This window comes from Scyliorhinus canicula, chromosome 3 (assembly GCF_902713615.1).
Source record: "Scyliorhinus canicula chromosome 3, sScyCan1.1, whole genome shotgun sequence".
Classification (NCBI taxonomy): Eukaryota; Metazoa; Chordata; class Chondrichthyes; order Carcharhiniformes; family Scyliorhinidae; genus Scyliorhinus; species Scyliorhinus canicula.
This window is the reverse complement of record NC_052148.1, coordinates 80,972,128-81,548,843: the sequence shown is the minus strand read 5'-3', so window position 1 is coordinate 81,548,843 and position 576,716 is coordinate 80,972,128. Positions and strand designations below refer to the sequence as shown.

The 576,716-nt window shown below is 46.0% G+C and overlaps 1 protein-coding gene across 2 annotated transcripts; it reads right to left on the bottom strand.

Moving 5' to 3' along the window:
* Positions 1-206,421: 206,421 nt before the first annotated feature.
* setbp1 (SET binding protein 1) lies at positions 206,422-539,165 on the bottom strand. 2 transcript variants are annotated; one of them, XM_038790778.1, is made up of 5 exons: positions 539,094-539,165; positions 536,989-537,558; positions 297,966-301,509; positions 229,252-229,413; positions 206,422-207,821 (listed from the first exon to the last, which is right to left on the bottom strand). In XM_038790778.1, the coding sequence occupies exons 2-5, from the start codon at positions 537,436-537,438 to the stop codon at positions 207,253-207,255; spliced, it is 4,725 nt and encodes a 1,574-aa protein (XP_038646706.1). In that variant the 5' UTR covers positions 537,439-537,558; positions 539,094-539,165; the 3' UTR covers positions 206,422-207,252. The 2 variants fall into 2 exon arrangements, with proteins under 2 accessions (XP_038646706.1, XP_038646704.1); XM_038790776.1 differs by lacking the exon at positions 539,094-539,165 and adding an exon at positions 538,057-538,679.
* Between the last annotated feature and the right edge of the window lie 37,551 nt (positions 539,166-576,716).

Sequence of the window (576,716 nt, the reverse complement as noted above, 5' to 3'; positions counted from 1 at the left end):
TGCTGGGAAGAGCCAGCAGGCAGGGATTTACCATTGTGCCTCTAATATATGGGCAGTGCCATAATACATATAATATGCCACATGTGGTGACGACCACATTCACCCCCTGTTAAAAAAAAGAGTCCGGCGCGGGTGGTGGAAACATTACAAGTTAAGTCTGTTGGGGACCTTGACCCTCCTCTGCGATTGCCTCAATCCTGGTGGTGATGTAGGCACCGACTTTGTCACCTGCGACTCCGGGAGCGTGTTGTCCTCATCTTCGTCATCCCTGAGTGGAACCAGTGGGAGGACGGATCCTGCTGGGGTGGGGGCTGTTGTGAGGTTCACTGGAGGGAGGGTGAGAAGTGCAGGGGTGAATGAGGTAACCGGGGGGGGGGGATGAGAGGTGTCAGGTCAGGGGTCGTGGGTGGGGTTCCAGCGGGTGCCAGGTCCTGGAGGGAGACTTGGCGCCCGTCGGGGTGTGCCACATAGGCGTACTGAGGGTTTGCATTTAAGAGGTGGACTTTTTCGACCAAGGGGTCCGACTTATGGGTCCACACATGCTTCCGGAGGAGGACGGGTCCAGGAACTGTCAGCCATGTTGGGAGCGATATCCCGGAGGTGGACTTCCTGGGGAAGACAAACATACGTTCGTGAGGGGTCTCATTAGTCACGGTGCAGAGGAGCGAACGGAGGGAGTGGAGCGAATCGGGGAGAACCTCCTGCCAGCGGCAGACCGGGAGATTTTTAGACCGCAGGGCCAGCAGGACGTCCTTCCAGACTGTCCCGTTCTCCCTCTCCAGCTGCCCGTTTCCCCGGGGATTGTAGCTGGTCGTCCTGCTGGAGGCGACGTCCTTGCTGAGCAGGAACCGACGCAGTTCATCTCTCCTGAAAAAGAATCCCCGATCACTGTGGGTCTAGGTGGGGAAACCGAGCAGAGTGAAGATGCTGTGTGGAGGGCTTTGATTACTGTGGCAGAAGTCATATCGGGGCATGGGATGGCAAAAGGGAACTGGGAGTACTCATTAATCACATTCAGGAAATACGTGTTGCGGTCGGTGGAGGGGAGTGGCCCTTTGAAATCCACGCTGAGGTGTTCAAAGGGGCGGGAGGCCTTCACCAGGTGCGCTCTATCTGGCCGGTAGAAGTGCGGCTTGCACTCTGGGCAGACTTGGCAGTCTCTGGTGACAGTCCTGACCTCCTCAGTGGAGTAGGGCAGGTTGCCGGCCTTGAAAAAATGAAAGAACCAGGTGACCCCGGGTGGCAGAGGTCATAGTGGAAAGCCCGGAGTCGGTCCACTCGTGCGCTGGAACATGTAACGTGGGATAGGGCATCAGGGAGCTCGTTGAGCTTCCCCAGGCGATGCAAGATCTCATACTTATAGGTGGAGAGCTCGATCCTCCACCTCAAGATCTTGTCATTTTTGATCTTGCCCCACTGTGTATTATTAAACATAAAGGCAACCAACCGTTGGTCAGTGAGGAGAGTGAATCTCCTGCCGGCCAGGTAATGCCTCCAATGTCGCACAGCTTCCACAATGGCTTGGGCCTCCTTTTTCCTTTTCGACAGAGGAGTGCCGAATTTCGGAGGCATGGAGGGTGCGGGAAAAGAAAACCAGGGGTCTGCCCGCTGGTTTAGGATGGCGGCCAGAGGCACGTCTGATGCATCGCTCTCAACCTGAAAGGGGAGCAACCAGTTGACCGCATGCATCGTGTCCTTAGTAATGTCTGCCTTGATGCGGGTGAAGACCTGGCGGGCCTCAGCCTTCAGGGGAAAAACTGTGGACTGAATGAGTGGATGAACCTTGTCCGCATAATTAGGGATCCAATGGGCGTAATATGAGAAAAACCCCAGGCATCGTATCAGGGACTTGGGGCAGTGGGGGAGGGGGAGTTCCAGGAGGGGGAGCATGCGGTCGGGGTCAGGTTCTAGGACTCCATTTTCCACTACACAGCCAAGGGTGGCTAAGCGGTTGGTGCGGAACACGCATTTCTCCTTATTGTATGTGAGATTAAGGGGTTTGGCGGCATAGAGGAATATTTGGAGTTTGCGGCGTGGTCCTGCTGATCGTGGCCGCAGATGGCGACGTTATCTACGTACGGGAAGGTGGCCCACAGTCCGTGCTGGTCAACCATTCGGTCCATCTGTCACTGGAAGACCGAGACCCCATTAGTGACGCCGAAAGGAATCCTAAGAACAAAGAACAAAGAAAATTACAGCACAGGAACAGGCCCTTCGGCCCTCCCAGCCTGCGCCGATCCAGATCCTTTATCTAAACCTGTCTCCTATTTTCCAAGGTCTATTCCCTCTGTTCCCGCCCATTCATATACCTGTCTAGATGCTTCTTAAATAATGCTATCGTGCCTGCCTCTACCACCTCCGCTGGTAAAGCGTTCCAGGCACCCACCACACTCTGCGTAACAAACTTTCCATGCACATCTCCCTTAAACTTTCCCCCTCTCACCTTGAAATCGTGACCCCTTGTAACTGACACCCCCACTCTTGGGAAAAGCTTGTTGCTATCCACCCTGTCCATACCTCTCATAATTTTGTAGACCTCAATCAGGTCCCCCCTCAACCTCCATCTTTCCAACGAAAACAATCCTAATATACTCAACCTTTCTTCATAACTAGCACCCTCCATACTAGGCAACATCCTGGTGAACCTCCTCTGCACCCTCTCCAAGGCATCCACATCCTTCTGGTAATGTGGCGACCAGAACTGCACGCAGTATTCCAAATGTGGCCGAACCAAAGTCCTATACAACTGTAACATGACCTGCCGACTCTTGTACTCAATACCCCATCCGATGAAGGCAAGCATGCTGTATGCCTTCTTGACCACTCTATCAACCTGCGTTGCCACCTTCAGGGTACAATGGACCTGAACTCCCAGATCTCTCTGCACATCAATTTTCCCCAAGACCCTTCCATTGACCATATAGTCCGCTCTTGAATTTGATCTTCCAAAATGCATCATCTCGCATTTGCCTGGATTGAACTCCATCTGCCATTTCTCTGCCCAACTCTCCAAACTATCTATATTTTGTTGTATTCTCTGACAGTCCTCCTCGCTATCTGCAACTCCACCAATCTTAGTATCATCTGCAAACTTGCTAATCAGGCCACCTATACCTTCCTCCAGGTCATTTATGTAGATCACAAACAACAGTGGTCCAAGCACGGATCCCTGTGGAACGCCACTAGTCACCCTTCTCCATTTTGAGACACTCCCTTCCACCACAACCCTCTGTCTCCTGTTGCCCAGCCAGTTCTTTATCCATCTAGCTAGTACACCCTGAACTCCATACAACTTCACTTTTTCCATCAACCTGCCATGGGAAACCTTATCAAATGCCTTACTAAAGTCCATGTGTACGACATCTACAGCTCTTCCCTCATTAATTAACTTTGTCACTTCCTCAAAGAATTCTATTAGGTTTGTAAGACATGACCTTCCCTGCACAAAACCATGCTGCCTATCACTGATAAGTCTATTTTCTTCGTGATGTGAATAGATCCTATCCCTCAGTATCTTCTCCAACAGTTTGCCTACCACTGACGTCAAGCTCACAGGTCTATAATTCCCTGGATTATCCCTGCTACCCTTCTTAAAGAAAGGGACAACAGTAGCAATTCTCCAGTCCTCCGGGACCTCACCCGTGCTCAAGGATGCTGCAAAGATATCTGTTAAGGCCCCAACTATTTCGACCCTCACTTCCCTCATTAACCTGGGATAGATCCCATCCGGTCCTGGGGACTTGTCCACCTTAATGTCTTTTAGAATACCCAAAACTTCCCCCTTCCGTATAACAACTTGACCGAGAGTATTTAAACATCCATCCCTAGCCTCAACATCCGTCTTGTCCCTCTCCTTTGTGAATACCGATGCAAAGTACTCATTAAGAATCTCACCCATTTCCTCTGAGTCCACGCATAAATTCCCTCTTTTGTCTTTAAGTGGGCCAATCCTTTCTCTAGTTACCCTCTTGCTCCTTACATACGAATAAAATGCTTTGTGATTTTCCTTAACCCTCTTAGCCAAAGATATTTCATGACCCCTTTTAGCCCTCTTTATTGCGCGTTTGAGATTCGTCCTACTTTCCCGATATACCTCCAAAGCTTCATCAGTTTTGAGTTGCCTCGATCCTATGTATGCTTCCTTTTTCATCTTAGCTAGTCTCACAATTTCACCCGTCATCCATGGTTCCCTAATCTTGCCATTTCTATCTTTCATTTTCACAGGAACATGTCTGTCCTGCACTCTAATCAACCTTTCCTTAAAAGACTTCCACATTTCAAATGTGGATTTACCCTTAAACAGCTGCTCCCAATCCACATTCCCTGGCTCCTGCCGAATTTTGTTATACTCTGCCTTTCCCCAATTTAGCACTCTTCCTTTCGGACCCCTCCTGTCCTGTCCATGAGTATTCTAAAATTTACGGAATTGTGATCGCTATTCCCAAAGTAATCACAGACTGAAACATCAACCACCTGGCCGGGATCATTCCCCAATACCAGGTCCAGTATGGCCCCTTCCCGAGTTGGACTATTTACATACTGCTCTAAAAACCTCTCCTGGATGCTCCTTACAAACTCTGCTCCATCTACGCCTCCAACACTACAAAAATCCCATTCAATGTTGGGGAAGTTAAAATCTCCCATCACAACCACCCTATTGCTCCTACATTTTTCTGTAATCTGTCTGCATATTTGTACCTCTACTTCATGCTCGCTTTTGGGAGGCCTGTAGTAAAGTGCCAACAATGTTACTGCACCCTTCCTATTTCTCAGCTCCACCCATATTGCCTCAGTGCTCGAATCCTCCATTGTGCCCTCCTTAATCACAGCTGTGATATCATCTCTGACGAGTAATGCAACTCCTCCACCCCTTCTACCTCCCTCTCTATCCCTCCTGAAACATCTATACCCTGGGATATTCAGTTGCCAGTCCTGCCCTTCCCTCAACCAAGTCTCAGTAATACCAATAGCATCATATTCCCAAGCCCTAAGTTCATCTGCCTTACCTGCTACACTTCTCGCATTAAAACAAATGCACCTCAGACCACCTTTGCGTTCATCATCTCTTCCCTGTCTACTCTTCCCCTTAGTCACATTGAGTTTATTGTCTCGTACTTTACTGGCTTTAGTTGCTGCTTCTTTACTGACCTCTAACTTCCTAATCTGGTTCCCATCCCCCTGCCACATTAGTTTAAAACCTCCCCAACAGTGTTAGCAAAAGCACCCCCTAGGACATTGGTTCCAGTCCTGCCCAGGTGTAGACCATCCGGTTTGTAATGGTCCCACCGCCCCCAGAACCGGTTCCAATGTCCAAAAAATCTGAACCCCTCCCTCCTGCACCATCTCTCAAGCCACGCATTCATTCTGACTATTCTTGAATTTCTACTCTGACTGTCCCGTGGCATTGGTAGCAATCCTGAGATTACTACCTTTGAGGTCCTACTTTTTAAACTTATCTCCTAACTCCCTAAATTCTGATTGTAGGACCTCATCCTTTTTTTACCTATATCGTTGGTGCCTATATGCACCACGACAACTGGCTGTTCACCCTCCCCCTTCAGTATGTCCTGCAGCCGATCGGAGACATCCCTGACCTGAGCACCCGGGAGGCAACATACGATTCGGGAGTCTCGTTTTCGACCACAGAAACGCCTGTCTACTCCCCTTACAATTTAATCCCCTATGACTATAGCCCTGCCAGTCTTTTTCCCGCCCTTCTGTGCAGCAGAGCTAGCCACGGTGCCATGAGCCTGGCTACTACTGCCTTCTCTTGGTGAGTCATCTCCCCCAACAGTATCCAAAATGGTATACCTGATTTGGAGGGAGATGACCGCAGGGGACACCTGCACTGCCTTCCTGCTCTTTCTCTGCCTTTTGGTCACCCATTCCCTGTCTCCGTTACCAATCCTAATCTGCGGTGTGACCAACTCACTGAACGTGCTATCGACGACCTCCTCAGCATCACGGATGCTCCAAAGTGAGTCCATCCGCAGCTCCAGAGCCGTCATGTGGTCTAACAGGAACTGCAGCTGGACACACTTCCCGCACATGAAGAAGTCAGGGGCATCGGCCGCGTCCCTGAACACCCACATTGCGCACGAAGAGCATAACACGGGTCTGGGATCTCCTGCCATTTTTACCCTTTAACTTAACTGATCACAAATATAGTATCACATAATTAATAAATGAAAGGAATAAACATTTTACTTACCAATCACAATACTCACCAACACACGAAGAGTTAAATTTCTCCCAGCAACTACTAATTGTCACTTGACAACAGCCCCTTCACAAACCACCTTCAAATTAGGCTGACCGCACTGCACGTATGCAAATCTCCCCGGAACAGCCAATCAGTAGCTCCGCTCTGCTTCCCTCTGCTGGATGCTTGCTTGCACTCGAACTCCTCGGGTCTCTTTTGCAGGTACACCTTCAAATTAGGCTGACCGCACTGCACGTATGCAAATCTCCCCGGAACAGCCAATCAGTAGCTCCACTCTGCCGCCCTCTGCTGGAAGTGATAGAGGAGGTCATCTGCTTCGAACGCAGTGTATTGGCGGTCCTCCGGGTGGATGGGGAGCTGATGGTAGGCGGACTTCAAGTCCACTGTGGAAAACCCTCGATACTGCGCAATCTGATTGACCATGTCAGATATGCATGGGAGGGGGTACGCGTCGAGCTGCGTGTACCGATCGATGGTCTGACTGTAGTCAATGACCATCCTGTGCTTCTCCCCAGTCTTCACTACCACTACCTGAGCTCTCCAGGAGCTGTTGCTGGCCTCAATGACCCCCTCCCGCAGAAGCCGTTGGACTTCTGACATTATGAAGGTCCTGTCCTGGGCACCATACTGTCTGCTCCTAGTGGCGACGGGTTTGCAGTCCGGGATGAGGTTCGCAAACAGGGAAGGTGGATCGACCTTGAGGGTTGTGAGGCCGCAGACGGTGAGAGGGGGGGGGGGGTGGGTAGGGGTCCGCTGAATTTTAAAGTGAGGCTTTGGAGGTGGCATCCAGGCCGAGTAACAGGGCAGCGCAGAGGTGGGGGAGGTCGTAGAGCGGGAAGTTGCTGAACTCTATGCCTTGGACGGTGAGGGTCGCGATACAGTGCCCCCGGATTTCAATGGATTGGGATCCGGAGGCCAGGGAGATTTTCTGGGTGACGGGGTGTACTGGGAAGGAGCAGCGCCTTACCGTGGTGGGGTGGATGAATCTCTCTGTGCTCCCGGAGTCAAAAAGGGAGGTCGTCTCGTGCCCATTGATCTTAACCACCGTCGTCGCTGTCGACCTGATCCAGGGTGATAGAGGTGAGCTGCGGAAGATACTGGGAGGTCCCGGGCTGGTCAGCGGTGGCAGAGGTACCTGTAGGCGATGAACGGCCAGACGAGCAGGGGTCCTGAGGTGCAGTCCAAAATGGTGCTGAAGATGGCGGCGCCCACGGGGCACAAATGGCGGGCGGCATCAAAGATGGCGGCGCCCACGGGTCTTGCAGTGAGGAAGATGGTGGCGCCCACGGGCCGCACGTGGCTTGCAAAGGGGAAAATGGCGGCGCCCCTGTGTCGCATGTGGGGGTTGTAGAAACGCTGGGCCTGGAAACAGCAGCGACCGACCGGGCCTGGCAAACAGAAACAAAGTGCCCTTTCTTCCCACACCTGTTGCTGGTCGCGCTCCGCGCCGGGCAGCGCTGCTTGGGGTGTTTGTTTTGTCCGCAAAAATAACACTTGGGCCCCCCAGAGTTGGCTGGCTGCCGCGCGGCACAGGCTTGCGGTGAGCTGGAGTCGGCAGCTGGTGAGCCCACGATGCCCACGAGGGTGCCGCGTGGTCGGAGGCGTAGGACTGAACGTTACGGAAGGCCACTTCTAATGAATTAGCGAGTGTACCCCCTTCCAGTAGCCGCTGGCGGACGTACACAGACTTCATGCCCGTGACGTAAGCGTCTCTAATTAAAAGTTTGGTGTGCTGGACTGCCGAAACTGCCTGGCCTGCTGGGCACGCAAGAAATCGTCCAGATCTCCACAGGGAGTTGCTGTCTCGTTTCCAGGAGGTGCCTGGCGTACACTTGGTTCACCGGTCCAATGTAATGTCCCTTCAGGAGTGCTGTCACTTCGGAGTAGGTGGGCGCATCCTGGATGAGGGGAAAAATATCAGGGCTCACCCGTGAATAGAGGACTTGGAGCTTCTACGCATCCGAGGGTTCTTCAGCGGCTGCTCTGAGGTAGCCTTCGAAGCAGGCTAGCCAGTGGTCGAAGGTGGACATGGCGTTGGCTGCTTGAGGGCTCAGCTGCAGGCGATCAGGCTTGATGCAGAGATCCATTGTTTAAAAACTCTTGTTCAATAAATTGATGCACCGTCAATTACCACAAGACGCGAATGGTGGAACAATCGAGGCTTTATTGAACAAGATGTTGTGCCTCCTGTAGCTGGAACTAGAATGGCTGCAGCGTCGGAGAGCACACACTTTTATACGCCGCCTGCTGGGCGGAGCCAGCAGGCAGGGATTTACCATTGTACCTCTAATATACGGGCAGTGCCGTAATATATATAATATACCACTATAATGGTATACCACTAGTGGTGACTACCACATCAAGTTTCCTTATCATCATTTGGACATTTACCTTTAATCTAAAACTTAACAGAAATAGTCACATCTATTCCATGACCACAAGACCAAAGAGACAGGGTACTTTGCAACAAATAACCTGACAGTTCTCGTTAGGGCAGCACGATAGCATCGTGGATAGCACAATTGCTTCACAGCTCCAGGGTCACAGGTTCGATTCCCGCTTGGGTCACTGTCTGTGCAGTCTGCACATCCGCCCCATGTGTGCGTGGGTTTCCTCCGGGTGCTCCGGATTCCTCCCACAGTCCAAAGATGTGCAGATTAGGTGGATTGGCCATGCTAAATTGCCCTTACTGTCCAAAATTACCCTTAGTGTTGGGTGGGGTTACTTGGTCATGGGGATATTGTGGAGGTGTGGGCTTGGGTAGGGTGCTCTTTTCAAGAGCCGGTGCAGACTGGATGGGCTGAATGGCTTCCTTCTGCACTGTAAATTTTATAAATATAAAACGATAGGTAGCGTTTTGGTCCTGGGGTCCTGATTCCAGGAAAAGGCCCGTGCTGGCCTCTCCACTACCTGATTTGCTTGTGGTGCAGCACCCCTTCTGCTAAGATGGTAATGCAGGGCTTGCTTCAGCTCTACCACATTAAAAACTCAAGTCAAGTCTGTTACCACACATCTCGGTGCATCTGTAAGAACACATGAGGAATTCCACTGCATCCAACACATAACATCCGGTTTAATTAGCAAACCTGGACTCAGAATTCGGTCCCTTTATCGCCACCACATTGTGGCTGGAGTATGTACCACATAAATACATCCAGCGCAGCAGCTTACCAAGTTTGTTTTGACAACATCTCCCAGATCTATGGCCTCTACAACCAAAAAGAATAAAACCAGTAACATTTTTGGAACCTATCACCTTCAAGTCACATAATATCCTGCCTTGCACATACACAAAGAAATATCTTGCATGATATAGCACCTTTCGTGACTCAAAAATGCTATGCCGCCAAATAAGTAATTTTGAAGTGTTATAACATTTTGGGAAAACATGGCAACCAATGTGTGCACAGCAAGATTCCAAAAGCAGCATGAAATTAATGACCAGACAGTAGATTTTGGAAACAAACCCAGTTTCATGGTGTTAATTGTACCCAGTGAACAGTTCTAAAAAATCTTGGGAGAAATTTTTGGAAACAACAGGCTTCGCGCCTGCCAACCGGAGCTGCCACCTTGCAGGAAGGGTGCTACACCATGAGCCAATCAGGCAGTGTAGAGGCCAGCATCGGACCTTTCCCCGGAATCAGGACCCCAGGACCAAGATGCTACCTATGGTCAGCCAACCAGAAGCCACTAGCTCTTTTGCTCAGCAGCACCACAAGGGAGGCAGTGGCTTCTGGAGGAAAGACACCCACCAGAGGCCGAGTAGCGACACAGGTAAGTAATGGTAGGAGAGTTTTTTGCAGGGTGAGAGTCATGGGGTATGAGAGTGCAGGGAGTATGGCGGTTTGCCAGCAAGAGCAGGGGGTTAGCTCTATGGCTCCCCCCACCTCCTTCCACATGCCAGGTCCCTCAGTCAGGCACTGAATCCCTTTGAAGGAGGGTTTGCCTCTGGGAAACAACAAATAGCCTACACAGGTTTACTTGTCATGCGCACAACATGGTAACAGGTCCACTGCAGTTGGATTAATATTAGTGGTGATGGGATCATTTATTGTCCACTTAGGGGCTTAAATTGGCTGCAGGAAAGGATGGTCAACCATAGGCCTTCCCGCCCTCGACTTAATCGACGTAGGAAAGTGGCAGGCTGCTCACCTGTCCCACTCACACCTTAAATGTCCTCTGTGTCTCCAAACATGCCACTAGAGAGGGCAGAGGATTACACCCTCTATGTCAGGTAAATATAAAGGGCAGGATTCTCCAGTCTCCGACACCGAAATCGCGTTCGGCGATTGGGCAGAGAATCCCCTTTTGCGACAAAATCAGGGGCGGTGCCATACTTGCGATGCTCCGCCTCCTCCAAAGCGGTGTACTTTAGGAGTACACCGCACGCCGTATCGACAGCTTCAGGACCATACCTGAGGCTCATCCTCTGGTCCTCCGCCCCCGAGTTCCCGACAGCATATAGCGTGTGCTATTCTTTGTCGGGAACTCGACGTGGCAGCTGCGGACTCGCAGTTGATGGAGAGCCGATCCGCGGGCAGGGGAGACTTTGGCAGGGGCTGGGGGCACTGTTAGGGAGCGGTCCGAGGCTCACGAGCCTGGCCAAAGGGGTGCACTATTTGGCAGGCCAGGTCCGCGTGGCTGCTGACGCCATGTTGAACAGCGCATCTGCTGCAAGCCACTACCGTGCGAATGCGCGGCCACAGACCTGGCAATTCTCCAGCTGTATTGGCGGATAGAGCCGGGTACTCCACGCTGCCTGCCTGCTAGCCCCTCCACCAAACGGTTCATCCGTGGCCGTTTTGCGCCGATTTTTCGGTGGTAAAATGCCACCGTTCCCACACTGGCATCAAGACATAGCCTGAAAATCGGAGAATCCAGCCCAAAGTTTGTCTGTGCTATCCTCCAACAACCTGCCAACAATCTCTACCTGGAGTTAGGCTGAGATACCAAGATTCACCCTGTGGATTAGAACAAGATCCCTGTGCAAATATTACATTTTGGCACCTTGTTGATAAAATAAAATTCAATTAAAACTCAGGGCCTCATACAGTTGCATGTCCTCCATCCACCACCCCTGGCTGATAAGGATGAGAGGGGGAAGGGAGACAAATGATTAAAAAACAATCTGTCGAGTACCAAGAAATTATTCTTCAATGGACAATCCGGATCACAGCCCATTTGATCAGAATGCAAGTTGAGATATTGCATCATCTCAGCATAAAACACCCCGTGCTGAGCCGAATCAACAACATTGGATGTCTGTATTCATTAAAAATGAACAGCAATGCCCAGAAATTCTTCTCTTGTGCACATGCCAGTGTTGTTTACTAAAATGTTGTGAATTTTCATGTATAATGTGCTATGCCCACAATTATTTCCTGTGCCTAAAAAAGTAAATGAATTAACACCATTGCAAATTAGGGCTGCAACACTGACATATCGTAACTTGTGCTTTCGATAAATCATTCATTGTGTAATGGAGTCAGTCAAACAGAATCAGCATTGTAGAATCATAGAATCACTAAAGCGCAGAAGGACGCCATTCGGCCCATCGAGTCTGCAGCCACCCAAGCTCACTCCACCACCTTTCCCCACAGCCCAGTAACCTCGCCTAGCCTTCTTGTACACTCAGGGGTAATTTAGCATGTCCAATCCACATAACCTGAGCATCTTTGGTCTGGAGGAGGAAATTGGAGCACCCAAAGGAAACTCACACAGACATGGAGAGAATGTGTAAACTCCACACAATCGCCCAGGGCTGGAATTGAACCCCGGTCCCTGGCATTATGAGGCAGCTGTGCTAACCACTGTGCCACCGTGCTATCCTTGTATATGATCGATCTCATAATGACAAATAAACATACCAGACACTACATAAATAATAAAATATTATTTATTGATGCCAGTTCCTTGGTGAATATTAGTATTATTGATTTCTCACAAATGCAAGCATTTGAATAGCAAGTTTATTTCTTACCCAGTGAAACTCAAGATCAGATTTTAACATAATGATTGGAAACACAAGGATAATCTCTTCTCATGAAGACATTAAGAAACCTGCCAATTGGCATACATTTAACAAATGAATTTTGTTACCGCTAAATATTATGGTTTAGTAAGAAAAATAAGAAGATTGCATAACATTTGAAAATATGGGCTAGAGCAGGGGTGGGCAAACTTTTCCGTGCAAGGGCCGCATTCAGAAATTCACAATTCACAAAGGGCCGCATAGTATATTAAGTAAAATAATTACTTCACCCGGTTATGATTCTGGGCGCCTCATATAGAACATAGAACAGTACAGCACAGAACAGGCCCTTCGGCCCTCGACGTTGTGCCAAGCAATGATCACCCTACTCAAGTCAACGTATCCACCCTATGCCAGTAAGTAACCCAACAGCCCCCCCACCCATTAACCTTTAAAAAAAAATTTAAAAAAAAAAAAAAAAAAATTTTTTTTAAAAACATTTTTTTTTTTTTTTTTTTTTAATGACTTGGTGGGCCGCAGAAATACCTTTGGCGGGCCGCATGCGGCCCGCGGGCCGTAGTTTGCCCACCCCTGGGCTAGAGGAACAAAAAGGTGCTGAGACTAGAAATACACTAATCACTCAAACAAGTGACACGGGTTAATAAGGCCAGTATTAAAACACCCAAGCATAAGTGTTTATTCCAGACGGATAGAGTTGAGAAGTTAGAGTCTTTGACGAACATGACATTCATGCCGACACCAAGATCCTTGTGTGCAAGGCAGTCATCCTCCTAACTCATCTATATGGCTCAGAAATATGGACTACATACAGACGCTACCTCAAAGCCTTGGAGAGGTACCATCCACGCTGTCTGAGATGGAGTCTCCACTTCAGCTGTGAGGACAGGCTATTGAAATCAGCGTCCATGAAGGAACCAGCGTCAAGGCCATGATCATCTGAAACCAACCCCCCCTGGGCCGGCCATGTGCTTAGGATGTCACAGTCCCGACTACGAAAGCAAATCTTCTTCACCCAGCTGAAGGAAGGATCCCGAACAAGAGGAGGACAAAGGAAGCGCTTCAAGACACCCTGAAGTCTTACCTCAAGAAATGCAACATAGACGCTGACACCTGGGAGACCCTTGCTCAGAAGAGACCTACTTGCCGGAACCTTCTGTTGAAGGGACACAATTTTTTGAGGACACCCGATGGCAAGAGAAGGCCCGGAAAGGTAGCCTGAGAAAGGAATCCCAGCAATCTAGAGCCCAAGGACTGATGCCACTTTCCGGAAACACCTGTCAAGTGTGCAGTTGAATATTTGGCTCTAGACTTCCGGTGGCGGCCATGAAGGAGTAGGTTGCACATTTGATGGCCTTTGATGGACCTTCTTCCCGATTTTGTCTTGGAAAATTGATAGTGGATGCGACCGTAAGGAGAGGTCCCACACCGGTGAATGGATAGATGGACCAGGAGTGCTCTCAAAGGAAGAAATCAGCGAACAGAGAAGGCCTGGGTTGAAGCTGCAGTGGGAAAAAGCATGGCGGACGACCGGAGTCCTGGCTCGACGACTCAGCGGTCAATGGAGCAGTTGATGAAGTTTATCCAAGAGGGCTTCGCCAAGCAGAAACAGGATTGCTTGGACCTGATTAGGGAATCGATTGCTCGCCTGGAACCGAGATTGGATGCTCAAGATTGGGCTTTTCAGAAAGTGGAGAAGGCACTGACTGAGCACGAGGAACATCAAACAGCAATGGAGGTGGAGATGGGGATGCTGAGAGACCAACAGAAAAGGCTCCTGGAGAAGGTGGAGGACCTAGAGAATAGGTCTCGCCGGCAGAACTTGAGCATCGTTGGTCTCCCGCAGGGGTCCGATGGAGCGGATTCAGGGACATATATAGCGGGTATCCTCGAGAAGCTAATGGGCGATGGGACGTTCACCCGACCCATGGAGATGGACAGGGCGTACAGGGAATTAGCTAAGAAGCCATGTGTAGGTGACCCCCCCCCCCCCCACCTCCCCACCCCACCTCCCCACCCCCCCACCCCCCCAGGGCGATGGTGGTGAGATTGCACGGCTATCTGGATAAGGAGCGTATTTTTTGGTGGGCCAGGCAGAAATGGAGTTGTAAGTGGGAGAGCAGCATCCTGTGCATTTACTAAGACCTGAGCGTGGACGTAGCCAGGAGAAGAGCGGGGTTCAACCAAGTAAAGTCGACCCTTTTCAAGAAGAAGGTGAAGTTTGGACTTCTGTATCCGGCCTGTCTTTGGGTCACCTATGAGGAACAACACTTCAATTTTGAGGAGCCCGAGGAAGTGATGGACTTCACCAGAAGGAAAGGGCTTGCAGGGACTGAGGGGTTTGAACTTTGCTGCAGTGTTCACGTTAAAAATGTTTTTGTTTTTGCACTGTATTTGTAATGCCTTCTGTATCGATCCTGGAGCTGCCGCGTATTTTTGTAAGTTAAAGTTTGCATTTGTACTGGTGGGGGATGGAGCTGTGAATTTGCGATTAGGGGTTTTGCTTTTCTTTTTGTTTCTTTTGGTTAACTGGGCTGGGAATATTTTCTCTTGAATATGTGTATGCGAGCGGGGGAGGGATGGGAAAAATAGGTGGGAAAATGTTTGGTGTCATGGGTGGGGGCTACCAAGCTAGCTGGGCAGTCTGGCTCACGGAAGAACAGTGGGGGGTGAGCAGATGTTATGCTTGTTGAAGGAGGCTGTTTTTACTGTTATTGGTGGGGAGGAAGGGGGGAATTGCTCTGCTGATGGGGGAGGGACTGTTGTTGGGGACTGGGGGACAAAAGGGAGGTCGGGGACGGAGGCTGCCTGGGGGCGGGCCTGCGGGTGCGCAGACTGGCCTAAGAAAAGTGATGGCTGATCAGCAGCGGGGGGGGGGGGGGGGGGGGTGGAGCGAGAAGCCCCCCTACCAGGCTGATCACGTGGAACGTTAGAGGGCTAAATGGGCCAGTTAAGAGGGCACGTGTGTTTGCGCATTTGAGGGGATTGAAGGCGGACGTGGCGATGTTACAGGAGACGCAACTTTGGGTAATCGATCAGACTAGACGAAGGAAGTGATGGGATGGGAAGGTATTTCATTCGGGGCAGGACTCAAAGACTAGAGGGATCCTGATTAACAAGTGAGTGTCATTCGAGGCGGAAAGGATCGTTGTGGATGTGGGAGGTTGGTACATCATGGTTAGTGGGAAGCTGGAAGGGCTGCCGGTAGTACTCGTGAATGTTTACGCACCAAACTGGGATGATGTGGAGTTTATAAGGAGGATGTTGGAGAAGATCCCAGACCAGGACTCGCATAAGCTGGTAATGGGGGGGGGGGGGGAGGGGGGGGCGGACTTCAGCATAGTAATTGTCCCAAGGCTAGACCGGTTGAGCTCAAGGACAGGCAGGGTGCCAGCAATGGCAAAGGAGCAAAAGGGGTTTATGGAGCAGATGGGGGGAGTGGATCCATGAAGGTTTGGGCGGCTGAGAGTGAAGGAGTTCTCTTTGTACTCACACGTACATGAAGTGTACTCTTGGATCGACTTTTTCATCTTGAACAGGGCTTTACAGACGGGGTTAGTGCAAACTGAGTACTCAGCGATCCCGGTCTCGGATCATAATCCGCATTGGGTGGACTCACAGGTGAGCAAGGAGAGTGGCCAACGCCTGCACTGGAGATTCGATGTCAAACTGTTAGCAGATGAGGAGGTGTGCGGGTGGGTGAGGAAATTCATTCAAAATTATCTGGAAGTTAATGACAGGGGAGAGGTCTCGGCAGCAATGTTCTGGGAGGCACTGAAGGCGGTGGTCAGAGGGGAGCTGATTTCGATACGGGCCCACAGGGAAAAGGTAGATAGAGCAGAGACAGACCGACTGATAAGGGAAATACTTCAGGTCGACAGGAGATATGCGGAGACCCCAGAGGCAGGGCTCTTAAGAGAATGACGGAGGCTACAGGCGGTGTTTGGCTTGCTAAATACAGGGAAGGCGGTGGAGCAGCTGAGGAAGGCGAGGGGGGGGGCGATATATGAGTATGGAGAGAAGGCCAGCAGAATGCTCGCGCAGCAGCTCAAAGGAGGAAGTCAGGGAGATTGGGAAAGTGAAGGACGGAGACGGGAAATTAGCTTGGAGGGACTCAAAGCCCCCAAGGCCAGAGACCTGGCTCACTGACATGGCTAGCTTTCTGTCTGGAGAAAATTAAGTTCGCCCTAAGAGAGTCAATTTCAGGGTTCGTCCAGAGGTGGCAGCCTTTCTTCGACTTCTTTAGAGAAAATTAACTGTCAGCAGAGGGAGGAGGGGGGGGGGGGGTTAGCTTAGATTAGGGCGTAAGAAAGGTGGGATCTGTGAGGGAGGAAGACGGCCTTTGCACTATGTTTATATTTGTATGTACACTGGGCGCTATTCTTCGCCCCCCACGGCGGGTCGGAGAATAGCGGGAGGGCCTTCCCGACATTTTTCCCGACCTCCCGCTATTCTCCCCCCCCCCCCCCCCCCCCCCACGGCCGCCCCACGACACGAATCGCTGCTCGCCGTTTTTTACGGCGAGCAGCGATTCTCCCCTAGCCGATTGGCCGATTTCCCAGGCCTTTATGGCCGTTTTCATGAACTCCAACACACCTGCTCTCACCGCTCGTGAAAACGGCCACAAAGTGCCGTTCTGGAGAACCATGCCACCGATTGGCACGGCCGCACCACGGCTGCGCCAAGGGTGGCATGGGCCTGCGATCGGTGGGCACCGATCGCGGGCAGGGGGTCCGAAACCCGCGCACTCTTTGTTCCTTCGCCGCCCCGCTGGATCAGTCCACGGGGCGGCTGAGGGGCATAACGGCCCGCGCATGCGCGGGATTCACGCATATGCATGATGACGTCATCCGCGCATGCGCGGATTGGAGCCGAGGTTCACGGGGCCCCGCTGCTAGCCCCGACCGGGGAGCAGAATCGGGTCCCGGGAGGTGGCGCGGAGGCTGCTGTGAAACACGGTCAGTTTCACGGCAGCCTTCACGACTCTCCGCATTTGCGGAGAATCGCGCCCACTGTTTATTCTGTTATTATTATAAAATCACAAATGCCTCAATAAAATGTTTGAGAAAAAAAGGAAAATGCGGCTCCAGGATTGGACACACCAACCACGCAAGAACCCGCAGAACCAATAACCAGTAACATGGAATTTCTTAGGTAGATAATCCGACTCGTTAGCGAGTGATCGCTGAAGATAAGAGAGAAGTAGAGGAGAAGACACTAAGATTACATTGAGCTGAGATTTGTGATCAGTATATTATAAATTAGAGAGGATAGAAAAGTGCTGGAGTGGGTGCAAAAAACGATTCACAAGGATAATGCCAGAAAACTGAGTTTACAATTATCAGGAAGGGGTGAATAGGCTGTGTCTCTCTTCTCCTGAAAATAGAAGGCAGAGCTAATCACTACCTTTAAAATTATGTTAAAGGTTTTGATAGAGTTGACACAGAGGACAGGATTTTACACTCCACCACCAATGGATTTGAAGGTGGAAGGGTACATAAACTCCAGTGGGTGTCTGGTTGGGAGGGTGAAAGAGGATGTTTTGAGGTGGGACAGTCTTCCCTTTTCAGTGGCAGGCCAAGTGCAGGCAGTTAAGATGAACATTTTGCCGTGGACTACAATTACCAGCTATCTGACTGGCCAATAGCTCTCCAGATGGGACTTCCTCACCAGAAAGAGAGTAAGTCTTGCCTTAAGATAATTAAAGCTGCTCCCAGCATTCATTGCTATTGGGAAGCCATCAGGATTGGCTTGCACGGTAGCACAAGTGGATAGCACTGTGGCTTCACAGCGCCAGGGTCCCAGGTTCGATTCCCTGCTGGGTCACTGTCTGTGCGGAGTCTGCACGTTCTCCACATGTCTATTTCCTCCGGGTGCTCCGGTTTCCTCCCACAGTCTAAAGACGTGCAGATTAGGTGGATTGGCCATGATAAATTGCCTTAATGACCAAAAAGGTTAGGAGGGGTTATGGGGATAGGGTGGAAGTTAGGGCTTAAGTGGGTCGGTGCAGACTCGATGGGCCAAATGGCCTCCTCTGCACTGTATATTCTATTTAAATTGTGGTCATTCCGTGGGGACCATTTCCCTTATGGCGGAGTGCAAAACTAGACGACACCAATACAGGATAGTGACCAATAAAAAAAATTATGGAATTCAAAAGAAACTTCTTTACCCAAAGAATGGTGAGAATGTGAAACTCGCTACAACAGAAAATGGGACAATTGCATTTAAGGGGAGCCAAGATAAGTACCCAAGGGAAATATGTTGGTCGAGCTAAATGAGGAAGGATGAGTGGAGGTTCAAGTTAAGAATACCAGCAGTGGCTGGTTGGTTGAATGACCTATTTCTAGCCTCTGTATTCCATGTATTTTCAATTGATGAATCATATTTGCAGCTGAGGGTCCTGTGGATGCTAACTTGTGCCTGCCATTGTTTTCTAAAGACTTCACTGACAAATTATAATGTGCACTTTGTCTTTTGGCATATTTCTTCCATTATTGCGAATTGTCAACACAATCTAAGCTAGTGGCATAACAGACATATGGTCAAATAACTTCCTTTCATTAACTCACAGGCATGCAATGGAACAACTTCTTTTGGCCAAGTTACAAAATCCAGCACAAAGCTATAAAGTGGTTTTTTTTGGCAGAAAGAATTAACAGTTTCAGGGAGGGTGAACTCTGGCTTAAACTGACCAACCACTGAGCACAAAGTTTCTTTATTAAAGGCTCTCACCTGAGGAAATGGACTAGAAACAGGGGAGTAGGAGGAGGAGAAGTCCATTCAGCCCCTTGAACCTTTTCCACCATTCACTTGGATCATAACGGATCTATTTCTCAATTCCATTTTCTTGCCTTTCCTCCATATCTTTTGATGACAAAAATCTGTTGATTGCAGTCTTCCCAGGACATTTCAATTCTAGTGAACAAGTTTAAGGTTTCCACCGCCCTTTGTGAAAAGCTGCTTCCTAATTTAACTTCAAAATGGTCTAGATCTAGCTTTTTGATTATGCCCATTTGTTCGGTGTTGCCCCACCTGAGGAAACTATTTCTTGTTATCTGCCCTCTGGAATCTTTTCATTTTAAACACTTCAACTAGATTACCACCATCTTTCTGATTTCAAGGGAATTTTGGTCATGTTTTTTTCACCCTGTCCTCACAATCTAACCCGGAGGAAAAAATATGGTTGCTTGGCAACGGAATTTAGACTCATGTTCATTCCCTGGAGGCTGTCAGAACTGTGGATTGCTACCTGTGAGGCCGAAGCAGCGTTCTTCATTGATATTAGTGGGGAACAGTGCACATGTTGTGCAGGCAATGGCCCATGGTCCTGCATACCCCGTTATTTTTTATTTAGTAAATGCAAAGTCCCTGAGCCAAATAGATTCTTCCGGTCCTGTTGTGTTGAGTGCAGATAGGCCCCTGCTGAGTCTGTGGACTGGACATGCTTCTATGATGTGGTGCATAGTTTGCTCTCTCCCACAGGCAGATAGGGGTCTGGCATTATTGCCACATCTTCGGAGGTTGGCCAAGCAGGGGCCACGGCCGGGCCTGAACTTGTATCGAATCGAGGTATGTTTGTGTGGGTTGTGAGAACCTACGCCATGCAAATGCATTTCTCCTCCTTTACGTCCTTGTGTCACTCTGGTGAATCTGTACCGTGCTCCTTACAAGGCCAATATAACCTGTCCAAGGCTCTGTGCCCAAACCTAAACACAGTACGCTAGATGGAGCCTGATTTAGTCTCTACACAACTAAAGCAGAACTTTTTCCCCATGGTATTTCAATTCCCATAGTATCCATAGAATCCCTACAGTACAGAAACAGGTCCATCGAGTCCGTACTGACCCTCCAAAAGAGCACTCCACCTAGGTCTACTTACCCGCCCTATCCCCGTAACCCTGCGCATTGATCATGGCCAATCCATTTAACTTGCATATCTTTGGACTTTGGGAGGAAACCAGAGCACGTGGACGGACCCCATGCAGACAGGGCGAATTTGCAAACTCCACCTACTTAAGCCTTTTGACGCAATGTTGTCAACCTGCAAGACTTCAAATACCTCATCAATTTCTTCAAAAAAGCTGTTGCAAATTACAAGAAAGCTGACAACTCAAAAGGGAACAGGTGTAACTGGCAAACAGCCTTGGGTAAAGAACCATGGTTCAGGCTATGTTGTCAAGGCAATTGAATAAGTAAAATTCCTTTCTATTACATCTCTTCTTGGAATTGTTTCTGGTTTTAATTATATTCTGCAATTCCTTTTGTTTTTCTCTGAGAATTGAAATCCAGTTTCGGGGGACATTAAGCATAACAAACAAACATAATTTTTTACAGTATGTACATCTGATTTTCATGACTTCAGCTATACCAGATACCCTATTAGCAGTATTACTGGAACACCTTCCACTGGTGGATTTTGAGGGCAAGTGCAAAACATATTTCTCAGGAAGGGTCTGGGAGTCTGCAACCTCTTTCCCCATCCTCCTCAAGTAAATTCTGTCAATTAGCCACATTGAAGTTATTGCGTACAGATGCTTGCCCACCTCTTCCCAAGCCCTCTGACCTGTTTGTCTATGTGGACTGCCCTAAAATGGAAAACTGTCGCCCAGTTGTGACAAAATTGGTCTGGTAGCGCCTGTCAGAAACATCATTAAACATTGGGGTACAGAATGCTACGGTATTTCTGCCCACTATTGTTCTACACTTTCTATAGTTAGCCAAAAGGTGCCTCCTCTTTAGGCTACTGTCACAGCCCTTTAAATCTTGCAACAATAGATTTTTCACCCACCACACCAGAAAAGAGATGCCGTGTTTGGCAAGTTCAATGATGTTAAAAAATGTTGAACGTTCCTGCCACCCTGCGACAGTGAGCTGGAAACATTGTTGTCCATGCCAAAAGCAGAGAGTTTAACAACAATAGCTTCACTCAACGGCACCAGGAAATGATAGTGGCAAGCAAATGACAACGCAAAATACAGGAGAAATGAAATAAAAACACTTATTGCTTTTAATTAACTTACCAGGCTTCCAGAATTTATTTTTTCAAACTCCTTTCAATTACTGACAAAATATTATATTTGTTTTCCAGGCTCCCTCCCAAACATAATTTCCTGTAATCCCTGACAGGTTTTGAATATTTTAGTTATTTCCATGTTATCTAAATTAACAAATGTAAAATACATTTGCAAAGTTTCCCACGTTTACTGACAATATATTATTCAGTGTCTGTCTGCCTATCAATATACATAATAAATTAATAAAACATTTGCTACAATTCCCGAGAGGCTTTTAATCTTTTCTTCCCTTACCAGGCTGCTCCTTCTGCTTTTGTCCAATGATTGCTGTCTTCTGGGTTCAGCACAATAGTCAATCTGTCTCAGCAAATGTACTGAATATTCTTACTATTGAAAAGGTTAACTGAAAGTGCAGCCTGTCAAACTATTTATTTGCATGTTACATGCAAAGATAACCACCAGTTTCTTTTCTCTACCACAAATTGTCCCCTTAGGCCTCTCTCCCCCACCCCCTCCCTCCACCTTCCAACAATAAAGGCAAGGAGATCATGGACTTCTTTCTCATTAAGAATAAGACTGTCTGACCAGTTGCCTCTGCTCTATCTCCCCTTTCCATGAACCCACCCAGACAAACTTCCTATAATGTTCCCCGCTGCCCTAACCATGAACTCACGTTTGTCTCTTTTTCCTTCTCCATCTCCCCACATGCCTGCTTTGAGCTAATTTTATCCATGAGAACTTCTGCCAATTCCTTCGACCCTATTTTCACGAAACTGAAGATCACCCAAATTTCGCTCTTTGTCTCCATGTTCATCGATACAATAAATTATTATTTCTCTTCAGGTGTTGTCCCACGTGCCTTTCAATTTGCCATCATCACTCATCTCCTCAAGACCCCACTCTCCGTACAAACTAGTCGTCCATCTCCAACTTTCCTTTCCTCTTCAAAGTTCTCAAAAGTGGTGTCACCTGCCAAATCCATTTCCGTTTTTGTCAAAACATTTTGGAATTCCTCCAGTAGGGTTTCTGCCCCTGTCACAGTACCAAAACAGCTCTTATCAAAGTCACAAATGACTTTCTATGTGACTGTGATACTTTCCCTCCTCATTCTTCTCGATGTCTCTAAAGCCTTTGACATGGTTGACTACACCATCCTCCTCCAACACCGTTCAATATCATCCACATTTGTGGGACTGTTCTCATCTGATTCCATTCTTATCTACATAATCACAGCTAGAAAATTACTTGCATGGCTTGTCTTCCTACTACCACACCATAACCTCTGATGTCCCACAAAAACCTATCCTTACCTCCCCCCTCTATTTCCCAGCTACATGTTGCCCCTTGGCAATATCATCCAAAAGCACATGCAGGTTTATGACAGCCAGCTGTACCTTATCCCCACTTCTTGACTCCTCCACTCTTGCTAAATTATCAGATGGCTTATCTAACATCCAGTCCTGGATGTGCAGAAATGTCCTCTAATTAAATATTGGACTGATGGAAGTCATTGTTTTCAGTCCCTGGCCAAACTCCATTACCCGACTACTTGTGGGGGTGAGGGATTATATCAAAAAAGATATGGGCTGGAACTTTCTGGCTGTTCAAGCAGGCAGGACCTTCCCAACCCGCCAAAGGTGCACCTCCACCGCGAGTTTCACTCACGGGAATGGAAACCCCATTGACAATGACGGAACCAAAATATCCCACCACCAGCCAATGGTGCGCTGCCTCCCGTTACTGTGAATCATGCGGTGATTTGTGTGGTAAATGCTACCCGCGGAAAATTAAAGGGAGAGGACAAGGTGGGAGAGCAAGATGGAACAAAGGGTCATGAAAATTAGAGCATGACAGGAAAGTGCCAAACTGAAGAGTGAACAAGCAGACAAGGCTAAAGTTTCAAAAAATACAGTAAAAGGGTTGAGTGGCAGTGGTAAAAACTGCATCAGGGCTGGATATGAGAAGCAGGTGAAACAGCGATGGCAGGTTGAGGGGGGGGGAGGGGGGGGATGGGAAGGGTGGGGGTGGGGTACAGAGAAAGGGCACAGCCTCAGACTGATGGGTCGATCCTTTAAAACAGAGATGAGGAGGAATTTCTTCAGTCAGAGAGCAGCGAATCTGTCGAAGTCTTTGCCGCAGAAGGCTGTGGAGGCCAAATCACTGGGTGTCTTTAAGACAGAGATTGATAGGTTCTTGGGTAGCATGGTAGCACAGTGATTAGCACACTTGCTCGACAGCTCCAGGGCTCCAGGTTCAATTCCTGGCTTGGGTCACTGTCTGTGCTGAGTCTGCACGTTCTCCCCGTGTTTGCTTGGGTTTCCTCTGGGTGCTCCGGTTTCGTCCCACAGTCTAACGATGTGCAGGTTAGATGGATTGGCCATGATTAACTGCCTTTAGTATCCAAAAAAATTAGGGTGGAGGTGTGGGCTTAAATAGGGTGCTATTTCCAAGAGCTGGTGCAGACTTGATGGGCCAAATGGCCTCCTTCTGCACTGTAGATTCTATGATTCTATGATTAATCAGGGGTTATAGGATGAAGGAGAATGGATGAGAAAAGTATCAGCCATGATGGAATAGTGGAGCAGACTCGATGACCAAGTGGCCTAATTCTGCTCCTATGTCTTATGGTCTTATGATCTTAGAGGGCATGGTTGGTGAGATCACGGCACTGATAATAGGAGGTAACAGTCACAATCAGAGCAGGGAGTGGAATGAGGTAGGGTGGCAGGAACAGGATGATAATTTGGTCGGTGAAGGTTTCATGGGGTGGTCACAGGGACAAACTAGATAGGTGGCTCAGATAATGGGAAGGGTCAAGGTGGGCATGTGGATGGAAAGGGGTATCCGCTCTGATGGGAGGGGTAGCATGTGGAAGTGAATCATTGTAGGGTCCAGTGTCACGGCAGAGGTTAAGGGTGACAGAGAGAAGAGGAATAGTGCTATTGGGTGTATGAGGGGTGGTTGGGGTTGGTGGTAATGGGTGGAGGGAGTGTAGAAGGTCTTGCGCCTAGTTTGGAAGTTGACATGCATCATTTTTCCAAACTGACCTTGACTATGCAGCTAGTGATATCTTTCCAAGTGGGAGAAAGGTCTTTATGAGTGTTTGGAATTGAGGGGAAGCATACTTGGCTGGCTAGAGGGACACCCTAATAATTATGAGGCCATGCTTAGTTGTGTTCTCCTCTCTGTAGTGAGGCCCACATAGCATCTGGTTTGCTCCCAACTCATGGGTCTCATTACATCGAGAACCCAGCAAGCTGTGGCGCTGCCGTTCATTCCATGAAGTTTCTGGCTGTTCATGCCCGCGGCTGCAATCAGAGGCAAAGGAAGGAATGGAGGTGGCAAAGTTAGTGGAAGGAACCAAATCCCGACTGCATACCTCCTTCCTCCTTGGTGATGGTCATGGCTGATAAGGGCTCATGAGATTAGTCTTTCTATGCTGCCAAGTTAATGGTCTCCTCTGTAGGTTCGGAAAGGTAGTGGAGGCAAGGGTGACGATGCCCATGTTAGGCTTCTTGCACATGGTTCTCATCACCCTGGTCAAAGAGCAGTGTCTCTGTGCACATTCATTGATGAATGGAGGTAACATTTATCTCTGTTCCCCCAGGATGTCTTTCATCTGGCAGTGATGGGGTGGGGATGCCATGTCTAGATGGAGGCCAGGCAAAGGGCATATTACTAGACTGCTGGCATTGAGATGGTGGAAACCTGCAAAGGGCATTCTCACTCAATTTACCATTTTATTTTTTTCACAGATCCACTGAGGGGCCCATGATGTAGGATACAGGTAATGGCTCACATCCAAGTCAGGAGAAGGAGCATTGTTCCTAGATTGGCACAGGGAAAGGAAGAGAAAGGACCTGAGCAGCAAGTGGGGCCTCTACAAGGTCAAGATGCTGGCTACCAGCATCTACTGTGAGCATTGGCCTGACTGTGGGTATATTGCAGATGGTGTTCTTATCTAGAGATGAGCAAAAGGCAATACCAGAAGCATCTTTGTATGTCCTGATGTGGTTGTTCACATCTGCCAGCTTCCCCAGTATACACTGCTGTCACAAGGATTCTGTTGGAATAATGCAGAGCTCCTGGCCTGCATTGAATGAATATCTGTCCGAGGACCATTTAAATATTGGCACCATGAGATAACGGTGGGGCAGGAGGCTTCCTGCCTGGCCCACTATAAGAACCACCGAGCTCCTCGCTGTTACATAATTAAGTAATTGAAATGTGGAAGATCACACGTGTTTAGCCATCTTGTCACCAATGGGAATCATTCAGACTTCTTTGCCCGTTACCAGAATTAATCCTCAAAACAAAATAATTCACTCATAATTGCATCAGAAGCATGACAAAGAAGATTTACTTGACTGATTGCTGTAAATCTATGAAAAAAGGTTGGACAGGCGGGGTCTGTGTCCATTGGATTTTAAAAGAATGAAAGATATACTTATTGAAACGTCTAAAATCCTGAAGGAACTTGACATGCCTTCCCTTCCCTCAGAGCTGACACCATGCCCACCCTGAAACTAACCCCTCCCACTATCCAAGCCACCTGTCTTTTGCCCCCCAACATTCCCCCATGAAAGATTCACCAAACTATCACCCTGTTCCTGCCACTCTACTGTATCCCATTTCCATAGCTGGCTATGACTGTTCCCTCCTAATACCATTAACCTGCATTCACTTGTCAGGGCCCCACCGTCGACACCACTGGCCTCGCCCTCTCAGACAGTTTGAGGACATTTCCCCTTATGTGCAAGTCTATGGTTTCTCCTTGTTGATGGACCCTGGGGTGAGGTAGAGCAAACAGGTCCAGCACTCTATGGATGACAAAAGAGATAGGGTGTAAGATAAAGCAGGGGTGTGTATGTCTAGCGTCTGGAAGGCCTATGCAACTGAGAACCAGCTGAGTATAGAAAGTTCAGAACTGAAGAGAAAAAATAAATAAGAGAAGCAAAGGAGTGTGAGACGAGGCCCGCAACTCACATAAAAGGGAATCCAAAAGTATTCTAAAGGCCTACAAATATTGAAAGGATGATAAAGGAGGAGTCAGGCCAATTGAGAACAGGAGATTTACACAAGGAATGAGATTTTACCGGAACATATAAAATCCTTAAGGGACTTGACAGTATTGATACCAAGAGGGTGCTTCCGCTTGTGGAAAAGACTAGAACTAGGGGTCATAGTTCGAGAATAAGAGTTGTCCCTTTTAACACTGCTGAGGAGAATTTTTTCCCTCAGAGGGACATTACTCTGTGCAATTGTTTTTCCCTGATACCAATGGAGGTTGGTTCATTGAATTTCTTCACGGCAGAGTTAGACAGATTTTTGATAAACAAGAGAGTTAAGGGTTATGGGGAAAGGCAGGAAAGTAGAGTTGAGACTACAATCGGATCAGCCAGGATCCCATTGAATGGTGGAACAGGCTCCAAGGGCCGAATAACCTACTCCTGCTCCTAAGTCCTTTATTGCTATGAATTGTTTCCTGCCATACAGCATTTGCTCCGCAGCTATCCGTAAAAGCGAAGATGGCTTGCTCTTTCAAGAAACTAAAGGCCATAAGACTTGCAGCAGCACTGTCGTTCCATTATGGACTGTGGTGAATCAGAGGCATCAGTGGCCAATCATATTTAGTCCTGACGTGAGATTAGGAAGCTATTCATGAATACCCATGGGTTACTCTCCTCTAATGGGTCCCAGGAAAATGAGACTTTATGGGATTAAATTATAAAACATTTAGGGAAACAGGAGTTAATCAAGGACAGTCAATGCTATTTTTATTAGACCAGTTTTACTAGTTCAAAGAAGTCTATAACGAAAACGCAATGGATGTGCTTTATATGAATTTCATAAAGCATTGATTTCATACCAATGAGAAGATGTCCAGGGGAGTTGCACTTTGAATTAAGCGGAATGTGGGCCATAATGGTAGAAAATGTTGGATGACATTAAAAAAAAACTTGAATTGAAAGCATGAGATGAAAGGGTGTTCCACAAGGATCTGAACTGTGATAATCTTTTGTTTTACTTTATACATATATCCTTGCCACCAAATTGAGGAATATGGGAAATTATGAAAAAGATTGTAAAAGATTACAGGAAGACAATAAGAATAGGTGCAGTTTAATGTCACAAAACGGGGCACAATACATTTTGGAGGTAAGGATGGATATGTCTTAAATGATACAATGATAAATGAGATTGAACAGAGGGATGTTGTGTGTAGATACGAAGATTACAATAGGTGACAGTGCTACTTGATAAGATGAATAAAAAAACAAACTGGAATTCTAGATTTTGTATCTAGAAGCATAGAATATAAAACAAACCTCTATCTGTGCTCTTAAGTTTCTATCACTTTATCATGTTGAACTAGTACAGGACTTCAGTTAGACAGAGTATTGTGTCCAGTTTTAGAACCTCATTATATGAAGGATAGAAACGCAATAGAAACCCATTAACATAGATCAATCAGATGCTGCCAGGGGTAAAGATTATAGTTATAAGAGAGGTTTCGAAACTAGAATTTTTTCAATGAGATTAATTGAGAAGTCATTGCAGAGGTCCTAAAGATTATGAAGGTTAATGTTAGGGTAAATACAGTCGTTTATTTCCATTGTTTGATAAGATGGTCACAAACTTACGATAATCATGAAAATAATTAAATGAGAAATTGGAAGACACGTATTTACACAGTAAGGTGAAGGTTCTCTGGTCGCCAGATTGTCAGAGAGTGGTCTTACCCCACAATGATGTGCTTTGGGATACTGCGGAATATCTGACACAATGATTCAGTGGGAATTGTCGGGGAAACTTGAACTTCTGAGGGATAATTCCCCTGCTCCTTGCGATCATCTCCATGAAAGTATCTGACTCTGAGTTAGAGTCAGGGAATTTGAACAGTTCCAATTTACTTAACTGAATAGTTACTCAGGAATGATAGTCAGAAAAATCCCAGGCTTGAATTTTACCCTGAGGATGCACTTGAGGTTGGTGCAGCCCGGAAGCGGATGTAAAACCCGCTCCTGGCTGAGATTGCGCTGTGAACGCGAGATTACACTGAGTAGATCATTGGGCCTGCCTAGCGTGAAAGGACAAGGCACTCCTGCCAACGCCCCCCTCCCCCTCCCCAGATCTCATTATTACCCACAAGAAGGGGAGTAAATCTAATTGCGAAAATACAGGGGATTCCCTCCTGTCCATCCCAGGTAAGATCCTGGCCCACATCCTCCTAAACTGCCTTCATCCTGTCAGCGTCCAGTATCATTTGGACAGGAAGCTTTTCAACCTTGGTCACTGTGGTGAATGTGTAACCACTATAATTCACACTGTACATTACTGTGTCCCTGTGGGCTCCATCTGTGAGCCGTTGCGCGGCTCTGCCCACAGGGGGAGATGAGGAGCATGTACAGCGCTCCGCCCTCGGCTCCACCCCCTTCAGGAAGTATAAGTGGTGCGGTCCTGCGAGTCCGCCTTCAGTTCAGCATAGTCGCAGGCAGGCTCAGTTGTAAGCCGATTAAAGCCACAGTTTACTCCAACTCGTGTCTCTGGTTGAATTGATGGTCGCATCAGTCACTTCCAGGCAAAATCAGAATTGACCACCAGGGACATCCATGACATTCAGTTTGCGGTTGACTGCTGCTTGATATCTCATACTGTACAGGACATGCATAGAATGCTTGTCCTCTTCAACACCTCCTAAAGAAGCTTGGCCTATCTTTAAACACCGCCAAGACAAAGGCCCTTCACAAACCTTCCCCAGGCCAGGTGAGCATCCCGCATGTCATGTATGTAGACAGGGTGGATCTGGAGTATGTCCATATCTCAGCAATCACCTTTCCCAAGTGGCCACCATTGATGAAGATGTCCAGAACCAACTCAACTGCGCCAGTCCTGCATTCTTCAAGCTACACCAGTGTCTTTTGCAACAGGGAACTTTGAAAAGTCAACAAATGTCCTGGTTTATAAGTTTTGTTGTGTGCCCATCTTCCTCTACTGTAGTAAAACCTGGGCCATCTATTGACGCCACATTAAGATAATTGACAGCCTCCATCAGCGATGCTTTTGTCATATATCAAGGATCAAATGAGAGGATTGTTCGAACCAATGCTAGCATCCTCCATGAAGTTGCGTCTCTCATCATTGAAGCCCTGCTCCTGCAAAACCAACTCCGATGGACACACCATTGCATCTGGATGGCCCGGTAAATGCCACACATCCGCAGGTTTCTCTTCTCCCAGCACTCCATTGGCCAACACTCCAAGGGCGGTCAAAGGAAAAGGAATAAGGATACCCTCGAGGCTGCCTTAAAACATGGTGGCATTAACTCCATTGACTGGGAGGAGAAGGCGCCAGCCGCTTCAAGGTTCAGTGACTTCACAGCAAGGCAGAATGGTGGCGACAGAGGAAGGAGAGGGCAGCCAACCAGGAGCTGTGAGTTCCACTGCCCCATCCAACAACATGACTCCACTGCAGAAGAACTTGTGGGCCCAAAATCGGCCTCCTCAGTCATCTGAAGACTCACCAAGCCTGACCGATATCCTCCTCGATTTTGAGGAACTGCCGCCACTGCCGCTGGCGCTGGGTGACCAATTAATGCCCACCTAGTATGAAAGGGAACTGCAGATTGAGTTTTTAGTGCCCGGGGGAAGGAATGTGTTGAGCACGGGGTCCAATGGGGCCACAGCGTGGTGTTCAGAAATGTCAGAGGCACTCGCTGAAGGCTGCCATTAGTTGTGGGAGAAGTTACAAGAGCTGTTTTGAAGCTGTCCATGAAGTGTCCTGGCGTACAGTCATGGCCTCAGCACTTGATAGCCATGGAAGGCAGAAGGGCAATTCAAGTGGGCATTCTGCCAGTCTAGCTCCCACTGCCCAACTCCTCCCCAATTCCCCACTTCCCCTCCAGATCTTCTGTCTCCCCCCCCCCAGCCAATGTGAGACCCACTGATTCTCCCTCAACCGACCTTATAGTCCCCATCTTTAGAACCTCCTGACCCGGCATTTCCCCATGACCAGACCTGATGAACCCACAACCTGACAGCACACTCCTGGCCTGACCCAACTACCCCCCTACCCACTCCACCAACCTCATCCATGCAAGCCACCTGCCATGCTACCACATCACCCACCTACTACCCCAGAAAATTGCCAACCAACTCATGTGCACACTTACCTTACCCTACCCTACCCGCTTATACACCTATAGATTCATCCATGCATTCATTCACGAACACACGACAAAGTTGTTAAATGTCCCAAAGTTTTTTAGTGTGTTAGTGAACACTTAACAGAATCTGATTGCTGGTGCCGTACAAAGGGAGTGTGGCTTGTCTTCCTCTCGACAATCCAGCTCCATGAGGAAGCAGTTTAATGGAAGACCGCTTCGCAGTTCTGAAGAAGTCGGGATCGGAATACCTGGCCAGAAGTGTGGAACTCTGACATGGCACAGAAAATTAGGAGCAGAGCAGTAATCAGATAATCATTGCTGTCCCTCTGACGATTTGGGCCAAAAAGGAATTTTCTGTCAAAGGTTGTTGTTGATATAGAATCAAACAGGATTTAATTATAAGTAGTTAGTTCCTTGGAACAGAGGGAGACAGGGCAGGGAGGGGGACTGTAGGAGTAGCAAGCAGGAGAGGGGAATTAAACTAGGTGGCCCATGCAAAGAATCCACTGCAAAGGACCTGATGTATTATTTGGCCAGTCACATTTTAAACAGCCAAACTTTCAAGAAGGAAATGGGAAGAAGGAGTCAGAAAAGTTCCCGACACTGCTAACCTGACTCTGTTCATGGGCCTCCGCCCACCATATTTTTGTTCCAGGGATATGAGAGTGGGGTGGCATTGGGACCATCACCTCCAGAGACAGGCCAAGACATCAATATAGGCGGATGAATGGTGAGACTCGCAGGCTTGAAAGCCTTCCATCATTTATTGGGGCATTGGCTCAGTTCTAATCATGCCTGTTAGGCCCTCATACTCTCATCTCCCCTCAAACCCCCACCTACCCTCCATGCTCCCAGACCACCTCGAAGAACCCTATTCCCCCATCCCTGCCTGCTACATGTCTGCTCGTATATCCCATGGTCTGCCGATGGCCCCTCATATCTCCCGTGACTCTTGCATTCCCCCCATATTTCCCATGCTCCCCAACGTTTTCCATGCCCCCATGCCCTTTTCAGGCCCCAAACATCTTCCTCGCCCATTCTTCCAATATCCACTATGTACAGAATCAATGAACCATTGGCAAGTCTATAAAGATTTTCACATTCTGCAGCACGGTAGCATAGTGGTCAGCACAATTGCTTTACAGCTCCTGGGTCCCAGGTTCGATTCCCGGCTGGGCCACTGTCTGTGCGGAGTCTGCATGTTCTCCCCGTGTCTGCGTGGGTTTCTCCGGGTGCGCCGGTGTCCCTCCCACAGTCCAAATATGTGCAGGTTAGGAGGATTGGCCATGCTAAATTGTCCCTTAGTGTCCAAATTGCCTTAGTGTTGGATGGGGTTACTGGGTTGTGGGGATATGGTGGAGGTGTGGACTTCGGTAGGGTGCTCTTTCCAAGAGCCGGTGCAGACTCGATGGGCCGAATGGCCTCCTTCTGCACTGAAAATTCTATGATTTGATTAAAAACAAAATAAATAAAAACGGTTTTGAAAATCTTCTTCATAAAAATTGTTATCTTCGAACTTCTTTCAACCTGTTAATTAATCAAAACCATTCATAGTATCAATGACAAAAAACTTTTATGGATGGATTTGTTTATGGATTTGTTTATTGTCATATGTACCGAGTACAGTGAAAAGCATTTTTCTGCATGCTGCTCAACAGATCATTTAGTGCATGAAAAGAAAAGAAAATACATAATAGGGCAACACAAGGTACACAATGTAAATATCCAGACACTGGCATCAGTGAAGCATACAGGAGTGTAGTATTAGTCAGGTCAATCCATAAGAGTGTCGTTTAGGAGACTGGTAACAAGGATAAGAAGCTGTTTTTGAATCTGTTTGTACGTGTTCTCAGACTTTTGGATCTCCTGCTCGATCCACTTCATGCCTCTTAATCCTGTGTAAATATACACACTGGCATTGAAAAAACTCTTCAAAGAAAGATCAGATTATTCCAAGTTAAATTAAGATGTCAATCAACAAACTCAGCACACCCCTGCAAATGTGTTAACATTTTCTACAGGGTTCAGTGCATTACCCAGTTTTGGAGTTCAGCCAAGCATTCATATTGAGGTGATCTAGCAACTGCATCAACAAAAGCAGGTGGAACAGCAGCCTAAGCACCTCTAAAGAGTTTTTTAAAGCTTGTGTGTTTATTTACATAATATTGGGAGGTGCAAAATTGACAAAACATATTTTGTCATTTCTATTATGCACAGCTATGATTGATTGACAGCTTTAGGAGAAGGTAAGGAGGAAATGTATTTCAAAGGGGATGTTAATGCCTGTTTTCTTTTTGTCAACTCAGAACTAGGGAGCCCTGTGGTTCATGACTCCTATGAGGTGCTGACATCCATGTCTACTAACAGAATGTGCCCGGCTCCAGGTAAATTGTAGGGGACTTTGAAATGCCTGTGCCTGCAATGGAGCCAGAAAGTGTAGGAGACCTGCAAATTCGGATCACTACCCAACCCACCCCCCCCTCTCCTATGCGAACAGAATTGCCAGAAAACGGGAATGGGAGTAGGAATCCTGGAATGGGAACCCACCTGCCATTTTTAAAGGTCTCCCAATTCCATGAAAATCTGGTTCTATGAGTTTATCACATGCCACATCATGGGGCTTTGGTCTTCAACTTGTTTTTTCAGTAATATTTAAAAACCTATTCTAGTGTGAATCAAGGACAAAATCTTACTGGGAAGGGCATTGGGTTGGAGAATGGCAGCCAGTGGCCGCCACTATGGGACATCATTTATTGGAATAGATCACTAAGAAGACCAGGCAAGACAAGGCTCCACTCTCTATAAAAGACCACAAACGAAAAATGTAGGAACATGAAGACAATTTCCTATTGGGAATAAATACTGAGACCAACTGAATGACAATCAGGTCTCCAACCAGTTGAACCTCTCAAGTCTCTTCAAGAACGTACCTCAGCAATGTTATTCTGAAACTCTCATAAAACCTTTCAGAAAAAAATTATAGGTGTGGCAACATATATTGTCCCCCAAATTCCGCAATAATATCCCTTGTGGAACTGGTGTAAAATTTCTATTTCCCACATCAAAGTGGTTTACTGCATGAGATTGCCAATTTTGTGCCAATGTTTTCTGAATAATGGTAGATTGTGCTATGGATTCATAGAATATGCAGTGCAGAAGGAGGCCATTCGGCCATCGAGTCCTGCACCGACCCACTTAAGCCCTCACTTCCACCCTACCCCGTAACCCAATAGCCCCTCCTAACCTTTCTGGACACTAAAGGCAACTCAGCATAGCCAATCCACCTAACCTGCATATCTTTGGACTGTGGGAGGAAACCGGAGCACCCGGAGGAAACCCAGGCAGACACGGGGAGAACGTGCAGACTCCGCACAGATAGTGACCCAGCAAGGAATCAAACCTGGGACCCTGGCGATGTGAAGCCACAATGATATCCACTTGTGCTACCATGCTGCCCTGTAAAATCTAGACTCAGATTCCTGACAGCTAGCAGGAAAGGGGAGGTTTTCTTATTCAATTAGCTTGAGTTGGGTTAAAACTCAGGTCCCAGAGGTAAAGTTAGGACTTTCTTAAATATCAGTAAACATTTTTTTTAAATGACATCTAGTTCTGAACTTCAATCCTATTCATAAGAAGCTTCAGGAACTCAGTACAAATGTTACCTAATAATACACTTACGAACCATAATGTACAATTCACACTGCTACTCCCAGCATGTGCAAAAAACATTCGTCATGAGTCATGATGTTTCCATGACAACATGATGTACACTGCTATTTATATATTAGACCTACAGAGAAACGGCTTTAAGAATTGGAATTTCTGAATGTCCAATTATATGTAGTAGATTGGGGCAGGATAAAAATTGTATGGAATAAGTATTACTTGTAATAGAAATTACTCCACCAATAATGGATATGTAACTGCTCAAACCTCAGTGAAAGAAAGTTAGAATTGAATGGCTGTGATAGGAAATTAGAGTTTTAAGAAACCAGTGTTCTTACCTCCTAAAGATGCTGACAAGGCAGATGTATGGAAAATACCAACCTTCTGCTTTACATACCTCATAGAACAGCGGCCACATCTTCCAGCATCAGTAAGGTTGCCAGAGGTGGGTCTATCAGTGAGTGACACTTCTGCTAGGGAGTGGGACCGCTGTCCGTACGTGGTCACGCGTTGGCTAGCCAGTCAGCTATAAATGTGCGAGGAGCATGGTGAATCATGTGGCAAGAACATCAGGAAGTCAGAAACCACCCCCCTGTCACACAAGGTCAACTGTCCAGGTGCCATTCTTAATGGACATCCAGACAAGCATTTATTCCCTGCAAGCCAGGATCATCATTCTCGCTGTCTGAGAACGTTTTGGGATCTGTAACTGCTTCTAGCCCTCCTTCCTCAGTTGATAATGATGACTTGCCCTGTCCGGGCTCAGACATTATGTTGCCCCCCCAATTCAGTGCAGCATTGCTTCTAGTTCTTCTCCAGGAAAGACAGGAGGTTCTGTTTCGAGGGATCTCAGCAGGAGGTCCTCCCATCAGACCAAATGGCCTGAACAGAGGTAGCAGCGCAGGCCAGTGTCAGTGTTGCCAATAGAAAAACCCGCAACCAGTGCCATTAAAGGACGAAAGATCGGCTAGGTAATATGGTATGTGTAGTCCCTGCAAAGTGACAGTCATAGGGCATCAAGTAGTGTAAATGTACAAGTGCAGACCGATGTCATACAGGAATTTTGGTTACAGATCTGAACATCAGATGGGATTTGTAGACTGAAGTGTGGACGCCACTTCATGGTGTGAATGTTGAATCAGTTGTACGACAGTGTGGGTGTTGAACACTTTCTGGGGAGGGTAGAGGGGTTGCCATGGGCATTCGAGATTATAAAGTGTGTATTCACCCATTGGGATGGCCATCAATCCTTCTGGCCTGCCTGCTGGAGAAAATAACTCATAACCAGAGGAATAGCAATATGACTGGAGGAGGACCGCCTATTATAAGAATCCTCTGGGGCACCAGTTCAGCTCAGTTGACTGGATAGCTGGTTTGTGATGAAGAACAAGGCTAACAGGGTTCAATTGCCGTACCGGCTGAGTTAATTTGTGAAGGCCACACCTTCTCAACTTTGTTTTCCCCTGAGATGTGGTTGCTCCTCAGGTTAAATCAGCACCCTTTAAAGAGGAAGCAGCCTATGGTCATCTGGGACTATGGCGACTTTATTGATAATTCTCACCCCCTTTGAATGGTAGGCCACCAAACGTGCTGGCCAGGACCAGGACCAGGCATATGGCAGGGAGAGACTGAAGACTCACAGCAATCGATTAAAGATGCCTCCAGTCTGGTGTTGACATGGGAACATACAGGACTAACACTTGGATTGGATTTGTTTATTGTCACGTGTACCAAGGTACAGTGAAAAGTATTTTTCTGCAAGCAGCTCAACAGATCATTCAGTACATGGGAAGAAAAGGGAATTGAACAGAATTCAAGAAAATACATGAGAATACATAATAGGGCAACACAAGATATACAATGTAACTACATAAGCATTGGCATCGGATGAAGCAGACAGGGTGTAGTGTTAATGAGGACAGTCCATAAAAGGGTCATTTAGGAGTCTGGATGACAGTGGGGAAGAAGCTGTTTTGAGTCTGTTCGTCCGTGTTCTCAGACTTCTGAATCTCCTGCCCGATGGAAGAAGTTGGAAAAGTGAGTAAGCCGGGTGGGAGGGATCCTTGATTATGCTGCCCTGCTTTCCCCCGGCAGCGGGAGGTGTAGATGGAATCAATGGATGGGAGGCAGGTTCGTGTGATGGACTGGGCGGTGTTCACGACTCTCTGAAGTTCCTTGCGGTCCTGGGCCGAGCAGTTGCCATACCAGGCTGTGATGCAGCCCGAGAGGATGCTCTTATAGTGCATCTGTAAAAGTGGTAAGGGTTAATGTGGACATGCCAAATGTCCTTAGTTTCCTGAGAAGTAAAGGCGCTGTTGTGCTTTCTTGGTGATAGCGTCGACATGAGTGGACCAGGATAGATTTTGGTGATGTGCACCCCTAGGAATTTGAAAACTGCTCACCATCTCTACCTCGGCTCCGTTGATGCTGACAGGGGTGTGTACAGTACTATGCTTCCTGAAGTCGATGACCAGCTCTTTAGTTTTGCTGGCATTAAGGGAGAGATTGTTGTCGTTGCACCACTCCACTAAGTTCTCTATCTCCCTCCTGTATTCAGACTCGTCGTTGTTCGAGATCCGGCCCACTATGGTCGTATCGTCAGCAAACTTGTAGATGGAGTTGGAACCAAGTTTTGCCATGCAGTCGTGTGCACTTGAAATGCTGTTTACAAAAGGGATTGTGCATAATCATCAGCTACTACTTTCTGTTCTCCACTGCAGGTCTTCGGAACAAATCCAAGGAGAAGAGACAGTTTACTTCAGCTCTACCTGCATCTCCACCTCGAGAACCACCTCTGAAGATGATGACCCAGAATCATCTGAGGGTGAACCGCCACGACAGTCACCTGTACCCTCCACCAGCACAGGTACATTCACCTCGGTGGATGCATCTTCTAGATTAGGATCGGGGTCACAACCTGGTGAGCACATCACAGGCACATGCCTGCATCTGACGGAGGATGTAAAGCTGAGGTTTCTGGCAGTTGCAGGACTCCTGAAGACCAGGCCTCTGCTGGGCCCTATACAAATGATCGGCATTTGGAATGCGCCATTTGAAACTTGATGGAAGATGCAGACAGGCAGGAGAACATCTGACAGAGATGCCAGACGCTGTGCACAAACTCGAGCAAATCCAGGTTTTATCTGCTGTCATGGCTCTGGCATGGCTGCTTCCATGGAAAGGCTGGAGAAGCAGGTTCAACAGCACACCTCGTAGCTGCCGGATATCCACTCAGACCCGCACTCCATCATAGTAGCCATGAGTTCAGTGCAGCAAAGGCTAGACAAGAGGGGAGCGAGGCACCCCCACCTACCTCCAGATCCCACCTTCTCCTCGAGGAATTAGAAAGGTGCCATTTAGGACTGACAGGGAGGAGGAGCTCTGGCCAGACATCCCAGAGAATTCACCCCAAGCACTCGGAGGGTGCCTGGCCGATCTACCTCCCCTCTCCCAGTGACCCAGTGCCTCCAGTTGGCAAGACCATGGAGGGTGCATTTGCCCATGTGTAGGAGACCCTCAGCAGGCCAAAGTCTTCTCGGCCTCAGACCACCAGAGGACAACTGCCCAAGTCATCACAGTCAGGAGGCATAACAACCACAGTGGTCGGAAATGAAAGATTAAGAAGTTCTGAAGGCACAAAGGTGGCATGAGTGTTTAATCACTGTGTAGATTTAACTTATCGTAAATATATGATTAGTTGCACCTTAAGCACGTTTGTTGCATTTTGATGTTGTTGCGAGTTGCTGCAATGGTTGCAAATGTTCAAAGGCATTGTAACTCATTCCTGATAATGTCTGGATGATATGGATCAATGGATGCATAGAGTAGTGGTGTCTCTGACTTTCCTGACATCTGCAGGCTTAAAATGTTGGCAGCATTTGTGAAGTTAGGGATTTGCAGCGCATCTGGCAACCCAGCTGACAGTATCCGCCCAATTCTCATCGCTTTGTGGTGGCTGTCTGAGCAGCATCTGCAGCTGAGTCATTGCACATCTTGCAGATGTCAACATGACAGAGTTCCTGGCAGAGTTCCCCCATTTGGAGACTATGTCAGTGAGACACACGTGACTCCCTGCCAAATTACATGTGATATCCAATGTACCATGCATATGGACTTGCTTGTGCAAATGGGCCTGCAGCACGTTTCCTTGGTGCTGGTGGCAGGGCAGAGAATCCAGTTTGACGCTGTAATCAGGTCCGACGCCGGACCGGCGATTCTCCGGGCACCGAAAATCAGCGTCACCATGGAGTACGTCGCGCCGTCAGGGAACCAGTGCCAGAGGCCCTCACATCAATCCTCCGCTCTCGATTGGCCGAGTACCCAACGACATGGAACTCACCACCTATTGCCGGTCGGGATGCTCGCATGGCGGCTGCGGTCTCAGTCAGCCGCCTCGCTGGTCAGGACCGGGCGCATCGGAGACCAGGGGATTAAATATGTTGAGGTTGGGGCTCAGGCGCGCAGCCGATCGGGGGGGCTCTTTCTTCGGTATTGCACCACGGTCCGAGTCCGCCATGGAGCACGGCATGGCCGCTGGAGGTCGCCACCGTGCGCATACGCAGCCTCCGACCCGGAAGTGCGGGGGCCCGTATCTGCAGCAAAACCTGCGAGATTCACTTCGAGTCCCTGCTAGCTCCCTGCAAGGCTATGAATTTGTTCAACTTTTTTCAAGGAATTTTGGGAGTAAAACTGCACCGTTTTTACCCCGGCGTGGGCAACGACTCTCATTTTGGGAGAATCCAGCCCATGGAATGTTATGTAGAGGGTTTTGGGCCCCTGCTTGCAGTAATAGGCAACACATTTAGTGCAAGTGGCATGTGTGTTATTGCAGATTCGTCCACATATAGGATCACAATACCAGCGGTGTTCAGGTGAAAATATTATATTTAGTGCAACAAGAAGAAGCCAATGAATAAAAATATGCCAGCCCACGAGGTAAGCACAGCTTCACAACCAACAGAGATGATAACCCATAGTGTCGTTGAGATGTTGCAGTGCCTCACTCTGCCTGGGATGTGATGGCGATGAGCTTGTCCCGGGACTTCTGCCAAGTTGCACTATTGCCCTGGCATCTACGGCTGTGTCTGTACCATCCATTCCCTGAACAGCAGCATTGTCTTCCCCTTCCTCCTTGTCACGGGAGTCACCTGGCTCCTCCATCTCTCCCTCTGCAAATTTCTCCCCCTCCCCTCGGCTGAGGGAGCTTGTGCGGGGTGATATTGTGCAGTGCGCTGTAGACCAAAATAATCTGGGACTTCTTCTGGTGAGATCTGAAGCACTCCACCTGCGTGGTCCAAGCCAAGGAACCTTGCCTCTAGCAATACAATTTCTTGAAATTCTATTTTTTTCACTTGCACATAAGATTCTTACAGAGCATTCGGGCCATCGCATCTGCACCAACCCTCTGAAAGAACATACCTAAACCCACTTCCTCGCCCTATACCTGCAATCCCACCTACCCTTCACATCTTTGGACACCAAGAGGTAATTTACTAATGGCTAATCCACCTACCCTTCACATCTTTGGACACCAAGAGGTAATTTACTAATGGCTAATCCACCTACCCTTCACATCTTTGGACACCAAGAGGTAATTTACAATGGCTAATCCACCTAACCTGCGGTTCCTCGGACTGTGGGAGGAAACCGGAGCACCCGGAGGAAACCCACGCAGACACGGGGAGAAAGTACAAACTCCACACAGCCAGCAACCCAAGACCGGAATTGAACCCGGGTCACCAGCGATGTGAGGCAGTTGTGCTAACGGTTGTGCCACCTTGCCACCCCGCGGCCACCGTGCCACGTCTTGTTGAGGTGTGGACGGCAATTTGCAGGTTCTTTGCTGGTGTCATTATCCAAGTCTTCTCTAGATAGTCCCTGTCACCAAGGAACCAACCCTGCACGCAGAGCAAACACTTGTGGCACCTACAAATTAGTGAGAATCTATGAACCATGAGAGCTCTCTGGGCGGCACACATGCACTTGAAGAATTTGTAGCCTGTGATCACGGACCAGCTGCATATACAGGGAGTGAAACCCTTCTATGTTATTGAAAGCTGCTGGCTAATCCAAGGGAGGTCTCAGACCTCATATCTGCAGTCAATTCTTCCTTGTACTTGTGGAAAACCTGCGATAGCAGCAAATCCCACAATTCTGGCTGCCTGGCTCATGGGGTTAGTAGTGAATTTTACAAAATCATTTGCTCTGCTGAAGAGGGCATTGGTGACCTCCCTAAAGCACTTGTGAGTGGCAGACTGGGATATTTCCACATGTCCGCAGTGGAGCCCTGGGAAGAGCCATTAACACAGAAATTAAATGCTGCGGTGACTTTCAGTGCTACCGGCAATGGCTTGCTTCTCAATCTCTGTGGTTGCAGGTCTTCCTGGAGCAGCTGTCGTATTTGAGTTAAGACATCCCATGACATCCACAGCTGTCTCCAGTGTTGCCTCTCAGACATCTGCAGGACAGCTGCATTGTCTGTGATATAGTCAATTGTGCACCATTGCTTGATGTGGCACAGGCCCCTGGTTCCATTAGTCTGACACTCTACTGCCTCTCCCTGTTGCTGGTCTGGTTTCTGCTCTGCCTGGCCCTGGGCCATCCTCTGGCAGTTCCTCTGCAGTTGCAACATGACTATTCAAAGCGCTGTGGTGACTTGCCCATTATCGTGTCTCACTGAGGTTATCAGTGAACAAATTTCAGGGACCTGGACAGCATTTTCTTTGAGTCCCTCCTTCCTATCCTGAGCATTTTTGTGTAATGGAAGTCCCATACTTAACATCAAGCAAGCTCTGGCCTACATTCACCCCACCGTGATCAATCCAATTCTGGAGGATCACTGCCCAGAATACTTCTTGGCAATGCAGCCAGATGCATGGACACTGGAGCAGTCACCCTGGAAATGGAAGCTATGGTTATAGGATGAAGGGTAACAGAGGAAGGTTCAAGGGTAACAGAAGAGGAATGGTATGTTAAGCAGGTGGGTCATTCGGGGAGTGCAGAAGGTGGTGGAGGCTCCCTCAATCACTTTGGAGCTTCCCTCCTTCAGATTTAAACTTCAATCCATTGCCCTTGCCTTTCCCTCAGCTAAGTTCCATCCACCCGCTTCTGAGCCATAACAACCTATCAGGGAACATCAAGCTTCCCCCAGGCACAATTATAGATGGCAACCCCCCCCCCCCCCCCCCCCCCCCCCCCCCCCCCAAACTTAACCTGCCATCAATCATCCTTGGCACTACTATCATCCTTGAGTTTCCCAGTTATCCTTAAGCCTCAGGACCTTGGAAATTACTTTTCTAGTATGACCTTTGTTCACCCTACAATCATTCAGGACCTACAGACCTTCTGACCGTGAGGTGTCCTGTATGGTGCAGTGTCGTTCCATGAGAGATTGTTTGCCTGCTAACTCCCTCCCTTCCTCCTTCTCTTAGTCACCAGAAGCTATCCCCCAGTGCATCCATTCCTTGTCCTCATGACTTTGCTGAGACGTTAGTTGACAGAGACCCACGGGTCAGGCAATAATATTACTGTGTTCAGAGATTGACCTTTGAGATGATAACACACCTTATCATGGTTCCTATGCATCTTACTCATGATTATTACTCAGCCGGTTGTGCTCACCAATAACCCCGACCACCTGAAATGATTCTCTTTCCACTTTGAGGAACTGCACTTTTGGAGGTACTGCATTTTCAGGACCAGCTGCAAAATATGGTGTGAGTCACTTTTGAAATTCATTCCACCACCTTCTGCACTCCCCGAGTGACCCACTTGCTTAACATAACCGTTCCTCTTCACTCTGTTACCCTTGAACCTTCCTCTGTTACCCTTCATCCTATAACCATTACTCTCCACATTCCTTCTCTCCCCTCTGAGCCTACACCGTTACCATTCACATGCCCACCTTGACCCCTCCCATTGACCACACCATACAATCCAGGGACCTACTCCATGAGACTATCCGATATCTGACCATGACCCTGGAGCATCCAACCTACATGTGCAGCTACCGCTGTGAAACTACAACCCACCACTGATTCCCCCCACCTCCCGCAACTACCGACAAAAATGGCGGGTGCCAGGTTCAAGGGCGGGACTTCTGGAATGGGGCTCCAGCCATTTTGGCTAAAGCATGAAGCACTTCCAGCTTTGTAAAACGTTGAGCCATAGTCCCCAGTAGAGGTCCAGGGAAGAAATGCGAGATCAAAACCTGTGGCTAATTTTCCTTCTCCTTAAGCCAAGGAACACTGAGACTAAGTGTTGTGCACTACTATGCACTGGTAGCAACACAGATCAGAAATCAAATCTGAATGCTCCTTTTCAGTATCACACAACGTGGAACATTCATGCAACAAAGAAGGAATAAAAATAAACTATCTTCAAGAAATTATTGCTGCCATTTCATTTTATTTCATCACACCACATTGCTCTCACAGCACAATAATATATATACAAGCTAATGAATTTCCAATAATGTACCGTGGAAGTAAGAAATACTAATGCTGTAGGCTCTGTCATAATAAACCTGCAGGTATTATATCGTAAACATCATAATGCTATATGTCATGTGTCAAGAGGCAGTTTTCTAATTTAAATGACAGCCAACACTGGCATGTAAAGAAATAATGTGTTGTTATGGTAAAATAAAATAAGATAATTTAAGGGGTTTGAAGTGAATTATGGCAATGGAAATTAAACAACGGATTAGCTCTGATTAGAGTAATTGGAAGATGTGCAGTGGAACATTATATGGTCGAAAGGTATCATTGAAACTGAAAGGAAAAAGCTACAAGACCGTCCTTGCTGCACAGTTCAGAAAGATCAGATACAAAGACTGGCTTCTAATGAGATCTGTATGCTGAGATGGATGCCTGGAGTAACAGGAAAGGACAAGGTCAGGAAGCAGCATAGCAGAGGGTAAGTGAAGATTGTGGGAGCGTTGAGGGAAGTAGCTGAATGATGTGGACATGTGGTGAGGTGAGTGATGGGGATGAGATCTCACGGATAAGGAGAAAAGGAAGGCCGAAGATCATATCAAAGATGAGGCGGTGAGAGTCTGTAATGCAGTGGGATTGGAGGAGGAATGGATGGTTGAAAGGAGAAAATGGAGGAGGGTGATCAACCAGCATTATGGCGACCTTCAAGTAAAATGGGAGAAGCTGAAAGAAGAAGAAGAGAATCTAGGGGTTTGAGTAGCAAAGCATTCTTTCATCCTTGACATGTGAAATAAATTCAGACTAGACAGTTGGAACTGTAAGGATCCCAGGTGAAATGAGATTAGGAAGTCTTAACTTTGTTCCAAAAAGTGTGGCTATATTATGTCAAAAATGCGAAGAGGATGGGGATCACCAAATCTTCTTTGGAAATACAATAATTATAGTTCAACTGAGAGTTCAAAATACAAAATTAGTGTCTTAGGACGTCTTCTTTTAACCTGTGGTTAAGATGACTAAATGAAGACTAGTAGCTGAGCCAAAAAAGGTCAAGCATTCAAGGCCTTCTACCGGGGGCTGTACACCTTTGACCCCCCCCCCCCCCCCCCCCCCCCCGACGGGGACTCGGGGATGAAACAGTTCCTCAATGGACTGGACATGCCAGTTGTGGGGGAAGAGAGGAGGAGGGGGCTGGAAGCACTGCTAGAACTGGGAGAAGTTTTGGGGAGCATCAACTCCATGCAGAGGGGTGAAGGTGCCAGGAATGGATACGTTCCCGGCAGACCTCTCCAAAAAGTCTGCGGTAGCACTGGCCCCACACCTGCAGGAGATATTTTCAGACTCACTAGCAAGGGGCACCTTGCCTCCCACACTAGCACAGGCCAGTATATCGCTGATACCCAACCAAATATTGACCCTATAGATCCTGGCCTGGCGACTGGAGAACTGCACAGTAGCACGGTAGCATGGTGGTTAGCATAAATGCTTCACAGCTCCAGGGTCCCAGGTTCGAATCCCGGCTGGGTCACTGTCTGTGCGGAGTCTGCACGTCCTCCCCGTGTGTGCGTGGGTTTCCTCCAGGTGCTCCGGTTTCCTCCCACAGTCCAAAGATGTGCGGGTTAGGTGGATTGGCTATGCTAAATTGCCCTTAGTGTCCTAAAAAATAAGGTTAATGTTGTGGGGCGGGGGGTTCTTGGGTTACTGGTATAGGGTGGATACGTTGACTTGAAAAGGGTGATCATTTGCTCGGCACAACATCGAGGGCCGAAGGGCCTGTTCTGTGCTGTACTGTTCTATCTATGTTCTATGCACACCAGATGTGGTTGAGGGTAAACAGCCAACAGCGAACATCAGGCGCCTGCTGAATGTAATAATGACCCCATCCAGGGAGAGAACACCAGAGCTGATAAACACCCCCATGGAGTGCATGTGGACCAACACCACTAGCTCTAAATAGTTCCAGCTGCACAGTGGAACAAGGCAGGAGTGCCCGCTGCCCCTGCTTCTATTCGCCCTGGCAATTAGCCCCTGGCGATCACCCTCAGAACGGTGAGAAATTGGAAAGGCACCCAGAGACGGGACAGAAAGCACAGAATTTCACTCTGTGCGGATGACCTGCTCCTCAACATCTTGCACCCGCAAGGCAGCATGGAAGTGATCATGGAGCTCCTGAAAGAGTTTGAAGCCTTCACGGGTTACAAACTGAACCTGATCAAGAGAGAAATCTACCCGGTGAACCCGAAAGGGAAAAGGACAGAGCTGGCGGGACTGCGTTCAAAAAGCCCAAAGCAAATTACGCTACCTGGGGATCCAAATTGTCCATGACTGGACATGGATCCACAAATGGAACTTGACCAGCCTGGCGGAGGAAGTTAAAAAGGATCGACAGAGATGGGATACATTCCCACTCTTTCTAGCAGGGGGGTGCAGATGATCAAGATGAACGTGCTGTCCAGGTTCCTCTTCCTGTTCAGATCCATACTGATCTGCATCCTCAGGCCTTCTTCAACACGGTTGACAAATAGATCATGGCGTTTGTCTGGGGGTTTGAAGAATCCAAGGATCCCAAAGGGATCCCAGAGAAAAAGAAGTATGGGGAGCCTTGTTCTCCCAAACCTGTAATACTACAATATTACCACTGCGGCAGTCACAGCAGAAAGAGTGAGGGAATGGGTGAAGGAACCAGAAATGGAATGGGTGAGAATGGAGGAGAGTTCCTGCTCCCTCAGAGCCTTTGCCACATTAGCACTCCCATCCCCGCCAGCCAAACATTCAACAAGCCCAGTGGTAGTAGCCACATTACGGACCTAGAATCAAATGAGACAAAACTTCAGTCTGACCGAAATGCCAACCATGGCCCTCATCTGCGGCAACCACTGGTTCGCGGTAGCAACGATGGATTCCACCTTTAAGAGGTGGAGACAGGATGGAGAGACGCTGACAGTTAGGGACTTCTGCACTGACGGCAGACTAGCGATGTTGGAGGAACTGACAGGTTACAACTGCCCAAAGGGAACGAACTGTGACATTTACAAATAAAAAACGTCCGCTGCAAAGTGGAACCCACAGACACTAAGACACTTAATGTTAGAAGAACTGCTGGATGGGGTGGCATGTGGCGCAGTGGTTAGCACTGGGACTGCGGCGCTGAGGACCCGGATTCGAATCCCGGCCCTGGGTCACTGTCCGTGTGGAGTTTGCGCATTCTCCCCATGTCTGAGTGGGTTTCACCCTCACAACCCACAGATGTGCGGATTAGGTGGATTGGCCACACTAAATTGGCACTTAATTGGAAAAAAAATTATTGGACACTCCAAATTTTTTTTAAAAGAACTATTGGACACGGGCAACCTGGGCAATGGGCACCGCGGGGACCTGTATGGCCAACTATTAGAAGGGGCACGATCCCTGCTGGACGAGGCATGGGAGAAATGGGAGGAAGAACTAGGAATAGAAATAGGGTGGGGATTCTGGAGCGAAGTACTGAACACAGCCAACTCCACCCCCACATGCCTAAGACCAAGCCTCAAGCAGTATAAAGTGGTACACAGAGCTCACCTAACTAGAACCCGAATGAGCAGGTTCGGCTCAAAGGTGAAGGACAAATGTGAATGGTGCCAGAGAGGCCCTGCCAATCACATCCACATGTTCTGGACATGCCCCAGACTTGCCCGGTTCTGGACAGCCTTTTCTGAAGCAATGTCCAAGGTTGTGGTGGTGAGGGTGGAGCCAAGCCCAAAAGTGGCAGTATCCAGTGTTTCAGACCAGCCAGAACTATTTCACGGGGAAGGGGGCTGACGCCCTTGTCTTTGCCTCAATAATCGCCCGCCAAAGAATCCTGCTTGGCGAGCGATCGGCGGCACCACCCAAAGCTGCAGACTGGCTGACCGACCTGTTGGAATTTGTCCACCTGGAGAATATGAAATTCATCATCAGAGGGTCAGAAGAGGGCTTCCACATCACTCACCAACCTGTTCAAAGACCTGTTTGAATCCAACAGCCAATAGAGTGATGGGGGGAGGGGGGACACCACAGAAGGGCCACTAAAGTGCCAATGAATAAGGAGAGGGAAGAAAGATGGGAGGGGCGCGATGACAGAAACCGCTGGGGTAGGCATCAGGGGACCAAGAACAAGGTTTCAGAGGCAAGATCATAATGTCCTAGGTCACAACAAGGGTAAGTACAGACCAAGTTTGCCCTATGTGAGGAGGGGATCAAAACCACAAAACCATGTAATACAGAACATGACATCTTGAAACATGTAAATAGTTAAAGGGGGGGGGGTATTTGTTATTGGGGTGGGGGGATGGGAGGGGGGCTACTCCTGCTATATGTAAATATGGGACGGGATTCTCCAGTCCGCCAGCCACGTTTCCCTGCGTGGTGTGCCCTGGCTGGCAGCGGGATCCTCCATTCTGGCAGCCGGCCAATGGGATTTTCCATTGTGAACACCGCTGCCTGCAGAGCGGAGGATCCCGCTGATGGCCCTTTTGTAAACTGTGCAAAGAAATCACAAAAATCTCAATAAAAATATTTTTTTAAAAGATGATGAAATGAAACTCACTTTGGAGCATCCGCGATGCTGAGGAGGTTGTGGATAGCACATTCAGTGAGTTGGTCACACCGCAGATTAGGATTGGTGACGGAGACAGGGAATGGGTGACCAAAAGGCAGAGAAAGAGCAGGAAGGCAGTGCAGGTGTTCCCTGCGGTCATCTCCCTCCAAATCAGGTATACCGTTTTGGATACTGTTGGGGGAGATGGCTCACCAGGGGAAGGCACTAATAGCCAGGCTCATGGCACCATGGCTAGCTCTGCTGCATAGAAGGGCGGGAAAAAGACTGGCAGGGCTATAGTCATGGGGGATTCAATTGTAAGGGGAGTAGACAGGCGTTTCTGTGGTCGAAAACGAGACTCCCGAATGGTTTGTTGCCTCCCGGGTGCTCGGGTCAGGGATGTCTCCGATCGGCTGTAGGACATACTGAAGGGGGAGGGTGAACAGCCAGTTGTCGTGGTGCATATAGGCACCAACGATATAGGTAAAAAAAGGGATGAGGTCCTACAATCAGAATTTAGGGAGTTAGGAGATAAGTTTAAAAAGTAGGACCTCAAAGGTAGTAATCTCAGGATTGCTACCAGTGCCACGGGACAGTCAGAGTAGAAATTCAAGAATAGTTAGAATGAATACGTGGCTTGAGAGATGATGCAGGAGGGAGGGGTTCAGATTTTTGGGACATTGGAACCGGTTCTGGGGGCGGTGGGACAATTACAAACCGGATGGTCTACATCTGGGCAGGACTGGAACCAATGTCCTAGGGGGTGCTTTTGCTAACACTGTTGGGGAGGTTTTAAACTAATGTGGCAGGGGGATGGGAACCAGATTAGGAAGTTAGAGGTCAGTAAAGAAGCAGCAACTAAAGCCAGTAAGGTACGAGACAATAAACTCAATGTGACTAAGGGGAAGAGTAGACAGGGAAGAGATGATGAACGCAAAGGTGGTCTGAGATGCATTTGTTTTAATGCGAGAAGTGTAGCAGGTAAGGCAGATGAACTTAGGGCTTGGATCAGTACCTGGGAATATGATGCTATTGGTATTACTGAGACTTGGTTGAGGGAAGGGCAGGACTGGCAACTGAATATCCCAGGGTATAGATGCTTCAGGAGGGATAGAGAGGGAGGTAGAAGGGGTGGAGGAGTTGCATTACTCGTCAGAGATGATATCACAGCTGTGATTAAGGAGGGCATGACGGAGGATTCGAGCACTGAGGCAATATGGGTGGAGCTGAGAAATAGGAAGGGTGCAGTAACGTTGTTGGGACTTTATTACAGGCCTCCCAAAAGCGAGCATGAAGTAGAGGTACAAATATGCAGACAGATTATGGAAAAATGTAGGAGCAATAGGGTGGTTGCGATGGGAGATTTTAACTTCCCCAACATTGAATGGGATTCGTGTAGTGTTGGAGGCGTAGATGGAGCAGAGTTTGTAAGGAGCATCCAGGAGAGTTTTTTAGAGCAGTATGTAAATAGTCCAACTCGGGAAGGGGGCATACTGGTCCTGGTATTGGGGAATGATCCCAGCCAGGTGGTTGATGTTTCAGTCGGTGATTACTTTGGGAATAGCGATCACAATTCCGTAAGTTTTAGAATACTCATGGACAAGGACAAGAGGGGTCCGAAAGGAAGAGTACTAAATTGGGTAAAGGCAGAGTATAACAAAATTCGGCAGGAGCTAGGGAATGTGGATTGGGAGCAGCTGTTTAAGGGTAAATCCACATTTGAAATGTGGAAGTCTTTTAAGGAAAGGTTGATCAAAGTGCAGGACAGACATGTTCCTGGGAAAATTAAAGATAGAAATGGCAAGATTAGGGAACCATGGATGACGGGTGAAATTGTGAGACTAGCTAAGATGAAAAAGGAAGCATACATAGGATCGAGGCAACTCAAAACTGATGAAGCTTTGGAGGAATATCAGGAAAGTAGGACGAATCTCAAACGCGCAATAAAGGGGGCTAAAAGGGGTCATGAAATATCTTTGGCTAACAGGGTTAAGGAAAATCCCAAAGCATTTTATTCGTATGTAAGGAGCAAGAGGGTAACTAGAGAAAGGATTGGCCCACTTAAAGACAAAAGAGGGAATTTATGCGTTGACTCAGAGGAAATGAGTGAGATTCTTAATGAGTACTTTGCATCGGTATTCACAAAGGAGAGGGAAAAAACGGATGTTGAGGCTAGGGATGGATGTTTAAATACTCTCGGTCAAGTTGTCATACGGAAGGGAGAAGTTTTGGGTATTCTAAAAGACATTAAGGTGGACAAGTCCCCAGGACCGGATGGGATCTATCCCAGGTTAATGAGGGAAGCGAGGGTCGAAATATCTGGGGCCTTAACAGATATCTTTGTAGCATCCTTGAGCACGGGTGAGGTCCCGGAGGACTGGAGAATTGCTAATGTTGTCCCTTTGTTTAAGAAGGGTAGCAGGGATAATCCAGGGAATTATAGACCTGTGAGCTTGACGTCAGTGGTAGGCAAACTGATGGAGAAGATACTGAGGGATAGGATCTATTCACATCTGGAAGAAAATAGACTTATCATTAGTTTCTGTAAAGCCAGCAGCATGGTTTTGTGCAGGGAAGGTCATGTCTTACAAACCTAATAGAATTATTTGAGGAAGTGACAAAGTTAATTGATGAGGGAAGGGCTGTAGATGTCATATACATGGACTTTAGTAAGGCGTTTGATAAGGTTTCCCATGGCAGGTTGATGGAAAAAGTGAAGTTGTATGGGGTTCAGGGTGTACTAGCTAGATGGATAAAGAACTGGCTGGGCAACAGGAGACAGAGAGTAGTGGTGCAAGGGAGTGTCTCAAAATGGAGAAGGGTGACTAGTGGTGTTCCACAGGGATCCGTGCTCGGACCACTGTTGTTTGTGATCTACATAAATGACCTGGAGGAAGGTATAGGTGGTCTGATTAGCAAGTTTGCAGATGATACTAAGATTGGTGGAGTTGCTGATAACGAGGAGGACTGTCAGAGAATACAACAAAATATAGATAGATTGGAGAGTTGGGCAGAGAAATGGCAGATGGAGTTCAATCCAGGCAAATGCGAGGTGATGCATTTTGGAAGATCAAATTCAAGAGCGGACTATATGGTCAATGGAAGGGTCTTGGGGAAAATTGATGTGCAGACAGATCTGGGAGTTCAGGTCCACTGTACCCTGAAGGTGGCAACGCAGGTTGATAGAGTGGTCAAGAAGGCATACAGCATGCTTGCCTTCATCGGACGGGGTATTGAGTACAAGAGTTGGCAGGTCATGTTACAGTTGTATAGGACTTTGGTTCGGCCACATTTGGAATACTGCGTGCAGTTCTGGTCGCCACATTACCAGAAGGATGTGGATGCCTTGGAGAGGGTGCAGAGGTGGTTCACCAGGATGTTGCCTGGTATGGAGGGTGCTAGCTATGAAGAAAGGTTGAGTAGACTAGGATTGTTTTCGTTGGAAAGACGGAGGTTGAGGGGGGACCTGATTGAGGTATACAAAATTATGAGAGGTATGGACAGGGTGGACAGCAAAAAGCTTTTCCCAAGAATGGGGGTGTCAGTTACAAGGGGTCACAATTTCAAGGTGAGAGGGGGAAAGTTTAAGAACATAAGAACATAAGAACATAAGAACTAGGAGCAGGAGTAGGCCATCTGGCCCCTCGAGCCTGCTCCGCCATTCAATTAGATCATGGCTGATCTTTTGTGGACTCAGCTCCACTTTCCGGCCCGAACACCATAACCCTTAATCCCTTTATTCTTCAAAAAACTATCTATCTTTACCTTAAAAACATGTAATGAAGGAGCCTCAACTGCTTCACTGGGCAAGGAATTCCATAGATTCACAACCCTTTGGGTGAAGAAGTTCCTCCTAAACTCAGTCCTAAATCTACTTCCCCTTATTTTGAGGCTATGCCCCCTAGTTCTGCTGTCACCCGCCAGTGGAAACAACCTGCCCGCATCTATCCTATCTATTCCCTTCATAATTTTAAATGTTTCTATAAGATCCCCCCTCATCCTTCTAAATTCCAATGAGTACAGTCCCAGTCTACTCAACCTCTCCTCATAATCCAACCCCTTCAGCTCTGGGATTAACCTAGTGAATCTCCTCTGCACACCCTCCAGCGCCAGTACGTCCTTTCTCAAGTAAGGAGACCAAAACTGAACACAATACTCCAGGTGTGGCCGCACTAACGCCTTATACAATTGCAACATAACCTCCCTAGTCTTAAACTCCATCCCTCTAGCAATGAAGGACAAAATTCCATTTGCCTTGTTAATCACCTGTTGCACTTGTAAACCAACCTTCTGTGACTCATGCACTAGCACACCCAAGTCTCTCTGAACAGCGGCATGCTTTAATATTTTATCGTTTAAATAATAATCCCGTTTGCTGTTATTCCTACCAAAATGGATAACCTCACATTTGTAAAGGGAGATGTGCATGGAAAGTTTTTTACGCAGAGGGTGATGGGTGCCTGGAACGCTTTACCAGCGGAGGTGGTAGAGGCGGGCACGATAGCATAATTTAAGAAGCATCTAGACAGGTATATGAATGGGCAGTAACAGAGGGAAGTAGACCTTGGAAAATAGGAGACAGGTTTAGATAAAGGATCTGGATCGGCGCAGGCTGGGAGGGCCGAAGGGCCTGTTCCTGTGCTGTAATTTTCTTTGTTCTTTGTTCTTTGAAACATTATATTACCCTGTTCAAGTTATATTTAAACAATGAAGTATTAAATGTGCTTCTGAGATCTATGTGTGAGTCGTTAATGATAGAACTTAAAAGTGACAAAATGGCTGCCTGTATGCTTTTTACTTGAAAAGTTTCATATGGACTAGCCACCACAAGTGAGCCACATGGCCTCATTACGATTGCATAACTGTTAGTTTCTGTAAAGCCAGCAGTATTAAGTACACTTTTTGTAGAAATGAGATGCAAACCTCCATACCACACTGACACAAAGCATGTCATATAACCATGGTCCTGTGCATGACCTGGGAGTGTTTGATAGCGACACTGCACAAAAAAACTGAACAAATTTATCGTGAACTTTGATGAGAATAACATTCCCTCCAAACCACAATCCCTAAAAGCCCCAAAACATTTTTTAGAATGTTTTTTTATTGGGTTTATGAACAAAGTATATTTACCGTTATGCACACAGGATAAGAGAAATATATATATATACACATATATAGAAGGGAAGGGCACACGCAAACATACCAAAGAAAAGAAAATAGTAAATAACGAAAAAAAACCAATAAAAAATAAAATAGAATAACTGGTAGGGTATTGTGCACCAGCTCAACAGCAGCAACTCTGTACACCTGGCAAAATTATTTACAACACATAAGAGGGCGACTGTTGGTGGGAGGGAGGGGTGGGGAGGAGACTGGGGAGGTAAATATACATTTGGGTGCCGGAGAAACAAATATAGTGGGCAATGCTCAAATGGGTTTTGTGTTGGTGTTGTCGCTTGCTTCTCCTGGACGGATCGAACTCAACCATAACCGGTCACCTCATGGCCCAGCATATCCCCACTCTACTATTACCACCATGTCAGTAGATCAACACTGGTTCAATGAGGAGTGCAGTAGGGCACTCCAGGAGCAGCATCAGGCATACGTAAAAATAAGGCGTCAAACTGATGAAACTACAACACAGAATTACTTCCATGCCAAAAAGCAGAAGCAGCAATTGATAGGCCGAAACTGCACTGCACTCGCCAAATAAATACCATGGCTACAAGACATCAGTGGCTAGGAATCCTGTGGCGAGTAACTCAACTTCTGATCTCGCAAAGCCTCCCCACAATTTAAAAGGCACAAGTCAGGAGTGTGATGGAATAAAGTGTGATGGAATACTCTCCATTTGGCTGGATGAATGCTGCTCCATCGACACTCAAGAAGCTTGACACCATCCAGGGCAAAGCAGTCCGCTTGATTGGCATCCTGCCACAAACATTCAATCCCTCCTTCATGGATACACAACGGCACCCATGTGTGCTACCTACAAGATGCTCTGCAGGAACTCACTAAAGCTACTTAGGCAGCATCTTCCAAACCCATGACCACGGCCATCTAGAACACGGGTGGGCAAACTACGGCCCGCGGGCCGCATGCGGCCCGACAAAGGTTTTTATGCGGCCCGCCAACGAGGTGCCCGGAATCATAACCGGCATTTTTGAAAAGCCGCCGGGGAAAAGCCGCTGAAGTAAATGCGCTTATTCAATAAGCGCATTTACTTCAGTGGCTTTTCCCCGGCGGCTTTTCAAAAATGCCGGTTATGATTCCGGGCACCTCATTGGCGGGCCGCATAAAAACGCGCGTAGTGAAAATCCCCTCGTGGCCACACTCCGGCCCCTGTTCGGGTACACTGAGGGAGAATTCAGAATGTCCAAAATACCTAACAGTCTTTCGGGACTTGTGGGAGGAAACTGGAGCACCAGAAGAAAACCACACAGACTTGGGGAGAAAGTGCAGATTCTGCACAGACAGTGACCCAAGCGGGATTCGAACCTGGGATCCTGGCACGGTGAAGCAACAGTGCTAAACACTGTGCTACCGTGCTGCCTTAGGCTGCTGATGATTATTAGAACTTTTTCTGACAATCACCTGAAATTCCTAAATCCTGATTATGTCCCATGTTTTACAGAACAGTGAATAGAAACAGCTGAGTGGTCAGGATTTCATATTATCACTCGATTTTTGAAAAAGCACACAGAGATTCACACCGCTTGCCGAGATTATTCTAACACCAGAAACATCTGGGTTTAGGGCTACAACAAAGACCAATGTCAGTACAGCATTTTGTATTTCCATGTAGATTGTGGGCAAAATTTGCCATTTACTCTCAAACACCTTACATTGATGTGCATGGAACAGGCACATATGGAACTGCATTTAAACAGAATAAAAGAGACCAAGATCAGGAAGAAAATTCATCACTTTTGCTATGAATGGATATTGTGCTTCAGTATTTGAAATAATCATTCAATAGGGGGTTTAAATGTTGGTTTAGATTGTGTATGACATTTCCGAGTATAGAAACTACATACAGAATGACAATCAATGAAATACATAGGCGTCAGAAACTGACACTGAAAGATGTTCTGCACTGCTAGGCATTGTATAATTACAAAAATGGCTGCACAAAAGGCTCTGCCACATGTCCCAACACCTGAATATATTAGCATTTGCTAAAGGTTATCTGAATTTAAGGAGGCATTAAGCCTCTGTCTTGGATACCAGACATTGCATTTTTTTTCCAATGCAGATTTTATTTCGCTGGATTAATTGCAGTAAATACAATTTGCAGTGCACCTCATTTTGTGATTCGTTTTTGGGGGGATGGGTGGGGGAGGGGGGGGGGTGGCGAGCAGTTGGCGAACCCCAATGTTGGCAGTCTCTCTGTATTTGTCTAAATTAAGTGTGTCAGAAGGAAAGTTTTGCATTAATTTGAAGAGCTTGCTTCAGAAAATTCACTGTTTTCAAAATAAATTGTCTTTTTGATTTTGTTAACAAATTGTTCATTTTTTAAATAATATCGCAGTTTTTATGGACTCCTGCGTAAAAGGCACACCTGAATTTGCGCTGTTATAAATTGTCACTGTTCCCTTGGTCACTATGAACCAGTACCAGATTCAGATTTCAAATCATTGATGCGTCCTTCAAGACAACACCCTCAGTGAAAAGAATCTGCTACCTTAACAACATTGGTACTGTATTCTGTTGCTTAGCAACTCACAGAAGATGTCTCAGTGGCTGGGAGTTCAACGCTCGTCTTTATTTTCTTTACATGTTTTTTTTGTACTCATTAGACTGGCCAAGGAAGATGTGATCCTTATTTTTTCAATTAATTAATTAGTAAGATGCTGCAACATTTATTGAGTTAGTCCGAGGCTCTTTGTCAGTGTATTCTCTGTTCATGATTCAACGGAAACATTGCCAAATGTCATTGTCAGTGTGTTTGACCGGATGTTCCTCGTAGGGCGTGTTGGTGAAATCACGGCCCCTATTTAATGGTACTTAGTGCCAAAAATGAGCCCCCATGAGCTTCTTACCATTACTGGCTGTCCCGCCACCTGATTCGCCGGGCTGGCGCTTCAGCTTCTCGCTGCTTCCAAGGGAGAGCTGCTTTTAAACGCCTCCTCACCACTCACTCTCAGTCAACACACAAGCATGGCAGCGGGAAGACCTGCTCCTCGGTTTGGGATGCCGAACTGGCCAGGCTTCCAGATGCTGTCAGTGAAAGATGGGCATCCAGTTCCCCTGAGGGGATCGGAGCACCAGCAGCAGAGTCAGCAAAGCCGCCTGGAAGGCAGTGGCAGCAGCCATCTGTGCGGGCAGCATGGCCAGGAGGACCTCCACCGAGGGTAATTTACTGCCTGTTCCCTGGTATCAGTTCCGTCTGCCACCCCTCAAATTCCCAACCCCGCTCAGCATAAATCACTAGCTGAAACCTCATACCCTCCCCATATCTGATTTTCGTGCTTGTTCCTCAGAATCTCTTGGCACCCACCAGCACACCCCCCTTCATGTCCATGTGTGGTGCCCACACATGTCACCTGCGAAAAACTCATCTGACCCATCAAGTGTGCGACTTACTATGCTCTCTCTTTGTCCCTGCAGGAGAAGATAGCCCATAAAAGCGGGAAAGGGCCAAGACAGGGGGTGAGATGCCAGGGATCCGAGCCCTCACTCCCTATGAGGAATGGGCACTGGAGATTGCAGGACTGACTGAGGAGAGAGCAGTCACCAACAGCAAGGTTGGTCGGTCCACAGATGTGAGAATCCACTGCCCCTTCATCCAGATGACGTGTCACAAGTGAGTCAATCATGTCAGGCAAAATGATCCTTCCCTCTCACTGGCTACATGTCCATTATCTTGCAGGATCTCCTTCTAATGAGGCCAGGTCATCTGCTCTGAGGAGATCACCATCAAGGTGTCGCAGCTATCACCCCCAACCTTCCAGCACACAGAGACACACATCCTGATGGGTGACATTAGTGGACAGGCTTCTGGGGTACCAGCTGGTGAGCACCATTCAGCTGCTGATGCACACCAAGTAGAGGCAAGAACATACAAGGGAGACAGCAGTCGGAGATCTGCTGGATTCCAGGACTCAGCTGGGTCCCAGTCAAATGCTGAGCCTCTGCACAAGGTTCTCCCAGAGCTGATGCCAGTGCCGAGATATTCAAGAGGGGATATCAGTGACATTCCAGCGACTGCATAGCCGATTGCAGGAGTTCTGAAGGTTTTGGCCGCGGGAGATGGTGCCGACAATGTGTGGCACTGAGGCCAACACTGCTAGAATGGCGAACAAAATGGAAAGCCTGGAGCACAACGTCTGCTTCTTGAGTGGTGGTGTCCAAGATGTGGCTCAGTCTGTGATTAAGGGCCTCGACCTCATGTCCCAGTCACTGAGCGACACGTCCCAGACATGGATGGACATTGTCGACACACCGTAGAACATGGTCCAACCTTCCTGAATGTCACTCAATCTGACTTTAGCAAGCACCAGTTTTGAGACTTGCACCACATGTACATTGTAGAGTGCATGTACAGTGAATGTACAATCTACATGTGGTGAATCATTAGCCACAAACGTTAAGGAGAAATTATGGGTACACATGTCAGGCAATACCAAGCTTGTGTCAATGGCTCTGAGCATGGAGAAACTCAGCTCTCTGTGTGCTGAAGTTTCACAGAGACTGGCAGTCATTCTGTCCAATGTGAGACGAATGAACATGACAGTGGCACCCACCATGATGGAGTCTCTGCTGACAACTCACACTGATGCCACGGACGACCGCATTGACAGGCGTACTCAAACTGTCACGTCCCTCAAGCACTCTGTTCTCAAGCAGCTCTACTGGAATATTGACATCCAATTCTAAAATAGCAGTCTTGGCTCAATGGCAGAAACATCTGCTGTTGTCACACAGTCGCACACGTGTTCCCTTGTCACCCATCGTCCCAGCTTATGTTAGTGCTACACGTGCAGCTGGGCCAGATCACTCCGGCCCACATCCAGATGCTGCAGTTATTACTCAGGCGGTCAAGGCCCAGAGCTGATCAAGTTGTCCACCATGGCTCTCGGAAGTGCTTTTAATTGAAACTCTCCCAAGCTGTAACCAGTGGGGAGGTATACTAAGATAAGTAAAATGAGTACACCAGGCCAACATTAGGGGCTGCATTGGCGTGATTCTTAATTATGCCTATTAACAAATGGAATTTGAGTTGTTGGATAAAAGTATTTTCCTCAATTTTTTGGTATAGTGAAGGCAGGACCCATTCTGCCTGATTCAAGAAAGGAAACTGGTTGATGGAAGTCAGGTTGATGATAAGGATTTTGGGATTGTTGATGGACTGGGGTTGGGAGGGTGAATCAGGTGGACGAGCCCTCGTTGATGTGTAACTTGGTGAAGATCTCCTTAGTCAATCTAAAAACACAGATCGTACTTGTGTGGAAGTAAAAACTAAACAATCCTGTAAACACTGTTGTACTTGTCTCCTGAGAAAACTAATACATGAGGAATCCATGATCATAATGTAAAATTGTTGAACTTAACTGCTGTTAATTATTCTTATTTGAAATGTTCTTAACAGTGTTGCCATTTAGCTATTGTGCTAAGAAGCACGATATGTACCATCTCAGGAGAACTTAGCAGCGGTTTCTTGGAAGGTTCCTCTTTAAGGCACTTCAAATCAATTAGCAAACCCCAACTCAATTAAGAAATAACCACAGGCAGGTCAAACAATAGAGTAATTTAATTGGCAGCATTAAGGAAGAAACACTTCAGCAGTAATTTATTCTAATATAGAGGTGAAAGTTAATTAAGTGCATGTAATGCAAACATTTTATGTCTTTATTATTTCTGCAAGTATAGGGCATTGTCAAACACATTAGCTTTTTCAAATTAAGTAGTCTTTTCATTGCTGGATAGGACTGATTACAACAGATATATCAGAGCCATATTCATCTGCTTTGTAAACCAAGTGCTCAAATGGTGGCTGGGAGGAGACAGTTCATCTTAGGGACACTACTGACCACAAGAGCCTCTCGGGAGGGAAAACCATCAGTTAGAGTGTCTACACACACAATTGAGTAATCCTTGCTGGAAAGCACTTGTGTGGTGAACTTTGGGTAGACTCAGAAACAATCTCTTCTGTCATGGCTTCTGTTGGCTAACCTGCAGAGAGAGACACTTATTGACTGGCATTGCATATAAAGGAAGACAACCTGACTGAGGAATCCAAAGGCTGCTACTGCCCATGGAACAATATCCCAGCCATACTCTTCACCATTAGGATCAGGTTTGGTCGGGGAAATGTATTCTATTGAAGTTCCTATTTAGTACTCTAAATACCGTGGTGTATCTGAATTTAAGGACCAATTCAGTTTTATCAGCTCACCTGCTACATGAAACTGGTTTCCATTTGGATATTTTATGCTTTTAAAGCCTTTGTTTGCTGTAAAGATAATTCTGGAATTACACAGGTCTATTAGGGCCTGGAAATTTAGGTTCATGTTCAGAAAAAAATAAGGATTTGCATTCATGTGGCACCTTTCATGGTTTCATCGCCGTGCCATCCTGTTCTGCCTGCTTCCCGTGAGATGCTCCAGTGTCAGGAAGGGGGATTCAGAAGAACTGGAGACCATTGTCGTCTCCCTGGTAGAAGGCCCCGGGTTGGCCTGCAGTGCTTCCTCCTCCCTCATAACTCCTACTGGTCTGGGGGACCCCATGGGACACAAAGGTAGTTGGAGTGAGCTCCAGAGGCTCCAGGGCCATCTGGTGCTGCCAGTCCTGGATGGTCCCCATTGTCTGTAACATGGTGTTGACGCCCTCAGCGATGCTCCTCAATGACTTGGACGTACTCTGCAATGCCTCGCCAATGTCTGCCTGCGTCTGGGCACATCCCTCAGTAACTGGGACATACTGTTGAAGTACTCAGTCATGGTCATTAAGGACTTGTACACCACCACTCATGGTGTGAATGTTGTGCTCTAGGCTTTCCACTGCAGTCACCACCCAAGCAGTGTTGGCCTCAGTGCCATGCAGTGCAGACACTATCTCCTGTGCTCGTAGCCTTTGGGACTCCTCCAATCAGTTATGGACTTGCTGGACTGCCACTGCCATCCCTCTCTGAATCTCACAGCTGCACCTGAGCTTCTGCATGAGCTTCGGGATAGCCTGGTCCAGAGGCTTGGCATCTGACTGGGACTCAGCCGAGTCATGAGGTCCTGCAGACCTCTGACAGCTGACTCTCCTGGATGTTCCTGCCCCCACCTGATGTGTACTAGCATTAGTGTGGTTCTCACCAGATTGTGCCCCAGAAGCCAGTCCACTAATGTTGCTCACTGTGGTGCGTGTCCTCCTGCTCTATCCTCTGTTGCACCCGCGATCTCCAGGGCCTGTTCCTGATGTTAGGTGAGGATTCTGATATCGGGTACCCCATCCCCACCCCGATCATGTCTCGTTCCCTCCTGTTATGGGCGAGCTTCTCCTGCAGGGACAGAAGCAGAGCATTGTGAGCCACACGCTTGATGGGTCAGGGAGTCTGCAGCAGATGGCATGTGAAGGGCAGCGGACCTAGACATGAAGAGGTTGTTAGTGGGAGCCAGGGGGCTCTGAGGAACAAGTACGAAGATCGGTGTTGGGAGGGTAGCGAGATATCAGCCATTGATTTGTGGGAGTGGTTGTAAATTGGAGGGCTGGCATGCCAAACTGATGCCAGGAGAGAGGTGCTAACGTACCCTTGCAGCTCGTCGTTTTTCTTCCGACACTGACGGCGGCCCTCCGATACAAGCTGCCCACACTCACTGCTGCCACTGCCTCCCAAGCGGCATTGCTGGCACTGCTGCTGGGCCTCTGACCCCTTTGGGGGAACAGGATGTCCTGTCTCGCATCCATCGTACCCAACAGCCTGTCCAGGTTGGCATCACTGAAGCGAGGGGCTGGTTGGCATGCTGCCATTCTTCTTTCTTCCGTGTTGACTGTGGTCAGGGAGCGTTTAAAAGCAGCTCCCACTTGTTAGCGGCGAGCAGCTGGGGCAGGAGTGTGCCGAATCAGATGGCGAGTGAGCCCGGAATGGCGACAGGCTTGTGGGGGCACATTTTCGACACTAAGCGCCGTTAGATACGGGTCGCGATTTCGCAGCCCTCAACCACGTCCAAAATGGCATTTCAAATTTACTCTGTTTGATTGCAGCGAATATTTGCAATTTTCTCCATTTATTACACCAAACATATTTGTACAAAGATACCAAGAACAAAGACACCTCATAGTCTTCATCTTCGTTAAATATTTTTGAGTGACTCCCTTCTGATTTTAACATGGTTGTGGGTGAGTCATGTTAATTTTCTTTCGCTGTGTTTGTTCCCTCTTTGTTTTACTGCTTCAGGTGGGTTTTAAATGAGTTTCTTTCCATTGTGTCTCTTGCATGTTAATACAGCCCGAGTGTTCATATTTAACAATTACCTCCCTTTCTTGCTCCCTTTTTAATTTTACTCAGTGTCATGCAGCTCTTACAAGTTTTTCCAATTCCCTGCTTTGCACAGATACTTGATACTGCTCGGAGGGTTCAAAGAAGTGAAGCTTCCTCATACTAAAGTGTGGTATTGTTTATTTTATAATTTCTATGACACGGGTTCCTCCAAGTATTGATCAGTCTTAAAGGAGCCGGATCCCCTCCTTAACCCATTTGTTTTGCTCTTTGGTGTCTGTGTATCTTTCCAAATGTTTATGACAGATCTCGGAAGCATTCCCAGGGAGCACCAGTGGAAGTCACTACCTTGCTGTATCTTTAAGGTTTACCCTCAGTAGCTTGAGGTCAGTGACAGACCAATGGTAGCAATGTGAGTCATAAAACCATACATGAAGGTGCAGCTCACAGTAAGGTTTTGCAGGAAATATTAGTCTCTTTGGACCTACAATCATGGTTTTATTATTCAAGGGTAGGCTGCAATGCAATATCCCAAAATTCCCATTGTTTAGTGAAATCATGCTTACTTAAAAAAAAAGAACTGTTACAATTTTCAATTTATTTTTTCATAACTATAATATTATACGCTAACTGTCACTCTTTGCAGAACCAGCTTTAAGATTTTTAATAGTTCAGTTTCTAACATATAGATGAAAAGCAACATACCAGTTCCACTGTGCGCCTAACTACAATCAGATACAGCAGTGGCAGTACTTTATTACTTCCATGCTATCAGGGCCTCAGTACATTGAATAAATTCATACCATATGTTGCCAACACTTATTCAGTAATTGACTTTCTGCATTAAATTTTCTTCATGAATATATATTGCGCTCCTGATTAATACTATATGTTACTCTGTTGAATTTGCTCAGGTTTCTTTTTTCATCTAGTCAATTTGCCTCGAAGCACAATGTCCAAATAGAGAATTAACTTGTTTTTATTTAGTGTAAATCAATAGTTTTCACTTCCCCGGCCAAAGAGGAAGAGATGCATAATGGTTAACAGTGCTGTCCTTAGATAACATTATGGAGACATAAAGACCCTGCCAGCAGGGTGCAGAATCGTTGGAACTAAACTGCGGAAACTTGTTATTGCACGACAACCCAGAAACTTTCCTTGTGGTAAACCAACATGGTGTCTTGCCCTAGATTTGCAAAACAGTCCACTTGGCACTGACATCATGAATGTCTTCTTTAATCTGTCATGGAGGGTGGTAGAAAATGGGTGACCAAAAGACAGAGCAAGAGTAGGAAGGCAGTGCAGGTGTCCCCTGCGGTCATCTCCCTGCAAAACAGATATACCGTTTTGGATACTGTTGAGGGAGATGGCTCACCAGGAGAAGACAGCAGCAGCAAGATTCATGGCACCGTGGCTGGCTCTGCTGCGCAGCAGGGCAGGAAGAAAAATGGCAGGGCTACAGTGATAGGGGACTCAATCATAAGGGGAATAGACAGGCGGTTCTGCGGATGCAATCGAGACTCCAGGATGGTATGTTGCCTCCCTGATGCAAGGGTCAAGGGTGTCTCAGAGCGGCTGCAGGACATTCTGGGGGGTGGGGGGGGGGGGTGAACTTCCAGCTGTCGTGCACATAGGCACCAACGATATAGGTAAAAAACGGAATGAGGTCCTACAAGCTGAATTCAGGGAGTTAGGAGTTAAACTAAAAAGTAGGACCTCAAAGGTGGTAATCTCAGGATTGCTACCAGTGCCACGAGCTAGTCAGATTAGGAATGTCAGGATAGATAGGATGAATGCGTGGCTTGAGAGATGGTGCAAAAGGGAGGGATTCAAATTCCTGGGGCATTGGAACCGGTTCTGGGGGAGATGGGACCAGTACAAACCGGACGGTCTGCACCTGGGCAGGACTGGAACTGATGTCCTAGTGGGGTGTTTGCTAGAGTTGTTGGGGAGGGTTTAAACTAATGTGGCAGGGGGATGGGAACCGATGCAGGAAGTTGGAAGGTAGTAAAACAGGGACAGAAGCAAAAGGAAGTAAGGGGAAAGTGTAAGGCAGAGAAGCCAAAGTCAAAAATCAGAAAGGGTGACAGTACAAGGTACAGTGACTGAGGGGAGCTCAGTGAATAGGCCCAGTAATATTAAAAGGAATAAAACTGGAGATGTGAAGATTCAAAACAGAGGTAATAAAAACAACATACGTGTACTTTACCTGAATGCTCATAGTATTTGGAATAAAGTAAATGAGTTGATGGCACAAATCATCATGAATGACTATGATTTACTGGCCATTACTGAAACATGGTTAAAGGATGGTCACGACTGGGAGTTAAATATACAAGGGTATCAAACTATTCGGAAGGACAGAATGGATGGTAAGGGAGGTGGTGTAGCTCTGTTATTTAAGGATGACATCCGGGCAATAGTAAGGGATGACATCGGTACTATGGAGGATAAGGTTGAATCCATTTGGGTGGAAATCAGGAATAGTAAGGCGAAAAAGTCACTGATAGGAGTAGTCTATCGGCCACCAAATAGTAACGTTATGGTGGGGCAGGCAATAAACAAAGAAATAACTGATGCATGTAGAAATGGTACAGCAGTTATCATGGGGGATTTTAATCTACATGTCGATTGGTTTAACCAGGTCAGTCAAGGCAGCCTTGAGGAGGAGTTTTTAGAATGTATCCGCGATAGTTTCCTAGAACAGTATGTAATGGAACCTACGAGGGAACAAGTGGTCCTAGATCTTGTCCTGTGTAATGAGACAGGATTGATTTATGATCTCATAGTTAGGGATCCTCTCAGAAGGAGCGATCACAAAATGGTGGAATTTAAAATATGGAAGGAGGGTGAGAAGGTAAAATCAAATACTAGTGTTTTGTGCTTAAACATAGGAGATTACAATGGGATGAGAGAAGAACTAGCTAAGGTAGACTGGGAGCAAATACTTTATGGTGGAACAGTTGAGGAATAGTGGAGAACCTTCCAAGCGATTTTTCACAGTGCTCAGCAAAGGTTTATACCAACAAAAAGGAAGGATGGTAGAAAGAGGGAAAATCAACCGTGGATATCTAAGGAAATAAGGGAGAGTATCAAATTGAAGGAAAAAGAATACAAAGTGGCAAAGATTAGTGGGGGACTAGAGAACTGGGAAATCCTTAGGGGGCAACAGAAAGCTACTAAAAAAAGCTATAAAGAAGAGTAAGATAGATTATGAGAGTAAACTTTCTCAGAATATAAAAACAGACAGTAAAAGTTTCTACAAATATATAAAACAAAAAAGAGTGGCTAAGGTAAATATTGGTCCTTTAGAGGATGAGAAGGGAGTTTTAATAATGGGAGATGAGGAAATGGTGAGGAACTGAACAGGATTTTTGGGTCAGTCTTCACAGTGGAAGACACAAATAACATGCCAGTGACAGATAGAAATGAGGCTATGACAGGTGAGGACCTTGAGAGGATTGTTATCACTAAGGAGGTAGTAATGAGCAAGCTAATGTGGCTAAAGGTGGACAAGTCTCCTGGCCCTGATGGAATGCATCCCAGAGTGCTAAAAGAGATGGCTAAGGAAATTGCAAATGCACCAGTGAAAATTTACCAAAATTCACTAGACTCTGGGGTGGTCCCGGTGGATTGGAAATGAGCAAACATGACACCACTGTTTAAAAAAGGAGGTAGGCAGAGAGCGGGTAATTATAGGCCAGTGAGCTTAACTTCAGTACGAGGGAAGATGCTGGAATCTATCATCAAGGACGAAATAGCGAGGCATCTGGATAGAAATTGTCCCATTGGGCAGACGCAGCATGGGTTCACAAAGGGCAGGTCATGCCTAATTAATTTAGTGGAATTTTCTGAAGACATTACCAGTGCAGTAGATAACGGGGAGCCAATGGATGTGGTATATCTGGATTTCCAGAAAGCCTTTGACAAGGTGCCACACAAAAGGTTGCTGCATAAGATAAAGATGCGTGGCATTAAGGGTAAAGTAGTAGCATGGATAGAGGATTGGTTAATTAATACAAAGCAAAAAGTGGGGATTAATGGGTGTTTCTCTGGTTGGCAATCAGTAGCTAGTGGTGTCCCTCAGGGATCCGTTTTGGGCCCACAATTGTTCACAATTTACATAGATGATTTGGAGTTGGGGACCAAGGGCAATGTGTCCAAGTTTGCAGATGCCACTAAGATAAGTGGTAAAGCGAAAAGTGCAGAGGATAATGGAAGTCTGCAGAGGGATTTGGATAGGTTAAGTGAATGGGCTAGGGTCTGGCAGATGGAATAACAGCAGGAATAACAGCAAACGGGATTATTATTTAAATGATAAAATATTAAAGCATGCTGCTGTGCAGAGAGACCTGGGTGTGCTAGTGCAAGGGTCACAGAAAGTTGGTTTACAGGTGATTAAGAAGGCAAATAGAATTTTGTCCTTCATTGCTAGAGGAATGGAGTTTAAGACTAGGGAGGTTATGCTGCAATTGTATAAGGTGCTAGTGAGGCCACACCTGGAGTATTGTGTTCAGTTTTGGTCTCCTTACTTGAGAAAGGACATACTGGCATTGGAGGGTGTGCAGAGGAGATCCACTAGGTTAATCCCAGAGCTGAAGGGGTTGGATTACAAGGAGAGGTTGAGTAGACTGGGACTGTACTCGTTGGAATTTAGAAGGATGCGGAGGGATCTTATAGAAGCATATAAAATTATGAAGGGAATAGATAGGATAGATGCGGGCAGGTTGTTTCCACTGGCGGGTGAAAGCAGAACTAGGGGGCATAGCTTCAAAATAAGGGGAAGTAGATTTAGGGCTTAGTTTAGGAGGAACTTCTTCACCCAAAGGGTTGTGAATCTGTGGAATTCCTTGCCCAGTGAAGCAGTTGAGGCTCCTTCATTAAATGTTTTTAAGGTAAAGATAGATAGTTTTTTGAAGAATAAAGGGATTAAGGGTTATGGTGTTCAGGCCGGAAAGTGGAGCTGAGTCTACAAAAGATCAGCCATGATCTCATTGAATGGTGGAGCAGGCTCGAGGGACCAGATGGCCTACTCCTGCTCCTAGTTATTATGTTCTTATTAAGACGCAACAATCAAATTGAAGCAATACACCATCAACATTTATTAAGTAACTCCTTTTTTTCACAACGTTATCTTATTTATGGGCACGTCTTGAAAAAAACACTTCATGTCTTTTTCCATTCTTCTTGGAAGGGTGGTATTAGTTTAACATCTGCATCTTAAATTACTGCTTCGTGTCACTGTATAGTACCTGCAAAATGGAAATGTTCCGTGAATTCCTGCCAGGTCTTTTTTCCTCTGGGTTATTTGATATCCTTTGTTGTACTGAGGAAAGAATGGCTTTGGGGATTAACCCAGTAGCAAAGAAGTCGCTGCATGGTGTTTATACCCTCATTTTCATTTAATTAATTCTTTTTAGTATCATTTTGTTCATAACTGTAACATATTTTTCATTTATGTCAACATCTACCAGATAAAGCCAGTAAAATGTGACAGTACATAAAAGAGAGCAATCATGATTTAATTACAATCTGAGTGCACGATCAGCTATATTCCTGTTAATATGAATATAGCACAGCTAACATTGAATGGGAGCAATTGACATTTAATTAAGAATTTAATGCATAATCAGTTGAACCCTGGTTAATATGAATAATATTTCACATTTACTCTGGATTTTACAAAGCTTCAGCAGCAGTTTACAACAAAGATGAAGCATGAAAATTTAATTTTCGGACAAAATGGAAAGCTGTCCCCTCACTGTAGCTCGCCCTTCTGTTTTGAAATTTATTATATCAAATAGCACTCAGTCTCTCGCAAATACCTTCAGCCAAAAATGTTGCTTGGATGTCCCTACGACTGTCCAGCAATTTTGTTCACTTTGCTTGAAGTAGCTGAGTGCTTAGGACACAGAAACGGTAATCAGCCCTGATAACAATGAAGAAATGTGCATCAAAGCTAAGCCACTCCATTGGCTAAGCTATTTCAGAGCATCTAACATACTGACGTCGAACCAGCAATGTAGAAAATTGCCCATGTTTCTCCAATCACGGAAAACAGAATCTAATCTAGTGAGATACTGCAATCTTTTTGCCAATCACCAGTAAAGTGATAATCAGCGTCATTCAACAGTGTCATCAAGTGACAGTTAGTCACCAATGACCTAACTATTGCTCAGTTCAGGCTCTGCCAGTACCATTTGGCTCTAGACCACATAACAGTTTTAAACCAGACTTCGATCCAAGAGCTGAATTTTAAAGGATAGTTGAAAGCAACTGGCATTGACATCAAGGCAATGTTTAGAGTGAGTATGGCACCGGATTTCCTGAGAGACAATGGGGGTCAGAGGGAAACCGCTCCGGTGGCTAGAGTCTCATACCTAACAGAGTGAGAGGATTATATTTGTTGGAAGTGAGTCATCAAATCCCCAGAACATCACTGCAGAACTTCAGGCAGGTGTAATTGGTCCAAACATCTTTGGCTGCTTCTTTAATAGTTTTTTATTAAGGTTAGGAGTGCAGCTTCAATTGATTAGTTTACAGTGGTCAGTTCCATTCACAATTCATCAGACAAAGGAAGTCTTTATGTTATCCTAGAAAAGAATCTCAATAACATCCAGAACCATGAAAACTAGTGGCAGAAAACATTTGTGTCAGTATGCTCAATATGCTTAATATTTTGGAGGTAAAGTTTAGATCTAAGTAGGGCGGCACAGTGGCACAATGGTTAACATTGCTGCCTCACAGCGTGGGGACCCGGGTTCAATTCCAGCCTTTGGTGACTCTGTGGAGTTTGCACGTTCTCCCTGTGTCTATGGGGGGTTGCTCCGGGTGCCCCGGTTTCCTCCCACAGTCCAAAATTGTTCAGGTTAGGCTGATTGGCCATTCTAAATTACCCCTTAGTGTCCAAAGATGTGCAGTTTAGGTAGGGTTACGGGGATAGGGTGGGGGACTGGGACTAGGTAGGGTGTTGTTTCAGAGGGTCAGTGCAGACTTGATGGGCCAAACTCCTTTTGCACTGTATGGATTCTATGGAAGACAAGATTAAATGTAACTAAAGCAGCATGGAATCAATTACACATTAAACTTTGAGGCCATGTTGACATACGGAGTTAAGAGCTTGAAAGGTAAGATCATAAAAATGAGATGGCTTACCTAACTGGAGGGCTGGAGACATCGGACGGGATTCAGTAACAACGGTAAGCCCGGAGCGGATCCGGGCACAATGGGTGAGTTGCACGAGTGTCCCAAATCGAGCACCGAGTTGGGCCAATCGGGAATCACCCGATTCACTCAGTGCAGCATGATCTGGATCCCACCCTCGCTGAGCACTAATGGCTTATTTAAATAACTGGACAGAGGATTCGCCCGGCTCCTGGGATGCAACGGTGCCTGGGAGATCACGCAGGGTACTGTTTAGTACTGCTCCACACAGCACCGCAGGGAGGCAGTTTTGCAAGCTATTGGAGCCTTCAGAGTGGTCGGGGACAGGGCATGGTGGTACCCTGGCACTCACCTGGCACCCAGCACCTTGGCACTACCAGCCTGGCACTCTGAGAGTGCCAGGGTGCCCAGGTGCCAGGGGTTGGGCCAGGGCCCGGGGGAACCTGCCAATTGGAAGGGGTGAGGGGGGTTCACAGGAGCCTTGACAAGGTTTGGGGTTGATAAAGCCGGGGGAGGCCTGAAAAAGGGTCAGGAAAAGATCTGGGTCGCCGATTAAAATGAGGGCGTGATCTACGAACAGCCGTTCCTGCTGGCGCGATCCGCTCACCAGCAGGAAATCATTCTGTGCGGACTCGGCAAGGAGAAACTCCCTGAGGCCAAAAAAACAGCAAAGTGCCATTGCATAGCTGGGTATTTCTCAGCAGTACAGCCGCCGAGAAAACCCGTGCTAAATGCTCCCAAAAGTGGACTTTAACATTTGTCTGCTGAATTGCGCTGACTTGTGTCATTACATGCAAAGAAGTACAATTCAAAGAAGTGTTTTGTTTTACAAGAGCTAAATTAGTTTAAAAGAATTGAGTGAACCCTTAAAGGCTACATTGTTTGTAGAGATTGATGGAACTTAACGTTCCATTTATCTGTCTTTACTAGAAGATGGAGTTTGACCTTCATGTGGTTTGCAGCTCAGAGAGAAGCCGGGGGAGGGGAAGGGGGATGGGGTTGCAGCGGGGGTGGGGGGGGGGGGGCATTAGTAGGCTCCAGCCAATTAGGGCTCAGGAGAAGTCCTGGGAAGCTGAGAAGGTAGTAGAAGGTCACTCGTTCCATGCTGGTGAGAGTTAGGGTTCAGAAGAACCTCTGTAAGCCATTTATAGTTTGATGCAGCCAGGAGACTGGAGTTCAGAGGAGCCCAAGGACAGTGCCAACTTAATGAAGTTGGCAGTGAGCAAAAGAGTAAAAAATGAGCTGATAATTAGAGGCAGGAGTAGAATTTGTAACTCCCATGTGACACAGTCTCAGGAGGAGAGATTGAACCATTGGGAGCCTCAGAAGGGGGTTAGCAAGATTTTGTTACTCACCAAGTCACTGACATCTGTGTGTGCTTGTGAGAAAACTTGTGGTTGCACCTGATATTTGATGTGCAATGTGATGTGTTCAATCATAGTTTGCTTGTTCATTCATATTTACCTCATGTTAAAAATGCTAGTGTACAAGATAGATATTGTAAATTGTTTTACTTTGCTGACTGTGTATATTAAAGCTTTGTTTGTTTCTTTAAAACCATGGAATCTTATGGCTTTATTCTGTTAGTGGGTAACTGGGATTTGATCCTTTGTCCATTTTAAACAATATGTTACTGGTGCCTCACTGGATCGTACGATATCTACATCAATACACTGACTACAAGAAGAGAACAGAGGATGGGCACTCCATGATGAATGGCTGGTTTCCTGACCTCCTGAAGCCGCTCTAAAGGCTGAAGTCAGAAATAGAATATTCACCAGTCCCTGGTATGGGTGAAACCACAACAACACTCAAGAAGCTCAACACTATCCAGAACAAAGCAATTTGCTTGATTGATGTCCATCACTGAATTCAACATTTACTTTCTGTACAACTGAATTTGCAATGTAGCAATTCAGCAAAGTTCCTACGATGGAACTTCCACCCCAATAAACTTCCCCACCAAGAACGAGGTAGCATTTTGTGTAAATACTATCATCTCTAACTTCCTCATTAGGACAAACATCATCCTGCCTTGGATATTTACCATCATTTCTGCATTAAAATCATATAATTCCTACAGTACAGAAGGAGACAATTCAGCTCATTGAGTCTGCACCAACCCTCTGAAAGAGCACTATACCTAGGCTCATACCCAGGGCCGGCTCAAGGCACCGGCAACTCGGGCAGTCGCCCGGGGCGCCATGTGTTAGGGGGCGCCAGAGACTCGGGTCCCGCGCATGCGCAGTTGGGCAGGTGCCAACCAGCGCATGCGCGGTGGCCGCCCTCCCCCAGGGCGGCCCGCTCCCCCCGCTCGGTCCGCTCCCCCCGCGGTCGCCCCCCCCGCTCGGTCCCCCCCCCCCGCTCGGGTCCCCCCGCCCCCCCCCTCGGGTCTGCCCCCCCCCTCAGGTCCGCCCCCCCCCGCTCCCCCCCTCGGGTCCGCCCCCCCTCGGGTCCGCCGGGTCCGCCCCCCCCCGGCCCCCCCCCCGCCCCGCCCCCGCCCCCCCCCCCCCCCCAAGGGCGCCGAAGTTCAGCTTGCCCGGGACGCCAGCAACCCTAGGGCCGGCGCTGCTCATACCCCTGCAATCCCATGTCCCCATCTAACTTGGACGCTGAGGGACAATTTAGGATGGCCTATCCACCTAACCTGCACATCTTTGGTTTCTTCATGTGGGTGGAAACCGGAGTACCCAGAGGAAACCCACGCAGAAATGGGGAGAATGTACAAACCACACAGAGACAGCCACCCAAGGCCAGAATTGAACCCTTGTCCCTGACGCTGTGAGGCAGCGGTGCTAACCACTATGCCACTGTACCGCCCAATATTGTCAGTGTTGTTCAGTATTGTCACTCGGTCAGAATCCTGAATTGCCGGCCATCATTGTAGAAGCACTATCACTATAACTGAGGTTCTGACACCTTCTCCCTGGCAAGACAGAATGTAATATATTAATCTCTCTTGGGATACAAAATCTCAGTGACCTTCCTGAACGATAGCACCAATCACAAGGAACAAGCGTTCTGAGATGAACCCTTGAAGTCAGAACCAAGGCCTTCACCATGTGTCACATGTACATTTCAACAACTGGACGGAAGAATGTGGCATAGTGGTAATGCCACTAGACTGGTAATCCAGAGACCCAGGCTAATGCCCTGGGGGCGTGGGTTCAAATCCCACCATGGCAGCTGGTGGAATTTAAATTCAATTAATAAATCTGGAATATTAAGTCAGTCTCGGTAATAGTGACCATGAAGCTATCATTAAAGAAAACCGATCTGGTTCACTAATCTATTTGAGGAAATAAATCTGTCAACGCCAACTTTATCTTGTGACTACATGCGATTCCAGACACACAGCAATATGGTTGACTCTTACCTGCTTTCTGAAATGATCCAGCAAGCCACCCAGTTCAAGGGCATTTCGGATGAGCAGCAAATGCTGGCCTTGTTTTAAAAACGTTAATTTTTAAAACGTTAAATAGCATTACAAATCACCAAACACTTTTACTAACTCAACAGAAGTCAGTCAAAGTCAATCAGCTGGTGCAAGGTCCTTTCTGCCACTGAATCCATGTCCAGTTGTACGAGATTAAGGTAAGGCATTAGCTGGAATGTTTAGGTTGAAATTGGCCCCAATAGTGTCAAATCAGCATAATATGCTGGCTGATGTCACAACCTTTCTGTTCTGTACACGTCTCGCGTTTGCTCCCTATGTCCACATGAGCACCCTTACAAAAATGTATTTTTATATCACAAGCACCAGAAGTAGCAGAGGTCACTTTGGACCAGAAATGGCCTCATAGTAACAAAGATATAAGCGCTAAGCAACAGTATTTTGTGGCCAAACTGTTTACATTTGACCCAAAACAAATACAGTGCATGGTCTACAATGAAAAAAATGCCTTGTACATACAAATTCTGATGATCGCTGTTAAATGAAGTTGATCAATGCTAGACTTACTAAACAACAAGAGCCACCACCTTGAGATTTGTTACTTTCCCAACTCCCAGAATGCTTATTATTCCTCATGCAGGAAAAATCAGCCAGACATATTTTCCCAAGGTGCCATAATTTATGGTCAGCTAACACTTTGTGCCTTCATGCTTAGGTCTTTCCAGGGGCTTCCCGTGTTCAGTTTGGAACAACTTCATGGTTGACAAGTTGTGGATTAAAGCCACATTGTGTTTTTCTGAATCATCAGTCAGACCTTCCCCTTTGCATCTTCTGTACTTCTAACATTTTTCAATTTGCCTCAAAAACAAATACTTATGGTTTCACCCTGAAATGTTCCAATCTGTGTTTGGCAGACTCACTTTGAAGTCAATCGCTATGTTTTGGTCATGTCATGTGAAGACAGCAATTTACACGAATAAAGGGTAAATAATCGCTGCACCACAAACTATTAACTGATAATGGAATCGACACACAGGTATACTCCAAGCTGAAGCTGGGACTGAGAGTTCAAACGAGACATAAATTTGTGCATCATTCGCATGCTTTATTCTCAAATGATTATTCCAGCGTTTTAAAGGATTAACTACTTTAAACCAGCCGGATGGCTGTGTTTTGATAATATTCTTCAGCAAAAATTGTCGCTGAGAATTAAAAGAAACACACGAACAGATCTTTCATGATTTGAAGACTGGACCATGCACTATTATATGAGATGGGAATATTTTGCTCTGCAATGCTTCCGTGAAACCCTGGGGCTCTGTCGCAGCAACCATGGAAATTTGAAAACAAACACTGTCCTTACAGCTTGCCCAATCGGAGACGGGTTTCACTCTGTGTTGACTACTGATAGGCAGACTAGTGGGCCATGAGGAGAGGGTCATGGAGAGAGAGCCACGAGGAGAGGGACACGGAGAGAGGGCAATGCGGAGTGGGCCACAAGGAGAGGGCCATGGGGAGGGGGCCATGGGGAGAGAGGGCGATGAATTAAATGCATATTTCTAATGTTCTTTGTACTCCAACATTACATACACAGAATGAGATGAGAATTAATGTTAAATAAGAAAATATAAACAGATTTATTGGTGCCAGGAAACATTAAGAATATCTGTTCACGTTTAGACAGAATTCTATTAATAATTCCATGTCACTGATCAGAAAATTCTTCCTTTTATGTTCTTAAATTTATAATTTTGTTTTCGTATATGCTTTGTTTTTTTTATTTACCTTTTTGTTTTCACTTTCTCTTCGTATTCAAGAATGTCTGGCTGTTTAAAAAGAAATCAAATGAATGGAATTAAAAGAGAATTTTACTGTGATCCTGCATTAAAGATTTTGGGCGCGATCGAACAGCTTAGTTGCACCCAACTCAGTGACGTGACAAAGCCACTAAATCCCTCGAGATAATGAAATCTCACGAGATGTCACAATCTGAATCTCGCCCTCACTGGGCGAGATCCAGATATGCATTTTAAGTGAGTATTCAGCTCATTTAAATACGCATGCACCACATTCTCCCAGCGCCTGGCAACTAAAGGCCTTCCCCGCAAGGCCTGTACCTAGCGCCATTTAATACTGGTCCACCCAAACGAGGATTAGGCATAATGGCGGCTGGGGAATTTCCTAGGCCATTGCAGACCCCTGGATGGTCAGGAGCAGGGTATCTCTCTTTGGAACCCAGGCACCTTGGCAGTGCCAGGGTGGCAGTGCCAAGGTGCCGGCCTGGTACCTGGGTGGCATTACTGGGGTACCCGGGTGACAGGTTAGCACTATCAAGAAGTGGGCCATGCCAATGAAAGGGAGGGGGATGAGGGGGGTATGAAGGGTAGGGGACGAAGGGCAGGTATGAAAGAGCTTCATAACAGCAGGGGCAGCAGGGTAGCATGGTGGTTAGCATAAATGCTTCACAGCTCCAGGGTCCCAGGTTCGATTCCCGGCTGGGTCACTGTCTGTGTGGAGTCTGCACGTCCTCCCCCTGTGTGCGTGGGTTTCCTCCGGGTGCTCCGGTTTCCTCCCACAGTCCAAAGATGTGCGGGTTAGGTGGATTGGCCATGCTAAATTGCCCGTAGTGTCCTAATAAAAGTAAGGTTAAGGGGGGGGTTGTTGGGTTATGGGTATAGGGTGGATCCGTGGGTTTGAGTAGGGTGATCATGGCTCGGCACAACATTGAGGGCCGAAGGGCCTGTTCTGTGCTGTACTGTTCTATGTTTCTATGTTCTATGTTCTATAACGGTTGGGAGGTGAAGGGTGGGGGTCCTGAAAGGGAGAGGCCCAAAAAGGAGGGTGGGAAGGTCTAAAAAGAGGGTCCTCAGTGACCCCATAGTGGAGTCCACTCACTTGGATGGATGGGGGGGGTAATGCCCACGTGTGCATGGGTAACATTTCCATGGGTGGGAGGTATTTAGGGACCTACTTAGAGATCAGGGCACCCTTTCAAAATGGTGGCCAGATCTCTGGCCAGTGAATTCAAATCCCCATTGCTGAAAACATTTTGAAGTGTGGGCTAGACAAGGAAGAAACTACCCAAGGTCCAATAAAATGATTCGGGGCACGATCTAGCCAAAAGAAAAGTCTGCGCTGGGCAGGATTAGAGGGATCGACCTTGCTCTCTAACAATACTTTGTTTTTCTTTTAGTCCTCAATGGGGAACGCTCCATGAGGCCACACATTGTATAATTTCCTGCACTAAGGAGCACCGATGAGCAGACCTTATTAGATCTAGCGAGGCGTAACGACTGTCGGGAATCCAGGAAGAGGCTTCTCCTGGGATCTACTGGCCGCGACTCATCCCAATTATGACGGGATGCAGCTGGTAAATCACGTCTTAAGACTGGGTAAATACCGGTGTGGATCTCATCCAAAAATCAGCGAGAAATAGTGCACCAAACACGCCTAAAATTACACTTAGGAATCTTTTGGTTAATTTGAGCATTTGTTTTCTCTTCAACAAGATTGTATAAAGAGTCTTGGACCTCCACATTTCTGTACTGTTGACGTATTCATCTTAAGGCATTTGTATTTGTCACCAATACTTAATTTACTGCATTCTGGAAGCCTAACATCACTGTGCCCAGAGTGTGCTGAATAGTCATGCTATTACATTTTCCAAAAGAATTTTGGCTCACACATGTGAAGAGAAAGGCTCAGGCCAAAATTCTGCGGAAAGTTTGCTTACTTTTCTAAGTACAACCATAGAGCACAACCTGACCATATTCAGACAATGTGACACATAATGCACTCTGTGAATGGACTTCAATGGAAGCCCCTGATGGTGAAATTCTTCAATTGTCCAATGTGGATACTTCCATCACTCAGCACTACATGTTTTATAAACTGCAAACCGAACACATTATATAAATGTTACCTTTTTTAAGATGTAAGTTTGGATAGCTTGTGATGGGTCATATGATATGCAATTTTATAGTATAAATCTTCATGGTATTGATAGCACTAAAACATTGGTGATACACTGTTTTATAAGGACTGGAAAGTTATACCATGTAATGCACTATCTACTGCTCTGCAGCTGAGGTGTGTCACTGTTAAAATCAATCCCTCAATGTCAGCACCTCCATGAAAGAACAATTTCAGTGAATGATCAGAATTGAAGTTCAAGGCCTCCTTATTTTGGCATTGTTCATATATAATTCAAGAATTTTGCTGAAACATTGCTGAAACAAGGGTGACATGGTGGCACAGTGGTTCGCACTTCTGCCTCACAGCTGCAGGGACTCGGGTTCAATTCCGGCCTTGGGTCACTGTCTGTATAGAGTTTGCACTTTCTCTCTGTATCTGCGTGGGTTTCTTCCGGATGCTCCGGTTTCCTCCCACAATCCAAAGATGTACAGGTTAGGTGGATTGGTCATGCAAAATTGTCCTTTTGTGTCCAAAAGTTTAGGTTGGGTTACGGGAGGAGGCATGGGCTTAAGTAGGGTGCTCTTTCCAAGAAGCAGTGCAGATTTGATGGGCCAAGTGGCCTCCTTCTGCACTGTAGGGATTCCATGATTAGGTTGCGTAGCGTTCGGATTTTTAGCACTATTGGTGCTGTTTGGGAGAAAATGGCACCATCTGTTCGCGATTCTGAGTAGATCATTATCATTGCAGCTAGAAGTATAGGCCAGGGGCGGTATTTTCTCCCCCCCTGCCGGGTGGGAGAACTGCTGGGGCACCGCGCGAATCGTGCCACGCCGCCCCGACCCCCGCACGCGATTCTCCCACCCCCCCGAAACTAGTGCCGCGAGAATCGCGCTGGGCCGCTCGGAGAATCGCTGCAAGCGGTAAGCGGCAATTCTCCAGTCCGGATGGGCTGAGCAGCCAGTGAAAAAAATGACAGTCCCGCCGGCGCCGTTCTAACCTGCTGTCAGGCCGGCGAGACCTGGGGCTTCAAGGGCCAGGAGCGGCCTGTGGTGGGGGGGAGGGTGGTCCCAACCCCGGGGAGGCCCTCCGGAGTGTCCTGGTACGCGATCGGGACCAACCGATCAGCGGACCGGCCTCTCTGTTTGCGGGCCACCTTTCTTCCGCCGGCGAGCTCGGATCCATCTGCCATGTATATGCGGGGTGGCCTGGGTGAGGACGGCCACCGCGCATGCGCTAGTTGGCGCCGGCCCAACTGCGCATGAGCGGGACCCAAGGTGGCGCATCTTTTACGCGGCGCCGGGTCTCTGACGCTGTGCCGAGGCCCCGCCCCCGTAAATCACGCGACGCCCCTGCTAGCCCCACGGAGGGGGGAGAATAGGGGTCTGGGAACGGGCGCCGACGCCGGAGTAAAACACTCCGGTTTTTACTCCGGTGTCGGCACTTAGACTCCTGTTGGGGGAATCCCGCCCCAGATGTATGCAACGATGGAAGATTATGACATTAATCAGTACATAACACTGATTTCATGTCAACACTGCCGTTTTCAACACGAATGCTCCAACTAACTTCCTCACATAACCTTGTAAATGTGTTTCGTAGCAGGATGGCCCTCAAACCCCAATTATCAGTGCTATTTAAAGGGACCCAAAGCTACTATCTGACTGATTCCACCAGCTGCTGTTGAATTAGTGGAAGTGCTTTTAAGTTGCTGAAGTCTACAGAGAGTGATGGCGTACATATGGAAAGTTTTCATTCTGACACCAGGATTCTGCTCCAACAACTTGCACCCAATTAAAGGTGCAGTTATTTTTAATATAATAATATTCTTTATTAGTGTCACGAGTAGGCTTACATTAACACTGCAATGAAGTTATTGTGGAAAGCCCCTAGTCACCATATTCCGCTGCTTGTTCGGGTACACAGAGGGAGAATTCAAAATGTCCAATTCACCTAACAGCACGCCTTTTGGGACTTGTGGGAGGAAACCGGAGCACCCGGAGGAAACCCGCATAGACATGGGGAGAACTCTGCACAGTGGCCCAAGCCGGGAATCGAACCTGGTACCTTGGTGCTGTGAAACAACAATGCTCAGCACTGTGCTGATATGCCACCCATCTTTTTAGAAGTTTAATACAACTGAGTGGCTTGCTAGGTCATTTCAGAGGGCATTTAAGAGTCAACCACAGTGTGGGTCCTGAGTTTGTTCTCTAAAGGGTACACTGAACCAGGTGGATTTTTCACCAATTGTTTTGTGGTCATCGTGAGACTTTAAGATCTAGGTTTCTATTGAATTCAAATTTCTCCATCTGCTGTGGTGGGATCCACCTAACCTGCACATCTTTGGATTGTGGGAGGAAACCGAAGCACCCGGAGGAACCCCACGCATACACTGGAAGAACGTGCAGACTCCGCACAGACAGTGACCCAAGCTGGGAATCGAACCTGGAACCCTGGCGCTGTGAAGCAACAGTGCAAACTCTAACACCAAAATGACCTTACTTTTAAGGCCAGCAAAAACCCTACAATAGCTGTTGCCTGACCAGATTTTATGATCTTCATTCAGTAATGTTGGCTGTCTGACGTTTTCCATGCGCACAGAATCTTTTTTAATTAAGAGGTGGAGCTTGGCAGGAGAGGTTTGGCACTGGAGGTGTGGGTAAGGCCATGCCATGAATGAGCAGGGTACCAAAATGGCACCAACCACACCACTAAAGACACACCTTGGGGACCATCATCAACAAACGCTATGTAGATGATTCCATTCATGTGACGGAAGAGATGGTTAGAGGGCAGTGGGTTTGGTTGGGCGAGAAAATGAGAAATGTGTTTTAAATTTGGAAAATTGAATTGGTGACACAGAGAGGAAGAAATCTAAAGATGAGAATCTTTCACCTTACCATTGATTCCCATCAGGAAATTCTATAGTGATTTTAGCAGATCAATTCTAGCTGTGAGCGCTATGTGCTTGTGTCAGTTTGTATCAAATTGATTGTCTGATGTAAAGCTAGCTCACTGATGTGGAAATGCTGAACTGGCAACTATTTAATACTTATTACAAGACAAGGAAAAATAGTGTCTACAAGCAATAACTATAAAACACAGCTCTTTACTTCCTCTGGGGTGGCTTAACTGGGACTTTTATTCTCACAGAAAAGTATTACCAGAAATTTCAACTATAATCTTCTGGAATCCAACTACTCAACTGCCTTCTAAAAGGCACACTGAGGAATGGATCAGTACGAAAGAATAGCCCCAAGAGGCACTGCCTGTGGGTTACTATGGTCTTATAGAATTCGCCATTTCATAAACTCTTTTAACTCACTTCTTAGAGTGACATTGCTATTTATTTATGGTTATGAAATGCTTTGAGAAAGCTTTTGCCACAAACCACAAGTAGTAATAATGGCAACCAAGAGAGATGTCTTTCACATATCAATTGTATTTGTGGCTGTACCTTTAAAGCACTTGGAACAGCCAGACCATGTACTGCAATCCTGCTCTGCACAATATGTCTGACATTGAATTCTCACTGTTGTCAGCAAATGTACAGAAATAGATACAGTTGAGACTTGCTAAATCAGACGTTTAAGATTAAGGACATCTTAAATAGGTAATGCTTCATTTCATTTGTAGGTTAGGGCACAATTTAATAAAGCCTTTCGGGCAATTTACTTATAACACAATAATGTAAAATAAATCATTATATTTCCTGAAAGTGCTCTTACAATGATGAAATTGGCTTGCTGTTCTGTAGACTCTGTGGGAACAAAATTGCATAGTCCCTGAAATGGGCACAGATTGATACGTTTCATTAACCTCTGTCCATTCCTTTCGATGCAGGTAGCACTAAAACTTTGTACTGCCAACTCATTATCATGTTTGTCATATACAGCCAGTGCTAAACTCAATGTTGAGTGGCCACATGCCACAGCAGGGGCCCAAGCTCATTTAAGTCTAGCAGTTCTTAAAGCTAGCCTGCACTGCCGAATGCCAGCTTGCACATCGCAAAGAGGAGACTCTTTCTGACTGAAGCAGGTGCTGGATATGGCTGTAAAACCAGCCTACCCAGGAGGTACGGCGGACAGTGCTGTAAAGGGCAGAAAGCATCTGCCAGTGTCCTCTGAAACAGCATTGGAGGACTTGCTGCAAGACATGAACAGGAGGAGAGCGAGAGTCACACATTTCAATTTCCATTTGACTAACAGGCTGGAAGCCTGATTCTCCATCCCCCATCCCCCCATTATGCACCAATCCCCCAGTGGGAAATCCTTTGGTCAAGTTTGCCCAACCATGGCCCCGACACGGTGGATGCTGAGGTGGGTCAAGTGGGTCAGATCATAACTGAGCTGCCCCCAAAGTCCATCGGAAGCCATGCTCTGCAAGGCAATGCTTTCCCACCTGACCCTGCTGACAAGTCCAGGCATCCCACACCCCCACCCCCACAGCACGCACGCATGGACCCCATATCGGGGACTCCCATCAGAAACTCCCATAAGAGACTCCCATCAGAGACTCCCTTCAGAGACACCCATCAGTCACCTCTCCCTGAAAGCTGAAGAGCAATCCAGGCAGTGGAGTGAAAAATCACTGCATTTTACCCTGCACAATACCCTTCCTAATATCTGCTGCCTCGACAAAAGTGTTTAAAACATCAGCTATTACAAGTGTCAGAGACTTCCTCCAAAGCCAAGTACACTTCAAAGAGTTTCAAAGACAGCCATTAAACTGTAAATCTTCCATTCAATTTCACAAAACAATACCTTGCATTAACCAGTGATTGACAATTGTATTGGTCCAGACACATCTACTTGGGAGGTTTATTTATTTATATTTCCCTTCATGCTTGAATACATCTTAATTATTCAGCTTTGATGTGAACCATATGTTCATAACCACTCTCGCTATAATTGACAGCTCCTCACCACATAAATGGAGTTAATGTGCTTTCACTTCCTCCTTTTCTCAGTAGAAACTACCTGGCCCCTAGCTCTGATGGGGGTCACTGTCTGTGCGGAGTCTGCACGTTCTCCCTATGTCTGCGTGGGTTTCCTCTGGGTGCTCTGGTTTCCTCACACAGTCCAAAGATTTGCAGGTAAGGTGTATTGGCCATGCTAAATTGCCCTTGAGTTAGGTGGGGTTGATGGGTTACGGGATAGGGTGGAGGTGTGGGCTCTTTCTTAGAGCCGGTGCAGACTCAATGGGCTGAATGGCCTCCTTCTGCACTGTAAATTCTATGATTGTATGATTGTATAATTCCTGCTCAAATGAGCATAGAATGCATTGAGTTCATTGCGGAAGGTCCTCTGTTCCAGAGATTCTACTCGACTTTGCCTTATAACCCCTTATGTTGTTTAAGCCTTGCCACAACTGACGGGTGTTTCCCAACCGGAAACCATGATTTAATTGGGAGATCCACTGAAGTCCAGGTCTGAGGCTTTCAAGACAGGTGAACCTGAACTGTACAAAAAAATCTGTGTATGACCTCCGCAAAGCCATCAGGGATGTCAAGAGACAATACCATACTAAGCTGGAGAACCCAGAAAAATGACACGGACTCTTGTCAAGCCGGGAATCAAACCTGGGACCCTGGAGCTGTGAAGCAACTGTGATAACCACTTTGCTACCGTGCTGTCCATAAGCCAACAAACCATTGTCAACTGCCCCAGACGCCTTGGAAACACCCATACCTACCGTCACAGCCTCAGAAATCAGGTCGGCCTTCTTGAAAGCAATGGGTCCTGAAGGAGTCCCTGGTTGTGCACTCAGATCCTGAACGGACTAACTGGCGTGTCTGTTTGCAGACATCTTCAACCTCTCCCTACTTCGTTCCGAGGTTTCCAGCTGCTTCAAGAAGACTACTATCATGCCAGTGCCAAAGAAGAACCAAGCAACGTGCTTCAATGACCACCATCCAGTGGTCCTGGCATCTACCATTTTGAAATGAAATGAAAATCGCTTATTGTCACAAGTAGGCTTCAAATGAGGTTACTGTGAAAAGTCCCTAATCGCCACATTCCGGCGCCTGTTCAGGGAGGCTGGCACGGGAATTGAACCGTGCTGCTGGCCTGCCTTGGTCTGATTTAAAAGCCAGCTATTTAGCCCAGTGTGCTAAACCAGCCCCTCGAAGCCCCATTACGAAGTGCTTCGAGAAGTTGGTCATGAGACACATTAACTCCGCACTTCCAGACTGCCTTGATCCACTGTAATTCGCATACTTTCACTGTGATCTACATAAATGACCTGGAGGAAGGTATAGGTGGTCTGATTAGCAAGTTCGCAGATGATACTAAGATTGGTGGAGTTGCTGATAGCGAGGAGGACTGTCAGAGAATACAATAAAATATAGATAGATTGGAGAGTTGGGCAGAGAAATGGCAGATGGAGTTCAATCCAGGCAAATGCGAGGTGATGCATTTTGGAAGATCAAATTCAAGAGCGGACTATATGGTCAATGGAAGGTTCTTGGGGAAAATTGATGTGCAGAGAGATCTGGGAGTTCAGGTCCATTGTACCCTGAAGGTGGCAACGCAGGTTGATAGAGTGGTCAAGAAGGCATACAGCATGCTTGCCTTCATCGGACGGGGTATTGAATACAAGAGTTGGCAGGTCATGTTACAGTTGTATAGGACTTTGGTTCGGCCACATTTGGAATACTGAGTGCAGTTCTGGTCGCCACATTACCAGAAGGATGTGGATGCCTTGGAGAGGGTGCAGGGGAGGTTCACCAGGATGTTGCCTGGAATGGAAGTTGCTAGCTATGAAGAAAGGTTGAGTAGATTAGGATTGTTTTCATTGGAAAGACGGAAGTTGAGGGGGGACCTGATTGAGGTCTACAAAATTATGAGAGGTATGGACAGGGTGGATAGCAACAAGCTTTTCCCAAGAGTGGGGGTGTCAGTTACATGGGGTCACGATTTCAAGGTGAGAGGGGGAAAGTTTAAGGGAGATGTGCGTGGAAAGTTTTTTACGCAGAGGGTGGTGGGTGCCTGGAACGCTTTACCAGCGGAGGTGGTAGAGGCGGGCACGATAGCATCATTTAAGAAGCATCTAGACAGGTATATGAATGGGCGGGAACAGAGGGAAGTAGACATTGGAAAATAGGAGACAGGTTTAGATAAAGGATCTGGATCGGCGCAGGCTGGGAGGGCCGAAGGGCCTGTTCCTGTGCTGTAATTTTCTTTGTTCTTTGTTCTTTACTGCCGCAATCGTTCCACAGCAGATGCTATCTCCCTGGCCATACACTCATCCTTGGAGCATCAGACTCCTATTCATTGACTACAGCTCCACCTTCAACACCATAATCCCAGCCAAGCTCATCTAAAAGTTTCAAAACCTAGCACTTGGCTACTCCCTCTGCAACTCGATCCTCGATTTCCTGACCCTGAGACCAAAATCAGTAAGGATAAACAACAACACCTCTTCCATGATGGTCCTCAATACCGGGGCCCCACAAGGCTGCATACTTAGCCCCCTACTATACTCCTTGTATAAACACAACTGTGTGACAAAATGTGGCTCCAACTCCATCCACAAGTTTGCTGATGTTAGACCTCAGTGGGTCGGATCTCAAACAATGACGAGTCAGTGTACAGGAGGGAGATAGAGAACCTAGTAGCATGGTGCAATGACAACAATCTCTCCTTTGATGTCAGCAAAACTAAAGAGCTGGTCATTGACTTCAGGAAGCAAAGTATTGTACACACACCTGTCTGTATCAATGATACCGTGGTGTAGATGGTTGATAGCTTCAAATTCTGAGATGTAAACATCACCAACAATCTGTCCTGGTCCACCCACGTTGATTCTACAACGAATAAAGTACTACAGCGCCTATACTTTCTCAGGAAATTAAGGAAATTCAGCATAACCACATTGATGCTTACCAATTTTTACGGATGCACCATAGAAAGCATCCTATCAGGCTGCATCACAGCTTGGTACAGTAATTGCACGGCCTAAAACTGTAAGAATCTACCGAGATTTGTGAACACAGCCCAGTCCATCACACAAACCCGCCTCCCATCCATTAACTCTGTCTACACTTCCCGCTGCCTTGGGAAAGCGGGCAGCATAATCGGACACCTCCCACCCTGGATATTCTCTCTTCCAACCTCTTGAAAAATGAAAATCGCTTATTGTCACGAGTAGGCTTCAATGAAGTTACTGTGAAAAGCCCCTAGTCGCCACATTCCGGCGCCTCTCCGGGGAGGCTGGTACGGGTAGCTCTTCCATCGGGCTGAAGATACAAAAGTCTGAGACACACACCAACAGATTCAAAAGCAGCTTCATCCCCCGGTGCAGAGTGTGCAGGCACAGGCCGCCCTTCCTGCGGCCTGCATGGCAGCCATCTTGCTGTGCATCCCACTGATGGCTCACCGTGGTCCGTGGTTGCGCAAAGCGACACTGGCCATAAGGGTGCCCCCACCTCCCAACTACACCCAGGTGTTACAATGCTGGCGGGGTATTACGTGGCCCAGCCAAGGAAGATGCCCCCAGTAGATCCCATTGGAGGGCATTAGTCAGGGGCCGCAGAGCATACAGCTGGCATGTGAGAGCCAGCCACCGAAACCCCAGCTGGCAAGGACGAGTGCCATTGCCACAGGCCCCTGCCCACTGCTGGACACCGACAGGGCCAGGGGTGCGATGCGGAGGGCAGAATGCCGGGGAACGGCCAGGAGTGGGTGTGGGGAAGGGACAGGAGGGGAGAGAAGGGTGGGAGGAGGACATGTGGGGACAGGGACTCTAATGCAGGCCAGTGCCACCGTATAGCCTGTTGGGACTGAAAGGACAGTCATTTTGTTGTCCCAGAAGCCGTGGTGTCATTCTGATATGCCCACTGCCCATCAGATATGCCAGGGACGGGGCGGGGTGGGGGGGCAGTGGATTCAGAGGTGCTGCATTTTTCCAGCACCTCCTCTGTGGGTGTCACCGGCACGGGCCTCAACATTGAGTCCTCCCTCTGGATGCCCGATGGGCTAATCCTGGAAATGGGGTTGCGGTTGGAGTGAGCTACGGGGCGTCTCCCGCCACCTGCCGTCAGTCCTGGAAGCCCGCTCTCGCCCCGACCAGGGTCTCAACGCTCACGGCTGTGGAGCACATAAGGGGCTGGTTTTGCACAGGGCTAAATCGCTGGCTTTGAAAGCAGACCAAGGCAGGCCAGCAACATGGTTCAATTCCCGTACCAGCCTCCCTGAACAGGCGGCGGAATGTGACGACTAGGGGCTTTTCACAGTAACTTCATTTGAAGACTACTTGTGACAATAAGCGATTTTCATTTTCATTTTCACAGGGAATGGACATTGGCCAGTGCTAGCCCGTTAATAGGTCCGGAATCGCTCCGGGGCCGGCACCGTTTTTGTCAATTTAGAACACTCACGATTCAGTCCCGGCGTCAGCACCTATTGTCTCAAACAGAGAATTCACTCCTGTTCTCCCGCCAGAACTTAACTGCAGTTGATGCCTGGAGCGCAAATCAGGAAGCGATTCCCAATTCTTTAGAACATAGAACATAGAACAGTACAGCACAGAACAGGCCCTTCGGCCCTCGATGTTGTGCCGAGCAATGATCACCATACTCAAACCCACGTATCCACCCTATACCCATAACCCAACAACACCCCGCTTAACCTTACTTTTTAGGACACTACGGGCAATTTAGCATGGCCAATCCACCTAGCCCGCACATCTTTGGACTGTGGGAGGAAACCGGAGCACCCGGAGGAAACCCACGCACACACGGGGAGGACGTGCAGACTCCGCACAGACAGTGACCCAGCCGGGAATCGAACCTGGGACCCTGGAGCTGTGAAGCATTTGTGCTAACCACCATGCTACCGTGCTGCCCACATGCTACCGTGTTGCCATGCACACATTGGTATGACAACGATTCCGAGGGAATCCTGTTATCGGGCCACCATTTTGAATGAGCGTCCAGATAATGAGATCCGCAGCTGGCCAACCCCCTCACCGCATCACAATTCAGCCCCTCCCCCAGGATTTTTTGGGTCCCCCACCTCTCCCCCAGTACAGAGGTAACCCGACCATCCCCCTCCCGACAGAGATCCCCCAAATAAATGGACCACCCAGAGACCCTTAAATAAAGAGACCCTCCACTGAAACCTCCTAAGGATCCCCCACAGAGACCCCCTAAATAAGGATACCCCCACAAAGACCCCTTAATAAAGAGAACCCTCGCAGAGATGCCGTAAATAAAGACAGCCCCCACAGATACCCCCTAAATTGGGAGACACCCCCACAGACTCCCCAGAAAAGAGACCTCTGTCAGGAAGCTTTCCAGTCACATCTCTTCACTGTTGAATGATTTTGAAGTGGTCATCTAGAAACTGACAGCACTTAACTCTGTTTGAAGTGGTCCAGGAGCTTGATGTGTCTAAACATTGCAATTAGGCCACTTCAGAATTACTCAGTCATGAAGGAGGATGATTGGAACAATGCTGACAGCTGGGAGGGTGTGGAAACTGCCAATCACAGCGTAGTAAAATCAATATAACAGAGAAAGGAATGAAAGGCTTGCAGATCCAAGATCTGAGGGGGTTTAAACCCAGCTGACTTGTTTTCTCTTTGCAGGAATTGACAGTTGCTGCTTCCTATGCCTGAACCAGCAGGTGCATTGCCCAGGTGAGTGTTAAAGTAGTAATTTATTTCACTGCCTCTATCTGGATTGCTCTCTAGCTTCCAGACAGGGATCTCTCTTCTGGGGGTCTTTGTAGGATGGTCTCTTTATTGAGGGAGTCTCTGTGGAATGCTTTCTTTATTTAGGAGGTCTCTGGGGGGATGGAGTGGTCAGGTTTTGCATTGTGGAGGGGAGGGTAATTCTCAGATGGACTTTAGGGGCAACTCTCTTAAAGAGTTACCCCTCGGCCCACTGTAAGGTCCATCACATCAAGGCCATGCTTGTTAAAACCAGTAGTAATTCTCGCCCATGTGATTCCCGGCCTAGCGACCCAAAGAATCACACAGTCGTGGAGAATATGGTGTCCAGCCCGCTAAGTGGATGCAAATGGGTCTTACTGACCCATTTGTACCTTACACTGATGCGGAGCGTGAACCTTGATCCCAACGCCAGTGGGGGGCCAGAGCATTGGGCGCCGATCCTGTTTTCTTCACAATGTTCGATTCTCCGGCTTTTCGGTAACTCCTCTATCAGCGCGTGAGGCGGAGAATTCAGCCCTATGATTCTGTAATGAACTTGGGATCAAGTCAACTTTCTTTTATGGTTAAATATAATATCATACTGAAATCAAGAAAGAAATGCAAAGAGACTAACAAAGGGAGTGATGTGACAAATTAAGGATATTAATGCCATTTTAGGCAGAATGTCTTAACTTACTGCCCAATTCGCAACTGCAATTTCAAACACAAATATCTTATTTGTTTACTGCTAGTGGACAACAGGGTGAGTCAATGCCATACATTGTCACCCACTATTTATTTGTCAGTGCACAGGTGTGTTATTGCTCATGTTAAGAAGTACTGCTGTTTTTCTACTGTTTGTTATCTGTTGGTTATCTTTTTCAACCTGGTTGTGGTTTTATTTGATGTTTATTTATAAATGCCTCAATAAACATAATGATTTAAAAAAAGCAGTACTGCAGTTCATGCCTCTTGCTAAGTGTGCAGTGCTTTAATTAATTGGTAGACCCGACCCATCCAAAACACTGCTTGTTATGTACTTTCTGTTGCTGACTTTCACTTTTTGAATAGATCTCCACAGATTCTTTCAGCTTCATCAGCCATCTGTTGGTCAACTTCTTGATGATTTGGCTTGTCCCAGTATAATCATCTCTGTAATGTGTAAACTTCGCTTTGTAACTTGATTTTCTACCAAGAAATATTCTTGTTACCCTATGGTTGCCTTCTAACCTTATCCTGGAACACAAAGATCTTTGAAGTCCACCCTGTTGTAAGTTTGCAGATCAAGCCTCTCCTTCACTTCCCATTCTCTTTCCAAATAAAGTCACAACTAACCTCAACCCGACCATCCCTTATCTCAGGGGTGGGCAAACTACGGCCCGCGGGCCGCATGGGGCCCGCCAAAGGTCTTTATGCGGCCCACCAAGATCAAGTCATTAAAAAAAAAAAAAAAATTTTTTTTTTAATTTTTAAAATTTTTATTATTTTTTCTAAGGTTAATGGGGGGGCTGTTGGGTTACTGGTATAGGGTGGATACGTTGACTTGAGTAGGGTGATCATTGCTCGGCACAACATCGAGGGCTGAAGGGCCTGTTCTGTGCTGTACTGTTCTATGTTCCATATGAGGCGCCCAGAATCATAACCGGGTGAAGCGCCATTTTTGAAAAGTAGAGAAAAAGAGGGCTAAAGGCAGGATGCCGCCGGGGGAAGCACTGAGGTATATGCCGCACGCTAATTGGTTACAACCGGGACTATTAATTAATATACTATGCGGCCCTTTAAAATTGTGAATTTCTGAATGTGGCCCTTGCATGGAAAAGTTTGCCCACCCACCCCTGCCTTATCTGGTCTGTGATGCACATAAGTTGTCTTTTCACATTTCCTTTTGCTTTGGTAATCATCCGTCATGCCTCTTGTAGATCAGCGGAACTTATGATAACCTCGCCATGTGTTACACAAGCTTCACCTTGTGAACACTATCCACCCCTCCTTAAAGCCATCGCTGTCTCTGCTGCTACTGGCTTTGATATCTCAGACTCATTCTGTCAAGGAAGGACAGTCTGGAGTTTTCTTATGTTCTCACAGCTGGCAGTAGGCCTTGGACATGAACTTTGAGGAGGTTGCACAGCTACTCATTGAAGGGCAGACCTGTTAAGCTATTTGCTCAGTATATTACTGAAGTTGATATATCAGAAAAAAGAGGTAACTCACCACAGAAGTTACCAAAAAACAGGGTTGTTGTTAGTTTTTCTAAGAAGTCTTATTGGCATTTACTAATGAAGCAGATAGAAATGTATTTATTTTTACCTGTTATCACGTCAAGCAGATCATTTAGTTTGCTGCCTTTGTTTCTATTTTGGAACCTGATCTCAACACCTATATTCAGTTTCACGGAAGAAAACAATGCAAAGGCAAGCCAAGGACACTTTTCACAATGGCAAGCAAAATATAACTTTCTCACTCCCCCGGATTCTTCTTGGATTGCAGCCTTTTCACTGATACTCTTGTTTGTTTATTATTGTTGCCATGATTCCATTTGTTCACCTGTATATACAGAATACTACTCTTTATTTTTCTCCATTTTGACAGTTGACCTTTGTGCAGATCCTTTCTTGCATCGTTAGCCAGGATGACAGGTGTTGAACAACTGTCATTTTGGTTAAAATAGGGTTACAGGAGCTTAGATTTTTCAGCCAAGTGTCAGTGGGACCTGATGAAAGCAACAGGTGATTACACAAAAATTCAAAAATTCTTAGGAGAAATCAATTTACAAAATGAGAAATTCAGGATAAGCATTTCCCAAATTTAGTGTGCTAATTATTTTAAATACAATAAATTATTTAGTTATGCCAATCTTAAAATTTGCAGGTCTTATATGAAAATTAGTCGTTATTATTTTAAAATTTAAACATGATCAAGTGAAAAAATGTCCCAAATTTTAACAAAATTAATTTGCAAATGTGCTGATACTGTATGAGGCATTTGACTATATGTTAAAGCAAAATCAGTTTCATGCTTACGCAAAATATCTGTCAAAGACCAAGTTTCAAACCTTTGGAAAACAAACATATGGGGCGCGATTCTCCGCAAATGCGGCGAGTCGTAAAGGCTGCCGTGAAACTGGCCGTGTTTCACGGCAGCCTCCGCGCCCCCCCCAGGACCCGATTCTCCCCCCCCGGGCGGGGCTAGCAGCGGGGCCCTGTGAAGCACGGCATCGCAGGCTTAGTGACCGTCGCTAGATCCGCGCGCCAAGCGTCACGCCGGCTGACGCGCATGATGACGTCAGCCACGCATGCGCGGTTTGGACGGCTCCAACCCACGCATGCACGGATGACGTCATCACGCAGACACGTCAAACCCGTGCATGCGCGGGCCGTCATGCCCCTCAGCCGCCCGCGGACTGATCCTGCGGGGCGGTGGAAGAACAAATAGTGCGCGGGTATCGGACCCGCTGTCCGCGATTGCGCCCACCGATCGCAGGCCCATGCCACCCTTGGTACGGCCTTTGTGGCCGTTTTCACGAATGGTGAGAGCAGGTGCGATCGCGTTCGTGTAAACGGCCGTAAAGGCCTGGGAACTCGGCCCATCGGCCTGGGGAGAATCGCTGTTTGCCGTAAAAAACGGCGCGCAGCGATTCGTGTCGTGGGGCGGCCGTGGGGGGGGGGGGGGGATTGTCGGGAAGGCCCTCCCGCTATTCTCTGACCCGTCGTGGGCAGCGGAGAATTGCGCCCAGTGTATTACATGACTAAGAGAAATATTTGGGGAGATGTTCACAGTTTTGGTCAACAGAAAGGGCTGATAAGTGGCAAGTAACATTTGTGCCACACGTGTGACCAACTCCAATAAGGGAGAATCTAATCATTGCCCCCTTGATATTCAGTGGCATTACCATCCCTGAAACCCTAAAATCCTGGATGTTACCATTTACCAGAAACTGAACTGGACTAGCCATATAAATACTGTGGCAACAAGAGCAGGTCAGAGGCTGGGGATTCTTAAGCGATTAACATATATCCTGACTCGCCAATATCTGTCCATCACCTGCAAGGTACAAGGCAGGAGTGTGATGAAATACTCTCTACTTGCCTGGATTAGTACGACTTCAGCAACACTCAAGAATCTCAACACCATCCAGGACAAAGCAGTGCGCTTGGCATCTACCACCTAAAACATTTACTCCCTTCATGACTGTGCAGCATATGCAGGATATGCTGAGGAAACTTGTGAAGCCTCCTTTGAGAGCACCTTCCAAACACACAACCTCTACCACTTGGAAGGGTAAGGACAGCTGGCCTTACCAATGATGCCCACATCCCTATAAAATAATGAAAACATTTACATATCTGAGCAATTTTCCGCATTGACAGGTAAATGCCCGTGTTGTAGCTGTTCTGGAACAGGTGGGGTGCAACTCAACCTGGAGCACATGTCTTCAGTATTACTGCTGGGGTGGTATTAGGGTACATGGCCTTTGCTACATTCAGTACCTTCAGCTGCTTCTTAATATCACGTGGTGTGAATCAAATTGGCTGAAGAGTGGCATCTATGATGCTGGGGATCTCAGGGTGAGTCCGAGATGGATCATCCACTTGTTTTAAGATGGCAACAAACATTTGGATAAACCTCCCATGGTGTATAAGGTGGATTCCAAGTTTAATCCCCTGACTATGATGAGTTAACTGATTTCAACTGAGCAAGTAATAGCAGTTTTATACTTAATATCAGTGCCTGCGAACTAGAGTAGGGTAAGGTCAAGCAGACTACTTGTTAACTTAGTGACCCTGAAACAAAGTACACGTGGAGTTGACAGGTGAATAAGATTCATATGTTATCCTTCCTCAGATGAGATAGAAAATTGGAAAATAAGTTTAATTAAATTATCAGTGCGCCCAACGACATACTCTTCCAATATTGAAACACCTGAGTTCATGGCCATTACTGCTGGTCTTCCCCAATTAATATAAAATGACCGCAAGTATAGTAAACCACAGCACTCAGCACAGAACGGTGTGCTCAGAAGCAGATAGTTATTGGAATGGAAAAAACAAGTGATGAGGATTTTATTGGCACCGAAAATATAGACTGTTGCATTTTATATATTTTAGCTCTGCTGCTAGATAAAACTTTCTACCGCAGGAAAAAATATTGACCTTCAACATAGTGTCTCAGAGATGTGTAGTGTTTACTTGGCAATTTATGGAGCAGCAGTGCCACAGAAAAAATATGCTTGTCTCTCTCTGCACAGATCCTGTTGACTATATATTGTGCACTGGGGACAGCGTAAATGGATAATGGGTAAGTGATATTTTTTAAAAGAAGCTTTTATATGCTTGATTAGATTTTAGTTTTAGTTGCAAGTATTGCAAATATCCCTCTAAGACTAATTATAATAGTAAGTATTCTATTCACATGCAAGAATGCAACCAGGGCCTTGTTGCCACCAGGGGCTTTTTGCCACCAGGGGCTTGTTCCAACAAGGGGCTTGTAACCAGGGGCTTGTTATAACCAGGGGCTTGTTATAACCAGGGTCTTGTTATAACCAGGGGCTTGTTGCCACCAGGGACTTGTTGCCACCAGGGACTTGTTGCCACCAGGGACTTGTTGCCACCAGGGGCTTGTTCCAACCAGGGGCTTGTTATAATCAGGGGCTTGTTCCAACAAGGGGCTTGTTGCCACCAGGGGCTTGTTCCAACGAGGGGCTTGTTATAACCAGGGGCTTGTAACCAGGGGTTTGTTCCAACCAGGGGTTTGTTCCAAACAGGGCTTGTTATAACCAGGGGCTTGTTATAACCAGGGGCTTGTTGCAAGCAGGGACTTGTTGCAACAAGGGGGTTGTAACCAGGGGCTTGTTCCAACCAGGGGCTTGTTGTATTTAGGGACTTGTTACAACCAGAGACTTGTTGCAACCAGGGGCTGTTTGCAACTAGCTGCAAAGAACCATTAACAACTCCATGCCCCATCTTCCATTACCATGGCATTTTTCATAGAATTAGAATTTACAGTGCAGAAAGAGGCCATTCAGTCCATCGAGTCTGCACCAGCTCTTGGAAAGAGCACCCTACCCAAGGTCAACAACTCTACCCTATCCCCATAATCCAGTAACCCCACCCAACACTAAGGGCAATTTTGGACACTAAGGGCAATTTATCATGGCCAATCCACCTGACCTACACATCTTTGGACTGTGGGAGGAAACCGGAGCACCCGGAGGAAACCCACGCATACATAAGAACATAAGAACATAAGAACTAGGAGCAGGAGTAGGCCATCTGGCCCCTCGAGCCTGCTCCGCCATTCAATTAGATCATGGCTGATCTTTTGTGGACTCAGCTCCACTTTCCGGCCCGAACACCATAACCCTTAATCCCTTTATTCTTCAAAAAACTATCTATCTTTACCTTAAAAACATGTAATGAAGGAGCCTCAACTGCTTCACTGGGCAAGGAATTCCATAGATTCACAACCCTTTGGGTGAAGAAGTTCCTCCTAAACTCAGTCCTAAATCTACTTCCCCTTATTTTGAGGCTATGCCCCCTAGTTCTGCTGTCACCCGCCAGTGGAAACAACCTGCCCGCATCTATCCTATCTATTCCCTTCATAATTTTAAATGTTTCTATAAGATCCCCCCTCATCCTTCTAAATTCCAACGAGTACAGTCCCAGTCTACTCAACCTCTCCTCATAATCCAACCCCTTCAGCTCTGGGATTAACCTAGTGAATCTCCTCTGCACACCCTCCAGCGCCAGTACGTCCTTTCTCAAGTAAGGAGACCAAAACTGAACACAATACTCCAGGTGTGGCCGCACTAACACCTTATACAATTGCAACATAACCTCCCTAGTCTTAAACTCCATCCCTCTAGCAATGAAGGACAAAATTCCATTTGCCTTCTGAATCACCTGTTGCACTTGTAAACCAACCTTCTGTGACTCATGCACTAGCACACCCAAGTCTCTCTGAACAGCGGCATGCTTTAATATTTTATCGTTTAAATAATAATCCCGTTTGCTATTATTCCTACCACAATGGATAACCTCACATTTGTCAACATTGTATTCCATCTGCCAGACCCGAGCCCATTCACTTAACCTATCCAAATCCCTCTGCAGACTTCCAGTATCCTCTGCACTTTTCGCTTTACCACTCATCTTAGTGTCATCTGCAAACTTGGACACATTGCCCTTGGTCCCCAACTCCAAATCATCTATGTAAATTGTGAACAATTGTGGGCCCAACACGGATCCCTGAGGGACACCACTAGCTACTGATTGCCAACCAGAGAAACACCCATTTATCCCAACTCTTTGCTTTCTATTAATTAACCAATCCTCTATCCATGCTACTACTTTACCCTTAATGCCATGCATCTTTATCTTATGCAGCAACCTTTTGTGTGGCACCTTGTCAAAGGCTTTCTGGAAATCCAGATCTACCACATCCATCGGCTCCCCGTTATCTACTGCACTGGTAATGTCCTCAAAAAATTCCACTAAATTAGTTAGGCATGACCTGCCTTTAACGAACCCATGCTGCGTCTGTCCAATGGGACAATTTCTATCCAGATGCCTCGCAATTTCTTCCTTGATGATAGATTCCAGCATCTTCCCTATTACCGAAGTTAAACTCACTGGCCTATAATTTCCTGCTTTCTGCCTACCTCCTTTTTTAAACAGTGGCGTCACGTTTGCTAATTTCCAATCCACCGGGACCACCCCAGAGTCTAGTGAATTTTGGTAAATTATCACTAGTGCATCTGCAATTTCCCTAGCCATCTCTTTTAGCACTCTGGGATGCATTCCATCAGGGCCAGGAGACTTGTCTACCTTTAGCCCCATTAGCTTGCCCATCACTCCCTCCTTAGTGATAACAATTCTCTCAAGGTCCTCACCTGTCATAGCCTCATTTCTATCAGTCGCTGGCATGTTATTTGTGTCTTCCACTGTGAAGACCGACCCAAAAAACCTGTTCAGTTCCTCAGCCATTTCCTCATTTCCCATTATTAAAACTCCCTTCTCATCCTCTAAAGGACCAATATTTACCTTAGCCACTCTTTTTTGTCTTATATATTTGTAAAAACTTTTACTGTCTGTTTTTATATTCTGAGCAAGTTTACTCTCATACTCTATCTTACTCTTCTTTATAGCTTTTTTTTAGTAGCTTTCTGTTGCCCCCTAAAGATTTCCCAGTCCTCTAATCTCCCAGCAATCTTTGCCACTTTATATGCTTTTTCCTTCAATTTGATACTCTCCCTTATTTCCTTAGATATCCACGGTCGATTTTCCCTCTTTCTTCCGTCCTTCCTTTTTGTTGGTATAAACCTTTGCTGAGCACTGTGAAAAATCGCTTGGAAGGTTCTCCACTGTTCCTCAACTGTTCCACCATAAAGTCTTAGCTCCCAGTCTACCTTAGCTAGTTCTTCTCTCATCCCCTTGTAATCTCCTTTGTTTAAACACAAAACACTAGTATTTGATTTTACTTTCTCACCCTCCATCTGTATTTTAAATTCCACCATATTGTGATCGCTCCTTCCGAGAGGATCCCTAACTATGAGATCATGAATCAATCCTGTCTCATTACACAGGACAAGATCTAGGACCGCTTGTTCCCTCGTAGGTTCCATTACATACTGTTCTAGGAAACTATCGCGGATACATTCTATAAACTCCTGGGGAGGATGTGCAGACTCCACACAGACAGTGACCCAAGCCGGAACCGAACCTGGGACCCTGGAGCTGTGAAGCGATTGTGCTATCCACAATGCTACCGTGCTGCCCTCATTTCTCATAATACAAATGATCAAAATCCCTTCTACATTGCTTATCCCTTCTACACTTTTACCTTCATCCTAAACAGGATGTATTACTGGCAAGTGAGTTCTGAAATTAACCCTTAAATATCAAAGAAGCCTCAAGACATGTATTTTCAATGCAAGTGAAAAATGATTTTCAGGTTTGTCACAAAGCAGCAGTGGAGAAATGTTCAGAAAAGCATAACACTTTAAAACATTCACAGAATGTTCTAGAACTGTGAACATTGCCAGCCGAATGCAGCAGAAAAGCTGCAGTCCTGAATGGGTTAGTCTGACACGTGGCTGCATTGTAACCCTGTCAGAAATTTGTCACCCGTGTCTTGTCAGGTTACAGCACACATAGAATAAATATTGCAATTCTCTGTCACAGATGATGTATCTTTGTTTACATCAACAGTCTACTTAATGGAGATTTTCTCTGCTGCCTCAGTCACTTGTGTAAATTCTTTCATTTCATGTCTAATATCCTTCAGATGTTAACATGAGACTCGGCTCCCAAAAGGTGGAACTCTGCAAACTTTGTCAATCCTATTTTGAATTAAAGGCAAACTGTTCATAATTTCAAGCGTTGGGTTACAAAGTTTATGTCTTAGTTACCTTTCAAAATTCCAATCTTACAGACATCTGGAAACAATTGAATGCACTCGCAGAGGAAAGTACAGTACAGAGTGATGGATAAGTAAAAGTGCAGTGCCATGAAATGAAGTGATTTCTATTGAATTGTCCAAACCAAAAGAGAACTCACCTGTTTAAAATTGTACTTTTCACACAGTTCATTCTGTTATTTTTTTCCTTTTGAGGTCACAAACCACACATTTTTTATGTGTATGGCATTAACTTTCACTTTTCATCCCCTGGTTTCTGTCAATCACAGTCAGAAACACAGTACGTCTTGATAATGGATTTTGCAACAGATTCCATTCATATGCCCCATTGATCCAGATGCTGAGCTTCTAAACTAACTAGAGAGCATATCGGAGTTTTCAGTACATTTGCGAGCAGTTACCCACCTGTTTCCAGCAGGAAGCTGTTTAAGTTTGATAATCGAAGTCCAATATTGATCGCAGGACACCATTTGCAATTTTCAGATGTAAATGCGGTGGAGCACAAGGCAGACACGCTCCACACAATTGTTCCAGGCATTGAGCCGCTAAAGCAGCAGTCTTCAAAGAACCACGAGTAGCTGCTCACAACTTTCACAGAAAGGTTTTGTTGAAATTCTTGTGTCTTCAGGAGGATAGTTTTCCTCCCTCCCCTACCCAACCTCACTTTCAGCGCAGGCCCAACTGGCAGCTGACCATCGGCATTCAAATTAGGTCCAAACACAAAACTGGTTAAATCTCCTAATGCCTGCTTATAAATATATATATATATATATGTGAACGTATAAATGCTAAAAATACAGATCAGTCACCATCCAAGAGAGAACAAAATAGGTCAAGCTTGAGTGCGTTCCTAGTTTAAGAATTGACACAAAAGAGATCATTAGTAAATGGAATATGGAGTATCATGGGGTATCAGGAAGTGAATGGGCAAAATTTCAACTTAATTCCACAGGATAGAGCTGGGAATTGGAGCTGTTTCTGAAGTAAAAAACGTGATTATGAAAATGGGAAAATACACAACTAAAGAAAAATTAAATATAGCTTTTGAATAAAGCCTTGAAACAGCCTTCATATATAAAATAAAGAGGGCATTCTAAATCAAATCACATTTTGGACCAAAACCATATTTTTTACCACATAGGAGAAAGATTTGCTCTCATCAATATTTACGGCAACATCACACACCTAAGTATAAACAGCGCGACTATGTTTTAATTATGAGGGGTTTGCTGCAGCAGATAGAGATAAACTGTTCCCATTGACCAGAGGCTCAGTAATTACTAGAGAATACAATTTTAAAATAATTGGGGAAAAAAGCAAAGGAAGGATGAGCAGGTATTTTTAACTCAGCAAATTGTTATGGTCTGGAATGGACTGCTTGAATGGTTATAATAATAATAATCTTTATTGTCACAAGTAGGCTTACATTAACACTGCAATGAAGTTACTGTGAAAAGCCCCTGGTCACCACATTCCGTCGCCTGTTTGGGTCCACAGAGGGAGAATTCAGAATGTCCAATTCACCTAACAGCACGGGCGCGATTCTCCGCTGCCCACGACGGGTCGGAGAATAGCGGGAGGGCCTTCCCGACATTTTTCCCGACCTCCCGCTATTCTCCACCCCCCCCCCCCCCCCCCCCCCCCACGGCCGCCCCACGACACGAATCGCTGCTCGCCGTTTTTTACGGCGAACAGCGATTCTCCCCTGGCCGATGGGCCGAGTTCCGAGGCCTTTACGGCCGTTTTCACGAACGCAAACACACCTGCTCTCACCGTTCGTGAAAACGGCCGCATCACGGCCGTGCCAAGGGTGGCATGGGCCCGCGATCGGTGCCCACCGATCGCGGGCAGCGGGTCCAATACCCGCGCACTCTTTGTTCCTCCGCCGCCCCGCGTGATCAGTCCACGGGGCGGCTGAGGGGCATGACGGCCCGCGCATGCGCGGGTTTGACGCATATGCGTGATGACGTCATCCACGCATACGCGGATTGGAGCCGTCCAATCCGCGCATGCGCGGCTGACGTCATTATGCACGTCAGCCGCCGTGACGCTTGCCGTTTGCGGAGAATCGCGCCCCACGTCTTTCGGGTCTTGTGAGAGGAAACCGGAGCACCCGGAACAAACCCACGCAGACACGGGGAGAATGGGCAAATGGAATAAGATTCAAAAGTAACTTTCAAATGGGAATTGGATCTCTTCTTAAAAGAAACAGCTTGCAGTGCAATAGGGAAGGAACAATTAAGTGTGACATATTGGTAGTTCTTTCAAAGAGCAGAACAGGCACAGCGAACCAAATGGTTTCCTTCCATGAACATAAGAACACAAGAAATAGGAGCAGAAGTTGGGCCATAAAGTCCGTTCCACTGTTCAGTACCATCATAGCTAAACTCAGCCTCAACCCAATTGTCCACCCATTTCCCAATCCCTGGGTTCCCCACCAGACCAAGGGCGCGATTCTCCGCTGCCCACGATGGGTCGGAGAATAGCGGGAGGGCCTTCCCGACAATTTTCACGGCCTGCCGCTATTCTCCCCCCCCCCCCCCCCCTTCCGGCCGCCCCCCGACATGAATCGCTGCTCGCCGTTTTTTATGGCGAGCAGCGATTCTCCGCAGGCCGATGGGCCGAATACCGTGGAGTTTAAGGCCGTTTTCACAGCCGCGATCACACCTGCTTTCAGCGTTTGTGAAAACGGCCGCAAAGTGCCCGTCCCGGACAACCATGGCACCGATTGGAACGGCCGCACCACGGCCGTGCCAAGGGTGGCATGGGCCTGCAATCGGTGGGCACCGATCGCGGGCAGCGGGTCCACTACCCACGCACTATTTGTTCTTCCGCCGCCCCGCAGGATCAGTCCGCGGGGTAGCTGAGGGGCATGACGGCCCGCACATGCGCGGGTTTGACGCGTCTGCGTGATGACGTCATCCGCGCATGCGCGGGTTGGAGCCGTCCAACCCACGCATGTGCGGCTGACATCATCGTGCACGTCAGCCGGCGTGACGCTTGGCGCGCGGACTTAGCGACAGTCGCTAAGCCCGCGATGCCGTGCTTCATGGGGCCCCACTGCTAGCCCCGCCCGACTGGGAGAATCGGGTCCCGGGAAGGAGCGCGGAGGCTGCCGTGAAACACGGCCAGTTTCACGGCAGCCTTTACGACTCGCCGCATTTGCGGTGAATCGCGCCCCAAATGTCTGTCTGTCCCAGCTTTAAATGTATTCAACAACGGCACATCCACAATCCCCTGGAGTAGAGAATTCCAAAGACACTCAACAATTCACAGAATCACAGAATACAACACTGCAGAAGATGCCTTTCGGCCCATCGAGTCTATACCAATGCATGAAAGGGGCCCTGACCTGCCCACCTAATCCCATTTGTCAGCACTTGGCCCATAGCCTTGAATGTTATGGCGTGCCAAGGACTCATCCATGTACTTTTTAAAGGATGTGAGGCATCACGCCTCTACCACCCTCCCAGATAGTGCATTACAGACCATCGCTACTCTCTGGGTGGAAACGGATTTCCTCAAATCCCCCCTAAACCTCCCACACCTCACTTTGACCTTGTGTCCCCTCATAACTGACCCTTCAACGAAGGGGAACAGCTGCCCCCTATCTATGCCCTTCATAATCTTGTACACCTCAATCAGGTCACCCTTCAGTCTTCTCTGCTCCAGAGAAAACAACCCAAGCCTATCCAAACTCTCTTGATAACTTAAATGTTCCACCCCAGGCAACATCCTGATGAATTGCCTCTGCATCCCCTCCAGTGCAATTACATCCTTCCTATAATGTGCCGGCCAGAATTGCACACAGTACTCCAGCTGTAGCCTCACCAAAGGTCTATGTAGCTCTATCATGACCTATCTGCTTTTGTAGTCTATGCCCTGATTGATAAAAGAGAGTGCCCATATGCCCCTTTTCTGCCACTCTATTAACCTGTCCTTCTGCCTTCAAGGATTTATGAACAAACACGCCAAGGTCAATTTGTTCTTCAGAACGTCTCTGTGTCAGAACTTTCACAGTATACTTCCTTGTTAAATTACTCCTTCCAAAGTGTATCACCTCACACTTTTCAGGGTTAAATTCTATCTGCCTCTTATCCTCCCATTTGACTATCCCGTCCAAATCTTCCTGTAACCCAAGACACTCAACCTCACTGTTAACCACCCAGCCAATCTTTGTGTCATCCGCAAACTTGTTGATCCTATCCCCAAATATAGTCATCTATGTCAACTATGCCATTTATATAAATGGCAAACAATAGGGAGCTCAGCACAGATTGTGGTATGCCACTGGTCACTGGCTTCCAGACATGAAAGCAGCCGTTTATCATAACTCTGTCTCCTAGCACTAAGCCAATTGTGAATCCACCTTATCAAGTTACCCTGTATCCCATGTCCATTTGCCTTCTTAATAATTCTCCCATGTGGGACTTTGTCAAAGGCTTTGCTGAAATCCATGTAAATTATATCAACTACATATATTAACAAAGCAGCCTGGAATCTGGCTTTGTCCACTTTTAAGCCCGTCAATACCTCCAATACCTTGCCACTCCCTATGACAATTTGCTCAAGAACCTCAAAATCACTTTCCTTCAGTTCCATAACTACCTCCTTATTGTCTTGGGTGAAGGCAAATGTGAAATATTCGCTCAACACCCTGCCAATGTCCTCTGGCTCCACCCGCAGATTTTCCCCTTGGTCCTTAATGGGGCCTACTCTTTCCCTGGTTATCCATTTCCCATTGATATACTTACAGAATATCTTGGGATTTTCCCAACTTTTACCAGCCAGAGCTTTCTCATATCCCCTCTTTTTTCGCCTAATTGATTTCTTAAGCTCCATCTTGTACTTTCTGAACTCCATTAATGCCTCTGCAGACTTCTTACTCCCTTGAAACTTACTACCGCTATATTCCCTCTGATCTGATTGCTTTCCCCCCCCGCCAAACTAGTTTAAACTCTTCCCAACAGCACTAGCCAACCCGACAGCAAGGATATTAGTCCAGCTCTGGTTAAGATGTAGACCGTCCCATTTGTGCAGGTTCCACCTTCCCCAAAAATGGTCCCAATGGTCCAGGAATCTAAAACCTTCCCTCCTGCACTAACTCTTAAGCCACACATTCATCTGTGCTATTCTTCTATTCCGTACTCACTAACACGTGGCACTGGGTGTGATCCAGAGATTACAACCAGAGAGGTCCTGCTCTTTAGTCTATTGCCTAACTCCTGAATGTTGATGCAATACCTCATTCCTCTTTCTACCTATGGCATTGGGACCAACATGGACCATGACATCTGCCTTAGCACCCTCCCACTTCAGGATGCCCTGCAGCCATTCAGTGAAGTAATTGAGTTAAATAATTTCCCCTCAACTCAGTCCTATGTTATCCTTTTTTTTTATAAATTTAGAATATCCAATTCATTTTTTCCAATTAAGGGGCAATTTAACGTGGCCAATCCACCTATGCACATCTTTGGGTTGTGGGGGTGAAACCCACGCAGACACGGGGAGAATGTGCAAACTCCTCACAGACAGTGACCCAGGGCCGGGATTCGAACCCGGGTCCTCAGCGCCGTCTATGTTATCCTAAAAGGGTGCTTTAGACTCTCTGACCTGAGGAAACAATCTCTCAGCATTTCAAAACCTTTCAAAATGTCTTGCTTTCCTATTCTTAAGATTGAAATGAATAACATCACACTTACCCACATTATATTCCATCTGCCATCTTGTTACCCATTTACTTAATGTCTGTATCTTGTTGAAGCCTCTCTGAGTTCTCCACATTTTAAGCTCCACAGCTTGCATTTCTACCTACCTTTTTATTGCCAGCAACTTAGATACATTAATCTCTGTCCCTTCATCTAAGACATTAATGTAGAGCTGTGCTGCACGATTCTATAATTACAGGTAGATAACAGGGGAACATTTTCTTATGGTAGTGAACTGTATTTACTATATACTCACGCTTTTTTCCTGACCAGATAAGAGATCTCGGAGTGTTGTCGGGTTGAAGGAGGTTGAAAAGAGAGGGAGGAGCAAAGCCATGTTGTGATTCAAAATAGGCAGTTAAGGCAGTGACTTGCTGAGTTGTAGAGGTGAGGAAATGCTCATGACCAATTCTCAACCTGCCATGAGTTATTGGGTTGGGTTTATTTATTGTCACGTGTACCAAGGTAGAGTGAAAAGTATTGTTCTGCGCACAGTCCAGACAGATCTTTCAATACATAAAAAAACATAGGGCATGTATAACTACACAATGTAAATGCATAGACACAGGCATCAGGTGAAGCATATAGGAGTGCAGTACTACTCAGTAGGGAAGATTAGAACATAGAACATACAGTGCAGAAGGAGGCCATTCGACCCATCAAGTCTGCACCAATCCACTTAAGCCCTCACTTCCACTCTATCCCCGTAACCCAACAATCCCAGCTAATCTTTTTGGTCACTAAGGGCAATTTATCATGGCCAATCCACCTAACCTGCACATATTTGGACTGTGGGAGGAAACTGGAGCACCCGGGAGGAAACCCACGCACACACGGGAAGAATGTGCAGACTCCGCACAGACAGTGACCCAGCAGGGAATCGAACCTGGGACCCAGGCGCTGTGAAGCCACAGTGCTAGCTACTTGTGTTACCATGCTGCCCCGTGTGAAGATATCAGATCAGTCCATAAGGGGGTCATTCAGGAGTCTGGTAACAGCGGGGAAGAAGGTAACTGGAATGCTGGTAACAAAGCCACTATTGACATCAGCACCCTGAGTTATTAAACAAAGGATTGGGAAGGTTTCTGCTCCCAATCTCCATCCTGCAACTTTGGTTGAAAGCGTACTTGTTGGGAGAAGAATGGAAAGTAAACAAATTGTCAGCAAAGAAGGGAAAAAACACATTCTGTAAACATCAATGTTGCTGTGTGACACAGCATCCCTTCCAGGAATATTCAGACAAGCAATTCTATAGAGAAATCACCTGTTATTACTTTGCAATCTCTGGAAATGGCCATATGCCATAATATTAGACTGGATTGGAAATCAGATGGTGTCCTGGTCTAAAATGTTAGTTAAGTAAACACCATATACAGTGAATTACACCAGCCTCATAAAGGCAAATGCAAAGCTTTGTATTTTGGAGGATCAATAGTTATCAAAATCATTAACGGGCATGACAGGGTAATATTTTCTGTATGAGGAGAATAATAGGTTGACAAAAAACATTAATCCATATTTAATTATATCTTCAAGCAGTATAAGAAGCGATAAACAGGGAGTGTTGTGTGTTCCAGTCATTTTCAACACAAAGGTATGTGCAAGCATGGCAGATTTGATGTGAGCAGTTAAGGTCATGTTCTGATTTGTAGCTCTCTCAGTAATTTTTCTGTGCCTACACTTTCACAGGTGAAATGCAATCATTCTTTGTTGGAGAAAATGACTCTCATCTAAAGAAGAAAATGCGTGCTTCTTGAGTGCTGACCTCGATTACACCTCAACCCACGCCAAACCTTACTAATTAATAGGGATCTGAGCACTCCAAATCAAACATCATTAATCAGCCATCAGACTTCTTGTGATATGTTCATCACCCACTAACCCACACGCTGTAATGAGTCAATTAATTCACAATAGGCAATATTTTTCTAGGATCACGAGTGTAATTAATAAATTGCTGTCAGCAGCAAAGTGTCATGAAATCAATGTAAATGTTCAATATATATCATTAGGGATTTGTGCGCATGCAGCATTCAGCAACACAAAAAAAGACACTTCCAAATGAACAGCCAAACATTGCCCATAAAACTGCAATGCAGCATTCAGCTAGTCATCTGGGAATCACATTTTATTTTTAGAACTATGATAGGACACAGGCCAAAGGTTTTCTTTTTAAAGGATTTTCTTCACAAACAGTACATAACATGGATTATCAAAGAGGCACATGTGGAGAAATTTTGGATGGATGTGTTGATTTCCAACCCATCTCTCGATTATCATATCGACTTTAAGCCTGGCGCCCCATTGTTCGATGTGTCCCCACATGGTAGCTTACCATTTCTGTGGCTATTTAAAGGGGAGAAGTCATTGTGCATAGTTAGGATGAGAATTTTTTTTGCCTTCTCTGATATCCTTGTGTTGTTTTTCTGTTGCCCCATAGCCCTTTTGTTCTCTTTTTGGGTGGAGCTCATAGTGGTGTGGTGGGAAAAGGAGCAATCAATGGCTACAGGCTATATCTGGGGTAAGGTTGCAGGGAAAATGTGGCCCTCAGCAGCTCCCTTCTTATTATCTTCCCAATGACTAATACTTTTTAAAAAATTATTTCATGGGCTTTGCTGTCCAGGCCAACATTTATTGCCCACGTCTAGTTGCCCTTGACAAGGTGGTGAGCCTTGAACGATGCAGTCCATGTGCTACAGGTCCACCCAAAGCGCTATTAGGGATGGAGTTCCAGGATTTTCATCCAGTGACAGTGAAGAAACAACAATATAATTCCAAGTCCAGATGGTATGTGGCTTGATAGGGAACCTATCTCATATTTCTATCATGCTTTTTATGGCTTCAGGTTCCCATTGTCCCCTACCCTCCCTACCATCCTCCCAATACCCCATTCCTTCAATTTGGACTTACCCGCTCTACTCTTTTATTCCACAATCCACTTGCTCCTTTGTCATCCAGTTCACCCGAATTCCAACATCTGCATCACCCTACACTCAGCGTTCACTATCCCCAAGGGTAGGTGACAACAAGCCACAGGACCCCTCACCATTTGCCTGTTTCCTTATCAACCCCCTTCCTATCATTTCCCTCAAGATGGTTCTATTTGTTTTCACAATTCAACCTATTTTTTTCAGTTAAATTAGAATGAGAAAAAACATTTGGGTAATTTTAACCTCAAAAAATTAATAGGTTTGGATCAGGTAGGAGGTTAATTTAACAAAAAAATCAGAATCCTGAACTAATCTCGCCTCCAACCCACAAGTTTTGAATACATTGGATGGTGGGTGAGCATCCAGGTGCCAAGGATTATCACTATTTCCAGTGTAGCTGTGGATAGCCTACTTCTCAGGCCTTGGGAAACCCAGAAGCTAAACCCTGGTGAAGATTGCCAGTTCAATGAGCTGAGGGTCTTTTTATTTACCTGCTGGATTCAGCATACAATTCTGGCATCAACCCCATGATTGCACATCCCCCTGGGCTTCCCTGCAAGGCCTCCACCTACTTCCAATTTACTCATTATCTATTATTTTCAATTACGGTTATGAACCACCGGTCTATTATGGGCAGGGGAGAGAGGGAGGGTCAGTGATCATTGTATCATAAGGTTTAGGATGAGTATGTAAAAGGACAATGAACAATCCAGAGTAATTAACTGGGGGAAAGTCAACTTCAGTGGGGTAAGAATGGATCTGGGCTGAATTAATTGGAGTCAAAGGGCTCCCTTTAAAGAAGAAATTGTTCAGGCAGCACACATCCTTATTCCCTTGAAAGGGAATGGTAGGGGAAACAAAGACAGAACTCCCTGGATGGGAAAGAGAAATCAAGATAAAGAAGAAATAGTGTGCTTATATGAAAATGAAAAATGAAATGAAAATCGCTTATTGTCACGAATAGGCTTCAATGAAGTTATTGTGAAAAGTCCCTAGTCGCCACATTCCGGCACCTGTCCGGGGAGGCTGGTACGGGAATCGAACCGTGCTGCTGGCCTGCTTGGTCTGCTTTAAATGCCAGCGATTTAGCCCAGCCCCTATAAAATTTAGATTACCCAATAATTTTTTCCAATTAAGGGGCAATTTAGCGTGGCCAATCCACCTACTCTGCACATTTTTGGGTTGTGGGGGCGAAACCCACGGAGACACGGGGAGAATGTGCAAACTCCACACAGACAGTGACCCAGAGCCGGGATCGAACCTGGGACCTCAGCGCCGTGAGGCGGTTGTGCTAACCACTAGGCCACCGTGCAGCCGTGCTATCAGGTGGAAAACACAATTGAGACCAAGGGGACTATGGAAGGTTCAGAGGAGAGTGAAAGAAAGGAAAAAGAGGAACTGAGAGGAGTATGAAAAGAGACAGCCGATGTAAGAGGGAATCCCAAAGTCTTCTACAGTCATATAAATAGTGTAAGGGTGGTAAAGGGAGGCAGAAGGCTGATTAGGGATCATAAAGAGGATTTATGCTTGGAGGCAGAAGGCATAGCTGATGGATTAAATAAATACTTTCCATCTGTTTCAACCAAGGAAGACGGTGCTACTCAAGCTATGATGAAAGGGCAGCTCAGTGGCACAGTGGTTAGCACTGTTGCCTCACAGCGCCAGGGTCTCGGGTTCAATTCCAGTCACTTGGGTCACTTTGGAGCTGACAGGATGGAGAATTACACCCACAATGTTTTGGCTTCAATTACATCCTGTGGTAACGAATGCCACAGGCCGGGTGAAGAAGTTTCTCCTTTTCCTGTCCTAAATAGGCTGTCCCGCATCCTCAGACTATGACCCCTGGTTCTGGAGAAACGATACAGCTCATGGAATAAGGGGGAAAATAGCAACATGGATACAAAATTGGCTGTGACAAGAAGTGGTTGATGGATGTTGTTTGGGTTGGAGGGTGGTTTGGAAACATTGTGAACAGTGAGGAGGATTGTGAAGAATTTCGAAAGGACACAGGCAAGTTGGTAGATTGGGTGGACAGGGGGCAAATGAAGTTTAACGTGGAGAAAGGTGGAGTGATTGATTTTGGCTGGAAGAACATAGAGAGACACTGTAAAATAAAGGATACAACTCTAAAGGGAGCATAGGGACCTGTATGTTTATGTATATTAGTCATTAAAGGTGACAGGACAGGATGAAGGAGCAGTTAATAACGCATCCAGTGTCTCAGGCTTAATTAATAAGGATATAGAGGACAAGAGCAAGTAGATTATGTTGACTTGTATAAGATACAAATTAGACTTCACCTGGATGCAGTGCTCATAGAGAATCTAGGAACTCGGGAGGGCAGGAAATGTGACTGGCAAAACATTTTCATCCCTCAAGCCTTTCACAGCATTTTCCTGCACAACATTCCTCTGCAGGCCACCAGCAGTCTCCAGAAGAATGGATGAGGGAGAAGTTTCCAGGTCCTTAGTGGCACCCTAATTGTTGACCCACTCACTGGAACACCCAAACCTAGCAAGCCATGTGGAAGGTGTGGCAAGATGCGCCAAGGAAATGCCCAGCTTTCCATCAATTCTGCAAAGCATTTAGCAGAAAGAGCCATTGGCGGCAGCAGTGCACCGCAGCAAAGACTGATGCAGCCACAAAGTACTGATCCAAACAGACTGCACACAGTGGAAACCTTCAAGCAATAAGAATGACTATTTGGTATTCTGTCAGAAGCATAAAGATGAGATGACCAACGCACAATCAATATCCAGGAAAACATAGATGCCATATCACCATCCAAAATGTTGCCAAGATTTGAATTGTTTGCGCGAAGAAAGTTGGTAACTACTTATTATTGGCCAAAATCGACCTGGGATAAGAGCCATCATACTACCCCTGAGAACTCTAAAAGGCATGTATCCACAGACATGGAAGGTCATGGCAAAACCTACTACTGCAGAACTTTCAGCACAGTGTCTGAAATTGTACACTTCCATCTCTTAGCCCCAGGTCAAAGGTCAAAACAGATTACTGGACCACCCGCAGCACGACGAGCCTTAAGAGGACAACAGGGAGAGAAACCCACTCCAGGATGGGAGGACCGTCAGAGCAACCTCCAAGCTTGGGAATGCCGAAGGGGGAAGGGCTGACCCATCCCTGTGGAACCGTGGGACCCTCCCAACACCCTCCCATAACCAGGACCACTCCAAAAAGAAAGAAAGAATTAAGCCACCGAAAAGCCAACATAGACTTGTACCTGAGAGTCGCCAACACCTCAGCTCACCCTCCAACACCCCTCTGCCAGAGAACAGCCAAAAAGGGAGATCCACATCAGGAGAAATGACCAACATCCCCCCCAACAGGGAAGTCCAACAAGCCCCAGTCTTCAATAGGACAATACACAGTCCAGCTAGGCCTGGAGACGAAAAAGGCCCAGCCAACAACTAAAATAACTCTAACCATCGGGGATCTTCCTTGAACATAGCAAAGACATAACTAATCTTATGAGCCACACCCTCCATCCCTCCCTTGCTCTGGCTCTGCTCATCCTCCGCCAAAGGTTACAATTAAGGGCGGAATTCTCCGCTCCCACGATAAATCGGCAAGGCCGTCGTGAACTCGGCCGAGTTTCACGACGGCCTCGGAGGCCGCTCCTCACACCTTATTCACCCCCACTCGGGGGGCTAGGAGCGGCGCTCCGTAACTCTCGGCCGCCGGGCCTTGACGCTTGAGTCAAGGCGGCGCGCCGAGAATGACGTGACGGCAGCGCCTAAGTGACGTCAGCCGCGCATGCGCAGGTTGGCCGGCTCCAACCCGCACATGCGCGGCTGACGTCACAATGGCTGACGGCTCCAACCCGCGCATGCGCGGTTGCCGTCTTCCCCTCCGCTGCCCCGCAACACATGGCGGCTTGATCTTGCGGGGCGGCGGAGGGGGAAGACGGTGGGCACCGATCGTGGGCCAGTCCCCTCCCGAGCACGGCCATGGTGCTCCCTCCCCTCTCCGCCCCCCACAAGCTTCAAACGAGCATTTGGCGCCCATGTTCACGACGGCAGCGACCAGGTGTGGTTGCCGCCGTCGTGAACCAGTCGGGAACGTCAGGCCGCTCGGCCCGTCCGGGCCGGAGAATCGGCGGTCGCCATGAAAAACGGCGAGCGGAGATTCTTCCAAGCGGGGGGTGGGAGAATCGCGTGGGGGGGGGCAGGGGGGGGCATGTCATGAGTCGCCCGGCCCTCCCGCGATTCTCCCACCCGGCGTCGGGAGCGGAGAATCGCGCCCAAGGTTCCTGAAACGTAGCAGCCAGTTCTCAAACTCAGCTGGCAACGTCTCCATGACCTCACCGGACACACCAAGCACAACCAGACTCTCCATCAATTCCCCTCGACCTCACCCAAACTCCTCAGGACAGATAACAGGACATGCAACAGGAACTCAACCATGCAGAGGCGGGCTTCTACTGGAGACAGTGTTCTCCCTGCTACAAGAACCTCTTTGTGCACAGCCACAACCTCTCTAAAGATGCCTTGCAACTCTTGAAATTAGGCTTTAATATCCCTCACTGCAGAGCCAAGACTATCAGATGGATCACCTTCAACACTATGATCACTAGCAGCCACCATCGTTTGGTGTGCACCATATCGTCAGGGCAGTAAACCTCTCAAAGGCAGCTGTACCACCAAGGATGAGGCCCCACCCTAACTCCCTCTAGCTGCCACAAATTTATGAGGGTTATAGCATATTGTCTCAACTCAGAACACATGGCAATAATCTCAGCACATGGTAAAAATCATGGGCAGTATTCTCTGTTTCCCGATGTCGATATCGTAATCGGCGATTGGGCGGAGAATCCCTTCTAACGCCCAAATTGGGGGCGACGCGGTTTTGAGTCTCCATCCCCTCCGAAATGGCGTCATCGCATTGTGCAGTACATGCTGTTGAAACGGCGTTGGTGCAGCATCGGATGGCCTTCCCGCGATGCTACCCTCCCAATGGGATGAGCTGCCGACTGCATGGTTGATGTCTGGTCTGAGGGGTCGGGAACCCGGCGTGGCAGCTGCGGACTGTGTCCAGCATCGCCACTCTCGGCCGGGATCCATGCCGCTAGCCGGGGGGGGGCTTCCACGAGGGCTGGGAGAACTGGTCGGGGTGGCCAGGGAGTGGCCTGTGGCGTCGCATTTGGCGGGTCAGGTCCGTGCATGGCCGGCGCTATGTTGTCCAGCACGTCCTCTGCAGGTCATCGCCGTGCGCAAGCGCGGCCAGGGACCCTGCCATTCTGCGGCCGTTTAGGCACAGGAGCCAGGAGTTTCACTCGGTGCAGCTGCGAGCCCCTTACCGGCACCAGAATCGGTGAGGGTTAGGCGTCGATTTTGGCATCATAAAATGGCCACAAATTCAGCATCCAGCCCCATTTAAACTGAAAAAAGACATAAAAGAGATGTGCTCCAGGATAAATATTAAGACTGAAAGGTGAACAGAGTCAAAGCTCATGAAAATCCAGCCTCAATTTCACTTCAGCCTGGAGCGGCACACAGCTCTGCTGCTAATATTTTCAAGTTTTCTGTCCATATATACAGGTTTTTGTGTCAATTTAAATAAATGAACCTAAAACGTGTTTACCTAATTCCTTATGAGTGATTGTGTCATCATAAAAGCACAACATATTATATGTTGGAAGGGAAAGAAGCTCGGAAAAAGAGAAAGGATAACTCAGTTAATTAGTTACAATAGAGCGTATGACCTTAGTTCTGTAGATCAAGACGTAGAATCAGGTTGGGTAGAGATAAGAAATAATAAAGGCACAAACTCACTTGTGGGAGTAGTTTATCGGCCCCCTAACAGTAACCGCACTGTAGAATAATGTGTACAAGAAGAATAAAATGGGGGCTTATGAGAATAGATTTACATAGGATTTACAGTGCAGAAGGAGGCCATTCAGCCCATCGAGTCAGTACCGGCCCTTGGAGAGAGCACCCTACTTAAACAGCATCTCCACCCTATCTCCATAACCCAGTACCTCCACCTAACCATTTTGGATATTAAGGGCAATTTATCATGGCCAATACACCTAACCTGCACATCTTTGGACTGTGGGAGGAAAACGGAGCACCCGGAGGAAACCCACGCAGACACGGGGAGAACGTGCAGACTCCGCACAGTGAGTGAGCCAATGCTGGAATTGAACCCAGGACCCTGACGCTGTGATGCAACAGTTTTAACCACTGTGTTACTGTGCCGACCGTGCCGAGGAAGGTACAGCGATAATCATGGGTGGCTTTAATTCACGTATAGATTGAACACATTGGGTTGGAAAATACAGTCTGTAAGATAAGTTTATAATGTTTTTGAGACTATTTCTTAGGGCAGCACATACTCCAGCCAACCAGAGTGCAAGCTATTCTATATCTAGTCCAATAGGACAAGATTCAGTAATGACCTCATGGCAAAGGCACACCGAGGAAGCAGTGATCATAACACGATTGAATTTCGCATCCAGATCGAGGAAGAGAAGAGTGAGACTAAGACTGGTGTTTTGAACTTAAATGAGGGCAATTATGACGGTATGAAGACAGAGCTGGATGAAGTGAATTGGAAAATTAGCTTAATTAGACAGGCATTTAAAGAGATATTTTGTAACACTGATAAAATTCATTCCAGTGAGAAAGAAAGACTCCAGGGAAAGGTCACATCATTTGTGGCTAATTAAGGAGGTTAAATAAGCACAATAAAGAAGCTTAGATAAATAAAAAACAGCAAAGAACGATTGAAGAAAATAGCAAGGATGGAGAAAGTAGAGTACGAGTAAATGCCAACTGGAAACGAAAGAGCAGATTGCAATAGCTTCTACAGGTATTTAAAACGGAAATTAGTAACTAAAGTGAATGTTGGTCCTCTGCAGATTGAGTCTGGGGAATTGATAATGGAAAATAAGAACATGGGCGGAATTCTCCGTTTTTGCGGCTAGGTGCCGACCCCGGCGTGGGACACGTTGGGCGCAATTCTCCGACCCCACCACCACCCTCCCCCCCCCCCCCCCCCCCCGGCTGGGTTGTAGAATTGGCGGGGGGGGCGGCGTGAATCCCGCCTCCGCCGTCCACCAAATTCTCCGGCACTGGCGATACGGCGGGGGCAGGAATCGCGCCGATCGCCGGCTGCTCGCAGCGGCCCCCCCGGCAATTCTGCGACCCACGATGGGCCGAAGTCCCGGTGGTTTTTTGCCAGACCCGCCGGCGTAGATCAGACTAGGTCCCTTACCGGCGGGACCTGGCGGCGTGGGTGGGCTCCGGGGTCCTGGCTGGGAGGGGGGGGGGGGGCGCGGGGCGATCTGGCACCGGGGTGTGCCCTCTTTTCCTACGTGTCAGCGGTGTCAGCCTCTACGATGGCTGACGCATAGGTGAACCCCCCCCCGGCGCATGCGCGGACTCTCGCCAGCTGGCGGACTTCCTTTGGCCCCAGCTGGTGGGACGCCAAAGGCCTTCCACGCCAGCCGGCGGGGCGCAAACTACTCCGGCGCCGGCCTAGCCCCTGAAGGTGCCGAGGGTTCAGCACCTTTGGGGGGGCCGACACCGGAGTGGTTCACGCCACTCTGTCCCGCCGGGATCCCCCGCTCCACCGGAGACGGGAGAATCCCGCCCGTGGTGTTTCACGACCGGCAAATCGGTGCGAACACCTCACCGATTCTGGTACCAGTGAGGGGCTAGCACCGGCCCCAAATGAAACGCCCATGGATCGCGCAGAAAACGGGCGGAGAATGGCCGGGTCCCAGGGGTCTGTGTGGCGGTGCTGGACAGAGTCTGCAGGAGGCCAGGAAGGATGTCTGTTCTCCTTAGGGTTCAGGAGGGTGAGTCACAAGGCAGCCAGTGCTGCCTGGGACAAGGTGGCAGCGGCTGTCAGCTTCGGGAGTGTGGCCAGGAGGACGCGTCTCCAGTGTCGTGAGAAGGTCAACGACCCACACCAGTTTTACTGGTGAGTTGACACCTATGTCCGCCCCCCCCTGCTTCCCCGAGACCTTTCCACCTCCACGCAGGCATCCACCTCCCCAACCCTCCAAGCGGCCCCAACCCTCCCTTCTAACCCCCCAAACCCTACCTTCATGCCCCCCCTCCCACCACTGTGAACTGTGCGTACGGCTAATGATGCCCTATCTGTGTCTGCCGAGAGAGAGCCCATACTGGCGGAGGGGTGCCGGACATATGAATCCTTATCACCTTTGAGGAACAGGCCCTGGAGGTGACGGGGTGGCCAAGGACATTGTGGTCACCAATGCAGAGATTGACGGACACCGCAGAGGTGAGGATCCACCGGGCCCACCCGGGGGACCTGTCACAGGTAAGTTGTTTTCTGCCTTACTGACTGACCCATTCCTCCCGCTGACGACATATCCAATTTCCCACAGGTCCTCCAGCCGATGGTGCAGGCCCATCCCAGATGGCACCCTCTCCTACCTCCCTTGAGAACACCTCGGACGAGAGCTCTGAAGATGCATCAATTGAAGCTTCGCAGCTGTCATCCCCACCCTGCACCAGTGCAGATACACACATCGCAGTGGGCAACGTTAGTGGTCAGGGATCTGGAGCACAATCTGGTGAGCACCACACAGCTGCTGATGCACATTAGGTGAACGCAGTAACCCCCGGGCGAGACAGCAGTCTGTGGGCTGCTGGATCCCAGGTATCAGCTGGGTCCCAGCCCAATGCCGATCCTATTCACCAGGCTATCCCAGAGCTGATGGAGACTTTATGGAGCAGCCGGGACATTCAATGGGAGATGTCAGCGACACTCCAGCAGGTCCATAGCTGATTGGAGGCTGCCCAGAGGCTACGGGTACAGAAGATGGCGCTGGCAATGCGTGGCACTGAGGACAACACTGCTGGGTTGGAGACTGCAATGGAGAGCCTGGTGCACGACATTATCAGCATGAGTGAATGTGTCCAAGGCGTCGCTCAGTCGGTGACGGCCATGGCTTAGGGCCTCGGCAGAATGTCTGACTTACTGGGGAATGTTACCCAGTACCAGCCTGACCTTGATGAGGTTCTGTGGGACATGTCCCACTCTCAGATGGGAATGACGAGGCACAGCAGAGGATGGCCCAATCATTGAGGAGCATCGCCGAGGGCATTGGCACCTTCGTGCAGACATCGGAGAGCCGCCAGGACTGGCAGAGCCAGATGATGCAGGGGCAGATGGGTCTTAAACCACTTGCCCCTCCGTCCTGAGGTGATCTCCAGGGCCCTATGGGCACCGAGCAGGCGGAGAGGGCACTGGGTGCCAACCCGGATCCGTCCCATGGAGTAGGGATGGTGGCCACCAGCTCTGCCGGGTTCCACTCCTCTGATGAGGCTGCGTCTCACGGTCAGCACACGGGACAGGGCGGCACGGCTGTGCATGTGCAGTCAACGAGTGCACCGGGGCCCTCCAGCTCCAGAGCCCCCAGAGGATACCTGCCAGGGGCATCGAAGGCCATGGTGCATGGCAAGTAGCTGATGCCTCGACCTCAGATGTGCATCCTGGGAGCACATCTAGATGCAGCGGAAGAGCACGGAAGGCTAAGCACGTCGAAAATTACTGAGGGTACCGGGGGAGGAGGTGGGGGGCAACGATAGTGAGGAGAGTGGGGCGGCATCATCAGGAGAGTGGGACATTGTTGGGCATCTGAGATACATTTAAAAACACTTGACCACAAGCGGTATGACGCCTCTGTCACTTTCATCCACAATGGGCCCGACTTCCGAACCCTTGGCCCATCTCTACAAGCATCCCCTCCTCCCCATAGTCTCCGGCCATGGGCAAGTCCCCGGAGCTGTGTCCAATCCCCTGGGTGTTCAGATGTTGCATGTGTGGTGTTGCCTCCCGCAGTGTTCAGGCACAGTGTTCATGCATCAAGGTGTGATTGGTTGCTAGGCAATGACTCGCACATGCTACATGGTCTGCCCAAGCACGGGAATCCACTTGGTATGTGTGAAGTGCACACCTAAGCACAATTGCTAATTCCCTGTTTGCAACAGCGTTCAGCTGCATTGGCAGTGGCCTCGGCAGTCGATGGGGTTTATAGGTGGTTGGTGGAGCAGACGGGTAGGGGCTAGGGTTGCCCCTGGAAGGGGTACACATGATCCAGGGGTTGGCATGGTGAAATTAATAATATTATAATAATTGCTTATTGTCACAAGAAGGTTTCAATGAAGTTACGGTGGGAAACCCCTTTAGCCACATTCCGGCGCCAGTTCGGGGAGGCCGGTACGGGAATTGACCTTGTTCTGAATTACAAGCCAGCTGTTTAGCCCACTGTGCTAAACCAGCCCCTGATACCACGCACGGTTGCACCCCAGCATCACGCCCCCACGCCCTATCCCTACAGAGGGTGCCCCCCCCAGATGAGGGTCCCCCACTACCCTGTCGAGCACTGGCGTGGCAAGCCCAGCGCCCCTAGGCCCTTTGCCTGTGAGCAAAGATGGCTACTCATCTCCTCGGCTCCCCACAGAAGCCCTTCTGCCAGGTTCACGTTTTTAAAAAGGAACACTAATCGGTGCCAGCGTGAGCACTTGCTGGGGAGGCCAATAAATGACAGGAGGCCATTGGATATAGGGTGGCTCCCATTAACTATGTGGAAATAGGGCTTAAGTGTTGATAATTGGTTTCTCACCATGCTACGGTGAGATCCAAATTTCACCTATGGAGCTGGGCCAGTTACATGCAAACCATGCCTGGCATGGTTCTCATTTTTGGCCTCTCCTGCTATTTACTGGCCTTGTGATAATCACGTCCTATAACTCGAAGATTTTTGTTGCAGCATCAAAGATTCCTCCTCAGAAATCCAAGTACCTTGTTGCTTTGGATGTTATCTGTTGAATGTGGAATCCCTGCTGCATCCTCTCTCCAGCCTCCCACCCTAACGATGACCTCCCCCACTGCCCTTAACCCCCTTCCCCCCCCCCCCCCCACCTTTTTTTCCCAGTTGTGCTGAAAGATCGTTGACCTGAACTCCGTTTCGCGTTGAATTGTTGCACAGGTGCTGCCAGATCTGCTGAGAATTTCCAACATTTTCTGTTTTTATTTCATACTTCCAACATTCATAGCATTTTAAAAAAAATATTAGATTGAACATCTGCTGAGTGTTTCTATTAACGACATCTCTTATTAAGTCCAAGTCTGCAGAGTTGAGAATTTCTGTTGCCACTAAAAGTGAGATAACGATTTGGGAAGGAAAAGAACTGCCGCAACTAAAGATTTTCTGCAAGTGTTAATTTATATACGGGGTCAATGCAATGCTCATGCACTTCCCAGCAGGGAGCTGCACATCTCTTTGCAGAATAGCAATACAATGTACTTGCTCCATCTCACACTTACGTTCACTTTGAGTGCAGGTTCCCCTGGGAGTGTGTGAGTGCATGTTGACTGTAAAACAGGAAAACAAAACAATTATATTTTGGGCTCTACTGAAAACATAGTCATTGAGATCCTCAAGTAGCTCACTTTATAAGTATAGACCGAAGCTATCCCAAGATTCTGACTCTGGACTGTTCACTGGGGGAGGGGGAGGGCTGGGGTGGTTGCTATGTTTAATCCCAGCTGCCTGAACTGGGGAGAGGATAAAATTAACCTGGTCTCCAACTGTTGATGGCAATCGAGAGATGCCTGCTGGAAGGTATATTTGGGTCGACTCTGGCCGACGATAGATGTGGTTTAGCTTTGGTACCATGGATAAATGGATTTAAATGCTCACCGTCACTATCTGGGTTCATCTATAAAGCAAGCTCCTTGGGTACAGTGCCTGAGAAACTGTACCCTCGAACCAATCAGCAGCATCAGAAGAGGAGCAGAGCTTTAAGAGAAAGAGCAGTATTCGCAGTCCTTTCTCTGAGATCAAAATGTTAACACGTTTAAGTATCCTCCTCAGTTCTTTATTCATGAATTGGCTGCACTGTTGGGTAATGGATCTGGTCTGTGGCGATTCCTTGGAGAGAAAGAAGCACTGTAAATCATGGTAGGGAATATAAACCTCAAGATTGATTCCAAGCACATCATACTTGCCTCCCACTCTATTAACTTTCATTGCCACCTCTCTGAGGTCACGTAGCAGGTGATTTTGCACACCATGCCATTTCACAGACACACCATCAATAAAAGCCAGGCCTCAAGTGTTTCTATGGTGGGAGCGAATAATTCCAAGTAATAACATCCAACAGAAAAATATTATTATTCCTTCGAGGGAACAAGCACCTTTACTGGGGAGATCCATTTGACAGGTCAGCTCATCTCAAATATATTCAGAATTTATTTATTTATAAAGCTAAAGGCGATTAGTGGTTTGTATGTACAGAATATAATGTAAATATAATTATGTTAAAACAGCAGAGGCCTACAGAGGAAGGAAGAAAATTCAGATTATTCTCTTCTTTCAGTCTTTGGGGTGGAATTTCCTGTTGTGTCATAATTGGAAATAATCCTCATTTGTGTGCCCATTTTACTCATGCCAATGTACTCCGAATCTTCTTGCCAATTTGTCAAAATGTAAAAATGATCATAAATGACTTACAGTGGCGGACATGATGTAAGCGGTTGCACATTAGGTGGCTCCTGCCCGAAGTGGAATTATTTTGGTCCTTTCACCCTTTTTGCGAAGGTTTACGCAGGTGGAAAGTATAAGAATGTAGAGAACTAAGAGTTCTTCTTCAGTAGGGAATGCACAGGACCTATCAAACCAGGTGTGCAACAAATAAGAGGCAACGGTCAGACCAGGTGGCACGTTGCCCGCACAATGGCTAACGGAACAATTGGTGGAGTTTCTGAGGGCTAAATTTCAGCAGCAGAGGAAGGAGACCTCGGAGGACCTGGCCAGAGTGGCTGAGCCAATTTGGCTGGCAAAGGAGAGAGTGGAGCAAAGGCTGGAGGCGCAGAATGTGTCACCCATGAAGGTGGAGGAGTCAGTGGCTGACCATGAGGGTCGATTGGCTTCAATGGAGGCAGAAATACTGCTGATGGCGGAAGGTCAGAAGAAGTTGAAAGAGAAGGTGAATGGCCATGAGAATTGCTCAAAGAGGCAGAGTCTCAGGATTATGGGGCAGCCTGAAGGGATCGAGGGAATGCAGGCCATAAAGTATGTGGATGTTCGGGAAGTTGGCGGGGGAGGGTTTTCTTGACCGAACTCCCGAAGTGGATCAGGTCGCTGAGGAAGATGCTGAAAGTGGGAGAGCTGCCGAGAGCGATCATTCTGTGGCAGCACCGATACCTGGATAAAGAGAAGGTTCTGCGGTGGGCAAAGGAGATAAGAGAGTGCACCTGGGAAGGCCATGTGGTTTGCATCTACCAGAACTTGGGCACGGAGTCGGCCAAGCGATGGGCCGGGTTCAGTAGGGTCAAAGTGACCCTGGAATAAAGTGCGTTGGGGATGTTGTATCCTGCTCACTTGTGGGTCACACACAAGGGTCAAGAGCACTATTTTGATACACCAGAGAAAGAGAGGGACAAGGGACTGGGAGACCAGTGATATCATTTGGGTAGGTTCACCAGTGAAACGGACGAGCTGGAGGTGTGCTCAGGGAGGGAAGGGAACTGTTTTCATTTATGTCGGATTATAATGTTTGATGTTCTTGTTCTACCTACTGTGGTCAATTAGTTATATCTGTTAAAATAGAAAATTATGTATCAATGTGGAGCACAATAAGATGGGCAAGGTCTCCGCTTCTGTGGTGTGGGAGGCGGTAATAAGAGGGGAGTTCATTTTGATCCAGGCATAGAGAAAAGGTGGAGTGGTTGGAAAGGTAGAGGTTGGTGAAGACCATTTTGGCAGTGGATCGGAGGTATTCTGCGGCCCCTGAGGAGGCACTGTTGAAAGAAAGGAAGAAGCTCCAAATGTAGTTTGAGCTTATGTTAACGAGGAAGGCAGTGAGGCAATGGCAGCAGGTTAGGGGAACGATGTATGAGCATGGGGAAGAGGCCAGCAGGATAGTTTCACATCAGTGGAGAAGGTAGGCTCTGGTGAGGGAGATTGGGTGGATGAGAGATCAGGGATTACAGGGTGGTTACTGAGTCGGCAGAGGTAAATGGAGTATTTGAGGTTTTCTATCGGAGGTTGTATAGTTCGGAGCACATGGCAGGACATAGTAATGATAATCTCTATTGTCACAAGTAGGCTTCCATTAACATTGCAATGAAGTTACTCTGAAAAGCCCCTAGTTGCCACACTGAGGGAGAATTCAGAATGCCCAATTCACCTAACAGCACGTCTTTCGGGGCTTGTGGGAAGAAGCCGGAGCACCCGGAGGAAACCCACGCAGACACAAAGAGAACTCATCACAGTCAGTGACCCAAGCCGGTAATCAAACCTGGGACAATAGTGCTGTGAAGCAACAGTGCTATCCACTGTGCTACTGTGCATGACATGATTTCTGGATGAACTGGAATTTGTGATCATTGAGGAGGGGAAGGTGCAGGGGTCGGCCGCTGCAATTGGGCTGGGGGAAGTAATGGATTGTGTTCAATGCAGTCAGGGTGGCACAGTACTGCTGCCTCACAGCGCCAGAGAGCCGGGTTCAATTCTGACATTGGGTAAATGTCTGAGTGGAGTTTGCACTTTCTTTCCCTATCTGCGTTGTTTTCCTCCCACAGTCAGTGACCCAAGCCAGGAATCGAACCTGGGACCCTGGCGCTGTGAAGCAACTGTGCTAACCACTGTGCTACCGTGTCGCCATTAGTAAGTGTGATTAGAATGCCCATGGGAGGCCAGAAAATGGAAGTATCAGTGTCACTGAATGCGGAGAAAGGTTTGACGGGGTTGAATGGACGTATTTGTTTGGGGATTTGGGCAGGGATTTGTGGATTGGGCTAGGTTGCTGTACAAGACCCCCAAGGCGAATGTCTGTTCAAATAATATTCGTTCAGAATACTTTGGGTTGCAGTGGGGGACAAGGCAGGGGTGTCCACTCTCCCTGTTACTCTTCACTTTAGCGATTGAGCCATTGGCAATGGCACTTAAAGCCTTGATGGGGTGGAAGGTATCATGAGGGGGATGATGGAACATTGAGTCTCCCTGTATGCAGATGATCTCCTGCTGTGGAGCGCTTTGACAAGATTATTGGGATACTGGGGGAGTTTAGTTCAATTTTGGGGTATAAGCTCATCAAGGGGAAGAGCGAGGTATTTCTGATTAATGCGCGGAGGCAGGGGAAGAGCTTGGAGAAACTGCCATTCCAGTTGGTAGGGGTATGGTTGGGCCCAGTTGCACAAGTTAAATCTGGCAAATTTGGTGGGGGGGATGAAGGAGGACTTCAAGAGGTGGGATGTTTGGTCATTATCGCTGGCTGCAAGGGTCCAGACGGTAAAGTTGACGTTGTTCATGAGGTTTCTATTCGTCTTCCAGAACCTTGGACTAGGAGGGTGTTTCTGGAGAGGGATAGTCAGAGAGGGGGGTTAGCGTTACCGAACCTGCTGAATTATTACTGGGCAACGAACGTCACAAAAGTCAGGAAGTGGGCGGTGGAGGAGAGGTCGGTGTAGGGACGAATGGAGGAGGCCTCGTGCAGAGGGTTGAGTTTGAGGGCATCATTGCTGGTGCTCTTCTGTTCTTGCCAGCTAAGTACTCCACGAGCTCTGTATCAGCATTGAGGGTATGGAACCAATGCTAACAGCATTTCATGTTGGAAGGGATGTCACTCTGGGCACGATTAGTGGTAATCCTAGGTTTATCCTGGCTGGGTTAGAATCTACGTTTGGAGTGTGGGATTGGGTGGGGATAGAATGCTTCAGGGACCTGTTCACGGGGGAGGTTTGCCAAGTAAGGGGAGTTGGAGGTGAAGATCAGCTGCTAGACGAAATGGATTTCGATACCTGCTGATTAGGCACTTTGTTAGGAAGGAGCAAGATTCATTTCCAAAATTGCCACTTCCAGAATTACAAGATAAGATTCTGACTGAGGATGAGATAGGGGAGGGCAAGATCTCAGACAAATATGGGGAGCTGATGGAGAGCAATCCCGGTGGAGGGACTCAGACAGGAATGGGAAGAGGGGTTGAGGGGGGGGATGCGAGCCGTTGAGGCCGGTGTCTGGAATGAGGCTCAGCAAAGAGTTAACTTAAGCTCGTCATCTGCGAGACTAAGTCTCATTCAGTTCAAAGTGGTGCACAGGGCACACATGATGGTGTCAAGGATGAATCGGTTCTTTCCTGGGAAGATGGTAGGTGTAAGCAGTGTGCTGAGGGGCCAGCAAGCCACGTCCACATATTCTAAACTTGTCCAAAGTTGGAGGAGTTCTGGCAAGCTTTTGCAGAGACAATGTCAGAGCTTTTGGAGGTGAGGGTGGTGCCGAGCCCTTGGGTGGCAATATTTGGAGTTTTAGAGGATCCAGGAGTGCAGGTGGGGAGAGAGGCTGACATGTTGGCCTTTGCCTCCCTGTTGCCCGGAGACAGATATTGTTGGGATGGCAGGACCTGGAGCTGCCTAAAGCGGGGTCATGGGTGAGTGAATTGGTGCAGTTTCTGCACCTAGAAAAGATAAACATGGCCATCAGAGGCATGGAGGAGAGGTCCTTCTCAAGGTGGAGGTTGTTCAGTGGCTGCTTTTAGGGAGCGGTAAAACGTCAGCAGGGGGAAGGGATGGGGGGGGGGGGGGGTTGTTCTTTTTGGAGTTTGTGCTATAATTTAAAAATGGGTTGTGGGAGTGGGCTAGGATGAAGAGAGGGGGTAGTTAAGATGTGGTTGCTGTTTGATGATTATTGGTGTTGTTGCTTTCTCTTTTTGTTTCTCTATACACTTGAAAATGCCCCTCATAAAAATATTTTTAAAAATGATCATAAACACGTGGTAATCAACATAAATGAATGGGTCCCAAGGAAAATGCAAAACCCTCCAGAGTATTGTAAACAGTACAGGGGGCAGGCTACCAGATAGGTGATGGCATAAAATTGGGCGTAATGCCATGGGTACCATTCCTGGCACCAACCCGCCCAGTGTTGACTGCACACAATTTTATACATTGCAAGGGAATCTGGTGTCCCCTCCACCTTGGGCCAATTGATGCCCTGAAACGGCCGTTTAGAAGAGTTTCTTCCCACCACAGCCACAAATTTAGCCATGGCAGATGGAGGCTGGTGTCAATTTGAAAGCCTGGTGGGTTTTGAGGGGGGCCATGCCCATGAAAGGGGGGGATGAAGGGGGCATGAATGGGACATATGAAGGGGGGCCTGAACAGAGAAGGCCTGAAGGGGTGTATGAAGAGTGGGGGCGTGAAGTGTGGGTATGAAGTGGGGGTGTGGGTATGAAGGGAGGGTGAAGACTGGGTATGAAGGGTGGGAGGGTTAAGGGTGGGTACGAAGGGTGAGGGGTATGAAGGATGGGAGGTATGAAGGAGGGTAGAAGAGGGGCCTGAAGCGGGTGCATGGGGTTGGATTGAAATGTGGACCTGAGGAGGGAATGAAAGCGGAGGGCCTCAGCGACCCCCATAGCGGGGTATTCTCACTTGGCAAAGGGGGACAATACCCCAATGCCTACGAGGGTGGTGGGGTTGGGGCCAGCCCAACCTCGTGCCTGGGTGGTGTGCTGGGAGAGGGGGTGTTACACAGACATTTAGTGATGGGTTCTCCCTCCTGAATCCAGGGTTGGTGGTGTTGCTGATGTCTGCGGGGGGGTCATGGTTTCTGTGGTGGGGTGTGGGGGGACCCTGAACCTAACTTTGAGATCTGGGCACCCTTTAAAAAGGGTGTCCCAATCTCTGAGGAGCCAGTCTTGCCGGTGTCTACAGTTCCCCACTCCAGAAAAAAGTCTAAGGCTGGATTCTTTGTCCCGTGATGCCCGAAGCACGCTTAACAATGGGACGGAGAGACTTCCAGTGGCAGTTATGCAGCAGTAAGCCACACATGTGGGAGCTCCCGTTTTAAAGAGATTTTTCGGCTCTTTTGAGAGCCCAAAACGGAAATTTTGTCGACGTCTCCCGGTGGGGGAAGGTGTGCTGAACGACTTTCCCTGCAGTCCATGACTCGAACTCGGAGTGGAAAGGTGGAAAAAACAGCAGCAGCTCCTCAGAAAAAACGGGGGAAGGGATCCAAGATGGCCACCGACAAAGCTCCAGGGGAGTGGAGTCTCTGGGCCCAGAAACAACAAACTGATCTCCTGAGCTGCTTTAAAGAATTCAAGGATGAAGTACTGAGCTCTCTGCAGGAAACAAACAGAAGGCTGTCAGAGATTCAGTCCACCCAGGGTGCTGCCATCAAGAAGTTGCAGACGCAGGCCATTGAACGAGAGGAGGAGGCCGTGGTCCTCGTGAGTAAGGTGGAGGGGCACGAAGCACTCCACAAGAAGTGGCAGGAACGCTTCGAGGAGCTGGATCACCGCATGAGGCGGAAAAACCTGCGGATCTTGGGCCTTGCGGAGGGGCTGGAGGGATCGGACCTGACAGCCTATGTAGCTGTAATGCTGAATTCGCTAGTGGGGGCCGGGTCTCTCCATCTGCCCCTGGAGCTGGAGGGAGCACACAGAGTACTGGCCAGTTTTTTTCGTCTTGTTTTAGTACTTTTGCAATTTTGATATGGTTATTTACGGAGGGGTTGTTCTGCTATGTTTTTGTTTTTGTGCTTGGGGCATTGTTTGGGCTGTGTATCTTGCGGGGAGGGTCCGGGGGGTATGTTGTATTCTATGTTGGAGTGGGGGTATGGAGGGGGGCTGATATTTGGGAGCTGCGTCAGAAGGGTGTGGTGGGGCAGGGCGAAAGCGCGGGCTTTCCTCTGGTTTCCCGCACTGCGGGGCTGGGGGGCGGAGACGGTGACGGGGGAGGTGGGGCCTTAACTGGTTCTTCCCCGCGCTGGAGCGGTGCCAGGAGGAGGGATAGGATGGGGGATGATCCCACTTCGGGAGGGGTCGGGCTATTGGCGGGAGTTTCCGGGGTCAGCAGAAGTTAGCTGACCCACGGAAGTACAATGGAGGACGGTTCGCGGCTGGGAGGGTTCCTAGCCTGGGGGGGAAGAGAGGGGGGGGGAAAGGGGAATACCGGGTTGCTGCTGGTAGAAAGGCGGAGACACAGTGGAGGAAGGCACAAGGGGCAGTGTACGAACATGGTGAAAAGGCGAGTAGGATGCTGGCTCATCAGCTCCGCAAGCGGGATGCGGCAAAGGAAATTGCTGGAGTGAGAGACAAGAGTGGGAATGTGGTGTGGAAGGGGGTAGAGGTGAATGAGGTTTTCAAGGACTTTTACGGGGAACTGTACCGGTCGGAGCCAACGGGGGAGAGGAGGGGAATGAAGAGGTTCCTCGACGGGCTTTCTTTCCCGAAGGTGCAGGAGGAGCAGGTGGAGGGGTTGGGTGCGCCGATTGAGCTGGAGGAGCTAGTTAAGGGGATCGGGCAGATGCAGTCAGGGAAGGCACCGGGGCCGGATGGGTTCCCGGTGGAATTTTATAAAAAGTTCGTGGACCTAGTGGGCCCCTTGCTGGTGCGGACACTCAACGAAGCGTGGGAAGGGGGGACTTTGCCCCCGACGATGTCACGGGCACTGATCTCGTTAATTTTAAAGAAGGACAAGGACCCCCAGCAGTGTGGGTCATACAGGCCCATATCTCTCCTCAACGTGGATGCTAAGGTGCTGGCAAAAATCCTGGCCACCAGGATAGAGGACTGTGTGCCAGGGGTTGTGCATGAGGACCAGACAGGTTTTGTGAAGGGAAGGCAGCTGAACACGAATGTGCGGAGATTGCTGAATGTCATTATGATGCCGGCGATTGAGGGGGAGGCAGAGATAGTGGTGGCGCTGGATGCGGAGAAGGCCTTCGATAGAGTGGAGTGGGGGTACCTATGGGAGGTGTTGGGGAGGTTTGGATTTGGTGAAGGGTTCATTAGATGGGTAAGGCTGCTATATGAGGCCCCGATGGCGTGCGTGGCCACGAATAGGAGGAGGTCGGAGTACTTCCGGCTTTACCGAGGGACCAGGCAGGGTTGCCCCTTGTCCCCCTTGTTGTTTGCACTGGCAATCGAGCCGCTGGCGATGGCATTGAGAGATTCAGAGAGGTGGAGAGGCTTGGTGCGAGGTGGAGAGGAACATAGGGTGTCGTTGTATGCCGACGACCTGTTACTGTATGTGGCGGACCCGGTGGGAGGGATGCCGGGAGTGATGGAGTTACTAGCCGAGTTTGGGACCTTCTCAGGTTATAAATTAAACTTAGGCAAGAGCGAGGTGTTTGTGGTGCACCCTGGAGACCAGGAGGAAGGAATTGGTAGGCTCCCGCTTAGGAGGGCAGGGGAGATCTTTAGGTACCTGGGGGTGCAAGTGGCCAGGGACTGGGGGACTCTCCACAAGCATAACTTTACCAGACTGGTAGATCAGATGGAGGAGGAGTTCAGGAGGTGGGACATGCTGCCATTGTCGTTGGCGGGTAGGGTGCAGTCCATCAAAATGACAGTGCTTCCGAGGTTCTTGTTCCATTTTCAGTGCCTGCCCATATTTATTCCCAGGGCCTTCTTTAGGAGAGTGACCGGCAGTATTCTGAGCTTTGTGTGGGCACATGGGACTCCGAGAGTGAGGAGGGTGTTCCTGGAGCGAGGAAGGGATAGAGGCGGGCTGGCGCTGCCCAACCTTCTGGGGTACTATTGGGCAGCCAATGTGTCAATGGTGCGTAAATGGGTGATGGAGGGGGGAGGGGCAGCGTGGAAAAGAATGGAGATGGCGTCATGTAGAGGTACGAGCCTGGGTGCCATGGTAACGGCACCGTTGCCGCTCTCCCCCAAGAGGGTTACCACGAGCCCGGTGGTGGCGGCGACCCTAAGAATCTGGGGACAGTGGAGACGGCATCGGGGGGAAACAGGGGGCTCGATGGAGGCTCCACTGGGTGGCAACCATCGGTTCATCCCGGGGAACACGGATGGGGGATTCAGGGGATGGCAAAGGGCGGGCATCAGCAAATTGAGGGACCTGTTTATTGGCGGGAGGTTTGCGGGCCTGGGGGAACTGGAAGATAAATTTGGCCTTCCCCAGGGGAACATGTTCAGATACCTGCAGGTAAAGGCGTTTGCTAGGCGACAGGTAGAGGGATTCCCTTTGCTGCCCTCGCAGGGGACGATGGACAGAGTGCTTTCGGGGGTGTGGGTAGGAGAGGGGAAGGTGTCTGACATCTATAAGGTAATGCAGGAGGTGGAGGAGTCGTCAGTGGAGGAGCTGAAGGCTAAATGGGAGGAGGAACTCGGGGAGCAGATAGAGGACGGGACTTGGGCGGAGGCCTTGGAGAGAGTCAACTCTTCCTCCTCATGTGCGAGGCTTAGTCTCATCCAATTTAAGGTGCTGCACCGGGCCCACATGTCCGGGACTAGGATGAGTAGGTTCTTCGGGGGTGAGGACAGGTGCACCAGATGTTCGGGGAGTCCTGCGAACCACGCCCATATGTTCTGGGCATGCCCAGCACTGGAAGAATTCTGGAAGGGGGTGGCGGGGACGGTGTCGAGGGTGGTTGGATCCAGGGTCAAGCCAGGGTGGGGACTCGCGATTTTTGGGGTTGGGGTGGAGCCGGGAGTGCAGGAGGCGAAAGAGGCCGGGGTCCTGGCCTTTGCGTCCCTAGTAGCCCGTCGAAGGATTCTGCTACAGTGGAAGGATGCGAGGCCCCCAAGCGTGGAGACCTGGATCAGTGACATGGCGGGATTTATAAAATTGGAAAAGGTCAAATTTGCCCTGAGAGGATCAACACAAGGGTTCTATAAACGGTGGCAGCCTTTTCTGGACTTCCTGGCTCAGAGATAGGTAACTGGGTCAATAGCAGCAGCAACCCGGGGGGGGGGGGGGGGGGGGGGGGTGCATTATTGTAGTGTTTATTCTGTAACTTTATAGTGTGTTAATTTGCGTTGTTGTTAAAATGCTGGGTTGTTCATGGGGATGGGGTGAATGTATATGATTGTTAATATTATTGTTATTTTCGGTATTTTACTAAGGTGCGTTATTGTTGTATAAAATCAAAATTTCTCAATAAAAATTATTTAAAAAAAAAAAACAACGGGACGGAGAATCATACATCGCGTGAAGATTGGGATCAATGCCCGAACCCGTGCTCTGACCCTCCCACTGGTGCCAGGATCAAGGTTCATGACCACGTGCCATCGGGACGATGTAACTGAAAGAAAATGGGTCATTATCCATTTAACGGGCCCTATTCTCCTGCCCTCCGTGATACTCCAGTCCCTGGGCTCGGAATCAAGTGGGTGTGGCTCACTTCTGGTATTTACAAGTGTAGCCCTAACGTGGTGGACTGCACGGTGGGCCAAGGGGGTAACTCCTTTGGATAGTATCCCCCAAAACCATCCGAGGGCTACCCATCCCCCCCAAAATATACTACTTGCCCATCCCTCCAGCAGCCCCCCCCCAAAATTCCCCCCACACAGGAACCCCCTTAATAGGCAGACACCCCCTCCCAGAACTCTATTAATTGGGACCCCACCCAGGGACCCCCTAAATGAAGGAACTCGACACAGAGACCGCTGACTAAAGGAACCCCCCACAGGGACCCCTCACAGGGACCCCCTGACTAAAGGGACCCCCCCCCCTCACAAACCCCATTCCCCACCCTGAAAAAGAGACCCCTGTCTGGAAACTAGAGGGCTGGCAAGACAGGGACAGCAATTTTGGGTTGTGGGGACGAAACCCACACAAACACGGGGAGAATGTGCAAACTCCACACAGACAGTGACCCAGAGCCGGGATCGAACCTGGCACCTCGGCGCCCTGAGGCAGCAGTGCTAACCCCTGGATTCCCCTTCCTAACAGCACAGTGGGTGTACTTACACCTCAAGACTTGCAGCGGTTCAAGATGGCGACTCACCAACACCTTGTGAAGGACAACTAGGGGCGAGCAATAAATGCTGGCCCAGCTGCAATGCCCTCATCCCGTAAATGAATTTTTAAAAAACTTCTTTCATGGATCAGTGACTCTAAGTAGTGAAACCCCCAATGTTTATAAACACTGACCACATCAAAGAGAGGTGAACGCATTGCAAGCACTAAGTGTATTCCAATTGCTCAAGCTCAAAGTGGCGGCCTATTGGTGGGGTTCCCCCAGGAATCCCACTCCTTCTGCTATTGGCAGGAAAGAGGGGTGACTACCTTAACAGACTCCTGGGCACATCAAAGGTGACACCTCCAAGGTGAGCCCCGTCCCAGGGCTTTCCCTGGCCTGTGAGCCCTGGCCCCACCACATACCCACTAACCAGGACCCCCTATCCCAGCCCTGTGTTACTCCACCAACCTATCTCCTCACCTGGCTCCAACAAAGATCATCATTGGGTATGGGTGCAGTCCCAGCAGTGGCCACCACTTCCAATGGCGCTGCTGGGGCAAAAACACTGCCAATCACTACTGTTCAAAAAGAAAAGTTATTCATAAGAAGATACAATCACACAAACTTTCGAGTATTTCGTATCGTACATGCTGATACAATAAAAATACTTTCAAAGTAGCAGAAAGTACACTGCCGGTCTCAGTGGGGATAAATTAAAAAAATAATTTAAAGCTCACCATAAAGCACTGGAAAATTGAAAGAGATTCCTGCAGCACTGAAAATGTCAGACATTTTTATACATTGTTGACCAAAGGAACTGCAGGAAATCTATACAGATCTTTTTTAGCCTCTGGATAGAAATATTACAATGAGCCAAGATGCTGTCGGCCACAATGGCTGATAGGTGTAAAATATGGAAGATATTTGGGCATGGCATCACTCGCCAAAGTTTCCTCTATCTTGGAAGCCGGCAGTTGTTTTACACTCTGTTTATATTTGACTCTGGGCACAAGTATCTGAAATGTGAGAGAAGCTATCAAAGTGATAGTACTGCTCCATAGCTCGACAAATGACAGTAAATATTACACTGATTTTGCGTCCAATCCAGAAAAAGCCTCAGAATAACATGCTGTTTCTGCTAAGTGAAGTCCAGCATTCTGCTGTCAGTGATTCAGGAGGATGTACTTAGTAGAGGTCATCTTGAATGACGATCAGCATCACAAAGCATATTGCAAATTTTCTGTACAGTTACCCTGACATTTATAGCTCCCTGTAGGTCATTGCTCAGAGTAGAATCAGGAATAAGATAACTTTGCCTGTTAATTCTCGGAACATGATGATTCTGACACAGCATTATAAATCCAGGTCTGCGTGTGTTAGGCGTTAAAGCAATATTTGTGGAAGGGGTGTCCGATTTCCTTTGGCTGAAACCTGAACAGGACAACCTTTGAATCCTATGCCAATCACTCTTTTAGAAATGTATCCTGCACATGCGGAAAGTACAAAGCGGTGAAATTATAAATTCAAACATTCAACAACCTTAATATAAAAGTGTATCCTTCTACACTGTGTCAAGGCTGCACCCATTTATAATCAAATCATTTATAATTAAACAGAAATAATGGGCGTGATTCTCCTGTTTGCAGATAAGCGCAGGCAGATAAACTGTAATTTTTCCTGCTGGCAACGCTTCCCAAGTGGGATTCATTCACCTTTAGTATTTTTAAAAATGCATATCAGCACGGCCAGCCCGACTTCACCCAGTGTTCACAGACAGGACCCCTACACCCCCACACTGGAAATGGTGACATCCCCCCCCCCACCCCTGCTGATAAGGTAGCACCCCAACCCCTCAGCAAAGAGGGGCATCCTTACCCCACCAGCACTAAAATAATGGGCCTATAGCCATGATGATGACCCGGCCTACCCCCCCACACCTCAGTGCGCTCCCCCACCCATACCCACCAACAATGTTTATAAATGTAGTATAATTTGGATAAATGTAAGGCTATCCACTTTGGTGGCAAAAACGGGAAGGCAAATTATTATCTGAATGGCCATAAATTATGAGAGGGGAATTTGCAACGAGACCTGGGTGGCCTCAGTTGCTGAATGTAAGCATGCAGGTGCGCAGGCAGTAAAGAGGGCAAATGGTATGTTGGCCTTCATAGCAAGAAAATTAGAGTACAGGAGCAGGAATGTCTTGCTGCAGTTATACAGGGCCTTGGTCAGGCCACACCTAGAATATTCGATGCTGTTTTGGTCTCCTTACCTGAGGAAGGATGTTCTTGCTCCAGAGGGAGCACAGTGAAGGTTTACCATACTGATTCCTGGGATGACAGGTTGTATGTATGAGGGAAGATTGAGTCGGTAAGGATCGTATTTGCTGGAGTTCAGAAGAATGAGGGGAGAATCTCATAGAAACCGATAAAATTCTCACAGAATTCAACAGGGTTGGTGCAGGAACAATGATCCCAATGGTGGGTGTGTCCATAAAGGGGTCACAGTCAGAAGATACGGGGTAGACCATTTAGGACAGAGATGAGGAGAAATTTCTTCACCCAGAGAGTGATCAGCCTGTGGTATTCATTACCACTGAAAGTAGTTGAGGCCAAAACATTGTATGTTTTCAAGAAGAAGTTAGATATAACATTTGGGGCAAAGGGGATTGAAGGATATGGGGGAAAGGCAGGATTAGACTATTGAGTTGGATGATCAGCCTTGATCATAATGAATGGAGGGGCAGGCCGCAAGTGACAAATGGCTCCCATATGTTTCTATTCTGGTTGACATCTGCAGGCAATTTCAAGGCAGATAAGTGCTTTCAGTTCCTCTTTTCTAACTGCCATGTTTCTAACATTGAAGTTAAGAAGAATGGAGGTACTTTAGATGCATTCAACCTTGAAGGGAAAGATAAATAAGCAAAGCTCCTGCCTGCTGAGTTAAAGTCATTAATCTGTCAATCAAAGTCGAGTGGAAGGTGCTGGAGTATGAAATTGAATGAAAACAACCAGTTCGCTAAGGTTTTAAGCTTTCCAGAAAGAAAAAAATGAGTGTTTAAAGCTTGGGCTGAGTGAGCAGTTGTGGAGACAGGGAAAGTTCTTGAGGCTTCCTGGCTTGTATCATCAATGAACTGTTTGATTTGCTCTGCAGCTGTCAAGTAGGCCATTCAAAATGGCCAGGCTGCAACTGCCGCTCACACAGGCTACAAAAGGGAATCCCCCCCTCCCCAGAAAGTGACTTCCCCTGTCAGTCAGAGGACGTGAAAGGAGTCTTCTCACACCTTCAGCTTCTGAGCGAGAAAAAGGGAAATTCCTTCTGCAGAATACTGTCATTTAGAAACCTTCCAGGTGTCCCGGGAGCATGGAGATTAAAGTGAACGGGCCACTTCAACGTTTTCACAGTACACAGACAAGAATGAAGATTTTGATCCGAGACCTGCCTGAAATCACCATGCCAAGAATGATATTCCGATTTCCCAGGGGTACAAGGGGCAGTCCAGCCACAGACCCCCATCCCGAGGTCAACTCCTTGGCCCAGCCCAAGCCCACCCAACCTCCAGGCCCCTTGGGGTCCAACACATGAGGTCCATGCTTGTCAGGATCTGCATCAAAACCTGCCCAGTGCAGTTACCGCTGGGGGTGGGGGGGCTTTCAATCAGGCTTCAAGCTTAAGCTCACTAACGACAAGTAAAAAAGGGGTTTCGCACAATAATCGGGTTCTCGCCCGCTTTGAGCACAAAACCCCATATGGCCATGGGCAGGATCTGAGACTCACAACGTGTCTGACACAGGGCGTAAATCACGGGCTAGATTCGCCATCGGCGGAACCCTCCGTTTCGCTGGCAGTGCACTCATACCCATGGCTTTCCTGATGGCACGGGGTTGCACATAATGGGAAACCCCATTGGCCGGCTGCTGGGACGGAGAATTTCGCTGCTGGTGGGGGTGCGCTGCACCAGACAATGGGTGGGGCGGGAAGGAGAATCCGCCCCACGTTTTTGGGCCGATGCACTATTTTCTGTCCAATCATGAATCCTGATTTTAGGCCATGTGGTTGGTTTAGCACAGTGGGCTAAGACAGCTGGCTTGTAATGCAGAATAATGCCAGCAGCGCGGGTTCAATTCCTATACCAGCCTCTCCGAACAGGTGCCGGAATGTGGCGACAAGGTGCTTTTCACAGTAACTTCATTGAAGCCTACTTGTGACAATAAGCGATTATTATTATTAGAGGGAGAGCCGGAGACTCCCGGCCAATGTCAAAATAGACTCATACATATTACTGACCACTGAATCTATAAAAGCAAAGAAGCAAAAATCCCTGACTGAAAAATTGGTGGCCTAATTAAACATCTTGGCTGGTGCAGACTCTGCTGGGGGACTGTCATATTTTTAAATAGTCTTTCCTTTAATGTGCATCCTTATTTTGCTTCTCCGATTTCATTTCTTTCGTTTTTTGTCCTCCTCTATGTATTTTTGCACTAGCCTCACTCTCGTTCACCCTGTCTCTACTTACATATTCATTTCCTTTCACTTGTTATCGTGCCAGTGCTGCTGACAGGCACACATATCAGTGAAGCTGATTTCTTCACACATTATTCACCTCATTATTTCACCACCTTCACTATCTCCAACCCACCAACAAATTAGTGGGAATAAATGGGTACTGTTCCACTGATTTATTCCTTATTATAAAGTCGCCATTACAATTGCACATGCGATCTGTGTTAGAAAATCATTTGATGACTATGATAAGTTCACTATACAGCACAGGGAAATTTACATAACACTTCAGTAATATTAACATTTGAGCACAGCATTATGGCAGTATGTCACCAAAACCTAACGGCCAGTACAACAACGGAGGGATACAGTCTTTTCTTTACATTGCAGTCCTTTCCTGCTTTCTAATTTTATTCTTTGTTTTATCATCTTCATCTTGCTGACATTTCTATTTTCTCTCATTTCAGTCTCAAAATTTATTAATCGCTGCACCTCCTGAATTCTGTTCAGATGCCTTTCCATTTCTTTCATTGTTTGACTTTTCTTTCCCTTTTTTTCGCTTTGAATTGTCAAAGAAATTACAAATGTTGCATTTTCACCTCAGACGATATTGGTGTTGCCGTAGAATGTTAACGTCAGCTAGGAGACGTTTTCAGCTGTCTGTCCATCTGCAGTGGAAACATGGTGAGTGGGGGGGGAACCAACTGGCCAGAAGAGGCCAAGGAACATTGAAACTCTCTCCTAAATTTTGCAATTGAGGGAACCCGCAATGTTGTCTTCTCATTATAATAACTGCATTGTGCAGGCAATAGTATGCATGCAGTTAAGAGTCTACATGCGAGACTTAAGAATGTAAAACTTAAGTGAGCCGAGAACAAACTCGAGCTACTTAACTCAAGCCTGCAAGTCTCAGGCCTGAAATTCACGCCTGTTGGATATACACGGTCAGTGGGCCTGGAAGCAGATGTGAAACCTGCTTCTGGGCTACATTGCATTGCAAACATTATTTCACGCTGGGCAACTAATTAAGGCCCCACCCCCCCCCCCCCCCCCCCCCCCCCCCCGCCCAGTGTGAAATGCATCCCCTGGTTAGGCTGATGGTTGGGAAGGGGAGGGAGTTGGTCATGTACAGGGTCCAATGTGGAATTTTAAAATTGTAGAAACAGCTCCATGATAGCTGCAAGAAACTGTGGGGTGGCTGAGGAAACTGTCTGGAAGGAATAGAATAACTGTCTTGTTATTAGGCCCATTGAGTCTGCGCCGACCCTCTGAAACAACACTAGAGCTGTACCCACTCACCTGCCCTACCACCGTAACCCCATAACTCCGCCTAACCTTACTGGATACTAAGGGGCAATTTAGCATGGCCAAACCACCTAAGCAGCACATTTTTGGATTGTGGGAGGAAACCAGAGCACCCGGAGGAAACCCATGCAGGCAGGAGGAGAATGTACAAACTGCACACAGCTATTAACCCAAGGCCAGAACTGAATCCGGGTCCGTGGGACTGTAAGGTGGCAGTGCTAACCACCGTGCCGCCCCAATTATCGGGTATGGTGTGGTCAGCTGCATTGGGATACGGTGACACAAAAGGTTTAACATAGTTCTGCAGTCAGCAAGGGTGAGTACAGAGTTGCCTTGGAACTGTGTGGAGTTGCGTAGTCAAGTGACCATTCTTCATGACGCTCAGGAGTGTGAGAAAGTGCATGCCAACTGGCACTAAAGCCTCTGCCAGCCAAGGCTGGGAGGACTGCCAACTTGGTGTGAGGTGTGAAACTCTGATGCACCCTGTAACACGGTCTCAGGAGGGGTGGTAGTGGGGGGGGGGGGGGGGGGGGGGGGGGGGGGGGTCGGGGGGGTGCTAGATGCTAGAATAGTGCTGTCAGGTCAGGGACACTGATGACAAGTTCTCTCCTTCTCTTTCATAGAATCATAGAATTTGCAGTGCAGAAGGAGGCCATTCGGACCATCAAGTCTGCATTGATCCTTGGAAAGAGCACCACACCCAAGCCCACATCTCCACTCTATCCCTGTAACCCAGTAACCCATCTAACCTCTTGTTTGGACACAAAAGGCAATTTTACCATTACCAATCCACCTAACCTGCACATCTTTGGACTGGAAGAAACCCATGCAGGCACGGGGAGAACGTACAGACTCTGCGTAGACAGTGACTCAAGCCAGAAACAAACCAGGGACCCTGGAGCTGTGAAGCAACAGTGCTAACCACTGTGCTATCGTGCCGTCCATCTTTCAGGAGAAGAGAAGCCATAATTCAGTTGAGCATACTAGAATGGGTGCTGGGCATCCCAACATACTCGTCTTCACTTGTTACAAGATGGATGTCCTGGAGCTGTATACCACCAGCGAACCTACTCCACCAGTTGTCTGAAAAACAAGGCCCTGGTTGAAGATAAGAGTGCAGTACACACATGTGAGACTGGTGGAGAATGGAAATAGTGTCTGGCATGTCTTCTGAAATGGAATTGTCAAAGCAAGAGTGCCTATTGATTCTCCAATCACAATGGCGCTATTGTGTCACCAGCCCACCCACCATGAAACTTGACTATGTGGTGATTGAATGTACTAGCAGCATGGTAGCACAGTGGTTAGCACTGTTACTTCACAGCTCCAGGAATCTGGTTCGATTCCCCTGCTTGGGTCACTGTGGGGAGGCTGCATGTTCTCCATGTGTCTGCGTGGGTTTCCTCCGGGTGCTCCAGTTTCCTCCCACAAGTCCTGAAAGACATGCTTGTTAGGTGAATTGGACATTCTGGATTCTTCCTCAGAGTACCCGACCAGGAGCAGGAGTGCAGCGACTAGGGGATTTTCACAGTAACTTCATTCCAATATCAATGTAAGCCTACTTGTGACACAAATAAAGATTATTATTATATATTGTATTCCTTCCTCAGATGTGACATCCTCAAGAGACTCCAGAGACCACAAGTACCGCACCCCCTCCTTTAAGAGCTGAGGAGGACAAACAGACAGATGCATCAGCGTCACACCCTCTCTCTGAACCAGGCAACAATAGCAAATATAATATAATATAATGCAAATATAGCGCATTGGTGGGGATTCGTTTGTTGGCTCAGATGGTAGTGCACTGCGAGGAGGGCAGGGCACACTCATATGAAATGAAGATCGCTTATTGTCACAAGTAGGCTTCAATGAAGTTACTGTGAAAAGCCCCTAGTCGCCACATTCCGGCGCCTGTCCGGGGAGGCTGGTACGGGAATCGAACCGTGCTCCTGGCCTGCTTGGTCTGCTTTAAAAGCCAGCGATTTAGCCGAGTGAGCTAAACCAGCCCCTATTGAGGAACTGGCGGAGGTAGAGAGTACCCAGGATGCCAGCAGTCAGAGGAAACCATGCTAAGTCTGAAGCAAATGATGTGCTTCTGGAGTTGTCCACCAGGAGGCAAAAGCTGGATGTCCAGTGGGGTGCGCGGGAAGATCAAATGGAGATCCCTGAAGGTCTGTGTGCCATGATCCCTGACAGGAACAGAATCAAGGGTTCCTGGGGTTGCACTCAGACCTCAAGCCCTCAGGAAGTCAGGAAGTATGAGAGATTGAGGAGGCACCTAGTCCATCAATGGTGGGGAGGGAGGTTTAAAAAGATAAAACATAGGATGTTGAGAGCTGCTTGGCATTGCTGTGAGTTCCTCTCAGGGCACTCCGGATGACAGCAGCATTCCCTCTCCCCCTCTGCCAATGACCATTACATCTGGTGAGACAATGTTCACAGGAGTGCCCAGGCAAAGTGCTGGATGCATCCTTCCAGGCAGCATCTGCACTGGTCAGAGGACAAACGCCAAGGTCACCAGGGTCGACACAGCAGCAGGGGGTGGGGGGGGGGGGGGGGGGGGGGGGGGGTTAGCCAAGGTGCAGCACTCTCAAACATAAGTTTAAGGCACCTCAGGCACAAAAATTAACTTTGGCGGGTGATATTATTTCCTTTCATCACTGTAAAGTTTTTGTTTGGTTTGAATGTTAACACCATGTTATGTTATTTTCCATTTCTGTGACTTTGCAGAAGAGATAAAGATTGATTTTGTTTTAATGACCTTAGTATGTTTGATGTTTATCAGAGGTGCAGGGGTTTGGAAATTTATTGCATGGACTTTGGGATCATGGCTTGGCTTATCACAAATATCTGGTCAGGAAACTGTGTCCTTGGAATGAGGCAGACTCAATGGCTTCACGATGTGTGGAATCAAAGCCTCCCTGATGATCTGCCTCCCTGTAGGTTCCCACATATGCTTCCCCAAGCTCCTCATCAGATCCATCACTTGAGTCATACGCCATGGCATCTGGAACTGCCTTGTTATCCTCATTCTTCACTGGATCATTTTTGCCAGAGATAAATTGTGCAAAGTGCTGCATATGATTATTAGCAAGATATTCCAGAGTTATCTACTTGTTCAAAAGAGAGCCCTTGTCATCCAGGCTGGAGCGACACACGTTTTAGTGCCTGAGACTGTCACAGGGTGCAGGTATCATGGGAGCTGCCAGGGTACCTTGCATAGGCTTGCAAAATCTGTGCCTTGTGATTGCAAATGATCCAAACGTTTTTGGGTGGAAACCCTTTCTGTTCATGAAGGCACCCTGTTCACCCACTGGTACATTGATGGCTGCATGGGGTCCTATCGGTGGCACCCTGGATGTGGGGGAACTGAGCAATCGCTGTGAAGCCTCTGGCTCTCTCAGCTTGGCTGACTTTGTCTGTCCAGAAACTAATGAATGTCAAGACCCGCCTGGACACTGAACAGCTTGATGCAACTATAGGCAGATGATTAGGACACACCACACTGACCCCTGGAAAAACTCCCACAACTTTACTCTCATGTCCCTCCTTTCTGATACCCAAGAATTGCCTCCTGACCAGGCAATGGTGCAGAACTAAGGAAATTCGGCATGTCCACATTAACCCTTCCCAACTTTTACAGATGCACCATAGAAAGTACACTATCGGGCTGCATCACAGCCTGGTATGGCAACTGCTCGGCCCAGGACCGCAAGAAACTTCAGAGAGTCGTGAATACCGCCCAGTCCATCACACGAACCTGCCTCCCATCCATTGACTCCATCTACACCTCCCGCTGCCTGGGGAAAGCGGGCAGCATAATCAAAGATCCCTCCCACCCGGCTTACTCACTCTTCCAACTTCTTCCATCAGGCAGGAGATACAAAAGTCTGAGAACATGCATGAACATACTCAAAAACAGCTTCTTCCCCACTGTCACCAGACTCCTAAATGACCCTCTAATTGACTGACCTCATTAACACTACACCCTGTATGCTTCATCCGATGCCAGTGCTTATGTAGTTACACTGCATATCTTGTGTTGCCCTATTATGTATTTTCTTTTGTTCCCTTTTCTTCCCATGTACTTAATGATGTGTTGAGCTGCTCGCAGAAAAATACTTTTCACTGTACCTTGGTACACATGACAATAAACAAATCCAATCCAAGAAGCATGAAGTGCAAAGACAGCAAGAGACTGATGATGAAGACACATTGTTGCTCGAATTTACTGTCCATAACTAACAGCTCAACATAGAGGTGCGATCTGCACAAATGGCCTGCAGGCAAGACAGGGGAAAAGGGTTGCACAAATTCCAGCTCTCCAGAGCAGCAGACTGTACACATGTTAACAAGGTCCTGCTGCAGAAGAAGACTTGCAAGGGGTGACTTACAGATGAGGGCTGATGGGCATATCCAGAAAAATGCTTGATCCATTGGCACGGCTGACAGAAAACCCTCTCCACTGACAAGGAACATGGAGGAGTCCAGGATCAACCTGGCACAGGGCTTTGTTCTGTGCTTGGAGCCCAGTCTTCTCAATATGGGAGTGGTGGGCAACTCCATGAGAACCTTTGTGGACCTGAGCATGATGCAATGTCTGATGGCCTAAGTCTCAGTTTCAATTACAGCAGAAGCAGAAGCCACGCACCATTTGAGTGCTGTGATGAGTGCAGGAGTTCCAGCTATATTGTATTATAGTTATTTGATGCAGTACAGGTTAAAAACCTGAGTTAGTATTGGACTGCAGTCACATTTTAAAATAAATTTTAGTTTGAAAGACAACAAAGGTTTTGGGAGCCAGGGGTCCAATTAAGCCACTGTAAAAAGCTTTGGCTAACGCATTTTTCTTTTGATTGAGGGGAGTCCCCCTAGAATGAATTAGATTTCAGAAGATTATATTGTTACTTGGTGGAGATAAGGTATCGGGCATTTTGCAGGAAAAGCAGATCAGTAGAGTTCTGGGTGAAGCTGGAACCATATCTCAAGCAGCTTACTCTGACTGCAGTTCACTTAAAAGAGATTAATAGTCTTTACAAATGGTGCAGACTTGTTTAAGAACAAGGGGAGCTGAAACAAGCTGAGAAGCATCTTCTGAAGAAATACAGCCAGAGTTTCTGCATGGTTCTCACAGGATTCAGATTTTTTTAAAAAGAAGTGTCAAAAGATCTCTCTTTCTCAAAGAATATCACTGTGCAGCAGGTATTCCTATTGTACTTAAAGTAGATTAAGAGCTAAGATGGTTTTTATTGTTGTTTGAGGAGGAATAAAAATAGCAGTTAAGGGTATTGAATCCACTGTATTGAGTAGCATTGTTTAAGAGGTAATTGTAAGCTATTTTCTGGTGTGATGGTAAAGATATTTTACAGCCATGTGAAACACCAACAAGATGCACTACAGGAATTCGCCAAGATTCCTCAGGCAGAACCTTCAAAACGATTAATAGTACCATCTATAAGGACAAGAGCAGCAGATACCTGGGAACCCTACGATCTGGAGGTCCCCTCCAAGTCACTCACCACCCTGACTTGGAAATATATCGCCGTTCCTTCACTGTCGCTGGGTAATAATCCTGGAACTTCCTTCTTAACAGCACAGTGGGTGTACCTATGCCTCAAGACTGCAGCGGTTTAAGAAGGCAACTCACCACCACCTTCTGAAGGGCAACTAGGGATGGGCAATAAATGCTGGCCTAACCAGGGATGGCCACATCCCATAAATGAATGAAAAAAAGAATATTTGTGAAATCACTGATGGCGTATCCTTTCCTCAGAGTCTTACAAAATTAAACTAAAATATTATGGTTTCTGTCCAGTATCCTAGCCACTGTTGGGGTCTGGTCTGGGATTGTAATAGTGTGGAGTGGAAGCCCAGACTGAAGTCACAGGTGGTAGTGGCTCTGTGGAGTATGATCTGGCGACCTCTCTTAGGCTGATAGCATTTATCTTCCCACCTTTGGCACTCTACTAGTGCCCCTGCTGTTGCTGGTCAGCTAGTGCCAGCGTAGATTGCTGCTATCCATGCCAACCATTGGTCTAGTCTGAAACCAGGCTCTCAAGACTTGGGCTGCTTGAGGTCATCCAAGAAATCTCCTCCACTGGAATTCAAAAGCTGCCAGCAGCCACATTGAGCCACTGGGTAGCATTGTGTCAGAACACCAGGATAGGCCAGGGCACATGGAAGAGAGACATGAGTGAATACACACTGTTAATTAGGTCAATTTACATGGAATGTCAGATGATTTGTCCAATAAAGTTGGATTGGAATGATGGATTTTTGGTGGCTTTTATTTCCTCCTCTGGCACCTCTGCATAATCTATCTGCTAAACTGCAGGTCAAAATACTACCCATAGCTGGGAGCAAGTGGCCTGACCAAAACCTCTGAACTCAAAACCAAGGCATTCACAACAGGCAACACTGCACCCTATCAACCTCAGCATCGTTAAATAGCAGTAGAAAACTCACAGCACTTCCAAAGGTTAACACAGCTCAATAGAACTCAATCAACAACTAATCTGAAAGAAGTTGATGATCCCTGTAAATAGATTTGGTAGGTTTCTTCACAGCTGTGCGAAGTTAGCGAGGGTCTCACTTGGAGTGTTGAGGTCAAAAATGGTACTGCCGGTGTCAAACCATTATTACTCATGACTGATGCCTGCATTCTTCTGGCACACGCTCTTCACTCACGCACTAACGCCCTCACCAAAATTAAGCCTGGTACAGGCTGCACTAGAAATGAGCGTGTGCATTATACATCATTTTATACGCAAATTAGCAGTTGTGTTTCTGAAAAGACCCGTGCAGCAGACTTCAATGTTGTTGAATGAAAGCAACTCACTAATCAGACAATCATGAATTACTCCAACTGAATTTTATCCCAAACTATTGAAATATTGTAGCCACCTGGGGTGACCACTGCCCAACACAAAATGGAAGATTGCAAGGAATGCAGGGAAAATGGACATGTTGTAAAAAGCAAGCAGCTTGCAAAGCGCTTGTATATTCAGACGACTGCAGAAACCAGTTTTGACTGTTGCCGAAACCAGACAGCACTATGAAAAGAAACAAGTTAACATATTAATGAGGCGATACCGGGCGATCCCCAGGCACAATAGAAACAAGTTAACACTAATCAATACATTCAATGGAAGGCCAGACTTTTCGGCGCCAAAGAAGCCCAAAACAATAAGTCCCAAGAACCGCCCCAGTGATCGAGATACTGCCCTGTTATTGGGGAATTCAAATCAATCGATTGGGAAGAGACCCAATCAATTGCGAGTGTATAGAGGGTCCACCCAGGTGGGCGCAAGACCCTGAGAGGAGTATAAGACAGAGACCCCGACCCCAGCTCTCTCTCTCTGCCAGCCTCTCCTTGACCAGCCAGCCCTCTCAGCAGAACACCGTTGCAGCAGAAGAACCTTGAGGAGGAGAGGTCTGGACAGCAGCCGCCAACAAGTGTCACAACGCACGCTACGAGAGTAGACACTCCTGACCCCCTGTAGTCCATAACTACTAGAAGCCTGCGGATCCAGGACAAAGCTAGAAGCCGTTGTTCCCTGATCCGGCAGTCCCCTTATCCAGATAAGTATTTGGCCTATTAGTGGTAGGATTAGCCTAGTCTTATTGTTTTATATGCATGATTAGTAGATTACTGTAATATAATAAACGTGTCTTGTTTGAACTTACTAATTTGTGTATGGTTTTATTGCTTTGAACTTGACCTTGAAACTTGTGGCGGTATCTTAACGATACCTGGCGACTCCAAAGCTAAGTAAAGAAACAGAGCCAAATTGAGTGTTAAGCACACTCACCCAGAACGAGCAACATTTAATGGCGACATCCGACGGTACTCGATTAGAAGTGCCCCCCCCCCCCCCCCCCCCCCCCCCGCACTCCGAGAGAACCCAGAAATTTGAATCTGAAATCCAACTGGGAAAAGGAAAAACTACAAGTGTTCAAGTAGTTCAAACCAATACTCCTAATTCGGAAGTGTGTTTTTGCATGCGTAACTAACAGGGTTGTAAGGTAAAACCGTGAGATTTTTGTTGCGACAAACTGTCGGGAGTTTTATAATTCGGAACATAGCGAAAGCCGTACCCGTATTTTATAAGCATTGCCTTATTATCCCTCGTTCCAAATTTAAGAGAGCATAGGAGAAAAAGAAATGGCCATGCAGGCAATTGAACGCCTCATGAACCCAGAGCAGTTCGTGGTCGCAGCGACCAACAGCAGCAGAGTAGGTCAGTGTCCCGTTTGGGAGCTGGAACTCAGGAAGTATCTCAAAGGGAAAGGATGGCCTCTTTGGAGTGAGTTTTGTGTGAATGAGGAGACAGGTCCCGGGAGTATAGGGCATACTTGGTGGGAGAACCTATCTGACATTCACAAGAAGAGTTTAAGTAAAGCACGTAAGCCGATGGCAATTGTGTCCTGCTTGGCACAATTGCGAGGCACAGAGGAGGTCGTCAGGACGCTCCGAGCAGAGTTAGAAGAGAAAAACAGAATGAGCAAAGTGGATGTCAGGGACATCGAAAAGGAGAATATAGGATTGACACAACGACTGGCAGATAAGGATAGAGAGGTGGATGATGCCAAGAGGGAACACCAGTCTTGTCTAGCCCATCTGAGCAGCTCTCAAGTTCAATATGAAAAAGCCTATCAAGATGTGCAGCGTGCAGTCTTGATAAGAGAAGAGTCAGAAAAGCAGGTAGGGACACTGAAGAAGTAGTGTAGTGACCTAAAAGCAGCTTTAAGGGCACTCCATGCTGCCACCACTGAACAAAGGCAAAGCAACGTGGACCACGCAAAATGTAGGAAGCAGATTGCTGAGCTGCAATCTCTGCTTTCTGTGCAGAATGGCTTCCAAGAGACATTTGGAACACAGTTAGAAGAAGAAAATGCCCCAGATTGGCAGGAGTTGAGTGAAACAGTGCAGCGATTTGTTCAGGGAACATGTGCGCCAGCAGCGCAGCAGAAAAGGAAAGCGCCCCAACCCCCCACAGATCAAATAGCACCCGCACCAGTGAACCCAGTCACCACCCAAAGAAAAGCAACCGCAGAAGGTGCACCCGAGATCACATACACCACCCCCTTAACCGTAACACAACTAAGGGATGCGTGTGAGAAAATCACCCCATTCCTCCCCACTGCAGACCCCCACCAATTTTTTGCACGAGTGAAACAGCGGGCGACCATGTATGGCCTGGATGAGCGAGAGCAGGTGAAGCTCACAGTCTTGAGTTTAGACTCATCAGTTGTAGCAGCCCTCCCTGACCCACAGAACGTTGGAGGAGGCACCCTCGAAGAGATGCAAACAGCTATAGGGTACAACAGAGGAGACCCAGTCGAAGGCCTAAATAAGTGTAGGCAGAAAAGGACCGAGCACCCCACAGCATTCGCAGGAAGGCTATGGATTCATTTCACTGCCGTTTTTGGTGATTTAGACCGCGCACATTTAACCCGAGATAATATGGTTAAATGTACCCGCACCATCATCTCCCATGCCACAGATGCAGGACAGAATGTCTGCAGCAATTATGACCCCTCAGAAGAGGCCCATAATGAAAAATGGGTATTAAAAAGATTGTCCTGCGCTTAGGAGCAATCTGTCCAAGGCAAGGTAACAGTAAAGAACCCCGAAGAAGCTCAGGCTGCAGCAGATATCCAAGCAGTAAGAGCACACCAAAACCCCGCATGGGTAAATGAGGGAAAGAACAGCCCCCCACAGAAGTCACAGGAATGTTATAACTGCGGACAGTTAGGGAATTTTGCTAGGGAATGCAACGGCCCGCAGAAATCTCAGAGAGGCCAGCAGACAGGCACTCTGAACTGGAACAAAGCTAAGCCTATCCATAGAATAGGAATGCAGTCAGGACAGACCAATGTGGATGGAACGAACTGACGGTGTTCGGGCCCCCCCACTTGGGTCTGTGACACCCTCTGGGACCAATCCGGAAGACCGGTGGTCACGGCGAAAATTCGGGGTAAGCCCATAGAATTACTTTGGGACACAGGAGGGTCCCGCACTACCATTAATTCCTCCACTACACCACAGGCAGACAGGTGGCCCACTACAGCTTCAATTACACTCAGCGGCTTTACAGGCCACTCACAGCAGGGACACATTACAGCCCCTGTATCCATCCAACTAGGGAATATCTCCACCAGACACCCCGTTGTTTTAGTTAATCTGCCCCGCACAGCAGAACACATACTGGGCATTGACTTTATGAATGCCCATAGCCAGTCTTTCGACCCAGTCAATCAGTGTGTCTGGCGAATGGCGAAATCTGACAGAGCAACCGCAACGCTCACAGTGGGAGAGTATACGAACAGGATTAGCGCAGTAGGCGACTATTGTTTTCACCTGACCACACTTAGAACGGACAAACAGGTTAGTGCAGTACTGAACAAACACAGGACAGCATTTGCCAGTCACCGGCACGACTGCGGCAGAATGACTGGACAATTTCAAATTACTGGACCTGACCCGAGACCACAGAGACAGTACAGATTTCCCCTAGAAGCGGAGGGAGAAATTGGAAAAGTTATAGAGAGCTTATTAGAGCAGGGTGTACTTAGGACAGTAGCCTTGACTAATAATGCCCCTATTTGGCCAGTGAGGAAGCCCGACGGATCATGGCGTCTGACCATTGATTATCGGGAACTCAACAAAGTTACCCCAGCAGTAGCCCCCACGGTAGCAACAAGTCCTGAGACCATGCTCAAGCAGGGACTCCACTCCAAATATTTCACGGTATTGGACATTAGCAACGGCTTTTGGTCAATCCCATTGGCAAAGGCGTGCCAGTACAAATTTTCCTTCACATTCAAAGGACAGCAGTACACGTGGACATGCCTCCCACAAGGATTCCACAATTCCCCCTCCATTTTCCACCGGCAGCTGGCAAATGGACTAGCAAAATTTTCCCGACCCGAATCTCTGGTACAGTATGTGGGTGACCTATTACTGCAGACAGACATCAAGGCAGAGCACATCACGCTTCTGTCTGAACTCCTGGAACTTCTGAACTCAATCGGATATAAGGTTAACCCCAGAAAGGCCCAAATATTGGGGAATCAAGTGATGTATTTGGGTACAGTCATCACGCACGACAAACGCGAGATCGAGTTCAAAAGAATTGACTCAATCGTCAAATTGCCCCTTCCCCAAAATGTTTCAGCCCTCCGGTCATTTTTAGGACTGGTTGGGTATTGTCGGAACCATATCGATGGTTTTGCGGCCAAGGCAGCCCCACTTTCAGACCTCCTTAAGAAAGGAGCCCCTTGGGAATGGATAATCCTGCCGCAAGTGAACTGCGCGCCAATGAGAAAGACACCCTTTATCTAAAATGGTTTCACTATTCAGTTCTTGCTTTTGTGTATACAGCCTCTGTTACTGATCTTTGGTTTCTTTGTCCATAGCAGGACATATTTATTCCTTCTATTCTGTTATGGACAGGTGAAAGCCAACTGAACTCTTCGATTTTCTTACCGATCGCCCCTAAGCAGAGGTGGTTTCATTTTTTTGGAATAAGCTGCGGCATGTTTACCAAAACCCTATCTCTATGAACTCAGTTTTAAAGTGACTCACAGAAAACTCTCTTTAGGGTTAAATCAGAATATTGTTTATTCATACATTCAAACCTGAGGGATGGTCTTTGCAACTTCATAAAACAAAAGCACACGACAAGGAGACAGGAAAGAAAATAGGTTTGTAACTGATGACAATTTCAAACAAAAAAAACTCAAAGAAATGGGTATTAATTCAGGTGACTGTCAGAATCCGGTGAAGGTTCTGTCATATAAGAGCTAATGTTCAGTCGGGTCCAGGTAGCTGAAAGCAGGAGTTGTTGAATTTCTTCAAAGTTGATGATAATACAGCAGAACTAGTTTGGTATACAGGGACTCAATTCACTCTCCAGATAATGGAAGGAAATTCATGATAACAAGGCTTTAAAGATGTTTAGCATTGACGCAGGTTATGTCATCAACCTGGAGTCGTGCTTTATCTCTCTCTCCAGATCCGGCAATGCTGAGGGCTGGCAGATGGAAGTGAGTCCTTCAGCAACAACAGCATCACTGAGGCAAGAGTCACTTTGGTCATGTAGGATTCTTCTGAGCCATCCACCTCATCTTTATCTTACACCTCACTGAAATAGCAGATTTGGGGCTAGAGCAAGTAGGACAGCTGGCATGAAGGACTAACATGATTCAGGTAGAATGTGTGAACTCAGAGCTTTCAAACATCATGGGGAGAAATAAATATTACTGGAGGAAATGAACCAGGTATCTGGATCTCAAGTGGAAGAAATTTGGGGGCAGGGGAGGGATGATGGGAGAAGGCAATCAGACGCCAAGCAAGAGGGTAGAGGGGTCTGTCAGACATGGTAGAGGCCAGCCTTGTGGAAACATTCCTTCTCATCCTGAACGCAGCAGTGTAAAATGGGACTTCACTCATGGGTTTGCCATTTCTCGCTTCATTTTTACTGACAGAAGTCAAATTTAATTGACTTCAAATATAATGGGCAGCATGGTAGCATAGCAGTTCACACAGTTGCTTCACAGCTTCAGGGTCCCAGTTTCGATTCTCGGCTTAGGCCACTGTCTGTGCAGAGTCTGCATGTTCTCCCCGTGTCTGCGTGGGTTTCCTCCAGCTGCTCTGGTTTCCTCCCACTGTCCAAACATGTGCAGGTTAGGTGGATTGGCCATGTTAAATTGCCCTTAGTATCCAAAAAGGTTAAGTGGGGGTTACTGGGTTACGGGGATAGGGTAGAGACATGGGCTTGAACAAGGTGCTCTTTGTAAGGACCGGTGTAGACTCAATGGGCCGAATGGCCTCCTTCTGCACTATAAATTCTATGAAATTCTATAATTAAAATGGAGTCATGCAGCCATCTTCAAATACTTTAGTGATCAGCCCATCTCCGAAGCCACCTCCGTTAATCAAAAGTTAGAGAATTACGATTTGTTTCCCATTTTAAAATTTTTAACCCCCTTCCTGTGTCTCCCCTACAAGCCATCCTGAGGGTGTTAAAATTTACCCCCTAATGTTAGCTACGGCTGAAGGAATCAGAATTACAGGTTCAAGTCTCACTCCAGAGACTTGACCACACAATATAGACCGACACTCCAGTCCAGTACTGAGTGTTGCACTTTGCAACATGCAACCTTTCAGATGAGGGCCGAAATTTTCTGGCAGTTGGGATTCTCTATCTCTAACATAACCCCGCCCGTAGGTTTCCTGGCAGCGTGTGGCTTAAATGGGAAATCTCAGTGACAAGCGGCGGGAAAAGAGAATCCTGCCCGAGGTGTTAAACTGCCTGCTCTCTCAGGTGGATCTAAAATATCTTATGGCAGTGTTTTTAAGAATAGGCGATTTCTTCCTATGTTCAGGTCAGTATATACCCTTCAGTCAACATCACTAAAATAGGTTAATTCATCACTTGCGATTAGTTGCAGTGTTTATTCCATTGCAACAGAAACTATACCTCCAAGTATTTAATTGGCTGTAAAATGTAAGTTCTTTCTTTGAGAATACACGTCTTATGAGGAGTAGTTCTAGCCAAGTTCAAAATTTTTATTTACTGAAGACACTTAAGTTTCTGCCTCATTCCTCTGTCTCATCCCCTCCCTCTTGTGTGACGTCCTCCTGAGGCAGATATGTTGAGCCTTTTTCATGCTCTTCATCATCATCCCTTCCAGTTTCACAAAGTAGTAACCTTTGCTGGAGAGAAATATTATGCACAATGTGGTAACTACAATGATTATAGAGATTCTTGCTGGACTGTACTGCAGGGTTCCATCTGATTTATCCAGGCACCTAAAGTGAGACTTCAAGTGCCTATTGACTGCTCCATTAAACTTCTAGTAGGCCCAGGGGCCTCATTACTTGTTCTCTCAACTCTGTCGGCAGATGCTTCACTACAGCCATAAGCCATGACTGCAGGGGCTAGCCCCTGATAATCAGTCAATAGTTGTGATTCATGGTTGAGAGTTATCAAAGCCAGAATACTCGGTTGTCACATGACTAAAGCATCATGACAGCCTCCCAGGTAGTGGCCGTTAACAGGTACCACAAGGTGATTGGTGTTCTATCAAATGTTTTTTGTGCTGGGGAGAACTGTGCGAATCTAGAGTATTGGAATGTTTCCTCTCTTTGCTTGGCAGGTTCCAAGGAGAAAACATTAAATTGAGAGGTTTGCTTGAATTGAACAGTAGTTCCTCATACTGTGGTGTGCACTTGTCTGACTGATATCATCGAGGGGGCTGCCTGGCAAGATCTAAACGTCAAAAAAAATCATGAAAGTGGAATGCAGCTTCTATTAGTATAACTTCAGTCCATTGTTGATATAATTCTCCACTAGGTCCTGAGGGGAAACCTAACCTTCTAATTATTTGATAGTCTAAAAATGAGCCAGACCTGTAAGCTTTGTGAGGTGATTATCAGCATGTAGCGTGTTAAAATCTAGTGAAGGATAGAACCAGAGCTAATCTTTACACACTTTCCTGAGAATTTATTTTGATTTCCTCAGAATTTATTTTTAGAGATACACAATGCAAACATATACCTCTTCATCAGAAACAATTCCTTTCTGTTCTTTATAATCCTATTTTGTGGTAAATCAGTAAAACTCTGTTCCTTTTTATAGGGGAACAAATGAAACCCCAATGGTCTGCACACAATTAAATATAATTAATAGATTTCCTTCAAATAAAGATTAGAGTTTATTTATGCAATGAAAATTTCAAAAGAATTTAAATCAGGAACCTCCAAATACCACACGAAGCATTACATTGTGAGACATGGTCCCCCAGGTCACCTACCAATTTCTTCATACATTACTTTCTTTTTGTGAAGCCATCATTCAGTTGATGACTTGAAACTATCCATAACATTTTGGATATTTGGATATTTCCGTTCTCTGCAGCGAGGTCAGTTCATGTCATTTTCTAATTTCTACCTTTTTTAGAGTTTACAAGGAACAATAACCTACTTAACCATCGATGTGTATGCTATCTTCAGTACACAATCTCACTCAATATGAACGTTTCCCATTAATAACAATAACAACATACATTTATATAGCATCTTTAACATAATGATACATTCCAAGATCCTTCACAGGGGCATTATGACATCAAAGTACAGACAGAGATATTATATCAGATGACCTGCTTTTCAAGCATCTCAAAGGGGAAAAGTGAGGTCAGAGGCGGAGATATGTAGGGAGGGAATTCCAGATCTTAGGGCCGAGGTAACTGAAGGCACCTCACCAAAGTGGGGGAGTGGTTTTGCGCAGGTGAAGGAGACACATCCTGAGTGAGTGAGAGACATCCAGAGTGGGAATTGGAACTTGGTCATTTGGTGCAGTGAGGTAATTCAGTGCAGAGTGGGAGAAGGTGCTTTACCCGACCGTTTTTTTCTCTTTCTTCTGGCCTGTAACTGTTAATCTGCAGGGAGAGAACCAGAGAGCGTCATGGGAAGGTAAGTGATTTTTATTTTTATGACCTTTTCAAATTGCATGGGGGGGGGGGACTGAAGTGACATCACAGTAAAGCTGTGACCTGATTGGCTGGTTGGGAATCTGTTAAATTTGAAAAACAATAATTATGCAAAACAAATCTAATTGATTAACTAGATAGTGGAGTAACTAAACCTGAGGGCAGTGATCGGTAGTTAACATTTAATTTTACAGCAAAAATCATCTGCGTCAGGGCCAGATAATTAATTGTAACTCAATCTAACAATAATTCAAGTGTTTATTTTAAATTAATTAATTAGTGCTTAAATGTCACTCAGCGAGGTTCGGTTGCAGCAGCAATTGGATGCACTTAGGAGCATGCAGGTGGCGGAAAGCGTCATAGATAGGAGTTATAGAGACGTGGTCACACCAAAGTTGCAAGCAGAGAGATGGGTGACCACCAGAAGGGGCAGGCAGTCAGTGCAAGAATCTCCTGTGGTTGTCCCCCTCTCGAACAGGTACACCGCTTTGCATACTGTTGGGGGGAATAGCCTATCAGGGGAAAACAGCAGCAGCCAGAGCAGTGGCACCACTGCTGTCTCTGATGTTCAGCAGGGAGGGTCAAAGTGCAGAAGGGCAATAGTCATAGGAGACTCTATCGTCAGGGGCACAGATCGGCGCTCCTGTGGACATGAAAGAGACTCCAGGATGGTATGTTGCCTCCCTGATGCCAGGGTCCAGGATGTCTCAGAATGGGTAGCAGGCACCCTGAAGGGGGAGAGCAAACAGGCAGAGGTCGTAGTGCATATTAGTACTAACGACATAGGCAGGAATGGACATGAGTCCTGCAGCAGGAGTTCAGGGAGCCAGGCAGAAAGTCAAAGGACAGGACCTCTAGGGTTGTAATCTCGGGATTACTCCCTGTGTTGCGTGCCAGTGAGGCTAGAAATAGGAAGATAGAGCAGCTAAACACGTGGCTAAACAGCTGAGTAGGAGGGAGGGTTTCCGTTATCTGGATCACTGGGAAATCTTCCGGGCAGGTGTGACCTGTATAAGAAGGATGGGTTGCACCTAAACTGGAGAGGCATAAATATCCTGGCCGCGAGGTTTGCGAATGTTACACGGGAGGGTTTAAACTAGTATGGCAGAGGGGTGGGTACCGGAGCAATACGTCAGAAGGTGAAAGCATTGAGGGAGAACTAGGGAATAGGGCCAGTATGGCTCTGAGGAAGAGCAGACAGGGAGATGTGGCTGCAAACTGTGGGTCTGGTGGCCTGAAGTGCATATGTTTTAATGCAAGAAGTATAACGGGTAAGGCAGATGAACTTAGAGCTTGGATTAGTACTTGGAACTATGATGTTGTAGCCATTACAGAGACCTGATTAAGGGAAGTACAAGATTAGCAGATAAACCTTCCAGGATTTAGAGGTTTCAGACGGGGTGGAGGGGGATGTAAAAGGGGTGGCGGCGTTGCGCTACTGGTTGGGGAGAATATCACAGCTGTACTGCGGGAGGACACCTCAGAGGGCAGAGAGGCTATATGGGTAGAGATCAGGAATAAGAAGGGTGTAGCGACAATGATGGGGTTTTACTACAGACCTCCGAACAGCCAGTGGGAGATAGAGGAGCAGATAGGTAGACAGATTTTGGGAAGAAGTCAAAGCAACAGAGTTATTGTGGTGGGTGACTTTAACTTCCCAAATATTGACTGCGACTCACTTAATGCAAGGGGCAGAGTTTGTACGGAGCATTCAGGAGGGCTTCTTAAAACAATATGTAGATAGTCCAACTCGGGAAGGGTCTGTACTGGACCTGGTATTGGGGAATTAGCCCGGCCAGGTGGTAGAAGTTTCAGTACGGGAGCATTTCGGGAACAGTGACCACAATTCAGTAAGTTTTAAAGTGCTGGTGGACAAGGATAAGAGTGGACCTAGGGTGAATGTGCTAAATTGGGGGAAGGCTAATTATAACAATATTAGACAGGAACTGAAGAACCTAGATTGGGGGCAGATGTTTGAGGGTAAATCAACATCTGACCTGTGGGAGGCTTTCAAATGTCAGTTGAAAGGAATTCAGCACCGGCATGTTCCTGTGCGGAAGAAGGATAAATACGGCAAATTTCAGAAACCTTGGATAAAGAGAGATATTGTATCCTTGCCAAAAAGAAAAGATGAAGGATCGGCAAGGGAATGTATGTGTGGAGCCAGGGGAAATGGGTGAGGTACTAATTGAATACTTTGCATCAGTATTCACCAAGGAGAAGGAATTGGCGGATGTTAAGTCTGGAGAAGGATGTGTAGATAGCCTGGGTCACATTGAGATACAAAAAGATGAGATGTTGGGCGTCTTGAAAAATATTACGGTAGAGAAGTCCCCAGGGCCTGATGGGATCTACCCCAGAATACTGAAGGAGGCAAGAGAGGAAATTGCTGAGGCCTTGACAGAAATCTTTGGATCCTCAATGTCTTCAGGTGATGTCCCATAACACTGGAGAATAGCCAATGTTGTTCCTTTGTTGAAGAAGGGTAGCAAGGATAATCCAGGGAACTACAGGCCGGTGAACCTTACATCAGTGGGAAGGAAATTACTGGAGAGAATTCTTTGAGACAGGATCTACTCCCATTTGGAAGCAAATGGACATATTAGCGAGAGGCAGCACAGTTTGTGAAGGGGAGGTCGTGTCTCACTAACTTTATTGAGTTTTTCGAAGAGGTCACAAAGATTATTGAGGCAGGTAGGTCAGTGGATTTTGTCTATATGGACTTCAGCAAGGCCTTTGACAAGGTCCCTCATGGCAGACTGGTACAAAAGGTGAAGTCACATGGGATCAGGGGTGAGCTGGCAAGATGGATACAGAACTGGCTAGGTCATAGAAGGCAGAGAGTAGCAATGGAAGGGTGCTTTTCTGATTGGAGGGCTAAGACTAGTGGTGTTTCGCAGGGATCAGTGCTGGGACCTTTGCTGTTCGTAGTATATATAAATGATTTGGAGGAAAATGTAACTAGTCTGATTAGTAAGTTTGCAGACGGCACAAAGGTTGGTGGAATTGCGGCTAGTGATCAGGGCTGTCAGAGGATGCAGCAGGATTTAGATCGTTTGGAGACTTGGGCGGAGAGATGGCAGATGGAGTCTAATCCAGGCATGTGAGGTAATGCATTTTGGAAGGTCTATTGCAGATAAGGAATATACAGTGAATGGTAGAACCCTCAAGAGTCAGAGACATCTAGTTGTACAGGTCCACAGGTCGCTGAAAGGGGCAACACAGGTGGAGAAGGTAGTGAAGAAGGCATACGGCATGCTTGCCTTCATTGGCCGGGGCATTGAGTATAAGAATTGACAAGTCATGTTGCAGCTGCATAGAACCTTAGTTAGGCCACACTTGGAGTATAGTGTTCAATTCTGGTCGCCACACTACCAGAAGGATGTGGAGGCTTTAGAGAGGGTGCAGAAGAGATTTACCAGGATGTTGCCTGGTATGGAGGGCATTAGCTATGAGGAACGGTTGAATAAACTCAGTTTGTTCTCACTGGAATGACGGAGGTTGAGGGGCGACCTGATAAAGGTCTACAATATTATGAGGGGCATAGACAGGGTGGATAGTCAGAGGCTTTTTCCCAGGGTAGAGGGGTCAATTACTAGGGGGCATAGGTTTAAGGTGCGAGGGACAAGATTTAGAGGAGATGTACAAGGCAAGTTTTTTTACACAGAGGGTAGCGGGTGCCTGGAACTTGCTGTCGGAGGAGGTGGTGGAAGCAGGGATGATAGTAACGTTTAAGGGGTATCTTGACAAATACATGAATAGGATGAGAATAGAGGAATACGGACCCAGGAAGTGGAGAAGATTTTAGTTTAGATGGTCAGCATGGTCGACACGGGCTTGGAGGGCCGAAGGGCCTGTTCCTGTACTTTTCTTTGTTCTTTGTTCTTTGAGTTCAATTCAACCACTACGAAAACACAAAAAATTCATAAAATTGGATGGACAACCCGGCATCGACCCAGAAATGTCAATGGCAAACCCAGTCCCGTCGACCCTACAAAGTCCTTCTTACTAACTTCTTACTTACTGTTGGGAGAGCTGTCTCACAGACTAGTCAAGCAACAATGTGACATAGTCATACTCACAGAATCATACCTTAGAGACAATGCCCTAGACACCAGCAAGACAGACCCACCAGAGGTGTCAGCACAGTGGTATAGAGTCGGGAGGGAATAGCTCTCGGAGTCCTCAACATCGGCTCTCGATTGCATGATGTCTCATGGCTTCAGGTTAAACATGGGCAAGGAAAACTCCTGCTGATTACCATGTATTGGCCACCGTCCGCTGATGAATTAGTACTCCTCCATGTTGAACAGCACTGGCAGGAAACACTGAGAGCGCAGATCCTGGGTGGGGAACTTCAATGTCCATCACCAGGATTGGCTCGGTAGTTTAACCTCAGACCAAGTTGGCCGGGCCCTAAATGACATAGTTGCTAGACTGGGACTGCGGCAGGTGACGAAGGAACCAACAAGAGGGAAAATCATACATATCCTCCCCAACTGCCAGCTGCAGATGCATCTGTCCATAACCGCATCGGTAGAAGTCTGCACAGTCTTTGTGGAGCCAAAGTTCCCTCTTTACTTCGAGGATACCCTCTGTCGTGTTGAGTGACACTAGGTCGAGGTAACGTCGCCATAGTCCCAGGTGGCCATTGGCTATTTTCCCCATTGAGGGGGAGAGCTGATTGGTGGTGATTTAATCTGAGGATTACCATACCTCAGGAGAGGAACAATGTTGAGAAGGCGAGCCTTCATGAATAATTTCAGATTGCAAATAGTTGCGGTCACAGCAGTGGTACTAAGTGTATCAGAGCAGGTCAAAGGCTAGGAATCCTACTGTGAGTATCTCACCTCCTGACCCCACCACAAAGCCTCTCCACCATCTGCAAGGCACAAATCAGGAGTATAATAGAATACTCTCCGCTTGCCTGGGTGAGTGTAGCAACACTCAAGAAGCTTGACACCATCCAGGACAAAGCAGCCCACTTGATTGCTCCCTCTTCCACAAACATTCAATCCCTCTAACACTGACACATCGTGGCAGCCGTGTGTACCATCTACAAGGTGCACTGCAGTAACTCGCTGAAGTTCCTTGGGCAGGACCTCCCAAACTCACAATCACTACCCTCTAAAAGGACAAGAGTAGCAGATACCTGAGAATCCCACCACCTGGAGGTTCCCCTCCAAGTCACTCACCATCCTGACTTGGAAATATATCGCCGTTTCTTTACTGTCTCTCGGTAAAACCCCTGGAACTCTTTCCCTAACAGCACTGTGGGTGTACCTGCACCTGAGGAACTGCAGCGATTCAAGAAAGCAATTCACCACCAACTTCTGAAGGCTATGAGGGAAGGGCAATAAATGCTGGCCTAACTAGCGAAACCCGCATCCCCTAAATGAATAAAAAAACAAAGGTTGATTGGATTAGATTGGATTGGATTTGTTTATTGTCACGTGTACCGAGGTACAGTGAAAAGTATTTTTCTGCGAGCAGCTCAACAGATCATTAAGTACATGGGAAGAAAAGGGAACAAAAGAAAATACATAATAGGGCAACACAAGATATACAATGTTACTACATAAGCACTGGCATCGGATGAAGCATACAGGGTGTAGTGTTAATGAGGTCAGTCAATTAGAGGGTCATTTAGGAGTCTGGTGACAGTGGGGAAGAAGCTGTTTTTGAGTCTGTTCATGCGTGTTCTCAGACTTTTGTATCTCCTGCCTGATGGAAGAAGTTGGAAGAGTGAGTAAGCCGGGTGGGAGGGATCTTTGATTATGCTGCCCGCTTTCCCCAGGCAGCGGAAGGTGTAGATGGAGTCAATGGATGGGAGGCAGGTTCATGTGATGGACTGGGCGGTATTCACAACTCTCTGAAGTTCCTTGCGGTCCTGGGCCAAGCAGTTGCCATACCAGGCTGTGATGCAGCCCGATAGGATGCTTTCTGCGGTGCATCTGTAAAAGTTGGTAAGGGTTAACGTAGACATGCCGAATTTCCTTAGTTTCCTGAGGAAGTTTAGGCGCTGTTGTGCTTTCTTGGTGATAGCGTCGACGTGAGTGGACCAGGACAGATTTTTGGAGATGTGCACCCCTAGGAATTTGAAACTTCTAACCATCTCCACCTCGGCCCCGTTGATGCTGACAGGGGTGTGTACAGTACTTTGCTTCCTGAAGTCAATGACCAGCTCTTTAGTTTTGCTGGCATTGAGGGAGACATTGGTGTCGTTACACCACTCCATTAGGTTCTCTATCTCCCTCCTGTATTCTGACTCGTCGTTATTCGAGATCCGGCCCACTATGGTCGTATCGTCAGCAAACTTGTAGATGGAGGTGGAACCAAGTTTTGCCACACAGTCGTGTGTGTACAGAGAGTAGAGTAGGGGGCTAAGTACGCAGCCTTGCGGGGCCCCGGTATTGAGGACTATTGTGGAGGAGGTGTTGGTGTTCATGCTTACTGATTGTGGACTGTTGGTCAGAAAATCGAGGATCCAGTTGCAGAGTGGAGAGCCAAGTCCTAAGTTTTGGAGCTTTGATATGAGCTTGGCTGGGATTATGGTGTTGAAGGCGGAGCTGTAGTCAATAAATAGAAGTCTGATGTAGGAGTCCTTGTTTTAGAGATGCTCTAGGGATGAGTGTAGGGCCAAGGAAATGGCGTCTGATGTGGACCGGTTGCGACGGTATGCGAATTGAAGTGGGTCAAGGCGTTCCGGGAGTATGGAGGTGATGCGCTTCATGATCAGCCTCTCAAAACACTTCATTACGACTGAAGTCAGGGCCACCGGGCGGTAGTCATTGAGGCATGTTGCCTGGGTTGAACAATTATGATTGGGGGCGCACAAGAAATCTGTATTGCAAGAGCACAGGTGTCTCAGAGGGATGTGGAGTTTAACGGAAATTACAAAGATAGGAAGGACAATAGCATGGAGAGATTTAAAAATAATTATGAGAATTTTAAAAATCAAGACATTCCTTGACCGGAAGTCAATGTCAGTTAGCAAGCACATGGGTAATAGTGGAACCGGTGCTGCAAGAGAAGCAGTTTGAGAAAAAAGAATATTTATGGAGTGTAGAGACCATTCCAGAGTGTTTTGGAATAGTCCATTCTACAGGCAAGGAAGACATGGATGGGGGCTTGAACAGCAGATGAGCTGAAACGGGCAAAGTCGAGTCATGTTATGGAGGCGAAAGAGACGGTCTTAAAGATAGCATGAAACAAGGTCTGAAGCTCCTCTCAGAGCTGAATGCCAGAGGTGAGGTGAGATTGACTGCCCTTGATATCAAGGCAGCAGTTGACCAAGTATGGCATCAAGGAGCCCTAGCTAAACTGGAGTCAATGGGAATCAGGGGTAAAACTCTCCGCTAGTGGAGTCATACCTGGCACAAAGGATGATAGTTGTGGTGTTCAGAGGTCAATCACTGCAGGAGTTCCTCAGGGTAGCTTCCTAATTCTTCTTAACCATCTTTAGTTGCTTCATCAATGACCTCCCTTCCATCGTAAAGTCAGATGTGGCGATGTTTGCGGATGACTGCATAATGTTCAGCACCATCCGGGACTCCTCAGATAATGAAGCAGTCCATGTTCAAATGCAGCAAGACCTGCACAATATCCAGATTTGGGCTGACAGATGGCAAGTTACATTCCCACCCCACAAGTGCCAGGTAATGACCATCTCCTTCAAGAGAGAATCTAACCATCGCCCCTTGACATTCAATGGCATTACCATCACGGAGTCCCCCACAATCAATATCCTGGAGGTTATCATTGTTCAGAAACTGAACTGGACTAGCCGCATTAATACTGTGGCTACCAGGGCAGGTCAAAGGATAGGAATACTACGGTGAGTAATTCACCTCCTGACCCCCCACTCCCAAAGACTGTCTACCATCTACAAGGCACAAGTCAGGATTGCAATGGAATTCTCTCCACCTGCCTGGATGAGTGCAGCTCTAACAACACTCAAGAACCTCAACACCAGGACAAAGCAGCCCGCATGATAGCTCCTCCTTCCACAAACATTCAAACCCCCCACCACCGACAAACAGTGGCAGCCATGTGTGCCATCTCCAAGATGCACTGCAGTAACTCACCAAGATTCATTCGACACCTTTCAAAAGCACGACCACTACCACCTAGAAGGACAAGAGCAGCAGATAGCTGGGAAGCCCACCACCTGGAAGTTTCCCTCCAAGTCACTCACCACCCTGACTTGGAAACATATCGCCACTTCTTCACTGTCGCTGGGTCAAAATCCTGGAACTCCCTCCCTAACAGCGCAGTGGGTGTACCAACACCTCAATGACTGCAGTGGTTCAAGAAGACAACTCAGCACCACCTTCTGAAGGGCAGCTAGGGGTGGGCAATAAATGCTGTTCGAACCAGCGATGCTTACATCCCGTAAATTAATGTTTAAAAATCAGAGTTTGGAACGGAGACCAAAAAACAAAAATAATGGCTTCAGTTTAATTGTTTATTTGGAGGAAAGTTCTGTTCACCCAGTACTTGATGTCAGATAAGCTGTCTGATAATTTAGCAATGATGGGGCAGTTGAGAGAGGAGGAGGTGGAGCTGGGTGTTGTCAACGAATGCTGTGCTTACAGAAGATGTCGCTGAAGGGCAGCATGTAGGTGAGAAATAGGAGGGGAGCAAGGCGAGTTCCTTGAGGTATATCAGAGGTCATGATGTGGGAACAGCAAGGGAAATCAATGCATGTGATTCTCTGGCCACAATATGATAAATAAGAGTGGAACCAGGCGAGAATAGTCTCACCCGGCTGGACAACACTGAAAGTCTGGTGGAAGAGGATGGTGTGGTCAATAGTGTCAAAGCTGCAGACAGGTTGAGAAGGATGAGGAGGGATAGTTTACCTCTGTAACACTTACAAAGAATGTTATTTGTGACTTGGATAAGAGCTGTGACATCCTAATTGGAGGAACTCAAACATAGAATTCTAGGAAAGATGAGGACAGATTTGGGAGACAACACTTTGAGGATTGTGAGAGGAAAGAGCAGCCGGAGAGAGAGCAATAGTTTTCAAGAACGGAGCGATCAAGTATTGTTATTTGAAGAGAGGGGTGATGAAAACAGATTAAAAAGAGAGACAGACAACACCTGAGGGGAGAAAACCACTTACAACATCAGCTAACATGGGGGTAGGAAGCAAAGTTTAGCCGATCGGCAGCTTTGTGAGAACAGAATCAAGGGACCAGAAGGAAGGTCTCATGGACAAACTCAGTTCAGAGTGAGTGTAAGAAGAGATAGGAGAGAAACTAAATAAAGATGCAAGATCATGGCTAGGCCAAGGAGCAGTATTAAAGGAAGTTTGACTGGGTGAGTGAGTGGAATGAATGGACATGACAGAGACAGTTGATTGGATTGTCGCTGTCTTTGTGACAAAGAAAACCATAAGTTCCTCACTTTGTAGGTTCATTTTGGAAGTGTGGGTGGAGGGGACATGGGGAAAGGACTGCATTCCATGCTCATTTCAAGCAGGAAACCATGAAACCATTGTCAACTGTTCCAGCAGCCTCGGAAACACTCATACCTACTGTCACAGCCTCCGAAGTCAGATTGGCCTTCTTGAAAATGAACCCTTGGAAAGCAAAAGGTCTTGACGGAGTCCATGTGCGTGCATTCAGATCCTGTGCAGAACAACTGGTGGGTGTGTTTGCGGACATCTTCAACCTCTCCCTACTCCGTTCCGAGGTTCCCACTTGCTTCAAGAAGACCATCATCACACCGGTGCCAAAGCAGAACCACGCAACGTGCCTCTTTGACTATCGTCCGGTGACCTTGACATCTATCATTATGAAGTGCTTCGAGAGGTTGGTCATGAGACACATCAACTTCAAACTCCCAGAATGCCTCGATCCACAACAATTTGCATACTGCCGCAGTCGGTTCACAGCTATCTCCCTGGCCCTACACTCATCCATGGAGCATCCTGACAACAAGGACTCTGACATCAGACTCTTATTCATTGACTACAGCTCCACCTTCAACACAATAATCCCAGCCAAACTCATATCAAAACTCCAAAACCAAGGACTTGGCTCCTCCCTCGGCAACTGGATCCTCGACTCCCTGACCCATAGACCACAATCAGTTAGGATAAACAACAAAACCTCCTCCATGATAATTCTCAATACTGGGGCACTGCAAGGCTGCGTAATTAGACCCCTACTATATTCTCTATACACATACGACTGTGGCAAAATTTGGCTCCAACTCCATCTACACGTTTGCTGATGACACGGCCACAGTGGGCCGGATCTCGAACAACGATGAGTTAGAATACAGGAGGGAGATAGAGAACCTAGTGAAGTGGTGTAATGACAATAATCACCCCCTCAATGCCAGCAAAACTAAGGAGCTGGTCATTGACTTCAGGAAGCGATGTATCGTACACTCCCCTTTCTGCACCAATGTTGCTTCAAATTCCTAGGTGTGCACATCACCAACAATCTGCCCTGGTTCACCCACGTCAACACTATGAAATGAAATGAAAATCGCTTATTGTCACAAGTAGGCTTCAAATGAAGTTACTGTGAAAAGCCCCTCGTCGCCACATTCCGGCGCCTGTTCGGTGAGGCTGATACGGGAATTGAGCCGTGCTGCTGGCCTGCCTTGGTGCGCTTTAAAAGCCAGCGACTTAGCCCTGTGCTAAAACAGCCCTATGACCAAGAGAGCACAACAGCACCTATACTTCCTCAGGAAACTAAGGAAATTTGGCATGCCCCCATTTACTCTTACCAATTTTTATAGATGCACCATAGAAAATATCCTGTCTGGCTGCATCACTGCCTGGTATGGCAACTATTAAGGCCAAGACCGCAAGAAACTTCAGAGAGTTGTGAACACAGCACAACCCATTACGCGAACCCGTCTCCCATCCACTGACTCTGTGTACACCTCCTGGTGCCTGGAGAAAGTGGGCAGTATAATCAAAAACCCTTCCCAACTGGATTATTTTTTCTTCCAAACTCATCCATCAGGGAGGAGGTACAAAAGTCTGAGAACATGCACTAACAAATTCAAAAACAGCTTTTTCCCCGCTGTTACCAGACTCCTGAATGTCCCCCTTATGAACTGAACTGATCTCTCCACACATCTTCCCAACTGAGTAGTCCTACACTCCGTATGCTTCACCCGATGTCTGTGTCTATCTATTTACATTGTATATCTATTGTATGTCCTATGTTTTTCATGTATGGATCGATCTGTCTGGACTGCATGAAGAACAATACTTTTCACTGTACCTCAGTACACATGACAATAAACCCAAATCCAAATCCAAAAGGATTTATGGAGACTGGTTCCACTTGAGAAAATAAGCCAGATGTTGTTGTGCATTCCAAAATGATTCTGGAATAGTGAGCAGTTTTTTGCAGATGAGATTAGGATCCAATAGTGTTTTAAGTGGACCAGCCAGATATGGGAGTGGATGACTAAACCAGTTGTCCATCATTGACGAGATCTTCCAGTTGTTCATTTCGCCTGGATCTTCTGGTCCTGCTGATGGCATATCCTTGCTGCAGGTTTCCCGGCAGTGTGGGGTGGATTCAATGGAAAATGCCATTGACAGAGGTGAGACCTGAAGATCCCAGAGAAACGCCGCAGGGAGGCGAGGGAATCTTACCCCATATCCTTTCAAATCTGCATCCCTCGGACTAAAGGAAGCAGAGATGAGGGCGGTCTCAGGAAGAACAGTCAGAGAGGGGGAAAGTAATGGTTTTACTGGGTACGATGGCATCAAACATGTAGGTGAGGGCTTGGTTCAGTAAATGGGTAGCGCAGAAATTGACAGTAACTTACCGGCGGCATCTTCCGGTCTCACTGGAGCACGCCCCCACCACGGGCATCACAGCGGCGAGGGATGCATTCAACAGGAATCCCCATTGACAAGGGCAGGACGAGAATAATCCCCTCACCGGCAATAGTGGGGCACCTACTGCCGTGGCGAAACATGAGGCAGGTTGTGTGGTAAATCCCACCGTTGTGGTGAATGGAGGGCTGAAGCCGTTCTCTCTTGTAGACAGAAGGGGAGAATGCATTTCAGCTCAATTGACATTTGAAATGAAATGAAAGTCGCACAAGTCCACAAGGACAAGGTGCTCTCCCCTTTTGAGACAGAGCTGCTTGGTGGTGATTTAAGCTGAGCGTCACCACATCTCAGGTGAGGGGCAAGGTTGAGAAGGTGGGGCCTTCATGGATAACCTCAGCTGGTGCGGGAAATGAACCCACGTTGTTGGCATCTCTCCGCATCACGATCTAGCCATCCAAACAACAGAGCTAACTGATTCCCTGACAGATAATTGGTTAACTGTCCACACTCCTACTCTTACAGCATTTGAACATCAATGGGAGAGTGAACCTGCCTCCGCATCTATCTTTTTAAAAATAAATTTAGTGTACCCAATTCATCTTTTCCAATAAAGGGGCAATTTAGCATGGCCAATCCACCTACCCTACACATCTTTGGTTCGTGGGGCAAAACCCACACAAACACGGGGAGAATGCGCAAACTCCACACGGACAGTGACCCAGAGCCAGGATCGAACCTGGGACCTCGGCACCGTGAGGCGGCAGGGCTAACCCACTGCGCCACCATGCTGCACCCTCCACATCTATCCTGGCCTCATGATACAGCTGTTATGTGCCTTACACTTCGGGCTGGATTCTCCAGAGCCCACCATCATTAGCAAAGTTCCCGATACGACAGAGAGCAGCGTTGGGGAAAAATGGCACCCATGCCCTTTCCCGCAGGCCCGGGATCAAGGTTCGTGCCCTGTGCCAAAAGAAGGATGCAAATGGGTCATTAAGACCCATTTATATCCTACTAATGGACCAGGCACCATATTCTCTGGGCCCATGTGATTCTCTGGTCCTCTGGGCTCCCCCCCCCCCCCCATAGACACCCTAAAAAAGAGACCCCCACAGAGACCTGTAAATGAAGAGACCCCCCCCCCCCCCAGACACTCCCTAAATAAAGAGCTCCCTCCAGACACTGCCAAAACCCCCCACTCCCACAAAGGCCCCCTAATTAAAGAGACTTCCCCTAGAGCCCCCAGAATTTGGATCCCTGACTGGAAGCATCCCAGAAGAAAGACCCCTGTCATGAAGCTAGAGAGCAGTCCAGACAGAGGCAGTGAAAAAAAAACTCCTTTAAAACTCACCAAGGGAATACACTTGCTCACTCAGACACAGGTATCTGTCAATTTCTGGAAAGAGAAAATCAGTCAGCTGTGTTGAAACACCCTCAGATCTTTGATCTACAAGCCATTGTATCATTTCCCTTTGATATTCATTTGTACTAGGCTGTGATTGACAGCTTCCACACTGACCCCTAGCTGTCAGCATTGTTCCATTAATCTCCCCTCACATTACGTAACTTTGAAGTGGTCAGTTATGAAACTAACCCCAATGTTTTGAAACATCAAATTTTGATTGACAGCTCCTGGACCACATCAAACAGATGTAAGTGCTTTCTATTATCTTCTGTGCTGACTACTTCTAAGTCATTCAAACATGAAGGGAGATGAATGGAGGTTGAGTTAAGATTGGAAGTTAAATTAAATAACACAAAAATGCTGGCCACATGCAGCCGCTTCGTAGGTGCACGAGACAATTTGGGTTCTGGGATTAAAGGTAATTCCGACTGGCCAATCTCTCAGTGCTAAATGTTGGAGACAATCTTTTGCATGATATTGTGACAGTAAGCCATCCAATTTTACACATCACAATTTGCTATGAAGGTGAAATGTGTGAATGTTTTAACAGTTATGTTTTTAACATTAGGCATAGTGTTCAATCACCTGTGACGCACAATTAAAAAGATTGTTGGAAATCAGTGAACTTTAGTTGGAAATCTTGTGCAAAAGCTTTCTAAAATGAATGCCTTCCTTTATAGCGATGACTGTATCCGTAAATTGAATTCTTTCAACAAGGTTGTCAGATCCAATTCTGATTCACCCACATCTGTCAATTTAGGCTGATCAAACTGATCAAGTTATCTGTCTGCCATTGTATCATGACAGCTGAACCATGTATGGTTTGTGACAGGAGATGAAAGGTAACTCAGTGCCTTTCTGCTCTGATCTTCCATTCCATTCAATGATGTTTATGCCTCTGTAATATGGATTTATTATGCTCCATATTATTGTCCGTTGATGTATACATGTCCTGAGGATAGGTTAGGATTTTCCATTGAAAATATTTAACTTTACATAAGAAAGTTCAATTTAATGAAATAGCTTGTGAGCACAGAAATGAAGGCTGCTTGCTAATATGTGTACAAGTGCCTGTATGAGTATTTGCATTTGTCTCTTATGGCAGCAGCTCTTGAACATTCTTCGATTTGGCCCAACCAAGATAAATTCTTATCACCTGTCACATTTCTCCTATTTATGAATCTTGTTAAGGAGTAGGGCTGATTTCTCTAGTCATTGCGATTCCCTTTTCCCGATGGCAGTGCACTCCCTCCAGTGCGTTTCCCATCAGTGTGTAGTGGTTACAATGAGAAATTCCATTGGCAGGCGGCAGGAAGATAGAAACCCGCCCCCAGTGAACGGCACGCAGCCGAGAATCACCTGGCTGGGGGACCGGAGAATCTCGCCCACTGATGTTCTGGTCTAACATTTACCGCTCAACCTGTAGCACTAAAATATATCTATCTGGTTATTAATCTCATTGCTATTTTTGGGATCTTGCATTGCGCAGATTAACTACCATGTTTGACTGTTAAACCCGACTGTAATTTATTAATGGGTTAGCTCAGCTGGCTATTTTCACAGGCTGGAATCGAGGGCATGATCTAGTGGAAAAGTTTCTGAAAGTCATTTGTGGTGGGTTTTTCTGGGAGTTTCTCCCCGGCTCTGTTGATGAGTTCCCCACCACTATCTAACCACACTTAGTTACTTTTTGGGCCCTGGGAAGTTCCTTCACAGTCAAGCCAAAGTTTAGAATTATTTAGATCACTGGGGAGCTGAACTCATTGGCCGGCCCGGCTCCTCAGAGATCGGGCTGCCATTTTGATACGGTGTCCTGATCTCAAAGTGAGCTTGATGGCTCCACACAACCCCACCCATGGGTAATGTCGTGTTGCGCCCCCCCCCCCCCCCCCCCCCCCCCCACACACACACACAGGATGGGCACTATGCCTGCAAGTAATGACACCTAGTATCGGTCGCTGAGGGCTCCTCTTTTTAGGCCTCCCCGTGCCCCCTTTTGGGCCTCCCTTCCAGGGCCCCTGCACTTCACCCCCCACCTTCCGCGTACCCCTTTAAACCCACCATGTACCCCGCCACCCTTCATACCCCCCTCACCCTCCTTTCTTGGACATGGCCCCGCCTCAGGCCCTGACCCTTGACTGTGTCACCCTGGCAGTGCTCTTGCCAGCTTTAAAGTGCCACCTTGCAGGAGAAGCGGCCTTCAGTTTTTCGGCGGGAGCAGTGGCCAGGGGTCTGTCGGGAAGGTAAGTTTCCCGCTTTAAAAACTTGTCTTTTTGTTTCAGAGCTGCAGGAAACCGTAAGTTGGCCATGGGGATTTCTGGAAAGTTGTGTAGTACCTGTATAAAAGTTAGGCAGTTGCTAAACCCGAGACACTACACTTGTAGTGTCCCCCACCTTTCCACCTCCTCGAACCTAAGGAGTTGAGTGAATATCAGGTAAGATCTTCCTTTCTTTTTCTTGTTTTATCTAGTGGGGATGGCAGGGAAGGCAGTACAATGCTCCTCCTGCAGAATGTTTGAGGTGAGGAACGCGGTCAGTGTCCCTGCTGATTTCATGTGTGGGAAGTGCACCCAACTCCAGCTCCTCAGGAACCGTGTTAGGGAACTGGAGCTCGAGTTGGATGAACTTCGGATCATTCGGGAGGTGGTCATAGATAGAAGCTTCAGGGATGTAGTTACTCCAAAGAATGAAGATAGATGGGTGATGGTGAGAGGGGCTGGGAGGAAGCAGTCAGTACAGGGATCCCCTGTGGTCGTTCCCCTTAGTAACAGGTATACCGCTTTGGATACTGGCGGGGGGGGGGGGGGGGGAACGACTTACCAGGGCTAAGCCATGGGGTATAGGTCTCTGGCACAGAGTCTGTCCCTGTTGCTCAGAAGGGACGGAGGAGAGGAGTAGAGCATTAGTCATTGGAGACTCCATAGTTAGAAGGATTGATAGGAGATTATGTGGGAACGAGAAAGACTCACGGTTGGTGTGTTGCCTCCCAGGTGCCAGGGTCCGTGATATCTCGGATCGTGTTTTCGGGATCATTAAGTGGGAGGGGAAGCAGCCCCAAGTCATGGTCCACATAGGCACCAACGACATAGGTAGGAAAAAGAATTGAGATGTAAGGCAGGAATTCAGGGAGCTAGGGTGGAAACTTAGAGCTAGAACAAACAGAGTTACTATCTCTGGGTTGTTACCCGTGCCACGTGCTAGCGAGATGAGGAATAGGTAGAGAGAGCAGTTGAACATGTGGCTACAGGGATGGTGCAGGAGGGAGGGTTTCAGATACCTGGATAATTGGGGCTCATTCTGGGGTAGGTGGGACCTCTACAAACGGGATGGTCTACACCTGGACCAGAGGGGTACCAATATCCTGGGGGGGAAATTTGCTAATGCTCTTTGGGAGGGTTTAAACTAATTCAGCAGGGGGTTGGGAACCTGAATTGTAGCTCCAGTATACAGGAGGTTGAGAGTAGTGAGGTCATGAGTAAGGTTTCAAGGTTGCAGGAGTGTACCAGCAGGCAGGAAGGTGGTTTAAAGTGTGTCTACTTCAACGGAAGGAGCATCCGGAATAAGGTGGGTGAACTTGCAGCATGGGTTGGTACCTGGGACTTCGCTGTTGTGGCCATTTCGGAGACATGGCTAGAGCAGGGGCAGGAATGGTTGCTGCAGGTTCCGGGGTTTAGATATATCAGTAAGCTCAGGGAAGGTGGTAAAAGAGGGGGAGGGGTGCATTGTTAGTCAAGGACAGTATTACGGTGGCAGAAAGGACGTTTGATGAGGATTTGTCTACTGAGGTAGTAAGGGCTGAGGTTAGAAACAGGAAAGGAGAGATCAACCTGTTGGGAGTTTTCTATAGGCCTCCTAAAAGTTCCAGAGATGTAGAGGAAAGGATTGCAAAGATGATTCTGGATAGGAGCAAAAGTAACAGGGTAGTTGTTATGGGGGACTTTAACTTTCCAAATATTGACTGGAAACGCTATAGATCGAGTACTTTAGATGGGTCCGTTTTTGTCCAATGTGTGCAGGAGGGTTCCCTGACACAATATGTAGATAGGCCAACAAGAGGCGAGGCCATATTGGATTTGGTACTGGGTAATGAACCAGGACAGGTGTTAGATTTGGAGGTAGGTGAGCACTTTGGTGATAGTGACCACAATTCAGTTACGTTTACTTTAGCAATGGAAAGGGATAGGTATATACAGCAGGGCAAGAGTTATAGCTGGGGGAAAGGCAATTATGATGCGATGAGGCAGGGCTTAGGATGCATAGGATGGGTTAGGGTTAGGGTTAAACTACAGGGGATGGGCACAATTGAAATGTGGAGCTCGTTCAAGGAACAGCTACTGCGTGTCCTTGATAAGTATGTACCTGTCAGGCAGGGAGGAAGTGGTGGAGCGAGGGAACCGTGGTTTACTAAAGTAGTTGAATCACTTGCCAAGAGGAAGAAGGAGGCTTGTGTAAAGATGAGACGTGAAGGTTCAGTTAGAGCGCTCGAGAGTTACAAGTTAGCTAGGAAGGACCTAAAGAGAGAGCTAAGAAGAGCCAGAAGGGGACATGAGAAGTCTTTGGCAGGTAAAATCAAGGATAACCCTCAAGTTTTCTATCGGTGTGTCAGGAATAAAAGAATGACTAGGGTAAGAGTAGGGCCAGTCAAGGACTGTAGTGGGAAGTTGTGCGTGGAGTCCGAGGAGATAGGAGAGGTGCTAAATGAATACTTTTCATCAGTATTCATGCAGGAAAAAGACAATGTTGTCGAGGAGAATACTGAGATACAGGCTACTAGACTAGAAGGGCTTGAGGTTCATAAGGAGGAGGTGTTAGCAATTCTGGAAAGTGTGAAAATAGATAAGTCCTCTGGGCCGGATGGGATGTATTCTAGGATTCTCTGGGAAGCTAGGGAGGAGATTGCTGAGCTTTGGGCTGGGCTTTGATCTTTATGTCATCATTGTCTACAGGAATAGTGCCAGAAGACTGTAGGATAGCAAATGTTGTCCCCTTGTTCAAGAAGGGGAGTAGAGGCAACCCCGGTAACTAGACCCGTGAGCCTTACTTCTGTTGTGGGCAAAGTCTTGGAAAGGTTGATAAGAGATAGGATTTATAATCATCTAGAAGGACTAATTTGATTAGGGATAGTCAACACGGTTTTGTGAAGGGTAGGTTGTGCCTCATAAACCTTACTGAGTTCTTTTGAGAAGGTGACCAAACAGGTGGATGAGGGTAAAGCAGTTGATGTGGTGTATATGGATTTCAGTAAAGCGTTTGATAAGGTTCCCCACGGTAGGCTATTGCAGAAAATACGGAGGCATGGGATTCAGGGTGATTTAGTAGTTTGGATCAGAAATTGGCTAGCTGTAAGAAGACAGGGTGTGCAGGGTGGTGGTTGATGGGAACTGTTCAGCCTGGAGTTCAGTCACTAGTGGTGTACCACAAGGATCTGTTTTGGGGCCGCTGCTGTTTGTCATTTTTATAAATGACCAGGAGGAGGGCGTAGAAGGATGGGTGAGTAAATTTGCAGATGACACTAAAGTCGGTGCAGTTGTGGACAGTGAGGAAGGATGCTGCAGGTTACAGAGGGACATAGATAAGCTGCAGAGCTGGACTGAGAGGTGGCAAATGGAGTTTAATGCAGAAAAATGTGAGGTGATTCATTTTGGAAGGAATAACCGGAAGACAGAGTACATAGTGTGGATGAGCAGAGAGATCTCGGTGTCCATGTACATAGATCCCTGAAAGTTGCCACCCAGGTTGATAGGGTTGCTAAGAAGGCGTACGGTGTGTTAGCTTTTATTGGTAGTGGGATTGAGTTTCGGAGCCATGAGGTCATGTTGCAGCTGTACAAAACTCTGGTGCGGCCGCATTTGGAGTATTGCATGCAGTTCTGGTTGCCGCATTATAGGAAGGATATGGAAGCATTGGAAAGGGTGCAGAGGCGATTTACCAGGTTGTTGCCTGGTATGGAGGGAAGATCTTATGAGGAAAGGCTGAGGGACTTAAGGCTGTTTTCGTTAGAGAGAAGAAGGTTAAGAGGTGACTTAATCGAGGCATACAAGATGATCAGAGGATTAGATAGGGTGAACAGTGAGAGCCTTTTTCCTCGGATGGTGCTGTCTAGCACGAGGGCACATAGCTTTAAATTGAGGGGAGATAGATATAGGACAGATGTCAGAGGTAGGTTCATTACTCAGAGAGTAGTAAGGGCGTGGAATGTCCTGCCTGCAACAATAGTGGACTCGCCAACATTAAGGGCATTTAAATGGTCATTGGATAGGCATATGGACGATAAGGGAATAGTGTAGATGGGTTTAGAGTGGTTTCACAGGTCGGCGCAACGTCGAGGGCCGAAGGGCCTGTACTGCGCTGTAAACTTCTATGTTTTATGGGGTTATAATAATTTATTTTTTCTTTGAACTGTTTTTCCAAAGTTGGTACGTTTATTTGGACAAGATTAAGAGGGGAGAAGTGAGGGGCAGCTTCTATTACTGGCATTAAAATGGTTGTCTGAATGGCACTTCCGTAGACTTGTAAAAGCAGCTGTTTTTAAACAGGAGATTTTGAATGGGTGTCTTTTTTAAGTGCATTTCAAAACTTGCCATTGTCATTATAGGGCTCACTGTTCTATAGTGCACATTTGGTGAGGTGCCATGGAATGGGCATGGAGAAGAAACGGACCTTTGAAAGTAAACTTTCAAAAGGTTTCTGAATCTGGACTATGCTTCACAACACCTCTGGGGTGTTGTGAACCATGTGTACTCAGGAAACTGGCACAAAAAATTGTGGGCGGGATGTACTGACTAACCTGCTGCATTTTATGGTGGTGGAGGCTGCCCGTCAGATGGACTCACTGGTCCCGTCATTGTCAGCGGGATTTCCCATTGACTGCACCCCTTGTCGGCGGGAAACCTGTGCGCCGTCAAGGGAGCGGATGCTCCTTATTTTCCGATGACAGGAAATGATTTCCAATCCAATGTTCTTTTGAGCCAGATTGGCATTTCTTTCTTTCTTCATACATACCTAACTCCAATTTGCTGCATTTGGACTTAAACTCATTTGTAGGAATACACAGGGTGCCCCTGTTCAGCAAAGGTAATTCATGCAAGATCCATTTTCCTTCAGGACACTCCTGTCTGATGAGTCATTAGGCTATTACAGAGTCTGCTGGCCTCTCTGTTCATCAATGGCAGGTTAGTTGCATATCAATAATATGGTTCTGTTCTTTTGTATAAACGGGAGTCGGAAATCAAACAGCCAAGCTAACACTGATGTGTTCAAGTTTGGACATCCCAGGAGAGAACCTTTATTTGAGGGGCTGGGTATACCTAAGAGAGAGATAGAGAAAGAATCCTGTTTTTAATAGGTGGGGGGAAGGATTTGGAAAGTCACTGAGGGGGGTCATTAAAAAAACTGTCCCAGAGGCAGGCTTTCAAAAAGGCTTCGAAAGGAAATTGACCAACAGCAGAAAATTGCTTTATAAATCATCTTTTCCTGCCTATGAAAGTGGAAAGAGAGCTGTATGTTCATTTGAAGTGATGTTTAATGGGAACTCATATGTTAAGGTTACAAAACTACCTATAGTCTGTTATTGTTCGGGTTGAAGTTTAAAAGTTTAAATATTGTTTTTCTTTTATTTTAATAAAGTTTGTAAATAAAATAACCAAGTCCTATTTCTTATGCTATTACTCCTGGAATGAATCGATCTTTCCCCATCGCCTTACAAACTTTAAAATCAAACAGGTTTGTTTCAAACACGAGCTTTCGGAGCACGGCTCCTTCTTCAGGTGAAGAAGGACCTCACCTGAAGAAGGAGCCGTGCTCCGAAAGCTCGTGTTTGAAACAAACCTGTTGGACTTTAACCTGGTGTTGTAAGACTTCTTACTGTGCTCACCCCAGTCCAACGCCGGCATCTCCACATCAAAACTTTAAAATGTTATGGTTCTGGTCCAGTCTCTTAGCCACTGTTGAGAGCTGACCAGGTATCTGTAACACTCTGTAGTACTACCAAAGACTGAGCTAGCTGGGTTCTAAAGGACACAGGGGGCTTTCTCAGGTTGGAGGGCAGTAACCAGTGGAGTACCACAGAGTCAGTGCTCAGACCACAACTGTTTGCAATGGCCGGGATTCTCAGTTTGGGAAACTATGTTCTCCAGTCGGAGTTGAATCGCAATTGATTTGCTCGCACGGGATGAGCGCAAGTCAGAAAGGGAGTCCCAATCCTTAGCCATGTATGGCGAGGATTGAAATGGATTCCGAGTAAATTGCAGTATTGGGCCACCATGTGGCTTGAGTGGCTTTGAAGTAATCAGCTGTAAAACCAACTGCAATGTTCATATCAAGTTATGATTGTTAGTGCTTTATCTTAGTTTCACAGGTGACTACTTCAAAACCACTCTGGTGAATTGGGATGAATGAAACAATTCAGACATCTGGGTGTGTGTGGAAGCTGCCAATCACAGCCCAGGGAAAGCAATTCTACAGAGAAATGAATGAATGGTTTGCGGATCAAAGATCTGGAGGTTTAAACCCAGCTGACTGGTTTTCACTTTCCAGGAATTGACAGGTGCTGCTTCCTCTGTCTGAGTCAGCATGTATATTGCACAGGTGAGTGTTAAAGCTATGATTATTTTCACTGCCTCTGCCTGGACCGCTCTCTAGCTTCCAGACAGAGGGCTCTCTTCTGGGGGGCTTCCAAGCAAAGGTCTCTCTTTTGGAGGGCTTCCAGTCAGGGGTTTCTCTTCTGGCAGCTTCCAGACAGGGATCTCTTTAATGAGGGGGTCCTCTGGGTGGGGGTCTCTTTAATTGAGGGGACTTTAGTGGGGGGGGGGGGGGGGGGTCTAGTGGTAGTGGGGGGAGGAGGTTGGCAGATCTTGCATTGTGAATGGTAGGGTGGCCCTCCGATGGATTTTGGGGGCAACTCCCTTAAAGAGTTATCCCCTTGGCCCATCGCGAGGTCCACCACATCAGGACCACATTTGTCAATACCTGCACCAATTCTCACCCATGTGATTCCCGGCCCATAGGACCGGAGAATAACACGGGCTCGGAGAATATGGTGGCCAGCTGGTTAAGGGGATGTAAATGGGGCGTAATGTGGCGCAGTGGTTAGCAATGGGACTGCGGCGCTGAGGACCTGTGTTCAAATCCCGGCCCTGGGTAATTGTCCGTGTGGAATTTGCACATTCTCCCCACGTTTGCGTGGCTTTCACCCCCATAACCCAAAGATGAATGAAATGAAAATCGCTTATTGTCACAAGTTGGCTTCAAATGAAGTTACTGTGAAAAGCCCCTAGTCACCACATTCCGGCGCCTGTTCGGGAAGGCTGGTACGGGAATGTACAGGTTAGGTGGATTGGCCACGCTAAATTGCCCCTTAATTGGAGAAAAAATAATTGGGTACTCTAAAAGTTTTTTAAAAAGAGGATGTAAATAGGTCTTAATGATCAGGCTGCACCGTGGCACAGTTGTTAGCAGTACTGTTTCACAGTGCCTGGGACCCGTGTTCAATTCTGACCTTGCGTAACTGTGTGGAGTTTGCACTTTCTCCTTGTGTCTGCGTGGGTTTCCTCCAGGTGCTCTGATTTTCTCCCACAGTCCAAAGATGCGCAGGTTAGGTGGGGTTATTGGGTTACGGAGATAGGGCAGGCGGGTGGGTCTAGGTAGGGTACTCTTTCAGAAAGAGGGTTGGTGCTGATTCGATGGGCCGAATGGCCTCCTTCTGCACTGTAGGGATTCTATGGTTCTATGACCCATTTGCCATATCCAGATGGTGCGGGCTACGAACCTCAATAGGGACACCAGTGAGGCACCGGAGAATCGGAATGGGATCGGCGTCTGTTTTCTGCCTGTCATTGGATTCTCCACTGCCTGCCACTGGTAGCGGAATTCCGATGCGGCGGAGAATCCAGCCCAATACACATTAATGATTTGGAGAAAGAAATAGAGTGTACTGTGGCCACATTTTCAAATTATACAGAGGTCGGAGGAAAGGCACGTTGCAATGAGGATATAAATAGTTTACAGAGGCATATTGGCAGGTTAAGTGAATAGACAAAAAATTGCCAAATGGAATTCAATTTGGGAAAATGTGAAATTGTTCATTTTGGAATAAAGAACGAGAAGGCAGATTATTATTTAAATGGAGAGAGACTGCAGAAAGCTTCAGCACAAATGGACTTGAGGTCTTTGTTCATGAAACCCAGAAAGCTAGAATACAGGTGCAGAAGGCACAGGTTGGGTCAGAAGAATGAGATGATTGAAACATAAGATTCTTTTTTTAAAATTTTAGAATAGCCAATAATTTTTCTTTTCCAATTAAGGAGCAATTTAGTGTGGCCAATCCACCGAACCAGCACATCTTTGGGTTGTGGGGGTGAAACCCACACAGACATGAGGAGAATGTACAAACTCCACACGGACAGTGACCCAGGGCCAAGATCCGAACCCATGAAACATTTAAGATTCTTAGGGGGTTAGATAGGTTATCTGTCCATGAGAGTATTGGTAGGAATGACCACCGTACAGGCCATGTGGAGAAAAAGTCCCACCTTCACGTTGGCAAGACCTTCTATCATATTGTGTGCCACTACCACCATGCTAAATGAGATAGACTTTGAACAGATCTAGCAGCTCAAGATTGGGCACCCAAGAGACGCTGTGGGCTATCAGCAGCAGCAGTATCATACTCAACCATAATCTGTAAATTCTTGGCACAGCAATTTCCCCATTTCACCATTACCACTAAGCTAGTGGATAAAACCTGGTTCAATGAAGAGTGCAGGAGAGCATGGTCGGAGCAATACCAGGCAGACAGACAGATGAGATGCCAACCTGGTGAAGCAACAACACAGGACTACTTGTGTGCCAAACAGCATAGTAGCAAGTAATAGATCAACCTAAGAAATTCCACAACTAACTGATCAAATCTAAACTCTGCAGTCCTGCCACATCCAGCTGTGAATAGTAATGGACAATTAAACAACTTACTGGAGGAGGAGGCTGGACAAACATCCTCAATGAAAGAGGAGCACAACACACCTGTGCAAAGGATAAGGCTGAGGCATTCTGTTATGGGCCAGGGATTAGAGAACCCCAAAGTGTATCATGGAGTTCACTTGACCCACAACTTTTAATAGATTGTGGTATGGGGAGCACATGGCCCACTCGAAAGGTGTGGTACAGCAGAAATGGAAAAGTATTTTTTAAAGCAAAATAATGTTTATTCTATGAACTCAAGTTAACCTTTTTAAAACATACAGTGAACATTTGAGCAACCATCAATTCAAATATAACCACCAAAGAATACAACACTAAGTAATCCTTTAAGCTTTCCTTTTAACATCCATAAGAGTTACAAAAAAAAACCCTTTAAAACACAAATATCAGATTGAAATTCACTATTGAGAGCAGTTATTAGTTTTAAATCACCAAAGGATCGATTTACACACCTTCTGGCTGTGACTGCAGCTATCCAGCTCTGAAAATGAAACTAAAACACACCCTGCAGCAAACAGCCTAAAACGAAAGTAAAAAGCTGACAGACAGCCCAGCTCCACCCACTCTCTGACATCACTGCAGTAGTAAACACCCATTTTTTAAAGGTACGCTCACTGCAGATACTTATATACACACCCATTTATAAACACCCATTTCTTAAAGGTACTCTCACATGACAATTCACAACAATCTTCAGCCAGAAGTGCCGAGTGGATGATCCATCTCGGTCTCCTCTAAACGTCTCCAACATCACAGATGTCAGTTTTCAGCCAATACAATTCTCTCCATGTGATACCAAGAAACAGCTGAAGGCACTGGATACTATAAAGGCTATGGGCCCTAACAATATTCCGGCAATAGTACTGATGACTTGTGCTCCAGAACCGCCGCGCCCCTAATCAAGCTATTCCAGTACAGCTACAACACTGGCTTCTACCCGGCAATGTGGAAAATTGTCCTGTTATGTCCTGTACACAAGAAACAGAACAAATCCAACCTAGCTAATTACTGCCCTGTCAGTCTATTCTCGTTCATTAGCAAAGTGATGGAAGAAGTTATCAACTGTGCTATCAAGCAGCAGTTACTCAGCAATATACTGATCACGGACGCTCAGTTTGAGTTCCGCCAGGATCACTCCGCTCCTGACCTCATTACAGCCTTAGACAAAAGAGCTGAACACCAGAGGTGAGGTGAGAATGACTGAACTTGACACCAAGGCAGCATTTGATTGAGTATGGCGTCAAGGAGTCCTAGCTAAACTGGAGTCAATGGGGATCAGGGGGAAATCCCTCCATTGGTTGGAGTCTTTCTTGGTACAAAAGAAGATTGGTGCGGTGGTTGGAGGTCGATCATCACAGTGCAAGGACATCATTGCAGGAATCCCTCAAGGTCATGTCCTAAACCCAACCATCTTCAGCTGCTTCATCAATGGCCTTCCTTTCATCATAACACCAGATGTAGGGATGTTCGCTGATGACTTCACAATGTTCAGCTTTTGTGACTCCAGATGCTGAAGCAGTTCATGTTCAAATGCAGAAGATCTGGACAATATCTGAGCTTGGCCTGACAAGTGGCAAGTAACACACGTGCCACACAAGTACCAGGCAATGACCATCTCCTACAAGAGAGGATCTAACCATCGCCCTTTGACATTCAATGGCATTACCATTGCTGAATCCCCCACAATCAACATCCTGGGGGTTAATTTTGACCGGGAACTGAACAGAAATAGCCATGTTAAAACTGTGGCTAGGAATCCTGCAGTGAGTAACTCACCTCCTGACTCTCCAAAGTCAGTCCACCATCTACAAGGCACAAGTCAGGAATGTAATGGAGTACTCTCCATTTGCCTGAATGAGTACAGCTCCAACAACAGCCTGTTTGATTGCTACCCTTTCCAAAAACATTCACTCCCTACTCCAGTGATGAACAGTGACAGCCATGTGCTACATCGACAAGATGCACTGCACAAACTCACTAAGGCTCCTTCAGCAGCACCTTCCAAATCAACCACTACCATCTAGAAGGACATCAGCAGTCGATACCTGGGAACACCACCACCTGGAAGTTCCCCTCCAAGTCACTCACCATCCTGACTTGGAACTATATTGCCGTTACTTCACTGTTGCTGGGTCAAAATCCTGGAACTCCCTCCCTAACAGCACAGTGGTGGGCGAGGCCATGAGTGGGGCCTCCAGGGAACCCCATTGGTAGGCTTCCCATTATGTGGAGTGGGTGGAAATAGTAGAGGTATGGGGAGAATCACGCCGCGCCGATTGGCGGGCCCCCCGTGCTGATCGGCGTGCCCCCTGCGGCGATTCTCCAGCCCGCGATGGGCCTAAGTCCTGCCGCTGAGAGGCCAATCCCGCCGACGTGGTTTCAACCACCTCTGGTGGTGGCTAGATTGGCAGTGCGAGCGGGCCCCCGGGGTCCTGGGGGGGGGGGGGCACGGGTGATCAGACCCCGGGGAGTGCCCCCACGGTGGCCAGGTCTGCGATCGGGGCCCACCGATCGGCGGGCGGGCCATGGCGGTGGGGGCATTCTTTTTCTTCGGCCGCCGCCACGGCCTTCACCATGGCGGAGGCGGAAGAGAACCCCCCTACCGCGCATGCGCCGGTAGTGACATCAGCGGCCGCTGACGCACCGGCGCACGTGCGAACCGGCGAAGGCCTTCGGCCAGCCCCGACGCCAGGCGGCGTTGGCCGTTTTTGCCACCAGTCGGCGTGGCGCCAACCACTCCTGTGCGGGCCGAGCCCCTAAAGGTGCAGAGAATTCCGCACCTTTGGGGAGGCCCGACACCAGAGTGGTTGGCGCCACTCTGCTACGCCGGGACCCCCCGCCCCACCGGGTCGGGGAGAATCCCGCCCCCTATATCCGCTATCTTTTAAGGAAGAGAGTTCCAGAGAATCACACCCCTCTGAGTGAAAGAAATTTTCCTCATCTCTGCCTTAAATAGACAACAACTTATTTTTAAACAGTGACCCCTAGTTCTCGATTCTCCCTGAAGAGGCATCCACCCCACACTCACACTCTCACCATCCCTCACAATCTTTAAGGTTTCGATCAAGTCACCTCTACCTCTTACGCTTTGAAACTCCAGAGGATACCAACCAAATCTACCTCAGAAGACAACCTAAACATTCCTGGTGATTGTCTGATTAACCTTCTCTGAACTGCTTCTAATGCGTTTACATCTTTACTTAAATAAGGAGACCAATACTGTACACAATGCTCCAGATGCGGGCTGGATTCTCTAGTCTCCCCACCCGCATCTTTCTCGGCAGCGCGCTGTTCATTGACAGCAGGATTCTCTACTCCCGCCGTGGTCAATGGCTTTTCCCGTTGAAGCCACTCCATGCCGCCGGGAAACCTGTGGGCAGGGGTGCGCTGCCGGCAGAAACAGATGATGACCAGATAGCTCCGGCTGTGGTTGAGCCAATGCACTGGGCAACTCAAGCATAACCTCCCTGCTTTTGGACTTAATTCCTCTCACAATGAACAATAAGATTCTGTTAGCCTTCCTTGCTGTAACTGCATGCTGCTCTTTTTTGATTCATGTACCAGGACACCAAGATCGCTCTGCACCTCAGTGCTCTGCAATCTCTCACCAGTTAGATAATAAGCTTCATTTTTATTCTCCTTGCCAAAATGGATGATTTCACATTTGCTCACCTTATACTCCATTTGCCAGATTTCTTTCCCACTCACTTAACCTATCTATGCACCTTTGTAGCCTTATCAATTCCACACTCTCCTCTTGCACAGTCAAATAAGATTAGCAAGTTAGATGTGTGGCTCAAAGATCAGTGTGGGAGAAATGGGTTTCAATTGATGGAGAACTGATAGTTGGATCTGTACCATTAGGCCAGTTTTCACTTGAACCATGTGAACAGAGTTCTTGTGAGTCGTATAACCAGGATGGTAAGGAAGACTTTGAACTAAATTGAATTTTGCGGATGGAGGGATCATGCGAGAAGAGATGTGGTAAATTAAAGGCAAACAACAAAGTAATAGAAAAGGTTAGTGAAATGGTAATGATAATCTGGGAGTGGTAGGAAGGGACAGAGTATATAAATTGAAGAGAGCACCAGCAGGTAAGGCCTGAGGTTGCAAGAATGGTAAAAAAAATGGAATTAAGGGACAGCACAGTGGCGCAGTGGGTTAGCCCTGCAGCCTCACGGCGCCGAGGTCCCAGGTTCGATCCTGGTTCTGGGTCACTGTCCATGTGGAGTTTGCACATTCTCCCCGTGTTTGCGTAGGTTTCGTTCCCACAGCCCAAAGATGTGCAAGGCAGGTGGATTGGCCACGCTAAATTGCCCCTTAATTGGAAAACATGAATTGGGTACGCTAAATTTATTTATAAAAAGACAGAATGAAAGACACGAGGTGGAATTTCCGTCCCCACTGTCATAATAGCCACTCATGTACATAATGAGATGCAGACAGGCTGTGATTGATAACCAATGAACACACACGATACAGAACAACCAATCACCAGACAGGACACCACCACTATAAAGCCCACAGGGTATTAAGGCTCTCCCTCTCTCATAGGGCAAGGCCAGGGAGATAGTCGCAGTGCACAGACCAATGAACATCATCACCATGTGATAGAGAGCTAGTCTGGTCAAGCCAGTAGGTTATCAGTTAGGTTAATAGAGTGTCAACCCACAGCAGATTATGTACAGCAATCAACAGGTTCAATAAAACAGTGTTGGACCATCTCCTGTGCCGGAAGCCTGTTTCTCGTATTACTGCATCCAGTTGCAGTCGATGTTGGACCAACACAGATAACACATCACCCGCGGCGCGCTCCAGCCGACAGCGGGATCCTCCATCCCAGCAGCTGGCCAATGAGGTTTCCCATTGTGGGCACCCCTACACCGTCGGGAAATCCGCGGGCGTGAGTGGGCTGCCGGTGAAGCGGAAGATCTCGCCGATGGAGAATCCCCATTCTGTTTCTGAATCGGTGCAGCATTGTTATCATTATGGATGAATTGATAGCACAAATAGAAATAAATATGTATGACCTGATAGCGATTTCTGAGATTTGGGGTGAGATTTAACGAACCTGAGTTAAAGCCGCTGTACAGCATGTTTTGCTGGGTCTTTCTCGGCATCTGCAGTGCCAAGAAAGACCCCGCTATTCAACGGCAGTTTGCCATTTTTTTTGGCCTCGGCAAGGAACCCCCCCCCCTGTCGAGGCCACTCGTTAAGTCATTTCCAGCACTCAGCTCACAAGTCAGGAAGACTACTCATGGATGGAAGTGCTATTTTTAAAGGCAGCCACGATCTTTCACGCCCCCCTCACTGAGGCCTCTGGACCTCCAACTTAACCCAACTTACCTCTTCTGGAGTCCTTGAGTTCCCCCCCTCATCCCACCTCTTACGACAGCACAGTAGCACAAGTGGACAGCACTGTGGCTTCACAGCACCAGGGTCCCAGGTTCGATTCCCCGCTGGGTCACTGTCTGTGCGGAGTCTGCATGTCCTCCCCATGTCTGCGTGGGTTTCCTCCGGGTGCTCCGATTTCCTCCCACAGTCCAAAGGCGTGCAGGTTAGGTGGATTGGCCATGATAAATTGCCCTTAGTGACCAAAAAAGGGTAGATGGGGTTATTGGGATACGGGGATAGGGTGGAAGTGAGGGCTTAAGTAGGTTGGTGCAGACTCGATGGGCCAAATGGCCTCGTTCTGCACTATATGTTCTAGGCCCCCCCCCCACCCCTCCCCTTGTACCTTGGCATTGCCAGCCTGGCACCCTGGCAGTGCCCCTGCCAGCCTGGAATTGCCAGGTTGCCTAGGTGCCAGGAGTGTTAGGGTGCCACTCCGCCCAGTGCTTGACCACCCCGGGACCTCACCTCCCCAGCGAGACTCTTCCCCACCTGGTGCCATCATGACTGGGCTGGTTTAGCTCACCAGGCTAAATCGCTGGCTTTTAAAGCAGACCAAGCAGGCCAGCAGCACAGTTCGATTCCCATACCAGCCTCCCCGGACAGGCGCCGGAATGTGACGACTAGTGGCTTTTCACAGTAACTTAATTGAAGCCTACTCGTGACAATTTTCATTTTTCATTTTTCATTTCTTTGTGCACCAATACCAAACAGCGTCCAGTTGAGGCCTCGCTGGTGAATCCTGGTCCTGTGAATTTGTTAAGCACATATTTAAATGAGCCTAATGAGAGCAAGATCCTGATCGTGAGATTCCATTGAATCTCGCGAGGAATTTTGAGCTTCACAAATCTTGCAAAAGGCCTCTTGCGAGATTCAACGGCCTCATCCCAACACCAGGTTGGCACGATTACACGGCTGAATCACAGCCATGGGTGCAAGATTTACAAGGCTGGCATCGGTAGCTTGGAAGATGAGATCTTAAAGTGTATACAGGGCCATTTCTTAGAGCAGTACATTCTAATGCCAAAGACGAAGCAGTCTATTTTATATCTGATAATGTGCAATGAAGTGGGATTCAGTGATCTCATAGTAAAGAAGCCTCTTGGCAATAGTGATCACAACATGCTATAATTTTAGATTCAGTATGAGTGGGAGAATTTTGGATCAAAGACTATGGAAATATAAAAGCAGAAACTAAGATGTTTTACAAATAAGAACTGAGTAACTACAGAGGCCATTGATCCCTTACAGGGGGAGTCTCGGGAATTAATAATGTGAAACAAGGAAATGGTCGAAATGTTAAACAAGTATTTTGTCTCTGCCTGGAGAAGTCACGAGAAACATCATGAGTATCAAAATGTACAAGGAAAACAAGAATTTAAAACAGTTGTTCAGGAAAGTTGAGTTCCGAAGAAAAGTCGCATTGGACTCCAAATGTTAAATCTATTCCTCTCTCTGTAGCAATGGAATAGATGCCAAGGGAGTGTCTATGTGTGTCTGGGGATCATGATGTATGACCATCAGCAATGCCTATTGGTAGGAATTGTCCATAGAGCTAAGCTGTGACCAGTGCGGCCAGAAGCAGGGGAAAAGAATCTGCCTCACTGAGTATTAATATGTTTGAAAGCCAATCAGAGTGAAAGCCACAGTAAAAAGGTTAAGCTGGGCTAAGCGTGATGGATTGAGTTTGAGGTAGAAGCTCATATATTGGGCACAATTCAGCAGACCTGAGTTGAAGACCACCGAATGGTGTGTTTAGCAGCACCAAGAAACATCCCGCTATTCAACTGCACTTCTTTTGGAGATTTTCTCCGCCGAGATTGTACTCAGATTGTACTCAGAGGGATTTCATGCTGGCGCACTGGGCTCATTGCAAATCAGGGCACCATTTTGACAAGGACCCCCTTTCAAGTCCCCCTGTTGTTGACCCCCCCTTCGCCCCCCCCCCCAACCTTGGGGAGACCCCCGGGAAACCCCCCCCCCCCACTCACTCCCCCAACCTGGAAATGCACCCCTGAGCCTGTCCCTGGCAATGCCAACCTGGAAACTGGGCACTCTGGCACCACCAGCCTGGCACCCTGGAAGTGGCCCTGCCAGGGTTGCAGGCTGGCAGTGCCAAGGTGCTCGGGTGCCAGAGGGAGAGCCAGGGTACCACCCTGCCCTGTCCTTGACCTCCCAGGGGTCTCAAATGACCTGGGATATCCCTCCAGTGGCCATTGAGCCAGATCCACCTCTGTGTGGACCAGTCCTGATCAGCAATCTGGCAGGTTCTCCCTGGCGCGCCTGTTGAGTCCCTGGAACCGGGTGAATCCGGCGAACGTATACCTAAATGAGCCTCATGTCTCATTTAAATATGCTGATCTGGATCACATCCAGCAAGGGCGAGATCCAGATTGCGAGATTCTGCTGAATCTCGCGAGACGTTTCGAGTCTTGCGAATCTTGTGAGAAGCCTCTTGTGAGAAACGACGGCCTCGGCCCAACACCAGGGGCGGAATTCTCCGCAGGGGGCCGAATTCGTGAAGGCCGTCGTGAACTCGGCCGAGGTTCATGACGGCCTCGGAGCCCGCTCTCCGTACCTAATTCACCCCTACCCGGGGGGCTAGGAGCGGGCCTCTGTCTTTCTCGGCATCGACCTCGTCATGCCGAGAATGTGAAGTCATCCGCGCATGCGCGGGTTGCCGGTTCCAACCCACGCATGCGTGGATGACTTCATCGCACAGACGGCACGAACCCGTGCATGCGTAGTGGCCATCTTTCTCCTCAGCCGCCCGGCAAGACGTGGCGGCTTGATCTTGCCGGGCAGCGGAGGGGAAAGAGTGCGTCCGTTTTGGACGCTGGCCCGACGATCGGTGGGCACCGATCGCGGGCCTGTCCCCTCCCGAGCACAGTCGTGGTGCTCCTGTCCCAATCGGGCCCCTAGATGCCCCAAACGGGCATCTGGCGCCCGTTTCACGAATGCAGCGACCAGGTGTGGTAGCTGCCGTGGTGAAACGGGCGTGAAGGGCCGGCCGCTCGGCCCATCGGGCTCGGAGAATCGCCGTTCGCCGTGAAAAACGGCGAGCGGCGATTTTTCCGAGCGGGGTGGGGAGAATCGCTGGGGGCGCCAGGGGGGCGTGAAAAATGTCGGGAGGCCCTCCCACGATTCTCCCACGCCACGTGGGGAGCGGAGAATTCCGCCCCAAGTCAGGCATGATGAGGTCACTGAATCGCCCCCCTTATTTGTTTAGTGTACTTATTTAGTCATTATTGTTTGTGTTTGTCTGTTCGAGTTTACATAGTTAAAATTCTCTTGGTGTTTCAATTTAATCTTGGAGTTCTACCGTGTATTTCCTTATCCTTGGTTCTTCAACAGATTCTTGAAATGATTATGGTCCATCAAGGCAAATCTCAACACGTATCAGGCTTGTCCAGTATTCTTATAACTGGGATCACAACAAATACAGTGTATGATTTAGATGGAGAGATTGCAGAACTTGACAGTACAGAGAGATTTGGGTGTCCTTGTGCATGAATCACAAAGTTTTATGTAGGTACAGCAAGCGATTAGGAAGACAAATGGAATGCTGACATTTATTACAAGGGGAACTGTGCACAAAAGTTGGGAAGTATTACTACAGCTGTACAGGGCCTTAGTCAGATCACAACTAGACCGCTGTGCACAGTTCTGGTCTATTGTTGTAAGAAAGTGCTTAATTGCATCAGAAGCATTTCAGAGAAGATTTGCTCGATTGATTCTTAGGGTGAAGGGGTTATCTTAAGAGGAAGGTTGAGCCGGTTAAGCCTGTTCTGATTTGAATTTAGCAGAATGAGGGGAAATCTTCCTGAAACATAAACAATCCTGAGGTAACTTGGCATGATGAGGCGATGGTTCCCCTTGTGGGGTAGTCTAGAAATGGGGGGGCACAATTTAAAAATTAGGGGACCTCCCCATTCATGACTGAGATAATGAGAACTATTTTCCGCTCGGGGATTGTTTGTCTCTGGAATTCTCTTCTTCAAAGAGCAGTGGAGGCTGGGCCATCAATACATTTAAGGCTCAGATTTTTGATAGACAGGAGTCAAGGATTATGGACGGGGGGGGGGGGGGGGGGGGGGGGGTGCAGCAGACAGGAAAGTGGAGTTGATGCCACAATCAGATCAGCCATGATTTTATTAAATGGTGGCGAGGGCTCGAGGGGCCTGACAGTCTACCACACTCCTATTCTTGTGTTCTTGTACCCAGTTTCTGGCTGCCCTCTTCAAAACTGTTAAATAACAAGGGCCACATGCAGCAATACCTAGACAACAGTCAGGCTTGGTCTGATAACTAGCAGATGAATGATAGATAATGACAATTTCCAACTACAGAGTTTGACCACTTACTTTTGATCTTCAATGAAATTACCATCATCAAACCATCATCATCAACATTTTGGTCACCACTGTCCAGAAGCTGAACTAGACCAGATATGTAAAAACTGTGGTTACAGAACATGTTGGAGCCGGGGAATGCTGTAGAGAATAACTCCGCTCCTGACTCCCTAGAGAACCTTTACACTATCTACAAGATAAAAGTAAACAACATAATAGAACAACCCCTAGTTGTCTGGAGGAGTGCATCTCCATTATCACTGAAGAAGCTTGACGCCATACGTACAAAGCTACTTGAATGGAACCCCACTCACCATCTTAAACAATCACTCCCTCCAACAATGATACAAGGTAACTCTAGCAAGTACCATGAACTGCAACAACTCACCAAGGCTTCTTCAACGGCACTTCCCAAACCTGGGACCTCTATCACATACATGGACAAGGGTAGCAGGCACATGGGAATACCTGCAAGACCCTCTCTCCAAGTCATACCCCATCTCGACTTCATAACCAACCATTCTGTGTGATTATGTTCATCCCACAGACTGCAGGGTTCCCAAAGGTGGCTCACCGTCACCAATGGGACTTAGGGATGGGAATGAATGCTGGCCTTGCCCAGGAAACCCATGTTCTATGAATGAATAAGAAAATAGGATTGGTATAATTGGGGTGGCATGGTGGCACAGTGGTTAGCACTGCTGCCTCACAGTGCCAGGGACCCGGTTCAATTCCGACCTCGGGTGACTGTGGAATTTGCACATTATCCCTATGTCTGCGTGGGTTTCCTCCGGGTGCCCTAGTTGCCTCCCACAGTTTAAAGATGTGCAGGTTAGGTGGATTGCCATGCTAAAGTTCCCCTTAGGATGGAGGGTGGGGAATTGGGGTGGTCTTTCGAAGGGTTGGTGAAGACTTGATGGGCCAAATGGCCTCCTTTTGCACTGTGGGGATTCTATGATAGGTTGCCTACCATCTTGCAATGTAACCAAAGCTTTAAAAAAGGTAATATATACAATTACGTACACAGGTATGCAACAAAAATAATATTCAAGGCTAGTGATTTACAATTACCTCAATCATTCCTTATAACAAGATATTCCAACAAATCCATTAAGATACTTCTCCTAATCTTTCTCCTCACTCTCACTGGAGATTTTAAATTGATTTCCCCTTGTCAAAAATGCAACAAGCAAAGGAAATAGTCTTTCCCTATTCACCCTATCAAATCCACCCACCATTAAAAAAAAACTCAATTAAAATTTAACCCATGGCCATCCAAGAAATGGGCTCTCCTTCATTAATTGTTAATAGAATAAAGGGGACTTCATTTGGACTGATCATAAGCCCCATTTTTAACCATCCCCATTTTTAACCATTGCAACACACTTAACTGGACTGGACTGATAAGTGGCAAGTAACCATCTAACCATCTCCCCATGACATTGCCATTAGAAAAATCCTATCATCAATGACCTGGAAGTCACGTTGACGAGAAATGAACTGGAACAGCCAAGTAAACACAGTGGCTACAAGAGCAGGTCAGAGGCCTGGAATTCTGTGGTGAGTAACTCATTGCCTGACTCCCTAAAGCATGTTCACCTTCTAAAAGGCACCAAACAGGAGGGTTATGGTATACTTTCTGCTTGATTTGATGAGTTCATCTTCACCATCATTCAAGAGTCTACTTGATCAGCACTCCAACCACAATCTAAACATTCAAATTCTCCACCACAGTACAACATGGCTATAGTGAGTATCATCTGCAAGATACACTGCAGCACTTCCGTAAACCATAACATCTACCATCCCCTAAAGTCAAAGGCAGGAGGTGAATGGGAACACCACTATTTCCAAGTTCCCCTCCAAGTACCACACAGACCTAAGTATTGCATCTGGGTGGCACAGTGGCACAGCTGCCTCACAGCACCAGGGACCTGGTTCAATTCTGGCCTTGGGTGACTGTGTGGAGTTTTCACATTCTCCCTGTATCTGTGTGGGTTTCTACCTGGTGTTCCGGTTTCCTGTCACTGTGTAGGGATGCGCACGTTAGGTGAATTGGCCATGGTAAATTGCCCCTTGGTGTCCATAGGTTAGGTGCGGTTCTGGGGATAGGGTGGGGGATTGGGTTTGGGTAGGGTGGTCTTTCGGAGGGTCGGTGCAGGCGCGATGGGCCGACTGGCCTCCTTCTGCACTGCAGGGATTCTATTGATTTGCTTTGATTTGCTTTGATTGATTGTCACGTCCAGAGGTACAGGGAATAGTATTGTTCTGCGTACAGTCCAGACATATCGTTCTATACATGAAAAAACATAGGACACACGATAATTACACAATGTAAATATATAGACACAGACATCAAAAGAAGCATATGGAGTGTAGTTCTACTCAATGGAGAAGAGGGTGGAGAGATCAGTTCAGCCCATATGAGGGTCATTTAGAAGCCTGCTAACAGCGGGGAAGAAGCCATTTTTGAATCTGTTAGTGCGTGTTCTCAGACTTTTGTATCTTCTGCCCAATGGAAAAAGTTGGAAGAGAGAATAATCCAGGTGGGAAGGGTCTTTGATTATGCTGCCCCTTTCCCAAGGCAGCAGAATGTGTAGACAAAGTCAATGGATGGGAGGTGGATTGGTGTAATGGACTGGGCTGTGTTCACAACTCTCTGTAGTTTCTTACTGTCTTGGGCCGAGCAGTACCAGGATGCGCAACTCACAGTTCTCCCACTTGCTTCTCCGTTCTTTCTTGGCCCACCTCAAAACGTGTTCAGGCTGTGATGCAGCCAGATAGGATGCTTTCTATGGTGCAACTGTAAAAATTGGTAAGAGTCAATGTGGACATGCCGAATTTCCTTAGTTTCCTGTGCAAGTATAGACTCTGTTGCACTTTCTTGGTCATAGCGTTGACGTGGGTGGACCAGGATAGATTGTTGGTGATGTGCAAACCTAGGAATTTGAAGCTGTCAGCCATCTTCAGTTCGATTCTATTCTATGTTTCTCTGTGCATTTATTGACACTAGATCTAAATCCAAGAACTCTCGACTAACAATCCTGTGACAATATTGCCACTGCATAGGTTGCTGTGGTCCAAGAAGGCAGCTCACCAACACCTTACCAATGGAAACCAGGAAGAAACCAAATTCTGACCTTGTCTGTGATGCCTACGGGCTGAAAAAGAAATTAAAATTAACACTAATTAGTAACTTTGCAATCATTCAGAGATGCATTTTTAATTAAGCCTGAATATTTGCACTTTACTCAGATGACTACTTGGAGTCCCTGAAAACCCATAAAATGGCAATTATACCTATTGCTTCAGCAAAGACAATCAGTTGTTCCCTTACAGCCTATTCAGAACTCTTGTTCTCAACGATCCATATTTCAGATGGGGGCTGGGGCGTTCCCTCAGCCCCTGGAATTGGACAGAGCGCACAGAGCCCTTGCGAGGAAGGCCAGAGCAAACGAGCCGCTGAGGGCCATGGTGTTACATTTTCACCGTTTCATGGACAAGGAACACATTTTGAGGTGGGCCAAGAAAGAACGGAGCAGCAAGTGGGAGAACTGTGAGTTGCTCATCCATCAGGACCTGGGAGCGGATTTGGCCAAGAGGCGAGCAGGGTTCAATCGGGCAAAAATGACCCTCTTTAAGAAGGGCGTGAAGTTCGGGATGCTGTACCCAGCCTGTCTGTGGGTCACACATGAGGAACAGGACTTCTACTTTGAAATGCCAGGCGAAGTATGGACCTTTATTAAAGAAATGAAGCTGGAGGTGAATTAAAAGACACTTAAGTCTTGGAGAAGTATTGTGGTGGCGATTTGTGGTGCTGGATTGTGTAAATTTAAGTAGCTCTATGTGAAATAATGGGCTGTGTGGATGGTTCAAGGTTGCTTTGTGTAGTAATCCACGGGAGGCAGGAGTTCCGTCACCACACCAATATTTATTTACAATAACGATATTACAGGAGCAGCTACAAACAGTGCTGCTAGCAGTCCAGTCAACTTAAGACTGGCTCACAAAGCCTACACAGGTGTTTATATGGGCCCCCTCAATGAGTTATCATTGAGGGAGCTCATACTCCAATTGGCCAACCAATAAAGCCAATTGGAGTTCATTACACCCCTCCCCCCCAAGGTCCAAGGAATTCCTGCCAGCTGGCATTCCTCTGAGCTTCTTCCTGCTCCTCATGTCTGGGTCTGTCACCTCTATGTCGTCCGCCGGGTCGTTCTCCGAAGTGGGCGGGGTGTACCTTATAGGTGCCCGTCTTTTCCTTGATGACCTCCTTGGAAATTGTTCTTCCTCCTCCTTGGGGAGAGGTGTCGCGGCGGCCTCGTCGAATGTGCTCATCTCCGACTCTGACGACTGGATGACGGGGTCTGGAGAAATTGCTCGGGGCTGGGGTGTGGGTATCCTTTCCGTCTGGGCTATCCCAGCTTGAGGCGGTCCTGCTTTGCCTGCCTCCAGGTGTGGTTCCGCTGCCCTTATTTGGTCTAGGTGTTTCTTCAGCACCTTACCTCCTATCGAAACCTCATAGGATATGGGCCCTGTTTGGGACTCTACTGTGCCTTTGACCCATGTTGGTCCATTCCCATAATTCTTGACCCAAACCGGTGCCCCCACCTGGAAATGTCTCTGCTGCCGACTATTATCATGCCCCCTGCGTTGGGCCTCCTGTTGTTTCTCCACTTTCCCTGTTAACTTTGGGAAAAGGAGACTCAGCCTCGTTCACAGCCGCCTTCCCATTAAGAGTTCAGCTGGGGGTATGCCCGTTGTGGAATGCGGTGTGGTCCTGTAATCAAACAGCCAGCGGGAGAGCTTTGTGTCCATTGATGCTGCCGGCTGCTTCTTGAGTCCCGCTTTAAGTGCCTGGACCGCTCTGTCTGCCAGGCCGTTGGTCGCTGGATGGTAAGGGGCCGTTTTGATGTGACGGACTCCGTTTTCTTTCAGGAATTTTCCAAATTCCCCACTTGTGAATGCCGTTCCATTGTCCGACACCAATACCTCCGGAAGTCCATGTGTTGCAAACGAGGCCCTGAGCTTTTCAATTGTCGATGCTGTGCTTGCCGCGTTTACCACCCGGTGGACGACCAACCATTTGGAGTGGGCGTCCACTATCACCAAAAACATTGAGCCCATGAAAGAGCCGGCGTGGTCAATATGCAGGCGGGTCTGCGGTCTGCCTGGCCATTCCCACGGGTGCAATGGTGCTGCTGGTGGCACTCTTTGCCCCTGTTGGCACTCCTGGCACTGACGTACCAAGGCTGCTATGTCTGTGTCCAAACCTGGCCACCAAACGTAGCTTCGAGCTAGCATCTTCATTTTAGATACCCCTGGGTGTCCGTGATGTAACTCGGTTAAGATTGCCTGACGGCCCTGAGCTGGGACTATTACCCGGGCTCCCCATAATAGGATACCGTCTTCTACGTTTATTTGGTCCCTTCTGCTCCAGTATGGGTGCATCTGGGGCTCCATTGGTCTTTCCAGTTCCCCAGTTAGCAGTAAATGCTTCATCTTGGCTAAAACTGGGTCTTTTTGCGTCCACAACCGAATATGTTGTGCGTCTACTGGTAGGGTGTCCAAAAAATTTAGAGTCATTACTGTCTCCTCTACTTTTGGTATTTACGGCGGAGTGTCCGGGAGGGGAAGTCTGCTCAAAGCATCTGCATGTGCTACTCGTGTTCCCGGTCTGTGCTCCAGAGTGTACCTATACGCTGCCAGTAGCAACGCCCAGCGTTGGATTCTAGCTGATGCAATCGGGGGTATTGACTTGTCTTCTTTTAATAACCCTAATAATGGCTTATGGTCCGTTACTATGGTGAATTTCCACCCGTACAGATACTGGTGAAATTTTTTTACTGCGAATATCACCGCCAGTCCTTCCTTCTCGATTTGGGCGTACTTCCTCTCAGCCATCGCCGAGGTCCTCGAAGCATAGGCTATTGGCCGTTCTTCCCCTCCCTTCCTCTATGGCTGAAGACGGCTCCTACCCCGTAGGGGGATGCATCACAAGTGACCACCAACTCCTTCCTTGGGTCATAATCCTGTAGGACATTTTCGGATGACAGCTGTTCCTTAATGTCCCTAAATGCTCGGTTTTGGCGGGCAGACCATTTCCATCCTTGCCCCTTTTTTAGTAGCTGGTGGAGGGGTTCTAGGATGGACGCCCTATTTTCAATAAATTTTCCATAATAGGTTACCAACCCTAGAAATGATCGTAACTCCTGGACCGTGGTGGGAGCTGGGGCTTCTTTTATTGCCCTTACTCTGTCTTCTAATGGGTGTAAGCCTGACTCGTCTACTTTATATCCCAGGTATGTCACTTGTGGGGCCAGAAAAACACCTTTTTCCCTTTTTAGCCGTACGCCTGCCTTTGCAAAACGCCTGAGCACTTCCTCCAGGTTCCTTAAGTGTTCCCTGTTTGTCCTACCCGTGATTAAGACAAATTCCAAATAAATCGCCACCTGCGGTAGTCCCTGCAGAATAATTTCCATCGTACGCTGGAAAATAGCGCAGGCTGATGACACTCCAAAAGGTAGCCTAGTATAACGAAAAAGGCCCTTCAGGGTGTTGATCGTAGCGAACTTCTGGGAGTCCTTGTCCAGTTTTAACTGCAGGTAGGCGTGGCTCATGTCCAGTTTCGTGAACAAAAGCCCACCTGCCAATTTGGCATATAGGTCGTCTATTTTCGGGATTGGGTATTTGTCCAGCAGTGCGTATTTGTTTACTGTCTGTTTGAAATCTCCACAGAGACGTATCGAGCCGTCTGGCTTCAAAATTGGTACCACCGGCGCTGCCCATTCCGAGAACTGTACTGGTCTGATAATGCCGTCGCGCCGTAACCTTTCTATTTCGTCATCTACTTTCTTCCTTAATGCAAAAGGTACCGGCCTGGCCTTACAAAATTTTGGAAAGGCTTCTGGGTCCACGTGCAAAGTTGCTTTGGCGCCTATGATTCCCCCCAATCCTTCCTGGAAGACCTCCGGGTATTTTTGGAGTACTCCATTCAACTGCCCGCTTCCACTCTGAAAAATTTTCATCCAATCTAATTTTAGGTCTTTCAGCCAGTTTCGTCCAATTAAGCTCGGTCCGGAGCCCTCTACTATCGTCAAGGGTAATCTGAGCAATTGTTTCTCATATCCCACAGGTACATGAGTCGTGCCTAGAACTTCCAGGGGTTCCCCCGTGTAGGTTTTAAGTTTCGTCGATGTTTTTGTTAGGGTTAGTGGCTGGAGTCCATCTTTGATTTTTCTAAATGCTGCCACTCCCATTACTGATACGGCCGCCCCCATGTCTATTTCCGTTATTGTCGGCCGCCCGTTCACCCGTGGGGTAATCTTAATGGGTTCTGCTTTCTTCATTGCAATATTATATAATTGTTCCCCTTCGGAGGAGGATGGGGCGTCTAGGTTGTGTACTTCCCTGCGTCCCCACCTGCTAATCCTTTGTGCTATGCACACGTGGGTTTGAATCCCATCCCCGTCACCACTGTAGTAATCCATGGGAGGCAGGAGTTCCGTCACCACACCAATATTTATTTACAATAACGATATTACAGGAGCAGCTACAAACAGTGCTGCTAGCAGTCCAGTCATCTTAAGACTGGCTCACAAAGCCTACACAGGTGTTTATATGGGCCCCCTCAATGAGCTATCATTGAGGGAGCTCATACTCCAATTGGCCAACCAATAAAGCCAATTGGAGTTCATTACACCCCTCCCCCGCAAAGTCCGAGGAATTCCTGCCAGCTGGCATTCCTCTGAGCTTCTTCCTGCTCCTCATGTCTGGGTCTGTCACCTCTGTGTCGTCCGCTGGGTCGTCCGCCGGGGGGGGGGGGGGGCTTTGAATTTGGTTCTGCTTTTTGGGTGACTATTTTTCTAAAATCACTGTTTTTTCTGATGTTTGTTTACTGGGGAATATAATGCTTTTAAAATGTTTATTCATGTGGGGGGAGGGGGGGGGGGAGAGAGGAGTAAACAATAGGGAGACAGACTGCTTGGTGCCAGGGGCGGAAGCTACCGAGTCAGCATGGGTCACAGTCGGGGGTGATCAGGTGTTAAGCTCGAGCTTGACTTGGGGGATTGGGTTTCCAGTGTTGTTGCTTGGGGGGGAGGGGGGGGGGGGAGCTGCTTTGCTGACAGGGGAGGAACTGTTACTAGGGGACAAATGGGAGGTCGGGAATGGTGGCAGCCTGAGTGGGACTCGAGGAAGCGGAGGGCGCGAGCTTGAGGCTGGCCTTAAAAGGGCAATGGATAGTCGGCGGGAGGTTGTAAGCCATCCGTCCAGGTTGATCACATGGAACGTGAGAGGACTGAATGGGCCGGTCAAGAGGGCTCGCGTGTTCGCGCATTTGAGGGAACTGAAGACGGACATGGCAATGCTGCAAGAGACACACCTAAAGCTTACAGACCAGGCGAGATTGAGGAAGTGATGGGTTAACCACGTGTTCCACTCAGGGCTGGACTCAAAGATCAGGGGGTAGCGATCTTGATCAGCAAGGGGGTGGCATTCGAGGCAGGGAGAATTGTGTCAGACAAGGGGAGGTAGATGCATGATGGTGGGTGGGAAGCTGGAGGGGGGTGCGAGTGGTACTTGTGAACATATATGCTCCAAATTGGGACGACGTGGACTTTATGAGGCGGATGTTAGGTAAGATCCCAAACTTAGAGTCACATAACCTGATCATGGGAGGGGACTTCAATACAGTCATTGAATTGGACTGGTCAAAATCCAGGACAGGGAAGAGGCCGGCTGCGGCAAAGGAATTGAAGGGTTTTATGGAGCAGATGGGGGGAGTAGACCGATGGAGGTTTGCATGGCCGAGGACAAAGGTGTTTTCCTTTTTTTCACATGTCCACAAGGTATACTCTCGCATCGGCTTTTTTGTTCTGAGCAGGACGTTAATACCGAAGGTGGTGGATACTGAGTACTCGGCAATTGTAGTGTCGGACCATGCCCCGCATTGGGTGGATCTACGGGTTAGTGTGAAGAGAGGGCAACACCCGCTGTGGAGACTGGATATGGGGTTGCTAGCGGACGAAGCGATCTGTGGGCGGGTTAACAAGTCCATCCAGAACTACCTGGAAACAAATGATACGGGGGAGGTCTCTGCAGCAACGGTCTGGGAAGCTTTGAAGGCAGTGGTCAGAGGGGAATTAATCTGATACGGACCCACAGAAAAAAGGTGGAACGGGCTGAGAGGGATAGATTAGTGGAGGAGATACTCCAGGTGGACAGGAGATAATCGGAGGGCCTGGACGCAGGGCTACTGATGGAGCGGCGGAGGCCACAGGCGGAGTTTTGGCTGTTGACCACAGGGAAAGCAGTGGAACAGTTAAGGCAGGCAAGGGGGGGCGATCTATGAGTACGGGGAAAAGGCAAGCAGAATGTTGCCACACCAGCTCAGGAAAAGAGAGGCGGCCAGGGAGATAGGTAAAGTAAAAAGCAGAGATGATAATACTGTCCTGGATCCAGCGGGGGTGAATGAGGTGTTTGACTTTTTTAGTAAATTATGAGAGTTGTAGCACCCGGCTGGGGTGGAGGGGATGAGCAGTTTCTGGATTAGTTGAGGTTCCCGAGGGTGGAGGAAGACCTGGTGGAGGGGCTGGGAGCCCCAATTGAGATTGAGGAAATAATCAAGGTGCTGGAGAGCGTGCAGTCGGGCAAGGCCCTGGGGCCTGACAGCTATCCGGTGGAATTCTATAAGAAGTTTTCAGAGATATTGAGCCCACAGCTGGTGAGGACATTTAACGAAGCAAGAGAGAAAGGAGTCCTCCCAACAATGTCGCAGGCCTCGATTTCATTGATCCTGAAACGGGAGCAGGATCTGGAGCAATGCGGGTCATAGAGGCCGATTTCTCTACTGAATGTGGATGCCAAACTGCTGGCTAAGGTACTGAATGGAGGACTGTGTCCCGGGGGTGATGGGGGAAGACCAGACGGGATTTGCTCTACGCAGATGACCTGCTCTTGTACATTTCGGACCCGTTGGAGGGGATGGGGGAAGTAATGCGAATCTTGGGGGTATTTGGCAATTATTTGGAGTATAAATTGAACATGGGCAAAAGCGAGATGTTTGCGATTCCGGCAAGAGGACAGGAGAAGAGACTGGGAGAGCTGCCACTTAGAATGGTAGGAAAGAGCTTTCGATATTGTGGTGAATTATATGCCTCGTAATTCACACTGTATTGCCTTGCATGTATTGTGTCCTTGTGGGCTCTGTATGTGAGCCGTTGCACGGCTCTGCCCATAGGGGGAGATGAGGAGTTTGTACTGGGCTCCACCCTTGGCTCTGCCCTTGGCTCCGCCCATGGCTCCGCCCATGGCTCCTCCCACTAACCAGAAGTATAAAGTACTGCAGCCGTAAGCCTGCTCTCAGTTCCTCTGGTTGCAGGCTGGCTTAGTTGTAAGACTATTAAAACCACAGTTTACTTCCAATCGTGTGTCTAGTGAATTGATGGCCACATCAATTTAATAGTCTTAGAAAACTTGAAGAAAACTACTATGGAATCAGCCCTCAAACCTGATCGACTAGAACTCGACCCGCAGGCTGCAGAGGCGAAGGAAATCTTCCTACACTGGCTTCGATGTTTCAAGCCTACCTGGCTGAATCAAGCACTTCGGAAACTTCAGAGGAGCAGAAACTCAGCCTACTGCACGCAAGGGTGAGCCTTCGTATCTCTACGCAACTTAATTGTACCACCTCATATACGGAGGCCCTGGCCATGCTCGACCGAATGGACGTGCGGCCCATCAACAAGGGTCTACGCGTGGCACATTTTCACGATCTGCCGCCAGCGCCCCGCGGAGTCGCTAGAAGACTTTCTACGCAATTTAAAAGCCCTTGCTCGGGACTGCAATTTCCAGGCTGTAACAGCCGCCCAGCATATGGAACTCTCTGTCCATGATATATACGTGGCAGGGCTCAGGTCCAACTATGTGCGCCAACGATTGCTTGAGAAAGGGGCCCAGAACTTGGAGGACACTGTAGCGTTAGCTACAACCATGGAGGTCTCGTTCCGCAGTCTGACCTCGTTCCCCGCGGACCAAGCGACTCCATCATGGGCCCCCGACCAGCGACTGCCCCAGGCCTGCGCCGCGCGGCCACCCACTCACTCTGCAGCACCAGCGTGCCATTTTTGTGGGTAGCCCCAACACCCACGGCAGCACTGCCCAGCCCGCAACGCGACCTGCAGCAGCTGCGGTCGCAAAGGACACTATGCCCGGGTATGCCTGGCAAAGTTGAAAACTCCAAACACCCCCGCAGTCCAGAGCACTCGCCTCCCAAACTCACAGGCCAGCAGACCCCGTAATGTTGCAGCGTGTATGCCGACTCCGCCCCCACCCGACATGTGCGACTCATGGGGGCCGCCATCTTGGCAACCCTCCTCCACGCGGCCGGCCACGTGCGACTCATGGGGGCCACCATCTCGGACGCCATATTCCTCGCCGCCCGTCACGTGTGATCCACAGGGGCGGCCATCTTGGGCTCCATCCTCTCCAGCCTCCGAACCTCATCTCGAAGACTACGACCTCAGCGGACAGTCATCACGGGGCCACTCCAGCACAGCTGATCGAGCCGCTGACTACCCGCAACTCAGCGCTGTCACGTTGGACCAGTCACGTCCGAAACACCTCCAGAACTCGATGATGACCGTTAAAATCAACGGGTACAGGACACCGTGCCTCTTTGACTCTGGGAGCACCGAGAGCTTTGTACACCCTGAACTGGTAAGACGCTGTTCGCTCCCTATCTTCCCTGCACGGCAAACTATCTCCCTTGCCTCGGGCTCACACTCTGTTCACATACAAGGGCGCACCGTTGCGACCCTAACGATTCAGGGCGCCAGCTACTCTAATTTCCAGCTGTACGTACTCCCAGAACTCTGCGCCCCACTCTTACCGGGACTCGACTTCCAGTGTAATCAACAGAGCCTCACACTCAGCTTCGGCGGACCCCTACCTCCACTCACTATCTGCAGTCTAGCGACGCTAAAAATTGACCCCCCTCCACTCTTTGCTAACCTTACTCGGACTGCAAACCCGTAGCCACTCGTAGCAGGCGGTATAGCCTGCAGGACAGGGTATTTATTAAAACCGAGGTCCAGCGGCTCCTACGTGAGGGAGTCATAGAGGCCAGTAACAGCCCCTGGAGAGCTCAGGTGGTAGTTGTCAAGACCGGGGAAAAATTCCGAATGGTAGTGGACTATAGCCAAACCATTAATCGGTTCACGCTCCTCGATGCGTACCCCCTCCCCAGGATTGCAGACATGGTTAATCGGATCGCCCAGTACCGCATCTTCTCCACGGTGGATCTGAAGTCTGCATACCACCAGCTCCCAATCCGCCCGGAGGACCGCCACTGCAGGGCGTTCGGCAGATGGCCGCCTCTTCCATTTCCTCCGGGTTCCCTTTGGCGTCACGAATGGGGTCTCGGTGTTCCAACGAGCGATGGACCGAATGGTGGACCAGTACGGGCTGCGGGCCACATTTCCCTACTTGGATAACGTCACCATTTGCGGCCATGATCAGCAGGACCACGACGCCAACCTCCACCGATTTCTCCAAACTGCCCAGAAACTTAACCTCACTTATAACACGGAGAAATGCGTTTTCCGCACGACCAGGCTAGCCATCCTCGGCTATGTCGTGGAAAATGGAGTCCTGGGTCCCGACCCGGACCGTATGCGCCCCTCTCCCTCTCCCACATTGTCCCAGGGCCCTCAAGAGGTGCTTGGATTTTTCTCTTATTATGCCCAGTGGGTCCCCCAGTATGTGGACAAAGCCTGCCCACTATTTAAGGCCACACTCTTTCCCCTGTCAGCAGAGGCCCGGCAGGCCTTCAACTGCATCAAGGAGGACATCGCCAAAGCGGCCATGCGGGCGGTGGATGAATCCGTCCCCTTCCAGGTGGAAAGCGACGCCTCAGCGGTCGCTCTCGCAGCCACACTGAACCAGGCAGGGAGACCAGTCACCTTCTTCTCCCGAACCCTCTCCGCTTCGGAACTTCGACACTCCTCGGTCGAAAAAGAAGCCCAAGCCATTGTGGAAGCCGTACGGCACTGAAGGCACTACCTCGCAGGTAGGAGGTTCACCCTCATCACCGACGAAAGATCGGTTGCCTTCATGTTTGACAACTCGCAAAGGGGCAAAATTAAAAATGATAAAATCCTGCAGTGGAGGATCGAACTCTCCACCTACAATTATGATATTATGTATCGACCGGGGAAGCTCAACGAGCCCCCAGATTCCCTGTCCCGCGGCACGTGTGCCAGCGCGCAAGACGACCGCCTGAAAGCCATCCACAATGACCTCTGCCACCCGGGGGTCACCCGGCCCGCCCACTACGTCAAAGCCCGAAATCTGCCTTTCTCCACTGAGGAGATAAAAGCCATCACCAGGGATTGCCCGATCTGCACGGAGTGCAAACCGCACTTCTTTAGACCAGACAAGGCCCACCTGGTAAAGGCATCCCGGCCCTTTGAATGCCTGAGCATCGATTTCAAAGGGCCACTCCCCTCGACCAATCGAAATGTGTACTTTCTGAACGTCATCGATGAGTTCTCCCGCTTCCCGTTTGCTATCCCGTGCCCCGATATGACCTCCCACACAGTCATCAGAGCCCTGCACAGTATCTTCACCCTGTTCGGTTTCCCCAGCTATGTACACAGCAATAGGGGTTCGTCCTTTATGAGTGACGAGCTGCGTCAGTACCTGCTCGACAAGGGCATCGCCTCGAGCAGGACTACCAGCTACAACCCCAGGGGGAACGGGGAGGTGGAGAGGGAGAACGCGACAATCTGGAAGACCGTCCTACTGACCCTCCGGTCCAGGAATCTCCTGACCTCCCTTTGGCAGGAGGTCCTCCCCAACCCGCTCCATGCAATTAGGTCCCTCCTATGTACAGCCACCAACCAGACCCCTCACGAATGACTATTTGTTTTTTCTAGGGGCACTACCACGGGGGTTTCGCTCCCATCATGGTTGAAGACACCGGGCCCGGCCCTCCTCCGGAAGCACGTCCGGTCACACAAAACTGATCCGCTCCTAGAAAGAGTGCTCCTACTCCATTCAAACCCCCAATACGCTTTCATTGAAAACCCCGACGGCCGTCAGGACACTGTTTCCCTCAGGGACATGGCGCCTGCAGGATCCAACTCCACCACCACTACCGCCGAGGTACCCCCCACGCTACACCCCACCCAACCGTGCGCGCCCTGCGCCCCCGCACCTATAGGTTCACTGCCCATGCTCCGTGCCCCCGCGCCTATAGGTTTCCTGCGTCCCCCGTCACCCGTCGCACCGGTCAGGTATGAAGCTCGGACCGAATCACCCCCGGAGTCCACCATCGTACCCTCACCGACCGCCACCACCCAGCCACCTGAAGAGGCTGCAACCCCGGTGGTCCACCGATCTCAAAGGACGACTCGGCCACCGGACCGGCTCAATTTGTAGACCCGTCACCCCCGCCGGACTTGATTTTTTTACAGGGGGTGAATGTGGTGAATTATATGCCTCGTAATTCACACTGTATTGCATTGCGTTGTATTGTGTCCTTGTGGGCTCTGTATGTGAGCCGTTGCACGGCTCTGCTCATATGGGGAGATGAGGAGTTTGTACTGGGCTCCACCCTTGGCTCCTCCCATGGCTCGGCCCAGGGCTCCTCCCACTAACCGGACGTATAAAGTACTGCAGCCGTAAGCCTGCTCTCAGTTCCTCTGGTCGCAGGCTGGCTTAGTTGTAAGACTATTAAAACCACAGTTTACTTCCTATCCTGTGTCTAGTGAATTGATGGTCACATCAGATATCTGGGAATCCAGGCGGCCCGGGAATGGGAGGCACTGCACAAGTTAAACCTATCCCGGTTGGTAGAACAAATGGAAGGGGACTTTAAGAGATGGGACATGATCCCGCTGTCACTGGCGGGGAGGGTACAGACCGTGAATATGACTGTCCTCCTCAGATTTCTGTTTGTCTTTCAGTGCCTCCCCATCTTCATCCCAAAGGCCTTTTTCAAGCGGGTGAATAAGGTTATTTTGGGCTTTGTGTGGGCAAGTAAAACTCCGCGAGTGAAGAAAGTGTTGCTGGAGTGCAGTCAGGGGGAGGGTGGGTCGGCGCTGCCGGACTTCTGCAATTACTACTGGGCGGCTAATATAGCCATGATTAGGATGTGGGGGAAGGGTCGGCATGTGAGTGGATGGAGGCGGCATCAAGTAAAGACACCAGTTTGGGAGCATTGGTAACGGTACCTCTGTCGTTCTCACCGGCCCGATACTCCACAAGTCCGGTGGTAGTGGCGGCTCTGAGGATCTGTGGGCAGTGGAGGAGATATAAGAGAGAGGAGGGAGCATCGATTTGGACCCCGATTTATAATAACCACAGGTTTGTACCGGGTAGGCGAGATTGCGGGTTCCGGAGTTGGCAGTGGGAGGAATTAGAAGGATGGGGGATCTATTTATAGACGGGAGTTTTCCCAGCCTGAAAGCTTTGGAGGATAAATTTAAATTGCCAGCAGGGAATGGTTTTAGGTATTTGCAGGTGCGAAAGTTCCTGAGAAAACAGGTGCCGGCCTTTCTGCTGCTGCCGCCACGGGGGATACACGATAGAGTAGTTTCCAGTACCTGGGTGGGAGAGGGGAAGGTATCGGATATTTACCAGGAGCTTTTGGAGGCGGAGCTTAAGGGAAAGTGGGAGGACGAGCTTGGAGGAGAGATAGAGGCGGGGCTATGGGCAGATGCCCTAAGCAGGGTTAATACCTCCTCATCATGTGCCAGGCTTAGCCGGATACAATTTAAGGTAATCCACCGGGCACACATGACAGTGGCTAGGATTAGTAAGTTCTTCAGGGTAGAAGCCCAGCAAATCATGTCCACATGTTTTGGGCATGCCCGAAGCTGAGACGGTTTTGACAGGATTTTGCTGAGGCAATGTCCACGGTACTAAAACCATGGGAGGTGCCGAGTCCGGAGGTAGCGATCTTTGGAGTGTTGGGAGATCCGGGAGTTCAGGGGGCGAAGTAGGCCGACGTCTTGGCCTTTGCCTCTCTTTGCCCGGAGACGGACCTTGTTAATGTGGAGGAACTCAAAGCCCCCGAGTGCAGAGATCTGGGTTAGTGACATGGCTGGGTTTCTCAGTCTCGAGAAAATAATGTTCGCGTTAAGAGGATCAATGTTCGGGTTCACCCGGAAGTGGCAGCCGTTCGTCGACTTTCTCGGGGAAAATTAAAATGTCAGCAGATGCAGTATTCCAAGGGGGGGGCGGCGGGCAGATTGTTGTTGTATGGTTGAGGTGTGTGAAGATTGGGCTGGGGGGGGGCAATGTTTATTTTACCATGTTGATGTCATTGTTTATGTTACTGTTATAAAAATTTACAAATACATCAATAAAATATTATTTAAAAAAAACATTCCACATTTCAGATCAAGTTGCTTCCAGCCCTTTTTATTTCAGGTCAATATTTAGCTTCTGATCAGTTGTTCCACTGACAAGAGAATACAGACGTCTCTTTCTCTCCGTAACATGAGATTTTTCTTCCCAAGGCTGAAAACATGGGGCTGGATTCTCCGTTTGGGAGACTAAATCCCCACGCCAGCATGAAAACGGTGGTGTTTTACACCAGGAAAACTGGCGCAATACGCCACCGACTCCCCGTTTTGCTGGGGGATAGCAGGGAGGCAGCATAGAGCTTGCAGCTCTAGCTGCCGATACGGCCCTGAGCATTGCCGGGTCTGTCGCCAAACATGCGCACTGCGGTGGCCTGCAGCGGCTGCGCGCTGCTTGATGGCGGACTCAACCCGTGGACCCCGACCGCAAAAGCAGTGCACCCCTTCGGCCGCTCGTGCGTCCTGATCCGCCTGCACACAGTGCCCCCAGTCCCGAATAAAGCCCACGGATCGCCTTCCCCTAACTGTGGCACCGCTGGACTGAGTCCGCAGCCATCGACGTGTGAGACAACACGTGTCCCACACCATCGGGAACTCGGCCAGTCGGGGATGGAGCTACACTGGGCGGGACTCAGGCAATAGTAGTACACCGCTTTTCAAGGGGCGGAGAATCCAAATACTGGCACTGCCACCGATATTGGCATCAAAACGGATTCTCCACCCCGTCGCTGAATGCAATTTCGGCGTCGGGGAGCTGAGAATTCAGCACATGGGCTTTCTTTTCACTCTAGAGGTGGACAATGGGAGTTGGGAATCCCGGCTTGGGGGAAAGTGCCAGCAAAAACTGAACTCTTGTTCTGTGGTGGGGGGCAGTGTGGCCACAAGTTCCTCCTCCTTCAGGACACCACCCCACTGCGGTGCCAGGTTGTGGAGGACACAGCAGACCACCACAAAGTAGACGACCCTCCGGGAGGGTGTACTGCAAAGCACCACTGGGGCAGTCGAGGCATCGAAACCACATTTTGAGCAGTCCGATGCACCGTTCAATCACAGCCTGGGTGGTCACATGGGCCTCATTCTACCGGATCTCCGCATTGGTCACTGTCCTCTGTACAGGCATCATTAGTCAGGTCCTAAGCGTGTATCCCTTATCACTCATGAGCCAACTGGCCATCCTGGGGTGGTCCTCGAAGAGGCCGGGGATGTCTGACTTCCGCAGAGTGTAGCTGTCATGCACAAATGAGCATAATCTTCATGTGGTGGTCTCACAAAAGCTGGATGTTCAGGGAGTGGAACCCATTCCTGTTGACATAGGGTGCTCCCTGATGGCTCGGTGAGCGCAAGGCGACAAGCATGCAGTCTGTGAGCCCCTGGACCTTGGGCATCCCGATGATGGTGGAGAATTCTGCTGCCTGGGCATCCCATTGGACCTGGTCCATGTCAAAGTTTATATAGTTTTCTGTCCAGCCACCAGGGCATCTGTTACCAGTCGGTTGCACCTGTGGGCTGTAGCTTGTGAGATGCCACACAGGTCCCTGCTCAAGCCCTGGAATGATCCTGACGTGTGCAAGTTCAGAGATGTGGTGAGCAGGTGTCCTCCTCCTCCACTTGGTGCCAAGTCTGCAAGGACATGGCACAGATACCGCACCATCTGCTTGTTGAGACGGAACCTCCTGCGGCACACGCTGTCCGTCATTTGCTCGAACGTCCAGCGACACTTGTACCCCTTGGGCTTTTGCGGGCCTCTCCCTCTCGGTCTCACCCTGGGCATCCGGTCCTCAGGTTGTGGGACAGGGTCCTGTACATGGGTCGTGCCTCGAGCCTCTGTTGGCGCTGCGCCTTCTGCCGTGCCTAGCCGCCCGGCTGCCAGCAGCACCACTAAGGCAAGTTCCGCGGCGTCCAAAATATCATCCATACTGTTCAATATGTGGAAGGAATTGGGAGAGGGTGTGACTGACAAACAGCCATGTCTTCTACTCCAGGACCCTCCATTCCCCCATTGCTCAACCCTCCCTTCCCCAAACCCTGTTCACGCACACCCAGCCACTGCAGTGACCCCCGCTCACTTGGACCCCACAGCCTGCACCCCAGACACCCTTGCATAAAGTTACTTGGACTTGGCGCAGGCCCCCTCCCCATTGCACTCACCCATCCTTCAGCCACGGACATGTTCCCGGGGCTGGGACCCATCCCCTGGGTATTCGGATGTTGGTTGCTGCGTCTGTGGAGTTGCATCCCACAAAGTTGGTTTGCAGGTGCAACAAGTAATTAAGAAGGCAAATGGGATTTTGTCCTTCACTGCTGGATGGAAGGAGTTTAAATGCAGGGAGGTTATGTTGCAGCTGCACGGGTGCTGGTGAAGCCACCGCTGGAGTTCTATGTACAGTTTTGGTCTCCTTACTTGAGGAAGGATGTATTGGCACTGGACGGTGTGCAGAGGAAACTCACTGGGTTGATTCTGGAGTTGAGAGGATTGGCTTATGAGGAGAGACTGAGTAGACTGGGATTATATTCATTAAGAAGAATGAGGGGGGATCTGATAGAAACATAAAATTACGAATGGAATAAATAGGATAGAAGCAGGGAGGCTGTTTCCACTGGCAGGTGAAACTTGGACTACGGGCAGCCTCAAAATAAGGGGAGCAGATTTAGGACTGAGTTGAGGGGGAACTTCTTCACCCATAGGGTTGTAAATCTGTGGAATTCCCTGCCCAGTGAAGCAGTTGAGGCTACCTCGTTGAATGTTTTTAAGGCAAAGATAGATAGATTTTTGAACAGTAAAGGAATTAAGGGTTATGGTGAGTGGGTGGGGCAGTGGAGCAGAGTCCACAAAAAGATCAGCCATGATCTCATTGAATGGCGGAGCAGGCTCGAGGAGCCAGATGGCCTACTCATGCTCCTAGTTCGTATGTTCTCCCGCAGTGTTCAGGAACAGTGTCCAGGCATCATGGTCTGATTGGGATTCTAGGCAATAACCCTGACATGTTACATGGCACGCCCACCGATGGGAATCTCCTATTAGCAATTGCCTTCAGCCACAGGCTTCCATGGTCAATGGTGGCCAGTGGGGCAGACAGGCAGGGACTAGTGTTGCCCCCGGAACGGGCACACATGATCCAGGGGTTGGCATGGCGGACCCGTGGGCAGTTGCCCCCCCCCTCTCCCCATCAGGACCCCGTAGCTCCGATACCCCAGCGTCCCATGGAGGCCCACCCCAACTGAGGCTGGACCGCTAATCAGTGAATGAATAACTTTTTGGGGAGATGTCAGAATCACGGGAGGCCATTGGATATGGCTTTTGTTCATTGTATGGAAACGGTATTAATTGGGGGATTGGTTTCTCGCCACGCTACTGCAGGGTCCCGATTTCACCGATGGGAGCGGCCAATTGCATTGTTAATGGTTTGGCGTCTGGCGCGCTTCTCATTTTTGGCCCCTCCAGCTGTTTACCGGCCTAGTTGCGCTCTTGTTTGAGCGCAATGAGGCCACTGAACCGCACCCATTATGTTTAGCATTTATTGCAGGCTAATGTAATGTTTCTTCAGTATATATAAAGTATTTATCACATTTATTTAGCAAAAGCAGCAACAATACAAAAAGGTGCAATTTTGTTTCCTCCTTTTGAAAACATTGCATATGGTTAAATACCACACATGAAAAGATAAATGATTGATAAAATATTCTACAAAGGTAGGTTAATATTTTCCAGCATTGTTACTCAAATATATCTGACCTTCAACTAACCTTCCATACACTATTCTCCATAAACCTGAAACCATCCAAAACTCTGCTGTGTGTTCTGAATCACACCCAGTCATGTTCATCATTATGCTTACATTATCCCACAATAACTCCTGGGTAAGTAATCCATTGGAATTAATATTCTTACCCTTGTTTTTAAATGACTCCACGGCTTTGCCCCTCCCTATCTCTGTAACCTGAGTTATCTGTACTCAAATTCAGGCCTCTTGAAATCACCTGATGTTAAATATTCTACCATTGGTGACAATGCCTACAGCTGCTACGGCCCGAAGCTCTGGAATTCCCTTCATAAACTTCTTGACCTCTCCACTTTCCTTTCAGATGTTGCTTAAAATTCTTTGACCACGCCATTGGTTATAGAATCCTTACAATACAGGAGGCCATTTGGCTTAGAATCTGCACTAACCGTTCGAAAGAGCATCTTACCGAGACAAACTCCTCCCTGTAACCCTACCTAACCTGCACATCTTTTTTTTTAGAACAGTACAGCACAGAACAGGCCCTTCGGCCCTCGATGTTGTACCGAGCAATGATCACCCTACTCAAGCCCACGTATCCACCCTATACCAGTAACCCAACAACACCCATTAACCTTATTTTTTAGGACACTAAGGGCAATTTATCATGGCCAATCCACCTAACCCGCACATCTTTGGACTGTGGGAGGAAACCGGGGCACCCGGAGAAAACCCACGCACACACGGGGAGGACGTGCAGACTCCACACAGACAGTGTCCCAGCCGGGAATCGAACCTGGGACCCTGGAGCTGTGAAGCATTGATGCTAACCACCATGCTACCGTGCTCCCCATCTTGGGACGCTGAGGTGCAATTTAGCATGGCCAATCCACCTAACCTGCTCATGTTTGGACTGTGGAGGAAACCTGAGAACCCAGAATAAACCCATGCAGACATGGGGAGAATGTGCAAATTCCACAGTCACCCAAGGCCAAACATGAACCTGGGCCCCTGGTGCTGTCAGGCACCCTTTCAAAATGACGCCCTGATCACTGAAGAGCCGGTCTGGCTTGTGAGTTTAGTTCCCCACTACAGAAAATTTTGTGAAGTGTGGGCTTGACCGATGGGAAACACCCCACACCTCTATAAATGACTTATGTGTGGGCAAATACTGGTCTGGATCTCACCCAAAACGCCAACAATAAACATCCCGTCAAACGTGCCCAAAATTACACTTAGGGCTGGATCCTTCCTTCCCGCCTACCGCAAGAACGCCGCGGGCGAGAGGCGGGCAATGTTGGACTCCATTGTGTTTGGGCGGACGTGGCCGGAGATTCCCACCCTTAATCATTTTTTGGAAGATTCACACCCGTGGGCTGAATGTCCCTCTTCTGTATCTCTGGTACTGATAATTTCAGAAGTGGAAGCTGATCATCGTGGTAATCAAAGTGAATGCTATGCTGGATAGAAAAGGTGCATTGTAAGATGCATATGTAAGACTGGGAACAATTGGTCAGGAAGTTCCCATTTGCAAGAAACAAGGGGTGTGATCTACCTGAATGGGAATAGAGTCCCATAACAAATCTATTTCGTCGGGTGTTTCCTGGCGCTTGGAGCTTATGAATGCTATCAAACGGACCCCGTTTCCGTCAGGGTAGATTCGGGGCTTAGTCCCATTTTCTGCGCTGAGGAGCTCCACTCTTGAACCTCCACACTCCCCGCACCTGCACAGGGCGCCCCTGGGCCCGATACCCATCATGGGAAAAATGTCAGCCTGGCAGTACTACAAAGGCAGTGCCAGGCTGGCATGATCAGCTTCGCACCCTGGCAGTGCCAGGCCAGCAGTGCCAAAGTGTCCAGGTCTCACCAGCAGTGCCAGCCTGGCACCCTGCCCAGAGGGCAAGCACTTGGTGGCCTCCAATCCCGTGGGAGACCCCATGAATGTTGTTCTGCCTAGTCCCTGTTTGTGGAGACCAGCACTGAACGGCACTCACCCGTCACCTTGGGTAGTTTGTGGAAGTGCATATTAGAATGAGAGAGCTAGTCTAGATATTTGATAAAAAGTGATCCCACCCACAATGGACAGGATTCATATTGTGATGTCTCGCGCGATCGTGTTAGATTTCGCGAGGTGTGGCGAGTGGGGTAAATCCCGGAAGAGGGATCTCCCGGCATCTACCGGCCGTTACTTTCGGGCATAATGCACAATTTAAACAGAAATACAGAGTAGGAGAGTAAGTTTAATGAAAACATTTGATCGTAAGTCTTTTAAAAAATATATATCTCAATCCAGTTTTTGTGAAATTTATTAAGCTATATTTTCAAATGACACAGATTCAATGCCTTGAAGCTCAGTCAAGAGGTCGGGTGGCCAAATGGTAGTTGGCATTGGTAGGACACAGCCAGATTTTTCAATCATTGAGTTGGCATGAAGAATTTACATTTTATTTCACAGTATTCTAGCAAGAGATGACTAGCTGGTTCACATTTCATATGGAAATGGGTGTGGAAACGCCCAAGTAAGAAAGGCCGCAATTCTTCAATAATGTGAAAGCAAAGTACTGTGGATGACAGTTTATAATGCATGCAGACAAAGATGACATTCAGGTTTGTTGGTTTTGATTACGTTTCTTTATTTTCACACAATGAATAACATATGAACAGATTACTTTTCAGTAAGTGCTCTATTGCTAACCTGGTTTCGGCAGCAAAACAATGAGCTTCTTTCAGAAAAAAAGTTTTAAAACCAATAACCATATGTAGAAGCATGACAATCAGCATGCCAAATACATAAGCGCCAATCAACAGCAGTTCATATCTATTCAATGTACAAAAATGCTTCATGAATAAAAACTGTTACAAAAACCATTTCAAACAACAATGTACAAGTTTGCTCTATGTTTAATTAGAATACAAATATAATATTTGTCTAAAATATGTGTACATACAGTCAAGTATAATAACATGCAAATACACTCTAAAAAAGGTTTAAAAACACTATGAATACAGACTAAAATAAGCCAGCACTATGTAAAAGGACCTTGTGCCCCATGTTTAAAGTTACATTTTTGAAACTTCATTTGCAGTCTTATCAATTTTCAGCAAGAAATTGCTCTTTTTTCTAAAAAAAAAGCAGAGTGAAAACAAAACACTGGGATTTGACTAGGACACCCGTGTAGACACATTTGGCAGCTCTTTCAATGTCTCTGTATTGTTTTAGTGTTTGCAACCTTGGCAGGCTTTTCACTAGTTACGATACAATACGTTATTTCACATCAGCACTATACTGTGCTTTATCAGACCCAAAATTTGCTGTACCTTCATGCTGATTACATTGTTAATGCTGTGGTCCATTTTAAGCAATTGTCATTGTCATTTTAATGGTTTTGCTTTTGTGAAACGAACGTACCAAATTTTAAAGGCAAGTGTTACTTTTAAAACTTGTGTGTTATAGAATATATGAATCCACCCCCCCCCCCCTCCCCCCCCGCCCCCCCCCCCCCCCCCCCCCCCCCCCCCCCCTCCCACAGTCCAACTTCAATTAGCACCGTTCCCAAACCCCAGTTGCATTAAAACAAGTGTTTGGCAACAAAATGAATGGTTAAACTTGACTGAAAAACAGTTAAAATGACAATTACACAGACACAATGATTCCGACAGTTTGAACCCATGCAGGTCAAAGATGTGTAATTACATTATATACAATAGGCTACTGTTTTTGACTGAATTAAGGCTGCCATGATATAAACATTTTGCCTAACTATAACTGCAGTCACAATTACTCATTTTGAAAAATAATTGAAAATATGTTTTGGATTATCTTCATAAGAACACTTAATTTCTTTTTGCATAAGGGGAAATTAAATACAGAAATTTAAAAGCTTAAGGTAATAGTTTTCATTGATTCTCCAGAAAGAAAGAAAACACACAATTACCAGGATACAAGACAATCACAAATCTGGGGATACATTAAAACAGCCAAGTCTTTGATATTAAGTATTTGATTATTTGCATACAATAGTTTGGGAAGTAGTGGATTACAACTGACACTGTTAACTGGGACGTGGTTGAAACAGATATTCTTTTATAACAGAACTTTTTCACTATCACTGACTGACTCAGTTCTGTAATGACAACTGATGGATGGGGTTTACCAGTTAACAAAGATGATCAGATAAGTAATGTAATTTCTACTATCAGGCTATCCCAAATGGTAACAGTTAGCTACAAATTTGAAGGTATAATATTCTGCATCTTCTCAAAGTCAGTATTTCCATTATTCATATTTTGTGTGTGTGTGCGTTCAGGGGTGAAGATTAACTATTGTTGTAATATTGTGAAAAGAATTGGGACATTTCTTAGAGTGAATTTTGTAATTTTGGAGAATTGTCACTTAAGTATTGCATGGATAAGCATGCTGTGAAATTTATATAATTGTGGAAAATATATATTTTAAAATCTTTGTTAACATCTATTTACTTTGGAAAACTGTAAGGCCATACAGGAGGGCACACAATGTTATATTTTTAAATGATCTAGATTACAACATCAATTCCTACCTTTACAGAAAGTCGCTTGTGAACTTAATTGCTCAAATTTTAGTGACACGAGCGGGAGTTGAAGATCAATTATTATTTATTTTCGAAAAGTGAAATGCAATTCTCATCATTAAAAGTGTAATTTGATTGAATTTCTTTTTCCTGTGTTTTATGATATTGCTTCTCAAAGGATATGCCTGGTGATAAAAGTATAGGTGTAAATAGGAAATCTAGCTGATCCCTTGAGAAGTTCAGCCTGAATCTATTCTGCGCTTTGCACCTCTTTTAGATCCATTATTTCTGATTAATGTCACTTTCTGACAGGGTTGTCTATCAAGGCGGGAAAATTTATTTTCACTACATAAAATAAACCTGGGGCACTTATTGATTGAAAATGCCCTTTAATGACTTTTTTCTATTTCTGCTGAGTTACCAACAGCATATGTTGAACTGAAGCAGAAAGTGCTTTATGTGGCTAACACTTTTGCATTTAAGGCTCTGTGAGTACAGTATTGCCTAAGTGATGGCAAGAATATTTAAAATTTGTTTGTTTTTCCATTAATCGACTAGCATATATTGATTATAAATCCAGTATATAAGAAACGTTGCTGCAAGCAAAATGTTATTGCTGCCTGCCTTCCCAAGGAATATTTCATTAATACATTCTTCTAACAGGCTGCCAAAAGTACTTGTACTAACTTACCCTTTTATATGCCTTTACATGTTGCCCACTCGCAAATAATGGGTTGGTGGATAGAGCGCGGTTAACGGGGAGAAGGAATGTTTGTACAAAGTTGTGAAACTGAATTGACAATATTACAATGCCAGACATTGACAGGAGAGTCCGGCGTTTGTAAAGAATGCAGTGAATGCTGGAAAGAGGCTATCCCTTTCATATGGTGGATTGTATGAGAAAATGGTTATTATTTCAAAATTATCCAACATCCGAGTTTCAGTCCCTTCTCAGTCACCAAGTAACATTAAAGTGCAGGAAGATATCAGTGATTGGAGGCTATAGTTTGGTAGCTGGTGGCAGAGATGGTCAAACTGTTGTATCTCTTAGAATTTGTGGTGATTGCCCCGATTTCAGTTTCTTTGGACTTCCTATGTCTCTTTGCTTTCTGCCCAGCTTCCTCTTTCTGCTTTCTCTTGGTGCCTTTATCTGACTTCGGCTCCTGTTGCTGTACCATGCATATTACAGCTTCGATTGTGTCCATGATTGTGTCCTGACTGGCTGAGGCCAGCGTCTCGGGGGCTAAACTGTACCTCAGACTACGTTTACTGGGAAGGTCCACACACTTCTCCAATACTGGCATCTGGTCTGTGAAGTCATCGTCTAACAACACCGGGTGCTTTCTTGGACGGCCTCTCCTCTTTTTCACTATGTTGTTGCCAGTCTTTGACTGCCTTTGCAGCCTCTTGGCTTTCAGGATTTTGTTGACATGGTCCAAGTTCTTTTTTGTTGCGAGAATTTTATCATAATTGCACATCTTCCTGACTTCACATTGAATAGCTTCAATTTCTCTCCTCTTCAGCTTTCTCCTGGGTGAGGAACTGGAACTTTGAACTGAATGGAGATAAACAAAAGGAATCATTTTAATCACCAGATGTACATGATCACTTAATTAGTTTCACAGCATGAAACTATACACTGTCCAATGCCAGACCAATGTTAAAATGGTTTAAATATGCTTTTGAAGTTACAGACAGCTTAATATTTGAAGTACCTTTTGGACCACTGCTGAAACCCAGCTAGACGGCTTGCTCAGGAAATGGAATACAGCTTCTACTACCTAATACAAAACCTGCTTTTTGATCACTGAACTTCCGTGGCCACAAATTGTTTTTAATGTATCCTCAAGAATATAGGACATAAAAAAACCTGGTCTTAATGAAAAGCAGCTTAGAGAAGGGCATAGGGTCACCTCAGTAGCTATCTTTCCATGTGGGTCTACTGTACATGTAAATGTTAAGGGGTTCAAAGTCAAATTTTTAATGAATACTTACGCTAGTTTTATCTCAGGTTAAAATATCAAATAAGCGCTTAACACAACTGCATTTAAGATCGGTTTCTTTGACAGACAAAAGCTATCATCAATTAAAAAGCCAGACGCAGTGCACAATTTGTCCTATTACAAACCAGGTTTGCCTGTATATTGATGCAAACAATACACATGAAGTCACATAAAACGCTCTTTGCAAGCCACCATCATTAGCATGCATTATTGCCATGTTATGGCTTCATCTGCATTATCATAGGTCTTGCAAAATGGAGGAATTTTGAAAATATTAAGTATTTTAATGTTAAATGTGTGTTCCATCATCTCTCTTCCAATATGAAAATGTAATCAGTATTTAGAAGCCATGAATGTTGGTCTTGGTAAATAGTGGGCAAAATCTTCCATCTCGTGATGCCACAAACGCGAATCATGATCAGGCGGAAAATCAGGCGTCCGGTCAAAATCGAGTAATGCGCCTGGCGCCGATTCAGGCACATGTTCCGGTCGCTCGCTAATGGTGAGAATGAGATATGCGCCCTGCGTCGGCGGTGACATGCAAAACCAGCATTTGGATGCATTTAAATGTGATTAGCGGGTTGGACTCAATATGCTCCGCCATTCTGCGACGCTCTACTCCTCTCAGGCGGAAGTCTCACGAGTGTGAATTACTACAAGTATGTATAAATGTGGACTGGGTGTCATGGCTGCGGAGGGGGAGTGGGAGGCTAAAATAACACTGCAAAACTGTTGAAAACTGTCAGGCATGCTGGGGGATGGCTGCCCGGGCCGGGGATGGTAGTGTCTTGGTGGCAAGTCCATGGACTTGTGTTGTTCCGCTCATGATGGGGGTAGTCTGGCTCAGACCGCCATTGCTGCAATCTGTCTTTTAAACACACCCCTTTGGTGCTGCGTACAGTCTCCTGGCTGCTCACACTGCTCAGTGCTGCCTGTGCCCTTTAAACACACAGAAGGCCTCTGGTCATCTGGAAGCCCACCCAAGCTGTCCCTCTGGACACCCTCATACCCCTGCTATATCATCAAGGGCCAAGCTCAATTAGGAGCGCAATACGTGTTGGCATTCCTCAGAAGCGCTGCCCCATTGCCGAGGGAGCAGGGGATCAGCAGAGTTCACCCCAACCAGAGGACATTTGCACTGCAGCCTGGGTGAGCCACCTGATTCTCTGCACCTTTAAGGAAAGAGAACTCTCACCTGTGGATCACCAGTTGTCTACTCTTGGTGAGAATGTCAGCGCTGACTGATTCTGCCTACAGCTCCCAGGCAGTATTCAGGAGGGCAGGCTCGAGTCTGAAGCCCACGCTGGGGAAGAGGGTGTCCCTCTGCTCCTCACTGACATTGAGCTGTGGGGCCACCTCGGATCTCGGGGGGGGGTCTTCTCTGAGTCATCATAGTGGCTGAAGTGAGTGTGTGGTAAGTGGAGCGCTTAAAAACAGCTCCAGCTGTTAGTGTCTTTGGCGGTAATTCCGGCCCCAGCGATTAGAACGCCTCCCGGGCCCTGAATTGCATGGAACTTGCATCAGCAGGTCTTGGTCCATTAGCATGTCCTGCGTTGCTCCACAAAAAGCACCCCCAATAGGAACGCGAACCACACGCAACTCAGTCCCGGCGTCAACACCCAGGGTGGGATTCTCCACTTGTTGACGCCAATTTTGTAATCAGCGATCGGGCGGCAGCGCCTGTTTCGGACACTCCACCCCATCCAAAATGGCATAATTGAGGACGTTACCGGAAGGCCCTCCCCCAATGCCCCGATGGGCCAAGTTCTTGTTACCACGTGTAGTCTCAGCGGTAACAGGAACCGGGCGCGGCGGCAGCGGACAGTGTCCAGCACCGCCACAGTCGGGCGGGGTCGGTGCTGCTGGCCGCGCATGCGCGGTTGCCGTCTTCCCCTCTGCTGCCCTGCAAGACGTGGCGGCTTGATCTTGCAGGGCGGCGGAGGGGAAAGAGTGCGTCTCTTAGAGACGCCGGCCCGATGATCGGTGGGCACCGATTGCGGGCCAGTCCCCTCCCGAGCACGGCCGTGGTGCTCGATCCCCTCTCCGCCCCCCCCCCCCCCACAGGCCCCAAACTTACCTTTCGCGCGATGTTCATGCCGGCAGCGACCAGGTGTGGTTGCCGCCGGTGTGAACAGGTCAGGAACGTCAGGCCGCTCGGCCCACCCGGGCCGTAGAATCGCGGGTCGCCGTGAAAAAGGCGACCTGCGATTCTCTGAGCGGCGTGTCGCAAAACGCGACACACCATTGTGGGGGGGGGGGGATGGGAGAATCGTGGGGGGTGCCAAAGCGGCCCTCCCGCGATTCTCCCACCCGGCCTGGGGAGCGGAGAATCGCGCCCATAGGAACATAGGAATTAGGAGCAGAAGTAGGCAATTCAACCCTTCGAGCCTGCTCCGCCTTTCAACCAGATTATGGATGATCTTTTCCTAGTCTCAAATCCATCTCCCATATCCCTTTAACCTGTTTTTTAAAATCAGAAATATATCTATCACCTTCTTGAAACCATTTAATGATCAGACTCCACCACACTATGTGGCAGCGAGTTCCACAAATTCACCACCCTCTGCGCTAAGTAGTTCCTCTTCATCTCAGTTTTAAATCTACTACCTCTCAACCTATATCTGTGACCTCTCATTCTAGATTGCCCCACAAGGGGAAACAGCACACTGTGCTAAATCGCTGGCTTTTACAGCAGACCAAGGCAGGCCAGCAGCACGGTTCAATTCATGTACCAGCCTCCCTGAACAGGCGCCGGAATGTGGTGACTAGTGGCTTTTCACAGTAACTTCATTGAAGCCTACTCGTGACAATAAGCGATTTTTATTTCATTTCATTCGTTTGGTCTACGTTTAATCAACCGCTCTTAGTATTTTAGATACCTCGATCAGAGCCCCTCTCATTCTTCTAAACTCCAATGAGTATGAGCCCAAACTATTCAATCTGTCCTCAACGTCAACCCTTACATCCTCAGAATCAATCTGGTGAACCTCCTCTGAACTGTCTCAAATGCCACCACATGCTTCCTTAAATAAGGCGAGCAAAACTGGACACAATACTCCAGATGTGGTCTCACCAACGTCTTATACAATTGCAACAACACCTCTTTACTTTTATATCTCTTGCTAAAATGCTAAAATTCCATTTGCCTTTTTAATTACATGCTATACCTATATATTGACTTACTGCGATTCATGAACAAAGATACCCAGATCTCTCTTGAATCTGCTTTCCATTTAGATAGTAATTGCCTTTCTATTCTTTCAGCCAAAATGGGGAAAGTCACACAAATATGCATTAACCTCCATCTGCCAGATTTTGGCCCATTCTCCTAGCCTATCTATATCCCTCTGTAAACTCTTTATCTCTTCTTCACTGCCTGCTTTCCTGCCTATTTTAGTATAATCTGTACATTATGCTTTGTTACACTTTGTCCCTGCTTGCAGATAATTTAAATAAAGAAAGATGATAAGATCTCAAGATTAGTATGGATGGGTAAAGCCATTCCACTTATCTTAATTTATCCATCCAGAAAAAACTGGTCTCCCTCATGGCAGCATCAAATTGCTCTCAAATGATTTCAAGGTCTCTATTTCCTTTACTACTTTATCTGGAAATCTATTTCAATGGTAGCACTGTGGTTCGCACTGTTGCTTCACAGTGACAGGGACCTGGGGTCGATTTCCAGCTTGGGTCGCTGTCTGTGCAGAGTCTGCACATTCTCCTTGTGTCTGCATGGGTTTCCCCTGGGTGCTCCAGTTTCTTCCCACAGTCCAAAGATGTGTAGGTTAAATGGATTGGCCATGCTAAATTGCCCTTCGTGTCCAAAAAGGTAGGTGGGGTTACTGGGTTACAGTAATTGGGTGGAGGTGTGGGCTTAAGTAGGGTGTTCTTTCCAAGGGTCGGTGCAGACTTGATGGACCAAATGGCCTCCTTCTTCACTGTAAATTCTATGATTCTATTATCACTGTGAAGAAGTTTACAGATTTCTATATTCTCGAATTTCGGGGCAGGGGCAATGTCACTCTGATATCTGGGGCGCGATTCTCCGCCCCCCACGACGGGTCGGAGAATAGCGGGAGGGCCTTCCCGACATTTTTCCCAACCTCCCGATATTCTCCCCCCCCACGGCCGCCCCACGACACGAATCGCTGCTCGCCGTTCTTTTACGGCGAGCAGCGATTCTCCCCTATCCGATGGGCCGATTTCCCAGGCCTTTACAGCCGTTTTCACGAACTCCAACACACCTGCTATCACAGTTCGTGAAAACGGCCGCAAAGTGCCGTTCTGGAGAACCATGCCACCGATTGGCACGGCCGCACCGCGGGGTCTGAACCCCGCGCACTCTTTGTTCCTCCGCCGCCCCGCTGGATCAGTCCGCGGGGTGGCTGAGGGGCATAACGGCCCGCGCATACGCGGGTTCTCGCATATGCGTGATGATGTCATCCGCGCATGCGCGGATTGGAGCCGTCCAATCCGCGCATGTGCGGCTGATGTCATCGTTTGCGTCAGCCGCCGTTAACCTTGGCGCGCGGGCTTAGCGAAGTTCGCTAAGCCTGCGATGCCGAGGTTCACGGGGCCCTGCTGCTAGCCCCGAACGGGGAGCAGAATGGGGTCCCGGGAGGGGGCGCGGAGGCTGCCGTGAAACACGGCCAGTTTCACGGCAGCCTTCACGGCTCTCCGCATTTGCGGAGAATCGCGCCCCTGAAGTTGTAACTGGTATTGATGAGGTAGCTGCAGCATAATGCATCAAAGTCAGATGACAGATTTTTTTATTTATTCATGGAAAGTGGGCATCGCTGGTTAGACCAGAATTTTTTTGCCCATCCCTAATTGTGCTTCAGAAAGTTGTGGTGAGCTGCCTTCTTGAACTGCTGTAGTCCATATAGAACATAAATTCTAGTAGCACATACATTTGAATAGTGGAATGCAAATTTACAACTTTATCCTACTTGATTTAGTCAAAAGTGTGATAAAGGTTTGGAGTGATCTGCCAGACAGGAATGTAGAGAGTCAAAACATTAGTCATTCAAAATGTAGTTGGATGCTTTAACGGGATGAGCTTCAATGACCCAACTGGTATTTTCTTGTCCCTGTTTCCTTTATGTTCTTATAAATTACACTATTGAGAATGTAAATTCAAATGTTTTGTATTCAATTGCTTAATTTGTGATAACTGAGGAAAAAAGAGGTGGAGTGACTGGAAGCATGGAACATTAATCAAAGCAATAAAACTATTGCATGTGCTGCCAATGCACAACATGGGTGGGATTCTCCCCTAACTGGCGGAGCGGGCCGTACCTCCGCACCTTCAGCAGCTAGGCCGGCGCCGGCAGGATTGGCGCCGCGCCAGCCAGCGGCGAAGAGCCTCCGCTGCCTGGCGCGATTGCCGCATGCGTGGGAGCGCCAGCGTGTGCTGGCGTCATCTCAGCGCATGCGCAGAGGGGTTCTTCTCTGCGCCGGCCATGGCGGACCATTACACCAGCCGGCGCGGAGGGAAAGAGTGCCCCCACGGCACATGCCCGCCCGTAGATCGGTGGGCCCCGATCGCAGGCCAGGCCACCGTGGGGGCTCCCCCTGGGGCCAGATCTCCCCACGCCCCCCACACCCTCACGCCCCCCCCCCCCCCCCCCCCCCCCTCCCCGAGGACTCCGCAGGCTGCCCGCCGCAGAGCCAGGCCCTGCCGGTACGGACCTGGTGTAATGTACGTCGGCGGGACCCGCCGAAAACGGGTGGGCACTCGGCCCATCGTGGGCTGGAGAATTGCTGGGGGGGGGGGGGGCGTTGCCAACGGCCCCCGAATGGCGCGGCGCGATTCCCGCCCCCGCTGAAAAACCGGTGCCGGAGAATCTGGCAGCCGGCGTCAGGGCGGGATTCACACCGCCCCCTGCTGATACTCTGGCCTGGCCCGGGGGGGGGGGGGGGGGGTCATATAATCCAGCCCATTGTTTTCTGTACTTCTACAACCTCCCCCCCCCCGCCCATATAAAATACATAATATTATCATGATCAATGTCCCATAAAAATGATCCAACTTCTGTGGTTGTAGCAAGGATGGGGAGGGTGGTGATAAAAGCATAGACCTCTAGGAATCATCAAGGAACAACACATTTTGTTTGTTAACCCCAGCATAAAGACCTGTAAAAATCTCTAAAAGAATTAGCAAAAGTTTTTTTAAACAATGATAATTGAGCAATGCTTTCTAAATGCAGTGAGAACTGCTTTCAAATGTGCATCACTTAAAATCATTTTAGTGCAAAACAGGTCATGTTTCAGTTTTGCTGAACTACTATTATTATTCAAGGCTGAGCACGCCTTCATAGATTCCCATCAACTTATTCCAAGTTTCACTGAACAGCTGGGTTCATTTGTGGATCTCTTTCCTCCCACAAAAAGTTTTTTTTTAAAGAAAGACTTTCAAAGGAGTGCTTATTAATGACAGGAAATTCTCAGAAACCTCCAATTTTCCCATTAAGAGAACTTCTTAAGTTTTCTGTTTGTTACCTCAACATATGGGTTGTAGAGAAGTGGTTCGGGCTGGATTACTCTAATTGATACAAAAGTGCCTTTCATAGTGTTGCGGTAAACAGGCACAAACTGGGTTCAATGGCTTCAAGAAAATTGAACACTTTTCCTGGAGGCTAAAGAATACTCTTGTTATCCTGACTTGGAGAGTCAGGGGCAAAATGATCAGAATCTTAAGTGAAGAGATGAACTGACATGCCAGCATTTTTAAAACTTGGAAATAACAAGATGTATACATATTAAACTGTCATCATGTAGTTTCATCCACAATTAAATCTTCCATCAGATGATTAGAGACATACTGATCTTTTTAAAAGTACTAGTTGATCTCTCATGGCATTGCATATGGGAGTTGACAAGGGTCATCTTTAGATGAAGTGTGATTGAAGTGCAAAAGATAATTGGACAAGGATGTGGACATAGAACTCCCTTCCTTTTTCAGATATCCATATATGCTCTGTACTCAGTCCTGTTATGCAATATTTCATTGATTTATTTTAAGAAATCATTAATTTATTAAAAAATTATCTCTGTATGTACTACTTGTCAACTTTTTCATTCTAACGTCCTACGCCCTCATTTAAAATAGACGTGTTGCGTCAGATTTTCGCTACAAAGGCAGGTAGCTCATGTGGGAAATTTCATGGCTCTGCAGACTGGCTCTGTTTAAAGGGACTTGTTAAATCTAATTTTCACTCTTGTGGGGGCAGGACTGGGTGCCGGGATAGAATGTGCCCCGGAAGCCGATCCTAGGTGGCCACAGAGGCAGGTGAGTGCCAAGGCAGTTTAAAAGGCCCACCTCAGTTCTCTGGGTTTTTGTTTCAGTTGTTTTAATAGCTGCTCGGCCCTCAATCCCTCACCACTCATGTACCAACCCACATGCAATGTTCCTCATTCGCTCATGCCACCTCCATGCCAACACCTTCCCCGTCACAACTTCCATGTTACCTCCAAGCCAATTCATGCTCCGCATCCACCTTCCCATGCCATTTCATACCCCATCTCCATAGTCACTCACTCAGAATTCACCATGGGCAGACCCCAGGAACCATGAAAAATATATTCCAACAATCTAGCACAGCTCTCACTCATACACGCCTGATAGTTAAAAAAAAAATCATGTGACACATGCAAAGCTTGTAAAACTCCTCAAGTTGTTAATCCCTTATAAAACAAACAAATTTCTATTCAGAACCCCTATTGAAGGCACAGGGATTAGTGCTCAGGGCCACAATTACTTACAATATATTTGTGATATGAATGAGGGAAGTGAATGCACTATTGCCAAATTTGCGCATGACAGAAAATGGAAGGCAAGTGATGAGGATGACACAGAGTCTACAGAGGGATATAGACAGGTTAGTTGAGTGGGCAAAAACCTGGCAGATGGAATATAGTGTCAGAAAATGTAAAGTTATGCAGTCTGGTAGGACGACTGCAGAAAACTGTAGATTAGAGGGATTTGGAGGTCCTCATGCATAAATCACAAAAGCTAGCATGCAGGTTCAACGTGTAATTAGGAAGGCAAATGGAATGTTGGCCTTTATTTCAAATAGAGAAGCCCTGCTACAACTATACGAGGCGCCAGTTAGCCCACACTTAGGGTACTGTGAATTGTTTGGTCCCCTTATCTAAGTAGAGATATACTGGCATTGGAGGAAGTCCAGAGAAGGTTCACTAGGTTGATCCAGGGTAGCAATGCCAAGCTGCCAGCTTCGCAGTGCCAAGGTGCCTGCATTCCATGGGGAGGGCCAGGAGACCACCCTGCCCGTCTCTGACCCTCCCGGGTGCCGTTCTGTCTGATCCACGTTTGTGCGAACCAGTTCTGAATGGCGCCCAGCTGAGGAGTCTTTGGGAAGGCCGTTAGATCCCAGGTGAGCGTGCAGAAGTGGGTTTAAAGCCGACTTAAGTGCCCGAGGCTTGGTCATGCCCATTGTGGGCGGGATCCTGATTGCGATTATTTGCGAGATATGGATAGATCTCACGAGGCGTACAGTTAGATTGAGTGTTGTGCTCCCGTTAATGCACAACGCAGCCGGTAGATTGAGCCCGGAGTGATGGGCTTGGAATTACAGGGGAGGTAAAGTTTAAAAAGTGTCCAGCAGGGGATAATGGTGGGGTTAAATTGTTTCTACGTCAATGCAAGTGGTATTACAAAGTAAATGTGTTAATGGCACAGATAGGCACATAGCAGCAGGATGTCACTAGTATAATGGAAATCTGGCTAACGGAGGAGCAAAATTGGCAGCTCAATACCCCTGACTATAGGATCATCCGACATGATAAGGGTGGGAGATAAAAAAGAAGTGAGAGTAGCACTAATGGTTAAAGAATCAATTCCAGTTGTGAGAAGGGATGATATACTAAACTGGTCAACAAACGACGCTTTATGCATTGAGCTTAGAAATAAAAAGGGGCAGTCACACTACGGGGAGTGGACTACAGACCCCCAAATAGTAAAAGGGAGATAGAAGAACAAATCTGTCGGAAAATTTCTGCCTGTAAGAACAAGACGGAAATATCAGTAGAAAACTTTAACTATTCCAAAATCAACTGGGATTCAATCAATATAAGGGGAATTGATGGAGAAAAACTCATGCAGTGTGTCCAGGAAAATGTTTTCAACTAATTAGTGACAAACTCAATGAGAGGAGATGCAACTCTAGATTGGGGGAACGAAGAAGCACTAGTAGGTGAAGTGTCAGTTGGTGACTATATCGGGGATAGAGGTCACAATTCAGTTAGATTCAGTATTACCACAGTAAAGGATTGAGATAAAGCAGGAGTAAAATTTTGAACTGGGGGAAAGCAAATTTTGCAGGAAATAGAAGGAACTTGGCTGAGATGGACTGGCCAGCACTGCGAGAGGATCAATCAATGGAAAACCAGTGGAAAACACTAAAAATCTATCATCAAGGAAGAAATAGCGAGGCATCTGGATGGAAACTGTCCCATTAGACAGACGCAGCATGGGTTCATAAAGGGCAGGTCGAGCCTAACTAACTTAGTGGAAATTTTTGAGGACATTACCAGTGCGGTAGACAAGGGGGAGCCAATGGATGTGGTATATCTGTATTTCCAGAAAGCTTTTGACAAGGTGCCACAGAAAAGGTCACTGCACAAGATAATGATGCATGGCATTAAGGGTAAAGTAGTAGCATGGATAGAGGATTGGTTAATTGACAGAAAGCAAAGAGTGAGGATTAATGGGTGTTTCTCTGGTTGGCAATCAGTAGCTAGTGGTGTCCCTCAGGGATCAGTGTAACACAATTGTTCACAATTTACACAGATGATTTGGAGTTGGGGACCAAGTGCAATGTGTCCAAGTTTGCAGATGACACTAAGATGAGTAATAAAGCAAAAAATGCAGGGGATACTGGAATTCTGCGGAAGGATGTGGATAGTTCAATTGAATGGGTTAGGGTCTGGCAGATGGAATACAATGTTGACAAATGTGAGGTTATCCGTTTTGGTCAGAATAACAGCAAAAGGGATTATTATTTAAATGATAAAATATTAAAACATGCTGTTGTGCAGAGAGACCTGGGTGTCCTAATGCATGAGTTGCAAAAAGTTGGTTTACAGGTGGAACAGGTGATTAAGAAGGCAAATGGAGTTTTGTCCTTCATTGCTAGAGGGATGGAGTTTAAGACTAGGGAGGTTATGCTGCCACTGTATAAGGTGTTAGTGAGGCCACACCTGGAGTACTGTGTTTAGTTTTGGTCTCTTTACCTGAGAAAGGATGTATTTGCGCTGGAGGCTGTGCAGAGGAGATTCACTAGGTTAATCCCAGAGTTGAGGGGGTTGGATTACGGGGAGAGGTTGAGTAGACTGGGACTGTACTCATTGGAATTTAGAAGGATGCGGTAGGACATTATAGAAACATATAAAATTATGAAGGGAATAGATAGGACAGACGCGGGCAGGTTGTTTCCACTGGCGGGTGAAAGCAGAACTAGGGGGAATAGCCTCAAAATAAGGGGAAGTAGATTTATGACTGGGCTTAAGAGGAACTTCTTCACCCAAAGGGTTGTGAATCTATGGAATTCCTTGCCCAGTGAAGCAGTTGAGGCTCCTTCATTAAATGTTTTTAAGATAAAGATAGATAGTTTTTTGAAGAATAAAGGAATAAAGGGTTCTGGTGTTCGGCCAGGAAAGTGGAGCTGAGTCCGCAAAAGATCAGCCATGATCTCATTGAATGGCGGAACAGGCTTGAGGGGCCAGATGGCCTACTCCTGCTCCTAGTTCTTATCTCTAAAAGCGAGATCCTAAATGTACAAAGTAGACATGTCCCCTCCAAAAATAAGAGTAGTACTGCCATGATAAATTGCCCTTAGCGTCAAAAATTGCCCTTAGTGTTGGGTGGGGTTGCTGGGTTATGGGGATAGGGTGGAGGTGTTAACCTTGGGTAGGGTGCTCTTTCCAGGAGCCGGTGCAGACTTGATGGGCCGAATGGCCTCTTTCTGCACTGTAAATTCTATGAAAAAAAATGACAGAAGGTGCAGAGGGAGCAGGAGGAAGACGTTTTCTACGCAGAGAGTAGTGGGATTTTGGAATTTACTGTCCGAGTTGGTGGTGGAGGCAGAGACTGTAAACTCTTTTAAAACATATCTGGACCTGCACCTTAAGTGCTGTAAGCTACAGGGCTCTGGACCGGATGCAGGGAGGTGGGATTAGAAAGTGGATCTGATAGACGTTATCCTGCTGTCCACCAAGAAAGCAGTGCTCCAACTCCGCCAGCACAGGGGACCTTCGATGAACACGGAGACACCACCAGTTGAGAAAGTAGGCAGCCACAAGGGAGATAACACAGGGGAAGGATAGCAAAGGCGGACTGGTAGCCAAACCAAAAATTATTATTGAAGCATTTGATGCCTTCTACCGAGGGTTGTACATCTCTGGACCTGATGGGCCTCGGGGATGAAACAGTTCCTCAATGGACTGGACATGCCAGTCATGGGTGAAGATAGGAGGAAGGGGTTAGAAGCACCGGTAGAACTGGGAGAAGTCATGGAGAGCATCAGCTCCATGCAGGCGGGGAAGACAGGTACCAGATGGGTTCCCAGCGGACTTCGACAAAACATTTGTGGTAGCAGTGGCCCCGCACTTGCAGGAGATGTTTGCAGACTTGCCAGCGAGGGTCACTCTGCCTCCAAAGCTGGCACAAGCCACTGTATCGCTGAAACCCAAGAAAGACAAAGACCCAACCGAATGTGGACCTTACAGACCCATTTCGCCGCTAAATATAGATGAAAAAATACTCGCAAAAATCCTGGCCAGAAGGCTGCAGAACTGCCTATCACTGGTAGTCACAGAAGACCAGACAGGCTTTGTTAAGGGTAGACAGCTAACAGCAAACATCAGGCGACTGCTAAACGTGATAATGACCCAATCCGGGAAGAGAACACCAGAGATCGTCTCATTGGATGCAGAAAAGGCATTTGATAGAGTCGGGTGGAAGCACCTCATTGAGGTACTGGAGTGGTTTGGGCTCGAGACAGTGTTCATCTCATGGGTGAAACTCCTGTACAAGCCCCCAAGGTGAGCGTACGGACCAACACCATCAGCTCTGAATACTGCCAGCTGCACAGAAGCACAAGGCAGGGACGCCCTCTGTGCCCGCTCCTATTTGCCTTCCTAAGAGCCATTGCGGATTTCCCTCAGAGCGGCGAGAAGCTGAAAGGGAATCCGAAGAGGGGGCAGAGAGTCAGAATCTCACTATATGCAAATGACCTTCTCCTCTCCATCTCGGACCCGCAAAGCAGCACAGAAGGGATCAAGAAGATCCGAGAGTGCTTGGAGCCTTCTCGGGCTACAAGCCCAACCTGAGCAAGAGTGAAGTCTTCTCAGTGAACCCTAAAGGGGCAGGGGCAGAGCTGGAGGATGACCAATCAAGTGAGCCGAATGTAAATTCTGCCAACTGGGGATCCAGATTGCCCATGACTGGACATGGATCCACAAATGGAACCTGACAAGTCTGGTGGAGGAAGTAAAGAAAGACCAGCAGAGATGGGACATACTCCTGCTCTCCCGGGTGTGGAGGGTGCAGATGATCAAGATGAACGTGCCGCCCAGGCTCCTCTTCCTGTCCAGATCCAAATCTGCATCTACATCGATCTACATCTCCAAGGCCTTATTTAACTTGGACGACAAAATTATTATGCCGTTTGTGTGTGTGTGGGTGGAAGGGGGTGGGGGAGAGAGATCGGGGTGCTGGGGGGAAGAACCCAAGGATCCCCAAAAAGGTCCTACAGAGGAAAAGAAACATAGAGCGCCTAGCCCTCCAAAATCTACAATAGTACCACTGGGCAGCCACAGGAGAAAGAGTGAGGGATTGGTGAAAGAACCGGAAATTGAATGGATGAGAGCTCCTGTAAAGGGACAACCCACTAGGGTTGCATTCAAGAAGCCCAATGGGGGTAGCCGCACTGTGAACCTCGAATCAAATGAAACTGCACTTTGGCCTAACCGAAATGTCCACTATGGTCCCCATCTGCGGCAACCACAGGTTCCCGCCATCCATGATAGATGCCACCTTTAAGAGTTGGAGACAGGACGGGTCTGGGGGGAACTTCTATTCAGAGGACAGACTAGTGACATTTGAGGAACTGAAAGAAAAGCTACAACTACCCAACGGGAATGAACTGCCACACCTAAAGGTAAAGAACTTTCTCTGCCAGGAGATGAATCTTACCCATGGGCACCAAGACATTAATTGTTAGAGGAACTGTTGGATGCGGGCAACCTGGGATGGGAGATCTGTGGGGACATGTATGGATGACTACTAGAAGGGGCATGCTCACCACGATGAGACAAGAGAAAAATGGGAGGAAGAGCAAGGGATTGAAATAGGCTGAAATAGACTCTGGAGCGAAGCACAGTACAGGGCCAACTCCAACTCCACTTGCGCAAGGCTAAGCCTCATGCAACTGAAAATGGTGCACAGAGCACACCTACCAGAACCTGAATATTCTCGGAGGTGAAGGCCAAATGTGAGCGGTGCCAGGGAGGCCCGGCCATCACATCCAAATGTTCTGGCCTTGCCCCAGACTGGTCGGGTTCTGGACAGCCTTCTTTGAAGCAAAGTCCAAGGTTGTGGTGGTGAGGGTGGAACCAAGCCTGAAAGTGGCAGTCTTCGGGGTATCAGACCAGCCAGGCTATTTATGGGGAAGGGGACCGATGATCTTGCCTTTGCTTTCCTAAACACATGCCAAAGAATCCTACTCGGCTGGAGATCAGCAGCACCACCAAAAGCTGCAGACTGGCTGTCCGGCTTGTTTGAATTTCTCCAACTGGAGAAAATCAAATTCACCATCCGAGGGCCACAGGAAGGCTTCCAAAAGATATGGAAGCCATTCACCAACTTGGTCCAAGGCCGGTTTTAAGCCAACAGCAATACAGTGAGGGGAGGGGAGTTCGTATAGAGGCTACTAAGGCACCAAAGAACAGGAAAAGGGAGGAAAGAAGGAAAGGGAAGGGTAGGGAGTGTGGGGGCGAGAACAGACAAAATAGACAACGGAGGGCCAAGAACATGGTCACAAAGGCAAGGCCCTGCGGCAGGGACGAAGGGTCTCAGGTCAGAATGAGGGCGCCAAATCACCCAGTATGGGAAGGGGTACCAATCCCCCCCCCACCCCGGGCGGAAAATACCATTCTAACTGTCAAACAAACAGAACCAGTGAAACGACCTCGGGCCCTGCTGGGGTCGGCGCAAGCAAACAAGTAAAACCCTACCAAAATCTACATAAACCAAGACCCCAAGGGAACAGCTAAACAGGGAAGGGGGAGGACCAGGAGGGTGGAGCTAACTGACAGGCGGGAGGGGGGGGGGGGGGGAGGGGGGGAGGAACTATTCATATGTAAATACATGATGATCGCTTTTTGTAAACTATGTAAGAACTGCAAAATTCCAAATTAAATATTTAAAAAAAGAAAGGGGTGTCCTTGGGTTGGCATGGTCTCCTTCTGTGCTGTAACTTCTTTGGTTTCTTTGGTTCTAGCTCTTGGCAAAAGGGGGTGTAACCGCTGCATCCAGGCCCCACCACTATTTTTAAAGGTCTGTGGAGTCTTCCCAACTTGGTGAAACCCCAGCCAGTTGACTTGCATGCTATAAACTAAGCTGACACCACAGTGCAGAACTGTTCTCAGATGAACCATTAAACGGAGACATTCCCGGCCCTCTTATGTGTTTGCAATAATCCTATGGTACAATCCAAAGAAGAATAGTAGGATTTTCTGTCATCTTGATCAATATTTATCCCATATCTCAAAACCACTGAAACAGATTAACCAGTCATTCACCGTATTGCTCTTTGTGGGGACCTAGCTGTGCAGAAATTGGCTGCTGTAATTCCCAACGTAATGTCAAGATAACTAGCTTTCGGAGCACTGCTCCTTCCTCACCTGAGGAAGGAGCAGTGCTCCAAAAGCTCGTGTTTGAAACAAACCTGTTGGACTTTAACCTGGTGTTGTAAGACTTCTTACTGTTCTCACCCCAGTCCAACGCCGGCATCTCCACATCACGCCAAAATAACGTCATTGCTTAGAAGTGTATTGGTATGACCTGGGGTCATGAAAGGTGTATTTTACTTCAATTTTTAAGTATGGCAGAAATGTTTACTGTAAAAGCCAACATCACTAAAGTCAGTGAACTGAAGTTGCAGAAGAAAAGCCTTGGACGAGATCATCCGACCCTCTCCACCAGCAGGGTTTTTAAAAATTCATTTCCGGGATGTGGGGCGAAGGTGGTTAGGCCAACGTTCATTGTCATCCCTAGTTGCCCTTCATAAGATAGTGGTGTGCTGCCTTCTTAAAGCGCTGGAGTCCCTGAGGTGTAGGTACATGCACAGTGCTGTTTGGGACGAGCTTCTGCCCGCCTCCACCGCTGGAAAACATGAACCGGGGGGGGGAGAACAGGAAATTCCCACCCATTATTTCACCAAACAGATGACAATGGTCTTTCTGGTCCTTAATAGTCCAATAAGTGTGTGGATCAGACTCCCATTAGAATCAGCTGCTTTATTCAAGGATTCCAGCAAAAAACTCGTATTGGTTAGATACTGGATTGGAAATTACAGCCATGAATATGGACTGAAGTGATTAATAGCTTCATGGTGCACAAGGGACTTTAGCAGCTGGTGGGAGAACAGATGTAAGTCAACAGACTAGAGATTGAACTTGCCATGTAGTTGGTCAGTATGGCTCTATAACTCACTGGATAAATAGCCATGATGTGGAGATGCCGGCGTTGGACTGGGGTGAGCACAGTAAGAAGTCTTACAACACCAGGTTAAATTCCAACAGGTTTGTTTCATGCACTAGCTTTCAGAGCACTGCTCCTTCCTCAGGTGAATGAAGAGGTATGTTCCAGAAACATATATATAGACAAATTCAAAGATGCTAGACAATGCTTAGAATGTGAACATTTGCAGGTAACCAAATCTTTACAGATCCAGAGACAGGGGTAACCCCAGGTTAAAGAGGTGTGAATTGTCCCAAGCCAGGACAGTTGGTAGGATTTCGCAAGCCCAGGCGAGATGGTGGGGGATGAATGTAATGCGACATGAATCCCAGGTCCCGGTTGAGGTCGCACTCATGTGGGCGGACCTTGGCTTTAAGTTTCTGCTCGGCGATTCTGCATTGTTGCGTGTCCTGAAGGCCGCCTTGGAGAACGCTTACCCGGAGATCAGAGGCTGAATACCCTTGACTGCTGAAGTGTTCCCCGACTGGAAGGGAACATTCCTGCCTGGTGATTGTCGCACGATGTCCGTTCATTCGTTGTCGCAGCGTCTGCATGGTCTCGCCAATGTACCACGCTTCGGGACATCCTTTCCTGCAGCGTACGAGGTAGACAACATTGGCCGAGTCGTACGAGTATGTACCGCATACCTGGTGGGTGGTGTTCACATGTGTAATGGTGGTATCCATGTTGATGATCTGGCACGTCTTGCAGAGATTGCCATGGCAGGGTTGTGTGGTGTCGTGGCCGCTGTTCTGAAGGCTGGGTAGTTTGCTGCAAACAATGGTTTATATATATGTTTCTGGAACATACCTCTTCATTCACCTGAGGAAGGAGCAGTGCTCCGAAAGCTCGTGTTTGAATCAAACCTGTTGGACTTTAACCTGGTGTTGTAAGACTTCTTACTGTGGATAAATAGCATGAGTGGGAAATATCCATCAAGATATTTCTAATGCTAATACTGCCCTATCAAGGCTCGGAAGAATAACATAATAACAAAATTCATAATTTCTTCATATAAAAGCACAAAGCCACCAGTGGAGTGCAATATTAAGTGCCTGATGTGAGAATCAATGAGTCAGTTATGCATAATTGCTGTGAATGTACTAACATCAGCTGCACACTTAGGATCAGAATCTTGGAGGGTAAATAAAAAATGTTTCCTGCTTAATATCACTGTGCAGTGACTGGCAAGGTTCACATGAGGAACAGCAATTCTATTGAGTACACTGTGGAAGATGGGAGGAAAGAGAACAAAATTGGGAGGAAAAAAAACAAACCCAAATTAACTGGAACTCAATTAGGGAAATAGACACGGGGCAGAATTTTATGATATTTTTTCTAAGTGTTGATCCAGGTGAGAAAACCCGAGAGAATCCCGTTGATGGGAAAAATTTGCGTATTTTCAGCCTCTTTAACACAATTTTTTCCCCCCATGTGTTTCATGCTGTGTTTGCACCTCTGATTCGCTCACCCCCGGTAAACCTTACTCTCTGTAATCAGTGGGATGCTCCTTTTAAACAGCACCATGATTTATAGAGGGAGCCCTCACCAAACCTCTGGATGGTATCGAGCAGGGGCGTAACATCCCGTACCCACGATCAGCCAGACATCCAGCAAGCAAGGTCACTAGCCCCATCTGGGAGGCTGTGGCCGCGATAGTGAGTGCCAGCTCGCTAAATAAGGGGATGGGGCTACATTACCAAAAGATGAATGACCTTCTTTGTGCAGTCAGGATAGGTCTGTCTCCTCATGTCTTCCCCTGCACCCCTTAACACACCCATCACACCTCCTCGGTGATCTCACTCCTGTAGCCACCTGGGGTGGCCACGTCCTGATTCCAAAATGGATACTCGTACAGAGTGCAGGAAAAAATGGACAGCCCTAGAAAAACAAGCAGGTGCAAGGTTTCCTGTGGATTGGAACTTGCAGAACCCAGACAGAACTGAAACTACAAGCCATTAGAATAGTAATGAGCTATCTCCGGGGACAAAAAGAAACATTGAAACAATCGGTACCAGGGCAGACTCCCCGGCACCAGTGGAAGCTAAAACAAAGGCAGGCCAACGGTTACCTAGGGCCCACCCAACGATCGGGGAATGACCCCGTTATTGGAGAGAATCGATACAAACGATTGGGACATGGTCCAATTAATTGGGACCAAGTCCAGGGTCCGCCCAGAAGGGCGCAAAACCCTGGGAGCTATAAAGCAGAGTCCCCAAGGTCAGTTCGCTCTCTTATTTTCTCCATCTTCACCTTCACCTTGGCCTTTGGCTCTCAGCGACGAGAGGCCCGCCAAGCACCAGCCAAGTAAGCCTAAGGTCAACGCACACTACGAGATAGACGCTCCTAGCTACTATTCTATACCAGTTTGAAGCCAACAGTATCAGAACCGGAGAACGGGCATTGTTCCACTGACTGTAGGCACTCAAAGCTAAGTATAGGCTTTTGGTAGTAGTTGTAGTTTAGTGAGTAGAGTTTGTGCATGAGTAATAATTGACTGTGTGTATAAATAAATGTGTATTGATTTCAAACTTACTAACTGGTGTATCGAGTCATTGATCAGTGTTCGGTTTGAACCTTGTGGTGGTATCAGAAAGATACCTGGCGACTCGTGAGCAAAGGTAATTAAAACAGAGCAAATTAAGGGAAAGCATAACGAGCAACACTCCCAGCCACCTCATGGGCTCCCAACACCTATCATGCTGCACTCTCCCAACTCACTTTGAACCCTCCCAGCAGCTCTTCAGCTCCTCACATCCCTGCTCCCAGTCATATCCCACACATGCCAGACTTCATCACTATCTGACCTGACAAGACTCCCGCCTACACTCCTCCCATCTGTCTCATTGCAGGACAATCCTGAGTATTGCCGGTGTGAGTTGGTGCAGCCTTCCGGAGTCAGGTCTAAGCTGAGAATCCTAATGCCCTTTGAAGAAAGAACCCTTGAGCTGGCCAGTGAGGAGCAGGAGCAGAATCGCACCTGTGCAGAGATGAGATGGGGCGAGATACAGAACTGAGAACATACAACACATTCATCTATGGTGCAAGCCTCACGTGCGATGCTGAAGCCCAGGACTTTGCTGATCCCACACTGATGGCGTGACCCTGGGTACGGTCATCCCAGAGCTGCTGGAATTACAAAGGCAGATTTGTGATCATCAGGAAGGGATGAAAGAATCCCTCACCAGACTGCAAAGCCAACTGGAGGAGTCTCCTCGCCTTCTGTCCGAAGAGATAGCGCCATCACTCCAACACAAAGATGGCATATGCAGTGGAGATCTTGGTGCAGTATGTGCGCACCAGATGGAAGAGGATCAGTAGGAGCGCAGTGTGGGGCCTTCCACCCAGGAAACCCTAGGGGTGTCCAGATCACCTGACAGCCCACTCACTGTGGGTGACGCACCTCCAGCCCACACCTCAAGGACTGCCTGCCAAGGTCGCATGCCTGCCAAGGTCATCTCAGGCAACAGGGTGTGGAAGGCAGCAAGCAACCTCAACCTCAGCTATGGATCCTGGGAATACATCTAGAGGGTGAGGAAGAGTAAGAGACTATGGATAGACTAAAGGATATGGGTAAACATAGACACCCATAGAGATATGTCACCAATGTAAGGCAAACATGCTAAAGTGATGCCCCTATTTAAAAAGGGAGAGAGGAAAAAGTAGGGAACTGTATGCTGGTTAGCTTGGCCTCTGTGGTGGGGAAGTTGCTGGAATCAATAATTAAGGAAGGGAAGACTGAAGATTTGGAAAGACAAAGCTCAAGCCACCATTGTCAGCATGGTTTTATGAGGAGTTAGTCATGCTTGACAAAGTTACTTGAGTTTGTTGAGGACATAAGCAGCAAGGTGGATAATGGGGAACCTGTGGTTGTGGTATATCTAGGCTTCCAGAAGGCGTTGATAAGGGGCCACATAAAAGACTGTTCTAGAAGGTGAGATTGCAGGGGGTTGGGGGTAGAGTACAAGATTGGATTGTGGATTGGCTGACTGACAGAAAGCAGAGGGTCGGGATAAATGGATCCTTCTCTGGTTGGTGAACTGCAACTAGCGGGATGTCGCAGAGTTCAGTCCTCGGACCTCAACTGTTTACAATTGATATAAATAATCTGCAAGGAGAGACAGAGTGTAATATAGCAAAATGTGTGGGAAAGCAAGCAGTGAGAGGAGATACAGATTTTACAGACAGATTTAGATAGCTAGGAGATTGGTCCAAAATTTGGCAGATGGAATTTAATGTGGATAAGTGTGAGGTTATCCATTCTGGCTGAAAAAATAGCAAGGCAAATTATTATCTCAATGGAAAGCAGATTCAAGATGCCAACTCTTGCATCATCTCTGGAACTGGACCTCTGACCTCCGGAGGCAGGAAGTTCTACAGTGGTAGACCTGGGGCCACTAGTGTCTCCTCCAAGGCTCTGCCATCTGTGGCCCCGATCCTCGAAGTGGGCGCAGCCTCCCCACGCCCCCTTCACAGGGAGGTGGCCCTGGCTGCATGCAGCAGCACATCGATGTCACTGCTGCTGTTTGATAGCTCTTTTTGATAGCTATCAAAAGAACTGCCCATGCAACCTGGCATCTCACAGGACCCCACCCAAGCACCTCACAGTCGCGCCCTGTGCTGATCCTGTGAATTCACCTGCTCCCACCCACTTTTACGCTGTCATTCTAGAAGGGCAATCCCTCGGTGGTTATATCACCACAGGCCCAGCGAGGGGGACACGGGAAGTAATGCCTGCAAAACCAGTAGCCAGACCCCATTAAACCTAGCGGCTCACAGCTAAGAAGGGTCGCTAAGGTCTGCAGGTGACCCAACCACACCGATATGCATTTCCTCATTCTTGCCGGATTTTCCATCCGCGTCGCCATTCTTGCTGATGGCGAAGGCGGGCTGAGAATCATCCCCATGTATTGCCAACTTGGTTCAGCTTTGAACTTTGTTTTGTTTTGAAGCCAGGCTCAGATTTCTTACGCAAGTTACAATTCTGCTGTTGCACAAAGATTCATAGTTTGGAAAGAATAAAGTTTGGCTTGCATCCAATAAATTTGACCAACATTGGCTAATTAGTTCACAGGCCAACAACTGATAGGAGTCACGATTCATTTCTTAAGCACTTGATGTGCAGGAACACAATGTGAGAATTCAAATGATAACATTCAGCTTTGAATCAATTTTCTGAGCATTTCTGCAGACAATTGGTGTTAACGCTGTCAACTAACCTGATTCACACGATGGAGACGGCGAAGGTAGGGGAGACGATGCCAGAGTTGAGACTGTAATACTTTCAGTAGAAACAGCTTTCTTTCTGGTTACAATGGAAAGGCCACTATCATTTTTGTGCAATGTCATTTGGTCCAGCTTGGAGTGTGAGCTTATTAAACCTAACAGTAAGAGAAAAAACACAAATTAACCACATTAGCTCAAAACTAGGCAAGGTTGACAAAGTAATCCTTGGTTTCGAACTCATAGTGTAAAGTAAGTAAGTTTATTTTCCAGCATTGAACAGTCCTACTGATTAGGAATGGATTACATTTGATGTGTGCCGGGCTTAATCATTTCAGCTAGAGTGCTAATATTGATGCCACTGACAGAACAATGGGATTATAATGGTAACATTATTGGACTATTAACCCAGAGGCTAATATAGTCATCGCAACTTTAATCTCTGGGTAAGTTCTGTTTCACCAAAGGTGGCAGCACAGTGGTATATAGTCTGGAGGGAGTGGACCTGGCAGAAGCCAAACTGAACGATTTAATACAATTTACAAGATAAAACCACACATAGCATATCCCAGTTTTTAAAGATGCAAGTAGTAATCTCTTTCAACATGTAATTACCGATCATACCATAGCCCTAAATAGCCATAATGATAAAATGTGTATTAATTTTTAATGCTTCCCTTCAAAGTGTGAGAGATTTTGTTTCAAGATGAGAAATATGCTGCTTGTCTGTGAGCTAATAAAGTGGGTCTTAAAAATAACAAATTTATCCAACTGCTCATCTAAACATTCAGATTTATTGGATTAATTTGCAACATAGCATAAAATTGTAAAGCATCAATACACTCTCCTAACTTTTGGGGATTTGATTTGGCACAGGTTGCTCATATTACTGCTATTTAAAATTCACTGCCTCATTAATAATGCACCTTATTTAATTCACACTTTAAATTGTTGTGGAAATAAAATGGAAGAAATGAAAGCAACGGAAAGATTTCCTGAACATACATTCAACCCTTCGTAATAAAGAAAAGTGCATAAATTTATACAATAACTATTACTTGGTAAAAATGAACGTTGGACTTTTCAATGTAATAGCATGTGCTGTCACAGAGATCTACTGCTTGGAAAGAATGCCTCACATTGAAAAAGTTGAATGCAGACAGTGAGATCTGAAACACTCATTTATAGTAGCAATTTAGTGTTAACATTGGTAATTTGTGGAATTCTTCAACATTTGGTTCTAGTCAAAACAGAGTCAAGCTTATGCCTATAGCTCTTCTGATGTTCCCCTCAAACCTCTGTCAGCCACTAAAAGTCTTTCTGAAGCATGGCACAAACATAATCAAACCATTTATTTTCAAAAACCCACTGTCACAAAACACGAATGAGTGCTTTAGATGCTTGATTTATGAAGCCATGGGTGGGATTTACCATGGCGGGAGGTGGCCCGCCATAGGCTGGCAGTGGGATCTTCTGGTCCCACCATTGTCAATGGATTTTCCTGTTGAATGCACCCCTCATCACCAGCGGCAGTGATGTGCTATCGGCTAGAACGGAAGATCCCGACAACGTGAACAGCTGGAAAGTCCCGACCCATATCTTGGAAAGAGCAGTCACATCCTGTTGCTGTCTTACTCCACCCTCAACTCAAGGTTCAAACCTCCTCTGATTCAATCCAAAATCAAACGAAGCTCTTAGCTACAAACTTCACAGATATAGGAAAGGTCAGACTTCAACATGATCGACTTTTTAACTTCCATGAATGCTTTTATAAACGGATATTGGATCTCTTGGGGAAATTAAGGTATATGAGGAACTGGCAGGAAAGTTATACTGAGGTAGAAGATCAACTGTGACCATGTTGAATGGCGGAACCACCCCCAGGATCCTCATGCTCTGCTCCTGCTTTTGTGTTTTTTATGTTCTTATTCAGTATTCAGAACGTAACACAATTGCAGACCGGAAAATTCTCTGTTCTCCTTGGACAGCCTCAGGATTTTTACCATACACATAAATCGCTGGAGTAGACGGTTTAATACCTCATCGAAATCACAGCAGCTCTGATAATACTACAGTCCTCAATTATGAGCTCAAATCCATAGGGTTGGATTATCCGATTTTCATACTAAGTGCTGATGCCGGCGTGGGAACAATGGTGTTTTACGCCAGAAAAAAGGTGCAACAGCTGCACTGATTCGGGACTGTTGGGGGGGCTTGCAGCCATGCCGGGTAAAGCTCTCGCCTCCCACGCCAAAAATGGCTGGAGAATGGCCGGGTCCGTGGCTGCACATGCGCATGGCAGCCTGCTGCGGTCGAGCCGTGCAACATGGCGTTGGTCGTGCGTGGACCCGGCCTACCAAATAATAACCGCCAGTAACCCCCTCTCAGGTTATGGGGCACAGGCAGGAAGTGGGGGCAGCGGCAGTGGGGGAGTTAAGGCCTCAATCAGGTCAGCCTTGATCTTATTGAATGGTGAAGCAGGTTCGAAGGGTCAAATGGCCGACTGTTGCTCACATTTCTTATGGTCTTATTGATGAAGCATCATTTGTGACCATAACCTAATTTTCTTTGCAGCAATTGAGGACAGATAATTTGAAATAAAACCATCTTGATATTGTCATTTTCATATTGCTCTCCAGTAATTCAGTTTTTGGGTGATGCATTCCTGCAGGATTTGTTTAGTTTGTCTGCAGCTTATTCAGCTTGATGCAAGTGTTCACAGCTTCCTTCTAGGTGGGCAATGAAATCCATCTCTACTGGCTTGGTGCAGCAGTTTTTCAGTGTAGTTCCATAGCAGCTCTACCATGTAAATAGTGTTACAGTAGCTGCAGCTGCAGATTGGTAAAGTGACCATTAAGATTTATAGCCAGTCTGAAACACTAACTCTGCTTCTCTCCCCACAGATGCCGGCGAACTTGCTAACTATTTCCAGCCTTTTCTGTTTGTGCTTCAATTTTCAGCATCTGCAATATTTGTTCTTGTACAAATATGGATGGTAACTTGGTTTTGTCAATGTTTGAATCCTGCAATTCATTAATGAGATTCAATACTTTCTTCAACACCCTTACAATTTCAAGCTAGCCAAAAATGATTTACAACATTAAGTGATTTTTAAACAACCGTGGCTGCAAAACTCCAACAATAAATGCTTGTTATAATTTCTATACCCAAGTCTAGATCTAACAATTCAGTGACATGAATCATTTAGCCAAAGGGAAAGCTAGTGTTATCTTTATGTGCTCAGAGTCCGTTTTCCTTTCCCTTTGGATGAAGTGTGCTGGTTTCATTATGAACACTGGCTGCACTCCAGTTTTTCCTTTTTTTAATTACAGCAGTGTATTGTTACAGTTTTATGCAGTAAATCTGCAAATGCATTAATGATATACCTTTGACAGATAGGGAAATTAGATAAGTAGTCTTGTACTGTACTAATTTAGAATGTACTGTGTAATAAAGAGTGGTTAATTCTGCATGCCAGTCTAGATTGCTGAGAAAGATATTCTGAGCTGAAATTAGCTTTAGAACATAGAACATTAGAACATTACAGCGCAGTACGGGCCCTTCGGCCCTCGATGTTGCGCCGACCTGTGAAACCATCTGAAGCCTATCTGACCTACACTATTCCATTTTCATCCATATGTCTATCCAGTGACCAGTTAAATGCCCTTAAAGTTGGCGAGTCTACTACTGTTGCAGGCAGGGCGTTCCACACCCCTACTACTCTCTGAGTAAAGAAACTGCCTCTGACATCTGTCCTATATCTACCACCCCTCAATTTAAAGCTATGTCCCCTCGTGTTGGTCATCACCATCCGAGGAAAGAGACTCTCACTGTCCACCCTATCTAACCCTCTGACTATCTTATATGTCTCTATTAAGTCTCCTCTCTAACGAAAACAACCTCAAGTCCCTGAGCCTTTCCTCGTAAGACCTTCCCTCCATACCAGGCAACATCCTAGTAAATCTCCTCTGAACCCTTTCCAAAGCTTCCACATCCTTCCTATAATGTGGTGACCAGAACTGCATGCAGTACTCCAGGAGCGGCCGCACCAGAGTTATGTACAGCTGCAGCATGACCTTGTGGCTCCGAAACTCAATCCCCCTACTGATAAAGGCTAGCACACCATATGCCTTCTTAACAGCCCTATTAACCTGGGTGGCAACTTTCAGGGATTTATGTACCTGGATGCCGAGATCTCTCTGTTCATCTACACTACCAAGAATCTTGCCATTAGCCCAGTACTCTGCGCATTGTTACTATGGTATCATTACAGACAGATATGGTGCTTGTGACACTATGCTGGTCAAAACTTCTGATCAGAGTTGGAACCCCTGTGTCGAAGGTTGATCAGGCAGAACACCACCCACTTATTTAAAAGGTTCTGACTTCTGATCCACAATGCAGAAGAACTTTCTCAGCACAGGAATCCTCATAGAGAGCAGCAAAGAGAATATGTGCAGGCACTACGCCCCTTTTACAGCACTAGCTGTTGTATTCTGGTAAGTGTTTAAAGATCCCAAGCTTCTCAGTTTGTTAGTGAATGAGTGTATGAGTAAATAGGTGAGTGTATAGGTGTATTGCTGAGTAAGTGCTGCATGACAGCACTGTTGTAGGTGGTGAGGTGCGTGGGTAGGCTGGCAGGTGGCTAGTATGGTCGGTGGGTTTTGTGACAACTGTTTGGGTGGCAGCTGGGTCGGGTGGTAGGTGCATGAGGTGAGTCAGGTGGGGTAGAACATAGAACAGTACAGCACAGAACAGGCCCTTCGGCCCTCGATGTTGTGCCGAGCAATGATCACCCTACTCAAACCCACATATCCACCCTATACCCGTAACCCAACAACCCCCCCCCCCTTTAACCTTACCTTTTAGGACACTACGGGCAATTTAGCATGGCCAATCCACCTAACCCGCACATCTTTGGACTGTGGGAGGAAACCGGAGCACCCGGAGGAAACCCACGCACACACGGGGAGGACGTGCAGACTCCGCACAGACAGTGACCCAGCCGGGAATCGAACCTGGGACCCTGGAGCTGTGAAGCATTTATGCTAACCACCATGCTACCGTGCTGCCCTTTGTAGTTGGTTGATCAGAGGGGGCAGTCAGGAAATCACGGGTGGGGGGGGGGGGGGGGGGGGGGGGGTTCAGTGTGATTGAATGGGGGGGCTAGTTGAACAGTAATCCAAAATTTAGACTTGGATGTTTCTGTCTATTATTTCAAAGGTAACTATCCAGGTAGGTGAGTTTGAACTGTCAGAAGTCTCTGCCACTAACACAGAGTTGAAGAAACCTTTGAAGGGTCCCAGGGAATTGCCCCTTGGAAGTTTAAACATTCTGGGCAATTCCCACTAAGACAGTGTGGCTGGACCTCTGCAGGCTCCCCAAGAGCATCTTTGGTCGTATGTTTGGTCTCCGACGATCTGAAGACAAGAAGACCTGGACCTTTCCTTTCAAAGCCTGAAGCCTGTATACTCTATATTCCCCCTTCAAAAAAAAACTGATGCTCCATTCTGCTATCCATCACCTATGGCACTTTTTCATCAAAAGTGTAAGCACTTGTCGTGATCATTCAACATGCCAAACAGAAGGTCTCAAAGTTAGAGTTATCTCTCTTCGTCTCACATCCCACAAAAAATAATTACATGAATTTAGCTTCAGATGACTACTAAATCTCTTTAAAAGAGGAAGTGAATAGAGAGGGTGTGTTCCTCTCAGCTGGGTAATGCTGTGGAAATGTGCCACCTGAAAAGGCGATTTTTCTCATTTTAAATTCCTTTGCCTTAGCACGGCAACTTTCTGCCTAAAATCAGCAACAACATAGATGCCCGTCTTCAGCCAACTCAATTCACTCCATGTGATATCAAGCAACAGCTGAAGGCACTGGATACTGCAAAGGATATGGGTGCTGACAATATTCGGCAATAGTACTGAAGCCTTGTGTTCAAGAACCTGCTGCGGCCTTAGCCAATCTATTCCAATAGCTACAACACTGGCATCTACCCAGCGATGTGGAACATTGCCCAGGTATGACTTGCCCAAAAAAAGCAGAACAAATTCAACTGGACCAATTATCACTCCATCAGTCTACTCTCGATCATCAGCATAGTGATGGAAGGGATCATCAACAGTGCTATCAAGCAGCACTTACTCAGCAATAACCTGTGCACTGATACTCAGTTTGGGTGCCACCAGTGTCATTCAGATCCTGACATCATTGCAGTCTTAGTCCAATCATGGAAAAAAGAGTTGAACTTCAGAGGTGAGATGACAGTGACTTCTCTTGACATCAAGGCTGCATTTGATGGAGTGTGGCATCAAGGAGCCCTAGAAAAACTGGAGTCAATGGGAATCGGGTGGGTGGAGAGAGAGGGGGGAGTGGACGACTCTCCAATGGTTGGAGTCATACCTTGCACAATTTAAGATGGTTGTGGTTGCTGGAAGTAAATCATCTCAATCCCAGGACATCACTGCAGGAGTTTCTAAGTTTATTGTCCTCACCCCATCATTTTCAGCTGCATCATCAATGACCTCCACTCCATCGTAAGTGGGAATGTTCGCAGATGATTTCACAATGTTCAGCACCATTCACGACTCCTCAGATACTGAAGCTTATTGAGCAAGACCTGGAAAACATCCAGGCTTTGGATGATAAGCAGCAAGTAACATTCGTGCCACACAAATTTCAGGCTCTGACCATCTCCAACAAGAGAGAATCCAATATCTCCCCATGACATTCAATAGGATTACCATGGCTGAATCCCTCACTATCAACGTCCTCAGGGTTGCCACTCTCCAATAGCTCAACTGGGCCAGCCGTATAAATGCTGAGCAGATCAGAGGCTGGGAAATTTGCAGAGAGTAACTCATTCTGTGATGCCCCAAAGCCTGTCCACCATCTACAAAGCTCAAGTCAGGAATGTGATGAAATACTCTCCATTTACCTCAACGCGTGCAAGTTTAACAACACTCAAGAAGTTTGACACTATCCAGGACAAAGCAGCTCACTTGATTCCCCCCCCCCCCTCCACAAACATTCATTCCCTTCTCCACCAATGCAGAGTGACAGCAGCATCAACCATCTACAAGATGCACTGTCGCAATTTACTAATACTCTTTCAACAGCATCTTCGAAACCCGCAACCTCTACCACCTAGAAGGACAAGGGCAGCAGATGCATTTGAACATCACCACCTGCCCTCCTAGGCACACATGTTCCTAACTTGGAATTATATTGCTTTTCCTTCACTGTCACAGAGTCAAAATCGTGGAACTCCCTCCCTAATAGCACTGTGGGTGCACCTACATCTCATGGACTGTGATGATTCAAGAAGGTGGTTGACCATCACCTTCTCATAGGCAATTAAGGATGGGCAATAAAATGCCAGCTAACCAGTGACGCTCATGTCCAGTTAAGGAATAAAAATAATTCTGCAATACTTGGTTCCATAGATCTCTGCATTGACTGGGACGACTTCAAAGCTCCAAAAATTCCACACCATCGAATATTCCTGTACAAGCCCTGTCCTTTGTTTTTTTTGGAGACCTGTCATTTCAGGCCATCGCACTGGTTGGGAGCTGTTGGAAACTGCTCCATTAACACCTGTCAGAGGACACATGTCGCTGCCCAGCCAAAATGGCGGGTCTCTGGAGGAAGAGGAAATGCAATTTAAAATACAAACATTCCTTACTCAGTGTTTAACTATGTTAGTAGCAGGGTTATTCATAAGTTTTGATTATTACCCAGATGGAAAGTGTACTTTATTTAAATACACTTTGCCACTATGTAATTTCTGCTCTAAGTCTGAAACCATCTAACTTTATACGATTACAACCTGCAACAGAAAACCTGAGGAGATAACCATTCAACTAATTGCTGTCGTATGATTTTCAACCACTAGTTGTCACTATGATCCTTTAAAAATCTACACTATGGTCTGGGGTTGTCTAAGTCTGACACCTGAACCTTGGTAACCTTCCATAAGGTCAAAGCAACTCATTTCCATTTGCACTTATATGTATTACTTCTTAGTTTGCCCTGTTTAAATTTCACGGATGTTTTAAAAGTTCAGACTCAGGATGAAGCAAGGCCAGTAGTTAATAGTAGTTAACTCATTGCTTCCACTGAGGTAGGGGGCAGCTGTCTTCTTGGACTACTGGAGTTCAAGTGATGTGGGCACACTCACACCTCTGTTAGATGGGGAGTTTCATGAATTTGACGAATTGACAATGAAGGAATGATGATATATATCCTTGTCTTAGGATAGTGAAAACTTGCAGGGGAACCTGGAGATGATGGTGTTTCCATGCATCTTGTCCTAGGATGTGAATTTTGGAAGGTGCTGTTGAATAAGCCTGAGCGATTGCTGCAATGCATTCTGTAGGCAAAGGATGACTTCATCCTGGATAGTGCTGAACTTCTTGAATGTTGGCGGAGATTCACACATGCAACCATATGCAGAATATTCCATAACAATCATAATTTGTGTTTTGCAGGTGGGTGGAACAAGTTTTAGCTTGGATGGAGGATTGACTAATCAATAGAAAGCAGAGAGTGGGATAAATGGGTATTTTTTTCAGTTGGCAAGATGTAACTAGTAGGTTCAGTCCTTGGGCCCCAACTATTTAAAACCCATATTAATGACTTGGATGTAGTGATATAATGCACTATGGGTGGCAGGCACAGTGGTTAGCACTGCTGCATCATAGCAACAGGGACCTGGGTTCAATTCTGATGTTCGGTGACTGTGTGGAGTTTGTATGATCTCCAGTGTTTGTGTGGGTTTCCTCCAAGTGCTCCGGTTTCCTCCTCAGTCCATAAAATGTACAGGTTAGGTGGATTGTCCACGTTAAATTGCCCCTTTGAGTCCAAAAAGGTTAGGTGGAGTTACTGGGTTATGGGGATAGGGTGGGGGCGTGGGCCTAATTAAAGTGCTTTTTCAGAGGGTCGGTGCCGACTCAATGGGCCGAATGGCCTCCATCTGCATTGTAGTGATTCTCATCTAAACTGTAGCCAAATTTTCAGCTGATACTAAAATAGGTAGGAAAGCAAATTGCAATGAGGAAATATAAAATTTACAAATGGATATGGATAGATTAGGTGGGTGGGCCAAATTTTGGCAGATGAAATTTAATGTGGATAAGTGTGAGGTTATCCATTTTGGTCGGAAAATTGGAATGGCAACTTATTATCTAAATGGAGAGAAACTTCAAAATGCATTGATGTAAAGGGATCTGGGTGTCCTCATGCATGAATCATAGGAAGTTAAAATGTAGGTGGAGCAGGTAATAACAAAGGCAAATAGAATTCTGACATTCATTGCTAATGGAATAGAGTACAAAAGTAAGAAACTACCATTGCAACTGTAGAGGGCATTAGTGAGACCACATCCAGAGTACTACATACAGTTTTGGTCCCTTTACTTGAGGCAGTATTGATTCCAGGGTTAATGGGCTTGACTTATAAAGAGAGGTTTAGCAATTTAGGCCTATACTCACTAGAGTATACTTATTAGAAGAATGAGAGGAGATCTAATTGAGGTATATACGATGCTAAAGGAGATTGATAGGGTAGACGTCGAGTGGATGTTTCCCCTTGTTGGACATGAGTAGCTATAATTTTAGGCTATGGGGTGGTAGATTTGAAACAGAAATTAGGAGGAATTACGTCACTCAAAGGGTGGAATTTTCTACCCCAGAGTGCATTGGCTCCAGAATATTAAACAAATTTAAAGAAGAGATAGATAGGTTTTTTTAATTAGTAGCGGATGAAGGGTTGTGGGGAACAAGCAGGAAGGTGGAAATGAGGCTGAGATTAGATCAGCTTTGATCGTATTGAATGGTGGAGCAGGCTCAAGGGACTGAAATACCTACTCCTGCTCCTAGTTCTTATGTTTGGGGAGGTAAGAGGCGAGCTACTCGGTACAGATTGTATCCAATCTCTGATCTGCTCCAATAGCCATGGTATTTATGTGCTAGTTCAGTTCGGTTTCCAGTTAATATTGATCGCCCCAGGCTGTTAGTGGGAGATTTGGTGATGGAGATGCCATTGAAAGTCAAGAGGTTTGGCTTTGCTTTTACTCAAGATGATCACTGCCTGAAACTTGTAGGGAAAATGTCATTAGACATTCAAGCCCAGATGTTGCCCAGGTTTTTCTGCATGTTTGTATGGACTGCCTCATTTATTGGAGAAACTTTGAATGGAGCTGAGGATTGCACCTGCCATTAATCGACAGCTCCACATATGGCTGTATGATGGAGGAAAGATTTCATTGATGAAAAGCTGGAAGCCAGATCTAAGTTCATAGATCATTAGAATGCCATGTACAGGTACAAGAAAAAATCAAACGAACGATTGGAATGCTGGCGTTTATACCTTGAGGTCTAAAACACAAGGGGCAAGAAGTTGTGTTACAGCTACACAATGTCCTTGTTGAACACCTGAGGTACTCTGTTATTTTTGGCACTACACATCAGAAAGGACATACTGTTGGCCTTTGAGGGAGTGCAGTGTTGGTTTACTAGCATGATGTGTGGCCTGTTAAATTATAATGAGTGTAGTAATCCACGGGAGGCAGGAGTTCCGTCACCACACCAATATTTATTTACAATAACGATATTACAGGAGCAGCTCCAAACAGTGCTGCTAGCAGTCCAGTCAACTTAAGACTGCTCACAAAGCCTACACAGGTGCTTATATGGCCCCCCTCAATGAACTATCATTGAGGGAGCTCATACTTCAATTGGCCAACCAATAAAGCTAATTGGAGTTCATTACAATGAGAAAGGCAGGCAATTATTGTATTTCTCAAAATTTTAAAGATGAAGCGGTGATTTGATTGAAGTTTTCAACATATGATGGGGAATTGATTGGGTAGATAGGGAGAGTCTATTTCCACTGGTTTGCGAATCCAGGACCAGGGCCTGGTCAGTCCTCACAGGGTGATTTCCTACATACAAAAGGTGATAGATGTTTGGAACTCTCTTCTACAAATTTCAGTTCTTGCTGGGTCTTTTGTTAATTTTGTATCTGAAATTGATAGATTTATATTATTGCTAATAATCGCTTATTGTCACAAGAAGGCTTCAATGAAGTTACTGTGAAAAGCCCCTGGTCGCCACATTCCGGTGCCAGTTCGGGGAAGCTGGTAGGGGAATTGAACCCGCACTGCTACCCTTGTTCTGCATTACAAGTCAGCTGTTTAGCTTACTGTGCTAAACCAGCCCCTAAACTAAACATATTAAGAAATATGGGGCCAAGGTGGGTGTATGGGTTCACAAATCATTAAATGGCAGTAACAGATTCGAGGAGCTAAATCGCCTACTCATGATCCTATATTCCTATGAAGCAGCTGAAGGTGGTTGGGCCAAGGACACTGCCCTGATGGACTTCTGCAACAGTGTTCTGGGGCTTTTGTGATTGGCCTCCAACAACCACACCAGGTATGACACCTGACATTGGAGTTTTCTTCTAGATCACTACTTGATCAAAGGTGTGGCCCAGCAGACAGCACTCAAGACCTGGTATCTTTAAGACTGTGGTATGGATACTTCTTGTTCTTTTCAAAACAGCTAGTTTGGATTCCGTCCAGAAAACAGTTATCACTTTTAACTTATCCAAGTGATCTGGAGACACCTTTTAACATGTAGAGAGAGAGAGAGAGAGGACAAGATATCTGTCTGTCTGAATCCAGCTTCCAAATACGTAAACAAAAGTAAAACTCAGAGCCACAGCCAGCTCCCAGCTCAAAAACTAAACCAAAAACCCAGGGCCACAGCACAGCTCCGCCCACACAATGACATCACTGAAGCCATTTGAGAAGACAAAACATTTCTTAAACGGACACTCCCATGACAATGTCAGAAAATCACCTTGATACTAGGAAAGGGAATCTTCCTAATGTTGGGATGTATACTATTTCTGGAATAAAACCTTAATTACATTCAGAATTGCCATATTCACCAAAACGTAGCCCAAAAACAAATCAATGGACCACGCACCACATGCAGCCCATTTTACTTAAGTAATTACAAGATGAATCCACATTTCAAAACAAGCACTGGTAAACAAGTGCAATCATTATAAAGTGCACCATTACATGTTGGCTCTGATGGTTACTGGGCAGGAGGCCAGTTAAAAATAAGGCCAGTCACTTAACCCCTTTGATCTCACTACCTATCCACTGTGACCCGATCTTAACCTGCTCTTTTGGCCAAGTGAATGAACGTTGTCTGGAAGGCAGCGGGGTCCATCTTTAAATGTGAAAGTCAGGTTCAAAAATGTAATTGAGAACAAAGCCCACACCCCATTTGTGGTCAAATGACTCCACTCAGATTGTTTCCAGAGTTGCCCTCTCTCCTTCACAAACTGCTGGCACCATTCCCACGCTTCTCCACGAGTGGCTTCTTGTCACCAAATTTCACCTGCCAGCCAGGGTGTGGTCAGGCCCGCAAATTTCAAGCTGAAGTTACACTTTAAAGAGCAGAAATATGGTTGAAGCATTGTAGCTCACAGCCCAATAATAGACTTCCACTAAAGCCAGCTTTCAGAATCAAACCCCTGCAATGAATGTCTGAGTGACCTAGTTAAGAATCCAGCTCAGCAATTAATGCACACAATTCAAATTTTTGGAATGCAACTACCACACGAAGCAAAGCTGGTTTGGGTTCGCTGGAGAAGAAGAATAGTAGCAGTGGCGAAGCAATCAGTAAGCAGAACCGTTTTACCTTTTTGATTGATAGAATCTGATAATGTACTCAGAGACCCAGGATGCCAATTATCAAGCATTTGATTTTGTGCTGAATTACTCACTGGTACTTCTACCTAAAATAATAAATGAAAGTTCGACACTTGAATTTAGCATGGCTGGTGGTAAAATTGCTATTATTATGATTCTGCAGATAATCAGTCAAATGTAAGTAATTCATTTTTAAAATAAATAATTTCAAGCAGAACAGTTTCTCTTTTCCTTAACCCTCTCAAATCAGATCTGTCATTTTGGCAACTGGCAGACTATATAGTTGTGTGTTCCTGTCCAGCTGAATCTTGCTCCACTTCATGAGCAGTGGATAGTGCCAATGTGCATGATAGATTCAACTATAACATCAGTTCATTTCGTTCAAAGTTAAGCTGATTCGAGGTAGGGCCAGCTGGACAATGTCTACTGGGTGAAGATCCTGGGATTCTCGACCAAACCTCATTGTGGAAGTGCCAGCATAAGGACTGCAGTGGTTCAAGAGGAAGGTCCACAAATATCTCTTTGCAACACCACCCCTCACATAAAAAACAGATTTTGAAACATCAGATTCTCACTATGGATTAGATTTCATTACATTTGTGCATAAAATGTTTTCTTTTACAGCCACAAAGATCCTTTCAAATGGGACACAGGAGTACAGAGGAGCATGCCAGGAGCGAGGAGAGAAATAGAGGATGACTGGTTCTTCAGGATGGTGGGGAAACTACTTCCTTCGATTAGTGTCAGCCACAGGGCAGCACGGTGGTCCAGTGGTTAGCACTGCTGCCTCATGGCGCCGAGGACCCAGTTTCGATCCTGGCCCCGGGTCACTCTCCGTGTGGAGTTTGCACATTCTCTTCATGTCTGCGTGGGTCTCAGCCACACAACCCAAAAGATGGGCAGGTAGATGGATTGGCCACACTAAACTGCCCCTTAATTGTACAAAAAAATTAATTGGGTGCTTTAAAATAAATAAAAGATCAGGATCAGCCACAGTTATGGCCTTTCACGCTTGTGACCCTGGCACCAGTAGATACCCCAGCACGCCACAAGGAGGCTGACTTCTTTAACCCGCGCCGCAAATGGCAAAATTCAAGGGTCACCACAAAATCATTTAGGATTTCAACTAGCTTAATTAATTACCCACTTTCATTGGTTACCCTTCCTATCTGCATCCTGGGAAATATTCCCAATAGCAGGAATTCACTGGGGAGATATCTGGGTGGGAAGAAACAGCCAAAAGTTAAAATTAGCAAAATCATTTCAAAACTCTGTGATTCGGAATGTTTATATTAGGTGCTGTAACACTTCCGCCACATTAGCAGATCTGAAGACCATGCATTTTCTACCATGATAGAATTTGGTTTGTTAGGATACTGGACCAGACCCCAGCTTTTGTTAGGATATTGGCTCAGACCCCAGCTTTCGTTAGGATACTGGATGAGAACCCCAAACATTTTTTCAATTTTTAATACTGTGAGGAAAGGATAGTTCACCCCAGGAGTGATGTCTCTGACCAATAGGTATTGTTTATCGTCAAACAAACTTTAATTTAAACACAGAATTAACCACATTAACATCAAGTAAATAGCTTCACAATTAATAGTCAAACAGTTCTTAAGTAAAAGGAAAAACTTTAACTTACGAGCTACACCTGCCAGTAATTCCAATTAACCAATCCAATACAGTTCAAATGCCACTTTTAAATAAAGAGCAAAATCTAACGGCTGCTTCTTGCCCGAATTGGTATTTACCCGGCTCGCCACATCTCACCTGATCTGGATCCCGCACATTGTTTCATATTCATAATGTCCATAATGTGCACTCGCCTGATCTACCCAAGGCATTGGGATCGAATCCCCTTGCCTCAGAGACCCAGACGAGCAGCGGTTAGTACTAGTCTCCATAAATGGGGGATCGGGGACACTGGATGGCTGGACTCTGGGCAGGATGATACCTGGCACCCCAATGCCACGAGGGCACCATGTCACTGCCAGGTTGGCAGGAGCACTGCCAGGGTGGCATTTTTCTCACACCAGGGATCAGGCCCCGGATGCCCTGCCCTGATGAGGTGAGGTGAGGGGTGGGGGTTCAGTGAACCCCTTTAAGAAGGGAGGAAGAGGGAAAATGGAGAACTACAGACCTGTTAAGTTGATGTCAGTAGTAGGGAGAATGTTTGAGTCGATATTAAGGATGTGACAACTGTACACTTAGAAAGGAATGATAAAATTGAGTAGGGTCAATATGGATTTAAGAAAGAGAAATCATGTTTGATGAACTTTTTGGAGTGTTTTGAGGATGTTACTTGTAGCATAGATAAAGGAGAACCAGTGGATGTGGTGTATCTGGATTTTCAGAGAGCTTTTGCTAAGGTCTCACAAAGGAGGTTAGTAATTAAAATTAGAGTGCATAGTATTGGGGAAAACAGACTAGTTTGGACTGAGAATTGGCAATCAGTCAGAAAGAAGAGGGTAGGAGTAATCGGATCATTCTCGGGATGGCAGCCTGTTACTACTGTAGTGGGGTGCCACTAATATAATGTGAATACATGTGAAGTTAAGCAGAAAAAAACAAGGAGGCAGATCCTTAGCTCCCTTCTCTAGATGCTGTCAGGCTATTGAGATTGTCCACTATTTGCTGATTTTGTTTAAGGCAGAATATTTCTTAGCTAGTGAAGGGTTGGGATGTGTGGATGTCCAAAGGGACCTGTATGTCCTTATTCATGAGTTACTAAAAGCTAGCATGCATGTGCAACAAACAATTAGAAAGGCAAATGGTATGGTGGCCTTTGTCGCCAGGGGATTTAAGTACAAGAGTAAGGATATCTTACATCAGTTATATGGCGCCTTAGTGAGATCTCACTGGAGTAGTGTGCAGAGTTTTGGTCCCCAATCCAAGTAAGGATATACTTGACATTGAAGGATTGCAACAGAGGTTCACCACATTAATCCCTAGGACGAGGGGATTTCCTGATGAGGAGAGATTGAGGAGATTATTCCCTAAAATTACGAAGAATGAGGAGTGACCTCACTGAAACTTAGAAAACTCCCACATAGTGTGACAGGGTGGATGTAGATAAGATGTTTTCCTTGGCTGGTAAGTCTAAAACTGGGCAACATAATCTCAGGATAAGGGGTAGGCCATTTAAGATTGAAATTAGGAGGAATTTCTTGACTGAGAGGATGGGGAATCTTTGGAATTCTCTATCTCAGCGGGTTCAATCATTTTGCATGTTCAAGACAGAAATCGATAGATTCCTGGGGACTAATGACATCAAGGGTCATTGAGATAGTGCGGCAACGTGGCATTCAGGTAGATGATCAGCCATAATCTAATTGAATGGCGGAGCAGGCTCGATGTACCGAATGGCCTCCTCCTGTTCACAAGTTCTCAGGTTCTGGCTTTGATGTATTTAGAGGTAGAGTTCTGGCTCTATCTTGTCTATCATGTTTAATTTCTTATAGACATTTATAAAGTCTTTTGTGGGAATCTTTAAGGTTAAGCTGCTCACATTTCACTACTTGCAGCACTGATCTATGGTCTTTACTTTTAATGGTGAAGAATCTGTCATTATTAAACAATCCAGTCCTAAATCTATGGAAGCATTATTTCTCTCAAATATTGAAACACTACTTTTTTAAAGAAACATTTAATTGGGTAGCACAATGTTTGGCCTCCACTCATTTCGCACAATAGCATATTTAAGGCTGGGAGCCCAACAGCATTGTGCACTCAGCTTCAGCCCAATTAAGATATCAATGCAGGATTGGACAAGATAGAGCCAGAACTCTACCTCTAAATACATTAAAGCCAGAACCTGGGAACTTACGAACAGGAGGAGGCCATTCGGTCACCACCACCTTCTGAAGGGCAACGAGGGATGGGCAATAAATGCTGGCCTAACAAGCGACGCCCATATCCCGTAAATAAATAAAGAAAAATGTTTGTGCAATCTACCATGTGCAGCATACAGGGGAACCAGCTCTGCAACCAACTGTTTTTCTGCATGCCAGTGCAATGGCTGAGGCATGTAGAAAGCAACTCCAGCCACATTCCGAATGCAGGTTGAATATGGTGCTCTGGCTAATGTCAAGAAAATCAAAATCAGTGCTTACGACATTGTCACTAATCATCTGCATCTGGATTAGACATTTGGTTTTTGTCCAAGTATTGGCCCCAAACTTTAGGATCTGGCTGATTCTCTCCTGAGAGCAGAGCAACTCTCCTCTTCTGAACAAATGCAACTCTGTGTCTTCTGTTCCGCGATGACACATGAACCATGAACTTTGTTCCATAGCTGCTGAACTGCAGCACCTCAAACTCCCCTCCTGTTGTTTTTTTTCTGCTCCAAGTGTCGCCAGTGCATTGGAGACTTGCAACAAAAATTCCCTTTCACAGAAACAGGGACAAAACAGATTGACATCAAAAGGAGTTGGAAAGTATGCAGCAAGCTGCCAAGTTTGATAATTATGCGCTAGTGAAAGATAATGGAGATTGAATTCCAGACTTCATTAATCTATATATAAACTAAAGCATCAATTAGACATATGTCCAAATATAAATATATCTACATATGTGGGCAGCACAGTGGTTATCACTGTTGCTTCACAGCACAAGAGACCCGGGTTCGATTCCTGGCACAGGTCACTGTCTGTGGGGAATCTGCACCTTCTCCCCATATCTGCCTGGGTTTCCTCCGGGTGCTTCGGTTTCCTCCTACAAGACCCAAAAGATGTGCTTGTTAGGTGAATTGGACATTCTGAATTCTCCGTCAGAGTACCCGAACAAGTGCCGGAATGTGGCGACTGGGGGATTTTCACAGTAACTTTATTGTAATGTTAATGTAGGCCTACTTGTGACATTAATTAAGATTATTATTATTATATATCCATATAAGCCAAAGGTAGATCTGATACATGACTCCATGACAGATAGGGTAAGAGGCAGATCTGACAATTTCTAAATCTACCACTGCAGAAATTAAATTTTTCTGTAACTTACTTTCTTCCCACAATCATAAAACATAAATGATTCCCGTGTGTAGAGCTGCAGCATAAGTTATGACAAATTGACATTCGATTACCTGTGGGACCTCCGTGTTTCAGTTTTCACAAAGCACAAATTGAATACCGTAATGTGACCCACAAACACCAATGAATATAACAAAACTCAATGAAATAAAATGTCTTTATTCAGTTGTCTTGAGGAAGCGGCCGCAGCCATGGGCCTGAATTTTTGCGGCGACGGAGGGGCTCTGCAGCATTCCAAAATGGTACCACGTCCCAACCCCAAACCTAGTACCAAACATGGGATGGTGTGCTATACTTTGCATATTTGTAGTTCACGGAGGTAGCTGCACACAAAAAAGATCTAAATTACATTACTGAAATTTCCAAAATGTGACTTGTTGGCTTTAGATATTTGAAGATAAGATCGAAAGCTGCCAGAATGTTTTGGAAAGATACCCTTATGCAGAGGTAAGGTACCGCTTCTGGAGAGGTAAGATGCCCTTTTAAGAGAGGTTTTGTGCCTTTTTGGAGAGATCAGGGGGGGCGATTCTCCGAGCCCCGCGCCGGGCTGGAGAATCGCCGCAACTGTGCCACGGTGCCCCGACGCCGGCGCGCAATTCTCTTGAGGTGCAGAGAATCGGCGCCATTTGCGCCGGAGTGTTTGGCGTAGCGCCAGCCGTGGGAATGGGTGGGGCTGCAGATTCTCCAGCCCGGATGGGCCGCTCCGATATGACAAGTCCCGCCGGCGCCGTTCACTCCTTGTCGCTGCCGGCGGGAACTCTGCGGGCACGGTCAGGGGGGGCGGCCTGTGGGGGGGGGGGGGGGGCTCCGATGGTGTCTGGCCCACGATCGGGGCACACCGATAGGCGGGCCGCCCCCCCCCCCCCCCGGCCTACCTCCTGGCGCGGCCAGCTCCTGAACACTGACCCCATATTGGTCGGGGCCAGCATGCAAAAGAAGTCCCCCGCGCATGCGCAGGTTGGCGCGGCCCAACTGCGCATGTGCGGGTTGGCGCGGTGCCCGTTTGGCGCCACGTAAGGAGGCTGGAGCGGCATGAACCGCTCCTGCGTCGTGCTGGCCCCCTGTGGCCGCCAGAATCGTACGTAACCAGGCCCGATTCGCGCCGTCGGTTTCACGTCAGCGCAAACTCTTGGGCCCAATATTGGAGAATCGCCCCCCAGGTACCTGTTTGGAATTGTAAGAGTAGACATGAATGTGTGTAAAAAGTAGATAAGTTTTGTGGAGTTGTTAAGCTGTCAAGTCATTTAAATTCCCAAATGCTTTTGAATTTTTGGAGAAAAAATTGCAGCTGAAAAAAAATGATGCTTGCTGTTTTTTGATGTAAGGATTAGTGCTGCTTGACTGATTCCAGAATCATTATCACAATGGGACGAAACTAAATTCATAGCTTAATGACAGCACTAAGTGATTATAAGCAGATTTGTTGTCCTTGATTTGGGGATCAATATAAATGTTTTCATAAGGGATTAAGTACTTGAAGGAAATGTTTGTATTTCTAAGGGATTAAATACTAGAAACGGTTGAAATTCTAGAATGAGTGCATTGTGTAAATGTAATGAATTTTGTAAAAGACACTTCAAACTTTATTTTATTTCATATCACCATGGCGCCTGAGGTCTGCCAATGATGAATCGTGGGTGAGTTGGATTGGAGGATGTAAGATAAAAGGGTTCTGGGTGAGGGGCATGGATTGTTGTGAGTTTGCATTGAGGAGAAAAAGGCTATGGGGAAGAGTGGCAAGTTTATGGGTTGATATGAGTTGGCACAAATTTGGCATGGGGCTCTAAAGGGCCAGGAGATTAGTGGGGCTCTAGGTTGTCATGGAAAGTATGAGGTGCCATAGGGAGCTGTCAAGAGAGCCGTAGGATGGCATGGCATATATGACAGACCATAGGTGGGTTGGTAGAGACATAGGTTGGCCGAATGGTTGAGGGGCCATAGGGTGGGTAGAATGACAAAGGTTGGCATGGAGGATATGAAGGGCCATGGCTGTGTGGGTATCTGTTGGCATCAATGGGGCATGGGTATGTGTAAAGGGGGGAGGGAATATAAGGGTTGGAGGACTGTTTGTATTGTAACTGGGACAAAGTTTCTGAACACCAAGGTGAGCCTTTTCAACAGCCTGCCTCACCACCTGTCTCTAAACTCTTTCCAGGGTCAGTGGAAATTCAGTGGGTCCTGCCTTACTGCTCTCTGAAAAATCTGTATACTGCCAATCCTGGTCTCTTAGCTAACACACACTCCTTTGCCCCACAAGTAGCAGTTATGTCTTCAACTGTCTAAACTCTAATCCTCCCTCTCTAACCCTCTCAGTGTCTTCGCACCTCCGTCCTACTTCACGACCCTCCTTAAAATCTACCTCTTAATTACCTCTCCTATTATGTGTCATTTTATGTTTGATTATCTTCCTGCAAAGTGCCTTTGAAGGTGCTATTTTTGCAATTATTAAATTATTATTTTCCATTGGTACATTGGACTTTTTACATTCATCAGCTTTTTGAAGTTGTTTTCTAGGTTTTATAAGTTGGCATGTTTGGCACAGGCTGAGTAGGTGGTATCACTGAGAACCCTCTTAATCAGGTTTAACCATGTGGTTACATCAGGTACATTTAGGAAACATAATCTTCATCTATTTGCCCTTCCCAGGAACAACACTCTCTTCAGCTGGTACAACGTTTTCCCGCACTTCTTTTCTGTCAGACCTATTTCACAACGAATAACACATATTTACTTGGATATGGAGAGTTCAGACCTTTATGAACTAATGCTGCACATGTGTGACTTACATTACAAAGATGTTCGGACAGAATAGAAGGGCCTTTGCTTTGATCATGGTTACTGTATTAACTGAATAAAAAATATTTGATACTGACAAGAGTGTTTAATGTGGGGAAGTGTTTTATTCCCTGCGAAGCATCCTTCACCAAGACAAGCACAAAAACTCACTAAAACTAAATAATAGATATCCAAGCACGAGTGGGAGCAATCTAACTGAAGGGTTTATGACATCATTACTGCAAAGTAATTCTTGAGCAATTCACAACCATCATAGGAGCCCAGATTGGATTCGATTTGTTGGATTTGTTTATTGTCACGTGTGCCGAGGTACAGTGAAAAGTATTTTTTCTGCATGCAGCTCAAACAGATCATTTAGTACATGAAAAGAAAATACTTAATAGGGCAACACAGGGTATACAACGTAAATACATGGACACCGGTATCAGGTGAGGCATACAGGAGTGTAGTGTTAATCAGTCCATAAGTGGGTTGCTTAGGTAACAGCGGGGAATAAAGTCCGGATTACAGCTGTAAAGCACTCCCAACCAGATTCTTCTTATTATTTAAAATATATTCATTAAGATAATATATTTATTTATTTCAAATTTATATTACATTTTTATTCTGTGCTGTGCCTTTCCTTCCTTCGCCAATAAACAGCTTTGGGTGTTCGTCTTCTATGTGTCACCCACTAACTAACCCTCTGTTATGAAGCCCTAACACTCCAAAGAAATTGGGGCAGCACGGTAGCATGGTGGTTAGCATAAATGCTTCACAGCTCCAGGGTCCCAGGTTCGATTCCCGGCTGGGTCACTGTCTGTGCGGAGTCTGCACGTCCTCCCCGTGTGTGCGTGGGTTTCCTCCGGGTGCTCTGGTTTCCTCCCACAGTCCAAAGATGTGCGAGTTAGGTGGATTGGCCATACTAAATTGCCCTTAGTGTCCTAAAAAATAAGGTTAATGGGGGGGGGGGGGTTGTTGGGTTACTGGTATAGGGTGGATACGTTGACTTGAGTAGGGTGATCATTGCTCGGCACAACATCGAGGGCCGAAGGGCCTGTTCTGTGCTGTACTGTTCTATATCTATATCTAAATTGGGCCCCCATTGGCACCATCGGGCAGTCAGCCTTTCTATTCCATCAGCTGCTTCTCCAAAAATAGAGGGGGCGATTCTCTGAGCCCTGCGCCGGGCCGGAAAATCGGAGCAACCGCGCCACGACGCCGGTGCGCGATTCTCAGAGGTGCGGAGAAACGGCGCCATTTGCGCCAGCGCGTTTGGCGTGGTGCCGGCTACAGGCCACTGGAATTGGCATGGGCCGAGTGGCTGCTCCGACATGACAACGTCCCACTGGCGCCATTCACCCCTGGTCGCTGCCGGTGGGAACTCTGCGGGAACGCACGGGGGGTGGCCTGGGGGGGGGGGGGGGGGCTCCGAAGAGGTCTGGCCGCGAATGGGGCCCACCGATCGGCAGGCTGGCCTCTCCCCCCCGGGCCTACATTCAGCCGCGGCTGGCCCCTGAACACCGACCCCATGTTGGGTTGGGGCATGCGCGTAAGAAGTTCCCTGCGCATGCGCAGGATTGAGCTGGCCTAACTGCGCATGCGCGGGTTGGCGCAGCACCCATTTAGCGCCACGTACGGAGGCTGGAGTGGCGAGAACTGCTCCAGCATCGTGCTGGCCCCCTATGGGGGCCAGAATAGGTCGTGCCCGGGTCCTGTTCGCACCGTCGTGAAACGCGACGGCGTTCCCGACGGCGCGAACACTTGGCCGCCATATCGGAGAATCGCCTCCAGAATGTCAGAAAAAGTACCCTACACTTTCCAGATGGGGCCATGGAACAGTTGTGAGAAGAAGGAATCTTGTTGAATTTTCTCCGATCCAAGTGAAGAGTCAATTTTGGTGCCTGTTAGTGACAGGCTAACTCCATACAGGGGGGTACCATTTCTGTTGCTGTGTGCACTAATACTGTTTCCACCGAGAGCAAAGGGAGCTGTCCTGACTGTGAACGTCCAAATGAAATATCACTGTTTACAAAACAATGAATTATGAAGTATCTGTTGCAAGGTGGTTTTTGAAGTATCTGTTGCAAGGTGGTTTTTGAAATGTTCCTTAAGAGGAGTAATGGGAAAAGGCTATTTGAATCATCAAATAAAAACAGAAAAATGCTGGAAAAACGCAGCAGGTCTGGCAGCATCTACGAAGAAGGAGACAGAGTTAACATTTTGATTACGTCTGAACCTTCATCAGATATTTCACAATTAATTGTTGAATGGCCAACTCCATTTCCTAAAGGGATTACGCGGTGATTTATTTCACTGTTGCCTGTGAGACAACTTTAAGCCAATCAGTTTTACCTCAGATGCGGGAAAGCTTTCAGGGACAATAATTTGGCACAAAATTAACAGTCACTCGGACAAATGCTGGTTAATTAAGGAAAGCCAGAATAGATCTGTTATGTGAAAACTCCATTTAACTAACCTGCTTAAATGTTTCTGATGAGCGGACAGAGGGGATAATATAGTTATGTGGTATACATGGACTTGCAAAAAGTTTTTGATAAAGTGCCAAATAACAGGTTTATCAGCAAAGTTAGAGCCCCTGAAATAAATGGACAGTAGCAGCAGGGAAATAAAGCTGGCTGAGCGACAGGAAACAGAGAGAAGTGGTGAATGCTTGTTTTTTTGGGGGATTGGAGGAATGTATACAGGGTTCAGTGTTAGGATCACTGCTTTTCTTGATATACATCAAAGACCTAGACTTGGGTGTACAGGGTCCAATTTCAAAATTTGTGAAAGTGTTGTGTACTGTGAAGACCAGAGTAATAAACATCAAGAGGGCATAGACAGGCTTGTGGAACGGGTGGTCAAGTGGAAAATGAAATTTAATCCAGAGTTCAGAGTGAAGCGATCCATTTTGGTCAGAAAAGTGCAGAGAGGCAATATAAAGCAGTCAATTCAAAAGGGGGCTACAGGAGCAGAGGGGTATGGGTATACATGTGCACAAATCATTGAAGGTGGCAGAGTAGGTGGCTAAAACAGTTAATAAAGCATGCAGGACTCTGGTGTTATAGATAGGGGCATAGGGTACAAAAGCACAACATTTTGATAAGCGTCTATAAAGCAGTGGTTCAACCTCAAGTTGAGTACATCAATTTCTAGGCACCACACTTTAGGCAGGATGTGGAGGCTTTGGAGAGAGTGCAGAAAAAAGTCACAAAAATGATGTAGGGATGAAGAACGTTCAGTTATGTGGATAGATTGGAGAAGCAGGGACAATTTTCCTTGGAGAAAAGAATATTAAGTGGAGATGTTGACTTAAGTCTTCAAAATCATGGGCAGAGTTGACAGAGAGAAACCTTTCCCATTGGCAAAACAATTGAGAACCAGAGGACACCGATTTAAAGTGATTGGCAAAAGGAGCAATTGGTGACATGAAGAAACATTTTTTTTTGCGGTGAGTGGTTGAGACCTGGAATGTACTGCCAAAAAATGTACCGGAGCCAAATTCAATTATGGCTTTCAAAGGGGAATTGGCTAATTATTTGAACAGAAAAGAAATTGCAGGGCTACAGAGAATGGGTAAGTGAATGGATGAGTTGCTCATGCAGAGAGCTGGCATGGACACAACAGGCCGAATGGCCTCCTTTTGTGCTGTAACAATTCCATGATTCTAAATTGTTTACCTGTGTGTATATGTAACAACAGTATACAAACAGTACTTCACAAGCACTTCATTGGCGAAGGAGTATTTTGGAACATAGGGTGTAGGTAATTCAGACCCTCAAGCCTATACCACCATTCAATTAGATGTGACTCATTTGCACCTCATTCCATTTATCTACCTTTGTTCCATATTCCTTAACACCCACACCTAACAAGCAAACTGATTCTCGCCTTTGAACTTTCAACTGATCTAGATTTAACACAATTTTAGGTGAGAGAATTTCAGGTTTCCTCTAGTCTAGACTGTGCTCTCTTGTTTCATACTCCTTTACCAGAGGAAATAATTTCTTTGTATTTATGATATTGAATTTCTTCATTATTTTAGAAGGCCTCATAATAATAATAATCTTTATTAGTGTTACAAGTAGGCTACATTAATACTGCAATGAAGTTACTGTGAAAAGCCCCTAGTCGCTACACTGAGGGAGAATTCAGAATGTCCAATTCACCTAACAGCATGTCTTTCGGGACTTGTGGGAGGAAACCAGAGCACCTGGAGGAAACCCACATGGGGAGAACCTGCAGATTCCGTACAAACAGTGACCCAAGCCAAGAATCGAACCAGGTTCCCTGGTGCTGTGGAGCAACAGTGCTAACCACTGTGCTACCATGCCGCCCATTTAGATTTGACAACAGTTCTGATGAAAGGGATGAATCTGTCGGGCTGATTAGTAAAACAAGGTCAGAAACCCAATGACCGTATAATTTCCAATGATCACAGAATGTAAAATGTAAATGCCCTAACTGGGCAAGAGGTGAGTTCAGTGCTCAATTAATGCCAGGTGTTTCCAGAAGGCCAGGGTTACCTGTGGCAAAGGCAGCCAAAAGCCATGAGAGGGCCGACCGCCGCAGTGGAAGAGATCAGACAGCTCCTCGGAAGGTCAGTAGCCCATCACAATAATGGCCATTTGAGAGGTAATGGGCATAATGTACTGCAAGTTCCTCTCGGTCATGACATTTCTCACCTCATTAAAATAAACATTTCCAGTATCTGCATACTAAGGCACACAAAACTGTTCAGAATCGCTGATTTCTATATTGAAATTTCCGTTCTTAGCCTTCCTGGACCATTAACAAACTCCTCAAGGAGGTTCATGTGTCATTATTTGGAGGCGAGCAGATTCCCGGCACCTTTTCGTCAACGCTTACATCGAAAATTGAAGTGTGTTTCAACAAAATCAGGATCCAAACTTTTTTTCTGAGAGTGATACCCTTTCCTGACCCTACCAGCAATTAAATATCTGGTTTGTTAATTCTCTCCAAAGATTCTGCCTGAGCTGCTGACTATTTGCATAGCATTCTCTATTTGTACCCCAATTAGATCATCCGCCATCCTTTTAAAATGTTTCATGAAGTGGCAAGATCTTTGTTCTGCATTCTGTCTCTGGAGTTAGATTAAGCAGTGTATTAGTTGTTCTCACAATGTCACTTGTGCCTTTATGATTCTGACTGGCTCCTTCCATGATGCCCACCCACTCCAACAAAATGTTTATAGGGCAGCAGCACTGCTGATTCACGGTGCCGAGGTCCCAGGTTCGATCCCGGCTCTGGGTCACTGTCCAGGTGGAGTTTGCACATTCTCCCCGTGTTTTCATGGGTTTCGCCCCCACAATCCAAAGATGTGCAGGGTAGGTGGATTGGCCACGCTAAATTGCCCCTTAATTGGAAAAAAATAATTGCTACTCTAAATTTATTTAAAATACCCAAAATGTTGATAAAATGTTGGAGCTGATGGCAATTGTTTGCTGTGGCTGTGCCAGCAATTTCCTTTGAGAAGCAGGGGACATAAAAACCTACTTCAAGAGGACACCAGTTCATTTTTATTTCACTGCGGACTTCAGGGGCCTGTCATACATTAAATGTAATACTAATAGGGCATTCTAGACCCTAAAATAGGTCAAGGAATAACTGCTATCCTCTGTGCAGGGTATGATCGTACTTTTTAAATGTAAAGTTTGTCCGAATATAAAACAAAAACGTTTTATAAAATGCATTATTGCTGACACAGCTGGCTGACTTGCAGTGGGGCAAAAAGACTAAAGCTCTTTGATCATTTTACAGTTAGATGTCAGATTAACAGTCTGAAGACACTATGCCAAACTACTGATTCCCAAATGTTTTCACAATTCTATACATGTCAACCTCTTATGCTGTTGCTGGTGGTCTGGCATCCAACACCTGCTTTCCTGAAAAAAGTGACTGTAAACACAGGATTAAAAAAGAAACAGCCTTGGGCTGCGAGAAAGGACTTCGTTGGTTGGCAACAAATGGTTTCTGTCAATCTATCAAATGACTCAGACATGAAGTCTATAGGATTTGTTTCCAGGTGCTTGAAAACAAAAGCACTACTTATGTTCTGTGACCTCAGATAACAACAAAGGTCACTGACAAGCCCCAATCACCAGGAACCTGTCAGTCTGCATTAACTGTATTATCAAAACGTTCAACTGAAAACGCACATTTGCAACCTGCTTGATGGAAAGCAGTTTCACTTTGGATTATGCCATATAAATCTTAAAGGGCTTATTATGCTGCTGCGTGTTATTGTAAACTGTATTTTCAGCATTGTACTCTGCCTCAATCTCTTACTTTACGTGTCGCAAGAATCCACGGCCATATTATCTGTAAAGCAAACTATGCAAGCATGTGCCCCGTGTGCAGACTCATCCCGCCAGGGATCTGTGGGTGGCAAACAATTTTAAACATGGACAAGAGGAGGAGTGAGTCTTTCAATCAAACAGCAACCAGAACAGTTGGTTGATTATCGTGATATGTGGGTTGCATCAAATATGGCAAAAATTTTAATGTCAGGATGAGTCACCTTGGATACGCTGGCAGCAATCACTGTCCAGTACAATACAGAGAGTTATCTATTTTGACTGGACATATTGCGAGAGACGTTGGCGCAAATTACATAATGAAAAACCAGCAATGTGGTTGCGGGTCTGAGGATGTTTGCAAATACTGATACATTCCCAGATCTCTGTCCTAATTTACAGGCTAGATAAGAAAAAAATAAACAAATCTGATGGGCTCAAGGATTCCCATGGATTTTCAATAGTTCAGAGACCACAGTTTTAAACGTTAAGCAATGGAAACCAAAAATGAAAGGCAAAGCAAGTGTGGAAAAAAAACAATCACACTGAAATTAATTAATTGAAACTTCCTCAGGTTACTGTAAGCAACTACACATAGGGCACTAGTACCTTTCTCATTCAACTGGAAAACTACAAAGATCAGCAGTGTTTTTAAAAAGCTTGTTTCATGGGATGCAGGCATCCAAAAGGCAGCCAGAAAACTTTGGGAAAACTGCAATGGGCTGAATAAAGGGAAGGTGGGGGGTGGGTGGGGGGGGGGGCTTGGGTGGCACCCCTCCTCCCAAAGGAAGGCTGGCAAGGAGCTGATTCGCTGTCTGTCCCACAGCCATAATGCACTGTGGCCGGGCTTAACCAGGATAATGTGATGCCTGAACCCGTCGATAGAGAGGAGATCCCATTCTCTGGGCTGGCCGGCAGCTTCACCATTTCTGGCAACATCAAGAGTGCATTAATGGCCAATGCCAGGACTGCCAGAAGATGATTAAGAAGGCTCATGGATACCCGAAGCCGGAAAGTTGAGGGTTTTGGGCAGGGTGACTTTCAGCAAGTCAGGAAGGGGGCATTGGGGGCGGGGAGCTGTTGGATTTAAGGATGAGGGAGGTTAGGAAAGGGCAACCCTGAAGACCAAACCACCCCTTCCTTCCGCCCTTCAAATAATGAAGTTAGAAAATCAGGCTAACTAGTATTTTGTGGAAATTGTCTCCAGAGAATGGTGGAGTCAGGGTCAGGAAAGTGCAGTTGAAGGAAATATGATTAGGAAGGCAAATGTAATCTTGACATTTATTACAAGACCATCTATTTTGGTTTCCATAACATAGCGTGACTTCTCCCATTTCAGCTCATCTGATGCTGAAGCATTCATTATTGCCAGTATTATCTTCAGACTTGACTACTCTAATGCATTCCTGGTTGGCCTCCCAGACCCCCCTGTAAACTTAAGGTGATCCAAAAGTCTACTGCCTATCTTTTAACTCGCACAAAGTCTCATACAAACAAACAAGCATACAGACATATGAATTAGAACGGGAGTAGACCACTCGGCCCCTCGAGCCTGCTCTGCCATTCAATAAGGTCAGGGCATTCTAATTGTAAGCTCAACTCTATTGATACCCTTCACCCCCTTATGTATCAAGAATCCATCTAACTCTACCGTTAAAATATCCCAAGACTGTGCCTCTCTTTTTGAGGAACAGTGGGCGTAATTCTCTGATAATGGAGCTACGTCCCACGCCCACAAGAAAACGGGCGCGAATCACTCTGGACTTTTCCAAGAGAACGTCCTGAGCGATTTTCCATTTTGAAGGGGGCTAGCAGGGCCCTGGAGTACTCCACGCAGCTCAGGCTGCCGATATGGGGCGCTGCACTTCTGGCCGCGGGTCTTTGCATGTGCGCAGCGGCCGCCAACATGGCGGGCCCACGCAGCGGGCCAGCCCCTACAGTACAGGCCCCCCCAGATCGCGCGCGCCCGCCGATCGGTGGCCCCCGATCGCGAGTCTGGCCATCCTGGAAGCCCCCAGGTGATGGATCCCCCCTCTCCCCACCAACGCGGCCGCGGACTGTGTCCGCAGCCGCCACTCTGACTGCCCGCCGGGTGGAACCATGAGTAAACCACGCCGGCAGGAACTCAGCCAGTTGCCGGCGGAGAATCGCCTCTTACTCTTCCAAACTCCACTGGTTAGAAGCCTAGCCTGTCCAACCTTTCCTCATCAGACAAACCACCCATTCCAGGTATTAGTCTAGCAAACCGTCTCTTCGGGTTGCCCGAAGCAGATTTCCTGATGGGACAGAGAATCCAAAAATCGGGATCGGCACCAAATCACGATGCTCCAGCCTTCCGTTGCTGAAGGGATTGGGGATCTCATCCATGTTCCAGCAGGAGGATGTAAATGAATGCAAATGGGTCTTAATGACCCATTTGTATTTACTTAGTGGGCCTGGCACCCTATTCTCTGGCCCTCTGTGATTCTCCGGTCCATTGGGCTGAGAATCACGTCGGGGGGGGGGGGATTACTACAGCTTTCACCAAATGTGAGCTTAACGTGGTGGCCCTCACGGAGAGTTAAGGGGGTAACTCTTGAAAGGAGTTGCCTTCAAAGTCCATCCGTGGGTCACCCTCTACCTCCACAATGCACAACCTGTCCACCCCTCCTCTACCAGCCACCCGCCCACAAAACTCCATAAAATAGGAGACCCACCCCAAAGATCCACTAAATAGGGGGACCCCCTATCTAAAGCAACCCACCACAGAAACCTCCTAACTAAAGGGACCCCCCACAGAACCCCCCAGAAAAAAAGACCCAGGTCTGGAAGCTAGTGAACAGTCCTGACAGGGCAGTGACGGAAATTATAGTTGTGGCACTTACCTTGAGGCACCACATGTCCATTCTTGAAAAGAGAGTAGCTATGACCTGTGTTTCAACCCCTCAGATGAGGTCGCTGCAAAAATATTGCTTCTAGTAGTGGGCTTTGATTGACAGCTTCCACAAAGCAGCTGCAGCCTTGGTTCATTCATCTCCCTTCATGGGTGAGTGCCTCTAAGTGCTGAAACCCCAATGTTTGCAAACATCAACCCCATCAAAGAGAGATAAGTGCTTTGCAAGCACAGGCTTGAGTGACTGGAATGCACTTAGTTACTGGAAAGTCACCCCCACACTTGGAGGAAGGGGGTGCCCCCCAGAAAATCCAGGGATGGGAGGATGCTTTGCGATCCAGGGCATCTGCGATCTGTTTCACTGTACCGTGGGACTTCGCTATCGGGCCACCTGCTCAAAATGACGGCTCGATAGTGGGATTCCTTGGAGAATTGTACACATTCCTCGCCATGCATAAATTTGCATGCCAAGGAATACTGAATTGCTTCCTGATTTGCGCTCCCAGGAGGAATGAAAGTTGGTATCAACTCTCCTCCTGCAGGAGAACATTTAATTTCATTTCAACAGAGCCTGTCGTCTCACCAATGCATTGTATAACTGAAGCATAACCTCTCAACTTTCGTATTCAATTCCCCTTGCAATAAAGAATAACATTCTAGTAGCTTTCCTCATGACTTGTTGCACCTGCATACAAATCATTTGTGATTCATGCACTAGGACCCTCTGCATGTCAGAGCTTTGAAATCTCTCACCATTTAGATAAGCTTCTTTTTTACTTTTCTGCCAAAATGAACAATTTCACATGTTGCCACATTTTACTCCATTGGCCAGATCTTTGGTCACTCACTGAACCTCTCTTATCTCATTATAGCATTCCTATGTCCTCTTCACAACTTACTTTCCTATCTATCATCATATCATCAACAAATTTAGGAACCACACCATGGTCCCTTCATCTAAGTCATTCATATAAATTGTAAAATGTTGAGGGTCCAGTACCGATCAGCAGTTGTTATATCTGGCCAACTAAAAAATTACCAATTTAGGTTTACTGTTAGCTTACCAATCTTCTATCCATGCCAATATGTTACCCCCAACATCATGAGCTTTTCCTTTCTGCAATAACCTTTGATGTGATAACTTATCAAATGCCATCTAAGTACGGTAATCCACAGGTTCCCCTTTATCCAAAGCACTTCTTCCATGGCCTCATCGCTGCGATAATATGCTCCAGCATCACAACCGTTTGAAATATTTGTGCTCAATAAATTTTGCCATGTTGAGCGTCTCTGATTTGTTGTTCCCCCAAATATGGCTGCGCCTTCAGTTGCCGAGGACCTAAACTCTGAAATTCCCTCTCTGCAACTCTCCGTTTCTCTACCTCACTTTCCTCCTTTAACCCACTCCTTACAGCCTGCCTCTTTGACCAAGCCTTTGGGTCATCTGACCTAATACCTCCTTGTGTGGCTCAGAGTCATATTTTGGTTTATGGCCTCAAGCACCCTGAAACATTTCATTACTTTAAATGTGCAATATAAATAGAAGTTGTTGTTGTTTGCTCCTGATATTTTGCTAGCGCCTATTATGTAATTATTTTCAGAAGAGGGTTGGGGGATGGGGTAGAACAAGGATCAAACCCTGTTCCGTATTCAGCGTTTAAGATGTTAAAAAATATAATGTGCCAGTTTTCCTTGGGAATAATGTTTGTTTATGCATTTTGAATGATAATGACACAGGTATTTAATTGCCAACTCTGAAAATAGAGACAAAAAAAATCAGCAAATCAGAAACTGCCTGGACTGCTTTGCTGTCAGCGGTGAACCCTTTGTACACACTCTGCCGTTTTTTACAGGGTCTATATGTGCAGAGAGCAGTTGGAGCACCAAATGCGGTATATGCCCTATTGGTTTCACTCTGAGGCAGAATTGAGTTTGTGATGAAAACTTAAGGCAATAACACTTCAAATTTAAGAAATGATTTCCAATAAAGCTATTCATTTTTTAAAGCAAAATAAATGGGTGACAGTTTATTTTTCAAACATAAAGTAGCTGGGCTCAGCCTTCGTCTGATGTGTCACAGCTGTGAAGCCAGCGAAAGTGGTTCGAAAGGTAGCAGGAAAAGAACAAGGAAAATCTAATCAGCATATAATTGCTTAATACTTCAAAGGCTAATTCATGGAAATGCATTTTTAAAAAAATACACGTTACAGATAGAGTTTGTGTGGTCTTTTCCAGTCAGTAATCAGGATGTTTGCACGTATGGTGTGTGCATTTCCTTACCCTCAGAGTGAATATTCCTCATTTAAAATAAATTGCAACAGCAAGCCTTTTGGTGATTTGAGAAGAAACAAAGAAGGTTATTTATTATCACACATTTCCACAGAATGGTGGTGGCATCAGTCCATTATCACTGGACTCATAATCCAGAGACCCACGGTAATGCTCTGGCAACCAGGGTTCAAATCCCACACAGCAAATAGTGAAGTTTGAATTCAAACCAAATCTGGTATTAATAGTCGAATGATGACCATGAAACGATTGCCATTAAAAAAAACAAATGGTTCACTAATGTCCTTTAGGGAACAAAATCTGCCGTCCTTACTTGATCTGGCTTACATGTGACTCCAGATCCACGGCAACATGGTTGACTCAGAAATGCCTTCTGATTGGTTTATCAAGAGAGCTATCTCACAGACTAGTCAAGCAACAGCCCCACAGTCATACACACAGAATCATAACTTACAGACAATGTCCCAGACACCATCATCACCATCCCACAAGCAGGACAGAGCCAGCAGAGACGGTGGTCCAGTGTTATGCAGTCAGGAGTGAGCTGCCACGAGAGTCCTCAACATCGACCCCTGAACCCATGATGTAATGAGGTTAAACATTGGCAAGAAAACCTCCTGCTAATTACCACTGTGGTGGTATGATTAACATAGCTGCCTGCCATTGGTGCAGAACACAGGCTTACCATTGGCCCTGGTCAGTCATGTGCCTCTTGACCAATTGGTTGAGACCAGTCAAGTGACGGCTCCCCGATTGGTCGAGAGGCTGAGTAGCCCCGCCTCCAGGGCGGGGTATAAATACCCAGCACACCCGGCGGACGTCCATTTACTGTAGTCGACCGCAGGGCTAACATCCAGCTTCTTAAAGCCTTACTTTTGTACAGCAACTCGTCTCGCGTTCAATTGATGGTTCATAAACCACATGGTCTAGCCATGAATGAGGATAGGCCGTTAAACAATTCACTGGAGGAGGAGAGGGCTCCACAAATATCCCCATCCTGAATGTTGGGGGAGCCCGGCACAATAAAATCATATCATAGAATCATAGAATTTATAGTGCAGAAGGAGACCATTTAACCCATCGAGTCTGCACCGGCCCTTGAAAAGAGCACACTACCGAAGCCCACAACTCCACCCTATCCCCACACCTCCACTCTATCCCCGTAACCCCACCTAACCTTTTTTGGACACTAAGGGCAATTTATCATAGTCAACCCACCTAACCTGCACATCCTTGGACTGTGGGAGGAAACCAGAGCACCAGGAGGAAACCCATGCAGACACGGGGAAAACGTGCAGACTCCGTATGAAGTGACCCAAGCCAGGAATTGAACCTGGGACCCTGGAGCTGTGAAGCAATTGTGCTAACAACTGTGCCACCGTGTTGCCCTAAATAGACAATAGACAAGGCTAAAGCATTTGCAACCATCATCAGCCAGAAGTGCCGAGTGTATGATCCATCTCGGCCACCTCCAGAGGTCCCCAGCATCGCAGATGCTAATCTCCAGCCAGTTCGATTCATTCCAAGTTATATCAAGAAACTGTTGAAGGCACTGGACACTGCAAAGGCTATGGGCTCTGAAAATATTCCAGCAATAGTACTGAAAGCTTGTGCTCCTGAACTTGCCAAGCTGTTCTAGTACAGCTAAAACATGGTCATCTTTCCGGCAATGTAGAAAATTGACCAGGTAGGTCCTGTACACAAAAAGCAGGCCAAATCCAACCCAGCCAATTACCGCCTCATCAGTCTACTCTTGATCATCAGTAAAGTGATTGAAGGGGTCATCAATAGTGCAATCAAACAATACTTACTCTGCAATAACCTGGTCACAGATGCTTAGTTTGGGTTCCATCAGAGTCACTTAGACCCCAACCTCATTACCTTCATTCAAACACGGACAAAAGAAATACTCGTATGGTGGTGGTAGCCACACTGAAGATATGGAGGCAATTTCGCCAGCATTTCAAGTTAGGGGCAGGGTCAAAGCTGTTGCCGGTTAGAGAGAATCGTGTGAGCCGGCGAGAATGGATATTAGGTTTCGGGGGTGGAAGGAGCGGGGGGATGTTGGTGGAAATTAAGGACTTATTTTTGGAAGGGCAGTTTGCGAGTTTGGAGGAGGTGACAGGGAAGTTTGGATTCCATGGGGGGGGAGGCCTTTAGGCAAATGCAGGACTTTGCAAGGAAGGTTTTCTCGACTTTTCCAGTGACACCCTCCTTGTTGTTGGAGGGGATGCTGCCGGTGATGGGGTTGGAAGGGGGCATCATCTCAGCGATCTATGGGAAGATTTTGGAGGAGGATATGACGTTGCTGGAGGGGGTTAAGGCCAAGTGGGAGAAGGAGCTGGGGATGGCATTGGAGGAGGGGTTGTGACATGAGGTGTTATGAGGGTGAATGCTTCAACATCGTGTGCGAAGCTGGGGTTCATACAGCTATAGGCGGTGCACAGGGCACATCTGATGAGATTGAGGTTGAGCCGGTTGTTTGAGGGGGTGGAGGACATTTGCAAGCGGTGTGGGAGAGGTCCACCCAACCATGTACATATATTCTGTCCTGCCTGAAGTTAGAGAAATTTTGCGGGGTCGTTTTTCAGCACGCAGGGTGCAAATGAAGTGGAAGCACTGCTGTTTCATCAATGACCTTCCTTACATCATAAGGTCAGAAGTGAGGATGTTCGTTGATTATTGCACAATGTTCAGCACCATTCACGACTCCTCAGATACTGAAGCAATTCATGTCCAAATGCAAAAACACCTGGACAATATCTAGGCTTGAGCTGACAAGTAACACTCACGCCACAAGTGCCCAGCAATGGCACTACTACGGCTACAAGAACAGGTCAGAAGCTAAGAATTTTGCAGCGAGTAACATACCTCCTGACTCCCCAAAGCCTGTCCACCATCTACAAGGCAAAATTCAGAAATAGAATGCAGCTCCAATAACACTCAAGAACCTTGACACCATCCAGGACAAAGCAGCCCACTTGATTGGCATCCTTTCCACAAATATTCACTCCCTGCACCACCGACGTACAGTGGCAGCAGTGTAGCATTTACAAGATGCACTGCAGAAACTCACCAAGTCACCTTCCAAATCCACGAACACTGTCATCCAGAAGGAGAAGGGCAGCAGGTACATGGAAAAACCACCACCGCTAAGTTCCCCTCTAAGCCACTCATTATCCTGACTTGTAACTACATCACCTTTCTTTCACTGTCACTGGGAAAAATCCTGGAACTCCATCCCTAGCGGCACTGTGAGTTTACCTACACCACATGGACTGCAGAGGTTCAGGAAGGCAGCTTACCACCACCTTCTCAAGGGTAACTAGGGAAGGGCAATGAAGTCTAGCTTCTCCAGCAACGCCAACATCTCACGAATGAATAAATAAAATCTCAAATCACTTGTCTCACTCACACTAGCACACAGCAAAGAATAGATGCAGATGAAGTGGAATCAGGAATTACAAAAATGGAATTTGTAACTCAGTCTCAATGTCAATGCAGGCCTGATGCTTTCGTAGAAGCGAAATGCTGCAGAATCTGCAAATCTGAAATAAAAACAGAAAATGCTGGAAAAACTCAACAGATCTGGCAACACCTGTGGAGAGAGGAACACAGTTAATGTTTTGAGTGTGTATGGCTCTTCTTCAGAGCACTAATGTCTTCTTAGTTTATTTGATATTTAGTTGGAGGGAAGATCTTTTTGCAACAAAGGATTCTCATGAAGTTGTGAAGGCTCGTGTAGATGAATAGCCAGAAGATTGGTTCTCAGAGAAACTTGGACGGTGGAACAAGTACAGTGCTTTGACTGCAATGGAAGGCTTCCAACTATGATGTTTCTAGTTGTCTCAGATGATTTACCCTGACAGATTTATAAATGACTTGGATGAGGAAGTGGAAGGGTGAGTTAGTAAGTTTGCCGATGACACGAAGGTTGGGGGAGTTGTAGGTAGTGTTGAAGATTGTTGCAGGTTACAACAGGGCACTGACAGGATGCAGAGCTGGGCTGAGAAGTGGCAGATGGAGTTCAACCTTGATAAGTGATTCATTTTGTAAGGTTGACTTTGAATGCTGAATACAGGGTTAAAGGCAGGATTTTTGGAAGTGTGGAGAAACAGAGGGATTTTGGGGTCCACGTACATAGATCCCTCAAAGTTGCCACCCATCCCTCCGGGCCCTCGCCACGGCGGCACTCCCATCCCCACTCATAAAACACTCCAGCAGCCCGGTGGTGATAGCCACCCTCCAGTCCTGGAACCAACTACGGCAGCAATTTGGCCTGACCAAAATGTTGGACAAAGCTCCCATCTTCAACAACCATAGGTTCACAACAGGCTGACTGATGCCACCTTCAAAAAGTGGGGACAGGATGGAGGGTCACCGACAGTCAGGGACTTATACACGGACAGCAGGTTTGCAACACTGGACGAACTGACAGAGAAATTCCAGCTAGCCAGGGGGAACGAGCTAAGGTACCTGCAACTCAAAAACTTTCTACGAAAGGAGACAAGGATGTACCCACAACCGCCACGACAGACATTACTGGACGAGTTACTGGATGCAAGCATAATAGATAAAGGAATCTGTAGAGACATGTATGAGCGACTGGTAGAAAGGGCCGACACCGTACTGGACGCAACAAGAAAGAAATGGGAGGATGACCTGGGAATTGAGATAAGGTGGGGACTCCGGAGCAAAGCACTGCATAGGGTCAACTCCACCTCCACGTGCGCAGGGCTCAGCCTGATGCAACTAAAAGTGGTACATAGAGCCCACTTAACAAGAAACCGTATGAGTAGGTTCTTCCCGGAGGTGGAGGATAGATGTGAATGGTGCCAAGGAGACCCGGCCAACCACACCCACATGTTCTGGTCTTGCCCCAGACTTGGGGGGTACTGGACAGCCTTCTTCGAGGCAATGTCTAAAGTGGTGGGGATGAGGGTGGAGCCATGCCCAAAAGTGGCAGTCTTCGGGGTATCAGACCAGCCAGATCTATTCCTGGGGAGGAGGGCAGACTCCCTTGCCTTTGCCTCCCTCATTGCCCACCGTAGAATTCTGTTCGGCTGGCGGTCAGCAGCACCACCCAAAGCTGCAGGCTGGCTGTCTGACCTCTCGGAATCTCTCCAAATGGAGAAAATCTAATTCGCCATCCGAGGGTCAGACGATGGCTTCCACAGAATGTCGTATCCATTCACCCAATTGTTCCGGGACCTGTTTGTGGCCAACGAACAAGCAGAAGAATAGCCAGGTAGCCAAGAATCATGGGAAAGTAGCCAAGGCATGAGAGGGAGAGAAAGACTGGGAGAGGGTGGGGGGCAGCTAAACTTAAGAGGAAAGAAAGGCGAAGCACAGGAGGGGGCAGAAGGGAGGGGGGGGGGAAAGAGTAAAGAGACAGGGAACAATAGAGGAGAACCAGGGAGGTGGGTGAGGGGGGGAGGGGGGGGGAGGCAGGGAAATGATAGCAGGAAGGAGGGCACAGGAAACAATAACAAACTTGGCATCGACAGGAACAGAGAGCAAGGAGAATCCAGACGAAAGACGGGATGAACGGCTGAAGGGGAGGTGAGCGCGAGACGACAACGGCAGCGAAACCCGTCCGAGAGGAACAAGTGACAACACCAACACCAGACCCATTCGAGTATTTCCCTCTGTAATTGTTTCTCCGGCATCCAAATGTATATCTACCTCCCCAGTCTCCCCCCCTCCCCACCCCCACAAACAGATGCCTACTTATGTGTTGTAAATAATATTGCCAATTGTACAGATATGCTGCTGTTGAGTTGGTGCCTAATACCTTACCAGTTACTTTATTTTATTTTAAATTTCATTTTATTATTACTTTTCTTTTGGGATGTTTGTGTGTGCCCTTCTTTTTTGTATATATATATATTCTTATTCTGTGTACATAACGGTAAATATACTTTGTTCAAAATCCCAATAAAAAACATTTATAAAAAAATAGTTGCTACCCAGGTTGATAGGATTGTTAAGAAGGCGTATGGTGTGTTGGCTTTCATTAACGGGGGATTGCGTTTAAGAGCCACGAGGTTTTGTTGCAGCTTTATAAAACCCTACTGAGACCACACTTGGAATTGTGTCCAGTTCTGGTCGCCTCATTATAGGAAAGATGTGGATGCTTTGGAGAGGGTACAGAGGAGATTTACCAGGATGCTGCCTGGACGGAGGGCATGGCTTATGAAGAAAAGTTGAGGGAGCTGGGGCTTTTCTCACTGGAGTGAAGAAGATAGAGAGGTGACTTGATAGAGGTGTACAAGGTGATGAGAGGCATGGATAGAATGGATAGCCAGAGACTTTTCCCCAGGGTGGAAATGGCTGTCACGAGAAGACATAATTTTAAGGTGATTGGAGGAAGGTATAGGGGAGATGTCAGAGGTAGGTTATTTACACAGAGAGTGGTGGGTGTGTGGAATGCACTGCCAGCAGAAGTGGTGGAGTCAGAGTCATTCGGGACATTTAAGCGACTCTTGGACAGGCACGTGGACAGCAGTAAATTGAAGGGGTGTAGGTGTAGGAGCAGTAAGCCATTCGGTCCCTCAAGCCTGTTCAGCCATTCAATAAGATCATGGCTGATTGGATTTTGGTCTCAACTCCACATTTGCACCTATCCTTGATAACCTTTGACTCCCTTGCGAGTCAGGAATCACTACTTCTAGGGGCGGTACGGTGGCGCAGTGGTTAGCACTGCTGCCTCACAGCGCTGAGGACCTGGGTTCGATCCCGGCCCTGGGTCACTGTCCTTGTGGAGTTTGCACATTCTCCCCGTGTTTGCGTGGGTCTCACCCCATAACCCAAACATGTGCAGGGTAGGTAGATTGGCCACGCTAAATTGCCTCTTAATTGGAAAAAAAAAGAATTGGGTGCTTTAAAATAAAAAAAATCTATACTTCTGCCTTAAAACAACCACATTGTTTTGGGTCTGGAGCTGCATTTAGACTAGACCTGATAAGGATGGACGATTTTCTTCCCTAAAAGGCATTACTGAACCACATGGGTTTTTATTGCAATCTTGGAAAAGTAGTTTCTGTGATATGACTGCAGGGTTAACATTTCTGGGGTCCAGACCTCAACAAAACAATGACAGCCCACAACAGCTACTCACCCTTATCTCTTCCCCAACTTGAGCTCAAGTATTCTCCTTTGTTCAATATGGCACTCAGAAATCAACAGCCGAGATCCTATTTTCCTCAAATGCTGGTTCATCCTCAAACAACGAGATGAGCAAACTTCACGGTACCTTTATTCAAGGCCTTGTTTCAGCAAATATTGGCGACATAATCGAATACACAGTTGAAATGTCCATAGTCTCATGTTAAGTTCCAGGCATCTTAACAGAGTTTGTGGCCATGTTCATAAACAATATAAGATCCAATATCCTCATTCTTGAACTGAGCATGACACACCATGTTATTCTTGTACCCAACAGCAGAAAATATTGAACTAAGTTGCTGCTGGAGTGGATGATTTTACTGTGTTGATCAACCAGTAGATGTGATTCGATGGCCGGGATTCTCCAAAATCCCGGCTAAGTGTTGATGAGTGTTTCACGCCGGCGTCAACGACCCTCTTGGCACAGGGATTCAGTGGCCCACAGGGGGCCAGAACGGCACCGGAGTGCTGCACGCAGCTCCGGTGCTGATACGCTAACCTGCACTGCCGGCGTGGATCCGCGCATGGTGGCGTTTCCACGCCGGTACAAGCGCGTGATGGCCGTTTCCGCGCTGCTGCGTGCAACATGGTGTAGCGACACAGCAGGCCCGCGAGGAAGAAGGTGCCCCCCCCCCCCCCCCCCAGGTCGCGCATGCCCGCCGATTGGTAGCCCCCGATTGTGGGCCTGGCTGTCATGGAGGCCCACCCCGGAGTCTGATCCCCCCCCCCACCCCCCCCCCCCCCCCCCACCCCCAACCAGGACGGCCACCGCGGCCGTGGGTCCGAGCTCCCGTCAGGTGGTACCACATACGAACCACGGCGGCAGAACTCGGCTAGTCGACCTGGAGAATCTCCTCAGGAGCCACTTTCAACGACCCCCGACCGGCGCCGCGTTGACTGCGCACGTGCGACTGCCGCAAATTCTCCGGTCGCGTCCCGGTGTCGAAGCAGCATTGCGAGAATTTTCAGCGTCAACGGTGATTCTCCGACCCAGCGCGGGCTCGGAGAATCCCGGCTGATGTCTACTCTTCTGTGCCATTGTGCAAGTTCCAAAACAAACATGGGAGCTGACAAATACATTTTTCAGTTTGCTTCCACATTACGTCTTCACATTAATAAGATCAACAGTTGGAATTTCACATCTATTATTTCTGGGGATATTGATTGCCCCAGTTTCTATCATTTATAAACATTTTGGAGTGAATTATGTTCCTAAATACAGTAACGTACATTGTTTTTATTCTGAAAATTTATCCAAATAATATCTGCCTTGGGGTCACAGGACACAAGTACACAAAAAACAAGTTCTCATTGTATATTAGCATTTTTGTCACAAGGTCTTAGTTCACTACAAAACAAATATCTGCAAATGATTATTTCAAATATGTAATTCATCAGAAAAAAAACAGTAAAACAATGTAGGACACCAGTTAAAAAATGTACAGCTCCACTTGAGTATAGAAAAATATTTCTGAAAAATGTTTTCAATAAAACAATTCTGATGATCATTACTTGGCAAATTAAAGTTGATCATTCCCCAGTCACATGGGAAAGTTTTGCAATCTGTCTAGAAAGCTTGCAGCATAATATAATCAGATATACACCATCTGAGCCATGGGGGTTTACTGTACAAAATTATGGAATCACAAAGCACAGAAAGAGGCATCTCAGCTCATCGTTCCTATGTCAGCTTTTTCACGTAGCCCTGAAATTATTTCATGTTTAGATATGTATACGAGGAAAGCTTTTGGCCCTGGCTGTGCTGGCTCTTCAAAATAGCAATCCAAAAACAATCCTACTGTTGCACTCCCACCTCAAATCCTGATGGGTGACTAAATGCGGTTGCAGACGGGAAAGTTGGCACGATTCCCACTGGGCGAACATTGCACCCAATGTTTGAATTTGCAGCTAATTACTTATGCATCGAGGAGAATTTAGTGGTGACGTGGGCAAGGATTAATCTGCCCTACAGATATCTCATGGGGGTCAAAAGTCCTGGTACCATATTTAAAAAGCATCGCGTAGACATTCATTCACTGTAGCTCAGGTGCATTGTGAACTTCTGCATTACCATGGCTCCAAAGTTCAGCTAGGTTTCCCTGCGGATTCTCCTCCAGGCTGTCTCGGAAAGGCAGGTGGTCCTCTTTCCAAGGGCTGGTAGCTGGAGACCTTTGCACCTCATTATGCCAGCCTGGGAAGAGGTCACCAGGGAAGTCAATACGCCTGGCCTACTGGAAAGGACCTGCCATGCAGTTCAGGAAATTCCAGGATATTCGCTCCAAACGTAGTCGACCCGATGTCCTTATGAAAGTGTAAGGGTTAGAGTCCACAGGGATATCATACATGACCAGCAGATGGGACATCAGCACTGACTGACTGCCAGCTACTTTCATAGAGTTATAAAATATTTAAGTAAGGATATAATGTTGGAATTGAATAAAACACTGGTGAGGCCACAACTGGAATATTGTGTGCAGTTCTGGCCACCACATTACAGAAAGGACGTTATTGCTCTGGAGAGAGTACAGAGGAGGTTCACAATAATGTTGCCAGGGCTAGAAAAGTGTGGCTTTGGGGAGATATTGGATAGGTTGGGGTTATTTTCCTTGGAACAAACAAGGCTGAGGGGTGACTTAATTGAGGTGCACAAAATAATGAGCAGATGAGATAGAGTGGACAGGGTAAAACTGTTTCCCTTGGTGGAGAATTCTGGAACCAGGGGACACAGATTCAAGATACGTGGCAGAGGTGTAAAGGAGACATGAGGAAGAACATTTTTACGCAGACAGCAGTGGGAGTCTGGAACTCGCGGCCTGAGTAGGTAGTGGAGGCAGAGACCCTAAACTGTTTAAAAAGGTACCTGGATCTGTACCTTAAGTGCTGTATGCTACAGGGCTATGGGACAGATGCAGGAAAGTGGGATTAGAAAGGACACATAGAAACATAGAAAAAATAGGAGCAGGAGGAGGACATTCGACCCTTCAAGCCCACCTCCGCCATTCATTATGATCAAGGCTGATCATTCAAACAAAAGCCTAATCCTGCTTTCCCCAAGGTCTTTTGATCCTCTTGAAATACAATGTTTTGGACTCAACTACTTTCTGTGGTAATGGATTCCACAGGCTCACCACTCTCTGGGTGAAGAAATTTCTCCTCATCTGTCATAAATTTCATTTTCATTCATTTTCAAATGGTCTACCCCTTGGTCTGAACATATCCACCATCGGGAGCATCCTTCCTGCATCTACCCTGTCCAGTCTTGTAAGAATTTTATAGGTTTCAATGAGATCCCCCTTCATGGGTGTCCTCGAGCTGGCATGGACAAGATGGGCTGAATGCCCTTCTGTTCTGTAACTTTTCTATGATTCTATCTCAAAATGCTGCACAAACAGCATCTTATCCCTTACTGGAGAGAGCTCTGCAGACTCAAACACATTTTGAAAATGCTCTTTCATCCACAGTGTTCCCAGTCAATCAGTCCTTATGCAGGGCAAGATCTCCAACAATCGATGAGTGTGTGAAGACCAGAGGGGGTACCTGCAGCTGTGGACACTCCCCTTCCACAAGGAACAAATGGCAAAGCTCGCTGGTGAGGACATTGAGCTGCTGCACAAAGGCGAGATTGGCATACCCCAAAAGGCAAGTGAGGATTCATCCAGTGTACACTGACAACATGGGGACAATGACTGTGAGTGACCTATTATGTTGGAACCTTCCCAGTCAATCATTCATTATCTCTTCACTATTCCAGCCATCAGCAAGAAAAAGTGGACAAGGATGCCAAGCAAGCGCCTCAATGCCACCCCTCCTCAAATGAGGAAGCAGAAGAAGCATCAGAGGACGACGCATCAATGCGTTCACCTGCAACCTCCAGCATCACCTGGTGCAGTCCAACTGAAGTTTGCAGCTTGTAGATGTCATAAGTATTTGTTGTGACTGACGTTGGAGTCTTTTCACCCAAGTGCACATTGCAATGGTGTTTATTTTATGATTGTTATAATTGAGCACCATAGCCTTTTGTACTTCCCTGCAGTGTTATTTTATCTCTACATTTAAAGCTGAACATTATTCCTTGATTAGTTTCCACTCCCATGATGCTGAACGATGGAAGTTGGTTCCACTGCTGGGGACATCTGAAATTTACTTTATGGAATCCCTCTGTGAAGTCACAGAACGCAAATCAATGTGGAATTCATTACATGACTGTGCACTCAATGACTTAGGTTTCATAGAAAGGATTGGTCTTTGTGAAATGGACAATTTTGAGGGCAGTAATGGTATGAAAGTCATCTTGAACTCATCTCCTGAGTGCTCAGCAGTTTCTATGAATGGAATGTTATCATTGACTGCTGTGACAAAACTGACTGGACCACATCTCTCTCAGATGCCAAGGCAATGCAGGACATAAACTTGGCACACTTTCGCTGAATGCAGGATAACAAGGAAATTCCACTCTACCTTTTTCTCTATTTCAAATGTTTTATCAACATTTTCCCCAAAAGGTACAATTGTCTTCGCCTCAACGAAGTCTTGTGGTGAAATATTCTGTGCTTGAGCCATTTATTTTTCTTTTGCGACAATTCTTAATTTTTGGCTCTATCAGAAATGTCTGCTGAATCTCCTCTTAACCTCCTCTATTACTGTGATACTAACAGGCGTTTCTCAAACCTCTCCCCATTACCAAAGTTTCTCACCTCACAGATTATGCTGGTGGAAGTATATCGTACTCTCTATACTGAGTGCCAAATCTATGTGGAATAATATAGCCAGTGTCTCATAGAAATTATTACTTATTTGCTCTTGTACTTTTTGCCGCTTTTTTTATTTACAAAACTCAGAATGTTACTGGTGTTCTTATGGCTTCATCTACCTGTATTCACACTTCTAAGGAATTACATATTTGCAGCTCATGTAACACCTCCAGAATCTTTCTTTTAAGATCCACTCCATTACTTCCAGCTCCAAAAATGCATTATTTTGCAGTGCTGAGCAGTTGCATCTGCCACTTGTGCTCCCACATCACTAATCTGTCTCTTTCCTCCAGAAGTCCTTACTATTTGTGAATCATTCCTCCATTTTTGTGACATTGGGGCTAGTTTAGCACAGTGGGCTAAACAGCTGGCTTGTAATGCAGAACAAGGCCAGCAGCGCGGGTTCAATTCCCGTACCGGCCTTCCTGAACAGGCGCCACAATGTGGCGATTAGGGGCTTTTCACAGTAACTTCATTGAAGCCTACTTGTGACAATAAGCGATTATTGTTATTATTATTATTTGCAAATACTCTACTCCCTCTTTCCATGTCTGAGTGATAGATAGACAGACCAGTTTTCAAAATCACATTTGTATTTTTTTGATGAGGACAATAACTGATAATCACTTGAGAACAATGGTAATAATAGGTCCCGCAGTATCATTAAAAAGTAAAATACAGGGAGGGGATGACTGAAATCAGTACTTACAAGGCAGAAAATAAACTGACATTTGTCTATTTAAGTTCTGAGCATGGACAATTAAGGGCTGGATGGGAGATAAAGGATTCATGTTTTTTTTATACATTCCTGCTTTCTGTAATCTATCAGGGTCAGGGATGGGAGTGGGGATCACTTTTCCTACAGGCACCTGCTTGTGTTAATGTGATAATTCATCACTTTGTTCAGGGAAGTTTTGAGCAAAGTGATGGTATTTTTGACAGGCAAGGTTCATGGGCATTTCAGGGGACATTAGTTTATACTGAATTTTTTTCTCATGCTTAATCAAGTCAACAGCATCAAAATGTTTCCCAAATGTTAATTACATCGATTTGAGGGGGGTCCCTTTGAACTATGGCACTTCTACTAGATTTCTAATCTGGTCCTAGTCCTGAAGCATCCTTTCACTGCTAGGTCTAACAGGCAAAGCTGTTAGACTGGCTATCTTTAGAACTGGTTTAATTGTACATTTAATCATTGCCTTCCGACAATCAGCACCTAGCATTTGGTTTCTTTCTGTTACTGAGATTAGGTGAAGGGAAAGTCAAGGTCAGATAAAGTCTGGAGGCTGTGGAATGGATGATGGGGCCACCCAGACAGCATAATATTCCTTCAGCTGAAACGCATGGGACCTGGAGCGGCCTTTCCAGCATGTTTATAGGAGCAACTTGAGAAGGCAATCAGCAAAAGTGAAAAGTTAAAAACATTTGTGGAATGTGTTGGAGTAGTAATTCCGTTTGGATTGAATTGAAAAGTCAGGCTCATAGTTCTGTAAAGAAAATACTAGTTGCAGCATGCTTTGAATTGACTACATAAGGGCAGCACGGTGGCGCAAGTGGATAGCACTGCTGCCTCACGGCGCCGAGGTCCCATGTTCGATCCCGGTTCTAGGGTCACTGTCCATGTGGAGTTTGCACATTCTCCGTGTTGTGCAGGGTAGGCGGATTGACCACGCTAAATTGCCCCTTAATTGGAAAATATTAATTGGGTACTCTTAAATTTATTCAAAAAAAAATAAACAACATATTTTATTAGAAAAGGGTTAAATAAACAATGGTCAGAATTCTCCGACCGTTGCAATTCAGTTTTTTCGCCACCAGCGCACGCCCGCCCGCGGATTTCCCGGCGGTGTGGGGTGCTTTCAATGGGAAATTCCATTGGCAAGTGGCGGGAGCATAGGATCATGCTGCCAGTGAACCGCGCACCACCGAGAAACATGCAGCTGGGAGAGCGAAGAATCCAGCCCAACGTGTAAGTAAAAGAAAATATAATGTGAATTCTAATTTTATGTTGGAATTGCAACAGTAGGAAGAAGTTAATTGCCCTATCAAATGAAATAGGCTCCACACCACAGGAAAGATATTGAGGTTTTACAGTGCACAAAACAAATATACTCAGATGTTATCTGGTACTGTGTGAAGAAATACTAGTGTATAGGAATACTTGAAAACAATGTTTCCTCTCATTGAAACAGTTATAGGCTGATATTATAGAGGTGTTTAAAATGATGAAAACATGGGATGTCAAGAGTAAGGGGCCATAGTTCTCTGATTAACTGTAAGAGAATGGTGTTTGTAGCTGTACTATAACAGGTTCTCCAGGGGTACGGCAAGTTCTGGAGCATACGTCTTCAGTACTATTGCGGAAATGTTGTCAGGGCCCATAGCCTTTGTAGTTTCGAGTTACTTGAGCCATTTCTTGTTCTCGCATGGAGTGAATCAAATTGGCTGAATCTGTGATGCTGGGGATCTCAAGAGGGGACTGAGATAGATCACCCACTCAGCACTTTCGGCTGAAATTGGTTACAGATGCTTTAACCTCCTCTTTTGCACTGATGTGCTGGACTGTCCCATAATTTAGGATGAGGATATTTGTGAAGCCTCCTCCTTCTGTTAGATGTTTAATTGTCAACTAGCATTCATGACCGGATGTGGCAGGACTGTAGAGTTTAGATCTGATCTGTTGGTTGTGGGATCACTGAACTCTGTGTTTCACTGCTGCTTCCTGTGTTTGGCATTCAAGGAGTCCTGTGTTGTCACTTCACCAGATTCAAAGTTCATTTTTAGGTATACTTGGTACTGCACCTGGTATGGCCTCCTCCACTCTTCATTGCAAAAGGTGGGTAGAATTTGATAGTTTGCTTTTATTGTTGATTTCCCTTTGCTTTTCATGTCATGCTTCTCAAATAGCTTTCCCAGGCATTTGAGTGGCTCAGTTGGTAGTACTTCTGCCTTTGAGCTGGACATCCCGGGGTTCAAGCCACACTCCAGGTCTCATTGGCTACAGAAGGTGTGTTCATACAGCTCAACAGCAGGAGCCTCTTTTGGCAGGAGTATCTACATCATACTGCTCCCCTTCTCAGTTTGGAGACTAAAGAGAGGGGAGAGAGGGGAACTTGGTGGAGTCTGAACTGAGGGCAATATATAAAGGACTAGTAGAATAGGAAAATCGAAAGTGGGGGATGGAGTTTGACAGAAGATTATCAGAAGCCGCCAGCAGGACAGGATGTGCGTTTGCACGGTACAGGAATGAACAGCTCAAGCAGGCATTTATATTTCAGTTTGTATAATTGTAGTGTTGATGTTCTGCAGTCTTCTGAGAGGGTGGCAGCCACTGCTGGTACTGCCGAGCCTGAAGATCGTCACTGGAGGCTTGGAGGGAAAGGTAAATGAGGTGGGATTACCATGGCACTTCAAGGAGGCCCCGGGAGGGGAGGTTAGTTTAAAGGGCAGGCGGGCTCTTCACACAAATGAGAGACTTATGTGGCTTCTGGGGAGCATTGTATTCCACCGTCTGCGTCACATGCTGTTTGTTGCCCAAAGCTGTAGGCAGGTTATCTACATTTAGGTTTCCTCCAAAATTGTTCTGTCCTCAATACTTGGAAGACACAAGAACAGCACAGATCGGTTCTTTCTGCAGCTACACCTTTCTCGTTATATAATCCAAAATCCCATTTTCGAAAGCTAGTGATTCCAAATAAAACTGTTGGACTTTAATCTGGTATTGTAAGACTTCTTACTGTGCCCACCCCTGTCCAATGCTGGCATCTGCACATCATTGTTGTATAACAGCAGCCATTTTAGACATGTCTCAACTATAATTTGGATTATGGAAAATAGGAAATTTGATTTCAACCGATCTTCTACAGTCACCAATGTATCACCATCTGCAATATTAGGCTACCAGTAACCAGTTTTTATTTACAAGTGTGGCTGAAGTGCCCAGCATTGTGAACATTTTACTGGAATCACTTTGAAGCACTGTAGGGTTCTAATTATGGTGTAATTATATTCCATATTCAGCAAGTCGATCAAAGTAATAGTGCAGCTTTAAGCAACAATTGCCAAGAGTACATACATTATTGGTGAATAATCACCATTGCAATTAAGAACCTTAATGCAATTATTACAAAGTGAACCTTCAAATAGGCTATTGTTGCAAGTACCTGAGCAGCGACCTATCAATTTAACAGTGAGTGTTTGGGTTAGAAAGGTGCACCGATGTATCTCAACCTATCGTATTGAAGAAAATGACCACACAATTGTTTAATAAATCTTAATTACCTTTTAGCATTGGAAATCTCATTAACAGTTTTTAGTCAGCCTGTGCGGACTACAGGTGTCTTAATTTTCTTTGTTGTAGCTAATGGACCTTCATAGAATACATCAATATTTCAGATACTAATTAGAGTTAATGAATACTGACAAAGTAGCTCAGGTAGGAAATTCATTTTTTTTAAAGATGGCTGTACCCCATGAGGTTACCAGTTCTTCAGTTTTTAGTTAATGAACCTCCTTCATTAAATCTATGAAAATTGCAGTTAATTGGTGCTAATTAAAAGTTTTCCAATTCCTTTATACGTAATTTAGGTCTCACGCATTACTTCATGTGAATGATGCTGGGTAAGCCTAACATAAGAAATATATTGAGTACTGTCGAAGAAGAAATTGAAAAAACAAACACCTTTTGTTTAGTCTCCTAGATTTGATGGTAATTTTTGAAGTATCATTATGGTGTTAACTAAGGTGGGCTTGCTGCTGGGCTACTAAAGTTCTAGTGTTACTAATTCTTGGATATATTGTGCCAGGCTAAACTATTTCTATGGACATATCTTCGCCAAATGAATTTGCCAAACGCAAGATACAGTTTTTGAACTTAGTGGTTTCAGGTAGGATTTTATCATAACTTTCTTGCAGTATTTTGTAGCGTATCCCTCAATTTCAAAATTTCTTGTAGTGCCCAAATCAACATCAGCATTACATAATTACTGAACAACATTCGTGGGTCCAAGACATTCCATGTTAATCCAAACTGATGCGCTATATTTACAGATGCTGCGAGCAACCTTTGTCCATAGATCGTTATATCAGCTTTCATTCACCTTTAATATAAGAATAGGGTGTGAATGGAAGGATACAGCTCTGTAAGTACAGACGGTTTTAGTTTAGGCAGCTGCCATGCCGATTTTTAAAAGCACAAGTGAACCACACCTCTGGGAACTTGGCCCATCGGAGGCAGAGAATTGCGGAGGCCCTGAAGAGTACCAGGTCGGGCCCACTTATTATATGCAAACAGTGCCTACTGTACATGCGGAATGAAACGCATTGACGCCGTTTTCTCGGTGACAGAGAATCATGATTTTGCGATATCCGCGCCTGCTGTGATTTTGATGTCGAAAACGATTGTCTGCTGAATCGCATTTCCTGATTTTGCCAACAGCTAACGGAGACCCCATCCCAGGACGTCGATGGACGTGAAGGGTAAACACTAACACAGACTGGGCTATAAATGATTGCTGCCATGTTATAATATCTATGCATTTCTATACACATGAATTGGACAGCCGGATGGTTTTTCCCATCCACAAAGAGCAGGACATATCCAACACAGCCAACTGCCACCCATCAGTCTACTTTCGATCATCAGCAAAGTGAAGAAAGGGATTGTTGATAGTGCTATCAAGCAGCACGTGTGCAGCAATAACCTGCTTACTAATGATCAGTTTGGGTTCCGCCAGGGCCATTCAGCTCCTGACTTCATTATAGTCTTGGTTCAAACACAGACAAAAGATCTGGGTCGGGATTCTCCCCTACCCGGCGGGGAATTCTCCGCTCCGCCGGCTGGTGTGAACAGCCTTTGGCGCCATGCCAGCCGGGGCCAAAAGGAGTTCGCCGGCCGGCGTAAGTCTGCACATGCGCCGGAGTGTCAGGGGCTGCTGACGTCATCCCGGCGCATGCGCAGGGGAGGGGGTCTCTTCTGCCTCCGCCATGGTGAAGACCATGGCGCAGGCGGAGGAAAAAGAGTGCCCCCACGGCACAGGCCCACCCGCCGATCGGTGGGCCCTGATCACGGGGGCACCCCCTGGGGTCAGATCGCCCCGCGCCCCCCCCAGGCGCCCACCTACGCCGCCTGCTCCCGGCGGTATGGTAGGTGGTTTAATCCACACCGGCGGGAGAGGCTTGTCAGCGGCGGGACGTCGGCCCATTGTGGGCTGGAGAATCGCCGCGGGGGGCCCGCCGACCGGTGTGGCGCGATTCCCGCCCCCGCCGAATCTTGGGTGGCGGAGAATTTGGAATACGGCGGGGGCGGGAATGACGCCGGCCCCGGGCGATTCTCTGACCCGGCGGGGGGTCGGAGAATCCCGCCCACGAACTCAAGAGGAGTTGCTCAGGATAATCTCCTCGACCCAATCATCTTCAGCTGCTTCTTCAATGAACTTCCCCATCGTAAGGCCAGAAATGGAGACGTTCACTCATAATTGCAGTGTTCAGATCCATTTGCGACTTTTCAGATACTAAAGCAGTCCATGTCCATATGCAGCAAAACCTGGCCAAAGTTAAGGCTTGGAGGGGCTGGTTTAGCACAGTGAGCTAAACAGCTGGCTTGTAATGCAGAACAATCCAAACATTTTCCCTTGACATTAATTTGTATTGCCATCGCTGAATCCCCCAATATCAACTTCTTGGGGGGTTACCATTGACAAGAAACTGAACTGGAGCCATATAAAGACTTTGGCGACAAGAGCAAGTCAGAGACTGGAAATCAGCCTGTCCACCATCTGAAAGGCATATTTTAGGAGTGTGATGGAATTCTTTCCACTTGCATGGCTGATTGTAGCTCCAACAACACTTAAGAAGCAGATGCTTAACACCATCCAGGCCAAAGCAGCCTGCTTGATTGGTGCTCCATCCACCATCATAAATATTCACTCCTTCTGCCACCAATGCACAGTGGCAGCAGTGTGTACCATCTGCAGGATGCACTGCAGAAACTCACCAAATCCCCTTCAACAGCACTTCCAAACCCGCGGCCACTACCAACTAGAAGGACAAGGAAAGCAGATGCATGGGAACACCACGGCCTGCAAGTTCTCCACCAAACCGCACAACATCCTAAAATAAAATATATCATCGTCCCTTTACTGTCTCTGGGTCAAAATCCGGAACTCCCTCTCAAACAGCATTGTGGGTGTACCTGTGCGAAATGTGGGTGTACCTGTGCGACCGTCGCTAAGCCCGCGCACCAAGGGTTACGGCGGCTGACGCGCACGATGACGTCAGCCACGCATGCGCGGATTGGACGGCTCCAACCCACGCATGCGCGGATGATGTCATCACGCTTATGCGTCAAACCCGCGCATGCGCGGGCCATCATGCCCCTCAGCCGCCCCGCGGACTGATCCAGCGGGGCGGCGGAGGAACAAAGAGTGCGTGGGTTTCGGACCCGCTGCCCGCGATCGGTGGGCACCGATCGCGGGCCCATGCCACCCTTGGCATGGCCGTGGTGCGGCCGTGCCAATCGGTGCCATAGTTGTCGGGAACGGAACTTTGCGTTCGTGAAAACGGCCGTAAAGGCCAGGGAACTCGGCCCATCGGATAGGGGAGCATCGCTGTTCGCCGTAAAAAAACGGCGAGCAACGATTCGTGTCGTGGGGCGGCCGTGGGGGGGGGGGGGGGGGGGGGGGGGGGGGGAGAATAGCGGGAGGTCGGGAAAAATGTCGGGAAGGCCCTCCCGCTATTCTCCGACCCGTCGTGGGGGGCGGAGAATCGCGCCCCACATGTTCATATCGTTGTAGCTTTTGAAACTCAGTCAAACATTGATATTTACATAAAAATAGGACTTTGAAAATGCCAAGAAAGACCTCTTCTGAAACTGCACTGACGGATGGTATTTTATCCAGCCTTCACCAGATGGTCTGTCAATCAACGCAGGGAAGCACAGTTCTTTTCTACTTTCCCTGACAGCTCAAGCCTTTTTTTCCTGTTTAAAAGCTGAGGACCTGGTTTCCATCCCGGCCCCGGGTCACTGTTCGTGTGGAGTTGCACATTCTCCCCATGTCTCTGTGGATCTCACCCCCTCAACCCAAAGATTTGCAGGCCAGGTGGATTGGCCATGCTAAATTTCCCCTTAATTGGAAAAAAAAGATTTGGGTACTCGAAAGTTATAAAAAAAATAAAAATAAATATAAATGTCCTGCTAAGCTTGGGTTTCCCTCCTGTATAAACCACATATGCCCCCATCCCCCCAAAAATTGAATCTGTTGGAAATGGGCATCGCAGTACTGCATCTGGGTCCCACCCACCATTGTTAAAGGTCTGCAGCAACATCCAGCCCTATGTATCAATTATACTTTCATGAATGCTCCCCATATCCTTTGATTTCCTGACAGCTGAAAAATATGTCTATCTCAGCCTTAAATATACTCAATGATGGACCGTTCACAACCCCTCTGAAGCAGAGAATTGCAATGATTCATGACCCTTTGAGTGAAGAAATGTCTCCTCACCTTGCCCTAAATGACCAACCCCTTATCCTGACTCTGTGCCCCTGTGTTCTAGATTTCCCAGCCAAGGGAAACAACTGCTCAGTATTTACCCCATCAAGTCCCTTCAGGATCTTATGTGCTTCAATAAGTTCACTTTGCATTCTTCTAAATGCAAGAAAGTACAGCCCCAATTTATGCAGACTCTCATTATAGGACAACCCTCTCATCTGGGAACCAGTCTTGTGAATCTCTGCTATACAACCTCCAATGCAAGTATATTTTTCCTTAAACATGGAAACCAAAACTGTACTCGAGTTGCGGTCTCACCAAAGCCGTATACAATTTCAGAAATATTTTGTTATTCTTGTATTCCAGTCCCCTTGCAATAAAGACCAGCATGAAAATTACCTTGCTGACTGATTGCTGCACCTACATGCTAATTTTTTGTTCTGTCCTGATGCAAGGTCACAGACCTGAAACTTGTTTTTCTTTCCAAATGCTGCTAGACCTGCTGAGTACTTCTAGTGTTTTCTGTTTTTACTTAACATTTCCAGCATCAACAGTATTTTGCTTTTCTGTTGTGCTCCTTCGATGAGTACATTGCTGAACATCAACATTTAGAAGCCGTAGGCCTTCTAAAAAGTATTCTGATTATCTATTTTTACTCCTAAGTAAACTCTAACTGCAATCTTGTTCACTTAACCTATCTATGTCCCATTGTAGCCTCTTTGTGTCCTCCTCTTAGCTTACATTCCACCTAGTTTTGTATCATCAGCGAATCTGGATGCATTATTCTCTGTCACTGCCAAAACCATTTATCTAGATTGTAAATAGTTGAGGTACCAGCACTGATTCTTTGTGGCACTTCACTAAATATAGCCAGCCAACTTGAAAATTCTCATTTATCCCTATTCTCTCCTTCCCTGCCCATTATCTAATTGCCCATCCATGCTAATGACTGTCCCCAACTCAATGAGCCCTTACTTTGTATATTACATGTTTGTGGAGCACCTTACCAAATGCCTTTTAGAAATCCAGAAATATTACATCTACTGGTTCCCCTTTACCTACACTACACGTTAGACTGAAATAAAGTTGTCAAATATGATTTTCCATTCATAAAACCGTGTTGGCTTTGTCTGCACATATTACAGTGCATTGTTAAAATAGTCTTAATAATAGATTGCACCATATTCCTGATCACTGATCTTAGATTTACTGGCCTGCAGTTCCGTGTTTTCTCTGTCCTTTCTTGAATAGTGGTGCTTTATTTGAATACTGCCAATTTACTCCTGAATCTTTGGAAATTTGGGAAATCATAATCAGCGCATCCACTCCTTTGACAACCATCTCTTATGGAGCCCTAGGATGTATGCCATCACGTCCTGAGAATTGGATTTTAGTCCCTGATGTTTCTGCAATATTTTTTCTCTGCTGATATTAAATACCTCAAGGTTTTGATCCTTAATATTCCCTTGATATACAGAAAATAATATTTATAATGGAGGTGCAATAAAAGGGCAGACAAATGAATTAAATGATGACTATGCACAATAATCCATTAGTTGTATTAAAGGGGACAACATTAAAGTACATCAAGGTAGATTGTTACGAATTGTTCATTTTTGGTCAAATTGCCAGTTGTCTTGCCCCTAATTGCATTGTTTTCATGACATCTTCTGAAAAAACTTTTCTGATTCATGCATAAAGCAGTTATTGGCATATGAGCCACCCAGTTTTCCATTTTAAAATGCCAAACAATGACTGGGAGCTCCAACCACGTGAAGCTGGTAATATGTAGAGCGTGAGCGAGTCAAGCATCACTGGAGGGTTGAGATTGGGGAGGGGCGGTATGTTTGGTGGGGAATGAGTTATCAAAGACTCTGGGAGAAGATCAACTAAAACAGGCCCTGAAATACATTTGGAAATAGAGTAAGAGAGTGGGTGGATGCATCAGATCTTGGGACACAGAAGCAGGACAGATTTGGATATGAAGATTGGTGAGGACAGGACAGTGAGCCTGCCAGGGTTCCCAGGCAAACGGGATGAGCCCAATGTTTCCTTGAGTCTCATCTTTTACATTATGCATAATTTGTTTGCTTGACATTTTCCTCAAGGTTCTGATAATATGTCTCTCAGTGATCACTTACCCCGAGTCCCATCACATCACACATCTACCAGGCAGCCAAAAGGAGGGTAAATAGATACTTGTCATTTAAAAGTGAACAATCATACCCCTATGCCACAAACCATTTAAACAGAGGGCGGAAAGCTACGTTAATGGATGCTGTTGAGCGACATGAACTGAGGATTAAAAAATGTCTGCTTAAAGAGCAGGCAGTTGAAATGGTGGCCCAGAATCTCCAATTGGCTGTGCTGTTATTCTCATGGAATTCACGTGAAGCACAAAAGAGAAACAAATTTCAAGAGCAAATTACATCCAGTGCAAACTGAATTCCTGCCACCTTCTGCATTAGTTTTAAAAACCATCGTGCCAAAAGCCAGCCCTACCCACAAAATATGCCTCCAGATCAAATTAAGCAGCATATTTATGGGCCTTTGAAAAGGCTGCTAAAATTAAGCTCTTCTTAGGCTGAAGTACATTAAAAAGCAGCTTTTAAAAGTTAAAGAAATAAAAAGAATATTAAGAAACTAACAACTTTACAGCAATGAAATAACTAAATGGTCCTGCATTGTTTTTTTTTAAGGTCGTTTTCAGTTTTTTTAAAAGCAGGTTTCTGACAGGTGATGACGAGTAACTCTGATTAAAAATGTTCTTTTTTGTGATAAATCCATTTTGATCTCTATTAATAAAAGTGCACCAGGCCACCACTGTTATACATATTTCAATAAAAAAGTGAATTGCATTCAAAAATGCTGCTGAATGCAATGGCTCATGTTTAGCACACTGGGCTAAATCGCTGGCTTTGAAAGCAGACCAAGGCAGGCCAGCAGCACGGTTCGATTCCTGTAACAGCCTCGCCGAACAGGCACCGGAATGTGGCGACTAGGGGCTTTTCACAGTAACTTCATTGAAGCCTACTCGTGACAATAAGCGATTTTCATTTCATGTTAGATTCTAGATTCAGTGATGTGCAAATGAAGCACAAAAAAATCACTTCTGGCAACGAGCACAGTGTTCAACAATTTACTTCTGGATTGCCATTTGTGCCCAAGGCAGAAACTCTACCCTTATGTGTGAGGACAATGTTTTGCCCAGTTTGCCTTAACTGCCTCATTTTCTATTTTTGCCCGTGATATTTGAATGCCCTGCCATAATGAAAAAGTTGTCTTAAGACCATAAGACCATAAGACATAGGAGCAGAATTAGGCCTCTTGGCCCATCGAGTCTGCTCAGCCATTCAATCATGGCTGATATTTTTCGCATCACCATTCTCCTGCCTTCTCTCCATAATCCCTGATCCTCTTGATCAGCGTTGCCAAAGCTGCATTGCAAAGATCAGGAAATGGACTCAGTGGTACTTCCTACACTGATGACAGCTTTATTAACCGCTCTCCCAATCTGTCCTGCTGCCTTTAGTGGCTTAGGTTTACCAGACTGATTCCAGTGATGGCAGGACTGTCATATGAGGAGAGATTGACTCGGTTAGGATTGTTCTTGCTGGAGTTCCGAAGAATGAGGGGGGATTTCATGGAGACTTATAAAACAGGACTAGACGGGGTAGATGCAGGGAAGATGTCCCCGATGGTGGGTGGATCCAGAACTAGGGGTCACAGTCTGAGGATTCAGGGTAAACCATTTCGGACAGAGGTGAGGATACATTTCTTCACCCAAAGAGTGGTGATCCTGTGGAATTCATTACCACAGGGAGTAGTTGATGCTAAAACATTGAATATATTCAAGAGGCGGCTAGATATAGTACTTGGGGCAAATGGGATCATAGGTTATGGGGAGAAAGCAGGATTAGGCTATTGAGCTGGATGATCACCATGATCGTGATGAATGGTGGAGCAGGCTCGAAGGGCCAAAAGGCCTCCTACTGCTCCTATCTTCTATATATCTATGTATTGTGCACATGTACACACCCTCTGCTCCTGCAGACACTTTCGAGTAGTACCCTTTATTTATACTTTTTTTTCATATTCTTCCAAGTAAAATATATTATTTCATATTTATCTGCATTGAAATTCATCTGCCACTGGGCCACCAATTCTATGCCCTTTGAAGTTCTATACTATCCTCCTCACAGTTTTGAAATTGGTCCTTGTGCAACAAATTCTAGATCATTAATAGAACGTGCAAACTCCACACAGTCACCCAAGGCCAGAATCGAACCCTGTGAGTCAGCAAGGCTGACCACTGTGCCAGCCTATAGAATTATAGCTATTCCATGAAAAATGGGCGCGATTCTCCGCAAATGCGGAGAGTCGTGAAGGCTGCCGTGAAACTGGCCGTTCAAATCTTTTTTCGGAGATTTGAAGGAACAGAAAGGAAAAATCATGAAGATAAGGAAGTCTACTGTGCCGAAATCCTACAAAGCAAAGAATAGAATATGAGATAGTGCGTTTAATCTCAACACATGGGGTGGTATTTTTTGGCCCCATTGTGGCTGTAAAATGGCCACAGGACTGCAAAATGCAGCAAGCTGTACAAAGGTCTATTGTCTTTAGTGGGATTGAGAAATCCCGTCGGTGGGAGGGTCTGTAAAATTCTGCCCATTGAATCTGGAAGACGGTGGAAAGCTTGTATGCATAGCGTATTTGAGGAAATGATAAAGGAGGAAAGCGCTGAGCAGCAATATTCTATAATTGGGGTTTATAACTTCGAGGCTGGAGCTTACAATCAATTTCTGGAAAATATTATAATCAGTCAGAATGTCTTCTGATTCACAAGGTAGGCATCCAATCCATTTGTTCAAATGACACCATACGGTGCCAGTACAAAGCTTGGGGTTTGTTTGTCAGCTGAACCCTGAGATTAGATTATTGCCTGCAATCCTCTGACATATCTATATTATTTATGTACCTCTCAGAATATCAGTATAATGGGGTGAAGAAATATATAAAGATTTCTCATCTTCTATCTGATATTGTATCAAGCAGTTCTCTATAAATGGGTTGAACAAGTCTATAAAGGTCTCCCTCTAACATACTGAAAGACAGTAAAAGCCACAATATCCTGTAAACTGGTTATATCAATACAAAAAATACACTAACAACATTTTAAATAATGGATAGCTACTAAATTCTGTGAAATTATGTCTTGTGTTTAAGTCACAGTCTATTTTTAAAAATATATTTAGAGTACCCAATTCATTTTTTTCCAATTAAGGGGCAATTTAGTGTGGCCAATCCACCTACCTTGCACATCTTTGTGTTGTGGGGGCGAAACACACGCAAACATGGGGAGAATGCACAAACTCCACACAGTCAGTGACCCAGAGTCGGGATCAAACCTGGGACCTCGGCGCCATGGGATTACAGTGCACACCACTGCGCCACCGTGCTGCCCGTAAGTCACAGTCCATCACAAAGATTTGACATTTTGTAGTGGCTTAATGGAACTCGAAATAGAATGCAGGGGTAACTCTCACAAATACCTGATCCTTTTCTTTTGTTTAGATGTGTCTTCCTTCCTTCTTCTATCTTCTTTTCTGAAGTTGTGCTGCAGGGAAGTTATTTTTTAAAATAAATTTAGAGTATCCAATTCTTTTTTCCCCCAATTAAGGGCAATTTAGCTTTGCTGATCCAACCTTTCTTGCACATCTTTGGGTTATGGGAGCGAGACCCACGCAGACACAGGGAGAATGTGCAAACTCCACACAGTCAGTGACCTGGGGTGGGGGTCCTCAGCACCGTGAGTCAGCAGTGCTAGCCACTGCGCCACCATACCATCCTGAGCAGGAAAATTCTATTCTAGTGCTTTCTGGTATCTGCACTATTCAGTCATTCTTAACATGTGTGGAGGCAACACTAGAAATGCTTCTTACTTCAGGGAGTATAGAAGTCGAGTCAAATCATGCTCCAGTTGGCTTCCACACATGCACAGTCCACAAGACCATTGAACAGTGATGAGGAATGAAAACCTTGGCTGACTTTTACTTTCCTTAGCTGGGGATGCTTAGGTCGATGGTATTATCACCACGGCTGAGACGAACTTACTCAGCACAGATTTAGAATTGAATACAGGCTCTTGCTGACCTGTATAACTCAATATGCATTAAGCAGGAGTCCTTGGAGGCTGGATTCTCTGTTGTCTGACAGTGATATAGTAATCGGGCGGAGAATCGACTCCAACACCAAAATCGGGTCTGGTCCCGGTTTAACGCCGGTCAGCCATGCTCTGACCCCTTGGAAATGGCGTAATCACGTCGCCGTTGCAGTGGCTTTGGCGCGTCATCGGCAGGCTCCGTCCCCGATGGGCCAAGTTCCCGACGGCGCAGAACATGTGTGGTCTCAGTGGTTGGGAACCCGACGTGATGATTGTGGACTGTATCCAGTGCTACCACACTCGGCCGGGATCCATGCCGCTGACTGGGGAGGCTTCCGTGATGGCTGAGGGGGTTGTTAGGGTGTGGCCAAGGGGTGGCCCGTGGGATCACGGATGGCGGGTCTGCGCATGGTCGACGCCATGTTGTGCGGCGCGACCGCTGCAGGTCGTCAGCCGTGTCAATGCGCAGCCAGGGACTGGCCATTCTCAGGCCGTTTTCACCCAGCGCCACTGCTAGCCCCTCATTGGTCCCGGAATCGGTGAGGGGTCGGTGCCGATTTTTTGGTCGTAAAACTCCCGCATATTCTCCATTCGAGCCGGCATTTAGCCGCTGAAGCGGAGAATCCAGCCCTGGTTGTCTGATTGATGACATCAGTCACCATTTTAATGCATAGCTTTTTTTCACCCCTCCCGATAGCCATCCATCCAACCATGCTGGTGGAATGAAGTGCCTTGGCACTTGGGAGTGACACAGGATGCAGATATCACGGCAGCTTGCAGAATAGCTAGCACAAACCTGCAGTATCTCAAACTTGTGATCACACACAGTCTGCAAGTTCAGAGAGCGGAACCCATTTCTATTCACAAAGATATCCTGCACCCCCGCTGGTGCCTTGATGGGCACATGTGTGCAATTGATGGTTCCCTGAATTCTAGGAAATCCTGCTATTGGAGCAAAACCTCTGGCTCGCTCTGCTTGGCTGATCTCATCTGTCTTGAAGTGAATGAAGGTGTTCACACTTCAGAACAGTGCATGTATAACCACCTTGATGCAGTTGTGCACAGTGGATTGTGACACTCGGCAGAGATCTTCCAGACTCCTGGAACAATTCTGAAGCATAAAAGTTCAGGGTTATTGTCACCTTCAGAGTCACTGGCATTGAGAGGCCACCGAAACAGTTTTCAGGCTATTTTGGGGCCTTTCATTAAATAGAGATAGGTGATGGTTTCCCTGGAGGCTGAGCCTACTTCAGCACTGAACATTTGTCATGTCCAGGTACTCAGATCACTGCCTGTCCAGTTTACCAGTTGGGTATACACACCTTCTCCTGACCCTTCCCCCTTGCAACATAAGAACATAAGAACTAGGAGCAGGAGTAGGCCATCTGGCCCTTCGAGCCTGCACCGCCGTTCAATGAGATCATGGCTGATCTTTTGCGGACTCAGCTCCACTTTCTGGCCTGAACACCATAACTCTTTATCCCCTTATTCTTCAAAAAAACTATCTATCTTTATCTTAAAAAGATTTAATGAAGAAGCCTCAACTGCTTCACTGGGCAAGGAATTCCATTGATTCACAACCCTTTGGGTGAAGAAGTTCCTCCTAAACTCAGTCCTAAATCTACTTCCCCTGATTTTGAGGCTATGCACCCTAGTTCACCCACCTGGCTATTCACCCGCCAGTGGAAACAACCTGCCCACATCTATCTTATCTATTCCCTTCATAATTTTATATGTTTCTATAAGATCCGCCCCCCCCCACATCCTTCTAAATTCCAACGAGTACAGTCCCATCTATTCAAACTCTCCTTGTAATCCAACCCCTTCAGCTCTGGGATTAACCGAGCGAATCTCCTCTGCACACCCTCTAGCGCCAGCACGTCCTTTCTCAGGCAAAGAGACCAAAACCGAACACAATACTCCAGGTGTGGCCTCACTAACACCTTATACAATTGCAGCATAGCCTCCCTAGTCTTAAACTCCATCCCTCTAGCAATGAAGGACAAAACTCCATTTGCCTTCTTAATCACCTGTTGCACCTGTAAACCAACTTTCTGCGACTCATGCACCAGCAAAGCCTGTTAGCCCTCTATCCCTTCTGGCTCTTAGTGTTGAGGATAGACGACAAATGGTACCTGAGGATAACTAGCCTCCTCTCCCTTCTGGCTGTCTCCTCCTGTTTTGAGGAGTTCCTCCAACTGAATACACAATTCCCATGCTATTCCTAAAACGTGCAGAGGTTTCATCAATGAAAGGGCATGTCTGTTGAAAGCCAGTACAAAGATTTAACCCTCCTAGAATTATGCAAATAAACAAAAATATTCCCCAAACGATCTATAATCTACCCACTACCAACTCATTTCAAAATTCCCAACTCCTCACCAAAATCTTTCGGAGCCCTGAATGTGGAATAATTGCAAAACATGATGGCCATCTGGCTGATTGGCCCATGCGTCAAGCTTAAAAGGGCACAGGCCACTCTGTGGTGAATTGGAATTTTAATGACCTCAATAGGCCCTTTAAATGTAGATGGTCATGCTTACTGGGCGCTATTCTCCCCCCCCCCCCCCCCCCCCCAGACGGCAGGTGGGAGAATCGCCGGGGCGCTGCGCGGGTCACGCCACGCCGTCCCGGCATCCGCACGCAATTCTCCCACCCCCACCCCTCCCAAAACCAGCGCCGCGAGAATTGCGCCGGGCTGCTCGGAGAATCACCGCAAACGGTGAGCGGCGATTCTCTGGCCCGGATGGGCCGAACGGCCGCTCCGACACAACAGGTTCCCGCCGGCGCCGTCCACCCCTGGTCACTGCCGGCGGGAAATGTGCGGGGGGAACGCTGTGGGGGCGGCCTGTGGGGGTGGGAGGGGACGGGGGCTCCTTCACCGGGGGTCCTCCGATGGGTTCTGGCCCGTGATCGGGGCCCACCAATCGGCGGGCCGGCCTCTCGCCCCTCCTTCTGTGGCTGGCCCCAGTACACCGACGCCATGCGCAGGAATGAGCTGCCCCAACTGTGCATGTGCGGGTTGGCGTGGCACCAGGCTGGAGCGGCGTGAACCGCTCTAGTGCCGTGCTGGCCCCCAAGTGCCCGGCCCTGTTAGCGCTGTTGTGATACGCAACGCCGTTCACGACGGCGCGGGCACTTAGTCCGGGAGCGGAGAATCCCGCCCACTATTTCCACACATGGCCGCGAACCTAATTAGCACAAGGCAGCACAATGACATCGGGAAGCCCTCCTGACATCATCACGTCCCATTTCATGAAGCATCGTAACTGCCGCTTTTCGACAAGGCAAAGCTAAAATTCTGACCATGGTTTCAGTATCGTTAAAATATGACTTTCAGTGAGGCTAATTATGCTGAAAAGGTGTTTTTGACTATAGAATGTTCATTGCAAGGTGTCATGAATGCAGGATCGACAGGATTATTTTATTTAGACTAAAGACAGTCACTAATGGGAATGAATAGGGCAACGTGGTGGCGTAGTGGTTAGCATTGCAGCCTCACGGCACCGAGGTCCCAGGCTCGATCCCGGCTCTGGATCACTGTCCGTGGGGAGTTTGCACATTCTCCTCGTGTTTGCGTGCGTTTTGCCCCCACAACCCATAGATGTGCAGGGTAGGTAGATTGGCCACGCTAGATTGCCCCTTAATTGGAAAAAAATAATTGGGTACTCCAAATTTATTTTAAAAAATACTTATGGGAATGAAAGAGTTTTAAATCCTTTATTAATATCGGAGTCAATGAGGCTATCTGCCTATCAGTCCGACAATGCCATGGCAAAATAGAAGACATTAATCTCCTCAAAAAGATACTGGCAATGACTGCTCATCACCCCTTCACAATTTTATGACAATTGTCTTTCCATCAAACTCTGACATTCATTGCCTGGGGATCACACAAGATAGTCATCAAGTGGCCATAAACTATTAGCTGCCATCATTTCACTCCTGAGCTTTGATGGGCTATCCAAACTCAGGCTGATTTCATTTTCAAATGTCAAACCATAGTGAAAATTTTATGACAGGAAAATGTCACTACATAACAAGAGAAAACCCAGGCCAAGCAGCTAGTGATGTGTTTGAACCTCTAGTGCTATAAATTATTTTCACACGAAAATATAAACAGATAAATTGAAATGTTTCTTTGCTATAATTAACTTGGGGGTTGTAAAAATGAGGTAAAAAAGCATAGGACAGTACTTTACAGCGGAGGGCTCTTCTGGTCTCACTGCAGCCAATGGACATTGGAATGGCTCTCCACATTTTACAGCCCCACCTCTGCCACAACAGATCATACAATTCCACCCATAATCATTTTACAATGATGTTTTGAATCACCTAAAAAGAATAAAACTGTACAAAACAGGAAGAAGATAAAAAATTTAGCACAACTAACACTCCTTTCCTGAGCTCCAATTTACGTCAACTCATCCAGAATTGCAATGCCAGATCCTATCCCATAATATCACCGTGCTTCGTTATCACCAGAGGCTTTGGCAACATTTAACTGGTTCCTCAACACTGGAAAATTTATTTCAACACCTTGATCCTAGCCTTATTGTTCAGAGTGTCAGTACGCACACAGTTGACATTTGTTTCAAGAAGGCAGGTATTAGACATCAATGTTGTCATTTGTGCATGAGTGAACATGTACTCAGCAGCAGAAAGGACCCCCACCAATGACATTTATAGGAATCGTTGCAACTTTCATATCAATTATTGATTGATTTCTACTAGTTGTTGCTATGATTGTACAAATGTTTGGTGCTTAGTTGTTTGAAATTGGAAAGTCAATAGGGTATGATGTGACAGTTGTTGGAGGAGATGGTCCTGGCTTGAAGATTTCTGCACAAATTAGTTGTTCTCAGATCAGGGTGTACTGGTCCTATTCCCCTTGGAATACAGGGCGACAGTGAGAATGAGCAGAGGGAATGAAGAGGGCAAGCTGCAAGAAAAGGGAGAAGGAGGACAAGGGCTTTTGGCAAAAGGCCATGCCCATCCCACCTGAACCAGAACAATGGGCAGAATTGTCCGATTTTTGCACAGAGTGCTGGTTGAGGTGAGAAAACCGGCAGCTCACCAGCTGCATAGCCAGTCATCCTCACCATATTGTGCAGAATCTGTGCAAGAGAAAATCTTCAGGCATGGCCCATGCCGTCACGTGTGTGGTTGTACATTGCAAAGTCATTCAGACGTTTGTCCATATTAAAGACACTTAAACAATGAAAATTAGTTCTCAGTTTCAGGGTTATAAATTTTCCATTGAATTACATAAATTTGATATGTAGATTTTTTGGGCCAAAAGCAATCTGCAGACGAACACCTCACATGAATTTCTGGTCTTAATATCTCACTTAGTAATAGAGGAATTGGAATTGACCATTGAGTCCATTTGGTCTGTGCGACCATTCAGTGAGATTACGGTTAATTTGTATCTTAAATCTGCCTTAGTTCCATATCTTTTTATACCACAGTCGAGCAAAAATTTATCATTTCAGATTTGACATCCTCCCAATTGCTGACGGGGAAGCTAATGAAATTCATCATGGGAGAATTCCAGAAGCATAGACTGGCGATGTGGGAAGACCGGTCTAAGGCAATTGAGTTGGCAGTAGCTCCACTTCGCATGGCAATGGAAAGGGTGGAGCAGCGATTGGAATTGCAAGGCGTGATGATTCGGAAGTTGGAGAAGGCAGTCTCGGACTACAGCGACTGGATTGTCTCTTTAGAAGTATCAATATTGTCGGAGGCCCACAAAATGCTGAAGGCCAGGGCAGGTGGGAGGGGTGGTGGCTAGGAGACTGATGTGTGGTAGGGTGGGGGCATGCAGAGTGGAGGAGGTGGGGAGGGTTGAATGCTGGTGATGCAGGTTTATTTGTTGATGGATTTGGGTGAGGGTGGTGACGCCAGCCATTTTGAGTAGGCCTGGAACCGAGTCAGGCCTGCATCTGGCTGGATCTCCTCAGAAGGTGGATATGAAGGATCCTCATGGGGGGGTTCAGAGACCACCTGTCAGAATGGTCACATGGAACGTGAGGGGGTTAAATGATCCAGTTCAGAGATCCGAGTGTTTGCTCACTTCAAGAGCTTAAAAGATTTTGGAGCACATCAGCTCCATGCAGTCGGGGAAGGCACTGGAGTCGGATGGTTTCCCGGTGGAATTTAACAAGCAATTTGCAGCATTACTGGCACCACATTTATTGGGGATGTTTAATGACCCTCTGTCATGGGGGGAGCTGCTAGCCATGTTGCGCAGGTGTCGATCTCCCTGATCCTGAAGAAGGACAACAATCCTCTGGAGTGTGGATCTTGCAGGTTTATCTCTTTATTGAACAAGATGCAAAGGTATGAGCTAAAGTTCTGATGAAGCCTCTGGAAGGTTGTTTGCCAGAGGTGATTTCTGAGGACCAGACAGGGTTTGACAAGGGCTATCAGTTGTCAGCTAATATCAGGTGACTTTTGAATGTGGTCATGTACCCATCTGGGATGTCAGTGTTCTGGGACGATTTGAGTTTGAGCAAACATTCATCTCCTGGGTGAGACTGTTGTAGAGTGCTCCCACAGCGAGTGTGTGAACTAACACAGCAAGCTCAGGGTATTTCTGGGTGTACAGGGCCACAAGGTAAGGATGCACACTGACCCCGTTGTTGTTTGCGCTGGCAATCGAACCGTTGGCCATCACGCTTGCGTTGTCTATTGGTGGAGAGGTATTGAGAGAAGGGGCAAGGAGCATTTGGGTGTCCCTTTATGTGGAAATCTGCTATTGTACATTTCTGATCCTCTATCAGGAAAGATAATGGAGCTGCTGAGGAAGCTTCTCAGGGTACAAACTGACAGGGGCTAGTTTAGCACACTGGGCTAAATCACTGGCTTCTAAAGCAGACCAAGTCAGGCCAGCAGCATGGTTCAATTCCCGTACCAGCATCCCCGAACAGGCGCCGGAATGTGGCGACTAGGGGCTTTAAACAGTAACTTCATTGAAGCCTACTCGTGACAATAAGCGATTTTCATTTCATTTCATGTGAGCATGAGCAAAATTTTCCTGGTAAGCCCCATGGCCGTTCAAGCTGGCCAAGTTGAAATTTAGATACCATGGGGTTCAGGAGGCTCATGATTAGGCCCTGTTGAATAAGCTGAGCTTGGCCAGTCTGGTAGAGGGATGAAAGGGGACTTGGAAGAGGTAGGCTGCCCACCCGTTTTCCTTGGCTAGTCGAGGGCAGACAATTAAAATGAACATTCTGTTGAGACCTTTCCCGATCTTCCTCCCCAAATATTTTTTTATCAGGGTGAACAGGTTAATCACTGTGTGAGCGGGTAAGACCACCAGGATTTGAAAAGCCTTCCTGCAGAGGGGACGGCATTTGGGAAGGTTGGAGTTACCAAATCTAATGTTCTATTACTGGGCGGCAAGCATTGAGAAGGTGCGAGGGTGGCTTGGGAAGGCAGGGTTGGGGTGGGAGCAGATGGAGGAAACCTTCTGTGCAGCGTCATGTCTATGGCCGCAGGTTACTGCCCCATTCCTGTTCTCTCCGGCCAGATTCGCAACGAGCTCGGTCGTGGTGGCGTCTCTGAGAATCTGGAACCAATTTAGGCAGCATTTTATATTGGAGGGCATGTCAGTATTGTCGCCAATTTGTAGGAACCATAGGTTTGAGCCATCGAGGATGGATGCAAGGTACAAGGCTTGGAAGAGGGAGGGGGTTTAAAGGTTCGGGGATCTGTTTGTGGAAGGTAGATTCGCGGGGCTGGAGGAGATGATGGAAAAATTTCAAACCCCAAAGGTTTAGGTATCTGCAGGTTCGGTACTTTGTTTGCAAAGAACTCTATTCATTCCCTCAGTTACCGAGACCTACACTGATGGACATGATGCTATCTCGTAATGAGATACGGGATGGGAAGATATTCAATACATATGGGTGATTGTTTGAGACAGGAAGGGGTTATTATTGTTAGTTTGTTAAAACAGAAAAATTACAAACTGTTGTGCTATATTTGAGTGTTATGTGTATTAAATGTTTGGAATAAAAGTATATTTTAAAAAATTAACTCTTCTGATCAATCTGTGCTGCTCTCTTTCCAAAGCTATTAAGTTATTTTTAAGGTACAATGCTTGTAGTCACTTAAACCTCACTGGAAACCATTAAGCAAAGGCAAATTCTACTTGGGTTGGACTTTTTGCCAATACTCTGAGGTTTGAAGAACTTCGCTCAGCCTACCTTGGTACATTTGAAGGTATATGTACAAACCTCTCAAAGGAATTATGATGTACTATGATTTATCACATATTTACTGAGCATTGTTGCATAGTGCTTATGTTAATGGACTAGGAATGCAGAGGCCTGGAAATGGTTCTGAGACTTTTTTTTAGTTTTTTCCAATTAAGGGGCAATTTTAGCAAGGCCAATCCACCCATCCTGCACATCTTGGGGTTGTGGGGGTGAGACCCATGCAGACACGGGGAGAATGTGCAAACTCCACACGGACAGTGACCCGGGGCTGGGATCGAACCCAGGTCCTCGGTGCCATGAGGCAGGTGTGCTAAGCACTGCGCCACCGTGCCGGCCATAATTCTGAGTCTTGAATTCAAATCCTAATCATTGAAATAAATCTGAAATAAAACTTTAATATAGGTAATCGTGACAGCGAAACTATCAGATTGTTTTAAAAGCTCATCTGGTACACCAATGTTCTTCAGGGAATTAAGTTGATCTGGCACATTAATGTTTGCAGACCCACAATAATATGGCTGACGTTTAGATGTCCTCTGAAAATGGCCTTGCAAGCTGCTTAGTTGTCTCAAAGGCAATTAGAAATGGGAAATAAATGCTGGACTTCAGATGTTCTCATCCCATGAATGAACATAAGAAATGAGCTTGCTCCACCACTGAATAAGATAATTGCTGATCCGATTGTGACTCTACTTTCCTGCCTGACAATAATGATTTTCTTTTCAATCAAAAGTCTGTCCAACTCAACCCTGAATGTATTTGGGGGTCCAGCCTCCATTGTCGTTTGTGGAAGAGAATTGCAAATACTAAGGGCCCTCAAAGGGAAGAAATTCCTCCTGATCTCATCTTGAAATATGGGTTGAATAGAACCCATATTTTTACCCTACCTGCCACGAGGGAAAACATTCTCTAAAATCTACCCTGTCAAGACCCCTCGGAATCTTGCATGTTTCAATAAATCACCTCGCAGCCTTCTAAACTCAAATGAGTATAGGCCCAACCTTCTCAGCCTTTCCTCATAAGACAAACCCCTCATTGCCGGAATCAGCCTATTGTACATTTTTATGAAAAGCTTCCAATGCAAGTATGTTGCTCCTTCAGGAAGGTAACAAAAATTGTACACAGTATTCCATATGTGATCTCACTGATGCCCTGTACAGTTGTTAACCTTTTATGCTCCACCTCCTTTGCAATAAAGGACAACATTCCAATTGCCTTCCTAATTATTTGTACCTGCACCCTGACATTTTGCAATTCACACACATTAGTTCACGAATAAGTAAAAACAAGGCCATAAATCAAAACTTTCCCACAAGGAAATTATCACAAATACCAGCCTCTCAACCAACATGCCCCAAGCTTCTACACTCTGTTTGACATAGAGCTAAACTTAAAACACTTAGTGTTTGGAAGAACAATGTTATGTGGGCCATATTCTTTTGTCAAGTTAGGAATAGTAATTAAAAATGTATCTATTACTTCTCAAGAATCACATGCTGGCAACTTACCATACATTTTATTTCATTGCTCCAAATTCACTGCATGCCATTATCAACTCATTATTTATAACATGTTTAATGAAATGTAAATCAGGAAAAAAGTGATCCACACCATTGTGCATCATATTGTCGAAATTAGTCACAATAATAGAGTAGCAATTTTACTAACAATTTTAGAGTTCCACTCCAAAAGAATAATTTAATTTAAAAGCCAGAGGAAGTCCTAGTTAACACAATGAATTGAGAAACAGCATAATTCTGAACCTTAGACTGCTATTTGGCAATAAGATTATGTAGAGTAACAGAGGTGTAATCAAAATCATAGTAAAAATCTGAATGATACTACATGCACATTTTATAAATATGACATATATTTTAAAATCATATATTTACCTGGTGCTGCAGGGGTAGCATACTGATACTGCCCCCAGTCTTTCCTGTTAGTCCTTAGCACAGGTCCATTCTTCTCCCGATATGATCCAAAACCCTCAAAGTGCCTTTTTCTACTCCCACCTAATTCACTTTCCCGCTTTTCAATCATGCTGCTTGCAGATTGCAGATCCCCATACAGGTCCATGGAGGTCTCCCGCCTTGTACGGGTTTCAGTGCTTGTGAACCTTCTTACACAGGCATCAATTGACTCACTGACAGAATCATTTTTTTCTGTAGTCCTTGTCCATTGTGGCAAGTCAGAGAAGGCTAATTTTGATGAGGTGTCGATGTCAAAGATGTTCTTTGATGTCTTTTGTCCTGTGTACATTGGTTCAACATACTGCTGCCTCAGTTTTTCCTTCTGTTTTCCTTTGTCAGCACCCAGTGTGAGATCTTTGTCACAGCCTTCTAATTTCTGATGTACTAAAGCTTTAGTAAAATCAGATTTACACCCAAAGAGATCACCCAAGTCTTCTCGTGACCCAATGAGCCGATCATCTCGATGTTTATGTTTGTGCTTGTGTTTGCGTTTATGAATTCGGTTGCTGGGCATTCCAGTGCCACCACCTCTTTGTGATGTTAAGGAAGGCTGTATGGTATTTAAATCCATCCCTATAGAAGGCTGCAAATGCATGGCATGTTTTACCTTGTGTTTGGCAGTGGTTGGCATTTTTAAGTGAGAGCTGGCATGGTACTGGGGTGGAGGCATCGTAGGCCTCATGAAGGGAGTTGATGACCCAAGTGCATGAGACAAGTAAAAAGGAGCTGAATATTGCCCATAATACCCAAGGTTCATCATACCTGTAGCAATAGGCATTGATGTATAAGGCATGCCATAGGGTGCATAGTAACTCCCGCTGGGTAATGGGTATCCAAAACCCTGTAAGAAAGGCACCTTTGTTATAGTCTCTTGGGCTTTAGGAGGTCTACCACGCCTCTTCTTAGACTTAAGATCAGTGGTCCGGCGAAGATAGTGTAATGGATCATAATGAATGTATGGCACAGGGTAGTAATGATCAAAGTTGACCCTAAAAATACTGGGATATGGGTTATCAGCATAAAAAGAATAGCTTCTGTGAGAAATGCGAAATACCTGGAACTTTGCAATTAGTTCTTCCAGATCTGCTATGAACTGCAGGTCATCCCTGCTCTGCATCTGCAGGCTTTTTCTCTTCCGTCTATGCTTCTGTTTCTTCATACTTTCATGAATACGATAATCATCTATAAGCAGATGTTTCTGTCTGTGACTGTGCTTTCCTTTTGCACCAGGATCCACAACTGCACCTTCTGAGGGATCAAGTGTGCAAAAGTCAAAGGAGTATTTGCGGCGTGATTCTGTACTCTTCTCTGCTTGATCAGAAGTGCTGTTATTGTCTGTTCCAATTCCACTATCACTAGGTATTGTTTCCTCGCTGTGAGATTCACTGATGGGTGACAGTGTAATCTCCTTTAATGAAGCTGCCTCAGATAAATGAGAAGGAGAGTTTGCCAGAAGCCTTGGTGGAGACAACTTCCAAGTGCTTGCATGCAAGCTTTTTGGGTTTTTTATAGGAAGTGCACTAATTGGCTGAAGGTTTGGCATTGCCTTTGACTCAGATAAGTTGGTCTCACTGCTGACAGGGCTGAGGTTTCCTGTAGGCCCCATTACCTGGGAAGGTGATGGTTGGGCAGTGTTTGGTGACACTGTTCCAGTCAGCTGTGATCCAAAAGGCACAGTCGGAGTTTCTGAATGGGCAGAAATTGGCTTTGAGTACTTCTCAGCACCTTTGTTTCCATTTTGCTGCAGCTGTACCATGGATTTTGGTTTTCTGCCTCGCTTTTTGCCAATATAAATAGTCCCTCTCTTGCTAACATTGATCTGTTTCCCTAACTTGGTCTCAAGCACAGATGAGATTGTTGAAATAGCACTGGAGGACTGTACTTTCTTTTTTAGCACTGTATTATTAGAGGAGAGAATTTGATTTAAAATATTTTTCCGTTTCATGGTTTTCATTTTATTGATAGTTTTGATTGTTTTCTTATCCAGAACATTTATTTTTCCATCTTTTTTGGTAAATGATGTGTCTTTAGGCTCTAAGGTGACGGAATCCATTGGTATCAGTTTAACAGGACTTTTTCTTTTCTTCTTTTTCTTACTACCATTGGGAGACTCACAACAGATGGGGCTAACTGGGCTGGTGGCAGTTCCTTCGTGTATAGTCTCAACAGTAAGTAAAGGCTGCTTCTTTGGTCTTCCCCGTTTCTTCTTCATGGGAGTAATAACTGTAAGACTATCAGTGTTGGAATAGAGTGGACTGGCTGGAGTTATCGGATAGGCAGAAGGAGGCTCCACAACTGTATTTTCTTGTTGTGCAACACTATTTTCTTTCAGCAGACTTAATGTTTTACACTTGGCAGAAATTGTGCTGTTTTTAGTTGAATGTTTTGAATGCTTCATTTCTGTGAAGCCTCTTCTGCTTTTGGTGGGGTCTATGAAAACAGGTGATGCCAATATTGCTGTTGGTTTTCGAACCCTATTTCCATTATTCGAGAGGTCGGCTAATTCACCAGCTCTCCCTACCGCTAGATTGAGTTGACCAAGTTCCTTCTGCATACTTCTACTTTGCTGCTTGATAACCTTACTGTTGACCTGACGCCGACTGTTGTTTACAGCATCTCCAGCATTGGGAAAGTTGCTACTAACAGCACTTTTCACATTTGATTCAGCACATGTTGATTCTGAATGTATGCTTTTACCCATGATTGTTTTTGATAGCTGTTCCTTTCTTGTTCTGGGACCTGTAGACACTGCAGTCGGTGGTTGTATTGGAATTCTAATCATTACAGAACTTGAATCCTTTTCCTGACTACTCATTGTGTTGGGCCTGTTGGGAGATGCTCTTGCTGGTGGCTCTGCTGTCACACTACGACATGTTAAAATGTCTTTCCTTCCTTTTGCAGTCCCATGCAGTTCTAACTCTTTTCCTTTTTGACCATTTTTATCCCACTCTGCAGAATTGTCCACTGCTAGGTTTTTAGAGCATTTGGCATCTCTTCTGCAGGATTTTCCTGATCCACTCCCATGTGGCTGTTCCGTGGGCTCTTTGCATTTGTCCTTCGATTTTGTAGGTATAGCTGTAGTTTCTGGGTGGCCAATGGAGTGGGACAATTTAGTCGCCACCAGCCGATTAGTATTGCCAATGGCCAGTCCAGCATTCCCATTTATAAACTGATTCCAGGTACAGCCAGTAGCAGGTCTGTTCAGCTGTGAAGTTGCAAAGTCACAGAACTGATCGGAAATGGAATTTGTATTAGCAGTGCTTGCTACTCCCCTTCTAGCATCAACATCTGTTGCATTACTCTGGAAAGTAGGGGAGACTCCAGAAGTTGCAGGCCATTCAAGCTGGATCTGGTTAATTCTCTCCTGGTACTTTGGTTTCACACTGCCAGGACTGAAGTCTTGTTGCAGTCTTGAGGGAATTTCACTAAATCGCACTTCAGGTTGGTTGTGAGACCTTGATGCACCCTGTAAAGAGAAAATCAACCTTTTAGTAAGTTTGACCTTTCCCTGTGATGAATTACATAGATCAAAAACAGCATGCCAGGAGTGAACACAATTCTAGTTACGAGGTTCAGACACCAACAGGAATGAAAAGACTAGGGGCGCCATTTACCAGCCGCTTTGCACCCGAAAGAGAGCGTAGCTGGTAGATGCCGGAGATCCCTCCTCCAGGATCTACCCGGCTCGCCATGCCTCATGAGATTTAACATGATCTCGCGAGACATCGCGAACAGAATCGCGTTCATTGTGGGCGACATCACTATTTGCAAATTGCATATTAGAGCACGACAGATAGTCTGACTCTAATATGCATTTCCCTGAGGTACCCAAGGTGTTGGAATCAAACCCCTTTGCCTCGGAGACCTTGTAGAGAGCGTTCTCCATAAACAGGGACCAGACGCAACAGCACTTGTGGGGGTCTACCAAGGTCTCGGAGGCCCCCAGGAACTTTCCTTTTTGGCAGGGTGGCACTCTGGCACTGACAGCCTGGTACCCTGGCACTGCCAGTCTGGCACCTGGGTAGCGCCACCTGGATGTGCAGTGGGGTGTGCGTAGGCACCCTGAGAACTTCCTGGTGGGCGGGTTTGGGTTCCGGAAGCTTTAGGGGTTGTGTCGGGTGGTTGAGAGATCTGGCCCAGTGAGCAGAGCTCGTCAGTGCAGGAAACGGGACTAAGCGTGGCCTCATCGGGAGTTCCCGGGAAACACCCTGATAAATGCGCTCGCCTGGGACTCTGTTCCAATTCGGATAGATCACGCCTCAGAGTTTCAGTAGCTTCTAAACATCATAGGAACATAGAAAATAGGAACAAGAATAGACCATTCGGCCCTTCAAATCTGCTCCGCCATTTAATATGATCATGGCTGATCCTCTATTTGAACACTATGCTCCCATGCTCTCTCCATACTCATACCCCTTGACACCCTTAGAGTCTAGAAAACTTATTTATTTCCTTCTTGAATGTTTTCATCATCATGCAGAGTAGATTTAAACCTTGGGCAGGATTTACCAAGCAACCCGCCTGGTTTTTTGGGGCAGCGGGAGGCAGCCCGACATTGGCCGGTGGTAGGATCTTCTTGTTGTGCCATTAAATGCACCCTGTGGTGGGAATCCTGCGGCGGACATGTGCCATCAGCAGGACCAGAGGATCCCACTGGCGTGATCAGTAAGAAAGTTTTGGTCCTTGAATTCACCCTTTGATGTTGGTTATTATATTCAATACATACTTTTATTTGATTAAAGATAGAACCAAAATGATGAGGTGCAGCAGAGCCGGTTGACACAAGAATCTAGAGTCCACTCGGTAACAGCATACAAGTTAGTGCTGGCAATTCCTCCAAGTGGAATTTTTGAGCTCAGTCTTATTACACAGAAGCCACTGGCACAATCACAGGTACAGGAGGTAAAGACCCAGCAAGCCGAGCGGTCGGGTGAACGCTGGGTTAGTCACGGGCATAAGAATCTGCCCTAAAGCAGTAAATACACACACAGTATTAGTCCCATTGGGACAACCAACATGCCTGACCCTGTCCATGCTGGCCTTTATACTAGATCATTATCAGCCCCAGCCTGGCGAGCCTCCACCTACTAGCGGGGAAGCTCATGTTCCAGGAGTGCATATTGAGATTAATTTGGTTATCCCTGTGGAACTTGTGGGGGTTAGTACAATTTAAATCTGTGCCTTCTTGTTCTTCATCTTTTCATGAGTGGGAACAGTTTCTCCCTGTCTATTCTGTCCAGACCCCTCATGATTTTGAATACCTCTATCAAACCTTCATCCAGCCTTCTTTTCTCCCAAGAAAAAGTTACAACCTCTCCAATCTATCTTCGTAGCTAAAATTAATCTTCCTTGGAACCATTCTCATGAATCTTTTCTATACCCTCTCCAATACCTTCATGCCCTTCCAGAGTATAGCATCCAGAACTGGGTGCAATACACCAGCTGAGGCTGAAATAATGTCTGATACAAGTTCAACACAACCTTCTTGCTCTTGTACGCTGTGCTCTGATTAATAAAACTGAGCATACTGTATATACTGTATGTTTCATTAACCGCTCTCTCAACCTGTGCTACCACCTTCAATGACTAATGCACATAATGGACACCCAGCTTCCTCTGCCCCTCCACCCCCTCAGAGCTGTACACTTCATTTTTTATTGGCTCTCCAAGGGGCTCTGTTAATTAATGATGGTATTAGCACAATACAGAGGGATGACCTAAGTTCAGCAAACCAGTAAATAGCAGGGGTTTGGGTAGAGATGAGAAATGATAAAGACATGAAGTTACTTGTGGGAGTAGTGTACAGGCCCCCTAATTGTAACTACATGATAAGACAGAGTTTTTAAAAAAAAGAGATAATGGGAGCTTGTCAGAAAGAAAATGCACTAATCATGGGGGATTTAAATCTACATACAGACTGGAAAACCCAGACAAGCAAAGGTAGCATACATGAAGATACTATAGAATGTTTTCAGGATAGTTTCTTACAATAGCACTGTCTGGTGTTAAACAGAGAGCAAGCTATACTAGAGCTGGTATTGTGCAATGAGATACCATTACTTAATTACTTCATAGTGAAAGCACCCCTTGGGCAGCAGCGATCCTTATAGAATTGAATTTTACATTCAGTTGAGGGAGAGAAAAGTGGGTTTAAGATTAGTATTTTAAACTTGAATAAGGGCATTTATGAGGGCATGAGAGCAGAGCTAGCTCAAGTGAACGGCCAAATTAGTTTGCAGTTTAGGTCCATAAAGATGCAGTGGCAGACATTTCAAGGAACATTTCAGAAGGGATACATTACAAGAAAAAAGAAAAATTCCAAAGGGAGAACCCACCATCTGTGGTTAACTAAAAATGCTAAAGAAGATATCACATTGAAAGAAAAGCATATATGGGCTGGATAGGTACCAGATTAAAAGATTGGACAGGATATCAATAGTGGCAAAGAATGAAGCTGTATAAGGACAGAAAAATTAAGAGTCTGAAAGAAAACAAGCTAGAAATATAAAGCTTCTGTAAATATTTGAAAAGTAAACAAAGTGAACGTTAGTCCTATAGAAAGTGAATCTGGAGAACTAATGATGAAAATAAGGAGATGGTAGATGAATTGAAAACGTACTTTGCATGGGTTTTCACTACAGAGGATACAAGTAACCTTCCAAGAAAACCTGCAAATCAGGAAATGGTATAGAGGGAGGAACTCAAAGAACAAATAGTCATCAGCGAAGTGGTGCTGAACAAATTGTTGGAGCAGCAAACTGACAAGTCCCCAGTTCCTGACAGACTTCTTCCTAAAATATCTTTAAAAATGGCTAATGATACAGTTAGTGCTTTGGTTTTAATTTCCCAACATTTCTTAGATTTGGGGAAGGTTCCATTAGATTGGAAAGTAGCGAATGTAACTCCATTATTCAAAGCAGAAAATTACAGGCCAGATGGTTTAACGTCTGTCATCAGGAAAATATTAGAAATTATTATTAAATACTTTATATCAGGGCAGTTGGAAGAATTCAAGATAAGCAGGCAGGATCAATGCGATTTTGTGAAAGGGAAATAATTTTTAACCATAGTGTAGGTCAGATAGGCTTCAGATGGTTTCACAGGTCGGCGCAACATCGAGGGCCGAAGGGCCCGTACTGCGCTGTAATGTTCTATGTTCTATGATTGGAGTTCTTTGAATAAGTAACATGTGCTGTGGATAAAGGGGAACCGGTGGACGTACTTTACTTAGATTTACAGAAAGCATTTGATGAGATGCCACATCAAAGCTTATTTATTGCAAAAAAATAAAAGCTCATGGTCTGGGAAGTAATGGACAATCTAGGTTTGTGAGTGGCCCTCACCTAGACGTAGCATGTAAGCTCAAGAAGATTGAGGAGCACTGAATGGGCAGTGGGGGGGTGCTGAGGAGGTTCACTATCTGTAGCTAGGGGAAATGGAAATGTGAATGAATGAAAATCGCTTATTGTCACAAGTAGGCTTCAAATAAAGTTACTGTGAAAAGCCCCTAGTCACCACATTCCGGCGCCTGTTCGGGGAGGATGATACGGGAATTGGGCCGTGCTGCTGGCCTGCCCTGGTCTGCTTTCAAAGCCAGTGATTTAGCCGTGTGCTAAACCAGCCCCTAAATATCTATTGTGTCCACCATTAAAACATGTTAGACCTGATACCTGTAAGGCCTCCATTACGTTAATTTTCACAGCGGGCCTGCCTGCACCCCTATCCCTTGTTGTCCTCCACTCCCTCCGTTCCGGCCCTGGCCCCAGGGCGACCCCTATTATGGAAAACACCAGCCCCCGACCAACCCCCAATCCCAATGTCTCCCTCCCCCACGCCGGAGCATTGGAGGAACAACTCCGGTGCCCTTGAGCTGCATGTCCACGAATGGAAATGAGCACTCCCCTCCTCAGGTCCTCTCAGCCGCCATTGCACCAGCTTGACGTTTTTAAAATGGAGCACAAAACGATGCCGGTGTGATGTCTCTCTGGGAGCTGGTTAAATCCGGGAGGCCAATAAATTTGACTTAATTCTTGCGAATGAGATTAAAATGAATGCAAATTGCGGTTAACGATTTTCTCGGCAACTTTGGCCGAGATCCGGAACTCGCCATTGTGAGCGGGCCGGTTAGATAACAAACTGATTCGCACCCACCGCCGAGGGCCTCCCCTTTACAGGCTCTCCTACACACCTTTTCGGGCCGCCACCCCCCCCCCCCCCCTCAACACCCCAAACTATATATTTATTTGCAATTTGGTGCACATTAGGCATAAAATTGTGCCTATTTTGAAAGTTGTTTCCCAACCTCTTTTTCTGCCCAAACTCTTATTTGCATATTATTGAACATAAAGGAATTTTCTTTTTTTTCTTGCTGGCTCAGGCACGGAAAGCGCTGTGCAGCTCACTGGCTGCACAACCGGCAATTGTAACCATATTGTCCAACACTTAGAAGACAGAAGTGTTGGAGGTGTCCTGCACCGTCACGCTAGCAGGCAGAGCCTCAAAAAGCTGGCAACATCAACTTTCCAACTCTGTTTATAAAAAATATGACGTTCATCTTGTGACCAAAAAGATTAGGAGGGGTTATTGGGTTACAGGGGTAGGGTGGATGTGAGGGCTTAAGTGGGTCAGTGCAGACTCAATGGGCCGAATGGCTTCCTTCTGCACTGTATGTTCTATGTATACATGATTATCACTATTATGTCTCTGCTAGTTTGAACAGGAGCTTCAGACTTTTGGCACCAGAGGGAGAGGTGGGTTGGTCTTGGTTTGATTGACTGGCTGGTAGCCAATGAATTGGCCAAAAGGCTGTACTCTGCCTGGTAACAGGGGGTGATTTGATCCTATCCCAGTGAACTGATTTTTAGAGTCCAAACTAGCTTGATTTGACCCAGAGATGCACAGGGGCAATGGCTCTCTCTCTTCCTCGTGTTTTCTCCATAAAGGCTTGAGTGCTGTATTTCTGTAGCTGCAGAGAGCCTGAATGAATCTACAGGAACACAACTACAGCCTACAAACAAAGACCAGGACTCCTCTCTCTCTCTCTGTCACACACTCTCTAGAAAAGCTATGTGTGCTGTATTTCTGAAACTATGGAGGCCTGCATGACTCTACAGTAAAGCCTCGGACTGAAAGTAGCGTTTTTAGAGAAGTAAGATATTGGAAACAACCATCCAAAACAAAGTTTCTTTTTCCCTTTCACTTATACTTTTTTTTACTTGTTACTTCCCCTCTGTGTTTGTCTGTCTTGTGTGTGTGTGTTTGTTTAGGGATGGGGGTAAGTTTAAGCAGCGAATTAGGAATTAGACTTTTGGCACCAGAGGGAGAGATAAAATTAATTGGGTACACTAAATTTATTTAAAAAAAACAAAAAAAAACCCAACAAATTACCAAAAGCACCATTGTTAACACTGTTTTGTCACCTTTTCAGGCTGCTGTTTTAAGAGCATAGCTGGCTCACACGGTGACCCAGAGCTGTCCCCAATCTATCTATTGTTCTGAAGTAGGCCAGCCGTTTTGCTTAGGAATTAGATAATCGTTAACCAATTGAATTTTCTGCACATTTAATTATATTTCTTGTTACTAATAAAGAATAATTGTGTTTACATTTACAAACCTGGTGACTATAATTATTGGGCAGCCAAGTGCCAAATACGTTGGGCATGTTTCTCAGAATTATTAGTTAATTCACTTGTGCTATGACTCCGGGTCAAGTGGGTCTAGAATTGACCATGCACTAGCTCAGGGTGTGATAACACTAGACAGATAGACAATGTCAATTTCTTTCACAAAATATCATTCACAGTCTTTCTTGGACGACATGGTGGCAGCACAGTGACACAGTAGTTTAGCACTGCTGCCTCACAGCGCCAGGGGCCTGGGTTCAATTCGAGCCTTGGGTGACTGTCTGTGTGGAGTTTGCACTTTCTCCCCATGCTTGTGTGGGTTTCCTCCGGGTGCTCAGGTTTCCTACCACAGTCCAAGGATGTGCAGGTTAGGTGGATTGGCCGTGCTAAATTACCCCTTAATGTAGGTTAAGTTAAGGAATCATTGGGATAGGGTGAGGAGTGGGCTTAGGTAGGGTGCTCTTTCAGATGGTCGGCGCAGATTCAATAGGCCTATTGGCCCCCTTCTTCACTGTAAGGATTCTATCAAAATGTGCTATTTTGGAGCCTCCTTGAAGCTCCGCAAATGAGCCGAAATGGCAGAAACCCATCCTGTGGGTTGGCAATCATTTTTTCTTTGTGGTGAACACCACTAGTGGTATATTATATGTATTATGACACTGCCCGTATATTAGAGGTACGATGGTAAATCCCTGCGCCCAGCAGGCGGCGTATAAAAGTGTGTGCTCTCCTGTGCTCCAGCCATTCTGGTTCCAGCTGCAGGAGGCACAACATCTTGTTCAATAAAGCCTTGATTGTTCCACCATTCTCGTCTCGTGGTAATAGATGGTACATCAATTTTTTGAACAAGATTTTAAACGAGGAATTTTAAAAGATGGATCTCCTCATCAAGCCTGATTGCCTGCAGCTGAGCCCTCAAGCAGACAACGCCACGTCCACCTTCGACCACTGGCTAGCCTGCTTCGAAGGCTATCTCAGAGCAGCCGCTGAAGAACCCTCGGACTCGCAGAAGCTCCAAGTACTAACTCTACTCACAGGTGAGCCCTGAAATGTTCCCCCTCATCCAGGATGCGCCCACCTACTCCGAAGCGATGGCGCTCCTGAAGGGAAATTCCGTTAAACCGGTAAATCAAGTGTACGCCAGGCACCTCCTGGCCACGAGACAGCGACTCCCCGGGGAGACTCTGAACAATTTCTTGTGTGCCCTGTACATCCTAGGTAGGAACTGTGACTGCCAGGCAGTTTCGGCAGTCCAGCATACCAAACGTTTAATTAGAGACGCTTACGTCACGGGCATGAAGTCTGCGTACATCCGCCAGCGGCTACCGGAAGGGGGTATGCTCGATCTTGCGGGGACTACGCAACTCGCTAATTCATTAGAAGTGGCCCCCGTAATGTGCAATCCTATGCCCCTGACCGCGTGGCACCCTCGTGGGCATCGTGGGCCCCACCAGCTGCCGACTCCAGCTCACTGCAAGCCTGAACCGCGTGGCAGCCAGCCAACTCTAGGGGGCCCCAAGTGCTATTTTTGCGGACAAAACAAACTCCCCAGGTAGCGCTGTCCGGCGCGGAGCGCGAACTGCAACGGGTGTGGGAAGAAAGGACACTTTGTTTCTGTTTTCCAGGCCCGACATTCCTGAACCCCCCCCCCCCGCCCCCCATGCGACCCAGGGGTGCCGCCATCTTCCCCTCCTCAAGCCACGTGCGGCCCTTGGGCACCGCTATCTTTTATGCCTCCCACCATGTGTGCCCCGTGGGCGCCGCCATCTTTGGCGAACCTCACCACAGCCTCCATCCCAGCAGCATCCGTCCTCCCACTGGATCCACTCAGGGCTGACGAAGATGAGGACAACACGCTCCCAGAGTCACAGGTGACCAAGTCGGCACCCACATCACCACCAGGACTGAGGCGATCATGGAGGAGGGTCAAGGCCCCCGACAGACTTAATTTGTAATGTTTCCACCACCCCCGCCGGACTCTTTTTTTAAACAGGGGGTGAATGTGGTGAACACCACTAGTGGTATATTATATGTATTACGGCCCGTAATAAATTGTACCCGTATATTAGAGGTACGATGGTGAATCCCTGCCTGCAGGCTCCGCCCAGCAGGCGGCGTATGAAAGTGTGTGCTCTCCTGCGCTGCAGCTATTCTGGTTCCAGCTACAGGAGGCACAACACCTTGTTCAATAAAGCCTCGATTGTTCCACCATTCTCGTCTCGTGGTAATTGACAGTACATCATTCTTCTAAATACGCACAAAGTTCACAAAAACCTGAGTTGAACTAAATGCTATTTGCACTTAAAATTCCATACTATTTTGTGGCAGTTACATCAATGTCAGGGACTTGAGTTGAAAAAAAAAAGGCTAATCAAGTGGAAACTCCAAGCCCTAATGTTTTGATGTTGCTGCACTTTATACGCCTGAGCCGTATCATTTCTTGAACCACCTAACAGATGAAATTTGGATCATGTTGGCACAACATGATTTTCAAATATCAAACAGAATTCCAGGCTATTAAACATTATTCCGTTGAGGCACACTGACCACAAAACACTGGTACCCCACAGATTACCTGACACTATACCAGGTAACAGCATACTGTCTTTCCCTCTTACTAACTCTACTAAAGTTAGAATTGTACTTCATCCCCTAATTTATTTTCTTTCCTGAATGCGTTGACTCGACCTACAACTGCACATTGGTGAAGTGCTGCCTGCTCTCAACCACTTTCTCTCTGTGTTCTGCTATACGTCTCTTCATGGTAATGGTAAAGTTAAACTATATAAGCTGGCAGGCTTTTTAATTTTAGACGTTTTCTAAGTTGAGCCCAATCTAATTCATACCAAATATCCACAAGGGTCACTAGATAGTGATCAGGTTCTAAGGCTAATTTTGCTTCTCCTGACCCAAGGGTGGTGAAGCTATTAGTAGATCAACTTACACAAGTCACAGGGCTCAAATATGGGACATACGTTAACCTGAACAGCAAGTATCTAGAGTTCCTTGGTGCCCAAGTATAAGATGCAGTTACAGTAGTTACAGTAGGTTACCAGTATCAAATGGGTTATATTTGAATCTAATGAAATTATTGAGTATACTTTGTGAATCAGCCACACTTCCATCTGAGCAGTTTATTTCTCAAGCAAAATCCTTTATTAAGAGGCCGCGTGTCTTGAGATAAGCTGCTGGTTAGCGTGTCTATAATTGCTTCCTGCTGTGATTCTCAAACATCTGAACCATTGCTCTATTCATTTGCATATATTAATAAATTTAAAGCTTAAAACAACATACACTGCTGATTGTTCTTCTGGGTTAATTACAACATGCTCTCCATGTGGAGCCATATTGAAAGCAGTCAGATGTTCAGAGCCCTCCATCAGCGAATTTGTTTTCTTTTAAATTAATAACATCGGTCCTGGTCTGGAGCAAAATACTCACCTCCAGGGAACCAGCTCCCCTTAAATACCTTTTTTTCTTTTAAAAAATGGCTGATAGATATCTCATATGTGAAAATCAGTCCTCAATCAAAAGTACCACAAGCAGAATGACTTTCAAATATTTGTTGATGACTTATTGCCACTGGAAACCCGTCTTGTTCTTTCCAAACGCTATTGGACCTGCTGAGCATCGAGATGATTTTTTAAAAGATACAGATTTGCCGCTTCACTGTTCAAAATGTTTTTTTTATCTGTCCCAATCTTCAAACTTTAGAGCATTTACTTATGAAAGATGCAGTTGATATTCCCTTGAAAAAAAGTATATTGGATCGAAGGTGTTCAAGAAATGAATTAAAAAATTATTTTGCTGATTTTTTGAATGAAAACAATCTCAATTATCAACATCCAACTACTTTGAGGATTGCTGACAGCCTGGAGAATGCTGCATTAAATCTCCAATGACAAATATCAATGTCTGACCTTTCGCTGGCATAAAGATAGCTAATTGCATGTGAAGTCAGCCAAAATGCAGAGTGAAATGCACTTCACTCATTCAGCCATGAATGTTTTTGCTATGTTTTCACCCCTGAGGCATCATTTCAATGCATTTCAAGTCACAGATATGGCTGCAAGTGTCAGGTGATTAGGCTTAAGCCACTCACCTTGTCCTTGTCATCAGAAAGTAAACACAGAACAAAAAGCAGTGGCTGTCCCTGCAAATAGTGACGAAGTCACAGAGAAACTGAGAAAAGGGGATTTATTTCAAATGCAGCCAGTCATCTTCCAGCGGTCTCATTATTTCTGAATAGAGCAAGCTCCTGCAGTACTCTGGCTCCCCTACTCCCCCATTACCTACCCCTTAATTCTCACACTTAGCATGCAGTACATGTCAGAAAAGCTGTAATCGGGCCAATAAAAATGCTTGCATGTTCACAAGGGTCACAGTGATGCAGTTGTTTGGCTGTGCCGTCTATCTGCTGTCGTCAAGTCTACTGAATTATGCCAGTTCTCTGTCGAGTCTCCAATTCACACAGGAAAATGATTACAGATGACATCTGAAACCGTAATGTTGACCATTTTTTGTCACACTACAAGATTCGTTTGGACACCAACTATCAAATTATTTAGTAGACAAGCCAACTCCTTTGTTTATACTGCTGCCTTATTTTCAATGTACGAGTAATTATATTGAACCTTTCAAACAGGGAGGCTGCACAGCAGTTTGTATTCATGCCTTTCCTGCTTGTTGAGAATCCCTTCTGCAGAAAAAAATTAAACTCCAAATTATAGCACATTTAGACAATTGCTGGCCTTTTATTCGACATTGCTGTCAACATTTTTCTGTCCGAACACAGAAAGGCCATCATGTACTTTGCGTCAATGCAATTAAAAAGTTACCATCAGCACAGGGCGGCACGGCGACGCAGTGGTTAACACTGCTGCCTCACGGCTTGAGGATCCGGATTTGATCCCGGCTCCGGGTCACAGTCTGTGTGGAGTATTCATGTTCTCCCCTTGTCTGCATGGGTCTCACCCCCATAACCCAAAGGTCTGTGCAGGCTAGGTGGATTGGCCACACTAAATTGCCATTTAATTAGAGAAAAAAGAAATTGGGCACTCAAATTGTTTTTAAAAGGCTACCATTAGTATCAGAACAAGGAAAAAACTGTTGTAGGAAAATATTTTTGCAGTACATTAAAAGGCTAAAATCCTGCCAGGGTAAAATGGCTCAGCATTTCTCATACCTCAATTTTATCTGGCTCAATTAAAGACCAAATACAAGGCACTATACCACTATATTTAGAGTGCAACATTTCTTCCATAATAAGAAAACATTAATTTAACTAATGTAACGGGAGTCATGCAAGTATGCCCCTATTTATGTACAAATAAGTTGCACACAAAAGCCAGCAAGAACTTCAGTGGGCAGGAAGTGGTTGCAGCTCTCCACTGTATCCTCAAATGCTGGTGAATCACCACCACTCCAAATCAAATCTTAATCCATATGCTAAATTATTGCCACCATTCCACTGTGAAAATAATGAAGATTGTTTTTCACAGATACTAATGCAGGTATAATTACTTGACTGCTCGCACCTGCGTTTGTACCCAGGGCTGTCCAGAATGTTGACTGACATCCCTGGGACTCAAAGTCAAAATGCTCCACTCAGACTGGTCCCTCAAGCCAGTGTAAGAACAAATGAATGACCCAATTATGCCCTATTTTCAACAGTTTCAAAACCACCGGTAGTTCTTGATTAAAAACAGAACCAGGCCACACAACAATATGCAGAGCCACGTTCTCATCAGAATAAAAAACATAAAATGCAGTTGTATAGACTCCACAAGCTGGATTTTCAAGTCCAAGATGGAAATTGGGAGGTGGTACAAATCCTGCAGCTCAGCCTCACCTCCATCTCGAGAATTCAGGGGTGCTGGATTTTCTGTGAGTCCAGGTCCAAGATGGGCTGTGTACAGAGTTGTCTGGCTAAAAGGTTCACTTCCAGTCCCAAAAGGTTTTGGCCTTTTGTTTCTGATGCAATCAGTGGTTCATTTATATAAACCTGTCCACATCCTATCCCCTCAACCCCTACCACATTCAACCTCACCTCTCACTTCCATCCCTCAATCTTCACCCACCTCACCCTCCCACCTTCCTCATCATGGAATCATAGAATTCTTACAGTGCAGAAGAGAAGCCATTCGGTCCATTGAGTCTTCGCTACGAACGAGCACTCCCCGCCCTATCCCCATAACCCCATTTTAAAAAAATATATATTTTATTACAAAACAAGATACAACACATAAACACCTCGGGAAACATACTTCCCAAAAATCAACGACACAGTCAGTACAAACTTTTTCACCCTTCACCCCGCCTTCCCCATTTCTCCTCCCAGCCCCCGCACGACGAACAGCTCCTCCAACACGGTCACAAACATCCCCCACCTTTTCTCAAACCCCTCTGCAGAGCCCATTAACTCATATTTTATCTTTTCCAACCTCAGGAAGTAGTACAGGTCACCCCCGGTGGCGATATTAACCGCCACTCCAGTAAAATTTGCCGTCGTGCAATCAGAGAAGCGAAGACCACAGCATCGGCCTTCCTCCTCTCCATGAGCTCTGGCTTCTCTGAAACCCCAAATATCGCCACCAAAGGGTCTGGATCTACCTCATCCTCCTCCACTATCCTGGCTAAGGCCGTGAACACTCCTGCCCAGAATCTTCCCAATTTTTCGTAACCCCAAAACATGTGCGCGTGATTCACTGGCCCTATCCCACACCTCTCACACTCGTCTGCTACCCCCTGAAAGAACCCACTCATTCTCACCCGAGTCATATCAGGCTCATCCTTGCACAGGAGGAGGTCCTGTTTACCCTACACAGTGCCTCACTCCATACTTCCCAATTGATCTCTCCTCCCAACTCCCCTTCCCATTTCTCCTTAATCTTCACCACCCACTCGCCTATCTGCCCCCGCCCAACCACTTGTATATATCCCCAATTCTTCCCTCCCGTTCCACATCCAGAAGCAGCAGTCTCTCCAGCAGGGTGTACCCCGGCACCCATAACCCCATCTAACCGTTGGATGCAAAGGGGCAATTTAGAATGGTCAATTCCACATCTTCACTTGGTGGGAGGAAACCAGAGCACACAGAAGAAACCCACACAGACACGGGGAGAATATGCACACAGTCACCCAAGTTCGGAATCGAACCCGGGCCCCTCACCCCATTAACCATTCTTCACTTTATGAACAAAACTCACAAAACGTATTATCACACTTGAAAGCCACTGGATAGCCCACAAAATTCCCTAAATAAACAAACACTTCTCAAAGCAGCTGTGTAGTCAAGTACTTGCAAAACAAATAAGCAACTGAATTGCAGTCAAGAGCCCTTATAAGTTCCCAAATAAACAAACAGACTTTGAAACTGCCATCTCAACAAAGGTGTAGACTGAATACATAAAGGCAATCGAAAATATTAAACATTTAAACATTGTTATCATACTAGACTACCCTTTCAATAGTGTGAAGTTTATTCAACATTTTTATAGATTAGGTTAACTTCTGAAGGTATTTCCACATTCACAATGCTGACCTTTTTACTTGGCAACTTCCCAGCTGGCAGAAGCAACAATCTGGCAAAAACAGTGTTTAATGGATAGTTAAATATTTCAATCATAACACTGTCATTATTTATCTGAATGATTTCTAACTTATGGTAGAGCATTTATTGATGAACGGCAAAGGAGGCAAAATTATGTTATTACCTTTTCAACTCTGCTGGCCTCCAATCTACGGTCATACGCCCATGCAGCTGGTGCAAACCCTAACAGTTGCTAAAGCCTTGTTGCTTCTGTTAAGGTTTCGGAACTTAATGGAGACAGGCTCTAAATGAACACTCAACATCGTTAATATGAGAGGATGGATTCTGGGACCTGCTTCCTCGGTTGCTCAGAAAAATGGCTGTGTGTGGGAGCGGTGACGAGACCTGTAGTGCACCACTCAGTTGCCATTCTTTTCTGATTCCGCCTCTGTTTGGTCCTGATTAGGAGCATGAAATTCTGGCCCGAAGTCAAAGAACACAAAACAGCTGTAAAACTGTTGCCAGTGGCATTTTGTAAGTGGCCTTCCCCTGAGAAATATACATGAAGCAATAACCTTTTAATGTTTAACCTCCCAACTGCAAAATGTTGAGAGCAATCTGAATGGAAAATGGACTGCAATCATCTGGGCTAAATTTAAAGCCTTGCTCAACAGAGAACAGTACAGCACAGAACAGGCCCTTTGGCCCTCGATGTTGTGCCAGGCATTGTCCGAAACCAAGATCAAGCCATCCCACTCCCGGTCATTCTGGTGTGCTCCATGTGCCTATCCAATAATCGCTTGAATGTTCCTAAAGTGTCCGACTCCACTATCACAGCAGGCAGTCCATTCCACATCCTAACCACTCTGAGTAAAGAACCTACCTCGGACATCCCTCCTATATCTCCCACCCTGAACCTTATAGTTATGCCCCCTTGTAATAGCTACATCTACCCGAGGAAATAGTCTCTGAACATCTACTCTATCCCCCTCATCATCTTATAAACCTCTATCAAGTCGCCTCTCATCCTCCTCCGTTCCAAAGAGAAAAGCCCTAGCTCCCTCAACCTTTCCTCATAAGACCTATCCTGCAAACCAGGCAGCATCCTGATAAATCTCCTTTGTACGCTTTCCAATGCTTCCACATCCTTCCTAAAGTGAGGTGACCAGAACTGCACACAATACTCCAAACGTGGTCTCACCAGGGCCATGTCCAGTTGCAGCATAACCCCGCGGCTCTTAAACTCAAGCCCCCTGTTAATAAATGCTAACATACTATAGGCCTTCTTCACAGCTCTATCCACTTGAGTGGCAACCTTCAGAGATCTGTGGACATGAACCCCAAGATCTCTCTGTTCCTCCACATTCCTCAGAACCCTGCCGTTGACTCTGTAATCCGCATTCAATTTTTTTCTACCAAAATGAATCATCTCGCACTTATCAGGGTTAAACTCCATCTGCCATTTTTAGGCCCAGCTCTGCATCCTATCAATGTCTCTTTGCAACGACAACAGCCCTCCACCTCATCTACTACTCCACCAATCTTGGTGTCATCAGCAAATATACTGACCCACCCTTCAGCCCCCTCCTCCAAGTCATTGATAAAAATCACAAATAGCAGAGGGCCCAGCACTGATCCCTGTGGTGCACCGCTGGTAACTGGTCTCCAGTCTGAAAATTTTCAATCCACCACCACCCTCTGTCTTCTATGTGATAGCCAGTTCCTTATCCAATTGGCCAAATTTCCTTCCATCCCACACCTCCTTACTTTTTTATAAGCCGACCATGGGGAGCCTTATCAAGCGCCTTACTAAAATCCATGTATACCACACCAACTGCTCTACCTTCATCTACACACTTAGTTATCTCCTCAAAGAATTCAATCAAATTTGAGGCAAGACATAGGGCGGAATTCTCCGCTCCCAGGAAAAATCGGGAAGGCCGTTGTGAACTCGGCCGAGTTTCACGACGGCCTCGGAGGCCGCTCCTCTCACCGTATTCACCCCACCCGGGGGTCTAGGAGCGGTGCTCCGTTATTCTCAGCCGTCGGGCCTTGAAGCTTGCGCCAAGGCGGCGAGCCGAGAATGACGCGACCTGCACGCCTAAGTGATGTCAGCCGCGCATGCGCAGGTTGGCCAACTCCAACCCGCGCATGCGCGGCTGACATCACTTAGGCTCACGGCTCCAACCCACGCATGCGCAGTGGCCGTCTTCCCCTCCGCTGCCCCGCAAGACATGGTGGCTTGATCTTGCGGTGCAGCGGAGGGGAAAGAGTGCGTTGCTTTGAGACGCCGGCCCGACGATCGGTGGGCACCGATCACGGGCCAGTCCCCTCCCGAGCACGGCCGTGGTGCTCACTCCCCTCTCCGCCCCCCACAAGCTTCAAACGGGCCTTTGGCGGCCATGTTCATGACGGCAGCAACCAGGTGTGGTTGCCACCGTCGTGAAGTGGTCGCAAACGGCAGGCCGCTCGGCCCATCCGGTCGGAGAATCGGCGGTCGCCGTGAAAAACGGCAAGCGGCGATTCTTCCGAGCGGGGGGTGGGAGAATCGCGGGGGGCGCCAGGGGGGAGTGAAATGAGTCGCCCAGCCCTCCCGCGATTCTCCTACCCGGCGTGGGGAGCAGAGAATCGCGCCCATAGACTTCACAAATATGTGTTGACTATCCCGGATTAAGCTACATCTTTCCAAATGGTCATAAATCATATCCTTCAGGACCTTTTCTATTAACTTACCGACCATCCAAGTAAGACTAACCGGCCTATAATTACTTGGGTCATTCCTATTCCCTTTCTTGAACAGAGGAACAACTTTGCCACTCTCCAGTCCTCTAGCACTATCCCCGTGGACAGTGAGGACCCAAAGATCAAAGCCAAAGGCTCTGCAATCTCATCCCTTGCCTCTCAAAGAATCCTTGGATATATCCCATCTGGTCCAGGGGACTTGTTGACCCCAAGGTTTTTCAAAATTGCTAATACATCCTTCCTCAGAACAGCTACCTCCTCCAGCCAACCATTATCACACTCCAACCTGTATCACACTCTCATCCTCAAAAACATGGCCCCTCTCCTTGGCGAACACTGAAGAAAAGTATTAATTCAACGCCTCTCCTATTTCTTCTGACTCCACGCACAAGTTCCCACTACTGTCCTTGACCAGCCCTAACCTCACCCTGGTAATTCTTTTATTTCTCACATAAGAGTAAAAAGCCTTGAGGCTTTCCTTGATCCGATTCGCCAAGGACTTCTCATGCCCCCTCCTAGCTCTCCTAAGCCCTTTCTTTTTTAGCTCATTCCTTGCTACCTTGTAACCCTCAAGCGACCCAACTGAACCTTGTTTTCTCATCCTCACATATGCTTCCTTTTTCCTCTTGACAAGACGTTCAACCTCTTTTGTGAACCATGGTTCCCTCACACGGCCATTTCCTCCCTGCCTGACAGCGACATATCTATCAAGGACACGCAGTATTCGTTCCTTGAACAAGCTCCACTTTTCATTTGTGCCTTTCCCTGACAGCTTCTGTTCCCATCTTATGTTCCCTAATTCTTGCCTAATCACATCATAATTACCCCTCCCCCAATTATAAATCGTGCCCTGCCATATGCCCTATCCCTCTCCATTGCAATAGTGAAAGACACCGAATTGTGGTCATTATCTCCAAAGTGCTCTCCCACAAACAAATCTAACACTTGGCCTGGTTCTTTACCCAGTACCAAATCCAATGTGGCCCAACCTCTTGTCGGCTTATCCACATATTGTGTCAGGAAACCCTCCTGCACACACTGTACAAAAACTGCCCCATCCAAACTGTTCGACTTATAGGTTCCAATCAATGTTTGGAAAGTTAAAGTCACCCATGACAACTACCCTGAGATCTCCACACCTATCCATAATCTGTTTTGCAATTTCTTCCTCCACATCGCTATTACTATTTGGGGGCCTATAGGCACCTGCGTTAAAGTCAGGTGACAGCATCACTATAGCATAGAAAATGTAGAGTATATACTTGACATGCTAACTTCCCAAAGATTGACTGACTGCTGAGTGATTCCAACCTGTTCTCTTTTTATTACTCCCTCTGGATAAGGCAGTACTAATGCCACCAGTGACACAGAGTGAATACTGTTGTCAACACCACTGGTCATACACTAGGTGTATTACGGTGCTGCCACTGTACTACAGTTAATACAGTAAATCTGAGCAAGTGATTCACTCTCCTCACTGACCAATGGTCGGTTGCCTTTATGTTCAGCAATACACAGCAGGGCAAGATCAAGAACGATAAGATCTTGAGGTGGAGGATCGAGCTCTCCACCTATAACTACAAGATCCTGTATCGCCCGGGGAAGCTCAATGAGCCCCCAGATGCCCTATCCCACGGTACGTGACAGCGCACAAGGAGACCGACTCAGGGCCGTCCACAATGACCTCTGCCTCCCGGGGGTCACCCGGTTCGTCCACCTTATCAGGGCCCGCAACTTGCCCTACTCCATCGAGGAGATCAGGACTGTGACCGGGGGCTGCCAAGCCTGCACGGAGTGCAAACCGCACTTCTACCGGCCGGACAGAGCGCACCTGGTGAAGGCCTCCCGCCCCTTTAAGCGCCTCAGCATTCACTTCAAAGGGCCCCTCCCCTCCACTGACCGCAAAGTGTACTTTCTCAATATCATTGATGAGTACTCCCGCTTCCCTTTCACCATCCCATGCCCCAACATGACGTCTGCCACGGTCATAAAGGCCCTACACAGTATCTTCACCTTGTTCGGTTTCCCCACCTACATCCATAATGATCAGTGATGAGCTGTGTCAGTTCCTGCTCAGCAAGGGCAACGCCTCGAGCAGGATGACCAGCTACAACCCCCTGGGAAACGGGCAGGTGGAAAGGGAGAACGCGACGGTCTGGAAGGCCGTCCTGCTGGCCCTTCGGTCTAGGAATCTCCCGGTTTCACGATGGCAGGAGGCCCTCTCCGATGCGCTCCGCTCTATCCGGTCGCTCCTGTGCACTGCCACTAATGAGACCCCTCACAAACGTTTGTTTGGCTTCCCTAGGAAATCCACCACAGGGGTCTCGCTCCCAACCTGGCTGACAGTTCCTGGGCCCGTTCTCCTCTGGAAGCATGCGAGTTGCCACAAATCTGATCCTCTTGTCGAAAAAGTCCTCCTCCTCCATACGAACCCACAGTACGCCTATGTGGCACACCATGACAGGCAACAAGACACAGTCTCCCTCCGGGACCTGGCACCGCTGGTTCCCCATCCACAACCACCACCACCACCCCCGACCTGGTACCGTCCCCTTCCCCTCCGGTTGCCTCCCCCGCCCCTGCGCCATTCACCCTCCCACCAGCGACTCTCACCGCAACCCCCACCCCAGCAGCATCCGTCCCCTCACCGGATCCACTACTGGGTGAAGAAGGAGAGGACAACACGCTCCCGGAGTCGCAGGTACCCACACTGGCACCCACACCACAACCAGGACTGAGGCAATCGCGGCTGAGGGTCAAAGCCCCCGACAGACTCAACCTGCAACGCTGTTTTCAGCCCCGCTTGACTCTTTTTATAAGCAGGGGGTGAATGTGGTAAACACCGCTGATCACACACTACGTGTATTACGGTACTGCCACAGTACTGCAGTTAATACAGTAAATCCCAGCCTGCTGGCTCCTCCCAGCAGACGCTGTATAAAAGTGTATACTCTCCTGCGCTGCCTACATTCTGGTTCCAGCTGCAGGAGGCTTAACATCGAGTGCAATAAAGCCTCAATAGTTTCACCATTTTGTCTCATGGTCATTGATGGTATATCAAATACCACCTCCAAAAAGTATGTTTTCCCCATAGCACTGCTACTTTGAGGTTTGAAAAGAAAAGCACAGTTGCGGACTTAAACAGAAGCTCACATTACAATGTACCTTACTTTGCGTTTCTAGAGAACCTGGACCCTACCACTTCAATTGGCTAAAGTACTGCAGTAAAAATAAGGGGTGGGATTTTCCACGCAACCCGCTGCACGGCCTGCCATTGGATGGCATTGGGATCTTTTCGTCCCGCCATTGTCAATAGGGAGGACCCTGCGGTGGGTCAAGGGGGTATGTGCGCAAAGTAGGTGTCCCCCAAAATCCAATGGAGAGCCCCCTCCCCCCAGAATGCATAGTCTGCTCCCCAGCCCCTCCCCAACAAAGCCCCATAAGACAGCACCCCCCCCCCCCCAACAGAGACACCTGCCTGAAAGCTGAAGAGCAGTCCAGGTAGTAGGGTGAAAAATCTTTGCAATTTCGCTTCTCCTTTCCTAACACCTGCTGCTTCAGACAAAAGTTTTCAAAGCAGCAGCTGTTACAAATGTCAGAGGCTTCCAGGATAGCTTCAAAGGGCTTGAAATCCCTTGACAGCAATTGACATGCAAATCTTCCACTCAATTTCACACAGTAATAGATTGCATGAGCCAGTGATTGACAGTTTTATTACTCCAGAGTCAGCTGCTTGGTGAATTGTTATTGACCTTTCCCTTTACGCTTGAATGCATCTCGATTATGTACTTTGATGATCACCACAGTGTTAATACACACGCTTGCTTTGATTGACAGGCCATCACCACACCAAAAACATCTCAGAACCTACTCCAACGGGAGCACTTAGTCTCCAACCCGCTATTTTACTTATCAATATCTCTTCAATAAACAGAGGCATTTAGGGCCAATTACAGTACCTGTCCTCGTCTATCTATCCTGACTTTGTTCACCCGCTCAGGTGTCACTCTGCTATTATGCTTTTGCACCCTCTGCAGTAACAATGACGACAACAACGCCTATGTATGTTGGGCCTTTAACTTAAGAAAAAAGTCCCAGCCCTGCTTCAGAACTTGCAAAAATGGAGCCAGGAAAAAAATGATTTGGAGGATTAAAAGCTACGTCAAGAGATTTGTCAAGATTTTCTTAATTGTGACCAACAGTATTATAAAATGAGAAGCAAGTACACCGAAGCTAAGAATCAGACGCATGAAATATTTATGAAGGGATAAATGACTGGTACAAAATGTACAATAAAATTTGAGTATGATTATTACGGAACAATTATATTTGCAATTAAATTGAGGATAAGCAGCTCGTATAAGTCAACAAGGATGTTGGACAAGCAGACTGACATGTGGAATGGGATATCTACGATAGAACATTGAGCATGTTAGGTGAGAAAATTATGGCTGCAAGAACAGCAATATGGTAGTCAAATGGAGATGTCAAGAGTATGAATAAATATTTCAGTCACAGCAGGGTTAGGGTAGGGGTGGATTTGGCAATGTTTCAGTTGTGGAATTATGTGGTCTGTGTCGCTATGGGATGTGGGTTTAAAATCCCTGTGCAAAGTCAAACATTATTGGCTTGATTCAATCCGAGAATGTGAGGGGTGAGAGAAATGGACTCAGTGTTAAAAGGCAAAGTTTGTTGTTCGTACCGAGGACATTAAATTTGGGCCAGATGTCTTTCCTGCGATGGGATCTCTGGTCTTTCCTGCGATGGGATCTCTGGCCCCACCAAAGGGGACACCCCGCAGCAGGTTCCTGGTGGTGGGATAGGCGATCAATGCAAAACGCTGTGCACATCGCGTTTGCTGGAAGATCTCACCAGCAGCTAATAGTGAACTTATCTGTCACCAGAAAATCCTACCATTGGCTTCAGTCTTCCAGCTAATGATCTGGGGAAGGTTGCAACTCATCCTGGACTTGATTTCTGGAAAGCAATCTGACTGCACAAAATGCAGGTGAGAAGCAGTAACAAGCGAGATGTGAAAGGTTACCCCTAAGCCTGTGAACAGCCTCGCCAGATTCAGTGATGCAATGAGGTGTCTAACGAGATCTCACCAGACATCGTGATTTGGATTTTGTCCTTGCTGGGTGAAATCCAGATTAACATATTTAAGTGAGCCATTAGACTAATTTAAATATGTTCAGCGCCCAATTCTCCCGAGATTCTGTAGCAAACACCCATGCCTGAGAGACCCCGTCATGATGCCATTCAGCACTGGTCCACACAAATGGGGGGTGGGTCTCCCAGGCCATTAAAGTTCCGCTGGCTTTTCGGCTCAGGACAGAGTGGTATTCTGGCACTCCCAATTCCACCCAGGCACCTTGGCACTGTTAGACCGGCACCTTCGCACTGTCTCCCAGGCAGTGCCAAGGTGCCTGGTTTCCCATGCTCGGATCGGCCCTGAGGTGTCCTGCCCTTAAGAAGTGGAGTGAGGGGGGTTGAGGACCTATAAGAGTTAAATTGTGGCAGTGTGCGAGGGGTGGGGGTGTGTCTGAGGACAGTCGAGAGATCAGGATGACATTTAAAAATGAGGTAAGTGGTGGCCTTGGCAGGGCATTCACAACCAAGGCCAGAAAAAAGTGTCCCGTTTAATAGGGGCATACATGCCCAATGTTTGAATCTGGCATTGACAAAATGGACAGGGACCTGGAGCTATTGCTGGAGATGCAACAACTGCGAGATTAATGAATGGAGTCCATGCAGGTGCAGTTCAAAGGAGCTGGATAACAAGGGAGAGGATGGTGTGCTCAACCACATCACATATTGTGGAAAGGTCGAGGAGGAACAGCTGGGCAGGGAAAATTTTGAAATACAAATGAATGTCTTAAAGAACAGAAACTGATTAATTCATCTTATTACAGAAATTACTAATCTAACCAAAATTCTGCAGTGAACACAATCTTACCAACACCATTTCCTTATGCCCTTGTACAGAGCTGTAACTGGGTTTTGAGAAAATTCCTTGCAAATTCACTACATTACTGTCTACTTATTGGGAATGATTCACTGATAACCAATCCAACAGTTAAACAGTGTGCCTGGAGATTGAGTTATTACAGTAACCTAATATTGAACTTTGTTAAAGCCAATAGGTTTTTTTAAAGTCAGCTTTATTAAAGTCAATCAAGTAAGTTTGAATGAGGGACAGCACGGTGGCGCAAGTAGTTAGCACGGTTGCCTCACGGTGCCGAGGTCCCAGGTTCGATCCTGGCTCTGGGTCACTGCCCGTGTGGAGTTTGCACATTCTCCTCGTGTTTGCGTGGGTTACGCCCCCACAACCCAAAGATGTGCATGGTAGGTGGATTGGCCACGCTACATTGCCCCTTAATTGGAAAAAATTAATTGGATACTCTAAATTTATTTAAAAAAAAGTAAGTTTGAATGTTTTTTAGGCACAGCTCGATAGATTCTTGATTAACAAGGTGGGTGAAAGGTCATCGGTGATAGGCAGGAATATAAGGTTAAGGTTACAATCAGATCAGCCATGACCTTAATGAATGATGGAGCATGCTCGAGGTCAGAGTAGCCCACTCGTGCTCCTAATACATAATTCATATGTTCATATGTACCATGAAGTGTGGGAGATATTATTTACAGTTAGCATTATTAGCCCTGGAATCTACTTATTGTTTATTTCCCCACCAAGCTGTAGGAAGAAACAATAACCCCTGCCTCGATAACAATACAGGACAATCTAACAACAGAGATTATGTTCAAATAACAGAAAGCTGATCAACTCTCATGTATTAAAACAAACCTATGAGCATGCTGTTAATTAATAATAATAATAATAATCGCTTATTGTCACAAGTAGGCTTCAGTGTTGATTAGGATTAATTAATGTTAATTTGATCCCAAGCCAATTGTTGAAGTATGAAACTAGGCACTAATAGTTTCCTTTATAATCTATTTACAGAATGCAGCATTTCAATGTTTTTTTCCTACCTACTATGCCTGTGTCCCAGCAGTCTCTCTTTACAGGTGCTCCAGGTACTTAATCCCCCCCTCTGTTTGCTTTGGGCCCACTTGTCAGCCAGTTGAGCTTTGCGTTTCTGACCACCTCTTCCAATGCCCTTCTAAGCAGTCAGCCTCTAGAGGTCACATCTATCAGTGACTGTCTTTCTGTGTCAATATATCCATCTCCATATTTCACTTGCAGGTGTCCTTCTAGCAGAGGTATGGAAAGCCAGAGGCCTTGACCCAGTGGCAATTCACTGTAGAGAAGGTATTTATGTAAATTGCCACCAATGTGCATAGTGTATCTGACAATGCTTTTTATCAGGATTACATTTTAAAGTATTTAGTCAGTGTTTTCAATTTGCAGTGTAATTTGTGGAGCAAATGATGGTCACCACACCGGTTATAAATGATGTGACAGGTTTTCAAAATCAATATGTGCGCTGTCTATTTTCTTCAAGGTACTGCCACATCATGTATTGTACTGCCATGTATATCTCTCCACCTTTATTGTGGTCCCTTGTGTTCGTGCGTCCTACAAGCCTACACAGATCAAGTGAAATGGGCTTTGGCTGGTTTACAATTCCTCAGTGTTGCTTTGTAAAGAGCAATTCCAGAGGTATTTTAACAAGCAGATCACAAATTCTACACAACTAAAACATGACACTTCTATTTGTTTATGTTTCAACTCCTCGATCTCTTCCTTAAACTAAGAGGCAATTTGCAGTAGTTCTCTGCTTAGCCTAATAGATGGCATGCTCTTGTGAACTCCAACATCATCAATCAATATCACCATAATTTAAAAATAATCTGATTTTCAGTTGAAATTGCTTTGGGACCATGTTGATGGTGATCACATTATTACATTTGCTTATGTCCACTTGTTATAGTGTTTTCAGATGGCTTTTCTTCCTTTAAAAAAATGAATGCAGAAAATTACACCTTATTGCCACCAAATGATCTCTTGCATATGAAACAACCTGGAGAGACTAGTCAGCTATAATAAAGATAAAGTTGCCATAGTCCCAGATGACCATAGGCCTTTGAGGGGGAGAGCTGACTGGTGGTGATTTAACTTGAGGATCACCACACCTCAGGCAAGGGGCATAGTTGAGAAAACGGGCCTTCATGAATAACCTCAGCTCGTACAGGAATTGAACCCACGCTGCTGCTGTTGTGCTGCATTATGAACAAGCTGTCCAGCCAACTGAGCTAAACCGGCCCCCATAGGCAGTCAAAAATGTGTGGGTCACTCAGTGGTTTCAATCCAGAATATAGGTCCTCTGAAGAAGGAACCAATATACAAAAGTAATTTCATTTCCCAAAGGAAAGCCTTGCCCGACAGGAGAGCATATTGAAAACTTAGGTGCATGCTGCTTGAAATTTTAAGGTGTACCTCTAATAGATGAAGCTCTTTCCATCAGCACAGCTTTGAAAATTCCCCCTGCACAAACTTATTATAAAGTATACATTTTCTCATTTGTGTATTAAATTCTTGTAAAAGTCTGCAACATGTGGATGTAGACGAACTATATTAATAAAAAATTAGATGTCAACAAATCCCAACTCCCACTTTACCAAACAAAAATAAATTGGCCTTTAAATTGACAGCCACCCTCCAATCCTGAAACCAACTGCGGCAGCAATTTGGCCTGAACAAAATGTCGGACAAGGCTCCCATCTGCAACAACCATAGGTTCACACCAGCACTGACTGACGCCACCTTCAAAAGGTGGAGGCAGGACGGGGGGGGGACACTGACAGTCAGGTACCAATACACGGACGACAGGATCGCAGCACTGGACGAACTGACAGAGAAATTTTGGCTAGTCGGGGGGAACGAGCACCGGTACCCGCAGCTCAAAAACTTCCTACAAAAGGAGACAAGGACGTACCCACAACCGCCACGACAGACACTACTGGAAGACCTACTGGACGCAAGTATCCTAGAGAAAGGGAACTGTAGCAACATGTATGACCGACTGGTAGAAAGGGACGACACCGTACTGGACGCAACAAGAATGAAATGGGAGGACGACCTGGGGATTGAGATAGGGTGGGGACTCTGGAGCGAAGCACTGCATAGGGTCAACTCCACCTCCACGTGCGCAAGGCTCAGCCTGACGCAACTAAAAGTGGTACATAGAGCCCACTTAACAAGAAACCGTATGAGTAGGTTCTTCCCGGAGGTGGAGGACAGATGTGAACGGTGCCAAAGAGGCCCGGCCAACCACGCCCACATGTTTTGGTCTTGCCCCAGACTTGTGGAGTACTGGACAGCCTTCTTCAAGGCTATGTCCAAAGTGGTGGGGGTGAGGGTGGAGCCATGCCCGATAGTGGCGGTCTTCGGGGTTTCAGACCAGCCAGATCTATTCCTGGGGAGGAGGGCGGACGCCCTTGCCTTTGCCTCCCTGATCGCCCGCCGTAGAATGCTGTTTGGCTGGCGGTCAGCAGCACCGCCCAGAGCTGCAGACTGGCTGTCCGACCTCTCGGAATCTCTCCAAATGGAGAAAATCAAATTCACCATCCGAGGGTCAGACGACGGCTTCCACAGAACGTGGGAGCCATTCATGCAACTGTTCCAGGACCTGTTTGTGGCCAACGAACAAGAGGAAGAATAGTCGGGTGGCCAAGAAGAAAATGGACGGGAATCGGGGGAAGGTAGCCGGAAGGGGTGGGGGGGGGGGGGGGGGGGGGGGGGGGGTGGCTACGGGTTTGTCATGGGGGTTTGATGGCTAGCTAAGGCCCAAAACCAAACTGTAAATAATTGCCTATAAACATGTGCCTCGGTTATTATGAAGATGCTTACCTGTAAATATACATGTTAATTTTTGCGTGTTTTTTTTTCTCTTTTTATCTAATAATTTGTAATTTGTTGGATATAAAATATGAAAACTCAATAAAAAACATATTTTAAAAAAATGAAGGCCTGCCTTCTGTACTGTGGTGATCCTCAGGTTTAGCCAGTTAGCTCTCCCACTTAAAGGTGAAAGCAGCCTCTGGTCATCTGGGACTTTGGTGGCATGGTAGCACAGTGGTTAGCACTGTTGCTTCACAGCACCAGAGGCCTGGGTACGATTCACTGCTTCGGTCACTGTCTGTGTGGAGTCTGCACGTTCTCCCTGTGTGTACGTGGGTTTCCTCCGGGCGCTCCGGTTTCCTCCCACAAGTCTTGAAAGACATGCTTGTTAAGTGAATTGGACATTCTGAATTCTCCCTCAGTGTACCCGAACAGGTGTGGCAACAAGGGGATATTCACAGTAACTTCATTGCAGTGTTAATGTAAGCCTACTTGGACACTAATAAAGATTATTATTACGACTTTACTTTTTTACATATTACTTTCAGATCCAGGTAGGTATTGGGAACAATGTCCTTTCGACCTACCACTAGGTGCATCAAACCAACACAACTGTCACTTATCAGCATTTTGATATCCATATTTGAATATAACTCAGTAATTTGTTCTGGAAGCTCAGATATAAAACTTAAATGTCATCTTTGCAGACAGGAAGCAAAACGTTTGAATAAATTATTATTTTTCTAAGTGGCAGGCAGTGACTGGGGGAGTACCGCCGGGATCTGTGCCAGGACCCCGACTGTTCACATTATATATTAATGATTTGGACAAGGGACTAAATGTATTATCTCCAAATTTGGAGGTAATACAAAGTTGGGTGGGAGGCTGAGCTGTGAGGAGGATGCAGAGATGCTTTCGCAGGATTTGGACAGGCTGAGTGAGTGGGCATATGCATGGCAGATGCAGTATAATGTGGATGTAATAGGAAGGCAGATTATTATTTGAATGGGTGTAAATTGAGAGAAGTGGGTACTCATCGAGACCTTGGTATCCTCGAACATCAGTCGTTGAAAGTAAGCACGCAGGTACAGCAGGCAGTAAAGAAGGCAAATGATATGTTGGCCTTCAAAGCGAGAGGATTTGCGTATAGGGATAGAGCTGTTTTACTTCAATTGTTTAGGGCATTGGTGAGGCCACACCTGGAGTAGTGTGTGCAGTTTTGGTGGCCTTATCTGAGGAAGGATGTTCTTGGTATTGAGGGAGTGCAGTGAAGGTTTACCAGGTTGATTCCTGGGAAGGCGGGACTGACATATGAGGAGAAATTAAATCAGTTAGGATTATATTCATTGTAGTTTAGAAGATTGAGTGAGGATCTCATAGAAACTTAAACAATTCTAACAGGTTTAGACAGGGCAGATTCAGAATGAATGTTCCCGATGGTGGGGGAGTCCAGAACTAGGGAGAAAGAGAGAAAAAGAGAAATCGCTTATTGTCACAAGTAGGCTTCAAATGAACTTTCTGTGAAAAGCCCCTAGTCACCACATTCTGCCGCCTGTTCGGGGAGGCTGGTACGGGAATTGAACCGTGCTGCTGGCCTCCCTTGGTCTGCTTTCAAAGCCTGCAATTTAGCCATGTGCTTAGGGGGGGTCATTGTTTGAGGATAAGGGGTAAACTTTTTAGGGCTGAGGTGAGAGATTTCTTCACCCAGAGAATGGCGAATCTGTGGAATTTGCTTCCACAAGAAGTAGTTGTGGCCAAAACGTTGTGTATTTTCAAGAAGGAATTAGATATAGCTCTTTGGGCTGAAGGGATCAAAGGATATGGGGGGAAGGCAGGATCAGGGTATTAAACTTGATGATCAACAATGATCTTAATGGATGGCAGAGCAGGCTCAAAGGACCGAATGGCCTCCTCCTCCTCCTTCTATTTTCTATATTTCTATGTTGCCTGCTGTGGAACCATTAGGTTTCTAAAACTATTGGTACGTTATTTGACTTTCATCCATAATAACTTTTAAATGATGGAGGTGATTGGTGAAGAAAACAATTGAAAAAATGTACAGTAACCTCTGTTCAGCATGCTGATATTTCTTCTATCATGTTCTAATTGAAACCCTTCATGTTGTCAAAGCATTTGCTGATAGCTCTGCAGTGAAAGGTGTTCCTTCATTTAGGCTCCACTACAATAGCATACTTTAACTACCCCAATCAATTGTCGGGCAAGCAAAGCAAGGAGCTTTATTATTGGCCCAAAGTGTCCGATTTCTGGATTGTCACTGACGTATGACTGACCAGGTGTGTCAGGACTCTATAGAAGTTATGTCACACTGACCTCCATGAGAATTGCCCGGGAAGTTTCAAATTCCAATGGGCAATTCCCCTGCGCCTGGGGACTCGCCACAAATGTCTCAGTCTCTAACCCGGCCTGACCGCCCCAAACCAATCACCCCTCCACCAGACTGCTCTCCCAATTACCCAATTAGAATCTTGCCCACTGTACCCAATCCTCATGGAGATCAGCTCACTTAGCAAACCCTGCCCACCTCACCCACCTACTCATTTATCCACCCACCCACTACATTTAAATTGGACCTTTAAACTTACCTAATGGTAGCTAGTGCTGTAGGAAGGGGGCAGGCACATGTCTTCCCCTGACTCTACTCCATTTTGACAGAGTTCGCTGTTGGATGCTGCATTGTGCATTTCTGCCAAATCTGGACTCAGAAGTTTCCAGTAGAAATGTACAGAAGCATCAAATGGGAGGGAATTTCAATTGCTGCAGCAATCCACACTGACCGAAAGATCCAGGCCATTATTTTAAGGTTTACAAAATATCTAAGGCAGCCAATAATGTGCCTCATGCCGTTTCATCTTGAATTGACAGAAGAGTGGTATTAAGTGACCTCTGCGACATGATGAAAAAAGGATTTAATTTTTAAAGAGAGAGTGGTTTAATCTAGGGACGACAGGTTTTTCTTTGGATTTGAATGAAAAGGAAGTTAATGAGTTGTTCTGACTTCCCACCTGTTAAGTAAAAAGACCATGGGGACTTTTTGATATTTCTGTGCTCAAGGTTGACATCAGCAGGGACCTGGATAACTGCATGATTTGCATAAATACATGTAATGAATATCCTGCTGTTCACCTGAATACAAATACTCTCAAATAACCTGGTGTATAGGTGATCACTGTGTGAGATATGAATTCAAGTCCCCCAAGTGGTGCGTCATAATACAACCTGTACTGTAACTCAGAAGAGTAGTGACTGTAAGTTAAGGCAATGGCTTGGATCAAACAGAAACAAGTTCTGCAAAGAACATCATATGGACTCACTTTGAATCTGTTACAATTTTTAAAAAGTTCTACTTGGAATAATTACATCAGGTAAAGTGTTATCACAAATCTATAACTATCTCAGTCTAAGATTGGACCTCTGTAATCTATGTTCAGGATATATCTGTACACATGCTTTCACACCACATTACAGGACAGTGTACAATGTCACCCAGAGACTAGAATGAACTTTCAAATTTGTGGAGAGGTATTGCATAAATATCTGAGGCTGAATTCTCCACCGTCAGGATTCTCCATTTTGTTGGCAGCCCGGGGATTTCCCAATGGCATGGGGCTGCCCCACAATGGGAATCCCCATTGACTAGCTGGTGAAACGGAGCATCCTGAAAGTGTGCCGCACCAGATGGGGGACAGAGAAACCCACCCAGTATCTTGATGGGTCGTGATTTTTTTTGTGATTGTTATTTTAATTGTCATGCATTCAGACTGATGATAGAATCCGTACAGTGCAGAAGGTGGCCATTTGGGCGATCAAATCTCCACTAACCCTCTGAAAGAGCACTCCCCCCTACCCATCCTGCCCTAGCCGCGTAACCCCCTAACCTAAACTGCACATTAACCACTGTGCCACCGTAAAACTCTAGTGCTCCAGGTGCAGTCCTGTAAATATAAATAAGGCTTTGTTACACTTCTATTCCAACCCTTTTCTATTAAAGGCTAACATACAATTTATTTACTAATTGCTTGCTGTAACTGCATAACTTTCTGCATTTTGTGTGCAAGAACACCTAAGGTCCTCTTAATGCCATTATTTGCCAGTCTCCCTCAGGTTGATACGGATTATTCACTTTGTACTTCTGAATGATGGTGGTTGAAATGCTTGATAAAGATGCAAATTTAAATCTGAATGACTGCTTTACACTTCTCAGTGTATTTACAGATGGGTTAAAGGCATCTCCCACAGTTAATTCAACTTCCCATATCAGCTTGGTTGCTTATTTCCATTGCCTTTTTGAAACCTCCCAATATTGCCAACCTTGCACATATAATGCTACCAGGATTTGTCAGCAGTATATGTATAGCAGGCTAATGTCACTCCTGTCATAAATGAAAAAGAAACTTAAAGGATGCCAATTGGAAAATCTTACTGTCAAAACTGCCAATGCACTTATTTATGTGGAACTGGTATGAAAGTGCATGCGAGGTGTTAATTATTATTTCACACAGGGAATACCAGAGGCCTAAACATAGGCTACACGTCTTTTTTATTAATTCTTCCATCCCACCCCCACAATGGAATGTCAAAACAGTATACTTTTATGGTAGTTCCTCTGTTGACTTTATATTGCTCAATGTTCAGCACCATTTGCGACTCCTCAAATACTGAAGCAGTCCATGACCATATGCAGCAAGACCTCAACAATATTCAGGTTTGGGCTGACAAGTGGCAAGTATATTCGTGCTGGGTAATGACCAGTTCCAATAAGAGAGAAACCAACCATTGCCCCTTGACATTCAATGGCATCACCATCACTGAATCCCCCATTATCAACATACTGGATGTTGCCATTGACCAGAAACCTAACTGGACTAACCATATAAATACTGTGGCTACAAGAGCAGGTCAGAGGCTAAGAATCCTGTGACACCATCCACAACAACATAGCCTGACTGACTGGCATCCATCCCATACACAAATATTTATTCCCTCCACCATCGATGCATGGTGGCAGTAGTGTGTAACGTCTGCAAGATGCACTGCAGGAATTCACTAAGCTCCTCAGACAGCACTTTCCAAACCTACATACAACCCCTGCAATCTAGCAAGACAAGAGCAGCAGATAAATGGGAGCACCTGGAAGTTCTCCTCCAAACCACTCAGCATTCTGATTTTGGAAATATATCGTCGTTTCTTTAGTGTCGCTGGGTCAAAATACTGGATCTACCTTCCTGACATCACTTGGACTGCAACGGTTCAAGAAGACCGCTCACCACCACCTTCTGAAGGGCAATTAGGGATGGAGAATAAATGTTGGCCGAGCTAGCGATGCCGATACCCCATGAATTATTTTTTTATAGTCATAATTAATGATATATGGAGTTAGATATAAATTGATTAATTGTATCTTTACAATCCACCCTTTCCACATTCACAGGCAGCACGGTGGCACAGTGGCTAGCACTGCTGTATCACAAGCCAGGGACCGGGTTCAATTCCGGCCTTGGGTAACTTTGTGGAGTCTGCGCATTCTCTCTGCATTTGGGTGGGTTCCCTCGGGTGCTCCGGTTTTCTCGCACAGTCTAAGGATGCGCAAGCTTGAAGGGCCATAGGGCTTCTTCCTCTGCTGTACTGTCCTTTGTTCTAGTATGCCTTACTATCCCATAATAATCGTAAACTAGCTGATGAAAATACATCAAGATAGTAAACTATTATTATTTGACCTATGTGATATCTTGTTTGATTCTTTTTCTTATAAATTTCTTGCTTTGGCAGAATTATTCTGCTAAGAAAGTGGTGAAGGATAGTAAGCAAGGAAAATTGCTCGTTACTGGGTCCCTATCATTCACTTCTCATTCAGGTTTAGGGCAGTGTTCTCCACTCCCAGTCTGATTTAACCCCAATTTAATTTCCCATACTAAATACCCTTAATTGGGCAGGATTTACGGCTATTCACACTGGCAAGAAATTCTGGACCCATGCATTGGTTTCCCGACAACAAGGGGTGCTGTCACCAGGAAACTGCGTGAACAACGGCGGGGTCAGTAGATCCCACTGGCGGGCTGCCTCTGCCATGAAAAAACATGCTGCAGGGTGGTCAGTAAATCCTGCCCATTGACGTTCAGAGAAATTAGCCATTTATTGCTAATTTGAGGAAAATTATCAATATTCTGCAGTATTCATGTGGCACTATCTTGGGTCTAAACAGTTAAATAATAGCCCTTAACGCTGACATGGTATGAAAATCTCTGTTCTATCAAGCTAAATTAAAATTCAGACAGCAAGGAAGGTAACAGATGTTGAGTGGGTGAAGGCTGACTGGGACATCAATCAAACACTCAGTAGTTAACTGGAATAATATTCCGAAAGTGCCATTGTTCACAAAAATGGGGAATCAAAGAAGTGGCCTTTGTTCCTTTGCGAAAGGCCACACAATCCATTACGGTGTAGCTTTCTTCTCTATACCTCCTCCATACTCCAATTTTAAAACAGGTGCCCAATGTTTATTTTATATGGAAGCCAAGGGTATAAGATTTAAGGGTGGATATTTTGACTCAATGAGAAACCAATGGCCAGCATCTTACCACCATAGAAACCTTTCTACCACTGGGAACAAAAGTTGCAGTATCCACACATCCTGGAGGAAAGAATGCCAAAGAATAACACCCTTCTGAGTCAAGCTACCCCACAGATATTGGCTGGCTGCACAGCATTGCAATCTTACCAGAAGGTAAGAAGTCTTACAACACCAGGTTAAAGTCCAACAGGTTTGTTTCAAACACGAGCTTTCGGAGCACGGCTCCTTCTTCAGGTGAATGGAAAGGCTTGTTCCAGAAATGTTTATATAGACACAGTCAGAGATGCCCCGGAATGCGAGGCATTCCGGGGCATCTCTGACTGTGTCTATATAAACATTTCTGGAACAAGCCTTTCCATTCACCTGAAGAAGGAGCCGTGCTCCGAAAGCTCGTGTTTGAAACAAACCTGTTGGACTTTAACCTGGTGTTGTAAGACTTCTTACTGTGCTCACCCCAGTCCAACGCCGGCATCTCCACATCATGGTTACCAGAAGGTGGCCTCAGGCAAGATTACTGGAATCACAGAAAGCTAACAGCTAGGTGTTGCAAATTATTGGGAAGGCAAATGGTATTTTAGCTTTTAGTGCAAGTGGATTGAAGTTTCCTAAATAAGGAAGCATTGCTCCAATTGCATAGGATTTGGGTGAGACCACACCTGAAGCACTGTTTTGATTTCCATGTTCAAGGAAGGGTATACTTGGCAAGGAAGGAGTACAATGAAGCTTCACTAGATTGATTCTTGGGAAGAGTGAGAGGTGATCTCATTGAAACATGTATGGTTCCGAAAATGGTTTGATAGTGTTGACACCAATAGTTGTTTCCTCTGGCTGAGGACCTTAGAATATGGGGTACAGACTCATGATAAGGAGTCAATGCTTTAGGACTGAAATGAGGAAATATTTCTTCGCTGAGAAGGGTGTGAATCTTTGGAATTCTTTCCTCCAGGATGTTGTGGATACCACAGTGTTGGGCCAGTCAAGGCTGAGAAAGATGGACTTTTCGTATCTCAGGGAACCAGAGGATATTGAAAGCAGCTGGAAACATAAATTGAAATAATCATATTTAATGTTGATGTGGAGATGCCGGCGTTGGACTGGGGTGAGCACAGTAAGAAGTCTTACAACACCAGGTTAAAGTCCAACATGTTTGTTTCAAACACTAGCTTTCGGAGCACTGCTCCTTCCTCAGGTGAATGTTGAACATATTTAATGTTGTATCAGATTTGAGGGGTTAATTCTTGTGCAGTGCTGTAATTGGCTTGTTGGCAAACCAAGATCAACGTGACTCCTGTGCAGGTTTAAAATATTCATGGAGACAATGACCCACGATCCTTCCAATCGCACAACACACATCCCCCAATGACCAAGCTTGGTTGCTATCTTTGTGCTTCACCTCCTCATGACTAATAGGAATCAAATGACATCCGCAAACAACCGTTTCAACTTTCATGCAGAGCTCCATTTTAGGCTTTTGCACCACAGACTGTCCTTCACTTATTGAGTAAATAATAATCAGAATTAAGTGATCGCCGAACAGTTGCAGCCATTTTGTTAGGACATGATTATATTTGGAATGATGGGGAAGGGCCCACATGTGATTCTGAAGGTCCTCGAAAAGTAGCATTTGGGAAGCAGGTCACGGAAGGCACATGACAAACATGAACTATAGAGTTGTGAAGATGCATGATTGAACAAGTATCCTATTTTTATCATAATTGAGTAAAATACGCCATTCAGAATGTCAGATACATTCCTGAAAATGCAACTCCTAATGAAACAGCAACAACATTTGCTTGTGATGCAAGAGTTGTGAGCTCTGCATGTCTGCGAGGAAGTGCAGCATTTCAAGTGTGAACTAATACTTAGCTTGGCTTTGAGGCAATGTAACACCCTACAATTTCAAATACATGTGAAAGTGTGAAGGTGTAAATGAGGAAACAGAAAATAATTCACATCAAAGAATGCAACATCAAATAACTCAGTTTGAAGTTTCGCAGCCTCCAATCTACGACTGAAAATGATTTTACAGATTCCACAAGCTGATCCATTCAGTACACTATTCTGTATTTTGCTTTCTTGGTTTTCAAACTGTATACACATCATCTCCATATTATTTTAAACTAGGTGTCACAGGAGTTTAGATCTCAGGTGAGGAATCCCTATTCACACCTTCAGAATTATACAACTATAGGTTTTGTGGCAAAACTGCAGATTGACGTTCCAAAAGGCTATTATCAGGATAAGGAAGCTGGGTTTCAACTGCAGAAATGTGGGAAGCTGTTGCAAGGATATAATTCACTCACAATTCAAATTATACAATTTACACGAGCAAAGCAGCAGACCAGTTATGAATCGCAGTTTGTCCATTACTTTGATTTACAGTAACTGTCAATCAGTCCGGTCAGTTGTCAGTGGGGTCCTCTGGTTAGAGCAATCCACAGCAGCAGACCACTCGATTTCTGGCAAAGAACACAGGGATGAAAGGATTAACATGTTCCATCTGATGTTTCCAGGAAGTAAAATTCACACATTGAAAAGCGTAATGTGTTTTACACCAAGCTAATGTTCAGCATGTTGAAAAAGAAAATGTTTATTTCCTTCTGTCACCCATCTGGTTCATGTTTCAACTGACAACAGAATGCCTTGCATTGCAGATCCTTTCCCCTCAAACATACTGGGCACGATCGACCCGAATGGTAACAGAGTCCCTTAGAGGACATTGCTTGGCTTGTTGTTTCCCAACATTTGGAGGGCTGAGAAACACCACACTATTGAACTCCCATTCAGATAGGTAGGGGTCCTCAGCGGGGAATGCCCCGACGAGGCTATACTAAGTCCTGTTTTCTGCAGTGAGGAGCTCCGCTCTCCATTACGCCTCAGTGCAGAAGGAGATTGGGCGGCATTTAAAAATGGTATCCCAATCTCTTGATCCCCCTACATGACCCACGACCCCACCCAAAGCCCCAGCTCACCAACAAGGTGGTTCTTAGGTTCCACGCAAACCCCCCCGCACTCGTGTGGGGTACCCTCGGAGCCGTTCCGCAGAATGGATAAAATGCCAACTTGACATCCTGGCTGGCACCCAGGTGGCACTGAGAAGGTGCCAGGTTTGCAGTACAAAGGTGCGAGACGAGCAGTGCGAGGGTGCCACTCTGTCCAAAGGGAAAGCACCTAGGGGCCTTCGATCCACTGGGAGACCCCACGAGTGCCATTCCATCTGGTCCCCGTTTGTGGAGACCAGCACTGAGCAGTGCTCACTCGAGTTGCCAAGGCGAGTGGTTAGATCCCATGCCTTGGGTAGATCGTCGGAGTGCACATTCAAGTGAGGCTAGCTGTCTCACTCTGATATGCAGATTTGCTAAAACGTGATCCTGCTCACAGCGGGCGGGATTCACATCGCAATATCTCGGGAGATCAAGTTAGATTCCGTGAGGCATGTCCCAGCATCGACTGGCTGCACTAAACAAAGAACAAACAAAGAACAAAGAAAAGTACAGCACAGGAACAGGCTCTTTGGCCCTCCAAGCCCATGCCGACCTTGCTGTCTAAATTAAGATCTTCTACACTTCCTGGGTCCATATCCCTCTATTCCCATCCTATTCATGTATTTGTCAAGATGCCCCTCAAATGCCACTGCCGTCCCTACTTCCACCACCTCCTCCGGCAGCGAGTTCCAGGCACCCACTACCCTCTGTGTAAAAAACTTGCCTCATACATCTCCTCTAAACCTTGCCCCTCGCACCTTAAACCTATGCCCCCCCCCCCCCCCCCCCCCCCCCCCCCCCCCCCCCCCCCCCAGTAACTGACTCCTCTATCCTGGAGAAAAGTCTCTGACTATCCACTCTGTCTATGCCCCTCATAATTTTATAGACCTCTATCAGGTCGCCCCTTAACCTCCGTCGTTCCAGTGAGAACAAACCGAGTTCAACCACTCCTCATAGCTAATGCCCTCCATACCAGGCAACATCCTGGTCAATCTCTTCTGCACCCTCTCCAAAACCTCCACATCCTTCTGGTAGTGTGGCAACCAGAATTGAACACTATACTGCAAGTGTGGCCCAACTATGGTTCTATAAAGCTGCAACATGACTTGCCAATTCTTATACTCAATGCCCCGGCCAATGAAGGCAAGTATGCCGTATGCCTTCTTGACTACCTTCTCCACCTGTGTTGCCCCTTTCAGTGACCTGTGGACCTGTACACCAAGATCTCTCTGACTTTCAATACTCTTGAGGATTCTACCATTCACTGTATATTCCCTACCTGCATTAGACCTTCCAAAATGCATTACCTCACACTTGTCCGGATTAAACTCCATCTGCCATCTCTCTGCCCAAGTCTCCAAACGATCCAAATCCTGCTGTATCCTCTGACAGTCCTCATCTCTATCCGCAATTCCACCAATCTTTGTGTCATCTGCAAACTTACTAATCAGACCAGTTACATTTTCCTCGAAATCATTTATATATACTACGAAGAGCAAACGTCCCAGCACTGATCCCTGCGGAACATCACTAGTCACAGCCCTCCAATTAGAAAAGCACCCTTCCATTGCTACTCTCTGCGTTCTATGACCTAGCCAGTTCTGCATCCATCTTGCCAGCTCACCCCTGATCCCGTGTGACTTCACCTTTTGTACCAGTCTACCATGAGGGACCTTGTCAAAGTTCTTACTGAAGTCCATAAAGACAATATCCACTGCCCTATCTGCATCAATCATCTTTGTGACCTCTTCGAAAAGCTCTATCAAGTTAGTGAGACACGATCTCCCCTTCACAAAACTTTGCTGCCTCTTGCTAATACGTCCATTTGCTTCCAAATGGGAGTAGATCCTGTCTCGAAGAATTTTCTCCCGTAATTTCCCTACCACTGACATAAGGCTCACTGGCCTGTCGTTCCCTGGATTATCCTTTCTACCCTTCTTAAACAAAGGAACAACATTGGCTATTTTCCAGTCCTCCCGGACATCACCTGAAGACAGTAAGGATCCAAAGATTTCCGTCAAGGCTTTAGCAATTTCCTCTCTAGCCACCTTCAGTATTCTGGGGTAGATCCCATCAGGCCCTGGGGACTTATCTACCTTAATATTTTTCAAGACGCCCAACACCTCGTCGTTTTGGATCTCAATGTGACCCAGACTATCTACACACCCATTTCCAGACTTAACATCCACCAATTCCTTCTCTTTGGTGAATTCTGATGCAAAGTTTAGTAGCTCGCACATTTCCTCTGGTTCTACACACAGATTCCCTTGCCTATCCTTCAGTGGGCCAACCCTTTCCCTGGCTACCCTCTTGCTTTTTATGTACATGGAGAAAGCCTTGGGATTTTCCTTAACCCTATTTGCCAATGACTTTTCATGACCCCTTCTAGCCCTCCTGACTCCTTGCTTAAGTTCCTTCCTACGTTCCTTATATTCCACAAAGGCTTTGTCTGGTCCCAGCCTTCTAGCCCTGACAAATGCCGCCTTTTCCTTTTTGACGAGGCCTACAATATCTCTTGTTGTCCAAGGTTCCTGAAATTTGCTGCATTTATCCTTCTTTCGCACAGGTCCTGAATTCCTTTCAACTGACATTTGAAAGCCTCCCACACGTCAGATGTTGATTTACCCTCAAACATTTTCCCCCAATCTAGGTTCTTCAATTCCCGCCTAATATTGTTATAATTAGCCTTCCCCCAATTTAGCACATTCACCCTAGGACCACTCTTATCCTTGTCCACCAGCACTTTAAAACTTACTGAATTGTGGTCACTGTTCCCGAAATGCTCCCCTACTGAAACTTCTACCACCTGGCCGGGCTCATTCCCCAATACCAGGTCCAGTACAGCCCCTTCCCTAGTTGGACTATCTACATACTGCACTGCCTTTTGGACATAATGCGGCTGCTACATCGCACCACTGTGTCAGTTTAATGCCTTGGGATTGGAGAGGCCTAATCAAGTAGTTATATATGCCAAGAATGGCTGAGTTCAAAGGTCAACATAGATAAGAAATCAGTATCAGCTCTTTAGCAAGAGGCTCTAACCCACCCCAGCCTTCCTCGAATTTCTCCTTTACAAGTAACTATTCATCTTCTTTATATTTTCAAATGAACCTATTCACACATTATCATCTGAAGTATTCGTAAAAAGTTGGCGTTCATCACAACAAGTATAGTACAGATCCTGGCGGAGTTGACGGTCGTGCACGCAGATCCTATGTGGACCAACTGGCGGGTGTGTTCACAAACATCTTCAACCTATCCCTATTCTGTTCCGAGTTTCTCACCTGCTTCAAGAAGACGACTATCATACCGGTGCCAAAGAAGAACCAGGCAATGTGCCTCAATGACTACTGACCAGTGGTACTGGCATCAATCATTATGAAGTGTTTCGAGAGGTTAGTCATGAGACACATCAACTTCATCCTTCCAGGTTGCCTTAATCCACTGTAATTCGCTTCCCGCCACAACCGGTCCACAGCAGACGCCATCTCCCTGGCCCTACACTCATCCCTGGAGCATCTTGACAACAAAGACTCCTACGTGAGACTTATTAATTGACTACAGCTCCGCCTTCAACACCATAATCCCAGCCAAGCCCATTTCCAAACTCCAAAACCTAGGACTCGGCTTCTCTGTAACTGGATCCTCGGCTTCCTGACCCACAGTTCACAATCAGTAAGGATAAACTACAACACCTCCTTCACGATAGTCCTCAATACCGGGGCCCCACAAGGCTGCGTACTTAGCCCCCTGCTATGCTTGTCATAAACATACACGACTGTGTGGCAAAATTCAGCTCCAACTCCATCCACATGTTTGCTGATGACATGACCGTAGTGGGTCGGATCTCAAACAATGATGAGTCAGAGTACAGGAGGGAGATAGAGAACTTAGTGGCATGGTGCAATGACAACAATTTCTCCCTCAATGTCAGCAAAACTAAGGAGCTGGTCATTGACTTCAGGAAGTGAAGTGTCGTACATGCCCCTGTCTGCATCAATGGTGCCAGGGTGGAGATGGTCGACAGCTTCAAATTCCTTGGTGTGAATATCACCAATAATCAGTCCTAGTCCACCCACGCAGACTCTATGACCAACGGAGCACAACAGCACCTATACTTCCTCAGGAAATTAAGAAAATTTGGCATGTTCACAATGACTCTTTCCAATTTTTATAGATGCACCTTAGAAAGCATTACATCTGGCTACATGGGAGCTTGGAATGGCAACTGCTCTGTCCAAGACCGTAAGAAACTACAGAGAGTCGTGAACACAGCCCAGTCCATCACTTTAAAAAAAGAAAAATTTAGTGTACCCAATTAATTTTTTTCCAATTTAGCATGTTCAATCCACCTACCTTGCACATCTTTGGGTTGCGGGGGGGAAACCCACACAAATACGGGAGAATGTGCAAATTCCAGACGGACAGTGACCCAGAGCTGGGATTGAACCTGGGAACTCAACGCCGTGAGGCAGCAGGGCAAACCCACTACGCCACCGTGCTGCCCTAACCCAGTCCATCCGCGAACCTGCATCCCGTCCATTGACTCTGTCTACACCTCCTACTGCCTTGGGAAAGCTGGTAGCAGAATAAACGATCCCACCTGCCTGGGTCATTCTCTTTTCCAACCTCTTCCATCGGGCAGAAGATACAAAAGTTTGAGAACACGCCCCAACTGATTCAAAAACAGCTTCTTCCCCACCATTACCAGACTCCTGAGTGACGCCCTTATGGTCTCAACTGATCTTTCTACGCATCTTCTCTACAGTCGTAGCACTATATTCCGCATACGTCACCCGATATCTATGTCTATGTATTTACATTGTGTATTTATCGTGTGACCAATGTCTTTCACATATGGAGCGATCTGTATGGATTGTACGCAGAACAATACTTTTCACTGTATCTCGGTACATGTGACAATAAATCTAAATTTAAATCTAATCGAAATCTAGTCAAACAGACAGTAATACAGTATAGGAAGGCTGGATATGTTGAGGTTGTGAAATGTATTGATAACTCCAAGCTTTTCTTTCTTCTTTCTATGACATCTTCATTGTTTATTACCTGCCTTAATATTGCAACAATTACCCACATCTATTATATCCAGTCATATCTCCTGGGCAGGATTCTCCAATCACGCGGCAGAGTGTCCACGCTTTTTACAACGGCGTGAACGGGCCGCTCCCACGTCTAATACTGGCCCCTTCTGGCCGCTCCAGCTGCAGATCCTGGCGCAAACTGGGCGCCGCGGGACCAGCACATGCGCAAGGACATGCGCAGTGGCGCCGGCGCCAACGCGCGCCTTGCGCAGTGGCCTCATTCAACGCGCCGGCCCCAACGCAACATAGTGCAGGGCTACAGGGACCAGCGCGTAGGAAAGAAGGCCCGCAGCCACAGAGGCTGGCCCGCCGATTGGTGGGTCCCGATCACAGGCCAGGCCACATCGGAGGCCCCCCCCACCCCCCGGGTCGGACCCCCCCCGACCCTCTACAGGCTGCCACCCTCCCGCCGGCTCAGAGCAGGTTAGAACAGTGCTGGCGGGCCTCGGCTCTTTTCCTATGGCCGTTCGGCTGATCCGGGCTGGAGAATCCACGGGCCGGCCACGTAGAGCGGCCCGCGACCGGAGCCGCGCCAACCATGCTAGTGCCACTGAGAATTGCGTGCCGGCGTCGCCCGTTTGCAGGGTTTCTCCGGCCCAGTGCGGGGCTGGGAGAATCCCGGCCCCTGCCTGTCAATGCAGCTGGTGGTGGCAGAAAGCAAGAAGAATAGAATTTCTTCAAACTATCAGATAAAAGCAAATTACTGCGGATGCTGGAATCTGAAACAAAAGCAGAAAATACTGGACAATCTCAGCAGGTCTGGCAGCATCTGTGGAGAGAGAAGGGAGCTAATGTTCAGAGTCTGGATGACTCTTTGTCAAAGCTGGAAAGAGCTGGAAATAGGGTCAGATTTATACTGCTGTGGTGGCATGGGGTGGGTGAGGCATAGGGTGGTGAGGTTGGATAGAGGGCCAGTGATAGTTGGAGATTGGCAAAGATGTTGTGGACAGAAAGACAAAAGGAATATTAACGGGGTGATTGAGGCTAAGAAAGGGGGCTGATAATGGCACTTAAAGAGATTAGGATGTGTTAGTGGCAGAACAAAAGTAACCAGTGTCAAAGGGTGACTAGGAAGAGGGATGAGATGGCCCAAGTGGGGCAGGGGCCCTATTTCCCTGACCCCATTTCCAGTTCTCTCCAGCATGGACGAAGAATCATCCAGACTCGAAACGTTAGCTCCCTTCTCTCTCCACAGATGCTGTCCGATCAGCTGCAATTGTCCAGTATTTTTTGTTTTTATTTCTTCAAACTATAGGTTCTCCACATGTAACCCAATGCCCACATTACCGGAAGCTTTGCTATCTCAAAAATACTTAAATATACATTCTGACCTCTGAATCTGGGTGAAAATAAGCTTTGCTCACCACATTACAGCAAACTAAAAGCTTTACAATAATCTGCAACTGCCATTGCAGCAGTTTCTTGCAAAGGATTCAAGAACGGAAGTTGACAAAATTGTTGCATGCAGAGTGGTTTCCACAGATGAGTTTGCCTTCAGATAATGCTACATTTACCAAACAATTTAGGCAAATATTACATATGTTCTAATTGCAGTACTTAGGCCAGTTAAGATAAAGCCAAGGTAAGTTTTAAATCATTTTCTAAAGCAACCAATTTCCACAGATCTGCAAGAAATGTCAAAATGCTGGAGTGCTGCAGGTAATCCTCTACCATCAACACACAAGAATGAAGTTGTCAATCAAATCCATAGTGATATCTAAACAAGCCAGCATTTCATTGTACACGTGTAAGTGTAGCTCAGACCAACATGGAGTTTGCACCAAGCATTTTTGCTGAAATAAACCCTGACTCACCTTGGTCATTCACTATTTAACAACCTTTCACAATGGCTTCATGTGGCCAAACAAAAATCAAACTAAAAATAGGGATGAAAGAGTGCTAAGTCATACTATTTTAAATTAGTGCTGTATTTAATGAGTTAGCCTACGTTCTTCAGGCCTGCAACACACATTTTCTGACTGTTCGGACTAGCAATTACGTAACCAATGATCAGTTACATTGATTCCCAGAATCTCACAAAGATTAGCACCATGTAAACGTAATGTAAGCTTTCATACAATTGATCAGCAGTAGAAAGTAAAACGATACATTCATGGATAGACAAGAAATAAATACAGTTTGTTTGCTTTATATTTCATAGTTGTCTGAGTGGCACATTCATTCTGGTTAAAGTTAAGAGCAATGCAGTTTTAATTAATATTTTTCCACTCCACAAGACAGTAAAAGACAGGTCATGTCTCACTAATCTAGTTGAACGTTTTAAATGTGTCGCTGACATGGTGGCTAGGGTAATGCCTATGAATGTTCTCTACATGGGCTTTCATCGGGGATTTGATAAGAGAAATGAAAGCGCACAGAATTGGAGGTAGCCTTGTGACATGGGTTGGTAATTGGTTCGGAGGTAACAGATAGACAGCAAGAATAAAGGGAGCACTTATATCGGCAGGAAATGACAAGTGGTGTTCCTCAGGGATCTGCACTGGGACTTCAGTTTTCATCATATATCTTAATGCCCAAATTTTCTGGTAACTGAGTTAGAAGCCAACCAACCAGCTATGGAGTTCCATGTGTAGGAGCATGAAGTCATCCAATTTGGATCTAAGAAATCCTAAACTGGCGTATTTTCTTAATGAGGAGGACTAGGAGTTATGGTCGAACAAAGACATTTAGGACGCCATACACACAAATCACCAAAAGCTAATACACAGGAACAAAATACAATCAAGAAGGCTCTCTGAATGTACTTCATGAGAGTGGGAATGCAAAAGTGAAGAAGTGATCTAGAATACATCATTCAGCAAAGATAGACTGGCATTAGATGGGATGCACTGCAGATGCACCAGAAAGATACTTCTGCAGAACATGTTGAATTATGAGGAGACTTAAAGGATTAACTGATGAGGATAGGTTTCACAAATGTGGGGGAAATTTTGCGCCCATGCTCGCCGCAGGTGTAAACGCCGACGTGCGGCAAAATCCCTCAAGTCAGAAAACAGGATTTTCGCCAGTGAGATCTTGATTCCCGATTTTCCACACTGCCCTCCATTTAAATGGATTTTAAATTAATTTTAATATTAACAGGCCTCCCCACCACATGGTGCCCTTGTATTAAACCTTTAAACCTCGCCAATGTTTACAACAGTTTCAGAAGAATGTAATTCAGTTGAGGGGAACCTGCCAGGGGTGCCAAAGTATAGCACAGCCTCAGGAGGGGCATGCCAACTGTAATCTGGCACTGCCAATCTGTGCCAGGGACAGTATCAGGACAGGTCCTCAGGGAAGCCCCATTTGGGGGGCGGGGCAATTTTCGGGTGGGGGGGAGGCCGATGTCTTTAAAGTGGGGGGCAGGGATACTTTAGCATGAAATGGAGAGGGGACTTTCCAGCATTACTAACCATAAGCAGAATTTCCAGTAGGGAGTGGAGGGGTTGCTCGAGTCAAGGGGAGGGAGGACTTGCCAGTGTGAAGGGTACAATACTGCCATGGAGGTGGTGGGGAAGCGAGAGAGAGAGAGAGAGAGAGAGAGGATAGTCACAGAGACTGTTGTGGTGGTGGTGGTGGGTCCTTTGTGTTCATGATGGAGGTTGGGGGCGGGGGGGGTGGAGTTAAACTTCAGCTCTCATTGGGGTGCCATCTTTCTCTGTGGCCGGCTCCATCAGGCTCCACCCCGCCAGGCTGGTGGCATAAACCACGCCCCCAGACCCTTTTCTGTCAGAGTGGTCGAAAACTTGGCTGAGCATCTGAAGAGATACCTGCCTGCTTTCGATCAGAGTCTGACACTCTGACAAATTGTGGGTTAATTCTGCCCATGGTTTGCAATGCCCTGAGTTTTAGAAGTTGGAAGGGTGATTTAATTGAGGTCTTTAAAATGATAAAAGGGATTAAAAGGTCACCACAGGCTACCTATTTCCTCAGGTTGCCAAATCCAGAACATGACTGATTAATCTTTAAATTTGAGCTCAGCCAACAAGGAGTGAAATCAGGAAATTATTTTTTATAAATAATAGTGGAAATCTGGAACTTGCTCTCTCAAAAGCTGAGTTGACTGAAATACTTCACCCTTGAGACTGATAGATTTTTGTTAAGCAATGGTATCTAAGGCTAAGGAGAAAAGGCAAGTAAAGAGATTTAAGGTGTAGTTCAGGCATGATCTAACAAAATACTGAAACAGGCTCAAGGGGCTAAACAACCTACTCTTGCCCCTATATGTCTATGCTCTGTTTCCTGTTTAAACAAACATTTTCAACATTTAAAAAACCCTGATTCCTTTACTTAGTCTGGTCTCACATCACTAACATTTCCAGCAGCTCGTTATTGATAAATGAAAGGACTTGTATATCATTGCCAAAACTGAAACAAATCAATTTGGCAGGATTGTGCCATTTGTTACCATTCACATAAATAAATCTTGCATTGATGTGATTTCTGCACAACTCAATAACAGCTTCTTAGGAATCAAATATGAACATGGGAGAGAGTTTTTTTTTCTCCTAGTGCGAAATATTAGAAATGTTTAACTTTGTCTCGTGCACAGTTTCATTGTTGTTTTTTGTGGTCTCATTTTATAGCAGTGTTGAAGTGGACCATCAATTTGGCCTGTTTTGTCATATAATGTCAGATCAGGTACACTTGACAGTCATGATAGTCACCCTTCCATTTCAATGTTTTCAGTTGACATTGAGTGTGAAAGTATAGGCGGATCGACATTTGGGCCCGCATACTGGCGAGAGAACACTGTCTGGAAGCCCCCCAGAAAATAGACCCCTTTCTGGAAGCTATAGAGCAGTCCAGACAGAGGCAGTGAAAAAAAAATACTGTTGTATCACTCATCTGGCTAATACACCTGGTGGCTAAGACAGAGGAAGCACCATGTGTCAATTCCTGGAAAACGAAACCAGTGACCTGTGTTTGAACCCCTCAGATCCTTGAGCTGCAAGCCATTCATTCATTTCCCTTACTGGGCTGCCAATCACAGCTTCCACACAGCCTTGCTTCATTCATCTTCCTTCACAGTTGAGTAACTCTGAAGTGCTCTAAGGACAATGGCTTTAAACATCAACCACTCCAAAGAGAGTTAAGTGCATTCCAAACACCCCCTTCACGCTTGAGTGATTTTGAAATGCTCAGCTAGAAATTGACTGCACTTAACTCTGGGGATCAGAAGAACAATTCTAAATGCCTCAAGATGTGCTGCATACAATTTTTCTGCTTTTTTAATGCATATATATCTGCAAGATCATATGATAGGGCTCCAACCACTCGCAGTGAAGATGCTTTTGCTACATTGCCAAACTCCTGACACAGAGAGAGCAGTAAAATGCCAAATGGGAAGATGGGGGCGGACACGAAGTGTCACTGGACCAGTAATCCAGAAGCCCAGGCTAATGATCCAGGGACAAGGCTTTGAAACCCACCATGGTAGCTGGTGGAATTTAAATTAAGTTAATAAACCTGGAATATAAAGGTGGGGCGCGATTCAACAGGACAAAAACAGAGTCCTGTTTTGGAAGCGTCAAGCGGTGTGTTTCGATGTGCCTGCAGGCGCCGTGAAATACCTCACTATTCAATGGTACTTTGCTGTTTATTTTGGCCTCGGCAGGGCGTTGCCACACTTCAGCAAGGACGCTATCCAGATCGCGATGAATCATGCGATTCCTTTGTTTCCTGCGAGACGTCTGGTGTGATGAGGCCGGCAAATCACGCCCCCAGTCTCAGTAATAGATTTTTATAAAAACTCATCTGGTTTATAATGTCTTTGAGGGAAGGAAATCTGCCATCCTTATCTGGTCTGGTCTCATGACACTGAACCCACAATAATGTAGTTGACTCTTGTGTGCATTGGCCTAGCAATCCACTCAGTGCAAGAAGAGTTAGGAGGGATGAGCAACAAATGTTGTCCTTGCCAGCGACACTAGAAACCTTTTAAAGCATAAAGAAAAAAAAAATGCTTTCCCATCATAAATATTGCTGGTAATTGAGGACTTAACAACTTTAATCGACAGGTGGGTAGCCAGTGCCACTGGGAAATCACCTTCAGGGAAAGTGCACGGAAGCAGAAACACTTCAGGGAACCGACCCATTTGTTCCAAATTCTCTCGCCTCCCCATCTTGAAAGCTGCCTCCATGGTTTGGGAAATTCTGCTCAAACGTTCAGCAACCAGCATGATTAAAGTAAGACCTAGCAGCAGCTAAAATTGCTATTGTAGGGGTCAGTATTAACTCACCAAAGGTCAGAAATAGTACTGATAAAAGATTATTGTACTTAACACAAATGTCTGTCGAACATACACATGTGCTGCCTTTTACAAGCTCTGACAAACTTGTGACATTTCCAAAAGCGTGGTTGTTGCTGTCAACGTTTCTGCTCTTTTTCATTTCAAACTGGTGATTTAATTTGTAAACACGAAAATTCCTGAAAACGTGCTGCTGTGTTAAACTCTGAAGGATCCCTTGCCTTACTGACCTCCTAAAACCTCCCTTTGGCCTTTGCACCCTTCCATCACTCTGCTGATGTTGCTCTATTTGCACTGTGTAAGGGCATAATAGGTTTATACATTGCTGTCTTGGGGCAGCTTTGATGCCATTCATATAGTGAAACGGAAAGATTCACAGTCACGCAGGTAGAGTTAAGATGCAGGTCAGTGCATCATACTGGTCCATGATCGAACCAAATGGCAGAACAGGCTCACGGGGCTGAATGGCCTGAATCTGTCCCTATGCCGTTGAAAAGATAATTTAGACATTACAGGCCAATGAAAAAAGAGCATGGCAGTGTAACTAATTGGATCATTCTTCCTACAACCTGAACTGGTATAAATGGCCAAATTAACTCTTTTTGTGCTGGTCAAGTCTGTGATTCTATGGTCTGGATTTTCTGCTACCCAATCAGTGGGGTTCATGGTGGGGAGACGGGAGACTCACGTTAAATCCATCAGGTGGCCAGTGTTAAACTGTTGTGGGACAGCTGTCAGAATCATGGTGAACACTCCCACCCGCTCATCCCCAACTGGCTATTTAGCTAGGCGGTGGGAACAGCAGCGCCCCATAAATTCCAGTCCTATCTGTATGAAGTAAGTTATCTCCGGTGGTTCACTGAGCCACAAATGGAACAGTAGATATGGTGACAACTCACAAAATGCACAAACAATATCTTTGCTGGAACAAAGTACAGCCAGTCACTTATATTGTCAGTTGAGGCAGTTGATAACAAGTGAACTATATGTTTACATCAAATGTATTCCAACAGCATCAAAGTGTCACCTTAGCTCCGACTCGCTTCAAACCTTAATGGCCAGAATTTCTTTATTATTGATAATAATCTTTATTATTGTCTCAAGTCGGCTTACATTAACACTGCAATGAAGTTACTGTGAAAATCTCCTGGTCGCCACACTCCTGCGCTGGTTCGGGTACACTGAGGGAGAATTCAGAATGTCCAATTCACCTAACAACGCGCCTTTCGGGACCTGTGGGAGGAAACTTGAGCACCCGGAGGAAACCCACGTAGAAACGGGGAGAACGTGCAGACTCCGCAGACAGCTACCCAAGCCGGGAATCAAACCTGGGACCCTGGCGCTGTGAAGCAACTGTGCTAACCACTGTGCTACTGTGCCGCCCCATATATTGCTCGGCCGGAGATGAGGCTGACCCGGAAATGCATGAATTTACACGAGAAGACATTTGGCGCGTCTCGACATCTTCGCATACTTGCGCAATATTTCGGTCAGTAGGCATATGTGAGAGTTGAAATCATGCCTGCCCACGATCATGCAGGTAATTGAGCTTATTGAGTGTGCAACTGAATGCAATTTTATGTGGCCTGTCAGCTTTTATGGTTGGTGGGCGGCCGATGGGCAGGTGGCCTTAATGTTTTAACTTCAACCTTGATACAGGGCAGGATTAACTGTCTGGGCAGAAATAAACTTTAAAAAGGTGTCTGGGGATTGAGGTTTGTGTTTGACTGTGCAGCCCCGAGTCACTCTTTGCATAGTTTTTCTGTTGCAATTTATTTTTTTACTCCCTCAGACATCTCTGCAGTGGCTGTCCGCTAGCACATTAGAAGCGGCAGCCACTGCAGGCTTCCTCGCCTTAGCGCCTTCTCTCCCTGGTAGCACTCAGCCTTTGAGTGAGTGTTTCGCACTGGCATCCTGGTTATTGGCCAGCCAATAAAATTCTGCCCCGGATTTGCCTTTTGTTCTCCCTCTTTGCTCTCTACTAAGAGAGCATGAAAATAGAACTGTGGAATCATCCAATCTCTAACATTATAATGCGCCTGAAATTGGCAGCACAAGACAGTAGGTCTCTTTATCCTCTTACAGTAACTTATATCAATAAAACTGATCCTGAAGACACTTGAGCAGAAAGTGATTGCAGTCTGTGGAAGTCATTCATCGATCATCTCAGTTATGTCAAGGGAAAAGTTGAGAGTAAATAAACCACTGCTTGAAGTAACAATCTAATTCTGTAATCTCATTTTAAATCTGCTTTTATTCTGTCCACATTCTGAAAGGAGATATTACTTTTCATAGAATCTACAGTGCAGAAGGAGCTCATTCAGCCCATCGAGTCTGCACCAACCATTTGAAGGAGCACCAGCCACAGACCCAATCCTTAGCCTATCCCTGTGAATCCCACCTAACCTTTGGACACTTGGGCAATGGGTCATGGCCAATCCACCTACCCTGCACATTTTTGGATTTTGGGATTGTGGGAGAAAACCGGAGCACCCGGATGAGACCCAGGCAGGCACGGGAGAACATGCAAACTCCACACAGACAGTCACCGAGGTTGGAATAGAACTCGGGTCCCTGGCGTTGTGAAGCAGCGGTGCTAACCACTGTGCAAACATGGTTACAAACTCCAAAATGTCCCACGTGCAACTATGACAATGACTGTTGTAGGTTTATTGAAAACTCATCATCATTCTCATATGGAAATGCATTATTTTGGCTGATAACTTATAGTACACCCAGTTCTGCACATCAGTGCAGTTCTGCATTGTTTCAAGTGCCGTTAGTAATTGATCTGCATAATATTATTTTCAATTGTAAAGGCAAATTAAGTGCTTCTAGTGGCTGAACATTTTCTAAAGAACAGAAGCTCTATTTACTTTAAAATCTTTTGAGACAATTATGCGACTGTGGGTTGCAATTAATAAAGAGACTCCAATATTCTTTTTCCTAAGAAATAACCAATTATACATACTTTATTGTGTTTTAAATTAAAGCTCATTATAAATTCAAATTAGTCGCATGCGGAAGTACAGACTGCTGATTTTGCAGAGCAGAGAACGCACATCCTCCATGGACTCTGCCTGAAATGGTTATTAGTGTGACTGCATGGAAGTTGTCTGAAATTGGAGATGCTGTCCATCTAGTTCACCTTCTATCATCCCAGTTGTCACAAATTAAATATGACAATCAACCTCCATGAATTAGTCCACAAGAGAATGAGAAATGAGATGACTCATTTCCCCACTCCTATCTTAGTTTGCAGATTACTCACCAATATGAACCTTCTTCTATCTGAGAGGAAGAAAGAGACGGCCCAAGCTCTAAGTTTCATCATATGAGGTCAGAATTATCTCAGCAAGAGGTCGGATTCAAGCAGGCTAAAAGAAAACAGAAATATATCCACTCACGGAATCTTAACTCGGCACGCCTGGTGTCATTGAGACCAAGTCTGGCCAGGGGTCAGGCAATCCAGGGGACCCCTCTCCCGGCGCAAAGGCAAGGAGGAGAGGGGTGGGTGGGTTGAGGGACATGGCTGGGCAGAGGTTGGCAGTGCCAGGTGCTCACATATGTGTGGTGGGTGGGGAAGAGAATGGATCTTCATCTGGCAGTGATAACTGTTGGGGGGGGGGGGGGGGGTGAATCTGGCGGTGATGACTTTCAGGGGGGCTGGGTGGGGCGGGGCTGTTCTGCCAGTGATGACTGTTGCGGGGAGAGTCCCAAGACATCAGAAATGTGGCCTGGGTGCCGTCCGGCTGCAGCGCTGGTCGGGGGACCCTTTAAATATGGCACCCCAATCTGTTTGAAGCCGGTTTCCACTTTGCCAGAGTGACAGCGTTAACTATGGCCACTCACTTTTCTTTTCTAAGAGACTCAAGATTGCATGAGAAATGCCGCTGACTCTTTTTTTTCTCGTCGGGACTGACACTTTGCTGTTTTTTGGTAAGGTTCCGCCCAACATTTCCGAAAGCCCGCAAAAACTAATGACATTTAATCAAATAAGTTTATCCATTTGTATGATGGCCACCAGTCTAAATTTCTTGATCCATTAGGCTTCTTGGAGTTTGATTTTCTAAAATAATATAATTTTCACCTACTTCAACACTTAAACGCACTTCTTTGTTGCATTTTTAGACATTTTGATGGTGCCTTTTGTTGCTGCCTTCTAGTGGTGAGAATTATGGTAATATTCAGATTTAAGGATCTTGCAGTCACTCTGCATTACTCAATACTACATCTGGTTGACAGTACAAAATCACACAGCACAATAGCAATTTTAAAAGCCCATAAAAAGGGCTTGATGTGGTTCAAGTGGCCTATCACTGAAAATCACAACAGCTGTAATCCGAGCAGTGTTGAAACAACAGACAAGAAATTATCACATCCTCAACATGCCAAGGCACTGTTAACATGCAAGTGGATTAAAGAGCATCATGACAGTGTGGAGCCAGAGGCTATGCATCAACATATATTGGGCGGGGTTCTCCCAACGGGAGACTAAGTGCCGCGCCGGAGTAAAAACCGGAGTGTTTCACTCTGGTGTCGGAGGCCGCTCCTCGCCCCCTATTCTCCACCTCGTGGGCACCGATTGCAGGCCAGACCCCTATTGTGCGCCCCCCACCCCCCCGGTGCTCGACCCCCCCCCCCCCCCGCCCCCCCCACAGGCCGCCCCCACAACGTTCCCGCGCTGTTCACGAAGGCAGCGACCAAGTATGGTTGGCGCCCGCGTGAACCCGTCGTACTGGGCAGGCCACTCGGCCCATTTGGGCCGGAGAATCGCCGCTCGCCCGTTACAAACGGCAAGCGGCGATTCTCCGAGCGGCCGGCCGTAAATCTCAGCGCGCCGGTTTTGGGGGGTTTGGGAGAATCACGTGCGGGTGCCGGGGCGGGACCCGCCCGAAGCCGCCGCGATTTTCCCAGCCGGCATGGGGGGGGAGAATTGCGCCCATTGTCTTTATAGGCCTATGAAATCTATCAATTGCAATCTATCAGCCTAATCTGCCCAATCGAATGAGGCCTCTTGCGAGATTTACCGTCATTGTCACGCCTTGTGAGATCTAACGAGATCCATTGAGGTAACGATCCAGATTTGCACATTTAAGTGAGCAGTTAACCTCACTTGCATATGTCTACGCCGGATCTAACCAACTTTTGGGATTGCACGTCCTCGCCTCGGTGAACCCGTGCATTTAGCACTGCTTTCCAGAAACATGGGCCAGGCGTACCGGTGCTTTGGGGGAGGGGGGGGGCAGACAATCTTGGGTCCCTGGGTGGTCGGGCTCTGGGCAGGGTAGTACCCTGACACCCCCAATGCCACCCAAGCATCATAGCAGTGCCAACCTGGCACCACCACCCGGTCACCCTGTAGTCCCACCTGAGTGCCACCTTGGTGGCATCTTGCCTGTGCGGGGATGCCCTGCCCTTATGAGGTGGGGGTGTAGGGGGCCTCAAGGACCCCTAAACGGTAAGTTGATGTATGGGGGGTGGGGGTGGGGTGTCTGGAGGCCGCAGTGGGGGGTCCAGTAAATATGGTGCCCCAATCTGTTCCTGCATTGGTGAGTAGAGCTTGTTAGTGCAGGAAATGGAACTAAGTACAGCCTCGACTCAGCGCTTCTCGCCAAGGCTACGAAATAAAGCAGAGTCCCATTCTTTTCTCAGTAACTTCATTGCAGTGTGAATGTCAGCCTACTTGTGACAATAAAGATTATTATTATTTAATAGCGGAGTCATTCTTCGCACTGCTAGTGCCGGAAAACACACCGCTCAATGCGTCCAACAATGGACCCTGTTTCATTTCCATTAAATCGCGCCCATCGTTTAAGGATTAACAGGTGCATGTTTCCAGCATACTTTCACTTTATTCTTTTTATTCCAAAGAAACTTTTAAAAAGTTATGATTGATGCTGGATTCACTGGGAAATCCTATTGACAGCAGAGATCCTGCCGCGAGCCAGCGGTGGGCCACCATCCTGCCACCATCTTTGTTTCACACAAAATATCAGCATATTGTCAAAATTACTTTCAAAACGCAGCATGACTATTGACTTACTTAGGAGAATACTTATCTGTCTCAGACATGGCCACTATTCTGGTGATTTACCAATCACTTTTTAATGCTAATCTTTCATCTCGATAAATCAAGTTTTGCTGAAATTCGCTCAACAATAATTAAAGAAATAACAATATCTCTCCCAACATAGGCTGCGGGATGTTTAGCAATAATCTATCATAAATTGCAAATAATTCAACATAATATGCCAGAAATTTGATAAAAATAACGTTGACTTTGATGCCAATGTAAGTCAGCTTGATGACATTTTTGGAACACCGAGGAACAAGCTCAAAAAAACTATTATAAAATAAGACAAAATAAAATAAGATAAAAACCCATTTAGTTGATGCAGCCCATTCCTTCTATAAAGATGCATAATTCTCTCTCTACCCTAAACTCGGTCCAACTCATTTAATCTCAACATAAGAAGCGGCAAAGATTATCCTTATTCTCCCTGTACCTATATATCTTGAGCAGTAAGTCTTATTTTATTCATCAGTTATCATGTTACCTTGATGACACCTTGCTAAAGGAACAAACAGGGTGGATGAGGATGGTGCAATTGATTTTGTGCACATGGACATTTCAAGAGGCATTTGATAAAATGCCATATAACAGGCATCTTAGAAAAATTGAATCACAAGGGATGAACGGGTAATGACTCCACAGACACAATAATGGATAAAAGACAAATGGACAGTTGTTTTTCAGACTGAGTAAGCTGCGCACTGGCGTCCCCCAGGATTTGGTGTTGGAATCACTGCTTTTTTGATATGTATTAATGACCTACACATGGATAAAGCTTACTGGGCATTAATTTCAAATTGGAGCATGACATGAAACTTAAGAATTTGGTAACCAGTGAGGACGCGGGTAAAAGACTTCAAGAGGAGATAGAAGATTGGGAAAATGGGCAGGTACATGACAGATTAAATTTAATGGAGGTAAGTGTGAGGAAATTAATTTTAGTGGAAAGAATGATAAGCAGTAATATACACAAACAGTACAATCTTAAAAGGGGCGAAGGCACAAGAGAGACTTGGAAGTGTATAAACGCAAGTCCTTCAAGTTAGAAGGACAACTTAAAAAGGCAATTTAAGAGGCATATGAATTCTTTGTTTTATAAATCGAGGCAAAGAGTACTGGAGCAAGGAAATTGTGCTGAACCTTTGTAAAATACTAGTTTGTATGCAGCTGGATAATTGCGATGATTTCTGGGCACTACAGGATGCCATGGCATGGGGGAAGGTGCAGAGGAGATGATAGAACATTCTCAGGGATGAAAGACATTAGTTATGTGAAGAGACTAGAGATACTTGAAAAAGATAAAAGTCTTGTGCAATGGATACAGAGCAGATGAGTGGGGTTAATTGGAGAGATGAGGTGTATTATTGATTAATTCCTTATATGTGCATGGGAATTAGGTTTTCTAGTTTGGGTTTTAAGAACAAAGAACAATATAGCACAGGAACAGGCCCATCGGCCCTCCAAGCCTGTACCGGTCATAATACCAACCTCTGCCAAAACCCTCAGCACTTCCTTGTGCCGTATCCCTCTATACCCATCCTATCCATGTGTATGTCAAGAAAATAACTATTTATTGGTTTATATTACAAAAGTTAATCAACATCAATGTGTTAATCAAAATACTTCTTCAAAACTTTGATCAGTTAACTTCCGACCTTTAACTGCAGGAAAAAATGACAATCTGTTGTATTTTAGAGTGGGAGTTAAGTGTTGTTGGAGATATCTCAATTTTACTCTTTTAGAGATAATTACCAATGAAATGAAAATCGCTTATTGTCACGAGTAGGCTTCAATGAAGTTACTGTGAAAAGCCCCTATGTAACCAACATTACCAGTCCTACCATGTTGTCAACTTTCAGACAATATTTTTCCTCGTGTCTATGAAGCATGATTACACAGCATATTAAAGAGCATCATAATCAACATTACATTTTTTATTATTTACTCTTTCATGGATGTGTGTGTCACTGGCAAGGCCCACATTTGTGCCCATCACTAATTGCCCTTAAATTGGGTGACATAGTAGGCCAATACAGAGGGCAGTTTAGAGTCAACCACATTGCTGTGGATCTGGAATTACATATAGGACAGGCCAGGGATGGCACATTTCCTTACTTAAAGGACATTAATTACAACTTAGGCTATGTTGCCATACTGGGAATTTATCTTCCAGATTTTAATAATTGAATTTAAATTCCTCCCGTTGCTGCAGTGGGATTTGAACCCCTGTCCCAAAGCATAACCCTAGGCCTCTGAATTACAAGATCAATGATGTTACCACTCTGCCCGCAACCTCCCCATCAGGATTAGATTGCTTGTTAATAATTTGTACATGTACCAATAGTTTCAAATACAGCAAAAGACCTTCCTTCTGTCTGGAGAGTGAGGATCAATGATCTGCTGTTAATTTCTGATTATTGCATTGTGTTCTTCTGTGCAGGGAGTCTACCTTATTAAGATCATCAATAAATAAATTGGAAATAATGTGTGTGCAGGCACATATACACTACACGCACATACACAGACACATGTCCAGTAAGTAATTTTTGGTTGCGATTAAGTTGGTGAAGAAGTAATTCTCGCTGTGGTCCACTGACTTTCTTCCGAAGCATTAATTTCAAACTGTATAATCGCATAAGCTGAGTCAAAGGATAGCACTACAACATCTACCTTTTGACATTCGGCAAGTGTATTGCTCAACAGTCAATCACACTGCAATAGATTTGCACTGCCATGCCTGACCTAGCAAATACAGTTGATATGATTGAATTGATTACAGTACCAGGAACAATTTAGAGAAGGCTTTTAGGAATAAAGTATAAAATAATTAACTGAGAGAGGCAAACACTGGGCAGGATTATTCGCATGGCAGGATTTTCCTCCGCGTCACCTGAAGAGCCTCGGAGGAATGTATCCCTGCCGATCAGGGCAGCCCTACAGCTATTTTAATTCTCTTGGCAGTGGGAAAGAGACATGCACCACATGGCAGGGTGTGCAGGGGGAGAATGGAATACAGCACGGCACCCAATATGAATGAGGCCCAGGAGGGAGGCATCATTGACACTTTCCCTCCTGATGGCCTGCTGGGTTTCCCTCCTCTCCCACCAGCCTTACAATTGAGGCAGGAAACCACCTTCTTCAAGTGATTAATAATTGGCCACTGAAAGGCCTCAATTGGGGCAAACATGGGCCCTATCGGACTCACACACTCCCCCTCTCCTTCCCCATAAAATCACATACAGGTCGAGGGCAAGGGGGAATATAGGGGCAAGTTCATCCTACTATCCTCTTCCACTATCACCTGACAGTGAGAGACATACAATTCTGCTCACTACATTGTGGGAATATTGGTGGTACTGCGTTTCTCAATTGAAATCAGATTTATCCCTATTTATACATGATATCATCCAAAAACAATGGTTATCTGTGTGGTTCATTTCATTTATGAAGTAGTAAGTCATGACAGTGAGTAACAGAATGAAAAGTTCCTCATGGTACTTTATAATGCTCTAAAATAAATCGGAAGCTTTTAACTTGTTGCAGGGTAAATAACTTCAAATGCAAGTGCATTTCAACTTAGTTGCAGAAAATTCAACTTTCCTCTCTAATTGATATTTGCAATTCAACTTTTTGAAAATCAAAGTTTTAGAAGCTGCACACAAAATAGAACACTGTGGAGGAGAAATTCCTTTGTATCTCCACTGCGCAGGCTTACTCCAATGTTCTGGGGACAGGTTGTGCCATTGGCCGCTACCAGATCACACATGCAGCAATCTTCATTGATATAATTGAAGAATACCTCGTCGGTTACTCAGGCAGCGAGCTGGCCTTAGAGCTTCCCTTAGGGATTCAAGGTGATGAATGTGCAACGCAAACAAATTACTCCCCGAGTATTTTCTGAATGAATGTTATAGGAAAAAATAAGCCATCATGAGAAAAGCCATTTGAAGTTTTGCATTGCAGTTAATTTACACGGCACGTCTCGGACAATTAGGGCCACAGGACCAGACTGAGGTTCAAAATCCAGCACTCTCGTGTAGCTACGAGAGAGGAGTGAAGCCGATTAAAGACCAAAAAGAGTATGGCTGAGAGACTAAATGAACACTTACCATTCGTTCCCAAGGAACAAGATGTTGCCCAAGTCATAAGAGGAGTTAACTGAGACACAGCATGGGCTAAAGATTGATAAAGAGGAGGCCTGATAGGCTGGCTACACTTTATCATAAGATATTCTTTTGCCAGCCAGCACACTTGAAGCTTGGGGCTTGTAAAATAAAAACGGGTGATCGGCCCACCGTCTTTCCGGCCACCTGTCTCCCATGTTATGATGGACTGAGAAGGTGCAGGCAGTCCTCCTGCCCTTGGGCCTATTGAGACCCTTACATGGCTAATTAAAGGCCACTTAATAGCTTCATTCCACCTCGCTGTTGTCATACATGCAAGGAGGGTAGGCCAGCAGCTTTCACTGAACGGGCTGCTGACTGACAGGAATATGGGGTACCATCTTTGAGGGGGAGGTTCCTATCCCCCCTCCCCACCACTACCCAACCTCTAAAATATAGTCGCCTCCCCCCCACTATCCCCACAACCACCTCACTGCGGTCTGCAAGATAGGCCTGTTGAAGACCACTGGACTTTCCTGAGGTCCACGGCTCATAACACCTCTTCTCTGGGACTGCTTGCAGACCCAACAGTGGCCACTATTCTGTTCAGACACTGCTGGGACAACAGATTGGCCAACTGCTCTCTGCAAGACTTTTTCCCAGATGTGCCGAAGGTCCCACTCTAACTCAATTAATGCTACTCCAGTGTAATATTATTACGGAGCAGCTGGGCTTCAGATGGACAGGCTGACCATCGGCTTTTCAGTTTGGGGTTGGGGGAGATGAGGGAATACCTGTTCCTGCAAAATCCACCCTGATAAGTCTCCAGGACAGATGAGATACCTCTAAAGGAAGCCAAAGTAGAAATTGAGAAGGCATCAGTCATAATCTCCGATTCCTCCTTAAAGGGGTGGTAGCAGAAGACTGGTAAATTGCGCCTTAAACATTCGCTCCCTCCACGAACAATGCGCAGTGTGTCAATGTGTACAGCAGTGTGTAACATCCACAAAGTGCCCTGCAGCAACTTACCAAGCCTTCTTTGAGAGCATCTTACAAACTCAAAATTGCTACTATCTGGAAGGACGAGGGCAGCAGATACAAGGGAACACCACCACCTGGAATTTCCCCTCCTAACTTGGAAATATATCGCCATTCCTTCACTATCGCTGGGTCAACATCCTGGAACACCCTAGCTAATAGCATAGTGGGTGTATCTACACCACATGGACAGCAGCGGTTCAAGAAGGGAATTCACCACCACCTTAAGGGCAATTAGGGATGGGCAATAAATGCCGGCCTCGTCTGTGAGGCCCAAATCCCATCGATGTATTTTTAAAAAATACTCTTGTGTAGAAAGGGTGCAAAAGCCCAGCTTAGTAGGCCAGTCATTGCATCGTCAATGATGGGGTAGCATTTAGAAAACTAATTCAGGACAAAATTAACAGTCACTTGGACAAATGCTAGTCAATTAAGGAAAGCTGGCAGCAATTTGGCCTGACCAAAATGTCGGACAAGGCTCCCATCTGCAACAACCATAGGTTCACACCAGCACTGACTGACGCCACCTTCAAAAGGTGGAGGCAGGACGGGGGGACACTGACAGTCAGGGACCTATACACGGATGACAGGATCGCAACACTGACAGAGAAATCTCGGCTAGCCGGGGGGAACGAGCTACGGTACCTGCAGCTCAAAAACTTCCTACGAAAGGAGACAAGGACGTACCCACAACCGCCACGACAGACACTACTGGAAGACCTACTGGACGCAAGTATCCTAGAGAAAGGGAACTGTAGCGACATGTATGACCGACTGGTAGAAAGGGACGACACCGTACTAGACGCAACAAGAATGAAATGGGAGGACGACCTGGGGATTGAGATAGGGTGGGGACTCTGGAGCGAAGCACTGCATAGGGTCAACTCCACCTCCACTTGCGCAAGGCTCAGCCTGACGCAACTACAAGTGGTACATAGAGCCCACTTAACAAGAAACCGTATGAGTAGGTTCTTCCCGGAGGTGGAGGACAGATGTGAACGGTGCCAAAGAGGCCCGGCCAACCACGCCCACATGTTCTGGTCTTGCCCCAGACTTGTGGAGTACTGGACAGCCTTCTTCGAGGCTATGTCCAAAGTGGTGGGGGTGAGGGTGGAGCCATGCTCGATAGTGGCGGTCTTCGGGGTTTCAGACCAGCCAGATCTATTCCTGGGGAGAAGGGCGGACGCCCTTGCCTTTGCCTCCCTGATCACCCGCCGTAGAATCCTGTTTGGCTGGCGGTCAGCAGCACCGCCCAGAGCTGCAGACTGGCTGTCCGACCTCTCGGAATCTCTCCAAATGGAGAAAATCAAATTCGCCATCCGAGGGTCAGACGACGGCTTCCACAGAACGTGGGAGCCATTCATGCAATTGTTCCGGGACCTGTTTGTGGCCAACGAACAAGAGGAAGAATAGTCAGGTGGCCAAGAATCAGGGGAAAATGGACGGGAATCGGGGGAAGGTAGCCGGGGGGGGGGCTACGGGTTCGTTATGGGGGTTTGATGGCAAGCTAAGGCCCAAAACCAAACTGTAAATAAATGCCTATAAACATGTGCCTCGGCCATATTGGGGAATGTAAAATATGTATGCCGGCTAAAGGGGGCCGTCACAGTTGTTATTATGAAGATGCTTACCTGTAAATATACATGTTAATTTTTGCGTGTTTTTTTTTCTAATAATTTGTAATTTGTTGGATATAAAATATGAAAACTCAATAAAAAACATTTCAAAAAAAAAAATTAAGGAAAGCTAGCATGGATTTGCAATGGGAATATAGTGTTGAGCTAATACGTTTGGGTTTTTGATAAGATGACAGGGAGGCTTGATGAGGTTAATATGGTTGATGTGGGAACATGAGTTCCAAAATGTATTTGGTAAAGTGTCATATCAGAGGCTTGTCAGCAAAGTTAGAGTTCATGAAATAAACGGAACAATAGCAGCATGAATATGAAATTGGCTGAGTGAGAGTGGTGGTGACTAGAGGAAGGTATCTGGGGTTACTCAGGGTCGGTGCTTTTCCTGATACATGGACTTCGGTATACATTTTTAAATGACGCCCCAATCTCTTGACCCCCTCACATGACCCCCGGACCCTTCCAACTCACCTGTTGGGGGGTCCTCAAGCCCCCGCAGCCCAGCTTATACAGGCAGGCATCCCTGGGTCTGATCCCCAGCGTGGGTAAAATTCCACCTGGGCATCATGGCACTGCCAACAGGCTGGTACCCAGGTCGCACTGCCAGGGTGCCCAGGCTGGCAGTGCCATAGTGTCTGAGTGGCATCAGCAGTGCCACCCTGCCCAGAGGCCAACTACTCCTATTTAAATTTATATTCCAATTGCCTGGGAGTTCTGACCATGTGCCGTTCTGCCTGGTCCTCATTTGGGGAGACTAGTGCTAAATGGTGCCTGGCTAGCATCTTCTGGCGAGGCTGTTTGTGGAGACTAGTGTGAAACAGCATCCAGCTGGGCTCCCCTATCAGCGAAGGGTGCTGGTTAGGTTTGGCATTGGAGTCTAGTGAGGGCCATTATGGGCAGAATCCAGATCACGAGGACTCACAAGTTCTCATTAGATCTGGCGAGACATAACGACTGTCGGGAATCCCAGGAGGCCACTCCCGGGAGCTACTGGTCACTTCTCGTCCCGATTCCAGTGGGACACAGACGGTAAATCATGCCTGAAAATTAATACAGTGCAGTATTGAGTGATTCATTTTGATAGGAAGAATGAAAAGAAGCAATATCATATAAATGGTACAATTCGAAAGGGAGTACTGGAGCAGAAGGACCTGAGGAATGTGTACACAAATCACTGCATTCAATAGAGCAGGTTGAGAAAGCATACAGAATCCTGGGCTTTATAAATAGAAGCATTGAGTACAAAAGCAAGAAATTTATGATAAACCTGTATTAATTGCTGGTTTGGCATCAACTAAAGTATTCTGTGAAGTTCCGGGCACTACATTTTAGGAAGAATATAAAGGCATTTGAGAGAAAGTAGAACAGATTCAAAAGAATGGTTCCAAGGTTGAGAAACTTCAGCTCAGTGGACAGACAAGAGAAGCTGGGATTCTCCTCCTTAGATAAGAGAGGATTAGGAGGAGATCTGATCGAGGTTTTAAATATCTCAAGCGGTCTCGCCAATGTAGGTAGTTCAAAGCAAAGAAGCATGATTAAAAATATTTTTACATAACGACTGGTTAGGATCTGGAATTCACAACCTGAAAGTATGGTTCAGGTTGATTCAATCAAAGCCTTCAAAAATAAGATAATGTCATAACCTTGGTTGGGACCAATAATGTTATTACTTTCATTTGGAAATCTTAATAACACAGCTATTATTTACTAAAAGAAAGAAGCCACAACGTTTAATCTTGGAAACATGAGAATTGTGCTGCACAAAAATCAAAAAAGATGAATAAGATACACTACATTCTTAAATAGTTGCATTTAAAACGTTAAAAGTACAATGAACACAGTTACTTATAATTTCAACAGAACTTCTTAACTTAAATTTCCTTCATCGCCCATTTGTCTTATGGTCCCAAAAGGCTCAAGTCAGGTCCTTATCAGAAATTGGAAGATTAAACAATTGGTTGAGTACACTTTCAAAAATTCAAATAAGGGTTAAGATTGCTGAACACTTCTGGCAAAGTTGTCCCTTCAAGTCTTTTCCCGCCATGTCATGGTTATAGACTCCTAGGGTGGGATTCTCCAACCCCCCACCACGTCGGAGAATCGCCCGGGGCCGGCACCAGTCCCCCCCCCCCCCCCCCCACCCGCCGCCGTGTCGCGAGTTCTCCGCCACCAGATATTCGGCGGGGGCGGGAATCGCGCCGCCCCGTGCCCCCCGCGGCGATTCTCCGGCTCGCGATGGGCCAGAGTCCCGCCGCTGACAAGCCTCTCCCGCCGGCGGGAATTAAAACACCTACCTGACCGGCAGGATTGGCGGCGCGGGCGGGTGCTGGGGTCCTGGGGGGGGCGCGGGGTGATCTGACCCCGGGGAGTGCCCCCATGGTGGCCCGGCCCGCGATTGGGGCCCACCAATCGGCGGGCGGGCCTGTGCCATGGGGGCACTCTTTTTCTTCCGCCTTCACCATAGTCTTCACCATGGCGGAGGCAGAAGAGACCCCCTCCCCTGCGCATGCGCCTGGATGACGTCAGCAGCCGCTGACGCTCTGGCGCATGCGTGGACTTATGCCGGCCGACGAAGTCCTTTCGGCACCGGCTGGCATGGCGCCAAAGGCTGTTCACGCCAGCCGGCGGAGCGGGAACCACTCCGGCGCGGGCCTAGCCCCTCAATGTGAGGCCGTGGCCCCTAAAGGTGCGGAGACGTCCACACCTTTGGGGCGGCCTGATGCCGGAGTGGTTCACGCCACTCCAACACGCCGGGACCCCCCGCCCCGCCGGGTAGGGAGAATCTCGGCCCCAGTTCAGTGCAGGCATCACTAACTCGCGCCTTATGTGTCGCCACCTTGGGTGAGTTCTAAAATGTTCTTTAACTCTGGAGTCCTGCATATAGAACTCTCTCTCTCTATCTCCTACTTCTCAGTTTGGTTATTCCAGAAGTTCTACTCCCTACGAGTAGAGTCCTTCAAAGCTTTCAGCCAGCATGCATAATTTCAACTGAATTCTGCTTGAAAGAGGTGTTCCTGCCGCCTGGCCTGTTCTAAACAAAATTGCCTGAAAAACAGTATCACATGCAGGAATCTATTCCTACTTATCTGCCTCTGTAACTACTTCTCGGCTATCCTTTATTTTTCTATTATTTATCTCCCAAGAAGCTTGGTCACATGATAAGTTTCTGGCGATAAGTTGCTTTTATTTTTGCAAGGAGTCATCTTCCAAACAAAAATAATTCCGAAAGAGACCATAACCCAACACAAAATACATTTTCCCCCCCAAGGCACATGGACCATGTTCCATTTTTAAAGGGAGCCGCAATCTCGGAGGAGCCCAAGCCTGACTTGCTGACCTCTCAATGCGGATGCAAATCATACCCTCCTCATAAGTGCGGGAAATTTGCAATGGGAATCAGGGTGCGCACCAATTTCCGCACCCAAATTGAGATTGCAAGTAATTTTTGGGGAAAATTCCGCAATGGGAGTTCAGTGGCGACTAACTCATCTCTGACATCCTTAAAGCCTGTCCACTACAAGACATAAATCAAGAGTATGATGGAATACTTTCCACTTGCCTGGATGAGTGCGACACTTAAGAAGCTTGACAATACTCAGGACAAAGTAGCCCATTTGACTGACACCTCATTTATCGCTTTAAATATTCACTCCCTCCACCACCAATGCTCAATAGTAGCAGTGTCTAACATCTACAAGATGCACTGCAGAAATACAACAAGCCTATTTCGATGGCACCTTCCAAACCCCCTACCGCCCAGAAAGACAAGGGCAACAGATGCATGGGAACTCCTCCACCTGCAAGGTCCCTTCCAAGCCACACATCATCCCTACTTGGAACTATGGGCGCGATTTAATGGGAAGAAAACAGTCCCATTTTGGGCATGAAAAGTGGAATGTTTCACAGTGTCTGCAGTGCCTCTGCAACGAATGTCCCGCCAAGGCTGCAATTACCTTCATTTCCTGCACTGGCCAACTCAGCTTGTCAGTGTAGGTCGAGAACGGGTCGCCAATTTTAAATACCGCCCCGATTTCTTGAACCCCCAGCCCTCTCGACCCCCACCTCCCCCACCCCAATGTGGCCATTTCCTTGTTAGGAGATCCTCGAGCCCTCCCTCATCCTTCCTCCTAAGGGCAGGGCACCCAAGGCCCAATCTCTGGCATGGACAACCTGGCACCTAGGCACTCCAGCCTGGCATCTTGGCACTGCCAGCCTGGCACCCTGGAAGCTTCCCTGCCAGCCTGGAAGAGACCCTACCAGCCTGACAGTGCCACCTAAGCACCCAGGTAGTGCCCGCATGGGATTGCCAGGTTGCCCATGTGGCACTGCCAGGGTGCCAGGCTTGGCATTGCCAAGGTGCCGGGGGCCAGCAGGAGTGCCAGGTCACCTACCCTGCCGAGAGCCCTACCACCCAGGGGCCTCCTATAGCTTGGGTGACCCTCCAGGTCTGGTTATGCCTGACCCACATTTGTATGGGCCTGTGCTAAATTGCAATGCTGCAAGGTTCCCAGACACGGGCATTAGATCCCGGGCCTTTTGGGAGAATGCAGCACTGACATATATAACCCTGCGAGGGCAGAATCCAGATCACCAGATTTAATTGACTTGTCACATCACCAGGTCAGGCATGATGATATTGTTTCATCGCGCCCGATATCATCCTTTCTTCACTGTCGCTGGACCAAAATCCTGGAACTCCCTCCGTAACAGCTCTATGGATGTACCTATATCACATGGGCTGCAGCGGATCAAAAAGGCAATTCACCATCGCCTTCTCAATGGCAATTAGAGATGGACAGTAAATGCTGGGCTAACAGCAACACCCGCATCCTGTGAATAATTTTTTTTTAAAGTACCTCTTTCGGTAAAATAGCTGGCAGTGATTTGTAGCTTGGATAAGTATTGTCTCTTGCAAATCCTTGTCCTTTTGCAGACAGACATTATCACTGATATCCCACCTTAGTGAAGAGGCACTGAGGCAATTTTGTTCCATGTCAAACATCTTGGTATATGAAGAGACACCAGCATTATGGAAATCTGGACTTTAATGTCAGGCATCCTACAACGGTCGTCAGCCTCATGCAGTGGGCAGAAAACCCATCTGCACTATGCGCATTAATTGCAAAAATGGTTCAAAATCTTCAACTGAAATGCGATTTGCAACAGATAAATGAGTATACATGGGGGAAAGCACTTGGAATGTGACAGCACCTACGAAACTTGCAGAGTGAAGTAACTTCTTCAGGAACAGGGTGGGGACTTCTATTAATTGCTGGACTCAGCTTGACTTTCTAAAATGTGTTTTGGGCATCTACCTAATCCTGCAAAATGTTTCAATCTGTCCTCCTAATTAAAGTAAAAAGTATTTTATAGCATTTACTGGAGAGTTTCAATTTGGTTACATCTTGTCCCACTTGTTTTACTGCCAAGTTGAATTTTGCTTAATCCTATAATCCTTCAAAGAATTTTCCATCTTTTGAGCACTTGAGACACCATCTCAGTTTCAGTATTGTGCCCCTCACTCGTCTATCAACAAATCTTTCTCAGCATTGAAGAAGAAATGCAAACCTGCATTCACTTCCACATACTCAAACATTACAAAGTTTGTACATGCATTAATGGTTCGGCAGAAGAACGGCCTTTAAGTTGAATAGGAACAATATTATCAACTTGAACAAGCATATGCATTTTCAAAAGTACTCTTTCACCTTTATGAAGGCAGAAATACCAACAAAGCTACCATGTGTTGAATATTAAATAACAAGTTTCTTCAATTACATGCAAGCCAAGCTCACTTTGATGGTAGAAATCCAATGCACCACACAGCCATAAATGTAATAACTAAAGGGTTTCTTTGCCAAAAATTATCTCACAAAACAACCTCTGATCTTTTACTATTTGGTAGGCCAAAAATAGGTTGGCAACAATGAACGCTGCTGTAGGAGAATAAAACTTCAGTGAATACACAATAGTCAACAATGCGGCAGAAACATGATGTGCTAAATTTCAGACATATTCAAACATGGAAGTGATATTATGGATGGATATTTAAGCAATTTAATTGGAAAATACTAATGGGATGATTATGTCAGTAGAGAGTGCAAATCATTGTTGTAAATTTTCAATAATTCACAATTACATGGATCGATGGTACTATTTTAAGGGAAGATTCGGAAGAAAGTATTGTTTATGAAACACTTTGGGACTTTAGGAGGTGAAAGGCATTAAATAAATGAGTTATTTTAAATGCTTTAATTACATTAAATGAATACTTCTTGGAACAATTGTACATCATAAACTGTTTAAATTAGAAATCATTCATGTAGAATTGCTAATAAGCTTGTAAATTCCACATAACAATTCCTCTGTTGAATGAATTTTAGCTAAAAGAGTTGGGCTGGGAGCAAAACTGTGTAGAGCTAGCGAAGGTCCTAGAATTAATCTGGTGGAAGAAATATGAATATTCCTTTCTGTGCCAAAAACTGCTCTAACTAGGACAGGCTGTCCTTTAGTTATCAGATTTCTATGAACAAAACAAGACCACATGCTTTCTTGTTGATCTGCAAGAGCTAGTTAGCCCTTAGCAAACTCAATTCCAAACTTCTAATACATTCTATGCCTGTTGCTGTGCGCAAATTAAATTAAAAGCATATATTAGCTGTTGTAGAAATTAAAGGCCAATGTTATATTTCTCTTTCAAAATGCATATTGCATGGACACACACATTAAACCTACACACAAACATGCACACATGCGCCAACAAACACAAATTCAATTAAAGTATACGTTAGCTGCTGTAGAAATTAATGGTAATTTTAAAATTTATATTTCAGAGCGTATTTTGCATTGACACACGCACACACAAATTTCACACACACACACACACACAGCAGGCAATGTTACGAAATGAAAATTAAAGTCATATCCTGATGAAAGGTCACAGACCTGAAATGTTGGGCCGAATCTTTGTCTGAGCTCAGGGGAAACCAGCCAGTGTACTTTTGCAATTCACAACACACTTGACTGTCCGTAAGACTCCTCCTGCCACTTCTACCTTTCACATCTAGGTTGGGAGCACAATGCAGTTTGCGAGCTGTGTTGGAGTGCATGAGGAAGTGGGCTGGTTAGAAGGCCTGACACAGTTCTTGATCACAGTATCCTCGCTCCCAGCAATGTTTAAAGGCCCCTAAACCTCAAGCCTCACCTCCCTCAGCCTACACTAACAGCCATGTCAGCCCATGTCCTATCAGATCATCAAGCCACCTCTATGCCATGCTGAAGCACATTAGCACCTAAAGGTCAGCCAAGCATCGATAATAGCTACTGCTGTCCAAGCAAAAGTTTGCTCTCTGGGAAGGAAAGAATAAAAAGTGTCCATTTCAATTTCAAAGCAGTGTACCTGTCAATAAATGTAAGAGAGCAGGTGGTTAGATTTTTTCAAGTGTCAAAACTAGCCAGTCATTAAAATCACAGTAGAAAAGATGATGACACAGGCTTATAGGACATTTTGTCACAAAAAACACAGCATTGTGACATTTTCTCCACTGGAAAAACATTGCAATGCATGTGAACACACGTACAAGGCACGTCAATGTAAGATTCAACTTACCTGTGAAGAATAGATACCTATGATGAATCACTCGATTAAAAACACACCTAGATTACATGAGACACCTAATTATGATTTGAAGGTGTGAAAACACTTTCCACTTACATTTCAAAATGTTCCAGACTCCTCAACAGGATTTCCATTTTCTTCATGAACCCGCTGGCTGACAGCAGACAGACATATGAACTGTTGACCCACCAGCTGACTCAGAAGAGAACTTGCCTGTGCATAATTAAAGAGGTTCCAAGCACAGAATATGGACCGGGATCCCGCCATTCTGGCCAGTGTGTAAGATGCCACAGGTGCCTGCTTCCACCACACTTGGTCTCAAAATGGGAGGTTTCCACCTGAAGTGTGGCCACTCACACACCAAAACGCACCTCCGCACCAAGATAGAAATCAGCCATTAAACTCTATTTTTCTCACCACAGTTTCTGCCCGAGTTGCTATTTCCAGAATTGTTTGTTTTTATTTTAGTTAAATGCATATAGTTGCCTTCCCATGAGATTTTCAAATCATTTGGCATCAATTCTACTGAAAATATGCCCAACAGTTGTCAACACTTCCTGTCACATTACCTGGATTCAATGCCATTCAATTCACCTCACAAATATTTCAAAAGCAATTAACTGCCAATGAATTAGCTCAGCCCTTTGAAGTGCACTCAAAACGGCTCATACTAAGACCTCCCTAACCTCCACTAAGCACAAAAACTAATTCCTCATGAAACCCTTTTGGAATTTCCACACTGTGGCCTACTGGGAGCTTGTGACATCTTTAGAATCTCATATGGTTTGTTCATGGAAGGTTATAAATCACGGTGTAATAATCATTCCATTAAACTACTCTGGCTCAGACTGTGAGGTAAGATACCTTCTGATCCATCAGAAAGCTGTCAACTGTTGTCTACTCTAATGTAGAGAAGTAATGAATCTTGCTGGAATTTTTTTTAGATCTATAACTAATATAAACATTAATTGTAAGCATTCATTAAGAAGGAACTTTGAATCTTTAACAGCCCTTGATAGTTAAATTCTATCAATCTAACTCGATAATCTTTTGAAGCACACCAAAGTTCCTTTTGTTAAACATAAAGAAAGTAATTACTGTGTTACCTTTTGACATAACATGAAATATGGAGACAACAAAGGCAATTTTGACCATTAAGCTGAATTTTTTCAATTTATCATGTAAAAGCTACAGTAATTTTGACAAATTTCTCCATGAATTCCATCCATAGCCCAGAGATTCCAGAAAATTGTAAAATATCACACAAACAATTTTCAGTATTACAGTCCCAGTCACATTTCTCAAAAGATATTTCTGTGGTCAAAACTGAAGAAACAATTTTTAAGTTCCATGGAGTATTTATAATAATATATGTATATATATATATAATAATTTATAATAATATATACTTTGTCACAAGTAGGCTTACATTAACACAGCAATGAAGTTTCTGTGAAAAGCCTCTGGTCGCCACATTCCGGCGCCTGTTCGGGTACACTGAGGGAGAATTCAGAATGTCCAAATTATCTAACAGCACGTCTTTTGGGACTTTCATCATCGACATTAATAGGAACAAAAAGTTAAAATTACTAGACAGGCAGCAGAGCGAGCTGCTGATTATAAACTGGTCCATAGAACCAAACTTTTTCACATCATTTTTTAAACCAGAAAGAAAGTGAAAAAAGAGATGGAACAGTTGGGAATGGTCAGGAAATTTAACCTCAGGTCAAAAAGGAAGATGCTGAAGGTGGAAGTGACATATAGAAGCCTAAGTGTTTCCATTGTAACAAAGTAGGACCTATATAAGCAGATTGTTGGAAATTAAATGGAAGACCAATTGGAGTGGTAGGAAAGGAAGCATCTGAAATGGAAATGGGTGTTAAAACAGCAGCAGTGGTGCACATGAAACATGTTCCTTCAAAATCAATGCAAAAGGGGACAGATCTCAAGATAGTTCAGAAAAACAGGCTATTGGAGGTTCTGGATGTTTTATTTCAAATGGAGAAGTTTTCCCTTACTCGTCTCACAAAATAAGTAAACAAATTAAAATTTTGAGAGCTACAAGAGAAGATCAATCATCGATGGTCGTTGATGATACAATTTGTATTCCAGGAAGCTTTATGAAAGAAAATGTATTAGTAAGAGGTATTAATGGAAGGGATGAACCAATTTCTTTGTGTGAAGTTAATTAAAGAAATAATTTTGTAAACGGATTGTTATGGTGGGAATTATTCCAAAATTACCATTGGAGGAATAGATCTCATCCTGAGTAATGATCTGGCTTGTGGAGACAGTGATGTGATAACAACTGTAGCGCAACAAGCAGTTGATTGTGGTGATTTAACAAAGCTTTGAAAATGACTGTGGAAAAAAATGAGACACTTATTGCAGATAACAAGCAATGGAAGGAAAAACTGATTATAACAGAAAATGAACTGATGAAAGAGGAGTTTGTAAATGGAAAAGAGAACTGTTGAAAACAAATGAGAATCAGTCAGGGAAAGTCAAGAAACATTTGACTGAGGATTTGAACTGTCCAAAAGATGAACTTGGAAAAGTAATCTTGGCAAACTTGACGAACTTCAAGCATCGGACGTATTTATGAAGTATCGTTGAAAATGTCTTGAAAGGAAGAAGCAAGGATCTGGCACAGCTCAAGAGGGTTAAGGTAGCCAGGAAAGAACTCAAAAATGGATTTAGGAGAGCTAGAAGGGGGCATGAAAAAACACCAGCGGGAAGGATTAGGGAAAACCCCAAGGCATTCTACACTTATGTGAGAAATAATAGGATGATCAGAGTAGGGACAATCAGGGATAGTGGGGGGAACTTGTGCCTAAAGTCTGAGGAGGTAGGTGAGGCCCTAAATGAATATTTTGCTTCAGTATCACTAGAGAGAGGGACCTTGTTGCTCATGAGAAAAGCGTGAACCAGGTTAATAGACTCAAGCAGGTTGATATTAAGGAGGATGTGCTGGAAATTTTGAAAAGCATCAGAATAGATAATTCTCCTGGGCCAGACGGGATATACCCAAGGTTCCTACGGGAGGCGAGGCAAGATGCGGTGTATATGGATTTTGGTAAGGCATTTGATAATGTTCCCTATGGTAGGCTCATTCAGAATGTCAGGGGGCATGGGGCACAGGGAAATTTAGCCGTCAGGAAACAGAGTTGGCTGGCCGAAAGAAGACAGCGCGTGGTAGTGGATGGAAAGTATTCCGCCTGGAGGTCGGTGACCAATGGTGTCCCGCAGGGATCTGTTCTGGGGCCTCTGCTGTTTGTGGTTTCTATCTTGGATGAGGAAGTGGAAGGGTGGGCTAGTGAGTTTGCTGATGACATGAAGGTTGGTGAAGTTATAGATAGTGTTGAGGGCTGTTGCAGGTTACAACAGGACATTGACAGGATGCAGAGCTGGTTTGAGAAGTGGCAGATGGAGTTCAACCTAGATAAATGTGAAGTGATTCATTTTGGAAGGTCGAATTTGAATGCTGAATATTGGGTTAAAGGCAGGATTCTTGGAAGTGTGCAGGAACAGAGGGATCTTGGGGTCCACGTACAAAGATCCCTCAAAGTTGCCACCCAGGTTGATAGGATTGTTAAGAAGGCGTATGGTGTGTTTGCTTTCATTAACGACGGATTATTTAACAGCCGTAAGGTTTTTCTGCAGCTTTATATAACCCTGGTTAGACCACACTTGGAACATTGTGTCCAGTTCTGGTTGCCTCATTATAGGAAGGATGTGGATGCTTTGGAGAGGGTACAGAGGAGATTTACCAGGATGTTGCCTGGACTGGAGGGCATATCTTATGAAGAAAGGTTGAGGGAACTAGGGTTTTTCTCACTGGAACGAAGAAGGAAGAGAGGTGACATGAAAAGAGGTGTATAAGTTGATGAGAGGCATGGATAGAGAGGATAGCCAGAGACTTTTCCCCAGGGCAGAAATGGCTGTTACGAGGGGACATCATTTTAAGGTGATTGGAGGAAGGTATAGGGGAGATGTCAGAGGTAGGTTCTTTACACAGTGTGGTGGGTGCATGGAATGCACTGCCAGCAGAGGTGGTGGAGTCTGAGTCATTAGGGACATTTAAGCGACATTTAAGGCACGTGGACAGCAGTAAATTGAAGGGGTGTAAATTAGGTTGATCTTAGATTGGGATAAGTGGTCGGCACAACATCATGGGGCAAAGGGCTTGTACTGTGATGTGCTGGTCTATGTTCTATATTCTGGTAATTCAGAATAATTGGTGGAATGCAGAATTAGAAAGCAAAACAAATTAGAACTTCGTTGTGAAAATATTTTTGAACTTCAAAGTAAAATGGAGGGAATGAAGGAGAGCATCGATGGTATGGAGTGTCACAATTCAAAAGTTGTTCCTATGAATAAAAACTCTTTGTTGAATTGTGGTCAAGCAGAGCAAAGAACTGATCCAAGTGACATTACTGATGTATCAAAGTCGGTAATGGACAATAATAAAACTCAAGTATTTGGAAAATTGGAAATTACGAATCGTCAACCAGAAGTGATTGTTCTGAGTCAACGACCAGTCACTGATTTTAAAATGTTTGTTGGTGATACTACTCAAAATGTAATAGAAATGCAAGTTAACAGTTTGCCAAAGGCCATTCAACTGTATTAAGAACTGGATTGAGATAGTTCAGAACTTGTGCAAAATGGTTGAATGGTTGGAACAAACTATGAAATTTCAGAGAGAGGAAGTGATTGACATGACTCAAACAGAATTGAAAATAACTTGTTTGAAATGGGACTGGAAGAACTAACAGGATCATAGAATCATAGAATTTACAGTGCGGAAGGAGGCCATTCGGCCCACCGATCGTCGGGCCGGCGTCTCAAAGGGATGCACTCTTTCCCCTCCGCCGCCCCGCAAGATCAAGCCACCACGTCTTGCGGGGCAGCGGAGGGGAGGACGGCAACCGCATGTGCGCGGGTTTGAGCCGTCAGCCATCGTGACGTCAGCCGCGCATGCGCAGGTTGGAGCCGGCCAACCTGCGCATGCGCGGCTGACGTCACTTAGGCGCACCGGCCGCGTCATTCTCGGCACACCGCCTTGACACGTCAAGGCCCGGCGGCCGAGAGGTACGGAGGGCCGCTCCTAGCCCCCTGGGTGGGGGTGAATAAGGTGAAAGGAGCGGCCTCCGAGGCCGTAATGAAACTCGGCCGAATTCACGACGGCCTTCCCGATTTTTCGCGGCAGCGGAGAATTCAGCCCATTATTTTCTGAATTGAAAACTGGAAATCAAAAGGAACATGACTTGTACATGATAATGATACCATATATAGATTTGGATGATGTTGCTTAAGTTATTGTCTCTTTTTGGTTAAATTATGGTAATTATGGGCAGAATTCTCCGTTCCAGCGGCTAAATGCCGGTGCCAACGGAGAATCCACAGGTGGCTCACAACAGTAAAATCGACTTGAATCCCTCACCAATTCTGGTACAGGTAAGGGGCTAGCGCCGTTGCACTGCGTGAACCACCCATTGACCGCGTGGAAAATGGACGGAGTATGTTTCAATTGTGCTTAGAGAGGGCTATGGTGTGAAGAATAATAGGCCAGCAGAGGCATGTGGGTGTTGCTTAGCAACTGGGGCCTTGTGAGGTCGAGAAGCTTTTAGGTTTTAGTTTAGCTTAGTTTTTCAGTTGGAGATAGGTAGTGAGACGAAAGACAGCTCTTACATCTCTGCTAGAAGCAATTGCTTTAGACAGCTAAAGAGGGGACATCTCTTCTCAACTTTGTGAGAATGGAGTAATGGTTAAGAAAACCAGTGCAGAGATTTGAAGAGCAGCTGTTAAGGTAATGAGAGAAATGAAGTGAAGTTTTCAAGAAGTCTGTGGTTCAAGGTACTGGAACAAAAAAACTGTTCAGTAATGCAGACCAAGCTGAAAAGAAGGCTGAGATGCCAAAAAGATATAAAAAGATTTTTTCTTGTTGTTAAAACTAATTAGCGGTCTAGGGACTCTGTTCCTCCGTGTTTTCTGAACAAAAATAAAAGTGTTAGTCCTTTGAGCCAGGATTCCATTCTGGGTCCAGTTAAAACATCAACTTGGGTCCTAACACTTGCATTTATATAACACCCTGAACACAGTAAAGCATCCCAATGTGCTCCATGGGAGCATTATCAAACAAAATGTGACATTGAGCCACATAAGAAAATATTTCAACAGACGAACAAAAATTCAGTCAAAAAGGTAGGTTCAAAGGAGTATCTTAAATTGTAGAAAGCGAGGTAGCGAGGTGGAGATATGTAGAAAGGAAATTCCAGAGTCTGGGGCTGAGGCAACTGAAGGCACAGCCACCAATAATGGCATAATTAAAATTGAGGAAGTTCAAAAGGTTAGAAACGGAAGAGCGCAGATATCTTAGAGGGATGTAGGGTAGGCTTGAGGACATTCCTCTCCCCCCACCCCCCCCCATCGCATGTTTTCAGGTAATAGAGGCAGCTTGCCATTGGCCACCAGTGAGAGCTTTCAGTCCAGAAGAGTGTATGCTCTTTGTTGGTGGTACATTTATCCAGTTTGCAAGGCTCTTCAGAAAGATCGTTCTTTATCCATCTTTATATATATATATAAAATGTTGTAACAAAATGCAAGAAAAGCACGCAAATTGTTCTAGGCGTTAACTAATCATTAGGCCACTGGAGATAAAACCACTTTACAGATAAGTGAAGAACTCAGAACGACTCCTGCACACCAGTTTTTCAGCAGATCCCAATTGCAGTCAAACTTTAAACACTGGTATTATGTATCTTCCACATGATACTATGAAGCTGCATCAGATTTCAAGTACTACTCCCAGAGGAAATGCAAAAGAAGAGTTTCACTACACAAAGTCAAGTATAACTGAGTGGTTCCCTGAGGGGGCTAGAGTGTACTTGAAATACTATCTATAGCTACTCAGTTACTTAGCTTGTTCTTCGTGTTCTATATGGAAATTTACCAACGCTTAGCTATTTATTATTTAGTACGGCAGTATCCATTTTCATCTCTCTTCAGGAATACCAGCACTTAGTCAGAATCAAATTTACAATACATTTCAAATATATTAGACTAATCAGCAAGTTTTCATAATTCAAACACAGACCATTGTTATACAGCATGAGGTGGAGGTACAAATTGCAGCTCAAAATCAATTCCATTGGTGTTTTCAGGTTTAACTTTACTATAACTTTATTAAGCCTCTTCCTTCTACCTCACCACCACTGAAGCCTTAAATCAACACCTTCAAGACCTACCTTCTTCTATAACTTTCTTGCAATTTCTTACTGCCCCCAGAAAGCCTGTCTCACTGACCTTTACTCAAGGCACGATCCTATAATCTGGGCATCCGGTAGTACCGGCAGTGGCCAATATTCCTGGTGGCACTGCCAGTACTTTGACCGACAGCTTTCAAAGGAGTATCAACCCTGAAGATAACAAGGACCCCAATGTCAGTGCTTGATTTGGCAATAAAATTGGGTTGAGGGGCCCAGAAAGGCTGTGTTGGGATTGAGGGATGTGAGGGATGTAAAAGAATCCAAAGCAACAATTCAAAGAACAGCACAAAAATTATTCCTGCTGCACTTGGTAATATTTTCTACAAATTCAACAGCGCAAAAACAGATGATCTGGTTATCACATTATGAATGAAATGAATGAAATGAAAATCGCTTGTCACAAGTAGCTTATTGTCACAAGAACCGCCCCTGCTGTTCCTACAACCAAAAAAAGTGTCAATCAGAGACCATTAAAGTATCAATAGTCGAGGCTTCAAACTCTTCACAACACTTAATCCTGTCCAATAAACTAATTGCGGCATTGATAAAATATATCACAAATATAAATTCTTATTAGAAAAACTTAAAGAATTAAATCAAGCATGGTCAACAATTCACTTCAACTGTCAAAATAGATTCCATGCTGAGTTCCTTCATTTATTGGACATTCAGCCAAGCACGATAATGAGGACAGGTGAACCAATCCAATAAAGAGTTGTACAAGCAGCAGTTTGGGCATTTAGTTGATAAGGAGAGGATATGGAACCATGGTGAGTGGCTGAAGGGCATGGGTAAGATTATTTAAACTTACCTTTCAAAAGCTTTCTGAATCCAGACTGTGGTTCATGATTCCTATCCTCAGAATGGAAACAGCCAAGTAGTGAATGCAGGGTCCAGGGTGGCTACCCACCCCCTTATCCCAGGCAAGTGAAAACTGGTGGCACTGGGACTGGGAATCCTGAAATCGGGTCCCACCTGCCATTTTAAAACGGCTGCCGACACCACAAAAATCTGGCCCCAAGTCACGGTTGTTGGTTTCTGGTCATGGCATTATCGATAACTCCATTCAAACGGAGACAAAGTCTTTAGGTTTGATCCTCTTCCATGTATGCCAGGGTTTAATTAGAACATTTTGAGAATGGAAGTGCAATGTGTCAGAACTGCTGTCCACCACTGTCCTGACACTGTCCCAAATTTCAGGGGCAGGGGCATTAATATATTCAGGGTGGTTCCCACACCCATAACAATGGTGTCCACTTTATAAACAATGAGAAGTGGCATGCAACCTCTTGCTCCATACTGGGACATCAAGTCCAAATATGGCCAAAGAAGGTGCTCCCAAAATGTGTTTTAAATTGTCAGTCAAGATGCAATGGGACACCTTGGAAATAGAAGTTGAATTTTCTGCGATAGACTGCTGTATTCCTTCCTCACTTTATTTCAGTCCCATGAAGGGATCCAGACACGGGTCCCACTGGGTTCAGCCGGGATGAAGTCTGCTATTTCCAGCATATGCTGGGAATTATATCAGAAACACCTTTTTATTTTACACCCACATTAGGTTTTGTATCCTTTAAGAACGTATTTGTAAACTTTCCCTTCGAATTAATGAAAAATAAAGCTTTTGAGGCTGCGAGGTACGTAAAAATATGGGGCGGAATTCTGAATTAAAGTCACAAGAAATTTAAACAATTAAATACCAGTAGATTCCTTGAGGCCAATAATGCAACGGTGCTCAGTACGCTGTATTACTAGATGTGGAAGTCCATGCTCTACAAAGTAGCGCATGCTCAACACTTACCAGTACTCGGAGTCTGCACATCAATTGAGTCCAAGTTTGATTAAGGCCTAGAATATCAGACCTAACCCCCACAATGCAACTGCAGAATCTGAGCAGTGTTTCAGTTCTTCAGTGCTAATTATAAACATGAACAGAGGATGCCAGGAATACTCAGCAGGTCTGGCGGCATCTGTAAAGGAGAGAAGGCAGACTTAACGTTTCGAGTCCCTTGGCTCAGAACTGAAGGGAGGGAGAATGTGTTAGAGTTGTAAGAGATTGCAACAAAAAGTAGAAACTTTAAGGACAAAAGACAGATGGCCTGGTGTGTTAGGGAGAGTGGGGGAATGGGAGGGGTGAGAAAGGGGGAGAGTTTAAGACCGAGGAGAAAGCTCACAATCTAACGTTGCTGTACTCAACCCTGAATCCTGAGGGCTGCAACGTGCCCAACCGAAAGTTGTTTTTTAAAATAAATTTAGAGTACCCAATTCATTGTTCCAATTAAGGGGCAATTTAGCGTGGCCAATCCACCTGCCTTGCACATCTTTGGGTTGTGGGGGCAAAACCCCCACAAACACAGGGAGAATGTGCAAACTGCACACGGACAGTTACCCAAAGCCGGGATCGAACCTGGGACTTCGGCGCTGTGAGGCAGCAGGGCTAACCCACTGCACCACTGTGCTGTCCAACTGTAAGTTGAGGTGTTGCTCCTCCAGCTTGCACCAGGCTTCACTGGAGCATTGCAGCAAGCCCAGAATGTACATGGGAGCATGACAGCAAGATGCTGAGTTAAAATGGCAAGCAACAGGTAGGCTGGAGTCATGCTTGCGAACTGAGTGAAAGTGTTTCACAAAGCGGTCACCTTGTCGGTAGAGGAGTCCGCTTTGGGAGCAGCAAATACAATAAACCATTTTGTTTTTTTTAATCAAATTTCTTTTGTTGAACATTTTAAATTGTTTGTTTAAATATTTCCCAATGTTTATTAACAGCTATACCTTTTATTCCATTTACCCAATCAACCTTAGCCACCTTGATTCACCCCTCGCAGCTATACAATCGGCTTTATGTTTAAGATTCGTGTTTGTGGACTTCCAGTTGCGGCGATGCGGAGCTAAGCCGCACATTCGGTGGCTCCCGCTTTTTACGGTCTTTTGGGCTCTTTTAAGGGCCCGTTGCGGCGCTGGCTGGACTTTTCCCGGTGGGGGAACACATCTGCTGCGATCATCTGCCGGTGGATGGACTGGACCAGGAGCGGGGCAGTCAGAAAATCGACTTTGGAGCAGAGGAAGGTGCGAGGCAGGAATAACAAGATGGCGGTGGGCGGGGAACCGGCAACGTGGCAGCAGTGGGCGCAGGAGCAGCAGGAGCTGCTTCAGCGCTGCTTCAGAGAGCTGAAAGCTGAGCTCCTGGAACCGCTTAAGGCCTAATTGGACAAGCTCATGGCAACTCAAGACGGCGCAGGGTTCAGGGCGTCTGCGAGTTACGGCAGAAGGCCTCAGAGAACGAGGATGAAATCCTAGGTCTGGCAGTGAAGGTGGAGTCGCACGAGGCGCTTCACAAGAAATGTCAAGCAAGGATGGAGAAAATGGAGAACCGCTCCCGGCGGAAGAACTTGCAGATCCTGGGCCTCCCGGAGGGGCTGGAAGGTTCGGACTTGGGGGCCTATGTGGCCTTAATGCTGAACTCGCTAATGGGTGCGGGGTCCTTCCAAGGGCCCTTGGAGCTGGAGGGTGCACATCGGGTGTTGCTGAGGAAGCCCAGGCCGAACAAGCCGCCAAGGGCGTGGCTGGTCTGTTTTCACCGCTTCGTCGACCGTGAGTGTGTGCTGAGATGGGCGAAGAAGGAGAGGAGCAGCAGGTGGGAGAATGCAGAGATCCAGATTTATCAGGACTGGAGTGCGGAGGTGGCGAAGAGAAGGGCTGGTTTTAATCGGACGAAGGCAGTGCTCCACAAGAAAGGGGTGAAGTTTGGCCTGCTACAGCCGGCACGCCTCTGGGTCACTTATAAAGACCGCCAGCTCTACTTTGACTCCCCGGAAGATGCCTGGGCCTTTGTCCAGGCAGAGAAGCTGGACTCCAACTGAGAACTGGGGGAGCTGAGGACTGATGTATATTGTCCGGAGGCATTGTCCTCCCTGGTACCTTTCTTTTTTCCTTTTTTGTTGGTTCCTTTTTGTTTTTTCGCTGTTTGGGGATTTTTAATTATTTATTTTGGTGCCTTGGGTTTTTTGTTCACTGGTGGAGGGCTGGGGAGCTGTATTGCGGGCCCGTTGGGTCACGCGCCCTTCTCTTTCCCGCGTTTTGGGTCGGGGGGCGGGGTTCTAGATGGAAGCGCAAGCTTTTTTCCCGCGCTGGAAGTGGAGTGGGAGAGTCAGCACTGGGCAGGGGGAGTGCCGGTTGTGTTGCGCCGGGGTGGTCATCGGGGTGGCGGGAGCAGCCGGGTTCAGCAGGAGTCGGCTGATTTACGGAAGTGTGATGGAAGGGATAACGCAGCTAGGGGGGGCCCTAGCTAAGGGGGGGTTGGGGGGGGGGGGGGGGTTGGGAGTTGTTAGGGGGGGGGGGGGGGGGGGGGGGGAGGGAGGCACCAGGTTGCTTCTGGAAGGGCTGAAGGGGAACTCTTGGAGATATGGGGGGGTGGGGGGATCTGCCACCATGGGGAACGGGCCTGGGGCCTGGGGGGGTACTGCGGGCACGTGGTGGGTCGAGGGAGAGCTATGGCTGACCGGCGCAGAGGGAAGACCCCCACCCCCCCCCCAAATCAGCTGGTCACATGGAATGTAAGGGGGCTGAATGGACAGGTGAAGCGGGCCCGGGTGATGGCACACTTGAAGGGGCTGGGGGCGGACGTAGCTATGCTCCAGGAGACGCACCTTAAGGTGGCGGATCAGGTGAGGCTGAGAAGAGGGTGGGTTGGACAAGTGTTCCACCCGGGGTTAGATGCGAGGAACCGGGAGGTGGCGATTTTGGTTGGAAAGAGCTTGTACTTTGTAGCGTCGAGTGTGGTGGCAGATAGCAGTGGCAGATATGTAATGGTGAGTGGTAGGCTTCAAGGGGAGCGGGTGTTACTGGTTAATGTGTACGCCCCTAATTGGGACGATGCAGGCTTCATGCGGCGCATGCTGAGCCGGATCCCAGACCTGGAGTCAGGGGGTTTGATTTTGGGCGGAGATTGTAATACATAGCTGGACTCGGCTCTGGATCGTTCGAGGTCCAAAACGGGTAAGAGGCCGGCGGCGGCCACAGTGCTGAGGGGGTTCATGGACCAGATGGGAGAAGTGGACCCTTGGAGGTTTTTGAGGCCAGGAGGTAGGGAGTTCTTGTTTTTCTTCTACGTCCACAAGGCTTATTCCCGGATTGACTTCTTGTCCTCAGCAGGGCGCTAATTCCGAGGGTGGTAGGGGCGGAGTACTCGGCGATAGCCATATCAGACCACGCTCCGCATTCGGTGGACCTGGAGCTGGGGAGGTTATATGTGGGGCTTCTGTCGGAGGAGGAAGTATGTGGGCGGGTCTGTAGGTGCATAGAGGGGTACTTGGAAGCTAACGAGGTGCAAGTGGGGATGGTCTTGGAGGCGTTGAAGGCGGTGGTTAGAGGGGAGCTGATATCTATTAGGGCACACAGGGAGAGGGGGGAAAAAATCGAGAGGTAGAGGTTGGTGGAAGAAATGGTACGGGTGGACAGGAGGTACGCGGATGTCCCGGAAGAGGGGCTTTTGAGGAAGCGTCGTAGTCTGGTTAGCATCAATGCTTCACAGCTCCAGGGTCCCAGGTTCGATTCCCGGCTGGGTCACTGTCTGTGTGGAGTCTGCACGTCCTCCCTGTGTGTGCGTGGGTTTCCTCCGGGTGCTCCGGTTTCCTCCCACAGTCCAAAGATGTGCGGGTTAGGTGGATTGGCCATGCTAAATTGCCCGTAGTGTAAGGTTAATGGGGGGATTGTTGGGTTACGGGTATATGGGTTACGTGGGTTTAAGTAGGGTGATCATTGCTCGGCACAACATCGAGGGCCGACGGGCCTGTTCTGTGCTGTACTGTTCTATATTGACCACCCAGAAGGCGGAGGCGCAGTGGAGGAGGGTGCAGGGGGCGGTATATGAGTACGGGGAGAAGGCAAGTCGGATGCTGGCCCACCAGCTCCGGAAGCGGGAGGCAGCGAGAGAGATAGGGGGAGTTAGGGATGTAGGAAAGAATCTGGTGCGGAGTGCAAGGGGCATCAATGGGATGTTCAGGTTCTTTTATGAGGGGCTGTACCGGTCGGTGCCCCCTGGGGAGGAGGGTGGGATGGGTCGCTTTTTGGATAAATTGGAGTTCCCGAGAGTGGGGGAGGTGCGGGTGGAGGGTCTGGAGGCCCCAATTGAGTTGGAGGAGCTGAGCGGGGCGTTGGGGAGCATGCAGTCAGGGAAGGCACCGGGGCCTGACGGGTTCCCGGTGGGGTTTTACAAGAAGTTCTCAGACCTGCTGGGCCCGCTGTTAGTGAGGACCCTGAACAAGGCAAGGGAGGGGGGGGGACTTTGCCCCCCGACGATGTCCAGAGCACTAATTTCTCTGATCTTGAAGCGAGATAAGGACCCCCTCCAGTGTGGGTCTTACAGGCTGATCTCGCTCCTCAACATGGACGCGAAGCTGTTGGCCAAAATACTGGCCAGGAGGGTGGAGGATGTGGTCCCGCAGGTCATTCACGAAGACCAAACGGATTTTGTGAAGGGGAGGCAGCTGAATGTCATGTGCAGCGGCTTCTTAATGTCATAATGATGTCGGCGGTGGACGGGGAGGTGGAAATAGTGGCATCAATGGATGCGGAGAAAGCTTTTGATAGGGTGGAGTGGAGTTACCTGTGGGAGGTGTTGAGGAGATTTGGGTTTCGTGAGGGATTCATTAGTTGGGTGAGGCTACTGTGCAGTGCTCCGGTGGCGAGCGTGGTGACGAATGGGAGGAGGGAGGACGACTTTCGGCTGTCCTCGGGGACGAGGCAGGGGTGCCCCTTGTCTCCCCTGCTCTTCGCGTTGGCGATTGAACCCCTGGCCATGGGACTGAGGGAATCGAGGAACTGGAGAGGGATTGTGCGGGAGGGGATCACCGGCTGTCGTTGTACACGGACGATTTACTGCTGTACATTGCGGATCCGGCGGGGGGGGATGCCAGTGGTGATGACGATCCTGGGGGAGTTTAGTGACTTCTCTGGCTATAACCTCAACGTGGGGAAGAGTGAATTCTTTGTGGTGCATATGGGGGACCAGGAGAAAGAGATAAGGGAGCTTCCGTTGAAGAGGGCAGAAAGGAGCTTCAGATATTTGGGAGTCCAGATAGCCGGGAGCTGGGAGGCCCTGCATAAGTTAAACTTTACGAGGCTGGTGGAGCAGATGGAGGAGGAGTTTAGGAGGTGGGATGTGTTGCCACTCTCCCTGGCGGGCAGGGTCCAATTGGTTAAGATGACGGTGCTCCTGAGGTTTTTGTTTCTCTTCCAGAGTTTACCCATCATGATTCTGAAGGCTTTCTTTAGGAGGGTTAATAGGAGCATTTTGGGGTTTGTGTGGGTGCAGAAGACCCCGAGGGTGAGGAGGGTATTTTTGGAGCGAGGCAGGGAGGTGGGTGGGCTGGCATTGCCCAACCTGTGTGGGTATTACTGTGTCGCGAATGTGGCAATGATTCGTAGGTGGGTGATGGAGGTGGAGGGAGCCGCATGGAAGAGGATGGAGGCAGCGTCCTGTGTGGGCACGAGTTTGGAGGCACTGGTGACGGCCCCGCTGCCACTCCCCCCGGCAATGTACTCTACGAGTCCAGTAGTGGTAGCTACCCTCAAAATCTGGGGTCAGTGGAGGCGTCATAGGGGAGAAGTGAAGGCCTCAGTTTGGTCCCCTATACAGGGGAACCACCGGTTTGTACCAGGGAGGATAGATGGAGGGTTTTTGAGCTGGCATAGGGCAGGTATCAGGCGGATGAGTGACCTCTTCCTCGACGGGAAGTTTGCAACCCTAGAGGAGTTGGAGGGGAAGTGGGGTCTTCCCCCAGGGAATACCTTCAGGTATATTCAGATTAGGGCGTTTGTTAGGCGGCAGGTGGCGGAGTTTCCGCTATTGCCGCCAAGGGGGGTTCAGGATAGGGTGCTCTCGGGGACGTGGGTCGGTGAGGGCAGGATCTCTGCAATTTATCAGGTGATGCAGGAGGGGGAAGAGGCCTCGGTGGGGGAGCTGAAAGCGAAGTGGGAGGAGGAGCTGGGGGAGGCGACTGACGAGGGGACGTGGGCGGACGCCCTGGGGAGGGTGAATTCTTCCTCTTCTTGCACACGGCTTAGTTTAATTCAGCTAAAGGTGCTGCACAGGGCGCATGTGACTTGGACCAGGCTGAGCTGGTTCTTTGGGGGTGAAGACAGGTGTGGGAGGTGTTCGGGAAGACCAGCGAATCACACCCACATATTTTGGGCTTGTCTGGCGCTGGAGGGTTTGTGGAAGGAGGTGGCGGGGACCATGTCCAGGGTGGTTGGTTCCAGGGTGGAACCGGGCTGGGGGCTCGCTATTTTTGGGGTGGCATCGGAGCCGCGAGTGCAGGAGGCGAGAGAGGCCGGTATCCTGGCCTTTGCTTCCCTAGTAGCCCGGCGCAGGATCCTTCTACAGTGGAGGGACGCGAGGCCCCCGAGCACGGAATCCTGGATTAGTGGCATGGCTGGGTTCATTAAAATGGAAAGGGTCAGGTTTGCCCTGAGGGGGTCGGTGCAAGGGTTCTTTCGGCGGTGGCAGCCATTTCTTGATTTCCTGGCGGAGTGCTAGAGGGTGGTCAATCTTAGCAGCAACCTGGGGGGGAGGGGGGGGACTATGGGTCGGTTATGGGGTTTGTTCTTACGATTCTATGTTTATTACTTTTTCTTGTTGTTAATTTATTGCTTTGTATTGGGGCGGGGGGGGGGGGGGGGGGGGGGTTTCTGTTTTGTTCTTTTTTCTTTGTTGGGATAAAACTTGTTGTTGGAAAATTTTAATAAAAAAATTTTTTTTTTTTTTAAAGATTCGTGTTTGTGGGCAGCACCATGGCACAGTGGGTTAGCCCTGCTGCCAAAATTACATCTATTAGATTACAAATGAATCCCGCTGAATTGCACAATGCTAGACTTAAAATAGCTTTATTCCTAGTTGATTCCATAACATATTTTTCCAGGAAACTGCAAGAGCAGGATATGTCAGATATCAACTTCTTAATTTCTAGGGTGGCACAGTGGTTAGCACTGCTGCATAGGGCGCTGAGGACCTGGGTGCGATCCTAGCCCCGGGTCACTGTCTGTGTGGAGTTTGCACATTCTCCCCGTGTCTGTGAGGGTATCACTCCCACAACCAAAGATGTGCAGGTTAGGTGGATTGATCACGCTAAATTGCCCCTTCATTGGAAAAAATAATTGGGGGGGGAGGGGGGCGGAGACTATGGGTCAGTAATAAACATAGAATCGTAAGAACAAACCCCATAACCGATCCATAGTCCCCCCCCCTCCCCCCCCCCGGGATGCTGCTAAGATTGACCACCCTCTAGCACTCCGCCAGGAAATCAAGAAATCTCTTGATTTCTACATTTAACTGCATGGGCAGACACCAGAGCCTGAAGTTTGGGCTCCCTAGATGGGTGAGCAAGAGTTGGGAAATTTCCAGGCCCGCCGCACCTGCCTCAAGGAAATGTGTGCCAAATACCAGGATTTTGATTCTGGGGAGCAGGGCGGGCCTACTGTCCCCGAACACAGGTCAGAAATGGCCACAGGGGCTGTTGAGTGGTGACATTGACTCTAGAGGATCCGTCTCAAAGTTCTTGCTCTTGATCACAGTTGTTTTATTTAATTATTAGGTCCTGTAGCCCTCACACTCCCTCACCCCCACACCCACTCCCCATCCCCCAGCCATGTTAACTCATGTCCTGCCACCCATCCCAATGGCCCATCATAATCTTCATACTTAACCAAAACACCCACCTTTGCCCTTACACTCTCCATGGCAACTCACCCAGTATCCATATAGGCAGACTTCAGGACCCATGCTGAGATGGAATAAAGATCCAGCATTTATTGCAGACTTCACTGTATTAAAAAACGCTCTCATTTATAAAGGCCTATTTGATAGCCCCTTAATACAGCCAATCCTTTAATAGCTTTTTGGAACTGTCAATTTAACTGTGAACGTATGCCCACCTTCTCCCCCTTGCCCAATGTGATAATGATATGCTGTTGAAATTGCAAAGCAGTAGTAATACTACAATGGTAACTGTTAGGTCTATGTCAACAACAGCTATTGAAACTGAACTCAGCTGCTTTTTATCCAAAATTTAAAGGGCGGGGGGTTTAAACAATTTGACAATTCAAAAGACCTTGTCCGCTTTTTAAGAGCATTCATGCCTACTCTTAAAAATCCTAGGTCACACACTGCAGAAACGGACCATGCCCCAGCAAAAACGGGGTCTGTTTGCATTCGGCAGCAAGGTCAAATGGCCCAGCTAGATTTGAGTTTCCCAATATGCTCGTCACATTCTAACCCCTTTCTTCTACTGGCAAAAATAGGATCTGCAGGAAAGGGGAGCGAGTTTCCAGGTCCACGGTCCTGACAATCTGGAAGAGGCTGGAGTCTGCATAACTTCACAAATATCAGAACTCAGTCATTTCTGTCCAATTAATGCCTTAATAATGGTGAGCACTGATCCCCTCACCATTATCCCTACCACAAATGCAAGCCATTCACGCTGCAGACTAGACCTTTTAAACAACGCAATATCGAGACAAATACCACAGGTTGATGAGGTAGTTTTGGCAATTTAGGTCATGCTCCAATCACATTCCCTTCTAACAATGCCACTTTTGTTAATTCTCTTAGCTGGTGTCACGCGTAAAACACAGGCAGCATGGGCAGCACGGTTGCGCAATGGCTAGCATTGCTGCATCACGGTGCTGAGGTCCCAGGTTCGATCCCGGCTCTGGGTCACTGTCCGTGTGGAGTTTGCACATTATCCCTGTGTTTGCGTGGGTTTCGCCCCCACAACCCAAAGATGTGCAGGGTAGGTCGATTGCCATGCTAAATTGCCCCTTAATAGGAAAAAATTAATTGGGTACTCTAAATTTATTAAAAAAACACACAGGCAGCACATTGTCAGTTGCCATCTGCACCAAAAACAGGTAGTGACTCACAAATGAAAGTCAAGCTGGATAAAACCCCAGGATAGATCGAAGCAAAAAGTCCACACAATTCCAAAGCCGCCTTGTATCCTCCCTCCGCAGCTGAAATCAGGATATTAAACCGTCAATGGCATCATCGAGAAATCCTCACAACAGTCAAATCAAGCTCAGCCAGACTCGAGAGATCGTTCAACCAATCAATCCCTGGTATGCAAATGAGGTGACATTTAATGTCACATTATGCTCAACTCCGATGACATTAAGAAAAGGTCATGTCAACTATCATTATTTGTGTATCACAAGGATACCATCCAATTTACTATTAATACACAGTGCTGAAGTGAAAGGGGAAAGGCATTAATGACAGTATATGCAGTGGGGAAATATGACACCTTGCTGCAGAATCCCTGTTTAAATTTACAGCAGATGCAGAACTTAATTCTGTAAATTTAAGCAGAGCATTTCATTTGAACATCCTGTATTTCCCACTACATAATTCATTAGTCTCCATTCCTACATGTGTAATGCTGACACAAGCTGCTTCAGGAAACTATAGCCTGATTAAGCAAGGACAGTTCTAGCTGTAGGCCTGCTAGAGTTTGCTATCAATAGAATCTTGCTGAGTGTTGAATAACCCATATATTGCTTTCTGTTTGCTGTTCATAGATCAGCAGATGTGATCGTGAGGAATTTGGATTGGAAATCTACATATTTAGCCTTTTTTCCCCGAAACAACCTAGCCAAACACACCAAAGGAAAATACAGCATTACAAGCTTCCATGCTTATGTCTAATATCTATCAGTATAATTACCAAGAGCTCCTAGCACTCTGCATTTTCACCCTTTAACAGGAGCTGTTGAAAGTGAAAATGTTTGTGTGGCAGGAGATTCCATTTTCATGCCATTACATCTCTTGTTGGCACTGGTTTACGTTTATCCTGTCTTTCTAATTCCCTCCTCTCATCAATCCTCCTCACAGCTCTGCTGTGCCCTGTGCCTTATTTTTTGCATTTGTAGCCGAGATGTGCTTCAGGAAGAGTTCCGAGACTACAGTACTTCAAATAATTCAAGATTTGATCAAGCATAAAGCTTAATTTTCACACTTGGTTTAATAGTCAAACCAACATATTAAATAATTCACAAAAATGAAAGTTTCTGCATGTGACTACCTACATAACATCAACAATATACACAAATATAATGTGAATGCAGGGTATCAAATAATTCCAACTCAAAAAAACAGAACAGTAATTTTTCAAGGTCATCTCTTAAGGTCTTTGACAAACATGCCGCTTCTTTACCAATCTATACCCTGACACTGTCACCACCTCCCTTCTCCTCCCTTTGCCCCTCACTGACCCCACCCCCTCCACTCCTCCCCACTCTCTTTACCCCTCCCTCCACTCCTCCTTCCCCACCCTGCTCCCTCCACCTCACCCCTCCGCCTCCAATCCTCCTTCCCTCCTCACTCCCACTGCCCAATCCCTCTCCCCCACTCCCCACTCCTTCAGCGCTCTCCCATCTCCCCCCTCCTTCCCTCTCTCTCTCCTCCTCCCCCTCCATCCACCCCTATGCCCCTACTCCCTTTCCATTCTCCCCTTTCCCCTCTCTTCTCCCGTTCTCCTCCCTTCTTCCCCTCCTCCCCTTCCCTTTCCATCCTCCCCCACTCTGCCTCCCCTCCCCACTTTCCCTCCACCCCATTCCCAATCGGCCTCCACCCATTTTCCCCTCCTCCCCCATGCCCCACTCCTCGCCAACTCCCCTCTTCCCCATCCTTCCTCCTTCCTTCCCACTCCCTCCCTTCCGCTCCCCTCCTGTTAGTTGGCTAGCCTAATTTACAATGACATAATGAATGCAAAAATGGCAATACACAAGCTATCTTTTGTGATTATTGTTTCGAAAAAATGTACATAACTTAATTTGTTCTCATGCCAACACACAAAAGGTAGGGTGGGATGGGATACATTGAGTGACGTGTATGAGGAAATACTTGCAAATGAAAAGCATCAGAGCAAAACGTAACCTTTACCTGAAAACCATTGTTGCGCTGCTGCGCACGCCAAGGTTGGCTTTTGTGAATTCTATTTACATAAATGCTGAGGGGATGGGCACAATCTTACCACGTAAAAGCCAAAGCAATCCAACTTTCAACAAGCTACAAGACTTCAATTAAAACTGCTTCCACATATGAATGAACAAAAGACATGCAATAACTCACAGATGGAAAGATTTGCAACACTCACATGGTTACTAAATAAAACATCCAACGAATTTTTTCTTTCAAAAAGAAAATCTCGGCATAAGAAATTTTCCATAAGTTTACTATAATACAAAGCTGGTGATGTTATGTGACAAGACTTATATTGTGAAGGCAACAGGATACAAAGAAAATCATTGCTTGAAAAACATTCCTTTTTTGTCAGTCCTGGAATTTTGCCACTGTGCAGAGCGCTAGGCCACATACGATGCATATGAATGGTGTTAGTTTGAGGATGCATCACACCACCTGCCGGATATTCTTCATTCTGTGATAAAGCATTGTGAAGCCAATTAAAAGCATTGATGTCAGACCTTCTAAATAAGTACTCCACTCCATGAGGGAAGCAGAAAGTGAATTTTCTCCAAATTGCATAAATCAAGAGCAATTTGTATGAGCATATTACAGCAATTTTAGGGATGCTGTAGCTTTTTCACATTTCCAACATGCTGCCATTCATCAGTGAAAACTGGGATTGTGCTTGCAATTGTCTCTTTTCTAACTTTGATGGAGGCATCAGGGAAAGCCACATTCACCATATCAGTTACCAGAGGGAAGAAGAGAGTTTTTTTTTACAAGGGCGCAATCTAATGGCCTCATCGCATCCTGAACGGTAAATGCCGCGAGAGGCCTCTTGCGACACTTACCTGGCTTGCCATGCATCTGGCGGGGTGCGGTGGGCTCGAGAACTCCCCAACAAATAAGTTAGGGAGGTTCGGGGGGTCGCAGTGAGAGATCAAAGGATTGGGCGCCATTTCAGTGCAGGAAATGCAGTTAAATGTGGCCTCAGTGGGGTAATTAACAGAGTCCTGTTCGATAGCGAAGCATTCCGGCCACCAAATCTGCCCACAACAGGAATCTTTTGTTGGACATTAAATAGTGCACAATGTGTGAAATCCACACTTTCCTAAATTCAGATCATTCATCTGCCCTTTTAGCCAAGAGATTTGGCACTGACTTGCACAATCTTTATAAAAGGGCACCAATTAAATTGAAATTAATAGTCCACTCCTAATGTTTTGTGTGCACTGTGGCAAAGAATATGGACTATTTTTGCTACATTTGTGTTGTTGCTATCTTGTCTTCCAATTTTTTTTCCCATTTTCTTCTTTCCTTCAGAATGGGAGGTAGTGGCAAGAATGGGGAGATTGCCAGCAACCCTGGACCCTGGAAAATGACAGCAGTATGTGGGGGAGCATCTATCAGGTGAATCTTCCATCTTTAGTGTCAGCGATGAGGTCCATCTTGCAACCTCAGAGTGTTCCTGGGGATCGATCGTTTTCAAGAGGTCCACCTTCATTCTTCAACAGTGGGTCAGTGTTGTTGGGCACCTTTTCAATATGGCACCCAGGTAAGATGGTGCCAGCACGCAATCAAGCCCTTCCAAATTTTCTGTCATTCAATTGACAAAGATCTATGATGGATAAACCATAATCATTGTTCGTGACATACCCTTTGCAATCTTCTGTATCCTCAGAAAATTGCCCCTACTTCATCGGAGACACAAGGATAGAGCTTGGCTTCAGTTATAAGTGGATTTCAACAGCCAGACCTCATTTAAATGAATAAATCCAGAGTCTCATCCAAGCCTGGGAGCAGAAATTTGGTGGCGGGGTCCACAGTTGCCATGGGAACACTCCTCAACAATCAATGGCTGGTGGGATCTGGAGCCAATAGAGGTTGTGGCGCAGAGTCAATCTGGCAGTGAGGGGGGGGGGGGGGGTTACACTGCAACCAGTGGGAAGCTCAATGATTCCTTTTGTATCTTGTGCTGACTGTTCCTCAAAACAAGGCATTCTGACAGAAGTAATTTTCTAAAACATATTTTGTCCTCCTCTGGCCAGTCAGCACCTACTACCATGGTTCTGCTATTGGGCAGTAGATAGTGGGAAGAGTTTAAAGCCTCTTGTCTCCCCAGAGGCACACTTGCAAGTGGGGGGTCATTTCAGATGGAAGGGTGCCTGGTGGGTACCCCACTGCCTTCTGGTCTCTACCCCAATTAAGTCAAGGGTAGGGAGGCTCATAGGGCATTCATTGCCCACCTATTGGCCTCATTCAGCCGCCATTGGTATTCGACCAGCAGCAGGTGAGGAAGTCGACACACAAGAATCCAAAAGAGCAAATTCTTGTCAGGTTTGCTTCTGGACTGATGGCGTCTCTTGCTGTCAGGCACTCTGTACCTGATCAAAGGAATCCACCATTGAGAAGGAGGGGCCTTGCTGAAAAGTATCCTCTTCCCTTGCTGCCAATACCCCTTCCCTCCCATGGCTCAACCCTGCAGTCAGGATCCTTCATCTCGGAGCAGGCTGCTTAATTGTCTGTTTTGCATTTAATATGCAGGCCTTCAAGGAGGAGGTGATGCAGGGCTCCCACAGGCTCCCAGCTGATGGGTAAGACATTACCCTCCCCATCCCCTTCCTCTATCCCGACTTCACCCTCCCCGTCTTCTGTCTCGACTTCACATTAAGAGATAATTGAGCCAGGGAATTTGGAATTTAAAGCTGGGCCTCAACTTTCTGTCGCCTAAAAGTCAGCAATGGTGAAATTAAGCTGACAGGGATCACAGTCACCCCAGGATGGTGAGTTATTCATCTAATTTTAACATACACCATTTTTGCAAAATTGTTGAAGGTTTAAAAAAATTCTTTTTTCAACACATCTGCAATGCTCAAATTTTTCTTTCTATAAATTTAAAGGGAGCATTCATAAAACCTAACAAGTCAAAAATGCTCATTGTGCCGACCATTCTTCAATATACTGTGTGATATGGGAGAAAATACACTGGGAGTCACATTGGAAAATCAAACACATAGGCGACGTGAATGTGTGAAAAACCACGATCTTAAATGTATCCAATAACTGCACTTATACCAGGGTAGCTGGCCAGTAAAATATAACTACGACCTCAACTGCAGCACAATTTGAAGACTGTCCAACTATACCAGTTATAATCAAAACATGGCCTGGGGGCCATTTGAGATATAGCTCTTCTTTATCTTCAGCCTTTCAGCAAACTTGTTTGCTCCATGTGCCTTTGGAGTTCCATTCATGACCTGCCAGGCTGTGGCATACTGACTGGGCTGACATTTAATGCAGTTTACTTTCCTTTTATTCTTCAATGCTGTAAGGAATGAGGGTTATTTGAGTTTACATGCAGACAGTGAAAGAGTTTATTAAAATAGGTTATTCTCTTGCGTGGGTTTCGCCCCCACAACCCAAAGATGTGCATTGTAGATGAATTGGCCATGCTAAATTGCCCCTTAATTGGAAAAAATGAATTGGGTACTCAAAATAGGTTATTCTTCAGTTGTTTTTCTCTCAATTGTCATGACTGAAATCAGAAACTCACTTTGTGCCTCTCATCAGTCCATGGCCCAGCATATTGCAGTGTTTCTGCAAGTGGTCCTGAAACAGAGAAACTATTAGGATATCTGGCTCTCAACATCGAGAAACACTGACTGAGACCATCCTTGAGCTTTATCTCACGATTTAGCGGTGATCATTGTGCGTTAATGGTACACTTTTTAAAAATAATTCTCAAAAGTGAAATGAACTTCAGTTTAAGAGAGTTTACCAATTATAAGATATCAAAAGACTAGCCAAATTCCATCCATAAAAATAATTTACATTGGCCCTTGTTCATCTATGTCACCCACGGCCAGGGGCTACAGAAACCACTTTACTTCCTCAAAAAAAACAGAATGTTGCTTACCTGAGCTACGAAAAAAATGCTTTTGGAGAACATTCAAAAATGTTCTTCAGAAAATAAAGTTCAACAGGAGTTCACACAAAGTGAGTGACGTAGAAACTAGTGCAATTTTATAACTCATTGATCATGAGACTCAGGAATACATTCGATGGTCAGTATTTCAAATTATGTGAGCTAATTCAGCGCATTGTCTCCCAATTCTAAGTGGCAGCATCTCAATTCAGTGTTTGACCTGCTTTTTTATGTTATTCAATAAATGTCCGACAAATATATCGACTGAGTTTGTAAGCGTGTTAATACGGAATCCTTCCTGCCCGTGCAGTACCACCTGCCCAATAATGCAAGGTCGGCTTCTCATAATATTGAAGAGCTGCTCAGATGCATAGCACACTATGTAGAGTTCCCCAAGTTGGATTTGTTCAGAAGCACATAAACGGCAGCTTTTCTGGTGGGAATGGAGTTTGGGAAGGAATTCAGCACTGGAGGAAAATCAACCTTTTAATGCTTAACAGTAGAACAGGTTTTTTAACCAGTGCATTTCTAGAACAACTGAACAGAAAAAAAATAAATGGGACTTCACCTTCAGCACTTACAGAGCATTGCTCCAGCAATTAGTGCTAGATTTCATTAAAATCCTGGGAACTCCAAATATAGGCTGAATTCGGAGTCAGAAATCCAGAAATTGCCACGATGGGGCATTGGTCACAATCTTCCTGAAGGCAGCAGGTTATGAAGCTGGTTCCACGTGCCCCATCCTATTATGGAGACAGTGGTGGACCAGAAAACCTGCAGACAAATATATCTGGTTGGTAGCCCCACGGAAAGAGGTGGGTGCTGACAATGTCGGTTGGAGTAAAAGGTGCCTCAAGATGCAGATACCCTCTGAAGAATTAGAACAGTGTAAAATACCCTTTGAGAATTTATAACAGTGTAAAATACCCTCTGGGGAATTATAACTGCATAAAATATAAGTGTTGCCACAGCTGTCAAACCATCAATGTTGAGGAACTGTGACTGCAGGGGTGGCTCTCTGGCACTCATGGCTCCAGAAGGGCAGGGAGGGGAAAGGGTGAACATAAAGGAGGTTCCCCACAAGTGGTCTGCTGCCACCAGGAACCCATCCACTGTCAGGAAGATCCCAGTAGCGTGACCGATTTGAAAATCAAAGATTGAGCCGAATTAGCTGCCTGTTCCTGCCAGGTAAATAGCTAATGGCAGTCAGACCTCATCTTTGGCAAGGTGGCTTGATGGTGGGATCACAACAGGGAGCGGCCCAACTCTGGATCTCTAATTTTGCTCCTGATTCTGCCTCCAAACCCATCTCCACGGAACTGGGGAAATTCAGCTCGTGATATAGACTGAATTTGATTAGGATTGTTGGGACCTCAATGAACTCAGCCTAGATTTCTTCACTGGGTAAAAAAACATTTTGGGACATCGAGAAGGCTCAAGATGTTGCCTGATGCACTTTGCGTGAATCACTTCACCAAAACATTCACAGCCACTGCACTATTGACCAACTCTAGTAAACATGCAAGAATTATTTTTTTTCTCATACTGCTCAGTATAAGATGGAAATATGAGAAAAGGCTGGCAAAAGCTGGTTAAATAGGGAAACAATGCTTGAGTAGCAGAAATTTGTTGAGTGTTAAATTGTCAGTTTACAATCAGATTATTATAAGATAAACCCAAATTACACCAGATAGGAACTAAACCTAAGATTAATTCTGGTTTGCACTGGTGTCAGCTCCAAACAATAATTCCAGAGATTCAGAACGACAAATTGAGACCAAACTCAATGATTTACTCTGACCTCCATTTGACCCTATAATAAAAGTTTTATCCAGCACATTTGTAGTACCACAGTTTAACCGTATACAATTACTAAAAATTACCCATCAAGAATTGCTGTGGACACTTGCATACAATTATAGCCAGCACCATTTGGCTGCATATTCGTGGCTGTATGGTCTATCACTGTACAATTACCAAATCTCATAGCAAGTAGTAAAATGGTTTGGACATAAGTCTCTCCATGCTTAAACAGAAACATAACTTCAATGTGACTTTTCCAAATATAATGACAGCATAATCAACTAATATAAAGTATCCAAAGAGAAAATGCTGGAAAATCTCAACAGGTCTGGCAGCATCTGTAGGGAGAGAAAAGAGCTAACGTTTTGAATCCAGATGACCCTTTGTCAAAGCCACTTTTATAATATAAAAGTATTTTATAATATAAAACTTTTATAATATAAAAGTATAATTTTAGTTCCATATCCTATGTTCAAAATGCAGTAAGAGCAACAAGATTACTGCTAACTTGGCTCATTCATTGAACTCTCATCCGTGGGTCAAAAGGTTGCATGTTTTGGCTCTATAGTAGACCTTGAGTGCGTAATCTAGGCTGGCACTCCAGTTTAATCCAGCTTCCATTTAATGAAGCATCGCAATTCAGCAATCCAAAGTGTCGAAGCACAATCCAGGGTTGTAAATAAGACAAAGGGCGAGATTCTCCCAAAACGGGAGAAATCGTAAAGCTGCCGTAAAACCCGGGCGGGTTTTACGGCAGCGCGCCCCTTCCCAACGGGGGACCGATTCTGGTCCCCGGTCGGGGCTAGCAGCCCGACGCCGTAGGCTCCGGCAAGACGGGCTTAACGAAAATCGTTAAGCCCGCTTACCGGAGTTAGCGCCGGCTGACGCGTCATATGACGTCAGCCGCGCATGCGCAGTTTGGAAGACTCCAACCCGCGCATGCGCGGGTGACGTCATCGTGTTTTTGCGCGAAACCCGCGCATGCGCGGGCCGGGTTGCCCCTCAGCCGCCCCACGAATGGATACTGCGGGGCGGCGGAAGGACAAGTAGTGCGTGGGCATCGGGCCCGCTGCCCGCGATCGGTGCCCACCGATCGCGGGCCCATGGCACCCTTGGCACGGCCGTGGTACTGCCGTGCCAATCGGTGCCATGGTTATAAAAAGCGAGTTGGTGACGCCGTTTTTACGAACGGCAAGACCAGGTGTGTTTGCCGTTCGTGAAAACAGCGGAAAGGGCTGGGACTTCGGCCCATCTAACAGCTGTGAATCGCTGCCGGCCGTAAAAAAACGGCGGCAGTGATTCGGGTCGGGACTTCGGCGGGGGGGTGGGAGAATAGCGGGAGGGCGGGAAAAATGTCGGGAAGGCCCTCCCGCTATTCTTCCACCCGTCGTGGGGGGCGGAGAATTTCGCCCTTAATACTGTATCCCAATTCTTTGGCCCATTTTCCCTCAAGTGTGGTCAACTGGAGCTAAGGATCTGGGATTTTATCGTTACATGCAGTTTTATCAAGATCCTCTTGTGTGCAAACAGAGTTCCCCACCCCCTTTTCCTGATTATTACAACCAGTTATGTCTTATGGTTCCCAGGAGTTTGAAATAATCACACGTTTAGACTCAAATGCTGAAGATTCATCAAATATATTTCTCAGACCTCACCATGTGTGGCAAATCTAGATGTTGTTGGTCCCATACACAGTGCAGTAGCAAGTGTCGTCACACACTGGGCACTTGTGTGTATTAACACGCATGAAGATATAGTTCCTGAATCAAATCAGGATAATATAATTACGTAACACATCGGAAGCTACAGAAAATATACATTTTGTATCAGGCACGGTTAGCTTTGCGTCATCAGCGGACGATAGAATGCTTCGCATCTGCGTCACTTGCTATATACCAATCAGAAATTAAAAGTTAAATTCTATTGAGAGCAAGTAAGTGTTTGGAAAAGTACAATACAATTTAATTCAGTTTGGTGGTCCGCATAGAAACAAGTGACCTAACTCTTCCAATCTGGAAAACATTATCATCTTAGAAAAACGCTGATGCATTTACAGTATGGAAAAAGGTCCAAAACACAGCATGCAGCTTGTCGTGAAAACAATCTTTCCCAAGTACAATTCGTAAAATAGTTTTAAAAGTAAAATGAAAAAGTATTTTCCACTAATCCTTCAGTGCTGTCGATTTTTCACCTTTCAAGACAACCCCCCACTCAGTATAAAAACTCTCTCGCACTCACTCACTGGCATGCAAACGTGTTAGTGAATGACATGTTGGCAGCAAAGCAGACTTATTCATACATTCTCCTCTTCTTCTGCATGACAAAACTCTACCCAGCAACCACTCCAGTTTCTATGACAACATTTGGTTTCCAGTGAATGAAATATTTGAAGTATATACCAAATAACACTGTGAAAATATGTTCCAATTCTCTTTCAAACCAAATAATTAGCTTTAAGTTTTACAATGTTCAAACATGTGCTCTTAACATTTTTTTAAAAATTATCTTTTATTGGCTTTCCTCTTTTTCAAAATTCCTGGGGAAAATGTATGAAATATTAGAGCCAGACATTGCTGAATAATTAATTAGTTCCTTTTATCAAACAAACTTTAACTTTGGTTTGAAAACAAAACTAATTGATATTTATTCCACTGCTACTGCTTCAGATAGAAACAGCCTCATTCATTCAAGAACTTTCTCAATTCTATTCTCAATTCATACTGCAAACTTGCAAATGTAACCAGTGAGCTAAAGTGCTTCCAGCAGATGTTTTACAGTATTAATAACTCACAATTGTGCTGTTAACCATAAAACATTGGAATTTTTACCATTAATGTTGCACTGCATTGTACAAGAGGTAACTCGTTTCAAGTTGTCCTACATCTGTAACTAATATGAGGGATATGCAGCATTTCTGTGGCTTGATACATTGGAACATTCCTGACAGCACTATTTTAGGCACAAAGGTAATTGTCTACAGCATTTGTATTACTCATAGATAGTACCATACAACACTAATAAGCAACTTAAGATAATTAAATTACTTTAAAACAATGACTTGTTTTGTAGGCAAATCTTGCAGTAATTGTAATAGCCATCACAGAGATGAAGTTGCATACTGAGCGAGTCGAGTACTAAGGGCTGGATTCTCTGATTGCCGACGCTGAAATCGCATTCAGCGATTGGCCAGAGAATCCATTTTGACGTTGAATTCGGGGGCGACGCCAACTTTCAGACGTTCCACCCCCTCCAAAACGGTGAGTAAGCCGCACGCTGTTGGGACGGCCTCAGGACGTCACCTGAAGGCCTGCCCCCGATGTTACGCTCCCGGTGGGCCGACTTTCCAACGGCGTGGGCCGTCTGTACTCTGAGGTTTTGTCAACCTCGCGTGGCAGCTGCGGACAGTGTCCAGCACTGCCACGGTCGGGGGTGGAGTGGTGGGTGCCGTTCCGCTGGCCCAGGGGGGCTTCGGCAGGAGGGCTGGTGGGGGTGGTCCGGGGGTGCAAAGAGGGTTAGTGGGGGACACTATCTGGCAGGCCGGGTTCACGTGTGGCCAGCGCCATGTTGGACGGCATCGCAGGTCACCGCCGTGTGCATGCGCGGCCATGGACCCAGCAATTCTCCATCCGTGTCTGCAGGTAAAGCAGGGCACTAAGTGGTGCGGCTGCTAGCTCCCCACCAGGCGGAGCATAGGTGCAGGGGCACCTCCGACTTTTTGGGCGTAAGACTAGACACATGCTCTGGACATAGCCTCAAAATTGGAGAATCCAGCCCTAAATATTCCACGGTACTTGCTGTTTCAAAAAGGTGGGCAGATCGGGAAAAAGGCCTGGGCTGAGGATGGTGAGTCCCAATGGTAAAGAATGGCAGAAGGACAGTTATGACAAAGGATTTTGGTTTGGAAGAACAGTAAGTAGAATGAGTAAACGTGAAGGTAAAAAAAACAAGGATCAGAAAATGCTGCTAGCAGTTCATACTGTTGGACAGAGTATTCATCAAGAAATAAGAGAAGCTTGTAAAAAAGGCAATTTAATAATCGAGGAGAAGTTTAATCTTCACTAAGGCTGGACAAATCAAATCAGCTACAGTGGTCTGGAGGATGAGTTCATGGAGACAATGTTTGAGAACCAAGTAGAAATTAGAACACATTGGAACCAACCAGGGAAGAGGCTCTTTCGATCCTGACTTGTGTAACTTGGTTAATTAGTAATCTTGTAGTGAGGGATCCTCTGAGAAAGAATATTTGTAATATGATAGAAATTGACAGTGAATTTGTGTAGAAGTTCAAAAAAGAATATTCAACTTAAATCAAGCCAATTACATAGGTATGAAGAGGAAAATACCAGAGGTAGCCCAACGATGATCAGGAGAGCACACCAAGTGTTGAGGAGTTTAAGAGGAGAATGAGAGTCCATTCAGCTTGTGGGACCATGGTCAACCTCCGTTTCCATGACACTTTTGACAGAGGGAGGTATACCTCCCAGTTACGCTGTCTGCCCCTGCTGGGACACAGGCAGCGGAGTCACAGAAAAGGCCCCAATGGGTCCCCCCATGAAGAAGACAGCTGCCACGACCCTTATAGCCAGACATGCATTCCGTGACTTCCTTGATGGCTACATATCCAGTCAACCACACCCTTGACCTGGAGAAGCCTGCTACTGAAGTGAAACCCACGGCACTGTGCACCTGGGAGGCTGCATCCATTGGGGCATTGATGAAGTCAGCGACACTTGTGAAGAGGACGGTGTGACTACAGCAAGGAGCATGTAACTGACATATGCCACTGAGGTCAGCAGCAGAACCCTGAAATGGTCCTTTGGTGAAGATATTGAGGACCCTGGTTACCTTCAGTGCTACAAACATGGCCTGCCAATGGCTGGTTGTAAGGGACAAAGAAAAACGAGCAGTTCAGCATAGCAGCAGGCCCTTCGGCCCTCCAAGCCTGCGCCGATCATGATGCCTGCCTAAACTAAAATCGCCTGCACTTTCGGGGTCACAGAATCAGAGGTTTACAGTATGGAAACAGGTCTTTCAGCCCAAACTGTCCATGCCGCCCACTTTTTACCACAAAGCTAGTCCTAATTGCCCACATTTGGCTCATATCCCTCTATACCCATCTAACCCATCTAACTGTCTAAATGCTTTTTAAAAGACAATATTGTCCCCGCCTCTACTACTGCCTTTGGCAGCTCGCTCCAAACACTCACCCCGCTGCGTGGAAAATTGCCCCTCTGGACCCTGTTGCACCTCTCCTCTCTCACTTGAAACCTCTGCCCTATAGTTTTAGACACATCACAATAATCTAAATTAAACTCCATCTGCCATTCATCGGCCCAGTGGCCCAACTGATCAAGATCCCGTTGCAATCCTAGATAACTTTCTTCACTGTCGACTATGACACCAATCTTGGTGTCATCTGCAAACTTACTAACTATGCCTCCTAAATTCTCATCCAAATCATTAATATAAATGACAAATGACGGTAGACCCAGCACTGATCCCTGAGGCACACGGCTGGTCACAGGCCTCCGGTTAGAAAATCAACCCTCTACATCCACCCTTTCTCTTCTGTCGTCAAGCCAATTTTGTATCCAATTGGCTACCTCACCCTGGATCACGTGAGATTTAACCTCATGCAACAACCTACCATGTGGTATCTTGCCAAAGGCCTTGCTAAAGTTCATGTAGACAATGTCAACTGCACTGCCTCACCTACCTTCTTGGTTACCCCTTCAAAAAACTCAATCAAACTTGTGAGACATGATTTTCCATTCACAAAGCCCATTTCCTTCTATTCCCATCCTATTAATATATTCATCAAGATGCCTCTTAAATGTCGCTATCATATCTGCTTCCATCACCAATCCCAGCAGGGTGTTCCAGACACCCACTACCCTCTGTGTAAAAATCTTCCCCCTCGCATCTTAATCCTATGTCCCCTAGTAATTGACTTTTCCAGGAACAAGCATCTGACTATGCACTCTGTTCATGCCACTCATAATTTTGTAAAGCTCTATCAGATTGCCTCTCAATCTAGTTCGCTCCAGTAAAACATTTAGCGTTTACCCAACCTCTTCTCATAGCTAATATGCACCAGACCATGTAAATTTCTTCTGTGCCCTCGCCAAAGCATTCACATCCTTCTGGTAGTGTGCCGACCAAAATTGTATGCAATATCCCAAATGTGGCCTAACTAAGGTTCTGTACAGCTGCAGCATTACTGGCCAATTTTTATACTCAATGCCCCAACCAATGAAGGAAAGCATGTCATATGCTTTCTCGACTGTCTTCTCAATCTGCGTTGCCATTTTCTGTGATCTGTACGCCTGTATGCCCAGATCTCTATGCCTATCATAATTCCTGAGAGTTCTGCCATTTATTGTATTCCCACCTGTATTAGACCTTCCAAAATGCATGACCCCACATTTGTCCAGATTAAATTACATCTGCCATTTCTTCATCTGAGTCTCCAACCGATCTCTATCCTGCTGTTTATTCTGACAATCCTCTTCACTATCCGCAACTCCACCAATCTTTGTGTCATCCGCAAACGTACTAATCAACCCAGCTACATTTTCCTCCAAATCATTTATATATACTAAGAACCACAAAGGTCCCAGCACTGATCCCTGTGGAACACCACTAGTCACAGCCCTTCATTCAGAGAAGCATCCTGCCACCACTACCCTCAGTCTTCTACGGCTGAGCCACTTCTTTATCCATCTTGCCAGCTCATCTCTGACCCGTCCGACTTCACCTTTTGTACCAGTCTGCCATGAGGAATCTTGTCAAAGGCTTTATTGAAATCCATGCAGACAACATCCACTGCCCCACCTTCATCAATCATCTACATCACTTCCTCAAAAAACTCGAACAAGTTATTTTTTAAATTTAGAGTACCCAATTCATTTTTTCCAATTATGTGGCAATTTAGGGTGGCCAATCCACCTAGCCTGCACATCTTTAGGTTGTGGGGGCAAAACCCACGGAAACACGGTGAGAATGTGCAAACTCCACATGGACAATGACCCAGAGCCGGGATCGAACCTGGGACCTCGGCGCCGTGAGGCAGCAATGCTAACCACTGCGCCACCGTGCTGCCCTTAAAAAAAACTCGATGAAGTTAGTGAGCCATAACTTGCCCTTCACAAAACTATGCTGCCTGTCGCTAATAAGTCCATTTGTTTCCAAATATGAGTAATTCCTGTCCCTAAGAATATTTTCCAATAATTTCCCTGCTACTGATGTAAGACTCACCGGGCTATGATTTCCTGGGTTATACCTGCTACCCTTCTTAAACAAAGGAACAACATTTGTTATTCCCCAGTCCTCTGGGACCTCCCCTGTAGCCAATTAGGATACAAAGATTTCTGATAAGGCCCCAGCAATTTCCTCTCCTGCCTCTCACATTATTCCAGGGTAGATCCCATCAGGCCCTGGGGACTTATCTGCCTTAATGTTTTTTCAAGATGCCCAACACAACCTCCTTTTTGATATCGACATGACCCAGAACATCTACATGCCCTTCCCAAAACTCATTATCCACCAAGTCCTTCCCTTTGGTGAATACTGATCCGATGTACACATTTAGTATCTTGCCCATTTCCTTTGGCTCCATGCGTAGATTTTTTCATCTGTCCATAGAACCATAGAATTCCTACAATATAGATGGAGGCCATGTGGCTCATCGAGTCTCACTGACCCTCTGAAAGAGCAGCCTACCGAGGTCCATGCCACACCCTATCCCCATAACCCCAGCTACCATGCATATCTTTGGACACTAAGGGGCAATTTAGCCTGGCCAACGGGAAACCCACATAGATACAGGAAGAAATTACAAACTCTACACAGCCACCAAAGACTGGAACTGAACATGGGTCCCTGGAGCTAAGAGGCAGCAGTGCGAACGACTGTGCCACCGTGCCAGCCTGTATGTATAAAATGTTTTGCTCTTTTGCTTAATGCTGTTTTCCAAGGACTATTCATGACCCCTTCTAGCCCTCCTAACTCCTTGTTTAAGTTCCTTCCTACTTTCTTTATATTCATCAAGGGCTTTGTCTATTCTCAGTCTTCTAGACCTTATGAATGTTTCCTTTTTCTTTTTGACTCGGCTCACAATATTCCTCTTTATCCAAGGTTCTCGAAAATTCCTCACAGGAACATGCCGGTCCTGGATTTTAATCAACTGACGTTTCAAAGTCTCCCACATGTCAGATGTTGATTTACCCTCAAACAGCCGCCCCCAATCTAAATTCCTGCCAAATATTATTGCAATTAGCCTTCCTCCAATTTAGCACCTTCACTCGAGGACTACTCTTATCCTTATCCACAAGTACCTTAAAACTTACAGAATGGTGGCCTCTGCGCCCAATAGGCTCCCCAACAGAAACTTTGACTCGGGCAACTCATCATTATTGAGGGGGGCACAGAAGGCAGTCACCATCACTCTGGACTGTTGTAGTCTCATTTTGCATTTCCAGGCAGCTGAGCTCAGTGCTCAGGATATTCTCAGTTCCTCTTCCTTAGCCTTGGCTCCTGAGGATCGGTCGCTTGCTGCTTGGGGAGCCTTCCCTGTGGTATACTACACTGCTGCTGTACTGCTTCAATGGCCTGCAGGTGTGACAATGCTGCGCCCATGTGTAGTGGCAGAATTCCCTACTCCGGGTGGATTTTTTTGAAGTTTGGCTGAATGCACTGGCTGATGAGTCTTGAGCAGCTTCGGAGTTGCCAATGAACACATCACTGTCTCCTCACCCCTCCCTTGTGCAACTCCGGAACTTCCCTAGGCCTTTACAGGTCACTTTTTAGAGGAGGTCTCACTATTAACACAGTTGCAGAACTTTTACACCCTTGAGAATAACCTCCCAATCCATTCCGAATTGCATTGTGATGCTGCGATTTAGAAAGATTTCTGAAACCCACACAACGCCATAAAAATCCCATAGTCACTTCTTCAGCAGTAAACAACACCGCATCCATGCCCCTCGAGCTGCGTGTGAGCTCCCAGCCCCATCCACAACCTTAACCACACCAATGAAAATGGCTGGCACCCGAAATGGGAGCAGGGGGCGGCATTCTGTGATCCTGAGGCTAAGTGTTGACACCGTCAGAAACGCCGTTGCGTTTCTCAATGGCGTTAACACGGCCTCAGGATCAGCAATAGGGGCCAACACGCACTGAAGCAGTTCACGCCGCTCTAGCTGCTGATCCCAGCGTGAACTGGGCACCACGGGATCCACACATGCGCAGTGGCACCGGCGCCAATGCGCGCATGCGCAGTGGCTTCCTTCAACGTGCCAGCCCTGACGCAACATGGTGCAGGACGACAGGGACCGGCGCGGAGGAAATGAGGCCCCCAGCCAGAGAGGCCGGCCCGCCGATCGGTGGGCCCTAATTGTGGGCCAGGCCACATTGGAAGCCCCCCAGGGTCGGATCCCCCATCTCCCCACAGGCAGCCCCCTGACCCTTCCACGCTGAGTTCCCGCCGGCTGAAAACAGGTGGGGACGGCGCTGGCGGGACTCTGGGGCGGCGTTTTTACGACAGCCGCTCGGTCCATCCCGGGACGAGAATCGGCCAGCCGCATAGAGCGGCCCCCGACCGGCGCCGCACCAACCACGCCTGCGGCAAAGGCGCCGATTCTCCGCTCTGTGGAGTATCGCGTGCAGACGTCGGGGCGGCATGGCGCGGTTCGCGCCAGTCGCAGGAATTCTCCAGCCCGGCCCCGGGCTGAGAGAATCCCTATTTCTGGATATCCCCAACTACATTGGATTGTAAAATCAGGCCCAAGGAGTCTCAAATGGGACACAAATAGACAGTGGACAAGGCAGTGACAAATGTGTATAAATATGAAGAATGTGAGGTTATTCACCTTGGTGAGGAAAATTAGAAACAGAGGCTGGGATTCTCCCCTACCCGGCGGGGTGGGGGGTCGCGGCATGCCATGAACCACTCCGCACATTTAGGGGCCAAGCCCTCACATTGAGGGGCTAGGCCCGCATCAGAGTGGTTCCCACTCCGCCGGCTGGCGTGAATGGCCCTTGGCGCCACGCCAGCCGGGGCCGAAAGGACTTCGCCGGCCGGCGTAAGTCCGCGCATGCGCCGGAGCGTCAGCAGCTGCTGACGTCACGGTGCATGCGCAGGGGAGGGGGTCACTTCCGCCTCCGTCATGGTGAAGACCATGGCAAAGGCGGAAGAAAAAAAGTGCCCCCACGGCACAGGCCCGCCCGCCGATCGGTGGGACCTGAACGCGGGCCAGGCCACTGTAGGGACACCCCTCGGGGTCAGATCGGCCCGCGCCCCCCACCAGGACCCCATAGCCCGCCCGCGCCACCAATCCCACCGGTCAGGTGGGTGGTTTAATCCACGCCGGTGGGAGAGGCCTGTCAGCGGCGGGACTTCGGCCCATCGCGGGCCGGAGAATCGCCGCTGGGGGCCCGCCGACCGACGCGGAACGATTCCCGCTGCGCCGAATCTCGAGGGGGCGGAGAATTCGGGACACGGCGGTGGTGGGATTGACGCCGGCCCCGGGCGAGGGTGGGTCGGACAATCCCGCCCAGAATATTTCTATCAATGGTGAAGAACTATTAAATGTTGTTCTTCAGAACAATTTGTATCCCTGTACAAGAAACATAGAAATTGAACGTGCAGGTATGACAAATAATTAGGGAGACAAACAGCATATTGGTATTTATTGTAAGAGATTTGGATGCAAATTCTACTCCAACTTACAGAGCTTCAGTGAGACCGCAACTGTGCAGATTTTTGGTCCCTATACCCAAGGAATTATATAATTATTGAAGAGTGGGTGCAAAAAAGGTTTACTAAATTGATTCCTCGGATGAGCAGGTTGGTCTTTGAGGTGAAATTAAATAGAAGAACTAGAGTTCCATGATCTTATGCAAATTGGAATATTAGTACATCAATTGTTTCTACAAGGATCTAAGTAGAGAAATTGCTGTAGCAGAAACAATTCTGCAGTTGGTCTGCACACATAGGAATCCAGTCAGATAGGCCCCCAACCTCCCCTGTGGGACCAAGAGTAGCTAGACTCTGGGCCATAGAAGAAACGTCATGGTTCCCTTGCGTTGGATTCCTCACCTTGCGTCTCGCAAGACCATGTCAAAACTCTTCCCTTGGAGCTGCACTGTGGCCTACCCACACCCATTCTGGGCAGCAAGTGATCCATTTGAATGAGGTTCAGTGGTTGGGAGTAATTCAATGGTCAGGCCATTCTGTGCAAACATGCTTACTGTTTTCTACACTCACGTATTTTAGGCTGGGAGCGAGTTGGAGTTACCTTACGGAAGTATTGCTTACAATCATCACAAAACTCCAATGCTCTTTGATGCAGAAGTGTAACTGATATCAGCGATACCCTGAAAGTCTAAGAATCAAACATCAGACAACTACTTCTAACACTGATATTCTCTGTGCCATTACTTCAAACAAAGCCAATTAGCAGACTGCGAGCATTCCTAATTTGCTTTAAGTAAAAACTTTCCTTTCACAGGCAAAAATCAATTGATACCCATGGAGAAGAAAGGTATTAAGAAGTCAGGCAGAACTGGACATTGTAATGGTATCTAATAAAATACTGAGGCGGCTAATTTGCATAGCCCCCAAAACTAGGCTTTGCGATCAAGAAACACAATTAATCCAAGTCCCTTGACTGCAACCCACATTATGCTGCCTGCTGTTTTACATCCAGTGCAGCATCCAGTCTGCACAAACTCTGCTGCTGATTGGCTGGGTGCCCGGGCAGGTGGTCAATTTCCCAAGTGGTTCGCACCAGTTAAAACAAATCTGCATTTCTTAAATTTAAAAAAAGCTGGAATTGTTCTCCCTGGAACAGAGATTATGGCGGGGGAGGGGGAGGAGAGAGATATTTGACAGAGGTATACAGGATTAGCACAGTTTAGATAAGGTAGACCAAGAAAAGCCATTTCCATTAGCTGATTGGTGGAAAGACCAGTGGAACTAAGGTTTTGGGCAATATGCCAGAAGAGAGGTGGAACTTTTAAAGCTGCAAGGTGGTGGAAGTAGAGATGGGGAATGATTTCAAAAGGAAATTGGATTGGCACATGAGATAATAAGTTGCAGGCGCTGCCCAAGTGCCAGGCCATGGTACAGAGGACCAGGGGTGCTGCCTGTCAACTTATCATGATGGGCGCCATTCCGAACTTGGGGGCGGGGGTGATGGGGTGGGGTGTTGTAATCCTCAAGAAAATCATGTGATATTGACTGTCAGGTTTCCTGTGACCTCGTATGAATACGAGCTTCCCATTAAGGGGGCGGGCTTTCCCTTAAAAGCCAACTGACATACAAAACTTTGATCCGGATATGGGTCGGAGTGGGAGATGCTTCAGGTGTGGAGGTGTGTATTGCAGTTACTCCTGTAATTATAACCTTTGTTGCTTTCATCATCACTTCCTTGTGGTTGTTCTGTCTGGATCTAACACTCACCTTTCCCAAAATTCCACAATCTCTTCGGATTTACATGCAGCAGATGGTGTAGGAATGCACCTTTTAATTTTGACTCCCACCTGCCCATACCATAACCACACTCTGTTGCGTTTTGCTTTCAGATATCCAGGAAAAGCTTTATTCTTTCATGGAATGTGGGCATCATTGGAAAGGCCAGTATTTGTCTCCCATCCTTAATTACCCTCGAGTAGCCATTTCAAAGAGCAGTCAAGAGTCAACCACATTACTAAGGGTCGGGTGTCATAGATAGGCCAGACCAGGCAAGGACAGTATGTTTCCTAATGGTCATTAGTGAACCAGATGCTTTTTTACACCAATCAACAACAGTTTGATGGTCATCATTTGGCCTTTAATTTCAGACTTTCATTGAATTCAAATGTCATCTGCCATGAGCAATTCCCTCGATCTCTGAATTACTAGTCCAAGAACAATACCACTATGCCACTACCTCTCCCAAATGGCTGTTAAATAATACCAGGGTGGACATTCTTCCAGTGGGTGGGCTCACCACTGACCTTTTAGCCGGGGCAACGGGGGAACATGGTGCCTTGTAAAAATCAATCCTCAGTTACATAATCTTTCAACTTCTTCCCAACTTCATCCTTCACCTGAACATGCATCGCATTATGGCTATAAATGATTACAACTTCCCGCATTCTAATTCTAACAGGTCGAACCGGACAAAGCATAAGTACTGTTTTCAATAGGGCAATTCTGATTACTGTACATATAATTCTTTTCAACAATACTCCCCTTTATCCTTATAAACACTTTAAGTTGCTTGACCCCCCCAAAGCCTCCATGCTCTATTTAACTTCTCCCTCATTATTCGCTAATTCAAATCCATAGGTACCAGTATTAAAAATTGACAATCCATCTGTAACTGAATTTTCTTTCCTTCGTCCCATCCCTTAGCTGACTCAGCAAATTGATTGTTCATCCAGCTCCCATACATTAAGGACCCAGATAACTGATCCCATATAATTTAGCATCCTCCTGATTGTTCCTTCCCTGTTATTTCATTCAGGTATGTATCATTTCCACTGACGTCCTTTTGTATTCATCGAGCATCATCTGGCAGTCCTATGTCAGTCAATTTCAGAATGACTGGACTCATGCTCATCTTGGTACAAAACATTACCAATTGAGGTCAGAACTAACCCATTCCTTGTTCTGGGATTATGTGTTGGACAATCAGGCATATCTATAAGGTGACTGCATGATTCTGAGATTTACGTAGTCTTTTGTCCTGAACTTTAACTTAAACCCCCTATATATTGCCCTTGGACCCATCTAATTTGTCCTTTCATTGGTAAAGACCCTCATTCCATTTCAAGAAATTCCACCCTGAGTCTCTGGATTACTCGTCCAGTGACAATATCACGGTGCCAAGGCCCAGTGGTGACCCATGAACCTAACCAGGCAGTGGAAAAGCAGCAAGAAGGCAGTGATAATGAAGACATAGCACCATTAATTCATTTTGACACTCTTAGAGACGAGCTACGACATTGATACTTATTGGAATTTAGAGGATCACATTGGGATGGAGGGTATAGTTGCACATAAGTTTTGCTACAGAGTACGCAGACTCAATCGCATGCTTGGAGCATTTGCAAGCCTGCCAGAACGTCTGCGTGCAACGTCAAGGAGCATGGAGCAGTCCGGCATCAACAGAGCTTTGCAGAGTTTAAAGCTGCCCTTTCCCACTTGTAAAAGATGGCTAAGAACATTGGCACACATGGGTGCAACTAAAATGCAACATTTGATGGTCGATATTTCGGTGTCCACTGTAGAAAAAGCAGCTTGCACCAGAAATCCGAGTGTTGCATTGGGATTTCGGACTGAAGCTATGCTAACTCAGACAGCTGTCACAAAAGGTCATTCAAGTTTGGACTGTTGCCGTCATGGCTGTGGATTACAGTGAACAAAGGGGCCTGCAGGATGTCACATCAGGCCAGCAATCTGTCCTCCAACAAACAGGTTGCAGGAATTGCTGGGGCCTCCTGGGGTGAATGCATAGGGACAATTCATTGAAGTTTATATGCAAAATCGAATTATTTCATTTATAAATTTGTTTTGGAGTGCTCAGTTTGTGCTGACATTTATTTTTGCACTGTGGCCAAGTGAACAGTGACAGTGACAAACATTGTAGAATGTGCAAGTGTTGTGAATGGGGAGTTGGGATTTCATTTACTTACATAGAAATATAGAAAATAGGAATAGGAGGCCACTCGGCCCTTTGAACCTACTCCACCATTCATTATGATCATGACTAATCATCCAACCTGAAAGCCTGATCCCACCTTCCCCCCAATATCCTTTGATCCCCTTTGCCCCCATTTAGCACAGTGGGCTAAACAGCGGGCTTGTAATGCAGAACAATGCCAGCGGCGCGGGTTCAATTCCCGTACTGGCCTCCCCGAACAGCCGCTGGAATGTGGCAACTAGGGGCTTTTCACAGTAACTTCATTGAAGCCTTCTTGTGACAATAAGTGATTATTATTATTAGTAGCAGTATATCTAACTGCTTCTCACAAACATACAATATTTTGGCTTCAACAACTTTCTGTCGCAACGAATTCCACAGGTCGACCACTCTCTGGGTGAAGAAATTTCTCCCCATCTTTGTCCTAAACGGTCTACCCCATATTCTCAGACTGTGACCCCTGCTTCTGGACACCCCATCATTGGGAAAATCCTTATTGTATCTAGCATGTCCAGTCCTGTTCGAATTTAATAGGTTTCTATGAGATCCCCACCTCATTCTTCTGAACTCCAGTGAACACATTCAAAACCTACTCAATCTCTCCTCATATGCCTGTCCTGCCATCCCAGGAATCAGTCTGGAAACCTTAGCTGCACTCCCTCCAGAATAAGAGCATCCTTCCTCAGATGTGGAGACCAAGGGCAGCACGGTAGCATTGTGGACAGCACAATCGTTTCACAGCTCCAGGGTCCCAGGTTCGATTCCGGCTTGGGTCACTGTCTGTGCGGAGTCTGCACATCCTCCCAGTGTGTGCGTGGGTTTCCTCCGGGTGCTCCGGTTTCCTCCCACAGTCCAAAGATGTGCAAGTTAGGTGGATTGGACATGATAAACTGCCCTTAGTATCCAAAATTTCCCTTAGTGTTGGGTGGGGTTACTGGGTTATGGGGATAGGGTGGAGGTGTTAACCTTGGGTAGGGTGGTCTTTCCAGGAGCCGGTGCAGACTCGATGGGCCGAATGGCCTCCTTCTGCACTGTAAATTCTATGAAAAAAAAAAGGCGGCACACAGTAATCCAGGTGTGGCCTCACCAAGGCCCTGAATTATTGCAGCAAGACAACTCTGCTCCTGTACTTGAAACCTCTTGCTGTGAAGGCCAACATACCACTTGCCTTCTTTTCCGCCTGCTGCACCTGCATGCTAACCTGCAGCACCTGGTGTACGAGGACACCCAGGTTTTGCTGCACATTCCTCTCTACTAATTTATGGACATTCAGATAATAGTCTGACTTCCCGGGCGGGATTCTCCCGTACCCGGCAGGGCGGGGGGTCCCGGCGGGACGGAGTGGCGTGAACCACTCCAGCATCGGGCCGCCCAAAGGTGCGGAATCCTCCGCATCTTCAGCGGCTAGGCCAGCGCTGGAGTGGTTTGCGTCCCGCCGGCCAGCGCGGAAGGGGCTTGGCGCCACGCCAACCGGCGCCGAAGGGACTCCACCGGCCTGCGCGGGTCCACGCATGCACGGGAGCATCAGCGGCTGCTGACGTCATCCCCTCGCATGCGCAGGGGGGGGGGTTCACCTTCGCGCCAGCCATCGCGGAGGCCACACGGCCGGCGCGTAGGAAAATAGTGCCCCCACGGCACAGGCCCGCCCACGGATCAGTGGGCCCCGATCGCGGGCCAGGTCACCATGGGGGCTCCCCCGGGGCCAGATTGCCCCGCGCCCCCCCCGTACCCCGGAGCCCGCCCGCGCCGCTGATCCCGCTGGTAAGGGACCTAGTCCAATTTACACCGGCGGGACCTGCATAGAACGACCGGGACTTCGGCTCATCGCGGGTTGGAGAATCGCCGGGGGAGACGCTGCGAGCGGCCGCCGACCGGCACGGCACGATTCCTGCCCCCGCCAAATCTCCGGCGCCAGAGAATTCAGCAGCCAGCGGGGGCGGGATTCACGCCGCCCCCCAGCAATTCTCCAACTCGGCAGGGGGTCGGAGAATCTCACCCCCCGTTTTGCTGCCAAAGGGGATAATCTCACATTTATCCAAAATATACCGCATCTACTATTTATTTTCCCACTCACTCAACTTGTCCAAATCACACTGAAGATCTATGCATCCTACTCACAGCTCACCCTCCTATCTAGCTTTGCATCATCTGCAAATTTGGAGATATTACATTTTGTTCCCTCATCTAAAGCATTGATATATATTGTGAATAGCTGGAGAGTCCCAGCACCAATTCCTGCAGTACGCCACGAGTCACTGCCTGCCATTTGGAAAAGGACTGGTTAATTCCTACTCTTTGTTTCCTGTCTGCCAATCAGTTTTCTATCCATCACAATACACAACCCCTAATCCCATGTGCTTTAATTTCCCTCGCTAATCTCTTATGCGGGACCTTGTCGAAAGCCTTCTGAAAGTCCAAATGAACCACATTCACTGGTTTCCCCTCATCAATTCTACTGATTATCAAATATACTGATTACATCCTCAAAGAATTCCAGTAGATTTGTCAAGCATGGTTTCCCCTTCCTAAATCCTTGCTGACTCTGTCTGATCCTGCAACTATTTTCTCAGCGCTCTGCCATAAAATCTTTGATGACGGATTCTAGAATTTTCTCCATTACCGACAACAGGCTTACTGGTCTCTAATGTCCTATTTTTTCTACTTCCCTTTTAAAATAATGGAGTTACATTAGTTACCCTCCAATCTGTGGGAACTGTTCCAGAGTCTGTAGAATCTTGGAAGATGACTACCAATGCATCCACTATTTCTAGAGTACTCTGGGATGCCGATGATCAGGCCCTGGAGATTTATCAGCCTTCAATCCTATCAATTTCCCCAACACCATTTGTCTCTTAATATTTATCTCCTTTAGTGCCTGCCTCTCACAAAACCCTGCATTTCCCAACATCTCTGGTTTTTGATTTTGTCCTGATTTGTGAAGGCAGAACGAAAGTATGTATTTAGCTGTTCAGCTGTTGCTTTGTCTTCCATTATAAATTCCCCCGTTTATGACTGTAAGGGGCCTATATTTACCAATCGTTTTCTCTTCACGTACCAATAGCAACTTTTACAGTCAGTTTTTATGTTCCCTGCAAGCTTACTCATATATTCTACTTTCCCCCTCTCAATCAATCCCTTGGTCTTACTTTATTGAATTCAGAACTGCTCCCAATCCTCAGACCTGTTGTTTTTTTTGGCCATTTGTATGCTTCTTCCTTGGATTGAATACCGGTTCTAATTTCCAGTGTATGCCATGGATTGTCCATCTTTCCCGTTTTACTTTTGTGCCAGACATGAATAAACAATTGTTGCAGTTCCCCCGTATGCTCCTTGAATGTTTGCCATTGCCTATCCACAGTTATCCCTTTTAAGTAACATTTCCCAATCAATCATAGCCAACTTGCGCCTCATATTATCACAGTTTCCTTTAGTAAGATTCAGGACCCTAGTCTCAGAATCAAGGGCGAAATTCTCCCAAAACGGGAGAAATCGTCAAACTGCCGTAAAACCCGGGCGGGTTTTACGGCATCGCGCCCCTTCCCGACGGGGGACCGATTCTGGTCCCCCGTCGGGGCTAGCAGCCCGACGTCGGAGGCCCCGACAAGTCGGGCTTAACGAAAATCGTTAAGCCCGCTTGTCGGACTTAGCGCCGGCTGACGCGTCATATGACGTCAGCCGCGCATGCGCAGGTGGGAAGACTCCACCCGCGCATGCGCGGGTGACGTCATCGCGTTTTTGCGCGAAACCCGCGCATGCGCGGTCCGGGTTGCCCCTCAGCCGCCCCGCGTATTGATACTGCGGGGCGGCGGAAGGACAAATAGTGCGCGGGCATCGGGCCCGCTGCCCGCGATCGGTGGGCACCGATCGCGTGCCCATGGCACCCTTGGCACGGCCGTGGTACTGCCGTGCCAATCGGTGCCATGGTTATTTTTTTCCAGGTGGTCACGACGTTTTTACGAATGGCAGGACCAGGTGTGTTTGCCATTCGTAAAAAGGTCGTAAAGGGCTGGGACTTCGGCCCTTCTAACAGCTGTGAATCGCTGCCGGCCGTAAAAAAACGGCGGCAGCGATTCGTGTCGGGATTTCGGCGGGGGGGGGAGAATAGCGGGAGGGCGTCAAAAAAGTCGGGAAGGCCCTCCCGCTATTCTCCCACCCGTCGTGGGGGGGGGAGAATTTCGCCCCAAATACTTCACTCTCCATCCTGATGAAAAATTTCACATTATGTGACCATATCATGGTCGCTCATCCCCAAGGGGTCTCGCACAACTAGATTGCCAATTATTCTGTTCTCATTACACTTTACCCAGTTTAGAATGGCCTGTTTTCTAGTTGGTTCCTCAATGTATTGTCCAGAAAATCACCCCGTATGCACTCCAGGAATTTCTCCTCTACGGTATTGTGACTAATTTGATTTTCTGAATCTATCACATTTGGGGTGATTTTGTCACAGACAGCCCAGCAATAAAGAGGTTGTTTAGGCTGGTGCCTCCTCTTTCTCTCCCTTCCCCCCCCCCCCCCCAATACCCCTGCTCTTCCTCCTTATTCTCTTGCTCCATGCGAGCTGCTGCCATGTGACAAGGGCTGCCCCTTATAGATAGTGACATTGTGCAACAGACCACAAAAGGCTTGACACCTGCTCTACGAAGTACACCTCCAGTGTGTATCAGGAGCTTTGCTGTAGCATGCTGATGATGTGCTCCACCACATTTCATGTGGAAGCGTGGCTTTTACTGTATGCATGCTGCACACATCTGTGTGCTTGCGCACTGTGGTCATCAGCCATGCTTGCTGTAATGGCTCCAAAGCAGCTGGCAGAGTGGACTACTGCAGAATAAAAGTATTATGACTGCTGCCAGTACATTGGTATGATTCTCTGTATATGGTGACACACCAGGTGGAAGCCAAAGGAGTAAAATCCCTTTCAGTTCAACTGCAAAGTGGAGTTGACCGGCGGTACCTGCAAGTGATTCAATGCCACTCTGCATTATGGGGTGTCTGCAGTCCGAGCAAAGTCACGTGCTCCCTCTCCCTGCTTGTCTCTGGCTCGGTAGTCAAGAAGGCATAAGGCATGCTTGCCTTCATCGGGTAGGGCATTGAGTTTAAAAACTGACAAGTCATGTTGCACCTTTATGGAATCTTAGTTAGGCCGCATTTAGAATATAGTGTTCAATCCTGGTCGCCACACTACCAGAAGGATGTGGAGGCTTTGGAGAGTGTAAAGAAAAGATTTACCAAGAGGTTGCCTGGTATGGAGGGCGTTAGCTATGAGGAGAGGTTGGAGAAACTTGGTTTGTTCTCATTGGAACAACAGAGGTTAAGGGGCGACCTGATAAAAGTCTATAAGATTATGAGGGACATGAACAGAGTGAATAGTCAGAAGCTTTTTCCCCAGGAAGAGTCAATTACTAGGGGGCATACGTTTCAGGTGCAAGGGGCAAGGTTTAAAGGAAATGTACGAGGCAAGTTTTTTTACACAGAGGGTGTTGGGAGCCTGTAACTCCCTGCCGGGGGAGGTAGTGGAAGCAGGGACGATAGTGACTTTTAAGGAGCATCTGAACAAATATATGAATAGGATGGGAATAGAGGGATATGGTCCCTGGAAGGATAGGGAGTTTCAGTTCTAACGGGCAGCATGGTCGGTGCAGGTTTGGAGGGCCGAAGGGCCTATTCCTGTGCTGTAATTTTCTTTGCTCTTTGTTCTTTGTTCGAAAGGGAATGAAATGTACCTAGCTCTCTTTGAGTATAGTACTGTTGGCCTCTTTCATGCAACAGGTCAGTAACCTGCAAAATGTTATAAATTTCTCTAACACAAGCTTGGAAAGAACCCTATGTAAAACGTCCATGGCTGCGGTCACCTTCACAGCTACTGAATGCTATTTCTTGACAAATTAGCATCTAGATAAAGCATAGTCAGCTGGAAGCGATATCAAAGAGCATCTGGTAGGGTGGTACTCTACCCCAGCATGGGCTGGCACCTTCAGGACTGAAAAATTGGGAGTAGGTGTGTTTTTTAGATTTCTGTAAATCGCAATCAGACATGGAAATGTGCTCAAATTGGCAACATTATCAGCACTCCACCTCATTCCCTCCTAACCTAATGCTACACCTGTGATGGTTCAGTAAGAATCTGAAGGGATACATCAAACAGATTGGCCCGAATCTTCAGTGGAAGAGAAATCACTATCGGGTTGCCTCTCCACTCCTGTGGCATGACAGAGCTCCATCATGGTCGGGTCTTCTGATCCCAGCACAGTACAAACAGTAATATGCTTGGACCAAATTCAGCCAACATCAGCCAAAGCATTTTGTGCTTTGATCAGGACTATAGGGGAGTTGAGTGTTAATGGGGAACAGGCAGAAAAGTGGAGTTATGACAAGATCAGATCAGACAACTTACTGAATGAATGACAGAACAGGCTCAAGGAGACATTTGGCCTTACTCCTGCTCCTATCTTTTATGTTCTTAGATGTAAACATTTGAGATAAGTCAGTTCATAATTTCTGCCACATTATATCCTAATTTAATACTGGAGAAACCTTGAATGACCAAGTGCAATAATATTGATCAAATTAAATTCCTGCTGTAGAAATATTTGACAAATATTTCTACAGCAGGAATTTAATTTGTTGGCACCAAGACATAAGAAGTATTGAGGAGTGCAGACCATTTGGCACTACTCAGCACATCAATTTCTAAGGCTATTTCAATTGTATATGTCACAGAAAATTAACTCTTTAATATATACAATCACTAACACTAATCAATCACTGAAGCTATTGCTCAATCTCTATTCTATAGCCAATGTAACCACTTTAAAACAACTAAGTATTCAGGCGAAACAATACAGTAAAAATAACAGGAAGTACATTCCTCTCAAAGTCTGTATGGGTTGCTGCTTTTGCCACTGTTCAATTAATCATTTTCCCAGCCTGTATCACACAGCAGGGGCTTATGCACTTGCCTTGTCGGGCAAGTGTCAAATTAGCATAACTTGCCTATATCTCAGTTTTTGACTGCCCAGGGCAAAGAGTTAAAGGAACAGGGTCCTAATTTCTCACGATCTAGGTACTTCACTAAGACTGTACGCTCAGTAAAATAGCTAATGCAATCTGCCTCCCAGTTTGAAGTAAATGGAAAGGCTTGAATGTTACAGAGTGTAAATAGCTTCAAACAGCTTTTTGAGGGCAAGGTCACAGAGACGGTAACATGCACTACTAAATCATCCAGAAACTGCCATAAAAACAAATTATTTAACATAATCTTCAACTAGCCTTTAGGGGCAATAGCAGTTGGGTATTGCACGTTTCATATTTTTCATATTGTTCCCACCCTTCAGAGCTCAACATAACCTTTGGGGGATTGTTTTTTTTTATTATTAGGTATGCACAGCTCCAACAAAAGCAGCATATTGAAAATAAAAACCTGAAGGGGTACAGCAGCGTGCAATACCCTTTCTTGCACAAATCTCAATAATCAGTTCAACACCACTAATTTTAGATCTGAGAAATTAGCTACTGAATTTGCTTGCTAAGGAAGGACGAGTTCCTGAAAGGGAACAAAATTAGACAGTAAACATCCTCGCAAACAAGGAATAGGACCCTGTATTTAGAACATAGAACAGTACAGCACAGAACAGGCCCTTCGGCCCTCGATGTTGTGCCGAGCAATGATCACCCTACTCAAGTCAACGTATCCACCCTATACCAGTAACCCAACAAACCCCCCCCCCCCCCCCCTAACCTTATTTTTTAGGACACTAAGGGCAATTTAGCATAGCCAATCCACCTAACCCGCACATCTTTGGGCTACAAAATATAATCTACAAAATGAGAGCAGCACGGTTGCACAGTGGTTTTGAATTTATAATCTACAAGTGAGGGCAGTTTGGGAGCACAGCGGTTAGCACAGTTGTTTCACAGAGCCAGGGTCTCTGGTTTGATTCCCGTCTTGGGTCACTAGCTGTGCAGAGTCTGCACATTCTCCCCGTGTCTACGTGGGTTTCCTCCGGGTGCTCCAGTTTCCTCCCACAGTCCAAAGATGTGCAGGTTAAGTTGGATTGACCATGATAAATTGCCCTTGGTGTCCACAAAGGTTAGGTGGGGTTATTGGGTTACGGGAATAGAGGGCGGGATTCTCCACCCCAGCGCGCCACAGTTCTGCTCCCCGTCCCGCCGGCAGGATTCTCTGTTATGCCAGCCGGTTAATGGGGTTTCCCATTGTGGGGTAACCCCACACCATCAGGAAACCCCCAGGCACCAAGGAGCAGAATCCCACCCAGGGTGGAGGCATGGGCTTAAGTGGGGTGCTCTTTCCAAGGGCCAGTGCAGACTTGATGGGCTGAATGGCCTTCTTCTGGACTGTAAATTCTATGATTCAATGATTCTATGAAAATGTATACATGCACCATATTTGGTGGGGCTGCACTGTTCTTGGCACAAATTCTGTCGTGTGGTGGCTGCGTTGATACACAAAGGATCATCTTCAGAATACAAGTGAAATCAGTGACACACTCCAGTTCACTCAGTAGAACTGGGGGATATTTAGACCATTATAGATGATACCTGCAGCAAACATTTTTTCATTGCATCAAACTAAGTTTTGAATACTCTCAATGCTTCTATTTCCGTTATCCTGCCCTACAGATTATTCCAATGGTTTTCTGGGTATAAACTCCCTGTTTCCAATGACTAGGGGGTCTAGAAGGACGAACATGCACATAAGACTAAAGAAGAAGATTAGGACAGAGAGCAGAGGAAACAATTGCTTACACAAGGGTTTGTGGAATATACTATCGGAGTCAGTGATTCCAACAAATATGAAAATGAAATGAAATTAAAATCACTTATTGTCACGAGTAGGCTTCAATTAAGTTACTGTGAAAAGCCCCTAGTCGCCACATTCCGGCACCTGTCCGGGGAGGCTGGTACGGGAATCAAACCGCGCTGCTGGCCTGCTTGGTCTGCTCTAAAAGCCAGTGATTTAGCCGAGTGAACTAAACCAGCCCCGGCTATCATGTCAATATTTAAGAATGTATTAAATAGTTGGTTAAGTTAAGGGGGAATAAAGGGATATAGAAACAGGGCAGGGACATGGGATGAGGACTATTGCTACTGAGGAAGATAAACGCCAACAAGAATTATTTGGGCTGAATGGTCTTTGTGGAAATTTCAATAAATGTTTTGAGGAGGAAGGCATTTCCTGATATGTGTTCTGAATCTACTTTTGCACTATTTTACACTCATGGGCCTGAAATTTTAGGATGGTCGATTTTAAGAGTCTCCAACTGCCCCACTGCCAATTTACACTCCAACAAATGCTGATTGGCAGGACTACTGCTCCTCACTCCGCAGTCAGTTTCTCGGCGGCGTGGGGACGCTTCAGTGGGAAATCCCATTAACATATGGCGAGAAGAGAGAATCCCGCCACCTGTGAACGGCGCGCTTCCGAGAAACATCCAGCTGGAGGACCATAGAGTCCAGCCCATAATGTAATGCACCAGCGGAAGGTGGCGGTGTTGGTAGTCAGGCCAGTTGACCCAGGAACAACCTGTGGGCCAATTGTTGTAATGAGTCCAGGGAAGGGTCTCTCCCAAGATACATTATGCCCCTAACCCCCCCCCCCCCCACCCCCGCGCCTCACCCAACTCACTCTGAGCTTATTAATTTTCCTTGTAAAAGTAAAGTTGCCATAGCCCCAGATAACCACAGGCTGCTTCCACCTTTGAGCGGGGGAGCTGACTGTTAGTAACTTACCAAGAGGATCACCACACCTCGGGCGAGGGGCAAGCTTGAGAAGACGGGCCTTCATGAATAACCTCAGCCAGTACAGGAATTGAATCCATGCTGTTGGCCTCGCTCTGCATCACGAACCAACTGTCCAGCCAACTGAGCTATGTCCAGACAAACATGGGTTTCCCACACTGCCAAGTGGAAATTCCAGCGGGTACAGGCACAGGGTCATAATAGGTCTAAAATTAATCGTCTGAAATTAGCTGCCTGCTGGGCAACCAGTACAATGACATAGGCCGTAACTGAAAGTGGCTCACAGTTGGTTTCATGACAGGGAATCGGCACAGAGGCCAATTGCACAGCGGCTGTGCTCCAAAATCAGCCGTGTCCTATTTAAAACCACAGCGATGACGTGTAATAGTCATTAATCTTACCCCAATATCAGAAATCACCTTGGCTATATAAAAGAGTAGAGAGTCTGAAGGGAAAGAAACCCCAAAAGACTTTCAAAACAATCACAACACTTCTAAATAAATCAACATGCACCTTCTGCAGCTTGCCGACTGATAGGTAGCAGTGTACTGGATCTAACGTGCCAATCCCACGGAGGACAAGCTGGTGAAGGCTGTAAGGGTGCGATAACTAATTTATAGTCACTTTGTTAGCAGTGTTCTAGCTAATATAAAACTTTATTTATGGACCTCTGGAATAGGTGTGCTCTCAGTGAAAAGGCCATGCACCACCAGGACACCGACAGCCTTATGGTTCAATCAGATCAGAACAGATTAGCACAGGAGACCTTGCATGCCATGGTGTCAGGAATGATAAGGTAATCCGCAACTATCCAAAGACATAGAACAGTACAGCACAGAACAGGCCCTTCGGCCCTCGATGTTGTGCCGAGCAATGATCACCCTACTTAAACCCACGTAACCCGTATACCCGTAACCCAACAATCCCCCCCATTAACCTTACACTACGGGCAATTTAGCATGGCCAATCCACCTAACCCGCACATCTTTGGACTGTGGGAGGAAACCGGAGCACCCAGAGGAAACCCACGCACACACGGGGAGGACGTGCAGACTCCACACAGACAGTGACCCAGCCGGGAATCGAACCTGGGACCCTGGAGCTGTGAAGCATTGATGCTAACCACCATGCTACCGTGAGGCCCCACATGATATGGTGTCCCTTAAATCATCAAATTAGCAGGTCAAGGCTCTAGGGGCACTGTATGTGACTTCATATTTTGTTTTCATAGGAAACCAATTAAATTAAGGTCCACAAAGACTGTGACATATAGCAGTGCACACTCCTTTGATTGAACCATACCATTTTAGACATAGTACCTGAAGTTTAATTTGCATATGTTACCAAAAGGAATTTTTTAAAAATAAAAATTTAAGAGTACCCAATTATTCTTTTTCAATTAAGGGGCAATTTAACATGACCAATCCACCTATACTGCACATCTTTGGGTTGTGGGGGTGTGACCCACTCACACAGGGAGAATGTGCAAACGCCACAGAGACAGTGACTCGAGGCCGGGATCGAGCCTGGGTCCTCGGTGCCGTAGGCAGCAATGCTAACCACTGTGCCACTGTGCCGGCCCTTACAAAAGGAATTGACCTGACTTTAGCAGAACTGTGCTGACAGAGAGTTGTTTCTTCAGAACTGTATGCTCATGTTTTGGAAGGTTTTAGTAAAAAGTCATCACTCTCCACAACAATTTACATTTATACACTATCTTTAATGCAATCAAAGATCTCAAAGCACTACAAAGGAGTGTTACAGAATTTATAGAATTTACAGTGCAGAAGGAGGCCATTCGGCCCATCGAGTCTGCACCGGCTCTTGGAAAGAGCACCCTACCCAAGGTCAACACCTCCACCCTATCCCCATAACCCAGTAACCCCACCCAACACTAAGGGCAATTTTGGACACTAAGGGTAATTTATCATGGCCAATCCATCTAGCCTGCACATCTTTGGACTGCAGGAGGAAACCGGAGCACCCGGAGGAAACCCACGCACACACGGGGAGGATGTGCAGACTCCGCACAGACAGTGACGCAAGCCGGAATCGAACCTGGGACCCTGGAGCTGTGAAGCAATTGTGCTGCCCACAATGCTACCGTGCTGCCCTTTTTTCTTTGATCCACCAATGGCAGCAGAGCTCAAACCGTTCCTTCCTCGATGTCTTCAATCCCTCTGTGCATTCCAATCCACAATTGACATCGAAATCCTCGGCTTCCCCTGATCAAGTGTACTCAAAACACTTGATCTTAGCCGAAAAGCCGAGAAGCAAGTTAGCAAAAGCTTGGTTAAAAGACAGGTTTTAAGGAGCATTTTAAAGGATGAAAGAGAGGTGGAGAGGTTTATGGAGAGGGCTCCGAGCTTCAGGCCTCGACAGATGTACACCTCCCCTCCTAACATGTTTTCCAGCGGTGGCGGCAGCTTGCTATTGGTCACCGATGGGATCTTCGGGACCCACTGATGTCTACGATATTTTGTATGGCTCTCCTCCCCTGCCACCAGGGAACCAGCCATGGCAGGGTTGCCTTCGGCAGGTCCGGTAGATTCTGCCCAAGATGTAGTTGATGGTCTGTTGGAGATTCCCAGTAAGGATTTAGGAAACTCAAGTCCAGTCTTACTAACCTGATAATCTTTGTTGATGATGTAACCAGTACAGGGGGTAATGGCAGCCCTACTGATGTTATGTACCTTGATATCTTTTGCATCTTTGATAATTTTTAGTAATATCTTTTGTCAGGGTCCTGTACATGCTGGAGAGGACCACGGCTACTATTCAGTTTTCACACTGTAATTTTTTTAATTTTTTTTTATAAATTTAAAGTACCCAATTATTTTTTCCAATTAAGGGGCAATTTAGCATGGCCAATCCACCTACCCTGCACATCTTTGGGTTGTGGGGGCAAAACCCACGCAGACACGGGGAGAATGTGTAAACTCCTCACAGACAGTGACCCAGGGCCGGGATTCGAACCCAGGTCCTCAGCGCCGTAGGCAGCAATGCTAACCACTGTGCCGCCGTGCTGCCCTGCTTTCACACTATAATAAAAGTGATCTATTTTCCCTCTTGATCCATACTAATTTCATGATTCATGCACACAAAGTAGAGTTGACTTTTTTGCCACTGTTAAATGTTATGTTCCTTCTATTATTTTCTCTGTGTCTCTTTGCTTCTCTTTTCCTCTGATTTTCTCTCCTATAATGTTTCCTTCTCTCTGTCTATTCCTTCTTTCTTTTCGGGTAAGTGGTATTGAGTGACATGGGTGACACTGAGTGACAAGTAAAGGAGCCATCAACTTCCATTGGCTATGTTCCCACCCGTTGGCGTGACATGGCACTGGCAGGAATCACTACTGGTATCCACAAATTGGAGATCAGGCATGATGACCACGTTAGGGGAGCCTGAAGGTCATTATAGACCCCAGGTGGTCGGGGACATGGAAGTGCTGTGCCGCCTGACATTCATCAGGCCTATGATCAATGTTCAGGGAGTTGGGGGGGTTGTCATCAATTGGGGTCTCTATAATTTAATTTTACAGTCATGACTCCCCGATCTCTCTGAAGCCAGGCATGCTGCCGTAATTAGTTCCTACCCCTCCCAATGGCGGCTCAAAGCATGACCCCCTCAAAGCGGTGGCAAAGTGTGGGAGATCGCGTCAGAACAGCTGCCTGTTTCTGTGGGGAGAAACACACCGGTTTTCTGACTGCCACTCCCTGTACACACACAACTGTGTGGCAAGATGTAACTCCAATTCAATCTATAAGTTTGCAGATGATACGACTGTGCTGGGCCGTATCTCCAACAACGACGAATCAGACTACAGAAGGGAGATAAATCACTTGGTTGCATGGTGTACCGAAAACAACCTCTCTCTAAATGCTGGAAAGACCAAGGAACTGATCATCGACTTCAGGAAGCGTAGCACAACACAAACCCCCGTCGACATCAATGGCTTCCAAGTAGAGATGGTCGATAGCTTTAAGTTCCTGGGGATCACCACCATCAACAGTCTGTCCTGGTCCACTCACGGTGAAACAACAGTCAAGAAAGCCCAACAACATCTCTACTTCCTACGATAGCTGAAGAAATTCGGCATGTCAGCATCGACTCTCACAAACTTCTACAGATGTGCCATAGAGAGCATCCTATCCGCCTGCGTTACAGCCTGGTGTGGCAACTGCTCGGCCCAAGATCGCAAGAAACTACAGAGTGTGGTGAACTCAGCCCAATGTATTGCACATGCTTGCCACCCTCCCATTGATTCTGTATACACCTCCCGCTGCCTCAGAAAGGCAGACAGCATTATCATAGACCCCTCCCATCCAGGCATTGCCTTCTTTCAGAACCTTCCATCAGGTAGAAGATACAGGTCTAAAGACCCACACATCCAGACATAGGAACAGCTTCTCCCCCACAGTTACTAGATTCCTCATTGACTCTCCCTTGGACTGATCTGCTCCATGTAAGAACACTATTCACAACACCCTACTGCTCTTGTTTGGCCTTGTTCCGCACTGTAACCAATCACTATTTGTTGATGCACCACTGTCAATGTACTCTGTCGATTATTCTTTTGTCTACTATTTACGTACTGTGTACATTCTCTTGGCCGCAGAAAAATACTTTTCACTGTACTTCGGTACATGTGACAATAAATATCAATCAATCAATCAATCACTTTGCCATTTTTGGGGAAAATTCCACGTATGATCTCTACCACTGGGAAACGGGAAAAATGAATCGCAATGGTTGGACAATTTTGGTCAATGAGTCAAAATTCTAGGTCTGCCCCCGTTACAGCACCTGATTGTACCTACACCATATGGACTGCTGCATTTCAAGAAGGTGGATCACCATCACCTTCCCAAAGCCACTTACAATGGGTAATAAATGCTGGCCTTGCCAGCAATCCTCATATCCAACAAATGGATGAAAAGTAGATATCCCACAAGGTCCCTTGAACCTCCATCAACATTCAATAAGACCGTGGTTGAACTTCTACATAACTGCACTTTCCCACCCTATCCTTATGTTCCTCAATTCCCTTAGTGCCCCAAAATCTATCAATCTCAGTCTTATATGTACACAACAACTGGGTATCCGCAGCTTCTGATAGAGAATTCCAAAGATTCATAGCCCTCTGATTGAATATTTTTTTTCCTCATCTCAGCTCTAAATGGGCAACACATGAGACAATGATTCCTAGTTCTAGGCGGTCTAGCCAGGGGCAACAGCATCCCATCATCTACTATCTCAAGACCTCTTGGAATCTTATGCTTTAATGAGGTCATCTCTTAGGTTCAGGAAGTAGAGACTCATTTTACTCAATCTCTCCTTTCACAACAGCTCGCCCACCCCAGGAATCAATCTGGTGAACCTTTTGTTTACAATCCCTAAGGCAAGTGCATCCATCCTTCTTTAGGTAAGGCAACTAAAACTATACCAAGTGAGGTCTCAAATAAAATTGCAGTAAGACTTCCTTACTCTTGTATTCCAACCCCGTTCTTAATTGCTGTACCTGCATTTAACTTACATTTACTAGTCTCTGACCTTTTAAAAATATTCTGTTTTTCGATTCTTCCCACTGAAGTGGAAAATTTCACCCTCCTCCACATTATACATCTCAGCCTTGCCCAATCACTTAATCTAACTGGTCTCTTTGCAGTCTCTTTGCATCCTCCTCATAGCTTGCTTTCCCACAGATATATATAATTAGCAAACTTGGATATACAGGTTGAGCATCCCTTATCCGAAATGCCTGGGGGCAAGTGTGTATCGGATTTTGAAATTTTTCGGATTTCATAATATAATGTTCGAGGGGGTGAAATATGTTTTGCACTTTCCAAAAAATATTTTCAATGTGATAATCACGGTGAGTAATATAATTTAACACACTAACATCTGGCTATGATGAGATTTTGGTGCCAGAATAGCCCCGCCTGGGGCTTCTAAACATCTGCAGCGAGTTGGTATCTGCGCATCGCTCGGGAACCTTCCCAAAGCCTTGTGGGATTTCCCACTCGTGATGTCACATCAGCGCTCGAAAAAAAGTGCGGATTTCAGAGCTTTTCGAATTTTGGATAAGGGATTCTCAACCTGTATTATATGCAGTGCCCTAACTCATTCACATAGAACCCTACCTTGTGTCATGTTTGGTGGCAGGAGCACATTAATCAGGCAGTAGGGTGGAAGGTGGGGCCACTGCTACTTTCCCACCACTGTGTGATTAAGTCAGTGGTGGAAGGTCCATGGTTGGCCTTCTCATCTTGCTGCCAATTGAGGCCTTTAAGCCAATTACTACCCACTTAGGGCTTTATCTCGCTACCACTGGTGTAATGCAGCAGCGAGTGGGGAATTTGTCATGTCGGGGGCCCAAAATTGAAACCCTGTTGAGTCTGTGTGAAGGGTGTCGGGGGTTGGAGAGAGATTCCTCACCAATTGAGATACCTGGCAGCAGGAAGGTGGGTGGGTGGGATCTGCCAAGAGCCAGCCCCCCTGCTGACTCACCTCCGACCACAAGACCCTCTTCCTGTCATCAGTCCTGCTTGGGTCAATTGTGATCCGAGGCCTCTGCTGGGTGTAGTACTGGATGCAGCCACCATCTCCTTGGTGCACTGCCATTCAATTAAGAGCTACCAGCCTCCAGTTCACCAGCAAATCTCAAGTTGGTGGTGAACCTTTTTTTTACAATCCCTAAGGCAAGTGCATACATCCTTCTTTAGGTAAGGCAACTAAAACTATACCAAGTGAGGTCTCAACAAAACCAATCTGGGAACTTTTATCCTGGTAAAACCCTGCAATTGCCTATTTAAACACTTGTTTGCACATAATTCTGGGTCTTCCTGAAAAGAGGTGACTACCAGCTCTCACACCATTGGGTGAGACCTCCATTCCTCCATTAAATACCACCCATGATCACTAAATCATCCATTTGTACCCTTGTATCCTCCTCGCCTTATCATTTTACTGTCACTTACCTTGTCCTTAACTTCCTATCCACTCTACCTGCCCCTTATTTACGCAAGGGCAGATGTTGAGAAGTCAGGAGTTCCATCAATCTAGTTTCCGCAATCTATTTTCCATCTTTCGTTTTCCTCAGGCTTTCCTAATTTAAAAATTCGACATAATTGTATATTTCAGGTAATGTTTAGAGATGTTTTACACAACTCGCCTACCGACAGTGTGACAGGTAAATATAATCATAGATTTACGAGGTACATAGATATTGTAAAATCTATTGGATCTGTAGTGGTCAAGAATGTTTGTCTATTAGCTTTGAACCTTGGTTCCGCTAAATGGCAACACCACAAATTTTTATACTCATTAAATGTCTTAAGGGGAGTGGATCTGGAGAGCTACAGGAAAGAAAGGGGAGTGGATCTGGAGAGCTACAAGAAAGAAAGATGTAAATTGAATTTGATTGAGCAAATGTATTCTTGTCTCTCCCCCTTTCTCATAGGTGTCAGTAATTAAGATCTCTGTTTCACAGGTAAAATAAATTAGCAGATACCTCTTTGAATTGTCAGCAAAACACAAGTGCATGATTAATTGGATTCAAGATACAACTGGTGTTATTTTTTTGAAAATTTAACATTAACATATTGGCAGATAAACATCACAACCTTACGCCTAACCATGGGCTTCTGTGAGCAATATCACAGTAGAACATTAATAAATATCTTGTTTTGAAACAATTATCTCCACACCTGGCAAACGGAATGAACAACGGGATAAAACCTGTTCCTCTTGTGAAGAAAACTGTCAGAACTCTAGTTGGCTCAGGAGGAATGTCTTACTCTCCGAATAATGTAGACAATCTATTGTTCCCATCGTCCATCCTTCAACAGATTTCTGAAGGGTTGATGTGTATTTTTCCCTAATGTGTTCTTTAACTGTCAGAACGACTACAAAGAAGTATGCAAACAATTTTAATTTTTCACCAATTTGTCTCTAACTTCTCCAACCTGAGAAACACATTCCCTTACCTTCTGTGCACTACAGCAACTTGTAACACAGTTGCTACTAATTCATGTGTGTGACAAAGCTTGCTTGCTTGTATACCCAATTACATGTGATGCGTTGCATCTACCACTGAAACCGAAATGGGTTTGTGTAGATACATTGCAATATTGATGCAAGAAAAGGGATTGACAATGGAAAAAGTGGCCACAAAAGTATAATGAATCGTATATTCAGTTGTAATATTTTAATGCTACAGATGTTAGCTCAAGTAAATGAATTTTCAACGACATCTGCAAGCTATTCTATGTAAAATTGGAGATTATCCTATCAATGCCAAAGTACTCTTCCTGTGTTCTCAGCAAGCATAAGGGTAAATTCTGTCATTACATCTTTCTTTCTTGTAGCTCTCCAGATCCACTCCACTTTCTTTCTTGTTGCTCTCCAGATCCACTCCCCTTAAGACATTTAATGAGTATAAAAATATGTGGTGTTGCCATTTAGCGGAACCAAGGTTCAAAGCTAATGGGCAAACATTCTTGACCACTACAGATCCAATAGATTTTACAATATCTATGTACTTCGTAAACCTATAATTATATTTACCTGTCACACTGTTGGTAGGTAAGTTGTGTAAAACATCTCTAAACATAACCTGAAATATGAATTGCCCTGAGATTGTGTATTTTATGTTTGCCCTATATATTTTCTTTTCATATACAGAATGATCTGTCTGAACTGTACAGAGAACAATACTTTTCACTGTACCTCGGTAAATATGACAATAAACAAATCCAATCCAATTTTTTTGCAAAAGATACTATGTAATTGTTATTGTACCTGAGTTCATAAAATTAAACTACACCTAGCCAAAATAAACATTTAGTTTAATTTGCCACCAAGTTAACACAACCTATCTTGTCATAATCGTGATTATTTTACTGCCAGGACCTTGTTGCAACCAACAATTTGATTTCTTAATTTATGAGCATGGACTTCAGGCAAATGTTATAAATCTAATCTTAATTGCTAAAACCATGACTATTTTTAAAAGTCTGTTCTTTCTGGCAGTCGACCAGAACAATCCAACAGTTATAGGGTTAAAATCTGCTTCATATCTCTTCTTTCAGTCAATCAGATTTTTCTCCCCTCACTTCCATTCTTTACGTTTTTGTTATTCTTCTGAATTTAGGCTATCCCTTTACCTCAGTATGAGTCTGGGCAGATGTCCAAATCTTGCTCCCATAGACAAAACAATTCCTCTACATCAATGCTGCCCTTTTTTTTTAACACCCTGAATGATTGATAACGTCCTCCCAGTCCCTTTGCTTAGAACCCCTCTATTGGGAATCTATCCTCTGTGGGAAACAAACACTGCAGACACAAGCCATGGGACCTCCTTGGTTCTTTTGAAACAGAACCTACTCTCCCTATTTAAAAACAGGCCTGACAGGTCCAAAGCAAACAAACAAATACATACCAACAGATATTTCTGTTGGCCCCTTCACAGATTGCAGATCACAACGGAAAAAGACTGAATTTAGGCTCACACTGGATTGAGCTACCTCATCAGCTTATGTCCTCCTTCCCCCACAAATATAGAAAGGTTTGATTATATCTGTCAACTTCCTCTCAACAATGTCACCTTATATCCACTCCAGCAATTTCTGAACAGCCATTCAGACACATTTCAAAGTCCTCCATGACACATGATGGAGTTTAAAACAAATGTTGGACTTAAAGGAAATGTGTACGAACACAAATACTTCACAATAAACAACAAGAACTAAACTCCGATACTAAACACACTGAGGAAAGCTATCATTTTGCAGCAATATAGAATAGAAACATGCCCATAGAAAACAACTCAAATAATAACACTCTTGGTTTACCGTTTTATTGAATATAATTGCGTTTGTGTACAAATTTGCACGTTTGGCATTCTAAACATTTAGATCCAGAAATGTCTTTCCGTCGTTCAGCTGCTTCATAATTGAATTCATTCGATCGCAATCCTTCAAATTAACGCAAAAAAAAAAATTTGGAGTCCAAAAAGCCAAGATATCGACTAAGAAGAAGAAACTTACTTCCAAAAAGGTTAAATAATTCAATAAAATTGGAAACCTTGATTTGCTGAGAGAAGGCGGCTTCAGCCTTAAAATGATGTAATCAGACAAAGGTGTAGTATAGCAAAACCAGCCACAGACCAGTTTCATAGCCCATAAAAAGGAAGTAAGTGGCACTTCAATGGTACAATGAGAAAAGCTTTACAACCTCAGCCCCATCAACACAGGGTGTCTGTTTTCATTGTGAGCCAAATAACAGACCTCTGAAAGGCCATAAACCACATTCATTGTCTTAAGAAAAGGCATTTACTCCCAACCTAACACAGTCTTCTCATAAGGACTCTTTTGTTCGAGTTGCTTTCAAAGAGAAAATTCTTTATGTCTGCTCTTCACTGCATACATCTGTTACTTTAAGGAATCCATTGCTTATCATCAATGTTCAATTAGAAACTAAATCTTCAGTTGGAGAACTCCAGAGGGCCTATATCAGTTTCAAAACTCTAAAGAATGTTTCTTCTGTGAAATTTCAGTGTAAGTACACAGCGAACACTTAGATCAAATCTGCTACCTGTGTCTTGACCCTAAAACTATCCCAAAGTACCTTCAGCAGGTCAAACATGTCCTCCACCTGAGGGCAGTGACTCTGTAGAGACTGAAATGATAAATGGGCTAAAACTCCTCTAGCGTGACAATGTTTTAGCGGCCTCTTATGTCTGCCACACACTGAGAGGCTGGTGCATCACTATACAGGCAAAGATTAGACCTACCAATAGAAAAGCACTTTGAGTTGTTAAAGTAAACCCCAGGGAGAGTATTCAATGCAAAAATTGAAATGTAGGTTAAGATCATCACATTAAATAACAATTACAACGTAAATAAAAGAATCTTGGAAGTTATCATGCTATTGCTTTCCAAAGCTGCATAATTCAATCAAATGTACTTCCTGTTGTGAAAAACACCAGCAAAGGTGTTTCACTAATTATCTCCACTGTTAGATGCAACATTGTACATACAATGTTTACAATCCTCAGTCAATGTAAACTGCATCACAATAAGGAATATTCATATGGACCAGGGTAATCCCTGGTTCAATCCCCAGGATGTCTCATGGTCTCTCTCAGGGGTTGGTTTAGCACACTGGGCTAAATCGCTGGTTTTTAAAGCAGACCAAGGCAGGCCAGCAGCACGGTTCAATTCCCGTACCAGCCTCCCCGAACAGGTGCCGGAATGTGGCGACTAGGGGCTTTTCACAGTAACTTCATTGAAGCCTACTCGTGACAATAAGCGATTTTCATTTTTTCATGTTGTCCACAGTAACTGGTAAAAGGGCGGCACTTGGCGCAGTGGTTAGTACTGATACTACAGCGCTGAGGGCCCGGGTTCGAATCCCGGCCCTGGGTCACTGTCTGTGTGGAGTTTGCACATTCTCCCCATGTCTGTGTGGGTTTCACCTCCACAACCTAAAGATATGTAGGTGAGGTGGATTGGCCATGCTAAATTTTTTGCCCCTTAATTGGAAAAATAAATATTGGGTACTCTAAATTTCTAAAACAAAAAGGTGGTAAATGGAAAATTAAATTACTATCAACAGGTTTAAGACCGCCTCAAGAATGCAAATTTTATCCAATTGCTTTTAACACCAGCTACAGTGTAACTTTAGTCTTGTTTAATCGTTTAATCTTTGGTGGTAATTTTAACCAAAATTAGGAATTTATGGGATAAGATCAGCCGCCTGTTTTTTACATACAGCCCTAATATTTAAGTCAAAAGAACTGAAAAGCAAAAGCAAAGTCCGGAAAATGCTGCGAATCTGAAATAAGAACAAAAGTGCTGGGAAAACTCAGTAGGTCAGACAGCATCTGCGGAGAGACAGGTCAATAACTCGCATCAGAATGCAGATGGCCAATCTAATCCAGCCAGTTTCCTCTCGGTGGTTTTGACTAAAATTACCCCTCAATTTATGATGTTAAAGACTGTATCAATAACAAGAGGACACAGATCAGGGCAGCACGGTAGCATGGTGGTTAGCACAATTGCTTCACAGCTCCAGGGTCCCAGGTTCGATTCCTGGCTTGGTTCACTGTCTGTGCGGAGTCTGCATGTTCTCCCCGTGTGTGTGTGGGTTTCCTCCGGATGCTCCGGTTTCCCCCCACAATCCAAAGATGTGCAGGTTAGGTGGATTGGCCATGCTAAATTGCCCTCAGTGTCCAAAATTGCCCTTAGCGTTGGGTGGGGTTTACTTGTTTTTGGGGATAGGGTGGAGGTGTGGGCTTGGGTGCTCTTTCCAAGAGCCAGTGCAGACCTGATGGGCCGAATGGCCTCCTTCTGCACTGTAAATTCTATGATAACTATGATTTAAGCCGACAGGTAAAGTAACCAGAGGGTGACTGGAGGAAACATTTTCTAATGCAGTGAATTGTTGTGCTTGAGAATGCACGGCCTGAAATGGTAAACTTCAGAAGAGAATGAGATAAATTCTTGAAGGGAGGAAAAAAATTACAGGGCTTTGGGGAAAATGTGGGGGCGTGAGATCAATTGGATAGGCCCAGCAAAGAGCTGGCACAAGTACAATGGGCCAAATGGTCTCCTTCTATCCTGCATCGTTCAATCATTACATAATTCTACTACAGTTACATCATAGCTAACTTAAAGTGGCACAAAGCCACATTCTGCAGGTGGTCTTGATTCTGTCAGTTTCCCACTTAATCCTGAATTATTTTCATGTTAATAGCTCAGATTCCGTTTGGCTTTTTCACAACATTCAATTTAATTAACATTTAGATGTCAGGAAGTATATGGAGATCACTACTGTTGCTGGACAAGAGCAACCACAGGACATAACTCAGGGTTTTGAAAGCTTTCTGTTGAGCATGTATCTCAAATGCAACCAGCTCCGAAATGTACAATGATTTGAAAGTGGAGTAAAAGCACAGGCACTGCTTATCCTACTTAGCGCAAACATTATGAAAGTGGTCAAGTGTTAGAACTGTTCAAAGAGCCATCCCATTCTACAATCTCTTTTTCTACCAAACATTTCAGCAAACGCATGCGTGAGGCAAGTAATTGGATCTCATCTGCTCACAGTGGTTGAGGGCAAACATAAGTCAGTGATATAGGCAGATCAGATTTTCTATGGATCAACAGATCTAAAGTAAATCCCACCTCCCAGTGCAGAAGATCAGAAAGCTGCTCGCTGCACAGCCATGTGGTGAGTTTCCACTTGGTAACTGAGCAGTTATGATGGACCAGCCAAAAATGTAACAGAGATAGGCTGAAGATTAACAACAAACATTAAAAACATCGAAAATAAAGGATTTGTTCCATTATACTAATGCAAGAAATGCGACCCGAGGGGATCAAGATATTAAATCTCAAATCATCAATATGCATTTATGTTTCAGTGTTCTCTTCGTAATATTATAGAACAGTTTAAATGTCCAAAGTAACTGTTTTCTTTCATGGTTCACAGTGGAAGCTACAAATTATCATAGAATCAACAGAATTATCATAGAATCAAGAATCAACAGTGCAGAAAAAGGCCCACTTAAGCCCACACCTCCACCCTATCCCAGTAATCGCAACTAACCTTTTTGGGAACTAACAGCAATTTAGCATGGCCAATCCACCTAACCTGCGTATTTTTGGACTGTGGGAGGAAACCGGAGCACCCGGAGGAAACCCACGCAGACACGGGGAGAACGTGTCGACTCCGCACAGACAGTGACCCAAGCCTGGAATCGAACCTGGGACCCTGGTGATGTGAAGCAACAGAGCTACCCACTGTGTTATCGTGCTATCAAAGGATTCATTTAAATATTACTGTAATATACTCCAGTCAGAAAGTTCAACAAAAGGCAGAAACATGTTTATATACACAAAAATAAGCCTTCATTGTTATTCTACATTTCTAAATTGGTGACCACAAGTCTATGCGTCTCAAACAACATTTTTAAATGACAACTGCCCAATCCAATCTCATGGTTAGACGTTCCCTGAAGAAAAGTAACATGAAAGCAACACGAAAAAATGACAATACTCTGAGCTATGCGCCATAGCTACATTTGAAAACTAATAGAGGAGAACACAATCATATTAAATAGTACAGCACTGTCATAGCAGAATGACAGAGATAATTGTGAACCAAGGTTCGTCACAAGTTATTACTCTGCTTTGTGAGTACATCAGGTCTCAAGCATAGATTTTCAAATTGTAAATTTATAGGGCAGGATTCTCTGTCCAGTGAAGTCGAATTCAGGAAACATGATCCGGCAGAGAATCGCGCGCCAGCCAAATATTGAGACAGGCGTCGGGCACCCGACAAATTCCATGGCCAGGGGATTTCTGCTTGGGATGGCGTAAGTAGAAAGGAGGTGGGCCGTGGGGGACGGATACGGACCATATTGCCGCAGCCTGCAAGGCAGTATTGTGGCGCGCATGTTGCTGACAGCCCGCTGTGTATTTAGCGGCATGTGTGGTATGTGTGCCCCCCCAGGTACCTTTTGACACCAGCCGACCCATCAACTGGATGGGTATGTCCCAGCGCAACCAGTGCCATCTTCTTGGCTGGGATAAGGGTGCGTGGGGAGTGGAGTGCCTTTATGCAGTTCCTACTTATCAGGCTCTCAAGTGCCAACAACAACCCCGGCGAATCACACACAAGCATTCAATGGAATTACACTAGTTCCACTGGTACTCACCCATTAATGTGTTATGAATCTCTCCGAGACCGGCACCACTTTTCTGATCTTAGAACTCTCACGATTCAGTCCAGCCTCAGCATATAGGCCGCGATTCTCCGCAACCACGATGGGTGGGAGAATAGCGGGAGGTCCACTCCCGCACCTCCCGCTATTCTCCCACCCCCCCCCAAACGGCGGCCCGCGATTCTCCGACCCGGATGGGCCGAGCAGCCTGCCGTTCCCGACCTGTTCACGACGGCGGCAACCACACCTGGTCGCTGCCGTCGTGAACATGGCGCGCCAGGTAAGTGTGGGGCCTGGGGCGGGGGCGGATCGGGGATCGAGCACCACGACCGTGCTCGGGAGGGGACTGGCCTGCGATCGGTGCCCACCAATCGTCGGGCCGGCGTCTCAAGGGGATGCACTCTTTCCCCTCTGCCACCTCGCAAGATCAAGCCGGCCCGTCTTGCGGGGCGGCTGAGTGGAAAGACGGCAACCGCGCATGCGCGGGTTTGAGCTGTCCAACCCGCGCATGCGCGGCTGATGTCATTAGGCGTCGCCGCGGTGTCATTCTTGGCACGCCAGGCCTCGAAGCCAGGGACAAGGCCCTGCCGCCAAGTTTCCCTGTACGGCCCACCTATCCCCCCGGGTAGGGGAGAATAGGGGGCCGGGAGAGACTTCCGACGCCGTCGTCAACCTCTCCAGGTTTCACGACGGCGTCGGGCCTTGCGGAGAATTCCGCCCTTAGTTTCTCAAAAGGAGAATCCTGGCCATAATCATTAAACTTTCAAACTATTTTGTTAGTTGGTAGTATTTGACATTTTTAAAAATTTTGATTTGATTTATTGTCACATGTACCGAAGTACAATGAAAAGTATTTTTCTGCGGCCGAGGCAACGTACACAGTACATACATAGTAGACAAAAAGAATAATCAACAGAGCACATTGACAAATGGTACATCAACAAACAGTGATTGGTTACAGTGTGAAACAAGGGGCCAAACAAAGCAAATACATGAGCGAGAGCAGCATAGGGTATCGTGAATACTGTTCTTAAAGGGAACAGATCAGTCCGAGGGGGAGTCGTTGAGGAGTCTTGTAGCTGTGGGGAGGAAGCAGTTCCCATGTCTGGATGTGAGGGTCTTCAGACTTCTGTACTTTCTGCCTGATGGAAGGGTCTGGAAGAAGGCAAGCCTGGGAGGGAGGGGTCTCTGATAATGCTGCCTGGCTTTCTGAGTAGCGGGAGATGTATGCAGAATCAATGTGAGGGTGGCAAGTTTGTGTGATGCATTGGGCTGAGTTCACCACACTCTGCAGTTTCTTGCGATCTTGGACCAAGCATTTGCCAGACCATGTTGTGATGCAACCGGATAGGATGCTCTCTATGGCACATCTGTAGACGTTTGTGAGAATCGATGCAGATGTGCCGAATTTCTTTAGCTTTCGTTGGAAGTAGAGACATTGTTGGGCTTTCTTGACTGTTGCATCCCAACGTGAGTGGACCAGGACAGACTGTTGGTGATGGTGATCCCCAGGAACTTAAAGCTATTGACCATCTCTACTTCGGAGCCATTGATGCAGACGGGGGGGGGGGGGGTGTCGTGCTACGCTTCCTGAAATCGATGATCAGTTCCTTGGTCTTTCTGACATTTAGAGAGAGGTTGTTTTCGGTACACCATGCAACTAAGTGATTTATCTCCCTTTTGTAGTCTGATCTGTCGTTGTTTGAAATACCACCCACCAAAGACATATCATCTGCAAACTTATTGATTGAGTTGGAGTAAAATTTTGCCACACAGTCATGTGTGTATAGAGAGTACAGTAGAGGACTGAGCACACATCCTTGCGGGGCCCCGGTGTTGAGGACTATTGTGGAGGAGGTGCCATTGCCTATCCTGACAGACTGCGGTCTGTTGGTGCACAGGGATAATATAAATGATAGTTTTTCTGGTTCTGCATCTGGTTGTGCAGTGAAGCACAATGTAAAAAGGATCTGTCTGCTATTTATTTCATAGTAAAGCAATTTAAGTGTACCCTTCTCCCTACATATTTTCAAGTATCTCTCTGCCACAAAATTATGCCAGTGATTTTTTGGAAATGTACTGTATGGTCTTGTCCATGCCATTATAAAAACACAACTTCAATACCTGGTCTGTGCTGACGGAGCTGATGTCTCCTATTCATGTCTCTGTATTGCTTGGCATGAGAGAGTGGGGGAGGGAAAGGAAATAACACAGTCAACATTTTTCTCTGATCCAATGACATCAATTGAAAGGTGCACATGCATGGAAAGAGGGTGAAGACAGTATTGGACAAAATGGTCTCCCCATATTGACACTGAGCAAAATGCTGATCTATGAAAAACGACCACAAGCGCAAGTTACCAGAAAGCTGCTGGAACCACCTCGAGTCAGCCCACTTCGGAGAGGAGGGAAGAAAACTGAATAAAATAAATACATTTCAAAATAGAAATACTTGGAAAAAACATTTAATTTTGAAGGTTTAAGGTTTTACCTGAGGACTAACAAAAAGCATCTCAGCTGTTAACTGTGTTAAGTTTAACGACTTTTTAACACTTCAAATGGTACCCTCCACAATAAGTGGGCAATCAAGGTTGTGTGTAGCTTCCTGTAATAATCCTGTTATTTATTCATCCTTCCTGAAGACACTACATTTTGAATTACACTAGCACTGGGCGATCTCTCAAAGCCTATGAATGTGATCCAAATTGCAATTTCACACTGAGAACTTAATGAAAACTATTAAATATTATTCACAAAATGCTGTGTTGTCAGGTATTATGATAGTCTATTTGGCATATCAGTACCTGCATGATTTAACAATTTTAATCACTTTGCCAATGTGGGAAGTTAAAATCCATTTTTCATTAGACACTTGTAACATTGTACAAGTGACTAATGAAAAAGTAACGATTACTACAAATACTTTAAACCAAATGTATCCTTCTGTGTTATAATTTGTGAGGCTATAAGATGCCTGTTGTACCATCACCTCACATTTGTCCCATAACCTTGTTGCACGTTTTTGCAAAGTGGGCTGAATCTTCCAATAAGTTGTCAGTGTGGGTTTCAGTGCGAAAATTGGTGTGTACCTCTCCAGCTGCATAGTTGGGTTTTCTCACCAGATACATTGGCACTCTGCACAGAGAATCCGGAGGCTGGTTTCCGCCGTCACTCTGGTGGGGCGTGATAGAGACAGTTACACCAGCTCCACAGAGATTCAGGCATCATCCTTAAAGGGCATCCCAGCCTGTGTTTAAAAGACATTCCTCTCCCATTACCCCATGGATATGCAGCACCGAGGCAATTCCCTGTCCCCACAGGCAAGGATCAGGGAAACCCCCCCACCCACACGTAAGGGGAAAACTCGAATGGGGCTCTCAAGATGGCACTCCCCTCGCGTAGCCCCCTAAGAGTGCAACCCTAGCACTGTCAGGGTGCCACAGCCAGAGGGTAGCATACCTGGGGTAATGCCAGGGCACTGCCCAGGCATGTCCCTTTCCACCTGGGGGCTATATTTACCTTTGTGCCCCCCCAGCGGGATACCCTCGACAGCTTCAATTTTTCAAAAGCTGTGTAAACTTCACCAACATGAGGGGAATTCCCTCCCTGAACATTTGATTGGGAAGCCTATTAAGTGCATAAATTTGTTTAAATGGATTGAAATACAGTTCCTGCCTTGTTGCATCACCAGCAAAGGGCGGGGAATATCGCAATGAGATTTTGCTGCCGAGACCCTCGTTCCTGTGGTCTTGTGGGACTTTCCGTCAGCGTTGCTATTTTCACCTGCAGCAATCGTCTACTGAAAATTCCCACAAGTCAGAAAATTATCTTTGGTGCGTTTTACATTTTAAGTGAAAGTAAATTAACATCAGGTTCGCAGTATACTTTGCTAAAAGACCAGTGTGAGGCAATACCGAAACAGGAATTCTGGCCCTTATTGGAAAGTTTGACCAGGACCTCAGCTTTTCACCAAATTAATTGTGACAGAGTGGTATTGTCATTGGACTAGTAATCGAGAGACGCAGAGTAATGCTCTGGGGACCGAGTTTGAATTCCACCATGGCAGATGGGGAAATTTGAATTCGATAAAAATAAAATACGCGATTAAAAGACTAATAATGACCATGAAGCCACTGTCGATTGTCGTAAAAACCCATCTGGTTCACTAATGTGAGCAGCACGGTGGTTAGCACAGTTGCTCCAGGGTCCCAGGTTCGATTCCCAGCTTGGGTCACTGTCTGTGCGGAGTCTGCATGTTCTCCCCGTGTCTGCGTGGGTGGCATGGGCTTAAGTGAGGTGCTCTTTCCAAGAGCCGGTGCAGACTCGATTAGCTGAATTGCCTCCTTCTGCGCTGTAATTCTATGAATGTCCTTAAGGGATGTAAATCTGTCATCTTTACCTGGTCTGGTCTACATGTGACTTCAGACCCACAGCAGACTCGATGGGCTGAATTGCCTCCTTCTGCACTGTACATTCGATGTTTCTATGAATATCCTTAAGGGATATAAATCTGTCGTCCTTACCTGGTCTGGCCTACATGTGACTTCAGACCCACAACAATATGGTTGACTCTTAAATGCCCTCAGGGATGGGCAATAAATGCTGGCCCAGCCAGCGACACCTACATCCCATGAACTAATAAAGAAAATTGAAAGTTATAAAGTGAGAATTCCAATTATATTCAGTTTCAGTCTGGGCTAAATCACTGGCTTTTAAAGCAGACCAAGGCAGGCCAGCAGCACGGTTCAATTCCCGTACCAGCCTCCCCGAACAGGCGCCGGAATGTGGCGACTAGGGGCTTTTCACAGTAACTTCATTGAAGCCTACTCGTGACAATAAGTGATTTTCATTTCATTTTATCAGCTGCAATTCAGAGTTTGATGTGAACAAAAAATCTCAGGATGTAAATACTGACCCAGAAGGAGGTACAACACACATTCATCAGAATTGTGCCAAATTATGGGGACAGGTTCAAGTATTCCATTTGCTTCTTTTATTCTGTTTTATCAATTTCCTCAGTACTTTCTATATTCACCTTCTTATCTACCCAAACAAATTAGTTCATTCTTTCTAAACACCTCAATTTGATCACCATATAACCTTCAGCAGCCCCGCCCCACCCCACATCATAAGTTCAACACTTCAAAATCACTCAAGTGAAGGGGAGTGACTGGGTTGCACTTAACTCTCTTTGAAATGGTTGATGTTTGTAAATATTGTGGTTACAGAATTTCGGAATTACTCATCCATGAAGGGAGCTTAACAAAGCAAGGCTGATTGCTGTGTTTGTGGAAACTGCCAATCATAGCCCACTATGAATGAATGGCTTGCAGCTAAAGATCTGAGGGGTCACTTCTTTTCTCTTTCTAGGAATGGGCACGTGGTGCTTCCACTGTCTGAGCTAGTAGTATGACCAGATGAGTGATACAACAGTGATTTTCTTTTCACTGCCCCTGTCTGCACTGCTTTCTAGCTTCCAGACAGGGGTCTGGTGCCTTGTGGGGTGGGGGGGTGGCAGTTACTTTAGTTAGGAGGTCTCTGTAGGGGTCCCTTTAGATAGAGGTTTTGTTTTTTTTTTGTTTTTTGCGGGGGTCACTTTCGCTAGGGGCTGTCTGGAGGGGTTCCCTTTAGTTATGACGGTATCTGTGGGGGTCTCCTTATCCAGAGAGTCTCTATGGGGAGGTCTTCCTACTTGGGGGGGTCTCCCTATCTAGGAGGTCTCTGTGGGGGTTATCCCTATCTAGGAGGTATTAGTGGGGTGGTCTCCCGATCTAAGGTATCTCTGGGGGTGTCTCCTGTCTCCTGGGGATGGGGGATCTGGTAGTGGAGCAGTGGGCAGGACGTGCACAGATTTGTTAAATGAAATTCACTTTTGACTAATTGATCAAGTTCTTTGATGAATACATGAACAGGTTGATGAGGGTCAAAGGTTTATGCTTTGTACTGCATATGAACTTTTCAAACTTGATTGTTCACAAAATTCATGCCCCTGGGATTAAAGGGGTAGTGGCAGCATTGATACAAAACTGGATAAGGGACTGAAGTAGAGTGTAGGGGCAAATGGTTGTTTTAGAAGCTGGAATTATGCATACAGCGCAGTTGCTACCAGCGCTATGTACTAAAAACCTGGGCTATTTCAATGCCTGTACACAATATGAAATTCAAAAATGTGCTAGTCAATGAGGAAAACAGTAACACATTCAGAAATAGTAAGAAATCGCAGGACATCCTTTCCTGCAGCATATGAGGTCGACAACGTTGGCCGAGTCGCACGAGTATGTACCATGTACCTGGTGTCGGATGTCCCGAAACGTGGTACATTGGCGAGACCATGCAGACACTGCGACAACGGATGAACGGACATTGCGTGACAATTGCCAGGCAGGAATGTTCCCTTCCAATTGGGGAACACTTCAGCAGTCAAGGGCATTCAGCCTCTGATCTTCGGGTAAGCGTTCTCCAAGGCGGCTTTCGGGACGCGCGACAACGCAGAATCGCCGAGCAGAAACTTATAGCCAAGTTCCGCCCACATGAGTGCGGCCTCAACCGGGACCTTGGATTCATGTCGCATTACATTCACCCCCCACCATCTGGCCTGGGCTCACGAAATCCTACCAACTGTCCTGGCTTGGGACAATTCACACCTCTTTGACCTGTGATTATCCCTCTCTCCAGTTGCTCTGCGTGGACCTGTGGACTTCACATTCAAAGTATCGTATTGCATCTTTGATGTTGTCTCTATATATGTTTCTGAAACCCACCTCTTCATTCACCTGAGGAAGGAGCAGTGCTCCGAAAGCTAGTGATTTGAAACAAACCTGTTGGACTTTAACTTGGTGTTGTAAGACTTCTTACTGTGGCCACCCCAGTCCAAACCGGCATCTACACATCATACTTCAGAAAGACATAGATTGGTGAAATGGGCCAATACATGGCCAATGAGAGTTAACACAGAGAAGTGTGCAGTGATATACTTCAATGAGAAGAATGAGGAAAAGCAAATATTAAGTAATTGAGGCACTATATTAAAGAGGGTAAGGCAAGGGAGACCCAGGATGTATGTAAACTAACTTTTGAAGGTGGCAAGAGAAGTTGGGAGAGTTGGTATAAAAGCACATGGGATCCTTGGTTTTATCAGTCGAGGCATTGAGCATAAAAGCAAGGAAATAATGCCAAGATCATTTGTTGGGCCCCAGCTGGAGTATGGTGTTCATTTCTGTTAATTTAAAATGTTTGTCAAGGCATTGGAGAGAGTTCAGAAGCAATTTTCTGGAATGGTATCAGAGCTTCAGTTGCATAGGAAGATGAGGGAAGCTGAGGATGGTCTCCTTAGAGAAGACAAGATTAAGAGGTAACTTAATAGAGCTATTTAAAATCATGAAGGGTAGAGAGGGAGAAACCTCTTACAGTGTTGATGACCAAAGGGCACAGATCTCAGGTACTTGGCAAAAAAAAAGAGGCAACATAAAAAAACTTTTCTTTCACCCAGTGAGTTACGATGATCTGGAATGCACTGTCTGAAATATCGGTGGAAGCAAATTCAATAATAACGCCCATAAATATTTGAAGAGGACCAAATTAGAGGGCTACAGAGCAAGAGAGTGGGATTAACTGGATAGCTCCAAAAGGTAGCTGGCAAAAGCACATGAAGCTGAATGGCTTCCTTCTGGACTGTGTCATTCTCTGTTGAGAAACAAATGCTTCTTGTGGAGAAATTCAGGACAGGAGGGCATAATCACAAAATTGGTGGTGAGCCATGTAGGGGTGAAGCACATTTTCCACACAAAGAGTCCTAGAAATCTTTCCCCAAAAGGCTATATGGGTGTTAAGGCCAATTGAAAATGTCAAAACTGTTAAGGGTGTGGAGCAAAGGCAAGTTAACAGAGATAGGGGGACAGGGAAGGAGTTGGCAGGAGGGGGGGGGTGGCATAATTTATTTGAATGGCAGGACAAGCTCAAGGGGACTGAATGGTCTGCAACTGTACCATGTCAGCCCAAACATTGCTCAGGAATAAGTAACTACTCACCACTTGCATTTTAAAAAAAATACCCTAGAAAATCCGTCAAAACAATTTGACAAGAAGGGTTTTGACAGCTTGAATACAGACTGGAACATTTGTCTCTGTTTGCTTATGTTTTATTGCCTTTAAATAATTCAACCGTTACGGCAACATTTTTTTGCTGAAACCAATGCATTATACCACTTGATATTCTCTCGTTAAAAATATTTTGAGGAAATTCACTGAGTGGCATTTAGCAGGATAGTTTAATTTTTAAAAAATACATCAACCAGAACATCCTCATTAAAAACCACTGTAGGCAGTGAGTACTAGAGAATTCTGTACTCGTGCACACTTGGTAGTGACTTTACTGGCCCATAAATCTGTTCCACTGCATCATTGCATTGCATTCATACAATCAATGCTTGTACACACTTAGGCACAAATACTTGTTGCTGCTTTCAAAGCCAGTTCAAATTTATGGTCAGAAGTACCCGAGAGACTGATAATAATGCAACATTGGGATGAAAAATCTCATCAATGAATTTTATTTTAATTGTGTAATATATGAAAAAAATCTAGATTATAAACCTTTCAAAATGTAAATTAAAATGTACTTGTTTTCACTGAAAATATCTGCATAGATTTGATAGGTGGGTGCAGGCAAAGGGCATGAATGGATTTAGGCACAGGGATTAGGGTACATGATTAGGACTATTTACTCAGTAGAGGGTTAGTACTGGCACTGACTAAATAGGCCAAAATGCCTTGTTACTGTGTTGTAACTTCTACATACTTCCATATTTTACGTCAGATCCAGCACAGCCACTCCGGTCAACTTCAATAAAGCATTTCTCGTATATTGGACTGGATGCTTTCCTGATGGAGGGTTTCATGGCACGGAGGACATATGAAATCCAGTGGATGCCATGCTATATGCAGGATTGGAGAGTAATTGGGTGACCCGCCCACCCTTTGGCTAATTGATGACAACTTAGGGTCCTCATCCTGCCTCCACAGGTATTTTACCCACAGCAGGCGGAACTCATGCCATATGCAAAGTACGCCAGCCTTAGTAAAGAACTGGCAACAAAGAACAAAGAAAAGTACAGCACAGGAACAGGCCCTTCAAGCCTGCGCCGACCATGCTGCCCTTCTAAACTAAAATCTTCCACACTTCCGGGGTCCGTATCCCTCTATTCCCATCCTATTCATGTATTTGTCAAGATGCTCCTTAAATGTCTCTATCATCCCTGCTTCCACCACCTCTTCCGGCAGCGAGTTCCAGGCACCCACTACCCTCTGTGTAAAAAACTTGCCTCGTACATCTACTCTAAACCTTGCCCCTCGCAACTTAAACCTATGCCCCCCGAGTAATTGACGCCTCTAACCTGGGGAAAAAGTCTCTGACTATCCACTCTGTCTATGCCCCTCATAATTTTGTAGACCTCTATCACGTCGCCTCTCAACGTCCTTCGTTCCAGTAAGAACAAACCAAGTTTATTCATCCTCTCCTCATAGCTAATGCCCTCCATACCAGGCAACATCCTGGTAAATCTCTCCTGCACCCTCTCTCAAGCTTCTTCCCGTAACAGATATTTACCAACTCCATTTTTCTCTCTCCTGCAATTCGTCTTCACAGCTTTGTCCAGCTTTCTGTACTTCTCATCATCTTCTTGTCATGCTCGATGTTTTTTAACTGGTCCCTCTTGTTCTTCGTCAGGGGTCCTTCATCAGTCAACTTCTACATTAGGTCAGCAATCCATCATTTTTTGGTGATTCCTTTTCTCTGCCCAATGGTAACTTCCATGCTCTGCTTAATCTCTCTTTTGAGAGATTTCTCCTTGATGTTGACTTGACATCTTAGGCATCAGCAAGGTAGGTTGAACAAGTCAAGGATAAATCAGCAGTGAGGACACAATCATTCTGTACTGCAGGCCAGAACACATACCCAACAGATGCTCAGCACAAGTATTAATTTGGTGGAAACCAGTAAATCATCACAATCAGATTCCACACAAGGCACACCAAAGTCAGCATCGAACAGGTTTCTGCTCACAGAGGCATACACAGAGGAGCAGAAACATTACTTCTGCCCACGAATTGCAGGAGATGCTGGACAAGGCACCTCGGTATGATATCAATGTAATACCCCATGGCGATCTTGAGGCTGAACTTGATGGCAACCAGTGAGGGCTGAACAGCACGGTAGCATAGTGGTTAGCACTATGGCTTCACAGCAACAGAGTCCCAGGTTCGACTCCCGCTTGGGGCACTGTGCGGTGTGTGCACGTTCTCCTTGTGTCTGCGTGGGTTTCCTCTCGGTGCTCCGGTTTCCTCCCACAGTCCAAAGATGTGCAGGTTCGGTGGATTGGCCTTTATTAATTGCCCTTGGGTTAGTTGGGGTTGCTGGGTTACAGGGATAGGGTGGAGGTGTGGGCTTATGTGGGGAGCTCTTTCCAAGAACAGGTGCAGACTCGATGGGCCGAATGGCTTCCTTCTGCACTGTAGATTCTTTGATTCAAAAACCAAAGATAGCATGCAGTACAATGAAAATGAAACTATTGCTCTTAACCTCAATGAAAATATTCAAAAATGTTGGTCTCAAAGAAAAATAGTATTAAGTTTGCCATAAATTCCATTCTGATCACTCAAATGGTGTAGGTGGGACAAGGTGTGATGGTCCCGTGATCATCTACACCCATTATCGAGACTCAAACACAAAGATAGCTACTTAACAAAGATACAAAGGGCTACCTCTGCCCATGGGCTCATTTCTTATCATAGAATTTACAGTGCAGAAGGAGGCCATTCGGCCCTTCGAGTCTGCACCGGCCTTTACAAAGAGCACCCCACCAACGTTCACGTATCCACCCTATCACCGTAACCCAGTAACTCCCACTTAACATTTTTTGGACACTAAGGGCAATTTAGCATGGCTAATCCACCTAACCCGCACATGTTTGGACTGTGGGAGGAAACCGGAGTACCTGGAGGAAACCCACGCAGACACAGAGAGAATGTGCAGACTCCGCACAGACAGTGACCCAGCCGGGAATCGAACCTGGGACCCCGAGCTGTGAAGCAACTGTGCTAACCACTATGCTACCATGCTGCCCATTCCCTTCCGACAGGAGAGACAGAACAAAGGAAAAAATGAAAAACTCGAAGAAAAAAGTACATTGTTTTTGCTAAATTGTTCTTTCTTCAGCATAGATTTGTGACAGAAGAGAATGAGAAGATGATCAATTTTGACAAATTGTCGTTTCATCTCATGATATCTTTTATACAGAAAGTATTACATTGCTAATACTGTACTCTTTACACTGCAAAAAAAATCAACCTATGTTAAGGGCCTACTAAAGATAATGATACACTATTAAATAGCGGCTTATAAACTCCAAATAACTGATTGATATATTGACGTTTGGGTCAACATAAAATCGGTTTCATCTTTGAAACAAAGAAAAATTGGCAGTAATGTCATATAGCCTGACATTAAACTTGAAGCATAGATCCTTTATCTCATAGCTACACTTAGCTCACGATGCAACTAAACATCGATATTTTGATCGTCCATTTCTGACTCAAGCCGTTAATGCATAAAATGGGCTCAGTTCTAAATGATCTATATAAACTGTGATGTGGAGATGCCGGCGTTGGACTGGGGTGAGCACAGTAAGAAGTCTTACAACACCAGGTTAAAGTCCAACAGGTTTGTTTCAAACACGAGCTTTCGGAGCACGGCTCCTTCTTCAGGTGAATCACCTGAAGAAGGAGCCGTGCTCCGAAAGCTCGTGTTTGAAACAAACCTGTTGGACTTTAACCTGGTGTTGTAAGACTTCTTACTGTGCTCACCCCAGTCCAACGCCGGCATCTCCACATCATGGCTACCATTGACACCGCAAACTGCCGGCTCAAAGTGGAGAGGATCTCCAGGAAGATCGCGCATATAGACACTGACATTCAGTTTCTACAAAGATGCAAAAAAGCAGACAAGATCATTCACCTGAAGAAGGAGCCGTGCTCCGAAAGCTCGTGTTTGAAACAAACCTGTTGGACTTTAACCTGGTGTTGTAAGACTTCTTACTATATAAACTGTGGTATTGGTTCTATTGAGAAATGAAATACATATATTCTCCATATATTCTCATCCATAAAGGGTAATCGTTTGGATGCTGTTCCAGTTGTGTGCTCTGTGCTACATCATAGTCAATAAAGCAATTCAAAACAGTGGAACTGGGGTGGGGTGATGGTATGGGTGGAGGCTGTTTAGAAAGGAAACCATCCAAGCGCTTGGGCTTAAGTTAAAACAAACTGCAAACGTGTTGATCCTTTATTATTATACCCAGTGTAATTGTCTAGAGGAGACAGATCATGGTAGTGACTTCACAAAGATATCACAATTGGCATGCAATGTATCATTTTAAAAGATAGAATATTTACCTTCCCAAAAGTCTATGAAAAATATCATTCAGATATTTTACATATATAAAATGTACCTCAGCATCTTCTCAGTATTTGTTTTTAGCTTCCTAAAGAGCATATTTCAAATCTCAGTTTTCACTACAAAGGGAACAGAATTTGCCTTCAAGAGTACAGGGATATTAAATATCAATGTATCGACTGCATTTGCTGGAAATCACATGGCAGACATTACACAGAAGAGAAATGCTTCACAAGCTTTGTATTTTCTGATGATTATCAAAGTGCAACAACTAACCTTACTCCCGCTAATAAAGGATTTAGACACATGCGTAACGTGAAGGAGACCATATTAGTAGACGTGAAGTAATCTTCGTCTGTTACCTATATATTCAAAGTGCGAACAGGTTCAAGTCAGTCCTACTCATGCGAGTGTATTTTTCCAGACGGTTAACTTTTTAAGCAATTGAATGAGGACCCCCATCACATGAGCACATTCCAAAAGCTATCCTCTGTGCTGCTCAACGAGAAAAAAGGAGGAAAAAGTTGAAACAAAGCAAATTAGATAATATGAAGTTTATAAAATATCTTCTTTCTATCTGGAATTGCCCAGGCATGGTGCAACACTGGTATGTATTCCCGTAACAGCCTCCCCGAACAGGCGCCGGAATGTGGCGACTAGGGGCTTTTCACAGTAACTTCATTGAAGCCTACTCGTGACAATAAGCGATTTTCATTCATTTAATTTCATGTGTAACCTCACACCAATAATCTAGGTGAGAGGTCATTCTCCTCAAGATCCTGTGTAGAGAGAAGCTAATGCTAATTCCACTAAAAAGTACAGATACTTGTAGTTGTCAACCTAGATAAAGTCTAAAGGGCACTTAGATTTTGGGTCTGTGTTGGAATATCTTAGAATATTATAAGAAATCAGTGCACTCTGAAGATTCAGAGATGTTTATGAAGCAGGCATTTCTCACTTCCAAGCGAGAACTTCTTGCCAACATTCAGCATTAAATACTGTAATAATAAGTTAGAATTTCAGTGACGTGAGCAGGAATGTACGTCAGGATGTATTCATAGATGTGCTGTAAGCCTAAGGGAAAGAATAACATTGTTGGAGTAATTTTTGTCAGGTGAGAAGCAGCTTCTGTCCGTTGCCAAATGGTTTGAACAAATGAATGTGCCAGACATTAATCTCCAACGACTATAAAATAATTGTAGAGAGTGCCAGAAATGTCAGAATTCAATTAGAGCATTCTGATATTTCCAAAATCATATCCAAGATCCATCAAAACCAAAATCAAATAATGATGCCCACCTACCCTGGTCGGAGACAAGAATTATTGGTTGAAGAGATAAGTGGTTTTCAGCATTGCTTGTAGGCCAGGAGAAGCAGGATGGCTTCTCTCCTTCCCCGAGATCTTCCACTCACTGATGTACTACAAACAGGTATTTCAACATTGTTGAATTACAGATATTACATATTCACACCAATGTGTACTGAATGAGGCAATGTTCTGTACCTCTGTACTCAGTGCACAAACAGCTGCTTACCGAGCTGGAGATTAAATCAAATATTTTTATTTCAGACAATTTGATCAGTCAGTTCTATTTAATCATTAGAAATTGAAAGCCAGGAACCTCAACTGCCAGAATTTTATCATTTGGTTTAAGAGCTGAATTAACAAATGACCTTTCCCCTAGCTCTAGTTATACAGCTACAGGTGTCTGTTACGAACAAAATAAGGCTTAAAGAATAAAGGCTGCCGTTAGGCACAAGAATCCAATCTCTTTTTGACACCAGCTTAACTTTTTTTTTAAATATTTGCTGTCATGCCATAGAGTCATATTTACAGCCCATCCACACTGATCTTGACAAAATGTGTGCTCACAGTTAATTTGCTTGTTTAAACCCCATGGTATGCGTGCTTTAAAAAAAAATTAGGTTTGCATCCGTAAGCCAGCCTGACTGAAAGGCTTGGCTCCCTGTCAGGCAGGGAATGACCCAAAAGAGGCCACAATCCAGGGGTGGCTTCGCTGCTGCGTAAGGCATAGCTTGTGTGGAGTGGAAGATCTCGGGGAAGGAGAGAAGCCATCCTGTTTATCCTGGCCCACAAGCAATGCTGAAAACCACTTATCTCTTCAACAGTCTTCGCCTCCCTTTATCTGCCACAGACGAAATCCTCTGTTTGGGAGATCATGGGCGGTTTTCTCCGGTCGCCGATGCCGAAAGCGCATTCGGCAATCGGCCGGAGAATCCATGTTTCCGGCCAAATCGGAGGCAGTGCGCTTTTGCGATGCAAGTGCGCTGCGCGTCTTACTGACGGCCTCAGGACATTGCGTGAGGCCTACACCCTGATGCTCCGCCCCCGACTGCCCAAGTTCCTGACTCAGTCCAGTGCCGGCACAATCGGGGGAGGGCCGACCCACGGGCAGGGTGGGACATTGTCAGGGGCTGGGGGTACTATTAGGGGGTGGTCCGGATTGCGTGAGCCGGCCAAAAGAGTTCACTATTTTGCAGGCCGGGTCTGCAAGCAGCCGGAGCCATGTTGTATGGCGTGACCGCTGCAGGCCGCTGCTGTGCGCATGCGCGGCCACGGCAATTCTCCGGACCGTATCAGCAGCTAGAGCCGGGTGTTCTACGCTGCCTTACTGTTAGCCCACAGCCAAACGGAGGCTCGGTGGCCGTTGTACGCCAAAATTTTGGTCGTAAAATGCCACCGTTCCCCCCCACCACCACCAAGTGAGGCGGACCTGACTCGGCATTCTCCTCTCCCCACAGAGAACACTTAAATAAAAGACCCTGAAACCCCCTAAATAAGAGACACCTACCAGAGACCCCTTAACTAAAGAGACCCCCCCCCCCCCCCCAGAGAGCCCCCAAATAAGGAGGCACCTTAAAAAAGGAGAGAACCTAAAAAAGGAGACTCCACACCCCACCTCAAGAAAAGTGACCCTTGTCAGGGTGCCAACAGAACACTCCCACAGAAAAAAGACCCATGTCATGAAGCTCCCTCCAGAAGAGAGACCCATGTCTCAAAGCATCTTCCTTCATGGTTGAGTAACTGAAGTGCTCTAACTGCAATGTTTATAAACATGAAGCTTTGAGTGACAGCCACTTCATGAGACCATTTTAATGTAAAAACCATTATCCCCAAATTAGTAGTTTTATCACTCAGTTTGGAATTAGATTAAAAACAAAAAGTTGTGACCATCCATTTACAAATATTCAGTAACTACAGCTGTTCCCTTTAAACCGACTGTCACTATTAAAGTGATAGCGCCTCAAACTTTGGCGAACTATTTTTAAATTTCTGGTGAGAAAAGAACCATACGTGTTTTACTTCTATCAGAATGATCAGATGTATGTGATAATCATGCCTTTCAGGTTTTATGATGACAAAAATCTTTGCCAAACCTTTACTCCTTCCATTAAGATGGTGATGTTTAAATAATAAATAATACTGTTGCCTTGGTTGGAAGCAAAGTAAAAGAAGCATGGACCCCCTGATGTGGATTTAAAAGAATAAACACTTCAATGATGTCAACAACACAATATTTGTTAGGTCACAATGGTTTGGCTTTTTACCTTGGGTGAAATTGTGCATTCTGATAACTTTTAACAGCACCAGATGTGTGATAGCACTAACCAGCTGTTGTAATTGAAAAATCAGCTCTGCAGTCTGAAAAGAGTGGCATGAAATTAAAAGATGGAAAGGCAAAACTGAACAGGCTAAAACGTATGTGCTTGTAATCATGCGTTGCTTTGTACCTGGCACTTTCTGCAAAGTATATACCTAATGTAAGCATCTTATAGCTTCCAGTTAACTATGTTGGCCACAGATGAGAATTTGGATATATGATGATCGAGATAGCCACTGCAGAATTCGACTTGATTGAAAGTCATCACTTCAGCTGAGAATTTCTCAAAGAATTGGCTCTAAGTCGTACCCAAATCACTGTGTTGGAGGAACTCCTCTGTGGAAACCTACACGTACACAGAACTATTAATTACCATCGAGTTTGTTCATTTTGTGTACCAAAGGAAAGCTTATCTGAAACTGATCTAGAGCTTTAATATAACAAAGACAGCAACAAGGGCAGCTCAGTGTCACAGCTGATTGACCCTATCTGGTTTCGCTGCCAAACTCAATACCAATGTAATCTAGTGAAAGTCAATACACTGCCTGTCAACTCCCATCAACTCCCAGTGCAATGCATAGCAAGATGGTTGTTATTCATTAAAGCAATTGTGTTTGCAAATATTACTGGCTGATGTAATGCATATGTAATTGCATGCTACTCATTAACATCTGTTCATTAGCATTGCCTTGCATAAATACCTTATGTTACAGGCAAGTAAACATGAATTACATCATAAAGAGCACTCAAGGCTCGTCAATGTTAACAAACTGTCATAGTACTTTTAGAGGCATTTACTCTCATGCAAACTAAGTCCTCTTACATTTTTAGGAGGTTTACCAACAGGGATTATGCAATAGTACATGCACTTTGTTTAGTAGAATGCAAAAATAAATTGATCAATTTCAGTTCGAACTTCATTCTAAAAGGTGGCTCAGCTGGGATGAAGGATGCAGTGTCATTGGAGCAACTGAGAAATATTACAATGTGCAACATCAGACCACTTCACAGGTTATGAGAGTGCTCTAAGATATCACGATACAGGACACTGTCACAGTTGCTGCCAGTCATTAATTCCTAAATAGCAGAAAAAAAGGACTCTGGTAAGTGGATATGTAAATCTTTTGTGGTACCTTTACAGGTTTGTAAAGTGATCTTACTGTCTACATCCAGTCAAATAGAGATTGGCACACATGAACTGAAGTCTTTTTGGCAATGCAACAAACCAGGTCTTCTTAATTTGGGGTAAGGCACTTTGGGTTCTTAAGGCACTACAAATTCAGGTCACTGACACTTCAGACTCATGGTCCAGTATTTTAAAAAAGAAATGATGAGGATCAAAATTCAAAGTGTGAAGAATATCCACAGAATAATAAAGCAGCTGGCTACACTTAACTCATCCAACTAGAGACTTCAATATCTTGCCTGTGGAACATGACGTAGACCGATTATGAAATACCCGAATAGGTAAGAGTGCGTGTGTTACTCGTCCACTGTTAGCTTTGGTTCAGTGGTAGCGTTCGCATCTCTCGAGTCTGAACACCACTCCAGAGACCTGAGCACATAATTTAGTTGCCACTTCAATATACTATGGAAGAGTGTTACACATCAATCTATTGGCTTGATTTAAGAGATTAACTGAAGTGCCAACCACAAAATATTAATTTCAAAATATTATTTCATACATCTGCTATGAAATTCTAATATTTTCTGTATTTATTGATGAGTTCACTTGCTGCATGCATCTAAAATGGAATGCATCACATCGCAATGAACAGATCACACAAGCTATTAAACAAATCAGAATATGTAACATTTCTTACATTTGATCATTTTATTATTTTTATTCCTCATAGTAAGACAAAATTGATTTGTTTACAGGAAACATTTGATTTAAAAAAGTTCCATCTTGTTCATTGTGTGGTCATTGAAATATCTGATATATGAACTAAAAGATGAAACGATGGCCACTTGTGCTTCTTTACACAGAGACATCATGAATTTTGATTAATTCAAGATGAATTAACCAGAGCTATACTTTCCCTGCTACACAGTAAGCAAAGTTGGGTAATGTACGACATGCTTAGAATCAGAGAATCCCTATAGTGCAGAAGGAGGTCATTTGGCCCATCGGGTCTGCACTGACCCTCTGAAAGAGTACCTAACCAAGGCCCACTTGCCCGCAACCCCATCTAACTTGCATACCTGTTACCCAATACCTGCTTTCTCTCAGCAGTTTGTAGCTTGTACACATTTAAAGTAGAGGTTAAGGTAACAAAAACAAAATATCGCCTTCTAAAAAAGCTATTTATGAGAATTATCCCATACCTGCTGGCTCGGTAAATAAGTGCTTGCGTAAGTAGAATGGTCCACCCAAAGTAAACATGACCCAAGTTCGAACTCAGTCATTGCTGAAGCAATAGAGGCACTACAATTGGCCTCAGCATCCATGAGCTACTGGGATATGCGGTTGAAATGTTATGCTGCTTAAGTTGTGCTATGTAATTTGGAATAACACAAGCTGCCACTTGATGCAGTTTTGAGTAAAAGATGCTCCAGACTTTTAAGTGAGTTCAATGTGTTTTATTGAACTATTAGCACGGTTCTCAATGAGTTCGACTCTCTGCTAATCTAAATGTAGTAACTCAGTCTAACTGAACCAGCCTTGCTCTAAGCCATGTGCTGGGGTGTGATGCTGAGGATACACCCTGTCCCATTCTGTAGATATTGGTCTGTGGAAAGAGGTGGGTTGTGAGTGCCTCATCCCTTTTATAGTGAAATACCACCCCTGAGTGTCCTGACCGCTCATTGGTCGTGTCCTATTCTATGTGTTCATTACTGCATGTTTGCAGATCATGACAGCTTTTAGGTATGGAAGTCTGGTGAGGATAGGGTTGTGCTCATCAGCAGGATTGGCAGTGAAATACAACAAAGTGTCACAGACCTAAAAGAGCTGCCAAAACCCTGCCATCCTTACTGCACAGATTCCACCTGACCTGCTGACTGTTTCCACCATTTTCATCTGCAGTAATTTGCTTTCTTTCTTTTAAACACTTTTCAGTATGTGGAACAGTGCTTCCCAAAGTTTTTCCTGTGTGTCCTTGTGTGGAGTTGTTGAAAAGGCAGAGATTCTGCTGAAGAAAACAATCACCTCCCTACTCACGGGTTATTTTCTTCCAGCTGCAGCAATTGGACTAAATTGGTTCAAAATGAAGCATGGATCTCAATGAGCCTCACAGCTGTGAGAAATCAGTCCGAGCTTTATGGCAGCTATTGCTGCATCAGAGCTCCGGACCGCCCTCCAAAAATACATCATCTTGTGACCCCACTCACAATCCATAGTTCAGCAAGTCTTGATGTAAAAGTAACACTTCTACAGGATAAAGGAATGCATTTGGCACCTGCAGAACTACCGAGCACCTTCTGAAATTAGGGCAAAAAATTGTGAACAGGTTTTTTTTAAAAAAGCTCTTGTATAAGCGTTGCACTTATCCTGTGTAAACATTGGTTTTACGTTAACTTGTAAACAATCCCTGAATATCAGTTTCAAGGATTTCAACTTCACAAGTAAAATATGTTTGAAATGAATTCTGGGTTTGCAAGGAAATTAGAGACTTATAAATAGGTCTAAGATTGTATCTCGTCATAAGAAATTTGCAACACCTGAAGCAAATCCTTCCTTTTGAACTTACTTGAATCCAAGAAAAACAGAATGCTTGTAATGGTTGCTGAAAGTAACTGTGAAGTCGACTTTGTTGGAATTAGTTCAATGTTTAACAAAGTATCCTGTTAGAACAATAAACAGCCAACATAAATCACATATTTGTTTATGTTTGACACAAAATCTTTCTTCTAAATAGCGCTGGTACTTTAGGGTCACGTCTGAACACCAAATTTACACGCAATAGTCTAATGTTTGGCAGCAAAATATAGAAGTATAATTCTAATGATCCAACCACTCGGATATCAGAGCATAAAGAAATGCTTTCAGAACATTACACATTTTAACTCGCAATAAATCAGAGTTTGGACACTCAGAAGCAGGGTGAGGTGTTACCATCCCTGGGTGAGTTCACCTAACAACTTTAATTTTGGTAATAAACTACTGGAGACAGATCCCCTCTAATAGTACTTAATGGTATCTCTGCTGTCCCTGGTGGAGGTCACTGCACTTCACTGAACGGATCAACGAAGACACAGTTCATTTACTGCTCTATGTAGTGTGGTAATGTCTTGTAAGTGTAAAGATTGCTGCTCTCCAGTACTTACGTATGCTAAACAACCAACAAACTAAAAATTGAACAAATAATGAATTAAAAACTGAGTAAGTATTTGACAAATATACCAAAACGTGATGAAGTGATAGAAGTATAAGCTGCTGCAAAAAGTGCCACAAATATGTAATTATTGTGTTTGTGTGAGCCCATCCTATGGTGTTGCACAACCAGGGTTCAAGACCATTCAGACGATAATTCAACAAGGTCATGCAAATAATAATTTGGTCCCTATTTGAATGTCATACATTTTGCCATAATCTTTATATTACTATTAAGGTGCCTAATCAAAAGATGGGGTAACGCTCCTCCAATTTACGTTGAGCCTCATTGGAACAGTAGAGGAGGCTGGGAGCAAAGAGGCCTGAACGGGAGAGATGAAATGATCGGCGACTGGAAGTTCTGGATTATACTGGCCATCATTTTATTCGGGCAGCACGGTGGCACAGTGGGTTAGCCCTGCTGCCTCACGGCACCGAGGTCCCAGGTTCGGTCCCGGCTCTGGGTCACTGTCCGTGTGGAATTTGCACATTCTCCCCATGTTTGCGTGGATTTTGCCCCCACAACCCAAAGATGTGCAGGCTAGGTGGTTTGGCCACGCTAAATTTCCCCTTAATTGGAAAAAATGAATTGGGTACTCTAAATATTTTTTTTGAATTCTATTCTGATCCTGTGACCTTTGAAGTGAAACACGGATGTCTGTGTGACCTGCTAATATTTCCGTCATTTTCTGTATTACAAAACACACACACACACCCATATGTCAACAAATATATCTAATAGTGAATACCTGACATACATTCACCTCATCAAAGATCAATTGCCCTCTCGTGTGTGTAACAAATACCATCTGGATGGAAAATTTGTTAACTTAAGTCACCTCAAGGGCAGCGTGGTAACGCAGTGGTTAGCACTGCTGTCTCATGGCACCGAGGTCCCAGGTTCGATCCCAGCTCTGGGTCACTGTCTGAAGTGGAGTTTGCACATTCTCCCCGTGTTTGTGTGGGTCTCTCCCCCACAACCCAAAAAAGATGCGCAGCATAGGTGGATTGGCCACACTAACTTGCCCCTTAGTTGGAAAAAATTAATTGAGTGCTCTAAATTTTAAAAAAAACTTAAGTCGCCTCAGTGCCAAAACTAAACTGACCACAATAGACATACTTGATTTAGAGTTTGCGGATGGCTGTATTGTCTTTACCCACTCTACACCAGATTTGCAAGCCACTCTAAAGCACTTCAATTCTTTAAACAAAAGGCTGCAAACAACAATCTCGCCCGAGGCCAATGGATTTTTCCATTTTACGTGGCTCGCCTGTGGCGTTCTTGCGACAGGAGAATCCAGCCCGTGGACCGTCCTTGAATGTTGTCAAAACAGAGCTCTGATATCATCCCAAACCTGGTCAGTCAAATACTCCACCACCAAATATGCTGAAGGAGAGACTCTGAAATACGTTGAGCATTTCCCATATCATTGCAACCACCTCTCTCAGAAGGCCACCATTGATGAGAATATTCAACACCAACTCAGCTGTGCCAGCTCAGCCTTCTACAAACTACAGCAGCACGTGTTTGACAATAAAGAACTCTACCAATAAACAAAAGTTTAGTTTACAGAGCAGTTGTCATCGCTACACCTCTGTACTGCAGTAGCACAGTGGGCTAAACAGCTGTCTTGGAAAGCAGAACAAGGCCATCAGCGCAGGTTCAATTCCCGTATCAGCCTCCCCGAACAGACACCGGAATGTGGCGACGAGGGGCTTTTCACAGTAACTTCATTTGAAGCTGACTTGTGACAATAAGCAATTTTCATTTCATTTCAGTGAGAGCTGGATTGTGTATCAGAAACAAAGCGCGAGGGAAATTCCCTCAGCAAAGCCTCCACCAGATCCTCCAGATTCAGCAGGAGACTATCAAACAACACCAGTGTCTGTCCTGAAGCAACTCTGCAAGCATTCAGGCAAACCTTCTGCAGAATCAACTGTGATGGGCTAGGCGATACTCTTCCCCCACACCAGGTCATCTTTTCTCAACCCTGAAATGGCCAGTGTTCCAGAGGAGGACAAAGAAAATTCTTGAAAGGTGCTCTGAAGTTCTCGTTGAAATGCGGCAGCATTGATGCTGATGGCTGGTACAGGTTTGCTGCCAATCATTCAAAATCGCGATAACGTGTGCATTTGGCTGTTTCTCGTTTTGAGTCCAAATGCCTGATTGGTGAGGCAGCGCAGCAGCAATGATGGAAAGAAAAAGAAGCAAATCCTGCCCCATGTGCTCAAAGATCTGAAGGTCTAGAATGGGCCTCTTCAGTCGCATGAACACCCATAGCAGGAATTTGCCACCCAAGTAGACGTCATCCTCAAATCAAGGAGCAGCTGATGATGACCAGGTTTTGCATTGAAAGGGAGAGGTAGTTAACCAGAAATAATTCCAAGATTAAGATTAATTTTGAAGTTCCACTTCTGTTTGAAATTTAACAAGCTCTTGGAAGCTGATATAATTTGTGACATCAAATTTCAGAATACTCCCTGGACACTTGTCGAAAGTAACACAAACAATTGAAATATCTTCCAGAATTGAATACTGCCATCAGTTAAGTCACCAGCTACAAATAAAACCAAACAGAAATCTGGGCGAGGTCTACCGGCCGTGTTGCGCTCCGAACAGCAGCGATGGCACGCTGGGAGATCCCTCTTCCAGGATCTACACGACTGGCCACGCCTTGTGAGATCTAATGCGATCTCACGAGACGCCACAATGTGAATCCCGCTCATTGTGGGCAGGATCATTTTCTGGCAAATCTGACAGGTAGTCTTAGTCTATTGTGCATTCTCGAGATCTAACCAAGGCATGGGATCTAACCCCCGAAGCTTGTAGGAGCGCCGTTCAGTTCTGGTCTCCTCAAACAGGGACCATAAGGTACAGCACTCGTGGGGGCTCCCAAGGGATCGGAGGCCCCCAAACGCTTGCCCTCTGGGTAGGGTGGCATCCTGGCACACGTGGTGCTATCTGTGCACTACCACCTGGATGCCAGGCATGCACTGCCAAGGTGCTAAGTTGTCATTTTTTGTGTGACAGGATTGGGTTCGTGGTGCCGGGTGCACGGGGAGTGTGCGGGGACCACCTTATAGGTGTGTTGGGGCTTGGGGTTGGGGGTTCGTAGGTCGCAACGATGGGCAGAGGGGCGGGGGGGAGAGAACTGGAAACAAGAGATTGGGATTTAGAAATAGCATCTCGAATTCGCCCTGCAGTGAAGAGTTCCGGCGGGCGCAGCTCCTTCGAGTGCAGAAAGCAGGACTAAGTGCGGCTTCGGCCATGGGTTTTTCGCTGAGTCTCCCCCGATAGCTTGGTGTTTCTCGCCGCTCCGAGTGCCGGGAAACACTTGGCTAATCGCGCTTTGGGGCTCTGTTCCCATCAGGTTGATCACGCCCCTTAAGTCTCTGCACAAATTAATTTACATTTTTGCCATTGGCAAAAATTCTTTTGAATCTGGATAGATCCCAAGAACCTGCAAATCATAATATGGTGCCATGAATTTCAATGTATGTTTCAAAATAAAGTGTTCAAATATTTTCTACTGTACAAAAATGTTGGTTCCCCCAATTAATTTGATAAATAAGAATACTCAAGACTTAAATTGCAAAATTCCAACCTACTGCACCAGCCCAAAGTTGTTTTTTCCGTTTTCTGAACCTAGTCTCCATCATGGTGACCTCGCTACTTTGTCAACAGGTTATCTACCTCACACTTAGCAATCTCAACATGTCCACTGCCAAATAACCCATTTTGGATTTGTGTCAGCCCTTCCTCTTTTCAGCAATACCTCGCTCACCTGCCAGCATTTAGCACATCACCATGTCCCAGCGGTATCTAGTTATAAAATGTGGTGTGTGAATGCATACTGAGACCAACATTCAGTCGCTGTTTCTTGACTGACAGACCTTAACCTGAGTATTGACCCTCAATCCAAGAGGATATGCTAGGTCTCTGAATCTGTTGCTGGCTTTTCAGCTCTGCGGTCTCAAATGTAATTTTGTGCCTTCCACATGTTAGTTCATCAAAGAAGCCTTCAGGCTCAAAAATGTCAGAACTTTTACTTCTGTCTGACAATGATTCGAAGCTCAAGATTTAAATCAATGCTCACTGTCTCTCTCCCCCCCCCCCCCCCCCCCCCAATGTTAACGACTGCCAAATTCTGACAAAAAGGGCCCCCTTATTCTCCTAACTTCAACCTGATAGGCAGACTTGAACCCCCCCCCCCCCCCCCCCACCGGCCCAACAACCCTCGATTCTCAACAACCCTCTTTTACACTCCCAACATGGTCATAAACTGTTTGAATCACCATGTCATAAACAAGCAAACAAACCATCTCCTTCTGAATTGGTCGATAGGTTTACAAAGGAACAACCATTATCTACTTTTACCATTTCAGTACACATCTTCAACGTGACGGAAACAAAATAGATAAATGTTTTCCAATAATGATGAACAAACTTTACTCAGGATAAAAAATTATTTACAAAGATACAAACCAGGGGCTGGTTTAGCTCACTCAGCTAAATCGCTGGCTTTTAAAGCAGACCAAGCAGGCCAGCAGCACGGTTCGATTCCCGTACCAGCCTCCCCGGACAGGCGCCGGAATGTGGCGACTAGGGGCTTTTCACAGTAACTTCACTGAAGTCTACTCATGACAATAAGCGATTTTCATTTCATTTCATTTTCACCATGTATTCTGAAAATCTGAAATATAAACAGGAAATGCAGGAAACACTCAGCGGGTAAGGCACCAACTTGTGGAGAGTGATGCTGCCTGGGTCTGCCAAGAAACCAGGAGCTTGGTTTTATGGGGTGCCGCAGTCCCTGCAGAGCACCCCCAACCCTCCCCGCCACCAGCTCAGAGCAGCATTAATTGCTTTAAGGTGGGACAAGTCTTGGGAAAAAGTCTTTCCTTAGAGAATTGATAGCCAATCGATGGTCGTGAACTCACTAGTTCCAGCAGTGCCAGCTGGAGCGTGGTGGCCACTGTGTGATCATACGCAGTACCACCACACAGAGAGCCTAGGTAGTCCAGGGTCAGGCATCCCAGCGAAGTGCACAAAGGGAGCGGATGGCCAGGTGCAAAAGGCAGAGAGAGGTTTAAAGGAGGGGGGTGACATGATGATGGAGTAGTCTCTGAAGGATTCAGGGGACATGCAAGGACGTGACCAACAGCAGTCCATGCAGCAAAGGTTGCCAGGTTTCCAGCATGGCGTGCACCTACCAGTATGGCGTAAGCCTACCAGCATGACATACGCCTACCACTTGCTCTAGTTAAGGGTCGCAATATCCCCCAAAACAGGCAGGCCCCAGGCACTATCCCCATTCCTCATATAAATTCATACAGATTGTGGGCAGTAGGAGGGCCACCTATTGGATGATGGCTGAACTCATCTATTCTAAATCCTGGTGGAGTTTCTAACTGGAAGATCTGCAATTCATTTGGTCTTCTTGGTCCTGCAGTTGCAAGAGAAATTCTGTGAACAAAAGAGACTACTTTACATTGCTTTCACCAAGTCAGTCCATTTAAGATGCTGAGAAAATTGGCTGCCTGCTGAAGCTGCTCAATATGATCTCCTCTTTCCATGAATACATGATGTATAGGGGTTGCTTTGAGGAGCAACATCGGAACCCTTTGAGATCCGCATTGAGATCAATCAGGGTGTGTTCTCACACCAACACCCTTTGGCATATTCTTCTCTTTGCTGTTGTCATATGCCTTCAGATCATCTACCAAGGGTGTCCACTAATATAAAGCTGTCCAGCCTTGCTCACCTGAGATCCAAGACATAGGTGAGCAAAGTTCTCATCAGAGTTCGATTCCGCACAAACATTCCACACTGAGGAACATCCATAGTGGCAAATGGACAGACTCTTTCACACTGGTGAAGATTTTGGTTTGACCATCAGCATTGAGAAGACAGGTGAGTAAGAGGGTGGACCAACAGCAACCTGACAGAGAACACCAAACTGTGAGCCGATGAAGTCAAAACGACCAAAATACGTTAAAGGAATGTGGGGAACATGTTGGGAGCTGGATTTGAGACCAAGGCGAGATCAGCTATGATATGATTGAATGACAGAACAGGCCCAAGTGCTGAATCGCCTATTTCTGCTCCTAATTCCTATGTTCCTACTCCTGCTTCCTCAGTACACTCCTTTACAATACTGAGACCTGGGCAACATGGGCTAGGTAGGAGAAAAGGCGGAGCAGGTTCCAGCTTTTGCTATCTCAGATGTATTCTCGGTATCACTTTGCAGGACAAGTTCACCAACTCAAAGGTCCTGGAACATGCTAATTCCATCAGTATTCATTGCTAAGCCAAAAATATCTGTGCTAGCTTGGCCATGTTCATCAGATGGATGATGGCCATATATCAAAAGACCTTATGTACAGTGGGCGCTGGCTCATAACCTCTTGGCCATCCATACCTCTGCTAACAAAGGAACTGGAAATGAGATTTGAAGGTGGCAGACATTGACACTGACAATTGGGAGACAGTTGCTGACAGCCATTACATCTGGAGATCCACTGCTTGGAAGGACATTGGAAGAAGTGAGAAGAAATGAAAAACCCAGCCGTCTGAGAAGAGGGACTAGAAAAACTAGAGGCCAGCGAATAGTTCACCTCCTCAGTACACTGCCTCCGCCTGTAGCAAATGCAACAGAGACTTCCATGCCAGAGCTCCTGAGCAATGTTCAACACAAATTTGACCACTGTGCACAAGCCATCATCTTGGAAGATAAAAGGCTGCCACATTACATAAAATCATTCTTGGTTTGCATTGAGTGGCAGAGAAATAGAACGGGACTAGAATAATAACTATTAGGGTTTTACAGATACCACAGTGTCTGCCACTTTTATTGGAGCATTTATATTCAAAATTATGATGTCTGCAATTTATTGGAAGGTGCTCAAAATATAGTCCTAAACTGCAATTTTGAAAGAAACAATGGAGGTTAAATTAGATAGCTCCTAATAAAGGACCTGGGGATCGCAATCTGTGATTAACCCACACCCATTGATTGCAGTATAAGCTGCACGCCAACATCATGCTGTTTGCTCATTAGAATGTTGTTCTGTACCATGCTTTTCATTAACTGGATGCATCAGTAGAGTATCCAAATTTGTAACTTGCTAGCATTACCTGTACTGCTTACAGATAGCTTATAGATAGAGAGGCACATTATGGCTGGAGCAGCTGCTGACAGTTCTGCAGAAAGTGGATGTGACCTGGGAAACAATGAGAAATGGCGCAACATTCCATGAATGGCACGGTGGTTAGCATTGCTGCCGTGCAGCGCCAATGAACAGGGCGTGGTGGCTCTTGGGGCACAACGAGGATCAGGGAGGAGGAGGCCATGTATATTTGCAAATCCAAATGCAACAAAAAGCAAAGAGTGACATCACAACACAGCACGTAGGTACTTAAGTACAACAATCACCTTTTTCTCCACTCAAAGTTAGAGCAGTGAATTAAACCAAGAAATTAAGCGAATAGTCCAGAAAATAGAGGCATAGCAGGCCACTGCTATCCCGTTGAAGACAGATCCTGGGCCAATGTTGGGACTACAGGATGTTTTTCATGTTGTGGACAATCACCAGTACAGGATGTGTCACCGGATGGAACCGTTCATGGACCAGATTAAGGAAATTGAGCAGTAACTCCATCACTGCAGCACAACTGTGAGACTGAGAGCTACATGGATAGCACATTCAAAGAAGTGGACACCCTGCAGCTTAAGAGCACGCGGTGGAGGGCAGCACGGTGGCCTAGTGGTTAGCACAACCGCCTCACGCCGCTGAGGTCCCAGGTTCGATCCCGGCTCTGGGTCACTGTCCGTGTGGAGTTTGCACATTCTCCCCGTGTCTGCGTGGGTTTCGCCCCCACAACCCAAAAAATGTGCAGAGTAGGTGGATTGGCCACGCTAAATTGCCCCTTAATTGGAAAAAATAATTGGGTAATCTAAATTTATAAAAAGAAAAAAAAAGAGCACGCGGTGGAGAGGGAGTGGGTCACAGTAACTCAGATTAGGAAGACAAGACAGTCGGTGTAGGTTTCTCCTGAGTGTACTCCGCTCTCTAACCAGTTTTCAGTTCGAAATATTGCTGACGGCATAGGCTCTTGTGGCTAGGCCACAGCACCATTGGTGGCTCAGCTTTTCAGTGCAGAATAATGGTGGGGGTGGGGCAGTGGGTGTCGGGGTGGGAGAGGAAGATCAGGGAAATAAAAATCTACACTTAGGGAAAAAAACAAGTGTTTCTGTGGTCACAGACATGAATCCAGGATGGACTGGTGCCTCGCAGGTGTCAAGGTCAAGGATCACACTGAGTGATTACAGAGCACCCTGAGGTGGTTGGGCTAACAGCCAGAGGTCATAGTCCATACCAAAACCATTGACGTAGGTGTAAAAAGGATGAGGTATTCATGGCAGTTCAGTGAGCTAGAGAACAAACTGAAGGGTTGTAATATCCTGATTACTCCCAGTGCCACGCACTAGTGAGTTTTGAAATAGGAGGAGAGAGCAGATGAATGCATGGCTGGAGAAATGGTGCAGAATTGAGGGTTTTATATTTCTGCAGATTGAGATTGATTCAGGAATACGTGGGACTATACAAGCCAAAGGGGTTCAATATTGTGGTGGCAAGTTTAGTTAATGCTGTTGGGGAGGATATAAACTAGCTTGGCGGAGAATGAAAACCTGAACATGGATTCAAAAGGGGGGCAACAGCACGGTGGCACAGTGGTTAGCACTGCTGCCTCACGGCGCTGAGGACCCGGGTTCGATCCTGGACCTTGGTCACTGTCCATGTGGAGTTTGCACATTCTCCCCGTGTCTGTATGGGTCTCACCCCCACAACCCAAAAAGATGTTCCGGGTGGGCGAATTGGCCACGCTAAATTGCCCCTCAATTGGAAAAACAATTGGGTACGCTAAATTTGTTTTTAAAAATGGATTCAAAAGGGATCGGCACAGTTTGAAATGGAAGGCTGAAAATTAGTAGGGAAGACAGAAATCAAAGGACAGAAAATAGGAGTTGTTAAAGGAATTATTGAATGCTTAACGGTATATAATTCAAAGCAAGGAGTCCAGTGATTAAGGCAGATAAGTCAAGAGGCCAGAAGGGCATTGCAACTTATGATATCATAGTTATTTTTAAAACATGGGTGGAATTCTGCCAAAACAATTCTCCCCGGAGTGGTTTGTGCCCCACCGGCCGTCGGGAAAGGGGCTTGGCGCCACGCCAACCAGCGCCAAAGGGCCTCCGCCGGCCGGCGCAAGTTGGCGCATGCGCAGGAGCACCAGCGTGTGCTGGCATCATCACTGCGCATGCACAGAGGGATTCGCTTCCGCACCGGGAATGGCGGACCGATACAGCCTCCGGTGCGGAAAAATAGAGTGTCCCCACGACACAGGCCCGCCCACGGATCGGTGGGCCTAGATCGCGGGCTAGGCCACCGTGGGGGCACCTCCCTGGGCCAGAACCACCCGTGCCCCCCCCAAGAACCCCGGAGGCCGCCCGCGCCACCAGGTCCTGCCGGTAAGGGACCTACTCCAATTTACGCCAGCAGGACTGGCAAAGAACGGGCAGGACTTTGGTCCATCGCGGGCCTGAGAATTCGGTGAGCCCCGGGGCCCAATGAGTCGCGCCGGTCCCCGCCATTCTCCGAGGTGGGCGGGATTTTTGGGGGGCGGGAGAATTTGGAGGACGGCGGGGGCGGGATTCACGGGTCGGAGAATCCGGCCCTAGATCCCCCAACAACCAGAGAGAGTTATGGACAACTAAGTCGGCAAATTGCCAGGAAGTGAAGAAACAACAGGTTAGGAATCGTATGGGATTTCAACTTCCCTATTATTAACTCGAATAAAATCAGTGTAAAAGTATAGAGAGCACATAGAATTCTCCATTCAGGAGAACCTTTTTAACCAGTACATAACAAGCCCAACAATAGTAAAGGCAGTTCTGGACTTGATTCTTAGGAATAAAGATGGAAGGAGGCAATCGTGGGAGAGGATTTTGGTGGTAGTGACATAATGCAGACAGAATCAATGTTAAAGGATGGACTGCTCAAGAGTAAATGTTCTAAATCGGAAAAAGGACAATTTTACTAAGCTGAAATGCGATTTGTCAAAAGTGAACTGTAAACAACTAATTGTGGGTAAATTAGTGCTAGAGTCATGGGAGGAATTCAAGGAGGAGCTCAAGTGTTAAAAACAAATACCTTCCAACGTGGAAAAAGGGTGGGATTTCCAAATTCCAAAGGCCTGTCGAACAGCGTACAAGTTAAAACAAAGCAAAACAAAACAAAGGAAGCTTACGATCAATACTAAGAAACCAAAACAGCAAAAAGTACAGGAGTGAAATTAGGAAAGAGAATATTTTTTAGAACTCAATTAGTTAAAATCAATAAAAATGCAAAGAAGCTTCATAAGAACAAAGCAGAACATCAGAAGAAACGGGCAGCAGTAGGCCATAAAGCCACTCAAGAGCTTCACCATTTGATACGATTATGGCTGTCCTGATTGTGGCCTCAATTCCACTTTCCTGTCCTGTTTTCATAACCTGCGACTCCCTTGTTCATCAAAAATCTGTCGAACCGACTTCTGAATATATTCAATGACACAAGTCCAATCAAATGGCCTCATGGCGTATCACAAGGCTGTTAAATCTCACGAGAAGCCTCTCGTGAGATTTGCAATGCTTGGGATGCCTCTCGAGAGATGTCGCGACCTGGATTCCGCCCTCACTTGGCAGAATCCAGATTTGCATATTTAAGTAAGCAGTTAGGCTCACTTGAATATCACTGCGCCAGATTCTCCCAAGGTCCAGGCTTGAACGTCCGCAGCTGGGAGTTGATCTTGCCAAACCCATGGTGCTGTTTAGCATGAGCCCACACAAATGTGGACCAGGCATAACGGCTCCTGCGGTGTTTCCCAGGCCATCGGAGACCCCTGAGTGGTCAGGCTTTGGGGAGGGGGATACCTGCCAGCTTGGTGTCCTCTCCCGGGTGACACTGCCATGTTGACAGCTGCACTGCCAGGGTGCCAGGCTGCCAGGTAAGTTGGGGTGGTCAGGGCACCGTGGTGGGGAGACCGAGGGAGGTCCAGATTGGCAAGATCATAGCAGCATTTAAAAATGGCGCCCTGTCTCTTCCTGTGCTGACAAGCTGAGCTCATCAGTGCAGGAAATTAAGGTAAGTGCAGTCTCAGTGGGGCATTCCTCACCGTTGCATAAGAAAAAGGATCCCATTTGATAGTGCGTTGGTTGTCAGTGCTGTAGGTGGGGGCGGGGTGGGTCACAAGCAAGGGGTTGGGGGAGAGATGACGGACAAAGCCACGTCCTATGAGAAGCGGGTGAGGATGAGGGCCTCCCTGGTCCCCTTGCCGCCGCTGCCTGTCCTCTATCCTCCGGCTGGTCCCACGGGTCCACCCCAGGCTCATCGTCCAGCCAATCCTGGCCATGCTCCCCCTGGTCCTCCTCCTCTGACGTAGCCGCATATTCCTCCACGTCCAACACATCATCCCACTGCTATGCCATGTTGTGGAGGACACAGCAGACGAGCACAAAGCGGGCAACCCTCTGGAGGGGGCACTGCAATGTACCGCTAGCGTAGTCAAGGCATCGGACGGGCAATTTAAGCAGCCCAATGCACTGCTCAATGACAGCCCGGGTGGCCATATGGGCCTAATTATATCAGGTCTCCGCATCAGTCTCTGGCCTCTGTACTGGCCTCATCTGGCCAGGACCCAAGCGGTATCTCTTATCCCCCCAAGAGCCACCAATTTATCCTAGGGTGTCCTTTGAAGATGCCGGGGTTCTCCGACTGTTCCAGGATGTAGCTGTTGTGCACACTCACTGGGAGGCATGCAAACATGTGCATGATCTTCAGGTAGTGGTCGCACACGAGTTGGACATTCATGGAGTGGAACCTCTTTCTGTTGATGAAGGGTGCCCCAAGACCGCCTGGTGCGTGCAGGACAACATTCATGCCATCTATTACCCTCGGGTATGTGGCATTTCAGCAATGGCGGAGAATCCTGGCACTGGGCATCTTGATGGGCGTTGTTTCCGATTTCTGCATCCATCACAATCTAACTGGTGGCACAGATTCACACCCGGTGCGCTGCAGCTATTAGATCACGCCCTCTGATTTTTGGACGTTAAATTGCACCCAATAAGTCTGGGGACGGTTAAAACCAATTGGGCAGATCAACTATATTGAAAATAATAAAAAAAGAGTAATATGTAAATCAAAAGATGGAGGAGAAGGTCTCAACAAGCCTTGATTTAAAAAGTATGAAGATTGTAAAAGGGCAATGGGTGGTATTCATAGAATTTACAGTGCTGAAGGAGGCCATTTGGCCCATCGCGTCTGCACCGGCCTTTGAAAGAGCACCCCACCCAAGCACACACCTCCACCCTATCCCCATAACTCAGTAACCCACCTAACCTTTTTGGATACTTAGGGCAATTTAGCAGAGCCAATCCACCTAATCTGCACATCTTTGGACTGTGGGAGGAAACCGGAGCACCCGAAGGATACTCACGCAGACATGGGAAGAACGCGTAGACTCCGCACAGACAGTTACCCAAGACGGGAATCGAACCTGGGACCCTGGAGCTGTGAAGCAACTAATAATAATAATCTCTTACTGTCACGAATAGGCTTCAATGAAGTTACTGTGAAAAGTCCCTAGTCGCCACATTCCGGCGCCTGCTGGGGGAGGCTGGAACGCGAATTGAACCCGCGCTGCTGGTCTTATTCTGCACTACAAGCCAGCTGTCTTAGCCCACTGTGCTAAACCAGCCCCTGTGCTAACCACTGTGCTACCATGCCGACTTGTGGTAGTTAAGCAATTCCATTGTTTTGAGGTCATATATGCAACTTCGGAACAACAGAGAAGGGAATTTGGGGGAGCAGCAACCACAACTTTTGTAAAATCCAGAATGACAAGAAAGGCTAATACAGGGAGTGAAAGGGTTGGGGCTGGAGGTGTATAAAAACAAGGTTGTTGGTTTCTTTGAGAGATTAATCTAACATTTTGTACATATGAGTCACTTTAACAAGGTAATACCACACCAGAAGCCATAAAATAAGTTAAGATTTCAAAAGATTTAAGGGTAGGCCTTTCCAAAAATAGCAGGGTGTTACATTTTTCTGTGTTACAGGCAAAGCTAGTTTTACAAGAGTACTTACGTAAAGAATTAAGGCAGTCCCAAGAAAGAAATACTTATTGCCACCACCACCTACTTTCCAGTAAAACCTCTAAAACAAAAATCAATCATAATAATAAATTTAGCTCACCAAGATCCACAATCAAACAGAATGTGTTTCAAATACAGTTTAGTAATCTTGCATATACTTGATGTAATTTATCTTTCAGAATTTCAAATAACATTTCTGAAATATGCAAGATCCCTGACAGGTATAATTAATGTACAGCTGCTTCCTCCTCTCCTCGAGGTAGCATCCTTGATTATTCAAAAGTTGCCAAACCACAACTTCGGCCATGGTTTTACTTCAGGGCATAATGACACCCATCTTTTTAGCTTTTCAGCGTTTATCTCTCTATCTGATATCTCTCAAAGAAAAGTGGCACATTTGCTTCTGGGCCACTCTGAACCAGTCAGATCACTCTGCACAGAATTTCACCCTCCGAATTTCCTGGAAACCGTCACACAAGATGGTCTCAGCTCTGATTCCCAGCTTACCATCCATAAAACAGCAGGGTATGGACACCAAGTTGCAGAAGATTACATTTAACACACTTGGAACACAATGTCTCAGTCCTTATGCACTGATTGTTCCACATGACTGTGTAGAACAATCAGATTGGATCATCACACACTGTCTTTCATACCAAAACTATTTTTGAGTTATCAAGTCTGTCTTGGTGCAAAGTGTTGCAAACAAACAACTCAAATTTGTTGTTCTTCATTGCATTGTAGATTTAGGGTTTGATTTTCCTAAAAGGGAACAAAGTCCCTCAGCAAGTGCATTTAGCTATGTGTTTCCTGGCGCTCGCAGTGCTGAGAAACACATGGCTATTCAATGCGTTGCATGTTGAATAAGGGGCCTGAACAGGGAAAGCGTGGTTGAGGCTGCACATAGCCCTGTTTTGTACAGTGGGGAGCTCCGCTCGCTGGAACTCCCCAGTATAGCACAAGAAAAATGGCGTCCCGATCTCAGAGGCCCCTAAAACGATTCCCAAATTTCCACCCCTCCAGCCCGAATGCACCATGAGAGGGTCTCCTGGCCTCCCCCAACACCCACGCCAGGTAACCCCGAGCCGATCATGCGCATGCAAAACTTTTGCTGACCTGCACCCTGGCAGTGCCACCTGGGCACCTTGGGAATGCCAGGCTGGCACCCAGGTGGCATTACCAAGCTGCCAGGCTGGCACTGACAGGGTGTCTAAGTGGCACAGGCAGTGCCAGTGCACCACCCTTTCCAAAGCGCATGCAGCTGGGAGCCTCTAATCCTCTGGGAGACCCTCGCGAGTGCCATTCCATCTGGGCCTGGTTTATGGGGACCAGTGCTGATCAATGCCTGCCTGATGGGTTGAACCCAAAGCCTCAAGTACCTTGGGAATCTGCACATTAGAGTGAGGCTAATGCCTTGCTCTAATATGCAGATTTTCCAAAAAGTGATGCCACCCATTGTGGGCGAGATCCACACTGCGATATCTCACAAGATCGTGTTGGATCTCGTGAGGCATAGTGAGCCAGGGAGCAGGGTCTCCTGGCTTTTATTGGCCATGCAAGCTGCTTTTCGGGCGCAGTGTGGCTGTTGGATTGTGTCCTTAGAGATGAGAATCTGAAACATTTCTTCACCTTCAGCATCAAGTTTGCGCGAATTGCCATTAAATCATACATGGTATACGCTGTATGCAATGTACCATGTTTCAATATGAACTGTTTCACTTCCCAGATGAACCACCCTTCAAGATCCAATTTGAGAGCAGTTTGTGCCGAACTACACGCTACTAATACTGTAAATGGTCCTGATACTTGATTGGCCTGTGTCACAGAGTTGGAGGAAGTTAGTTCAAGCTCACAATCCCTAAAACAGTGACATCCCAGTCTAGATTTAGTTTTATATTGGCCTTAGAGGAATGCCAGTGCAGATAGGGAATGCAAAGAAAACTTGAATTGATATAGTGCCTTTTACAACCTCAGGCCTACAGCCAAGTAATTACTTTTGAAGTCCAGTCACTTGTAATGTAAGAAAAATGACAACCAAACTATGCACATTGAGGTTTCACAAAGACCAAGTGATAAATGACTAGATTTGATCTTTTCAGTGTAACTGAGGGATTACCGCATGCCTTAGAATTCTCTCCTTCTCTTCTTCAAAATAATGTCTTACATTTACCAGAGAAGCCAGAGGGGCCTTGGTTTAATTATTCACCCAAAAATAGATGAGTTATGCAAAACCAACAGCAACTCCTTTTAAACAAATCCAGGTAAACCTTATTTCATTCTTATCAAACATAGGGCAGAAAATGGAAACTAGAAACAGTTCGTTTTGCAGCAAAGAAAGACCGTTGTGCCTGAGATGACCATTTAATTATAGAAGAGTTGGATAAATATTGGATTGATAATAATAGGGATTCACAAATCAGAGGGCGGGATTCTCTATTCCCGCAGCAGAGTGTCCATGCCGTCGTAAACGCGATCGCGTTTTACGATGGGGTGAACGGGCAGAGTCAAGGACTAATTCTGGCCACTACAGGGGGGCAGCAGCACAGCACTGGAGTAGTTCACGCCTCTCCAGCTGTCGATCCCGGCGCAAACTGTGCGCCGCGGGATCCGTGCATGCGCAATAGCACCGGTGCCATCGCACTTATGCGCAATGGCCTCCTTCAACCTGCAACATGGCGCAGGGCTACAGGGGCCGGCGCGTAGTAAAGGAGGCCCCCAGCCAGAGAAAGACAGGCCCGCCGAGTGGTGGGCCACGATCGCGGGCCAGACCACATCGGAGCCCCCCCCCCCCCCCCCCCCCCCCCCCCCCTCACAGGCCCCCTCCCGACTCTTCAACGGCGAATTCCCGCCGGCTGAGAGCAGGTGTGGACGGTGCCGGTGGGACTCGCCGTTTTTACGTGGGCCGCTTGGCCCATCCCGGGCCGAGAATCGGCGGGCCGGCTGTGTAGAGCGGCCCCCGACTGGCGCCACACCAACCACGCCGGCGCCAATTCCCTGCTCTGTGGAGAATCGTGTGCCAGCATCGGGGCGGCGTGGCGCACCGATCGGGGGGATTCTCCGGCCCGGCCCGAGAGAATCTCGCCCCAGATTCTTTATGCAACATTACGGTTCTTACCTTTGAGGAAGAAAGGTTTGTTTAGAAGATAAAATTCCAGGGTCCAATCGTGAACACTGGTGTAATAAATATTTGCATAGATAACCAATAAAATGCCCAAAAGAGGTTGCACTTCAGAAGAACTTTCACTCAAGAGTTTAAATGATTGTGTCAGAGTATCGGTAGGAATAAACTGTAAGTGCTCTGTCGAAGATAAGTGCAGTGGTTCGAATTTCCTTCTCCCATTCTCTGCTTTGTAAGTTGCATTGAATTAAACCGGTGCTGGTGCTACCACTTACACAAAAGTAAACTTGCCAGTTTTGTTAAGGACAACCCCAATATCAATAAAAGGCAGGTCCAGCAGTATCTTAGTGAATCCTTTAAATTTGCTTCAGCAATGCTACCAGCACTAGCATAACACTAAACCAAATAAAAAAGCAACTTTATACACCACAGGAACGAAGGCGAGAGAAGAAAAAAAGGTTTTGGAGCTCAAAGCTTCAGTCAAACCCCTTATGTTAACCTTGCACACTGTAAACACGCTAAGCCTAGGGAAAGGTTACACTTATGCTTCCTAATAACATGTTAATGCTGAAAGCAATCTAATAAGTATCAAACAAGTTCAACATTCTAACACCCACACCCAATGGAATGTTCTCACTGTATTGTCCTAATCCAAACACACATTTGTAAAAATGCGGAAGAAACAATCCTACATAGATGGATTAAACCTGAAAAATAGATACAATGGGCTGAATTCTTCCACCCCGCCCACCACAAGATGGTCACGGGCGGGACGCTGGCCATGTAAAGGTCCATTGACCTCGGGTGGGAATTTCCCATCACCGAGCGGGCGCAGCCGCAGAATCCCGCCCAATATTGTTACCTCAGTACTGTAAAACCAAGTTCTGTTTCTGATGATCGAGTAAAAGAAGGACGAGGGAAAATCAATGAAGGCCAAAGTAAAGAAAGCATGTTGGGATAAAAGAGGTTATTAGGTAGGGAAAGACATGGCTGTTAAGCGATTTATAAATGCAAAGGATTTTCATTTCCACATATTGGAGGAAACAAAATAAATGGAAGTTAAGATCATAGATGGTAGAGTTTTGAAGTTTAGAGTGCATGCAAACTGCCTCCCTAGTCAATTATTTAAAATATGGAATATATGGATGAGAAGTACTAATTTGAACCATCAAGTATTATCCTAAAATTACAAGAAACATGCATACGTTGGGCAGCATACAAGTAAATGAATCTGTTGCTGTGTCAATTTACCTGGAATACAATCCGGTAATAATTATTGAAGGGAAAGGTGGCAAATTATTACTTCCTATTACTTATGACACCACTCGACACCATTGGAGAAATGACTCACTTGCAGGTAAAATCCCAAATAAATATAACATTAATGAAAATCGTTCTTTTCTATCATTTCATGGCATTATCTATATCCAGGCAAACTGTCAAGACTTTTTAAATGCAATTAAGAATGAACAATTTTTTGCCCCCCTGGTTAGAGGGCAAGTGGTGAACGTCCAAAAAAACCTGAGGAAGAAAATAAAATGGGGTGGAGGGTGGGAGCAGGGGGGTTTGGTGTTGGCTGGACAGTGTGAGGATTGCACAGAGAAACATTTATGTCCTCTTAAATCTATAGTTTCCAATATTCTTTCATCAAAGTAGATCATACAGACAATAAGACAACTAGATACATTTCTTGTTAAATAGGATTTCTCTTTTTTATAAATATTGTTTCTGTATTCCGCACAGTGGTCTAACCCAATCCTGCCCTCTCCTATTTCCCAAGAAATAAAACACTGTACTAGCAAAGGTGGCAGAATGGAAAAAGGTTAATCAGCTTAGCGGGGAAGCAAACGGAAACTCAAACCTGAGCCAATTAAAGGGAATTGCAGCTATTACTCAGAATCAAACTGGGGACTTCAGCGAGATTCCTGGAAGGCTAATGACAAACAGGAGGCGTAGTCACTGTGCTCTTCATTGCCCTGTTCAATGGTAAAGACTCAGGAAGCAATTACTATAATCCTAGCAGGAGCTGACAGGAACTGGTCAGCCACAGCTATTAGCGGCCTACACAGTGTGACTCAACTCAGTTTCAATACAGCAGCTGAGAGTCCCATTGCTAGGGCTCTCCGGAGGGGGTAGGGGAGGGAAAGAGATCATCAAGAGAGTCATCTAAGCAAAAAGCACATCTCAAGGCGACAGGGGTCATTTATCAACAAGGCAGAGGACATGCATTTTCGGCAGCACTATGATGCCATGTACTGATTTTCAGAACTGGTAGGACAACACTAGTGTACCTGTAGTTAATACATGACCAGCTGCTTGTAGTACAGAGAAACACCATTTTACTGAAGGCAAGAGAGAGACAAATTTTCTTATTTCGCCAACACACAAAAACAGCTTTTAATTGGTTGAAATGTTCTCCTCGAGAAAAAAAAATGAATTGTTATATCCAATTCTTTTAGTTATAATTTGCGAGATTAAAAGATCTGGGCAGGTATTATTTTGGTGATAAAGTATACATTAGTGAATTTTAGTAATTATGATAATCATTAAATGTGTGAGGAATGCATTTCTCAAAACAGTGGATGATGTCCTCTCTCCAATTTCAGAAAGATTCAGAAAGTGAAAGCAAGAGGTTGTCACTAATTTGCCTTCTCTCACCTCCTCCCCCGTGACCCCTTTTGAAAATATCTAAGCTCTTTATATTGGTTTCAGCCTCTCACAGCAGCGACCAAGTGGACTGACAGCTGGTGTTTGGGTGGTGGTAAATCACCCTGAAACAAGACTCTTCCCCAGCTGAATGGGGAAAACAACAAAAGGAGGCACAGTTTGGAGTCAGCCAGCAACATAAATGACAGCTTCATTCAGGGCCTGGAGTCGTGCAGCCCTGAAACAAATACCACTGTGAACCTCAGACAATGGCCCTTTGCTGCTAACGTTGCATAGACTTCCTATATGCGGTCCTTATATTAAGGGGGTGCTCCTGCTGTATAGCAATATGACACCTGTATGTTTACCAACCAAAACATGCATTTGTTAGGTTACGATCATCTAGTTTTTTTAAAGTTTCCTTTTCAGTTGAGACAACATTTACTGTATTTTTTAAGGATTGCTGCAAAACCTCATCATAGCAGGAATAAACTATCCTTACAAATCCACATTACAAAGTCTCTTACCATTTATATCTAAAATTTAAACACTACTTTTGCTATTCATCCTAAAATGTTACATTGCATTTCTTTAAGGCTCATCTGATTACTTGAAAGTGTCTAATCATCTGATGATTTTCCTGTTTTCAGAATTTCACAAATTAAAACAAAATGATTGGTCACTGCTTCCCCTTGCCAAGTTACAGCAGACAACATACAGACGTTATCCTTTTATGCTACAGATCCACCTCAAGGCCTTTCTTTTCCTTCACATCATCAGGCCTTTGTAGTGATTGTGGATATAAGATTCGTCAATGTGAACAGGCTTTCAGTGGTTCCTATAATGCCATATTGCATCTAATTTCCCCTCAACCTTGCAGTATTTTTCCGCTGTAACTCAAACCCTCAGCAGGAGCTGAAATTAAACAGGCCGCCCATATGCCATGCCTCACTTGTTGTCCTTCCCCTGCTACCATCTGGCCTATTTATTCAGCCAAAAATCCAGACACAATGACATGGGAGCCACTGACGCTGTCTGCCCCATCTGCTCACAGCAGAATCCTCAACCTTACCGGACGGACAACACTGCCTAGCCCAAACACAGCAAAATGTATTTAACCTGTTAATTTGGATCATCTTTCACACTGTTGGCTGTCACTATGGCAGTGTAATTTATCAAAAAGCCTATGAAGTGGGTAAAGAGGGGTAAAAAGAAAAGTTGAAAGATCATTATGAAAAATTGTACAGACATTTACATTTTGATACTCTTTAATATATCAAACAATTATTCTAAGAATTTGATTAAATAATAACTCGCCAATTTCTACCACTTGGCCTACAATCGACACTGCAGGATAAACCTCTATTTCAACTGCATACCTATGATCAGTATCATCTTACTGTGATGCACAGTTCATGTGCATGCAAAAAATAATTTGTGACTGTATTCACCAACCAGCAGTCTTTCTGGGTATAAAGTGGTGAGAGTAGAATGTGGGTCCAGGAGGCGATTGTTCATTTAAATATTTTAATGAGGCTGGGTGCCTCGGATTTTTCTCCATTCTAGCTCTAACGCTGACCTGCCGGGTTTCCCGTGGAACATAAAGTGTAAGGTGGGATTTGTTGAACTTTTTTGCTCACATTAGCACTCCCAAGAAATATACAACCCATAGACATTCTCTCACAACTGGAGACTGGCTTTAGTTTTTGTCATGATTTAATAGACGCATTATATAAAATGGTGACAGAAAAAATAGTCAGAATAGTAAGGTCTTCTCTCACTAATACTGCAAGTCCAAATTTAAAATGAACACTTATTTTGAAAAAATACAAATTACCTAAACACAGAAAAAAAGCCCAGCATAGTTCACAGGTCTGTTCGACTTTGAAGATTCACAGCAATAAGTGCCAAAGATACCAGCGGAAATGGCTGAGAACTATCATCACTCAGCCTGGGTTTTGTCAGTTTTGGCACCTTCATTTTCCCACAAGAGGTGTCCAAGATCTAGTTGTGAACTTTAGATGAAGGTATTGAGTAGAAACTAAGGGGGAATTTTAACCCTCCCAAATGGGTAGATGTTTGTCACATAAGAAGTGAAGACGTAGAAAATCTGAAACACAAACCTGCCTGGCCTTGAACCTGCACAAGTTTGATTTTAACAAAGGTAAGTAACGGGGGAAGAGTGCAAACAACTGATAAATTGTGTGTGTGCAACTGATTCTTTTCTCTTTTCCAGGTGAATGGTAGCTAGTTGAGTTTTGTCTGCTTCAGAAAACCCACCAACTAAAGGGTGTTAAGGACTGCTGCATGCAACAGGAAAGTGCCCTTCCAATGGTCTTTTTAAGCAAGAAGTGCATCCTCCAACCTTACTCCCGAGCCCACCAGCAATCATACCACTGCCCGCCAGCACAATCCGATTTTCACCCAGTGTCCTCCATGGCCTGATATCACATCTTGGTTCCCTTACCACACTCCCACATTCTCCATGAACCCTCCCACACAATCCTTTCCTTCACTCCCTCAATCTCTCTAACCCCATTGATGTACCTTCCCCCAACCTCAACCATCACCCCACCCCCGCACCCTGCGATCTAATTCACTCCTCTGCTCTTCGATTTGAAGCTACCAGCTTATCCGCACGACACAGTCAATCTATTAGTCTGGCTGGCAGCAGCTGGGAAAATGATTCCAAAAATGTAATCAGATTCTTCCATTATCTTTGGCAAGACCCAAGGGGAAGCTGTTCTTCCAGATTTGGGGCCTAAGAGTCTCTCACATGGGAAATAAAAATATGCAATCGGATGGTGGATCACTTTGTACCACTCCAATTCAACTAGTACCTTTTGGGGAGATGGTGGTGCAGTAGTAATGTCACTGAGCTAATAATCTAGAGACCCAGACTAATGCCCTGGAGAAATAGGGTGAAATTCCACTAAAGCACCTGGTGGAATTTAAATATAATGAACAAATCTGGAATTGAAAGCTAGTCTCTGTAATGGTGACTGTGATTGTTGTAAAAATCCATCTGGTTCACTCATGTCCTTTAGGAAAGGACATGTAATTCCAGAACCACAGAAATGCGGTTGAATCTTAACTGCCCCCCTGAAATGTCAAGGACAATTAGGGACGAGAAACTAATTCTAGAGTACGATTGGTTACTTGGAAGTAGGAATAGGAAGTAGGTGAGAAAATCCATCAAAGTTGCCAAGCTCAATAACATGAATATCTTACATGTATATTCAGGCAAACTTATGCTCAGACACTAGTCCATCTTCCAATCTACATTGCTTGCACAATGAAAAGGGATTGGCTAAAGGAAATTATTCACTGTTACGAGGTGTATGCATGCCCTCATTAACCTTAAAATAACAGCCACCACATTTTTTAAACCTCTGCATAGGGTAAGGACTGAGATTACACTGAATTCAGTTTTAAACTGTTGTTGGCTTTTTAACCTCCTCCAAATTTGTTTATAACTTTCAGCCAAAGAACAATGTAACTTTTTCTCAGGCTGCACTGGAAAGATAAATATACCAAAAACCTTACAATACTCTGTTGTACCATAGCCAACTAAATATACACTGGTTCCTGCGACAATGTTCTCTGCCCTTCAGACCCTGTTGTTACATTTTATTCACAAACTTCAACATTGTGCCCAAAATTAGTTTGTCGGTTTCTTTAATGTCTCAAAGTGCTTGCTAAAATGGGTGCGAAAACAGCCAAAACATACTTGTCGCACAGTTTTCTATGTCTTTCTTGAGGTAGAGGAGTCTCATTTTTATTAAAGAGATTTTCCAGCATTTCTCTTTAGGTTCTCCCTCATTTCTACTCTGTTCTTTCCTCTTCTTCAACCTAATTAAGTTGATATGTGGTGCTGTGCACACCAGTGTCATATTTGTGTTGCCTGCTTTCTAGCACTAAAGGATGCTTACACCACCGGATGTCCGTACTCATACAGGCCCAGTTGTTTGTTTATACTGAATAACTGCTTCCTGAAAGAATTCTATATTATGAACTCTCCCAGTCTAAATGGTGTAGAAAGCATGCTGTTTCTCCAGCAGTTCAACCTCTGAAGCAGTCAGAATCACTTTCATGTCGCTTGTAGCATGTGCAATGCATAAATGTGCAAGACTGGAAGAAGAAAAATGCTTGAAATTTCAATTAAAACAAAGAAAATGCTAGAATTATCTTCTGATAATTTTATTTAACGATCTTATCAAATTACGGAGCAGGCCTACTCCTGCTACTAATTCATATGTTCGTAAATTCATATGAATTACTCAGCAGATTCATCATCATCTTAAATAAGTCACGGTCAGATATTCACCCATTAAGAGAACAGCCCAAAATGTTAAACTATTTCCCCTCGCGCCATCGTATGGTGTTGCTTAATGCTATAGTGGATTGGCTGACAGTACCTGCACAAGTGAGGGACTATAAAATCTCTTCACTGGCATGTACGTAAGTGTGCTTGCTTCAGGTGCTCAACCACTTTTAGCCAAATTAATGACTATCTTTTCCAAAAAAACATTTTAATTCATATTGCCATCAAATATTCTCTACAACCATCTGGTTTATTGCTACCGGTTAGCACTGTTGCTTCACAGCGCCAGGGAACCGGGTTCGATTCCCGGCTTGGGTCACTGTCTGTGCGGAGTCTGCACGTTCTCCCCATGTCTGCGTGGGTTTCGTCCGGGTGGTCCGGTTTCCTCCCACAAGTTCCAAAAGATGTGCTTGTTAGATGAATTGGACATTCTGAATTCTCCCTCAGTATACCCGAACATGCGGCGTAGTGGGGCGACTGCGCGGTTTTCACAGTAACTTCATTGCCGTGTGAATGTAAGCTTACTTGTGACACTAATAAAGATTATTATTATTTTTATTATTATTAACCATTCTTTATTTACAGTAATATAAATATCTGAGCCCCATGGAAAACATTACATGATAGGTAGCTCTGGCTCCCTTGATATATGCCGCCAATTTCACAAAGAAGTTTCATGCGCTTGCAATTTCAGCTATTGCTTCTTTAAAGGATCTGATGATGGGCACTTTTATTCAGCTGTACTCAGAAGGTTTTCAAAGAAAGTGCAAAATTATCAGTGAATGACTGTTTTGTAAAGCATTTTTCTACCCATCTGTCACTAGAAGGTTTACTGGTGCTGTGCAGAGGATAGTGGGTGAATGGGCATGGGAGAGCCATAGCATGGCATGGGGGTGCACGAGGGACAATAGGGGTGGTTAGGAAGCATTCAGTGACATGGGGGCATGAGGAGGATATTTTGAACTTATCTTTCAAAAGATTCTCTCATGCGGACTATGGTTCATGACATCTCTCACATGTCATGAACTATGACTCTTGGAAAATGTTGGCCTGCCTTCATGAAAACTGCGGAAAACTAGGGAATGCCTATCCCGACAATGGAGCCACCCATGTCAGCAGTGCAGGGTGTGGGCTGTTGACTGAACCAGTCCCCGCTTTTGAAACACTCCACTGCAAATCAGAAACCCCAGAATGAGGTTGGAAATTAGAGAATCAGGAACTGTCCGCCATTTTTACAGAGCTCCCTTGGCGAAAATCCAGGCTGAAAAAGTTGGCTATGTTTTGTTACATTTTCTGCTTCTAAATGAAGAAAGAGAAATAACGCTTTGGCTTTTCTAAATAACGGCTTAATGTCAATCTGGCATTTTAATTTTCAGATCAATTCTTATAAAACATCAGGAATATTTAAAAATTATGCTGTAATTTATTGACATTTCTAGAAAAAAGAACCATCTGGCTTCTTCTGCCAATGTCATTCATGCTAGATTGTATGCCATTTAACTGGCTATAAACTGACTAAAAGCTATGAAGAGTCATTAGCGATGACATCAAGACAGGCACAATGTAGTAAACGTAAAAATGCTCTAACGTAATCTGGATCAATTTACAGTCTTATTTGTGGCTCATTTTGCATCCAGGATATGATCAAGAGCACATCAGATAATTAACAATGCGAGCGCTTCTTCTCACACTTAATGATTAGGGAATGGAAATATTCATGCAACTCTTAATGAGGTCTAGCAGTTTCCGATGATGACTAATTACTTTTGACACTCCTACACTGTTTTTCACTTATGTTAAAAGAAAACTGAAATTAGACCAGATGCAAGGCTGATTCATAGTACAAAGGATATTAACACCTTCTTGTCTCTGTGTTGTGTAATGGTGTGAAAGCAAGCCACCCAGCTCAAGAACTGGCAATTAAAAATATGTGTGGGGCGGGATGGAAAGAGACATGGCTGACACATTCAGTGACAGTAGTCTGAGAATATGATCCTGTTGCTCAGAAATCAAAGAACTACTAAAGGACTGTTTCATCACCATCCCAGTTACTTGAACTCCATTTAAATTAAACACAATTATATATGTTGTGCAATTCAGAGTGAAGCCAAATTATCCAAGCACCTCTGGATAATTATTACTTGAACAGTAAGGCTGTGCAACAACTCAATTTTCTGATCCCCATTCATTTAATAACGAAGGGAGAATTGGCTCCCAATATGCCGTAGATATCTTCTCTCTCCAGTTTGGCCAGGCCTTTCAAACACTGACATTTGTACAAGACAGTAGTTACTGCCATTTCTGAGTGGTCAGATCCATTCTTGCACATTAGCCTTAGAAATGGAGTGCCCAATAATATTAGGCAAATTGACTAAATCCACACCTTCTCATTATCACTGTTGCACAACACAGTTATAATTCCCAATGTGACAGTCATTGTTATGACATTAACAGGGACTATGCAATTAATGAAGGGAAGAAACACCTATAAAAATCAATGCAATCAACAAGATAGTAAGAGGCTGGTATGCAACAGAAATAAGGACAACTTACTGACAGACATGAATATGGTGTGAATGGAGTATTAATGACTATGCTGAACGGAAATCTGAAAATATTATCTTACTGGGTAATGAATTAACATCCACATTCAGAGTGGCTAATACATTTGAAATTCTGTGATGTTGAAAATACAAAAGCAGCCTTCTTATTGTTCTTCAGAGAAATGTTTGGCTCTCAGGAAAGCAGTGCATCAGTAAGTGGATTTCAATGCATTTCTTACACGGAACTCAGGATCCAATTAAAGTCAATGGTACGTGACGTTATATCAGTTTCAGTGTACTTGGCAGAACAATGAACTCACCAGCACCCAAGGGGTATGGTCTATATTGCTGCAGGTTCTGCCACAATTCTACTGCAAACAGCCATGAAGCAGGTCGCTGAGCTTCTACCTGCGATACTAAGCTGACAGTCTCACATCTGTGATGTACTTGTTCATCGAAGTGAGGTTGCCGTTTGGCTTGGGTCTCTTTACCTTTTACCTAGCCAAATTTAGGAGAACGTGGAAATGAAGAGAGAAGTGGGGACAAAAATATTATTCTCCTGGTTCTTACACAATGTACAGATATCAAATAACTACAAAATCAGAGATAATCCCTCCTGCCAGAATTCTTATCTAGGCCCACGTAATCACTACTTGGGCAACTTACAAGGGTGTTTTATCTGTTATGAATAAAAACTGGGAAAGCTGCAGGAGAGGTATTACAACTTGGGAACCCAAGTTCCAAATTCTAGTTCGTAGAAATACCACAAAAGGAATCCCATAGTTTGCATCTATAAACAGCGACACCAATCACATGAATGCACAGATACAAATACAAAGATGCAGTCACCTAAGGTGACTACACTGTACATAGACAACAATTCCTTTTTAATGATTCCCCTGCCCAGGTAGAATCAAGAATATTCAACTGGAACTGCATTTATTCTCAATTTCTTGTGTAAATAAATATGAAGCACATCTGCAAGGTATTCAATTACTAATTACCTGAGTTGAGGAGGGTCCTCACATCTGCATTCAGATTGTGTATACCAGCATGCTTGTTTTTTTGATATCATACATTGTGGCTGGGATTTTCCACAGCCCCGCGCATTCTCCGATCCCGCGGCCAAGTTCTGACGCCGGTGTCAAAAGCGGCGTGAGCCACTCCGGCTTCCGGCCCGGGTATTCACCCTGTCCTAGGGGGCTAGTACGGCGCCAGAGTAGTGTCTGCTGCTCCAGCACTCGGACGCCAGCGCGCCACAGCCGCGCAAGCACACGTGCCACGGCTGGTGCGAGTCCGTGCATGCGCGTGGGTTTCAGTCTCCGCGCCGGGCCCCGGGCAATATGGCGGAGCCCTACAGGGGCCCGGCGTGGAGGAACATAGGCCTCCCACAGAACTAGCCCGCCCACCGATCGGTAGGCCCAGATCGTGGGCCAGCCCACCGTGGAGGCCCACCCCAGAGTCAGTTCCCCCCCGTCGTACCCCCCCTTCCCCCCACCAGGACGGCCCCCGCTGCCAGGACTCAGAGGTCCAGCCGGGTTTGACCATACGTAACCCACACCAGCGGGACTCAGCCGAACGCGGCGGGCACTCAGCCCGTTGAGGCACGGAGAATCGCCGGACGGGGGTAGCGCTTTCAACAGCCCCCGACTGGCGCAGCGGTGATCCCGTAGGCGCCCAAGAATCGGCACCGCAGAATTAGAGCGGCGTGGCATGATTCTGCGCCCCCCCCCCCCCCCCCCCCCCACCACGATTCTCCGCCCTGGCACGTGATCGGAGAATACCGGCTAAGAACTTTAAAACATCAAACCGTAGTTATTAGAGTAGAGCAGTGGCCAGGGTAAAATCTGAAAGAACTTGCTCTCAAAGCCGAGCAATGGCTGTGATGCCAAGTGATAAGACACTGTAGGACTCAAACCTGTAACCATCTGGTTTGGAGACCAACACTCCCTCATGGGCAGTTGGGATAGCTGCTTAATGCATTGTTGTTTGTAATGAAACTGCAATGAGTAGGTATGTCACCAGACAGAAAAAGTATCAAGTCCACAAACTCAAATTAGCATCACCTGTGCAATAAAACACTGGAAGAAAATGATTAAACTCAGCATGAGTTATAAGAGTTCAAATTCACAAAGTTCAAACATTCAGCATTGGCACTGGATAGGTTCCAATGTGTGTGTTCTAACCCCTGAGTATGAATGCAATCTTCTTTAAAAGATACCAATGTGACATCACTTTGCATTACCTAATGCCCTTGATGCTCTTATTCTGTTTCCCAACACAAGCAACAATGACACAATCTTAAATTACACCATTCAATGTTTATGGCAGCTGCTGCTAAGTGTGCTGCCATGACAACCGATGCTATTAAGAAACATAATCATGCCAATTGTAAAATATTATGGAAAATGCAAGTTTTTATATGTTGTTGTGTGAGGTGAATTCCAATTCATAAACATTTAGTGCCAAATTTTTGCTCCTGGCTCTGCAAACTGCAAACTGACTCAGTAGAAAATGCTCTAAATCTTCAGATTTTTGTTCCTTGGGAGTGGAGTCAAGTTCAGCAACCCCAGAAACAGTTGAGTGGCAGCCACGCGGGCTGCTGGGAGCCAATGTGGCCCAGTTAAAAGGCCCACCTCAGTGCTTAAGGACTTTGTTCCAGTTATAATAATAAAACAAAAACAGACCACTAGCCCTCATCCCTCACACTCCACACATTCCATATGCTCCATCTATGTCAACTCCTGGCCTCCCCTCAATCCACCTACTCTACACATCTTTGGGTTGTGGGGGTGAGGCCCACACAGACACGGGGAGAATGTGCAAACTCCACACAGTGACCCGGGGTCGGGATTGAACCCGGGCCCTCAGCGCCTTGAGGCAGCCGTGCTAACCACAGCACCACCGTGCCACCCCTCCCATGGCCCCTCATGCCCTCTATCTGAACCTTTGCCTTCCATGGCCCCTCAAACCTTCCATACCAAAACATGCCCTCAACTCATCTCCATAGCCACTCATACCCATGACAAGTCACAACCCCCACTCATCCCGACAGCCTCTCATAACCCCTATGCCAACTGAGTTTCAACTCATGCCAACCCATTCCCCACCACCCTTTGCACAACATACTTGTGTGTCAACTCACCCTTGGGCTGACCTTATGCTTAGATGAAATAAAATTATATTTAAACCCGTTTAAGTACTTAATCACATCTAAAGACAAGCATTTGTATTCATAGGCTCATTTCAAAGACTTTATAATGGAGTTGCCAATGAAAGTGACAGGCACCCCACTGAGATAGTAAATTTTGAAATAAGGCATGCAGCACAAATCACATAATGATAACCCTCAGGTTTTATGTCAATAGGTAGAATGAAATTGCATGCCTGTTTTTTTTTAAACACTGCAGGCAGTTTCTTTTCAAACATTTAAAGGGCAGGAGATTTAAAAGTTTAGACTGCTTGGCAGGCCCCTTTGAGATCTCCTTTAGCCAGTTCCAAAAAGCTTGACAGAAAGAAAGAATTTACCAAGGACAGTGGAACAACTGCGGACTAGGAGAATCGAGCCGTTTGTAATTTTCTGTCAGCCACTGTGCAGGAATTGCAAATCAGTGTCGCCTACGGCGCTGAGGATCTGGGTCCAATCCCGGCCCCAGGTCACTGTCTGTGTGGCGTTTTCACATTTTCCCAGTGTTTCAGCATGGGTTTCACCCCCACACCCCAAAGATGTGCACGTTACGTGGATTGGCCACGCTAAATAAACCTTTAATTGGAAAAAAATAATTGGGTGCTCTAAATTTATTTTTAAAAAGACAAAAAAAAGAATTGTGAATCGGATTCAGGCTTGAGCTGAGAAGTCCCAGACCTTACAAGGCAAATGTGGAAAAGCTTGGAATTAGTCCCAAGAAAGAGGACAACCTTAAAGAACCTGATAAGCAGCCAATCACTTTCTGGGATAGTTGAGAATGTTGGTCCACAGTATGTGTGACAGTGTTTAGTGTACTTTTCAAAGTAAAGTAAGCAAAAGTATAAGTAAGACAGCAAAGAAGAGTCATGTCAGACACAAATGTTAAATCTGTTTCTCTCTGCACAGATGCTGGCAGGCCTGCTGGGGTTTTCAAGCTCTTTCTGATTTCATTCATTTTGTTGTGTTTGCCTTATTTGATTCTGAAGATAGCAATTCATTTGTTGAAACCAATGAAAGGGAGCTAGAATTTATCTTTAAACGTTATTGGTTTCCACAGAGATCCTTACATTGGCAATCAATTTCTGTAGATTAAGAAACAAAGGTAAAATGCAGGAAATCCACTGACTATTTTGTCAACCAATTGTAAAGAGGTTTGTATTGGTGACAATGAAGGGTTCAACAACTGTTATATAATTAAATAATAACAACCGAATGAAAAATACTGCACATGCTGGAAATCTGAAATAAAAACAGAAAAAGGCTGCCCAGCAGGGCCCTGCAGCATCTGTGGAGAGTGAGTTAAATTAACATGACCTTTCATCAGAACAGAACAGTGATGATCATCGATCTAAAACTTTACTTTAGGTTGAATTCTTCGACACCACCCGCTGCAAGAATGCCAGTGGACAATGGAGAAGTCCATTGACCTCAGTGGGATTCCACAGTCACCGGGCGTACGCGGCTGGAGAATCCTGCCCTTTGTCTATCTCTCCACAAATGTTGCCAGACTAGCTGCCTGTTTCGAGCATTTTCCATTTTGATAACAGTTAAATACTTTAAACCAAGATAGTTGTTACAAGAATAAACATGTACATGGAAGTATTTTGGGAGAAATATGGATTTCATGCCATTTCATAAAATGTAAACATCCATTTGATAACAAGTCACAAACTAGCCTCCAGAAGTAATTTTGTGTCATCTGAGCATACAATTCAACTTTATTGGGTGATTTTCAATTTAACTTACTTTGATATTTATGAAATAGAATATGTACATCAAGGGAGAGATTTGTAAATTTACCCAAACGTAGCAAATTTACAAGAGTCAGAGTTCATTAAAACTGCCCGAGATCATGGTCCGATATATTAAATCAGTTCAAATAATCTTGATCAATGAACAGGCACTGGTCACCAACTCCAAACTCTGAGCACCTAAAACACATGGTCCCCAACTCTTATGGATGATCTTCCCCCAAATTTTTATCGCATTGCTTTCTACATTTTGCCATAACCTTTAGAGAACTAGCCTTTTTTTAATAACGAAATATACATCAGGTCAAAGCAGTTTTTGTTTGAAACTGTTCAGCTCAATGCGCTGATTTTCTTGCATTTATTTCTACATCACAAACTTCAGACTAAGCGGTCTCATTTCTTCCAGAAAGCTGCTCTCCTGTACTCTGACCATTCTCCTTAATGATTAATCAATAAACAGTTACATAATAGCAGTCTCTAAATATATTCAATACCTATTTGTGGGAAGCAAAGAGGCAAGTGTATTATCTTTCTTGAGATTGGCTCGGGTTTTCCAAACAAGGGAATAACTCACCAACTCAATGTTTTCCTTTGAATATGTGCTTTTTTTTCAATAATGGGTTGCATCCGCTTAAAAGCACTGTGTCCCTAATGCACTAAAATCTGAAATTGATTAAATTGGTGGCCTTTCAATGAAAGCAGTTCTCTTATCAACAAAGCTTATTTTTTAATAAACTGGGAATGTTGATTTTTATGTAAGAGGGATTGAATGTTGATACACAGTAGAGCCATTGAAGAGTAAACTAACCAAGGGGGTTCCCATTAACATATCAGAAAATATATTGAGGAAGAGTAGCTGGAAAATATACGGAAAATATCAAGCCATGCTCTTTGATGAACAGCAGGAGAGATTGGTAGCATCCACAAAGATTAGGATCATTTAAGGACTATGGAATAATAGGTGGATTTGAAAAATGAAAATCACTTATTGTCACGAGTAGGCTTCAATGAAGTTACTGTGAAAAGCCCCTAATCACCACATTCCGGCGCCTGTTCGGGGAGGCTGTTACGGGAATCGAACAGTGCTGCTGGCCTGCCTTGGTCTGCTTTCAAAGCCAGCAATTTAGCCCAGTGGATATAAAAGTATTGTATTATGGGGCAGGATTCTCCGATCCCCCGCCGGGTAAGAGAATCGCCACGGGGCGGCGTGAATCCTGCCCCCACCGGCCGCCAAATTCTCCGGCACCAGAGATTCGGCGGGGGCGGGAATTGCGGCGCGCCGGTCGACCCACCCCCCCCCACCCCCCGGCAATTCTCCGGCCCCGCGATGGGCCGAAGTCCCACTGCTGGAATGTCGGTCCCGCCGGCGTGAATTAAACCATCCCCCTTACTGGCGGGACCAGGCGGCGCGAGCGGGCTCTGGGGTCCCGGGGGGGGGGGGGGGGGGGGGGGGGACTGGAAACAATGAAAGGATCTTATTTTAGGGCAGGTTACTCTGACATGTAACCTGGGATCCGGCGACAATCTGAGGCCTCAGGTGGGTGTCAAATCAGCACCAGCCACAGCCTCTCCAGTGGCGCTGCCATTCAAAAGAGTTGCCAACCTCTGACTGGCCAGTAGCTCTCAGCAGGTGGGACTTCTATGCAGGTTAGTTTATGGGAAAGAGTGGAGTGGACATGGATAACGTGCCCTTTTGATGGGTCGGTGCAGACTCAATGAGCCGAATGGCTTCCTTCTGCCCTGCAGGGATTCTATGATACTCACTGTAACAGTAAATTACCAACCGTGAATGAAATCCCTTCACTGCCAACACATTCTTAATCAAGTAATTCATTTAAATAGACTTAGTTATAACAGCTGCTAAATGTGTACAGGTGCTCTGCATTTCCAGAAAAAAAAGAGAAGGGGCTCTTTTCTATGGCTGACCGATGATTTAGCACTGGCTGTCGGAAAGTTCTTTTAAGGATATTATTAACCTAAAGTACTGATTACTATTGCCTTATCAGCTGAAATACATTATTCTAACAGAAGCAAAATGAACTTCAATGCTACATTTGCAACACTGGCCTGTTCACCCTCAATTGGATATCGATACATTGGTGGCAGGAAAGTATGATTTACCGCGGTACTTTGGTCACCATTTTCTGAAGAGATTCACGGAACAAAAACGGAAAATGCTGGCAACTCTCAGCGGGTCAAGCAGCATCTGTCAAAGTAACAACAAGTTCAATTTCAGAGCCTGTCTCACCACTGCGGAAGAATTCAATCCCACAAACGGTGTCTGTTTTCTCCACTGATGCTTCCTTACATGCTGAGTATTTCAAGTATTTTCTGATTTTTGTTTCAGAGTTTCAAAAACTGCAGCGCTTCACGTTTTGATCACAAAGTTGCTCTTCATTAAAAAAACACAGGAATGAGACCTTACTCACAGTCAACAAACCCACCACCACGTTTAAGGGTCACCAAAGCAAGCTGTTGGGAAAACATACGCCTGTTATGATTAAAATAGAATGCGTAGTTGCACGTATCGAAGCTGAGAGAACTTAGAAAGAGGTTGACAATAACAAAGGTTTAGGACCACTGACTACATGCAAGAGAATTGCTGTGGCTTTTATTCAGCACAGAACACCATTATGTTCCCTATTGGTTATTTAGCAAGGACCGTATCACTAGCTTGCAGCCTTCTTTGGGAGCCACTTAGAAAGATTCACAGTCGCAGTGATAGATCTACTTCACCAGGGTTTGAAGGCAGGTTGTCTGGTCAATCATTTGTCATCATTTGTCTGGTCAATCATTTTGTTTAAAATCATTTTAGGGCAGCACGGTAGCATAGTGGTTAGCACAATTGCTTCACAGCTCCAAGGTCCCAGGTTTGATTCCCAGCTTGGTTCACTGTGCGGAGTCTGCACGTTCTCCCCGTGTGTGCGTGGGTTTCCTCCAGGTACTCCGGTTTCCTCCCACAGTCCAAAGATGTGCAGGTTAGGTGGACTGGCCATGCTAAATTGCCCTTAGTGTTCAAAATTGCCCTTACTGTTGGGTGGGGTTACTGGGTTATGGGGATAGGGTGGAGATGTGGGCTTCGGTAGGGTGCTCTTTCCAAGAGACGGTGCAGACTCGATGGGCCAAATGGCCTCCTTCTGCACTGTAAATTCTATTTTACGGCATAGGGGCGTCGCTGGCTCAGCCAGCATTTATTGCCCATCCCTAGTTGCCCTTCAGAAGGTGGCTGTGAGCTGCCTTCTTGAACCGCTGCAGTCCCTGAGGACAGTCACAGAGGATCTACTTAGTTCCAAACTCTTAATATGTGTTATGTTTGAGCCAACTCAACCCCAAGGTGGTTCCATTTTCTCCCCTAAAACATTTGAAATGCGCAGCTTGCAGCCCTTGAAAGTTAATAGACATAAAGCACTACAACACCTACTGGAAAACATGGACAGCTGCTTAAATCAACCATTAAATGTATGAGTCCATCACATTGGTCTTTCTGACATTGCTTTTTCCAGCATGGGCACATACTGTAAAATATATGGAAGAGTGGTTCCAACATTTGGAGGTGCAGAGTTTCAGCAGCAACTCTTTTAACTCTCTGACAAGATGTGCCAACTGCATTCATGGTATAGACATTGCATGTCCAAGTTGGAAATTCAGGTAATTGATTTTTGCAACGCATTATTTTTTTTTCTTTACTCGTTCATGGAACGTGGCTGTCGCTGCCATCAGCATTAATTGCCCATTCCTAGGGGAATAAAAGAGTCAACCAAATTGTTTTGGTCTGGAGTCACATGTAGGACAGACCAGGTAAGGATAACAGGTTTTCTTCCAAACTAGTAAAGAATACTGAGTGGGTGCATATTTTCTATGCTACAAGCCTAAGCTGCACTGGAATTTTCAGGCAGTTGAAAAGATGTGGATAGACAAAACTTTATCCCTTTTGCTGTAATCCAAAAAACTATGAACAAACTAAAGTTGGTATCATTGATTCCCTCACACCCCAGCTGATAAAGGCATGGCAGCCCCGGGCCTGTTCTGTGGCACAATGCCACCTGGGCACCTTGGCATTGTCAGGCTGGCAACATGGCAGTTCCCGAGTCAGATTGGAAGTGCCTCCTGGGCACCCTGGCACTGCCAGGATAGCATCTGGGTGGCACTGCCAGGGTGCCCAGGTGGCACTGCTTCAGTGCCAGACTGGCAGTGCCAAAATGCCCAGGTGGTATCGGGAATAGCAGGATACTACCTTTCCCAGAACCCAACCACCCAGGGGCCCCCGATCACCAGGGAGAGCCTCCCCCAAGTGCTGGTGCGCCTGGTCCGTGTTTGTGGAAACCAGTGCTAAACAGAGCCTACTTGAGGTATCCGAGGCGCTGGGTAGATCCGGCGTAGACATATTCAAGTGAGACTAACTGCTCACTTAAATATGCAAATCTGGGCCCCGACCACAATGGGCGGGATCCATATCACGACGCCTCGCAAAATCTTGTTCGATCTCTCGTGAGATTTACCGGCGTCCTGAGCCGGGTGCGGCGAGGCCGGAAAATCGCATCCATCAAGTCCAAATAACTCTGCTTGACAGCCTCAGAGACTTACTGATATGAACTAATAATTGAGTCATGCACCTGTCGTATTGTATAAGACCATAAGACATAGGCGCAGAATTTGGCCACTTGGCCCATCGAGGCTGCTCCGTCATTCAATCATGGCTGAAATTTTTCTCATCCCCATTCTCCTCATCTTTGTTTTAAAGGACCATTCCTTTAGTCTAAGATTGTGTCCTCTGGTTCTAGTTTCTCTTACTAGTAGAAACATCCTCTCTGCGTCCACTCTATCCAGGCCTCGCAGTATCCTGTAAGTTTCAATAAGATCCCCCCTCATCCTTCCAAACCCCAACAAGTACACACCCAGAGTCCTCAACGCTCCTCATATGACAAGCTCTTCATTACAGGGATTATTCTTGTGAACCTCCTCTGAACCCTTTCCAAGGCCACCACATCTTTCCTTAGGTACGAGTCCCAAAACTGCTCTCAATTCTCCAAATGGGCTCTGACCAAAGCCTTATACAGCCTCAGAACCACATCTCTGCTCTTGTATTCTAGCCCTCCCGACATGAATGCTAACGTTGCATTAGCCTTCCTTTTCTTTTCTTTCTTTTTTAAAAATAAATTTAGTGTACCCAATTCATTTTTTCCAATTAAGGTGCAATTTAGTGTGGTCAATCCGCATACCCTGCACATCTTTGGGTTGGGGGGGGCGAAACCCACGCAAACACGGGGAGAATGTGCAAACTCCACACGGACAGTGACCCAGGGCCGGGATCGACCTGGAACCTCAGCGCCGTGAGGTAGTAATGCTAACCACTGTGCCACCGTGCTGCCCGTATTTGCCTTCCTAACTGTCGACTGAACCTGCACGTTAGCCTGAAGAGAATCTTGAACTAGGACTCTTAAGTCCCTTTATGCTTCTGATTTCCTAAACATTTCCCTATATAGAAAATAGTCTATGCCTCCATTCCTCCTTCCAGAGTTCATAACCTCACGCTTTTCCACATTGTATTCCATCAGTCAATACTTCTGAGAACCCATCTTCAACTAAGCAGTGCTAAACAACTATGCTTAGGGGCGTTCACCACCACATACCACTGCTCAACGTATTGGTCAAGATAGCAAATGGAGCACACAAGTTAACCGGGTAGCTTCACCAACACACGACTGCAAAGAGAAGTTCCACAATTCTGTTAATTAATCCACTCAAGCATTCAAATCTGAATTAACAATTTAAAAGTAGCTGCTTGAACACGCGGTTTGGAATGAAAATAAGATTGTCAGGATAAATGCAGATCAGGATGTTATAATGCTGCCAGGAAAACGATGTAATGATAGAAACATAGTAATGACATGCCAAGAAAGGCAATCCATTCAGCATGGACAATGCAGAATATAAATGGTAAAGTGGTATTCGCAAGCTTTGCCTCATTTACCTTTGGTGAAGGGACTAAGAGAAACTTTGTAGAACTCTCGTCTGTAAATTAAGTAGGTTGGTCAGGAAGAAAAAAAGAACTTGTATTTACATAGTAACTTTCACAACATCCCAAAATGCTTTACAGCCAATTAAGTTCTTTTTGAAGAGTGATTACTTTCATAAAATAGAAAATGATAACACAATCGCAGTACCTGCCTGCTAAACAAGCATGTTCCATATCTCCTTCCATGTGAGTTTTGTGACAGCTATGAATAAAACATCTTCCTATATTCTGCATTAGCCAATGTAATCGTTCTGCTCAAAATCTAACTGCCAGTACTATAAATCAATTATTTCTTTACATGGGTAGATACAAGAAGTTCAAACAGTTTCATTTGAAGCACATCAGATAACAAACAATTCATTCCCCAATGCAGTAAAACCTGAACAACATCCGGGCTTGGAATGATAAATGGTAAGTAATATTTGTGCCACATAAGTTCTAGACAATGGCCATGTCCAATAGGAGAAAAGATTTGCAGGGCTACTGGTAAAGGCAGAAGTGAGATGAGGTGAGTTGCTCTTGCAGGGTCCTGGCACAGGCACACAGTGACAATGGGCCAAATTGCCCCTTTCTGTACTGAACGTATCTAAGAGAGAATCTAAGCATATCCCCTTTGATGTCCAACAGCATTACAATCATTGACCCCACCATCAAACTCCTGTACAGTGGTAGGGTCACTACTGACCAGAAACTTAACTGGAGCAGTTATTTAAATACTGTGGCTACAAGAGCAGGTCAGAAGCCAGGAATCCTGTGGCAAGTAGCTCACAACCTGACTCCCCAAAGCCTATCCACCATCTGCAAGTTACATGTCAGGAGTGTGATGAAAGAGTTGTCACTTGCCGCGATGAGCATAACACCAACAACACTGAAGTTGAGCGCCATCGAGGAAGAAGCAGCCCACTTGATTCGTACCCAATTAACCACCTTAAGCATTCACCTCCTCCACCACCACCAATGCTCAGTGCTAGCAATGGGTACCACCGACAAGATGCTTGGAGCAACTCACCAAGGCTAATTTAACAGTACCTTCCAAGCCCGCAATCCCGACCACCAAGAAGAAAAAGGGCAGCACATCCATGGGAACACCAACACCCCAAGTTCACCTCCAACTCATACACCATCCTAACTTGGAAATATATTGCCATTCCTCCATCACCGCTGAGTCAAAATCTTTGAACTCCCTCCCTAACAGCACTGTGGAAGTATCTACACCACACAGACTGCAGTGGTTCAAGAAGGTGGCTCACCACCAACTTTTCATTGGCAATTAAGGATGGGTAATAAATGTTGCTTTTGTCAATAATGCTCTTATCACCTGAACCAAAAAACCTCCAAAAAATCCATGGCACAAGGCTAAAGACAATACCTGTAATTGATATACAATATCCAGGTATCACGGTGGCGCAGTGGTTAGCACTGCTGCCTCACAGTCCCAGGTTTGATCCCGGCTCTGGGTCACTCTCTGTGTGGAGTTTGCACATTCTCCCCGTGTTTGCGTGGGTTTCGCCCCCACAACTCAAAGATGTGCAGGCTAGGTAGATTGGCCACGCTAAATTGCCCCTTAATTAGAAAAAATGAATTGGGTACTCTAAATTTTTAAAAAATATACAACATCCAACAGAATTAAAACTACAAGTACAATTTACTCACCTTTAAATGTGTTAATCAGCTAAGGAGGAGCAGTGCAGCCACTGAGAAAACTTGTGAATTTTGAAAACTTGCATTAAATAGAATGCTCTGAAATGTGAATACCAAACGACATTTTCAGCTGACAAATTGTATAATTGTAACTTCTAGGTCTGCACAATTGTTGCCAAATCAAATAACTTGGTAAGTTAACAGGTTTACGGCCATTAACATATTTGTGGCATTTTCAACCATTTAATATAAATTGTTGCATTGTAACTTCAAAGTGATCATGTGCACAGTCACTGGTTTCTGAAGGGCACAGCTGCAGGCTCCAGGCTGTCACTAATGGGTGGAGCCCTGTTCATTTCCGAGTACCTCAGAATATTCTCCACGATAAAGATCTTGACAGAATAAATAACACGTGGAGTTCAACAGCAGAAGTTTAGATCAGTCACAAAGATAGAAACTGTTTTAGTCTCATAGAACCAAATATATACACTGTGTGAGCAAAATATAAGGAAAATATAAGGATACCAGAAGTGACATAGATGGCTTATTGAACCGTGGGACTGGCAGACTCAGGTTAGGCTCCCAGTGTTCAGGTCACAGTGCGGCTCTGGTCAAGGAAACAGAAATGTGTGATACAACTGATCAGATACACCATGATATCTGGTAAACACAGGCTCCTGACAAAGAAGTCATAAACACAAATATCTGCTGAGGATAGCATTATAAGACTGTTCCCTCATTTTATGAGAAAAAATTCTGTAACAGCATTGGACAAATTTCCAGGCATTGTAGGGAATCCACCATCACTGTAGTCCACTCAAAAGAATGAATACAAGAGGAGGTCGGAGTACTTCCGGCTTTACCGAGGGACCAGGCAGGGTTGCCCCTTGTCCCCCTTGTTGTTTGCACTGGCAATCGAGCCGCTGGCGATGGCATTGAGAGATTCAGAGAGGTGGAGAGGCTTGGTGCGAGGTGGAGAGGAACATAGGGTGTCGTTGTATGCCGACGACCTGTTACTGTATGTGGCGGACCCGGTGGGAGGGATGCCGGGAGTGATGGAGTTACTAGCCGAGTTTGGGACCTTCTCAGGTTATAAATTAAACTTAGGCAAGAGCGAGGTGTTTGTGGTGCACCCTGGAGACCAGGAGGAAGGAATTGGTAGGCTCCCGCTTAGGCGGGCAGGGGAGAGCTTTAGGTACCTGGGGGTGCAAGTGGCCAGGGACTGGGGGACTCTCCACAAGCATAACTTTGCCAGACTGGTAGATCAGATGGAGGAGGAGTTCAGGAGGTGGGACATGCTGCCATTGTCGTTGGCGGGGAGGGTGCAGTCCGTCAAAATGACAGTGCTTCCGAGGTTCTTGTTCCTTTTTCAGTGCCTGCCCATATTTATCCCCAGGGCCTTCTTTAGGAGAGTGACCGGCAGTATTCTGAGCTTTGTGTGGGCACATGGGACTCCGAGAGTGAGGAGGGTATTCCTGGAGCGAGGAAGGGATAGAGGCGGGCTGGCGCTGCCCAACCTTCTGGGGTACTATTGGGCAGCCAATGTGTCAATGGTGCGTAAATGGGTGATGGAGGGGGGAGGGGCGGCGTGGAAAAGAATGGAGATGGCGTCATGTAGAGGTACAAGCCTGGGTGCCATGGTAACGGCACCGTTGCCGCTCTCCCCAAGAGGGTTACCACGAGCCCGGTGGTGGCGGCGACCCTAAGAATCTGGGGACAGTGGAGACGGCATCGGGGGGAAACAGGGGGCTCGATGGAGGCTCCACTGGGTGGCAACCATCGGTTCATCCCGGGGAACACGGATGGGGGATTCAGGGGATGGCAAAGGGCGGGCATCAGCAAATTGAGGGACCTGTTTATTGGCGGGAGGTTTGCGGGCCTGGGGGAACTGGAAGATAAATTTGGCCTTCCCCAGGGGAACATGTTCAGATACCTGCAGGTAAAGGCGTTTGCTAGGCGACAGGTAGAGGGATTCCCTTTGCTGCCCTCGCAGGGGACGATGGACAGAGTGCTTTCGGGGGTGTGGGTAGGAGAGGGGAAGGTGTCTGACATCTATAAGGTAATGCAGGAGGTGGAGGAGTCGTCAGTGGAGGAGCTGAAGGCTAAATGGGAGGAGGAACTCGGGGAGCAGATAGAGGATGGGACTTGGGCGGAGGCCTTGGAGAGAGTCAACTCCTCCTCCTCATGTGCGAGGCTTAGTCTCATCCAATTTAAGGTGCTGCACCGGGCCCATATGTCCGGGACTAGGATGAGTAGGTTCTTCGGGGGTGAGGACAGGTGCACCAGATGTTCGGGGAGTCCTGCGAACCACGCCCATATGTTCTGGGCATGCCCAGCACTGGAAGAATTCTGGAAGGGGGTGGCGGGGACGGTGTCGAGGGTGGTTGGATCCAGGGTCAAACCAGGGTGGGGACTCGCGATTTTTGGGGTTGGGGTGGAGCCGGGAGTGCAGGAGGCAAAAGAGGCCGGTGTCCTGGCCTTTGCGTCCCTAGTAGCCCGTCGAAGGATTCTGTTACAATGGAAGGATGCAAGGCCCCCAAGCGTGGAGACCTGGACCAGTGACATGGCGGGATTTATAAAATTGGAAAAGGTCAAATTTGCCCTGAGAGGATCAATACAAGGGTTTTATAAACGATGGCAGCCTTTTCTGGACTTCCTGGCTCAGAGATAGGTAACTGGGTCAATAGCAGCAGCAACCCGGGGGGGGGGGGGGGGGGGGGGGGGTGCATTATGGTAGTGTTTATTCTGTAACTTTATAGTGTGTTAATTTGCGTTGTTGTTAAAATGCTGGGTTGTTCATGGGGATGGGGCGAATGTATATGATTGTTAATATTATTGTTATTTTCGGTATTTTACTAAGGTGCATTATTGTTGTATAAAATCAAAATTTCTCAATAAAAATTATTTTAAAAAAAAAGAATGAATACAAGAATATAATCTGCCAAAGCAAAGAATACTCTGCACTTCAGTACTCTTCAAATTGTCCAACAGTACATTTACATTTAGAAAACACTCCTTGTGAGGCAGATCTACAATTTACAGAGCTGACACTACTCTTAAATATGCTTATTTCCATTGAGTAAATTTTATAGTCCATCAATAGCAACAAATAAATAACTGCATATGCAAGATAAAAGTAAATTACTGCTGATGCTGGAATCTGAATCAAAAACAGAAAATATTAGACAATCTCAGCAGATCTGACAGCATCTGTGGAGAGAGAAGGGGACTAACTATGAGTCTGGATGACTCTTTGTCAAAGCTGGAGGGAACTGGAGCAGTTGGGCTGGATAGAGGGCCAACGATAGGTGGAGATTGACAAAGATGTTACGGACAAAAAAATGTAAAAGGTGGTGATCAAGGCTCAGACGGGTGCTGATCAAGATCAGAATGAGTTAATGGCAGAACAAGGCAAGCAGTTTGTCAAAGGACAACTAGGAACAGGGAATGGATGACTCAAATGGGTGGGGTGAGGGGAGAGAATGGTGAGGGAAATAAGGATCGATGGAAAAAATGAAAATAAATTGATAGAAATGAAAATGGGGTGAAGGTGGAGGAGAGAGCTCAATCGGAAGTTGTTGAACTCACCGAAAGGCTGTAATGTGCCTAATCGGAAGGTGAGCTGTTCCTCCACTTTGCGCTGGGCTTCACTGAACTTTGCAGCAGATGAAGGATGCACATGTGGACATGAGAGCAGGATAGTGAGTTGAAATGGCAAGCAACAGGAAGGTCCGGGTCCTCCTTGCGGGTGGACCAAAGGTGTTCTGCAAAGCAGTCACCCAGTCTGTGTTTACTCCCTCCAATGCAGATTAGACGACATTGGGAGCAGAAAATGCAATCGACCAGATTGAAGGAGGTGCAAGTGAAGCGCTGCCTCACATGGAAAGAGTGTTTAGGGCCTTGGGTGGTGAGCAGCAAGGAGGTAAAGCAGCAGGTGTTACACCTTCTGTGACTGTATAGGAGGGTGCTTACCAGGACAGCACTATTTGTGGATTTTGGGGAGGAGGTAGAAGCTGGCTGTCGAGGGTTGGGAGACTATGAGGTTGGAAGCTGTGGAGGGAAGATCTCCAGAGGAGATGAGTTCAGTGACAGTCCTGGAAACTATGGCTTAGTGCTCGGTGGTGGGGTCATGGCCCAGGGGGAGGTAGAAAGAAGTGTCTGAGAGTTGGCCCTCAGCCTCTGCGAGGTAGAGGTCAGTACTCCAGACGACAACAACCCAACCCTGTTGGCATGTTTGATGACAAAGTCAGGGTTGGAACTGAGAGGGCGGAATGTGACAAGTTGGAAAGGAGACAGTTTAGAGTGGGTAAGAGCAGCAGAGAATTGAGATGGTTTATGTCATGCCGGCAATTCTCAATGAAAAGATCAAGAGCAGATGAGTGGCCAGAGTGAGGGGCCCAGCTGGAGGGAGAATACTGGAGGTGGGTATAAGGAACTGTTGAATCCGGAGAGGACCCATGCCTGAATAATAATAATAACAATAATAAATCTTTATTGTCACAAGTAGGCTTACATTAACACTGCAATGAAGTTACTGTGAAAAGCCCCTAGTCGCCACATTCTGGCACCTGTTCGGTACATCGAGGGAGAATTCCAAATGTCCAATTCACCTAATAGCACGTCTTTCGGGACTTGTGGGAGAAAACCAGAGCACCCGGAGGAAATCCTCAGACACGGGGAGAATGTGCAGACTCCGCACGGAGAGTGACCCAAATCGGGAATCGAACCTGGGACCCTGACGCTGTGAAGCTACAGAGCTAACCACTATGCTACCATGCTGAAGAAGTGAGCACGGAAACAAAAGTGACGGAAGAAGAGTTTAAATCGTGTTGAGCCTGAAATTCATTGAGGTGGGGGTGTAAGGGTAGGAAGCTCAGTGTTTTGCTGAGTACAGCATGTTCAACCTCAGAGTGGGGAAGGTCAGAGGATATGGTGAGTACACGGCAAGGACTGGGGTTAGAAAGAATGAGGTCCGAGAGACAGGAAGGAGTGGAAGGTCCTGGATGGGCATTGGTATCGATGAGTTGTCGGAGCTTACATTCCTTAACACCAGAAAGGAAAAGAAAAAGTTTCTTGTTAAGGCGTCGGATGAGACCAAGAATAAAATTAATCTGGGAACAAGAACAGCTTTGAGATAGAGCAGGGGTGGGCAAACTACGGCCCGCGGGCCGCATGCGGCCCGCCAAAGGTATTTCTGCGGCCCACCAAGTCATTAAAAAAAAAAAAAAAAAAATTTTTTTTTAAAAATTAAAAAACAAAAAAAAATTTTAAAAAAAATTTTTTTTTTTTTTAAAGGTTAATGGGTGGGGGGGGGGCTGTTGGGTTACTTACTGGTATAGGGTGGATACGTTGATTTGAGTAGGGTGATCATTGCTTGGCACAACGTCGAGGGCCGAAGGGCCTGTTCTGTGCTGTACTGTTCTATGTTCTATATGAGGCGCCCAGAATCATAACCGGGTGAAGTAATTATTTTACTTAATATACTATGCGGCCCTTTGTGAATTGTGAATTTCTGAATGCGGCCCTTGCACGGAAAAGTATGCCCACCCCTGAGATAGAGTGAGCCGGTTCTGCTGAAGAGAGAGATGTCGCGTGTGTATGGCGGTGCATGGCACTGAGCGTGGATCTCAGGATGCGGCGAGAACATCAGAAATGTTGTATGTCCTGGAGATAACTGTAATCCTGGATGGATTCAAAACATGGGTGGTACTGGAGTTGAAATCCACGTGGAGTAATTCGGAGACGGAGACAATCTGTTGAGCCACTGCTGTCCCTGTTGTGTAGGTATACCCAGAGTGCTTTAGGGAGGGAGTTCCAGGATTTTGACCCAGAAACAGTGAAGGAATTGTAATATATTTCCAAGTCAGGATGGTGTTGCTTGGAGGGGAACTTGTAGGCACTATTCTTCCCATCCACCTGGTGCCTTCGTAGTTGGTAGAGGTCACAGGTTTGGAAAGATGGTGCACATTGCTGCCAAATTGTGTCGGTGGTAGATAGCAAGCACAGTTACGGTGGTGGATACGGTACAAATCAAGTCTGCTTTGTCCTGGATGGTGTCAAGCTTCTTGAGTGTTGTTGGAGCTGCACTCATCCAGGCAAGTAGAGAATATTCCATCACAGTGCCTGACTTGTGCCTTGTAGATGGACAGGCTTTCAGAGTCAGGAGGTGAGTTACTCACCACAGAATCCCCAGCCTCTGTAGCCACAATATTTATATGGCTGGTTCAGTTCAGATTCTGCTTATGCAGTCTGGTCAAGCTGGCCAACTGATCCTCACTCGACTGATTCCTCATCGATCTGTCATTTAAACTTCCTATGGCCACCTTGGCTGGGGTAAACTCTGTCTAGAAACTGGAAGATCATGTCAGGGAAATATCACCCTTCCAGAACACAGCCCTTGGTGGGAGCACACAATGAATTGAATGAATTTGTTCATCCATTTTCAAAAGGTACACTAGCAATTTTGAAGTATCTTCAGGCTTCATAGCTAAATAATATTTCTAAATGCTCCAAGAGCAAGATTCGTCTTTTGAGGGATAACAATATATCAAATAGTTATTAGAAAATAATGAAAAATCATCTCTGCAGGAAAGATGCACTGCCTTGGTCAGGTTTTTAAACGTTTTCCAAACACTTAAGACACCTATACAGGATTAGATTGATTTTACATACTTTTATATGTTTACATAATGTGAATTGTTTACTGAATGCAATTATTTCATCTCATCATAGAATCCCTACAGTGCCGAAGGTCATTTGGCCCTTTGAGTCTGCACCGACCCTCCGAAAGAGTACCCTACCTCGGCCCACACTCCCGCCTAATCCCCGTAACCTAACCTTCGGACACTAAGGGGCAATTTAGCATAGCCAATCCATTTAATCTACATATCTTTGACTGTGGAAGGAAACCAAAGCATCGAGAGGAAACCCGCGCAGACACTGGGAGAAAGTGCAAACTCCACACAGACAGTCATCCAAGGTAAGAATTGAACCCGGGTCCCTGGCGCTGTGAGACAGCACTGTGCCACCGTCATGCAAGAAGAAATCCTTGAAACCACTGTCCTTGCAAACTACCATCCCATTGCTAACTTCCATTTTATCTCCAAATGTGACCTCTTAAATCGGATTCATCTTTCTCAGAATTTCACTTTTCAATCCCTCCAATCAAGTTTTCCTCCCTGCCAAGGTACCAAAGCAACACTTACCAAAATCACAAATTTCACCCTGTGACTGTGTTGAAATTACCGTCATCCATCTCCACTTGTCTTCAGCCTTCGACAGAGTTGATTACACCATTCTTCTCCGATACCTCTCCACTGTCATCCAATTGGGTAAAACTGCTCTCACTTGGCTCCATTCTTATCTATCTGATCATAGCCATAAAACGTCTCGCATTAACCTTTCTTTCTACTGGGCGAGGCCAAAATAAACGAATCCCTTTTGATAGCAGGGTCATTCTCGGCACCTGAACGGGACTCTGACTTTTGGTGCGTTAAATCGCACCCCTAATCTTTGGTGTTCCCCCAATGATCTATCCTTGGCACCCTCCTATTTTGCTCATACATGTTGTCCCTTGGTGATATCATCCATGTGTTTTCACAAATTCACGGATGCCATCCAGCTCAACCTAACCACCATCTCTCTCGACTCTTTGATTGTTGCTAAATTATCAGATTGTTTATATCACATCCATTATTGGATGAACAGAAATGTCCTCCAATTAAATAGTAGGAAGACTAAAGCCAGTGTGTCAGCTCAAAATGTGATGCCTAGCTACCAACTCTACCCATCTCTTTGGCAACAGTCTGAGATTAAGCAAGTTTGCTCACCACCTTAATGTCACTTTGATCCAAAGTGAGCATCCAACTGCTTATTTCTACCTCTGTAACCTCGCGCTACTTTGCTTGTCTAAGCTCATCTCCTACTGAAACCATCATTCTTGCCTTCATTACCTCTAGACTTAACTATTCCATTGAACTCCCCACGCGTCTCTAATATTTTACCCTCTCTAAACTTAAGGTCATCCAAAACTGTGCTGCTCATGTCTTAAATCGCAGCAAGTCCAATTCCTCCACACACCTTGGCTCACTGACCTACAACTGCTTCTGGCCAAGCAACATGTTGACTTTAAAATTGTAATGCTCATCTTCAAATTCCTCCATGGTTGACTTGGACCTTTATGGTCGTTCTTTCACAGTTGCTGGGTCAAAGTCCTGGAACTCCCTTCTGAACATCACTGTGCATGTTCCTACACTACAAGGCTTGCAGCGGTTGCAACACCTCTCAAGGGCAATTAGAGTTGGACAATAAATGCTGGCCCAGCCAGCGACGCAAACATCCCATGAAATAATAATAAAAGGTGTTAGAAATTGTTGTTGTTGAAAACATCTGGATTGATTTGTCCTATCCTTCCAGTCTCGATAAACTGTTCTGATTAACTTGACAATTTCCTCCTGTGACTCACAATGTAAATAATCTCAATTCAGTTGTGCACCACTTACATTCATGCCTATTTACATTTGCCATTTTCTGTCTGCACTGAATTACAAAGATTATTAAAGTGCAGGACAGGAGGCTATTTGGCCCATCGTGCCTGCACCGGCTCTCCAAATTAGCATTCTGACTTAGTGCCATTCCCCTGTCTTTTCCCCATTCCCCTCACATTGTTTCTATTCAAATAATCTTTAAATGCCCTCCTGAATGCCTCGATTGAACCTTCCTCCACCACACTTCCAGGTAGAGCATTCCAGACCTGAACCACATTCTGTGTGAAAAGGTTTTTTCTCACAGCTCTTTTGCTTCTTTTGCAAATCACTTTAAGTTGGTGCACTCTCATTCTCAATCCTTTTATGAGCAGGAACAGTTTTGTCCTGTTATGACCCTCTCGGGGCCAATATTGTATATGGTTCCCCTCCTACTCCTTGAAGTACAATCTCCCCAATGCCCCCCCCCCCCCCCCCCCCCCCCCCCCCCCCCCCCAAATTTGTAGGAACCTCATAGGATGTAAACCCATGGTGACACTGCGGGGTAAGTAGTGTAATTGTAGATTGTGAGTAGGGTAAAAAAATCTAGTTGTTATCCTGCCTACCTGGTGTCATATGAGGTCTTTACCTTCAGCTATCACACTCCTTATCTACTCATGATTTTGAAACAGATTTTGAAATAAGTTTCTATTAGATTGTTCTTGTGGGTCCAACTGACATTCAAAATGTCTGAAAATACAGCTAATGGAATTTCAGTAAGATGCAATGGTGCATGTATGAAATTTGTATGCCGTGTCACCTACTTTTAATTTGGTGCTCACTCAGTTTAGATTCTGGAAGATCACTCATAAATTCTCATGATTCTGCACCACCTCTTCATGATTGGTTTACATAACCTATCACCAAATATCCCAATAAGGTTCTGATCGCAGACTTGGATCTTCTACAAAGTTGTTACTTTGCATCTCACTCATTGTTTGGTATTAAAAGACTAGCCAATGCATTATACAAACAATTTATAAATATAGTGCACACGCAAGGGAGATCACAAGGTAGACGCGATAGCGCAGTGGTTAGCACTGTTGCTTCACAGCACCAGGGGCCCGGGTTCGATTCCCGGTTTGGGTCACTGTCTGTGCGGAGTCCGCATGTTCTCCCAGTGTCTGCATGGGTTTCCTCCAAGTGCTCCGGTTTCCTCCAACAAGTCCCGAAAGACGTGCTTGTTTGGTGAATTGGACATTCCGAATTCTCCCTCAGTATACCCGAACAGGCGGCGTAGTGTGGCGACTCAGAATTTTCACAGTAACTTCATTGCCTACTTGTGACACTCACAAAGATTATTATTATCACTTCAATGGATGAGCTCGTCATCTCAAAAATATGTTATTTTACTAAATTGGTTGCCCACTGCATTTTGATCCATGAAAATAAAACAGGTGCGGGATTCTCCCCTACCCGGCGGGCCTCCCATGTTCATGACATATTTTTTATCCAACTCAATAGAACCTGTGACTTTGGTGGGGAATCCAAGAAAATGTAGTGGGCGGGATTCTCCCAGCCCCGACGCGGCATGCAGACTCCCACCGGCACCGTCCACAGCCGACAGAAACTCTGCGTGCAGGGTCGAGGGCGGTCTGGGGGGGGGCTCCAGCGCTGTGCTGGCCCCTGTAGAGGCCAGAATCGGTACTCCCAGTGGCTCGTTTACGCCGTTCTGAAATGGGATGGCGTTTCCAGCAGCGTGGACACTCTGCCGCCGAATGGGAGAATCCCGCCCCGTGTTTCCATGAGAATTTCAGTAAAATTTCAGTTGAGTACATCAGATTTTCACATTATGCTCTCCGTTTAGATACTGGTGCTTGTTCAGATTCAAGGTGATTGATATCCCCGTGCCAATCATTTTGTGTAATCTTGCACTGCACTACCCTATTCTTGTGGTAGTATCGGAAACCAATGGCAAATTGGATCAATGATCTAGCTACATGATCAATGAGCTGGCTTTAGGCATGCGCATGCTAAAAAATGATACAAGGACACTAGTTTCATGTAATCTGAACTGAATGAACTTCAGTTGCGAAGCAACTTCTGTCTATTTGTAGCATACGTCCAGACATACAATTAACATTTTCTTGTGCTCCAACTTATGTGTTGAAAGAGTATGTTGATGTAATGGTGGCTATAAGAATCACCGAACAATGTAGTAGAGGGATAACTTTCAGGGAATAAATTAACATTCAGGGTGGGCTGTTAAGTAGCAAGTAACATTTCCGTCACACACACAAGTGTCAAGCAATGACCATCTCAAACATGAGAGAATCGAACCATCTCCCCTTGATGTTCATTGACACAACCATCATGAAATCACTTAATGTTAACATCCTGAGGACTAGCAATGACCAGAAACTGAATTTGACTCGCCATATCAGTACTGTGCTGCTAGAGCAGGTAAGAGATTGGAAATTCATGCAACAAGTAACAACTCATCTCTCCTAACTCCTGAGCCAAAGCCTGTCCACAATCTAGAAGACACAAGTCCGGCATCTGATTGAATCCTTTCCATTTGCCCGGATGAGTACAGTTCCAGAAATAATCAAGAAGTTTGTCCCCACCCCAGTCAAAGCAGCCCACTTGATTCTCATCGCATCCACAACCTTAAACTTTCACTCCCTCCACCACCACACAGCAGCAACACGGTGTACCATTCACAAGATGCATTTTAGCAACTCACCAAGGGACCTTTGACACCACTTTCATAACCCATGACATCTACAACCTACAAGGATGAGGGGACCAGATGTATGGGACCACCATCACCTGCATGTTCCCCTCCAAGCCAAACACCATCCTGACTTGGAGCTATACTCCCATATGGGCAATACATTCCTTCACTGTCAGTGGGTCAAAATCCATTCCTAACAGCACTGTGGGTGTATCTACGCTACATGGACTGGAACGCTTCAAGAAGGTGGCTCACCACCATCTTCTTCAGGGCAATTAGGGATGGGCAATAAATGTTGGCCTCGCAGTAAGTCCCATTCCCCTATCGTACCGCAGCTCACTGACCTACAATGGCTTCTGATCAAGCAACATGTTGACTAAAAATTGTAATTCTCATCTTCAAATTCCTTCATGACATTGCCACCACCCTCTTCCAACCACCCTCTTCCAACCCCCACTCCTCCACACACACAAACTCTTTCATCCCTTCTAGCCCCATAACCTATGAGATACCCATGCTCTGCTAATTCTGGCCATTTGTGCATACCCAATTATACTTGCTCCCCTCCCGTGGCCATTCCTTCAGTTGCCAAGTCCCCAAGTTCTGGAAATCCCTCCCCACACCACTCTGCCCGTGAAAGAATAAAAGAGTGTCACTCAAGTATATTAACATGAAATGAAGTCTATTGACTTAAAGTGCAACCTTTTTAGACGATGGGCGGAATTCTCCAACACCGTTGAGGCCGGTTTTCCCGTGTTGGAGGCAGCTAGCCATCGGCCGCCAGTAGGATTCCGCTTTAGTCGATGAGGATTTACATTTCTTGCCTGTGGCGCCATTGGAGAACCCACAGCAAGAATCAATTTCGGCGGGACCAGAAGATCCTGCTAGTGGGAAGGGCTGGGCAATAAAGATTGGTAACGAGGTGAACCTTTTACAAAGTTACAACTGATAACAATGTGATTTCAAAAAGTATTTATATTACGTTGAAGTAAAAGAATATGCCACCTAAGGTACAATATAGTTTTTAATTTATCAGTCAGTGTTTTCTTCAATTTTACCATTCGACGTTACTAATATCGAGGACTCTCTGCAAACTAACCACACAAGCAGCCAATATGTCAATGTCCTTAGAAAGAAATCAATGCATAACTAAGTACCACATCAGACACTGCATTGAAACACAACCAGGCAAAATACAACTTCTGTCCCCTTTACCCAGAAAGCACACAACTGAGGTCATGCAATGTCACACCTGCCTCTTTCACCAGCAACTCCGGAATTAAAAATAATCCCCCACTGAAAAAAATATAGCTACATCTTTTAAATACACAAAGGGGTCTCTCTACCATCTGCCTCAGTCCCTTTTGAATTTGTTAAAAATAAAGGCTCGCCAAAATCTGATCAGCCAGACATTACGTGTCACTGTGAATTACATATCAGGCTACGTAAGCAGTTGGCAGTAACAGTCAGTATGCTAATATCTCTGAACCACAAAGATTTGCTTCTGTTTGAGTCTGTACAAACAAGAAGACATTTCAGCATTCCCATATGGCTTGGCTTCTTTTACAATAGGTTCTAACAAGATTTGCCATTACTAATCAATTCTTAAAATAGTTCCCACCAGTCCCAGATTGGTCAAGGTTTCCCTTTGAAAACCCAAATTGCTTTGAAGACTTTATTTAATCTGAACCCTTCAACATTAACTGATCTATTAGGAAAGGAACTTAGAATGTTTTCCTTAAGTGAATTCAGTCGAGGTTTGAAAACAGGGATTTGTCTTCCAATTAGATATACATGTCAATAAAAAGTCAACATTTCAGGCTGAAAAAAGCCAAGATGAGAATGAATATGCATGGATAGAAATAAAATAGTTACCTGTTCCTCGAAAAAATACAGGTCAGGTCCACATTAATTAACTTAAATTCATAACACAAAGAACATACTCCAGACTACCCTCGTGGAGATTTTCTCTATTGTGATTGTTGAGTGTAACTTGGCCTGCTGTGAACTGCTCTTTTTGTCTGTGCACTGGATGTTATTTTGCCTTGGATTGAGCAGGTGGGATTTTGTTAAGCAAGTGATTATTTTGTATTATGTTAGTTAAATTAAAGAAATTTAGTTCACTTACAGATTGCACAAAGTGCCATTTTCAGAAATGCTATTCCTGGCCCTTCACACAGACACTTATAGATTAAATCCCCTTCGTACTTTTAAAATCACCTTTTTGTCATTTTATTATCTACTCTTAAAAAGAAATGGTGAAATGTAATACCTCACATGATTCATTTTTGCCGCTAATACATCTTTGAATTCACCAAGGCAAGGATTATTCTTCAAATTGTGCTTAACTATACAATAACAAAGCAGCTGCAGTGTGAAAAAGTTAAATTGACAGGATATTGTAAACTAAAGCAGGGACGTAAAATTAAGAAGAAAAAGCAGGTTAGTTATATCAGCCTGAGAAGACTTAACTAAATTGTATTTTTTCTTAAAAATAATGAACAATTCGTTTTCAAAATTACTAATGTATAACCATAGAAAAGTTGAAAGTATGCTTCTATATTATGACTAATTACATGTGTGTAATCTCAGCACCAAGCAGGGAGAGAAACTCTGATCGCGCCACGTTCCATGATTGTGGATGGGGGAGGAAAATTCAGTTTACACTCGACCCAGATAAATAAAGCAATAAAAACACTAACTCCTCTGTTCAACTCCACCCCACTTACATAAACCAGCTGGGTCTGCATTTTCCTTCTTGAGTTCAGACTGTTTGAATCACCTGTCACTCACTGAGTTCATACTATATTTAACAGCAGCCTCCAGCTTGGGTTTAATAATTGTGACACCAGTGTTGGGCCTAGATTATTGTGTAATAGAAAAGTTCAAGACCAGGATTAGTGAATCAATGCACTGGCTCAGCATTATTTTAAAACAATGCTTTCTAAATTCAATTCATAGCAATCTTTAAGCCAAATTGGCTATATTTTCTTCCACCCTAAAGCAGCATCGTTTTTAATCCTATTGTTAATGGCCTCCATTAAATGGTTTATAATGGATTGAATTAGAAATAGCTATCACTGAAGCATTACAGCATTCAAATCAGCCAAAAGCCATTTTCTGCAGACTGTTGCCCCATTTATATCCAGGGCTACTTCCATGAGATTAAATTCTTGCAATATCATCAGTTTCCCATTGTGCTGCATTCACACAATGTATACTGTAGGGTGAATGCATGTCTGCAGTTCCTTCAAAGTAACATGTGTAACTTTCCTGCTCTGATCCTTCTTGATTCTGGAGAAAGCTCTTGCAAGCCAATAATGTGGCCCAACGGTAGAGCTGGACTCAACGTTCAAAACATTTGCAATCATAATAAAATGGCAGGCTATTGGTAACAGAAGCAATTGGTAACCATTTACTTTTGTTATCAGCAGCACTGTGCCCCCAGAAGCAGGGTGTAAACCCAGCCTGCACGGTGTCTTGTTTTTTTATATTACAGTACTATCCCTGATGGCACAGCTGTAACATGAATGGGGTATGACAAGCAGTGTCACACAGATCCACCATAAAAACAGAATTGGGAATAATCTGTCAAGTATTAATATTAGACTCTCCTGATGCTTCAACAATAAGGTTGCCACCAGTACAATTCATAGCAGTGTCAGTGATGCTTCATATATGTGAGTGCTTATTTTGCTAATCTGCATTTTGCTTCATGCTATAAAAATGATCACTTTAAGTCATTTAGCGGATAGCGTGACATGTATTCGCAACCTTTTATTGTTCACAGATATAAAAACAGATTCAGTGTTGAACAAACTCAAACTCCATGCTCTTTTCAATGAGACTCTCCCCCTTCTCCATGAATTCAAAATCCACACAGCACAGCGGCTAGGTGTTTGACATTTTACTTTACCTTGTTTGTTTTATGACAGGATATTTCTCCAAGTGCTGCACAACTGACACACTGGCAGCTGGACTGTCCATAGTGTACTGAAACATACAGACCAGGAAGATTCAATTCCACACCCCTGCCCCCAGCCCCAGTCTGTGTCTGTTTAGCTATTATCACCTGGATAGTTATTCGGCTGTTGGTCTTCATCGCTGGAGGTTTGGAACACAATGCATGAGGGACTGATTGCTCAGTTGTATAAACCTGTGCCTGATCCAATATGGAATACTGGGCTCTGTTTTGGAAGGCCAAACTTCAGGAACAATATGTTGACTTTGGTGTTTGGGGTCTACATTCAACAGGATATCAGTGCTTTAAGAATTAAATTATGAGGCTAGGTTGCATAATCTTGCGTTGTATTCAACAGAGTTCAGAAGTTTGAGGGGTGACCTAATCAAAGTCTTCAAATGATAAAGGGATTTGTAGGGTAGATATGTGGAAACTAATTCTTCTGGTAGAGGAATCATCTACAAGGAGACATAGCTTTAAAGGGCACCACAAACCCAATTTATGCTCCCGGAAGATGGGGTCATGATTGAATGCCACCACATAGCCTTTCAGCCACTTTTTGTCAACTCATTCCCCACCCAAGCCCATGTCCCATCATACAGCCATGCTACCTACACAGCCAATCGTCCAGTATCCACCATAGACAGACCTCAGGAGCCATGTAGAGATGGAAAAAACTTCAGACAATCTAATATAGCTCTGACTCATACACACTTGACAGTGAAAAACCTCCATTCACGAAGCCCATTCAAAGCTTTAAATCTCCTCATATGATTAATCTCTTACTAACTTCAAACAATCTTCCATTCATACCCCACATCAAGGACAGCTAATCTTATAATAACTGTTAATCAATCTGTAAATTCAGAACACTCTGCTGAGACAATGGGCGCGATTCTCCAGCCGTGCCCGCCCAGTGACCGGAAATTCCCGCCCGAGGTCAATGAAAAATAAAATTAAATGAATATCGCTTATTGTCACAAGTAGGCTTCAAATGAAGTTACTGTGAAAAGCCCCGAGTCGCCATATTCCGGCGACTGTTCGGGGAGGCTGATACGGGAATCAAACCGTGCTGCTGGCCTGCCTTGGTCTGCTTTCAAAGCTAGCGATTTAGCCCTGTGCTAAACAGCCCCTGGACCTTTACATGGTCCACATCCCGCCCATGGCGATCTTGCGGTGAGCACGGCCGAAGAATCCAGCCCAATGTTTTTGTAGCTTTTGAAATTCAGCCAAGCATTTATAATGGCATAATGACAGATCTTGAAAAATGTCAACGAAGAACTCTGCTGGAACTGTGGCATGGGTGGTCATGTTTTTCTTCTAATCTACATGGCCTGATAATCAAAGTAGATTCTCAGATAATGTTTTGTTAACTCTAACCGACAGTTTAAGCTTGTTTGCCTCCCAAGTTTAAAGAGCAGGGTATTTTTCAAAGATTACATTATGGCACTTACATACCTTATCTACCTTCCAAGAATGCGTATTTCATCAATCTGTGACTCCCACGCTGGGTTAAGGCCCTTGACACAGTCAAAACGGGGTTCATTTGAACTCAGCATCAAATTAACATGGCCCTGAGGAGCTTGGGGTTTGCACCTGTATGAATGACACTCGAGCCCCTTACCCCTGCTGACAAAAATTGAATGTGACAGAAATGGGTTGGGAAGGGGAACTTCCACATCCAGGTCCGGCCTGGCTTTTCTAAAGGTCTGCAGAGTCTCTTCAACTCCACAAAAACCAGGTCTATAATCTTAGAACTAGAGGTAGGCATTCAGAAGTGAAAACAGAAGCAGCTTTTCACAAAATGGAAGTGGAAATTTGGAACTCCAACAAAACAATTGCAACTGTTGGGAGAATCAAAATTTTCAACAATTAATCAGTACATTTTAGATAAAGGAATCAAGGAGTAGCTAAAGATAAATAAATACATTTGAGGTTCAGATCAGACAAGATACAATTAAAATAGGCTTGAGGGCTGAATGCCCGATTCCTGTTCCTACATTCCAACAATATTTCTCAGTGAGAAAAAGCAATTAACCAGGGCTGCCATGCCTAAACATAATTTATTCAATCATTTGGAATGAGTGGGTGTACCTTGGAGCAAGGAGAACATCAAGCTTGGCTGTGATGACTCTCACAGTCAAATAGCTTGCCAGTAGCCATTATGGAGGTTTAAAAATAAAGAGCTGATGACAAAATCCTGGACAATGACTGCTGAATTGTTGCTTAGCATGAAATCCCACTAGACAGCAGGAGCCAGGGCATCTCCAACTAACATGATAAAATGATACTGAAAATATTGTACCAGAAGGGAACACACACAGGTGATCAAGCTTTATTTTTAATGTGCATGTAACGAGAAAATTAGGAAAGCTTATGAATGAACTATAGCTCGATTGGTTAATTGACTCTTACGTAAAATTTAATGCAAACTTATAACATAATTTAGATTTAAATTAATCATTGTAAGTAGGCTTACCATTAAATATTTCTGGATGTGTGGTGTAGATTGAAGTTAATCTTGTAAATAGGCTTTTAAAGAAATATTTCTAGTTATGTGTTTTTTTACCAGATGCTATTCTGTGGCAAGTGTGACAAAGTTTGATCTCCACATCATTAGCAAGCTCCTAAGGTTTTTGGAGACTAGAAGTCTGGCACATGAGATTCAAGTGAGCAAAACCACCCCTTTGCAGCTGCTTAAACAGCTGCTACCTCTGACACCTTAACAGTGCTGGCAATGCTCAAAAAAAGAGAATGAAGCCACTCTGCCCCTAAAGGTTTGGACAATATGACAAAACACATTTCCTTCCAACATACGTTGAGCAATAGGTATTTAACTACATGTAAATATGTTTAAGGTAGAATCCAATAGGAATAAAAATCTAGAACACAAAAAACAGGATATAATTTTTCTAATTTTTGCACTGTTATTCTAGATTCACACGTACAAGACACAAAGGATGACTTTCAAGTTTCCGAGCATGGCCATTCGGATTATTCCATCCATCCATTCCAAAAAGGACTTCTCTCACTATCCGAGTTAGAAAGCTACAATTTTTTTTTAAAATCCATCGTTCTGTTCAGCACCATTGCAAACAGCGCATTCGAAAAGGCATACTGGTTTCCCCACACTTTCAGAAAAATAACAGGTCAAAAGTCAATTATTTTGCATTCTTCAGCTTCTTTTATATTGCTGACAGCGGCATGTTTGCTTAACTAATTCCTAAAACATGGTCCCATGTGACCTGCTGCAACACCAATGTAACTCTGCAGGATTCTCTAAGACTCCCAACCAGAAAGAAATGACTTATGTGAAGCACCTTAGCGCATTTTCCTAAGGTTAAAGATATGTAAACTCAAATTGTTGTTGTCACAATTATCTCAGACACTGGCTTTAGCCGATCTGGCAACTTCAAATGGTGTTGCTCTGAGCTATGTGTGACTCACACATTGAGAACCAATGGCACAAACGCCTCACTGCCATCAATATGAAAGCACTTTTTCAATGGTCAGTTTGTAATTCAGAATCTCCCCAACACTCATGGCTCTATATTCATGGGTCCTCCTGGGTCCGAAAGTCCAGCTCAGTTACAGAGTGGTGCATTCGGAACATTGGGACAATATAAAATCTAAGAGCGCAATTTAACAGAAATGAATCAGAGTCCCGTGACTGGCACGTTTAGCTGGGTGTTTCCCGACGCTGGCAGCACCGAGAACGAACATGCTATTAAATGGGACTATGCTTCATTTCTGGGCCTCGGGGAAGAACGCCCTACCGAAGCTGCACTTAGTCACATTTCCTGCACTTTTAAACATTTTTAAATGGCTTCCTGACCTCTGACCCCCCTCCCCTAATGCCCCAGCTTACCAAAGGGGGGAACTCAAGCCCCCCGCATCCTACCTCATAATGGCCCGATCCCCAGTGCGGGCAAGATGCCACCTGGGTGGCACACAGGATGCCAGGGTACCACCATGCCCAGAGCCCGACCACCCAAGGGCCCCTGGCGCCTTGGAGATACCCCCAAGTGCTGGTACCTCTGGTCCACATTTGTGGAAGCCAGTGCTAAACGGCGCTCGCTCAGGTCACTGAGGCGCAGGAATTAGATCCTATTCATTGGCTAACTTTGACATAAACATATTCAAGTGATTCTGTTTGCACACTAGAATATGCAAATTAGGATCCCGGCAATTGTGGGCGGGATCCAGATCACACGCCTCACGCGCCTCAACCTCACAAGGTATAACAAGGCCGTTAAATATCACAAGAGGCCTCTCTGGCCCCACTCAGGACGCGGCGAGACTGGTAGGTCGTGGCCCATGGCTGCACATTTGTTTCAAAGCAGCAGTTGTAACTTTCTGTTTCTGGTGGAATGGAAAACAGAGCATGTTTTTTTAATTCATTCATGGGTTGTGCGTGTCACTAGCAATGCCAGCAATTGTTGCCCATCCCTTATTGCCCACAAACCAAGTGACTTGCTGGGCCATTTCAGAGGGCAATTTTGGGCGGCACAATAGCACAAGGGATAGCACTGTTGCTTCACAGCGCCAGAGTCCTGGGTTTGATTCCCGGCTTGAGTCATGGTTTCTGCACGTTCGCCCCACGTCTGCATGGGTTTTCTCCAGATGCTCGGGTTTCCCCCCACAAAGTTCCAAAAGACTTGCTTGTTAGGTGAATTGGACATTCTGAATTCTCCCTCTGTGTACTCGAACAGGCGCCATTGTGTGGTAACTCGGAGAATAGGGGCTGTTTAGCACAGGGCTAAATCGCTGGCTTTGAAAGCAGACCAAGCAGGCCAGCAGCACGGTTCGATTCCCGTAACAGCCTCCCCGAAAAGGCGCTGTAATGTGGCAACTAGGGGCTTTTCACAGTAATTTCATTTGAAGCCTACTCGTGACAATAAGCGATTTTCATTTCATTTCATTTTTCATTTTCACAGTAACTTCATTGCAGTATTAATACAAGCCTACCTGTGAGACTAATAAAGATTATTATTAAGAGCAACCACATTGCTGTGGGTCTGGAGTCACATGTAGACCAGACCAGGTAAGGATGGCAGGTTTCCTTCCTTAAAGGACATTAACGGACCAGATGGGTTTTTACAAAAATGGAGAACGGTTTCATGGTCACCATTACTGAGACTAAGACTAGCTTTTTTTACAAAGGTGCTTTGCTAGTCTATATGGGTTAACCAAGTATTTACCCAGACTGCAGCCAGATGAAAACAACAGCTGTTTATGTCTGTTGCCAACATCTCGGTCACTTTGAAGATACAGGACACAAAACTTCCTCAAGGTGTTAGGCACTGTGTGTCACTGGAAGCACTAGTGCTGCCTGATGTGTGTTACAGCACTGATATCTGAGCCACCATTTCATCAGCATTGTAGTATACGTGCTGGTTTATTTAAATTAAATAATTCTAGCCATTAAAAATCTAAATTTGAGTTGCTAATTCATTTTCTGTATCCTATTATTCTTAATGTGTACAAGAGAATGTCCAGGTCTTATATCAGTTCCATCTTCCACATTATCTTTCACCCAAATGTAACTAAAGTTAATCAATTTTAATAGTTTGAAGTAGTCAAGTGCTGGTCGCATTTGGATTATTTTGTAAAATATACTACAGCCACTGCTTGTATTAATTTGTGTCAAAATTTATCTTCCTTATGAGTGATCACATCCAGTGGTTGAAACCTGTACTATTTTAGATTATCTCAATAAAATATCAACATAAATCAAACTCTCTCCTTTTTCTCCCTTAATAAAATCTTCAAACTGCCAGCAATTGACTCCTCAGAAGTCAGAGATGGGGCTTTCTACCTTAATGACTGCAGATCAGCTTTGCCTGGTTAATAAAATGAACAGATCATCAGATCCTCTTTAAATTAGATTTAACAAGTGACTTTGCACCTGCATCTGGGCACATTTGATGTTACTACCATAAATCAAACATACCATAATCTAACAATTATATGATTTAATATCCAGCTAATCCATTTAAACGTTCATCCCACTAACAGTCTGATGAGGTTCAGGCAGTTTACTGTATACTCCCATGCAAATACAATCTGTAAATGATGGGCATTGTAGAAAAGAGTTGGATTAAAATGAAGCAGAACTTGCACATTTAGCAGAAGTAAAGTTAGTAATTCAGAAACAACACAGGTTCGTGCCTGTTTAATAAATTACTTCAGGATGCAACACAACTGATAGATGAGAGTTATCACCTGTTATCAGTCTTGATTTTCAGAAAGGAACTTGATAAAGGTGCTTCATAACATATTTGTCACTGAAGTAAAGAAAAATCAGGAACAAAGATCACCGACCAACGCTGGTATTTCCAACTAGCCAGCTGGGACAGATAGGGCGGGATTCTCCATCCCGCCGCACCCATTTTCTGGTGCAGCACGGCCCCGTCAGCAACGTGATTCTCCATCCCGGCAACAGGCCAATGGGGTTTCCCATTGTGGGCACCCCCATGCCATTGGGAAATCCGCGGGTGTGCGTATGCTGCCGGCGCAACAGAGGATCTCGCCAATGGAACATCTAGCCCACGGAGTACTCCTCCGGGCCCCTGGCACTTGATACATTTATAATCATTATTGATGAAGACACGGGACATGATTTTCCGATCCTTCCCACCGGTGTGGTCTGCTGGTCCCAACAAAGGTGAACTCCCGGGGCTGGATTCTCCCCTACCTGGCGGGGCGGGGGATCCCGGCGGGATTTCTCCACACCTTTAGGGGCTAAGCCCTCACCTTGAGGGACTAGGCCCACGCCGGAGTTGTCCCCGTCCCGCCGGCTGGCGTGGAAGGCCTTTGGCGCCATGTCAGCCGAGGCCGAAGGGACTTCGCCGGCCGGCGGAAGTCCACGCATGCGCGGAGCGTCAGCATCTGCTGACGTCATCCCCGCGCATGCGCGGGTGAGGGGGTCACATCCCCGTCAGCCATCGTGGAGGCTATGGCCAACGCAGAAGGAAAAGAGTGCCCCCACAGCACAGACCCACCCATGGATCGGTGGGCCCCAATCGCGGGCCAGGCCACTGTGGGGGCACCCCCTGGGGCCAGATCGCCCCGCGACCCCCCCCCCCAGGACCCTGGAGCTCGCTCGTGCCGCCAGTCCCGCCGGTAAGGGAGGTGGTTTGATTCACGCTGTTCGGAGAGGCATTACAGCAGCTGGACTTCGGCCCATCGCGGGCCGGAGAATCGCCGGGGGGGGCCCCGATGATCGGTACTGGAGAATTCGGCGGCTGGCGGGATTCACGCCGCCTCCCGGAGATTCTCCGACCCGGCGGGGGGTTGGAGAACCCAGCCCCCGTTACGGGTTTCCCAGCGATTGGTTGGGTGTGTCACGCAAAACGTCATTCTCAGGATTCTTGCCGGGGGCGGATAGAATATGCAAGTTATTTGGGAACGTACAATGTTTGATGATAAGTGATAAAATTGAAGAAATGTTAACCACACAGGGGAATACCAGATGGTAATCGACATTGAAAAGCACAAGGTTGATGCCAGAAATCATGAATATAAGAACAAAATACTTGCTATCAAATCAAGACAAAGAACTAGCTGTGACAGCTGACCAAAACTCAGAACACCTGTGACAAAATTAAATTATCTATTATCTTTCCTTGGCCTTTTCAACCTGTCTGCCTTTTGACAGTTAATCACACAATCTTCCTCCAATGCTTTGACTCAAAACGGGTCTTTCCAGCCTTTCACGCTGGCGGGATCATGTTGGAATTGATGTAGCCCAGGCGGCACAATGGCGCTGTGGTTAGCACTGCTGCCTCATGGCGTCGAAGACCCGGGCTCGATACCAGCCCCGGTCACTGTCTACGTGGAGTTTGCATACTCTCCCCTTGTCTGCGTGGGTTTCACCCCCACACCCCAGAAGGATGTGCAGGAAGGTGGATTGGCAACATTAAATTGCCTCTTAGTTGGGAAAAAAAAGAATTGGGTATTCAAGTTACTTAAAAAAAGGAATTAATGTAGCTCCTGCAGCCGACTCCCATGTCATTTTTTACATGGGCTAAAGCTGAACATTATTCAACAAGTTTCCTAAGTCTCAGCCTGTTCGCAGTCTCTTTATGAGTAAAGCTGAATGTTAGCCATATTATTCAGTTGTCCCAAGCACGACACAGCGAAATCATTGAGCGGGGTTTTCTGTGACCCAGCAACATGTTTCGCGCTGGTGGAGGTAACCCTCCATTGTCCGGTGGTGGGACTTTATGGTCCCCGCACTTTCAACGGAGTGTCTCATTGATTGCAACCCCCCTGCTACCAGGAACTCACGTTTTGAAAGTATTCCATCGCACATATTCTGGATTCTTTAAAGGTAACTAAAACCTTTGGTCTCATCTATACCTACACACCTACATGCCTGATGTTGAGTCAATTCATCTCCTCATCTGCCATCTCTGGCTACGTTTAGCAACCTTTGTGTACAGACTCCCAAGATAAACTTTCTTCCACATATGTCCTACCAAGACTATTTTCATTTATACAGACTGGATATGTTCACTTTTATAACATAGCCCACCCTGTCCCATTATCACCTCTCGCTTCAACACCTCTTCTATTTGGCTGCCCCACCACTACAATTCACAAATTATGACTCATTCAATCCAACTGCATTTTTATCTTCACAGAGTTCTCTACTCCCGTGGTAGATTTCTCCTGGTAATTTTCAGTGAATTGACTTGAAATCATTGTGATCACTTTTACATTTTTCTGTGGTGTCACTGCTTATTATTCTCTGTCCTCCCCACCCCCTATGCTCCTTCAGCACTGGGTTATTGCTTATGAATGCTGCATTACCAGAAGTATGGGGCGCGATTCTCCGCAAATGCGGCGAGTCGTAAAGGCTGCCGTAAAACTGGCCGTGTTTCACGGCAGCCTCCGCGCCCCCTCCCGGGACCCGATTCTCCCCCCCGGGCGGGGCTAGCAGCGGGGCCCCGTGAAGTACGGCATCACGGGCTTAGCGACCGTCGCTAAGTCCGTGCGCCAAGCATCACGCCGGTTGACGACGCGCACAATGACGTCATGACGCGGGTTGCGCACGCACGGATGACATCATCACGCAGATTTGTCAAACCCGCGCATGCGCGGGACGTCATGCCCCTCAGCCGCCCGCGGACTGATCCTGCGGGGCGGCGGAAGAACAAATAGTGTGCGGGTATCGGACCCGCTGCCCGCGATCGGTGCCCACCGATCGCAGGCCCATGCCACCCTTGGCACGGCCGTGGTGCGGCCGTGCCAATCGGTGCCATGGTTGTCCGTGACGGGCACTTTGCAGCCGTTTTCACGAACGCTGAAAGCAGGTGTGATCGCGGCTGTGAAAACGGCCGTAAACTGCGCGGTGTTCAGCCCATCGGCCCGCGGAGAATCGCTGTTCGCAGTAAAAAACGGCGAGCAGCGATTCGTGTCGGGGAGCGGCCGGGGGGGGGGGGGGGGGGGGGGGGGGGGGGAGAATAGCGGGAGGCCGTAAAAATTGTCGGGAAGGCCCTCCCGCTAGTCTCCCACCCGTCGTGGGCAGCGGAGAATCGCGCCCATCATCTTTCAAATTAGACCACGTTAAAACAAGACCATGGGCGGAATTCTCCGACAACCCACAGGGTCGGGTAATCACCCGGTGGCGGTGTAAATCCCAGCCCCGCCGTGGCCGGAATTCTCCGCCACCTGGGAATCGGCGAGGGCGGGAATCTCGCCTCGCCGGTCAGCGGGTCCCCCGCGGCGATCGGCGTGCCCCCTGCGCCAATTCTCCGGCCCGTGATGGGCCGAAGTCCCGCCGCTGTTAGGCCTCTCCCGCCGACGTAGTTTAAACCACCTCTGGTGCCGGCGGGATTGGCGGCGCGAGAGAGCCCCCGGGGTCCTGGGGGGGGCGCGGGGCGATCGGACCCCGGGGGGTGCCCCCACGGTAGCATGGCCCGCGATCGGGGTCCAACAATCGGCGGGGGGGGGGGGGGGGGGCAGTGCCGTGGGGGCACTCTTCTTCTTCCACCGCCGCCACGCCCTCCACCATGGCGGAGGCGGAAGAGACCCCCTCCACCGCGCATGCGCCGGTGGTGACGTCAGCGGAAGGCCTTTCGGCCAGCCCCGACGCCGGTTGGCGTAGTGCCAAAGGCCATTGGCGCCAGTTTTGGAGCCACTCCGGCGCGGGCCTAGCCCCTAAAGGTGCGGAGAATTCCACACCTTTGGGGAGGCCCGATACCGGAGTGGTTGGCGGCACTCCGCTACGCCGAGACCCCCCGCCCCGCCGGGTAGGGAAGAATTTCGCCCTATGTCTCCATGTTGTCATTTACAAGCTTTCCACCATTTTAAAAATAAAATTACACAAATACAAACAGAAAATGCTGGAAATACTCAGCATGTCTGGCAGCATTTGTAGTGAGAGTTAACGTACTGGATTTTCACTGAATTGGTGTGACTCAGGAGATATCTTGATCCAAGGATTCCTGACCTCATTCCAAGCTGTCCAATTTTCAGGAGTGCTGTGGCACAGTGGTTAGAACTGGGACTGCAGCGATGAGGACCCCAGCCCTGGGTCACTGTCCGTGTGGAGTTTGCACATTCTCCCCCCATGTCTGTGTGGGTTTCACCCCCCAAACCCAAAGATGTGCAGGTTAGGTGAATTGGCCACGTTAAATTGTCCCTTAATTGGAAAAAAAATAATTGGGCACTCTAAATTTATATTAAAAAAAAGCCCACATCCAGCATTCCCAACTTGGTCGGCTCCGTTGTGGAGATAGACATCTCCTTCTCCTCTGCAATTTTAATGGAGTTGGGCCACGTTTTTAAAGAGTCATGGGTCAGGACTCCTCAGATAAGTTGTGAACTCTAACCTGCAGGAGGGGATCTTCTAAAGGTAAGCTCCAAGGGGCCTTTTAAACAGCCTCTGCACCCAGCGGTCCCTGTGTGTACCTCCAAACATCTTCTGGGTCAAGGGGCCCCGACTGCAGCCTGCACTCTCGGCAACACAGGTCCCACTTTTGTGAGCATTTTCTCACGAGTTGGACAGGCCGAGCGAAAACTCTCCCAACTCCCGCTACCCACCTTGAGTATGAAAATTCTGGTCAACGTTTCAGTGTTCTGATGAACAGTCTCTCCATGAATGCTGCCTGACCGGCTGAGTATTTTCTCTTAGCATTTTCTATCTTATTTCAGATTTCCATTATCCACAGCTGACTACTTTGACACACACTATAGTATTAATAGAATGCAGGAATGAGAAAAGGCTATTCAAGGCATCCAGCTGTTACCATCTATAATGTATGATAACTCCTGCCCCAAACCCACATCATTCTCCTGTTGAATCAGGAATATTACAAATCTCCTATTGATTGTTCGCTCATGTCTGCATTTTTCTATTGAGCTAGTTGCTCATCGAGTTTAGATGGTACTTTATTCAGCTTGTAATTTCAATTCCTTATTTATGTGTGTCTTATTTATTCCCTCTCTGCATGCTCACTTTTTATGAGAAAGCATTTCATTTCACGATTTCCCCCACTCACAATTATGTAAAAGTATAGTTATTTGTTACATTTTCTTGAATTTTCTTTTATGGCTCCTGTAGATTTTTGTATATAAATGTTCTACTCTACCAAAAGCACCCATTTATCCTTTACTTGCATCTACATATGTAGCCAGCATTGGATTTGCCTTTCAGCTGCTGTCATGTGTTGTACAAAAACAACTTTTATTTATTTAAAACATCCCAAGGCACTTCACAGGGGCATGATATGATGTAATATGACACTCACCAAGAGATTTTAGGGCAGATGACTGAAAGTCCTTGGTCAAAGTAGTACGGTTTAAGGAATGTTTCAACTGAAGAAAGTAAGGTAGAGGGGATTAGCGACGTAATTCTAGAGTTGAGGGCCCAGGCAACTGAAGGCATGGCCATGAATGGTGGGGCACTTGAAATTGGGAATGCTCAAGGCACTAGAATTAGAGGAGCGATGTTATCATGGAGGGTTGTGGGACTGGAAGAGATTATAAAGATAGAGATGGGCATGGCCAGGGAGGGAATTGAAAACAAGGACAAGAATTTTTAAAAGGGGCATTGCTTTGGATGAAGGAACCAAATGTAATATTTCCAAGTTTGCTGATGACAGAAAACCATGTGGGAGAGTGAGTGGTGAGGAGAAAGTTAAGAGACTTCAAGGTGATTTAGACAAGTTGAGTGAGTGGGAAAATACATGACAGATGCAGCGATGGTTTAGCACAGTGTGCTAAACAGCTGGCTTGTAATGCAGAACAAGGCCAGCAGCACGGGATCAATTCCCGTACCGGGGACTTTTCACAGCAACTTAATTGAAGCCTACTTGTGACAATAAGCGATTATTATTATTATAAGTATGGCAAAGCATTTTTAAAATAGTGTTAGATTGGGAAACATTGACATCCAAAGAGACCTGGGTGTCCTAGTACACCAGTCACTGACAACAAGCATGCAGGCACAGCCAGCAATTAAGAAGGCAAATGGTACGTTGGTCTTCATTGTAAGAGGAGTTAAGTATAGGAATAAGGATGCCTAACTGCAGTTGAACAGGGCTTTGTTGAGACCACCCCTCGAGTATTGTGTGCAGTTTTGGTCTCCTTACCTAAGAAAGAATATACTTGTCATAGAAGAAATCAGCAAAGGTTCACCAGACTGATTCGTGGGATGGCAGGGTTGTTGTATGAGGAGTGATTGGGTCAACCGGGCCTGTATTGACTGGAATTTAGAAAAATGAGAGGGAATCTAATTGAAATGTAAAACATTCTGACAGGGCTGAACAGACTGGATGCAGGGATGCATTTTCCTCTGGCTGGAGGGTCTAGAATGAGGGGTCACAGTCTCAGGATACGGGGTAGGCCAACTGATGAGGAGAAATTTCTTCACTCAGAGGATGATGAACCTGTGGCATTCTCTTCAACAGAAGGACGTGGAGGCCAAGTCACTGAATATACTTCAGAAGGAAATAGATGGTTTTCTAGACTCTAAGGGGCCGATTATCCAATATTGGACCCAAGAGTTGCGCCGTCGTGAGAACTGTCACGTTTCACGACAGCGCGAACCGTGCCCGGTTACGTACGATTCTGGCCCCCACAGTTGCGCCGCGCCATCCTGCGCATGCGCGGTGGGACTTCTCTAGCGCGCCAGCCCCGACTCAAGATGGTGTCGGTGTTCAGGAGCCGGCTGCGCCAGAAAGTGGGCTCAGGGGGGGAGGAGGCCGGCCCGCCGATCAGTGGGCCCCGATTGCGGGCCAGACCCCATCGGAGGCCCCGCCCAGTGAAAGAGCCCCCCTCTCCCCCCCCCCCCCCTCCCCACAGGCCACCCACCGACCGTTCCCGCAGAGTTCCCATCAGCAGCTCGGAGAATCGCACGTCGGCATCGGGGCGTCGTGGCGCGGTTGCGGCGATTTCCAGCCTGGCACAAGGCTCAGAGAATCGCCCCTTAAATGTGTGAAAGAGCACGGGGAGGGTGCAGGTGTATCGTGTTTTGGGTCAGCCACAATCATATTGAATGGCGGAGTATTCTTGAAGAGCCAGATGGTCTCCTGATGCTTCTATTTTCTATGTTTCTCTGCTTTACTGAGAGTCAGTATATCTCAGTGAGCACAAGCGTATGGGGGAATGGGATGTTGTGAATTAGGACATGGGCTGAGGAGCTTTGGATGACCTCAAGTTTATGGAAGATAAAACATGAGAGGTTTGCTGGGTGTGCATTGGAATAATAAAGTTTAGAGGTAATGATGGTACAGATGATGGCTTCAGCAGCAGATGAGCTGAGGTAGGAGCAGCTTTGGGCAATGTTAGATAATTGGAAATAAGGGATCCTGACATGGCGCAAATATGCAGTTGAAGATTGCCTCCAGGTCAAATATGACACCAAAGTTGTGAAGATTTTGGCACAGCCCAAGTCATCGCCAGTGAGACGGGCAGGTTTGTTGGCTGCGACTACATTACTAGCATACAACACGTGGATGGGACTTCACAGGACCTTGTGTGAAACACAAATGTCATTTATGTAGATGCTTGCGTTTTTAATACTTAAATTTTGACATATGCAATACAGAATATGTCAACAACACTTGCAGTATAATCCTGAACTACTTAAAGAATCTGAATGCAAACTGCTTATTAGGCCTGCTGTTCATGAGACTTATGAATAATTTAGCACATTTCAGTCTATGAGATCGCATTTGTCTTCAAATTATTCTCATTAATAAGTTCAGAGCAAAAAATTAATACGGTAGCAAAACCATGTTAGAAAAACAGCTGCGGGAATAAAGCGAGAAGCAAAAGAGAAAGTAAACGACAAGATAAATAATTTTTGAAGACTCCCTTCGTTCAGCCTCCAATTAATCAACAATGAAGTGGCTATTAGAACAAAACAAATTCATGATTTGTCCAATTTTTCTCTTTTGTGACTCCCTCAGCAAGTAAAACCATTCAAAATTTTTAAATATATATTTTTTAATTTTTCCAATTAAGGGGCAATTTAGCATGGCCAATCCACCTACCCTGCACATCTTTGGGTTGTGGGGAGTTAGACCATTAGCCAAATGCCAGCTGCTGGTTCGCCCACCCCTGCCATGGTTTTATCGGCTGCAGGGAGGCATCAGGTGGGCTGCTCACCCACGCCCCAATTGATGTCTTTAAGTGGGCAATTAATGCCCACTAATGACCACAAAAGGATGATTGTTGGGATACCAATAATCTCAACCATAAGACATTTTTTCAGAATTTCCGCAGGGCAGGACCCCAGGCCCAACCGTCTTCAGCTGCTTCATCGATGACCTTCCCTCTCAAGGCACCAAGGATCCGGGTGTGTGTGGAGTTTGCATATTCTCCCCGTGTCTGCATGGATCTTACCCCCACAACCCAAAAAGATGTGCAGGGTGGATGAATTGGCCGCACTAAGTTGATCCTTAATTGGAAAAAAACAAATTGGGCACTCTAAATTTTTTTTTTTTTAAATAGATGACTTTCTATCAATCATAAAATCAGAAGTGGGGATGTTTGCTGATGATTGCAGAGTGTTCAGTTTCATTTGCAACTTCATACCCCATATGTAGCAAGATATGAATAAAATTCAATCTGCTAAGTGGCAAGTGATGTTCACATCACACAAACGCCAGGAAATGCCCATCTCTAACAAGAGGGAGTCAAACTACCACCAGCAATAGCGGCATTACCATTGCTAAATTCTCCACAACAACATCTTGGGAATTGTCACCATTGACCAGAAACTGAACTGGACCAACCACATATGGGACCAACCACATATTGGGACTTTCAATCATTTTCAACACTACGGAACCTCACGCTACTTTATTCACATTTGATGACATGGTATTATGCAACAGGAATTAATGCCTGTCTAAGTAATGATAAAGATTACAGCTCTGACCCACTGAATTGATCGGAAAAACTCCATGGCATGATCTACTGGCCTTGTTGCTGCCGACCCAGTGACGCAACGAGGCTGTTACATCTCGCGAGAGGCCTCTCGCAAGGTTTAGAAAGCTTGTTATGCCTCGAGATGTACCAAGGTCTTGCAAGGTGTCGTGACCTGGATCCCACCCTCAATGGTGCCCAGGTGGCACTGCCAGTGACCAGCTGCCAGTGCAAAGATGCCCATGTGCCTGGTTGCCTTTGCCAGAGATCGGGCCCGGATTGGGGGGGGGGGGGTTCTTATGAGGTGGGTTGCAGGGGGGTTCGAGGATCCCCTAATTGGTAATTTGAGGCATGGGGGGGGGGGGGGGGGGGGGGTCTGGAGGCCTCCGAGGCAGGTCAAGAGATTGGGGCGACATTTATAAACTGCGCCCCAATCTCTTCTTGCACTGGTGAGCTGAGCTCATTAGTAGAGGAATTGAGTCTAAGTGCAGCCTCAGCGGGCCATTCCTCGCCGAGGCCCGAAAAAACATACTGTTTAATAGTGACATCATTCTGTGCATTACAAGCGCGGGATCCACCCCGTCAAACATTCCCACAATGGGACTCTTTTTTTCTATTAAATCGCGCCCCACTTAATTCCAGTGAAGAGGAGAAACAGAAGTTGGAAACCATGGGGTAAATTCTCTGCTGGTGGGATTCTCCTTTCCACCGCCACCGCCCGGCAGCATGGGGTGGCTACAATGGGAAATCCCTTTGGCCAGTGGCGGAATGGAGAATCCCACTTCCAGCAATGGCTTCCAGCCGGAATAAACTCGGCTGGGGAGGTGGAGAAACCTATTATCCACCAAAGCTCTTCAGATTTTGAACCCTTGAAATGTAGGACGTGATCTAACGGAAAAAGTTCCATGTGTCATTTCAGGCGTGTTTGCTTGGGAGCTTCTCCCTGGCTCTGTCGGTGAGTTCCTCACCATTATCTAACCCAGTTAGTCACTTTTCCGGGCCCTGAGGAGTCTCTCTCTGGGCTAGCCCACATTTAGAATATTCTTCATCACTGGGGGGCTGAAATCACTGGCCCGGCTACCTCCTCAGAGATTGGGCCACCATTTTGAAAGGGTGCCCTGATCTCTAAGTGAGCTTGAGGAACCCCAAATGCTCCACCCACAGTCAATTTCACCTCCCACACATGGGCATTACCCCACACACACACCCCCAAGTGTGGACACTCCGCTGTGGGGTGGCTGAAGGTCCCCCCTTTTCAGGCCTCCGTGACCCTTTCGGGTGCCTTCCCTCCCTTCCAGGACTGCCACATTTCACCTTCCCCCAACCTTCCAGAAGCCCCTTCATGCCCGCCCTTCACCCTCCCACCGTTCATACCCCCATCCCTCCTTTCATGGGCATGGCCCTCCTCAGGCCCTGACCTTTGGCAGTGCCACTTTGGCACCCAGGCATCCTGGCACTGCCACACTGGCAATGCCCCTGCCAGTGACACCCAGGCACCTTGGCAGTGCCAGCCTGGCAGTGCCAAGGTGCTTAGTGTCAGGAGGAGAGCAAGGGGGGCCACTCTGCCCTGTCCCTGACCACTCAGAGCCTCCAATGACCTGGGAAACCCCAAAGTGCAGTGACACCTAGTCCAAGTTTGTGTGGATCATTACCAATCAGTGCCTGGTTTACCTCTCACTGGAGAGCCAGTTAGATCATGGGAGGCCATTTAATGGGCTTCCATCTCACTAATGAGATGGAAATTTCCCTTAATTGGCCTCAATTAGTTTTGTGCCGCATCTCGGCGGGATCTGGATCCTCCCAATGGGAGTGGACCGGTTTGATCGCAAAGTACTCAGCACCTGGCATGGTTCCTGATTTGCACCTCTGCCACAATCTAACCTGCCCGCACGGATCCTTGCTGGGCACAACACGGCCGTCAGATCATGCCTGTATGTTTTATGGTCTCATAAATTCCATAGGTTGTCTGAACTTAATGTTTTTGCATTATGCCATCCATCTTTGAGAGCAGAAAATCCCTGAGTGACATGAAGAGCCAATTGATGCATAAGCAGGAGCTGGGTAAAAATCCACCTCTTTCTTATTGTTTTACATCAGAGTATGTGAATTAATATCATAAAAATGTGACTAGAGAGATGTGGCAGTTGCAAGTGCAAATGGGAAGGTGTGGGAAATGCAAAGTTAATAATCCAACTGCAAGGAAAACATTTGCACTATTGTTTGAGATTGCAGCAGCTAAGGCAATGACCTGGAAACCAACACATTACTTTGATCTGAGTTATTGTTCCTGGATCAGTCAGTACAGAAATTAATTTTGAACCCCTGACGAGGATTGAAGTAAGTTCTCAAACATTTCTGCTCATAAAGTTCAGTCATCCAGATCTGAGGCAAACTAGTTTCCGATAAAGGTACAAGTTGAATTTCCCAATGGGTCTGTTGCTAAACCATGCAAGTGGAACAGAATGAAAGGGGGAAGTAAATGGCTCGGGGTTCCAGTGCAGTAAATGAGCTGGCACCAAGTGTCAGAAGAGGCATTATATAGCTCCTTCAGAAAGGACATCATTGCGTGGCTCCAACAGCAAAATGATGTTATCAAAGACAACGATTAAGAGCTGCTCTTTATATTAGATCTGCCATCTTGATTTTGGATATGGCCAGACACAACTGAAAAGTTCGGAACTAGAAAAACAAAGTTGTCATTGCACAAATAGTATCTATTCAGTTATTCTCATATTCCCAATTCTCCCCGCACTTTGCCAGTAAGTAAAAATGACTCAATCACAAAATATTTCCACTGGAAGACGTCCATAATATAAAATGGATGTAAGTGAGTCAGAAACAATGAATTCAAAAGCAAGCAAAAAACTGCCAACAATGTGGACAGTAAACTTCATCCAATTTTGGACTGTCCAACAGTGGAATATTACTGCAGGAATTCCTCAATGTTCAACCACTTCATCTGCTTCATCAGTGACCTTCCCTCCAGCATAAGGACAGAAGAAGAGATGCATATTAATGATTGCACAAGGTTCAATATGATTTGCGAGTCTGCAAATAGTGAAGCAGTCCATGCCCACATGCAGCAAGACCTGAACAACATCAAGGCTTGGGCTGATAATTGGCAATTAACATCTGTGCCAGGCAATGACCATCTCCAACAAGAGAGAATCTAACCATCTCCCATTCACAGTCAATGCCATTACCATCACTGAAGTGACGGTCATTGCAGTTACAATCACTGCAGTTCTTTTACAGGTCACCTTTGACCAGAAGCTTAACTGAAGCAACCTCATACACACTGTAACTACAAAAACAGATCACGGGCTGTGTATTTCTGGTGAGATGATTTACCTCCTGACTCATCAAATCCTTTCCAACACCTACCAGGTGTTACCTGTGTGATGTGAAGTGATGCTCTAACACTGCCTTAATCTAATAGTTCACTGTCCACTTGCCTGGATGAATACAGCTCCAACAACACTCATGAAGCCTGACATTATCCAAGGCAAACCAGCAAGGTTGATCAAAACCCCAGCAAGTACCTGAAACATTCACTCCCTCCACCATCAGCAAATAGTGGCAGCACTGTCTACAACATGCACTGCAGCAGCTTGCAAAGGCTACTTCAACAACACCTTACCGTTGATGTCTCCCACCTAGAAGAACAAGCGCATCAGGTTTTGGGGAATATCAGCATCTGCAAGTTCCCCTCCAAGTAGCACGCCATCATGACATCCTTCATTGTCACCAAGTCAAAGTTCTGGCCTCTTTCCCTAAAAGCACTGCAGAAATACCATCACACAAGGACTGCAGTAAATCAAGAAGATGGCTCACTAGCATCTTCTCACAGCAATAAACGCTGGACTTGCCAGCAATGCCCCCGTTTCATGAATAAAAAAACATGAGCACCATCGCTTTCTCATAAAAATATGTTCTAAATAAATGTATTAGAAAGAAATTAAAGGGTACATTTTTCAAAGTGAAAGTCACAGTTTGCAGTTTTGATCAACAGGAACATAAATCAGAGATTTAGGGTTGCCAGTTTACAAGTTCCCCAATATTCCAGTTATTAAAGTCAGGACTGGATGAACTGGGCATAACGACCACGAAACCCCGGCTGTAATGTTCCACACCAGAAGCAGGCCTTTGCCCAATAATATTAGGCACACAACTTTCATTAATAAAATTTTAAAATATGTTCACAACACTCTTCAGAATTTAAAGACCGATTTGGTCGCTAGACATCCCAATGTTCCATGCAGGTTTGCCAAAAAGTCTTCCCACTGTTTCTCTCATACTCTAATAAATATTTCGTACTATTTTAAAATATACATCATGAGTGAGCCAAGAAAAGGTTTGATGCACATGCTTTGCCATTTCTTTTGAATTCTAAAAATGTGTAAAATAACTTTAAGAGCAATCTTAAGGCCAGTATTCTCCGCCGCCGGGATTCTCCGTTATACTGGCGCCCGGGGGTTTCCCGACGGCGTGGGGCTGCCCCACAATGGGAAACCTCATTGACCGGCCGGTGTAACGGAGAATCCCGCCGGCCGGTTGAGGCGGAAATGTGGCGTGGCGGGGCGGAGAATCCTGCCATAATTTTCCCCACTAATTTGTGACAGTTCCAAAGCCTTATATTGCATCATTCAGAATCTCTTATTGTTTGTCTCTTTAAAGGGCCAGAATACTTCAATCCTTTAATGATGTGAAGCAGGTCACTTTCTTATAAAATACTAATTTTGCTGAAGGCCAAATAAAACCTAATACAGTAATTGAACACTCAATCTAATGAAAGCAAAACACTCACTGAATGTTCTGAGAGCTTTAAATTACTCGGAACAGAACATTAATATTTAGCAAAACAAAAGTCATGACTTCCTTTCCTTGCATCTATTTCCATAAATGTTGCTTTTTAGCAATAGGGCTTACCATTGACCAGAAATTGAATTGGACTAACCATATAAACACTGTGGCTAAAAGAGCAGGTCAGAGGCTAGGAATGCAGCGGCGAGTAACTCACCGCCTGACCCATCAAAGCCTATCCACCATCTACAGAGTACATACAAGTCCAGAGTGTGATGGAATAGTCTCCACTTGCCTGGAAAAATGCAGCTCCAACAACACTGAAGAGGCTCGACACCATCCAGGACAAAGCAACCCGCTTGATTGGTACCCCTTCAATAAACACCACCGATGAACAGCCACAGCCGTGTGTACCCACTTACGAGGTGCATTGCAGGAACTCACCATGGCTCCTTAGGCAGCACCTTCCAAACCCCTGACGACTACCATCTAGGAGGACAAGAGCAGCAAATACCTGGGAACACTACCAATTCACTCACCATCCTGACTTGGAAATATATTACTGTTCCTTCACTGTCTCTGGGTCAAAATACTGGAACTCCCTCCCTAACAGCAGTGTAGGTGTACCTATATGTCAGGGACTGCAGTGGTTCAAGAGACAGATCACCACCATCTTCTTAAGGGCAACTAAGGAAGGGCAATAAATGCTGACCGAGCCAGCAACACACATATCCCATCAATGAGTTTTTAAAGATTCCATGTTTGCATGCATTGCTGTTAAACATAACAATCAAACTTTTGCATTCCTTCCAAATGTTCATACTTGCTCTTTATAAAATATTACTCAGTATTCTTTGGAAACAGCTGATTCCATTCTGGAAAAGGTATATTAAAGTTTACATTGCCAATTTTTTAATGTCATAATGTCAATCGAGGTCAACAGTTCTGCAGCAATCACATGAGTGTGATGTCAGTCAGAAACGCACCAAGAGAATAAGGTAGCTGACCTACAGCAAATCACTGAGAAAACAGTAAACATTTATGACCAATAAATAGTCCATGTGTAAACACATAAAGCCTTTTAATAAACGGAGAGTTGCCAAGTAAGTATCATTTGCAATTTCCCGAATCAATGGACAGCAATTGGTCAGAACAGTGGTTACTCACAATGACATGCAGCTGAGTTAGTTACATGTCTGGGATCAGAGGTCGATAGCATATTAATGGTTCAGTTGTGTTCACATAAAACAGCAATTCTTTGAATTTATGCTATCACTTTTGCCAAAGAGCAAATCCAGAATCCTGTCAATTAAGACTAACGCTAAATCTTCACACGGCACACTTGAATTGTTCCGTCACAGGCGCGTGAAAAGCATGAAAAAAGAATCTAAAAATTCAATTTTCCTTATCTCCACATATCTTTAATGCTGGAAGTTCAGCTTTTACAATTGTACCCACCCTCTTTAGTTCCTGCTTCTTTGCAGTTTTCTTCCCGGCTTCACAATCAGAACCTAATAGAAGGTTTTTCTCCCTTGTTGAACCTTAAAAGTCACATATTCTTTTTGAAAAGTAATAATAACAGCTCTACCAACAGTGTCTCAATGTCACCCAACAGCTCCATCTGACAAACTGGCTGACATGAATAAAACCGCCCAAATTGGACAAACTTTTCTTCAACTCTCCTCCATGACCGTTCATCTTGCTTATTTATTACCCAGTCATTTCAAAGTTTACAAAAGAGTGTGGATTTCCACACAACATCCAAGACCGGTGTTTTCAAATAGAAAATGCATTGAATTTTGATAAATAGAGGGCCTTTTCACTTCAGAAAATAACTTCTTAAATTGGTCATCACACATTTATGGATAGTGAATCCAAAAATAACCACGACAGTCATCGAAAGTCGTAAAATGTTCCACGGCACAACATAACACTTATCAAACAAAATTTGGCACCACAGAGATTAGAAGATACTCAGGTAGATGATCAAAGCTTGGTCAAAGAGATTGGCTTTGAGGAGCATCTTAAACGAGGAAAGACAATGAGATATGAAGGTGTTTGGGGAGGGAATTTCAAGTCCTGGTACCTATACAAAGCAAATTTAAACAACTTAATGCTGCCAAACTCTAATTTGGTAAATTATAAAATGATGCAGTTTCACCCTTCATAGCCGATGTTGGCCAATGGAATGGCATTAATAGTGGTTGAGGAGGATACGATACTTGGTTAAAGGAGAAAACATGCAAAAAGAAAATGATGGCAGGAAAACAATGTTTAACATTTTTTCCTGAAATTCTGTAGAAATTGGATATATTCAAGCTTGATCGCATGATGATGAATTATTAACTGTTTCCTTTAATTCCACATTCAAACGAGTTAAGAGAAGCAGGTTAACTGTGTTTAAATTACAATCTCAATCGTGTAAAAGTACCCACACAGATAAGAAATTATGCCCAGTAACGTCCACATGACAAATTCTTATTTCACAAGGGAAGTAGAGAAAGGAAGAGAAGTAATTCCGTACTGCTGCATCAGGAGTATGAACTGCCCAGCAGAGGCAACAACATAACTCAATGTTGTTACCTTTCCAGACTCAGGCCATGCCTGTTTCGTGAGGGGAGAAGTTAAAATGCTTTGGAACTGGAAAAAAAGTTTTGCCCAACTGACTCAGATGTCCATGCTAACAAAAGATTCCATTTCAACAAATGCATGGTAGGAATATGAAACCTACAAGAAGCTTCACTAAATGTAACTGTTGCCAGTCTCATAGTATCATCTTGTCAACATTCAGTACAGGTTACCTTGTCATAATAGATCTGCCAGGTCAAAAGATCATGACTAACCATCTGCTACTCCATATGGGATGGATTTAAGACAGGTAAATTTTGACTAGCCTCAGCATTTTCTTTAATAAATGCCCCTTGATGACAAATATCATGAAACGTGGCCCATCTCTCAATTTTCATGGAGGTCTCCACAATATTGGCCGCGCCACATAGAGCACCCGGCTTTACTTACCGATACGGATGCAGAATGGCCGAGTCCACGGCCGCACATGCACACACGGCAGCCGTGCCATACGACATGGTGCCAGCCGTTCACAGACCCCGTCTGCCAAAGAATGCCCCCCTGTAACCCCTCTCGCCACCCTGGACCACAACCCACCAGTCCCCCTCGCCCCTGCCAAAGCCCCCCCTGCCAGCGGAATGGCTCCCACCCCACTCCCACCCCAGACTGTGGCGTCACTGGACACAGTCCGCAGCCGCCATACCAGGTTACAAAACATGAGAGGACATGCATCGGGAAGTCAGCCCATCAGGGGCGGAGCATTGGGAGGGCCTAAGGTGATGTCCTGAGGCCATCCCGATGGTGTGCGGCATACCCTTCGAGTATGCTGTTTTTGAGGGGACGGAGCATCGGAAAAACAGCGCCGCTCCTGATTATGGTGAAAAAATGGATTCTGCAGCCGATCGCCAAACACAATTCCGCCGTCGACAGTCGGAGAATCTTGCCCAGGGAGAGGGGAGACCATAGATGAGTTTGAAAACAAAGATGAGAATTTTTATGTAGATGCATTTCTGGGCCTGGAGCCAATGTGAGTCAGGAAGCACAGGGCAACAGCTGAAAGAGTTTTAGTGCAAGTTGGAACATAGACACCGAGTTACAGATGAGTTCAAATTTATGAAAGATGGAAGATGTGAAGCTGGCCAAAACAGCATTAGAAAAGTCAAATGCAAAGCCAACGTGTATAAGACACTAGTTAGGCCTCATCTGGAGAACTGCATCCAGTTCTGGGCGCAATACTTGAGGAGGATGTGAAGAAGGCATTGAAGACAGCACAGAGGAGCTCCATAAGAATGATTTGTTGGATAAAGATCTGCACCTATGAGGATACATTGGAGAAAAGAAGGCTGGGAGGAGACTTGATAGAAGTATCCAAGATGCTGAGGGGTTTGGGCAGGGTAAATAGTGAGAAACTATTCCTTCTCAAACGTACACCAAGAACTGGAGGGCACAGATTCAAAGTAATGGGCAAAAGGCAGAGAAGTGATGTGAGAATTTTTTTCACCCATTGGGTGGTTGGAGTCTGGAACAACTTTCCAAGTGTGTTGGAGGCAGATTCAATCAAGGTATCAAAAAGGGAAGTGGATTGCTATCAGAAGAGAAATAATGTACAAGGTTACGGGGATACGGCAGGGGAGTGAGACTAGGTAGAATGCTCTTTCAGAGAGCCAGTGCTGACTTGTTCTGCACTGTAAAGAATCTGTGATTCTGTAAGAAAGGCATGGATTAAATTTTCAGCAGCAGTTAAACAGAGGCAGTATTGGAAACAGGCAATATTACAGAGGTGGACTTAGACAGTACTAGTGCTAGAGTGCACATGGGTCAGACATTTTTCTCAATGTCAGTGTAAGACGCCAAAGTCGCAAATAGTGTAGTTCAGCCTCAGACATTTGCTAGCAGGAGACCATTCTATGCACTCTTGCAATTGGGAAACTCAATTTCTCCCTCCCATTGAACTATTATTGGTCTTTGTGCTATGTGTTTCCCATTTTTAATTCCTTGTCGACTTTACAATGAAGCAGAGATGCAACCAAATAGAAATAATGAGGGAAGCAGGAAATAACAGAGGCAATTTTGAAATTCAGAGTGTGAACAAGAAAACAAAGATATAGGGCAAGATTCTCTGGCCTCCCCATGGTGTGTTTCTCGACGGCAGGATTTGGCTGCTATTGGCCAGGAGTGGGATCATCTGGTCCCATCGCTGTCAATGGGATTTCCCATTAGCAGGATGAGAAGATGGTGTCAGATGAACAACCAGAAGATCTCGCCTAAAATCTGTGCCAAAATACAGAAAATTAAGAGATAAAAACACAACCACTTCACCTCCCCCTTCCCCAATGGTCGCACCAATTATATGGAGTACATTTTCCTTCAATCCATGATTCCCAGACAAAGAACATGCCTCTTTACCAAAAGGTCAGTCCTATCCCTCTTCTCCCCACTTTGAGAGCTGTTAGCAAAATATATGGCACCTTGGACTTCAAAAATAGAGGCATTGAGTACAAAAGCAGGGAAGTTATGCTGAACCTTTATAATGCATTCGTTCGGCCACAACTAGGGTGCTAGTTTAGCACAGTGGGCTGAACATCCAACTTGTAATGCAGAACAAGGCCAGCAGTGCGGGTTCAATTCCCGTACCAGCCTCCCTGAAAAGGCGCCGGAATATGGCGAATAGGGACTTTACACAGTAACTTCATTGAAGCCTACTTGTGACAATAAGCCATTATTAAAGATTGTTATTATTTTGCATTCACTTCTGGTTACCATACATTAGTAAAGATGTGCGAGTCTTTGAAAGGGTGCTGAGGAGATTTACCAGGATGGCTCGAGGGATGGGGGTTCAGGTTGCAGAAGCTGGGGGTTATTCTCCTTGGAGCAAAGGAGATTGATCAGACAGAAATGTACAAGGTTGTGACAGGTTTGAATAAGATAGAGAAAGAAAAACTCTTCCCATTAGCTGATGGTACAATGACAAAGGGACACAGATTTAGGATTTTAGGCAAAAGATGCAGGGAGAATGCGAGGAAGAACATTTTTATATAGCGAGTAGTAATGGCCTGGAACCCGGTGCCCACGAAGATGATGGAAGCAGAGACAATCAATGATTTCAAATGGAAATTGGATGGGCACTTGAAGGAAATAAACTTGCAGGGCTATGGGGATGGAATGCGATGGACTGATTGTGTTGCTCCAAAGAGAGCCAGAATGGAGCTGATGGGTCAAATGACCAGCTTCTGTGTCATAAATGACTGTGACTCTAGACATTGTTCGCAAAACTTTAACTTCCTGTGCTATTTTAGTGTTCCAATCTCAAAATATTGCCCCATCTTATGATGAGGTGAGTGCTCATCAGCCAATTTTGAATATCATGCTCAAGAGTTATGCAATGTTCTTAATCCTTCTGCAATCCTTAAAACCCAAACTTTTCAAAAATAAATTTAGCATATCCAATTATTTTTTTCCAATTAAGGGGCAATTCAGCGTGGCCAATCCACCTAACCTGCACATCTTTGGGTTGTGGGGGTGAAACCCACGCAGGCACGGGGAGAACATGCAAACTCCACACGGACAGTGACCCAGGGCCGGGATTTGAACCCGGGTCCTCAGCGCCGTAGGCAGCAATGCTAACCACTGTGCCACCGTGCTGCCCACACTTTTCACTGACTTAAAAGAAATTTATAAACTGCCTTAGAAAAAAAACAGGCCTGCAAAATGATCAACCAATAATCCAAATTTTAACTTCAATTTAGCACTCAATTCTGTGCCAAAAACTGGGAAAGTGTGTTTCATTTATTTCTGAGCACTGTAGTACACAGGGATAGGCCAATAACCGCAAACATCCAGAGACAAGGGTTAGTAATTTGAAACATGATAAATAAATTAACTACGAGTAAGTTTCACCTTTTATAAGCTAATGAAATGCATGAAACTGATACAATGGAATTCAAAACTATTCTTGTGAGCATTCCCCAGATTATTTTTAACAGGTTGTTCAATGAGTTTGTCAAAAGAACCCAATATTTTATTTTAAACATAACTCCATTATGTTTTCCATGTTAGAATTTTTTTTTTGTAGCTATTAGAAATCCTCCATAATGACTTCAAACAGAACTGAGTAAATTATATAGCATTTCCCCAACATGCCACAGCATTGGATTTTTACAATCTGCTCTGACCAGCACAGACTGGTTCCAATTACTTCCATTGCACTGTGAGCCAAGACTCAATCTTGATAGTAAAACATTCAGCATTCGGGAGGGGGTGGGTAGGAGGCCATGGGCTCACATTTAAAGGGGAAGGTCTATATTAAATGTGTACTTCATGTATTTATGATCATAGCTTGAGGCTTCCTATTTTCACAATTCCCTTGTGCTAAGATCCTAAAAGGACCAATACAATATAGCTCGTCTGGGAACCATAACATTTAAGTGCTCCACCACAAATGCATTTTGACCACAGAAAAGACCCTTTAAGAAGGGTCAGTATTATTTTCATCCTTTGCAAAACTGAGTAATACAGTAAACCACTTCTAGTCTATAAAAACATTGCTATTCAAACTCTGATTTCCCCAGTGTCCTCTTGGATTTTAAGATCTAACTCTGTATATCATGGAAGACAATAATGATTAATCAGAGTCTCCTTAATCACATGGAAAAAAACTACACACAAATAAAATCGTGACAAAACTGCATGCAATCACATTGATTGACACTACAATCTATCAAGATTTTTTGTTCCTATTGTACTGTGGAACACAAATTAAATAGTGGTACTGTAGTCCCCAAGTGTTAGAAGGCAAAAGATTCAAAGGTGAATTCATAGAAAAACTCCGGTATGGTTCACTCCAGGTATTACCAAGATAATCAGCAGAGCCTGCCTGTTTACACTATAGGCACAGCAGGGCATCTTTGATCAGAGATAACGGAGCAGTGATGGGCAGACACTAGAAGAGTGATGTCTGACATAACTGATGTCAACTTGTTAGTATCTTATGTTGCTGGGCAATACCAATATAGGCAACGGTACAGAGACATTCTGAACAAAGACCAAGCCTATGCTTCTAAAAACGAAGTTCTGTGAAAGTATGCAAAACAGTAGTAATTATGCGAATAATTCAACTCTAGAAGTGAAATTCATATTAATCAAAATTGAAAATGTGAGTTTAGTGCCAACATTAATTTCACAAAAGACCCAAAACTGATGGTTAGGGAGGCACAGTTCCAATTGTGAAGGGTGTCAAATTCTAACTGAGAACATAACATAGGCCTGAGCAGAGGACAAAAGCACATGGTGACGAAGTCAGAAAGTTGTATAAGTATCAATAAACTATAATATTTAATAAAAGCCTAATGACACTATAAAGCGAACACTATCACTTTGGTGGACAGAAGTTGTGTCAAAACCCAACCTACTCCCATACCCATGGACTGTTTCAACAACATCAACGTTTACTCCCACCACAAATTAACATGGAAGCAGAAATATACCTGCTCCAGTTCCCATCCAAAATGAATACTTACTTTATCTGGTTTTAAAACAGGCCAATTTGACAACTAATTCCACTAAATTAAGATTCGTAATATCGGCCCAGAAGTAAGTTCCGTGTAATTTTCACACTGTTTTGTGAATGTACTTTTACATTATTAGAATGAGTGTAAGCTTGTCAAAATGACCAGCAACTTCCCAGAAATCAGTAAATATTCTACTTAGCCTTGGAGGCCATTGTAAAGTTAATGAAGATGCATGTGTATTGAAAATACGTTCACCTCAAACATGTATCACACCCTAAATGGTTACATGGAAACATAAGAGCGTCTCTAGCCACCTGATCCCCATTACTCACCCCCCCCCCCCCCTCCCACCCCCGCAGTCATAACAAGGGGTATCGCCCATCTTGTAAAAACATGTTTATCGCCTATCAAAATACAAGCCAGGGTGGAGTGTAAACACAAAAGGAAGTTGGATAGTTGTGAGCCTCTTACCTTTTTCTTTTCATCTTCCTTTGACACCTTGTTACTTTTGCTCGACCTGCAGTTTTTCTGGTCCCCTGGCTGTTTGATGGTGATCTTGATCTCCGGAGGGCAGATGTAGTTCTCCAGGTTCTTGGGAGGTTTCTTGGGCCGTTTGGTCGTTTGGATCTTGAGTTTCAGGCTGCCGTCTGTGAAGTTCGCCTCCTTGATGGAAAACTCGTGTTCCTCCAGGCCGTCTCCCTGCATTGATTTATCGCTGTCTGTGTTGGAGTTGGAGTCCTGGCTGCCACAAGCGCTCTCCTCGTCCTCCTGAACCAGCCTCCCCCCGTTCATCTGGCTCCCGGGCGACTGCATCGAAGCCCCGGGAGAGACTGCGGACTTGGCACTGCAGCCAGCCGACCTGAAATCCCCGTCGGCCGCCGGCTTCTGCCTGCAGCCCGTCACCGCCTCCCTCTGCTCCATCTCCCCGTCCGTGAGGGGCACAGGGACTGCCGTGGGGGGCAGGAATTCAGCACTTTTCAGTATCCTCCGTTACTCCAGAGTAATCCGATCCCCCAAAATAAAACAAAAAAAAACTGCAATCTGCAAACAAAAATAGATACAAAGTAGATCTTAACTGTAAACATCGAGAGACGGCACAAGCCACCAGCTAAGCTCCCTGATTTGCCCTTCCAATTCACAATCAGCCGAAAATATATAACATAAAGCCCGGACCAGTAATTTATTAAGTTACCCAAATGATTCAAGCAAGGTCCTTCATCTTACAAAAAAGGCTCCAGTTTCACCCCCCCCCCCCCAAACAAAAAATAATCCAGTGAATGTTCAACTAGCAGTTAAAATAATGGGCGCATTTTCTATTTCGATCTCAACGCCTTGCTTGATCTGCCACAGAAAATACGATGCTCGACATTTTTGAAGACAGCCATTACAACAGGAAAAAAAGTTAAACCTTAGCCGTCTTCCACCCCCAGGAAAACCAAGGCTGCTGCGAAAAAGGTTCCCCTGCGCCCCCCCCCCCCCCAAGCCAACCAGTCCCAACAGCCACGTTACGAGGGCTCCTGTCAAACGGCTCCACTTTACCTCGATCGCAGCATTTACTTCATTTTATCTTTCTCAATCCGCTCTCAGTATTCCAGAAAACCCCCCTTTCTTTTTTCAGATGTCGACCGTGTCCAGATCTGTCATGTTGAAGTGGCTTTCTCCAAAAAAATAACTCTAATTCTGTGGTAAATCAATACACACACACACACACACACATATGTATTTTGCAGCGTCCAGGCGCTCTTACTCCCTCGGTAAAAAAGCGCTGAAGATACAATGAGTTGGGTTTGCAAACTGCAGCTGCTGGAATCCGATGCTAGAGGCTCTCTAGCTCCACTCCAATTCGACCAAAAAAAAGACGGACTTTTTTTTTAAACAACCGAATTGCACCATCAACTCCTTCTGGCGAAACACGTACACGATTTTGTTTTTTTCTGGGAGGGGGGTGTGTGTTTTTTTGTCCTTTGAGGCAGTAATTGAAATCGGCCAGAAACCTCCCCCCTCCGCAAAAAAAAATAAGAACACCAAAAATCGCCGACTTGCCACTCGCTAACCCATATCCAACGCCGATAAGCCCTGTGATCTCAACTAGTCCCCAAAGCTGGCGAGGTTGTGAAAATGGCAATGATCTGATCCGATCTGTCAACTCGAGCGAAACAGCAGCAGCAGCAAACCCCCCCCCCCTCCTCAAACCACTCCACTTAGCTCCTGATCCGAACAGGGAGCAAAAATGGCGCCTCGACTGCTCGGAGGTATTTTGCTCTTTGGGAGGTTCGATCTGCCAACCAGCCGGTCAATGTGCTGCCTCTGTGTGTGTGTGTGTGTGTGTGAAGGGGTTACTGGGATGAAAGCACTTGTCGGTCGCAGGAGGCTTCAGCTGCTGCCGCGGAGCTCCGCAGTTTTTGCAGAGAGGGAGGGAAGTGTTGAGGGGTGGTGGAGGTGGAATGGGGGAGGAACGGGCTAATAGCGCACGGCAGTGATTGTGAGAGGCAGCGGCCTCCTGCAATGCTCATTCTGAGCGGGAGCTGTATGTATGCACCCCCCCTCCCCCCCCCCCCGCGCCTCTGCTCCCTTACCTGTATGTTAGCGCGCTGGAGGGGAGACGGAATTTGCACTCAGAACTAAGCCGGCCCTCTACTGTCACATTGCACATTCATTGCGCCTCTGTATGTGTGTGTTGGGGGAGGGCGGGGAGTTGTATATTATCGTTCCTGCTTACTCTCAATTACATTTTAATACACTTGAACGTTGTGTTAGTGTCATTTACTCCACATGTGGTAATGCAATCTCTTGTTTGATTTCCCAGGTTAGTCCTCTCCCATTTCCCTGTCGTCCCGCTGCGAACACCCGGGAACATCCTTCCCTCTCCGTGCCCAGTGTCCGTGTCCAGTGTTCCGACTCTGCTGTTCACTCACCCAATGCGGGGAAGCAAGTTGACTAATTTTACCATTGCCTGTCCCCAACCTCTACCGGTGCGTGTGTATACTTGGGCAGTCAAGTATTGAAGTAACATGTGAAGTACCAAAGATAGGTTAGGATCCAGCATGTCTGTAGCTTTTCAACCAGACGGGTTGTAAAAACTACACACAATATCTACTTCTGGTATATTGTGGTGGAACCTTTTGGGATCTTACCTAATAATTGACCCTGCTATCCAGTGGCATGAAATCATGAATGCATTCTTCTAATCTAGGACACTTTAGCCCAACTTCCCAGAGCAGGAGGTAGGCGTGGCACTTTCTTTTGTACATAATCTCTGTTCTCTAAGATTGAAGCGGAGTGTCCTGGAATTAAAGATCCATTTCCATAACACTTGTTATGTGGGAAATTTTTTAAATTTTATTTCCTATATTAGCTATACAAATATTGGACATGGAGAAAAAAATGCATGTTGGACTGGAGAGTGGGACTGATGGAATGCTCCAGAAATATATTCAACCAGATTTGGCAATCCTGAATCTGCATTGGATATACATAGAAAATAACTTCTCAGATACTTATATGATGATAAATGCCAACCATCCTGCACATATGATGCAGTTCTATCGATGTAAGGAGCACACTGAAGATTTTCACTTATAGTCTATTAGCAACCATGGGCAACAGAGACCACCACTGAAACTTGTGTTAGCGACACAATAGAACAAAACCATTAAACTGACTAGAATGGTTTCACCATTTGCACTTAATATGCCTCCAAAAATATCAACAACAGCAACAGTGAAAAGTTGGCAAGTTAGCCAGGGTCATCAGGTGCACCATCAACACTGAACAAGGCCCTAACAGTAAAGGAGTAAACCTGAGCAATCTGCACTAGCACATCACCTCCTTGTGGCTGAACTAATAGAAGTACTGATGACACCCGCAGAACCAGGTTAAAGTATGCAGAACTTCCAGTCTTGGAGGATCACAAATGGGAAACAACTGAAAAAATGCAGATTAAAGTAAAAATGAAATCAGATTACTAAGATATTTTCAAATCTTTATGGAAGTAGTGAAGAGGCTGGCAGAAGAAATTCCCTCAGCTGAAAGTTGGGACCAGAAGAAATTCCCTCAGCTGAAAGTTGGGACCAGAAGCTTTATGTGGTGAGAATAGATACATAGAAACTCTTTCTACTATAACGGGGAATGTTAGGAAGAAATCTGTTAGAGAAGCTGAAACCTGCAAGTGCTGTGGTAAGGTGAATAAAGACAAAAGACATTTCCTCTGCTCAGAAAGTTAGCAGCTAGAGGACATCAATTTAATATCAGCAGCAAAAGAAGGATTTTTTTGCAGAGTAGTCATAGAATGCCCTACTAGAAAAAATGATTTAAGTAAAATCCATAATAGCCTTTAAAAGAGAAATGGATGAATATCTGAAAATGATAATTTCCAAAACGTGTGGGAAAAAATACACAATGATGAGACTAAATAAAATAAATTGTTTTTCCAGAGAACTGGCACAGAGGACATCTTAAAAGCAGTTGATTATATAAGATGCAATAGAATTGTACAATTTCTTCTCCTGGCACAAGAGAATGAAAAAGTTAACAGTTGCAAAGAGAAGATGTTCATAAAGTTGGTTTATATATATATGGACGCACAGCATTACAGCATTGTCAGTCATGGGTTTGGATCTTCAATTTCTAACATGGCGAGTCTTGGGCCATGACTTAGAAAAGAAGATTCAAAGAACTAAATTCAAGGGCAAAATGCTCCCAGAACAACTATTGTATTGCCTTCTGGCGTTGGAATAACATTGGAAAACATCTGCAAGCAGGTTGTCCAACTGCCTAATGGTACTTGAAATGGCAAAATCTAAATGTTGATACATATATGAATACTGAAAGGAAACAAATGGGAAACAATGTACTTGGTTTTCTTTACAAAACATCCTTCATGTCTCAGTTTTATACATGGTAGTCTTATCTTTTGAATAAATAATTATTTTCTATAAAGCCATGCATTCAAGCTGACATGAAACTATTTGATACAAATGTTATGGTAGCTTGTGTTTCCTGGTGCATTTATTACTAGACCAGCTATTGTGGTTTCCAGAAAATACTTATTCAGTAATTTTTCTTAAGCATTTTTTGAAACACAAAATGGCATTCGTTGACTAGTGCTTTTAAATAGGTTGAAACACCACCCACCCGTCTTATTTACATTTCGCTCAATCACATTTCTCGCCAGGGTGTATCTTGATTGCATTTATAATACAATTGTGCACCCAAATTTCTGTGTCATGACCTGACCTGCTATCCAAATCAAAGCAGAATGAGATTTTCTAAATTGGGAGTCTCACTCTGCTTTACCTTGGATGCAGATCAAGCTTTCACATATCATTTACACTCCAGTTTTAGTATCAATGTGAGACAGTTTTGGTTTGGCATCAATTCTGAACTTGCAGAATGTGAATGCACCATAATTGCTTCAAAAGCACATTCATTAAGAAAATAGTTTTATGATTTACATGGAATGAAGTCTTTATAGGAGCAGAAGAATTTTTCAGAACAGCAAAAAGCTAATAGGCTCAACAAGCCTATTCTTTTTTTTTGATAGATAGTGTAGTTGAACATGGGATTAAATGTAATCTCTACTTACATATCCAAAGGGCTAAAGATTAAAGACTCAAAATGCACTGAACATATCAAGCTGTGCTGTGGAGCTTTTGGGTACACAATTAAACTGAACCACAATTAAGGGCATTCAACCACCTAGCTTGAGCCAAATCCAGATCTGCAATATTAATTTGGAAATCCAAAGTTTTCATTTTGTTGATACATGCTAATCTGTGACAGGTTTTAGTGGCACGCTTTCCATTAACTTTAGCCTTCTCTTACATTGCCTCAAGCACTAGGAAACATTATGAGTTGTTCCTTAGAATGTATTTCTATTACTGGACTCAATTGCATTGTGGCTTGCGGAAGTCTTTAATGGATGGTGCCATGATTTTATTGGGGTCAAAATTCCTACATTTTTCCAAAAAATGTGCAAACGGCTGTTTTCTATTGGAATTAACGAGCGATTAATGAAAACGTGTTTCAAACATGCATTTGCTGATAATGGAATTTTGCTACCACTAACAAAATATAGCAGCCAGTCACAAGCTAAAATAATGATCCTTTAACACTTCTCAAGCAGTTAACAAACTACTTAACTGCTATATAAATGTCAAAAGGTCCATTAAACTATCTGCAGCGTAGGTCATTGTCGAAAATGTCTCAACCACAGAGGGAGTCCCAATTTATACATTAGCATGTCCTTAGTGCTCGTCGTGACATTCCTGTTGCAGATTAGTTTGAAAAAGAGCACAATTAACCGTTCTTCTTCTTGAATTGTTGATTGTCTCTCCATCTTTGAAAAGTTTGAAAAAAAGCTTCTCATGTTTGACATGATTTCCTTGGAAAACTTCTGCTTTTCTGCTAACCCACCATTCAAAGGCATTCTTCATTGTTGACTTATCCTGTTGGCAGTGAACTTCCACATTTTATACAACTGATATCACTGCATGGAGGAAGGACTACAAAATATTGACCATCATTCAATTTAAAGAATTTTGAGATGTGAAGGACCTCATAAAGGGAAATGTTACTTGGTTAAGATGCACCTTGTGCATACACAGATTTTATGTTTGTTAAATTGTGGCTGATTTATGGGAGATGCAGCCAAATTACTTTATTAATCTTTGATTTGCTTCAATGTCCTGGGTATGAATTATCCATGGTTTTAATGTACAGGCAAACTGTATTAACTGTGAAACAAAGCTTAACATTTCACCTTCAACTATTATTATGCATTGTATTATATGGAAGGATGACTCTAACTTCTGTACTTGGATCTTCTGACTTTAACAATCTATCTTCCAAAAGTTCCAAGATTTACTTTGTGCTGATATCAGTATGCTCACCTACTTTCCATGAAAACGCGCAAACCAGTCTAAAAATGTGAAAACACATCTGGAGTTGGATTCTACGTCCTGAAGACTAAATGCTCCCTGCAGCAGAGACTTGCTACTGGCATCCGCTGGCAGTAGGAGTGGCGCCCAGGTGCAATTCCTTCTCCTTTCCAATGCTAATTTATGCATGAAGGAGAGTTCTCCAGATTCCGTCGGAATACCGGTATTGGGCTAGAATTTTGAACGGGTGGCCCAATATTGAAGTCTGGCAGCAGGGTCACCTTCCCCACATAACGCAAATCCAGCTCTCTCCTCTCTCCCCCCGCCCCCCCCCCCCCCCCCCCCCCCCCAATCCCTCCACTGACAAGTACGGGCATCCTCCCTCTCCCTACTACAGGAATAATGGATCATCCCTGCCCCTCCCACAGCACCCATGCATGAGATTGACACAACCCCCCCAGCCCCCCATCAGACCCCCCCAATGCCCCATCAGACCCCACTGCCCCGCATCAGACTCCTATCAGAGACCCTTGCCTGAAAGCTGAAGAGCTGTCCAGATAGAGTGAAAAACCACAGCATTTTCACTTACACTTCCCTATTAACACTATCCAGTGCTCCATTAGTCTTGGATTTTTGGTCATCCTTTAAATAAAAAAAAATGTTTTTATTGGTTTGCACAACTTTTATGTTACATATTTTAGTTTGTATGATTAGTTTGCAGGTTTCATAGCCACACATAGTGTTTGGGAAGGCAACTAAGGAAAGACTGATGTTACATGATAAATATAGACTAAAGTACAATGAGAGAACATACAAAAAAACACGGCTCACTATACATATTTACAACTACTTATTTCTCCCCCTTCCATGGTCATGGGCCCCATATGATTGTTGTCATCCTTTAAATATAAAGCTTTATTCAACAATTTTCAAACAAAAACACTTGTTTTATTCCAAATCTCAAAGGAGAACATTAAGGTGCAATTTTGTGGTTTAGAAAGATTCCATTTTGAGCATAAGTGTATTTAAAATTGTACAGTTCTACCATGGTGGGAGAAAAAACAGCCATACCTTTGCCAGCAATAATATTCTTTGAAAATTGATCCCTCAGGGCACATTCCAAATTTACTTCGAAAAGTGGAATCTCTAGATTCAGGTAATCCATATCTCAAACTAATAATTACGTTAGCTTTTCAGAGGATTTATGACATTATTTCAGGTGCACCTCTTATCTTACTTACAGAACACCCAATTTGTTCTCACCATATTTTACTATCTGAAGCACCTGTTAGAATGGAATGGACTGCTCTATTATTTTTTTTAAGTTGCATGAGAGGTGATTCATCTAAGCTTTCAAGGTATTAAAGGAAAACAAGTGGGCAAGAGGGAGAAACAATTTCAGCTGGTTGGGGAATATAGGACTAGGAGGCACAGTCTAAAACGTATAGCTAGATCTTTCAGTCGTGAAATTAGGGAACACTTCCATCCATAAAGGATGACAGAAGTTTGGAACTTTCTTCTGCAAATGACAATTGAAGCTAGCTGAATTGTTAATTTTGACACTGTTGTCGATAGAACATAGAACATACAGTGCAGAAGGAGGCCATTCAGGCCATCGAATCGGCACCAACCCACTTTAAGCCCTCACTTACACCCTACCCCCGTAACCCTGTAACCCCCTTAACCTTTTTGCACACTAAAGGCAATTTAGCATGTCCAATCCACCTAATATGCACGTCTTTGGACTGTGGGAGAAAACCCAAGCAGACACGGGGAGAACGTGCAGACTCCACGCAGTGACCCAGCGGGGAATTGAACCTGGGACCCTGGCGCTGTGAAGCCACAATGCTAACCATTGTGCTATCATGCTGCCATTAAAGATTATTGTCCACAGAACCTATGAACAGATATTAAGCAAAAGCAATTTTGGAATTAGGTCACAGATCAACCATGATCTCATTAAATGGCAGGACAGGCTCAAAATGACTAACTGGCCTACTCTAATTCGTATGTTCCTATGGCAGGCTTTCTGTTCTTCATCAGTTTTCATCTGCTGGCAGTAGAACTACCCAGACATCAGGTCATGATTCAGAATACTGGCATGAGTCCAAAGGAAGATTTCTAATTGAAAGAAAAAAGTTAACTTAAGATATTCTTATCCTTCCTATTTTAACACATCATTCCTCATGAGGCTGATCACAGACATCGTCCACCTTTGCCTAAGTGTCCTTCTTCATGTGTGAGCCTAGAGTTTTAGTGGACTATTTGCAGTGGCATAGTGCTAATTGAGGAAGTAGAAATACTAAATGCTATGAATGGGATTTGTTCGCTATTGGCTTACTGAGACACATTTCCAGAGAAAACTTTGATTGTTTCCTCAATGCATTTTGTGGGTTGGGGAGCCATAACATCCAGCATGTGGCTTGATAAACCTTTTTAATTCTGTTGTATAGCATGTTTTGGCTACATTAATAGAACTATGTTTTGTTTGGAAGTATTTACAGGGGTGTGAAATTAGCTTTTTGGAATTTTATTTTTGTGCTGACGTTTTGTATCTTTTGAATTTGAGTTGTGCTGTATTTCCCCTTAAAGTGCTGATATTTTACTGGGAAGGTTGGTAGGGTGAAAATGACGCAAATAGTTCTTATTCTGAAGTATGATCTGGGTCAGGATCACCATTTTAAAAGAGGTCCATCTGCAGATTTGAAAACATCTCGGATCATATATGCAGACCTGCCAGTAACCCATGTTCCAACACAACAGACAACACAAATCTGACTTTGAATGTCAAATAAAACTGTGACCGAGCTCTGCAATCTGCTGCAGCATGGATTTACAGACCACATCTACTGGGACAATTCTTCTTGTTGCTGTAAAGGTGTTAGACATCTTGCCTTCCATACCACAACAGGGACATAAGAACATAAGAACAGGAGTAGGCAATCAGTTCCTTGTGCTGCCATTTAGTTAGCTACTTTGACTGCTCATGCCAGAGGCTCACTTACAATAGATTCTCTTCCTGCTCCCGCACCTTACCTCTGGCATTCCCCAAGATCTACCTTTGACTCCCTCCAATTTTTTATCTACATGCTGTCCCTTGGGGACATCATCAAAAGGCACAGCATAAGTTTTAATATGTTCCCTATGCAAGCCAGGTCTCTCTCACTGCTACTCTCGATTCCTCCACTGTTGCTAACATCATACTGCTTACCTGGCATCCAGTACTGGATGAGGACAAATTTCCTGTGATTAAATATTGGGAAAACTGAAGCCATTGTTTTGGGCCCTTCTTCAAATGTGTACCTACTGACTCCATCCCTCTCCTTGGCAGTAGTCTGAGATCGAGCCACTCCGTTCACATCTGATCCTGAGATGAATTTCCAACCTCACCTTCATGCCAGATTGCTTATTTCCACCACTGTAACATCGCCTGACTTCACCCCTGTCTCAGCTCATCTCCTGCCGAAACCCTCATTCCCTCTAGACTCTACTATTCAAATGCATTCCTGGCTGGTCTCCCACATTATACTCTCCACAAGTTTGAGGTCGTCCAAAACTTTGTCGTCTTCGGCCTTACTCACACCAAGTCATCTTGACTCATGCACCTCTGTCCTTGCCTTGTACGTTGGCTCCTGATAAGCAACATCCTGACTTTACAATTCTCACCCCTGTTTTGAAATGTCTCCACAGTGTTGCCCCTCCTAATCTCCATAATCAACCTCAGCCCCACATCTGCACTCCTCTAATTCAGGTTTCTTGAGCATTCACAATTGTAATTGTTCCACCATTGATGGCAGTGCCTTCAGTTGCCATGGCCGCAAGCTCTGAAGTTCCCTCCTCACACCTCTCCTCTCAACTTCACTTTTCCCCTTTAAGGCAATCCTTAAAACCTACCTCTTTGGCCAAGCTTTTGGTCATCTGACCTAATAATAACTCTTTACGTGACTTGGCGTCGTTCATTTTTTTATGATGCTCCTACAAAGTGCCTTGGGATGTTTCTTTACGCTAAAGGCACTACATAAATATAAATTGTTAATAGTGTTGCCTGTGTAATTTAACTATTTATCTGTCTTTGCTTCAAGAATGCTTGATACTGCAGCCCAACAAAATCTGTCATCTTCAGTCTTGAAAATTCCAGATTTCCTAAAATGACTATCTGTAGAATAAAGCGTTAATGTCAGGAGCACCTGATACTGATGAAACCACTAATGTAACTATGCCGCAATGTCACTTGAGTATGTAACTGAGATCATGTGGGGAGCAGAAATACAAACCTGGTGTAGAGTATGGAGATGTACCCATAGATCTCTGAATAAACAAAAATCGTTTGACAAAGAACAAGTTATATGTTAGCATTAAAACAAAAGATCCACAAAGATTCTAGCCTCTGGATTATTACCCGAGCCACGCACAAATTGGCATAGGGTACATAAAATTAGAAAGATATAATGTCACTCAAAGACTCTTGTGGGAGAAGTGGATTCCAGTTTGTAGCGCATTGGTAAGTACTGGGGAAAGTGGGGACGGTTTGCACATGAACCATGCTTGGACCAGTGTTCTTGCAAACTGCCTAACTAGGGAGGTAGCATGGGTTTTAAACTAAATAATGTAGCAAGACATAAAATGTGGGCAGATGTGGTGTATGAAAGAGTGGGGACTGGGGAAGAGAGGAAGTTATTAATATGGGTAATGATAAAGGGACCATGGCAGGAAGAGACAAGGAGTACAAATCTAAGATAAAATGAATAAATAAGGCCAGGGGTTACAAAAATAATAAAAGGACTAAACTTAAAGCTCTGAATCTGAATGCACATAGCATTTAAAACAAAACAGATGAACCAAAGTGCAAATAGAGATTAATAAGTACAATTTAATAGCCATTGCAGAGACATTGCTGCAGGAGGGCATATATTGGGGCCTAAATATTGAAGGGTATGTGAATTTTAGGGAGGAGAGGAAGTTAGGAAAAGATAAAAGGATGGTTCTATTAATTAAATATGATATTAGCACAATCGAGAATGATGGCCCATGTTCAAGAAACAAGGATTTAGAAGTGGTTTCGGATTGAGATATGAAATGATAAAGGCAAGAAATCACTTGGAGGAGTGATGCATAGGCCAGCAAACAGTAATCATATGGTTGAACGGGCTATCAAAGAAGAAATAGTGAGAATCTGTAAGAAAGGTGTGGCAATTATCGTAGGTCATTTTAATCTACATGTCGATTGGAATAATCAGATGGGCAGAGGTAACGTAGATGTCGAATTCATCAAATGCTTTCAGAATAATGTCTTAGATCAGCACATTTGCAGCCAACTAGGGTGAAAGCTATTTTCAATCTGATATTGTGCAGAGATAGGAGTAATGAAGGTGCCCTTACGTAGCAGCGATCATAATATAATTGAATTTTACATTCAGTTTGAGGGACAGAAGAGTGGGTCTAAGACTAGTATTTAAACTTAAATAAGGGCAATAATGAAAACACAAAAGCAAAGCTGGTGAATGTGAACATCCAAGCCTCTGGCAAAATTTACAATGCTCCTTATGCCTCATGAGATCTAACCAGGTCTCGCAATCTGGATCCCTCCCTCAAGGATGCAGTTACGTTCACTTAAAATATGTTACCTAAGGAGCAGGACCTAACGACCTTGCCTCGGAGACCCCGAGTGAGCGCCGCTTAGCACTGAGTTCCACAAACGTGGACAGGTGCACCGGCACTTTGGGGGGTCTGCAAATCAACCAATGTTCTCGTGTGCAGAGCAATTTTCAACACAACACTCCCATATTGCAGTAAGACCTGGACTGTGTATGAGCGATACATAGTTGTGAGAGAGAAATTCCATCAGCAATGTTCCACCACATCCTCCCGAGCATTGGAGAAATGTCAGTGTCCTTCTTGAAGCCAGCTCCACAAATATTGAGACAAAACTCCTGCAAATTCAATTAAGGTGGACTGGATATTGTGTACGGATGGCCATAGTCAACATCCCAGAGTACTTAACAAAGTGGCTCTAGAATGATGGATGCATTGGTGGTCATCTTCCAATATTCGTTGTACTCTAGAACAGTCCATGCAGATTGGAGGGTAGCTAATGTAACCCCACTATTTCAAAAGAGAGATGGAAAGAAAACAGGAAATTATGGACCAATCAGCCTGATGTCAGTTGTGGGGAAAATTCTAATCTATTATCAAGGATTTTATAGCAAAGCACTTCAAAAATAGTGGCAGGATTAGACAGAGTCATAATGGATTTATGAAAGGGAAATCATGCTTGACCAATTTACTGGAATTCTTTGACGATGTAACTAGTAGAGTTGATGAGGGACAGCAAGTAGATTTGGTTTATTTGGACTTTCAGTAAACTTTTTACATGTAAGAGATTAACGTGTAAATTTAAAGTACATGGGATCTGGGTAGTCTGTTGAAATGGATAGAAAACTGGTTGGCAGACAGAAAAAAAAGGTAGGAATTAATTCGTTTTTTTCCACATGGTTGACAGTGACTAGTGGGGTAGCACAGGGATCAGTGCTGTGACCCCAGCTATTCACAGTATATAGTAATGATTTAGAAGAGGGAACAAAATGTAATATCTCTAAATTTGCAAATGACACAAAGCTGGCTGGAAGGGTGAGCTGTGAGGAGGATGCAGAGATCCTTCAGTGTGATTTGGACAAATTGACTGAGTGGGCAAAGGAATGGAAGATGCAGTATAACTTGGATAAATGTGAGATTATCCACTTTGGTCGCAAAAACGGGAAGGCAGATTATTATTAGGAGAGGGGAATGTGCAACAAGACCTGGATCTCGTACACCAATTACTGAAGGTGGCACTGGTTTAGCACAGTGGGCTTAATAGCTGGCTTGTAATGCAGAACAAGGCAGCAGCATGGGTTCAATTCCCATACCAGCCTCCCCGAACAGGCGCCGGAAGGTGGTGAATAGAGGATTTTTACAGTAACCTCACTGAAGCCTACTTGTGAGAATAAGCGATTATTATTATTACATGTGCAGCAGGCAGTAAAAAAGGCAACTATTATGACAGCCTTCATAATGAGAGGATTTGGGTTCAGGAGCAGGGATGTCTTGGTGCCATTATACAGGGCTTTGGTGAGGCCACACCTGAAATATTGTGTGCAATTTTGGTCTCCTTATCTGAGGAAGGATGCTCTTGCCTTAGAGAAAGTGTAGAGATGATTTACCAGACTGATTCCTAGGATGGCAGGTCTGACATATCAGGAGAGATTGAGTTGGTTAGGATTATATTTGCTGGAGTTCAGAAGCATGATGGGGGATCTCATAGAAACTGATATAATTCTAAATGGACTAGACAGTAGATGCAAGAAGGATGTTCCCAATGGTGGGGTGTCCAGAACCAGGGGTCACAGTCTGAGGCTACATGATGTCACATGAGGCCTTTTTAAGAAAGGTGTGTTTTCTAAAATGGCTGCAGTGATGTCACTGTGTGGGTGGAGCTGGGCTGTGATTCTGTCTTTTACTTGCGTTTTGAACTGGAAGCTGTTTTGTGGCTCTGAGTTTTTTGGTTTCGTTTTCAGTTGGGAGCTGCATTCAAACAAAGAAGGTGTATTTTTGGTCTCTCTCTCTCTCTGCATGCTAAAGATTGTCTCCTGACCACTTGATAATTTCAAAGTACTACCTAATATCTGTAAGGAATTCAAACCTACTGTTTTGTCAAAAAAAAGAGAGTGTTTGGCTTATGGGTGTTGTTAGGAAAGTTATTAAGAGTTTCCCTATAGAGTACTGCATCTTTGGGGGGAGTATCAGAGTTGGTAGTTGATAAGATGTTTACTGTGTATTTATAAAATGTTAACTGGATTCATAGAATAAACATTGTTTTGTTTAAAAATACTTAAGATGTCTGTTGCATAACACCTGGAAAGTGGGCCCTTGTGCTCCTCATAACCAAAATCTATTACAAGTTGTTGGTCAGGTAAACTCCATGATATACTTTGGTGTTCTCTAAATCCTGGCCCATAAAAGTGGTAGACCATTTAGGTCTGAGATTAGGAAAAATCTCTTCACCCAGTGAGTGTTCGGCCTGTGATACTCGCTATCACACAAAGCAATTGAACTAAAACAGTGTGGGCTGAATTCTCCACCGTCGGGATTCTCCTTTTTGCCAGTTGCCCAGGGGTTTCCCAACAGCATGGGGCTACCCCACAATGGGAAACCCCATTGACCAGCTGGCGAAACGGGGAATCCTGACGGCATGCTGCATTAGAAATCTGGTGTGGCGGGATGGAGAAACCCGCCCTGTATGTTTTCAAGACACAGTTAGATTAAGTACTTGGGGCGAAGGGGATCAAAGGATATGGGAAAGGCGGGATCAGGCTAATGAGGTGGATAATCAGCTCATGATCATAATGAATGGTGGAGCAGGTTTAAAGGGGCCAATGGCCTTTTTCTGCTCCTATTTGCTATGTTTCCAAGAAGCAGTTCCCCTTCCAGGTCATGTTTGTCAGGTGGAATGCTTGGGAATTGTGGGGGCAGCAGCAGTGGGGGAGGGCATTTAGCAGGGGCAGCTATTATTGTTGGAAGGCCCTCTGTGGGCCATAGGATATTGGGCTATTAATTTCCACTTAAGGGTTGTGATTGAACTAAGGGCAGGTGAGTCACCCAAACCTACTTTGATGCTGGGAAAATGCCCGCATCAAATGTGGGAATGTGCAGATCTGTCACTAAATCCCACCACCCCATCGAATTACAGCCTCCTTGCCTTCTTGGGGTGGACTTTGTCGGTGGATGGGGTGGTGTGGGGGGGGGGGGGGGGGGGGGGGGGGGGGGGGGGATGGGGGGGGGGGGGGGGGGGTAGTATCAAACTACCAGGCTAAGATAAACTCTTTTCTTTGGTGGGGAAATACAGAGCATAGGAGCATAATCCAACAATTAGAACTTGGACATTTAGGCGTGAAATGAGGAAACACTTTTTCACATGACGCAAACAGCAATCAGAACTCTCTTCCCTAAACGCCTGTGGTTGTCGCACCGATTGAAGTAGCAATACTGAGAGCGTAATATAGGATATTGACCAAATGTGGGCAAATGGATTGAGGTACAGATCAACCGTGAGCGATGGGACAAGCTTGACGGTCCAAATTTCTCAGTCCTGTTTTTATGTTCCTATGTTGTTGTGCAAGGCACTTCACACCAATGTAAAAATGCAGTAAAAGATTATTCAAAGAAAGTTGCAATCTGTAAAAGTGAATTAAAGTTGTGAGATATGGAAAAGGAAATGAGAGCAGAATAAAAATCAATTCACTGAGGCTCATAACTTTACATTAACTTTTTAAAAGGAGTGACCAGAATTATGACTGACATAAAACAGTGTTAAAAATGGGCCAGCCATTTGTTTCCTGGTTGAAAATAAAGTATGTGTATTAGTTTCCTTTGTGGGGAGACGATGGGCTGGGCAGTAATCCTTGCTGCTTTACTTAGTCAGGAAACTGACGTTGAATCCATTAAATTTAATTTGGTTGCTGCAGTAAATCGTATAATTTTTGTCCTTGTGAGATCTGTGAAAACCTATTGCCAATGCTGGGAAATGCGAAACATGTTTGGGCGGAGAATAGGTTCCGATGCCGAAATCGCAGCAGGTGCCGATTTCACAACAAATCGCTATTCTCCATCGCCAGCGTTCCATAACGCACGTACTGTAAACACCATTTGTATATCATTAGCGGGCCCGGTATTCTCTGGGGCCTCCGTGATTCTTCACCTCCAACGGGCCAAGTTCCTGACGGCGCGGTTCCATTGTGCTTTTAAAAATCGTGAAACTGGCGTCATGGCTGAGGAAGGGGAGAGAGGGAGCACAGAAAGTGTCCAACATCACCATAGTTTGCTGACAGTTGTGCCGCTGGCCAGGTGGCTTCTGCCAGGGCGGAGGGGAGTAGCGGGTAGTGGCCAGAAGGTGGGATGTGGGGTCAGGGAGGACAGGCACAGAGCACCATTGCTGCAGCTTGCAAGGCAGCCATGCCACTGACTACCCACTGTGAACCGAGGGCCATAGGTCGTATGGGTCCCCACCCCAGGACACACCCTTAGGTACCCTTTGGCCCCAGCTGACCCATCAGCTAAATGGGTATGCTCGAACACAACCAGTGTCCTCTTGTGGGCTGGAACGAGTGTGTGTGGGAAGTGTAATGTGTATGTGCATCTGTAGCTTGTCAGCCTCAATCATGGACCCGGTAAATCCCGCATTTTTTCCCATTGGAATCCCGCCGCACAGCTTTTAAAAAAAAAATAATTCATTCAAGGCATTTTAACAGAAGAAAAACAAAACAGTTCATTAAATAATAAACAACTGCACCCCACCTGCTCCCCTGATGCCAACCCCGCCTCACATCCCGCCTTCTCCCTTTTAACCCCATTATCTCCCTAACTGCCCTCCCCCCCCCTCCCAGCCGACCCCCTCAAAGCGAAGTTGACCTTCTCCAACCTCAGGAATTCCACCAGGTCGCTCACCGACACTCTCACTTTCAGCAGTTCCGAGTCCCGCCACCCAAGCTAAAGCCTGACTATCAGGAAGGCAAGGGCCAAAACATCAGCATTGCTCATCTCCTGGATCTTCCGACACCCCAAATTTTGTCTCTGAATCATCTCCACATCCAGCACCTCGGACAGGGGCTGGTTTAGCACAGGGCTAAATAGCTGGCTTTTAAAGCAGACCATGGCAGGCCAGCAGCTCGGGTTCAATTCCCGTACCAGCCTCCCCGAACAGGCGCTGGAATGTGGCGACTAGGAGCTTTTAACAGTAACGTCATTTGAAGCCTACTTGTGACAATAAGCCATTTTCATTTCATTTCATCACCTCTGAAAACCCCTGCAAGAAACCCCCTAAATCTCGGACACGGCCAGAACATGTGGACGTGATTCATTACCCACCCCCCCCACCCCCGCACACTGACCACATCTGCCCTTTACTCCCGCAAATAACTCACTCATCCTGCCAGCGTGATATGAGCCTCATCTACCACTTTGAACTGGTTGAGGCTTAGACTCGCACATGACGAGGACGCCGTCACCCTCCACAAGTTCTCTGCCCACATCTCAGTCGCTACCTTCCCTCCCAGCTCATCCTCCCATTTATCCTTGATATCCCCCACCAAGATTCCTTCCCACTTCATCAATTCCTTATAGACATCTGACACCTTCATCTCCCCTATCTCGTCCTTCGACAGCATCTTGTCCTGCAACCCAGGGGCAGCAGCCCAGAAAGGACTGCACCTCTCTCATTACAAAGTCCCCAACCAGCAGGTAACTAAAGCCACTTCCCTGGGCAACTCATACACTCCTTCCAGGTCCTCCAAACAATGCAAATATGTCTCCTCTGAACAAGTCGCCAAAGCGCTCAATCCCTGCCTGCCACCACCCCCAAAACCTCACAACCACTCCCGCCGGTTATGGTTATTCAGATCATTGCCAACACCGAGTAACCTCCGGCCCCAGATGCTGACTCCACTGCCCCCACACCCTTCGGGCCAAACCACCATTGGGCTCATGGAGTATCTGCCCGGCGAGACTGTAAAGGTGCCAACAACAAAGTTCTCAAACACGTACCAGTACATGATGCCACCTCCATCCGCCCCCACACCAACCCCTCCCCCACAGCCCATTTCCTAACCACAGCAATATTCGCCCCCCGATAATAGTTCATCATTTTCGGCAACACCAGCCCTCCACCCACCCCCCCCCCCCCCCCCCCCCCCCCCCCCCCCCCCCCCCCCCCCCCCCCCCCCCCCCCCCCCCCCCCCCCCCCCCCCCCCCCCCCCCCCCCCACCCCCTCACCCTCTTTCCAAGAAGGGCCCCCGGACCTGCAAGGTCCTCCACACCCACACAAACACAGAAATCAGCCCATTGACCTTCCTAAAAAACAACTTGGGAACAAAGATTGGGAGGTTCTGAAATACAAACTGAAACCTCGGCAGCACCGTCACCTTTACTGTCTGCATCCCACCCTGCCAGCAACAGCACATCTCACCTCTTAAAGTCCCCTTCCTCTGCTCCCCCAACCGAGCCAAGTTCAATTCATGCACCTGTGCCCAACTCTGCGCCGCCTGGACACCCAAATATCTGAAACTCACCACACCACCCTAAGTGGTATCTTCCCTAGTTTCCTTTCCTGCCCTCTGGCCTCAATTGGGAACACCTTGTTCTTTCCCATATTCAATTTGTATCCTGAAAAGTAGCCAAATTGCCCCAGGATCTCCATGATGTCTCCGATGCTGCCCACGGTGTCCGAAATACATAATAACAGGTCGTCCGCATACAATGAGATCCTATTCTCAACACCCCCCTGCCCCGGCTCAATCCCTCTCTAGTCCCTCGATGCCCGAAGCGCCGACAAGGCAAAAAGCAATGGGGAGAGCGGCACCTCTGCCTCATCCATGATGCAGCCCGAAATGCCCCAATTCACTTGATTCGTCCGTACGCTCATGACCGGCGCCTTATATAGCAGCTGGATTCTATCCACAAACCCTTTCCCGAACCCGAATCGCCCCAGCACCTCCAGAAAATATACCCACCCCACCCGATCAAACGCCTTCTCTGCAGCTATCACCACCTCTCCCTCCACCTCCTGCTCCTCTGAAGGCATCATATTTGCATTGAGTAGCATCCTCACATTCACTGACAATTGCCTCTCCTTCACAAAACCAATCTGATCCTCGCCTATCACAACGGGACCCAATCGTCATTTGCGATGCCAACACCTTTGCCAATAACGTGGCATCCACGTTTAGTTGTGATACTGGGCGGTATGGCTCACACTGCTCCGCACCCTTATCCTTCTTTAAAATCAGGGGGATGGAAGCCTGTGACAATGTAGGGGAGAGTTCTGCCGTCTCTCTTGCCTCATTTTACACCCTCACCCTCACCCACCCTCACCAGCAGAGGCCCCAATCTGCCCCAAACTTTATCTAACACTCTACCCGGAACCCGTCCGGCCCTGGAGCCTTCCCTGCCTGCATCGTGCCACACTAACCATTACCTTCCTCAGCTCAATTGGGGAACCACTCCCTGAACCAGCCCCTCCTCCACTTTTGGAAACTCTAACCCATCCAGGAACTGCCACATCCCCTCCTCCTCGGTTGGGGGCTCCAACTTGAAGAGCCTCCTGTAGAACGCCTGGAACCCCCATTCACCCCCTCTGGGTCCATCACCTTGCTCTTGTCATCCCTAACTCTATCGACCTCCCTCACCACCTCCTGCTTTCTCAACGGATGGACCAACATTCTGCTCGCCTCTTCTCCAGACATTGCCCCTCTGGCCCTCCGCAGCTGCCCCGCCACCTACCCGTAGAAACTAGCCCAACCTCCATCTGGAGCCTCTGCCTTTCCTTCAACAACCTTGTCTCCGATACCTCCGAGTATCTCCTGTGAACCTTCAAAATCTCATTCCCCAGTCTTTCCCTCTGCTCCCGTTCTGTTTTCTCCCTATGCACCCTAATTGATATGAACTCCCTCCTGATTACAGCCTTGAGTGGCTCTCACAGCGTGGCCGCTGTGACCATACCCATGTTATTCAGCACCACGAAGCCCTGAATGACAGCCCTCATTCGCTCACACACCTCCTCATGTGCCAGCAAACCCAAATCCAACCTCCACTGCAGGCGCTGGCCACCCCACCTCAGGCCACCCACAAATCCACCCTGTACAGTGTGTGGTCGGAACCCACAATCGGCGAGTACTCCGAGTTGGCCACCTCCACCAGCAACGTCTTGTCCAAAACAAAAAAAAAATCAATCCGGGAGTAAACCTGGTGCACGTGGGAGAAGTATGAAAACTCCATCGCTCTCGGCCTCCCAAACCTCCATGGGTCCACCCTGTTGCTCGTTCTGGGTGAGTGTGCTTTACACTCAAATGGCTGTTTTATTCCTTAGCTCTAGAGTTGCCATGTATCCTTATGATACCGCCACAAGATTCAAGTTCAAGTTCAGATCAATGACTCAATACACCAGTTAGTAAGTTCAAACAAGACATGTTTATTATTGCACAGTTATTTGCTACTCATGCATATAAACTAAGACTAAACTGTTCCTACCACTACTCAGGCCAATACTTATCTGAAATAAGGGAACTGCCGGATCAGGGAACAATGGCCTCTTGCTTTGTCCTGGATCCGCAGGCTTCCAGTTGGTGTTGACTAAAGGGGTCAGGAGTGTCTACTCTCGTAGCGTGTGTTGTATGACACTTACCTGATGGCGGCTGCTGACCAGGCCTCTCCTTCTCAAGGTCTTCTGCTGCAAATGTGTTCTGCTGGGACGGCCGGCTGGTCAAGAAGAAAGAATCAGTCCTGGGACCTGACTTTTATAGATCCCAGGGGCTTCGCGCCCTTCTGAGCGGACCCTCTATAAACTTGCAATCGATTGGGTCTCTTCCCAATCGATTGATTTGAATTTCCCCAATAACGGGCTGTTCCTCGATCAGTGGGCGGTTCCTTCCACCTTATTTGTGTCCTTTTGTTTCAGACTCCACTGGTGCCGGGATGTCTGACCTTCTATAGAATGTTTCAATCTCTTCTAATTGTTGTGTCCATTGTGCCTGGGAATCACCGGGAATCGCTCACTTAATATGCGCAGCTCGTTCGTTAAAACGCTGTCTGGTTTCTTTAGCAGCTAGAATACAAGGGATTTTGCAAACTGCTTGTCTCTTTGCAACTGTCCATTTTTTCCTGTAACCTTTGCGTTCTTCCATTTTGTGTGAGGAAGTGGCCAACCCAGGTGGCTACAACCCCCCCATACTCTCCATAAACCCCCTGAGCTACTTCGACACAGTGGACATCCTTGGCGACTTGGGACTTGACCAGTCCAAGCTCGGATCTATGACCTTGTTAAAATCACCCCCCCTCCCATAATCAGCCGATGTGAGTCCAAGTCTGGAATATTCCCTAACACCAGCCTCATAAAATTCACGTCATCCCAATTCAGGGCATAAACGTTCACCAGAACCACCGGCATTCCCTCTAATTTACCACTAACGATCACATTCCTCCACCCCGAATCAGCCACAATGCTCCCCACCTTAAATGCCACCTCTTGTTGAACAACACTGCCACCCTCTCATCTTCATATCCAGCCCGGAACTAAACATCTGCCCCACCCATCCTTTTCTCAACCTCATTGATCCCCCAACTTCAGGTGTGTATCCTGCAAAAAAGCCACGTTCGCCTTCAAACTCCTCAGATGCGTGAATACAGACGGCCGTTTATCTGGCCCATTCAATCCCCTCACGTTCTACATGACCAGTCTGATCAGGGTGTTCTGCGCCCCCTTCCCCTGCCCATCAGCCATATCCCTTTTTGGTCTAGTCCCCGACCCGCGTCATGCGGCCCTCCAAGCCCTCCCTCAGATGTCCACCATCATCGATCTCTTCCCAACTGTGCCACACCAACCACGCCCATGCCAGCAACCCTCACCCTCACCCACTATCAAACAAAGAACCAACTCCCCCCCATTTCTGCCTCCCGGAAATCCCCCACTTCATTCCCTTTAACTAGCCCACCAGGTATCATGGTGGCCCCAGCCCAAGGCCTTCAGCCACCATTCCTCCTTCCAGATCCCCTCCCTCCCAACCAACCCAACCATCAACCTCCCCCATAAAAATCTGCCCCAGAAAACCCACCACCAAACAGTGTAGAAAGCACTTGAAATTCTTCTAAATTTCAATATCCTCATACTCCTCTCAGTCCATTGTCCCTCATAAATTCCATCGCCTCCTCTGGTGTGTCAAAATAAAGCTCTCGCTTCTTAAAAGTCTGCCACAGACAACCGGGTACAATATCCCAAACTTCACCCTGTTTTCAAAGATGGCATCCTTAATCCATTGTACCAGGTTCTGGTACACCCATAGCTTACTCCCTCCCCAGGTACATTTCTCGGTCCGCCTCGCCCATCGAAGGATCTTTTCCTTGTCCAGAAAGCGATGCAACCACACCACCATCACCCTCACTGGCCATTCCGCCTGCGGCCTCCTCCTCAGTGCCCTGTGCACTCAGTCCGCCTCCAGAGGCCAATCAAAGGCCCTATCAATTTCTCCAGCATTCTTGCCACATAAACCGCAGCCTCCGCACCTTCAATGCCTTCAGGCATCCCGACAATCCTTAAAGTTTGCCTCCTGGAGTGATTCACCAGATCCTCCACCTTCTCCCTCTGCCTCTTCAGACTCTTCCTCATCGCTTCCACCTCCGCCACCAATGAGGTAAATTGCTCCTCATGCTCCCCACCACCTCCTGCACTTTCTGAATCGTCCGGCCTTGGGATTCCAGCCTCTGCCCAACTCGCTCGAACCCAAATCTCAGCGTTTCCACCACTTTGGCTCAGTCTTCCAGGGCCTCTTTCCTCTGTTGCCGAAACATATAATTCAGGAACTCTACCAACTGCTCCATCGACCACTGGACCGGCAGCGCACTCTCCTTGTCCTCCGCCATCTTTTCCTGTGGCGCACCATGAAGACTCTCCTGCTCCAGCTGCTCTTTCTTCCTTGCACCACTCCTTGTCTGTGGATCCATCCACCATACACCAGAGGAGTATTGCATTCCCCAGGCACTTCTGTACCTTTTGCCCTCAAATACCATGTTCATTGGGCAGGAAAAAGAACAAAAAAATCTGCCCAGAGTAGGAGCCACCAAATGTGCGACCACTGACTCCATGACCACCTCTGGAAGTCGTGAAAACCTATTATGATCCAAAATTGAACAACTGTGCAAGGAACACCTTAGACAGGCCAATTAGATCAACAGGTCCAACTCATCCTTATTTGGTGCTGTTCTGTACATTGCCACAAGATTATGCAATATATGTTTTATTAAATGATAATTAAGTTGTCTTCTCCCTATCTGGGAAGAAGTAGATGATTCCAAGCTTGTGTGTGATTTATGTGTCCTTCCACTGAACTTTTTAACAAACAGTTTTACTTTTGTTTCTTTTTCTTCAAAAATGAGTGCATTGGGAGCCAGGCAGCCTTTTGTTCATTTTTCTGCATGCTACTGCCATTGTCACAGCTAAATCTTTGAAAAGACTTTAGCTTGCTTTTTAAAATGAGCATCTTGAAAACTGTCAAGCTTATGAATACATTTTCTTCTGTTAGCCAATGTTATTCCCTTAGCAGTCGATGGTCGAGACTTGGCACATTTGCCATCACATAATGTTATTAAAAATCCTTTCAGTGTTGAATTTAGTTTAAATTCAAAATGATTTAAAAGCATCCAAGATAAAGCTCCTCTTGGTTATCTGATGGTGGTATAAGTAAGGACATTATTAATTACTCTATCTACCCGCAGACCATCCATCACATTGCCCCACTCAAATAACATAACAGAGGAGATGTCACTGGCAGCATTGTGCTATGACAAATATTTACACAAATGAAGATGATTGGATAACTCCCCAATGAGTAAGTCATTGATGACATGAATAATCGCAGACGTGAAATATTTACTGTAGCTCACTTGTCCATGATGTTTTCTATTTATACTGTGAAGGTGAATTATATACATTTTTATGACACCACATGATGTAGAGATATGGAAAGTAATTCTAAAAGCCTCAGCTCACAATATGGTATAATCATAATAGCATTTTCTTGTTGTGTATAAAAAGACACCTTTATTGCAAATTTCTACTGAATATCTAAAACAAATCGTTTTTTTCTTCCAGACCATTATAAAGAAGAAAACCTCTGAAATGGAACCTCGAGTGTTACACTGATATAGAGTGAAAGACAGCTTAAATGAACACCAGTAAAGATGATTTAAACCACTGATAATCAGCAACAAAATAGTTCCATGTGGAGAAGAATAACAATCACCAGACAACATCATGGCTGTCACAATCTAATTTATAATTCTGCATGCGTTTGGCGGTTTATCTTTACGCTTAAACTGTCAGATTTCAAAATACTTACGGAAATTGCTCAGGTGTCCTTGCATCATAAATTATACATCTTTTCTGAAACATTTCAATTGTGTGATATTCTGCTATATCTGAAAGTCTGGAGTCATTCTGGAGTCAGGGACTGGATTCTCCGTTAGCTGACGCCAAAATCGGGAAACGCGATTGGGCGGAGAATAGCTTCTGACGTCAAAATCGCGGTAGACACCAATTTGATGCCGAATTAAGCTCTCCAGCCACCCCAAAATGGTGTAAATGCAGCGCTCGCTGCGCGGCCTGCAAGAACAGTAGGCATATCACTAGCGAGCCTGACACCCGATACTCCGGGGCCTCTGCGATTCAGCGCCTCGGATGGGCCGATTTCCCGACTGTGTGGTTCACTTGTGGTTTTAAAAATTGTGAACATGGCATCCTGGCTGCTGAATGAGAGTGAGGAAGTAGGAAATCGTGTGGTGTGACTGCGGGCTGCTGGCCCGGACAACAGCCGTGCTGGCTACAGTGGGGAGGGGACCCTGGTTGAGTTGCTCATGGTGAGAGCCAGCATGAATGTGATGAACCGAATAGCCTCCTTGTGCACTGTGATCGTTTTATGACTCTCGGGTGGGATTTTCTTCACAGCCCATCGCGTGATTCACTGTAGCAGTTGTGGCCTGCCATTGGATGGTGGCAGGGTCTTCTGGTCCTGCAATTGTCAATGGCGTTTCCCATTGAATGCCCCCCCTCCTGCCGCTGTGAAACCCATGGTGGGAGTGTGCTGTCGGTGGGACCAGAAGATCCCGCTGACATATACGGAAAATTCCAACCTATCGTTTTAAAGGAAGAATAGCTTTCTACATTAATACAATTACACTCACAATAACTTCATTGCAGTGTTAATGTAAGCCTACTTGTGACAATAAAGATTATTATTAAAATTGAGAACATACTAAATTGTTATTTAGATGGTTGAGCAATATATGTTTCATTTTGCAAATTGAATTGTTTTGGGACCCTGAAATATTGATGGTATACTAATTAACAATCAAAGCTTTACATCTTGCACTCCTCAGGGCAGATGTAAGTATGCCAAACTTCAATGGGAACACCAATTTAAACTGCATGAGAAAAGCAGTGTTGATTGGTTTGTAAGTTGGCTTTACTGTTCAAGACATTGCCATGGCAAATGCACCAGGGAGCAATTGTCCTCCATGCTTTTGTTTATTTAAAAAATGTGCAATGTCTGGGCATATTACTTATGTCTGCAGAGTCCATACCCCTGCATATAAATATATGTCACTCTAAACAAAAATGTGTTGATTGAAGTATTTACATTTTATGCGCTATACATTCACAAGAATATATGTCTCAGTTACAACATACAAGTCATTATTCTCTGCACTGATCCCCCTCCCTCCCCTCCTTGGTTCCGCCACCCCCTTCCCCCGCCCCACCCATTGGTTCGGGATCCTTTCCTGGGTCACTTACTGTACAATGGGCATGTGCACTGTGTCTTCCCCTTCCCTCCCTCCCTTTTGTCAATAGGCCTCGCCCCTTCTTCTGCCCCCTTATCTTGTTTTCAGCGTTTCTTTGGGAGTTCTATTTCTTATGGCCCTGATCTCTGTGTCGGCTGTTTTCCAGCCTCCCCCTCCTTCTTACCTGGCCTCCTCCCTCCACTCCCCTCCCTTCCCTGTCCTTTTGCTGTGGTCCTGTTGGCTCCCAGGCCCCCCCTCACTCTATTGGCTTCAAACAGGTCCTGGAACAAGCTTGTGAATGGCCTCCACACTTTGTGGAAGTATTCCTCTGTCCCTCGGATAGTGAATTTGATCTTCTGCAGGTGGAGAAATTCCGGCAGGTCTGCCAGCCAGTCTGTAGTGCTGCTGATCGCCAGCCGAGCAGGATTCTTCAGAATAGTTCTAGCTGGTTAAAGATATGTAACTTCTGACAAGTGCAAATCAGCTATATTGCGAGCCCAAAGATAATGTTGAATTAGTTGTTAGTGCAATTCTTAGCACCCTCAGGGTTATTCAGCAAGTGCTGCCCAATCACAGAATCACATCTAACATTCAACACTATGCTTCGGGTTTTTCAAGCATGGTCTGAACATAGAACATACAGTATAGAAGGAGGCCATTCGGCGCATCAAGTCTGCACTGACACACTTAAGCCCTCACTTCCACCCTATCCCCGTAACCCCTCCAAACCTTTTTTGGTCACTAGGGCAATTTATCATTGCCAATTCACCTAACCTCCAAGTCTTTGGACTGTGGGAGGAAACTAGAGCACCCGGAGGAAACCCACGCAGACACGGGGAGAGCGTGCAGACTCCACACAGACAGTGACCCAGCGGGGAATCGAACCTGAGATCCTAGGGCTGTGAAGCCAGAGTGCTATCCACTTGTGCTACCGTGCTGCCCTTGTTGAATATTGATGTAGATCTGATGTTAAAGATCAGCAGAGTGGATGGTAGTGGACAGTTTGAGTATGAATGGTGATGTAACAAGTGATAGAGGTAAGTGTAACAAGGTAGCCACACAAAAAATAGGGTGGGATCCTCTAGCCTCCCCGCCGCACATTTCTCAGTGGTGGGAGGTGGCAAGCCACAGAACTCTCTGTTCCTGCTGCTGTCAATGGGAATTCCCATTGCAGCCACCCACCAGAGAATGCCATCGCCAGATAATGGCCAGAGAATACCAGCCATAATGACAATGAAAAAAGGCTAGGATGAGGAATGGGGCGAATAGATGGCTTCAAATTCAGTCCCCACAGATTCTGGGAGACCCAAATAATAGAGTAAGAGAATAAAGTTAAAGGTTTACACTGACAAGGGAAATGATAGCATTTTTTGAAGAAGACTTGTTTGAACATGAATGTAGATTAAGAAGGTCAATTTTCAAGGATATAAATTATTCCACAGGGATAGTTTTTGTATGAATGAAATAATTCAGGATTATTAAAATACAGAAATCTGGATCAGGTGCAGACAGTGTAAAATGATTGCAGATTGAGGTAAACATTAATGGGGGAAAGCTCTGGGAATGTATTACAGTTTATTGGACTAAGAAGAGAGACAAGAATTGAAATTTCATTCAAACGATGACAGCATGAATAATTGAACATTATTAATATAACTACTTTCAGTTTATCATGTATCAATTGGCAAGCCAACAATGGGAATGAAAGGAATTAAAGGATTTTGCTGGATGTATGTCTCAAATGATTAAGCAGGGTCCCATGCTCAGGTTCCGTCTGTGATAAATTCAAGATTGCTAAAGTTGCTGCCAAAGCTCTCTGAGTTGAGACATGTCCCTGAAGGATGGAAAATTGCCTCCAGCCTATTTTTTTTTCATTCGTTCATCGATGTGGGTGTCGCTGGTTGGGCCAGCATTTATTGCCCATCCCGGAGGACAATTAAACGTCAACCACAATGCTGTGGATCTGGAGCCACATGTAGGCCAGACCAGGTCTGGGCGACAGATTTCTCCCTCTGTTGATGTCAGTGAGCCTGGTGGGTTTTTACGACAATAGTTTGACTGCTGACCCTCGGTGTCTTGCTTGCCCAAACAAACTCAGAGATCCATATATCCACCCTCTGGAAAATGGCTTTAGGGTGAGAAATTTGGAGATACTGAAAGATAACCAAGAACCTAGGCAATACATTCATCTTCATGGCCTGTACCCTTCCTGCCAACGACATCTCCTCAAATCTCCCTAAACCTCCTCCACCAGTCCCTTTAAGTTCCACCTATGCATAATTACCCAATCATGAGCAACCTGAATCCCTAGATACTGGAACCGAATCTTAGCAACCCTAAATGGCAAAGCCCCCATATTCGTACTCTTCCTCACGCCATTCATCGGGCAAACCTCACTCTTTCGCATATTCAGTTTGTACCCAGAGAAGGCCCAGAATTTTTCCAAAAAGTGCATAATTATTCCCATGCTCTCCAATGGGTCTGCCACATATAACAATAGGTTTCTGACATACGATGACACCCTATAAGTTTCTGAGGTGGCTGGAGTGTGCTTACAAACGAGATGAATTCAGGGTACTTCCCTCTGCACAGGGGAACGAGGCAGGGGTGTCCCATATCTACCTTCTGTTCATGATGGCCATAGAGCCCTTGGCCATTGAGCTGAGCTGCTCGGATAAATGGAGGGGGATAAGGAGGCGGTGTGGAGCTTAGGGTGTCGCTGTTGTTATGGGAGCAGTGTTTTCAGAACCCCAAATTGTATCATGGAGTTCAACCAACCCCCACCTTTAATGGATTGTTGCTTTTGAAGCACACGGCTTGTTCCCCAGGTGTAGTATTACAATTATGAACACATGGATTGACATCTGGCACCTTCTTAACAATTACTTCTTGAACAGGCTGTACAATCATTTGCACCTCCTTCACTTCCCTTGGGCTTTCCTTTACCACTCTAACAAATACCACTGTCTTATCCTGTTTTACCATATCAGTCTTTCCAGTGCTTTTCTTCAACCACCAACACTGTGACTTTACATGGCCTAGTTTATTACAGTGAAAACATTTGAAACTTTTCATTTCTTTTCCACCCTCCTGGATTTCTTTTTTAATCTGAGGTACACTCTCTTTATTGTCTCCCATCAGATCACCTTTACCGTTATCACTTGCGTATTTCTCATGTCCCCAGTTTCTCTCCCTCATCGGCTGAAACTGATGTCAGAAACGAATCTCTGATTTATGAACTAATTCATAATCATCTGCCATTTCTGCTGCTAATCTCGCAGTTTTAACCCTCTGTTCTTCCACATGAGTTCTCACCACATCAGAAATTGAATTTTTAAACTCCTCCAAAAGTATAATTTCTCTGTGAGCTTCATACTTTTGGTCTATTTTAAAAGCCCTTATCCACCTATCAAAATTACTCTGTTTGAGCCTTTCAAACTCCATGTAAATTTGACCAAATGCTTTCCTTAAATTTCTAATCTTTGTCTGTAAGCTTCAGGCACTAGCTCATATGCACTTAAGATGGATTTCTTCACCGCCTCATACGTTCCAGATACCTCCTCCGGTAGTGATGCAAACACTTCACAAGCTCTACCTACCAGCTTTGTTTGAATCAGTAACACCCACATGTCCTGTGGCCATTTCATTTGTTTAGCTACCTTCTCAAATGAAATGAAAAAGGCTTCCACTTCCTTCTTGTCAAACCTTGACAATGCTTGGACATATTTAAATAGATCCACGCCTTCGACTTTGATGCTCTTTTTCACTATCCTCATCACTATCATCCAACTGTACATTTCCCTTTACATCTGCCAATTTTAATTGACTGTCTTGTTTCATGGCCATTTTCTGAAGGTCAAACTCTCTCTCTCTATTTTTTCCCCTGATCTGTATCTCCCTTTCTCTTTCTTTTTGTTCTGCTAGGGCTATTCTTTCTTTTCTACTTTCTTCTCTCTCCTTTTCTTCTTCCTCTCTCTTTTTCCGCTCTCTCTCTTTCGTATTCAAGCCACTTTAATTCTTTCTCATGTTCCATTTATTTTAATTTGCAACTGAATTTTTGCCATTTCCAATGAGTCAAGCTGTATCTCAGGCAACTTTAAATGCTTAGGCGCCGCCATAATTACCTCATCTTTTCGCATTTTGTCAGGTAATGTTAACTGCAATGTTTTTGCCAAATCTAACAGTCTGCTTTTAGTCTCTGTCTGTAAGGTACTACGTGTGACAGTCTCCACCCCCAAAAACATCTGAGCCTCTGAAAGAGCCATTGTCCACAACACACTTAACTAAAATACCACACCGGAAAAGCAACAATCCTTCACTGTCTTTAATTTCACAAAAGCCAATCCAATAGATAGACTTTTATCCAGGACGAGCCCCAATTGTTATGGGCGAGGTGTTTTCAGAACCACAAAATGTATCATGGAGTTCAACTAACCCTCACTTTTAATGGATTGTTGCTTTTGAAGCACACGGCTTTTCCCCAGGAGCAGTATTGCAATTATGGACTTGTGGTTTTTAAAACAAAACCATGTTTATTCCATGAACTCAAATTAACCTTTTAAATAAACATTGGATCTCTTAACACCCCTTACTTCAAAGATAACCCCAAAAATAATACACTACCCAATCCTGCAAACTGTTCCTTTATACATCCAAAAGACTTAACAAATCCTTCAAACAGAAGCACATTAGATTTATATTCAACATTAAGATTTTTTTACAATTCCGATTTCACCAAAGGATTAAGAGATAGCCCTTCATGGCAGAGATCACCAGAAATGCAGCTCACAGCCACACCCAAGCTTTCTTCAAAACTGAAACTAAAACTCCCAAAAAGCAGAAGTGAGCTCAGCTCCCCTGTGACATCACTTCAGTAAAATGATCAGCGTTATTTCTTAAAGGTACATTTCTTAAACATCCAATTCTTAAAGGCACTTTCACATGACACTGTGCGCTGATGATCTGCTGTCGTATATCTCCAATCCGGCTCGTCAGTGGGGAATATAATGAGACTTCCTGGAGATTTGGGGCGTTTTCAGGCTACAAGTTAAATTTGGAAAAAAGTGAGTGTTTTGTCATATCTTCTCCGGTGGTGGGAGTTGGGGTGGGTGGGCTGCCATTTTGGGTAGAAACAACCCACTTTAGGTATCTGGGAGTGCAGGACTGGGCTCAGCACTGTAAGTCGAACTTCATGAGTTTGGTGGGCAGGGTTAAGATGGATTTGCTGTGGTGGGATAGCCTTCCCCTATCGTTGGCAGGCTAGGTGCAGGCAAATAAGGTGAAGATATTGCCATGATTTTTATTCTTGTTTCAGTGCCGGCAGGTCTTTTTCCCAAAAACGTTTTTTATGGGAGTGGAGAGGCTGATTTTGTTATTTGAGTGAGCAGGTAAAGTGACAAGGATTAGGAGGCCAGTGCTCCAGGGAGGGCAGCAGTCGGGGGACTTGGCCCTTCCAAACTTGTTATACTATTAAGGGGCGGTGGACGCTGAGAAGGAGCAAGGTTGGAGTAGGGAGACGGAAGCTTTGTGGGTGAAGATGAAGGAAGGATTTGGTAAGGGTCGAGGCTGTGGGCATTGGCAACAGCACTGCTTCCGTTTGCCCTTGGGAGGTATTCGAGGAGTCCGGTGGTGGTGCCAACGCTGAAAATATGGAGGCGTTTTCGGCAGCATTTTAAATTGGGGGCGATGTTGAAGTTGATGCCAATTCAGGGAACCATGGCCGGGATTCTCCGAACCCCCGCCAAGTCGGAGAATCCCCGGGGGGCGGTGCGAATCCCGCCCCGCTGCCCCGGCGCTGGCAGCTGTATTCTCCGGAGCCATTTTTCGGGCAGGGGCAGGATTCCAGGGGGGGGGGAGGAGAGGGGGGAAGGTGGCGGAGGATTGGTGTGAGGCGGGTTGGGATTTGGTCCTGGGGTTTTGTTTTATTTTGGGTTGGTTATATTTTGTAAATGTTATGAGTGTGATGTGGTTAATTCTTAAAATGTTAAAATTTGAATGAAAATATTTTTCAAAAAGAAAAGATCATGAGGGGTCATGATCGGTCGGATATTGAGATGATCCCTCTTTTGGGAAAGTCCAGGGGTAACTGTTTCAAAATAAGAGGTTTCTCATTTAAAAAGGAGATAAGAATGTTTTTTCTTTCAGACAGTCGTGAGTCTTTGGAACTCTCTTCCTGAAAGGATGTGGAAGCAAAGTCTTTTAGGGCAGAATTGGATTTATTCTTGGTAAGCAAGGGGCTGATAGGTTATCAGAGGTAGGTAGATGCAAATCTGAGGATACTGCCAGATCAGCTATGATCTTATTAAATGGTGGAGCAGGTTCGAGGGACAGAATGGTCCACTCCTGACCCTTGTTTGTACACTTTAAAAAATATATATTTTATTACAAACATGTATCAAAACAGGTTACAGTAAATAAACACCCCGGGAAATATACTTCCCAGCAATCAACTATACAGTCTGCACAAATGTTTTCCTTGTTTGTATGTTCGTATTTATTACCTGCTCATAATGAACTCCAGAATCATATCCCATGGTCTTGAGGATTTGATCTTTTGTGCCTACCGGGCACACTCAACCTTTCTCATTATAGACCTCCAGCTTTAAAGCAGTAATCTAATAGTTTCTACATTGCTGTGCTCATTGAGGCCAACTACCTATTGTATGACTGTGAACATGATAGTGGGATTGTCTCCTGTCCCCTGTTACTGGTAGAATGTTATGTTCCTTGTATTGTCCTCCTTTCCGGGGACTAATCCCCACGCCGGCGGGAAAACCGGCGCAAACCACTCCGGCGTTAACAGCCCCCGAAAATGCGGAATTCTCTGCACTTCCGGGGGCTAGGTGGACGGCGGAGGGGTTGGCGCTGCGCCAGCCGGTGCCGAAGGGTCTGTTCGAGTTCACGCAGGCGCCAAAGGGCCGGCATGATCTCACGCATGCGCGGAACCGCCGGCGTGTTTTGGTGCATGCGCAGGGGGTTCTCTTCTCTGCGGCGGCCATGGCGGAGCCTGACAGGGGCCGGCGCGGATGGAAGGATTGCCCACGGCACAGACCCGCCCGCAGCTCGGTGAGCTCCGATTACGGGCCAGGCCACCGAGGGGGCAACCTCCAGGGTCGGACCCCGCCACCCTCAGCCGACTTACCTGCCAGGTCCCGCCGGTACTTAAGTTGAGTGATTCACGCTGGTGGGACTGGCCAAAAATGGATGGTCGCTTGGCCCGAGGCCCGGAGAATTGCCGGGGGGGGGGGGGGGGGGGGGGGGGGGGGGGGGGGGGCACTACCAATGTCCCCCGACCGGCGTGGCGTGTACCCCACCCCACCCGAAAAACAGCACCGGAGAATACGGCAGCCGGCGTCGGGGCAGCGGGGCGGGATTCACGCCGCCCCCCGAGGATTCGCCGACCCGGCAGGGGGTTGGAGGATTCCACTGATAGTGTTTACAAAGGATATAAAGCTATATGTTTAAACCAAAGCTAGTTTATTTTACACTGTTTGAAATGGTTCGCACACTCTGCTGAGTAATAGCTAACAAAATAATAGCATTGAATCTGTTACAGTAATTAGTTATCTCTCTCTCATATAACCGACACTCTAACTAAACCTCACGCTATCCTTCTTCTAATATAGTCTACACTCTAACTAAATCTCACACTATCAACTTCTCCAACAGCTTATCCCAGAATGCTTAGAGACGCAGCCTTTTATAAGACTACTTAGTGATGCCATCTAGTGTTGATATACATGAACACCATCTTGTTAACCCTTTACTCTCCTTAGATAGTACATATCATTACATCCCTAATTTAGGTAAGTCTACTAATTCTATCAATTAAGCAATGGTGTAAGGAACATAAGGGAACTCGTAACCGTTCTGTGAAGTTTGAGTCCCCTGTGTCTCTAGAGTAAGCTTTTGTTGTTTCACTGGGGCCATTGATTCTGGTCCTTTTCAGTCTTGAGGATTGGAGTGTGTGGTGGGAGCATGCAGCGAGCATGCTGGGGTCATGAACAGGCCCCCTATTCTCTGGGCGAAATAAGCACTGAATCTCCCATGCTAGACTCAACTGCTGCCTCAATTTCCAAATTTGCGTCTCACCTTGCTGATGGCTTACTTTAATGTGTGACTCATTTCTCAACAAAGCTAAAGGGAACCTTTACATCTTCAATTTTCTTTTCTGTTCTCTTTGCTCTCCCTATGTTACAGTTATTCTCACCACACAACCTCCCCTTTTTTAGTGGGATAATAAACTGAAGAAAGTAGATTTAATACCGGTCAATGGCCAGGTGAAGAGAGATCATGAAAATGAAAGAAGCCAAGCAAGTGACTGCAAATTTAAAAAAATTAGTAGGCAGGAATAGACCCAGGCCTTGGTAAAAAGAAAATATCTTGGAATAAATGTAATACCTTTGACTGGGGATATCTGATGACTGTCAAACTTGATTTATGTCTTGAAGAGCTATAAATGTGACATAATATTCACTCCATTACTTGACTTTCCCTCAACTTGATGACAAAATGTATCCTAGAGTAAATAAGGAGAAGCCTGTTCTCTCAACCGTCTGGGTGCACACAAAGGGCGACATGGTAGCACAATGGTTAGTACCGTTGCTTCACAACGCCAGGATCCTAGGTTCGATTGCAGGCTTTGATCACTGTCTGTGCGGAGTCTGCACGTTCTCCCCGTGCCTGTATGGGTTTTCTCCGGGTGCTCTGGTTTCCTCCTGAAAGACGTGCTGTTAGGTAATTTGGACATTCTGAATTCTCCCTCTGTGTACCCGAACAGGCGCTGGAATGTGGCGACTAGAGGATTTTCACAGTAACATCTGGCAGTGTTAATGTAAGTCTACTTGTGACGATTATTATTATTGTTATTAAAAATGCAGGTAAATAAACATTAAACACAATACTTCGACAACTTACCTTTCATGTGCTTATCCTTTTGGCTGTGCTCCAAGGCGACTTAAGTTCTTCATTCAGCAGACAGACTCCACGACACTCTAAAATCATTGTCTATTTTTGCTCACATGAAACCAACGTGGGAAAGTTCTTCCAAGATTTGAGAGACCTAAAGAAGTGCAAGTTCTGCTCCCTTCTCATTTTGATAGATACATGATATAGAAAGGAAAACTGTACCAGAACAAAGATACATACCGCCAAATATCTTTGCGCATTTGAACCTACAATAACCACATGAGTGAGAGGTTTTAGACTCAAATGGCAATTGGTACATTCTTCATACATTCTCACAAATTGTGCACTAAATCATACATCTGCATGGCACTTTTATATCACTGTTAATGTATTTGAAAGGTTCATCCTTCGGTAATTTGGAGGACTTAGACTGTTGAGGAGGAGAGTCTGGAGATGTGTTAATAAATGCTGGTTTTGGAAATTGAAGTGATTGCAGACCATGGCAGTGCTATATTAATGGGAAGATCTAATTATTCCAAATAAGGTCAGATGAAGTGAAATATTTTCATGAAAAGCATTTACTATTACTCACCCAAGTCAATGTGGTGAAAGTTCTGGTTCCCTCAGGAAATGGGTTACTCTTTTTCTTGTGCCTTTATTGCAAGGGGATGGAGTATAAAAACAGAGAAGTCTTGCTACAATTGCACAGGCATTGGTGAGACCACAGCTGGAGTGCTGTTTACAGTCTTGATCTCCTTACGTAAGGGACGTACTTGCTTTTGAAAGAGCTCTGAAAAAGTTCACTAGACTATTTCCTGGGGTGAAGGGGTTGTCTTCTGAGGAAAGGTTGAGCAAGTTGGGTCTGGACTCATTGGAATGTAGAGGAATGAACGGTGAGGTTCATGAAACATATCAGATTCCGAGGGTCTGGACAGGGTAGATGCTGAGAAGATATTTCCCCTCATGGGGAAATCTAGAATGAGGTGGCAAAGTTTCAAAATAAGAAATTGAGACAAAGGTGAGCAGTTATTCTCAGGGAATCTTCGGAATTCCTTACATCATAGGCTGAATCATTGAATTATTGAATATATTCAAGGTTGAGTTGGACAGACTTTTGATCTACAAGAGAGAGAGGGGTCTTTGGGGACATGTAGGAAAGTGGAGCTACGGTCACAGTTGGATCAACCCTGATCTTATCTAATGATGGACCAGAGCCGAGGGGCCAAATTACCTAATCTTTTTATTTAATCTCCTGGGACACTGCAACCATTTACCTTGATTTCTGTTGGATTCCATCAGTCTATTCTTCCTTCTTTGCCTAGCACAAGTGGCTAGCAACTGTGGCTTCACAGCACCAGGGTCCCAGGTTCAATTCCCCGCTGGGTCACTGTCTGTGCGAAGTCTGCACGTTCTCCCCGTGTTTGCGTGGGTTTCCGCCAGGTGCTCCGGTTTCCTCCCACAGTCCAAAGACATGCAGGTTAGGTGGATTGGCCAAAATGTTAGGAGGGGTTATTGGGTTACGGGGATAGGGTGGAAGTGAGGGCTTAAGTGGGTCGGGGCAGACTCGATGGGCTGAATGGCCTCCTTCTGCACAGTATGTTCTATGGTCTAATGTCCTAGCTTTGAATTGGATTGGTGAAATCCAGTTTGATTTGTCCTCAACATAATTGCTGGCTTCCGATCTTTTCTCTTTTTAAATTGACCTTAGTTTTCAATTTGTTTGTATTGATTGACATGGTTTTGCGGGTATCATCTACTTTTGATATACCTGCTCATTACTTTGATGTTTTCATGCTTCTCCAACCTTCGTGACGACATTAGAATGTGCTCTGATTTTTATGTGGTTGTATTTTTGACTTGTTAGTTACTTTGGAAAACCTGGAGGCCTTCCAAGCATGAATGTACTTATGCTCTTGATGATATAATGAGGAAATACAGTTTATAATCAATGTAATATTCTTTCCAGATTTTTCCTTCCTTTTTGCTGCCATGTTTAAGTTGCATTTTTATAGAATAGAATCACTGCACTGCAGAAGGAGGCCATTTGGCCCATCGAGTCTGCACCTACCCTCTGAAAGAATGCTTCACCGAAGCTCACTCCCCCGCCCTGTTCTATTAACCTACGCATCATTTTGGACACTAAGGGTCAATTTAGGATAACCAATCCACCTAACCTGCACATCTTTGGACTGTGGGAGGAAACTGGAGCACCCGGAGGAAACCCACGCAGCCACGGGGAGAATGTGCAAACTCCACACAGACAGTGAATCAAGGCTGGAATTGAACCCGGGTCTCTGGCGCTGTGAGGCAGCAGTGATAACCACTGTGCCACTGTGCCACCCGGTATTTTCTCTGTTCTCTTTGTGATTTGTGTATTGTTTCTGAGCATTTTATTTGTAGCGCAAACAAGACAGGGGCCCCAGTATTTGTGAACTGCTTTAAATCAGTTATAAATGGTTAAGGACTGGTTTTACTCCTGCCAGAAAGGTAGGTGTTAGTAGTCCTTTTTCTGGTAGTAAATTTATTAGAATAATTATTTATTTGGGCGAGTGATAGGACTAGTACTGGAAGCAGAAAGCGCGTGAAGGTTAAATTTAAAAGCATACAGATAATTAAGAGTAAGCGGTCAGAAGATGGGCAGACATTATTATGGCTTTTGAGATAACTGAAAAGCATTGCAACTATTGGCAGCCTTTGCCAAGGCTAAAGGGGCAGGATGCTGAGAAGTTATGCAAACGGAAAGAGAGAAATGAAATCCAGTGCCCGGCCTTGATTACAGACATAATTGCTGGAGTGGGCCAGCAGCTCATTCTGTCTTTGATGGCTGCTGATATAAAAATGATGCTGCATTCAGTTGTTGGAAGGATAGTGACCTTGTTTTTCTCTCCACGACACGGTCCCCATAGTTAAGCACTGCAGTCTGCCTGAAGCGAGCGAGAGGCAGCTGCTCCTGACTCTTGCTGACTTTGCTACCTGTTAGCAAGAAAAGTGTTTTTTTTTCTTGGATGTCACAGCTTCTCATCTATAATTCTGCAGCTACCCATGGTCATTGACAGGTAGCTGCATGAATTTCTGCAGGAATGGTTGCTGCCTGCACTGATTGTGATTATCCTGACATACTTTCTTTCATGCAGAAAGCACGGCCTACTGTCATTTGGATGCTTCAGAATAACCATCCATTATTATAGCTAGTTTTACATTAGAGTGTGAAGAGTCACTGACCTGGCACGCTGGACGGGATTTTCCGGCACTGCCAGTCAGGAGAATCGATGCCAGCAGGATGGAAAATTTAACGGAAAATCCTGCCCGCTTGCTCTGTTTCTCTGCCCGCAGTTGCTGCTTCACTTGCTGAGCGGTTTCAGCATTTTCCGTTTTGATTTCTAGAAGGTGGCTGTTGAAATAACTTCGAAGGAGTTAAGTCTGTCTAGAATTCAGATGCAACTTTTCCCTATAGAACATAGAACAGTACAGCACAGAACAGGCCCTTCGGCCCTCGATGTTGTGCCGAGCAATGATCACCCTGCTCAAACCCACGTATCCACCCAATACCCGTAACCCAACAACCCCCCCTTAACCTTACTTTTTAGGACACTACAGGCAATTTAGCATGGCCAATCCACCTAACCCGCACATCTTTGGACTGTGGGAGGAAACCGGAGCACCCGGAGGAAACCCACGCACACACGGGGAGGACGTGCAGACTCCGCACAGACAGTGACCCAGCCGGGAATCGAACCTGGGACCATGGAGCTGTGAAGCATTTATGCTAACCACCATGCTACCGTACTGCCCATTGAATGGTTCCAAGAATTATCTTACAGCTGCCCGGAGCTTTGATTTAACATCATCACCCGGAAACAGAATAATGCACCCTTGGTATCTACATCAAAATATCACCCTGGAATTTCTGGCCCTATCTCTAGACTGGGGTGTGAACTCATGACATTGTGACTCAGACAAGATTTAATATGAATAAGTAAATGCGCAGAACCACCCCCTCCCCTTGATTTCCTTGAAATCCTTGATTTCAAATTAAAAAGTGAGGAACTGTTGTTGTAAGAGGAATTAGAATTAATCAGAATGCATCATTTTTAACTCAGAATTTCTACTTTTCTCACAGACCATGCATGTAGACCCCCACAGCTACCACAGCATAGTGGCATTAGTGTGTTTCCAGAATTTGCATCTCATCTTCAGGTTTTCATGTAGGCATGGATATTTTTTACTCCAAGTGAAGGGTCACTGAGTATATCTGCAGGAAATGAAATGAAATGAAAATCGCTTATTATCACGAGTAGGCTTCAATGAAGTTACTGTGAAAAGCCCCTAGTCACCACATTCCGGCACCTGTTCGGGGAGGCTGGTACGGGAATTGAACCGTACTGCTGGCCTGCTTGGTCTGCTTTAAAAGCCAGCAATTTAGCCCAGTGTGCTAAACCAGCCCAGGAATTTATAAAGCTGATATAACCATTGTTTTTCACACACGTCAGATGCTTGGAATCAGGGCTGTTATTCAGCTGTCAAAATTCCAGAAGCTTCAGAAACAATAATAGAAGCTCACTTGAAAAGCCTCCCTCTCCCCTCACACACACACAAGCCCCCCTCAGTGTTTCCCATCTCTGGTTCTTTTCTCTCGTGGCAGTTCTGCTACCGACTGCGAGACGTATTGCCCCCTCTGGGCAGGAGGAAGAAACCAGCCTTAAAAACCAAGAGCTGTGTCTTTTGCAAGCAGTAGATGGAATGAGCTGGAGGAGTGTACACTTTTCTGAAATGTAGTCACTGGTGTAATGTAGGGAAGGATACGAGGCAGGAGACGTGAGAAATGACTTTGCCTAAGTCAGGAAAGGCAGCCCTCTGATCTGTGAGGGAGGGGAGTGCGCTCATTATTGTAACATGAGTCAGAATTGGAGAGAAGGGAAGGGTAGGGGGTGGGGGGGGGGGGGGGGGGGGGGGAGAGAGTGTGTGTTTGTGGATTTTAACTGTCAATGGTTTTCTTTCCACCTGTGACAGAATGAGGCCACAGTGATTTTAATTACCGTGTCTCAATACGTGGTGTTTGAC

What these genes read in the sequence shown, in the direction of transcription:
- setbp1 (XM_038790778.1), bottom strand. Translation starts at nt 537,438, where the DNA reads ATGGAGCAGAGGGAGGCGGTGACGGGCTGCAGGCAGAAGCCGGCGGCC. An exon ending in AGGAAGATGAAAAGAAAAAG is followed by an intron (nt 301,510 to 536,988) that starts GTAAGAGGCTCA and finishes TTCTCTTTACAG; the next exon opens with GGTGCATCAAGGTCTCACAA. An exon ending in TGCTACCCCTGCAGCACCAG is followed by an intron (nt 229,414 to 297,965) that starts GTAAATATATGA and finishes TCTTACTGTTAG; the next exon opens with GTTTAATAAGCTCACACTCC.